Source organism: Ranitomeya imitator, chromosome 3, assembly GCF_032444005.1.
Source record: "Ranitomeya imitator isolate aRanImi1 chromosome 3, aRanImi1.pri, whole genome shotgun sequence".
Lineage (NCBI taxonomy): Eukaryota > Metazoa > Chordata > Amphibia > Anura > Dendrobatidae > Ranitomeya > Ranitomeya imitator.
This window is the reverse complement of record NC_091284.1, coordinates 844,179,391-844,669,305: the sequence shown is the minus strand read 5'-3', so window position 1 is coordinate 844,669,305 and position 489,915 is coordinate 844,179,391. Positions and strand designations below refer to the sequence as shown.

Sequence of the window (489,915 nt, the reverse complement as noted above, 5' to 3'; positions counted from 1 at the left end):
CTGATAATGTACAGGGGGAACGTGCCTCATCGTACAGCGCGCTGGGCTTCTGATAATCTATGGGGGTGAAGAACCTGCCTCGTAGAGCGCGCTGGGCTTCTGATAATGTATGGGGGGAAGAGCTTCATCGTTCAGTGCGCTGGGCTTCTGATAAGGTACAGGGGGAATGTGCCTCGTACAGCGCGCTGGGCTTCTGATAATGTACGGGGGGAACGTGCCTCATTGTACAGCGCGCTGGGCTTCTGATAATGTACGGGGGGAACGTGCCTCATCGTACAGCGCGCTGGGCTTCTGATAATGTGCTTGGGAAACGTGCTTCATCGTATAGAGTGCTGGGCTTCTGATAATGTACGGGGGAACGTGCCTCATTGTACAGCGCGCTGGGCTTCTGATAATCTATGGGGGTGAAGTGCCTCATCGTACAGCGCGCTGGGCTTCTGATAATGTACATAGGGGAAGAGCTTCATCGTACAGCGTGCTGGGCTTCTGATAATGTACGGGGGGAACGAGCCTCATCATACAGCGCGCTGGGCTTCTGATAATGTACAGGGGGAACGTGCCTCATCGTACAGCGCGCTGGGCTTCTGATAATGTACAGGGGGAACGTGCCTCATCGTACAGCGCGCTGGGCTTCTAATGTGCTTGGGAATCGTGCCTCATCGTACAGCGCGCTGGGCTTCTGATAATGTACGGGGGGAACGTGCTTCATCGTATAGAGTGCTGGTCTTCTGATAATGTACGGGGGGGAACGTGCCACGTCTTACAGCGCGTTGGGCTTCTGATAATGTGTTTGGGAAACGTGCCTCATTGTACAGCGCGCTGGGCTTCTGATAATCTATGGGGGAACGTGCCTCATCATACAGCGCGCTGGGCTTCTGATAATGTACGGGGGAACGTGCCTCATTGTACAGCGCGATGGGCTTCTGATAATGTACGGGGGGAACGTGCCTCATCATACAGCGCGCTGGGCTTCTGATATTGTACAGGGGGAACGTGCCTCATCGTATAGAGTGCTGGGCTTCTGATAATCTATGGGGGTGAAGTGCCTCATCGTACAGTGCGCTGAGCTTCTGATAATGTACGGGGGAACGAGCCTCATCATACAGCGCGCTGGGCTTCTGATAATGTACAGGGGGAACGTGCCTCATCGTACAGCGCGCTGGGCTTCTGATAATGTGCTTGGAAAACGTGCCTCATTGTACAGCGCGCTGGGCTTCTGATAATCTATGGGGGTGAAGTGCCTCATCGTATAGCGCGCTGGGCTTCTGATAATGTACAGAGGGGAAGAGCTTCATCGTACAGCGTGCTGGGCTTCTGATAATGTACGGGGGGAACGAGCCTCATCGTATAGCGCGCTGGGCTTCTGATAATGTACAGGGGGAACGTGCCTCATCATACAGCGCGCTGGGCTTCTAATGTGCTTGGGAATCGTGCCTCATCGTACAGCGCGCTGGGCTTCTGATAATGTACGGGGGGAACGTGCCTCATCGTATAGAGTGCTGGGCTTCTGATAATGTGCTTGGAAAACGTGCCTCATCGTATAGCGCGCTGGGCTTCTGATAATGTACAGGGGGAACGTGCCTCATCATACAGCGCGCTGGGCTTCTAATGTGCTTGGGAATCGTGCCTCATCGTACAGCGCGCTGGGCTTCTGATAATGTACGGGGGGAACGTGCTTCATCGTATAGAGTGCTGGGCTTCTGATAATGTACGGGGGGGAACGTGCCACGTCTTACAGCGCGTTGGGCTTCTGATAATGTGCTTGGGAAACGTGCCTCATTGTACAGCGCGCTGGGCTTCTGATAATCTATAAGGGAACGTGCCTCATCATACAGCACGCTGGGCTTCTGATAATGTACGGGGGAACGTGCCTCATTGTACAGCGCGCTGGGCTTCTGATAATGTACGGGGGGAACGTGCCTCATACAGCGCGCTGGGCTTCTGATAATGTACAGGGGGAACGTGCCTCATCGTATAGAGTGCTGGGCTTCTGATAATCTATGGGGGTGAAGTGCCTCATCGTACAGCGCGCTGGGCTTCTGATAATGTACAGAGGGGAAGAGCTTCATCGTACAGCGCGCTGGGCTTCTGATAATGTACGGGGGGAACGAGCCTCATCATACAGCGCGCTGGGCTTCTGATAATGTACAGGGGGAACGTGCCTCATCGTACAGCGCGCTGGGCTTCTGATAATGTGCTTGGAAAACGTGACTCATTGTACAGCGCGCTGGGCTTCTGATAATCTATGGGGGTGAAGTGCCTCATCGTATAGCGCGCTGGGCTTCTGATAATGTACAGAGGGGAAGAGCTTCATCGTACAGCGCGCTGGGCTTCTGATAATGTACGGGGGGAACGAGCCTCATCATACAGCGCGCTGGGCTTCTGATAATGTACAGGGGGAACGTGCCTCATCGTATAGAGTACTGGGCTTCTGATAATGTGCTTGGAAAACGTGCCTCATCGTATAGCGTGCTGGGCTTCTGATAATGTACAGGGGGAACGTGCCTCATCATACAGCGCGCTGGGCTTCTAATGTGCTTGGGAATCGTGCCTCATCGTACAGCGCGCTGGGCTTCTGATAATGTACGGGGGGAACGTGCCTCATCGTATAGAGTGCTGGGCTTCTGATAATGTGCTTGCAAAACGTGCCTCATCGTATAGCGCGCTGGGCTTCTGAAAATGTACGGGGGGAACGTGCCTCATCGTACAGCGCGCTGGGCTTCTGATGATGTACGGGGGGAACCTGCCTCGTAGAGCGCGCTGGGCTTCTGATAATGTATGGGGGGAAGAGCTTCATCGTACAGTGCGCTGGGCTTCTGATAAGGTACAGGGGGAATGTGCCTCGTACAGCGCGCTGGGCTTCTGATAATGTACGGGGGGAACGTGCCTCATTGTACAGCGCGCTGGGCTTCTGATAATGTACGGGGGGAACGTGCCTCATCGTACAGCGCGCTGGGCTTCTGATAATGTGCTTGGGAAACGTGCTTCATCGTATAGAGTGCTGGGCTTCTGATAATGTACGGGGGAACGTGCCTCATTGTACAGCGCGCTGGGCTTCTGATAATCTATGGGGGTGAAGTGCCTCATCGTACAGCGCGCTGGGCTTCTGATAATGTACATAGGGGAAGAGCTTCATCGTACAGCGCGCTGGGCTTCTGATAATGTACGGGGGGAACGAGCCTCATCATACAGCGCGCTGGGCTTCTGATAATGTACAGGGGGAACGTGCCTCATCGTACAGCGCGCTGGGCTTCTGATAATGTACAGGGGGAACGTGCCTCATCGTACAGCGCGCTGGGCTTCTAATGTGCTTGAGAATCGTGCCTCATCGCACAGCGCGCTGGGCTTCTGATAATGTACGGGGGGAACGTGCTTCATCGTATAGAGTGCTGGGCTTCTGATAATGTACGGGGGGGAACGTGCCACGTCTTACAGCGCGTTGGGCTTCTGATAATGTGCTTGGGAAACGTGCCTCATTGTACAGCGCGCTGGGCTTCTGATAATGTACGGGGGAACGTGCCTCATTGTACAGCGCGCTGGGCTTCTGATAATGTACGGGAGGAATGTGCCTCATCATACAGCGCGCTGGGCTTCTGATAATGTACAGGGGGAACGTGCCTCATCGTACAGCGCGCTGGGCTTCTGATAATGTACAGGGGGAACGTGCCTCATCGTACAGCGCGCTGGGCTTCTAATGTGCTTGGGAATCGTGCCTCATCGTACAGCGCGCTGGGCTTCTGATAATGTACGGGGGGAACGTGCTTCATCGTATAGAGTGCTGGTCTTCTGATAATGTACGGGGGGGAACGTGCCACGTCTTACAGCGCGTTGGGCTTCTGATAATGTGTTTGGGAAACGTGCCTCATTGTACAGCGCGCTGGGCTTCTGATAATCTATGGGGGAACGTGCCTCATCATACAGCGCGCTGGGCTTCTGATAATGTACGGGGGAACGTGCCTCATTGTACAGCGCGATGGGCTTCTGATAATGTACGGGGGGAACGTGCCTCATCATACAGCGCGCTGGGCTTCTGATATTGTACAGGGGGAACGTGCCTCATCGTATAGAGTGCTGGGCTTCTGATAATCTATGGGGGTGAAGTGCCTCATCGTACAGTGCGCTGAGCTTCTGATAATGTACGGGGGAACGAGCCTCATCATACAGCGCGCTGGGCTTCTGATAATGTACAGGGGGAACGTGCCTCATCGTACAGCGCGCTGGGCTTCTGATAATGTGCTTGGAAAACGTGCCTCATTGTACAGCGCGCTGGGCTTCTGATAATCTATGGGGGTGAAGTGCCTCATCGTATAGCGCGCTGGGCTTCTGATAATGTACAGAGGGGAAGAGCTTCATCGTACAGCGTGCTGGGCTTCTGATAATGTACGGGGGGAACGAGCCTCATCGTATAGCGCGCTGGGCTTCTGATAATGTACAGGGGGAACGTGCCTCATCATACAGCGCGCTGGGCTTCTAATGTGCTTGGGAATCGTGCCTCATCGTACAGCGCGCTGGGCTTCTGATAATGTACGGGGGGAACGTGCCTCATCGTATAGAGTGCTGGGCTTCTGATAATGTGCTTGGAAAACGTGCCTCATCGTATAGCGCGCTGGGCTTCTGATAATGTACAGGGGGAACGTGCCTCATCATACAGCGCGCTGGGCTTCTAATGTGCTTGGGAATCGTGCCTCATCGTACAGCGCGCTGGGCTTCTGATAATGTACGGGGGGAACGTGCTTCATCGTATAGAGTGCTGGGCTTCTGATAATGTACGGGGGGGAACGTGCCACGTCTTACAGCGCGTTGGGCTTCTGATAATGTGCTTGGGAAACGTGCCTCATTGTACAGCGCGCTGGGCTTCTGATAATCTATAAGGGAACGTGCCTCATCATACAGCACGCTGGGCTTCTGATAATGTACGGGGGAACGTGCCTCATTGTACAGCGCGCTGGGCTTCTGATAATGTACGGGGGGAACGTGCCTCATACAGCGCGCTGGGCTTCTGATAATGTACAGGGGGAACGTGCCTCATCGTATAGAGTGCTGGGCTTCTGATAATCTATGGGGGTGAAGTGCCTCATCGTACAGCGCGCTGGGCTTCTGATAATGTACAGAGGGGAAGAGCTTCATCGTACAGCGCGCTGGGCTTCTGATAATGTACGGGGGGAACGAGCCTCATCATACAGCGCGCTGGGCTTCTGATAATGTACAGGGGGAACGTGCCTCATCGTACAGCGCGCTGGGCTTCTGATAATGTGCTTGGAAAACGTGACTCATTGTACAGCGCGCTGGGCTTCTGATAATCTATGGGGGTGAAGTGCCTCATCGTATAGCGCGCTGGGCTTCTGATAATGTACAGAGGGGAAGAGCTTCATCGTACAGCGCGCTGGGCTTCTGATAATGTACGGGGGGAACGAGCCTCATCATACAGCGCGCTGGGCTTCTGATAATGTACAGGGGGAACGTGCCTCATCGTATAGAGTACTGGGCTTCTGATAATGTGCTTGGAAAACGTGCCTCATCGTATAGCGTGCTGGGCTTCTGATAATGTACAGGGGGAACGTGCCTCATCATACAGCGCGCTGGGCTTCTAATGTGCTTGGGAATCGTGCCTCATCGTACAGCGCGCTGGGCTTCTGATAATGTACGGGGGGAACGTGCCTCATCGTATAGAGTGCTGGGCTTCTGATAATGTGCTTGCAAAACGTGCCTCATCGTATAGCGCGCTGGGCTTCTGAAAATGTACGGGGGGAACGTGCCTCATCGTACAGCGCGCTGGGCTTCTGATGATGTACGGGGGGAACCTGCCTCGTAGAGCGCGCTGGGCTTCTGATAATGTATGGGGGGAAGAGCTTCATCGTACAGTGCGCTGGGCTTCTGATAAGGTACAGGGGGAATGTGCCTCGTACAGCGCGCTGGGCTTCTGATAATGTACGGGGGGAACGTGCCTCATTGTACAGCGCGCTGGGCTTCTGATAATGTACGGGGGGAACGTGCCTCATCGTACAGCGCGCTGGGCTTCTGATAATGTGCTTGGGAAACGTGCTTCATCGTATAGAGTGCTGGGCTTCTGATAATGTACGGGGGAACGTGCCTCATTGTACAGCGCGCTGGGCTTCTGATAATCTATGGGGGTGAAGTGCCTCATCGTACAGCGCGCTGGGCTTCTGATAATGTACATAGGGGAAGAGCTTCATCGTACAGCGCGCTGGGCTTCTGATAATGTACGGGGGGAACGAGCCTCATCATACAGCGCGCTGGGCTTCTGATAATGTACAGGGGGAACGTGCCTCATCGTACAGCGCGCTGGGCTTCTGATAATGTACAGGGGGAACGTGCCTCATCGTACAGCGCGCTGGGCTTCTAATGTGCTTGAGAATCGTGCCTCATCGCACAGCGCGCTGGGCTTCTGATAATGTACGGGGGGAACGTGCTTCATCGTATAGAGTGCTGGGCTTCTGATAATGTACGGGGGGGAACGTGCCACGTCTTACAGCGCGTTGGGCTTCTGATAATGTGCTTGGGAAACGTGCCTCATTGTACAGCGCGCTGGGCTTCTGATAATGTACGGGGGAACGTGCCTCATTGTACAGCGCGCTGGGCTTCTGATAATGTACGGGAGGAATGTGCCTCATCATACAGCGCGCTGGGCTTCTGATAATGTACAGGGGGAACGTGCCTCATCGTACAGCGCGCTGGGCTTCTGATAATGTACAGGGGGAACGTGCCTCATCGTATAGAGTGCTGGGTTTCTGATAATCTATGGGGGTGAAGTGCCTCATCGTGCAGCGTGCTGGGCTTCTGATAATGTACAGAGGGGAAGAGCTTCATCGTACAGCGCGCTGGGCTTCTGATAATGTACGGGGGAACGAGCCTCATCATACAGCGCGCTGGGCTTCTGATAATGTACAGGGGGAACGTGCCTCATCGTACAGCGCGCTGGGCTTCTGATAATGTGCTTGGAAAACGTGCCTCATTGTACAGCGTGCTGGGCTTCTGATAATCTATGGGGGTGAAGTGCCTCATCGTATAGCGCGCTGGGCTTCTGATAATGTACAGAGGGGAAGAGCTTCATCGTACAGCATGCTGGGCTTCTGATAATGTACGGGGGGGAACGAGCCTCATCATACAGCGCGCTGGGCTTCTGATAATGTACAGGGGGAACGTGCCTCATCATACAGCGCGCTGGGCTTCTGATAATGTACAGGGGGAACGTGCCTCATCGTATAGAGTGCTGGGTTTCTGATAATCTATGGGGGTGAAGTGCCTCATCGTACAGCGTGCTGGGCTTCTGATAATGTACAGGGGGAACGTGCCTCATCGTATAGAGTGCTGGGCTTCTGATAATGTGCTTGGAAAACGTGCCTCATCGTATAGCGCGCTGGGCTTCTGATAATCTACAGGGGGAACGTGCCTCATCATACAGCGCGCTGGGCTTCTAATGTGCTTGGGAATCGTGCCTCATCGTACAGCGCGCTGGGCTTCTGATAATGTACGGGGGGAACGTGCCTCATCGTATAGAGTGCTGGGCTTCTGATAATGTGCTTGGAAAACGTGCCTCATCGTATAGCGCGCTGGGCTTCTGAAAATGTACGGGGGGAACGTGCCTCATCGTACAGCGCGCTGGGCTTCTGATGATGTACGGGGGGAACCTGCCTCGTAGAGCGCGCTGGGCTTCTGATAATGTATGGGGGGAAGAGCTTCATCGTACAGTGCGCTGGGCTTCTGATAAGGTACAGGGGGAACGTGCCTCGTACAGCGCGCTGGGCTTCTGATAATGTACGGGGGGAACGTGCCTCATTGTACAGCGCGCTGGGCTTCTGATAATGTACGGGGGGAACGTGCCTCATCGTACAGCGCGCTGGGCTTCTGATAATGTGCTTGGGAAACGTGCTTCATCGTATAGAGTGCTGGGCTTCTGATAATGTACGGGGGAACGTGCCTCATTGTACAGCGCGCTGGGCTTCTGATAATCTATGGGGGTGAAGTGCCTCATCGTACAGCGCGCTGGGCTTCTGATAATGTACATAGGGGAAGAGCTTCATCGTACAGCGCGCTGGGCTTCTGATAATGTACGGGGGGAACGAGCCTCATCATACAACGCGCTGGGCTTCTGATAATGTACAGGGGGAACGTGCCTCATCGTACAGCGCGCTGGGCTTCTGATAATGTACAGGGGGAACGTGCCTCATCGTACAGCGCGCTGGGCTTCTAATGTGCTTGGGAATCGTGCCTCATCGTACAGCGCGCTGGGCTTCTGATAATGTACGGGGGGAACGTGCTTCATCGTATAGAGTGCTGGGCTTCTGATAATGTACGGGGGGGAACGTGCCACGTCTTACAGCGCGTTGGGCTTCTGATAATGTGCTTGGGAAACGTGCCTCATTGTACAGCTCGCTGGGCTTCTGATAATCTATGGGGGAACGTGCCTCATCATACAGCGCGCTGGGCTTCTGATAATGTACGGGGGAACGTGCCTCATTGTACAGCGCGCTGGGCTTCTGATAATGTACGGGGGGAACGTGCCTCATCATACAGCGCGCTGGGCTTCTGATAATGTACAGGGGGAACGTGCCTCATCGTATAGAGTGCTGGGCTTCTGATAATCTATGGGGGTGAAGTGCCTCATCGTACAGCGCGCTGGGCTTCTGATAATGTACAGAAGGGAAGAGCTTCATCGTACAGCGCGCTGGGCTTCTGATAATGTACGGGGGGAACGAGCCTCATCATACAGCGCGCTGGGCTTCTGATAATGTACAGGGGGAACGTGCCTCATCGTACAGCGCGCTGGGCTTCTGATAATGTGCTTGGAAAACGTGCCTCATTGTACAGCGCGCTGGGCTTCTGATAATCTATGGGGGTGAAGTGCCTCATCGTATAGCGCGCTGGGCTTCTGATAATGTACAGAGGGGAAGAGCTTCATCGTACAGCGCGCTGGGCTTCTGATAATGTACGGGGGGAACGAGCCTCATCATACAGCGCGCTGGGCTTCTGATAATGTACAGGGGGAACGTGCCTCATCGTATAGAGTGCTGGGCTTCTAATGTGCTTGGGAATCGTGCCTCATCGTACAGCGCGCTGGGCTTCTGATAATGTACGGGGGGAACGTGCCTCATCGTATAGAGTGCTGGGCTTCTGATAATGTGCTTGGAAAACGTGCCTCATCGTATAGCGCGCTGGGCTTCTGAAAATGTACGGGGGGAACGTGCCTCATCGTACAGCGCGCTGGGCTTCTGATGATGTACGGGGGGAACCTGCCTCGTAGAGCGCGCTGGGCTTCTGATAATGTATGGGGGGAAGAGCTTCATCGTACAGTGCGCTGGGCTTCTGATAAGGTACAGGGGGAATGTGCCTCGTACAGCGCGCTGGGCTTCTGATAATGTACGGGGGGAACGTGCCTCATTGTACAGCGCGCTGGGCTTCTGATAATGTACGGGGGGAACGTGCCTCATCGTACAGCGCGCTGGGCTTCTGATAATGTGCTTGGGAAACGTGCTTCATCGTATAGAGTGCTGGGCTTCTGATAATGTACGGGGGAACGTGCCTCATTGTACAGCGTGCTGGGCTTCTGATAATCTATGGGGGTGAAGTGCCTCATCGTACAGCGCGCTGGGCTTCTGATAATGTACATAGGGGAAGAGCTTCATCGTACAGCGCGCTGGGCTTCTGATAATGTACAGGGGGAACGTGCCTCATCGTACAGCGCGCTGGGCTTCTGATAATGTACAGGGGGAACGTGCCTCATCGTACAGCGCGCTGGGCTTCTAATGTGCTTGGGAATCGTGCCTCATCATACAGCGCGCTGGGCTTCTGATAATGTACGGGGGGAACGTGCTTCATCGTATAGAGTGCTGGGCTTCTGATAATGTACGGGGGGGAACGTGCCACGTCTTACAGCGCGTTGGGCTTCTGATAATGTGCTTGGGAAACGTGCCTCATTGTACAGCGCGCTGGGCTTCTGATAATCTATGGGGGAACGTGCCTCCTCATACAGCGCGCTGGGCTTCTGATAATGTACGGGGGAACGTGCCTCATTGTATAGCGCGCTGGGCTTCTGATAATGTACAGGGGGAACGTGCCTCATCATACAGCGCGCTGGGCTTCTAATGTGCTTGGGAATCGTGCCTCATCGTACAGCGCGCTGGGCTTCTGATAATGTACGGGGGGAACGTGCCTCATCGTATAGAGTGCTGGGCTTCTGATAATGTGCTTGGAAAACGTGCCTCATCGTATAGCGCGCTGGGCTTCTGAAAATGTACGGGGGGAACGTGCCTCATCGTACAGCGCGCTGGGCTTCTGATGATGTACGGGGGGAACCTGCCTCGTAGAGCGCGCTGGGCTTCTGATAATGTATGGGGGGAAGAGCTTCATCGTACAGTGCGCTGGGCTTCTGATAAGGTACAGGGGGAACGTGCCTCGTACAGCGCGCTGGGCTTCTGATAATGTACGGGGGGAACGTGCCTCATTGTACAGCACGCTGGGCTTCTGATAATGTACGGGGGGAACGTACCTCATCGTACAGCGCGCTGGGCTTCTGATAATGTGCTTGGGAAACGTGCTTCATCGTATAGAGTGCTGGGCTTCTGATAATGTACAGGGGAACGTGCCTCATTGTACAGCGCGCTGGGCTTCTGATAATCTATGGGGGTGAAGTGCCTCATCGTACAGCGCGCTGGGCTTCTGATAATGTACAGGGGGAACGTGCCTCATCGTACAGCGCGCTGGGCTTCTGATAATGTGCTTGGAAAACGTGCCTCATTGTACAGCGCGCTGGGCTTCTGATAATGTACAGAGGGGAAGAGCTTCATCGTACAGCGTGCTGGGCTTCTGATAATGTACGGGGGGAACGAGCCTCATCATACAGCGCGCTGGGCTTCTGATAATGTACGGGGGGAACGTGCCTCATCGTATAGAGTGCTGGGCTTCTGATAATGTGCTTGGAAAACGTGCCTCATCGTATAGCGCGCTGGGCTTCTGAAAATGTACGGGGGGAACGTGCCTCATCGTACAGCGAGCTGGGCTTCTGATAAGGTACAGGGGGAACGTGCCTCGTACAGCGCGCTGGGCTTCTGATAAGGTACAGGGGGAACGTGCCTCGTACAGCGCGCTGGGCTTCTGATAATGTACGGGGGGAACGTGCCTCATTGTACAGCGCGCTGGGCTTCTGATAATGTACGGGGGGAACGTACCTCATCGTACAGCGCGCTGGGCTTCTGATAATGTGCTTGGGAAACGTGCTTCATCGTATAGAGTGCTGGGCTTCTGATAATGTACGGGGGAACCTGCCTCGTAGAGCGCGCTGGGCTTCTGATAATGTATGGGGGGAAGAGCTTCATCGTACAGTGCGCTGGGCTTCTGATAAGGTACAGGGGGAACGTGCCTCGTACAGCGCGCTGGGCTTCTGATAATGTACGGGGGGAACGTGCCTCATTGTACAGCGCGCTGGGCTTCTGATAATGTACTGGGGGAACGTACCTCATCGTACAGCGCGCTGGGCTTCTGATAATCTATGGGGGTGAAGTGCCTCATCGTACAGCGCGCTGGACTTCTGATAATGTACATAGGGGAAGAGCTTCATCGTACAGCGCGCTGGGCTTCTGATAATGTACGGGGGGAACGAGCCTCATCATACAGCGCGCTGGGCTTCTGATAATGTACGGGGGGAACGTGCTTCATCGTACAGCGTGCTGGGCTTCTAATGTGCTTGGGAATCGTGCCTCATCGTACAGCGCGCTGGGCTTCTGATAATGTACGGGGGGAACGTGCTTCATCGTATAGAGTGCTGGGCTTCTGATAATGTACGGGGGGGAACGTGCCACGTCTTACAGCGCGTTGGGCTTCTGATAATGTGCTTGGGAAATGTGCCTCATTGTACAGCGCGCTGGGCTTCTGATAATCTATGGGGGAACGTGCCTCATCGTACAGCGCGCTGGGCTTCTGATAATGTACGGGGGAACGTGCCTCATTGTACAGCGCGCTGGGCTTCTGATAATGTACAGGGGGAACGTGCCTCATCGTATAGAGTGCTGGGCTTCTGATAATCTATGGGGGTGAAGTGCCTCATCGTACAGCGTGCTGGGCTTCTGATAATGTACAGAGGGGAAGAGCTTCATTGTACAGCGCGCTGGGCTTCTGATAATGTACGGGGGAACGAGCCTCATCATACAGCGCGCTGGGCTTCTGATAATGTACAGGGGGAACGTGCCTCATCGTACAGCGCGCTGGGCTTCTGATAATGTGCTTGGAAAACGTGCCTCATTGTACAGCGCACTGGGCTTCTGATAATCTATGGGGGTGAAGTGCCTCATCGTATAGCGCGCTGGGCTTCTGATAATGTACAGAGGGGAAGAGCTTCATCGTACAGCGTGCTGGGCTTCTGATAATGTACGGGGGGAACGAACCTCCTCATACAGCGCGCTGGGCTTCTGATAATGTACAGGGGGAACGTGCCTCATCGTATAGAGTGCTGGGCTTCTGATAATGTGCTTGGAAAACGTGCCTCATCGTATAGCGCGCTGGGCTTCTGATAATGTACAGGGGGAACGTGCCTCATCATACAGCGCGCTGGGCTTCTAATGTGCTTGGGAATCGTGCCTCATCGTACAGCGCGCTGGGCTTCTGATAATGTACGGGGGGAACGTGCCTCATCGTATAGAGTGCTGGGCTTCTGATAATGTGCTTGGAAAACGTGCCTCATCGTATAGCGCGCTGGGCTTCTGAAAATGTACGGGGGGAACGTGCCTCATCGTACAGCGCGCTGGGCTTCTGATGATGTACGGGGGGAACCTGCCTCGTAGAGCGCGCTGGGCTTCTGATAATGTATGGGGGGAAGAGCTTCATCGTACAGTGCGCTGGGCTTCTGATAAGGTACAGGGGGAACGTGCCTCGTACAGCGCGCTGGGCTTCTGATAATGTACGGGGGGAACGTGCCTCATTGTACAGCGCGCTGGGCTTCTGATAATGTGCTTGGGAAACGTGCTTCATCGTATAGAGTGCTGGGCTTCTGATAATGTACGGGGGAACGTGCCTCATTGTACAGCGCGCTGGGCTTCTGATAATCTATGGGGGTGAAGTGCCTCATCGTATAGCGCGCTGGGCTTCTGATAATGTACAGAGGGGAAGAGCTTCATCGTACAGCGCGCTGGGCTTCTGATAATGTACGGGGGGAACGAGCCTCATCATACAGCGCGCTGGGCTTCTGATAATGTACAGGGGGAACGTGCCTCATCGTATAGAGTGCTGGGCTTCTGATGATGTACGGGGGGAACGTGCCTCATCGTACAGCGCGCTGGGCTTCTGAAAATGTACGGGGGGAACGTGCCTCATCGTACAGCGCGCTGGGCTTCTGATGATGTACGGGGGGAACCTGCCTCGTAGAGCACGCTGGGCTTCTGATAATGTATGGGGGGAAGAGCTTCATCGTACAGTGCGCTGGGCTTCTGATAAGGTACAGGGGGAACGTGCCTCGTACAGCGCGCTGGGCTTCTGATAATGTACGGGGGGAACGTGCCTCATTGTACAGCGCGCTGGGCTTCTGATAATGTACGGGGGGAACGTGCCTCATCGTACAGCGCGCTTGGCTTCTGATAATGTGCTTGGGAAACGTGCCTCATCGTACAGCGCGCTGGGCTTCTGATAATGTACAGGGGGAACGTGCTGCTTCATACAGCGCGCTGGGCTTCTGATAATGTACATGGGGAACGTGCCTTATCGTACAGCGCGCTGGGCTTCTGATAATGTACGGGGGGAACGTGCCTCATTGTACAGAGTGCTGGGCTTCTGATAATGTACGGGGGGGGGGGGGAACGTGCTTCATCATACTGCACGCTGGGCTTCTGATAATGTACGGGGGGAAAGTGCCACATCGTACAGAGTGCTGGGCTTCTGATAATGTACAGGGGGAACGTGCTTCATCATACAGCGCGCTGGGCTTCTGATAATGTACGGGGGGGAACGTGCTTCATCATACTGCACGCTGGGCTTCTGATAATGTACGGGGGGAAAGTGCCACATCGTACAGAGTGCTGGGCTTCTGATAATGTACAGGGGGAACGTGCTTCATCATACAGCGCGCTGGGCTTCTTATGTACGAGGGGAATCGGCCTCATCGTACAGAGTGCTTTGCTTCTGATAATGTACTCGTGGAACTTGCTTCATTGTACAGAGTGCTGGGTGTCACGATAATGTAAAAATGTCATATTGTGAGTTTAGTTTATCTGCATCCCAGGACCGCACCAGGGAGAGAGGGGATCTGCCCATCAAGCACAGGAAACCTACAGATAAAAAGGCGGTATCTCTCTCCCTCATCAGTTTGGTTTCCTGTCCTTGATAGGGAAGCTGCAGTTGTCGCAAGCTTACCTAGAATAGTCGTGGGATGCCGGGCCAGTCAGACTGTTCCAGGCAGCGGGAGTTCCCTGCCTCAGCTGGCGTAGTTACCCGAAGCGCCACCACTGGGGTTAGTGAGCCTCTGGGGTGTGCGAGGAGAGGCGGCAGGGAAGAGGACCGCGAGACTGCCTCTCCCAAAAATCTTCATGGTGACAGGTTGCCGGCAGCATGCCACCACGGGGGTCCCTCCGGGCGAAGGGGAGGCAGTAACAGGTAGCTGCTCCCCCCGGAACGAAGGCTGCCATCACTGGGTCTCCCGGGGCTTCTGGGAACCTAACGTCTGTTTGTTGGGGGCAGCGGCGCCGCTACAAAGCACCTTTAGGAGCCGGTCAGTGCACATGCTGAAGCGCAATGACACGAATAAGCGCAAGGCATGACTGGGTAACTGGTCAGGGCGCAGGACATAATGACGCGCTGGCACAGGGCAGGACTGTGGATAATCAGACAGCGCTATTTATGGGGGACAGTGCTCTGGCCTGGTGCTTCTAATGGAGCTCGGCCAGTGTTCCCCAGTAACCATAAGCGATCTGGACCTGCCCGAGTTGAAATCCGCACAGTCCAGATCACCACAGCAGCAGCAAAAACGGCAGCCACAGGTGAAAGGGAAACAGGCTCCCCACCACCAACAACATGATACCACCGGGAAAGGGTGCTCAGGATCCCAGCACAGCAAAGGCCCCAGTGTGGCATTCGGCATAAGGGAGAATCTTACAGTAGATGCGGATCATCCCTAACCAGTACTGATTGGTCTGCCAGGTGGTGAGTGATCTTTGTGAAAGTTCGCGGCTAACAGGGCCCTAAATTTTCTGTTTTGATAGGGAAATCCAAACACAGGATCTGTGCGCTCTGTAGCGAAGATTTGCCCTCCATGTGAGGAAAAAAGACTTTGCAACTCATGTATAGAACAGACAGTCTGTGAAGGGCTTCCTGGGTTTGCAACAGAACTTAGATCACTAATTAAAACCCAGGTGGAGGACACCTTTAGGTCCCTTCAGGAGGTTAAAAAGCGAAGGAAGACCAGACACAGGTACTCCGAACAAAGGTCTTGTGACACGGATAGCGAAGAAGGGGATTCAGATACCTCTAATTCATCATCAACATCATCTTCCTCTGAGGGTTGCAGTTGCTTACCGCTAGAGAAGACAGACAGCCTCGTCAAGACAGTTGGGAACACTAATGGATTAACTGATCCTCAACCCAAAAAAAGGGTCAAAATATTATGGTCGGAGGTCTTGAACAGAAGAAAAAAAGAGCCTTCCCACTTAATGAAAAAATCCAGGCCTTGATTAAAAAGGAATGGAAAAAAACCGTAAGGAAGGCCCTACTTACACCCAAAAGGACATACCCCTTTGAGGACCCAACATGCTCCTTTTGGGAAAAAGCACCCAAATTAGCCATCACCAAGGCATCTAAAAATTTTGCCCTCCCGTTTGAGGATATGGGAGTCTTAAAAGACCCCATGTACAAAAAGGCAGATGCATTCCTGAAAGGTTCATGGGAAGCAGCCGGGGAAGGGCTGAAACCAGCAGTAGCTGCCGCCTGTACATCCCATTCCCTAATAGTCTGGCTGGATCAATTAGATTCCCAGCTTAAAGGGAAGACATCTTGAGATTATACTGAATACTTTGCCAGTAATGATGGGGGCGGCCGCTTTCCGGCGGATACGTTCGCAGACACTGTCAGACTTGCTGCCAGATCAGCAGTCTTTTCTAATGCAGCTAGAGAAGCCCTTTGGCTTAAATGTTGGCCGGCAGTCTTTTCTAATGCAGCTAGACAAACCCTTTGGCTTAAATGTTGGCCGCAGATCTTCAGACTAAATCAAAGCTATGTACCATTCCCTGTGAGGGAGAGTTCCTATTTGGTTGCACCCTGGATGACATCCTGGATAAGAAAAAGTCCTTCCCTATCCTCTCTTACCCATCCTACAAGCGGCCCTTTTGGAGTAATAGGTTTATCTGTAGAAAGCCACCAAGAACACAAGATAAATGGGAAGACAAAAAGAATAAGAATAAAGGGTTCATGTTCAGCAAAAGCCCCACTGAAAATAAAAAGCCATCACAGTGAACTCTTGCCCCAGGTGGGGGGAAGGTTGTCCCTCTTTCTCTCAGCCTGGGAGAAAATAACCACAGTTCCTGGATACTGGACATAATAAAATTGTGACTAAAGCTCAAATTCCACACCCTCCCTCAGCCATCCTTTCTGATAACATCTCGGAGATCCTCAATGGAGGAATAACTAGCTTTGGAACAAGAAGTCACAGAACTGTTGGGAAGTGAGTTCTTCTGGAGGTTCCACTCCAAGAAAGAGGGAAAGGGTTTTACTCTCCCCTTTTCCTCAGAAAGAAACTGGATGGGTCCTACAGGACAGTTATAAACTTGAAGAGTCTGAACAAACACCTAAGAGTGCAACCATTCAAAATGGAAACCATAAAAACATCAGTAAAAATGTTTTTTCCACTCTGTTTTATGGCTGTGCTAGATCTAAAGGACGCATATTATCACGTCTCAATCCATAGTGACTACCAAAAATTCCTCAGGGTAGCAGTCCATATCAAGGGGGTAATAAGACATTACTAATCTAATAACGATCTAATAACCATGTATAAGTATATAAGGGGACAATACAAATATCTCGCTGAGGATCTGTTTATACCAAGGAAGGTGACGGGCACAAGGGGGCATTCTTTGCGTCTGGAGGAGAGAAGGTTTTTCCACCAACATAGAAGAGGATTCTTTACTGTTAGGGCAGTGAGAATCTGGAATTGCTTGCCTGAGGAGGTGGTGATGGCGAACTCAGTCGAGGGGTTCAAGAGAGGCCTGGATGTCTTCCTGGAGCACAACAATATTGTATCATACAATTAGGTTCTGTAGAAGGACGTAGATCTGGGGATTTATTATGATGGAATATAGGCTGAACTGGATGGACAAATTTCTTTTTTCGGCCTTACTAACTATGTTACTATGTTACTATGTAATTTGCATCAATTCCCTTTCGACTGGCCATAGTGCCTCGAGTGTTCACCAAACTAGTGACAAAAGTAATGGCCCACCTAAGAGAGCAAGACACCCTAATCGTTCCATATCTAGACGACTTCCTGGTAATCGGCAACTCCCCCCAACATTGCAAAGCTCAGTTAGAGAAGGTCTGGCTTTTGAACCTGACAAAGTCTAAATTAGTACCAAGCCAGGTACAGGAATATCTGGGCATCGTACTAGATTCTGTCCATCAGGAGTGTCGTCTACCCTTATGTCATGATATGGTATAAAATATCATATAAGTAGTTTCTCTTGCTAGCAGGCTGTGGGCTAAAAAGCCCCCCTTCCCTTTCACTCAGCCAAGAGCTTTCCTTTCCAAGGTATGGGGGAAGAGAGTTTTTATTGCCTCTAGCTCTGAGAGCAAAGGTATTTACGACCGACATCCCTGCAGTGGAAAGTGACCAGCTAGAACTGGATTATAAGTCCCCAGAAACCCTGAGGTCTTTGTTTTGTTTTTGTAAGATATTAGGCCAACCATTTAAGTTAAGAACACGAAAATATATATTCTTAATCTCCCTCGGTGGATCTATCCATCACTCTAAACACGGGCTTCTAACTCCATCAGGTAAAAAAGTAGGGATTTCTCTGTAAAGACGCATCACACATATGACATATTTGATCTCATTAGAATGCCCATGTTAATCCGAGATGAATGCTGGGTTTGTTATGACTATGACATGTTTTGTAGCAAAGTTATAGAAAGTAGACAAATTTAAGGTTGAAGTACTCAGAATGTAGAGAGAGGAGGGTCTGGATAAGCCAGCCTTTCTGTGATGTCACTAGCTGCAGATTTTAAAGTTTCTGGCAGGCTCCCAGCAGGGTCTTTTTGTCTTTTTCCTGGAGAGCCCTGAGCAAGTCCAATGAACTGGGACGTATGGGAGCTCCACTAGCCTGGTTGCCTGCAATGCTCTGAGAACATGTGAGTGTTATCTTTTCTCCTGTAATCCCTTTATGTTATACTTACCTTGTACATATTTGCAATTGTCTCAATTGTAACATCTTTTTATATAAACACTGCCTGAAACTTTTGATGGGGTATATTATTTAATACTAGTTCATTCATCCTGTTCTAAACCGTACCCTAAGTCTCCTGAAGGGAATTACGCTACTGTTGTTTTTGGGTTAGCTTCGGACCCGTTTAATCGAAGCTGGTGGCAGCGTACCGTGTGCAGGCTTTTGGGTGTTGTTGTAGCGACTGCGGTGTTGATAATTATTGTTCCTGCCTGAGTGGAAGTAGTTTATCGCGTCGCTGCAGCGTGCCCACTAGCCAGTACATAGCAGGCAGCCTGTCTGGCGACTAATTACGCAAGGTGCAGTACCTAATCTAACCTGAGAGTAAGTGGGGCGCCAGAGAGCTGCAAGTCTTAAGTGGAACTGTAGCGGGATATACATAAATCCCTGCAGTTCGTGGTATATTGAAGAGCAGTGGGATACCTAGAATAAGCCCCTGCTGTAAACTAAGGTCAATAGCCTTGTGTGTGTTTTTTCATCACATTGTGGAGTGGAGGGATAACTAAGATAAGCCCCCCTGCACATGTGATAGCCGTCTGTTGGCCTAAAGTCACCCCGATCCGTGACGTAAGGGTGACGGTCACGGTGTGAATCGTGACACCTTAGAAAAAATCCAAAAGATGCGGTTGGGGAATCTCCCCTCCATATCCTTACCAGACGCAACGTCCCTCCTGGGGTCCATGACCGCATGTATCCCTGCGGTTCAGTGGGCTCAGTTACACACGAGGGAACTTCAATGGCAGATTTTGTCAGAGGAAATTTCACTAGAAGGAAATTTAGAAGGTCGGTTCAGTATATCATCAAACACAGAACTCTCACTAGAGTGGCGGGTGAAGATGAGCAACTTGACCCAAGGTGTCCCATGGGTAGTTCCAGTCTCAAAAGTGGTGACCACGGACACAAGCCCCAGGGGTTGGGGCCCATCTGAACGATCTCATAGCACAGGAGGTCTGGTCAGATGACTTGAGAGCAGCATCTTCCAATATGAAAGAGCTACTGGCAGTGAAATTTGCCTTGTGCAGACATGTACTACGGAGGACAGAGAATGAACTTCAATCCAATATTGCAGCCAGCATGCAGCCAGTGGGTAAGGAAAGGGTGAATCAAACACCCAAAAACCCCGCCTCCATGGCTGAAGATTGTTCCCTCCAAATTCAGGTGACAGTGTCCCTTTAAGATTCCTGAACTCCCTTCACTCACATCATATCGGTATTCTCAGACAACCAGGTAGTGGTAGCCTATTTAAATCACCAAGGGGGTACCCGATCCCATTCACTCATGGAAGTACCAAAATCAATCTTCCAACTAGCCGAGGACAACCTGGGGTCCTTGACGGCTCTTCACATAAAAGGGGTGGACAATTACAGGGCAGACTTCCTGATTCGATCTCACCTGAGACAGGGAGAATGAGAATTAAGCCAATCAGTTTTCAGTCAAATCTCAGAAAGATAAGGGAAATCAGACATAGATCTGTTTGCGAACAATCTGACCCGGAAGTTGGACACCTTCTGCTCAATAACTCCATTAGGGAACCCTGTCGCGTTAGATGCATTCCTGATTACACGGAACTATCGGCTAGCATATGCATTTCCCCCAATCACACTAATACCAGCAGTCCTGAGGAAAATACGGGAAGACAGCTCGTGTAGTCCTGATAACCCCCTTCTGGCCAAAGAGGATTTGGTTTTCATGGGTGATGAGGATGTCTATCTCTGACCCTTGGGTGCTCCCGGATCTTCCAAATCTCCTCTCACAGGGACCAGTAGCGCACCCACAGGTAGCAAATTTACACATGACAGCCTAGAATTTGGAAGGGGGCTACTAAGGGATAAAGGGTTCTCGCCAGGTCTGGTATCAACCCTTCTACAAAGCAGGAAACCAATAAACACCAAACAGTATGGTAAAGTATGGAAAAAATTCCTTTTGTCTTCAGGCTCTAAAGTGAATGAGGGAGTTCCTCTTAGAGCCATATTAGAGTTGCTGCAGAAGGAGATGGAACAAGGTCTGGCCACAAGTACCCCAAAGGTCCAGGTCGCAGCCTTAGGGGCTTTGTTCAATTACGATCTAGCAAGGAATCGATGGGTTTCCAGGTTCAATAAAGCTGCAGAAAGGTCTAGGCCCCTTCCTTTGTGGAATGCTCCACAATGAGATTTAAACTTAGTCCTTACAACCCTAAATAAATCTCTCTTCGAACCCTTGGCAGATGCTACCTTGAGAATCTTGTCCCTCAAAACATCCCAATTGGTTGCTCTTACTTCAGCGCGCAGGGTCAGTGACACCTTCCGGCTTTATCAGCTAGCCCCCCCCCCCCCGTTCACGCAGATCTTGGATGATAGGGTTGTTCTCAAAACAGACCCAGCCTACCTTCCAAAAGTAGCTTCTCGTTTCCATAGAGCACAGATTTCCCTTCCATCCTTTGGCCCTAACCCCAAAAATGAGGGGGGGGGGAACCTTAAACACATTAGAGTGCAAACCTCCTTCCATCAGCAAGGGCATTGAAGATGAAACGTGGCTGGGTCTTTCAACATGACAATGATCCAAAGCACACTGCCAGGGCAACGAAGGAGTGGCTTCGTAAGAAGCATTTCAAGGTCCTGGAGTGGCCTAGCCAGTCTCCAGATCTCAACCCTATAGAAAACCTTTGGAGGGAGTTGAAAGTCCGTGTTGCCAAGCAAAAAGCCAAAAACATCACTGCTCTAGAGGAGATCTGCATGGAGGAATTGGCCAACATACCAACAACAGTGTGTGGCAACCTTGTGAAGACTTACAGAAAACGTTTGACCTCTGTCATTGCCAACAAAGGATATATTACAAAGTATTGAGATGAAATTTTGTTTCTGACCAAATACTTATTTTCCACCATAATATGCAAATAAAATGTTAAAAAAACAGACAATGTGATTTTCTGGATTTTTTTTTCTCAGTTTGTCTCCCATAGTTGAGGTCTACCTATGATGTAAATTACAGACGCCTCTCATCTTTTTAAGTGGTGGAACTTGCACTATTGCTGACTGACTAAATACTTTTTTGCCCCACTGTATATAGCAGCAGGATGCCGGACACAAAGACACTGAAAAACCCTGCTTCACACAGTTATTTCCTAGCCTCAAGCCCAGGCACTCCCCCTGTGGTGATATCACTTAGGGGCTGAAACCTCCCCTTTACTTAGAATATGAAAACTATTTTTACGCATAACTCGCTGTATGAATCTCATATACGAAATACACCAGGTTCCCAAGGTGCACCAGGTCGGGGCAGTTCTTTTAAGTGTAAACCCTTAAAACCGCACATGGAGTACTGTGTCCAGTTTTGGGCACCGGTGCTCAGGAAGGATATAATGGAACTAGAGAGAGTACAAAGGAGGGCAACAAAATTAATAAAGGGGATGGGAGAACTACAATACCCAGATAGATTAGCGAAATTAGGATTATTTAGTCTAGAAAAAAGACGACTGAGGGGCGACCTAATAACCATGTATAAGTATATAAGGGGACAATACAAATATCTCGCTGAGGATCTGTTTATACCAAGGAAGGTGACGGGCACAAGGGGGCATTCTTTGCGTCTGGAGGAGAGAAGGTTTTTCCACCAACATAGAAGAGGATTCTTTACTGTTAGGGCAGTGAGAATCTGGAATTGCTTGCCTGAGGAGGTGGTGATGGCGAACTCAGTCGAGGGGTTCAAGAGAGGCCTGGATGTCTTCCTGGAGCAGAACAATATTGTATCATACAATTATTAGGTTCTGTAGAAGGACGTAGATCTGGGGATTTATTATGATAGAATATAGGCTTTACTGGATGGACAAATGTCTTTTTTCGGCCTTACTATGTTACTATGTTAAACCCGAAGTAATTACCTGAACCGCTTACTGAGAAATCCGCACTTTGCACTCGTTAGGTTTAGCTTCTAGCGCTTTCAGTGAGTGATAGATCTATCGATGGACATCCGGAATATATAATTCTTATATCCCTAGCCCGGATCGGTGCCCCAATATATCCCATTAATCGAACAAAGAAATGCAGATTGGAAGTAGATATACCAGTTTTGTCTGGTATTGGTTGGGAGGAGGGAATGAGTCGTTTTCACATAGTCTGGTATTTGCAGGGTAGAACTATAAAACTTCGGTGATTCTATTGAGGGTTTTGAAATACACACATAGCCAGCAGGCAGGGTGAGAAGAGGGGGAGTCGAAATGGCCCACAGCATGTCTGTAAAGCCATGTAACCTTCTGAAAAATATAGTTACTTACCGATAACAGTATTTCCCTGAGCCCATGACAGCACCACAGAGAGAGGGCATCCGCCCATCAAGGACAGGAAACCTATAGATTAAAAGGCGGTAGCTGTCTCCCGCGTCAGTTGTTTACAGAGCATGAAGGAAACGTTAGGTTAATAATAAAAAAAATTCAACATTATGGTGTGAGTGGTTGGGATGATAAAAGTATCTTTCCCGTGAACCGTGACATATTGGTGGGATCCCTGACATAGCCGGTGGGATCCGTGAAATATTGGTGGCAGCACGGTGGGATCCGTGACACTGAGCTTCTGGTAATGTACAGGGGGAACGTGCCTCATCGTACACAGCGCTGGGCTTCTGATAACATACAGGTGAACCAGTCTCCTCGTACAGCGTGCTGGGCTTCTGATAACGTACAGGGGGAATGTGCCTCATCGTACAGCACGCTGGGCTTCTGATAATACACTTATATGAAAAAGTTTGGGCACCCCTATTAATCTTAAGCTTAATGTTTTATAAAAATAGTTTTTTTTGCAACAGCTATTTCAGTTTCATATATCTAATAACTGTTGGACACAGTAATGTTTCTGCCTTGAAATGAGGTTTATTGTACTAACAGAAAATGTGCAATCTGCATTCAAACAAAATTTGACAGGTGCATAAGTATGGGCACCCCACCAGAAAAGTGACATTAATATTTAGTAGATCCTCCTTTTGCAAAAATAACAGCCTCTAGTCGCTTCCTGTAGCTTTTAATGAGCTCCTGGATGAAGGTATTATTGACCATTCCTCTTTACAAAACAATTCCAGTTCAGTTAAGTTTGATGGTCGCCGAGCATGGACAGCCCTCTTCAAATGATCCCACAGATGTTCAATGATATTCAGGTCTGGGGACTGGGATGGCCATTCCAGAACAGTGTAATTGTTCCTCTGCATGAATGCCTGAGTAGATTTGGAGCAGTGTTTTGGATCATTGTCTTGCTGAAAGATCCATCCCCTGCGTAACTTCAACTTTGTCACTGATTCATGAACATTATTGTCAAGAATCTGCTGATACTGAGAGGAATCCATGCATCCCTCAACTTTAACAAGATTCCCGGTGCCGACATTGGCCACACAGCCCCAAAGCATGATGGAACCTCCACCAAATTTACTGTGGGTAGCAAGTGTTTTTCTTGGAATGCTGTGTTTTTTGGCCGCCATGCATAACGCCTTTTTGTATGACCAAACAACTCAATCTTAGTTTCATCAGTCCACAGGACCTTCTTCCAAAAAGAAATTGACTTCTCCAAATGTGCTTTTGCATCCCTCAGCCGACTCTGTTTGTGGCGTGCTTGCAGAAACGGCTTCTTTCCCATCACTCTCCCATACAGCTTCTCCTTGTGCAAAGTGCGTTGTATAGTTGACACCATCTGCAGCAAGTTGATGCTGCAGCTCTCTGGAGGTGGTCTGAGGATTGTCCTTGACTGATCTCACCATTCTTCTTCTCTGCCTTTCTGATGTTTTTCTTGGCCTGCCACTTCTGGCCTTAACAAGAACTGTACCTGTGTTCTTCCATTTCCTTACTGTGTTCCTCACAGTGGACATTGACAGGTTAAATCTCTGAGACAGCTTTTTGTATCCTTCCCCTGAACAACTATGTTGAATAATCTTTTTTTTTTCAGATCATTAGACAGTTGTTTTGAGGAGCCCATGATGCCACTCTTCAGAGGAGATTCAAACAGGAGAACAACTTGCAAGTGGCCACTTTAAGTAGCTTTTCTCATGATTGCATACACCTGGCTATGAAGTTCAAAGCTCAGTGAGGTTAGAAAACCAAAAAAAGTGCTTTAGTAAGTCAGTAAAAAGTAGGTAGGAGTATTTAAAACAAAAAAATTATAAGGGTGCCAATACTTATGCAATGTCAAATTTTGTTTGAATGCAGATTGCACATTTTCTGTTAGTACAATAAACCTCATTTCAAGGCAGAAACATTACTGTGTCCAACAGTTATTAGATATATGAAACTGAAATAGCTGTTGCAAAAAAAACAACAATTTTTATAAAACATTAAGCTTAAGATTAATAGGGGTGCCCAAACTTTTTCATATAACTGTATGTAGGGTGGAACGAGCCTCATTGTATAGCACACTGGGCTTCTGATATATATGGGAACATGCCTCATTGTATAGCGCTCGGCTTCTGATAATGTACAGGGGGAATGTGCCTCATCGTATAGCGCTCTGGGCTTCTGATAATGTATGGGAGGAATGTGTCTCTACAGCGCGCTGGGCTTCTTATATATGGAGGGAACGCACCTCATCGTACAGCACGCTTGGCTTCTGATAATGTACGGTGGGGGAACAAGCCTCATCATACAGCGCACTGGGCTTCTGATAATGTACAGGGGGAACTTATCTCATCATACAGTGCACTGGGCTTCTGATAATGTACGGGGAAACAAGCCTCCTTGTACAGCGCGCTGGGCTTCTGATAATGTACGACGGGAATGTGCCTCATCGTACAGAGTGCTGGGCTTATTATAATGTACTCAGGGAACGTACTTCATCCTACAGAGTGCTAGGCTTATTATAATGTACTCAGGGAACGTGCCTCAGCACTTCTGATAATGTACGGGGGAGTGAGCAGGGCTGTGGAGTTGGAGTCGTGAAGTTGGAGCCCATTTTGGTGGAGTTGGAGTCGATATAAAATGAACCTACTCCGACTCCTAAAATATATAATAAATTGGGCACAGACGTTCAATGCAGTTTGTGGGGAATATTTTTTTTCATGAGAATCTGGGAAAGTTATGAAATGTCCTTTAAATATCTGTCCTATTCCTGATCTAAGGTCTAGACTTTTAGCTGGGATGAATCTGTGCTGCAGTTTATGTTCATGATAAGTTGTGAAGCACCTCCTCTACAGATAAGGGGAAAAATAAACACAGGGAAGGAATGCCTGCATTCATCTCAGAATTTTCGGAGTGAACAGGAAAGCAGGATTAAAGAAGGTAAGTACTTCCTAAAGCATAGCTAAACTTTCAATAAACTGTGCATAAATCAATAGTCCAGTATATCATATCTCTGTATGTTTGATGTTTTAGTTTGTTTTTCCTCTTAGCTCATGTTTGGAGAAATTAGCTTCTCTGATGACTTATATACACTATACATAGAATATAAGGGGAAACAATGTTTTCTAACATCTCAAATTTGGAAATACAGTAACAGGATCGATTAGGACATATATATTTGTGTGTGTGTTCTGGAATGTGATTCAGCACAAACAGGCTCCCTCTCTCCCTCCCTCCTCCCCTCTTCATAGACTGTGAAGAAATATGATGTGAAGCATTTAGTAAGCTGTACCCTGAGACAAGCCTTGACATTGAACGTTCAGAGTAAAGCTATTTAACAACACATTTTACAGACTTTATACTTATCATCTCTCCTATTGATTTATGCAAAGATTTTTATTTCTATCCCAAATTATACAGTGCATGATTCCCTATTCTTGCAAGAATTACAATATACTTTATTTTTTTTACAGGACAACATTTTGAGAGCGAATTTTACATAATTACAAAATGTCTGAGAAGCATCTTATGAAGTCAGATGTATTTGAGCATTTCACAGTGACTCAAGATAATAAACATTTTGTGTGTCAGTGTATAAGTGACCCAGATGAAAACAAATGCTGTGATGCCAAAATCAGTGCATACTCAGGCAGTGGGAAAAATGCTCCTTTAAGAGCTTCCAATCCAAAAAGACTTTTACAATGCTGCCACCCAGAAGTTTACAAAGCTGTGACTGAAAAAGATCACAGCAGCACTAAGAAACCAGAGACCAGCACTTCGAAAGAACCCCTCTCTTGATCTATCCTGCACAAATAACTACAGACCCTTCTCCAACCTCCCCTTCATCTCTACACTCTTGGAGCGCCTGGTTTACTCCAGCCTTACCCGTTACCTCTCTACTCACTCCCTCCTAGACCCTTCACAGTCTCGCTTCCGCCCCCTACACTCGACAGAAACTGCATTTATAGTGTGATGGTGACCACTCTGTTCATTCTTCTCGACCTTTCTGCAGCTTTTGACACTGTTGACCACCCTCTCCTTCTCTCTAGGCTCCAGTCACTAGACATTAAGGACACTGCTCTCTCCTGGTTCTCCTCCTATCTTTCTGACCGCTCCTTCAGTGTATCGTTCGTTGGCTCCACTTCATCCCTTCTTTCTCTCACTGTCGGGGTACCTCAGGGCTCAGTCCTTGGCCCCCTTCTGTTCTCTCTCTACACGGCCCCAATTGGACAGACCATCAGCAGATTTGGCTTTCAGTACCATCTTTATGCCGATGACACACAACTATATACGTCATCCCCTGACCTTACCCCCGCTGTACTACAGAACGCCACTGTCTGTCTGTCCGCAGTCTCCAACATCATGTCTCCTCTCTATCTGAAACTCAACCTCTCCAAAACTGAACTTCTTCTGCTCCCACCATCTACTAACCTCCCTAAATCTGACATTTCCCTCTCCGTGGGTGGCACCATAATAACACCCCGGCAGCAGGCACGCTGTCTGGGTGTTATGTTTGACTCCGATCTCTCCTTCACCTCCCACATACAATCTCTTGCTCGCTCATGCCGCTTACACCTAAAGAACATCTCTAGAATCCGCCCATTTCTCACCATGGAAACCACAAAAACACTCACTGTTGCCCTGATACACTCCCGCCTGGACTACTGTAACGCTCTATTAATTGGCCTTCCTCTCACTCGACTTTCTCTTCAGTCTATTCTTAATGCAGCAGCCAAGGTCATCTACCTGGCTAATCGGTATTCAGACGCGTCCGCTCTTCGCCAGTCATAAAACTGGCTGCCCATTCGTTATAGGATCCAATTCAAAGTACTTGTTCTCACCTACAAAGCTCTTCACAGTGCGGCACCCCCTTACATCTCCCCCCTTATTTCTGTCTATCGGCCTAACCAACCACTGCGCTCTGCTAATGACTTTCGACTAACCTCTGCACTAATCCGTACCTCCCACTCCCGACTCCAAGACTTCTCCCACACTGCTCCAATCCTCTGGAATGCTCTACCCCAAGAAATTAGGACCATTCACAATTTGCATAGTTTTAGGTTCACCTTCAAAACATATTTGTTCAGAGCGGCCTATCACGTTCCCTAATAAGTCATTTTATGTGTAAGTGTGTAGCTCAATTCACTATTATTATTTATTATTATAGTGCCATCTATTCCATGGCGCTTTACATGAGGAGGGGTATACATAATAAAAACAAGTACAATAATCTTGAACAATACAAGTCACAACTGGTTCAGGAGAGAGGACCCTGCCCACGAGGGCTCACAATCTACATGGTATGGGTGAGGATACAGTAGGTGAGGATAGAGCTGGTCGTGCAGTGGTTTGGTCGATCGGTGGTTACTGCAGGTTGTAGGCTTGCCGGAAGAGGTGGGTCTTCAGGTTTTTTGAAGGTTTCGATGGTAGGTGAGAATCTGATATGTTGTGGTAGAGGGTTCCAGAGTAGGGGTGATACGCGAGAGAAATCTTGTACACGATTGTGGGAAGAGGAGATAAGAGGGGAGTAGAGTAGGAGATCTTGTGAGGATCGGAGGTTGCATGCAGAAAAGTACCAGGAGACGAGGTCACAGATGTATGGAGGAGACAGGTTGTGGATGGCTTTATATGTCATGGTTAGGCTTTTGTACTGGAGTCTCTGGGTAATGGGGAGCCAGTGAAGGGATTGACAGAGGGGAGAGGCCAGGGAATAGCGGGGGGACAGGTGGATTAGTCGAGCAGCTGAGTTTAGAATAGATTGGAGGGGTGCGAGAGTGTTAGAGGGGAGGCCACAGAGCAGGAGGTTACAGTAGTCGAGGCAGGAGATGATGAGGGCATGGACTAGGGTTTTTGCAGATTCTTGGTTTAGGAATGTACGGATCCATGAAATATTTTTGAGTTGAAGGCGGCAAGAAGTGGAAAGGGCTTGGATATGCAGTTTGAAGGAGAGATCAGTGTCAAGGATTACCCCGAGACAGCGAGCTTGTGTGACTGGGGAGAGTGGGCAGCCGTTTATTGTATTGGATAGGTTCATTGGGGGGACGCGTGAGATGGGGAAACACAATGAATTCTGTTTTGTCCATGTTAAGTTTTAGAAATCTAGCGGAGAAGAAGGATGAAATAGCGGATAGACATTGAGGGATTCTGGTTAGTAGGGAGGTGATATCTGGACCAGAGATGTAGATCTGTGTGTCATCAACATAGAGATGATACTGAAAACCGTGAGATTCTATGAGCTGTCCCAGGCCAATAGTGTAAATGGAGAAGAGCAGGGGCCCTAGAACTGAACCTTGCAGGACTCCGACAGATAGGGGGCGAGGTGAGGAGGTGGTGTGTGAGTGGGAGACGCTGAATGTCCGGTCTGTTAGGTATGACGAAATCCAGGATAGGGCCAAGTCTGTGATGCCAAGGGATGAGAGGGTCTGTAGTAATAGGGAATGGTCCACTGTGTCAAAGGCAGAGGACAGGTCCAGGAGGAGGAGGACAGAGTAGTGTCACTTGCTCTTGGCGGTTAATAGGTCATTGGTGGCCTTAGGGCAGTTTCAGTGGAATGGTGTGACCGGAAGCCTGATTGTAAGTGGTCGAAAAGGGAGCAGGAAGATAGATGGGAGGACAGTTCAAGATGGACATGTTGTTCCAGTAGTTTTGAGGCATAGGGGAGAAGTGCTATAGGGCGATAGCTAGATACAGAGGATGGGTCAGGAGAGGGCTTTTTGAGGATAGGTGTGATTGAGGCATGTTTAAAGCTTGAGGGGAAAACACCAGTTGTTAGTGATAGGTTGAAGAGATGGGATGAAGACTGTGGCGAGGTTTGGGATGAAGTGGGAAGGGATCGGGTCAAGTGCACAGGTGGTGAGATGCGATCTTGAGAGAGTAGAGTGGAGAGTCGATCTTCTGTAATGGTGGAGAAGTTGGTTTTCAAGGTGGAGGGCTGAAGATGGCTGGACCATCATTGTAATTACATCATTGTAAATAAGCTCCTGTACTTTGTATCTCCCCCACCTCATTGTAGATTGTAAGCTCTCATGAGTAGGGTCATCTTATTGTGCTTTAATGTATTGTTAACGTTTTTACTTATTACTTGTTTGAAACTCTTAAACTGTAAAGCGCTGCTGAATATGTTGCCGCTATAGATATAAAGATTATTATTATTATTAAATGAAGAACCCCTTAACCAAAAGGAAGATCTTAAAAAGACTCTCAAGAGACACTTTGTATTTCTTAAAATGGATGCCTGCACACGTCACAGAGAGAACTATTTTGCTATTAATGTACAATATGTTTGTGACAACAAAAAATTGTTAGTAAGACCCTGGCAAAGATATTAAAGCTGCATCACAGATGCCAGTTTCTCCAGACCTTAGTGGAAAAAGTTCTGCAAAATTATGAACTAAAAAAAGAACAGGTTCTTGCTATTGTAACTGATAATACTTCAAACATAAGTACAATTAAACTAATGAATGAGAATAATGAAGGTGAACAGCAGCTAGAAGAACATTTCACATTCAGTATGTTGGAGATGGAAGGCCACAGTCCTGTTCCCATAATGGAGGAACAAACCAATATTATTACAGAAGAACAGCAAAATAATTCTTTACAATTAGATGATCTTGCTGAAGTTGATTCACACCTCTTTCCTATTCATCACATGCGCAATGTTGTGCACACGCTGCATCTGGCAATAAGAGAGAGTCTGCAAGAGGGACATGCTGGAACTTTGATTAGCAAAGTGAGGAAATTGATTATTGCTGCCAGATCCGCTAAAATTGATTTCACCTTGAAGAAACGTGCTGGAAAAGGGGCAATTGTAGATCAAGCCACTCGGTGGAGCAGCATCTATTTAATGATTGAGCGATGGCTTGAGCTGAAACCTTTCCTTGTAGATATGGTCAACCCTCAAGTAACACTACATGAAGGTCAATGGACACAGGTGACTGAATTGAAGGAATTGCTTCATCACCCATTTACAATGACTAAAAAGTTGCAAGCTGAGGATTTGACTTCTGGCATTTTTTTTATAAAGGAGTGGAAGAACTTGTTGTTTTGCCTGTCGCAAAGAGGAGGTTTAATCACAGATGGCATTGCTGCTTCAATGAAACAGAGAAATACACTGCTATTAGAAAATAAAACTTTTCTGGCAGCTGTTTATGTAACATAACATAGTAACATAGTAACATAGTTAGTAAGGCCGAAAAAAGACATTTGTCCATCCAGTTCAGCCTATATTCCATCATAATAAATACCCAGATCTACGTCCTTCTACAGAACCTAATAATTGTATGATACAATATTGTTCTGCTCCAGGAAGACATCCAGGCCTCTCTTGAACCCCTCGACTGAGTTCGCCATCACCACCTCCTCAGGCAAGCAATTCCAGATTCTCACTGCCCTAACAGTAAAGAATCCTCTTCTATGTTGGTGGAAAAACCTTCTCTCCTCCAGACGCAAAGAATGCCCCCTTGTGCCCGTCACCTTCCTTGGTATAAACAGATCCTCAGCGAGATATTTGTATTGTCCCCTTATATACTTATACATGGTTATTAGATCGCCCCTCAGTCGTCTTTTTTCTAGACTAAATAATCCTAATTTCGCTAATCTATCTGGGTATTGTAGGTCTCCCATCCCCTTTATTAATTTTGTTGCCCTCCTTTGTACTCTCTCTAGTTCCATTATATCCTTCCTGAGCACCGGTGCCCAAAACTGGACACAGTACTCCATGTGCGGTCTAACTAGGGATTTGTACAGAGGCAGTATAATGCTTTCATCATGTGTATCCAGACCTCTTTTAATGCACCCCATGATCCTGTTTGCCTTGGCAGCTGCTGCCTGGCACTGGCTGCTCCAGGTAAGTTTATCATTAACTAGGATCCCCAAGTCCTTCTCCCTGTCAGATTTACCCAGTGGTTTCCCGTTCAGTGTGTAATGGTGATATTGATTCCCTCTTCCCATGTGTATAACCTTACATTTATCATTGTTAAACCTCATCTGCCACCTTTCAGCCCAAGTTTCCAACTTATCCAGATCCATCTGTAGCAGAATACTATCTTCTCTTGTATTAACTGCTTTACATAGTTTTGTATCATCTGCAAATATCGATATTTTACTGTGTAAACCTTCTACCAGATCATTAATGAATATGTTGAAGAGAACAGGTCCCAATACTGACCCCTGCGGTACCCCACTGGTCACAGCGACCCAGTTAGAGACTATACCATTTATAACCACCCTCTGCTTTCTATCACTAAGCCAGTTACTAACCCATTTACACACATTTTCCCCCAGACCAAGCATTCTCATTTTGTGTACCAACCTCTTGTGCGGCACGGTATCAAACGCTTTGGAAAAATCGAGATATACCACGTCCAATGACTCACCGTGGTCCAGTCTATAGCTTACCTCTTCATAAAAACTGATTAGATTGGTTTGACAGGAGCGATTTCTCATAAACCCATGCTGATATGGAGTTAAACAGTTATTCTCATTGAGATAATCCAGAATAACATCCCTCAGAAACCCTTCAAATATTTTACCAACAATAGAGGTTAGACTTACTGGCCTATAATTTCCAGGTTCACTTTTAGAGCCCTTTTTGAATATTGGCACCACATTTGCTATGCGCCAGTCCTGCGGAACAGACCCTGTCGCTATAGAGTCACTAAAAATAAGAAATAATGGTTTATCTATTACATTACTTAGTTCTCTTAGTACTCGTGGGTGTATGCCATCCGGACCCGGAGATTTATCTATTTTAATCTTATTTAGCCGGTTTCGCACCTCTTCTTGGGTTAGATTGGTGACCCTTAATATAGGGTTTTCATTGTTTCTTGGGATTTCACCTAGCATTTCATTTTCCACCGTGAATACCGTGGAGAAGAAGGTGTTTAATATGTTAGCTTTTTCCTCGTCATCTACAACCATTCTTTCCTCACTATTTTTTAAGGGGCCTACATTTTCAGTTTTTATTCTTTTACTATTGATATAGTTGAAGAACAGTTTGGGATTAGTTTTACTCTCCTTAGCAATGTGCTTCTCTGTTTCCTTTTTGGCAGCTTTAATTAGTTTTTTAGATAAAGTATTTTTCTCCCTATAGTTTTTTAGAGCTTCAATGGTGCCATCCTGCTTTAGTAGTGCAAATGCTTTCTTTTTACTGTTAATTGCCTGTCTTACTTCTTTGTTTAGCCACATTGGGTTTTTCCTATTTCTAGTCCTTTTATTCCCACAAGGTATAAACCGCTTACACTGCCTATTTAGGATGTTCTTAAACATTTCCCATTTATTATCTGTATTCTCATTTCTGAGGATATTGTCCCAGTCTACCAGATTAAGGGCATCTCTAAGCTGTTCAAACTTTGCCTTCCTAAAGTTCAATGTTTTTGTGACTCCCTGACAAGTCCCCCTAGTGAAAGACAGGTGAAACTGCACAATATTGTGGTCGCTATTTCCTAAATGCCCAACCACCTGCAGATTTGTTATTCTGTCAGGTCTATTAGATAGTATTAGGTCTAAAAGTGCTGCTCCTCTGGTTGGATTCTGCACCAATTGTGAAAGATAATTTTTCTTGGTTATTAGCAGAAACCTGTTGCCTTTATGGGTTTCACAGGTTTCTGTTTCCCAGTTAATATCCGGGTAGTTAAAGTCCTCCATAACCAGGACCTCATTATGGGTTGCAGCTTCATCTATCTGCTTTAGAAGTAGACTTTCCATGCTTTCTGTTATATTTGGGGGTTTGTAACAGACCCCAATGAGAATTTTGTTACCATTTTTCCCTCCATGAATTTCAACCCATATGGACTCGACATCCTCATTCCCTTCGCTAATATCCTCCCTTAAAGTGGACTTTAGACAAGACTTTACATAGAGACAAACCCCTCCTCCTCTCCGATTTTTACGATCCTTTCTAAACAGACTGTAACCCTGTAAGTTAACTGCCCAGTCATAGCTTTCATCTAACCATGTCTCGGTTATTCCCACTATGTCAAAGTTACCTGTAGATATTTCTGCTTCTAGTTCTTCCATCTTGTTTGTCAGGCTTCTGGCGTTTGCGAGCATGCAGTTTAGAGGATTTTGTTTTGTTCCAATCTCCTCACTGTGGATTGTTTTAGAAATGTTCTTACCTCCCTTCTGAGTATGTTTTCCTGGGTCGTCTTTGTTCGAGTCTAATGTTTTTCTTCCCGAGTGGACCCGAGTCATATATTGCTGGATGATCAACAGCTTACTAAAGAAAAAGAAGCTTTGATTGAGGTAGCAGTTAGGATGAGTGGGCTACAGGACGGCCAAGAGCAAGAGGATTTGGGTCCTGCCAGTGCTGCTACTGCCGTTCCTTCATCCTCATCAGATGAGGAGTTTGATTTTGACAAGTATTTGGATGACATGGAGCAGGCAAAGCGTTGCTGCAGGGAAAAAGATTCCACTCCCACTGAAAACAGATTGACCAGATTTCAGCAACGTTTTTGACTTGCTCTCAAAGAAGTAGAAGAGTTCAATCGTTCATCAAAACTGTGCACGAGGCAATTCCTTTACACCCTGAAATTGTTAGAGATGTCGCCCATGTGGTTATTGCTTTACCACCTACCCAAGTTAGTGTCAGATGTGAGGTCATCTATGGAGGAGAATCTGATGAAGGAAACACTATTTCTCAGAAAAATATTTCGAATTGAGAGTCCTCAGAAGTTGATACCTTTTTAATGGCTAACTGAAAAGATGGTAACAAATTGCAAGCTTTCGAGACTACACAGGTCTTTTCATCAGGCAAAGACTAAAAGAAATTCTGAAGTATCACATATTTATGCACAACATAGCACAAAAAAAACATGGATAAGACAGGTGACATAAAGCAGAATTACCATGAGTGTTAAACAGTTATGTCCATAAATATTGGACCAGTTCTTAGATAAGGAATGTTTTATTGTCCTCTGATCGGGGTCTGGTTCTGTTGTGATGACCCCTCCATAGTCTGAGGGGCAAGTTCCTTGGTTGATGTAATAAGACATAAATCCATGCAACACATTCATTCCTGCACTAAGACTGTCAAAGGTCATCATCAGTTTATATTCCCAGACTCTTCTGTCTCTCTTAGATTTGAAGCTACCTTTTAACACAAGTAATTTCATGTCCATAATGTTATGATTTAGGAGACAAAAATGTTTGGCCACAGGTAGATCCATTCTTTTTTCTCTTATTGTATGGCGATGAGAGTTCATTCTTGTTCTCAGTTTCTGCCCTGTCTCCCCTACCCCTACTCTCTTAGGATAACATTGTCACCTATAACCACTGGGTGGCACTCTGGCATCTGACCATTGCCTGTCTATTTCACCTTCTATTTCTGTATTTTTTACCCGAATTTTTACTTGCCTCACTTAGGTATACAGATATTAATACTAAGATCTGGGACTTACTGTATTTATTCCAATGTACATAAGATTTATTACCACTTATGTCACTGGTAAAATATTCCCCTTTATTCTAGCTTTTAATTGTACGTTTTATTGTACTTTACCGAATAAAGATGAAATATTTTTACTGATTAATTGGGCAGTTTAATTTTTGTTGGCATTTTATTTTATCTTCCGGCAGCGAGTGCCCATAGCCTGGAAGAGCAAAGGTATAAAAGATGATCTTTGCCTCCTGGATGTAGACAGGTATAACTAATCTCACCTGTATGCCCATATTCACAACTAATGAGACCCACAGGACCTCACTTATTAACCAATGGCTGTCCGGCATTCTCCCAGGCGAGGTGGAAGGACTGACATCCACAAACAAGCAGAACATAAAAAATCCTCAGTGCCTTCTAACAATGACTCTCCAGATGTCACTGTTTGATAGAAGGACGGAATCCAGCCAACATAAACCCATCGTCATCTCCACCAAGTGTGGGATTTATCAGTCCAAGGAGTCCAGAAAGTTTCCAGTGGATTTGCAGCAGCAAAGCGGCAGTAATGGCGTCGGCCAATTTATCACGTGTTGAGGACTTGATTTGTGGCACTATTATACCGGTGTGACAGGTTCTCCTCCTCACAGACTTCACAGCTCACCAACCCTACAATGGCAGCTGGTGGAGAAACATGTGACCTGATCCGCCCATCAGTTTCCTCAATTTCATCTTTCCTATGTGAGGTTTCCTATAGGAGGAGACTGATGGGCGTCTCTGGTCACATGCTCCTCCACCAGCGGCCATTGAAGGACTGGAGAGCTGTGCAGTCTGTGAGGAGGAGAACCTGTCACACCTGTATAGTAGTCAGTGCCACGAGTCATGTCTACAGAAAGTCATTGACACAATGACATGGATGCTAAACCTAGAAGGGGCGTCTCTTCCTGTGATGTCGGGGTTGTCCCTTTTTCAATCATCCAAACGGAGCGGTTTCTTCTATATTTAAATGATCCAACCCCTAGAAACAGATAAACTCATAAGAGATAATGGCCGTGACGAACGTCGTGGCAATGAATGTAGGTACTGAGGAATTTCTATAGCGCGTTGAAGATACTTTGTGCGCTCCTGCTTTTGGTTGCTGTTCACACTCGTGCACTGTAGAACTGTATGTGCATTTGGCTCGGCTGCATCCAGCTCCGTAACTGCTGTTCCACATGCAACCAGTTGATCAGTTTTTTATGGACTGGTTATAAACTGCAATTTCTCAATTCATGTTTTTATTTCTTTTCTGTTGGACTGTATGCAGAGCTCCATGTGTCTGCCACAACTGTTGTCGGGTGTCCCGGGACCAGGGGCTCCTTCCCTGTCCATAACGCTAGGGGCGCCCTAGCTGTTCCCTGGGTTACTTCTCACAGTGAAGAAGCCAAGGCCACGTACTTTGCCTTAGCTCCTGAATCCGCCCTCAGTCTGTACCCTTCCCTCACCCAGGGTAGAGAGGAGTAGTGTACTGTAATACATCAACCAGACTAACAAGGTAATAAGGGATAAAGGAAAATACCAAACATACAAATATGCTGAAAGAAAGAGAAAGGTCAGCACCTTCAAAAATCATACAATGATCTAATACCACTAGGCAAAAATATACAGTTATATGAAAAAGTTTGGGCATTCCTATTAATCTTAAGCTTAATGTTTTATAAAAATTGTTTTTTTTGCAACAGCTATTTCAGTTTCATATCTAATACCTGTTGGACACAGTAATGTTTCTGCCTTGAAATGAGGTTTATTGTAATAACAGAAAATGTGCATTCTGCATTCAAACAAAATTTGACAGGTGCATAAGTATGGGCACCCTTATCATTTTCTTGTTTTACATACTCCTACCTACTGTTTACTGACTTACTAAAGCACTTTTTTTGGTTTTCTAACCTCATTGAGCTTTGAACTTCATAGCCAGGTGTATGCAATCATGAGAAAATCTACTTAAAGTGGCCTCTTGCAAGTTGTTCTCCTGTTTGAATCTCCTCTGAAGAGTGTCATCATGGGCTCCTCAAAACAACTGTCTAATGATCTGAAAACAAAGATTATTCAACATAGTTGTTCAGGGGAAGGATACAAAAAGCTGTCTCATAGATTTAACCTGTCAATTTCCACTGTGAGGAACATAGTAAGGAAATGGAAGAACACAGGTACAGTTCTTGTTAAGGCCAGAAGTGGCAGGCCAAGGAAAACATCAGAAAGGCAGAGAAGAAGAATGGTGAGATCAGTCAAGGACAATCTTCAGACCACCTCCAGAGAGCCGCAGCATCAACTTGCTGCAGATGGTGTCACTGTGCATCGGTCAACTATACAACGCACTTTGCACAAGGAGAAGCTGTATGGGAGAGTGATGCGAAAGAAGCCATTTCTGCAAGCACGCCACAAACCGAGTCGGCTGAGGTATGCAAAAGCACATTTGGAGAAGCCAATTTCTTTTTGGAAGAAGGTCCTGTGGACTGATGAAACCAAGATTGAGTTGTTTGGTCATACAAAAAAGCGTTATGCGTGGCGGCCAAAAAACACAGCATTCCAAGAAAAACACTTGCTACCCACAGTAAAATTTGGTGGAGGTTCCATCATGCTTTGGGGCTGTGTGGCCAATGCCGGCACCTTGAACCTTGTTAAAGTTGAGGGACGCATGGATTCCTCTCAGTATCAGCAGATTCTTGACAATAATGTTCATGAATCAGTGACAAAGTTGAAGTTACGCAGGGGATGGATCTTTCAGCAAGACAATGATCCAAAACACCGCTCCAAATCTACTCAGGCATTCATGCAGAGGAACAATTACACTATTCTGGAATGGCCATCCCAGTCCCCAGACCTGAATATCATTGAGCATCTGTGGGATCATTTGAAGAGGGCTGTCCATGCTCGGCGACCATCAAACTTAACTGAACTGGAATTGTTTTGTAAAGAGGAATTGTCAAAAATACCTTCATCCAGGATCCACGAACTCATTAAAAGCTACAGGAAGCGACTAGAGGCTTTTATTTTTGCAAAAAGAGGATCTACTAAATATTAATGTCACTTTTCTGGTGGGGTGCCCATACTTATGCACCTGTCAAATTTTGTTTGAATGCAGATTGCACATTTTCTGTTAGTACAATAAACCTCATTTCAAGGCAGAAACATTACTATGTCCAACAGTTATTAGATACATGAAACTGAAATAGTTGTTGCAAAAAAAACTATTTTTATAAAACATTAAGCTTAAGATTAATAGGGGTGCCCAAACTTTTTCATATAACTGTATATAACTGAACATGAGGTTCTTAGTTTAACATTCTGATCAGACTGTATGAAGCCCACTGCCATGTCATGGCAAACCTCGTAGTGGGTCCTACCGCCCTAACGGAGCAGAGCCATGCGGTGACCACCGCCACAGCAGCAATGCACCAGCAGGGCAGATGGCCCAGTGCCCCACAGCACCCATAATGCAAGACTGAGTCCCCATGACTCCACACCGTGCCGCTCCTTTAGGGAGGTAGGACCCACTATGAGGTTTGCTGTGACGTGGCAGTGGGCTTCATACACTCTGATCAGAATGTAAAACTAAGAACCTCATGTTCAGTTATATAAATTTATGCCTAGCTGCTTTAGATCAATGTATGATTTCTGGAGGTACGGTTAATGCTCTTTTTTTGGTACAAACATACAAATATACTCACATAGACAACAGAGGAATGCATCGGGGAGTGGAGGACAGGGAAAAAATAAAGTAGGAGAAGAAAGGGAATTATCACACACAGTCACAGATAAACCCATCAAACGTCTTCTCCAATAACAATCATCAACAACCTCCAGCCATGCATAAGCTAACTCTGACAGTGAGTGCTAGCCAGGGCCCAGATTATATTGGAGATGGGAGTGGCTAACGGTGAACAGCTGATAGCCTTAATGCAGGAAAGCTTCCAGGAGCTCTCAACTGAGCAGATTAACCCCTGCACTGCTAAAACAAATTTACACCATTTGATATGAAGGTGAAGTGCTTCTAATCAGTGCAGGAGTAGGAAATCAGACACTGTGGTCTTCTGGCTCCTCTCTGTTGCGGTAACCCTGTGACAGTGTCCCTCCATTAACATTACACACTACTTCATCCCTCCCTTCCCATCATCTCTGCTCGTTGTTCAGCACTTCGTGATTTATTTTTGCTCACAGTGATGTCATCATCATGTCACAGGAAGCTTACAGCATGCACCCTGCGCTGGCTCCATACACAGGAAGAAACATTAGTAGGAAGTGGGAGGAAAAGCAGGGGTCTCTCCTGATGTTGCTTGTGGCTCTCGTGGCTCCACTGAGTGTACAGAGGGCACAAGTACTGGGTAGGGCTGCCATGTTCATCATCGCTGGTTCCTGGCGCTGCAGAGACATGTACCACAGGAAGGGCACAGAGCTGTGGGGACAGAGTCTCTTGTAGTAGATTCAGACGAGTGTCCCAGAGTGCATGACGCAGATGTATCCCAACCAGAGAGACTCCCACCGGCTGCAGCGAGGGCGACGTTCTACCAGACACCTGCAAATCACAAGATAGGACAATTTCACACTCGTCTGTAGGTTAGGAAGACATAAGCAGAATGTACAGGGTACTGGGGTGCTCCTGGTACAAGAGTATGTGGTAGGGTTCCTATGAGACTATGGTTGGATTCAGACAGACCCTCATAAAAAGTATAGGGAGCAGTGGTTAGGCTCAACAGTGACCCTTATACAGTATAGGAAGTGGTGTTCAGGCGTCGGAGGTCCCTCTTGTTTGGTGTATGGAATGATAGCTAAGCTCTCCATAATAACTATAGGGGAAGGTGGCTAGGATTGGATAATTAATGTGCAAATTGCCTCTACAGAGAAAAAGAGGACTTGAACTCTATAGCGCCATAGAGTTCAAGTCCTCTTTTTCTCTGAAGAGGCAATTTGCATATTAAATTTCCCAGAGGAGCGTTGCACGGCACATTAGCCTCCTTACCTTGACAAGCCAGAGCTGGTATGTCACTTTCCACATGCTTCAGTGGCTAAACTCAAGTAGGCCCCCTTATACATTACAGGTTTTCATGGCCAAGCTTAGGTTGTCCATCTTATAGTGTAGGGAGTAGTGGCTAAGCATGGGCAAGTCCTAAGATACCTTATAGGGTCTCGGGATTAGGCTCAGGTGGTCTTTCTTATGCGGTGGCTAGGCTCAGGTGGTCCTTTTTATATGGTGGTGGCTAGGCTACGGCGACTTCTATTATAGCAGCACAGGGTTATTGTAATACCGTGACATTGGCCAACAGACTCCTTCAGTACTTAATGTACTTCCCCATACCTGCACCCGTAGATGGTAGCGTTCCAGCTCTCGGTGGTCTTCCAGTGCCTGTTCCTGCAGGAGGCTGTGAAGGAGGTGATGCGGATGCTGGAAGACACTCATGTTATAGCTGACGTTGAGAGGTGAGGGCTGAGAAATGTATGTGGAGAGAAGCTTTAGGCGCAGGTGTAAACCCTTGATCCAGGTCTGCAGAGAAACGGGGGAAGTTGAGGAGTAAACATTCCACCACATCGGTACATGACCTTCACACAGCGCTTTCCTGAGCTCCTGACACCGCCAGCAGTAGCAGGAAGAAACGGCGGCTGTCACTTCTCGTGTGGCTGCTCGAAACAGAGTGTGCAGCAACTTCCACTCGCCAAGAAGGAAACAGATGAGAGGACGTGGATTGGTCTGTCCGGCTCGTGGCTCATCAGTATCCACTGCTGCTGATGGATTCTTGTCAGTTTCAATTGGCCACTTAGTGGTCATAGTTTCTGCTTTGGCAATAGAGCTGTGGATCTGGTTCAGTTTTGGCCCCTGCTGACCACCTAATGAGACACCTCGAGCGTCCATCTCCCTTTGCAACCTCTCCGTCTCATATTCGAGCTCCATGAGAAGAGTGAGGCACTCGCTTACTGTTTCATGTACCAGTTTGGAGGGTGTATATCCACATTCTGAAGAGAAGCACCTAGAATGGCCCCCATGGTTTTTGTCTACGTCAGGGCAGGAAGTCCAGACATCCTGAGTGGAGAGCAGATCACAGAGAACCTTGTGCCCATACATTTTGGTGGTCACAGTCTTCAGCCCCTCGCTCAGGCCCAGAGCTGCTGGATCCCTCATAGAAAGCAGCTTCTGCAGCGACCGTGTGACTCCAGGGATCCATGGGCCTGAAAAGCAGAAGCAATGAGATGACAAGAAACCCCAAAAATCAGGAGGGACCCTCCGCTCTCCTGAACCTACAGGGCACGCATCAGATTATCTAAAGCTGATAATGAATTATGGCTTGTAAGAGACATCAAAAGCAATACAAAAAGGATTTTGGGGTTATGTCAAAAGTAAAAGAACAGTCAAAGATGCTATAGGAGTTTTACAGGGTGAAAAGAGTTAAATGGTTAAAAATGATACTGAGAAGACTGAACTTTTATATTGTTGTTTTGCATCTTTGTCTCAGAAAATAAATGTAACATCTGATCTTCACTGTACTATTGAAGGAATAGAAGAATCCACACTATCTATAAACAGAGAGGTGGTGAGGGAACATTTAACTAATTTACATGAATTTACATCTGCTGGTCTAGATGAATTACATCCTAGGGTACTGAAAGAGTTAGCAGAGGAAATTGCGGAACCACTAGCCAGAATCTTTGAACATTCCTGAAGAACAGAGGTCCCAGAAGATTGGAGCTGGGCAAATATTGTCCCTACTTTCAAAAATGGGGTAGAAGGTGAACCCAGGGAACTGTAGGCCTGTGAGCCTTACTTCTATACTACCAGTAAAGATCTGTGAAATTATTCAACTGCATGTATGTAAGTACTTGGATAAGAATACAGTTATTTACCGGAGCCAGCATTGGTTTATAGCAAACAAGTCACTATGATGGAATCACTGACTGGGTGGATCAGGAAATGTAGTTGATATAGTAAATCATGACTTCAGCAAATCATTTGATAAAGTATCTCATACTATCCTTATTGAAAAAATGACCAAGTATGGGATTGACAAGGCTACGGTTAGGTGGAATCATAACTGGCTCAGTGTTAGTACTCAAAGAGTGGTGATAAATGGTTGCACATCCAGTTGGAAGAATTTCTCAGTTGGAGTACCACAGGCCACTTTTATCAATGATGTAGATGCTGGAATTGAGGGTAAAATGATTAAAATTTGCTGATGATACAGATATAGGGGGAAAGCTAATACTAGAGAAGAGAGAGAGAGGATTCAAAAAGATCTAAATAAACTGGAACTGTGGGCAACAACTAACAGAATGGTTTTTAGCAGGGAGAAATGCAAGATTTTACATCTGGGAAAGAAAAATTAAAATTACTGTATTTTCCGGCATATTAGACGACTTTTTAACCCCTGAAAATCATCTCAAAAGTCGGGGGTCGTCTTATACGCCGGGTAAGGCGTGTGCAGGGAGCGGTCCTGTATGGTTCCCAGGGTCTGAAGGAGAGGAGACTCTCCTTCAGGCCCTGGGATCCATATTCATGTGAAAAAAAAGAATAAAAATAAAAAATATGGGATATACTTACCCTCCGATGGCCCCCGGCTCTCAGCGGTGCAAGTGGCGGCCTCCGTTCCTAAGGATGCATTGAGCGAAGGACCTTCGATGACGTTGCGGTCATGTGACCGGTCACGCACCGCACACGCCGTATAAGATGACTGGGCGTATAAGATGACCCCCGTCTTATACGGCGAGTATATCCCAAACTCCATATTTTATATGGAAAAGTTGGGGTTGTCTTATACACCAGAAAATACGGTACATCTATAGAATGGGAGGAACAGAACTAAGCAACATAACGTGTGAAAAAGACTTGGGTAATAGATCACAGACTGCACATGAGTCACCAGTGTGATGCAGCAACAACAAAGGCAAACACAGTTCTAGGATGTATTAGGAGAAGCATAGAGTCTAGATCACATGAAGTAATTATCCCCTCTACTCCTCCTTGGTCAGGCCTCATCTGGATACTGGGTCCAGTTCTGGGCTCCACAATTAAAAAAAGACATTGAAAACTGGAGCAAGTTCAGAGAAGAGCGACCAGGATGATGAGCGGACTGCACAGTATGTCCTACGAGGAACAAATAAAAGGATCTGGGAATATTTAGGTTGCAAAAAACAAGGCTAAGAGGAGACTTAATAGCTGTCTACAAATATCTGAAGTGCTGTCACAGTGTAGCAGGATCATCATTATTCTCATTTGCGCATGGAAACACGAAAAGCAATGGGATAAAACTGAATGCAAGAAGATACAGATTATATATTAGAAGGGTGATAGTGAGGGTGTCAATGAGTGGAACAGGCGGCCACAAGAGGTGGTGAGTTCTCCTTCAATGGAAGTCTTCACACAGAGGCTGGACAGACATCTGTCCGAGATGGTTTAGTGACTACTGCATTGAGCCAGGGGTTGGACACGATGACCCTGGAGGTCCCTTCCAACTTTACACAGTTACACCGGTATAAATTAGTCCCTGGTCCATCAAGTCCAACCTTTCTCCACCAATTGTACATTTCGTCACTAATTTAGCTACAACCCACAATGTTTTGTGTTCTGAGCAAATTGTCTGACCCTTTCTTAAAAGCTGTTATAGTGTCGGCCATTACTACCTCTTGGTCGGAATCCACTGTCTGACTGCTCTGACTGTGAAGAACCCTTTCCTATTTAGCTGCCGGAATCGCCTTTCTTCCCACCATAATGACCGTCCCCTCGTCTTCAGTACGGTCCTTGGAAGGAATAAGTCCTGTGCCGCCCTCTGTACTGACCACACACATATATTAGACATGTAAATGAGATCTCCTCTGAGGCGTCTGTATTCTAAGCTAAACAAGCCCAAGTTTTCCAACCTTTCATTATAGGAGAGGCCTCCATCCCGTGTAATGTAGGAGAGGCCTCCATCCTGTGTAATATAGGAGAGGCCTCCATCCTGTTTAATATAGGAGACGCCTCTGTCCTGTGTAATATAGGAGAGGCCTCCATCCCGTGTAATCTAGGAGAGGCCTCCATCCTGTGTAATATAGGAGAGGCCTCCATCCCGTGTAATGTAGGAGAGGCCTCCATGCCGTGTAATATAGGAGAAGCTTCCATCCCGTGTAATATAGGAGAGATCTCCATCCCGTGTAATATAGGAGAGACCTCCATCCCGTGTAATATAGGAGAGACCTCCATCCCGTGTAATATAGGAGTAGCTTCAATCCCGTGTAATATAGGAGAGATCTCCATCCCATGTTATATAGGAGAGGCCTCCATCCTGTGTAATATAGGAGAGGCCTCCATCCTGTTTAATATAGGAGACGCCTCTGTCCTGTGTAATATAGGAGAGGCCTCCATCCCGTGTAATCTAGGAGAGGCCTCCATCCTGTGTAATATAGGAGAGGCCTCCATCCCGTGTAATCTAGGAGAGGCCTCCATCCTGTGTAATATAGGAGAAGCTTCCATCCCGTGTAATATAGGAGAGACCTCCATCCCGTGTTATATAGGAGAAGCTTCAATCCCGTGTAATATAGGAGTAGCTTCAATCCCGTGTAATATAGGAGAGGCCTCCATCCCGTGTAATATAGGAGAGGCCTCCATCCCGTGTAATGTAGGAGAGGCCTCCATGCCGTGTAATATAGGAGAAGCTTCCATCCCGTGTAATATAGGAGAGATCTCCATCCCGTGTAATATAGGAGAGACCTCCATCCCGTGTTATATAGGAGAAGCTTCCATCCCGTGTAATATAGGAGTAGCTTCAATCCCGTGTAATATAGGAGAGATCTCCATCCCATGTTATATAGGAGAGGCCTCCATCCTGTTTAATATAGGAGACGCCTCTGTCCTGTGTAATATAGGAGAGGCCTCCATGCCGTGTAATATAGGAGAAGCTTCCATCCCGTGTAATATAGGAGAGATCTCCATCCCGTGTAATATAGGAGAGACCTCCATCCCATGTTATATAGGAGAAGCTTCCATCCCGTGTAATATAGGAGTAGCTTCAATCCCGTGTAATATAGGAGAGATCTCCATCCCATGTTATATAGGAGAGGCCTCCATCCTGTGTAATATAGGAGAGGCCTCCATCCCGTTTAATATAGGAGAGGCCTCCATCCCGTGTAATATAGGAGAGGTCTCCATCCCATTTAATATAGGAGAGGCCTCCATCCTGTGTAATATAGGAGAGGCACCCATCCTGTGTAATATAGGAGAGGCCTCCATCCTGTGGAATATAGGAGAGATCTCCATCCCATGTTATATAGGAGAGATCTCCATCCCGTGTAATATAGGAAAGGCCTCCATCCCGTGGAATATAGGAGAGGCCTCCATCCTGTGTAATATAGGAGAGGCACCCATCCTGTGTAATATAGGAGAGGCCTCCATCCTGTGGAATATAGGAGAGGCCTCCATCCCATGTTATATAGGAGAGGCCTCCATCCCGTGTAATATAGGAGAGGCCTCCATCCCCTGTAATATAGGAGAGGCCTCCGTCCCATGTTATATAGGAGAGATCTCCATCCCGTGTAATATAGGAAAGGCCTCCATCCTGTGTAATATAGGAGAGGCCTCCATCCCGTGGAATATAGGAGAGGCACCCATCCTGTGTAATATAGGAGAGGCCTCCATCCCGTGGAATATAGGAGAGGCCTCCATCCCGTGTAATATAGGAGAGGCCTCCATCCCGTGGAATATAGGAGAGGCCTCCATCCTGTGTAATAAAGAAGAGGTCTCCATCTCGTATTATAGGAGAATGTAACTCAGGATCAGTAATGTAATGTATGAGCACAGTGACTGCACCAGCAGAATAGTGAGTGCAGCTCTGGGGTATAATACAGGAGGTAACTCAGGATCAGTAATGTAATGTATGTACACAGTGACTGCACCAGCAGAATAGTGAGTGCAGCTCTGGGGTATAATACAGGAGGTAACTCAGGATCAGTAATGTAATGTACACAGTGACTGCACCAGCAGAATAGTGAGTGCAGCTCTGGGGTATAATACAGGAGGTAACTCAGGATCAGTAATGTAATGTACACAGTGACTGCACCAGCAGAATAGTGAGTGCAGCTCTGGGGTATAATACAGGAGGTAACTCAGGATCAGTAATGTAATGTACACAGTGACTGCACCAGCAGAATAGTGAGTGCAGCTCTGGGGTATAATACAGGAGGTAACTCAGGATCAGTAATGTAATGTATGTACACAGTGACTGCACCAGCAGAAGTGAGTGCAGCTCTGGAGTATAATACAGGATGTAACTCAGGATCAGTAATGTAATGTATGTACACAGTGACTGCACCAGCAGAATAGTGAGTGCAGCTCTGGAGTATAATACAGGAGGTAACTCAGGATCAGTAATGTATGTACACAGTGACTGCACCAGCAGAATAGTGAGTGCAGCTCTGGGGTATAATACAGGATGTAACTCAGGATCAGTAATGTAATGTATGTACACAGTGACTGCACCAGCAGGATAGTGAGTGCAGCTCTGGGGTATAATACAGGATGTAACTCAGGATCAGTAATGTAATGTATGTACACAGTGACTGCACCAGAAGAATAGTGAGTGCAGCTCTGGAGTATAATACAGGATGTAACTCAGGATCAGTAATGTAATGTATGTACACAGTGACTGCACCAGCAGAATAGTGAGTGCAGCTCTGGAGTATAATACAGGAGGTAACTCGGGATCAGTAATGTAATGTATGTACACAGTGACTGCACCAGCAGAATAGTGAGTGCAGCTCTGGGGTATAATACAGGATGTAACTCAGGATCAGTAATGTAATGTATGTACACAGTGACTGCACCAGCAGAATACTGAGTGCAGCTCTGGAGTATAATACAGGATGTAACTCAGGATCAGTAATGTAATGTATGTACACAGTGACTGCACCAGCAGGATAGTGAGTGCAGCTCTGGGGTATAATACAGGATGTAACTCAGGATCAGTAATGTAATGTATGTACATAGTGACTGCACCAGCAGAATAGTGAGTGCAGCTCTGGAGTATAATACAGGATGTAACTCAGGATCAGTAATGTAATGTATGTACACAGTGACTGCACCAGCAGGATAGTGAGTGCAGCTCTGGGGTATAATACAGGATGTAACTCAGGATCAGTAATGTAATGTATGTACATAGTGACTGCACCAGCAGAATACTGAGTGCAGCTCTGGAGTATAATACAGGATGTAACTCAGGATCAGTAATGTAATGTATGTACACAGTGACTGCACCAGCAGGATAGTGAGTGCAGCTCTGGGGTATAATACAGGATGTAACTCAGGATCAGTAATGTAATGTATGTACATAGTGACAGCACCAGCAGAATAGTGAGTGCAGCTCTGGGGTATAATACAGGAGGTAACTCAGGATCAGTAATGTAATGTATGTACACAGTGACTGCACCAGCAGAATAGTGAGTGCAGCTCTGGGGTATAATACAGGATGTAACTCAGGATCAGTAATGTATGTACACAGTGACTGCACCAGCAGAATAGTGAGTGCAGCTCTGGGGTATAATACAGGAGGTAACTCAGGATCAGTAATGTATGTACACAGTGACTGCACCAGCAGAATAGTGAGTGCAGCTCTGGGGTATAATACAGGAGGTAACTCAGGATCAGTAATGTATGTACACAGTGACTGCACCAGCAGAATAGTGAGTGCAGCTCTGGGGTATAATACAGGAGGTAACTCAGGATCAGTAATGTAATGGATGTAAATAGTGACGTGGCTTTTCGAGGAATGATCCCTATCTCCTGTAGTCGCTTTCTGCCTGGGGTAGCAGCCTCATATTCTAAGTGCAATATAACTCTTACCGGAGATCCCTGCAGCTGTCAGAGCTGACATCACATGCGAGAGTCCGCGGCTGCGCGGCTGGTGTGATCCTTGTAGACAGTGCTGGATTACCGCCATGACACTCTGGACATCTTCCTCTTCTACAATGTGACCGCCATAAATAATGGCACCTGCAGTGCGATGAGAGGAGAGTGGTGATAATGAGGTGGTGAGTGCAGAGGAGAGACCCTCAGACACGTTGTCCTGGTGCTGGACTGTGATGGGACTGCCCTCCGGTAATTCTAGCGAGGTTCATCACTTGGTCCCCATCATCTGGTACCCACCTCTGTACTTGCTGTTGGAGATACTCCTGAAGATTTCAATGTTTCAGATCACCTACTAATTGTATGACTGCTTCTTCTCCACAGTGCCGCCGTTTCTGTGCCCCCTGTCTGGTGAGGACCACCGCATGTACAAATGATACCCCAGTCCTTACCTGTAATGAAGGGCAGAGCCTCATCCCAGTCCTGACAGCATGCCATCACCGCCCTCGCGGTGCACAATGCATTCCTCAAATCCTTCTGACCCCTGTGAATAGATAATAGCCGAGATCAGCGGGCTCCTTCCATCTCCCACCCTCGGTGGTTGGAGGTCGGAGTGATGGCCACTCTCATAGACCGGTGGTATGACACCCACATCACTCACCAGCAGTATGTCTGGCGCTGTACATAGACACCGTACTCCTGTCTGAGCAACAAGATACTGTGGAGAATCAGGAACTTCAGGGTGAGGGGGTCCTGCTCCCCCACATATTCTGCCACATCTAAACAGCTCAGAAGAAGAACATCACGGAGGGTCAACCGGAGCGCGCAGGGAGTAGAGCGGGAGCCCAACTGCAAGGCACCTGAAAAACAAACTGAGGGTCTCAAGAGGGAGGACAAGGAAGAGGAGCTGGGAAGAAAGAGGTGGTGGACAGCGGTTATGGGGGACACTGGGAAGAGGGGACACAAAGGAGGGGGAATCGGGGACACTAAAAGGAGGAGGAATAGGGGGATACCAGGAGACGGGATACATCGGACATCATAGGGCACTAAAAGGAGGGGGAATCAGAGGGCACTGAAAGGAGGAGCAATCAGGGAACATTGGAAGATGGGTGCAACTGGGGAAAACTGGAAGGAGGGGCGTCCAGGGTCAATAGAAGGGAAATGATCTGAGAACACTGGAAGGAGGAGGAACTGGGGGCACTGGAAGGCGGGTGGGTGCAGGGGACACTGGAAGTAGGGTAACCGGAGGACACTGGAAGGAGATCACAGCTGGGGGAGAGTCGGGCTAAACCACCACGATGTTACCTTTTTGTCATGAACAGTCCTCAGCTGCCCCCTATCATCAGGACAATTACACAATTGACTGACGATTCACAGAGGGGGCGCAGGCGGTTTCCATTATTAGGCCGATTATTGGAGAACTAACAGTGAGCATATGGTATAAACACCTCTGATACCAAAGCATTGGAAACATATATAAAGTATCTCTGGTACGGTCACTGCCAGCTTTGCAATAACAAAAGTAACTACTTGCTGCCACCGCGAATCGTTTATACAGTCCGACTGGATGCCCGTTACCAATAGCATATGGCTTTGGGGTCCGGTTAACAGAACAAGAGGAACAGAACTATTAAATTTTATATTTAATCCAGAACAATAGGCAGTGTTAATAAAAAAATATTTACAAAGATTTTACAAAGGGGACAAAATAATACAGTGTATACAATTTTATGAAATAAAAGGGATTAACAAATGAAACTTGCTAAATCTGGGACACGGAAATGGCTTCAGCTTTATTTAGAGAAACACTCCTAGTGAAAACGTACATAAATGTGAATCCAGCCTACATGGCTATGTATCTTCTGCCATTGAACACAATTCATAATATTCCTTGTCTTTTTAGCAACACCTAAGTTACACTCTCATACCCTTCCCCTTGATGACTCCTAAGAGGGCTGGTCATGGGATCTGGCTTCAGTTTCTGAAAATTATGAGATTTTCAATTTTCAGGATATCTTCGCTCCTGGGGGTCACAGGTGGGATTTATTACCATCATAATATTTTATCATGATTTTACCATTATCCAGAGATGAAACATGACCAGGCTCATTGACTTGTGGTTATGTCCTGAGGAAGAGGTCATTTGAAGCTTGAAACGCCTTGAAACCACTTTTGTCTATTTGAACACCTTGACTTTATATCATTATTGGCAGAGTGGACTACATCCACAAAATCCTCTATCTTGTCATATCTTTGACAATATACTGTATACATCCAGATAGTCAAGAGATCCAAAGAACCAGAGACTCGGATAAGCCAGGTTGTGACCCTCTGGTCACCTGGCTTGGCAACTCCATGGACTTTCAGCTTCCTAAACTTGTCGTTACCTCCCCTCTGTGTGTGCCACAGGTGGGATAGTCTGCTCTGGAAGCTCTGAAGTGACAGCTGCTCTTATCCTGGTGAGTCAGCGGAAGGGTGAGTCTCTGTAATTTTGCACCATCTTGGTTATTTTGCTTTGACGTTTCAATGTGTTGTTTTTCGTTTTTGTGGTTTAATAAAGTATTGCCGCACTGTTTTACCCTCACCCTGTGTTGAATGAGTAGTATTATGCCCACGGTAAAAGGAGAGCGGGCTTTTGGTGGAGTGATCTCTGTTCCATGCGGTTTCAGGTAAGGCACCAGCTGACCCCTGTGTCTCCACAACAACAATGGAAGTCCCAGTACCTACCCAGCAGGTAAATTATCCAAAACAAAACAGGAGATGGATTCAGAGTGGATTGCTCCCAAATGGAGAATTAAATCCACTGTTACCCTTTTGACCAAATTCAGGGCTATCGGTGTCTTGTCAAGACCAAAGATATGAATGAGTCTTTCTGAACCAACTATTTAAACTAACTTTGAACCCAGTCTCGAATCAATAAAATTAGCAGCAGACCAATAAACGCCAATGTTCGTAACGACTGGTTCTCCAAGGATATCATCATATTTATCAGTAAGAAGAAGAAAAAAGGTACCTGGGAGTTTGGGTGACCTCCTCGGCTGTCACCCAGACTTAGACATTCTGACAGCTTGCTAGCCTGAGGAAAAGTTGGAAAATTATTGAGAAAATGTCCAGAGAGACCACAGTACAGACAGAGTCCAACATCTCGTCTACGTTTTTTCTCCACAACAAGAAAACTGGCAACTCTAACCTCCCATGGCTTCATCTCTGGTAAATGAACCTGATCCGGGGAAGTATGAAGGGCAGCCTCCTGTTCACCATGACTCTCACAGATTCTGTTGTTCATTTGTATGTCCTGGGTCATAGCCTTTGTCAGAGAACAAAGGGCATCATGAAGGACCTGAGCATCTTTAAGAGTTGCGGAAAGGCCTTTGTGAAACTATCACCTGAGAGCTGCATTGACCCACAGAACTTCAGTGGTCCACTGCCGGAACTCAGTTAAGCAGACCTCAGCTATGCAACTCCTTCCCTTGTGCCAGACTCATGATCTGAGCCTCAGTGACCTGGATCCTGTCGGATTTGTCATAGCTCAGACCTAAGCTGCCAAAAAAGGCATAAACAGAAGACCGTTCTGGGCCTTGTGGGGACAAGGAAAATGCCAAGGTCTGAGGATCCCCTTGCAGTAGGGATGTTACGCTCAATGGTGGTGCATGTGGATTTGTGGACACACTATGCTACAGGGCCTGGCCTGCCTACCTAGGAAAGGGAGTGGCTAAGCAGCTAGCAGGTGTTCATGGGAGCTCCTGATAGTGGAGACAGACTGGTCTGCAGGTAGCCGCTAGGTACCACTTCTAGGCAGAATCCAGTCCCGCAGCATCAGGTTCGCTGACACTGACTAAGGCTAAATTCAGACACTCCGGTCTAGGATACTGGATCAGGGACTGGTCGCACACGGACCGGGGGACAATGTTCAGGCCCTGGGATCAGGGGACTTCAGAAACATGACTGGCCGCAGCAGGACCAGGGGACCTCAGATTCAGAGCTGGCAGCACTATGACCAAATGACAACATTCAGACACTGGCTGCACCAAGAAAAGGGGACTTCGGGAACAGGACTGGCCACACTAGTACCAAGGGTCTTCAGAAACAGGACTGGCTGCACTGGAACCATGGGACAACATTCAGGCTCTGGCTGCACCAGAACTATGGATTTGGGTTCATAACACTGGCCACACCAGGACCAGGGATTCGGGTTCAGGATCACTGACCACATAGTAACATAGTAACATAGTAACATAGTTAGTAAGGCCGAAAAAAGACATTTGTCCATCCAGTTCAGCCTATATTCCATCATAATAAATACCCAGATCTACGTCCTTCTACAGAACCTAATAATTGTATGATACAATATTGTTCTGCTCCAGGAAGACATCCAGGCCTCTCTTGAACCCCTCGACTGAGTTCGCCATCACCACCTCCTCAGGCAAGCAATTCCAGATTCTCACTGCCCTAACAGTAAAGAATCCTCTTCTATGTTGGTGGAAAAACCTTCTCTCCTCCAGACGCAAAGAATGCCCCCTTGTGCCCGTCACCTTCCTTGGTATAAACAGATCCTCAGCGAGATATTTGTATTGTCCCCTTATATACTTATACATGGTTATTAGATCGCCCCTCAGTCGTCTTTTTTCTAGACTAAATAATCCTAATTTCGCTAATCTATCTGGGTATTGTAGTTCTCCCATCCCCTTTATTAATTTTGTTGCCCTCCTTTGTACTCTCTCTAGTTCCATTATATCCTTCCTGAGCACCGGTGCCCAAAACTGGACACAGTATTCCATGTGCGGTCTAACTAGGGATTTGTACAGAGGCAGTATAATGCTCTCATCATGTGTATCCAGACCTCTTTTAATGCACCCCATGATCCTGTTTGCCTTGGCAGCTGCTGCCTGGCACTGGCTGCTCCAGGTAAGTTTATCATTAACTAGGATCCCCAAGTCCTTCTCCCTGTCAGATTTACCCAGTGGTTTCCCGTTCAGTGTGTAATGGTGATATTGATTCCCTCTTCCCATGTGTATAACCTTACATTTATCATTGTTAAACCTCATCTGCCACCTTTCAGCCCAAGTTTCCAACTTATGCAGATCCATCTGTAGCAGAATACTATCTTCTCTTGTATTAACTGCTTTACATAGTTTTGTATCATCTGCAAATATCGATATTTTACTGTGTAAACCTTCTACCAGATCATTAATGAATATGTTGAAGAGAACAGGTCCCAATACTGACCCCTGCGGTACCCCACTGGTCACAGCGACCCAGTTAGAGACTATACCATTTATAACCACCCTCTGCTTTCTATCACTAAGCCAGTTACTAACCCATTTACACACATTTTCCCCCAGACCAAGCATTCTCATTTTGTGTACCAACCTCTTGTGCGGCACGGTATCAAACGCTTTGGAAAAATCGAGATATACCACGTCCAATGACTCACCGTGGTCCAGTCTATAGCTTACCTCTTCATAAAAACTGATTAGATTGGTTTGACAGGAGCGATTTCTCATAAACCCATGCTGATATGGAGTTAAACAGTTATTCTCATTGAGATAATCCAGAATAACATCCCTCAGAAACCCTTCAAATATTTTACCAACAATAGAGGTTAGACTTACTGGCCTATAATTTCCAGGTTCACTTTTAGAGCCCTTTTTGAATATTGGCACCACATTTGCTATGCGCCAGTCCTGCGGAACAGACCCCGTCGCTATAGAGTCCCTAAAAATAAGAAATAATGGTTTATCTATTACATTACTTAGTTCTCTTAGTACTCGTGGGTGTATGCCATCCGGACCCGGAGATTTATCTATTTTAATCTTATTTAGCCGGTTTCGCACCTCTTCTTGGGTTAGATTGGTGACCCTTAATATAGGGTTTTCATTGTTTCTTGGGATTTCACCTAGCATTTCATTTTCCACCGTGAATACCGTGGAGAAGAAGGTGTTTAATATGTTAGCTTTTTCCTCGTCATCTACAACCATTCTTTCCTCACTATTTTTTAAGGGGCCTACATTTTCAGTTTTTATTCTTTTACTATTGATATAGTTGAAGAACAGTTTGGGATTAGTTTTACTCTCCTTAGCAATGTGCTTCTCTGTTTCCTTTTTGGCAGCTTTAATTAGTTTTTTAGATAAAGTATTTTTCTCCCTATAGTTTTTTAGAGCTTCAATGGTGCCATCCTGCTTTAGTAGTGCAAATGCTTTCTTTTTACTGTTAATTGCCTGTCTTACTTCTTTGTTTAGCCACATTGGGTTTTTCCTATTTCTAGTCCTTTTATTCCCACAAGGTATAAACCGCTTACACTGCCTATTTAGGATGTTCTTAAACATTTCCCATTTATTATCTGTATTCTCATTTCTGAGGATATTGTCCCAGTCTACCAGATTAAGGGCATCTCTAAGCTGTTCAAACTTTGCCTTCCTAAAGTTCAATGTTTTTGTGACTCCCTGACAAGTCCCCCTAGTGAAAGACAGGTGAAACTGCACAATATTGTGGTCGCTATTTCCTAGATGCCCGACCACCTGCAGATTTGTTATTCTGTCAGGTCTATTAGATAGTATTAGGTCTAAAAGTGCTGCTCCTCTGGTTGGATTCTGCACCAATTGTGAAAGATAATTTTTCTTGGTTATTAGCAGAAACCTGTTGCCTTTATGGGTTTCACAGGTTTCTGTTTCCCAGTTAATATCCGGGTAGTTAAAGTCCTCCATAACCAGGACCTCATTATGGGTTGCAGCTTCATCTATCTGCTTTAGAAGTAGACTTTCCATGCTTTCTGTTATATTTGGGGGTTTGTAACAGACCCCAATGAGAATTTTGTTACCATTTTTCCCTCCATGAATTTCAACCCATATGGACTCGACATCCTCATTCCCTTCGCTAATATCCTCCCTTAAAGTGGACTTTAGACAAGACTTTACATAGAGACAAACCCCTCCTCCTCTCCGATTTTTACGATCCTTTCTAAACAGACTGTAACCCTGTAAGTTAACTGCCCAGTCATAGCTTTCATCTAACCATGTCTCGGTTATTCCCACTATGTCAAAGTTACCTGTAGATATTTCTGCTTCTAGTTCTTCCATCTTGTTTGTCAGGCTTCTGGCGTTTGCGAGCATGCAGTTTAGAGGATTTTGTTTTGTTCCAATCTCCTCACTGTGGATTGTTTTAGAAATGTTCTTACCTCCCTTCTGAGTATGTTTTCCTGGGTCGTCTTTGTTCGAGTCTAATGTTTTTCTTCCCGAGTGGACCCGAGTCATATATTGCTGGATGATCAACAGCTTACTAAAGAAAAAGAAGCTTTGATTGAGGTAGCAGTTAGGATGAGTGGGCTACAGGACGGCCAAGAGCAAGAGGATTTGGGTCCTGCCAGTGCTGCTACTGCCGTTCCTTCATCCTCATCAGATGAGGAGTTTGATTTTGACAAGTATTTGGATGACATGGAGCAGGCAAAGCGTTGCTGCAGGGAAAAAGATTCCACTCCCACTGAAAACAGATTGACCAGATTTCAGCAACGTTTTTGACTTGCTCTCAAAGAAGTAGAAGAGTTCAATCGTTCATCAAAACTGTGCACGAGGCAATTCCTTTACACCCTGAAATTGTTAGAGATGTCGCCCATGTGGTTATTGCTTTACCACCTACCCAAGTTAGTGTCAGATGTGAGGTCATCTATGGAGGAGAATCTGATGAAGGAAACACTATTTCTCAGAAAAATATTTCGAATTGAGAGTCCTCAGAAGTTGATACCTTTTTAATGGCTAACTGAAAAGATGGTAACAAATTGCAAGCTTTCGAGACTACACAGGTCTTTTCATCAGGCAAAGACTAAAAGAAATTCTGAAGTATCACATATTTATGCACAACATAGCACAAAAAAAACATGGATAAGACAGGTGACATAAAGCAGAATTACCATGAGTGTTAAACAGTTATGTCCATAAATATTGGACCAGTTCTTAGATAAGGAATGTTTTATTGTCCTCTGATCGGGGTCTGGTTCTGTTGTGATGACCCCTCCATAGTCTGAGGGGCAAGTTCCTTGGTTGATGTAATAAGACATAAATCCATGCAACACATTCATTCCTGCACTAAGACTGTCAAAGGTCATCATCAGTTTATATTCCCAGACTCTTCTGTCTCTCTTAGATTTGAAGCTACCTTTTAACACAAGTAATTTCATGTCCATAATGTTATGATTTAGGAGACAAAAATGTTTGGCCACAGGTAGATCCATTCTTTTTTCTCTTATTGTATGGCGATGAGAGTTCATTCTTGTTCTCAGTTTCTGCCCTGTCTCCCCTACCCCTACTCTCTTAGGATAACATTGTCACCTATAACCACTGGGTGGCACTCTGGCATCTGACCATTGCCTGTCTATTTCACCTTCTATTTCTGTATTTTTTACCCGAATTTTTACTTGCCTCACTTAGGTATACAGATATTAATACTAAGATCTGGGACTTACTGTATTTATTCCAATGTACATAAGATTTATTACCACTTATGTCACTGGTAAAATATTCCCCTTTATTCTAGCTTTTAATTGTACGTTTTATTGTACTTTACCGAATAAAGATGAAATATTTTTACTGATTAATTGGGCAGTTTAATTTTTGTTGGCATTTTATTTTATCTTCCGGCAGCGAGTGCCCATAGCCTGGAAGAGCAAAGGTATAAAAGATGATCTTTGCCTCCTGGATGTAGACAGGTATAACTAATCTCACCTGTATGCCCATATTCACAACTAATGAGACCCACAGGACCTCACTTATTAACCAATGGCTGTCCGGCATTCTCCCAGGCGAGGTGGAAGGACTGACATCCACAAACAAGCAGAACATAAAAAATCCTCAGTGCCTTCTAACAATGACTCTCCAGATGTCACTGTTTGATAGAAGGACGGAATCCAGCCAACATAAACCCATCGTCATCTCCACCAAGTGTGGGATTTATCAGTCCAAGGAGTCCAGAAAGTTTCCAGTGGATTTGCAGCAGCAAAGCGGCAGTAATGGCGTCGGCCAATTTATCACGTGTTGAGGACTTGATTTGTGGCACTATTATACCGGTGTGACAGGTTCTCCTCCTCACAGACTTCACAGCTCACCAACCCTACAATGGCAGCTGGTGGAGAAACATGTGACCTGATCCGCCCATCAGTTTCCTCAATTTCATCTTTCCTATGTGAGGTTTCCTATAGGAGGAGACTGATGGGCGTCTCTGGTCACATGCTCCTCCACCAGCGGCCATTGAAGGACTGGAGAGCTGTGCAGTCTGTGAGGAGGAGAACCTGTCACACCTGTATAGTAGTCAGTGCCACGAGTCATGTCTACAGAAAGTCATTGACACAATGACATGGATGCTAAACCTAGAAGGGGCGTCTCTTCCTGTGATGTCGGGGTTGTCCCTTTTTCAATCATCCAAACGGAGCGGTTTCTTCTATATTTAAATGATCCAACCCCTAGAAACAGATAAACTCATAAGAGATAATGGCCGTGACGAACGTCGTGGCAATGAATGTAGGTACTGAGGAATTTCTATAGCGCGTTGAAGATACTTTGTGCGCTCCTGCTTTTGGTTGCTGTTCACACTCGTGCACTGTAGAACTGTATGTGCATTTGGCTCGGCTGCATCCAGCTCCGTAACTGCTGTTCCACATGCAACCAGTTGATCAGTTTTTTATGGACTGGTTATAAACTGCAATTTCTCAATTCATGTTTTTATTTCTTTTCTGTTGGACTGTATGCAGAGCTCCATGTGTCTGCCACAACTGTTGTCGGGTGTCCCGGGACCAGGGGCTCCTTCCCTGTCCATAACGCTAGGGGCGCCCTAGCTGTTCCCTGGGTTACTTCTCACAGTGAAGAAGCCAAGGCCACGTACTTTGCCTTAGCTCCTGAATCCGCCCTCAGTCTGTACCCTTCCCTCACCCAGGGTAGAGAGGAGTAGTGTACTGTAATACATCAACCAGACTAACAAGGTAATAAGGGATAAAGGAAAATACCAAACATACAAATATGCTGAAAGAAAGAGAAAGGTCAGCACCTTCAAAAATCATACAATGATCTAATACCACTAGGCAAAAATATACAGTTATATGAAAAAGTTTGGGCATTCCTATTAATCTTAAGCTTAATGTTTTATAAAAATTGTTTTTTTTGCAACAGCTATTTCAGTTTCATATCTAATACCTGTTGGACACAGTAATGTTTCTGCCTTGAAATGAGGTTTATTGTAATAACAGAAAATGTGCATTCTGCATTCAAACAAAATTTGACAGGTGCATAAGTATGGGCACCCTTATCATTTTCTTGTTTTACATACTCCTACCTACTTTTTACTGACTTACTAAAGCACTTTTTTTGGTTTTCTAACCTCATTGAGCTTTGAACTTCATAGCCAGGTGTATGCAATCATGAGAAAATCTACTTAAAGTGGCCTCTTGCAAGTTGTTCTCCTGTTTGAATCTCCTCTGAAGAGTGTCATCATGGGCTCCTCAAAACAACTGTCTAATGATCTGAAAACAAAGATTATTCAACATAGTTGTTCAGGGGAAGGATACAAAAAGCTGTCTCATAGATTTAACCTGTCAATTTCCACTGTGAGGAACATAGTAAGGAAATGGAAGAACACAGGTACAGTTCTTGTTAAGGCCAGAAGTGGCAGGCCAAGGAAAACATCAGAAAGGCAGAGAAGAAGAATGGTGAGATCAGTCAAGGACAATCTTCAGACCACCTCCAGAGAGCCGCAGCATCAACTTGCTGCAGATGGTGTCACTGTGCATCGGTCAACTATACAACGCACTTTGCACAAGGAGAAGCTGTATGGGAGAGTGATGCGAAAGAAGCCATTTCTGCAAGCACGCCACAAACCGAGTCGGCTGAGGTATGCAAAAGCACATTTGGAGAAGCCAATTTCTTTTTGGAAGAAGGTCCTGTGGACTGATGAAACCAAGATTGAGTTGTTTGGTCATACAAAAAAGCGTTATGCGTGGCGGCCAAAAAACACAGCATTCCAAGAAAAACACTTGCTACCCACAGTAAAATTTGGTGGAGGTTCCATCATGCTTTGGGGCTGTGTGGCCAATGCCGGCACCTTGAACCTTGTTAAAGTTGAGGGACGCATGGATTCCTCTCAGTATCAGCAGATTCTTGACAATAATGTTCATGAATCAGTGACAAAGTTGAAGTTACGCAGGGGATGGATCTTTCAGCAAGACAATGATCCAAAACACCGCTCCAAATCTACTCAGGCATTCATGCAGAGGAACAATTACACTATTCTGGAATGGCCATCCCAGTCCCCAGACCTGAATATCATTGAGCATCTGTGGGATCATTTGAAGAGGGCTGTCCATGCTCGGCGACCATCAAACTTAACTGAACTGGAATTGTTTTGTAAAGAGGAATTGTCAAAAATACCTTCATCCAGGATCCACGAACTCATTAAAAGCTACAGGAAGCGACTAGAGGCTTTTATTTTTGCAAAAAGAGGATCTACTAAATATTAATGTCACTTTTCTGGTGGGGTGCCCATACTTATGCACCTGTCAAATTTTGTTTGAATGCAGATTGCACATTTTCTGTTAGTACAATAAACCTCATTTCAAGGCAGAAACATTACTATGTCCAACAGTTATTAGATACATGAAACTGAAATAGTTGTTGCAAAAAAAACTATTTTTATAAAACATTAAGCTTAAGATTAATAGGGGTGCCCAAACTTTTTCATATAACTGTATATAACTGAACATGAGGTTCTTAGTTTAACATTCTGATCAGACTGTATGAAGCCCACTGCCATGTCATGGCAAACCTCGTAGTGGGTCCTACCGCCCTAACGGAGCAGAGCCATGCGGTGACCACCGCCACAGCAGCAATGCACCAGCAGGGCAGATGGCCCAGTGCCCCACAGCACCCATAATGCAAGACTGAGTCCCCATGACTCCACACCGTGCCGCTCCTTTAGGGAGGTAGGACCCACTATGAGGTTTGCTGTGTCGTGGCAGTGGGCTTCATACACTCTGATCAGAATGTAAAACTAAGAACCTCATGTTCAGTTATATAAATTTATGCCTAGCTGCTTTAGATCAATGTATGATTTCTGGAGGTACGGTTAATGCTCTTTTTTTGGTACAAACATACAAATATACTCACATAGACAACAGAGGAATGCATCGGGGAGTGGAGGACAGGGAAAAAATAAAGTAGGAGAAGAAAGGGAATTATCACACACAGTCACAGATAAACCCATCAAACGTCTTCTCCAATAACAATCATCAACAACCTCCAGCCATGCATAAGCTAACTCTGACAGTGAGTGCTAGCCAGGGCCCAGATTATATTGGAGATGGGAGTGGCTAACGGTGAACAGCTGATAGCCTTAATGCAGGAAAGCTTCCAGGAGCTCTCAACTGAGCAGATTAACCCCTGCACTGCTAAAACAAATTTACACCATTTGATATGAAGGTGAAGTGCTTCTAATCAGTGCAGGAGTAGGAAATCAGACACTGTGGTCTTCTGGCTCCTCTCTGTTGCGGTAACCCTGTGACAGTGTCCCTCCATTAACATTACACACTACTTCATCCCTCCCTTCCCATCATCTCTGCTCGTTGTTCAGCACTTCGTGATTTATTTTTGCTCACAGTGATGTCATCATCATGTCACAGGAAGCTTACAGCATGCACCCTGCGCTGGCTCCATACACAGGAAGAAACATTAGTAGGAAGTGGGAGGAAAAGCAGGGGTCTCTCCTGATGTTGCTTGTGGCTCTCGTGGCTCCACTGAGTGTACAGAGGGCACAAGTACTGGGTAGGGCTGCCATGTTCATCATCGCTGGTTCCTGGCGCTGCAGAGACATGTACCACAGGAAGGGCACAGAGCTGTGGGGACAGAGTCTCTTGTAGTAGATTCAGACGAGTGTCCCAGAGTGCATGACGCAGATGTATCCCAACCAGAGAGACTCCCACCGGCTGCAGCGAGGGCGACGTTCTACCAGACACCTGCAAATCACAAGATAGGACAATTTCACACTCGTCTGTAGGTTAGGAAGACATAAGCAGAATGTACAGGGTACTGGGGTGCTCCTGGTACAAGAGTATGTGGTAGGGTTCCTATGAGACTATGGTTGGATTCAGACAGACCCTCATAAAAAGTATAGGGAGCAGTGGTTAGGCTCAACAGTGACCCTTATACAGTATAGGAAGTGGTGTTCAGGCGTCGGAGGTCCCTCTTGTTTGGTGTATGGAATGATAGCTAAGCTCTCCATAATAACTATAGGGGAAGGTGGCTAGGATTGGATAATTAATGTGCAAATTGCCTCTACAGAGAAAAAGAGGACTTGAACTCTATAGCGCCATAGAGTTCAAGTCCTCTTTTTCTCTGAAGAGGCAATTTGCATATTAAATTTCCCAGAGGAGCGTTGCACGGCACATTAGCCTCCTTACCTTGACAAGCCAGAGCTGGTATGTCACTTTCCACATGCTTCAGTGGCTAAACTCAAGTAGGCCCCCTTATACATTACAGGTTTTCATGGCCAAGCTTAGGTTGTCCATCTTATAGTGTAGGGAGTAGTGGCTAAGCATGGGCAAGTCCTAAGATACCTTATAGGGTCTCGGGATTAGGCTCAGGTGGTCTTTCTTATGCGGTGGCTAGGCTCAGGTGGTCCTTTTTATATGGTGGTGGCTAGGCTACGGCGACTTCTATTATAGCAGCACAGGGTTATTGTAATACCGTGACATTGGCCAACAGACTCCTTCAGTACTTAATGTACTTCCCCATACCTGCACCCGTAGATGGTAGCGTTCCAGCTCTCGGTGGTCTTCCAGTGCCTGTTCCTGCAGGAGGCTGTGAAGGAGGTGATGCGGATGCTGGAAGACACTCATGTTATAGCTGACGTTGAGAGGTGAGGGCTGAGAAATGTATGTGGAGAGAAGCTTTAGGCGCAGGTGTAAACCCTTGATCCAGGTCTGCAGAGAAACGGGGGAAGTTGAGGAGTAAACATTCCACCACATCGGTACATGACCTTCACACAGCGCTTTCCTGAGCTCCTGACACCGCCAGCAGTAGCAGGAAGAAACGGCGGCTGTCACTTCTCGTGTGGCTGCTCGAAACAGAGTGTGCAGCAACTTCCACTCGCCAAGAAGGAAACAGATGAGAGGACGTGGATTGGTCTGTCCGGCTCGTGGCTCATCAGTATCCACTGCTGCTGATGGATTCTTGTCAGTTTCAATTGGCCACTTAGTGGTCATAGTTTCTGCTTTGGCAATAGAGCTGTGGATCTGGTTCAGTTTTGGCCCCTGCTGACCACCTAATGAGACACCTCGAGCGTCCATCTCCCTTTGCAACCTCTCCGTCTCATATTCGAGCTCCATGAGAAGAGTGAGGCACTCGCTTACTGTTTCATGTACCAGTTTGGAGGGTGTATATCCACATTCTGAAGAGAAGCACCTAGAATGGCCCCCATGGTTTTTGTCTACGTCAGGGCAGGAAGTCCAGACATCCTGAGTGGAGAGCAGATCACAGAGAACCTTGTGCCCATACATTTTGGTGGTCACAGTCTTCAGCCCCTCGCTCAGGCCCAGAGCTGCTGGATCCCTCATAGAAAGCAGCTTCTGCAGCGACCGTGTGACTCCAGGGATCCATGGGCCTGAAAAGCAGAAGCAATGAGATGACAAGAAACCCCAAAAATCAGGAGGGACCCTCCGCTCTCCTGAACCTACAGGGCACGCATCAGATTATCTAAAGCTGATAATGAATTATGGCTTGTAAGAGACATCAAAAGCAATACAAAAAGGATTTTGGGGTTATGTCAAAAGTAAAAGAACAGTCAAAGATGCTATAGGAGTTTTACAGGGTGAAAAGAGTTAAATGGTTAAAAATGATACTGAGAAGACTGAACTTTTATATTGTTGTTTTGCATCTTTGTCTCAGAAAATAAATGTAACATCTGATCTTCACTGTACTATTGAAGGAATAGAAGAATCCACACTATCTATAAACAGAGAGGTGGTGAGGGAACATTTAACTAATTTACATGAATTTACATCTGCTGGTCTAGATGAATTACATCCTAGGGTACTGAAAGAGTTAGCAGAGGAAATTGCGGAACCACTAGCCAGAATCTTTGAACATTCCTGAAGAACAGAGGTCCCAGAAGATTGGAGCTGGGCAAATATTGTCCCTACTTTCAAAAATGGGGTAGAAGGTGAACCCAGGGAACTGTAGGCCTGTGAGCCTTACTTCTATACTACCAGTAAAGATCTGTGAAATTATTCAACTGCATGTATGTAAGTACTTGGATAAGAATACAGTTATTTACCGGAGCCAGCATTGGTTTATAGCAAACAAGTCACTATGATGGAATCACTGACTGGGTGGATCAGGAAATGTAGTTGATATAGTAAATCATGACTTCAGCAAATCATTTGATAAAGTATCTCATACTATCCTTATTGAAAAAATGACCAAGTATGGGATTGACAAGGCTACGGTTAGGTGGAATCATAACTGGCTCAGTGTTAGTACTCAAAGAGTGGTGATAAATGGTTGCACATCCAGTTGGAAGAATTTCTCAGTTGGAGTACCACAGGCCACTTTTATCAATGATGTAGATGCTGGAATTGAGGGTAAAATGATTAAAATTTGCTGATGATACAGATATAGGGGGAAAGCTAATACTAGAGAAGAGAGAGAGAGGATTCAAAAAGATCTAAATAAACTGGAACTGTGGGCAACAACTAACAGAATGGTTTTTAGCAGGGAGAAATGCAAGATTTTACATCTGGGAAAGAAAAATTAAAATTACTGTATTTTCCGGCATATTAGACGACTTTTTAACCCCTGAAAATCATCTCAAAAGTCGGGGGTCGTCTTATACGCCGGGTAAGGCGTGTGCAGGGAGCGGTCCTGTATGGTTCCCAGGGTCTGAAGGAGAGGAGACTCTCCTTCAGGCCCTGGGATCCATATTCATGTGAAAAAAAAGAATAAAAATAAAAAATATGGGATATACTTACCCTCCGATGGCCCCCGGCTCTCAGCGGTGCAAGTGGCGGCCTCCGTTCCTAAGGATGCATTGAGCGAAGGACCTTCGATGACGTTGCGGTCATGTGACCGGTCACGCACCGCACACGCCGTATAAGATGACTGGGCGTATAAGATGACCCCCGTCTTATACGGCGAGTATATCCCAAACTCCATATTTTATATGGAAAAGTTGGGGTTGTCTTATACACCAGAAAATACGGTACATCTATAGAATGGGAGGAACAGAACTAAGCAACATAACGTGTGAAAAAGACTTGGGTAATAGATCACAGACTGCACATGAGTCACCAGTGTGATGCAGCAACAACAAAGGCAAACACAGTTCTAGGATGTATTAGGAGAAGCATAGAGTCTAGATCACATGAAGTAATTATCCCCTCTACTCCTCCTTGGTCAGGCCTCATCTGGATACTGGGTCCAGTTCTGGGCTCCACAATTAAAAAAAGACATTGAAAACTGGAGCAAGTTCAGAGAAGAGCGACCAGGATGATGAGCGGACTGCACAGTATGTCCTACGAGGAACAAATAAAAGGATCTGGGAATATTTAGGTTGCAAAAAACAAGGCTAAGAGGAGACTTAATAGCTGTCTACAAATATCTGAAGTGCTGTCACAGTGTAGCAGGATCATCATTATTCTCATTTGCGCATGGAAACACGAAAAGCAATGGGATAAAACTGAATGCAAGAAGATACAGATTATATATTAGAAGGGTGATAGTGAGGGTGTCAATGAGTGGAACAGGCGGCCACAAGAGGTGGTGAGTTCTCCTTCAATGGAAGTCTTCACACAGAGGCTGGACAGACATCTGTCCGAGATGGTTTAGTGACTACTGCATTGAGCCAGGGGTTGGACACGATGACCCTGGAGGTCCCTTCCAACTTTACACAGTTACACCGGTATAAATTAGTCCCTGGTCCATCAAGTCCAACCTTTCTCCACCAATTGTACATTTCGTCACTAATTTAGCTACAACCCACAATGTTTTGTGTTCTGAGCAAATTGTCTGACCCTTTCTTAAAAGCTGTTATAGTGTCGGCCATTACTACCTCTTGGTCGGAATCCACTGTCTGACTGCTCTGACTGTGAAGAACCCTTTCCTATTTAGCTGCCGGAATCGCCTTTCTTCCCACCATAATGACCGTCCCCTCGTCTTCAGTACGGTCCTTGGAAGGAATAAGTCCTGTGCCGCCCTCTGTACTGACCACACACATATATTAGACATGTAAATGAGATCTCCTCTGAGGCGTCTGTATTCTAAGCTAAACAAGCCCAAGTTTTCCAACCTTTCATTATAGGAGAGGCCTCCATCCCGTGTAATGTAGGAGAGGCCTCCATCCTGTGTAATATAGGAGAGGCCTCCATCCTGTTTAATATAGGAGACGCCTCTGTCCTGTGTAATATAGGAGAGGCCTCCATCCCGTGTAATCTAGGAGAGGCCTCCATCCTGTGTAATATAGGAGAGGCCTCCATCCCGTGTAATGTAGGAGAGGCCTCCATGCCGTGTAATATAGGAGAAGCTTCCATCCCGTGTAATATAGGAGAGATCTCCATCCCGTGTAATATAGGAGAGACCTCCATCCCGTGTAATATAGGAGAGACCTCCATCCCGTGTAATATAGGAGTAGCTTCAATCCCGTGTAATATAGGAGAGATCTCCATCCCATGTTATATAGGAGAGGCCTCCATCCTGTGTAATATAGGAGAGGCCTCCATCCTGTTTAATATAGGAGACGCCTCTGTCCTGTGTAATATAGGAGAGGCCTCCATCCCGTGTAATCTAGGAGAGGCCTCCATCCTGTGTAATATAGGAGAGGCCTCCATCCCGTGTAATCTAGGAGAGGCCTCCATCCTGTGTAATATAGGAGAAGCTTCCATCCCGTGTAATATAGGAGAGACCTCCATCCCGTGTTATATAGGAGAAGCTTCAATCCCGTGTAATATAGGAGTAGCTTCAATCCCGTGTAATATAGGAGAGGCCTCCATCCCGTGTAATATAGGAGAGGCCTCCATCCCGTGTAATGTAGGAGAGGCCTCCATGCCGTGTAATATAGGAGAAGCTTCCATCCCGTGTAATATAGGAGAGATCTCCATCCCGTGTAATATAGGAGAGACCTCCATCCCGTGTTATATAGGAGAAGCTTCCATCCCGTGTAATATAGGAGTAGCTTCAATCCCGTGTAATATAGGAGAGATCTCCATCCCATGTTATATAGGAGAGGCCTCCATCCTGTTTAATATAGGAGACGCCTCTGTCCTGTGTAATATAGGAGAGGCCTCCATCCCGTGTAATGTAGGAGAGGCCTCCATCCTGTTTAATATAGGAGACGCCTCTGTCCTGTGTAATATAGGAGAGGCCTCCATGCCGTGTAATATAGGAGAAGCTTCCATCCCGTGTAATATAGGAGAGATCTCCATCCCGTGTAATATAGGAGAGACCTCCATCCCATGTTATATAGGAGAAGCTTCCATCCCGTGTAATATAGGAGTAGCTTCAATCCCGTGTAATATAGGAGAGATCTCCATCCCATGTTATATAGGAGAGGCCTCCATCCTGTGTAATATAGGAGAGGCCTCCATCCCGTTTAATATAGGAGAGGCCTCCATCCCGTGTAATATAGGAGAGGTCTCCATCCCATTTAATATAGGAGAGGCCTCCATCCTGTGTAATATAGGAGAGGCACCCATCCTGTGTAATATAGGAGAGGCCTCCATCCTGTGGAATATAGGAGAGATCTCCATCCCATGTTATATAGGAGAGATCTCCATCCCGTGTAATATAGGAAAGGCCTCCATCCCGTGGAATATAGGAGAGGCCTCCATCCTGTGTAATATAGGAGAGGCACCCATCCTGTGTAATATAGGAGAGGCCTCCATCCTGTGGAATATAGGAGAGGCCTCCATCCCATGTTATATAGGAGAGGCCTCCATCCCGTGTAATATAGGAAAGGCCTCCATCCCGTGGAATATAGGAGAGGCCTCCATCCTGTGTAATATAGGAGAGGCACCCATCCTGTGTAATATAGGAGAGGCCTCCATCCTGTGGAATATAGGAGAGGCCTCCATCCCATGTTATATAGGAGAGGCCTCCATCCCGTGTAATATAGGAGAGGCCTCCATCCCCTGTAATATAGGAGAGGCCTCCGTCCCATGTTATATAGGAGAGATCTCCATCCCGTGTAATATAGGAAAGGCCTCCATCCCGTGGAATATAGGAGAGGCCTCCATCCTGTGTAATATAGGAGAGGCCTCCATCCCGTGGAATATAGGAGAGGCACCCATCCTGTGTAATATAGGAGAGGCCTCCATCCCGTGGAATATAGGAGAGGCCTCCATCCCGTGTAATATAGGAGAGGCCTCCATCCCGTGGAATATAGGAGAGGCCTCCATCCTGTGTAATAAAGAAGAGGTCTCCATCTCGTATTATAGGAGAATGTAACTCAGGATCAGTAATGTAATGTATGAGCACAGTGACTGCACCAGCAGAATAGTGAGTGCAGCTCTGGGGTATAATACAGGAGGTAACTCAGGATCAGTAATGTAATGTATGTACACAGTGACTGCACCAGCAGAATAGTGAGTGCAGCTCTGGGGTATAATACAGGAGGTAACTCAGGATCAGTAATGTAATGTACACAGTGACTGCACCAGCAGAATAGTGAGTGCAGCTCTGGGGTATAATACAGGAGGTAACTCAGGATCAGTAATGTAATGTACACAGTGACTGCACCAGCAGAATAGTGAGTGCAGCTCTGGGGTATAATACAGGAGGTAACTCAGGATCAGTAATGTAATGTACACAGTGACTGCACCAGCAGAATAGTGAGTGCAGCTCTGGGGTATAATACAGGAGGTAACTCAGGATCAGTAATGTAATGTATGTACACAGTGACTGCACCAGCAGAAGTGAGTGCAGCTCTGGAGTATAATACAGGATGTAACTCAGGATCAGTAATGTAATGTATGTACACAGTGACTGCACCAGCAGAATAGTGAGTGCAGCTCTGGAGTATAATACAGGAGGTAACTCAGGATCAGTAATGTATGTACACAGTGACTGCACCAGCAGAATAGTGAGTGCAGCTCTGGGGTATAATACAGGATGTAACTCAGGATCAGTAATGTAATGTATGTACACAGTGACTGCACCAGCAGGATAGTGAGTGCAGCTCTGGAGTATAATACAGGATGTAACTCAGGATCAGTAATGTAATGTATGTACACAGTGACTGCACCAGCAGGATAGTGAGTGCAGCTCTGGGGTATAATACAGGATGTAACTCAGGATCAGTAATGTAATGTATGTACACAGTGACTGCACCAGAAGAATAGTGAGTGCAGCTCTGGAGTATAATACAGGATGTAACTCAGGATCAGTAATGTAATGTATGTACACAGTGACTGCACCAGCAGAATAGTGAGTGCAGCTCTGGAGTATAATACAGGAGGTAACTCGGGATCAGTAATGTAATGTATGTACACAGTGACTGCACCAGCAGAATAGTGAGTGCAGCTCTGGGGTATAATACAGGATGTAACTCAGGATCAGTAATGTAATGTATGTACACAGTGACTGCACCAGCAGAATACTGAGTGCAGCTCTGGAGTATAATACAGGATGTAACTCAGGATCAGTAATGTAATGTATGTACACAGTGACTGCACCAGCAGGATAGTGAGTGCAGCTCTGGGGTATAATACAGGATGTAACTCAGGATCAGTAATGTAATGTATGTACATAGTGACTGCACCAGCAGAATAGTGAGTGCAGCTCTGGAGTATAATACAGGATGTAACTCAGGATCAGTAATGTAATGTATGTACACAGTGACTGCACCAGCAGGATAGTGAGTGCAGCTCTGGGGTATAATACAGGATGTAACTCAGGATCAGTAATGTAATGTATGTACATAGTGACTGCACCAGCAGAATACTGAGTGCAGCTCTGGAGTATAATACAGGATGTAACTCAGGATCAGTAATGTAATGTATGTACACAGTGACTGCACCAGCAGGATAGTGAGTGCAGCTCTGGGGTATAATACAGGATGTAACTCAGGATCAGTAATGTAATGTATGTACATAGTGACAGCACCAGCAGAATAGTGAGTGCAGCTCTGGGGTATAATACAGGAGGTAACTCAGGATCAGTAATGTAATGTATGTACACAGTGACTGCACCAGCAGAATAGTGAGTGCAGCTCTGGGGTATAATACAGGATGTAACTCAGGATCAGTAATGTATGTACACAGTGACTGCACCAGCAGAATAGTGAGTGCAGCTCTGGGGTATAATACAGGAGGTAACTCAGGATCAGTAATGTAATGGATGTAAATAGTGACGTGGCTTTTCGAGGAATGATCCCTATCTCCTGTAGTCGCTTTCTGCCTGGGGTAGCAGCCTCATATTCTAAGTGCAATATAACTCTTACCGGAGATCCCTGCAGCTGTCAGAGCTGACATCACATGCGAGAGTCCGCGGCTGCGCGGCTGGTGTGATCCTTGTAGACAGTGCTGGATTACCGCCATGACACTCTGGACATCTTCCTCTTCTACAATGTGACCGCCATAAATAATGGCACCTGCAGTGCGATGAGAGGAGAGTGGTGATAATGAGGTGGTGAGTGCAGAGGAGAGACCCTCAGACACGTTGTCCTGGTGCTGGACTGTGATGGGACTGCCCTCCGGTAATTCTAGCGAGGTTCATCACTTGGTCCCCATCATCTGGTACCCACCTCTGTACTTGCTGTTGGAGATACTCCTGAAGATTTCAATGTTTCAGATCACCTACTAATTGTATGACTGCTTCTTCTCCACAGTGCCGCCGTTTCTGTGCCCCCTGTCTGGTGAGGACCACCGCATGTACAAATGATACCCCAGTCCTTACCTGTAATGAAGGGCAGAGCCTCATCCCAGTCCTGACAGCATGCCATCACCGCCCTCGCGGTGCACAATGCATTCCTCAAATCCTTCTGACCCCTGTGAATAGATAATAGCCGAGATCAGCGGGCTCCTTCCATCTCCCACCCTCGGTGGTTGGAGGTCGGAGTGATGGCCACTCTCATAGACCGGTGGTATGACACCCACATCACTCACCAGCAGTATGTCTGGCGCTGTACATAGACACCGTACTCCTGTCTGAGCAACAAGATACTGTGGAGAATCAGGAACTTCAGGGTGAGGGGGTCCTGCTCCCCCACATATTCTGCCACATCTAAACAGCTCAGAAGAAGAACATCACGGAGGGTCAACCGGAGCGCGCAGGGAGTAGAGCGGGAGCCCAACTGCAAGGCACCTGAAAAACAAACTGAGGGTCTCAAGAGGGAGGACAAGGAAGAGGAGCTGGGAAGAAAGAGGTGGTGGACAGCGGTTATGGGGGACACTGGGAAGAGGGGACACAAAGGAGGGGGAATCGGGGACACTAAAAGGAGGAGGAATAGGGGGATACCAGGAGACGGGATACATCGGACATCATAGGGCACTAAAAGGAGGGGGAATCAGAGGGCACTGAAAGGAGGAGCAATCAGGGAACATTGGAAGATGGGTGCAACTGGGGAAAACTGGAAGGAGGGGCGTCCAGGGTCAATAGAAGGGAAATGATCTGAGAACACTGGAAGGAGGAGGAACTGGGGGCACTGGAAGGCGGGTGGGTGCAGGGGACACTGGAAGTAGGGTAACCGGAGGACACTGGAAGGAGATCACAGCTGGGGGAGAGTCGGGCTAAACCACCACGATGTTACCTTTTTGTCATGAACAGTCCTCAGCTGCCCCCTATCATCAGGACAATTACACAATTGACTGACGATTCACAGAGGGGGCGCAGGCGGTTTCCATTATTAGGCCGATTATTGGAGAACTAACAGTGAGCATATGGTATAAACACCTCTGATACCAAAGCATTGGAAACATATATAAAGTATCTCTGGTACGGTCACTGCCAGCTTTGCAATAACAAAAGTAACTACTTGCTGCCACCGCGAATCGTTTATACAGTCCGACTGGATGCCCGTTACCAATAGCATATGGCTTTGGGGTCCGGTTAACAGAACAAGAGGAACAGAACTATTAAATTTTATATTTAATCCAGAACAATAGGCAGTGTTAATAAAAAAATATTTACAAAGATTTTACAAAGGGGACAAAATAATACAGTGTATACAATTTTATGAAATAAAAGGGATTAACAAATGAAACTTGCTAAATCTGGGACACGGAAATGGCTTCAGCTTTATTTAGAGAAACACTCCTAGTGAAAACGTACATAAATGTGAATCCAGCCTACATGGCTATGTATCTTCTGCCATTGAACACAATTCATAATATTCCTTGTCTTTTTAGCAACACCTAAGTTACACTCTCATACCCTTCCCCTTGATGACTCCTAAGAGGGCTGGTCATGGGATCTGGCTTCAGTTTCTGAAAATTATGAGATTTTCAATTTTCAGGATATCTTCGCTCCTGGGGGTCACAGGTGGGATTTATTACCATCATAATATTTTATCATGATTTTACCATTATCCAGAGATGAAACATGACCAGGCTCATTGACTTGTGGTTATGTCCTGAGGAAGAGGTCATTTGAAGCTTGAAACGCCTTGAAACCACTTTTGTCTATTTGAACACCTTGACTTTATATCATTATTGGCAGAGTGGACTACATCCACAAAATCCTCTATCTTGTCATATCTTTGACAATATACTGTATACATCCAGATAGTCAAGAGATCCAAAGAACCAGAGACTCGGATAAGCCAGGTTGTGACCCTCTGGTCACCTGGCTTGGCAACTCCATGGACTTTCAGCTTCCTAAACTTGTCGTTACCTCCCCTCTGTGTGTGCCACAGGTGGGATAGTCTGCTCTGGAAGCTCTGAAGTGACAGCTGCTCTTATCCTGGTGAGTCAGCGGAAGGGTGAGTCTCTGTAATTTTGCACCATCTTGGTTATTTTGCTTTGACGTTTCAATGTGTTGTTTTTCGTTTTTGTGGTTTAATAAAGTATTGCCGCACTGTTTTACCCTCACCCTGTGTTGAATGAGTAGTATTATGCCCACGGTAAAAGGAGAGCGGGCTTTTGGTGGAGTGATCTCTGTTCCATGCGGTTTCAGGTAAGGCACCAGCTGACCCCTGTGTCTCCACAACAACAATGGAAGTCCCAGTACCTACCCAGCAGGTAAATTATCCAAAACAAAACAGGAGATGGATTCAGAGTGGATTGCTCCCAAATGGAGAATTAAATCCACTGTTACCCTTTTGACCAAATTCAGGGCTATCGGTGTCTTGTCAAGACCAAAGATATGAATGAGTCTTTCTGAACCAACTATTTAAACTAACTTTGAACCCAGTCTCGAATCAATAAAATTAGCAGCAGACCAATAAACGCCAATGTTCGTAACGACTGGTTCTCCAAGGATATCATCATATTTATCAGTAAGAAGAAGAAAAAAGGTACCTGGGAGTTTGGGTGACCTCCTCGGCTGTCACCCAGACTTAGACATTCTGACAGCTTGCTAGCCTGAGGAAAAGTTGGAAAATTATTGAGAAAATGTCCAGAGAGACCACAGTACAGACAGAGTCCAACATCTCGTCTACGTTTTTTCTCCACAACAAGAAAACTGGCAACTCTAACCTCCCATGGCTTCATCTCTGGTAAATGAACCTGATCCGGGGAAGTATGAAGGGCAGCCTCCTGTTCACCATGACTCTCACAGATTCTGTTGTTCATTTGTATGTCCTGGGTCATAGCCTTTGTCAGAGAACAAAGGGCATCATGAAGGACCTGAGCATCTTTAAGAGTTGCGGAAAGGCCTTTGTGAAACTATCACCTGAGAGCTGCATTGACCCACAGAACTTCAGTGGTCCACTGCCGGAACTCAGTTAAGCAGACCTCAGCTATGCAACTCCTTCCCTTGTGCCAGACTCATGATCTGAGCCTCAGTGACCTGGATCCTGTCGGATTTGTCATAGCTCAGACCTAAGCTGCCAAAAAAGGCATAAACAGAAGACCGTTCTGGGCCTTGTGGGGACAAGGAAAATGCCAAGGTCTGAGGATCCCCTTGCAGTAGGGATGTTACGCTCAATGGTGGTGCATGTGGATTTGTGGACACACTATGCTACAGGGCCTGGCCTGCCTACCTAGGAAAGGGAGTGGCTAAGCAGCTAGCAGGTGTTCATGGGAGCTCCTGATAGTGGAGACAGACTGGTCTGCAGGTAGCCGCTAGGTACCACTTCTAGGCAGAATCCAGTCCCGCAGCATCAGGTTCGCTGACACTGACTAAGGCTAAATTCAGACACTCCGGTCTAGGATACTGGATCAGGGACTGGTCGCACACGGACCGGGGGACAATGTTCAGGCCCTGGGATCAGGGGACTTCAGAAACATGACTGGCCGCAGCAGGACCAGGGGACCTCAGATTCAGAGCTGGCAGCACTATGACCAAATGACAACATTCAGACACTGGCTGCACCAAGAAAAGGGGACTTCGGGAACAGGACTGGCCACACTAGTACCAAGGGTCTTCAGAAACAGGACTGGCTGCACTGGAACCATGGGACAACATTCAGGCTCTGGCTGCACCAGAACTATGGATTTGGGTTCATAACACTGGCCACACCAGGACCAGGGATTCGGGTTCAGGATCACTGACCACATAGTAACATAGTAACATAGTAACATAGTTAGTAAGGCCGAAAAAAGACATTTGTCCATCCAGTTCAGCCTATATTCCATCATAATAAATACCCAGATCTACGTCCTTCTACAGAACCTAATAATTGTATGATACAATATTGTTCTGCTCCAGGAAGACATCCAGGCCTCTCTTGAACCCCTCGACTGAGTTCGCCATCACCACCTCCTCAGGCAAGCAATTCCAGATTCTCACTGCCCTAACAGTAAAGAATCCTCTTCTATGTTGGTGGAAAAACCTTCTCTCCTCCAGACGCAAAGAATGCCCCCTTGTGCCCGTCACCTTCCTTGGTATAAACAGATCCTCAGCGAGATATTTGTATTGTCCCCTTATATACTTATACATGGTTATTAGATCGCCCCTCAGTCGTCTTTTTTCTAGACTAAATAATCCTAATTTCGCTAATCTATCTGGGTATTGTAGTTCTCCCATCCCCTTTATTAATTTTGTTGCCCTCCTTTGTACTCTCTCTAGTTCCATTATATCCTTCCTGAGCACCGGTGCCCAAAACTGGACACAGTATTCCATGTGCGGTCTAACTAGGGATTTGTACAGAGGCAGTATAATGCTCTCATCATGTGTATCCAGACCTCTTTTAATGCACCCCATGATCCTGTTTGCCTTGGCAGCTGCTGCCTGGCACTGGCTGCTCCAGGTAAGTTTATCATTAACTAGGATCCCCAAGTCCTTCTCCCTGTCAGATTTACCCAGTGGTTTCCCGTTCAGTGTGTAATGGTGATATTGATTCCCTCTTCCCATGTGTATAACCTTACATTTATCATTGTTAAACCTCATCTGCCACCTTTCAGCCCAAGTTTCCAACTTATGCAGATCCATCTGTAGCAGAATACTATCTTCTCTTGTATTAACTGCTTTACATAGTTTTGTATCATCTGCAAATATCGATATTTTACTGTGTAAACCTTCTACCAGATCATTAATGAATATGTTGAAGAGAACAGGTCCCAATACTGACCCCTGCGGTACCCCACTGGTCACAGCGACCCAGTTAGAGACTATACCATTTATAACCACCCTCTGCTTTCTATCACTAAGCCAGTTACTAACCCATTTACACACATTTTCCCCCAGACCAAGCATTCTCATTTTGTGTACCAACCTCTTGTGCGGCACGGTATCAAACGCTTTGGAAAAATCGAGATATACCACGTCCAATGACTCACCGTGGTCCAGTCTATAGCTTACCTCTTCATAAAAACTGATTAGATTGGTTTGACAGGAGCGATTTCTCATAAACCCATGCTGATATGGAGTTAAACAGTTATTCTCATTGAGATAATCCAGAATAACATCCCTCAGAAACCCTTCAAATATTTTACCAACAATAGAGGTTAGACTTACTGGCCTATAATTTCCAGGTTCACTTTTAGAGCCCTTTTTGAATATTGGCACCACATTTGCTATGCGCCAGTCCTGCGGAACAGACCCCGTCGCTATAGAGTCCCTAAAAATAAGAAATAATGGTTTATCTATTACATTACTTAGTTCTCTTAGTACTCGTGGGTGTATGCCATCCGGACCCGGAGATTTATCTATTTTAATCTTATTTAGCCGGTTTCGCACCTCTTCTTGGGTTAGATTGGTGACCCTTAATATAGGGTTTTCATTGTTTCTTGGGATTTCACCTAGCATTTCATTTTCCACCGTGAATACCGTGGAGAAGAAGGTGTTTAATATGTTAGCTTTTTCCTCGTCATCTACAACCATTCTTTCCTCACTATTTTTTAAGGGGCCTACATTTTCAGTTTTTATTCTTTTACTATTGATATAGTTGAAGAACAGTTTGGGATTAGTTTTACTCTCCTTAGCAATGTGCTTCTCTGTTTCCTTTTTGGCAGCTTTAATTAGTTTTTTAGATAAAGTATTTTTCTCCCTATAGTTTTTTAGAGCTTCAATGGTGCCATCCTGCTTTAGTAGTGCAAATGCTTTCTTTTTACTGTTAATTGCCTGTCTTACTTCTTTGTTTAGCCACATTGGGTTTTTCCTATTTCTAGTCCTTTTATTCCCACAAGGTATAAACCGCTTACACTGCCTATTTAGGATGTTCTTAAACATTTCCCATTTATTATCTGTATTCTCATTTCTGAGGATATTGTCCCAGTCTACCAGATTAAGGGCATCTCTAAGCTGTTCAAACTTTGCCTTCCTAAAGTTCAATGTTTTTGTGACTCCCTGACAAGTCCCCCTAGTGAAAGACAGGTGAAACTGCACAATATTGTGGTCGCTATTTCCTAGATGCCCGACCACCTGCAGATTTGTTATTCTGTCAGGTCTATTAGATAGTATTAGGTCTAAAAGTGCTGCTCCTCTGGTTGGATTCTGCACCAATTGTGAAAGATAATTTTTCTTGGTTATTAGCAGAAACCTGTTGCCTTTATGGGTTTCACAGGTTTCTGTTTCCCAGTTAATATCCGGGTAGTTAAAGTCCCCCATAACCAGGACCTCATTATGGGTTGCAGCTTCATCTATCTGCTTTAGAAGTAGACTTTCCATGGTTTCTGTTATATTTGGGGGTTTGTAACAGACCCCAATGAGAATTTTGTTACCATTTTTCCCTCCATGAATTTCAACCCATATGGACTCGACATCCTCATTCCCTTCGCTAATATCCTCCCTTAAAGTGGACTTTAGACAAGACTTTACATAGAGACAAACCCCTCCTCCTCTCCGATTTTTACGATCCTTTCTAAACAGACTGTAACCCTGTAAGTTAACTGCCCAGTCATAGCTTTCATCTAACCATGTCTCGGTTATTCCCACTATGTCAAAGTTACCTGTAGATATTTCTGCTTCTAGTTCTTCCATCTTGTTTGTCAGGCTTCTGGCGTTTGCGAGCATGCAGTTTAGAGGATTTTGTTTTGTTCCAATCTCCTCACTGTGGATTGTTTTAGAAATGTTCTTACCTCCCTTCTGAGTATGTTTTCCTGGGTCGTCTTTGTTCGAGTCTAATGTTTTTCTTCCCGTCCCCTCTTCTTCTAGTTTAACGCCCTCCTGATGAGTGTAGCGAGTCTTCTGGCGAATGTGTGTTTCCCAGGTTTGTTGAGGTGTAGTCCGTCTCTGGCGAGGAGTCCATCATACCAGTAATTCACACCGTGGTCCAGGAATCCAAATCCTTGTTGTCTGCACCATCGTCTTAGCCAGTTGTTTGCATCAAGGATCCTGTTCCATCTCCTGGTGCCATGCCCGTCTACTGGAAGGATTGAAGAAAAAACTACCTGTGCATCCAGTTCCTTTACTTTCTTCCCCAACTCTTCAAAGTCCTTGCAGATTGTCGGTAGGTCCTTCCTTGCCGTGTCATTGGTGCCAACATGTATCAGAAGAAATGGGTGGACGTCCTTGGAGCTGAAGAGCTTTGGTATCCTATCGGTCACATCCTTGATCATCGCACCTGGAAGGCAGCATACTTCTCTTGCAGTTATGTCCGGTCTGCAGATGGCTGCTTCGGTGCCTCTCAGTAGTGAGTCTCCCACCACCACCACTCTTCGTTGCTTCTTGGCTGTACTTTTTGCTGTCACTTGTTGCTGTGTGCCCTTTTCTTTTTTGCTTGCTGGTATTGCTTCATTCTTAGGTGTGCCATCTTCATCCTCTACAAAGATTTGATATCGGTTCTTCAGTTGTGTGGTTGGTGATTTCTCCATGGTCTTCTTGCTTCTTTTGGTCACATGCTTCCACTCATCTGCTTTTGGAGGTTCTCTGACACTTTTTGCACCTTCTGTGACCAGTAGAGATGCTTCTGTTCTGTCTAGAAAGTCTTCATTCTCTTTGATGAGTTTCAAAGTTGCTATTCTTTCTTCCAGACCCCGCACCTTTTCTTCTAAAAGGGCCACTAGTCTACACTTCTGACAGGTGAAATTGGATTCTTCTTCTGGTCGATCTGTGAACATGTAGCACATGCTGCAGCTCACCATGTAGGTTGTCACATCTGCCATGTTGCTCCTAGATCCTGCTGACTTGCTGTGTGTTTTCCTTCTTGTGTAATCTACTCAGCCAAGCTCTCTTGCAATAATGTCCTACAGGCAAAAATAGGGGAACACACGCACTAGGCGAGCTACCATAAACTGCGGAATGCAAACCAGCAGGAGACAGTAAGCAATCTGGAGACCAGGCTGAGGGTCAGAGCGGTGAAAAAGCCAGAGTCCCTGCATTGAGGAAGGAGGGGACACCATGTAGAGCTGCCGGCAATAGCGTTACAAGGGACATGACTATTCCCACCAGTGGGAACTCATCCCCTGACGAACGGGAACACAGGGTAAAAAATAACCTACAGCTCTCCCTGAATACCTTACACTGGTCTTTCTGTCATCCCACAAATTTATCAGGGAGGGCCATTACAGGTTCCGGAGAAACCAACTGTACATCAGAGGGAACTGATGTCACAGCCACTGACGGCAGTAGAGGGCTATAGCTGGTCTTCAAAAAATTAATTATCTCACCATGCAGCTGATATTATGATTATTCCAGACTCTGGCAATCCTTGGTCAGATCCTGAGCCATCTGCGTCAAATTTGCCACCTGGTCACAAAGTGTGTGAACAGGATTCATATTTTTGAAATAGAAAAAGAGTATTGGCCAGAGGTAATGTGACACTCCGACACTTTTCATAGGCAAGCCGTGAGATGGGATAGTCAAGGAGGTTGAGGTCAAACCCTGTGAGGGTATGTCATAAACAGCTGGAAGAAACAAATGCGCAGTCAGGTAACAGTCCGAGGTCAAAATACCAGGAAGATAGGGGATCAGAACAAAGGGGTTAAACAGGTGGATGGAGAGAACGAGGTCCAAGATCAGTCAACTAAAGATCAGCAAGCATAATACAAGGCACAGAGAGACAAACCACACAGTAGCTGAATGTACATCTGACCGAGGTCTGTGAGTAACATCACAGCTAAGTAGCAGGGCAATCACCTGGGACAAAGAACACCTGGAGACAGCCAGCACTTTCTACTCTCAGATGGCTGAGTATTGAATCAAATCACTGATAGTTCAGCACACACCGTAACCAGACTGGACGATTGAACTGTCAAAGTGCTGAGAGCTTCACCATCCCCCTGTACCAGATTAAACGGTTGAGCTGTCAGTAGCTGTATGCCAGACACACTGAATGGTGGAATTGTGACACTCTGGCTGTTTCAAACGGAACTTGAATGGTTAGTTCCTTGTAACTTGATTAGCTTTTCTCACTACATTATATGTTCAATGTGATTCTACTTCCAAAAGAGTTTTAGTTTGTAAGCTCTTTCTCCTTCTGCAGATTCTGTGAGGGGGGTGGGGTGAAAGCCCTCTCACTGGAGATGCCTTACGAATTTTAATTTTGCTATGACGCAGGAGAAACTGGAAGGAGACGGGCCTGAATGACACTGCAACAAGAGAGGTACAGAAACACAATCTCGGAAACAGATACCATTGCCAAAAAGCAGTCCCGTCTGGATTACACGGGACCAGTGGGGTAAATACCCTGAAATACTTCCTCAAATATCACAAACCAAAAAAAAATGAAGTATAACAACTCACAAAGTACATATAAAATTCAATATTTATTAATGCTCATCTAGCAACATTAAAATTTGTTAGAGACAAAGAGTCCCCCGACGAAGCTGAGGGCGAAACGCGCGTAGGGGCGCGTGTTGTGGACTATGGAGAAGGAAAAGGGTAAGGTGTGGATATGGGACTAGTCCTCCTATATTCTTATTAATGTGGGGTGGCTGAACTATAGGGTACTTACCCTTTATTTGATTAGGATGCTTGCACTCCATATAGCTGCTAGGGATACTGTTTAGCACTGGGCACTTTATTTTACCCCATTGGCAGTTACTGTTCTTGTGCCACCGAGCCTTTATATACTTCCCCTTTTGCTACATCCATGGTGCAACATGGTTTTTTTATTGCACCCATTCTCAATATTCTCATATTTCTGTCTTATGTTTATTGTTGTGATCATATAACTGGACTCTTTGTCTCTAACAAATTTTAATGTTGCTAGATGAGCATTAATAAATATTGAATTTTATATGTACTTTGTGAGTTGTTATACTTCATTTTTTTTTGGTTTGTAACAAGAGAGGTACGTTGGACACCTGAATGGGGAGGGTCCTGGGACACTGAAAGGAGGGGGCGCGAAGGACACTGGAATAAGGAGGGTGTGGGGACAGTGGAAGGATGGGGGCTGAGGGACACTGAAATGAGGAGGGGCCTGGGGGACACTGGAATGAGGAGGGGCCCTGGGGGACACTGGAATGAGGAGGGTCCGAAGACACTGGAAGGATGGGGGGCTGAGGGACACTGAAATGAGGAGGGGCCTGGGGGACACTGGAATGAGGAGGGAACCGGGGGACACTGGAATGAGGAGAGGCCCGGGAACACTGGAATGAGGAGGTCCGGGGACAGTGGAAGGATGGGGGTCCGAGGAACACTGAAATGAGGATGATCTAGGGACACTGGAATGAGGAGGGTTTGGGGACACTGCAATGAGGGGGGCTGAGGGACACTGGAATGAGGAGGGTCCTGGGACACTGGAAGGATGGGGTGCTGAGGGACACTGGAATGAGGAGAATCCGTGGACACTGGAATGAGGAGGGGCCCAGGGGACACTAATGGTAAGGGGCCTGGGGGATATTGGAATGAGGAGAGGCCTGGGGAACACTGGAATGAGGAGGTCCTGGGACACTGGAAGGATGGGGGCCTGAGAGACACTGGAATGAGGAGGGTCTGGGGACCCAGGAATGAGAAGGGGCCTAGGGGACATTGGAATGAGGAGGGGCCTGGGGAACACTGGAAGGTGGAGAGGCCCGGGGAAATTGGCCTGGGAAGCACTGGAAAGAGAAGGTCCGGGGACACTGGATGAGAGCCCTGGACACTGGAATGAAGAGGGGCCCGGGGGATACTGGAATGAGGAGGGGCCTGAGAGACACTGGAATGATTGGGGCCTAGGACACTGGATGGATGGGGGGCTGTGGGACACTGGAGTGAAGAGGGGCCTGGGGGACACTGGAAGGATGGGGGCCCGAGGCACACTGGAATGAGGAGGGGCCTGTGGACATTGCAATGAGGAGGGGCCTGAGGAACACTGGAAAGTGGGAGGTCTGGAAGACACTGGAAGGAGGTGAGTCCCGGGGACACTGGAATGAGGAGGGTTCGGGAACACTGGAATGAGGAGGGGCCTGGGGAGGGAGGTCTGGAGGACACTGGAAGGAGGTGGGTCCCGTGGACACCAGAAGGAGGAATTAGAGGATTGCAGAGAATTGCTTCTCCAGGTGATTCATGTACATTGGGGGAGGGTATTACCTTGCAGGGAACACTGCGTATCCTCCTCTACACATATGCAAAGTCTGAAATCCGGAGTAACCTCTGCTGGGAAAAAAGAAAGTGGCTGAGTCCAAGTATAACACTCACCTGACCCTGGATGATGGACGTCTTATATGTTGTATCCAGGTAATGATTCAACAATGGGATGGATCCTACGCCGCATCCATGTAATGATGGAACGATGCATCCATAGAATGAGGACATGTATTATACACTGTGAACATTATACATTATGTGCATGGAATGATGGGATATATGAACACCGTGCCCATGGTATGATGGGACATTTTATATGCCATGTCATGGTAATGAAATCATGTATCGATCTCATCTCATTATGCCCTCTGTAAACCCTTTTGCAGGGTGAATAATGTGAGGTGTGAGGTCTCATACCTCCTCTAGGCTTCAAAAGGTCATCCAGGCCCGAGAGCAAGTTAAGGAGAAGCCACTGTCCCTCCCGTTGACCCTGGAGTAGGGATTCTCTCGTAGCAGCAGGAGGGTTCTCACTCCAGATCATCGTTACCTGTAAGAGTCAGAAATTAGACATCTAATGACATGAGATTAGACTGCAGACTGTCGAAGCAGTCTACGGATTTATCACCCACCTTCTTGCCCTTCTTTTTAGCCATGTGCAGAATGTAATTAATGGGCAGATCCAATGAACCTGGAAGATGGAGGAACAGGAGTGGCGTGCGAGGATCTGACCGACTGATGACATCTTCCTCCACACATTTGTCTTCAGGTTCTGGCCCCAGGACACATGAGGTAAGGTGAGATAAGACTAAGCCCAGGTACTCGGGCTTCAAGATGCGCCACAGGATGGCCACCTGGAAGAGCGTCAGGTGAGAGAATGTGGAGCAGGGTATGGGCCCAATAACAGTGGATCGGAGAGTAAAGTATTCACGCCACTGCTTGGTCTGTGCACTCAGGGATGACCGGATGCCCTGAAAAGCAGAGAGTTTCTCCAGATGTGCCAACTCTCCCCAAGACTGGACATCCACCCACTGTGGCCTTTGGATACAGGAGGCTGGCGGCTCAGGCAGCGATTTCCATGCCAGTCCCAGGAATGAGAACCACTCCAGAGGATGTGGCTTCCCCACTGCCAGCAGAACGTGTAGGACAGGCCTGTGCTCCTCTGCTATCATTGGGAGGACAAGTGTGAGGATCCCACGAGTCAGGACCTTCTCTATCTCCTGTCCACTCCCTGCCTGAGCATAAAGAGCATGGTGGGCCCAGTCCAGGACTGAAGAAGCAGGAAAGTGATAATGTGGAGATAACCGAGATATTTCCTGCAGTTTGGAATACAGGTGAACACAAGGTCGTGCTGCAGACACGTACGGGATCATGTGCTCTTCTATGCGATGCTGGAAGCCTTCCACATCCAGCAGTGATGGCCGCAGTGTGGCCTGGACCTCTTCACATAAGGACACTTCTTTCAGGAAACCCTTGTCCTCCACCAGGGGGCTTGTTCCTGACGAGACGTAATCCAACAACTTGTCCTGTCATGAAGAAAGAACATGAAATGTATCTTCTCATCTACGGCGGGGTAGTAAAAGTTGACACTGGAAAATGGCCTGGGGCCAAATGACTCTTGGTCAGTCCCTGAACAAAGGAATAAAGAATGAGGACCATGGGTGCAGAGAACAGAACAAGTCAGATAAGAGGACTCTGATGCAGAGAACAGGACAGGTCAGGTAGCCAGGACTGTGGGTGCAGAGAACAGGATGTGTCAGGAAATGAGGACTGTCGGTGCAGAGAACAGGACAGGTCAGGAAATGAGGACAGTGGGTGCAGAAAACAGGACAGATCAGGAAATGAGGACTGTGGGTGCAGAAAACAGGACAGATCAGGAAATGAGGACTGTGGGTGCAGAGAACAGGATGGGTCTGAAAACTAGGACCTGGGGTGCAGAGAACAGGATGGGTCAGGAAATGAGGACTGTGGGTGCAGAGAACAGGATAGGTCAGGAAATGAGGACTGTGGGTGCAGAGAACAGGATGGGTCAGGAAACGAGGACTGGGGGTGCAGAGAACAAGATGGGTCAGGAAACGAGGACTGTGGAAGCAGAGAACAGGACGAGTCAGGAAACGAGGACTGTGGAAGCAAAGAACAGGACGGGTCAGGAAACGAGGACTGGGGGTGCAGAGAACAAGATGGGTCAGGAAGCGAGGACTGTGGAAGCAGAGAACAGGACGAGTCAGAAAACGAGGACTGTGGGTGCAGAGAACAGGACTGGTCGGGTAACAAGGACTGGGGGTGCAGAGAATAGAACGGGTCTGAAAATGAGGACTGAGTGCAGAGAACAGGTTGGGTAAGGTAACGAGGACTGGGGTTGCAGAGAAAAAGACAGGTCAGGTAATGAGCACAGTGTAGGAAAGACTAAGTGCAACACGATGTTATGAGGGGAAGGGAGCCCAACAGTAGGGAGGGGGGGGGGGAGTGGAGACCCCTATGCAGATATAAAGTCACCGTGTCTGCCCTAAAGGTCCCAATACAGGTTCTGCACTTTTTGCCGAGCAGGAACCTAATCCCTGCCTGACCCTGGCGATAAGCCCTGCTTAGGGAATGACGGAGTGAGCACTAGTCGATCCCAGCTATCACTAAAGACAGATGGGATAGACAAACAAGGGGATCAGTTATCTTGAGTATACTCAGAGATGTAACACAGACGTCCTCGAGCAACACCAAAGAGGAAGATAGCAGACAGTTATAGCTCCAAGCCTCAACAGGGGGAAATGGAAATATCACCGGCAACTCCCAGCAGCAGACTGGGAGTCTAATAACACCCAGGTCAAAGTTTGTCAATTAGAGCCGGAGAAAGTTTGCCACTGGGTCAAAGAGTCAGAAGGGTTAAGAAGGTGTCTGCAAGGCCAAACGCAGTGACCTTCTGCAGCTAAGATGCAGTGTGACTTTCTGCAGCTTCTGACACACCCATGACAATTGGTCAGGCAATGGCAATAAGGACAGAGTGCAGAGAACAGGATGGGTCAGGCAACGAGGACGGTCTGTGCGGAGAACAGGATGGGTCAGGCAATGAGGACTGTGGGTGCAGCGAACAAGACAGGTCAGGCAACGAGACCTGTGGTTGCAAAGAACAGGACGCGTCAGGCCACAAGGACTGAGGGTGCAGAGAATAGGACGGGTCAGGTCACAAGGACTGTGGGTGCATATAATAGGACGGGTCAGGCAATGAGGACTGTGGGTGCAGAGAACAGGAGAGGTCAGGTAATGAGGAATTGGGGTGCAGAGAACAGGATGGGTCACATAGTGAGGTGTTCTCGAAGACCGCATGACCGGTAATATCTGGACACCTGCTTCTGGCCACCTACCTCAGCGCTGTGCAGCTTCTTCTTCATTTTTAATGCGCTCCATATTAGACTCCACTTTTCTTCTTGCAGCCGCGGATCTTTAAGCAGCATTATCTTCTGGACCAGCTCCTGCTCCAGCCCCGAGGAACCAAGGCTCAGGTCTATCATAGTCACATCTTTTAGAAATGATGCCTCAACGACTGTAATGATGGATAATTCTTAGGTTACAGATTTTACAAAGTCAAGTTTCAATGCAGTAGAGATAAGTCTTGTACCATTCATGAAGGTGCTCAGAGGCAGACTGGTACTGAGGAAGAGCTGGAGGGGCTTCGGGGTCTCCTCATCTGGAATCACAGGAGGTAACGATGGGTTCTGCATGGTGACATCACTAGCGCTGAACAAAGGCTCCTGGCTCTTTAGGAAGGATACTGGATGGAGCTGGTTTCTTTGTCTACTAATGATCTCCAGACAAAATGGGGCCTTCTCCACGTTCTTTATGAGAACACACAAACCTGTAAATGAAGAGAAAGGTGGAATCCAGTTACCAAAGAGCTGACATCTCTGGATCAGGTCACTCGACTTCTCAGGTTCCCACAGTCACCTCATATTTTCCTACATAACACTATTTATACTGCGGAATATTCCCACAGACATCGCACCATGGGCCCTGCTCCTCCTCAGCGAGAAGTGCGGCACACTGCAGGAGAAGAGTGCAAATAAGTAGTTTGCACATCTGTGCATTAGAGGTGTGAAGACACAGCATTGTATCTTCATTTACCAGACAATTATTTTTACAAAGCAAGGAAAAATAGACTGTTATCTTGACTTTTGAATTTAAGTATTTCTTTCTGCTTGGCCAAGAAAACAGACTTTTGCTTGTGTAAGCCTGTACGATTGACTTGTAAGTTAACATTTGATGTAACACATTGTTCTACTATCCTGAATGACTAGTGATGTTTACTGATAATGCTTTATACTTTGTCTAGGCCAGATAGTTTGTTGACTTTTTAGAGGAGGAAAAACTATGCAAATAGATCTCCATTCTTCGCATTTTATTTGTGAATACTGGATGATGGACACTTGCTAATTATAAAAAGAGGTTACATGCCTCTATATACAGAGACAGAAACAGAAACCACAGAGAAAAAAAACGAAACAATGTCCAATAATGAAATGTGTATAACAAAATTTATTTAAAACATGACAAAATGGTAGAGTGGGAAAAAAAGAATACCAAAATTGGGGCACTACACCAAGGACATACAAAATACAAGGAAAATGGCAATCATAAAAAATCAATATAACCACAGTGAGAGATTCAATATATATGTATATATCTATATGTGCCATAAATCAGTGTAAGAAATAGTAGACCAGGCAAAAAATACCTAAAATATATGAATTCTTAAAGTGCATGTGCATAATTTATAAGGTGGCAAAGGACAATAATCAAAAGTTGATATACAGTGGGGCAAAAAAGTATTTAGTCAGTCAGCAATAGTGCAAGTTCCACCACTTAAAAAGATGAGAGGCGTCTGTAATTTACATCATAGGTAGACCTCATCTATGGGAGACAAACTGAGAAAAAAAAATCCAGAAAATCACATTGTCTGTTATTTTAACATTTTATTTGCATATTATGGTGGAAAATAAGTATTTAGTCAGAAACAAACAATCAAGATTTCTGGCTCTCACAGACCTGTAACTTCTTCTTTAAGAGTCTCCTCTTTCCTCCACTCATTACCTGTAGTAATGGCACCTGTTTAAACTTGTTATCAGTATAAAAAGACACCTGTGCACACCCTCAAACAGTCTGACTCCAAACTCCACTATGGTGAAGACCAAAGAGCTGTCAAAGGACACCAGAAACAAAACTGTAGCCCTGCACCAGGCTGGGAAGACTGAATCTGCAATAGCCAACCAGCTTGGAGTGAAGAAATCAACAGTGCGAGCAATAATTAGAAAATGGAAGACATACAAGACCACTGATAATCTCCCTCGATCTGGGGCTCCACGCAAAATCCCACCCCGTGGGGTCAGAATGATCACAAGAACGGTGAGCAAAAATCCCAGAACCACGCGGGGGGACCTGTTGTGAATTCTGTGGCTGAGTTCACTTCTGTGGTCACAAGTGGTATTGCAGTCTCTGGGCTTCCTCCCTCAGGTGTTTTGGTGAGCTCGTTGGCTGCCTTGCTATTTAGCTCCACCTGAGTCTGTCTTCCTTGCTCCTTGTCAATGTTCCAGTGTTGGATCTGAGCTACTGCATCTTTCCTTGGGCCTGCTGCTCTGCTAGATAAGTGCTTCCAGTTTGTTTTCTGTTTTTTTCTGTCCAGCTTGCTATTGTCTTTTGCTGGAAGCTCTGAGAAGCAAAGGGGTGCACCGCCGTGCTGTTAGTTCGGCACGGTGGGTCTTTTTGCCCCTTTGCGTGGTTTTCGTTTTAGGGTTTTTTGTAGACTGCATAGTTCTCTTTGCTATCCTCGCTCTGTCTAGAATATCGGGCCTCACTTTGCTGAATCTATTTCATTCCTACGTTTGTCTTTTCATCTTGCTAACAGTCATTATATGTGGGGGGCTGCCTATTCCTTTGGGGTATTTCTCTGAGGTAAGTCAGGCTTGTATTTCTATCTTCAGGCTAGTCAGCTCCTCAGGCAGTGCCGAGTTGCATAGGTAGTGATAGGCGCAATCCACTGCTGCTTATAGTTGTGTGAGGATAGATCAGGTACTGCAGTCTACAGAGATTCCACGTCTCAGAGCTCGTCCTATTGTTTTTGGTTATTGCCAGATCTCTGTATGTGCGCTGATTACTGCACGCTGTGTTGCCTGATTGCCAGCCATAACAGTACAAGGAGCCCTTCAATGATTCCCAATAGAGGGAAAAAAGAAATCCTGACATCATTTTTTTTTCTTAGCTCTGTCTTCAGTCTTTTTTTTCCCCTAGACATTAGAGTGCTTCAGGACACAGCTGTGGACATGGATATTCAGGCTCTGTGCTCCTCAATGGATAATCTCGTTGTAAATGTACAAAAGATTCAAGATACTATTGATCAGAAATCGATGCTAGAACCAAGAATTCCGATTCCTGATTTGTTTTTTGGTGACAGAACTAAGTTCCTGAGCTTCAGAAATAATTGTAAGCTATTTTTGGCCTTGAAACCTCATTCTTCTGGTAATCCTATTCAACAGGTTTTGATTATTATTTCTTTTTTGCGCGGCGACCCACAGGACTGGGCGTTTTCTCTTGCACCAGGAGATTCTGCATTGAGTAATGTTGATGCATTTTTCCTGGCGCTCGGATTGCTTTACGATGAGCCTAATTCAGTGGATCAGGCTGAGCAAAATCTGCTGGCTTTATGCCAGGGTCAGGATGATGTAGAAGTATATTGTCAGAAATTTAGGAAATGGTCAGTACTCACTCTGTGGAATGAATCTGCACTAGCGGCTTTGTTCAGAAAGGGTCTCTCTGAAGCTCTTAAGGATGTAATGGTGGGATTTCCTATGCCTGCTGGTTTGAATGAGTCTATGTCCTTGGCCATTCAGATCGGTCGTCGCTTGCGCGAGCGTAAATCTGTGCACCATCTGGCGGTACTGCCTGAGAGTAAACCTGAGCCTATGCAGTGCGACAGGACTATGACTAAAGTAGAACGGCAAGAACACAGACGTCTGAACAGACTGTGTTTCTATTGTGGTGATTCTACTCATGCTATTTCTAATTGTCCTAAACGCACTAGGCGGTTCGATAGCTCTGCCGTTATTGGTACTGTACAGTCCAAATTCCTTTTGTCCATTACCTTAATGTGCTCTTTGTCATCGTATTCTGTCATGGCGTTTGTGGATTCAGGCGCTGCCCTGAATCTGATGGATTTGGATTATGCTAAACGTTGTGGATTTTTCTTGGAGCCTTTGCGGTGTCCTATTCCGTTGAGAGGAATTGATGCTACACCTTTGGCCAAGAATAAGCCTCAGTACTGGGCCCAGCTGACCATGTGCATGGCTCCTGCACATCAGGAAGTTATTCGCTTTCTGGTACTGCATAATTTGCATGATGTGGTCGTGTTGGGGTTCCCATGGCTACAAACCCATAATCCAGTATTGGATTGGAACTCTATGTCGGTAACCAGCTGGGGTTGTCAGGGAGTACATGGTGATGTTCCATTTTTGTCTATTTCGTCATCCATTCCTTCTGACATCCCAGAGTTCTTGTCGGACTTTCAGGATGTATTTGAAGAGTCCAAGTCTGATGCCCTACCTCCGCATAGGAATTGTGATTGTGCTATCGATTTGATTCCTGGTAGTAAATTCCCTAAGGGTCGTTTATTTAATTTGTCCGTACCTGAACACACCGCTATGCGCAGTTATGTGAAGGAGTCCCTGGAGAAGGGACATATTCGCCCATCGTCGTCACCATTGGGAGCAGGGTTCTTTTTTGTAGCCAAGAAGGATGGTTCGCTGAGACCGTGTATTGATTACCGCCTTCTTAATAAGATCACTGTTAAGTTTCAGTATCCCTTGCCATTGATTTCTGACTTGTTTGCTCGGATTAAGGGGGCTAGTTGGTTTACTAAGATTGATCTTCGTGGTGCGTATAATCTGGTGAGAATCAGGCAGGGAGATGAATGGAAAACGGCATTTAATACGCCCGAGGGTCATTTTGAGTATCTGGTGATGCCGTTCGGACTTGCCAATGCTCCATCTGTTTTTCAGTCTTTTATGCATGACATTTTCCGTGAGTATCTGGATAAATTCTTGATTGTTTACTTGGATGACATTTTGATCTTCTCAGATGATTGGGAGTCTCATGTGAAGCAAGTCAGAATGGTTTTCCAGGTACTGCGTGCTAATTCCTTGTTCGTGAAGGGATCAAAGTGTCTCTTCGGTGTGCAGAAAGTTTCATTTTTGGGGTTCATCTTTTCCCCTTCTACTATCGAGATGGATCCGGTTAAGGTTCAGGCCATCCAGGATTGGACTCAGCCGACATCTCTAAAAAGTCTGCAGAAATTCCTGGGCTTTGCTAATTTTTATCGTCGCTTCATCTGTAATTTTTCTAGCATTGTCAGACCATTGACCAATTTGACCAAGAAGGGTGCTGATTTGGTTAATTGGTCTTCTGCTGCCGTGGAAGCTTTTCAGGAGTTGAAGCGTCGTTTTTGCTGTGCCCCTGTGTTGTGTCAACCTGATGTTTCTCTTCCGTTCCAGGTCGAGGTTGATGCTTCTGAGATTGGTGCAGGGGCGGTTTTGTCACAGAGAGGTTCTGGTTGCTCAGTGTTCAAACCATGTGCTTTCTTTTCCAGGAAATTTTCTGCTGCTGAGCGTAATTATGATGTGGGCAACCGAGAGTTGCTGGCCATGAAGTGGGCATTCGAGGAGTGGCGTCATTGGCTTGAGGGTGCTAAGCATCGCGTGGTGGTATTGACTGATCATAAGAACTTGACTTATCTCGAGTCTGCCAAGCGCTTGAATCCTAGACAGGCCCGTTGGTCGTTATTTTTTGCTCGTTTTGATTTTGTGATTTCATACCTTCCGGGCTCTAAAAATGTGAAGGCGGATGCTCTGTCTAGGAGTTTTGTGCCCGACTCTCCGGGGTTATCTGAGCCGGTGAGTATCCTCAAGGAAGGAGTCATTGTGTCTGCCATCTCCCCTGATTTGCGGAGAGTGTTGCAGAAATTTCAGGCTAATAAACCTGATCGTTGTCCGGCCGAGAAACTGTTCGTCCCTGATAGGTGGACTAGTAAAGTTATCTCTGAACTTCATTGTTCGGTGCTGGCCGGTCATCCAGGAATCTTTGGTACCAGGGAGTTGGTTGCTAGATCCTTCTGGTGGCCATCTCTGTCACGGGATGTGCGTGCTTTTGTGCAGTCCTGTGGAATTTGTGCTAGGGCTAAGCCCTGCTGTTCACGTGCCAGTGGGTTGCTTTTGCCCTTGCCGGTCCCGAAGAGGCCTTGGACACATATTTCGATGGATTTCATTTCTGACCTTCCCGTTTCTCAAAAAATGTCGGTCATTTGGGTGGTCTGTGATCGCTTTTCTAAAATGGTCCATCTGGTGCCCTTGGTTAAATTGCCTTCCTCCTCTGATTTGGTGCCTTTGTTCTTCCAGCATGTGGTTCGTTTACATGGCATTCCTGAGAATATTGTTTCTGACAGAGGTTCCCAGTTTGTCTCGAGGTTCTGGCGAGCCTTTTGTGGTAGGATGGGCATTGACCTATCTTTCTCCTCGGCCTTCCATCCTCAGACTAATGGCCAGACCGAACGAACCAATCAGACCTTGGAAACATATCTGAGATGTTTTGTTTCCGCTGACCAGGATGATTGGGTGTCATTTTTGCCGTTGGCTGAGTTCGCCCTTAATAATCGGGCCAGCTCGGCTACCTTGGTCTCTCCATTTTTCTGCAATTCTGGGTTCCATCCTCGTTTCTCTTCAGGACAGGTTGAGTCTTCGGACTGTCCTGGTGTGGATTCTGTGGTGGACAGGTTGCAGCAGATCTGGACTCAGGTAGTGGACAATTTGACCTTGTCCCAGGAGAAGGCTCAGCTTTTCGCTAATCGCAGACGCCGTGTGGGACCCCGACTTCGTGTTGGGGATTTGGTTTGGTTATCTTCTCGTCATATTCCTATGAAGGTTTCCTCTCCTAAATTTAAACCTCGTTTTATTGGTCCGTATAGGATTTCTGAGATTCTCAATCCGGTGTCTTTTCGTCTGACCCTCCCAGACTCCTTTTCCATACATAATGTATTCCATAGGTCGTTGTTGAGGAGATACGTGGCACCTATGGTTCCATCTGTGGAGCCTCCTGCCCCTGTTTTGGTGGAGGGGGAATTGGAGTATATTGTGGAGAAGATTTTGGATTCTCGTGTCTCTAGACGGAAACTCCAGTATCTGGTCAAATGGAAGGGTTATGCTCAGGAAGATAATTCCTGGGTTTTTGCCTCTGATGTCCATGCCCCAGATCTTGTTCGTGCCTTTCATGTGGCTCATCCTGGTCGGCCTGGGGGTTCTGGTGAGGGTTCGGTGACCCCTCCTCAAGGGGGGGGTACTGTTGTGAATTCTGTGGCTGAGTTCACTTCTGTGGTCACAAGTGGTATTGCAGTCTCTGGGCTTCCTCCCTCAGGTGTTTTGGTGAGCTCGTTGGCTGCCTTGCTATTTAGCTCCACCTGAGTCTGTCTTCCTTGCTCCTTGTCAATGTTCCAGTGTTGGATCTGAGCTACTGCATCTTTCCTTGGGCCTGCTGCTCTGCTAGATAAGTGCTTCCAGTTTGTTTTCTGTTTTTTTTCTGTCCAGCTTGCTATTGTCTTTTGCTGGAAGCTCTGAGAAGCAGAGGGGTGCACCGCCGTGCTGTTAGTTCGGCACGGTGGGTCTTTTTGCCCCTTTGCGTGGTTTTCGTTTTAGGGTTTTTTGTAGACTGCATAGTTCTCTTTGCTATCCTCGCTCTGTCTAGAATATCGGGCCTCACTTTGCTGAATCTATTTCATTCCTACGTTTGGCTTTTCATCTTGCTAACAGTCATTATATGTGGGGGGCTGCCTATTCCTTTGGGGTATTTCTCTGAGGTAAGTCAGGCTTGTATTTCTATCTTCAGGCTAGTCAGCTCCTCAGGCAGTGCCGAGTTGCATAGGTAGTTGTTAGGCGCAATCCACTGCTGCTTATAGTTGTGTGAGGATAGATCAGGTACTGCAGTCTACAGAGATTCCACGTCTCAGAGCTCGTCCTATTGTTTTTGGTTATTGCCAGATCTCTGTATGTGCGCTGATTACTGCACGCTGTGTTGCCTGATTGCCAGCCATAACAGGGACCTAGTGAATGAACTGCAGAGAGCTGGGACCAATGTAACAAGGCCTACCATAAGTAACACACTACGCCACCATGGACTCAGATCCTGCAGTGCCAGACGTGTCCCACTGCTTAAGCCAGTACATGTCCGGGCCTGTCTGAAGTTTGCTAGAGAGCATTTGGATGATCCAGAGGAGTTTTGGGAGAATGTCCTATGGTCTGATGAAACCAAACTGGAACTGTTTGGTAGAAACACAACTTGTCGTGTTTGGAGGAAAAAGAATACTGAGTTGCATCCATCAAACACCATACCTACTGTAAAGCATGGTGGTGGAAACATCATGCTTTGGGGCTGTTTCTCTGCAAAGGGGCCAGGACGACTGATCCGGGTACATGAAAGAATGAATGGGGCCATGTATCGTGAGATTTTGAGTGCAAACCTCCTTCCATCAGCAAGGGCATTGAAGATGAAACGTGGCTGGGTCTTTCAACATGACAATGATCCAAAGCACACCGCCAGGGCAACGAAGGAGTGGCTTCATAAGATGCATTTCAAGGTCCTGGAGTGGCCTAGCCAGTCTCCAGATCTCAACCCTATAGAAAACCTTTGGAGGGAGTTGAAAGTCCGTGTTGCTAAGCGAAAAGCCAAAAACATCACTGCTCTAGAGGAGATCTGCATGGAGGAATGGGCCAACATACCAACAACAGTGTGTGGCAACCTTGTGAAGACTTACAGAAAACGTTTGACCTCTGTCATTGCCAACAAAGGATATATTACAAAGTATTGAGATGAAATTTTGTTTCTGACCAAATACTTATTTTCCACCATAATATGCAAATAAAATGTTAAAAAAACAGACAATGTGATTTTCTGGATTTTTTTTCTCAGTTTGTCTACCATAGTTGAGGTCTACCTATGATGTAAATTACAGACGCCTCTCATCTTTTTCAGTGGTGGAACTTGCACTATTGCTGACTGACTAAATACTTTTTTTCCCCACTGTATGTTACTGCGATCTATATGTTGCCAGCGTGATGCAAACCAATGTGCTGCAGAACAAGAGAAAGGGAAAAGAAACCACCTGGTATTTACCTGCTATAGTTGAAAATAGTCCCTAGGATGCACCCTGCCCCGACGCATGTTTTTGCGCCTGTCTTCGTCAGGGGGGGTCAAAGGCAGACAGAAACAGACAGAAATTCAGCCAAGACATCCAATGAGTCTGTACAGGACTGCAGCCAAGACTTCATAGCTTCATCACAAGGGACACAGATTTATTTTTCTACAGGAGGCCAACTTAAAGGACCTTGGCCACGTCTGGAAGACTACAGATCTGCTGCATTGACCATTGCTGAACCATGGATAAGTTTGGAGAAAGTCAGGACTGGAACCCGCTAGTTGCCTGGCTCCATGGAGATGTTCGGAGAAGCCAGGTTGTGACCCTCTGGTCAACTGGCCTTGTATCTGAATGGACTGTCATCTTCCTACGCTTATCATTATCTCCTCTCTGTGTGTTTGCCACAGATGGGGTAATCGACCCTGGAAGATCTGAAGTAACAGCTGCTATTATTATGGTGAGTCAGCGGAAATGGGGTGAGACTCTGCAATGTGCACCATCTTGGGTATTTTGCTGGGACTCTTCTATGTGTTATCTGCATGTTTTGTGCTTCAATAAAGTATTGCCGCACTGTCTTACCCTCACCCGTGTAGTCTGAGTAGCGTTATGCCCACGTTAAAAGGAGAGCAGGTGTTCATTGGGATGATCACTGGTCACTGCGGTTTTGGCTAGCGGACCTGAGTGCTCACCCACCCCCCCATCTCTACAAAAATTGTCATGCGTATAAATCTAATTGACCTTCCAAAAAGTGTAAATGATAGTCAATCTTATTTAATTTGTAGCTTCTAGCACTATAGCCATCAGCCTCTGGCTGTTTTAGTCATAGCAAGATCCTACCTACCCATGTAAATGTTGGCATCAGCCTAGGAGAAGAGTTACATTAGTCAGGTTGCCAGCAAACCGGAGATCGCCTTGTCGTTGCCTTTGTCGTTGCCTGCTGGGCATGCATGAATTGGCCAAATTGTGCATGTTTCCTATTTTCTAAAACAGTAATGCCATTCCACTTTGATATATTTCATGTTGACATAATATATCTATTTGTTAGTTATGATTATAAGTCTAAGCAAGGAAGGAAAGTAGAGGGACGGGTGAAGCTCACTACCTTGACGACTTCAGTTCTCAGCAGGAGTTCAAACGGTGGGGCTGTATCTGCTGGTTATAGCAGCCATGATCAGAAGGAGAGAAATCTAATCGGCACAAGCCAACCCGGTAATCAACCAAATTGTTTTATTCGGGGAGTTTAAAAAGGTTTAAAACAACCCTGAAGCCTGACGCCTTTCTGGTGTATGACGACACCCTTACTCCTCGAGCATGTTCTATAACTCTATCATTCTCATGCATCATTGAGCTTTTCTCAGCGACTTCGTGCCATTAGTCCGTGCTCGATTGATACAACACCACATGCTCCTTCCTCCTTGGCTTGGTCTCCATGTTCTTCTGCTGCAGTAATATAACGTCAACTGCTGATTCATTTTACCCGGCTCAGGCGGCGTGATGCCTGACCCAGCACTACTGCATTCATTCAGCATTAATTCAGCATTTCCTCCATTCTGCTGCACCAGCACCACCTGTACGAGCTGCTCCACAACTGCTTCTAAGTCAGGGATTCAAGCATCCACCTTTGCAGATGAAATATAACAGAATACTAAGGCCATAGACCCTGAAGGTGCAGCAGTGTCAATAGCCTTGCCAATCTCAGGGAATAGACTGGAGGGTTATGTCATCATACTGCAAGTGATGGGGAGTAGTCCAGGCTGTGTGTGATGTCTCAGCATGGGTAGATGCCTGGGGCAGGCGGCTTCAGTGGCATCAAGTCCAGTTCAGCAACCTTCGCACAACAAGTTACTTTCTTTGGCTTTATTACTTGTGGATTGTCATTGCATCTACCTTCTCCAGCCCAGTATGGCAGAACTCCAGTACTGGCCAGGGTTTGTCAGCCTGTGTCCTGTGCACATTGCACTTGGTGTAGTACAGGGGTGGCTTATGTATCCCTGCCATCAGGAGAAGCATTGGCTTGGGTAGACTGCATGAGGGAATTTGATGATCTTATGGTATCATGTACCTTTTCCGGTCCTTCAGCAAGAACTGGGTTACACAATTAAGACAAGGCACTACGACAGTGTCGCATGCTTGAATTATCTCGGAATAATCAGGATTTATTGACAACAATTAAGGTTCATGAGATTGATAGAAGATGAATGTGCCAGAAAGGAACTACTGACATAGATCAACTTTCTGGATGATCAATATTAGGGTGGGTCTGTCATTACGGGGAGTCAAGAGTCACCATTCTTACCAATTATGTTAACATGGAGGAATTCTCAAAGTCCAGACACATTGGGTAAAACCTCTTTAAAAGAAAGCTTGCAGCCTGACAGAGGGCGCGTGTCCCTATTACAGAAATGGAAACTCCAAACTGTCATGCAGTCTCGCTCTCCTCTGTGCTATCTACATTGGCTTTTGTGGACTCAGGAGCTGCAGGAAAGGTTATTGACTATCTTTGCCCAGAGTCTGAATGGTCCTTTGATTTCTCTGCAGTCACAATTGAGACTCATTACTGTGAATGGCTGTGATATTCCACATGACCATGGCCACATCTTCAAAATGGAATTTCTTCATTTTCAGCACATTGATTTTAATCCTCCCCCTATTCGACACTTTGATAATCTTGGGACTGCCCCAAGTAAAACAGTAATCTCATACGTTTCATTGGCTAACATATCAGATTACTCAATGGAGATCATTGTTTTCAGCATTGCATCAAAGATATTTCTTGTTCCACCTCTCTGCCCAGAAGGTGCAATTCCCCTTCTCCCATAACACAACTACCTAAACATAGATTGTACCATTCATATGCTGCAGAGGCTTGCAAAAGTATTCAACTCCTTGTTGTGTTTTTACTAATTTTGTTAGATTACAACCTGTGTGTAAATATTTTTGTAATCCGATTTGTGTGTGCTTCCTTGAATGATGGAATCACTGACTGAGAGGATCAAGAAAATGCAGTAGATATAGTATATCTCAACTTCAGCAAAGCATTTGATAAAGTATCCCATACTATCCTCATTGAAAAAATTACCAAGCATCAGATTGATAAGGCTATCGTTAAGTGGATTCATAACTGGCTTAGTGATTGTACTCAGAGTCAAAGAGTGGTAATAAATGGTTGCACATCCTATTGGAAGAGTGTTTCAAGTGGGGTACTACAAGGTTCTGTCCTGACCCCAGTGTTACAAATGGTGTCCCACAAGGCTCTGTCCTGACTGACCCCAGTGTTACAAGTAGGGACCACAATTCTCTGTCCTGACCCCAGTGTTACAAGTGGGGACCACAAAAGGGGTATCACAAGGCTCTGTCCAGGCCCCAGGATAAGGGAAATTTGCAGACGATCCAAAGCTACAAGGAATAGGTAACACTAGAGAAAACAGAGAAAGGATTTAGAATGATCTAGAGAAGATTGAACAATGGGCAGCGACTATTAAAATGGTATTTAACAGGGAGAAATGCAAGATTCTACATGTCATGAACCGGGGGTGTTTGGTTGCCACAGTTCTTTCCTCGGGGATTTATTTATAGCCCATTTCCCAGTTCTAGTTTGGAACTTGCAGCTCTCTGGCATCCCCCTTACCCTCAGGTCAGTCCAGGAACTGCACCTAGGATAATTAGTTGCCAGAAAGGCTGCCTGCTCGTGTACTCGCTATTGGGCACGCTGCCATGAGGGTGATATAATTATTCCCATCCACAGCTGAGCAATACACTTAAAAACCCTATTCTCTCACTGCCAGCGTTACTGTTATGAACTGGTGATTCAGAAACACAATGGACCTGGTGGTTAAGAGCACGCAAAGTGACCTAATAGTTACTAAAAACATAGGACGAGCTCTGAGACGTGGGAACTCTGCTGACCGCAATCCCTAATCCTATCATACCACACTAGAGGTAGCCGTGGAGCGCTCCTGACCAGACCTAGGCGCCTCGGGCACAGCCTGAGAAACTAGCTAGCCCTGAAGATAGAAAAATAAGCCTACCTTGCCTCAGAGAAATTCCCCAAAGGAAAAGGCAGCCCCCCACATATAATGACTGTGAGTAAAGATGAAAATACAAACACAGAGATGAAATAGGTTTTAGCAAAGTGAGGCCCAACTTACTGAATAGACCGAGGATAGGGAAGATAGCTTTGCGGTCAGCACAAAAACCTACAAACAACCACGCAGAGGGCGCAAAAAGACCCTCTGCACCGACTAACGGTACGGAGGTGCTCCCTCTGCGTCTCAGAGCTTCTAGCAAGCAAGAAAAACCAATATAGCAAGCTGGACAGAAAAAAATAGCAAACAAAAGAAACACAAGCAAAACTTAGCTTATGCAGGGCAGACAGGCCACAAGACGATCCAGGAGAGAGCAAGACCAATACTGGAACATTGACTGGAGGCCAGGAACAAAGAACTAGGTGGAGTTAAATAGAGCAGCACCTAACGACTTAACCTTGTCACCTGAGGAAGGAAACTCAGAAGCCGCAGCCCCACTCACATCCACCAGAGGAAGCTCATGGACAGAACCAGCCGAAGTACCACTCATGACCACAGGAGGGAGCTTGACCACAGAATTCACAACAGTACCCCCCCTTGAGGAGGGGTCACCGAACCCTCACCAGAGCCCCCAGGCCGACCAGGATGAGCCAAATGAAAGGCACAAACCAGATCGGCAGCATGAACATCAGAGGCAAAGACCCAGGAATTATCTTCCTGACCATAACCCTTCCACTTAACCAGGTACTGGAGTTTCCATCTCGAAATACGAGAATCCAAAATCTTCTCCACTATATACTCCAACTCCCCCTCAACCAAAACAGGGGCAGGAGGATCAACGGATGGAACCACAGGTGCCACGTATCTCCGCAACAATGACCTATGGAATACATTATGGATGGAAAAAGAAGCTGGAAGGGTCAAACGAAAAGACACAAGATTAAGAACCTCAGAAATCCTATACGGACCAATGAAACGAGGCTTAAACTTAGGAGAGGAAACTTTCATAGGAATATAACGAGACGACAACCAAACCAAATCCCCAACACGAAGTCGGGGACCCACACAGCGCCTGCGGTTAGCGAAACGTTGAGCCTTCTCCTGGGACAATGTCAAATTGTCCACTACATGAGTCCAAATCTGCTGCAACCTATCCACCACAGTATCCACACCAGGACAGTCCGAAGACTCAACCTGCCCTGAAGAAAAACGAGGATGGAAACCAGAATTGCAGAAAAACGGCGAAACCAAAGTAGCCGAGCTGGCCCGATTATTAAGGGCGAACTCCGCCAAAGGCAAAAAGGACACCCAATCATCCTGATCAGCCGAAACAAAACATCTCAGATATGTTTCCAAGGTCTGATTGGTTCATTCAGTTTGGCCATTTGTCTGAGGATGGAAAGCCGAGGAAAAAGACAAATCAATGCCCATCCTAGCACAAAAGGCTCGCCAAAACCTCGAAACAAACTGGGAACCTCTGTCAGAAACGATGTTCTCCGGAATGCCATGTAAACGAACCACATGCTGGAAAAACAACGGCACCAAATCAGAGGAGGAAGGCAATTTAGACAAGGGTACCAAATGGACCATCTTAGAGAAGCGATCACAAACCACCCAAATGACCGACATCTTTTGAGAGACGGGGAGATCCGAAATAAAATCCATAGAGATATGTGTCCAGGGCCTCTTCGGGACCGGCAAGGGCAAAAGCAACCCACTGGCACGAGAACAGCAGGGCTTAGCCCGAGCACAAATCCCACAGGACTGCAAAAACGAACGCACATCCCGCGACAGAGACGGCCACCAAAAGGATCTAGCCACCAAATCTCTGGTACCAAAGATTCCAGGATGACCAGCCAACACCGAACAATGAACCTCAGAGATAACTCTACTCGTCCATTTATCAGGGACAAACAGTTTCTCCGCTGGGCAACGGTCAGGTCTATTAGCCTGAAATTTTTGCAGCACCCGCCGCAAATCAGGGGAGATGGCAGACAAAATTACCCCCTCTTTGAGAATACCCGCCGGCTCAGGCAAACCCGGAGAATCGGGCACAAAACTCCTGGACAGGGCATCCGCCTTCACATTCTTAGAGCCCAGAAGGTACGAAACCACAAAGTCAAAACGGGAGAAAAACAGCGACCAACGAGCCTGTCTAGGATTCAACCGCTTGGCAGACTCGAGATAAGTCAAGTTCTTGTGATCAGTCAAGACCACCACGCGATGCTTAGCTCCTTCAAGCCAATGACGCCACTCCTCGAATGCCCACTTCATGGCCAGCAACTCTCGATTGCCAACATCATAATTACGCTCAGCAGGCGAAAACTTCCTGGAAAAGAAGGCACATGGTTTCATAACCGAGCCATCAGAACTTCTTTGCGACAAAACAGCCCCTGCTCCAATCTCAGAAGCATCAACCTCGACCTGGAACGGGAGCGAAACATCTGGCTGGCACAACACAGGGGCAGAAGAAAAACGACGCTTCAACTCCTGAAAAGCTTCCACAGCAGCAGAAGACCAATTGACCACATCAGCACCCTTCTTGGTTAAATCAGTCAACGGTTTGGCAATACTAGAAAAATTATTGATGAAGCGACGATAAAAAATTAGCAAAGCCCAGGAACTTTTGCAGACTCTTCAGAGATGTCGGCTGAGTCCAATCAAAAATGGCCTGAACTTTAACAGGGTCCATCTCGATAGTAGAAGGGGAAAAAATGAAACCCAAAAATGAAACCTTCTGAACACCAAAGAGGCACTTTGACCCCTTCACAAACAAAGAATTTGCACGCAGGACCTGGAACACCATTCTAACCTGCTTCACGTGAGACTCCCAATCATCCGAGAAGACCAAAATATCATCCAAGTATACAATCAGGAATTTATCCAGGTACTCTCGGAAGATGTCATGCATAAAGGACTGAAATACTGATGGAGAATTGGAAAGCCTGAATGGCATAACCAGGTACTCAAAATGGCCCTCGGGCGTATTAAATGCTGTTTTCCATTCATCGCCCTGTTTAATACGCACAAGATTATACGCACCACGAAGATCTATCTTGGTGAACCAACTAGCCCCCTTAATCCGAGCAAACAAATCAGACAGCAGCGGCAAGGGGTACTGAAATTTGATTGTGATTTTATTTAGAAGGCGGTAATCAATACAAAGTCTCAACGAACCATCCTTCTTGGCCACAAAAAAGAACCCTGCTCCCAATGGCGACGACGACGGGCGAATATGACCCTTCTCCAAGGATTCCTTTACGTAACTCCGCATAGCGGCGTGCTCAGGCACAGACAAATTAAACAGTCGACCTTTAGGAAACTTAGTACCAGGAATCAAATCGATAGCACAATCGCAATCCCTATGCGGAGATAGGGCACTGGACTTGTGCTCATCAAATACATCCCGGTAATCCGACAAGAACTCAGGGACCTCAGAAGGGGTGGATGATGAAATAGACAGAAATGGAACATCACCATGTACCCCCTGACAACCCCAGCTGGACACAGACATAGACTTCCAATCCAATACTGGGTTATGAACTTGTAGCCATGGCAACCCCAACACGACCACATCATGCAGATTCTGCAACACCAAAAAGCGAATATCCTCCTGATGCGCAGGAGCCATGCACATGGTCAGTTGGGTCCAGTACTGAGGCTTATTCTTGGCCAAAGGCGTAGCATCAATTCCTCTCAATGGAATAGGATACTGCAAGGGCTCCAAGAAAAACCCACAGCGCCTAGCAAACTCCAAGTCCATCAAATTCAGGGCAGCGCCTGAATCCACAAATGCCATGACAGAATAGGATGACAAAGAGCAGATCAAAGTAACGGACAAAAGAAATTTCGACTGTACCGTACCAATGGTGGCAGACCTAGCTAACATCTTAGTGCGCTTAGGACAATCGGAAATAGCATGAGTGGAATCACCACAGTAAAAACACAGCCCATTCCGACGTCTGTGTTCTTGCCGTTCAGCTCTGGTCAAAGTCCTATCACATTGCATAGGTTCAGGTTTATACTCAGATAATACCGCCAAATGGTGCACAGTTTTACGCTCACGTAAGCGTCGATCGATCTGAATGGCCAAAGACATATTCTCATTCAGACCAGCAGGCATAGGAAATCCCACCATGACATCCTTAAGGGCTTCAGAGAGACCCTTTCTGAAAATTTCTGCCAGCGCACATTCATTCCAATGAGTGAGCACAGACCACTTCCTAAACTTCTGACAATATATCTCTACCTCATCCTGACCGTGACACAGAGCCAGCAAATTTTTCTCTGCCTGATCCACTGAATTTGGTTCATCATAAAGCAATCAGAGCGCCAGAAAAAACGCATCAATATTACATAATGCACGATCTCCTGGCGCAAGGGAAAATGCCCAGTCTTGAGGGTCGCCACGTAATAAAGAAATAATGATCTTAACTTGTTGAACTGGGTCACCAGAGGAGCGGGGTTTCAAAGCCAGAAACAGTTTGCAATTATTCTTGAAATTCAGAAACTTAGCTCTATCTTCAGAAAATAAATCAGGAATAGGAATTCTAGGTTCTAACATAGATTTCTGAACCATAATGTCTTGAATCTTTTGTACTCTTGCAGTGAGATTATCCACACAAGAAGACAGACCTTTAATGTCCATCACTACACCTGTGTCGTGAACCACCCAAATGTCTAGGGGAAAAGAAAGACAAAACACAGTGCAAAGAAAAAAAAAATGGTCTCAGAACTTCTCTTTTCCCTCTATTGAGAAGCATTAGTACTTTGGGCCTCCAGTACTGTTATGAACTGGTGATTCAGAAACACAATGGACCTGGTGGTTAAGAGCACAAGAAGTGACCTGATAGTTACTAAAAACATAGGACGAGCTCTGAGACGTGGGAACTCTGCTGACCGCAATCCCTATTCCTATCATACCACACTAGAGATAGCCGTGTAGCGCTCCTGACCAGACCTAGGCGCCTCGGGCACAGCCTGAGAAACTAGCTAGCCCTGAAGATAGAAAAATAAGCCTACCTTGCCTCAGAGAAATTCCCCAAAGGAAAAGGCAGCCCCCCACATATAATGACTGTGAGTAAAGATGAAAATACAAACACAGAGATGAAATAGGTTTTAGCAAAGTGAGGCCCGACTTACTGAATAGACCGAGGATAGGGAAGATAGCTTTGCGGTCAGCACAAAAACCTACAAACAACCACGCAGAGGGCGCAAAAAGACCCTCCGCACCGACTAACGGTACGGAGGTGCTCCCTCTGCGTCTCAGAGCTTCCAGCAAGCAAGAAAAACCAATATAGCAAGCTGGACAGAAAAAATAGCAAACAATAGAAACACAAGCAAAACTTAGCTTATGCAGGGCAGACAGGCCACAAGATGATCCAGGAGAGAGCAAGACCAATACTGAGGTGGTGATGGCGAACTCAGTCGAGGGGTTCAAGAGAGGCCTGGATGTCTTACTGGAGCAGAACAATATTGTATCATACAATTATTAGGTTCTGTAGAAGGACGTAGATCTGGGGATTTATTATGATGGAATATAGGCTGAACTGGATGGACAAATGTCTTTTTTCGGCCTTACTAACTATGTTACTATGTTACTATGTTACTGGAACATTGACTGGAGGCCAGGAACAAAGAACTAGGTGGAGTTAAATAGAGCAGCACCTAACGACTTAACCTCGTCACCTGAGGAAGGAAACTCAGAAGCCGCAGCCCCACTCACATCCACCAGAGGAAGCTCATGGACAGAACCAGCCGAAGTACCACTCATGACCACAGGAGGGAGCTTGACCACAGAATTCACAACACGTTATCCAACAAGCTCAGTACAATCTGCTGCCACCAGCTCCTCTTCCTATGACTAATAGCGGGTCAGGAACCAACCCAATCAGTATCGTAATTTACTTCAGAGGACTTAGGGTACGTTTTAGAGCAAGAAAAATGAAGCTAGTAAATATAACTTTTACTCCAAAAAAGATTGGGCAGTGTTTAAAAAAGTATATAATAATAATAATAAAATAATAATAATTTTATTTATATAGCGCCAACATATTCCGCAGCGCTTTACAAATTATAGAGGGGACTTGTACAGACAATAGACATTACAGCATAACAGAAATACAGTTCAAAACAGATACCAGGAGGAGTGAGGGCCCTGCTCGCAAGCTTACAAACTATGGGGAAAAGGGGAGACACGAGAGGTGGATGGTAACAATTGCTTTAGTTATTCGGACCAGCTATAGTGTAAGGCTCAGGTGTTCATGTAAAGCTGCATGAACCAGTTACCTGCCTAAGTATGTAGCAGTACAGACACAGAGGGCTAATACTGCATAAAGTGTATGAGAACATGATGCGAGGAACCTTTTTTTTTTTTTTTTTTTTTTTATTATAAATAGGCCACACAGGGATCGTTAGGTTAATGCATTGAGGCGGTAGGCCAGTCTGAACAAATGAGTTTTTAGGGCACGCTTAAAACTGTGGGGATTGGGGATTAATCGTATTAACCTAGGTAGTGCATTCCAAAGAATCGGCGCAGCACGTGTAAAGTCTTGGAGACGGGAGTGGGAGGTTCTGATTATTGAGGATGCTAACCTGAGGTCATTAGCGGAGCGGAGGGCACGGGTAGGGTGGTAGACTGATACCAGGGAGGAGATGTAGGGTGGTGCTGAGCCATGGAGTGCTTTGTGGATATAAAAAAATTACCAAAATGTCAATTATATATGTATAGACAATTACAAAATAAAAAGGGATTAAAAGAAGAAAAGAAACTTAGGTCTCTGATATCATGGCTGACCATGTGGCGTTGGGGAGGAGTGACATCAAAATGCATCACAGAGTCTCTCTTAGCTGGCTCCTTGGGCAAAAAAGCTAGTGCAAAATGAGCTCCCACTATCTTATACCCCCCCCCCCTAGTTGTGACACCACTGAGTGGGCTGCTCCATGGACTCCACTTCCCTTTCCAAAGAGACTCAGAACTTTATTAAAACTCATAAGCATCATAGCATATGCTGGAAACCTCATAGAGTGATGACGAAACTATTACAGGTCTTGTCATGAGGTTAGCTTCCATTTGAGTCTACACATGGGGTAGCTATGTGACTCGGGTTAAGTAGTAATCCATTTCTCCATTTCTGCTAGGCGCTGAGCTTAGAAAAACACTGTGCATGTTGCTCTACCCTGGCACATCCCAAATATGTAACTTTCACACCTATCTCAATACCTGGGGTAAAATTATTCCCTCTTGAATAACTCTCATACACAACAGAATGCACGTGAAGTAATTATCCCCCTCTATTCCTCCTTGGTCAGGTTTCATCTGGAATACTGGGTCCAGTTCTGGGCACCGCGTAAAACTGTAGTAATTTAAGAGAAGAGCGACAAGGATGGTTAGCGGACTGCAAAGTATGTCCTAAGAGAAACGGTTAAAGTATCTGGGAATGTTTAGCTTGCAAAAAAGTGGATACTTGCCCAGAGATTCATTGACTTTGGCAGTGTGTACTTGCTCAATCGCTTTACTTTTCATCTAAAATTAATTGTTGCTTTCAAAATTCCTAGCAAAGCCTCAAATGTCTCTCTGCTGTGCCCTCTGATTCCAGACAACTTTTGTACGAAGATCAAGATTTCTGGAAAAATGTGAAGTGGAAAAGCAGCACCCTGATGGCTTGATACAATCAAGATAATGGCGCAGGAGACCCTGGTGGACCTATCTAGGCTTGCACAAAAACGAACTTCCTGCAAAACATTTATCCATCAAGTCACCATGGCTCAAAATCTGTTGAAGATCCAGACATAGAATATGAAGTAAAACAAATACAGGAAGTTTGTGGGAAGCTACTCAACTTAAGTGATATGAAGGGATATGGTCCATGTTTGGTTCCTAAAACGAAAAAAAAAAACAATACCCAATTTTGCCTAACCATTTCTACATTGCCCATAGATATAAAACGTCAGGGTGTACATTGTTCTACTAAAGTATCACTACATAGTATAAAATCTGGACTCCCCTTAAACAATGTAAAGAGGATCTTTTACTGTAACATAGTAACATAGTTAGTAAGGCCGAAAAAAGACATTTGTCCATCCAGTTCAGCCTATATTCCATCATAATAAATCCCCAGATCTACGTCCATCTACAGAACCTAATAATTGTATGATACAATATTGTTCTGCTCCAGGAAGACATCCAGGCCTCTCTTGAACCCCTCGACTGAGTTCGCCATCACCACCTCCTCAGGCAAGCAATTCCAGATTCTCACTGCCCTAACAGTAAAGAATCCTCTTCTATGTTGGTGGAAAAACCTTCTCTCCTCCAGACGCAAAGAATGCCCCCTTGTGCCCGTCACTTTCCTTGGTATAAACAGATCCTCAGTGAGGATTTGTATTGTCCCCTTATATACTTATACATGGTTATTAGATCGCCCCTCAGTCGTCTTTTTTCTAGACTAAATAATCCTAATTTCGCTAATCTATCTGGGTATTGTAGTTCTCCCATCCCCTTTATTAATTTTGTTGCCCTCCTTTGTACTCTCTCTAGTTCCATTATATCCTTCATGAGCACCAGTGCCCAAAACTGGACACAGTACTCCATGTGTGGTCTAACTAGGGATTTGTACAGAGGCAGTATAATGCTCTCATCATGTGTATCCAGACCTCTTTTAATGCACCCCATGATCCTGTTTGACTTGGCAGCTGCTGCCTGGCACTGGCTGCTCCAGGTAAGTTTATCATTAACTAGGATCCCCAAGTCCTTCTCCCTGTCAGATTTACCCAGTGGTTTCCCATTCAGTGTGTAATGGTGATATTGATTCCTTCTTCCCATGTGTATAACCTTACATTTATCATTGTTAAACCTCATCTGCCACCTTTCAGCCCAAGTTTCCAACTTATCCAGATCCATCTGTAGCAGAATACTATCTTCTCTTGTATTAACTGCTTTACATAGTTTTGTATCATCTGCAAATATCGATATTTTACTGTGTAAACCTTCTACCAGATCATTAATGAATATGTTGAAGAGAACAGGTCCCAGTACCGACCCCTGCGGTACCCCACTGGTCACAGCGACCCAGTTAGAGACTATACCATTTATAACCACCCTCTGCTTTCTATCACGTAGCCAGTTACTAACCCATTTACACACATTTTCCCCCAGACCAAGCATTCTCATTTTGTGTACCAACCTCTTGTGCGGCACGGTATCAAACGCTTTAGAAAAATCGAGATATACCACGTCCAATGACTCACCGTGGTCCAGTCTATAGCTTACCTCTTCATAAAAACTGATCAGATTGGTTTGACAGGAGCGATTTCTCATAAACCCATGCTGATATGGAGTTAAACAGTTATTCTCATTGAGATAATCCAGAATAACATCCCTCAGAAACCCTTCAAATATTTTACCAACAATAGAGGTTAGACTTACTGGCCTATAATTTCCAGGTTCACTTTTAGAGCCCTTTTTGAATATTGGCACCACATTTGCTATGCGCCAGTCCTGCGGAACAGATCCTGTCGCTATAGAGTCCCTAAAAATAAGAAATAATGGTTTATCTATTACATTACTTAGTTCCCTTAGTACTCGTGGGTGTATGCCATCCGGACCCGGAGATTTATCTATTTTAATCTTATTTAGCCGATTTCGCACCTCTTCTTGGGTTAGATTGGTGACCCTTAATATAGGGTTTTCAGTGTTTCTTGGGATTTCACCTAGCATTTCATTTTCCACCGTGAATACCGTGGAGAAGAAGGTGTTTAATATGTTAGCTTTTTCCTCGTCATCTACAACCATTCTTTCCTCACTATTTTTTAAGGGGCCTACATTTTCAGTTTTTATTCTTTTACTATTGATATAGTTGAAGAACAGTTTGGGATTAGTTTTACTCTCCTTAGCAATGTGCTTCTCTGTTTCCTTTTTGGCAGCTTTAATTAGTTTTTTAGATAAAGTATTTTTCTCCCTATAGTTTTTTAGAGCTTCAATGGTGCCATCCTGCTTTAGTAGTGCAAATGCTTTCTTTTTACTGTTAATTGCCTGTCTTACTTCTTTGTTTAGCCACATTGGGTTTTTCCTATTTCTAGTCCTTTTATTCCCACAAGGTATAAACCGCTTACACTGCCTATTTAGGATGTTCTTAAACATTTCCCATTTATTATCTGTATTCTTATTTCTGAGGATATTGTCCCAGTCTACCAGATTAAGGGCATCTCTAAGCTGGTCAAACTTTGCCTTCCTAAAGTTCAATGTTTTTGTGACTCCCTGACAAGTCCCCCTAGTGAAAGACAGGTGAAACTGCACAATATTGTGGTCGCTATTTCCTAGATGCCCGACCACCTGCAGATTTGTTATTCTGTCAGGTCTATTAGATAGTATTAGGTCTAAAAGTGCTGCTCCTCTGGTTGGATTCTGCACCAATTGTGAAAGATAATTTTTCTTGGTTATTAGCAGAAACCTGTTGCCTTTATGGTTTTCACAGGTTTCACTTTCCCAGTTAATATCCGGGTAGTTAAAGTCCCCCATAACCAGGACCTCATTATGGGTTGCAGCTTCATCTATCTGCTTTAGAGGTAGACTTTCCATGGTTTCTGTTATATTTGGGGGTTTGTAACAGACCCCAATGAGAATTTTGTTACCATTTTTCCCTCCATGAATTTCGACCCATATGGACTCGACATCCTCATTTCCTTCGCTAATATCCTCCCTTAAAGTGGACTTTAGACAAGACTTTACATAGAGACAAACCCCTCCTCCTCTCCAATTTTTACGATCCTTTCTAAACAGACTGTAACCCTGTAAGTTAACTGCCCAGTCATAGCTTTCATCTAACCATGTCTCGGTTATTCCCACTATGTCAAAGTTACCTGTAGATATTTCTGCTTCTAGTTCTTCCATCTTGTTTGTCAGGCTTCTGGCGTTTGCGAGCATGCAGTTTAGAGGATTTTGTTTTGTTCCAATCTCCTCGCTGTGGATTGCTTTAGAAATGTTCTTACCTCCCATCTGAGTATGTTTTCCTGGGTCTTCTTTGTTCAAGTCTAATGTTTTTCTTCCCGTCCCCTCTTCTTCTAGTTTAACGCCCTCCTGATGAGTGTAGCAAGTCTTCTGGCGAATGTGTGTTTCCCAGGTTTGTTGAGGTGTAGTCCATCTCTGGCGAGTAGTCCATCGTACCAGTAATTCACACCGTGGTCCAGGAATCCGAATCCTTGTTGTCTGCACCATCGTCTTAGCCAGTTGTTTGCATCAAGGATCCTGTTCCATCTCCTGGTGCCATGCCCGTCTACTGGAAGGATAGAAGAAAAAACTACCTGTGCATCCAGTTCCTTTACTTTCTTCCCCAACTCTTCAAAGTTTTTGCAGATTGTCGGTAGGTCTTTCCTTGCCGTGTCATTGGTGCCAACATGTATCAGAAGAAATGGGTGGACGTCCTTGGAGCTGAAGAGCTTTGGTATCCTATCGGTCACATCCTTGATCATCGCACCTGGAAGGCAGCATACTTCTCTTGCAGTTATGTCCGGTCTGCAGATGGCTGCTTCTGTGCCTCTCAGTAGTGAGTCTCCCACCACCACCACTCTTCGTTGCTTCTTGGCTGTACTTTTTGCTGTCACTTTGTTGCTGTGTGCCCTTTTCTTTTTTGCTTGCTGGTATTGCTTCATCCTTAGGTGTGCCATCTTCATCCTCTACAAAGATTTCATATCGGTTCTTCAGTTGTGTGGTTGGTGATTTCTCCATGGTCTTCTTGCTTCTTTTGGTCACATGCTTCCACTCATCTGCTTTTGGAGGTTCTCTGACACTTTTTTCACCTTCTGTGACCAGTAGAGATGCTTCTGTTCTGTCTAGAAAGTCTTCATTCTCTTTGATGAGTTTCAAAAGTTGCTATTCTTTCTTCCAGACCCCGCACCTTTTCTTCTAAAAGGGCCACTAGTCTACACTTCTGACAGGTGAAATTTGATTCTTCTTCTGGTCGATCTGTGAACATGTAGCACATGCTGCAGCTCACCATGTAGGTTGTCACATCTGCCATGTTGCTCCTAGATCCTGCTGACTTGCTGTGTGTTTTCCTTCTTGTGTAATCTACTCAGCCAAGCTCTCTTGCAATAATATCCTACAGGCAAAAATTCCCAACGATCTTCTAGCTTAGGGAGACTTCGCTTTTCCCAGAAGGCACCTGGAATATGCAAATTAGCCTCCTCAAGCTTGAATCCCTGGTTTGGCGATGCTTTCCAAGCAGCTGGTCCCGGCTGTACCCAACGATCTTCTAGCTTAGGGAGACTTCGCTTTTCCCAGAAGGCACCTGGAATATGCAAATTAGCCTCCTCAAGCTTGAATCCCTGGTTTGGCGATGCCTTCCCGATCGTTCCATGCACTCTGATGAACAAGAGCTATATATTCTATGTAGGAAGCTCTACTGGTGCGTCGTCCTCCGGATCCAGCGGTTATGTGATCCAAGGACCCAGGGTGTAAAGATGCAGCAGGAGCAGGACGTCACCTGTGTTATACAGCCAGGAGCCTGACTGTGCCCTGTAATTGGGGCTAATTCATCAGCTCCAGTTACATGTGAGACTAGATATATTTTGTGACAGGGTCACTAGCGCTGTGTATGAGGGGAGATATGTGTCACAAAGATTGCGATCCTCTGTGATGTGAAACCCAGAAGTTTATCTCCAGCAAGCTATGTGCTGAGGGGTTAATCAGCCATTACAGATTTGTTTTTTTTTTGTGGGTAGCTGTAAGAGATGGGCAGGATGGCCACTCACCATATCTCCTCACCGTGGGTGTGGTTCGGCAGGGAGGGTTGGGATTTTGTAGGTAGCTGTAAGAGATGGGCAGGTGTGGTTCCGCAGGGTTGGGTTTTTATGGGTAACTGTAAGAGATGGGCAGGATGGCCACTCACCATATCTCCTCCCCACGGGTATGGTTCAGCAGGGTTGCTTTTTTCTGAGTAGCTGTAAGAGATGGGCAGGATGTCCAGTCATCATATCTCCTCCTCGCAAGTGTGGTTCGGCAGGGTTGGGTTTTTGTGGGTAGCTGTAAGATGGGCAGGATGGCCACTCAGCATATGACTTCCCCACGGGTATGGTTCGGCAGGGTAGTTTTTCGCTGAGTTGCTGTAAGAGATGGGCAGGATGACCACTCACCATATCTCCTCCCTGCGGGTGTGGTTCGGCAGGGTTGGGTTTTTGTGGGTAGCTGTAAGAGATGACCAGGATGGCCATCACCATATCTCCTCCCCGTGGGGTGGTTTGGCAGGGTTGGGTTTTTGTGGGTAGCTGTAAGAGATGGGGAGGATGGCCGCTCACCATATCTCCTCCCCGCAGGTGTGGTTCGGCAGGGTTGGGTTTTTGCGGGTAGCTGTAAGAGATGGGCAGGATGGCCACTCACCATATGACTTCCCCACGGGTATGGTTCGGCAGGGTAGTTTTTCGATGAGTTGCTGTAAGAGATGGGGTGGATGGCCGCTCACCATATCTCCTCCCTGCGGGTGTGGTTCAGCAGGGTTGGGTTTTTGTGGGTAGCTGTAAGAGATGACCAGGATGGCCATCACCATATCTCCTCCCCGTGGGGTGGTTTGGCAGGGTTGGGTTTTTGTGGGTAGCTGTAAGAGATGGGGAGGATGGCCGCTCACCATATCTCCTCCCCAGGGGTGTGGTTCGGCAGGGTTGGGTTTTTGTGGGTAGCTGTAAGAGATGGGCAGGATGGCCACTCACCATATGTCTTCCCCATGGGTATGGTTCGGCAGGGTTGTTTTTTTCTGAGTAGCTGTAAGAGATCAGCAGGATGGCCACTCACCATATCTGCTCCCTATGGGTGTGGTTCGGCAGGGTTGGGTTTTTGGGCAGCTGTAAGAGATCGGCAGGATGGCCATCACCATATCTCCTTCCTGTGGGTGTGGTTCAGCAGGGTTGGGTTTTTGGGTAGCTGTAAGAGATGGGCAGGATGGCCATCACCATATCTCCTCCCCAGGGGTGTGGTTCGGGAAGGTTGGGTTTTTGAGGGTCGCTGTAAGAGATGGGCAGAATGGCATTCACTAGTGTTGAGCATTCCGATACCGCAAGTATCGGGTATCGGCCGATACTTGCGGTATCGGAATTCCGATACCGAGATCCGATACTTTTGTGGTATCGGGTATCGGTATCGGATACATAGAGATGTGTAAAATAAAGAATTAAAATTAAAAATATTGATATATTTACCTCTCCGGCGGCCCCTGGACTCAGCGCGGGTAACCGGCAGGCTTCGTTGTTCAAAATCAGCGCTTTTAGGACCTGAGAATCACGTCCCGGCTTCTGATTGGTCGCGGGCCGCCCATGTGACCGCCACGCGACCAATCACAAGCCGCGACGTCACCGCAAGCTATTAGCGCGCTCATTTTTGAAAAATGAGCGCGTTAATGACTTTCAAAGACGTAGCGGCTTGTGATTGGTCGCGGCCACGCGACCAATCACAAGCCGCGACGTCACCGCAAGCTATTAACGCGCTCATTTTTAAAAATGAGCGCGTTAATGACTTTCAAAGACGTAGCGGCTTGTGATTGGTCGCGTGGCCGTGACCAATCACAAGCCGCGACGTCACCGCAAGCTATTAACGCGCTCATTTTTAAAAATGAGCGCGTTAATGGCTTTCAAAGACGTCGCGGCTTGTGATTGGTCGCGTGGCGGTCACATGGGCGGCCCGCGACCAATCAGAAGCCGGGACGTGATTCTCAGGTCCTAAAAGCGCTGATTTTGAACAAAGAAGCCTGCCGGTTACCCGCGCTGAGTTCAGGGGCCGCCGGAGAGGTAAATATATCAATATTTTTTATTTTAATTCTTTATTTTACACATCCCTATGGATCCCAGGGCCTGAAGGAGAGTTTCCTCTCCTTCAGACCCTGGGAACCATGAGAATACCTTCCGATACTTGATGTCCCATTGACTTGTATTGGTATCGGATATCGGTATCGGCGATATCCGATATTTTTCGGGTATCGGCCGATACTATCCGATACCGATACTTTCAAGTATCGGACGGTATCGCTCAACACTAGCATTCACCATATCTCCTTCCTGCGGGTATGGCTCGGCAGGTAAATGTCCGGCCACAGAGCTGATTAGAGAGTTCTGTGAGTGGAAGCTGAAATTTGTTATTTCCATAAGTGGAAAGAATTTCTACGTCCTATTTATTTTCAGATATGCCAGAAAGGACCGTTTAGTGTTACTGTTTTGTTTTTGCAGGTTTTTGAAGGAATAAACCAACCACGGACTTTAACCCAGAGTGTTCCTGAGTCTACCCCAGTAGCAGACAAGTACACACATTATACACACACAAAATTTTAATGTTGAAATTCCTCCCAAAGGATTTTACTACCTTATGGAGTGCAGTATGTTTGAATTCAATAAAAGAATACATAAATAAATAAAAAATAAAAAGAGTGGAAAAAAGAGAAAAAATCTGTCTGCATTATAAATTACTGTCACCAGCCCCAACAATCTCTAAAAATACAAGTTTCTAATATATAAAAATATTTTTGTATGAAAAGGGGAACAAAATTTAAAACATATTTTAGTGGTCATTCTCATAGAAAATAGTAAGATTTCCAAAGCAACTGTAGTGAAGGGGCCTTCCTCCCCTCCGTCCTCCTCTGATACTGATTTTCAGTGAGGAGGCCATCTGCTGACAGTCTGGGCCTCTTGAATAGACTATACAATGAAGATATGAAAGTAGGGAGTAACCTAAAGTGTGACATGAACCATTCTAATTAACATGCAGGAGCTCCTTTTAGGACAAAAGACCACAGCAGTACTAAGGAGGATGTCTTTAGTGTGTAGACAAAGATATACTTTGGACAGTTAATTGAGACACAAACTCTTTTCAGAGGGTTGGACAACAATAGGATATCTGTGTTTACACATAAATAGCAAAGTAGAAGGGTCTTTGTCCCCAGGAAATGCATTTCTGAATTCAAGTGACACTGTGGTTTACTGCAAGGAAAATGCTACAATAGCCAGCCCAGACATTTGTCTCCAGAAGAAAATTAAGAATATTGGAGTTTGTATAAATCAGATTGTGATGGGACATACATTTTCAGCTGAAGGACGAATAGGGGAAGAATATGCATATTTCATCATAACTGTAGCACCTGCCTATAAGCCTCAAATCAATAGTGGCCAGATAACGGACGACAACTATGTCAAGTTTTATTTCTGTGCAATGGTAAAATTCTAATAAAAAATAGGACGGCAATCTCTAACTTCTGCGACCATCTGAAGAGAAGTTATTGCATAAGTTGAAAATTTCATTAAAAAAACCCCACAATCCGATCCATGTGAGGTCATCATGGGATGTGTGTGTATGTGTGTGTGTGTAACTCAGGTACTGATAAAAGGTCAAGCTAAATTATGATCTTGGTTCCTGTAGAGAGATCCACATCATGTATGCTTGAATCCCCTTCGCTCAACATCCCCAATCGAAGTGCACTCCTTCGGCTAAGTTGACTCATCTCTGTGAGCGTTGTCGTAAGTTTCTTCTGTTACTACTTGTTATTTTATGTACTGTAAATGCTGTATTGTTTTGTCCCCTTTGTAAAATATTTTGTATATTTTTTTATAAACACTGCCTATCATTTTGGATTCAATATAAAATTTAATTGCTCTGTTTCTTTTGTTCTGTAAACCTCACTTCTGAAAGCCATACGCTACCAGAACCAGGCGTCCAGTCAGCCAGTATAAAACACGACTGGTGGTGGCAGCGAGTAGTCTGGGGTTATCGTGGAGTTCACAGTGACTGTATCGGGGGGTAAATACAAATATTCCATGTGTTGGAATTGGAGGTGTATATACCATAAGCTCTCTATTAGTGTCACGATTACCGGCCTATTAGTGGAAACAGCATGCGTTCTCCGCCATTGACATAATTGCCCAGACGATAGGGGGCAGCAGAGAGTTGTTCAACACAAACATCATAGTGGGTGGGTGGGTCTGTGTGACCTTTCCGCACTGCGATATCTTGGCAGCCATAAAAAGATAAATTAAAATTGGAAAAGCAGACACTTGTTTCCTTTACATATTTTCTGCCTATTAAGAAAAAAATTGTGCCTAAGCAGAAATGGGGTAAAATGCCTAGCACTGAGATGGTGCGAAGCTTTGCATCGAAACTTCTCTTCTCTGGAGGATCTTTCTTGGTAGGGGCTCTAAAAAGGGAGTGGGACAGTTACTCACTGTGCTGCCTCCAGTGCCACACTCTCCGTCCTCCGCCTCAGTGCTGGTGTGAAGTCAATCCCACGGTGACGGATTCTGGCTCAGCCTTCAGGTACTTGGTGTCCTGATTAAGAGCACTGGACAGTGGAAAAACTGAGGTGGTCATCAGTCATGTTCAGCACAGTCAGTGATCACTCTATAGTAAGACCCAAATTTGTGGTTTTAACCTCCAGGTATAAGAAGTCACAAGGAAATCCAGGACAAGGACCAAAAAGCCGCTCTCAGAACATTCTGCTAATAGCCAAAGACCATCAAAAACATAAAGTGTCCCCATGTTTGTGTCAGACCCAGAGAGAACGAGCCCAGATGAGGTCCACTGTCATTGGATGAAGTTTTGGAGTAGAAGGCATCTGAATGGTTCTGGATCATGTTGCTATTTGGACATCCTGGTTGCAGAAATCTGGGATGTTATAAACTAGTTTAACCATGCCATGTAGTGTTTGTCCCCATGATTATTTTTTAGAAGCGCACTGTTCCTCAGCCTCCCGGTTGGCTGACTGTTCAGACCAGTGGCATCATGATGTGCTTCACTCCCCGTGATGCGATATGACAGCTTTGCATCTGCAACATCGGAAGAGCACAGCAGCAGTTAAGGTAGCCGGGTCTGGAGCTAACACCATGGTCTACTGCTCCCAGCATGCTTCACAGCAGCTGTCACAAACTCCATAGAATAGAGCTTGTAAGTGCTGTGCAAGTAACTGAGGCAATGAGGGGAAAACAAAAAATACAATATCAACTATCAGAATAGGAGATCAATAACAGATGACTGGAAAGATTCCCAGGTACCATCATGGTAGGAATAAACTCTGATGTAAATGGAATCTTATGCAGCCAGTGTGAGCCTGTCCAGTCTTCCATCTTTGAATCCAATGTAAAATCACTCAGTCCTCAAAATGAACAAGCTGTCTTCTTTCTCTTCTGCAGTGACAGGCAACATCTCCGTAGGACATCCTTGCCCCTCTGGGAGTGATAGGTGACCTTTCTGTAGGACATCCTCTCCCCTCCAGTAGTGACAGGTGACATCTCTGTAAGGCATTCTATCCCCTCTGAGAGTGACAAGCAACATCTTTATCGGATGTCCTTCCCCTCTAGGAGTGACAGGTGACATCTCGGTAGGACTTCAACCCCCTCCTCCCACACCTGGAGTGACGGGCGATGTCTCCGTAGGACTTCCCCACTCCAGGAATGACAGGCGACATCTCTGCAGGACTTTCCCAATCCAGGAGTAACAGGCAACGTCTCTGTGGGACTTCCCCACTCCAGGAGAGACAGACGACGTCTCTGTAGGACTTCCCCACTCCAGGAGTGACAGGCGATGTCTCCGTGGGACTTCCCCACTCCAGGAGTGATAGACGACATCTCCGTAGTACTTCCCCACTCCAGGAGTGACAGGCGATGTCTCTGTGGGACTTCCCCACTCCAGGAGTGACAGACGACGTCTCCGTGGGACTTCCCCACTCCAGGAGTGATAGACGACATCTCCGTAGGACTTCCCCACTCCAGGAGTGACAGGCGATGTCTCCGTGGGACTTCCCCACTCCAGGAGTGACAGACGACGTCTCCGTGGGACTTTCCCACTCCAGGAGTGACAGACGACATCTCTGTAGGTCTTCCCCACTCCAGGAGTGACAGACGACGTCTCCGTGGGACTTCCCCACTCCAGGAGTGACAGGCGATGTCTCCGTAGGACTTCCCCACTCCAGGAGTGACAGGCGATGTCTCCGTAGGACTTCCCCACTCCAGGAGTGACAGGCGATGTCTCCGTAGGACTTCCCCACTCCAGGAGTGACAGACGACGTCTCTGTAGGACTTCCGCACTCCAGGAGTGACAGGCGATGTCTCTGTAGGACTTACCCACTCCAGGAGTGACAGGCGACATCTCTGTAGGACTTCCCCACTCCTGGAGTAACAGGCGATGTCTCCGTAGGACTTACCCCCTCCAGGAGTGACAGGCGATGTCTCCGTAGGACTTCCCCACTCCTGGAGTAACAGGCGACGTCTCTGTAGGACTTCCCCACTCCAGGAGTGACAGACGACGTCTCCGTGGGACTTACCCACTCCAGGAATGACAGACGACGTCTCCGTGGGACTTACCCACTGCAGGAGTGACAGGCAACATCTCCGTAGGACTTCCTCACTCCAGGAGTGACAGACGACGTCTCCGTAGGACTTCCCCACTCCAGGAGTGACAGACGACGTCTCTGTAGGACTTACCCACTCCAGGAATGACAGACGACGTCTCCGTGGGACTTACCCACTGCAGGAGTGACAGGCAACATCTCCGTAGGACTTCCTCACTCCAGGAGTGACAGACGACGTCTCCGTAGGACTTACCCACTCCAGGAGTGATAGGCAACGTATGCGTAGGACTCCCCCCACCCTCACCCCATCAGTGACATGCGACGTCTCCATAGGCATTTCTCCACTCCAGGAGTAACAGTCAACGTCTCCGTAGGACTTCCTCACTCTAGGAGTGACGGGGCAACGTCTCCGTAGGACTTCCCCACTCCAGGAGTGACAGGTGACATCTCCGTAGGACTTCTCCACTCCAGGACTGACAGGCGACATCTGAGTAGGGCTTCCCCACTCCAGCAGTGACAGGCGACGTCTAAGTAGGACTTCTCCACGCCAGGAGTGTCAGGCGGCGTCTGCGTAGGGCTTCCCCACTCCAGAAGTAACAGGTAACATCTCCATAGGACTTCCTGACTCCAGGAATGACAGGCGACGTCTCTGTAGGACTTCCCCACTCCAGGAGTAACAGTCAAGGTCTCCGTAGGACTTCCCCACTCTAGGAGTGATGGGGCAATGTCTCCATAGGTCTTCCCCACTCCAGGAGTGACAGGCGACGTCTCCATAGGACTTTCCCATTGCAAGAGTGACAGGTGACGTCTCTCCATCACTAAAGAGTTCTTACCTCGTTCTGTCGCAGATGACAGTCTCTGGATGAACTCTATATCAGACGCGTCGATTACACAAAGCTTCTGGTCCATGTCTGGATGTCTCTGATGGTCTCCATACTCGTGAGTGGTTGACGATTTACCTGCACCAGAGAAGTGAGAGACATGACTGCTCTGACACCAGCACAGACACTAAAGGCATAAGAAATAAAGAAACGGACTGACCTCCCGCCTGGTCCCCCACATCCAGCAAAACCGGCATCCATCTGTCCACCATCAAGTCTGGGTCCAGGATCAGTGTTGGTCTGAGCATGGAATAGCAGCCACTGGCGCGGAGCAGAGCCGCTCGTGTCACAGTCTCGGTGTTTTTGGGAAGCCTTTCTTTTTGCCACAGCAATCTCTCGGATGGGGAGCTGAGCAGCTGTAGCAAATGCTCTGCCACTCCCTGATCTTGGTTTGGAGACTCCAGAGAATCTATTATATCATCTGAACCCACAGACACATCATGCCCCTCACAGACGGACCACCACTTGGCCAGCAAACGTGTACAGCGAGTCCATGGCAGACAGCCGAGGTAGGAGATGGAGGCAGAAACCAGAAGAGCATCGGTCTGGAGAGACTGGAGACGATGCTGAGCTGCCTGGAAGATAAAGGAGGCTCAAATCATACAGAAAAATCCATAGCATATCCCCTGTGATACCATTGCCACATCCACAGCATATCCCCCATAATACCACTGCCACATCCACAGCATATCTCCATAATACCACCGCCACATCCACAGCATATCCATGTAATACCGCCGCCACAGCTACAGCATATCCACATAATACCACCGCCACATCCACAGCATATCCATGTAATACCACCGCCACAGCTACAGCATATCCACATAATACCACAGACACAGCAAATCCATGTAATATCACTACATTCACAGTAAATCCCTGTAATACCACCGCCACATCAACAGCATATCCCCATACCACCACATCCACAACATATCCCCATAATACCACTGCCACAGCAAATTCCTGTAATACCACTGTCACATCCACAGCATATCCCCATAATACGACAGCCACAGCAAATCCCTGTACCACCACCACATCCACAGCATATCCCTGTAATACCACTGCCACATCCACAACATATCCCCAATAATACCACAACCACTGCTACACCATATCCCCATAATATCACTGCCACATCCACATCATATCTCCATAATACCACCGCCACATCCACAGCATACCCCTCATAACACCACAACCACAGCTACAGCATATCCCCATAATATCACTGCCACATCCACATCATATCTCCATAATACCACCGCCACATCCACAGCATATCCCTCATAACACCACAACCACAGCTACAGTATATCCTCATAATATCACTGCACAGATACAGCATATCCTCCGCAATACCACCACCACTTCCTTAGCATATCTGCATAATAACACCACCAAAGCTACAGCATACCCCCCATAAATACCACCACATCCACAGCAAATCCAGATAATACCACCGCCACATCCATACCATATAATAAATAATAATAATAATAATTTTATTTCTATAGCGCCAACATATTCCGCAGCCAGTGATCGGATGTACGAGGTGACTGAAACCTCGGAATCAAGTAGGACCCCAAGGCAGCGGGCATGTTGCTTTGGAGTAATGGTGGAACCGCACACGGAGATGGCAATGTCAGGCAAAGGTAGGTTAGCAAAGGGAGGGAACACAAGGAGTTCAGTTTTTGACAAGTTCAGTTTCAGATAGAGGGAGGACATGATGTTAGAGACAGCGGTAAGACAATCACTGGTGTTTACTAAAAAGGTCGGCGTGACAACAGGAGAAGAGGTGTATAATTGGGTGTCGTCAGCATAGAGATGGTACTGGAACCCAAATCTACTGATTGTTTGTCCAATAGGGGCGGTATTCAAAGAGAAAAGGAGGGGGCCTAGGACTGATCCTTGAGGAACCCCAACAGTAAGGGGAAGGTGAGAGGAGGAGGAACCAGCAAAAGATACAGTGAAGGATCGGTCAGAGAGATAGGAGGAGAACCAGGAGAGAACGGTGTCCTTGAGGCCGATGGAGCTGAGCATAGTGAGGAGGAGCTGATGATCCACAGTATCGAATGCTGCAGAGAGATCCAAGAGAATTAGCATGGAGTAGTGACCATTAGATTTAGCTGTTAGTAGGTCATTAGAGACTTTAGTGAGGGCAGTTTCAGTAGAGTGTAAAGAGAGGAAACCAGATTGTAGAGGGTCGAGAAAAGAGTTATCTGAGAGATAAGCGGGTAAGATGGGAGTGGACCAGGCGTTCGAGGAGTTTAGAGATGAAGGGAAGATTAGAGGGATGTTTTTTTAAGTAATGGATGGCATGCTTAAATGAGGAGGGAAAGATACCAGAAGAGAGAGAGGTTGAATATTTTTGTTAGTTGAGAGGTGACAGCAGGGGAAAGGGACTGGAGGAGGAGTAGGGTGAGAAGATGCAAGGAGCCTGATTACTTCTTCTTCTGTGACCGGTTCAAAGTCAGAGAGTGATCTAGATGCAGTGGGGAAGGGAGGACAGTGCATGATATGAGGGGATTGCGAGATAATTTCCTGTCGGATATGGTCAACTTTTTCTTTGAAGTAATTGGCCAGATCATCAGCGTGGAGATCTGTGGTTGGGGCCTGCACTCTTGGGTTGAGTAGGGAATGAAAAGTGTCAAAAGAGACGTTTAGGGTTATTGGACAGTGAGGTGATGAAATAGGTTTGTTTGGAGAGGTGAAGGGCAGAGTTGTATTTTTTTAGCATGAACTTATAATGGATGAAATCTTCGGGTAGATTAGATTTTCTCCACAGACGTTCGGCGCACCTGGAGCACCGCTGTAGGAAACGTGTTTGCAGCGTGTGCCAGGGTTGTCCCCGTCTGTGAAGAGTTGTTTTATGTATAGGAGGTGCAGCTTCATCCAGGGCACTTTGCAGTGTTTCATAATAATGCTTCAGTGCAGAATCTGGACATGAGAGGGAGGCGATTGGGGCCCCCAAAAACATTGACAGCTGGCATGGAGTAACGATCTGAGAGGAGTTAAATAGAGCAGCCAACCAAAGGATAAACCACGTCACCTGTGTAAGGAACCTCAGAAGCAGCAGCTTCACTCATAGCCACCAGAGGGAGCCCATAGACAGAACTCGCCGAAGTACCGTTCACGACCACAGGAGGGAGTTCGACAACAGAATTCACAACAGTACCCCCCCTTGAGGAGGGGTCACTGAACCCTCACCAGAGCCCCCAGGCCGATCAGGATGAGCCAAATGAAAGGCATGAACAAGATCGGCAGCATGAACATCAGAGGCAAAAACCCAGGAATTATCATCCTGACCATAACCCTTCCACTTGACCAGGTACTGGAGTTTCTGTCTCGAAACATGAGAATCCAAAATCTTCTCCACCACATACTCCAACTCCCCCTCGACCAACACCGGGGCAGGAGGATCAACGGAGGGAACCATAGGCACCACGTATCTCCGCAACAACGACCTATGGAACACATTATGGATGGCAAAAGAAGCTGGAAGGTCCAAACGAAATGACACAGGATTAAGAACTTCAGAAATCTTATATGGCCCAATGAAACGAGGCTTAAACTTAGGAGAGGAAACCTTCATAGGAACGTGACGAGATGACAACCAAACCAAATCCACAACACGAAGTCGGGGACCAACACAACGCCGGCGGTTAGCGAAACGTTGAGCCTTCTCCTGGGACAATGTCAAATTGTCCACCACATGAGTCCAAATCTGCTGCAACCTGTCCACCACCGCATCCACACCAGGACAGTCCGAAGGCTCAACCTGCCCTGAAGAGAAACGAGGATGGAAACCAGAATTACAGAAAAAAGGAGAAACTAAAGTAGCCGAGCTGGCCCGATTATTAAGGGCGAACTCAGCCAAAGGCAAGAAGGACACCCAATCATCCTGATCAGCAGAAACAAAGCATCTCAGATATGTCTCCAAAGTCTGATTAGTTCGTTCGGTTTGGCCATTAGTCTGAGGATGGAAAGCCGAAGAAAAAGACAAATCAATGCCCATCTTAGCGCAAAAGGACCGCCAAAACCTCGAAACAAACTGGGAAACTCTGTCCGAGACGATGTTCTCTGGAATGCCATGTAAACGAACCACATGCTGGAAAAACAATGGCACCAAATCAGAGGAGGAAGGCAATTTAGATAAGGGTACCAAATGGACCATCTTAGAGAAGCGATCACAAACCACCCAAATGACCGACATCTTTTGAGAAACAGGGAGATCAGAAATAAAATCCATGGAAATATGCGTCCAGGGCCTCTTCGGGATCGGCAAGGGCAAAAGCAACCCACTGGCACGAGAACAGCAGGGCTTAGCCCGAGCACAAGTCCCACAGGACTGCACAAAAGAACGCACATCCCGTGACAAAGAAGGCCACCAAAAGGATCTAGCCACCAAATCTCTGGTACCAAAGATTCCAGGATGACCAGCCAACACTGAACAATGAACCTCAGAGATAACTCTACTAGTCCATCTATCAGGGACAAACAGTTTCTCCGTAGGACAACGGTCATGTCTATCAGCCTGAAACTTTTGCAGCACACGCCGCAAATCACGGGAAATGGCAGACAAAATTACCCCTTCTTTAAGAATACCCGCCGGCTCCGGAACACCCGGAGAGTCAAGCACAAAACTCCTTGACAGGGCGTCAGCCTTCACATTCTTAGATCCCGGAAGGTACGAAACCACAAAATCAAAACGGGAGAAAAAGAGCGACCATCGAGCCTGTCTAGGATTCAACCGTTTGGCAGACTCGAGATAAGTCAAATTCTTGTGATCCGTCAAGACCACCACGCGATGTTTAGCTCCTTCAAGCCAATGTCGCCACTCCTCGAATGCCCACTTCATGGCCAACAACTCCCGATTGCCCACATCATAATTGCGCTCAGCAGGCGAGAATTTTCTAGAAAAGAAGGCACAGGGTTTCATCACCGAGCCATCAGAACTTCTTTGCGACAAAACAGCCCCTGCTCCAATTTCAGAAGCATCAACCTCAACCTGAAAAGGGAGCGAAACATCTGGCTGGCACAACACAGGGGCAGAAGAAAAACGACGCTTCAACTCTTGAAAAGCTTCCACAGCAGCAGAAGACCAATTGACCACATCAGCACCCTTCTTGGTCAAATCAGTCAACGGTTTAGCAATACTGGAAAAATTAGCGATGAAGCGACGATAAAAATTAGCAAAGCCCAGGAACTTCTGCAAGCTCTTCACAGATGTCGGTTGAGTCCAATCGTAAATGGCCTGAACTTTAACAGGGTCCATCTCGATAGTAGAAGGGGAAAAAAATGAAACCCAAAAATGAAACCTTCTGAACTCCAAAAAGACACTTTGATCCCTTCACAAACAAGGAATTCGCACGAAGGACCTGGAACACCATTCTGACCTGCTTCACATGAGACTCCCAATCATCCGAAAAGACCAAAATGTCATCCAAATATACAATCATGAATCTATCCAGGTACTCTCGGAAGATGTCATGCATAAAGGACTGAAGCACAGATGGAGCAGTAGAAAACCCGAATGGCATAACCAGGTACTCAAAATGGCCCTCGGGCGTATTAAATGCCGTTTTCCATTCATCACCCTGTTTAATTCGCACAAGATTATACGCACCACGAAGATCTATCTTGGTGAACCAACTAGCCCCCTTAATCCGAGCAAATAAATCAGACAGCAGCGGCAAAGGATACTGAAATTTGACTGTGATCTTATTAAGAAGGCGGTAATCAATACAAGGTCTCAAAGAACCATCCTTCTTGGCCACAAAAAAGAACCCTGCTCCCAATGGTGACGACGACGGACGAATATGACCCTTCTCCAAGGATTCCTTTATATAACTCCGCATAGTGGCGTGCTCTGGCACAGATAAATTAAACAGTCGTTCCTTAGGAAACTTACTACCAGGAATCAAATTAATAGCACAGTCGCAATCCCTATGAGGAGGTAGGGCACCAGATTTGGGCTCTTCAAATACATCCCGGTAATCTGATAAAAACTCAGGGACTTCAGAAGGAGTGGAAGGCGAAATTAACAGCAATGGAACATCACCATGTACCCCCTGACAACCCCAGCTGGACACAGACATAGATTTCCAATCCAACACTGGATTATGGATCTGTAGCCATGGCAACCCCAAAACGACCACATCATGCAGATTATGCAACACCAAAAAGCGAATATCCTCCTGATGTGCAGGAGCCATGCACATGGTCAATTGAGTCCAGTACTGAGGCTTATTCTTGGCCAAAGGCGTAGCATCAATTCCTCTCAATGGAATAGGATACTGCAAGGGCTCCAAGAAAAAACCACAGCGCCTGGCAAACTCCAAGTCCATCAAATTCAGGGCAGCGCCTGAATCCACAAATGCCATTACAGAATAGGACGACAGAGAGCAAATCAGAGTAACGGACAAAAGAAATTTAGACTGTACCGTACCAATGGTGGCAGACCTAGCGAACCGCTTAGTGCGCTTAGGACAATCGGAGATAGCATGAGTGGATTCACCACAGTAAAAACACAGCCCATTCCGACGTCTGTGTTCTTGACGTTCAGCTCTGGTCAAAGTCCTATCACACTGCAGGCTCAGGCCTATGCTCAGAGAATACCGCCAGATGGTGCACAGCTTTGCGCTCAAGCATGCGTCGATCGATCTGAATGGCCAAGGACATAGACTCATTCAGACTGGCAGGCATAGGAAATCCCACCATGACATCCTTAAGGGCCTCAGAAAGACCCTATCTGAAAATTGCCGCCAGGGCACATTCATTCCACTGAGTAAGCACAGACCACTTTCTAAACTTCTGACAGTACACCTCCGCTTCATCCTGACCCTGACACAAAGCCAGCAAGATTTTCTCTGCCTGATCCACTGAATTTGGTTCATCATAAAGCAATCCAAGTGCCAGAAAAAACGCATCAACATCACGCAATGCAGGATCTCCTGGCGCAAGGGAAAATGCCCAGTCTTGAGGGTCACCACGCAACAAACAAATAATGATTTTTACCTGTTGAACGGGGTCACCAGAGGAGCGGGGTTTCAAAGCTAGAAACAATTTGCAATTATTTTTGAAATTCAAGAACCTAGATCTATCCCCAGAAAATAAATCAGGAATAGGAATTCTAGGCTCTAACATAGGATTCTGAACCACAAAACCTTGTATGTCCATATCTACACCTGTGTCCTGAACCACCCAAAGGTCTAGGGGAAAAGAAAGACAAAACACAGTGCAAAGAAAAAAAAATGGTCTCAGAACTTCTCTTATCCCTCTATTGAGATGCATTAATACTTTGGGCCAGCTGTACTGTTATGGACCTGGTTGTTAGGAGCACCCGACCTGATAGTTAAACTCATACAGGACAAGCTCTGGGATGTGGGAGCTCTGCTGACCGCAAGCCCTAATCCTATCGCACACACTAAAAATAGCCGTGGAGCGCTCCTGACGCTCCCTAGGTGCCTCGTCACAGCCTAAGGACTAGCTAGCCCTAGAGATAGAAAATAAAGCCTACCTTGCCTCAGAGAAATTCCCCAAAGGTAAAGGAAGCCCCCCACATATAATGACTGTGAGTAAAGATGAAAGTCACAAACGCAGAAATGAAACAGGTTTCAGCAAAGGGAGGCCAGACTTACTAAACAGACTGAGGATAGGAAAGGTATCTTTGCGATCAGAACAAAAACCAACAAAAGACCACGCAGAGTGTGCAAAAAAGACCTCCGCACCGACTCACGGTGCGGAGGGGCCACTCTGCATCCCAGAGCTTCCAGCTAGCAAGACAAAATAATGATAACCAGCTGGACAAGAAAACAATGAACAAATAATGACTATCAGGAACTTAGCTTCTGCAGGAGAAGGCAGGTCACCAGAAAGATCCAGGAGCGAACTGAACCAATGCAAAAACATTGACAGCTGGCATGGAGTAACGATCTGAGAGGAGTTAAGTAGAGCAGCCAACCAAAGGATAAACCACGTCACCTGTGTAAGGAACCTCAGAAGCAGCAGCTCCACTCACAGCCACCAGAGGGAGCCCATAGACAGAACTCGCCGAAGTACCATTCACGACCACAGGAGGGAGTTCGACAACAGAATTCACAACACAGCTTATCCCCATAACACCACCGCCACAGCTACAGAATATCTCCATAATACCACCGCCACATCAAATCCCTGTAATACCACCAACTCATCTGTCAGGAAAATATGACTCATTTTCCATGGTTTCAATTGCACATAGAGAGCTATAGGCTGCAGCACCTTGGTTTTTGAATGACATGCTGCCGTCCCCCATTAAGTTTGTGCAGTTAACACTGAACTCCATATGCTGCATTCACCCCCCTAACAGCTGCACTCATACCCCCCTTGTCTATATGCCCCCTCCCTCCTGCTATATCAAGCTGGTGTAGTGTGAGACCATCGTATGTCCAGCAACACAGGATCCATTTATGACCCTAACTGGTTAAGGGCAGTTCTGTAGCACACGGATCTGAAAGTTCCTTTGTTTATTCAGGATCGAATATAATAACACAGAATATTCATAGAGGCAGGAAACTTATAGTTTTGGAAACTGCATAGATAAACGATGTTTGGTATCAAAAGAAAGGTAATTTCGTAATAAGAAAAATGATATCTTGGTCGTCTCATTGCGAGGTTTCCATCCAGAGTTATAGCAAATAGAAGTTTTGATAACTGTACAAAAGGGCGTGTATATCCTAGAGCTCAGTCTCCCCCAGTGAGGTCAGCGAAAGAAAGCTATGAAGCTCAGATGCTGACTCAGTGGGGTGTCGTTTGCCCGGGGTGCCAGCTAGGAAGCTGTGCTGAGAGACCATTTTCCTTCTGCATAAGTTGGGAGAGCTCATTAACCTGCCCCATGAGAGCCCATACCGGATCCATAATAAACTCACACCTAACCACCTGGAAGAGACTGTATGGTCAGTTATAATGTCAAGGCTCCCGGATGTAACTACTGCTGGGAGGCTACTCGCCGCAGTAGGGGAGCCCAGAGCAGAATGGTGGAGAACTCACAGGGTAACAGCAGTACCTGAACCATGTGACAGAGGGGAGGTGGCCAGGGGTGGAGCCGGGAGCCCGGGTGCAAAAGAGACGAAAGGCGACGGAGAGTAGTAAAATGTGCCAAGGCAAATAACCAGGGGGCAAGTGAGGTACTGGAGGGTGAGACAGAAGGATAGTCAGGTGGAGGCCAGAGGTCAGAAAGCCGAGTGGATCAAACAGACCAGATCAAGCACGGAGAGCAAACAAACAACACGGTATGCACACGCACACCAGGAGGTCAGGCCCACAGACAAAGCGAAAGTATAACTGACAGAGAATCCTAGTCCAGCATAGGTATAAATATCCCTCCCAGATCCAAAAGGGGGCCACAACAATTAACCCTGAGAGGGCAGGGCATTAACCCTGTCCAAACCATGACAGTACCTCCCTTAATGGGGGGCCACTGGACCCTCAGGCTTCTCTGGATATCTGGCATGGAAGGACCGCACCAGACGATTGGTGTGCACAGAACTGGCCAGGACCCATGACCGATCCTCAAGAGAATACCCTTTCCAATGTATCAGATAGTCTACGTTCACACTAGGGTTGCGCCGCCCTGCGTCGGCGACGCAACGCGCGACGCACGAAAAAACGCGCGCAAACGCGCGCAAAAACGCGCGCGTTTTGCGGCGCGTGCGTCGTTTTTTGACCAAAATCGGACGCACAGAAAATGCAACTTGTTGCATTTTCTTGCGTCCGACGCTAGCGTCGGAAACGACGCAAGTGTCGAAAAACGCCACCCTAAAAACGCACGCGTCCCCTATGTTAAACATAGGGGCGCGTCGCCGCTGCGTCGCCGGCGCAACAGCGACGCACATTGGCGGAACGCCAATGTGAACGTAGCCTTACTGGAGCTTCCGGCGCACCCACCTGGAGTCAATGATGCGCCCTACCGCATACTCCAGCTGTCCCTCTACCAATACTGTGAGAGTATCGAGCGAGGAATCTTCCCTTACCGTCCCCATTCGTTTTAACAGGGACCTGAGGAAGACATCAGATATTTTGAAGGAGGTGGGCAGCTGTAATCTGTAGGCCACCGGATTGACTACCTCCACAATTTTGTATGGACCAATAAACTTGGGGTCCAGTTTCATAGAAGGTATCTGACAGGGAATCCTAGTCCAGCGTGGGTATAAATATCCCTCCCAGATCAAAAAGGAGGCCACAACAATTAACCCTGAGAGGGCAGGGCATTAAGCATGTCCAAACCATGACATTTCCCTTGGGGAAGGCACCCCTCCCCTCTCCTCCACACGGCGTGCCATGGAATGATAAATGTAAGTTCTTATTTTAATCCACTTTATTTTGTAATTGTCTGTATATACTGTACCTTGTCTATTCTTGTACCATCCTTTATATTCTTGTAAACACTGCCTATCTTTTCTGGAGTAAATCTATAAATTTATTAGTTTTGTGTTTCTTTGCTCTATAACGTACCGCCATGACCTCCACGCTAATTACGCTACCTTTTGGGTGGGCTCCTGATCCGATATTGGTATTAATGTCAGACGAGGAGCTGGTGGCAGCAAAGTGTTCTGGGGTAATTGGGAGACCCTGGCAGTGACGGAATGGAGGTTTCTGTGTGTATTTCCTGCCTGAGACCGGGGATATACATACCGCCCTCACTGCAGAGTGCCCAATAGCCAGTACATGTTAAGGCAGCCGTTCTGGTGACTAATTATCCTAGGTGACTGACCTGAGGTTTAGGAGGGCACCAGAGAGCTGCAAGTTCCTAACTGGAACTGGAAAGTGGGATAAAATAAATCCCTGACAACATCCACAGCATATCCCCAGTAATACTACCACTGCAACATCCACAGCATATCCACTGTAATACCACCACCACATCCACAGCATATCACCATAATACTACCACCACAGCTACAGCATATCCCCATAATACCACCGCCACATCAACAGCATATTCCCCGTAATACCAGCACCATATATACAGCATATCCCCCATAATATCACAGCCACATTTACAGCATATCCCCATAATAGCACTGCCACAGCTAAAGCATATCCCCACAATATCACCACCACATTCACAGCATATCCCCCATGATATCACAGGCACATTCACAGCATATCCCCCAAAACAGCACCACCACAGCTACAGCATATCTCCATAATACCACTGCCACATCCAGAGCATATCCTGTTGTGAATTCTGTTGTCGGGCTCCCTCCTGTGGTCATGAATGGTATTTCGGCTGGTTCTGTCCATGGACTTCCTCTGGTGGGTGTTTCTGAGTTTCCTTCCACAGGTGACGAGGTTAATTCGTTAGCTGGCTGCTCTATTTAACTCCACTTAGATCTTTGCTCCATGCCACCTGTCAGTGTTCCAGTATTGGTCTAGTTTACTCCTGGATCGTTCTTGTGACCTGTCTTCCCAGCAGAAGCTAAGTTCTTGCTTGTATTTTCTTTGGTTTGCCATTTTTCTGTCCAGCTTGCTATTTTTATTGTTGTCTTGCTTGGTGGAAGCTCTGGGACGCAGAGGGAGCGCCTCCGCACCGTGAGTCGGTGCGGAGGGTCTTTTTGCGCCCTCTGCGTGGTCTTTTTGTAGGTTTTTGTGCTGACCGCAAAGAAACCTTTCCTATCCTCAGTCTGTTCAGTAAGTCGGGCCTCACTTTGCTAAATCTATTTCATCTCTGTGTTTGTATTTTCATCTTTACTCACAGTCATTATATGTGGGGGGCTGCCTTTTCCTTTGGGGAATTTCTCTCAGGCAAGGTAGGCTTTATTTTTCTATCTTCAGGGCTAGCTAGTTCCTTAGGCTGTGCCGAGTTGCATAGGGAGCGTTAGGAGCAACCCACGGCTATTTCTAGTGTGTGTGATAGGATTAGGGATTGCGGTCAGCAGAGTTCCCACGTCCCAGAGCTCGTCCTTTATTATCAGTAACTATCAGGTTATTCTGTGTGCTCTCAACCACCAGGTCCATTATTGTCCTGACCACCAGGTCATAACAGTACAGGTGGCCCAAAGTACTAATGCATCTCAATAGAGGGATAAGAGAAGTTCTGAGACCATTTTTTTTTCTTTGCAGTGTGTTTTGTCTCTCTTTTTCCCTTTACCTCTGGGTGGTTCAGGACACAGGTGTAAACATGGACATTCAAGGTCTGTCCTCTTGGATGGATAATCTCACTACAAGGGTACAAAACATTCAAGATTTTGTGGTTCAGAATCCGATGTCAGAGCCTAGGATTCCAATTCCTGATTTGTTTTTTGGTGATAGATCTAAGTTCTTGAATTTCAAAAATAATTGTAAATTGTTTCTTGCCTTGAAACCTCGCTCCTCAGGTGACCCTGTTCAACAAGTAAAGATCATTATTTCTTTGTTACGTGGTGACCCTCAAGACTGGGCATTTTCCCTTGCGCCAGGAGATCCGGCATTGTGTGATGTTGATGCGTTTTTCCTGGCGCTTGGATTGCTTTATGACGAACCTAATTCAGTGGATCAGGCAGAGAAAATCTTGCTGGCTCTGTGTCAGGGTCAGGATGAAGCGGAAATGTATTGTCAGAAGTTTAGAAAGTGGTCTGTGCTCACTCAGTGGAATGAATGTGCCCTGGCAGCAATCTTCAGAAAGGGTCTCTCTGAAGCCCTTAAGGATGTCATGGTGGGATTTCCCATGCCTGCTGGTCTGAATGAGTCTATGTCTTTGGCCATTCAGATCGATCGACGCTTGCGTGAGCGTAAAGCTGTGCACCATTTGGCGGTACTATCTGAGCATGGGCCTGAGCCTATGCAATGTGATAGGACTTTGACCAGAGTTGAACGGCAAGAACACAGACGTCGGAATGGGCTATGTTTTTACTGTGGTGGTTCCACTCATGTTATCTCCGATTGTCCTAAGAGCACTAAGCGGTTCGCTAGGTCTGCCACCATTGGTACGGTACAGTCTAAATTTCTATTGTCCGTTACTCTGATTTGCTCTTTGTCATCCTATTCTGTCATGGCATTTGTGGATTCAGGCGCTGCCCTGAATTTGATGGACTTGGAGTATGCTAGGCCCTGTGGTTTTTTCTTGGAGCCCTTGCAGTATCCTATTCCATTGAGAGGAATTGATGCTACGCCTTTGGCCAAGAATAAGCCTCAGTAGTGGACCCAATTGACCATGTGCATGGGTCCTGCACATCAGGAGGATATCCGCTTTCTGGTGTTGCATAATCTGCATGATGTGGTCGTTTTGGGGTTGCCATGGCTACAGGTTCATAATCCAGTATTGGACTGGAAATCTATGTCTGTGTTCAGCTGGGGTTGCCAGGGGGTACATGGTGATGTTCCATTTTTGTCAATTTCGTCTTCCACTCCTTCTGAAGTTCCAGAGTTTTTGTCGGATTATCGGGATGTATTTGATGAGCCCAAAGCCAGTGCCCTACCTTCACATAGGGATTGTGATTGTGCAATTAATTTGATTCCTGGTAGTAACTTTCCTAAGGGCCGATTGTTCAATTTATCTGTGCCAGAACACGCCGCTATGTGGAGTTATATAAAGGAATCCTTGGAGAAAGGCCATATTCGCCCGTCGTCATCACCGTTAGGAGCAGGGTTCTTTTTTGTGGCCAAGAAGGATGGTTCTTTGAGACCTTGTATTGATTACCGCCTTCTTAATAAAATTACAGTCAAATTTCAGTATCCTTTGCCGTTGCTGTCTGATTTGTTTGCTCTTATTAAAGGGACTAGTTGGTTCACCAAGATAGATCTTCGAGGGGCGTATAATCTTGTGCGTATTAAACAAGGCGATGAATGGAAAACTGCATTTAATACGCCCGAGGGCCATTTTGAGTACCTGGTTATGCCATTCGGGCTTTCCAATGCTCCATCAGTATTTCAGTCCTTTATGCATGACATCTTCCGAGAGTACCTGGATAAATTCCTGATTGTGTATTTGGATGATATTTTGATCTTTTCGGATGATTGGGAGTCTCACGTGAAGCAGGTCAGAATAGTGTTCCAGGTCCTTCGTGCGAATTCCTTGTTTGTGAAGGGGTCAAAGTGTCCCTTTGGAGTTCAGAAGGTTTCATTTTTGGGGTTCATTTTTTCCCCTTCTACTATCGAGATGGACCCTGTTAAAGTCCAGGCCATTTACGATTGGACTCAGCCGACATCTGTGAAGAGCTTGCAAAAGTTCCTGGGCTTTGCTAATTTTTACCGTCGCTTCATCGCTAATTTTTCTAGTGTTGCTAAACCGTTGACTGATTTGACCAAGAAGGGTGCTGATGTGGTCAATTAGTCTTCTGCAGCTGTAGAGGCTTTTCAGGAGTTGAAGCGTCGTTTTTCTTCTGCCCCTGTGTTGTGCCAGCCAGATGTTTCGCTCCAGTTTCAGGTTGAGGTTGATGCTTCTGAGATTGGAGCAGGGGCTGTTTTGTCGCAAAGAAGTTCTGATGGCTCGGTGATGAAGCCATGTGCTTTCTTTTCTAGAAAGTTTTCGCCTGCTGAGCATAATTATGATGTTGGTAATCGAGAGTTGTTGGCCATGAAGTGGGCATTCGAGGAGTGGCGTCATTTACTTGAAGGAGCCAAGCATCGCGTGGTGGTCTTGACAGATCACAAGAATTTGACTTATCTTGAGTCTGCCAAACGGTTGAATCCGAGACAGGCTCGATGGTCGTTATTTTTCTCCCGTTTTGATTTTGTGGTTTCGTACCTTCCGGGCTCTAAGAATGTGAAGGCTGATGCCCTGTCAAGGAGTTTTGTGCCTGACTCTCCGGGTGTTCCTGAGCCGGCGGGTATTCTCAAAGAGGGGGTAATTTTGTCTGCCATCTCCCCTGATTTGCGGCGGGTGCTGCAAAAATTTCAGGCTGAAAGACCTGACCGTTGCCCAGCGGAGAAACTGTTTGTCCCTGATAGATGGACTAGTAGAGTTATCTCTGAGATTCATTGTTCAGTGTTGGCTGGGCATCCTGGAATCTTTGGTACCAGAGATTTAGTGGCTAGATCCTTTTGGTGGCCGTCTTTGTCACAGGATGTGCGTTCTTTTGTGCAGTCCTGTGGGACTTGTGCTCGGGCTAAGCTCTGCTGTTCTTGTGCCAGTGGGTTGCTTTTGCCCTTGCCGGTCCCGAAGAGACCCTGGACGCATATTTCTATGGATTTTATTTCGGATCTCCCCGTCTCTCAAAAGATGTCGGTCATTTGGGTGGTTTGTGATCGCTTGTCTAAGATGGTCCATTTGGTACCTTTGTCTAAATTGCCTTCCTCCTCTGATTTGGTGCCATTATTTTTCCAGCATGTGGTTCGTTTACATGGCATTCCAGAGAATATCGTTTCTGACAGAGGTTCCCAGTTTGTTTCGAGGTTTTGGCGATCCTTTTGTGCTAGGATGGGCATTGATTTGTCTTTTTCCTCGGCTTTCCATCCTCAGACAAATGGCCAAACCGAACGAACTAATCAAACTTTGGAAACATATCTGAGATGCTTTGTTTCTGCTGATCAGGATGATTGGGTGTCCTTTTTGCCGTTGGCTGAGTTCGCCCTTAATAATCGGGCCAGCTCGGCTACTTTGGTTTCGCCGTTTTTCTGCAATTCTGGTTTCCATCCTCGTTTCTTTTCAGGGCAGGTTGAGTCTTCGGACTGTCCTGGTGTAGATACTGTGGTGGATAGGTTGCAGCAGATTTGGACTCATGTGGTGGACAATTTGACATTGTCCCAGGAGAAGGCTCAACGTTTCGCTAACCGCCGGCACTGTGTGGGTCCCCGACTTCGTGTTGGGGATTTGGTTTGGTTGTCGTCTCGTTATGTTCCTATGAAGGTTTCCTCTCCTAAGTTTAAGCCTCGTTTCATTGGTCCGTATAAGATTTCTGAGGTTATCAATCCTGTGTCATTTCGTTTGGCCCCTTCCTGCTTCTTTTGCCATCCATAATGTGTTTCATAGGTCGTTATTGCGGAGATACGTGGCGCCTGTGGTTCCATCCGTTGATCCTCCTGCCCCGATGTTGGTTGAGGGGGAGTTGGAGTATGTGGTGGAGAAGATTTTGGATTCTCGTATTTCGAGACGGAAACTCCAGTACCTGGTCAAGTGGAAGGGTTATGGTCAGGAAGATAATTCCTGGGTTTTTGCCTCTGATGTTCATGCTGCCGATTTGGTTCGTGCCTTTCATTTGGCTCATCGTGGTTGGCCTGGGGGCTCTGGTGAGGGTTCGGTGACCCCTCCTCAAGGGGGGGTACTATTGTGAATTCTGTTGTCGGGCTCCCTCCCGTGGTCATGAATGGTACTTCGGCTGGTTCTGTCCATGGACTTCCTCTGGTGGGTGTTTCTGAGTTTCCTTCTACAGGTGACGAGGTTAATTCGTTAGCTGGCTGCTCTATTTAACTCCACTTAGATCTTTGCTCCATGCCACCTGTCAATGTTCCAGTATTGGTCTAGTTCACTCCTGGATCGTTCTTGTGACCTGTCTTCCCAGCAGAAGCTAAGTTCCTGCTTGTATTTCTTTGGTTTGCTATTTTTCTGTCCAGCTTGCTATTTTTATTGTTGTCTTGCTTGGTGGAAGCTCTGGGACGCAGAGGGAGCGCCTCCGTACCGTGAGTCGGTGCGGAGGGTCTTTTTGCGCCCTCTGCGTGGTCTTTTTGAAGGTTTTTGTGCTGACCACAAAGCAACCTTTCCTATCCTCAGTCTGTTCAGTAAGTCGGGCCTCACTTTGCTAAATCTATTTCATCTCTGTGTTTGTATTTTCATCTTTACTCACAGTCATTATATGTGTCTCTGAGGCAAGGTAGGCTTTATTTTTCTATCTTCAGGGCTAGCTAGTTCCTTAGGCTGTGCCGAGTTGCATAGGGAGCATTAGGAGCAATCCACGGCTATTTCTAGTGTGTGTGATAGGATTAGGGATTGCGGTCAGCAGAGTTCCCACGTCCCAGAGCTTGTCCTTATTATCAGTAACTATCAGGTCATTCCGTGTGCTCTTAACCACCAGGTCCATTATTGTCCTGACCACCAGGTCATAACAATATCCCCCGTAATACCACCGCCACATCCACAGCACGTCCCCATAATACCACCCCCACATTCACAGCCTATCCCCTTTAAAATCAAAGCTACATCCACAGCATGTCCCCAGTGGCAGGCTTTGTGCCTCTTCTGCAGCAGTGGCCGTGCTGTGTCCTTGTAGCCCTGTCCTATGTACACAATATATACTAAACAAAACTATAAACCAAACTCACAGATCTCAGACTTTTTCTGTGGACACAAAAGTCCTTTTTCTTTCCATTATTGATCACAATGCGTCTAGATCTGTTAGTGAGATCTTCTCCTCTGCTGAGATCATCATTCATCTCACCGTGCGGCAGATCCAGATGCAGATTACACACATGATTATTGCACAGGTGTGGCAGATCCAGATGCTGATTACACACAATTATTGCACAGGTGTGGCAGATCGAGATGCTGATCAGACACATGATTATTGCACAGGCATGGCAGAACCAGATGCTGATTACACACAATTATTGCACAGGTGTGGCAGTTCGAGATGCTGATCAGACACATGATTATTGCACAGGCATGGCAGATCCAGATGCTGATTACACACATGATTATTACACAGGTGTGGCAGATCCAGATGCTTATCAGACACATGATTATTGCACAGGTGTGGCAGATCTAGATGCTGATCAGACACATGATTATTGCACAGGCATGGCAGATCCAGATGCTTATCAGACACATGATTATTGCACAGGTGTGGCAGATCCAGATGCTGATCAGACACATGATTATTGCACAGGTGTGGCAGATCCAGATGCTGATCAGACACATGATTAATGCACAGGTGTGGCAGATCCAGATGCTGATCAGACACATGATTATTGAACAGGTGCGGCAGATCCAGATGCTGATTACACAAATGATTAATGCACAGGTGTGGCAGATCCAGATGCTGACAACACACATGATTATTGCACAGGTGTGGCAGATCCAGATGCTGATCAGACACATGATTATTGCACAGGTGTGGCAGATCCAGATGCTGATTACACACATGATTATTGCACAGGTGTGGCAGATCCAGATGCTGATCAGACACATGATTATTGCATAGGTGTGGCAGATCCAGATGCTGATCAGACACATGATTATTGCACAGGTGCGGCAGATCCAGATGCTGATTACACAAATGATTAATGCACAGGTGTGGCAGATCCAGATGCTGACAACACACATGATTATTGCACAGGTGTGGCAGATCCAGATGCTGATTACACACATGATTATTACACAGGTGTGGCAGATCCAGATGCTGATCAGACACATGATTATTGCACAGGTGTGGCAGATCCAGATGCTGATTACACACATGATTATTGCATAAGTGCGGCAGATCCAGTGTTTTTCTCCTGGAACGTGGGGCTGTGTGTTATCCTGCTGCAACGTGGGGCCATGTGTTATCCTGCTGCAACGTGGGGCCGTGTGTTATCCTGCTGTAATGTGGGGTCGTGCGTTGTCCTGCTGCAACTAGTGGCCGTGCGCTATTCTGCTGCAACTAGTGGCCGTGCGTTATCCTGCTGCAATGTGGGGCCGTGCGTTATCCTGCTGCAATGTGGGGTCGTGCTTTATGCTGCTGCAATGTGGGGCCGTGCGTTATCCTGCTGCAATGTGGGGCTGTGCTTTATGCTCCTGCAATGTGGGGCCGTGCGTTATCCTGCTGCAACGTGGAGTCATGTGTTATCCTGCTGAAACATGGGGTCATGCGTTATCCTGCTGAATCGTGGGGCTGTGCGTTATCTGCTGGAAATGTGGGGCCGTGCTTTATACTGCTGCAATGAAGGGCCGTGCATTATCCTGCTGCAACGTCGGCCGTGCGTTATCCTGCTGAAATGTGGGGCTATGCATTATCCTGCTGCAACGTGGGGCCGTGCGCTATCTTGCTGCAACGCAGTGCCGTGCATTAGCCTGTTGCAATTTGAGGCAGTACGTTATGCTTCAGCGTGCGGTCATGCGTTATCCTGCTGCAACATGGGGCCGTACGTTATCCTTCTGCAACATGGGGTGATGGCCGTGGCACAATAGCCTCAGGATTTCATCACGGTCTCTTTATGCATTCACAATGGCATCAATAAAATGCACGTGTGTTCGTTGTCCATAACATACATCTGCCCGTACCATAACCCCACTGCCACCATGGGCCACTCCATTCACATCAGCAGACCGCTCACCCACACAACGCCATAAATGTAGTCTGCCATCTGCACTGTACAGTGAAAATGGGGATTCATCTGTGATGAAAACATGTGTCCAAAGTGCCCAACGTCAACGAATGTCAGCATTAACCCAGTGAAGTCAGTTACCACAATGGGCTGCAGTCAGGTGGAGACCCCGATGAGGATGACGAGCTGCAGTCAGGTGGAGACCACGATGTTGACGATGAGCTGCAGTCAGGTGGAGACCCCAATGGGCACGACGATCTGCAGTCAGGTGGAGACCCTGATGAGGATGATGGGCTGCAGTCAAGTGGAGACCTCGATGAGGATGATGAGCTGCAATCAGGTGGAGACCCCGATGAGGACAATGGGCTGTAACCAGGTGGAGACCCCAATAAGGTCAATGGACTGCAGTCAGATGGAGACCCCGGTGAGAAGGATGCTGAGCTGCAGTCAGGTGGAGATCCTGGTGAGGATGATGAGCTGAAGTCAGGTGAAGACTCAGATGAGGATGATGAGCTGCAGTCATGTGGAGACCCCAGTGAGGATAATGAGCTGAAGGCAGGTGGAGACCACGATGAGAACAATGGGCTGCAGTCAGGTGGAGACCCCGATGAAAATGACAAGCTAAAGTCACGTGGAGTGTTGTGAATTCTGTGGCCAAGCTCCCTCCTGTGGTCATGAGTGGTAATTCGGCTGGTTCTGTCTATGAGCTTCATTTGGTGGATGAGAGTGGTACTGCGGCTTCTGAGTTTCCTTCCTCAGGTGATGAGGTTAAGTCGTTAGGTGCTGCTCTATTTAACTCCACCTAGTGCTTTGATCCTGGCCTCCAGTCAATGTTCTAGTATTGGTCTTGCTTTCTCCTGGATCGTTCCTGTGGCCGTTCTATCCTGCATAAGCTAAGTTTTGCTTGTGTTATTTTTGTTTGCTATTTTTTCTGTCCAGCTTGCTATATTGGTTTTTCTTGCTTGCTGGAAGCTCTGGGACGCAGAGGGAGCACCTCCGTACCGTTAGTCGGTGCGGAGGGTCTTTTTGCCCCCTCTGCGTGGTTGTTTGTAGGGTTTTGTGTTGACCGCAAAGCAATCTTTCCTATCTTCGGTCTGTTCAGTAAGTTGGGCCTCACTTTGCTAAATCTATTTCATCTCTGCGTTTGTATTTTCATCTCAACTCACAGTCATTATATGTGGGGGGCTGCCTTTTCCTTTGGGGTATTTCTCTGAGGCAAGGTAGGCTTATTTTTCTTTCTTAGGGCTAGCTAGTTTCTCAGGCTGTGCTCGAGGCGCCTAGGTCTGGTCAGGAGCGCTCCACGGCTACCTCTAGTGTGGTATGATAGGATTAGGGATTGCAGTCAGCAGAGTTCCCACGTCTCAGAGCTCGTCCTATGTTTTTGGTAATTGTCAGGTCACTTTGTGTGCTCTGAACTTCAAGGTCCATTGTGGTTCTGAATCTCCTGCTCATAACAGTACTGGAGGCCCAAAGTACTAATGCTTCTCAATAGAGGGAAAAGAGAAGTTCTGAGACCTTTTTTTTTTCTTTGCACTGTGTTCTGTCTTTCTTTTCCCCTTTACATCAGGGTGGTTCAGAACACAGGTGTGGACATGGACATTCAGGGTCTGTCCTCTTTGATGGATAATCTCGCTATAAATGTACAGAATATTCAAGATTTAGTGGTTCAGAATCCTATGTTAGAACCTAAGATTCCTATTCCTGAGTTATTTTCTGGAGATAGAGCTAAGTTTTTGAATTTTAAAAATAATTGTAAACTATTTCTGGCTTTGAAACCCCGCTCTTCTGGTGACCCAGTTCAAAAAGTTAAGATCATTATTTCTTTATTACGTGGCGACCCTCAAGATTGGGCATTTTCCCTTGCGCCAGGAGATCCTGCATTATGTAATATTGATGCGTTTTTTCTGGCGCTCGGATTGCTGTACGATGAACCTAATTCAGTGGATCAGGCAGAGAAAATCTTGCTGGCTCTGTGTCAGGATCAGGATGAGATAGAGATTTATTGTCAGAAGTTTAGAAAGTGGTCCGTGCTCACTCAATGGAATGAATGTGCGCTGGCAGCTATTTTCAGAAAGGGTCTCTCTGAAGCCCTTAAGGATGTCATGGTGGGATTTCCTATGCCTGCTGGTCTGAATGAGTCTATGTCTTTGGCCATTCAGATCGGTCGACGCTTGCGTGAGCGTAAATCTGTGCACCATTTGGCGGTATTATCTGAGCATAAACCTGAGCCTATGCAGTGCGATAGGACTTTGACCAGAGCTGAAAGGCAAGAACACAGACGTCAGAATGGGCTGTGTTTCTACTGTGGTGATTCCACTCATGCTATCTCCGATTGTCCTAAGAGCACTAAGCGGTTCACTAGGTCTGCCACCATTGGTATGGTACAGTCGAAATTTCTTTTGTCCGTTACTTTGATTTGCTCTTTGTCTTCCTATTCGGTCATGGCATTTGTGGATTCAGGCGCTGCCCTGAATTTGATGGACTTGGAGTTTGCTAGGCGCTGTGGGTTTGTCTTGGATCCCTTGCAGTGTCCTATTCCGTTGAGAGGAATTGATGCTACGCCTTTGGCCAAGAATAAGCCTCAGTACTGGACCCAACTGACCATGTGCATGGCTCCTGCGCACCAGGAGGATATTCGCTTTCTGGTGTTGCATGGTCTGCATGATGTGGTCGTGTTGGGGTTGCCATGGCTACAAGTCCATAACCCAGTATTAGATTGGAAATCAATGTCTGTGTCCAGCTGGGGTTGTCAGGGGGTACATGGTGATGTTTCATTTCTGTCTATCTCATCATCCACCCCATCTGAGGTCACAGAGTTCTTGTCTGATTACCGGGATGTATTCGATGAGCCCAAGTCCAATGCCCTACCTCCGCATAGGGATTGTGATTGTGCTATCGATTTGATTCCTGGTAGTAAGTTTCCTAAGGGTCGACTGTTTAATTTATCTGTACCTGAGCACGCCGCTATGCGGAGTTACGTGAAGGAGTCTTTGGAGAAGGGTCATATTCACCCGTCATCATCGCCATTGGGAGTGGGGTTCTTTTTTGTGGCCAAGAAGGATGGTTCGCTGAGACCTTGTATTGATTACCGCCTTCTAAATAAAATTACGGTCAAATTTTAGTACCCCTTGCCGCTGCTGTCTGATTTGTTTGCTCGGATTAAGGGGGCTAGTTGGTTCACCAAGATAGATCTTCGTGGTGCATATAATCTTGTGCGTATTAAACGGGGCGATGAATGGAAAACAGCATTTAATACGCCCGAAGGCCATTTTGAGTACCTGGTTATGCCATTCGGGCTTTCTAATGCTCCATCAGTGTTTCAGTCCTTTATGCATGACATCTTCCGAGAGTACCTGGATAAATTCCTGATTTGTGTACTTGGATGATATTTTGGTCTTCTCGGATGATTGGGAGTCTCATGTGAAGCAGGTCAGAATGGTGTTCCAGGTCCTGCGTGCTAATTCTTTGTTTGTGAAGGGGTCAAAGTGTCTCTTTGGTGTTCAGAAGGTTTCATTTTTGGGGTTCATTTTTTCTCCTTCTACTATCGAGATGGACCCTGTTAAAGTTCAGGCCATTTATGATTGGACTCAGCCAACATCTCTGAAGAGTTTGCAGAAGTTCCTGGGCTTTGCTAATTTTAATCGTCGCTTCATCAATAATTTTTCTAGTATTGCTAAACCGTTTACTGATTTAACCAAGAAGGGTGCTGATGTGGTCAATTGGTCTTCTGCTGCTGTGGAAGCTTTTTAGGAGTTGAAGCGTCGTTTTTCTTCTGCCCCAGTGTTGTGCCAACCAGATGTTTCGCTTCCGTTCCAGGTCGAGGTTGATGCTTCTGAAATTGGAGCAGGGGCTGTTTTGTCGCAGAGAAGTTCTGATTGCTCGGTGATGAAACCATGCGCCTTCTTTTCCAGGAAATTTTCGCCTGCTGAGCGAAATTATGATGTTGGCAATCGAGAGTTGCTAGCCATGAAGTGGGCATTTGAGGAGTGGCGTCATTGGCTTGAAGGAGCTAAGCATCGCGTGGTGGTCTTGACTGATCACAAGAACTTGACTTATCTCGAGTCTGCCAAACGGTTGAATCCTAGACAGGCTCGTTGGTCGCTGTTTTTCTCCCGTTTTGATTTTGTGGTTTCGTACCTTCCGGGCTCTAAAAATGTGAAGGCGGATGCCCTGTCTAGGAGTTTTGTGCCCGATTCTCCGGGTTTGCCTGAGCCGGCGGGTATTCTCAAAGAGGGGGTAATTTTGTCTGCCATCTCCCCTGATTTGCGGGGGGTGCTGCAAAAATTTCAGGCTAATAGACCTGACCGTTGCCCAGCGGAGAAACTGTTTGTCCCTGATAGGTGGACGAATAAAGTTATTTCTGAGGTTCATTGTTCGGTGTTGGCTGGTCATCCTGGAATCTTTGGTACCAGAGATTTGGTGGCTAGATCCTTTTGGTGGCCGTCTCTGTCGCGGGATGTGAGTTCTTTTGTGCAGTCCTGTGGGATTTGTGCTCGGGCTAAGCCCTGCTGTTCTCGTGCCAGTGGGTTGCTTTTGCCCTTGCCGGTCCCGAAGAGGCCTTGGACACATATCTCTATGGATTTTATTTCGGATCTCCCCGTCTCTCAAAGAATGTCGGTCATTTGGGTGGTTTGTGATCGCTTCTCTAAGATGGTCCATTTGGTGCCCTTGTCTAAATTGCCTTCCTCCTCTGATTTGGTGCCACTGTTTTTCCAGCATGTGGTTCGTTTACATGGTATTCCAGAGAACATCGTTTCTGACAGAGGTTCCCAGTTTGTTTCGAGGTTTTGGCGAGACTTTTGTGCTAGGATGGGCATTGATTTGTCTTTTTCCTCGGCTTTCCATCCTCAGACAAATGGCCAGACTGAACGAACCAATCAGACCTTGGAAACATATCTGAGATGTTTTGTTTCTGCTGATCAGGATGATTGGGTGTCCTTTTTGCATTTGGCTGAGTTCGCCCTTAATAATCGGGCCAGCTCGGCTACTTTGGTTTCGCCGTTTTTCTGCAATTCTGGGTTCCACCCTCGTTTCTCTTCAGGGCAGGTTGAGTCTTCGGACTGGAAACAGGAACAGGAACAGGAACACATGGGCTACTTGCACAGTGAACAAGTCTGTATGATCATGTTCACACACCACCAAGAAACCTGAAGACACAAAAGAGAATAGTAAAACCAAAAACACTCAGTTTGAAAAAATGTTGCGGTAATCCGCAAGTGCTAGTAAAAGATGTAAAAAAACAGGGTATTTGGTTGATACGTTTTTTGCAAAAAATGTATACTAAGCTGCTCTACCAAACTTCACGGTATACCCTTATCAGAGCAGTCCTAACTAATGTATGCAATCCCTATCTGATGTATTTAAAAACCTGATCATCTGTATATTACCTGTGTGAACAGGGTTCAGAGAGGAAAAATCCATGTGTGCATACAGGGTAGAACAGCTTTTGTGCAGATAGCCCAAGAGGAGTGGTGGAACTCCCCAGTCTTGTAGACACAAGAGAACAATTATGGAAACAGGAACACATGGGCTACTTGCACAGTGAACAAGTCTGTATGATCATGTTCACACACCACCAAGCTGTTCTACCCTGTATGCACACATGGATTTTTCCTCTCTGAACCCTGTATTTTGCAAAAAACGTATCAACCAAATACCCTGTTTTTTTACATCTTTTACTAGCACTTGCGGATTACTGCAACATTTTTTCAAACTGAGTGTTTTTGGTTTTACTATTCTCTTTTGTGTCTTCATGAGTCTTCGGACTGTCCTGGTGTGGATACTGTGGTGGATAGGTTGCAGCAGATTTGGACTCATGTAGTGGACAATTTGACTTTGTCCCAGGAGAAGGCTCAACGTTTCGCTAACCGCAGGCGCTGTGTGGGTCCCCGACTTCGTGTTGGGGATCTGGTTTGGTTATCTTCTCGTCATATTCCTATGAAGGTTTCCTCTCCTAAGTTTAAACCTCGTTTCATTGGTCCGTATAGGATTTCTGAGGTTCTTAATCCTGTGTCTTTTCGTTTGACCCTTCCAGCTTCTTTTTCCATCCATAACGTGTTTCATAGGTCATTGTTGCGGAGATACGTGGCACCTGTGGTTCCATCTATTGATCCTCCTGCTCCGGTTTTGGTTGAAGGGGATTTGGAGTATATAGTGGAGAAGATTTTGGATTCTCGTGTTTCGAGACGGAAACTCCAGTATCTGGTTAAGTGGAAAGGTTATGGTCAGGAAGATAATTCCTGGGTCTTTGCCTCTGATGTCCATGCTGCCGATCTGGTTCGTGCCTTTCATGTGGCTCATCCTGGTCGGCCTGGGGGCTCTGGTGAGGGTTCGGTGACCCCTCCTCAAGGGGGGGGTACTGTTGTGAATTCTGTGGCCAAGCTCCCTCCTGTGGTCGTGAGTGGTACTTCGGCTGGTTCTGTCTATGAGCTTCCTTTGGTGGATGAGAGTGGTACTGCGGCTTCTGAGTTTCCTTCCTCAGGTGATGAGGTTAAGTCGTTAGGTGCTGCTCTATTTAACTCCACCTAGTGCTTTGATCCTGGCCTCCAGTCAATGTTCTAGTATTGGTCTTGCTTCGTCCTGGATCGTTCCTGTGGCCTGTCTTCCTGCATAAGCTAAGTTTTGCTTGTGTTATTTTTGTTTGCTATTTTTTCTGTCCAGCTTGCTTTTTGGTTTTTCTTGCTTGCTGGAAGCTCTGGGACGCAGAGGGAGCACCTCCGTACCGTTAGTCGGTGCGGAGGGTCTTTTTGCCCCCTCTGCGTGGTTGTTTGTAGGGTTTTGTGTTGACCGCAAAGCAATCTTTCCTATCTTCGGTCTGTTCAGTAAGTCGGGCCTCACTTTGCTAAATCTATTTCATCTCTGCGTTTGTATTTTCATCTCAACTCACAGTCATTATATGTGGGGGGCTGCCTTTTCCTTTGGGGTATTTCTCTGAGGCAAGGTAGGCTTATTTTTCTTTCTTAGGGCTAGCTAGTTTCTCAGGCTGTGCTCGAGGCGCATAGGACTGGTCAGGAGCGCTCCACGGCTACCTTTAGTGTGGTTGGATAGGATTAGGGATTGCGGTCAGCAGAGTTTCCACGTCTCAGAGCTCGTCCTATGTTTTTGGTAATTGTCAGGTCACTTTGTGTGCTCTGAACTTCAAGGTCCATTGTGGTTCTGAATCTCCTGCTCATAACAGTGGAGACTCCGATGTGGACAACGAGCTGCAGTCAGGTGGAGACCCCTGTGAGAAGGATGTTGTGCTGCAGTCAGGTGGAGACCCCGATGAGGATGACAAGCTGCAGTTAGGTGGAGACCCCAATGAGGACAACGAGAGCGCAGATGAGTTTCCCAGAGACGCTTTCTGACAGTTGGTGCAGAAATTCTTTGGTTATGCAGACCGATTGTTGCTGCAGCTGTCCGGGTGGCCGGTCTCAGACCATGTTGGAGAGAAGATGCTAGATGTTGAGGTCCTGGGCCTCTGTGGCTACACGTGGTCTGGCCTGAGATTGTGAGGCTGTACTGCCAAATTCTCTGAAACATCTTTGGAGACGGATTGTGGTGGAGAAATGAACATTCAATTCACGGCAGCAGTTCTGGTAGTCATTCCTGCAGTCAGCATGCCAACTGAACGCTCCCTCAAAAACGTACGACATCTGTGGAATTGTGCTGTGTGATAAAACTGCAGGTTTCAGAGGCCTTTTATTGTGGCAGCCTAAGGACCTGGACAATAATCATGTGTGTAACCAGCATCTGGATCTGCCGCACTGAGGTGGACATATGACCTCAGCAGAGGAGAAGATCTCACTAACAGATCTAGACACATTGTGATCAATATGGGAGAGAAAAAGGACTTTTGAGTCCAGAGAAAACGTCTTAGATCTTTGAATTCATCTCATGCAAAATGGGAGAAAAACCAAAGCGTTGGGTTCTATTTCTGCTCCATGTAACTGGTCTATCCTCCACTTACCTTTAAAGCTGCGGTCCAGGTGGTCAGATGGGGCTGTGCTCTGCTCTGACACTCTTGGGCCACAGCTCGCTTGCTCGTGATCTGCTGCAGATCTTTCTGTAGATCTCGTTCTGTGTCCTGTGCTGCCTGCAGATCCTTTGTGCTTTGGGTTTTGCGCATCTTCAGCTTTTCTTGCAGCAGCCTCTGCGCCGCCATCCTCTCTGCTGCCTGCAAATCTTCAGCTTCCAGCTGCAACAGTAGAGCCCTCCCCCGGTCCAAAGTACGGAGATTGCCACAGTAGCGCTGGAGACCCACGAGCCACTGGCAGAGGGACGCTGCGGCTGTGCTCACTGGCTGGACATGGTGGACATTAAATTCCGGTCTGTTTACTGCTCTGGTCAAGGAAGCAAAAATGCAGTCCGCCATCTTGTACCCATCGTAAAACTGCAAATCCTGGACAAAGACAAAATACAGTAATATTCCCATCACCCACCAATAACAGTAATATTCAACGGAGACCCTAACAAAAACCACCAGTAACACTCATACATCCTGTGGAATATCAGACGTTTACTGTCCAGTGGCCCACAGTCAGACTACACATAATGTAAGACATCAAACTGGAGGACGTTTCACTGGACAGGAACAGTCACAATACACTTTACATCCCGAAAAACATCAGATCGTTCCTGCCTCTCCTGAGTCCTGCAGTCGGCGAGACACATGACCGTTCCTGCCTCACTTCAGTCCTACAACCAGCAAGAGACATGACTGTTCCTGTCTCTCCTCAGTCCTACAGTCGGCGAGACAAGACCATTTTTCCTCTCCTCAATCCTACATCTTGTGAGACAACAGATCGTTCCTGCCTCTCCTCAGTCCTATAGTCAGCGAGACTCATGACCATTCCTGCCTCACCTCAGTCCTACAGTCGGCGAGACACATGACCGTTTCTGCCTGACCTCAGTCCTACAGTCGGCGAGACACATGACCGTTTCTGCCTGACCTCAGTCCTACACTCAACAAGACACATGACCATTCCTGCCTCACCTCAATCCTACAGTCAGCGAGACACTAACATTTTTGCCTCACCTCAGTTCTACAGTTAGCAAGACACATGACTGTTCCTGCCTCACCTCAGTCCTACAGTCAGCAAGACCCATGACTGTTCTTGTCTCTCCTCAGTCCTACAGTCGGCAAGACAACAGATTGTTCCGCTCTCACCTTAGTCCTACAGTTGGCGAGACCTATGACTGTTCCTGCCTCTCCTCAGTCCTACAGTCAGCGAGACATATGACCGTTCCTGCCTCACCTCAGTCCTACAGTCAGCAAGTCACATGACCGTTCCTGCCTCACCTCAATCCTACAGTTGGCGAGACACATGACTGTTCCTGGCTTTCCTCAGTCTTACAGTTGGCGAGACACATGACTGTTCCTGTCTCTCCCCAGTCTTACATTTGGCGAGACACATGACACATGACCGTTCCTGCCTCTTACAGTTGGCGAGTGTCATGTGTCTGGGTTCGAACCCTTGATCCTGTGCTTTGTGGTTGGCTTCTCTATTCGCTAAGCCGTAGCAAATACACCTTTTCACCGGGTGCTTATTGTCTATTATCCTTGCCTTAGTCTTTTTAGGTTAACAGGGGTTTACATTTGTCTGCCCTATCACCTTTTGGGTGCAACTTTATAGACTTCCCCCTGCTGGTATTTCCTGCTAGTAAAAATCTCATTTGGATGTCCAGCCTTACTGCTGTTGTTTATACCAGTCAGTGAAAGACCAGCTAGGGTTTATCTCTCTGCTTTTCACCCTGCACCTGTCTTCTGTTTCTTCTTTAGGAAGTAAATGGCACACTCTGTTGCAGAACGTATCTTATCTTCTCATTTTGTATTTTGTGGTTTGTTTTAACTCACTCTGGGATCTTTTGTATCTCAGTATACTTTCCCTTATGGAAGTGCATTGCACTCTTCTCCACCCTCCAGTTCCTTAGGAGGAACGTGAAACGCTCAACAGCTCTTCAGGAAGCATAGCTCTGAGCTGCCTTCGACTAGGATTTCTAGTCTGTACAGGAAATGGTTGGGTCAGTTGCAGTTTCAAGTGTTTTACCTATTTTCCCCTGTGAGTTGTTAAACAATCATAACATTATCACTAGCCCACTATGTTAGTGTGCTGAGAAGCCATCATGTGGACATCCTGGCAGCATAATTACGGTTCTTGTCTTTGGAGGTGGCGAACATCAAGTGGTAACAACAGCATGTGTTCTCCGTCCCAAATCCTTCTTCTGAGCTTAATGCAAATCTACCAGATCGGTCCCCATCGAAGCTAAGTTTTCCATCTTTCTTTCATCAAAAGAGTTGTATTTTCGTCCCAGACCTGCCTGATCCATAGGAGACAGTCAGCAGAAGGTCTTGTTCTGTCGTTGCTCTGTTTAGATTCTCAAGACTGGGCATTTTCTCTGCATGAGAATTCTCCAGTTGGCGCTTTTTTCTCTGCTTCGGGGCTCATTTATGATGACTCTGCTACAGAGTGTGCTGCAACAACAACTTTATCAGAGAGTATGTTACTGAATCAATGATCCGTAGGTTGGTTCAAGGAAGACGTAGTGTGGAGGACTACTGCTCTCAGGTCACACTCTGAGCAGGGGAGAACTCCTGGAATGACCCAGCTCGCCGCAGTTAATTCTGCCAGATACGAGATATGATGGTATATAGTCCCTCCTTGTTGTCCCTGAATGACGCCATGTCTCAGGCGATGTGTTTAGAAAGACGTCTTAGGGATAAGGACACATTTGATTTTGATTTCTACAAGTGTCTTTGGTTAACAAATCTGGAGTTAGTCACCTCTGCATTTGTTGACTCAGGTTCCACCTTAGATCTCATGGACAGTGATTTTGCTATCGAGGGTGTGTACAGTGTCACCTCTTGGGCATCCTGTTCAAGTATGCACAATTGATAATTCTCCCATTACCCAAAGTCATGGGTGTGAGAATGTGTGCATGAGAATGGGAGCGTTACATACAGAATCTATCTCATTCATGATGTTTCCTTCGTTACCAGCCACGGCTGTGTTGGGTAGGCCCTGGTTGGTGAAACACTATCCAACATCAATTGGGAGAATTGCAAAATTAAGTCTTGGGGTAATTTTTTGTTTTTCCAGTTGTTTATCTAAATCCCTGACATCTACGAAATCTCTTCTTCCAGATTATATTCAGGATTTGAGGATGTTTTCTCTGAGACAGAGTGTGAAGATCTTCACTCGCATAGGTCATTTCATTGTGCTATCAAGTTTATATCAGGGACCAAATAGCCTAAATCTCATCTGTTTAATCTCTCTTCCTAAAAGAGATGCCTTGAAAGAGTACAGTCAAAAGAGTCTCTCCAAGAGTCACATGAGGACTTCCACCTTTCAAGTCGCTGTGGGATTTTTTTTTGTTATGAAAAAAGATGCAGGGTTGCATCCAAGTTTGGATTTTAAAGAAATGAATAAGGTTACTGTACATAATCCTTACCCACAACCTCTTATTCCTGATCTGTTTAGTCAACTAGAGAGGGCCAAGTGGTTGTCTAAACTACATCTGAGAGGTGCATATAACCTTACACAAGTTTGACAAGGTGTTAAATGGAAGACTGCCTTCAATACACCAGAGGGTCACTTTCAACATTTGGTGATGCCATTCAATTTGACCAATGCTCCAGCAGTTTTTTGAAAACTTCATAAATTACATTTTTTCTTCTTTAGAGGGTAGACATGCAGTGATATACTTGGATGACATATTTATTTATTCTTGCGCGGACCATCGAGAGCATGTTCAGCAGGTGCTTGAACTTCTTTGTGACAATCATTTATTTGCCAAAGTAGAGAAGTGTCAATTTGAGGTGCCACATGTTCAGTTTTTGGGTCATTTGACTTCTGCTAAAGGTTTTCAGATGGATCCTGTTAAGGTACAGGCTGTCCTTGATTGGGCACAACCTGCCAAACTAAAAAGCTTTACAGAAGTTATTAGATTTTACTCATTATTATTGTAAGTTCATTAAGAACTTCTCAGTCATAGTCAAACCTCTTATATGACCAAGAAGGATACTGACTTTTCCTCTTGGACTTCTGGGACTGTTGAGGCTTTTCCTGCCCTCAGGATAGCCTTTTCTAAACTGCTGTCCTCAGTTAATCCGATGTTGATTTGCCTTTTATGGTTGAGGTGGACGCCTCATCTAAGGGGATTGGAACTATTCTTTCATAAAAGAACGGTTACTTTCATCCTTGTAGTTTTTTTCTCTGAAATTCTCACAAGTAGAGTCCAACTATGATATAGGTGATCAGGATCTCATGAATGCTAATAGAGCTTTGGAGGAATGGAGGCATTGGTTGGAGAGGGCTAGGCATAGAGTAACGGTCTTCCCTGACCATAAAAACGTACTGTATGTTAACCGCTAAATACTTGAACACTAGACAGGCCCGATGGACCCACGTTTTCGCTTGGTTTGATTTCTCTGTGATATATCTCACCGGTACTAAGAATGTTATGGCTGATGCTTTATCGCGTAGTTTTGTTCCAAAGTTGAGGTACGAAAATCCAGTCAAAATTCTTAGTGATGGGGTTGTGGTGAGTGGAGGCTCAGGTTGGTGCACGGGAGGGCTTGGCACTCACCAATCTTTTTGTGCCATCCTCACTTCGCATTGATCTTCTTAACATTCTATGTTCGTCGGACATTCTGTTTGCTCTTATACCTTTAGAGCTGTTGCCAAGTCCTTTCAGTGACAAAAGGCTCAAAAGGATGTTGATGAGTATGTCCGTAAGTGCAGAATTTGCACCAGGTCTAAAGCCTCTCGTTAGGGCCCGGCAGGGTTTCTTTTGCCTAACGTGGTTCCGTCTCAACCTTGAACTCATTTGTCCATGGATTTCATCACAGATTTACCCAATTCTGGGGTTAATACTGTACTATGGGCGATAGTGGACCGTTTCAGCAAGATGGTTCACTTGGTTCCAAAATTGCCTACGGTAAGAGTTTAGCTACATTGTCTAGCTCTCACATCCTTAAGTTACATGGTGTTCCTTAAAATATTATTTCCAATCCAGGGGTTCAGTTTACGGTTAGCGTTTAGCGTAGCTTTTGCTCCATATTAGGAATTAAGCTTTTGTTCTGCTCAGGTTATCATCCTGAGACTGATGGTCAGACGGAGCGAAAGACCCAAGATTTAGAACAATCTTTAAGATGTTTTGATTTATCTACTCAAGAGGACTGGGTGAGGACTGAGTTTCGCTCTCAATAACCGAGCCTCTACTGCTATCTCACCTTTTTTTGTCGTAGGGTTTTCATCCACTTTTTGGAAAGGTTTCTGGTTGGCAGCCTGCAGTTTGATCAAGGTCTGGAGAGAAGTTGAAAATCATCTTTTGATAACTTGCGATCAGACCAAGACAAATGCAGACCGCAGATGTAGGAGGGCCCCCCGTCTTCACAGGTAGGAGATTTTGTTTGGCTTTCCTCAAATCTTCGTATAAGAGTTCAATCAAGGAAATTTGCTCCTACATTTGTTGGTCCTTATAATAAGGTAATTATGTACATTAATCCTGGGTGATCATAGAATATTAGAGTTGGAAGGGACCTCCTGGGTCATCGTGTCAAACCCCCGGCTCAATGCAGGAGTCACTAAATCATCCCAGACAGATGTCTGTCCAGCCTCTGTGTGAAGACTTCCATTGAAGGAGAACTCACCACCTCTCGTGGCCGCCTGTTCCACTCATTGATCTCCCTTCTAATATCTAATCTATATCTTCTCCCTTTCAGTTTCATTCCATTGCTTCTCGTGTTTCCATGTGCAGATGAGAATCATGATGCCTCTACACCGTGACAGCCCTATCGCTTTCAGTACCCCAGGATATAATTCATCTGAACCGGGAGATGTAAATTCATGTAAATTAGCTCAGCGTTCTCTCACCATCTCTCGCTTTATAGATATTGTGGATTCTTTTATTCCTTCGATGGCCCCGTGAAGATCAGTTGATGTTACATTTGCTTTCTTAGAGAACACAGATGCAAAATAGGAATTTAAAAGGTCGGTTTCTCAACATCATTTCTGACCATTTCACCCCTTTTGAACCTGTAAAAATCCTATAGAATCTTTGACTTTTCTTTTGCTTTTAATGTACAAATAAAATCCTTTTTTATTGCTTTTGGTCTCAGTGAGGAGCTAAAGACTAATGGACCAATGGACATATTGGACATAGAGGGGAGTTCACGATCCTAAGGGATGCGGACATTTTCCAGCACAGAGCACCGGTACATCGATCTTATTGTTGTGTTTTATTAGAGATTTGTTTGCTCGTCACTTTAAGGTGCGCAAATCTCTCCTGGAAAGTGTTCAGCCTCACAAATCAATGTTTCCATTCAGTGACAGTAAGAAGAGGAGGACTGGCTGGCTGGATCCCATAAGGCTTACACTAGCGTCTGTCCTGCATCTGGTGGGGTCATGTGTGTCTCTGCAGGGGCCTCCCTAATACACAATCCTGCAGACAGGTTAGATACTGGGGGGAGTCCTATAGTCGGCGAGGCACAAGACCGCTCCAGCCTCTCCTCAGTTCTATAGTCGGCGAGACACATGACCATTCCAGTCTCTCCTCAGTTCTATAGTCAGTGAGACATTAGACCGTTCCTGCCTCTCCTCAGTCCAACACTCAGCGAGACATCAGACCATTCCTGTCTCTCCTAAGTTCTATAGTCAGTGAGACACAAGACCGCTCCGACCTCTCCTCAGTTCTATAGTCGGTGAGACACATGACCATTCCTGTCTCTCCTCAGTCCTGCAGTCGGTGAGACATCAGACCATTCCTGTCTCTGCTCTGTCCTACAGTCGGTGAGACACCAGACCATTCCTGTCTCTGCTCAGTCCTACAGTCGGTGAGACACCAGACCATTCCTGTCTCTCCTCAGTCCTACAGTCGGTGAGACATCAGACCGCTCCAGCCTCTCCTCAGTTCTATAGTCGGCGAGACACATGACCATTCCAGTCTCTCCTAAGTTCTATAGTCAGTGAGACACAAGACCGCTCCGACCTCTCCTCAGTTCTATAGTCGGTGAGACATCAGACCATTCCTGTCTCTGCTCAGTCCTACAGTCGGTGAGACACCAGACCATTCCTGTCTCTCCTCAGTCCTACAGTCGGTGAGACATCAGACCATTCCTGTCTCTACTCAGTCCTACAGTCGGTGAGACACCAGACCATTCCTGTCTCTCCTCAGTCCTGCAGTCGGTGAGACACCAGACCATTCCTGCCTCTCCTCAGTCCTACAGTCGGTGAGACATCAGACCATTCCTGTCTCTACTCAGTCCTACAGTCGGTGAGACACCAGACCATTCCTGTCTCTCCTCAGTCCTACAGTCGGTGAGACACCAGACCATTCCTGTCTCTCCTCAGTTCTACAGTCGGTGAGACACCAGATCATTCCTGTCTCTGCTCAGTCCTACAGTCGGTGAGACACCAGACCATTCCTGTCTCTCCTCAGTCCTACAGTCGGTGAGACATCAGACCATTCCTGTCTCTGCTCAGTCCTGCAGTCGGTGAGACACCAGACCATTTCTGTCTCTGCTCAGTCCTGCAGTCGGTGAGACACCAGACCATTCCTGTCTCTCCTCAGTCCTACAGTCGCTGAGACACCAGACCATTCCTGTCTCTACTCAGTCCTACAGTCGGTGAGACATCAGACCATTCCTGTCTCTGCTCAGTCCGACAGTCGGTGAGACACCAGACCATTCCTGTCTCTGCTCAGTCCTACAGTCGCTGAGACACCAGACCATTCCTGTCTCTCCTCAATCCTACAGTCGGTGAGACACCAGACCATTCCTGCCTCCCCTCAGTCCTACAGTCGGTGAGACATCAGACCATTCCTGTCTCTGCTCAGTCCTACAGTCGGTGAGACACCAGACCATTCCTGTCTCTGCTCAGTCCTACAGTCGGTGAGACATCAGACCATTCCTGTCTCTGCTCAGTCCTACAGTCGGTGAGACACCAGACCATTCCTGTCTCTCCTCAGTCCTACAGTCGGTGAGACATCAGACCGCTCCAGCCTCTCCTCAGTTCTATAGTCGGCGAGACACATGACCATTCCAGTCTCTCCTAAGTTCTATAGTCAGTGAGACACAAGACCGCTCCGACCTCTCCTCAGTTCTATAGTCGGTGAGACATCAGACCATTCCTGTCTCTGCTCAGTCCTACAGTCGGTGAGACACCAGACCATTCCTGTCTCTCCTCAGTCCTACAGTCGGTGAGACATCAGACCATTCCTGTCTCTACTCAGTCCTACAGTCGGTGAGACACCAGACCATTCCTGTCTCTCCTCAGTCCTACAGTCGGTGAGACACCAGACCATTCCTGTCTCTCCTCAGTTCTACAGTCGGTGAGACACCAGATCATTCCTGTCTCTGCTCAGTCCTACAGTCGGTGAGACACCAGACCATTCCTGTCTCTCCTCAGTCCTACAGTCGGTGAGACATCAGACCATTCCTGTCTCTGCTCAGTCCTGCAGTCGGTGAGACACCAGACCATTTCTGTCTCTGCTCAGTCCTGCAGTCGGTGAGACACCAGACCATTCCTGTCTCTCCTCAGTCCTACAGTCGCTGAGACACCAGACCATTCCTGTCTCTACTCAGTCCTACAGTCGGTGAGACATCAGACCATTCCTGTCTCTGCTCAGTCCGACAGTCGGTGAGACACCAGACCATTCCTGTCTCTGCTCAGTCCTACAGTCGCTGAGACACCAGACCATTCCTGTCTCTCCTCAATCCTACAGTCGGTGAGACACCAGACCATTCCTGCCTCCCCTCAGTCCTACAGTCGGTGAGACATCAGACCATTCCTGTCTCTGCTCAGTCCTGCAGTCGGTGAGACACCAGACCATTCCTGTCTCTGCTCAGTCCTACAGTCGGTGAGACACCAGACCATTCCTGTCTCTCCTCAATCCTACAGTCGGTGAGACACCAGACCATTCCTGTCTCTGCTCAGTCCTACAGTCGGTGAGACACCAGACCATTCCTGTCTCTGCTCAGTCCTGCAGTCGGTGAGACACCAGACCATTCCTGTCTCTGCTCAGTCCTACAGTCGGTGAGACACCAGACCATTCCTGTCTCTCCTCAATCCTACAGTCGGTGAGACACCAGACCATTCCTGTCTCTGCTCAGTCCTACAGTCGCTGAGACACCAGACCATTCCTGTCTCTCCTCAGTCCTACAGTCGGTGAGACACCAGACCATTCCTGTCTCTCCTCAGTCCTACAGTCGGTGAGACATCAGACCATTCCTGTCTCTGCTCAGTCCTGCAGTCGGTGAGACATCAGACCATTCCTGTCTCTGCTCAGTCCTACAGTCGGTGAGACACCAGACCATTCCTGTCTCTGCTCAGTCCTACAGTCGGTGAGACACCAGACCATTCCTGTCTCTGCTCAGTCCTGCAGTCGGTGAGACACCAGACCATTCCTGTCTCTCCTCAGTCCTACAGTCGGTGAGACACCAGACCATTCCTGTCTCTCCTCAGTCCTACAGTCGGTGAGACATCAGACCATTCCTGTCTCTGCTCAGTCCTGCAGTCGGTGAGACATCAGACCATTCCTGTCTCTGCTCAGTCCTACAGTCGGTGAGACACCAGACCATTCCTGTCTCTGCTCAGTCCTGCAGTCGGTGAGACACCAGACCATTCCTGTCTCTACTCAGTCCTACAGTCGGTGAGACATCAGACCATTCCTGTCTCTGCTCAGTCCTACAGTCGGTGAGACACCAGACCATTCCTGTCTCTCCTCAGTTCTACAGTCGGTGAGACATCAGACCATTCCTGTCTCTGCTCAGTCCTACAGTCGGTGAGACACCAGACCATTCCTGTCTCTCCTCAATCCTACAGTCGGTGAGACACCAGACCATTCCTGCCTCCCCTCAGTCCTACAGTCGGTGAGACATCAGACCATTCCTGTCTCTGCTCAGTCCTGCAGTCGGTGAGACACCAGACCATTCCTGTCTCTGCTCAGTCCTACAGTCGGTGAGACATCAGACCATTCCTGTCTCTGCTCAGTCCTACAGTCGGTGAGACACCAGACCATTCCTGTCTCTCCTCAGTCCGACAGTCGGTGAGACACCAGACCATTCCTGTCTCTGCTCAGTCCTACAGTCACGGAGACACCAGACCATTCCTGCCTCTCCTCAGTCCTACAGTCGGTGAGACACCAGACCATTCCTGTCTCTGCTCAGTCCTACAGTCGGTGAGACACCAGACCATTCCTGTCTCTCCTCAGTCCTGCAGTCGGTGAGACACCAGACCATTCCTGTCTCTACTCAGTCCTACAGTCGCTGAGACATCAGACCATTCCTGTCTCTGCTCAGTCCTACAGTCGGTGAGACACCAGACCATTCCTGTCTCTGCTCAGTCCTGCAGTCGGTGAGACACCAGACCATTCCTGTCTCTGCTCAGTCCTACAGTCGGTGAGACACCAGACCATTCCTGTCTCTGCTCAGTCCTACAGTCGGTGAGACACCAGACCATTCCTGTCTCTCCTCAGTCCTGCAGTCGGTGAGACACCAGACCATTCCTGTCTCTCCTCAGTCCTGCAGTCGGTGAAACACCAGACCATTCCTGTCTCTGCTCAGTCCGACAGTCGGTGAGACACCAGACCATTCCTGTCTCTCCTCAGTCCGACAGTCGGTGAGACACCAGACCATTCCTGTCTCTGCTCAGTCCGACAGTCGGTGAGACACCAGACCATTCCTGCCTCTCCTCAGTCCTACAGTCGGTGAGACATCAGACCATTCCTGTCTCTGCTCAGTCCTACAGTCGTTGAGACATCAGACCATTCCTGTCTCTGCTCAGTCCTACAGTCGTTGAGACACCAGACCATTCCTGTCTCTACTCAGTCCTACAGTCGCTGAGACATCAGACCATTCCTGTCTCTGCTCAGTCCTACAGTCGGTGAGACACCAGACCATTCCTGTCTCTGCTCAGTCCTGCAGTCGGTGAGACACCAGACCATTCCTGTCTCTGCTCAGTCCTACAGTCGGTGAGACACCAGACCATTCCTGTCTCTCCTCAGTCCTGCAGTCGGTGAGACACCAGACCATTCCTGTCTCTCCTCAGTCCTGCAGTCGGTGAAACACCAGACCATTCCTGTCTCTGCTCAGTCCGACAGTCGGTGAGACACCAGACCATTCCTGTCTCTCCTCAGTCCGACAGTCGGTGAGACACCAGACCATTCCTGTCTCTCCTCAGTCCGACAGTCGGTGAGACACCAGACCATTCCTGTCTCTCCTCAGTCCGACAGTCGGTGAGACACCAGACCATTCCTGTCTCTCCTCAGTCCTACAGTCGGTGAGACATCAGACCATTCCTGTCTCTCCTCAGTCCTACAGTCGGTGAGACACCAGACCATTCCTGTCTCTGCTCAGTCCGACAGTCGGTGAGACACCAGACCATTCCTGTCTCTCCTCAGTCCTACAGTCGGTGAGACACCAGACCATTCCTGTCTCTGCTCAGTCCGACAGTCGGTGAGACACCAGACCATTCCTGCCTCTCCTCAGTCCTACAGTCGGTGAGACATCAGACCATTCCTGTCTCTGCTCAGTCCTACAGTCGGTGAGACATCAGACCATTCCTGTCTCTGCTCAGTCCTGCAGTCGGTGAGACACCAGACCATTCCTGTCTCTGCTCAGTCCTACAGTCGGTGAGACATCAGATCATTCCTGTCTCTGCTCAGTCCTACAGTCGTTGAGACATCAGACCATTCCTGTCTCTGCTCAGTCCTACAGTCGGTGAGACATCAGACCATTCCTGTCTCTGCTCAGTCCTACAGTCGTTGAGACATCAGACCATTCCTGTCTCTGCTCAGTCCTACAGTCGGTGAGACATCAGACCATTCCTGTCTCTGCTCAGTCCTACAGTCGGTGAGACACCAGGCCATTCCTGTCTCTGCTCAGTCCGACAGTCGGTGAGACATCAGACCATTCCAGTCTCTGCTCAGTCCTACTGTCGTTGAGACACCAGACCATTCCTGTCTCTCCTCAGTCCGTGAGACACCAGACCATTCCTGTCTCTGCTCAGTCCTACAGTCGGTGAGACACCAGATCATTCCTGTCTCTCCTGAGTCCGACAGTCGGTGAGACACCAGACCATTCCTGTCTCTCCTCAGTCCTGCAGTCGGTGAGACACCAGACCATTCCTGTCTCTGCTCAGTCCGACAGTCGTTGAGACATCAGACCATTCCTGTCTCTGCTCAGTCCTACAGTCGTTGAGACACCAGACCATTCCTGTCTCTGCTCAGTCCTACAGTCGGTGAGACACCAGACCATTCCTGTCTCTGCTCAGTCCTACAGTCGGTGAGACACCAGACCATTCCTGTCTCTGCTCAGTCCTACAGTCGTTGAGACATCAGACCATTCCTGTCTCTGCTCAGTCCTACAGTCGTTGAGACACCAGACCATTCCTGTCTCTGCTCAGTCCTACAGTCGGTGAGACACCAGATCATTCCTGTCTCTGCTCAGTCCTACAGTCGTTGAGACATCAGACCATTCCTGTCTCTGCTCAGTCCTACAGTCGTTGAGACACCAGACCATTCCTGTCTCTGCTCAGTCCTACAGTCGGTGAGACACCAGACCATTCCTGTCTCTGCTCAGTCCTACAGTCGGTGAGACACCAGATCATTCCTGTCTCTGCTCAGTCCTACAGTCGTTGAGACATCAGACCATTCCTGTCTCTGCTCAGTCCTACAGTCGTTGAGACACCAGACCATTCCTGTCTCTGCTCAGTCCTACAGTCGGTGAGACACCAGACCATTCCTGTCTCTGCTCAGTCCTACAGTCGGTGAGACACCAGATCATTCCTGTCTCTGCTCAGTCCTACAGTCGTTGAGACATCAGACCATTCCTGTCTCTGCTCAGTCCTACAGTCGTTGAGACACCAGACCATTCCTGTCTCTGCTCAGTCCTACAGTCGGTGAGACACCAGACCATTCCTGTCTCTCCTCAGTCCTACAGTCGCTGAGACATCAGACCATTCCTGCCTCTCCTCAGTCCGTGAGACACCAGACCATTCCTGTCTCTGCTCAGTCCTACAGTCGTTGAGACACCAGACCATTCCTGTCTCTGCTCAGTCCTACAGTCGGTGAGACACCAGACCATTCCTGTCTCTGCTCAGTCCTACAGTCGGTGAGACACCAGATCATTCCTGTCTCTGCTCAGTCCTACAGTCGTTGAGACATCAGACCATTCCTGTCTCTGCTCAGTCCTACAGTCGTTGAGACACCAGACCATTCCTGTCTCTGCTCAGTCCTACAGTCGGTGAGACACCAGACCATTCCTGTCTCTGCTCAGTCCTACAGTCGGTGAGACACCAGATCATTCCTGTCTCTGCTCAGTCCTACAGTCGTTGAGACATCAGACCATTCCTGTCTCTGCTCAGTCCTACAGTCGTTGAGACACCAGACCATTCCTGTCTCTGCTCAGTCCTACAGTCGGTGAGACACCAGATCATTCCTGTCTCTCCTCAGTCCTACAGTCGGTGAGACACCAGACCATTCCTGCCTCTGCTCAGTCCTACAGTCGGTGAGACACCAGACCATTCCTGTCTCTGCTCAGTCCTACAGTCGGTGAGACATCAGATCATTCCTGTCTCTGCTCAGCCCTACAGTCGGTGAGACATCAGATCATTCCTGTCTCTGCTCAGTCCTACAGTCGGTGAGACATCAGACCATTCCTGTCTCTGCTCAGCCCTACAGTCGGTGAGACATCAGACCATTCCTGTCTCTGCTCAGTCCTACAGTCGGTGAGACATCAGACCATTCCTGCCTCTGCTCAGTCCTACAGTCGGTGAGACACCAGGCTGTTCATGCTTCGTGCCAGTCCTACAATTGGTGACTATACATAGAGATCATCACAGGTCACATATGGCAGAAGAATGTTGTCCATTGCTGTACGCGCTTTCAGCTAAACCCCTATATCTGTTCCCCATATTCTGACCTGATAAAAATTGTCTTTTCCAATGAGCAGTTTGGCATTTTCCCACCCTTGTTCTCGTCTAAACACTGTACAGAGGACATCAGTGACCATCACGACAGGGGCTGGGGGGATGCGGTAGCTCCGGATTTCCTCCACATCCAAAATTCTCAGTTCTTTCTGGACAGCAGCCCACTGGAGACAAGCCTAGGACGGAGGACACACAGGAGCAATTGGCTTAGACTGGGACATGTGGGGGTATACAGATGTGTGACAGGGAGGTGGACCATGGTGTTGAGATGGTGGAGACACCAATTTGTGATGGAGGGTACAATATCAACGACAGGTATACATCCATGGGGTACACTACCCATGATAATGGTACTACGCTGTGATGTGAGGTTCCCTCTCACCAGGTCCAGGTCGCTCTCTCTCTGGCTCCGCAGTCTGTTTAGCCGGGCCCTCACTCTCTCCTTGGCTCTGTCCAGCTCCTCACACTCCAGCTGCACTCGTCTCTCATCTTCTTCAATCATCTCAAGTTCTTTCCTGCAGTGTTTTGTTTTCTGTCAATAAAATAAAAACATCTTTATAGTCTGTAATTATAAAATAAGAGAAAAGCGCAAAGTGTGTGAAGGTACAGGGGGTGTATATATACTTATACATACATACAGTGCCTTAAATTCTTCATACCCCGTGAGCTATTCCACATGTATCTTATTGGGATTTTCTGTGTTACGACTGTAACACCCCAGGGTCCTGGTTGTCACAGTGTCATTGCTTTCCTCACAGGGAGAGTGATGTCACGCTTGGAAGCGAAGGAAGATCTCCTTTATCAGGTAACCACAAACATACAACATGTTCACACTCCAGGCCAGAAAGGGGAGCTCTGATCCAGCTTTTGGGTGGCTTTCCTATATATATATTCTGGTCTGGAGGGAAAGTTAGGGAGTTGGTGCCAGACAGCAGACTGGAACAGTCTGAGGCAGAAAGACATGTGAGGGGCCATGCAGCCAAGAGGGGGCTGCAGCTCCTGGAAGAGAGAATACAGAAGGAGAACACATTTGAGAGAGCATGCAGGAAAGCAGAGCACAGGGGAGAAAGAACTGAGGAGAATAGCTGCGACTGAGCTACCTCCTTGCAGAGTGCAGACACAGGTAGCTGGAAGACCGAGGTTGTGTCAGACTCCACAAGGCACAGCAGAAACCGGCAGGACAGCTGGATTACACGTCACCTGTCTGCCTCAACACCCAGGAGGCACAGTGGCGCATAGAGCCGGGGTCGTGATAAGACCCTGTAAAAAGGCTCAAGCCACCTGTCATACGGGTTTGTGTCCCACCTTTAAGGAGGACAGAGAGGACTGTGAGGACCTTGATAGAAGCCACAGGCAGCAAGGGACTACAACATCACCACGCTAGTAGGAAGGCTTCTAACTCCACCTGATAAAGGGAACTCTGAATTTGATTTGAAGCCGGCCAGACCCTGCCTGCCCTGTGATCTGGTGCCCTGGACTGTGGCTGCCTGAAGTCTTCAGTAAACCAGGTAAAGAGACTGCAAACATGTGTCCTCTGTTTCTTACTGCACCACTCACCATCTTCACCTACACACCGGGAGCGCTGGGGACCCAACCTCACCTGTGGGAAGGTATACCATCTAGCTGCCATACCATCACCCCTGCGGACCCCTTTAAGCAGCGTCGGTCCCCTCTGACTGAATACCACAGGTGGCGTCACGAACACAAACTTTATTCACAAAACCCCTTTAAGGACTTTCCCTTTTACTTGGGCGCCGAGGGCCACGGACCAGGTCGCTGCCACCGTAACATCCCCTTTAAGTACCGGACCCGGTACCGAGTACCCCACGGCACTGGCGGGCGTTCCACGACACACAGTAGCCCATCACTTGATATGGAGGTAACGCCAGCTCAGCACTGAAGAGAATGATCCCGTGTGCAAGGAACGACGTTCTGACCAGATCCCGCAAGATCCAAGAAGAAAGAGTAGGGAGGTCCAGCTGCTGTAGAAACATTGGAAATCAGTCCATCTTTATGGGGTTAAGAATCCATATTAAAAAATAACTCTGGATGGTGTTAGAAATACGTACCCTTGTCTCTGTCTCGCACCTTCAGGTGACACACGTGGTCTGTGGATCCACTGTGCCACAGGCCGGACCCACCTGGGAAGGGGCGTAGCTACCTGGCGGTCCCTGGAGCTCCTCATGGAGCAGCCTCCAGGGGCCACCGATACTGCAGCTGCCGTCCCATGGGTCGGGTTCGCTGACGAGGTCACTGACTAGCCAGAATGGAGACTGACGGACTGTACCCACAGGTTCTTGTTCACAGCCATAGATATCAGGAGCAGTTTTAGAGCTGGCCGAACTAGGACCAGGAGCAAAGGACCCTGGACTGGCTGCACCGGGACCAGGGTTTGAGTATAGATACCGCAGACACAGTTTCAGAAATAGGATGCCGCGGTGACTGGAACACAGACAAACTGGACTAACGGGACACAGGATACGGGAATAACTTTCCAATAAACTATGGGGACACCGGATACAGGAATAGCAATAATAGACTGGGGTTGGGACCTGGCCGCATGCAGAGGCACACTACAAACCACCTAACTAACTATAGGGTTTGATCAGGCGCCTTCTAACTAAAGAAGTGCCTTCTATACAAGATGCCTCCCAGCTAATGGCTCGTAGATACCTTGCATGTGCACCACTAACTAAATGCCTCCCAGCTGTTAGCATTTTACCATGTGCATGCACTGGCCCTTTAAGAAAAGGGGAGCACGCACTAGGCACGTCGCGGGAACACTGTGTGGAGGAGGGAGCGCGTGAAGAAGCTGCTGCATCCAGGGCCAGGGCAGTGAGTAAGTCGGCGTCCCTGCATGGCGGGAGGAGGGAAACCACGCAGAGGCCCCGGCAGACACTATAATTTTTAACCCAATAAAGATGGACTGAGTTTCAATATTTTTACCAGAAGATGGAACTTCCTGTAGTCTGATACCCTGAAAAAAAATCCTGAATGACATTTCGTCCTCCTGGGTGTGATTTCTCCATAGTATAACTACAGCTCTTCTGTGAACGCCTCAGAGGTTTGTGATCATTAGGGATAAAACAGCATCATGAAAACCAAGGAGCTCACCAGACAAGTCAGGGATAAAGCTTTGGGGAGGAGGAAAGCAGGGCTAGGTTCTAAAAAATGGTCACGGGTTTAGCGCGACAGAAAGGAGCCAGAAGACCACAGCATCTGATTTCTCCTACTCCTGTCCTGTTTGGAAGCACTTCAACTTTTTATTAACTGCTTAGCGACAGAGCCAATTTATACAATTCTGACCACTGTGACTTTATGAGATTATAGCTCTGGTACGCTTTAACGTATCCCACCGATTCTGAGATTTTTTTTTGTGACATATTGTACTTCATGTTACAGGTAAAATTTCTTCGATATAACTTGCGTTTATTTATTTTAAAAAAATGGAAATTTGGTGAAAATGTTGAAAATTTTCCCCTTAAATAAGAGAAATATGTCACACAAAATAGTTAATAAGTAACATTTCCCACATGTCAACTTTACATCAGCACAATTTTGGAAACATAATTTTTTTTGTTATAAGGGTTAAAAGTTGACCAGCGAGCACCGTTTGACTAAATGAACGCAAAATTGTCTGGAATCAATGGTGGGCGCCATGTGGCGTTTGGGGACCCCCTGATGTATCTAAACAGTGGAAACCCCTCAATTCTGACTCCAACCCAAACACAGCCCTACCCCTGACCCTAATCCCAACCCCACCCTAACCTAACCGTAACCCCAACACAACCTTAACCCTAGCCCAACCATAATTATTTTTTACTAACTAAGGGAGTGATAAAGGGGGGTTTGATTTACTATTTTTTTTTTAGTTTGATCACTGTGTTAGGGTCTATCATATTGATCAAAATGAACCAATAGGAAAAAATTCCTATTTTTGCCGTGTGCTGGCCAGCAGATCTTGGAGGGCGCACCGCACATGCGCCCGCCATTTTCTTCCCGGAAAAAGTTGTCAGCGGCCAGGACCGAGGATGCAGGAGGGTCCAGGGACACCGGAGGTGCTGGGGGGCTCGGGGAAACCTATTTCTCTTTTCTCTGATGTGCTAGATCACATCAGAGGAGAGAGAAATTAAATGGGAAATCTGACTTTTTTTTTTGCAGTCGCCGTAATTCTGTGAGTAACGGTGATTGCAACACTGGGGTCGGTAAAAACTGACCTGAATCATGTAATCCGGGGTCTCAGCTACCCCCAGTAGCTGATACCCTGTAGAATTTCTGACACTGGGGGCGCTATACACTCATTTCTCAGCATCATTAAAAACAGGTGCTGAGGAGTACCTGTTATGAATTCTGTTATCGAACTTCCTCCTGTGGTCATGAATGGTACTTCGGCGAGTTCTGTCCATGGACTTCCTCTGGTGGCTGTGAGTGGAGCTGCTGCTTCTGAGGTTCCTTCCACAGGTGACTTAAGTTTATTCTTTGGCTGGCTGCTCTATTTAACTCCACTCAGATCGTTACTCCATGCCAGCTGTCAGTGTTCTTGTACTGGTTCAGTTCGCTCTTGGATCTTTCTGGTGACCTGTCTACTCCAGCAGAAGCTAAGTCCCTGCTAGTTAATTATTTGTTCATTGTTTTCTTGTCCAGCTTGCTATCATGATTTTGCCTTGCTAGCTGGAAGCTCTGGGATGCAGAGTGGCACCTCCGGGTGCTCCTAACCACCAGGTCCATAACAAGTACCCTTAAGTGCCGCCGTTAATGGAGTTAAACGATGTAAGTTTCTTTTAGCAATGCGTGGATTAATGTTATGACCTGGTGGTCAGGACAATAATGGACCTGGTGGTTAAGAGCACACGGAATGACCTGATAGTTACTGATAATAAAGGACGAGCTCTGGGACGTGGGAACTCTGCTGACCGCAATCCCTAATCCTATCAAACACACTAGAAATAGCCGTGGATTGCGCCTAACGCTCCCTATGCAACTCGGCACAGCCTAAGGAACTAGCTAGCCCTAAAGATAGAAAAATAAAGCCTACCTTGCCTCAGAGAAATTCCCCAAAGGAAAAGGCAGCCCCCCACATATAATGACTGTGAGTAAAGATGAAAGTACAAACACAGAGATGAAATAGATTTAGCAAAGTGAGGCCCGACTTACTGAACAGACCGAGGATAGGAAAGGTTACTTTGCGGTCAACACAAAAACCTTCAAAAAGACCACACAGAGGGCGCAAAAAAGACCCTCCGCACCGACTCACGGTGCGGAGGCGCTCCCTCTGCGTCCCAGAGCTTCCAGCAAGCAAGACAACAATAAAAATAGCAAGCTGGACAGAAAAATAGCAAACCAAAGAAATACAAGCTGGAACTTAGCTTCTGCTGGGAAGACAGGTCACAAGAACGATCCAGGAGTGAATTAGACCAATACTGGAACATTGACAGGTGGCATGGAGCAAAGATCTAAGTGGAGTTAAATAGAGCAGCCAGCTAACGAATTAACCTCGTCACCTGTGGAAGGAAACTCAGAAACACCCACCAGAGGAAGTCCATGGACAGAACCAGCCGAAGTACCATTCATGACCACAGGAGGGAGCCCGACAACAGAATTCACAACAGATTAATCTGCTCAGTTGAGAGCTCCTGGAAGCTTTCCTGCATTAAGGCTCTCAGGTGTTCATCGTTAGCCACTGCCATCTCCTATATATCTGGGTCCTGGCTAGCACTCATTGTCAGAGTAGCTAATGCTGCATGGCTGGAGGTTATTGGTTGTTATTGGACAAGGCGTTTGTTGGATTTATCTGTGACTGTTGCTTGGTTTAGTAAGTGTGATAATTCCCCTTCTTCTCCTACTTTGGTTTTACCCCATCCTCCACTCCCCGATGCATTACTGTTATATGTGTGAGTATATTTGTATGTTTGGTATTTTCTGTTATCCCTGTTTGTATTGCCTTGTTAGGCCGTTTTCACATTCGCGTTTTGCTGATCTGAGGAGGGCTGCGGACTTCCTCCGTGAAGCCCCGCCCTCGGCCGCACCTCCACCGCTAGCTCCGCCTACTTCTGTATGTGGCATGCATGCGGCCTGCGTACCTATCTTTAACATTAGGTACGCAGGTCATGCCGCTATATGCGGATGCTTCCGCATGTGTCGTTTTGACGATGCGGCGACCAGCGTAGGATGCAGCTTGTAGCAATTTTTTTTCTCCACATCGTCAAAACGACGCATGCGGCACCATCCGCATACAGCCGCACGACCTGCGTACCTAATGTTAAAGATAGGTACCAAGGCCGCATGCCGGCCGCATGCAGAAGCAGGCGGAGCGAGTGGCGGAGGTGTGGCCGAGGGCGGGGCTTCACGGAGGAAGTCCGCAGCCCTCCGCAGATCAGCAAAACGCTAATGTGAAACTAGCCTTAGTCTGGTTGGTGTTTTACGGTACACTACTACTCCCCTCTTCCCTGGGTGAGGGAACGGTTCACACTGAGGGCAGATTCAGGAGCAAAGGCAAGGTACGTGGCCCTGGCGTCTTCACCATCAGAAGAAGTGATCTGGAGATCAGGGCGAGCTAAGGTGCCCCCTAGCATTAGTGACAGTGAAGGAGCCCCTGATCCCAGGACACCCAACAATAGAGTAGTGACAAAAATAGGCCAAGCTCTGAAAATCTCACAGAGCACTGTACAATCCATCATGCAATAATGGAAGGAGTAAGGCACAACTGCAAACCTACCACGACATGGCCGTCCACATAACCTGACATCACAAGCAAGGAGAGAATTAATGAGAGAGGCAGCTGAGGCGACAGCTCAGGGGAGAGAATCTGTCCACAGGAGAACTAGAAGGCCCCTCTCACACATCAGTTTTTTGCCATCAGTCACAATCCGGCGAATTTTGAAAAAAACGGATCCAGCAAAAGTTGCCGCTGGATCCATTTTTTCTCATAGACTTGTATTCATTCGTTTTTCGCCGGATCCGTCGAAAATTGTTTATCCGGCGGCCGGAGAAAACGGACAAAGTAATTTTTTTTGTCTCTGTCGAAAAAACGGACAGCTACGGATCCATTGACGTCCGTCGTTTGCTAGAATGGAAGCCTATGGCGCCGGATCCGTCAAATGATGGAATCCGGTGACGGATTCCGTTTTTTTTAATTGAGCATGCTTCGATTTTTTTTAGGATCCAATTAGCTGGAAAAAACAGATCCGTTGCATCAGTTTTTCACAATCTGCGACAGATCCGTTTTTTTCACAATTCGACGGATTGTGACTGATGGCAAAAACCTGATGTGTGAAAGCAGCCTTAGTCGTATACTCCAAAAATCTGGAGAAGAAAAAGAGTATCCAGACATTACAGCCGGGGATCACAGCTCATTCTTTTTATCAGATAAAACATTTCATTTCCTGTTTTTAAAAAATGTTTTACATCAAAGAACGAATCATTTGTGATCCCGTCCTGTAAATCTGGATCCTCTTTTCCTCCCTCCCCCGCCCAGCAGCTGTGGTATGATCAGACCAGGCTCCTGTACGGTCGGACACGACCATTACACAGCACAGCAGGGGTGCACATTTATAAGATTATCTCAGCACAGGAACATTTCATTATATCAATTCCAATTGTGGAAATTATTATTATTATTCCAAGATCTTCTGATTAAGTCACCTTTGTTTATTTTAAAACAACTTTAATTTTATGGATGCAACGTAAAAAAATGGGTAAAAGTTCACGGAGTATGAGAACTTGTTCAGAACACTGTATGTATGCACTGACAATACAATCTTCTATCTATATAACCTGTCTGGCCTCCATCTTCCATGTACAGACCTTCTCCGCCTCCTGGAGTTGGCGCCAGCACTCCTCCATCTTCTCTGTGCACTCGTCTTGTACATTACTGACTTGCTGCACCCGATACATGGCGTGCCGGAGCCTGGAGCGACACACATCATTATACGGAGGGCCACACACCCCGAGTAACAGAAGAAGAACCTGACAATTACCAAAAGTTACCCAAAATACAGACACTGTGCATGAGAAAGTAAGTACACCCTCACTGCTTCCATAGTAATGACCAGAGTCAGTGGCAGCCAGATGCTGTCAATCACATGGCCGTGTCTCCTCTATAAAAGCAGAAGTTCTGGCAGTCTGCTGGTCTGGAGCGCTCAGGGATGTGTTCACACACTGCCGAGGAGGAAAGACTTCAGCAAGGATCTTAGCTGCTGCCCAGAGTCAGAAGGTCATTTCTAAACAATACGTTGAGGTGTACGGCGGTACACAACATATAGAGGTGTATAGCGGTATATAATATATAGAGGTGTATGGCGGTATATAATATAGAGGTGTATAGCGGTATATCATATATAGAGGTGTATGGCGGTACACAACATATAGAGGTGTATAGCGGTATATAATATATAGAGGTGTATAGCGGTATATAATATATAGAGGTGTATAGCGGTATATAATATATAGAGGTGTATAGCGGTATATAATATATAGAGGTGTATAGCGGTATATAATATATAGAGGTGTACGGCGGTATATAATATATAGAGGTGTATAGCGGTATATAATATATAGAGGTGTATAGCGGTATATAATATATAGAGGTGTATAGCGGTATATAATATAGAGGTGTATAGCGGTATATCATATATAGAGGTGTATGGCGGTACACAACATATAGAGGTGTATAGCGGTATATAATATATAGAGGTGTATAGCGGTATATAATATATAGAGGTGTATAGCGGTATATAATATATAGAGGTGTATAGCGGTATATAATATATAGAGGTGTATAGCGGTATATAATATATAGAGGTGTATGGCGGTATATAATATATAGAGGTGTATAGCGGTATATAATATATAGAGGTGTATAGCGGTATATAATATATAGAGGTGTATAGCGGTATATAATATATATAGGTGTATAGCGGTATATAATATATAGAGGTGTATGGCGGTATATAATATATAGAGGTGTATGGCGGTATATAATATATAGAGGTGTATAGCGGTATATAATATATATAGGTGTATAGCAGTATATAATATATAGAGGTGTACGGCGGTATATAATATATAGAGGTGTATAGCGGTATATAATATATAGAGGTGTATGGCGGTATATAATATATAGAGGTGTATAGCAGTATATAATATATAGAGGTGTATGGCGGTACACAACATATAGAGGTGTATAGCGGTATATAATATATAGAGGTGTATAGCGGTATATAATATATAGAGGTGTATAGCGGTATATAATATATAGAGGTGTATAGCGGTATATAATATATATAGGTGTATAGCGGTATATAATATATAGAGGTGTATGGCGGTATATAATATATAGAGGTGTATGGCGGTATATAATATATAGAGGTGTATAGCGGTATATAATATATATAGGTGTATAGCGGTAAATAATATATAGAGGTGTACGGCGGTATATAATATATAGAGGTGTATAGCGGTATATAATATAAAGAGGTGTATGGCGGTACACAACATATAGAGGTGTATAGCGGTATATAATATATAGAGGTGTATAGCGGTATATAATATATAGAGGTGTACGGCGGTATATAATATATAGAGGTGTATGGCGGTATATAATATATAGAGGTGTATAGCGGTATATAATATATAGAGGTGTATAGCGGTATATAATATATAGAGGTGTATGGCGGTACACAACATATAGAGGTGTATAGCGGTATATAATATATAGAGGTGTATGTCGGTATATAATATATAGAGGTGTATGGCGGTATATAATATATAGAGGTGTATAGCGGTATATAATATATAGAGGTGTATGTCGGTATATAATATATAGAGGTGTATGGCGGTATATAATATATAGAGGTGTATAGCGGTATATAATATATAGAGGTGTACGGCGGTATATAATATATAGAGGTGTATAGCGGTATATAATATATAGAGGTGTATAGCGGTATATAATATATATAGGTGTATAGCAGTATATAATATATAGAGGTGTACGGCGGTATATAATATATAGAGGTGTATGTCGGTATATAATATATAGAGGTGTATGGCGGTATATAATATATAGAGGTGTATAGCGGTATATAATATATAGAGGTGTATAGCGGTATATAATATATAGAGGTGTACGGCGGTATATAATATATAGAGGTGTATAGCGGTATATAATATAAAGAGGTGTATGGCGGTACACAACATATAGAGGTGTATAGCGGTATATAATATATAGAGGTGTATAGCGGTATATAATATATAGAGGTGTACGGCGGTATATAATATATAGAGGTGTATGGCGGTATATAATATATAGAGGTGTATAGCGGTATATAATATATAGAGGTGTATAGCGGTATATAATATATAGAGGTGTATGGCGGTACACAACATATAGAGGTGTATAGCGGTATATAATATATAGAGGTGTATGTCGGTATATAATATATAGAGGTGTATGGCGGTATATAATATATAGAGGTGTATAGCGGTATATAATATATAGAGGTGTATGTCGGTATATAATATATAGAGGTGTATGGCGGTATATAATATATAGAGGTGTATAGCGGTATATAATATATAGAGGTGTACGGCGGTATATAATATATAGAGGTGTATGGCGGTATATAATATATAGCGGTGTATAGCGGTATATAATATATAGAGGTGTATGACGGTATATAATATAAAGAGGTGTATGTCGGTATATAATATATAGAGGTGTATAGCGGTATATAATATATAGAGGTGTATAGCGGTATATAATATATAGAGGTGTATAGCGGTATATAATATATAGAGGTGTACGGCGGTATATAATATATAGAGGTGTATGGCGGTATATAATATATAGCGGTGTATAGCGGTATATAATATATAGAGGTGTATAGTGGTATCTATACATATAATTGTCTAAGGGTTTGTCTGTCTGTCTGTCTGTCTGAAATCCCGCGTCTCTGATTGGTCGAGGCCGCTAGGCCTTGACCAATCAGAGACGGGCACAGTGTCGACGCAGAAATCCCGCGTCTCTGATTGGGCGACGGGCACAGCAATGATGATGTCATAAAGGACGTAGACATTCCGCATCTCTGATTGGTCGAGGCCGCCAAGCCTCGACCAATCAGCAACGGGCACAGCGACGATGATGTCATAAAGGATGTAGAAATCCCACGTTTCTGATTCAGCGACGGGCACAGTATCGACGTAGAAATCCCGCGTCTCTGATTGGGCGACGGGCACAGCGACGATGATGTCATAAAGGACGTAGACATCCCGCGTCTCTGATTGGTCGAGGCCGCCCGGCCTCGACCAATCAGCAACGGGCACAGTGACGATGATGTCATAATGGTTGCCATGGCAACGATGATGTCATAAAGGTTGCCTCGACCAATCAGCGACGGGCACAGTCTGCCGCGAATTCTGGAATCATCATTGTCCATATCCTACGGGGACATGCATATTCTAGAATACCCGATGTGTTAGAATCGGGCCACAATCTAGTATAATATATAGAGGTGTATAGCGGTATATAATATATAGAGGTGTATGGTGGTATATAATATATAGAGGTGTATGGCGGTATATAATGTATGGAGGTGTATAGCGGTATATAATATATAGAGGTGTACGGCGGTATATAAAATATATATATAGAGGTGTATAGCGGTATATAATATATAGAGGTGTACGGCGGTACACAACATAGAGAAGTGTATAGCAGTATATAATATATAGAGGTGTATGGCGGTACACAACATATAGAGGTGTATAGCGGTATATAATATATAGAGGTGTATGGCGGTATATAATATATAGAGGTGTATAGCGGTATATAATATATAGAGGTGTATAGCGGTATATAATATATAGAGCTGTATGGCGGTATATAATATATAGAGGTGTATGGCGGTATATAATGTATGGAGGTGTATGGTGGTACACAATGTACTGAGGTGTACGGCTGTACACAACGTGCAGAGGTGTATAGCAGCATATAATGTACAGAGGTGTATGGCCCTACACAATGTATAGAGGTGTATGGCGGTATATAATGTATGGAGGTGCATGGCGGTACACAATGTACGGAGGTGTATGGCAGTATATAATGTATGGAGGTATATGGCGGTACACAATGTACAGAGGTGTATAGCAGTGTCACAATATGGTATGAAATATCATATAAGTAGTTTCTCTTGTTAGCAGGCTGCGGGCTAAAAAGCTCCCCTTCCCTTGCACTCAGCCAAAAGCTTTCATTTCCAAGGGATGGGGGAAGAAGAGTTTATTACCTCTAGCTCAGAGAGCAAAAGTATTTACGACCGGCATTCCTGCAGTGGAAAGTGACAGGCTAGAACTGGATTCTAAGTCTCTAGAATTCATGGAAGTTCTTTGTTTTGTTTTTGTAAGATATTACGCAAACCGTTTACGTTAAGAACACGAAAATATATATTCTTAATCTCACTCGGTGGATCTACCCATCCCTCGAAACACGGGCTTCTAACTCCATCTGGTAAAGAAGTAGGGATTTCTCTGTAAATATGTATCCCAGATAGGACATATTTGATCTCATTAGAATGCCCACGTTAATCCGAGATGAATGCTGGGTTTGTTATGACTATGACATGTGTTGTGAATTCTGTGATCAAGCTTCCTCCTGTGGTCACGAGTGGTACTGCGGCTTCTGAGTTTCCTTCCTCAGGTGATGAGGTTAAGTCGTTAGGTGCTGCTCTATTTAACTCCACCTAGTGCTTTGATCCTGGCCTCCAGTCAATGTTCTAGTATTGGTCTTGCTTCCTCTTGGATCGTTCCTGTGGCCTGTCTGCTCAGCATATGCTAAGTTCTGCTTGTGTTACTTTTGTTGCTATATTTTCTGTCCAGCTTGCTTTTTTGGTTTTCCTTGCTTGCTGGAAGCTCTGAGACGCAGAGGGAGCACCTCCGTACCGTTAGTCGGTGCGGAGGGTCTTTTTGCCCCTCTGCGTGGTTGTTTGTAGGTTTTTGTGTTGACCGCAAAGCTATCTTTCCTATCCTCGGTCTATTCAGTAAATCGGGCCAAACTTTGCTAAATCTATTTCATCTCTGTGTTTGTATTTTCATCTTTACTCACAGTCATTATATGTGGGGGGCTGCCTTTTCCTTTGGGGAATTTCTCTGAGGCAAGGTAGGCTTATTTTTCTATCTTCAGGACTAGCTAGTTTCTCAGGCTGTGCCGAGTTGCATAGGGAGCGTTAGGCGCAATCCACGGCTACCTCTAGTGTGGTTTGATAGGTTTAGGGATTGCGGTCAGCAGAGTTTCCACGTCTCAGAGCTCATCCTATGTTTTGTGGGTTTTGTCAGGTCACTTGTGTGCTCTGAACTTCAAGGTCCATTGTGGTTCTGAATTACCTATTCATAACAGTACTGGAGGCCCAAAGTACTATGCTTCTCAATAGAGGGAAAAAAGAAGTTCTGAGACCATTTTTTTTTCTTTGCACTGTGTTTTGCCTTTTTTTTTCCCTAGACATTTGGGTGGTTCAGGACACAGGTGTGGTGATGAACATTAAAGGTCTGTCTTCATGTGTGGATCTTCTCACTGCAAGGGTACAAAATATTCAAGACTTTGTGGCTCAGAATTCTATGTTAGAACCAAGAATTCCTATTCCTGATTTGTTTTCTGGAGATAGAACTAAATTTCTGAGTTTCAAAAATAATTGCAAACTGTTTCTGGCGTTGAAACCTCGCTCCTCTGGTGACCCAGTTCAACAAGTTAAGATCATTATTTCTTTATTACGTGGCGACCCTCAAGACTGGGCATTTTCCCTTGCGCCAGGAGATCCTGCATTATGTAATATTGATGCGTTTTTTCTGGCGCTCGGATTACTGTACGATGAACCTAATTCAGTGGATCAGGCAGAGAAAAATTTGCTGGCTCTGTGTCAGGGTCAGTATGAGATAGAGATTTATTGTCAGAAGTTTAGAAAGTGGTCTGTGCTCACTCAATGGAATGAATGTGCTTTGGCAGCAATCTTCAGAAAGGGTCTCTCTGAAGCCCTTAAGGATGTCATGGTGGGATTTCCTATGCCTGCTGGTCTGAATGAGTCTATGTCTTTGGCCATTCAGATCGGTCGACGCTTGCGTGAGCGTAAATCTGTGCACCATTTGGCGGTATTATCTGAGCATAAACCTGAGCCTATGCAGTGCGATAGGACTTTGACCAGAGCTGAAAGGCAAGAACACAGACGTCAGAATGGGCTGTGTTTCTACTGTGGTGATTCCACTCATGCGATCTCCGATTGTCCTAAGCGCACTAAGCGGTTCGCTAGGTCTGCCACCATTGGTACGGTACAGACGAAATTTCTTTTGTCCGTTACTTTGATCTGCTCTTTGTCTTCCTATTCTGTCATGGAATTTGTGGATTCAGGCGCTGCCCTGAATTTGGTGGACTTGGAGTATGCTAGGCGCTGTGGGTTTGTCTTGGAGCCCTTGCAGTGTCTTATTCCATTGAGAGGAATTGATGCTACGCCTTTGGCCAAGAATAAGCCTCAGTATTGGACCCAGCTGACAATGTGCATGGCTCCTGCGCACCAGGAGGATATTCGCTTTCTGGTGTTGCAAAATCTGAATAATGTGGTCGTGTTGGGGTTGCCATGGCTACAAGTCCATAACCCAGTATTAGATTGGAAATCAATGTCTGTGTCCAGCTGGGGTTGTCAGGGGGTACATGGTGATGTTCCATTTCTGTCTATCTCATCATCCACCCCTTCTGAGGTCCCAGAGTTCTTGTCTGATTACCGGGATGTATTCGATGAGCCCAAGTCCAATGCCCTACCTCCGCATAGGGATTGTGATTGTGCTATCGAGTTGATTCCTGGTAGTAAGTTTCCTAAGGGTCGACTGTTTAATTTATCTGTACCTGAGCACGCCGCTATGCGGAGTTACGTAAAAGAATCCTTGGAGAAGGGTCATATTCGGCCGTCATCGCCATTGGGAGCAGGGTTCTTTTTTGTGGCCAAGAAGGATGGTTCGCTGAGACCTTGTATTGATTACCGCCTTCTAAATAAAATCACGGTCAAATTTCAGTACCCCTTGCCATTGCTATCTGATTTGTTTGCTCGGATTAAGGGGGCTAGTTGGTTCACCAAGATAGATCTTCGTGGTGCATATAATCTTGTGCGTATTAAACGGGGCGATGAATGGAAAACTGCATTTAATACGCCCGAGGGCCATTTTGAGTACCTAGTTATGCCATTCGGACTTGCCAATGCTCCATCAGTATTTCAGTCCTTTATGCATGACATCTTCCGAGAGTACCTGGATAAATTCCTGATTGTATACTTGGATGATATTTTGGTCTTCTCGGATGATTGGGAGTCTCATGTGAAGCAGGTCAGAATGGTGTTCCAGGTCCTGCGTGCTAATTCTTTGTTTGTGAAGGGATCAAAGTGTCTCTTTGGTGTTCAGAAGGTTTCATTTTTGGGGTTCATTTTTTCCCCTTCTACCATCGAGATGGACCCTGTTAAGGTCCAGGCCATTTATGATTGGACTCAGCCGACATCTCTGAAGAGTCTGCAAAAGTTCCTTGGCTTTGCTAATTTTTATCGTCGCTTCATCTGTAATTTTTCTAGTATTGCTAAACCATTGACCGATTTGACCAAGAAGGGTGCTGATCTGGTCAATTGGTCTTCTGCTGCTGTGGAAGCTTTTCAAGAGTTAAAGCGTCGTTTTTCTTCTGCCCCTGTGTTGTGTCAACCAGATGTTTCGCTTCCGTTCCAGGTTGAGGTTGATGCTTCTGAAATTGGAGCGGGGGCTGTTTTGTCGCAAAGAGGTGCTGATTGCTCGGTGATGAAGCCATGCGCTTTCTTTTCCAGGAAGTTTTCGCCTGCTGAGCGAAATTATGATGTTGGCAATCGAGAGTTGCTGGCCATGAAGTGGGCATTCGAGGAGTGGCGTCATTGGCTTGAAGTAGCTAAGCATTGCGTGGTGGTCTTGACTGATCATAAGAACTTGACTTATCTCGAGTCTGCCAAACGGTTGAATCCTAGACAGGCTCGTTGGTCGCTGTTTTTCTCCCGTTTTGACTTTGTGGTTTCGTACCTTCCGGGCTCTAAAAATGTGAAGGCGGATGCCCTGTCTAGGAGTTTTGTGCCCGACTCTCCGAGTTTGCCTGAGCCGGCGGGTATTCTCAAAGAGGGAGTAATTGTGTCTGCCATCTCCCCTGATTTGCGGCGGGTGCTGCAAAAATTTCAGGCTAATAAACCTGATCGTTGCCCAGCAGAGAAACTGTTTGTCCCTGATAGGTGGACGAATAAAGTTATCTCTGAGGTTCATTGTTCGGTGTTGGCTGGTCATCCTGGAATCTTTGGTACCAGAGATTTGGTGGCTAGATCCTTTTGGTGGCCGTCTCTGTCGCGGGATGTGCGTTCTTTTGTGCAGTCCTGTGGGATTTGTGCTCGGGCTAAGCCCTGCTGTTCTCGTGCCAGTGGGTTGCTTTTGCCCTTGCCGATCCCGAAGAGGCCTTGGACACATATCTCTATGGATTTTATTTCGGATCTCCCCGTCTCTCAAAAAATGTCGGTCATTTGGGTAGTTTGTGATCGCTTCTCTAAGATGATCCATTTGGTACCCTTGTCTAAATTACCTTCCTCCTCTGATTTGGTGCCATTGTTCTTCCAGCATGTGGTTCGTTTAATTGGCATTCCAGAGAACATCGTTTCTGACAGAGGTTTCCAGTTTGTTTCGATGTTTTGGCGAGCCTTTTGTGCTAGGATGGGCATTGATTTGTCTTTTTCCTCGGCTTTCCATCCTCAGACAAATGGCCAGACTGAACGAACCAATCAGATCTTGGAAACATATCTGAAACGTTTTGTTTCTGCTGATCAGGATGATTGGGTGTCCTTTTTGCCGTTGGCTGAGTTCGCTCTTAATAATCGGGCCAGCTCGGCTACCTTGGTTTCACCGTTTTTCTGCAATTCTGGGTTCCATCCTCGTTTCTCTTCAGGGCAGGTTGAGTCTTCGGACTGTCCTGGTGTGGATACTGTGGTGGACAGGTTGCAGCGGATTTGGACTCATGTAGTGGACAATTTGACCTTGTCCCAGGAGAAGGCTCAACGTTTCGCTAATCGCAGACGCTGTGTGGGTCCCCGACTTCGTGTTGGGGATTTGGTTTGGTTGTCATCTCGTTATATTCCTATGAAGGTTTCCTCTCCTAAGTTTAAGCCTCGTTTCATTGGTCCGTATAGGATTTCTGAGGTTCTTAATCCTGTGTCTTTTCGTTTGACCCTTCCAGATTCTTTTTCCATCCATAACGTATTCCATAGGTCATTGTTGCGGAGATACGTGGCGCCTGTGGTTGCATCTGTTGATCCTCCTGCCCCGGTTTTGGTGGAGGGGGAGTTGGAGTATATAGTGGAGAAGATTTTGGATTCTCGTGTTTCGAGATGGAAACTCCAGTATCTGCTTAAGTGGAAGGGTTATGGTCAGGAAGATAATTCCTGGGTCTTTGCCTCTGATGTCCATGCTGCCGATCTTGTTCGTGCCTTTCATATGGCTCATCCTGGTCGGCCTGGGGGCTCTGGTGAGGGTTCGGTGACCCCTCCTCAAGGGGGGGGGGGTACTGTTGTGAATTCTGTGATCAAGCTTCCTCCTGTGGTCACGAGTGGTACTGCGGCTTCTGAGTTTCCTTCCTCAGGTGATGAGGTTAAGTCGTTAGGTGCTGCTCTATTTAACTCCACCTAGTGCTTTGATCCTGGCCTCCAGTCAATGTTCTAGTATTGGTCTTGCTTCCTCCTGGATCGTTCCTGTGGCCTGTCTGCTCAGCATATGCTAAGTTCTGCTTGTGTTACTTTTGTTGCTATATTTTCTGTCCAGCTTGCTTTTTTGGTTTTCCTTGCTTGCTGGAAGCTCTGAGACGCAGAGGGAGCACCTCCGTACCGTTAGTCGGTGCGGAGGGACTTTTTGCCCCTCTGCGTGGTTGTTTGTAGGTTTTTGTGTTGGCCGCAAAGCTATCTTTCCTATCCTCGGTCTATTCAGTAAGTCGGGCCTCACTTTGCTAAATCTATTTCATCTCTGTGTTTGTATTTTCATCTTTACTCACAGTCATTATATGTGGGGGGCTGCCTTTTCCTTTGGGGAATTTCTCTGAGGCAAGGTAGGCTTATTTTTCTATCTTCAGGACTAGCTAGTTTCTCAGGCTGTGCCGAGTTGCATAGGGAGCGTTAGGCGCAATCCATGGCTACCTCTAGTGTGGTTTGATAGGTTTAGGGATTGCGGTCAGCAGAGTTCCCACGTCTCAGAGCTCGTCCTATGTTTTGTGGGTTTTGTCAGGTCACTTGTGTGCTCTGAACTTCAAGGTCCATTGTGGTTCTGAATTACCTATTCATAACAGACATGTTTTGTAGCGAAGTTATAGAAATTAGATATAGGTTAGGATAAAATTAGTTAACTGAAGAGGTAGGAGGGACGAGGTGATCCAACCCCTTTCTGGGATGTTACAGGCTTAGCTATAACTGTCTGCCCACATCCCCAGCCCAGTTTTCTTGTCTTTTCCTGGAGAGCCCTGAGCACGTCCCATGAACTGGGACGTATGGAAAACTCCACTAGCCTGGGTGCCTGCAATGCTTTGAACATGTGAGTGTTATCTTTTCTCCTGTAATCCCTTTATGTTATAATTACCTTGTACATATTTGCAATTGTCTCATTTGTAACATCTTTTTATATAAACACTGCCTGAAACTTTTGATGAGGTATATTATTTAATACTAGTTCGTTCTCATCCTCTAAAAACGTACCCTAAGTCTCCAGAAGGGAATTACGCTACTGTGTTGGGTTAGCTTCGGACCCGTTTAATCGAAGCTGGTGGCAGCGATACCGTGTGCAGACTTTTGGGTTATGTTGTAGCGACTGCGGCGTTGATAATTATTGTTCCTGCCTGAGTGGGAGTAGTTTATCGCGTCGCTGCAGCGTGCCCAATAGCCAGTACATAGCAGGCAGCCTGTCTGGCGACTAATTAACCAGGGTGCAGTACCTAATCTGACCTGAGAGTAAGGGGGGCGCCAGAGAGCTGCAAGTTTTAAGTGGAACTGTAAGCGGGATATACATAAATCCCTGCAGTTCGTGGTATATTGAGAGCAGTGGGATACCTAGTATAAGCCCCTGCTGTAAACTAAGAGGTCAATAGCCTTGTGTGTTTTTTTCAGCACATTGTGAAGTGGAGGGATAGCTAAGATAAGGCCCCCTGCACATGTGATAACCGTCTGTTGGCCTAAAGTCACCCCGATCCGTGACATAGGGGTGACGGCCACGGTGTGAATCGTGACAAGCAGTATATAATGTATGGAGGTATATGGCGGTACACAATGTATAGAGGTGTATGGCGGTATATAATGTATGGAGGTGCATGGCGGTACACAATGTACAGAGGTGTATAGCAGTATATAATGTATAGAGGTATATGGCGGTACACAATGTATAGAGGTGTATGGCAGTGTATAATGTATAGAGGTATATGGTGGTACATAATGTATAGAGGTATATGGCAGTATATAATGTATAGAGGTATATGGCGGTACACAATATACAGAGGTGTATGGCGGTACACAACATACTTCAGGACTTGGTCTCTAGTAACGCCCGTGGTGTGATGTATCACTACAATGGCCCAAACAGATTTCACCAGGAACTTCTCTCTCTATTTAGGATGTTCTCTCTGCCCTCTCCTCAGAGATGTGGGGTTGGCCTAAGTGGTCATTCTCTCTATGTGTTCCTCCATTGTCCTCACCTCTCCTCCTCCTTGCCTATGGTTTTCTGTAGTTCTGAGGAGATTTTCATATAGATGTGTATAAAGCTGATGAAGGCCTTCGGGGAGGTCAGTGGGAGACGTGGCCACTGCCGATGACAATAATCCTGGGCCAGGAGATGGATGAAGGACATCATCCTGGAAATGCTGGAGGCTGAAGAACCTGGTAAGAGAAAATATAGATGAACGTGAGGACACCTGTAACCGCAATGCAGCATGATGGAGGCTGTCCTGTTGACCGAGGGTGGGACGTCGTCCTGTGGACCCAGGGTGGGATGTCGTCCTGTAGACCCAGGGTGGGCCACCACCCTGTTGATCCACTGTTGGCCGTTATCCCTTAAACCCAGGGAGACAACGCTTGATATAACCACTAGCTATTACCCACCACAGATTGAGCAATGAATAGAAAATCAATCACATACTGATGTGTCCGAGATCTCGGCAACTAATAAGGTAATATGTGTGGGCAATATTCTCAGTGATCTATCCTGAACACAGACCACTTCTGTTCCCCAGTCCAAGAGTGCGGCGTTCTCACCTCGTATCTGGTAATGCTCCAGAACCTTCTCTGAAACCCGCTGGAGAGATGGGAGGCTCCATGGATGATACACATCGGTGAAGGTTAGTCGCTGCAGCGGTGGTGGAACGGCTCTGATCTTCTGAAGGAATATCACATGAAAGTTACTGCACACCTGAGTATTGTACCTAGGAGAAGACAAGCGGAGGTCAGTGGATCTTATATCTTGTATTAGCTGAAGCACAAGATGACTCCTGGTAGCACCTCCATCCATATTCGTAGTCTATGATAGCAGGGTAGTATATCCCATATATTGTGTCTCCTCATCCCTAGTTACTGTCACACATCATGCGTCCCATTATCCCCATCGCCCACATCCTTTGCCCCATATTGAGTGCCCCATCACTCTTCTTCTAGACGAGTTTTGTTTGTCCCATCATCACTACGTTCTCCCTCATATTGAGTACGTTACCTCTACCTTTTGCCTTAGTTATGTACTCAGTCACCCTTCTTTCTGTGTGTTGTGTGACCCATCGCCCTCATCTTCTGCCCCATGTTGTGTGCTCAGTCAACCTTACCTTCTGCCCCGTATTGTGTTCCCCATCATTTCTACCTTCTGCCCTATGCTTGTGCCCTGTCACATCCACCTTCTGCCCTGTGTTGTGTTTCCCATCATTCCTGCCTTCTGCCCTATGTTGTGTACCCCGTTACCTCCGTCTTCTGCCTCCTGTTGTGTTCCCCGTAATTCCTACCTTCTGCCATATGTTGTGTTCCCCATCATACCTACCTTCTGCCCTATGTTGTGCCCCATCACCTCCACCGTGCCCCGTGTTGTGTGCTCAGTCAACCTTACCTTCTGGCCCATATTGTGTTGCACGTAATTCCATTCCAATGTTGTGTTCCCCATCAAACCTAACCTCGGCCCTATATTTTGCCCCATCACCTCCACATTCTGCCCCATGTCGTGTTCCCCATCAAACCTACCTTCTGCCCTGTGTTGTGTGCCCCGTTACCTCCACCTTCGGCCTCGTATTGTGCTCCCCGCCATTCCTACCTTCTACCCAATGTTGTGTGCCCCATTACCTCAACCTTCTGCCTCGTGTTGTGTTCCTCATCCTTCTTACCTTCTGCCCTATGTTGTGTACCCGGTTAACTCCCCCTTCTGGCTTGTGTTGTGTTACCCATCATACCTACCTTCTGCCCCATGTTGTGTGCCCCATCACATCCACCTTCTGTCTCGTATTGTGTTCCCAGTCATTCCTACCTTCTGCCCAATGTTGTGTGCCCCGTCACCTCCACCTTCTGCCCCGTGTTGTGTGCACAGTCACCCTTCTTGTTATGTGTTGTGTGACTGGTTGACCCCATTTTGTTGTCATACATAGTAGTCTTTTGCTGGATTGCTCCCCATCTTCTCACCTCTCCCGCAGGGACTTATTGCTGGCTTTCTTATTACTACCCTTGCCATTCACGTGCAGCATGTCCTGCAGGATGGTCTCTTCCTGTTCTGTGCTGTACAGGCCTGGAAACGTTCCTTCTCGTATTAGAGCTTCCAGCTCCTTCTGGGCACTTTGAGAAGTTCCTTCTGACAGAATGGCTGCAGAAGAACCATGCACAGCAGCTCTCCGGCAGGCCTCTCGGATCACACTGTGACGTTCTTCAGTGGTCTCTTTGCCACTGAGCTCCAGCAGGGTACACTGGGTGAGCTGGGCAGCTAGTCGTGCCAGACTTCTCCTCCCACTTCCAGGGTGCTTTGACAAGAGTAAAATGTGCCCCCTTGGAATTCGTAGAACACGAGTCAGGTGGGCAAGATGGTGGCAATCCTCAGGACTTAGTGTCAGTTGGTGGTCGGTCTGCATGCTGCTTAAAGCATTACTCGGTCTCTCTCTATAGGAGTCAGATCTCACTTGAACTCCATGGCTGTAGTCATGGAAGAAGCTGAGATCCTGCAGATTGTCCTCACTCCTCAGCAGCTCCAGGGGAAGGAGTGATTTTCTGGGTGATTTGGTTATGTCACAGGAATTAATGTCTGGTTGTGCTCGCACATCTTCATTGATGATCAGATCTGTCTCCATGTTTGTAGACTTTGGCTGAAGTTGACTCTCTCTATCTTCATCGCCGGATACTGGATCTACCATCCCGGTAATATCTGCTGAACTATCCAAGGTGTGCTGTCTGCTGAATGTTCTTATGGCACAACCTCGTAGGAGATCCCTGAAGATACTCCGCTCCTCATAAGTCTCAAGATCATCTCCAAACGTGCGTAAAGCTTCATGCAACCAAAGCCGCACAATGCCACATCGAGTGTGGTCTACATTGGGACCCAGGGATGGGCACAGAAAGGTCATGCTCTGGATCAATCTGTGCAGGTGGTGAAGGGAAAAGCAGTATTTTGATGGAAAAGCTTTGGTTACTTGATGGTAAAGACATACGGAAGCAGCAGCCAAAGCTTCACTGAACTCTTTCGGCTGCTGGAAAGATACCGACTTTTTCAGCCAAACCATGAAACGCAAACTGAACAGACTGAGAAAAGCTTCTGCACCGGAGGGGGTCATCACAAGGACACAAAACAGACGACTGATTCTTGGGCATAGCGATCTAAAACCATCTCCAGGAGGGGATGTGGTGGCCAAGAAGCAGCATTGTGGTCCAGAATCACCATCTGACACAATATGACGTACGACCTCCAGTGTCGGCTGTGTCCAGTTATTAGGGTCTGTGAAGACACAGAAGTTCTTACATAGAAGATGATGGAGAGTGCCAATCTATAGAGTAAAGGAGGACAGCAAGTGCCAATCTACAGAGGAGGACAGCAAGTGCCAATCTATAGAGTAGTGGAGGAGAGCAAGTGCCAATCTACAGAGGAGGACAGCAAGTGCCAACCTACAGAGGAGGACAGCAAGTGCCAATCTATAGAGTAGAGGAGGAGAGCAAGTGCCAACCTACAGAGGAGGACAGCAAGTGTCAACCTACAGAGGAGGACAGCAAGTGCCAACCTACAGAGGAGGACAGCAAGTGCCAATCTATAGAGTAGAGGAGGAGAGCAAGTGCCAATCTATAGAGTAGAGGAGGAGAGCAAGTGCCAACCTACAGAGGATAGCAAGTGCCAATCTATAGAGTAGAGGAGGAGAGCAAGTGCCAACCTACAGAGGATAGCAAGTGCCAATCTACAGAGGAGGACAGCAAGTGCCAATCTATAGAGTAGAGGAGGAGAGCAAGTGCCAATCTACAGAGGAGGACAGCAAGTGTCAATTTACAGAGGAGGACAGCAAGTGCCAATCTAAAGAGTAGAGGAGGAGAGCAAGTGCCAATCTACAGAGGAGGACAGCAAGTACCAATCTATAGAGTAGAGGAGGAGAGCAAGTGCCAATCTATAGAGTAGAGGAGGACAGCAAGTGCCAACCTACAGAAGACAGCAAGTGCCAATCTATAGAGTAGAGGAGGACAGCAAGTGCCAACCTACAGAAGACAGCAAGTGTCAATTTACAGAGGAGGACAGCAAGTGCCAACCTGCAGAGGAGGACAGCAAGTTCCAACCTATAAAGTAGAGGAGGACAGCAAGTGCCAATCTACAAAGGAGGACAGCAAATGTCAATCTACAGAGGAGGACAGCAAGTGTCAATCTACAGAGGAGGACAGCAAGTGCCAATCTACAGAGGAGGACAGCAAGTGCCAATCTACAGAGGAGGACAGCAAGTGCCAACCTATAGAGTAGAGGAGGACAGCAAGTGCCAACCTATAAAGTAGAGGAGGACAGCAAGTGTCAATCTACAGAGGAGGACAGCAAGTGTCAATCTACAGAGGAGGACAGCAAGTGCCAATCTACAGAGGAGGACAGCAAGTGCCAATCTACAGAGGAGGACAGCAAGTGCCAACCTACAGAGGAGGACAGCAAGTGCCAACCTATAAAGTAGAGGAGGACAGCAAGTGTCAATCTACAGAGGAGGACAGCAAGTGTCAATCTACAGAGGAGGACAGCAAGTGTCAATCTACAGAGGAGGACAGCAAGTGTCAATCTACAGAGGAGGACAGCAAGTGCCAATCTACAGAGGAGGACAGCAAGTGCCAACCTATAGAGTAGAGGAGGACAGCAAGTGCCAACCTATAAAGTAGAGGAGGACAGCAAGTGCCAATCTACAGAGGAGGACAGCAAGTGCCAATCTATAGAGTAGAGGAGGACAACAAGTGCCAACCTACAGAGGAGGACAGCAAGTGTCAATCTACAGAGGAGGACAGCAAGTGCCAACCTATAAAGTAGAGGAGGACAGCAAATGCCAATCTACAGAGGAGGACAGCCGGTGTCAATCTATAGAGTAGAGGAGGACAGCAAGTGCCAACCTACAGAGGAGGACAGCAAGTGCCAACCTACAGAGGAGGACAGCAAGTGCCAACCTACAGAGGAAGACAGCAAGTGCCAATCTATAGAGGAGGACAGCAAGTGTCAACCTACAGAGGAGGACAGAAAATGCCAACCTACAGAGGAGGATGATGGCAAGTGCCAACCTACAGAGGAAGACAGCAAGTGTCAATATACAGAAGAGGACAGCAAGTGCCAACCTACAGAGGAGGATGATGGCAAGTGCCAACCTACAGAGGAAGATGATGGCAAGTGCCAATCTACAGAGGAGGACAGCAAGTGCCAACCTACAGAGGAAGATGATGGCAAGTGCCAATCTACAGAGGAGGACAGCAAATGCCAATCTACAGAGGAGGACAGCAAATGCCAATCTACAGAGGAGGACAGCAAGTGCCAACCTACAGAGGAGGACAGCAAATGCCAATCTACAGAGTAGGACGATGGCAAGTGCCAACGTACAGAGGAGGACAGCAAGTGCCAATCTACAGAGGAGGACAGCAAGTGCCAACCTACAGAGGAGGACGATGGCAAGTGCCAATCTACAGAGGAGGACAGCAAATGCCAATCTACAGAGGAGGACAGCAAATGCCAATCTACAGAGGAGGACGATGGCAAGTGCCAATCTACAGAGGAGGACAGCAAATGCCAATCTACAGAGGAGGACAGCAAATGCCAATCTACAGAGGAGGACGATGGCAAGTGCCAATCTACAGAGGAGGACAGCAAGTACAAATCTATAGAGGAGGACAGCAAGTGCCAACCTACAGAGGAGGACGATGGCAAGTGCCAACGTACAGAGGAGGACAGCAAGTGCCAATCTACAGAGGAGGACAGCAAATGCCAATCTATAGAGTAGAGGAGGAGAGCAAGTGCCAATCTACAGAGGAGGACAGCAAGTACCAATCTACAGAGGACAGCAAGTGCCAACCTACAGAGGAGGACAGCAAGTGCCAACCTACAGAGGAGGACAGCAAGTGCCAACCTACAGAGGAGGACAGCAAGTGCCAACCTACAGAGGAGGACAGCAAGTGCCAACCTACAGAGGAGGACAGCAAGTGCCAACCTACAGAGGAGGACAGCAAGTGCCAACCTACAGAGGAACTGTGTGGGAATACTGTGCAAGGTGGCCTTGTGGGAACACAATACTGTGTAAGGGGGCCGTGTGGGAACATAATGTGCAAGGGGCTGTGTGGGAACATATTGCTGTGCAAGGGGCTGTGTGGGAACAAAAAATACTCTGCAAGGGGGGCATGTAGAGACATAATACTGTGCAAGGGACCTGTCACGACTTTCGACGGGTGTCCCGGGACCAAGGGTTTATTCTCTCTCCTTAACGCTAGGGGCACCCTAGATTGCCCTGTTCCCCGGATTACTTGTGATAGTGAAGACGCCGGGGCCAGGTATCTTGCCCTCAGTCAGTACCCTTCCCCCACCCAGGGAAGAGGGGAGTAGTAATATACTGTAATACACCAACAACACTAACAAGGTAATACAAACAGGAATAAAGGAAAATACTAAACATACAAATATGTTATGATCTGGTGGTTTAGGAACAACATGGGACAAGCTCTGAAGGAGGTGGTATTTGTACTGACCGCAAACCCTGAACCTAGCAGCGCAACTAAAAATAGCCGTGGGGGGTACCTGACGCTCCCTAGACCCCTCGGCACAGCCTAAGATCTAACTTCCCCTAAAGATGGAAACAGGAAACCTATCTTGCCTCAGAGAAAATGCCCAAAGGAAAGATAGCCCCCCACAAATATTGACGGTGAGAGGAGGGGAAAATAACATACGCAGAAATGAAATCAGATTTTAGCATAGGAGGCCAGTCTAGCTTGATAGATAGGACAGGAAAGGATACTGTGCGGTCAGTATAAAAACTACAAAACAATCCACACAAAGTTTACAAAATCTCCACACCTGACTAAAGGTGTGGAGGGTAAATCTGCTTCCCAGAGGTTCCAGCTAACAGAAAAAATACATACTGACAAGCTGGACAAATATAGAATGCACATAACAATAAGTCCACAACATGTGGACTGAAATGAGCAAAGCCAGAACTTATCTTTGCAGAACTGGTCAGGAAACCAGGAGAATCCAAGCAGAGATGTGAATCCAGCCAGGAACATTGACAAGTGGCACAGGCTTGAGAAAGAGCCAGACTTAAATAGCGGACACTAAGTGGAGGCAGCTGATGACAGCTAACTCCAAGGAGCAGCCATACCACTAGAAACCACAAGAGGGAGCCCAAGAGCAGAACTCACAAAAGTGCCACTTACAAGCACCGGAGGGAGCCCAAGAGCGGAATTCACAACAGTACCCCCCCCCTTGAGGAGGGGTCTCCGAACGCTCACCAGAGCCCCCAGGCCGATCAGGACGAGCCAAGTGAAAAGCACGAACCAAATCGGTAGCATGGACTGGACATCGGAGGCAACAACCCAAGAATTATCCTCCTGGCCATAACCCTTCCACTTGACAAGATACTGAAGCCTCCGCCTCGAAAAACGATAATCCAAAATCTTCTCAACCTCATATTCCAACTCTCCCTCAACCAACACCGGGGCAGGAGGGTCAACCGAGGGAACAACGGGCACCACATATCTCCGCAACAAAGATCTATGGAAAACATCATGAATGGCACAAGAGGCAGGAAGAGCCAAACGAAAAGACACCGGATTAATAATTTCAGAAATTTTATAAGGACCAATAAACCTAGGCTTAAACTTAGGAGAAGAAACCTTCATAGGAACATGACGAGAAGACAACCAAACCAAATCCCCCACACGAAGCCGGGGACCAACACGCCGACGGCGGTTAGCAAAACGTTGAGCCCTTTCTGAGACAACGTCAAATTGTCCACCACATGAGTCCAAATCTGCTGCAGCCTGTCCACCACAGAATTAACACCAGGACAATCAGAAGGCTCAACCTGCCCAGGAGAAAAACGAGGATGAAAACCAAAATTACAAAAGAAAGGTGAAACCAAAGTAGCCGAACTAGCCCGATTATTAAGGGCAAACTCGGCCAACGGCAAGAAAGACACCCAGTCATCCTGATCAGCAGACACAAAGCATCTCAAATAGGTCTCCAAGGTCTGATTAGTTCGCTCAGTTTGGCCATTAGTCTGAGGATGAAACGCCGAAGAAAAAGACAAATCAATGCCCAGCCTAGCACAAAAGGCCCGCCAAAATCTAGAGACAAACTGAGAACCTCTGTCAGACACAATATTCTCCGGAATGCCATGCAAACGAACCACATGCTGAAAAAACAATGGAACCAGATCTGAGGAGGAAGGCAACTTAGGCAAAGGCACCAAATGAACCATCTTAGAGAACCGGTCACAAACAACCCAGATAACAGACATCTTCTGGGAAACAGGAAGATCCGAAATAAAATCCATGGAAATATGCGTCCAGGGCCTCTCAGGGACCGGCAAAGGCAAAAGCAACCCACTAGCGCGGGAACAGCAAGGCTTGGCCCGGGCGCAAGTCCCACAGGACTGCACAAAAGCACGCACATCGCGAGACAAGGAAGGCCACCAAAAGGACCTAGCAACCAAATCTCTGGTACCAAAAATCCCAGGATGACCAGCCAACACTGAACAATGAACCTCAGAAATTACCTTACTTGTCCATCTATCAGGAACAAACAGCTTCCCCACTGGACAGCGGTCAGGCCTATCAGCCTGAAATTCCTGAAGCACCCGCCGCAAATCAGGGGAGATAGCAGAAAGAATCACCCCCTCCTTAAGAATGCCAACCGGCTCCAGGACTCCAGGAGAATCAGGTGAAAAACTCCTAGAGAGGGCATCAGCCTTAACATTCTTAGATCACGGGAGATACGAGACCACAAAATCAAAACGGGAGAAAAACAGAGACCATCGAGCCTGTCTAGGATTCAGCCGCTTGGCCGACTCGAGGTAAATCAGATTCTTATGATCGGTCAGGACCACAACACGGTGTTTAGCTCCCTCAAGCCAATGTCGCCACTCCTCAAACGCCCACTTCATAGCCAACAACTCCCGATTGCCGACATCATAATTGCATTCCGCAGGCGAAAACTTTCTGGAAAAAAAGCACACGGTTTCATCAAAGAACCATTAGACTCCCTCTGAGACAAAACGGCCCCTGCCCCAATCTCAGAAGCGTCGACCTCAACCTGAAAAGGAAGAGAAACATCCGGCTGACGCAACACAGGGGCAGAAGTAAATCGGCGTTTAAGCTCCTGAAAGGCCTCAACAGCCGCAGAGAACCAATTCGTCACATCAGCGCCTTTCTTCGTCAAATCAGTAAGGGGCTTAACCACACTGGAAAAGTTGGAAATGAAACGGCGATAGAAATTAGCAAAGCCCACAAATTTTTGAAGTCCCTTCACAGATGTGGGTTGGATCCAGTCATGAATAGCTTGGACCTTAACAGGATCCATTTCTATAGACGAGGGAGAAAAAATAAAACCCAAAAAAGAGACCGTCTGAACTCTGAATAGGCACTTAGACCCCTTCACAAATAGAGCATTATCACAAAGGATCTGGAACACCATCCTGACCTGCTTCACATGAGACTCCCAATCATCGGAAAAAATCAAAATATCATCCAAATATACGACCATGAATTTATCAAGATAATTGCGGAAAATATCATGCATGAAAGACTGGAGCACAGATGGAGCATTAGAGAGCCCAAATGGCATCACAAGGTATTCAAAATGGCCTTCGGGCGTATTAAATGCAGTTTTCCATTCGTCACCCTGTTTAATACGAACAAGATTATATGCCCCTCGGAGGTCAATCTTAGTAAACCAACTAGCCCCCTTAATCTGAGCAAACAAATCAGTAAGCAGAGGCAAGGGGTATTGGAATTTAACCGTGATTTTATTAAGAAGACGATAATCAATACAGGGTCTCAAGGAGCCATCCTTCTTAGCAACAAAAAAGAAACCCGCTCCCAATGGTGACGAAGAGGGCCGAATATGCCCTTTCTCCAAAGATTCCTTAACATAGCTCCACATGGCGGCATGCTCTGGCACAGACAGATTGAAAAGTCGGCCCTTAGGGAACTTACAACCAGGAATCAAGTTAATAGCACAATCACAGTCCCTATTCTGACGTCTGAATTCCTGCCGTTCTATTCTAGTCAAAATCCTATCACATTGCATAGGTTCAGGACTATGCTCAGAGGATAATGCCATATGGTGCACAGCTTTGCGCTCACGCAGACGCCGATCAATCTGAATGGCTAGAGACATAGATTCGTTCAAACCGGCAGGCGTAGGAAAGCCCACCATAACATCTTTAAGGGTTTCAGAAAGACCTTTTCTGAAAATAGCAGCCAGAGCCTCTTCATTCCATTTAGTGAGCACAGACCATTTTCTAAATTTCTGGCAGTATAACTCTGCCGCTTCCTGACCTTGACACAAGGCCAACAGGGTCTTTTCTGCATGATCCACAGAATTAGGTTCGTCATACAATAATCCGAGCGCTTGAAAAAATGCATCTACATTCAATAATGCCGGATCCCCTGTTTCAAGAGAAAAAGCCCAGTCTTGAGGATCACCACGCAGCAAGGATATGATGATTTTCACCTGCTGAATGGGATCACCAGAAGAACGGGGTTTCAAAGCAAAAAACAATTTGCAGTTATTTTTAAAGTTCAAAAACTTGGATCTGTCCCAAAAAAACAAATCAGGAGTAGGAATTCTGGGCTCTAAAGCCGGAGTCTGGACAACATAGTCCTGGATGCTCTGTACTCTTGCAGCAAGTTGATCCACACGAGAAAACAAACCCTGAACATCCATGCCAAAACATATATCCTGATCCACCCAGATATCAAGAGGAAAAAAAAAAAGACAAACCAAAGCACAGAAAAAAAAATGGTTCAGAACTTTCTTTTCCTTCTTTTGAGATGCATTTAATTCATTTTTGGCCACTTGTACTGTTATGATCTGGTGGTTTAGGAACAACATGAGACAAGCTCTGAAGGAGGTGGTATCTGTACTGACCGCAAACCCTGAACCTAGCAGCGCAACTAAAAATAGCCCTGGGGGGTACCTGACGCTCCCTAGACCCCTCGGCACAGCCTAAGATCTAACTTCCCCTAAAGATGGAAGCAGGAAACCTATCTTGCCTCAGAGAAAATCCCCAAAGGAAAGATAGCCCCCCACAAATATTGACGGTGAGAGGAGGGGAAAATAACATACGCAGAAATGAAATCAGATTTTAGCATAGGAGGCCAGTCTAGCTTGATAGATAGGACAGGAAAGGATACTGTGCGGTCAGTATAAAAACTACAAAACAATCCACACAGAGTTTACAAAATCTCCACACCTGACTAAAGGTGTGGAGGGTAAATCTGCTTCCCAGAGCTTCCAGCTAACAGAAAAAAATCCATACTGACAAGCTGGACAAAAATAGAATGCACAGAACAATAAGTCCACAACATGTGGACTGAAATGAGCAAAGCCAGAACTTATCTTTGCAGAACTGGTCAGGAAACCAGGAGAATCCAAGCAGAGATGTGAATCCAGCCAGGAAACATTGACAAGTGGCACAGGCTGAAGAAAGAGCCAGACTTAAATAGCGGACGATAAGTGGAGGCAGCTGATGACAGCTAACTCCAAGGAGCAGCCATACCACTAGAAACCACAAGAGGGAGCCCAAGAGCAGAACTCACAAAAGTGCCACTTACAACCACCGGAGGGAGCCCAAGAGCGGAATTCACAACACAAATATACTCCCACAGATAACAGAGAAATGCATTGAGGAGTGGAGGATGGGGTTAAACCAAAGAAGGAGAAGAAAGTGAATTATCACACACTCAAATCCTAGCAACAGTCACAGATAAATCCACCAAATGCCTTCTCCAGTAATAACCACCAACAACCTCCAGCCATGCAGCATAAGCAACTCTGACAATGAGTGCTAGCCAGGGCCCAGATTATATAGGGGATGGGAGAGGCTAACAGTGAACAGCTGAGAGGCTTAATGCAGGAAAGCTTCCAGGAGCGCTCAACTGAGCAGATTAACCCCTGCACTGCTAAAAGAAACCAGCACCATTTAATATGAAGGTGAAGTGCAGTTGGAGGAGAAATCAGACTCTGTGCTCTTCTGGCTCCTCTCTGTGGTAAACTTGTGACAGGATCCATGAGGGGATACATTACTGTACAAGGGGGCTGTGTGGGAACACAATATTATGTAAGGTGGACGTGTGGAGACATAATACTGTGCAAATGGGGACATGTGGAAACACAATGCGGTGCAAGGGGGATGTGTGGAGATAAAATATGGTCATATATTGTCATGACTTAAAACTGTGCAATGAGCCATGTGGGACATACTGTAGAAGGGGGACGTTTCGGGACATAATACCATGCAATGAGCCATGTGGGGACATAATACTGTGTGAGGGGCTGGGTGGGGACATAATACTGTAGAAGGGGGACGTTTCAGGACATAATACCATGCAATGAGTCGTGTATAGACATAATACTGTGTGAGGGGCTGGGTGGGGACAAGATACTGTACAAGGGGCCGTGTGGGGACATAATACTGTGTGTGGGGCTGGGTGGGGACATAATACTGTAGAAGGGGGACATTTCGGGACATAATACCATGCAATGAGCTATAATACTGTGTGAGGGGCTGGGTGGGGACAAGATACTGTACGAGAGACCATGTGGAGACAAGATACTGTACAAGGGGCCGTGTGGGGACATAATACTGTGTGAGGGGCTGGGTGGGGACAAGATACTGTACAAGGGGCAGTGTGGGGACATAATACTGTTTGAAGGCCATATGGGGACCTTATAATATGTACGGGGACTTTGGGGGCATCATACTGTATTGGGAGCTGGTGATCTGAGTGCTGAGTAACAGGAGCAGATGATTTGTAAACTTTATAAGAAGCAGCACATTATGCTGACTCGCTGCTACAGGTAAGAATACAGGGTACAGTACGCCCTGTGGTAACATCTATTAATGCTAATCAATATTAAGTGATAACTTATAAAGCCATAATAATAATGGGCAGAAATTGGTTCGGCCTCCACAACAGTCACAGTCTCTCATGCATCGCTATGGGAAAATGAATTGCCCACCCTGATCTGTGGTATCAAAGTGCTTGTGAACCCTACACGTGAAAAGCCGGAGAGCTGCGGCATCAGTCGCTGCTGGAGGCGGCTCTATGAGGTTGGAGACGCATTGCTGTTACCTGCAGGAAGAGCACCACTCTTGTCTAAGGACGGTGACAGGTATTGAAGGTCATTCCCACAACTAGCTCAACTGCAACTCCAGTCACAACCCATGGACAAGAGTGGCGCTATTCATGAAAGATCTCATCGGATCAGTGGAGGCGCGGTTGTGCGCGAAACAGCTGTCATCCTACATGGACACGTTCTCCCTGATTTTACTGCATATGTTCTAATAAAGACTGTCACAGTTCATCGGGCCTGGTGAGTGCAAGCCGTTTTCTTTTCTTTTTTAATTGGATTGTTATGCACTTTTTTGGCTGTGCACCCGGAGTGCCCTTGCATGGATGAGTGGGTAGTTACACTGGAGCGGCTTTACAAGGCACACCGTAACATGATCGCATAAGGCAGCAGTGCGGGCACAACTCTTTTTTTCTTGGACATTATCCCACCTCTCAGCCTGCACACTTATCTCAACCATCAGCCTGCACACTTATCCCACCTCTCAGCCTGCACGCTTATCCCACCTAACAGCCTGTACACTTATCCCACCTCTCAGCCCACACACTTATCCCACCTCTCAGCCCACACACTTATCCCACCTCTCAGCCCACACACTTATCCCACCTAACAGCCTGCACACTTATTCCACCTCTCAGCCCGCACACTTATCCCACCTAACAGCCTGCACACTTATTCCACCTACCAGCCTGCACACTTATCCCACCTATCGGCCTGCACACTTATCCCACCTATCAGCCTGCACACTTATCCCACCTCTCAGCCTGTACACTTATCCCACCTCTCAGCCCACACACTTATCCCACCTAACAGCCTGCACGCTTGTCCCACCTCTCAGCCTGCACGCTTATCCCACCTCTCAGCCCGCACACTTATCCCACCTAACAGCCTGCACACTTATTCCACCTACCAGCCTGCACACTTATCCCACCTATCGGCCTGCACACTTATCCCACCTATCAGCCTGCACACTTATCCCACCTCTCAGCCCGCACACTTATCCCACCTAACAGCCTGCACGCTTGTCCCACCTCTCAGCCTGCACGCTTATCCCACCTCTCAGCCCGCACACTTATCCCACCTAACAGCCTGCACGCTTGTCCCACCTAACAGCCTGCACGCTTATCCCACCTCTCAGCCTGCACGCTTATCCCACCTAACAGCCCGCACGCTTATCCCACCTCTCAGCCTGCACGCTTATCCCACCTAACAGCCCGCATGCTTATCCCACCTCTCAGCCTGCACGCTTATCCCACCTCTCAGCCTGCACGCTTATCCCACCTAACAGCCCGCACGCTTATCCCACCTAACAGCCTGCACGCTTGTCCCACCTATCAGCCTGCACACTTATCCCACCTATCGGCCTGCACACTTATCCCTCCTATCAGCCTGCACGCTTATCCCACCTATCGGCCTGCACTCTTATCCCACCTATCGGCCTGCACTCTTATCCCACCTATCTGCCTGCACACTTATCCCACCTCTCAGCCTGCACGCTTATCCCACCTACCAGCCTGCACACTTATCCCACCTATCAGCCTGCACACTTATCCCACCTATCAGCCTGCACACTTATCCCACCTACCAGCCTGCGCACTTATTCCACCTACCAGCCTGCACACTTATCCCACCTATCGGCCTGCACACTTATCCCACCTATCAGCCTGCACACTTATCCCACCTACCAGCCTGCACACTTATCCCACCTACCAGCCTGCACACTTATCCCACCTATCAGCCAAAACAACTACCTGATCTACTGAACAGCACAATTATCCAACCAACTAAAATCTGACCTACTACTTCACACAAATATGTGACCTACCAGCTTGGGCTTCGTGCAGATCATCCAGCAAAAAGAGTCTTCTCCCACGAAGCGCTCTTGCTCTTGTCAGCTCGATGGTGTGAGGCGCATCATGCTGGGTTTTCAGAATTTGTCGGAGATGTGTGGCTTGTAGCAATGAGTTAACTGGAATTCGGATAGATTTGGCTCCAGGAGGGACCAATGATTGGGCCAGGGTGGTCTTTCCACTACCAGGAGCCCCGACTAATAATAATGGTCGTCCAGACTGGACTATAGATCGAGCAGCATAGAGGAGACCTTCACTCTGAAATATTTAGAGGGGAGTAGATTATGGTTGGAGATAGTAGGAGAAAAAAGTAAGTGGGGCGTATGGAGAAAAAAAACAGAGGCAAGCGGAGGGATACAGGTGAGTGGATGGGAGACTGACAAGTGGAAGGGAGACACAGGCGAGAAGAATAGAGCCACAGGTGAGAGGAAGAGAGACATGGGCCTGCGGAAGAGAAACACAGGCCAGCGGAAGAGAAGCACAGGTGAGGGAGCACAGGTGAATGGAAGAGAGCCACAAGCGAATAGAAGAGAGACACAGGCGAGCGGAAGAGTGGCACAGGTGAGGGGACGCAGGTGAGTGGATGGGAGACACAGGTGAGAAGAACAGAGCCACAGGCAGGAACAACAGCCACAGGTTAGCGGAAAAGAGGCACGAGCGAGCGTAAGAGAGACACAGGCAAAGGGACACAGGTGAGTGGAAGAGAGACATAGGCAAGTAGAAGGGAGGCACAGGGGAGTAGAAGAGAGACACAGGCAAGTGGAAAAGGGAGACACAGGCGAGGGGAAGAGAGGCACAGGCGAGTGGGAGACATAGGCGAGTGGAAAAGAGACACAGGTGAGTGGAAGAGAGACACAGGCGAGTGGAAGAGAGACACAGCTGAGTGGACACAACTGAGTGGCAAGAACACAGGCAAGGCAAGAAAAGCAAGTGGGGTAGTAACCTTGTCAGTTCCCCTCACTGCGTACCTGTGGACGGCCCGTTCCAGGAATTACTGTGAGAGTCAGTCCATCAGATGCAGGGATGAGCTCAAAAATGGAAGTGTCTGGTGGAATTTCAGCCTGCAGGACACACTGTCCAAGAGATTTCCTCAAAAATCCATCAAATTCATCACGAAGTCTGTGGGAACAAGACAATATTATCTCTATAGGGTTTTAAATCCCCATGAAAAAATCCTTTAAATTTTATCTTTTATTATTATGTATATAAACCTTAATTAATGGAACCAAAATCATTGAATCATTGAGTGTATCTGAGCAAGCGAGGGACACGTCCTATCTGCATCCCAAAGACCAACCTAATATACTGAGCCGTATACTGGGGGGACAAGAGGTGCCAGAGATGATCACCCAGAAATAACCAGATGTGCAGTCAGGCCCCCTCCACATCCTCTGTCTCTCAGCTCTCACTGGTCCGTACATGCAGAACAATACTCCTTCATGGAGGATGTATCCAGGACGGTCTTCATCAGGATGTACGGCACTGAGAAGTGGTGTCCCATCGCCTCTCAACAGCAACAGCTGCATTAACATTACAGGACACCCCTCTGCCTCCGTACACTCATCAACAGGGCTCCTCAACAGGGCTCCCCAGTAATCTCACCAAATGCATTTCCCCTTACACATTCAGAGCTTCATCAGGGGCTCTGCAACAGAGGACTTCTGTTACAGATTGTGAGATCTTTACGAACACCTGGAGTGGACCCGCAGATCCACGACAACGAACCTCCCAAAGGTGAGCTAACCAGGTAGACCACCCCCTATACCGGGAGCGTTAAGGGCAGACCCAAGGGAGACTATTGCCGCAGAAGCAGGAACCTGGAGACAAGTAGTAGGACAAAAAAAGGGGGAGAAGCCAGCGCAGCCTAAGATTAAGACACAATACATAAAGTGCAAATGCACATATTAATTTCTAACTGTATTTTCAAAATGAGACATTTAGCAAACAATTGATCAATTCAGTACAGTTAGAAATTAATATGTGCATTTGCACTTTATGTATTGCGTCTTAACCTTAGGCTGCGCTGGCTTCTCCCCTTTTTTTTGCACAAGTAGTAGGAGGTACAAAATAGAGAAGCTGGGCGTAGGACGGACAGAGCGGGGTAAGATGAAGTACACTTTGGTAAGAGCTGGGTACAGGCGAGACCAAAGGAGCACTGCGAAGGGGAAGACACAATGGAAGCAGGACAGGACAGAGACAGCAGACTAACAGAGTACTGAGCGGACACTGGGAAGGCTGGACTGGACGAGGAGACAAGGAAGTCTGGGAAAGGCAGAGAAGCTGGCTGGACTGAGCGGACACTGAGAACAGGCAGTGCAAAGACAAAGGTGGACCTGAGTCACAGAAGCACAAATGACAGACAGGCAAGGAGCAGAGGAAGGAATCGCCTTATATACATGGAGTGCTGAAGGATTGAGAGGAGATACAGAGTGGCTGTAAATCAGAAAGAGGAAGTGCTGGAGTGGGCGGTGCGCACGCACACCCGACGAGAACCAGGGAGCGGAGGAGAATGAAGGAGAGGACGCGCGCCTGCAGGAGGAGCGCGCCGCAGCGGGTAAGTATGAGCGGGAGGAGCGGTGGTGGCCCCGGCAGCAGACACGGCCGCAGAAGGAGTGGCCGTGACACAAATGGTGGAGGGGTGGGGTGTGCCATTGCGTCATCACAACCTCCATGTCCTGCAAACTAGCAAGCTAGGGCATGTTACATCAGGATGTCAGGACTTGCTTACGTCGGAATGTCGGGAAACGGTTAAATCGGGAAATCGAGATGTGGTTACGACAGGATGTCGGGAATAGTGATGAGCGAATTTGTTTGGAAAACGATCTGCACACATAAATTTGGCACAAATATGTCACATTTGGATTCATGATTGGAAACCTGAGCAAAATTTAATAAGATTGGTAAAAATCGGTAACATTTGGTAAAAATGCGGGAAAATATTTGCGTTGCCATAAAAATATTTTCAGCACTTTAACAACGATAATGATGGTGTATGGTGAGTGTTTGGCACATGTTTGATGAGGGGAGGGGGTTTGCAGAACTCAGGCGTGGCTGTTATGATGCGGTGACCTTGGAGCAGCATGGATACTTTCACTGGAGTAGGTGGTAACTATACTGACCGCAAATCCTGATCTTAACACCGCAACTAGAAGTAGCCGTGGGGTGTACCTAACAAGCCCTAGACACCTCGTCACAGCCGGAGGACTAAATACCCCTAAAGATGGAAATAGGAATACTATCTTGCCTCAGAGCAGAACCCCAAAGGATAGGCAGCCCCCCACAAATATTGGCTGTGAGTAGGAGAGGAAAGACAAACACAGTCAGAAAACAGGATTTAGCACAAGAGGCCACTCTAGCTAAAATAAGAAAGGATAGGACAGAGTTCTGTGCGGTCAGTATTAAAACCCTTCCAAAAATATCCACAGCAGATTATACAAAAAATTCCTCCATCTAACTAAAGACGTGGAACGTATATCTGAAACTCCAGAGACTACTAAACTCAGAGCAGGATTACAATCAAAAAACAAGCACACAGCTTGTGTGCCATAGAAAAAGAAATAGACACTTATCTTTGCTGAATTGGCAGCTAAGCAGGAGAAGCCAGACAGAGATCCAACACTTCCCAAGAAACATTGACAACTGGCAAGGACTAATGAGTCCTGCAAACCTAAATACCCCAGTCAGAATGCAATCAGCAGATACACCTGTCCAGGACTGCAGCCCAGAGACAAATGCATTACCACCTACAACCACCGGAGGGAGCCCAAAAGCAGAATTCACAACAGTACCCCCCCCCCCCCCTTGAGGAGGGGTCACCGAACCCTCACCAGAGCTCCCAGGCCAATCAGGATGAGCCAGATAAAAGGCACGAACCAAATCAGCGGCATGGACATCAGAGGCAAAAACCCAAGAATTATCCTCCTGGCCATAACCCTTCCATTTGACAAGGTACTGAAGCTTCCGCCTCGAAAAACGGGAATCCAAAATCTTCTCAACAACATATTCCAACTCACCATCAACCAACACAGCGGCCGGAGGATCAACAGAGGAAACAACGGGCTCCACATATTTCCGCAATAAAGATCTATGGAAGACATTATGGATGGCAAAAGAGGCCGGAAGCGCCAATCGAAAAGACACCGGATTAATAATCTCAGAAATCCTATAAGGACCCATAAACCGAGGCTTAAACTTAGGAGAAGAAACCTTCATAGGAACATGACGGGAAGACAACCAGACCAGATCCCCAACCCGAAGCCGGGAACCAACACACCGACGACGGTTAGCAAAATGTTGAGCCTCCTCCTGAGACAACACCAAATAGTCCACCACATGAGCCCAAATCTGCTACAACCTGTCAACCACAGAATCCACACCAGGACAGTCAGAAGGCTCAACCTGCCCAGAAGAAAAACGAGGATGAAAACCAAAATTACAAAAGAAAGGCGAAACCAAAGTAGCCGAACTAGCCCGACTATTAAGGGCAAACTCGGCCAATGGCAAGAAAGCCACCCAATCATCCTGATCAGCAGACACAAAGCATCTCAAATAAGTCTCCAAAGTCTGATTAGTTCGCTCGGTCTGATCATTTGTCTGAGGATGAAACGCAGAAGAAAAAGACAAATCAATGCCCAGCCTAGCACAAAAGGCCCGCCAAAATCTAGAAACAAACTGGGAACCTCTGTCGGACACAATATTCTCCGGAATACCATGCAAACGGACCACATGCTGAAAAAACAACGGAACCAAATCCGAAGAGGAAGGCAATTTAGGCAAAGGCACTAAATGAACTATCTTAGAGAACCGGTCACAAACAACCCAGATAACCGACATCCTCTGGGAAACCGGAAGATCGGAAATAAAATCCATAGAAATATGTGTCCAGGGCCTCTCAGGGACCGGCAATGGCAAAAGCAACCCACTAGCACGGGAACAACAAGGCTTGGCCCGCGCACAAGTCCCACAGGACTGCACAAAAGAACGCACATCACGCGACAAAGAAGGCCACCAAAAGGACCTACCAACCAAGTCTCTGGTACCAAAAATGCCAGGATGACCAGAGCCAACACGGAACAGTGAACCTCAGAAATCACTCTACTAGTCCATCTGTCAGGAACAAACAGTTTCCCCACAGGACAGCGGTCAGGTTTGTCAGCCTGAAATTCCTGAAGAACCCATCGTAAATCAGGGGAAATGGCAGAAAGGACCACCCCTTCTTTCAGAATACCGACCGGTTCTAAGACCTCAGGAGAATCAGGCGAAAAACTCCTAGAGAGGGCATCAGCCTTAATGTTCTTAGAACCCGGAAGGTACGAGACCACGAAATCAAAACGGGAAAAAAAACAAGGACCATCGAGCCTGTCTAGGATTCAGCCGTTTGGCAGACTCGAGGTAAATCAAATTCTTATGATCGGTCAAGACCACAATACGGTGCTTAGCTCCCTCAAGCCAATGTCGCCACTCCTCAAACGCCCACTTCATAGCCAACAACTCCCGATTGCCGACATCATAATTTCGTTCAGCAGGCGAAAACTTACGGGAAAAGAAGGCACACGGTTTCATTAAGGAACCAACAGGATCCCTCTGAGACAAAACGGCCCCTGCCCCAATCTCAGAAGCGTCAACCTCAACCTGAAACGGAAGAGAAACATCCGGTTGGCGCAACACCAGAGCAGAAGTAAATCGACGTTTAAGCTCCTGAAAGGCAGAGACAGCCGCAGAGGACCAATTCGCCACATCAGCGCCTTTCTTCGTCAAATCGGTCAAAGGTTTAACCACGCTGGAAAAATTAGCAATGAAACGGCGATAAAAATTTGCAAAACCCAAGGCTCTTCACGGATGTGGGCTGAATCCAATCATGAATGGCCTGAACCTTAACTGGATCCATCTCTATAGACGAGGGAGAAAAAATAAAGCCCAAAAAAGAAACCTTCTGCACCCCAAAGAGACACTTAGACCCTTTCACAAACAGGGCATTGTCACGAAGGATCTGAAATACCATCCCGACCTGTTCCACATGAGACTCCCAATCATCGGAAAAAATCAAAATATCGTCCAAATATACAATCAAGAACTTATCAATATAAGTCCGGAAAATATCATGCATGAAGGACTGAAAAACAGATGGAGCATTAGTGAGCCCGAATGGCATCACAAGGTATTCAAAATGGCCTTCGGGCGTATTAAACGCAGTTTTCCATTCATCACCCTGCTTAATACGAACAAGATTATATGCCCCCCGAAGGTCAATCTTTGTAAACCAACTAGCTCCCTTAATCCTAGCAAACAAATCGGTAAGCAAAGGTAAAGGGTATTGAAACTTGACCGTGATTTTATTCAAGAGGCGATAATCAATACAGGGTCTCAAGGAACCATTTTTTTTAGCAACAAAAAAGAACCCCGCTCCCAACAGTGAAGAAGATGGCCGAATATGCCCTTTCTCCAAAGACTCCTTAATATAGCTCCGCATGGCGGTATGTTCAGGCACAGACAGGTTGAAAAGTCGACCCTTAGGAAACTTACAGCCTGGAATCAAGTCAATAGCACAATCGCAGTCCCTGTGCGGTGGAAGGAAACTGGACTTGGGCTCATCGAATACATCCTGAAAATCAGACAAAAACTCTGGAATTTCAGAAGAGGAAGAAGAGGAGATTGACATCAAAGGAACATCATTATGAACCCCCTGACAACCCCAACTAGTCACAGACATGGACTTCCAATCCAACACAGGATTATGTACCTGCAACCACGGAAAACCCAGCATGATAGCATCATGCAAATTATGCAACACCAGAAATCGACAATCTTCCTGATGGACTGGCGCCATGCGCATGGTCACCTGTGTCCAAAACTGGGGCTTATTTTTAGCCAAGGGTGTAGCATCAATGCCCCTTAAAGAAATAAGGTTCTGCAAAGGCTGCAAGGGAAAACCACAATGCCTGGCAAACTCAAAGTCCATTAAGTTCAAGGCGGCGCCTGAATCCACAAACGCCATGACAGAAAATGATGACAATGAGCAGATCAAGGACACAGATAACAGAAATTTAGGTTGTACAGTGCTGATGGTAAATGAACTAGCGATCCTCTTTGTCTGCTTAGGGCAGACTGAAATGACATGAGAAGCGTCGCCACAATAATAACACAACCTATTCTGACGTCTGAATCCTTGTCGTTCTGTTTTAGACAGAATCCTATCACACTGCATTGGCTCAGGAATTTGCTCTGAGGATAACGCCATAGCGTGCACAGTTCTGCGCTCCCGTAAGCGCCGGTCAATCTGAATGGCCAGAGACATAGAATCACTCAGACCGGAAGGCGTGGGAAACCCCACCATAACATCTTTAACGGATTCAGAAAGACCCTTTCTGAAAATTGCCGCCAAAGCATCATTATTCCATTTAGTCAACACAGACCATTTTCTGAATTTCTGACAATACAATTCTGCCGCCTCTTGACCCTGAGACAGGGCCAAAAAGGTCTTCTCAGCTTGATCCACAGAATTAGGTTCATCATATAATAATCCTAAAGCCTGAAAAAAGGAGTCTACATTAAGCAAAGCCGGATTCCCAGATTCCAGGGAAAACGCCCAACCCTGCGGGTTGCCACACAGCAGGGAGATGACCATTTTAACCTGCTGAATGGAATCACCAGAGGATCGAGGTCTCAGAGCAAAAAATAGTTTACAGTTGTTTTTAAAACTAAAAAATTTGGACCTGTCTCCAAAAAACAAATCAGGATTAGGAATCTTCGGCTCTAAAACAGGAGTTTGAACAATATAATCAGAAATACCCTGTACCCTAGCAGCAAGCTGGTCTACACGAGAAGCTAATTCCTAAGCATCCATGCTAGCACAAGGCTCCTCAGCCACCCAGAGATAAAGAGGGAAGAGAAGATAAAGCAGACTGAAGGAAAAAAATGCCTATATCTGGACCTTCATCAGTTACTACAAACGTGAATATAAAGAAAATGTTATTTACAAATATATACAAAAAGAAACAAAAGAAAAACATAATGTGCAAAGAAAATATGTACGTAGTTCAGAGAACCACAAAGTTACACAACGCAAAATGTCACATCCATGACAAGAGGTACTTAGGTCATCTCGATAAAAAAACTGGGATAGACAAGCAAGTGTCAGGCTGAGTGAGACCGCCGGATATCTAGCAAAGGGGTGTGAGATAAAGGGAATGAGGGTGGAACATACCGTACTATGATGAAAAAGTGAATGACTGTAGTGTCATGTAAGGCACAGCATGGTCTGCGTCTGTAGTAATATAGAGGAGATTACAATGGCATAGGTACGTGTGAACGTATTGTGGAGAGGGGAGGGGGAGCAGCATACCTGGTATTGGCGCAGATAGGTTTAGGCACACAGACTGGACTGTGGATGAAGGAAGATAAATATAACTGTAGTGTGCCACTAGGTATACATGCGCAGAGGATGCAGCCAGTGGCATACTATAAGTGGGAACATGCCGGGGACTGTGGTGTTACTTTATTCACACTGATAGGTGCTGTGCTTGTGTCCAGACACGGAATCCCCGCTTGTCTGGTGTGTAGTGAAAGTGCGCTACAGTTATATTTATCTTCCTTCATCCACAGTCCAGTCTGTGTGCCTAAACCTATCTGCGCCAATACCAGGTATGCTGCTCCCCCTCCCCTCTCCACAATACGTTCACACGTACCTATGCCATTGTAATCTCCTCTATATTACTACAGACGCAGACCATGCTGTGCCTTACATGACACTACAGTCATTCACCTTTTAATCATAGTACGGTATGTTCCACCCTCATTCCCTTTATCTCACACCCCTTTGCTAGATATCCGGCGGTCTCACTCAGCCTGACACTTGCTTGTCTATCCCAGTTTTTTTATCGAGATGACCTAAGTACCTCTTGTCATGGATGTGACATTTTGCGTTGTGTAACTTTGTGGTTCTCTGAACTACGTACATATTTTCTTTGCACATTATGTTTTTCTTTTGTTTCTTTTTGTATATATTTGTAAATAATATTTTCTTTATATTCACGTTTGTAGTAGCTGATGAAGGTCCAGATATAGGACCGAAACGATTTTTGGCTACTACCATTAAAATCTCACGAGCATTAAGTTGAGTGCCAGGTTCTTTCTTTTAGTATCACATGGTGTGGGAACCTACCTGGGCACCACTAGTAGTAGCGCACAAGGCTTTATCTTTGAAGGAAAAAAAATGGCTCAACACCTTTCTTCCCTTCTTCTGAGATGCATTTAACTCATTATTGGCCAGTTGTACTGTTATGATCCGGTGACCTTGGAGCAGCATGAAAACTTTCACTGGAGTAGGTGGTAATTATACTGACCGCAAATCCTGATCTTAACACCGCAGCTAGAAGTAGCCGTGGGGTGTACCTAACAAACCCTAGACACCTCGTCACAGCCGGAGGACTAAATACCCCTAAAGATGGAAATAGGAATACTACCTTGCCTCAGAGCAGAACCCCAAAGGATAGGCAGCCCCCCACAAATATTGACTGTGAGTGGGAGAAACACACGTAGGCAGAAAACAGGACTTAGCAAAAGAGGCCACTCTAGCTAAAATAGGAAAGGGTAGGACAGAGTTCTGTGCGGTCAGTATTAAAACCCTTCCAAAAATATCCACAGCAGATTATACAAAAAATTCCTCCATCTAACTAAAGACGTGGAACGTATATCTGAAACTCCAGAGACTACTAAACTCAGAGCAGGAATACAATAAAAAAACAAGCACACAGCTTGTGTGCCATAGAAAAAGAAACAGACACTTATCTTTGCTGAATTGGCAGCTAAGCAGGAGAAGCCAGACAGAGATCCAACACTTCCCAAGAAACTGGCAAGGACTAATGAGTCCTGCAAACCTAAATACCCCAGTCAGAACTGCAATCAGCAGATACACCTGTCCAGGACTGCAGCTCAGAGACAACTGCATTACCACCTACAACCACCGGAGGGAGCCGAAAAGCAGAATTCACAACACGTGGTGTTCTTGTAAGCAGTCATTTTTTTGCCCTAACTTTATGTGTGCATATTGCGGCTAGCCAATCAAGGCGCAGGAAACATCCACAATGTCCTGACACAGCGGCTTGTGTCATAGACCGCCATTTTGACACTAACAGCTCAGAGAGGCTGCTCCTGATGCTGGCACTGTTAGCAGCATGATTTTAGCTAGTTAGTTAGGCAGTTGTATAACAATCAGATAGTGTAGCTAGATAGTGTCCAGTGTGGCTGTTAAATTTACCTTCCAGCTATTTTTCTCTATTTTGGCTATTACTGAGGTCCACAGACAAAGCCAGCAGGGCACATGTCCTAAAAGTGTGTTGTGCACTGCTTCTATTGTGCTCCATGCACGAGTATAGAATTCTAAAAAATATTATATCATTAGCTAAATGTGAAACAGCCTGCTGTATCTCACCTTGTCATTTACTGCTGTGGTGATATGAACCTGTCTGCAGACCTAAGGCACATTAAAAAAAATTATAATTTTTCAGTTGCAAAAAATTAGACAACCCTCCGTATAACACTTTGTCATTTGGTTGGGTTGAAATTAAGCTGTAGAGGCCTGATCCAGAGGCCACAAACAAATTCTTCTGTTATTAACATTATACAGTAAAGGACCTGACTGTAAAATTGTTTGTAGCATAACTTTTGTCATACAGGCCTCATCCACACTCACAATTCTTTTTTCTGTGACTAACACGATACAGCACGCCATATTTCACCTTGGAATTTACTGTCGCTGAAATTCAGCTGTTTGGAGAGGTGGTGCAGGGTTTAAAATCTAATTTTTGTTGCTAATACTGTGCTCCTACCACACTATCTGAGCAACATGACTGGGAAAAAGCGAGGCTGTGGTGGAAGGGGAATTAGGCTTGGTGTTCAAGGTGTAGGTGGGGTAGGTGGTAATGTTTTTGAAAGCACTAGTAAACCAACGTCACGTCCTATGCAAAGACATCTGACAACTTCTGTTACTGGACGGGCTACTCCACTCCTTTCTTTGGCAGATGCATAGCGGTATGCCTTGTTGATGAGGCCCAGAAAGAGCATGTGCTCGAGTGGATGGCAAGTGCAGCTTCAAGTGACCTCTCCTCATCCTCCTCCACCTCAACATCACACCCAGTACAGTCCACAGATGTGGCACCAAAATTCTCCTTGTTTCCCCCCGTATCCCAACTATCCAACCATTCAACTGACTGTACGGAACCACAGATGGGCGAGTCTGAAGAGCTGTTCACACTTTCTATGCCATGTTCATCAGAAATGTACTCAAAAGCTTCGCAGAGTCAAGAGGAGGAAATGTGCACCAATGCCCAAAATTTTTTAGCTTGGATCCGGGGCAGGACAAAGTATGGTCTGAACAGCATCCTGACCCACGTCATCAGATGTTAACCCCTGGGGGGAGGCGATCCTGATGAGACTCAGATAGTTGAGGCTCACGCAGACTGTACTGTGCTTGCTGTCAGGGCAGGAAGAGGAGGTTGGTGACTCCAATGGGGAGGAATGTGATAACATAGAGGATGATGATGATGATGAGTTACACGAATCACAGGGGGATAACTTTATCATCCCTACTGCTCACACCAATGTGTTCTGAACCGGGGTTGTTTGGTTGCCCCGATTCTTTTCTGAAGGGGATTTATCTATATCCAACTTCCCAGATCCGGTTTGGAACTTACAGCTCTCTGGCGCCCCCCTTCCCCTCAGGTTGGACAGGGTACTGCACCTAGAATAAGTAGCCTGCCAGAAAGCCTGCCTTACTATGCACTGGCTAATGGGCACACCGCAGCGAGGGCAATATAACTACTCCCACTCAGACGGGAACGATAATTATCAACACCGTCCGTCTCTGCCAGTTTCCCCAAAAGCGCAGAACAATTCTGCTGCCACCAGCTCCTATCTCTTAATCAATAATTGGTCAGGAGCCTACCCAATTAGTAGTGTGATTTTGCTTCAGAGGACGTGACAGTACGTTATAGAGCAAGGAGAAATGAAGCTAGTAATTTCATATATTTTACTCCAAAAGGTAGGCAGTGTTTACAAAAGGGTAAAAAGATATTATAAAAGAAGACAAGTATCGTATGTGCAGACAAGTACAAATAAAAGGGGATTAACGGTGAAAATCAACTTACAAGTTCTTTCATATCATTCAATGGTACGCCATGTGGTGGCTGGTGGAGGGGACCTTCCCAAAAATCTTCAAGTCAGATTGCACAGCCTGTCATAGCTAAATCCCCTGGCAAAAGACCCCCCCCCCTTGTCTGGGCCTCTGAGTTTTATACCTTTGCCCAAAACTAAGGGTCTCCCCCCCTGGATGACCTCATGGGGTGGGCAGAGCTATAGAATGCAGTCCTCTTTCTTGAGTATATGAAAAAACATCATCCCACATATCTCGGCGCATGAACCTCGTAGAAAGATGACACCCTTGTCGTTATGCACAGCGTGACATGGGGGTTCATTTAAGTATAGACATGGGGTAGCTGGGTGACTCAGTTACGTAGTAATCCGTTTCTCAACTGTGCTAGCTCTGGAACCTAGAAAACTCACTGGCTGGTAGTTCTACCGAGGCACAAGCCAAAAATGTATTTGTCCCACTTCTATCATTAACCGGTGCTATGATATTTATCTTTGCAAGGACAAAGAAACCTTGGTTTTCCCATGTGCTTCTACTTGTACTTTCGGTTAAAAGCCATAAAAATCCTCAGTGAGGGTTGCTGGCACGCTGGTCTCACATTAGAGCTTTATAACAGGGGGGTGAAATCGCAGCGTGTCTGGAACCATGGACCTTCTAGAAAATTACTCAGAACATGGCATATTTACATTATAGATCCCAGTTGGCGTGAACATAGAGGAACTCAGCTGAGTAGGTCATTTGAGGAGGAAGACGAGGAGGTTATGTTGCGCCGTACGGCTCAGACACGTAGTGAGGCAGCCACGATGTGCGATGCATCCTCAGCCACAACTGTGTCTCTGACCAGCAGCATCCGCGGGTCTGTAGCTCGCAGGGGTGGCAAGGGTTGCCTAGCCTGGGCCTTTTTTTGACACTACAAAGGATGAGCCAACTCACGTAATCTGCCAACTTTGCAAAAAAAAAAAAATGAGTCGAGGTAAAAAGTGCAATAATTTGACTACTACATGTATGAACCTTCACATAAGCAATCAACATGCTTTACTGAGGGACTTCCACTATGCAAAATTGCGGACCAGCAGACATCAACAACCATCAGCAGCCCCATCAATTCATCTGCTGCTTTCTCCTCCTCTGTTACTGTGTTATTGAGACCCAGGTCTTTGACCGCAGAACCTCGGGTTCTCCAGTCACATTGACCGAGAGCCTGCCGTCAGCTGTAATAGAAGCGGACATGCCTGCTGTTTTTGACCGATCTCGGAGAACAAGCACACCACAAGTTTCTCAATCCATCATAACATCTCCGCCTGCACCTCTTTCACGGTCCAGCAGTTTGTCCGGTTCCCACGGTTATGCATTTGTGGTCATGTAAAAGATTGCTTCCTCCTACGCATGACAAATCTAAGAGGTTGAACTCCACCATCTCCAATTTCTTGACCAAGGAAATGCTGCTTTTCCACCTTGTAGATAGAGACAGTTTCCAAAAGTTGATGCCCATCGCAGTCCCCCAGTACCAACTACCCAGTTGCCATTACTTTTCTAAGAAAGCTGTGCTTGCGCTACACCAGCATGTCGCAGACAACATCACATTTTATGATTTATGAGAAATCGCTCCTGTCAAACCAATCTAATCAGTTTTTATGAAGAGGTAAGCTATAGGCTGGACCACGGTGAGTCATTGGACGTGGTATATCTCGATTTTTCCAAAGCGTTTGATACCGTGCCGCACAAGAGGTTGGTACACAAAATGAGAATGCTTGGTCTGGGGGAAAATGTGTGTAAATGGGTTAGTAACTGGCTTAGTGATAGAAAGCAGAGGGTGGTTATAAATGGTATAGTCTCTAACTGGGTCGCTGTGACCAGTGGGGACCGCAGGGGTCAGTATTGGGACCTGTTCTCTTCAACATATTCATTAATGATCTGGTAGAAGGTTTACACAGTAAAATATCGATATTTGCAGATGATACAAAACTATGTAAAGCAGTTAATACAAGAGAAGATAGTATTCTGCTACAGATGGATCTGGATAAATTGGAAACTTGGGCTGAAAGGTGGCAGATGAGGTATAACAATGATAAATGTAAGGTTATACACATGGGAAGAGGGAATCAATATCACCATTACACACTGAACGGGAAACCACTGGGTAAATCTGACAGGGAGAAGGACTTGGGGATCCTAGTTAATGATAAACTTACCTGGAGCAGCCAGTGCCAGGCAGCAGCTGCCAAGGCAAACAGGATCATGGGGTGCATTAAGAGAGGTCTGGATACACATGATGAGAGCATTATACTGCCTCTGTACAAATCCCTAGTTAGACCGCACATGGAGTACTGTGTCCAGTTTTGGGCACCGGTGCTCAGGAAGGATATAATGGAACTAGAGAGAGTACAAAGGAGGGCAACAAAATTAATAAAGGGGATGGGAGAACTACAATACCCAGATAGATTAGCGAAATTAGGATTATTTAGTCTAGAAAAAAGACGACTGAGGGGCGATCTAATAACCATGTATAAGTATATAAGGGGACAATACAAATATCTCGCTGAGGATCTGTTTATACCAAGGAAGGTGACGGGCACAAGGGGGCATTCTTTGCGTCTGGAGGAGAGAAGGTTTTTCCACCAACATAGAAGAGGATTCTTTACTGTTAGGGCAGTGAGAATCTGGAATTGCTTGCCTGAGGAGGTGGTGATGGCGAACTCAGTCGAGGGGTTCAAGAGAGGCCTGGATGTCTTCCTGGAGCAGAACAATATTGTATCTTACAATTATTAGGTTCTGTAGAAGGACGTAGATCTGGGGATTTATTATGATGGAATATAGGCTGAACTGGATGGACAAATGTCTTTTTCGGCCTTACTAACTATGTTACTATGTTACTATGTTACTATGTTACCTGTTCCTTGACAAAATCTCTGTCTGCCAGGGTGCATTTCACCACAGACACTTGGACGAGTAAGGCCGGCGTCACACTAGAGAGTTTTACGGAGGTATGAGAGGCGCAAAAACTACGCATTGCACACGGACCAATGATTCTCTATGGGGCAGCTCCTATCTGGCGTATATTTCTCAGCCATTTTTTACGGGCGTAGAAAATGGCAGCATGCTGCATTTGTCAGCGTATTGCGCAAAAAATCCGCCAATGAAAGTCTATGGGGGTGAGAAAAATACGGATTACACACGGACCATCAGTGTGACTTGCGAGAAATACACAGCGGTGTTCTATAGAAAAGCCGGCAATTCAGCGCGGTGTACAGTAAAATCACACTGACAGGTTAGAATAGAATAGAATAAATGTCTACACATAGAATAGGTATATATATATATATATATATATATATCTCAATCAATGAGACACATATATGTATATATATATTAATATTTCATACAGCGCTAGATAGTAGAAAAGCTGGTAATTCAATTGCCGGCTTTTCCTATCTCCTTCACAAACCCGACATGATATGAGACATGAGTACATACAGTAAACCATCTCATATCCCTTATATTTTTGCATATTCCTCATTACTAATGTTAGTAGTGTGTATTTGCAAAATTTGGGCACTCTAGCTATTAAATTAAAGGGTTAAATCGCGGAAAAAATTGGCGTGGGCTCCCGCGCAATTTTCTCCGCCAGAATGGTAAAACCAGTGACTGAGGGCACATATTAATAGCCTGGAGAGGGTCCACGGTTATTGCCCCCCCTCCCCAGCTAAAAACATCTGCCCCCAGCCACCCCAGAAACCCTGGAAGCAGACAGACTGTGAAGCAGACTGGAACCTCTGCAGAAGAATCACAACTTTGGATAATGTGAGTATAAAAGCGAATGTCTGTCTGTCCATTTTTCTATCTTTAGTATGTACTAATTTCTGTCTATCTTTTCTTGCAGCATTCATGTCTTCTTCCTTGACTTGTGAGGAGCGCCCTGGCCCTCTCATATACACATGTGGTCATTTTTTTTTCTTCTTATCAGACCACTTCTTCCACTGCAGCGGAAGCAGACCAGGAGCAGCCAGCACACGTACTGTTGGCAAAACGGCGTGTAAGTATACTTGACTGATTTTTTTTTTCAATGACTATACTATTCTTGCTGGTTTTTTTATTTCTTCACTTTGCTTTTATCTTCCTTTTTTAGTCTTGACTACTATTTTATTCTTGACTTTAACTTATTCTTTGCTGTTTTCAGTATCTCTTGTTTTCTTTCTTTTTCTTATCTTTACAACATTAATGTCTTTCTTTCTTTACTAGGTTCCAGAACGGCATGAAGACCTCCTAGATAATGTCCTTCTCATTTCCCTGGTCGAGGAGCGAGTCCTGTTGTGGGACACCCGGGTTCAGCAGCACTCGGACAACGTGGTCATCCGGCGGCTGTAAATAAGATGACCTGAGCGATGATGGATGGCTGGGACAACGCCATGACACGGGTGCACAAGGAATTTTGTAAGTATTTAAATGTTGTGTGATGCGCCATTCACCTTGACCGGGGTCACACAACTGTTTGTGATGCATTAGGCTCCTCCGAGTTTCTCGCAGGTGTGTGATCCCGACCAAAAGTGCATTGACTAAAATTTTTTTTTTTTCACAGTGAACAAAGTCAGAACCCATTGGCGTTCGATGAAGGATTGTCTAAAGTCCACTTTAAGGGAGGATATTAGCGAAGGGAATGAGGATGTCGAGTCCATATGGGTCGAAATTCATGGAGGGAAAAATGGTAACAAAATTCTCATTGGGGTCTGTTACAACCCCCCAAATATAACAAAAATCATGGAAAGTCTACTTCTAAAGCAGATAGATGAAGCTGCAACCCATAATGAGGTCCTGGTTATGGGGGACTTTAACTACCCGGATATTAACTGGGAAACAGAAACCTGTGAAACCCATAAAGGCAACAGGTTTCTGCTAATAACCAAGAAAAATTATCTTTCACAATTGGTGCAGAATCCAACCAGAGGAGCAGCACTTTTAGACCTAATACTATCTAATAGACCTGACAGAATAACAAATCTGCAGGTGGTTGGGCATTTAGGAAATAGCGACCACAATATTGTGCAGTTTCACCTGTCTTTCACTAGGGGGACTTGTCAGGGAGTCACAAAAACACTGAACTTTAGGAAGGCAAAGTTTGACCAGCTTAGAGATGCCCTTAATCTGGTAGACTGGGACAATATCCTCAGAAATGAGAATACAGATAATAAATGGGAAATGTTTAAGAACATCCTAAATAGGCAGTGTAAGCGGTTTATACCTTGTGGGAATAAAAGGACTAGAAATAGGAAAAACCCAATGTGGCTAAACAAAGAAGTAAGACAGGCAATTAACAGTAAAAAGAAAGCATTTGCACTACTAAAGCAGGATGGCACCATTGAAGCTCTAAAAAACTATAGGGAGAAAAATACTTTATCTAAAAAACTAATTAAAGCTGCCAAAAAGGAAACAGAGAAGCACATTGCTAAGGAGAGTAAAACTAATCCCAAACTGTTCTTCAACTATATCAATAGTAAAAGAATAAAAACTGAAAATGTAGGCCCCTTAAAAAATAGTGAGGAAAGAATGGTTGTAGATGACGAGGAAAAAGCTAACATATTAAACACCTTCTTCTCCACGGTATTCACGGTGGAAAATGAAATGCTAGGTGAAATCCCAAGAAACAATGAAAACCCTATATTAAGGGTCACCAATCTAACCCAAGAAGAGGTGCGAAACCGGCTAAATAAGATTAAAATAGATAAATCTCCGGGTCCGGATGGCATACACCCACGAGTACTAAGAGAACTAAGTAATGTAATAGATAAACCATTATTTCTTATTTTTAGGGACTCTATAGAGACAGGGTCTGTTCCGCAGGACTGGCGCATAGCAAATGTGGTGCCAATATTCAAAAAGGGCTCTAAAAGTGACCCTGGAAATTATAGGCCAGTAAGTCTAACCTCTATTGTTGGTAAAATATTTGAAGGGTTTCTGAGGGATGTTATTCTGGATTATCTCAATGAGAATAACTGTTTAACTCCATATCAGCATGGGTTTATGAGAAATCGCTCCTGTCAAACCAATCTAATCAGTTTTTATGAAGAGGTAAGCTATAGGCTGGACCACGGTGAGTCATTGGACGTGGTATATCTCGATTTTTCCAAAGTGTTTGATACCGTGCCGCACAAGAGGTTGGTACACAAAATGAGAATGCTTGGTCTGGGGGAAAATGTGTGTAAATGGGTTAGTAACTGGCTTAGTGATAGAAAGCAGAGGGTGGTTATAAATGGTATAGTCTCTAACTGGGTCGCTGTGACCAGTGGGGACCGCAGGGGTCGGTATTGGGACCTGTTCTCTTCAACATATTCATTAATGATCTGGTAGAAGGTTTACACAGTAAAATATCGATATTTGCAGATGATACAAAACTATGTAAAGCAGTTAATACAAGAGAAGATAGTATTCTGCTACAGATGGATCTGGATAAGTTGGAAACTTGGGCTGAAAGGTGGCAGATGAGGTTTAACAATGATAAATGTAAGGTTATACACATGGGAAGAGGGAATCAATATCACCATTACACACTGAACGGGAAACCACTGGGTAAATCTGACAGGGAGAAGGACTTGGGGATCCTAGTTAATGATAAACTTACCTGGAGCAGCCAGTGCCAGGCAGCAGCTGCCAAGGCAAACAGGATCATGGGGTGCATTAAGAGAGGTCTGGATACACATGATGAGAGCATTATACTGCCTCTGTACAAATCCCTAGTTAGACTGCACATGGAGTACTGTGTCCAGTTTTGGGCACCGGTGCTCAGGAAGGATATAATGGAACTAGAGAGAGTACAAAGGAGGGCAACAAAATTAATAAAGGGGATGGGAGAACTACAATACCCAGATAGATTAGCGAAATTAGGATTATTTAGTCTAGAAAAAAGACGAGTGAGGGACGATCTAATAACCATGTATAAGTATATAAGGGGACAATACAAATATCTCGCTGAGGATCTGTTTATACCAAGGAAGGTGACGGGCACAAGGGGGCATTCTTTGCATCTGGAGGAGAGAAGGTTTTTCCACCAACATAGAAGAGGATTCTTTACTGTTAGGGCAGTGAGAATCTGGAATTGCTTGCCTGAGGAGGTGGTGATGGCGAACTCAGTCGAGGGGTTCAAGAGAGGCCTGGATGTCTTCCTGGAGCAGAACAATATTGTATCATACAATTATTAGGTTCTGTAGAAGGACGTAGATCTGGGGATTTATTATGATGGAATATAGGCTGAACTGGATGGACAAATGTCTTTTTTCGGCCTTACTAACTATGATACTATGTTACTATGCTTCAACAAGGACCTTCGTCAGGAGCCCCAAGTTCGCAGTGGTGCTGCAGCAAGGATCACAAAGTACAAATATCATCGCATGCTGGAATTTTTGAGGCCGGTCCTTGCCCAAAGAACGTAAGTATTTTTGTGGTGTATTGGATTGTGTTGTATTCCCTAATCTGTTTTTTTTCTATTTCATAGGAGATTTTGCTTTTACTATTGTAAATTTTTGGTACTAATGTTTTTTAGTGATGAGTGAACGTGCTCGCCACTGCTTGTTACTCGCCCCAGTATCACTATGCTCGGTGTACTCAGCAAGCACCGAGCATTTCCGGGATTATTCAGAGGTAACTGGTGTCTCCACCCAGCGTTTTTGGCGGACTTTAGAGACCCAATCACACTGCAGGGATTGTCTGCCAGGCCATGAAACGCTGCAGCCATCTTTGTTGTGGTCGTGCAGTGATTGGCTGGGCTGTACAGGATCATCCCGAGTATAAGAGACCTGGCGCCGCTCTGCTCGCCGCATTCTGCTCCGGATTCAGGGAGAGTAGGGAGAGCTGCTGCCGACATAGGGTCAGAATCGTGGTTTTAGAGTTAGTGTAGGTCTGCAACTATTACATCCACCACTCCTGAGAAACCAACAGTCCTTTTTAGGGCTAATTCGTGGTTCCCGATATTGCAGCGCTAGGTAGGCAGGGCACAGCATATCCACATCAGTGCAAGGCCTGCAGGCACTGTATGTGCGTCCATTGTTCCCACTGCATCCTTCCCAAAGCTCCATAACTGTCTGCTGCAGCTTCTTTACTATATACCTAGTTGGATTTTTTTTTTCCAAAAATTCATACCAAAAAAACAAAAATATACAGTCTGTTCTGTCAGACTGAGGCCTGTTGAAAAATCTTAGTTTGTCAGGCATACGTAGCATAGTTGTGTGTGCTAGCCTTGTGCCACTTTTTTTTGTGTGTTTTAAATTCACCGAAAAAGGCCTCATATATCTGCGTGCTCCAAGTTTGGGCATTTTAGGCCATTTTTGCCACTGTTTTTGCTGTCTGTTACTCTAATTATATACAGCACTATTTGGCATTTAAAAAAAAAACAGGCCACATATTTGCCAGTGTGTTATTTCTGTGACAGCCCTCATATACCTGCGTGCTCCAAGTTTGGGCATTGTAGGCCGGTGGACAACTTTTTTTGCTGTCTGTTACTCTAATTCTATACAGTACTATTTTGCATACAATTACTTCACCAAAAAGCCCCCCAAAATGTAATACAGTCTGTTAGATCAGGCTGAGGCCTGCCTGGTGTTTGTTTTTGAAAAATCGGAGATTTGCAGGCATACTGATCACATATTATTTCGCTACTAATAAATATATTTGTGTTGAGCATTTCAAACAGTGCAGTAGTTCATTTAAAATGGGCAGGGCAAGGGGCAAGGGACGGGGAATTGGACGTGACGATGATGGTGCATGCAGAGGACAAGGCTGTGGCCAAAGTGAAAGTGGGCAACAACAAAGACCACATGGGATGGGAGAACTACAATACCCAGATAGATTAGCGAAATTAGGATTATTTAGTCTAGAAAAAAGACGACTGAGGGGCGATCTAATAACCATGTATAAGTATATAAGGGGACAATACAAATATCTCGCTGAGGATCTGTTTATACCAAGGAAGGTGACGGGCACAAGGGGGCATTCTTTGCGTCTGGAGGAGAGAAGGTTTTTCCACCAACATAGAAGAGGATTCTTTACTGTTAGGGCAGTGAGAATCTGGAATTGCTTGCCTGAGGAGGTGGTGATGGCGAACTCAGTCGAGGGGTTCAAGAGAGGCCTGGATGTCTTCCTGGAGCAGAACAATATTGTATCATACAATTATTAGGTTCTGTAGAAGGACGTAGATCTGGGGATTTATTATGATGGAATATAGGCTGAACTGGATGGACAAATGTCTTTTTTCGGCCTTACTAACTATGTTACTATGTTACTATGTTAGTTCAGACTCCACACATAAGACCTCAGGAGTAGACATGGATGTCAGAGGAAGGAAGTCAATACTTCCGAAACGCGCGTCGGGGAGGGCGGGAGAGTGCGTGTGTCCCTGCTATATTGTAAGGTACGTTGCTGGAGACTTTTGTTACTGTGCATTATGACCCCTATGTATTTATTGTTGCTTGTCATTATGGGATGTCTCCCAGGGTTCTCACATGCTCTCTAGCCGCCGGTTTTGTTGTGGGAGGATTTGTCACTTTTTAGTCGTGTGTTCTGTTCATTAATCTGTACTATTTTCTAATAAAGTTTTGCATTATATATTGTAGTTTACCCTGTGGACTTTATTTCACTGTAGTGTGTATATGGTGTTTTCCTGTGGAATTGCAGTGTGTCCGTATATGTCCTGGGACATACTATGGGTTGTGTACGCAATAAGGATATCTTGTATTATCATGTTGCCCCATAGTTTTATGTGGTTCTTTATTTCTTACTATGGATGTCAGACATATGTACCATCCTCCAAAACTTTGAGGACTGCACCAAGATGGTGAGCGGCGATGACGCCATAATTAGAGTCACCTTTCCGCTTCTCAGCATTCTGAAAACCTCTCTGCTCACAATTAAGGCCGGCGTCACACACAGCGTAAAACAATACGGTCCGTATATTACGGCCGTAATACGCTGAAAAGTCCCGAAAAAAGTGGTTTGTAGCTCCTCCGTAGGCAGGGTGTGTCAGCGTTTTTTGCGCATGGCATCCTCCGTATGTAATCCGTATGGCATCCGTACTGCGTGGTTTTCTCGCAGGCTAGCAAAACCAACATACCGCTATAGAAGTGATCCATGTGTCCCAAAAAGAAAAGAAAATATATATATACGGTCTATATATATATATATATATATATATATATATATATATATATATATGTGTCAGTAGACACATATATTAGAGAGAAAAGCCGGTAATTCAGTGCGGTGTACAGTAAAATCACACTGACAGCTTACAGTAGAATAGGTAGAATAAATGTGTACACATAGAATAGGTATATATATATATATATGTCAGTGAGACACATATATGTATATATATTAATATTTATTCCAGCGCTAGACAGCTTGAAAGCCGGTAATTCAATTACCGGCTTTTTCCTTCTCCTTCCTAAAACCCGACATGATTTGAGACCTGGTTTACATACAGTAAACCATGTCTTCTCTCCATTTTTTTTGCATATTCCACACTACTAATGTCAGTAGAGTGTATCTGCAAAATTTGGCCGTTCTAGCTCTTAAAATAAAGGGTTAAATGGCGGAAAAAATTGGCGTGGGCTCCCGCGCAATTTTCTCCGCCAGAGTAGTAAAGCCAGTGACTGAGGGCAGATATTAATAGCCTGGAGAGGGTCCACGGTTATTGGCCCCCCCCTGGCTAAAAATATCTGCCCCCAGCCACCCCAGAAAAGGCACATCTGGAAGATGCGCCTATTCTGGCACTTGGCCACTCTCTTCCCATTCCCGTGTAGCGGTGGGATATGGGGTAATGAAGGGTTAATGCCACCTTGCTATTGTAAGGTGACATTAAGCCAAATTAATAATGGAGAGGCGTCAATTATGACACCTATCCATTATTAATCCAATACTAGTAAAGGGTTAAATAAAACACAAACACATTTTTTTAAATTATTTTAATGAAATAAAAACAATGGTTGTTGCAGTATTTTATTCAACGCCCAATCCAGTCACTGAAGACCCTCGTTCTGTGAGTAAAAAAACATAATAAACCAACAATATACTTACCCTCCGCAGATCTGTAACGTCCAACGATGTAAATCCTTCTGAAGGGGTTAAAACATTTTGCAGCAAGGAGCTGTGCTAATGCAGGCTGCTCCTCGCTGCAAAACCCCAGGGAATGAGGCTAAAAATAGATCAATGATCTATATTTAGCTTCATTTGCGGTGAGGCGCCCTCTGCTGGCTGTTCATAGATCGTGGGAAATTACCTAGAAAGCCAGGGAGCTTTCTAGGTAATTTCCCACGATCTATGAACAGCCAGCAGAGGGCGCCTCACCGCAAATGAAGCTAAATATAGATCATTGATCTATTTTTAGCCTCATTCCCTGGGGTTTTGCAGCGAGGAGCAGCGTGCATTAGCACAGCTCCTTGCTGCAAAATGTTTTAACCCCTTCAGAAGGATTTACATCGTTGGACGTTACAGATCTGCGGAGGGTAAGTATATTGTTGCTTTATTATGTTTTTTTACTCACGGAACGAGGGTCTTCAGTGACTGGATTGGGCGTTGAATAAAATACTGCAACAACCATTGTTTTTATTTCATTAAAATAATTTTAAAAAATGTGTTTGTGTTTTATTTAACCCTTTACTAGTATTGGATTAATAATGGATAGGTGTCATAATTGACGCCTCTCCATTATTAATTAGGCTTAATGTCACCTTACAATAGCAAGGTGGCATTAACCCTTCATTACCCCATATCCCACCGCTACACGGGAATGGGAAGAGAGTGGCCAAGTGCCAGAATAGGCGCATCTTCCAGATGTGCCTTTTCTGGGGTGGCTGGGGGCAGATATTTTTAGCCAGGGGGGGGCCAATAACCGTGGACCCTCTCCAGGCTATTAATATCTGCCCTCAGTCACTGGCTTTACTACTCTGGCGGAGAAAATTGCGCGGGAGCCCACGCCAATTTTTTCCGCCATTTAACCCTTTATTTTAAGAGCTAGAACGGCCAAATTTTGCAGATACACACTACTGACATTAGTAGTGTGGAATCTGCAAAAAAAATGGAGAGAAGACATGGTTTACTGTATGTAAACCATGTCTCAAATCATGTCGGGTTTTAGGAAGGAGAAGGAAAAAGCCGGTAATTGAATTACCGGCTTTCAAGCTGTCTAGCGCTGGAATAAATATTAATATATATACATATATGTGTCTAATGACATATATATATATATATATATACCTATTCTATGTGTACACATTTATTCTACCTATTCTACTGTAAGCTGTCAGTGTGATTTTACTGTACACCGCACTGAATTACCGGCTTTTCTCTCTAACAGCGCTGCGTATTTCTCGCAAGTCACACTGCTTGTCCGTGTGTAATCCGTATTTTTCACGCTTCCATAGACTTTCATTGGCATATTTCTTGCGCAGTACGGTGACAAACGCAGCATGCTGCGATTTTGTACGGCCGTAGAAAGCCGTATAATACTGATCAGTAAAATACGGCAAATAGGAGCAGGGGCATAGAGAATAATTGTGCCGTATTTTTTGCGAGTTTTACGGACGTAGATTCTGCGCTCTTACGTCCGTAAAACTCGCATGTGTGACGGCGGCCTAAAGAGGATGCATTGCAGGCAGAGCATGAGGACATGGAGCAAGGAACCATACAGGGGGATTACACTCAGCCCAGCCTCATGTCTTCTCATTGTGGATTGGTAGTCAATGAGGAGGAAGAACTGGAGCTACTTTCATGCGCTTTAGACGGTACTACAAACACAGCTGTCATACCGTCTGTTCAGCGGGGATGGCCTGAGGACAGGGAGGATGAGGAGGAGGACAGCATGGTCAGTCATCCTGTTGGTGAGGACACAGAAGTCTTGGTTGTTAGCAGTCTGGCACGCATGGCTGACTTTATGTTGCGCTGTGTTTCACGTGACCCTCGCATTATAAAAATTTTGGGTGACACTCATTACTGGTTGGTGACACTTCTAGACCCACACTACAAGGAGAACTTTCAATCTCTTCTGCCAGAGGCAGAGAGTTGTACTAAAATGTTGCAGTACCAGAGGGACCTTGTAGCGGAATTACCTAAAAAATTGCCATGTGAGAACGCTGGCAGCAGACGTTAGAGTTTGTTGTACAACCAAGGAGTCCAAGCAAGAGAGACAGAAGTACAATCCAGCTCAGGCAGGGGAACAATGGCAAAGTTCTGGGACAGTTTTCTCAGACCCTCCCATCGTGCTGGCACAGAAGCAAGGGGTGCTGTCACAACAAGTGCAATGTTTGGGAAGATGGTGAGGGAATAGCTTGCAGATCGTACAAACATCCTCCGTGATTCCTCAGGTGACTTTTAATTATTGGATATCCAAGCTGGACACGTGGCATGAACTGGCTCTCTACACCTTGGAGGTCCTGGCCTGCCCTGCTGCTAGCGTTCTGTCGGAACGGGTTTTTAGTGGCACTGGGGGAATTATAACAGATAAGTGCCTCCGCCTGTCAACTGAAAATGCTGACAGGCTGACTCTTATAAAAATGAACAAGGGATGGATTGGGCAAGACTTCTGTACACCACCAAGTGACAACAGCGAAACATAACCTGTAATACATTGTATTTTTTGTGGAGGTGTATTGTCATGCACCTCTCCCCAACCACACATGGCTATCCGCTTCCTGATTTTGTCTGTTTGTTGTTATCCTCATCCTCCACAACCAGTACAACACCAGGGTGAACGTATTCCGTGATGCAAAAGTCACTCAATTTTTGTGCAAGGGTGTTTTTCAGATGCCAGTTACTAATTAGAAACCAAAATAAACTCCCCCAGGGGGAACTGTCATCAAAATTAGATGTACGTATATTTTTCCCATTTATTCTTATATATTCCAGCTTTAATATCTCTGCACCGTCCTTTTATGACCCAGTGTATACCTCTACAATATGAAAATGTTGAAATACTATTATATATTTTTTTTTATATCCCTGTCTCTGAGCTGTTCCTAGGGACAAACATCTCACGTTGGACACAATCCGGGATCATATATATGAACCTGTGTTCGCCCCTCCCTTTTGTTATTTACTTTCATCGGTGGATTCACATCCTTTTTTTTCTTCTCATTTCATTATGTTTTATCTTCTTTATGTCTCCTCATTCTCCACCACTACATCACCAGGCTTAACGTCTTCTGTGCCGTGCTGCTACACGCAGTTTAATTTTTGGCAAGGGTGTCTATGATCCTCATAGTATATTTTTTTTAAAATTTATCCCCTTGGGGAAATGTTTGTCAGCCCATGAACTGCGTGTATGGGTATTACAAGTCTAGGAGACACACTCTTTTACATTGGGCCTAGTTTTTCATGAGACCTTCAGCAATGTCTCCTCATTCGCCACCACTAGATCACCACGCTTAACGTGTTCTGTGCTGCTACAGGCAGTCACATTTTTGCCAAGCCTGTCTATGATGTCCATAAAAGATTTTTAAAAAAGGTACCCCCCATGGAGAAATGTTTCTCAGCCCATGCACTTCATGTATGGTCGTTACGAGCCTAGTAGACCCGCTCCTTATCATTGGGCCTAGTTTTTAATGAGGCCTTCCTCCACCTCTCAGCATTTTCCACCACTAGATCACCAGGGTTCACGTGTTCCGTGCTGCTACAGTCAATTTTTTGGCAAGGGTGTCTATGATCACAATTAAATATTTGTTTTTTAAAATGCCCCCCCCCCATGGGGAAATGTTTGTCAGCCCATGCACTTAGTTTATGGGCATTACGAGTCTAGGAGACCCGCTCCTTTGGAATGGGACAGTTTTATGATGAGGCCCTCCTTCATGTTTCTTCCAAGGGGGGATTGGAGTGCGTGCTAATTTGGGTCAAGGCAGAACTTGCATTAAATGCATAAGAAAACAGTATGGCAGGACCAACTGAAGAATGTGAAGTGGAATTTCCTATGGCCATCCGGTACCTGGGTTCAAAGGCTTATTGGGGGGCATATAACTTGATAGCAGGGCAGTCCTTGCATTCAATGCAACATTTTTTCAGGAAGCCCTCCTGAACCTCTCATGAAAGGGGTATTGGGGTGCATTGTAATTCTTGGCAGCCCATCCACTCACATCATAGGCTACAACAGCTTAGGAGATCCCCTGTTTAATAATGGCCCTTTAAGAAGATTAATGCCGCCTGATGACCCTCTAAAAATAGGCTCTGTGACTTTAAGAGTCCCTCCTTCGTACATGAAACAAGATGTTTCTCCTTATGTGTCACCCACCACATGGCCGGCTAGGGGTGTTACATGTTACAGTGACATTTCCCAGTGAATGCATCTGTAGTGGGTGAAAGCAATGTTAAAGTTGAAAAACGCATCAAAAACGCAGTGTCTGAACTAAGCCTAAGTGGGGAAGGAAATTTTCGGTCTGGGGTTAAATATTTGGCCTTACAGGCAAGTCATTAACCTGCAAAGGATGGACCTTGACATATTTCCCAGCCAAACCAGTTTTGTTTTTGGATGTTTTTGGTGCACCTGTAAAAATGGCGTGAAAATCTGACAACATTGCTTTCAGCTGTGACCTTGGAGTCAGGAATGCTTCCAGGGTGATCCTCATGAGGTCCCTGTGTCATTTGACCAGTGTTTGCATAATTTTCAGATGTTTTTAGACCTTAAAAGAACCCCCTAGGGATCGTGGTAAAAATACTCGGGTCTCCCATAGACTTACATTGGGCTCGGTGCTCGGGTCGAGTACCCGAGTATTCCAATTTGCTCGACCCGAGCAACGAGCACCCGAGCATTTTAGTGCTCGCCCATCACTACTTATGACATGACTGACAGTCACTATATATCCTTAATTCATGCTTAAAATTGCTATTATATATGAATAAAATACTTTGTTTACCACAAGAACTGTTCTCAGTTGTGCCTGACTGGTTTGTCAGTGACCAAGCTGTAAGTTTAAATTGAGTTGGAAAGACAGATACTACAGGAGCCCGGCTCCCATTGTAACGCCCACCTGAGCCTCCCGATGCAGGACATATCATGATCTGCTCACATGGCCGGCATTCGTGATTCCAAGGAGGACACTGTGATGGATCTGGAGCATTTCCTGAAGTGCCTCCATGGTTCCGTCACAATCTCCTCCCGAAATTACCTAATTTCCGGTCAGATTCCAGCACATCACTTCCAGTGGAACGTCACGTGCACCTTGTAGTCCTGTGTCCGCAGGAAAAGTAAGCTCCAGGCCGGGACAGCGGGGCAGACTCTCAATAATCGGGACTGTTCCGCTGGATCCGGGACAGTTGGGAAGTGTGAATGCTTCCCACCATACACCTTGTACACACATGACTCTGCACACCTCATACACACATGGTTCCGCTTTGTATGCCTCGTACACACACACAGGTCCGCTCAGTACACCTAGCACACACATGGCTCCACTCAGTATACACATGGCTCCACTCCGTAAACCTCAAACACACATGGCTCCGCTCCGCTCCGTACACACACGGCTCAGCTTCGTACACACAGGGCTCAGTTTCGCACACCCAGTACATACGCGGCTCCGCTCCGTACACCCCGTACACGCACACGGCTCTGTACACTTCATACACACAGGGCTCCATTCCATACATCTCGTTCACCCACTGCTTTACTCCGTAAACCTCGTATGCGCACGGCTCCGCTCCGTACACCTCGTACACGTACGACTCTGCTCCGTACACCTCGTACACACACACACACAGCTCTACTACATCCATACTCCCAACTTTTAAAGAAGGGAAAGTGGGACAAAGGCTGCTGCAAATTTTAGGCCATGCCCCAACCACACCCATTTCACAACTAGTCACACCCATGCCTACGCCCCAACCGCACCCCTTTAGCACTGCTGATCACACTGACTGGTACTGAGGAAAAGAAAGAACAGAGAGAAAGAAAGAAAGAACAGAGAGAAAGAAAGAAAGAACACAGAGAGAGAGAAAGAACTGAGAAAGAAAGAAAGAACAGAGAGAAAGAAAGATAGGAAGAAAGAAAGATAGGAAGAAAGAAAGAACAGAGAGAGAAAGGAAAAGAAAGAGGGGAAGAACAGAAAGGGAGATAAAGAAAGAACGCACAGAGAAAGGACAGAGAGAAAGAAAGAGAAAGAAAAAATAAAGATTAGAGAAAGAAAGATTCTATAAAGATACTATAGCAGCTGCTGCGTACACCTCATACACACACAGCTCCGCTCCGTACACACATGGCTCCACTCCGTAAACCTCGTACACATATGACTCCATACACCCATACACACACATTGCTCCGCTCTATACACCAAGTACACACACGGCTCGCTCCATACACCTTGTACACACGCGACATCACTCCGCACACCCCATACACAAGGCTGAGCTCCATACACCCCGTACACACACGGCTCCGTCCTGTACCCCCGTACACACACGGCTCCGTACCTTCGCTCTGCACACCCCATATACATGGCTCCGCTTTGTACACACACAGCTCAGCTCCATACACCTCGTATACACACGGCTCTGCTCTGTACACATACAGCTCTGCTACATCCACCCTGTAAACTCCCCCCTGACCCTACACATAAACTTCCCCTCATCCAGCACCATAACAACCAGCACAGCAGAATCCTGCACACACTGATGCCACCATCATGTGACACCTGACTCCTCCCCTTCTCTGACCTCATCACAGGTCATGTGCGCACAGAACAGCCTAGCGACGTCATTGCTGGGATTTATTAGCAGTGAGGGGCTGCGGTGGGTCTCTCTGGGAGGGTGAGGAATGGATGGGGTTGGTGCATGGGGGGGGCATGTCGGCTTATCAGTGCAGTGGAGGAAAAGTAAACTTCTGGCCAGGACAGCGGGGCAGACTGTCAACATCGGGACTGTCCCGCTGGATCCGGGAAGGTTGGGAGAACATTTGGGAATAAGAGAAAGTTGCAGGGGGCGAGGTCAGACCATTAAGGGGGTGACCCTGATTTTTTTTGTCAAAATTCATCACAGGGGACAAATCTTGGTGTAAGGACTATGATCTTGTCACAAAACAGCAGTCCAGCCAGTGGAAGCCGATGTCATCGCCTCGACCGAAAACAGAACGGCCAGTGAAATCAGATCTGAAGTCCAGGATGGTTTGTTTTTTCGTTAGCTTTGTTCCCCGGGGGCTGCAGTGACCCAACATTACTCCAGTGCTGGAGCGATTGTGTGAGGCAGAGAATGAACACCTCAATTGTGGCGATCCGGGGACAACATACTGACAGTATGACAATTGTTTCTCGCCCCTTTCTCACCCTCTTAATCGTCCCTTACTCACCCCCCCTTACTCGCCTCCTTAATCACCGCCTTACTTGCCCCCTTACTCATCCCTTACTCGTCCCCTTACTCGTCCCCTACTCACCCCCTTACTCATCCTTTACTCGTCCCCTTACTTGTCTCTTACTCGTCCCTTACCCCCTTACTTGTCCCTTACTCACCCCCTTACTCGTCCCCTTACTCGTCCCTTACTTGTCCCTTACTCACCCGTTACTCGTCCCCTTACTCGCCCCCTTACTCATCCCCTTACTCGTCCCTTACTCACCCCCTTACTCGTCCCTTAATCGCCCCCTTACTCGTCCCCTCACTCGTCCCTTACTCGCCCCCTTACTCGTCCCCTTACTCGTCCCCTTACTCGAGAGCTGTAATTATTTTATTTTCCTATCACATAGATGTAGGGGCTTATGTTGTGCAGGACGAGTTGTACTTCTGATTGACATCATTCATTTCATCACATGGTGGACTGGAAACCAGGAAAAAATGAAATGTGTGGTGAAATTGGGGGTAAAAATCACAATTCTAACATGGTCTTTTGGGACTTGTTTTTACTGTGTCCATTGTGTGGTAAAATGAGCTGGCGATGTGATTCTCCTCCGCTCTATGATTGCGCTGACTCCAAACTTGTGCAGTGATTGTCATTTATTTTAGTGTTAAAAAAATAAATCAAATGTCTAAAACAAAATGAGGGGGTGAATAAGGGACGAGTAAGGGGACGAGTGTTATGAACTGGTGATTCAGAAACACAATGGACCTGGTGGTTAAGAGCACACGAAGTGACCTGATAGTTACTAATAACATAGGACGAGCTCTGAGATGTGGGAACTCTGCTGACCGCAATCCCTAATCCTATCACACCACACTAGAGGTAGCCGTGGAGCGCTCCTGACCAGACCTAGGCGCCTCGGGCACAGCCTGAGAAACTAGCTAGCCCTGAAGATAGAAAAATAAGCCTACCTTGCCTCAGAGAAATTCCCCAAAGGAAAAGGCAGCCCCCCACATATAATGAATGTGAGTAAAGATGAAAACACAAACACAGAGATGAAATAGGTTTTAGCAAAGTGAGGCCCGACTTACTGAATAGACCGAGGATAGGAAAGATAGCTTTGCGGTCAGCACAAAAACCTACAAACAACCACGCAGAGGGCGCAAAAAGACCCTCCGTACCGACTAACGGCACGGAGGTGCTCCCTCTGCGTCCCAGAGCTTCCAGCAAGCAAGAAAAACCAATACAGCAAGCTGGACAGAAAAAATAGCAAACAAAAGTAACACAAGCAGAACTTAGCTTATGCAGGGCAGACAGGCCACAAGAACGATCCAGGAGAGAGCAAGACCAATACTGGAACATTGACTGGAGGCCAGGAACAAAGAACTAGGTGGAGTTAAATAGAGCAGCACCTAACGACTTAACCTCGTCACCTGAGGAAGGAAACTCAGAAGCCGCAGCCCCACTCACATCCACCAAAGGAAGCTCATAGACAGAACCAGCCGAAGTAACACTCATGACCACAGGAGGGAGCTTGACCACAGAATTCACAACAGTACCCCCCCCTTGAGGAGGGGTCACCGAACCCTCACCGGAGCCCCCAGGCCGACCAGGATGAGCCAGATGAAAGGCACGAACCAGATCGGCAGCATGAACATCAGAGGCAAAGACCCAGGAATTATCTTCCTGACCATAACCCTTCCACTTAACCAGGTACTGGAGTTTCCGTCTCGAAATACGAGAATCCAAAATCTTCTCCACTATATACTCCAACTCCCCCTCAACCAAAACCGGGGCAGGAGGATCAACGGATGGAACCACAGGGGCCACGTATCTCCGCAACAATGACCTATGGAATACATTATGGATGGAAAAGGAAGCCGGAAGGGCCAAACGAAAAGACACAGGATTAAGAACCTCAGAAATCCTATACGGACCAATGAAACGAGGCTTAAACTTAGGAGAGGAAACTTTCATAGGAATATAACGAGACGACAACCAAACCAAATCCCCAACACGAAGTCGGGGACCCACACAGCACCTGCGGTTAGCGAAACGTTGAGCCTTCTCCTGGGACAATGTCAAATTGTCCACTACATGAGTCCAAATCTGCTGCAACCTATCCACCACAGTATCCACACCAGGACAGTCGGAAGACTCAACCTGCCCTGAAGAGAAACGAGGATGGAAACCAGAATTGCAGAAAAACGGCGAAACCAAAGTAGCCGAGCTGGCCCGATTATTAAGGGCGAACTCAGCCAAAGGCAAAAAGGACACCCAATCATCCTGATCAGCAGAAACAAAACATCTCAGATATGTTTCCAAGGTCTGATTGGTTCGTTCAGTTTGGCCATTTGTCTGAGGATGGAAAGCCGAGGAAAAAGACAAATCAATGCCCATCCTAGCACAAAAGGCTCGCCAAAACCTCGAAACAAACTGGGAACCTCTGTCCGAAACTATGTTCTCCGGAATGCCATGTAAACGAACCACATGCTGGAAAAACAATGGCACCAAATCAGAGGAGGAAGGCAATTTAGACAAGGGTACCAAATGGACCATCTTAGAGAAGCGATCACAAACCACCCAAATGACCGACATCTTTTGAGAGACGGGGAGATCCGAAAGAAAAATCCATAGAGATATGTGTCCAGGGCCTCTTCGGGACCGGCAAGGGCAAAAGCAACCCACTGGCACGAGAACAGCAGGGCTTAGCCCGAGCACAAATCCCACAGGACTGCACAAACGAACGCACATCCCGCGACAGAGACGGCCACCAAAAGGATCTAGCCACCAAATCTCTGGTACCAAAGATTCCAGGATGCCCAGACAACACCGAACAATGAACCTCAGAGATAACTCTACTCGTCCATTTATCAGGGACAAACAGTTTCTCCGCTGGGCAACGGTCAGGTCTATTAGCCTGAAATTTTTGCAGCACCCGCTGCAAATCAGGGGAGATGGCAGACAAAATTACCCCCTCTTTGAGAATACCCACCGGCTCAGGCAAACCCGGAGAGTCGGGCACAAAACTCCTAGACAGGGCATCTGCCTTCCATTTTTAGAGCCCGGAAGGTACGAAACCACAAAGTCAAAACGGGAGAAAAACAGCGACCAACGAGCCTGTCTAGGATTCAACCGTTTGGCAGACTCGAGATAAGTCAAGTTCTTGTGATCAGTCAAGACCACCACACGATGCTTAGCTCCTTCAAGCCAATGACGCCACTCCTCGAATGCCCACTTCATGGCCAGCAACTCTCGATTGCCAACATCATAATTACGCTCAGCAGGCGAAAACTTCCTGGAAAAGAAGGCACATGGTTTCATCACCGAGCCATCAGAACTTCTTTGCGACAAAACAGCCCATGCTCCAATCTCAGAAGCATCAACCTCGACCTGGAATGGGAGCGAAACATCTGGTTGGCACAACACAGGGGCAGAAGAAAAACGACGCTTCAATTCCTGAAAAGCTTCCACAGCAGCAGAAAACCAATTGACCACATCAGCACCCTTCTTGGTTAAATCAGTCAACGGTTTAGCAATACTAGAAAAATTATTGATGAAGCGACGATAAAAATTAGCAAAGCCCAGGAACTTTTGCAGACTCTTCAGAGATGTCGGCTAAGTCCAATCATAAATAGCCTGAACTTTAACAGGGTCCATCTCGATAGTAGAAGGGGAAAAAATGAAACCCAAAAATGAAACCTTCTGAACACCAAAGAGACACTTTGACCCCTTCACAAACAAAGAATTCGCACGCAGGACCTGGAACACCATTCTAACCTGCTTCACGTGAGACTCCCAATCATCCGAGAAGACCAAAATATCATCCAAGTATACAATCAGGAATTTATCCAGGTACTCTCGGAAGATGTCATGCATAAAGGACTGAAATACTGATGGAGCATTAGAAAGCCCGAATGGCATAACCAGGAACTCAAAATGGCCCTCGGGCGTATTAAATGCTGTTTTCCATTCATCGCCCTGTTTAATACGCACAAGATTATACGCACCACGAAGATCTATCTTGGTGAACCAACTAGCCCCCTTAATCCGAGCAAACAAATCAGACAGCAGCGGCAAGGGGTACTGAAATTTGACTGATTTTATTTAGAAGGCGGTAATCAATACAAGGTCTCAGCGAACCATCCTTCTTGGCCACAAAAAAGAACCCTGCTCCCAATGGCGACGACGACGGGCGAATATGACCCTTCTCCAAGGATTCCTTTACGTAACTCCGCATAGCGGCGTGCTCAGGCACAGACAAATTAAACAGTCGACCTTTAGGAAACTTACTACCAGGAATCAAATCGATAGCACAATCGCAATCCCTATGCGGAGGTAGGGCATTGGACTTGGGCTCATCAAATACGTCCCGGTAATCCGACAAGAATTCTGGGACCTCAGAAGGGGTGGATGATGAAATAGACAGCAATGGAACATCACCATGTACCCCCTGACAACCCCAGCTGGACACAGACATAGATTTCCAATCCAATACTGGGTTATGGACCTGTAGCCATGGCAACCCCAACACGACCACATCATGCAGATTATGCAACACCAAAAAGCGAATATCCTCCTGATGCGCAGGAGCCATGCACATGGTCAATTGGGTCCAGTACTGAGGCTTATTCTTGGCCAAAGGCGTAGCATCAATTCCTCTCAATGGAATAGGATACTGCAAGGGCTCCAAGAAAAACCCACAGCGCCTAGCAAACTCCAAGTCCATCAAATTCAGGGCAGCGCCTGAATCCACAAATGCCATGACAGAATAAGATGACAAAGAGCAGATCAAAGTAACGGACAAAAGAAATTTCGACTGTACCGTACCAATGGTGGCAGACCTAGCGAACCGCTTAGTGCGCTTAGGACAATCAGAAATAGCATGAGTGGAATCACCACAGTAAAAACACAGCCCATTCCAACGTCTGTGTTCTTGCCGTTCAGCTTTGGTCAAAGTCCTATCACACTGCATAGGCTCAGGTCCATGCTCAGATAATACCGCCAAATGGTGCACAGTTTTACGCTCACGTAAGCGTCGATCGATCTGAATGGCCAAAGACATAGACTAATTCAGACCAGCAGGCATAGGAAATCCCACCATGACATCCTTAAGGGCTTCAGAGAGACCCTTTCTGAAAATTGCTGCTAGCGCACATTCATTCCATTGAGTGAGCACAGACCACTTCCTAAACTTCTGACAATATATCTCTACCTCATCCTGACCCTGACACAGAGCCAGCAAATTTTTCTCTGCCTGATCCACTGAATTAAGTTCATCATAAAGCAATCCGAGCGCCAGAAAAAAACGCATCAATATTACATAATGCAGGATCTCCTGGCGCAAGGGAAAATGCCCAGTCTTGAGGGTCGCCACGTAATAAAGAAATAATGATCTTAACTTGTTGAACTGGGTCACCAGAGGAGCGGGGTTTCAAAGCCAGAAACAGTTTACAATTATTTTTAAAACTCAGAAACTTAGCTCTATCTCCAGAAAACAAATCAGGAATAGGAATTCTTGGTTCTAACATAGAATTCTGAACCACAAAGTCTTGAATATTTTGTACTCTTGCAGTGAGATTATCCACACAAGAAGACAGGCCTTTAATGTCCATCACTACACCTGTGTCCTGAACCACCCAAATGTCTAGGGGAAAAGAAAGACAAAACACAGTGCAGAGAAAAAAAAATGGTCTCAGAACTTCTCTTTTCCCTCTATTGAGAAGCATTAGTACTTTGGGCTTCCAGTACTGTTATGAACTGGTGATTCAGAAACACAATGGACCTGGTGGTTAAGAGCACAAGAAGTGACCTGATAGTTACTAATAACATAGGACGAGCTCTGAGACGTGGGAACTCGGCTGACCGCAATCCCTAATCCTATCACACCACACTAGAGGTAGCCGTGGAGCGCTCCTGACCAGACCTAGGCGCCTCAGGCACAGCCTGAGAAACTAGCTAGCCCTGAAGATAGAAAAATAAGCCTACCTTGCCTCAGAGAAATTCCCCAAAGGAAAAGGCAGCCCCCCACATATAATGACTGTGAGTAAAGATGAAAACACAAACACAGAGATGAAATAGGTTTTAGCAAAGTGAGGCCCGACTTACTGAATAGACCGAGGATAGGAAAGATAGCTTTGCGGTCAGCACAAAAACCTACAAACAACCACGCAGAGGGCGCAAAAAGACCCTCCGTACTGACTAACGGCACGGAGGTGCTCCCTCTGCGTCCCAGATTTTCCAGCAAGCAAGAAAAACCAATATAGCAAGCTGGACAGAAAAAATAGCAAACAAAAGTAACACAAGCAGAACTTAGCTTATGCAGGGCAGACAGGCCACAAGAACGATCCAGGAGAGAGCAAGACCAATACTGGAACATTGACTGGAGGCCAGGAACAAAGAACTAGGTGGAGTTAAATAGAGCAGCACCTAACGACTTAACCTCGTCACCTGAGGAAGGAAACTCAGAAGCCGCAGCCCCACTCACATCCACCAAAGGAAGCTCATAGACAGAACCAGCCGAAGTACCACTCATGACCACAGGAGGGAGCTTGACCACAGAATTCACAACAGACGAGTAAGGGGGAGAAAAAGGGGACGAGTAAGGGGGAGAATAAGGGGACGAATAAGGGGACGAGTAAGGCGGTGATTAAGGGGGAGAGTAAGGGGGAGAGTAAGGAAAAAGGAGAGGAAAAAACAAAAACGCAAAAATGGAAATTGTTCCCGTCAGGAAGGGTGGAGCGGGTGGAGATCAGACATCTGCGAGCCCAGATCCTGAGCCTGCATCCAGAAGGGAGATACAGAACTAAGTGCTTAGAACACAGAGGTTCATGTGAAGGATTACCCCTTCCTCCCACGTCACCAATCGGTGACATCACTACACAGGCCCAGCTCTCCGGCGCCCCCTTTGTCTCTCAGGTCAGTAAAGGAACTGCACCTAGAGCAAATGGCCGCCGGGGAGACTGCCCTGTTACCCACACTGGGTATTCTAAGATTCGCAATCAGAGTAAAAGGATCAGCCCAAAATTAATTTAGGATTTAATTGCCTTAAGGGCGCACTAGATAATTACAAGAAATATACAGTCAAAAAATATATCAAGAATTACAGTCAGAGTACAATATAACAACAATAATACAAGGCTTAAAGGTATAAAGCTGGAGGTCAATTTACCAGGTTGAAGGTCGCTTGTGGAAGCCGGGGGGGCATAGCATTCCGCAGGTCCAAAAACTTAGTTGCCGGGCAGCCCCCAGAAAGCCTGTGCTTGCTCCCCCCTCTGGCTGGCATACCCTGTTCCTTAAGAAATCATCATCGTCTTCTTCTGTGGAGTGAGTCCCTCCCAGTGACCTCAGCTTCTTCTTATACCTGGCTGAGCCCCCCTGCCTGCAGCTGGGTGGGCTTAGCAATCTCCACCCCCTCTGCCTCCCTGCAAGATTTATTCCCATATCTAATAAATGGGATAACTTCTCTCAGGATGATCTCAGGATGATCGGATCAGCACACGGGCAGTACCAGCGCCTGTGGTTTGTTCTGCCGGTCGTACTGGGATCAAACCTGGACCCATTCGGTCCCTGTGGGAGGCTGATCCCTATATCTCGGGTTTCAGACCTCCCACCGCCACGGGAGTCGCCCTGTTAGATGCACAATTTCTTTAGGGCAAGGAGAATATTTTTTATGAGCCTGTACCTCGGACGATGCGTTCATAATTCACAATTCCATGTTAAAGACGGTTCGGCTGGGCTGCCATAATAGATGTGTATCCAGTGGCCACTTGGCATGCGTGGTTTCCTCATGGAGCTTTGAAATACCGTCTACAGTTTACACTGAGCTCAGCCCGTTAGCATACTAATAGGAACTTTATTCATTAGAAAAGGTGGGGGCCAGGAGCGCTCCTCTCTGCCGACCTGACCAGGAGACAAAATGGAGTCACGCCAATCTATGTTAGTATGCCCGTCCAAAGATGGCGGCTGTTCCCTCATCACACCTCCCTGCTTTAGAGGGCGCTAGGGGGCATCACATTCCTGTGTTCCCCCATGCGCCCTTCCGCACCTTCTCCTTGCCGGGACAACCCATCAGCATTACCATGGTCTCTGCCGCTTCTGTGGCGAATGCTGAAGTGATACTGCTGGAGAGCCAGGCTCCAGCGTAGCAACCTCCCATTCGTCCCAGAGACCGAGTGTAACCAGCTGAGGGGGTTGTGGTCTGTTTCCACGGTGAAGTGGCATCCGTACAAGTATGGCTGCAGACGTTGCAGGGCCCATACAATTGCCAGACATTCCTTCTCCATCGTGGAATAGGCCACTTCCCTCGGCAGGAGCTTCCGGCTCAGGTACAAAACGGGGTGTTCATGTCCCGTAGTGTCGACCTGGCTGAGCACAGCACCGAGGCCAAAGTCACTGGCATCGGTCTGTACTACGAATGGCCGTGTGAAGTCGGCTGCCTGTAGTACAGGAGAGCTAGACAAGGCGGTTTTGAGCACCTGGAAAGCTGTCTCGCAGGCGACTGTTCAGTCGACTGCGACGGGCAGCTTCTTCTTGGTGAGGTCCGTCAGGGGCTTGGCCAGGGTGCTATAGTGTGGAACAAACCTCCTATAGTACCCGGCAGTCCCCAAGAAGGACATCACCTGCTTCTTGGTCCTGGGGGAGGGCCAGGAGGTGATGGCATCCACCTTCCCGGGCTCTGGCTTCAGAGCTCCCCCACCTACCCGGTGTCCCAGGTACTGGACCTCACTCATACCCAGCTGGCACTTTTCCGGCTTAATGGTCAACCCTGCCCTCTGGATTCTCCCCAACACCTGCGCCAGGTGCTGTAGGTGATCTTCCCAGGTGGGACTGAAGATGGCAATGTCATCCAGGTACGCAGTCGCATACCCTTCCAGTCCCTTGAGCAGCGTGTTGACCATCCGCTGAAAAGTGGCAGGGGCGTTCTTCATGCCAAAGGGCATCACCGTGGACTCGTACAGTCCAAATGGGGTGATAAAGGCAGAGCGTTCCCGTGCCTTAGGGGTCAGGGGAATCTGCCAATAACCCTGCTCAGATCTATGATGGTCAGGTACTTGGCCCCGGCCAGCTGATCGAGCAGGTCATCGATGCGCGGCATGGGGTACGCATCGGTGACTGTCACAGCGCTGAGCCCCCGGTAGTCCAAGCAGAACCGCGTAGTTCGGTCCTTTTTAGGGACAAGGACTACAGGCGAAGCCCACGCGCTGTTGGACGCTTGGATCACCCCCAGCTTCAGCATCTCGTCTATCTCTTGGCGCATGTGCTGCTGCACCTCGAGAGAGACCCGATATGCTGAACGCTGGATCGGGGGGTGATTGCCGGTGTCCACATCATGGACGGCTGCCTCAGTCCTTCCGGGCAGGCTGCTGAACAGCTCCCGAAAGGGGTGTAGGGTGACCCCCAGCTGGGAACGTTGGTCCTCCGAGAGCTGGTGGCCAACCCCCACATCCTCGATGGATCCACCCGCCTTGGCTTGGGTGAGCAGATCCAGGAGGGTTTCTACCTCACCTTCCTCCGGGAGGTTGCACACTGGGTGGGCACAATCCTCCCGCTCATGATGTGCCTTCATCATGTTCACGTGGAAGGCCTTCCTCCTTCCACGGGCGTGGTCCAGGGTGACCAGATAGGTGACGGCGTTGAGCTGCTGGTGCACGAGGTATGGACCCTCCCAGGCTGCCTGAAGCTTGTTCTGTGGGACGGGGACCAGTACCCACACCTTTTGACCCACCTGGTAGGTCCTCTCGCAAGCATTCTGGTCGTACCACCGCTTCTGGTCAGCTTGGGCCTGGGCCATATTGTCATGCACCAGCCGCGTCAAAGCCGTCATTCTGTCCCGGAAGCGCACAACATACTCAATGGCCGACACTCCAGGGGTGGCCAAATCTCCTTCCCACGCTTCCTTCACCAGAGCAAGGGGTCCCCGTACACGTCGCCCATACAGGAGCTCAAAGGGGGAGAACCCCGTTGAGGCCTGTGGAACCTCCCGGTAGGCAAATAGAAGGTGTGGGAGATACCGCTCCCAATCTCTCCCGTGGGAGTCGACCAACATCTTAAGTATCTGCTTTAAGGTGCCGTTGAACCGCTCACACAGGCCATTGGTCTGTGGGTGATACGGGCTGGCTACCAGATGTTGCACCTGGATCTGCTTACAGAGAGACTCCATCAGCTGGGACATGAACTGGGTCCCTCGGTCGGTGAGCATTTCCTGGGGAAACCCCACTCTGGAGAAGATCTCCAGTAAGGCATTGGCCACTTTGTCAGCCCGAATGGACGACAAAGCGACCGCCTCCGGGTACCGAGTGGCATAGTCCACTACCGTTAATATGAAGCATTTCCCGGACCGACTGGGAGTGGACAGAGGTCCAATGAGATCCACAGCCACCCTCGAGAAAGGCTCTTCGATGATGGGCAGAGTTACCAGTGGGGCTTTGGGGCGCCGCCCCGCCTTCCCCACCCTCTGACAGGTGTCACACGAACGGCAGTAGGCAATTACCTCGGTCCTCATTCCAGGCCAGTAGAAATGCTGCGCTAGCCTGGCCCTGGTCTTAGCGATCCCTAGGTGTCCGGCCATGGGAATCTCGTGGGCTATCCGCAACAATTCCGCCCTGAACGGATAGGGTACCACTAACTGTCGGTCCCTGGGCCACGCCTCCGGTGAACCCTGCTGGACCGATACCCGGTACAGCCGTCCCTGGTCCCAGACCACCCGCTCGCGGTCTGACTCCCCAGGAGGCTGTGCCGCCTGCTCCTTGAGAGCTTTCAGGCTAGCGTCGGCTTCCAACGCTGCCTGAAATCCCTGACTCGATGTGGCGAGAATGGACGACACCGCCACATCCGCTGTCAGCTCCCCGGGATCTGTCTCCTGGCCGCTGTCTGACTCGGCAGCCACTTGGTCAGAGAGGGGGAAGCCGTTGGACCTCTGCAAGGCTCCTTGGGCTCCGGCGCTCCCACTCCGGGTGACAGCGGCCACGACCGCTGTGCCCACGGGTAGCGCCTGCTTCCCCCCGACTCCTGACCAAGTCACCGGGTCAGGCAGACTTCCCTGCCCTCCTAACATCCCGGGTGTGGGGAACTCCTGCCCTGGGGTCTTACCTGGTGGCTCCTCTCCCGGGACGCCTCCTCCCCCCATGGCCTGTTCCTCCTCCCGCAGGGGCCGTAGACTCAGCAGGCTGGATTCACTTAGGGGCCCTACACTGCCCATAGCAGCCCCTCCCTCCACCTCTGAGCTCTCCCCTACAGTCTCCTCACCTGTCCTCCCTGTGAGCCCCGTGTTTGTAGTGTCAGTGCATGGAGTACCCTCAGGTTTCACTCCCTCCCCCACTGTTGGAGGCACATTCAACACATCAACATTCACAGTAGAGTCATGACATTCTTGGGGAGCCGAACTTGGGGGTTCAGTGACCACATACTGAGACACTAGCTGCCCCAAATCGGTCCCAAGTAATACATTAGCAGGAATATTTGACGTTACTCCCACCTCCCGCATTCCCCTCCCGGCGCCCCAGTCCAAGAACACCTTTGCGACAGGCAGCGCCGGTTCCACGCCTCCAATTCCGGAGACGGAAAGGGTTTTCCCCGGTACCAAGTCTTGAGGGGACACCACCTCAGGACGTACTAGGGTTCGTTCAGCGCCTGTGTCCCGCAGTCCCATGACCGCGGAGCGGCCGATAGTGACGGGTTGGTAATTGTCCAGGGACCTCCCACCACCCCCTCCCACACATAAAACAGTGGACGGTTTCGGGGACAGGGATGGGGCCTTAAGACGCTGGGGACATGCTGTCTTGAAGTGTCCCAGCTGGTTGCAGTGATGACAACGTCTGGGTTCTGCGCCTGGCCTGGAGAGGGCAGCAGGGGGGTACACCCCCTGCACTCTGGGGGCTGGGGAAACAGGGGCAGGATTGGGCTTACCCCCTCTCCAGGTGCTGCTGGCAGGCTTCTTCGGCTCAGGCGCCCTGTTATTGGCATACTCATCTGCCAGGGCGGCTGTAGCAGAAGCCCCCTTCGGTTTCCGGTCACGGAGGAACTGCTGGAGGTCCTCTGGGTAGTTCCACAAGAACTGTTCCATGACGAACAGTTCCTGGACCTCCTGGCGGGTGGTGAGCGCTAGACCCGAAGTCCAGTGCTCTGCAGCTCTCAGCAACGCCCGCATGTGGTCGGTCCAGGTGTCCTTTGGGCCCCGCTGCAGGCTCCGGAACTTCTTGCGGTAAGACTCTGGGGTGAGGTTGTAGTGCTGGATCAGGGCCCGCTTGATGCTGCTGTAGTCCTGCTCCGCCCCGGCAGGTAAGTCCCCCAAAACTTCCAGGGACTTACCCCTCAAACGGGGGGTCAGGTATCTTGCCCACTGATCCGGGGCCAGATGGTGTTGAAGGCAGGTCCTTTCAAAGGCCAGCAAGAAGGAATCCAGGTCTCCATCCTTCTCAAGCAGAGGGAAGTCCTCGGCCCGGACTTTGGAAGCCCTGGACTCTGGTGGTGCTGGGGCGTCCAGCGGGAGCCCGCGTTGAGCCATCTCCAGTCGGTGCTGGCGCTCCGCTGCCCGCTCAGCAGCTCTCTCTGCCCGCTCCGCTGCCTCGCGGCGTTCTGCACGCTCAGCCTCCGCTGCTTTCTCTGCAGCTGCCATGAGTCTCATATAGGCGTCCTCATTACCCGCATCGAGACGTGCCACTGCCGCTGCAACAAGGGCCGCTGATGTGGACAGGCCGGGGCGGGTAGGTGGTGGGTAGTCCCTTGCCGGGCTAAGCACGGGTGGCTGGCTCCTTGGGGAGTCTGGGCTGAGCTCCCCCTCGCCTGGAACAGTACCGTCCACCACCACCTCCTCATAGGCCATAGCACTGGCCTGCGCCCTCACTGCACTCCTGGTGCCCTCCGCCATCTTTGCAACCTCTGGTTACTGACACAGCTGTAACCCTGACCTTGCACACAACTTATTATATCTACACTCTGACCGTCTAGTGCTGGGCTGACCTTAAGACCCCAGCAGTGAAAGTTACCACTGTGTTATGTAGGCAATCCAGTGACACAGTGTGCCAGCAATCAGAGCACATACAGTGATCTGACAATAACCCAAAAACAATAGAACGAGCTCTGAGACGTGGAATCTCTGTAGACCGCAATACCTGAACCTATCCTAAACACAACTAAAGGCAGCTGTGGATTGCGCCTGACACTACCTATGCAACTCGGCACAGCCTGAGGAGCTGACTAGCCTGAAGACAGAAAAACAAGCCTGACTTGCCTCAGAGAAATACCCCAAAGGAAAAGGCAGCCCCCCACATATAATGACTGTTAGCAAGATGAAAAGACAAACGTAGGGATGAAATAGATTCAGCAAAGTGAGGCCCGATATTCTAGATAGAGCGAGGATAGCAAAGAGAACTTTGCAGTCTACAAAAAACCCTAAAGCAAAAAACCACGCAAAGGCGGCAAAAAGACCCACCGTGCCGAACTAACGGCACGGCGGTACACCCTTTGCGTCTCAGAGCTTCCAGCAAAACGAATAGACAAGCTGGACAGAAAAAGTAGCAACAAAAGCAAAGAAGCACTTATCTAAGCAGAGCAGCAGGCCACAGGAAAGATCCAGAAGCTTAGGTCCAACACTAGAACATTGACAAGGAGCAAGGAAGACAGAATCAGGCGGAGTTAAATAACAAAGCAGCCAACGAGCTCACCAGAACACCTGAGGGAGGAAGCTCAGAAGCTGCAATACCACTTGTGACCACAGGAGTGAATTCAGCCACAGAATTCACAACACCACTGGTAGTCTTTAGTGTCTGGGAGTAGGGGTCCCACGCACACTATTACTCTGATCCCACGTACGCTGCCACCACTGTGAAGGATTACCCCTTCCTCCCACGTCACCAATCCGTGACGTCACTACACAGGCCCAGCTCTCCGGCGCCCCCTTTGTCTCTCAGGTCAGTAAAGGAACTGCACCTAGAGCAAATGGCCGCCGGGGAGACTGCCCTGTTACCCACACTGGGTATTCTAAGATTTGCAATCAGAGTAAAAGGATCAGCCCAAAATTAATTTATGATTTAATTGCCTTAAGGGCGCACTAGATAATTACAAGAAATATACAGTCAAAAAATATATCAAGAATTACAGTCAGAGTACAATATAACAACAATAATACAAGGCTTAAAGGTATAAAGCTGGAGGTCAATTTACCAGGTTGAAGGTCGCTTGTGGAAGCCGGGGGGGCATAGCATTCCGCAGGTCCAAAAACTTAGTTGCCGGGCAGCCCCCAGAAAGCCTGTGCTTGCTCCCCCCTCTGGCTGGCATACCCTGTTCCTTAAGAAATCATCATCGTCTTCTTCTGTGGAGTGAGAGCCTCCCAGTGACCTCAGCTTCTTCTTATACCTGGCTGAGCCCCCCTGCCTGCAGCTGGGTGGGCTTAGCAATCTCCACCCCCTCTGCCTCCCTGCAAGATTTATTCCCATATCTAATAAATGGGATAACTTCTCTCAGGATGATCGGATCAGCACACGGGCAGTACCAGCGCCTGTGGTTTGTTCTGCCGGTCGTACTGGGATCAAACCTGGACCCATTCGGTCCCTGTGGGAGGCTGATCCCTATATCTCGGGTTTCAGACCTCCCACCGCCACGGGAGTCGCCCTGTTAGATGCACAATTTCTTTAGGGCAAGGAGAATATTTTTTATGAGCCTGTACCTCGGACGATGCGTTCATAATTCACAATTCCATGTTAAAGACGGTTCGGCTGGGCTGCCATAATAGATGTGTATCCAGTGGCCACTTGGCATGCGTGTTTTAATTAAGCCCCCAAGCATTTCCAAGCCCCCTGGTGTCGTGGTTTCCTCATGGAGCTTTGAAATACCGTCTACAGTTTACACTGAGCTCAGCCAGTTAGCATACTAATAGGAACTTTATTCATTAGAAAAGGTGGGGGCCAGGAGCGCTCCTCTCTGCCGACCTGACCAGGAGACAAAATGGAGTCACGCCAATCTATGTTAGTATGCCCGTCCAAAGATGGCGGCTGTTCCCTCATCACAGTTCAGTGGACAGGATTGTATGGTGACTCATTGGTTAACACATGGAGGTTAAGTGGTTAGCACATGGTGGCCAATGGTTAGCACGTGGTGGCTTAGTGGTTAAGATTGCATGGTGGCTCAGTGGACAGCACTGTTGCCTTGCAGTGCTGGGGTCCTGTGTTCAGACCCCTTCGAGGACACAGGGTTTGTATGTTCCCCCCATGTTTCTTGGGTTTCCTCCAGATTTCCCGGTTTCTTCCAATATTCCAAAGATTGATAGGGAATGTAGATTGTGAGCACCGATGGGGACAGCGATGATGTCTGTACAGCGCTGTAGAATAAGATGGCGCTATATAAGTGAGTATAATATACCGTAGTCCCCAGTGTAAAATACAAATACCAGTCCCCTCATGCAGCAGCGCTGCTCCAGCGATGACAGTTTTCTCCAGCCACTGACTGGCTGCAGCGCTCACATGGAATAACAAGAGTCGGGACACCAGCCATTGCTAGAACAGTGCGGACGTGAGAATCATTGGGAGGGAATGGCCGCTTAGTGGTGTCACCGTGTCAGGTCCGGCGGTTCCAGGTCTCCCTGATGAGCGACTGCCGCTCTGATGATGGTCCTCATCTATACCGAGCAGGTACCAGGGAGACAGACGGACCCAGAGACCCAGGAACAGCAGCACCAAGAGATAAACCCACATAGTAAAGGCCTGTTCACACAGGCCACATCACAAGAGCCGATCCGTCAGTCTGCAGTCGATGACCTGAGCCCGGGCACAACGAGGGGTAACAGGACGGCTCCATCCCTGTGCAGCAGGGTGTCGCTGGCAGTATCCAGCTGTCCACATGGTCTATCAGCTGCCGATACTACAAGCCATTGGCCCGCGTGTACGATCCGGGAGGTGAGCACCACGAGTCCATGTAAATGAGCATTAAAGGGTTTATCCAGGTGTGGGATGAAAGTCTGCAGTCGCTTTATGTGACTGCAGACCACTGAATACTTACAGCGTGCGCAGTGTCAGGATTCTCCAGTGCTGGCGGTGACAGCAGGCGGTCATGTGACCAAGGTATGTGATTTGCATGCATGCGGTCACATGCTGACTAGATGTGCTGGACCTCGCTCACTTCACGTGTAATGAGAGGCTCTGTCCTCCTAGTCGGAATGCGAGTGGAAATATGGTCACAGACCGCCCGCTCTCACCACCGGCACCAGAGAATCCTGACTGTTATGACCTGGTGGTCAGGACAATAATGGACCTGGTGGTTAAGAGCACACGGAATGACCTGATAGTTACTGATAATAAAGGACGAGCTCTGGGACGTGGGAACTCTGCTGACCGCAATCCCTAATCCTATCACGCACACTAGAAATAGCCGTGGATTGCTCCTAACGCTCCTTATGCAACTCGGCACAGCCTAAGGAACTAGCTAGCCCTGAAGATAGAAAAATAAAGCCTACCTTGCCTCAGAGAAATTCCCCAAAGGAAAAGGCAGCCCCCCACATATAATGACTGAGTAAAGATGAAAATACAAACACAGAGATGAAATAGATTTAGCAAAGTGAAGCCCGACTTACTGAACAGACTGAGGATAGGAAAGGTTACTTTGCGGTCAGCACAAAAACCTACAAAAAGACCACGCAGAGGGCGCAAAAAGACCCTCCGCACCGACTCACGGTGCGGAGGCGCTCCCTCTGCGTCCCAGAGCTTCCAGCAAGCAAGACAACAATAAAAATAGCAAGCTGGACAGAAAAATAGCAAACCAAAGAAAATACAAGCAGGAACTTAGCTTCTGCTGGGAAGACAGGTCACAAGAACGATCCAGGAGTGAACTAGACCAATACTGGGACATTGACAGGTGGCATGGAGCAAAGATCTAAGTGGAGTTAAATAGAGCAGCAAGCTAACGAATTAACCTCGTTACCTGTGGAAGGAAACTCAGAAACACCCACCAGAAGAAGTCCATGGACAGAACCAGCCGAAGTACCACTCATGACCACAGGAGGGAGCTTGACCACAGAATTCACAACAGTACCCCCCCCTTGAGGAGGGGTCACCGAACCCTCACCAGAGCCCCCAGGCCGACCAGGATGAGCCAGATGAAAGGCACGAACCAGATCGGCAGCATGAACATCAGAGGCAAAAACCCAGGAATTATCTTCCTGACCATAACCCTTCCACTTGACCAGGTACTGGAGTTTCCGTCTCGAAATACGAGAATCCAAAATCTTCTCCACCACATACTCCAACTCCCCCTCAACCAACACCGGGGCAGGAGGATCAACGGATGGAACCAAAGGCGCCACGTATCTCCGCAATAACGACCTATGGAACACATTATGGATGGCAAAAGAAGCAGGAAGGGCCAAACGAAATGACACAGGATTGATAACCTCAGAAATCTTATACGGACCAATGAAACGAGGCTTAAACTTAGGAGAGGAAACCTTCATAGGAACATAACGAGACGACAACCAAACCAAATCCCCAACACGAAGTCGGGGACCCACACAGCGCCGGCGGTTAGCGAAACGTTGAGCCTTCTCCTGGGACAATGTCAAATTGTCCACCACATGAGTCCAAATCTGCTGCAACCTATCCACCACAGTATCTACACCAGGACAGTCCGAAGACTCAACCTGCCCTGAAGAGAAACGAGGATGGAAACCAGAATTGCAGAAAAACGGCGAAACCAAAGTAGCCGAGCTGGCCCGATTATTAAGGGCGAACTCAGCCAACGGCAAAAAGGACACCCAATCATCCTGATCAGCAGAAACAAAGCATCTCAGATATGTTTCCAAAGTTTGATTAGTTCGTTCGGTTTGGCCATTTGTCTGAGGATGGAAAGCCGAGGAAAAAGACAAATCAATGCCCATCCTAGCACAAAAGGATCGCCAAAACCTCGAAACAAACTGGGAACCTCTGTCAGAAACGATGTTCTCCGGGATACCATGTAAACGAACCACATGCTGGAAAAATAATGGCACCAAATCAGAGGAGGAAGGCAATTTAGACAAAGGTACCAAATGGACCATCTTAGAAAAGCGATCACAAACCACCCAAATGACCGACATCTTTTGAGAGACGGGGAGATCCGAAATAAAATCCATAGAAATATGTGTCCAGGGTCTCTTCGGGACCGGCAAGGGCAAAAGCAAACCACTGGCACGAGAACAGCAGGGCTTAGCCCGAGCACAAGTCCCACAGGACTGCACAAAAGAACGCACAAAGAACGCACAAAAGAACGCACAAAAGAACCAAAGATTCCAGGATGCCCAGCCAACACTGAACAATGAATCTCAGAGATAACTCTACTAGTCCATCTCGATAGTAGAAGGGGAAAAAATGAACCCCAAAAATTAAACCTTCTGAACTCCAAAGAGACACTTTGACCCCTTCACAAACAAGGAATTCGCACGAAGGACCTGGAACACCATTCTGACCTGCTTCACATGAGACTCCCAATCATCCGAAAAGACCAAAATATCATCCAAATACACAATCAGGAATTTATCCAGGTACTCTCGGAAGATGTCATGCATAAAGGACTGAAATACTGATGGAGCATTGGAAAGCCCGAATGGCATAACCAGGTACTCAAAATGGCCCTCTGGCGTATTAAATGCTGTTTTCCATTCATCGCCTAGTTTAATACGCACAAGATTATACGCCCCTCGAAGATCTATCTTGGTGAACCAACTAGCCCCTTTAATACGAGCAAACAAATCAGACAGCAACGGCAAAGGATACTGAAATTTGACTGTAATTTTATTAAGAAGGCGGTAATCAATACAAGGTCTCAAAGAACCATCCTTCTTGGCCACAAAAAAGAACCCTGCTCCTAACGGTGATGACGACGGGCGAATATGACCCTTCTCCAAGGATTCCTTTATATAACTCCGCATAGCGGCGTGTTCTGGCACAGATAAATTGAACAATCGGCCCTTAGGAAACTTACTACCAGGAATCAAATTAATTGCACAATCGCAATCCCTATGAGGAGGTAGGGCACTGGCTTTGGGCTCATCAAATACATCCCGATAATCCGACAAACTCTGGAACTTCAGAAGGAGTGGAAGACGAAATAGACAAAAATGGAACATCACCATGTACCCCCTGGCAACCCCAGCTGGACACAGACATAGATTTCCAGTCCAATACTGGATTATGAACCTGTAGCCATGGCAACCCCAAAACGACCACATCATGCAGATTATGCAACACCAGAAAGCGGATATCCTCCTGATGTGCAGGAGCCATGCACATGGTCAATTGGGTCCAGTACTGAGGCTTATTCTTGGCCAAAGGCGTAGCATCAATTCCTCTCAATGGAATAGGATACTGCAAGGGCTCCAAGAAAAAACCACAGCGCCTGGCAAACTCCAAGTCCATCAAATTCAGGGCAGCGCCTGAATCCACAAATGCCATAACAGAATAGGATGACAAAGAGCAAATCAGAGTAACGGACAATAGAAATTTAGACAACTGTACCGTACCAATGGTGGCAGACCTAGCGAACCGCTTAGTGCGCTTAGGACAATCGGAAATAACATGAGTGGAATCACCACAGTAAAAACATAGCCCATTCCGACGTCTGTGTTCTTGCCGTTCAGCTCTGGTCAAAGTCCTATCACATTGCATAGGCTCAGGCCCATGCTCAGATAGTACCGCCAAATGGTGCACAGCTTTACGCTCACGCAAGCGTCGATCGATCTGAATGGCCAAAGACATAGACTCATTCAGACCAGCAGGCATGGGAAATCCCACCATGACATCCTTAAGGGCTTCAGAGAGACCCTTTCTGAAGATTGCTGCCAGGGCACATTCATTCCACTGAGTGAGTACAGACCACTTTCTAAACTTCTGACAATATATCTCCGCTTCATCCTGACCCTGACACAGAGCCAGCAAGATTTTCTCTGCCTGATCCACTGAATTAGGTTCGTCATAAAGCAATCCAAGCGCCAGGAAAAACGCATCAACATCATGCAATGCCGGATCTCCTGGCGCAAGGGAAAATGCCCAGTCTTGAGGGTCACCACGTAACAAAGAAATAATGATCTTTACTTGTTGAACAGGGTCACCTGAGGAGCGAGGTTTCAAGGCAAGAAACAATTTACAATTATTTTTGAAATTCAAGAACTTAGATCTATCACCAAAAAACAAATCAGGAATTGGAATCCTAGGCTCTGACATCGGATTCTGAACCACAAAATCTTGAATGTTTTGTACCCTTGTAGTGAGATTATCCATCCAAGAGGACAGACCTTGAATGTCCATGTTTACACCAGTGTCCTGAACCACCCAGAGGTAAAGGGGAAAAGAGAGACAAAACACACTGCAAAGAAAAAAAAATGGTCTCAGAACTTCTCTTATCCCTCTATTGAGATGCATTAGTACTTTGGGCCACCTGTACTGTTATGACCTGGTGGTCAGGACAATAATGGACCTGGTGGTTAAGAGCACACGGAATGACCTGATAGTTACTGATAATAAAGGACGAGCTCTGGGACGTGGGAACTCTGCTGACCGCAATCCCTAATCCTATCACGCACACTAGAAATAGCCGTGGATAGCTCCTAACGAAAAATAAAGCCTACCTTGCCTCAGAGAAATTCCCCAAAGGAAAAGGCAGCCCCCCACATATAATGACTGTGAGTAAAGATGAAAATACAAACACAGAGATGAAATAGATTTAGCAAAGTGAGGCCCGACTTACTGAACAGACTGAGGATAGGAAAGGTTACTTTGCGGTCAGCACAAAAACCTACAAAAAGACCACGCAGAGGGCGCAAAAAGTCCCTCCGCACCGACTCACGGTGCGGAGGCGCTCCCTCTGCGTCCCAGAGCTTCCAGCAAGCAAGACAACAATAAAAATAGCAAGCTGGACAGAAAAATAGCAAACCAAAGAAAATACAAGCAGGAACTTAGCTTCTGCTGGGAATACAGGTCACAAGAACGATCCAGGAGTGAACTAGACCAATACTGGGACATTGACAGGTGGCATGGAGCAAATATCTAAGTGGAGTTAAATAGAGCAGCAAGCTAACGAATTAACCTCGTTACCTGTGGAAGGAAACTCAGAAACACCCACCAGAAGAAGTCCATGGACAGAACCAGCCGAAGTACCATTCATGACCACAGGAGGGAGCCCGACAACAGAATTCACAACACCTGACAGTGTGCGGTGCGTGAACTGTAAGGACTCGGAGGTCTGCCGTCACATAGAGTCACTGCAGAAATTCATATCACACCTGGACAACCCCTTTAACTCACCCTCCCCCATTCACACGATCATATCGACATATATACTTGTGGCGCTGTTCTCTTACCTCAAATTGAGATGACCCCCAAAAGCCCAGATGAGGGCGTACAGGAAGCTGGTCTGTGCCCGTTGGTGGTTGTCAGACTGGACACTCTGGTCGTTGTCAGGAAGAGTCAATGCTTCTTTCGTAGACAGCGCTCCACCTGCAGAGAGAGAGAGAGTGGATGAATGAACCCCGCACCCAAATCATCGTCCATTATTTCCATTGCACCAACCTACCTTCAGACCCGCTTGTTCCCCGTGGATCCTCATCATCTGCCAGGGGTTCTGCCTGCTCCGGCAGGCGATGGGAGTTGTCCCGGTGGAGATGTTGGTCCAGTAGAGCTTGCAGGATAGAGCAGAAGGAGGAGACGTGGTGAACTCTATGTGCACTGTGGTGAGGAGACAGGACGGAGGCACCATGTTCCTCCAGGAAGCAGAGGGTTCTGGGTATCAAATAGTCACTGAGAGATCGCAGCTTGTGCCGCGTGTTTCGTGTGACGCCGTGTCTCATACACATGCTGGACAGCGAGGCCATCAGTATTGCCCTCCATGTTTCTTTCCCCTCACAGTGCACAATGCTGCAGAGCGAGGAGAGAGCAGGAGTGAGGGCTGCAGTGTCTGTCATCTCGAAAATCAACCTAATTCTGTCACTGAGGTGTAGTCGCTGACCACTGGCCAATGTTAAAACTGGCTGTGGGCCAAAGAGGCAAGAAATGGGCTCCACCCACTCGAGGGCGGCCGCCCCATCCAGAATTACCCACTTCTGGGCTGCAGACTCAGATCTGTGCAGGATTCTGGAGATCACACCATCCTGGCCTGTCGCTCCTCCGAGGAATTCAGCGGGGCTTAGACTATTAGGGAAGAGATGGACGCAGTGCACGGACTGGTAGGATGGGCCGAAGGCAGTATTCACTGTTGCACTTGTGGCCGCTTCACTGGCAGTCACATGGTTGAGGGCCTGCTGCAGAACCTTCCAGCATGTTGTCTTACCACTGCCAGAAGGACCGGTCAGGAGGACTCCTGGACTCTGCTGTATAGCCCGATAAAGCCTGGTAATGCTATGACTGAGTTCTGCGTGACCTTCCAGTCCGGACTCGTGAAGGTGAAGCTGTACTGCGTGAGACAGCTCAGCCGTGGTCTGACTGCAGGGCAGTGAGGACACAGACATGGGAAACACAAGTTCCAGAACATCCATCAGATGTCTGGACCAATGGGCTGAGGCCAGGAGAGCGCTCATCACACTCGACTCCTCCTGTACACCGGCGCTCCATGTGGTGCCATCAGAATCCAAGTCCGGGGGTGATCGTTGATAGCCCAAGTCTCCAGCCACTCTCGTGGATTCTCCGTCTGACCTCAGTGACACAATGGCTTTCTGGACTATACTGTTCAGGAGAGGAAGGGCGCTCGCTGCAGTCACTGTTCCCGATTCCTGGGCTAGTCTGAGGAAACAGGACAACTTCTTGGCCAAAACCAAATGCTCTTGGAAACCTGCAGACAGAAGAGCAAGTTCTGCGACGTTCTGCAGGTCCGGAGGACAGAACGATATTGGTCTAAGGAGAAGATGGAGGCTACCTGGGAGGGCGAGAGAAGAGTCTATGTGAGGAAGAGTCATAAAGCAGCCATAGCCCCTCATCACCGACCATGGTCTATCCTCCATTTGGATGTGTCCTGGTCTCTCCACTCTTTGGCCGATATGCCCCAAATGACCTTCTTCCTTTATCAAAGCTTGACAGGACATCTGGATGTTGTCCAGTGTTTGCCCCAGTGATGCAAGCACATGGCATTTCAGTTTGTGGGCATTGTCCAGTACGAGCCACGCACCGGCCTGAAGGGCGCCCTGCAGATGAAGCATCAGTCGGTCAATATTCAGCCCAGCCCAGCACTTCAGCACCACGACCTGACGCCCAAGGGCACTGCCGAGTGACAGTAGGGTTTGGGTCCTGAGGCCTTCATCATACCCAATCACAGCTCCACACTGATAGTACTCAAGTGCCAGGATCACACCCAAAGATGTCCTGTCCGAGACAGCTGTGTCCATGACCTTCATGTCTAACCCGACATACTCATATTCATATGGCAATAGAAGCCCCAACACATCCACAACACAGAGAGGAGATGCGGGCACCACTGAATCTTCGGTGTTGGCTCTAGGTTGTGTCTCACTGACATCTCCCTGTGCGTCTGACAGTGTGGGCGCCCGGTACTTCATCAGCTTGGCCCAAGAGAAGGAATCCAGTGTTTGCATCCCTGAATCCAGCAGAAACGATGTCCTGTCCCGCTGCAGAACAGCCAGGCTGATCCATGCAGATATGAAGGTCTGCTCCTGATGGAGAGAAGGGTATTCAGACCTTGTCCTATTCCCTTGTCTTAGCATCTGTGCCAGGATATCCACCTTCATATTTTGCTGGTCTCTGAGCTGTGACCTCTTCTCAGTGAGAATCATCTTCTCCATGTCTTCGCACCACACCACCTCCTCTGTGACGATCAGGCACTGGAGGTGATAGGACCTCCCGTGTAGCGTCCACCGCCTCAGGTCTTCATAGTCAATGGCCCGGTGGAGGCCACTCTGCCGGCCCTCAGACAGACATGCTGTCAGCTCTTCTTTAAGACTTTCTCCAACTCTGTGCTCCAGTTCTATCAGCCACGAGACTGTCCTCGGGTTCCAGGTAATGGGCGCTGTTAAATTCAGGACCTTTCCATATTTCCCGATCACAGCCACAGTTGCATGGTTGCCAATAAGTGGGAAGGGGGAAGATTCGGTGGACTCAGGGCAGAAAATCACATCAGTGAACTGTGGAAAGCAGAGAAGAGCGCTGTTCAGCCGATCAAGAAGATCAGAAGAGGCAGCGAGGACATCAACCACATCCTGATCACTGAGGAAGAAGAGTCGTGGGAAGTCCAGACGGGAGATGCTCAGTACAGCCCCTGTCATCTCCATCATCTCCTCCATGACAATGATGCCCCTCTGAAGGGCAGAGCACAAAGAATCACCATAGAACTGCCACTCTCGTCTCTGGCTGGGGGTCAGGATGGACAATACCAAGGGATCGAGGAGCGTTACTTCCAGGAAGGAGCGATAACTCCGGTCCACAGACTGGAATCCCGATACCTGAGAGCAACACAAGGAGGTTAGTGCATTGGTGGTCACATGTCACAATGATAAGGGCTTACAGACTGTGAGATCGGCACTTACCGCCTCTAACTGCAGCATAGACGTCTCCAGCTCATGCTGAACCCTAGTCAGGAAGACCCACAATCTCTGAAAAGTGACCCACAAGTCTAAAACATGGCCTGAAAACGAGAGAAGACAGAGAATGAACGTGAAGCTCCACAGAAACTGACAGCAGGAGTTCCACAACCTCCTATCACCAGTGGAATATGGCAGCAGGCGCTCAACAGTCCTTTATGACATGAGGAACATGCCAGCATAGATTCTGAGTCCTCCTATCACTGCAGTAACACATCGACAGGTGCTTCATGTCCTCTGATCACCTGAGGAACATGGCAGAAGGCGCTCAAAGTCCTCTTGTCACATGAGAAACATGTCAGCAGGCGCTACATATCCACTTATCACCTGAGGAAAATGGCAGCAAGCGCTCCACGTCCTCTCCTCATCTGAGAAACATGTCAGCCGGCGGTCTATGTCCTCTTAACACCTGAGGAACATGGCACCAGTCGCATCATGTCCTCTTATCACCTGACAAATATGGCAGCAGTCGCTCCATGTCCACTTATTACTCGAGCAACATGGCAGCAGCCGATCCACGTCCTCCTATCACAGGAGGAACATGGCGGTAGGCACTCCACGTTCCCTTATCACCTGAGGAACATAGCAGCAGATGCTCCTCGTCATTTTATCAACTGAGGAACATGGCAGCAGGCGCTCTACGTCCTCCTATCAAAGGAGGAACATGGCGGAAGGCAATCCATGTCCTTTTATCAGCCGTGGAACATGGCAGCAGGCGCTCCATATGCTCTTATCACCCAAGGAATATGGCAGCAGGCGCTCAATGACCTCCTATCACAGGAGGAACATGGCAGCAGGTCCTCCATGTCCTCTTATCACCTGAGGAATATGGCAGCAGGCGCTCCATGTCCTCTTATCACCTGTGGAACATGGCAGTAGGAGCTTCACGTGCTATCACCACAGGAACATGTCAGCAGGAGCTCAATGCCTAATTATCACCTGAGGAATATGGCAGCAGGTGCTCAGCATCATCTTATCACCTGAGCAACATGGTGGCAGGAGCTCCATGTCCTTTTATCACCTGCAGACTATGGCAGTAAGTGTGGCACCCCAGGAGTTCAGGTACCACAGTGGTGTTGCCCTCCTCTTGGGGAGGGTAATGCCATGCCAGGACACAGGAGGGGTCCCTTTGGCAGGTAACCTTACATGCAACACATTCTGACTCCAGGCCAGAAGGGGGAGCTCTAAACCCGGTTTAAGGGGAACTTCCCTATAAACATCCTGGTCTGGAGGAGGAGTCAGTTAGTCTGGTGCAGACAAGCAGAGAGTTGACAGTTGGTAGCAGACAGTGAAGGAGCACAGAAGGACCGAGGCGCTAGAGAAATGCGGCGACTGGGCCTCACTAAGCTGAGCGCAGAAACCGGGCACCGGGAGCCCGAGGTCATGAGGAACTACAGGTCCCACAGCAGAACCGGAGGGCAGGAAGCTAAAAGGGACTTGCCCACATAATAACTGAAGTACAGCAGCAATCACAGTCCGAAGTAACCGTGGACAGAGACCCCAAAGAAACGACTCAAGTTGCCTACCGTGCAGGTACTGTCCCTGGACAGAGGAAGAAAGAGGACCTTGTTAGACAGCTACAGGCAGCAAGGGACTACAGACCAGCGCATAGTGGAAGGCTCCCAAACTGACCTGTCAAGGGGATTTCCACTTGTCTTCAGGCTGCCTGGACTTCATCTACACCTGTTGCCAGTACCCTGGACTGACGCTGCTTAGCACCAGTAAACCAGGTAAAGACTGCAACCCTGTGTCCTCCATTTAATTGCCGGCATTCACCATCCCTGCCAAATACAACGGGAGCCCTGGGAACACCGCTTCACCTGTGCTAAGTGACACCATCTTTGCTGCAGCACCATTGCCCCCAGAGGACCCCTTTAAGCAGCGTCGGTCACCCCAGACCGAGAACCACAGGTGGTGTCACGAACTTTCATTATTTTCACAACCCCTTTAAAGACCGTCCCTTTTACTTGGGCGCCCAGGGCCACGGACCACCCCTTTAATTGCGACCGGACCCGGTACCAAGTACCCCACTGCCCTGACGGGCGACTCATAAGCGCTCCATGTCTACTTATCACCTGATGAAAATGGCAGCAAGTGCTGCACGTCCTCTTGTCACCTGAGGAACATGGCAGCAGTCACACCATGTCCTCTTATCACTTGAGGAACATGGCAGCAGCTGATGCACATCCTCCTATCACAGGAGGAACATGGCGGAACGCACTCCATGTCCTTTTATCACCTGAGGAACATAGCAGCAGGTGCTCCACGTCCTCTTAACACCTGAGGAACATGGTGGCTGAAGCTCCTCATCCTCCTATCACTGGAGGAACAAGGTGGCAGGTGCTCCACGTCCTCTTAACATCTGAGGAACATGATGGCTGAAGCTCCTCATCCTCCTATCACTGGAGGAACAAGGTGGCAGGTGCTCCACGTCCTCTTAACATCTGAGGAACATGATGGCTGAAGCTCCTCATCCTCCTATCACTGGAGGAACAAGGTGGCAGGTGCTCCATGTCCTCTTATCAACTGAGGAAAATGGTAGTAGGCACTCCACATGGCTACTCCACTGTCATTGATGTTAGAGGGGGCAATACACAATATTAAGAAATGGGATATGTGAACTTTTGATCAGCGTCATTTGGATGTTTTGGGTTGTCACAATGATTTAAAAAGAGAAAACACAATAGTGTGACAATAAATGGCTTCACCCAACCTCTAACATCAATGACAGCTTGAAGTCTTTTGTGGTAGTTGTGCATGAGGTTCTTTACTTTCTCAGATGGTAAAGCTGCCCACTCTTCTTGGCAAAAAGGTTATGTGAACTTTTGTACGGGGTTATTTGGATGTTTTGGGTTGTCATTATGATTTAAAAAGAGAAAACACAGTAGTTTGACAATAAATGGCTTCACCCAACCACTAACCATGAGTGGAGAAAAAGTTTTGGTGTTATCATTCATATTCTCTGAAAAAAGGCCAAGAAAGCAAGAACTCTTCTGGGGTATGCAAACTTTTGAGCACAGCTGTATCAGCTGTGGATCATGGCAGCAGGTGCTCCACATCCTCTTATGACCTGGGGAACATGGTAGCAGGCAATCCACATCCTCTTATGACCTGAGAAGCATGCAGCAGGTGCTCCACATCCTCTTATGACCTGGGGAACATGGTTGCAGGCAATCCACATCCTCTTATGACCTGAGAAGCATGCAGCAGGTGCTCCACATCCTCTTATGACCTGAGGAATATATCAGCAGCCGCTCAACGCCAAGTTATCACCTGAGGAATATGGCAGCAGGCGCTCAATGTCATCTTATCATCTGAGTAACACGGTGGCAGGAGCGCCCACGTCCTCTTGTCACCTGAGGAACACGACAAGAGGTACACCATGTCCTTCTATTAGATGAGGAACATGGCAGCAGGTGTTTAACACCCTCTTATTACCTCAGGAACATGGCAGCAGGAGGAAAACTTGCTCCATGTTTTCTCATCACCGGAGGGAAAACGGTGGCAGAAGCTTCATGTCTCAGGAACATGGCAGCAGGCGCTCCATGTCATAGAATCACAGAATGTTAGAGTTGGAATGGACGTCCTGGGTCATCGTGTCCAACCCCCTACTCAATGCAGGATTCACTAAACCATCTCAAACAGATGTCTGCCCAGCCTCTGTGTGAAGACCTCCACTGAAGGAGATTCACCCCCTTTTGTGGCCGTCTGTTCCACTCATTGTCAAAAAGTTTTTTCTAATATCTATCTGTATCTTCTCCTTTCAGTTTCATCCCATTGCTTCTAGTTCTTTCCATCTGCAAATAAGAATAATGATGATCCCGCTACAATGTGACAGCCCTTCAGATATTTGTAGACAGCTATTAAGTCTCCTCTCAGTCTTCTTTTTTGCAGCTAAACATTCCCAGATCCTTTACCCATTCCCCATAGGACATGGCTTGCAGACCGGTCACCATTCTGGTCGCTCTTCTCTGAACTTGCTCCAGTTTATCTATTTATTTTTTAAAATGTGGTGCCCCGAACTGGAAAACATGAGAAACATGGCAGCAGGCGCTTCACGTCCTCCTATCACCTGTGAAACATGGCAGCAGGCGCTTCACATCCTCCAATCACCTGTGAAACATGGCAGCAGGCGCTTCACGTCCTCCTATCACCTGAGGAACATGGCAGCAGACGCTTCACGTCCTCCTATCACCTGAGGAACATGGCAGCAGACACTTCACGTCCTCCTATCACCTGAGGAACATGGCAGCAGACACTTCACGTCCTCCTATCACCTGAGGAACATGGCAGCAGACGCTTTACGTCCTCCAATCACCTGAGGAACATGGCAGCAGGCGCTTCACGTCCTCCTATCACCTGTGAAACATGGCAGCAGGCGCTTCACGTCCTCCTATCACCTGAGGAACATGGCAGCAGGCGCTTCACGTCCTCCTATCACTTGTGGAACATGGCAGCAGACGCTTCACGTCCTCCTATCACCTGAGGAACATGGCAGCAGGCGCTTCACGTCCTCCAGTCACCTGAGGAACATGGCAGCAGGCGCTTCACGTCCTCCTATCACCTCAGGAACATGGCAGCAGACGCTTCACGTCCTCCTATCACCTGAGGAACATGGCAGCAGACGCTTCACGTCCTCCTATCACCTGAGAAACATGGCAGCAGACACTTCACGTCCTCCTATCACCTGAGGAACATGGCAGCAGACACTTCACGTCCTCCTATCACCTGAGGAACATGGCAGCAGACGCTTTACGTCCTCCAATCACCTGAGGAACATGGCAGCAGGCGCTTCACGTCCTCCTATCACCTGTGAAACATGGCAGCAGGCGCTTCACGTCCTCCTATCACCTGAGGAACATGGCAGCAGGCGCTTCACGTCCTCCTATCACTTGTGGAACATGGCAGCAGACGCTTCACGTCCTCCTATCACCTGTGAAACATGGCAGCAGGCGCTTCACGTTCTCCAGTCAACTGAGGAACATGGCAGCAGGCGCTTCACGTCCTCCTATCACCTGTGAAACATGGCAGCAGGCGCTTCACGTCCTCCAGTCAACTGAGGAACATGGCAGCAGGCGCTTCACGTCCTCCTATCACCTGAGGAACATGGCAGCAGGCGCTTCACGTCCTCCTATCACCTGTGAAACATGGCAGCAGGAGCTTCACGTCCTCCTATCACCTGTGAAACATGGCAGCAGGCGCTTCACGTCCTCCTATCACCTGAGGAACATGGCAGCAGACGCTTCACGTCCTCCTATCACTTGTGGAACATGGCAGCAGGCGCTTCACGTCCTCCTATCACCTGAGGAACATGGCAGCAGACGCTTCACGTCCTCCTATCACTTGTGGAACATGGCAGCAGGCGCTTCACGTCCTCCTATCACTTGTGGAACATGGCAGCAGACGCTTCACGTCCTCCAATCACCTGTGAAACATGGCAGCAGGCGCTTCACGTCCTCCTATCACCTGTGAAACATGGCAGCAGACGCTTCACGTCCTCCAGTCAACTGAGGAACATGGCAGCAGACGCTTCACGCCCTGCAATCACCTCAGGAACATGGCAGCAGACGCTTCACGTCCTCCTATCACCTGAGGAACATGGCAGCAGGCGCCTTACGTCATCCTATCACCTGAGGAACATGGCAGCAGACGCTTCACGTCCTCCTATCACCTGAGGAACATGGCAGCAGGCGCTTCACGTCCTCCTATCACCTGAGGAACATGGCAGCAGGCGCTTCACGTCCTCCTATCACCTGAGGAACATGGCAGCAGGCGCTTCACGTCCTCCTATCACCTGAGGAACATGGCAGCAGGCGCTTCACGTCCTCCTATCACTTGTGGAACATGGCAGCAGACGCTTCACGTCCTCCTATCACTTGTGGAACATGGCAGCAGACGCTTCACGTCCTCCAATCACCTGTGAAACATGGCAGCAGGCGCTTCACGTCCTCCTATCACCTGTGAAACATGGCAGCAGGCGCTTCACGTCCTCCTATCACCTGAGGAACATGGCAGCAGACGCTTCACGTCCTCCTATCACCTGAGGAACATGGCAGCAGACGCTTCACGTCCTCCAATCACCTCAGGAACATGGCAGCAGACGCTTCACGTCCTCCTATCACCTGAGGAACATGGCAGCAGGCGCCTTACATCCTCCTATCACCTGAGGAACATGGCAGCAGACGCTTCACGTCCTCCTATCACCTGAGGAACATGGCAGCAGACGCTTCACGTCCTCCTATCACCTGAGGAACATGGCAGCAGACGCTTCACGTCCTCCAGTCACCTGAGGAACATGGCAGCAGGCGCTTTATGTCCTCCAATCACCTGAGGAACATGGCAGCAGACGCTTCACGTCCTCCTATCACCTGAGGAACATGGCAGCAGACGCTTCACATCCTCTTATCACCTCAGGAACATGGCAGCAGACGCTTCACGTCCTCCTATCACCTGAGGAACATGGCAGCAGACGCTTCACATCCTCTTATCACCTGAGGAACATGGCAGCAGGCGCCTTACGCCCTCCTATCACCTGAGGAACATGGCAGCAGACACTTCACGTCCTCCTATCACCTGAGGAACATGGCAGCAGGTGCTTCACATCCTCCTATCACCTCAGGAACATGGCAGCAGGCGCTTCACGTCCTCCTATCACCTGAGGAACATGGCAGCAGACGCTTCACGTCCTCCAATCACCTCAGGAACATGGCAGCAGGCGCTACACGTCCTCCTATCACCTCAGGAACATGGCAGCAGGCGTCTTACGTCCTCCTATCACCTAAGGAACAAGGCAGCAGACGCTTCACGTCCTCCTATCACCTGAGGAACATGGCAGCAGACGCTTCACGTCCTCCTATCACCTGAGGAACATGGCAGCAGACGCTTCACTTCCTCCTATCACCTGAGGAACATGGCAGCAGACGCTTCACTTCCTCCTATCACCTGAGGAACATGGCAGCAGACACTTCACTTCCTCCTATCACCTGAGGAACATGGCAGCAGGCGCCTTACGTCCTCCTATCACCTGAGGAACATGGCAGCAGGCGCTTCACTTCCTCCTATCACCTGAGGAACATGGCAGCAGACGCTTCACGTCCTCCTATCACCTGAGGAACATGGCAGCAGACGCTTCACTTCCTCCTATCACCTGAGGAACATGGCAGCAGACGCTTCACGTCCTCCTATCACCTGAGGAACATGGCAGCAGACGCTTCATGTCCTCCTATCACCTGAGGAACATGGCAGCAGGCGCCTTACGTCCTCCTATCACCTGAGGAACATGGCAGCAGACGCTTCACGTCCTCCTATCACCTGAGGAACATGGCAGCAGGCGCTTCACGTCCTCCAGTCACCTGAGGAACATGGCAGCAGACGCTTCACGTCCTCCAGTCACCTGAGGAACATGGCAGCAGACGCTTCACGTCCTCCTATCACCTGAGGAACATGGCAGCAGACGCTTCACGTCCTCCTATCACCTGAGGAACAAGGCAGCAGACGCTTCACTTCCTCCTATCACCTGAGGAACATGGCAGCAGACGCTTCACGTCCTCCTATCACCTGAGGAACATGGCAGCAGACGCTTCACATCCTCCTATCACCTGAGGAACATGGCAGCAGGCGCCTTACGTCCTCCTATCACCTGAGGAACATGGCAGCAGACGCTTCACGTCCTCCTATCACCTGAGGAACATGGCAGCAGGCGCCTTACGTCATCCTATCACCTGAGGAACATGGCAGCAGGCGCCTTACGTCCTCATATCACCTGAGGAACATGGCAGCAGGCGCTTTACGTCCTCCAATCACCTGAGGAACATGGCAGCAGGCGCTTCACGTCCTCCAGTCACCTGAGGAACATGGCAGCAGACGCTTCACGTCCTCCTATCACCTGAGGAACATGGCAGCAGACGCTTCACGTCCTCCTATCACCTGAGGAACATGGCAGCAGACGCTTCACTTCCTCCTATCACCTGAGGAACATGGTAGCAGACGCTTCACGTCCTCCTATCACCTGAGGAACATGTGTTATGGCTGGCAATCAGGCAACACAGCGTGCAGTAATCAGCGCACATACAGAGATCTGGCAATAACCAAAAACAATAGGACGAGCTCTGAGACGTGGAATCTCTGTAGACTGCAGTACCTGATCTATCCTCACACAACTATAAGCAGCAGTGGATTGCGCCTATCAACTACCTATGCAACTCGGCACTGCCTGAGGAGCTGACTAGCCTGAAGATAGAAATACAAGCCTGACTTACCTCAGAGAAATACCCCAAAGGAATAGGCAGCCCCCCACATATAATGACTGTTAGCAAGATGAAAAGACAAACGTAGGAATGAAATAGATTCAGCAAAGTGAGGCCCGATATTCTAGACAGAGCGAGGATAGCAAAGAGAACTATGCAGTCTACAAAAAACCCTTAAACGAAAACCACGCAAAGGGGCAAAAAGACCCACCGTGCCGAACTAACAGCACGGCGGTGCACCCCTTTGCTTCTCAGAGCTTCCAGCAAAAGTTAATAGCAAGCTGGACAGAAAAAACAGAAAACAAACAAGAAGCACTTATCTAGCAGAGCAGCAGGCCCAAGGAAAGATGCAGTAGCTCAGATCCAACACTGGAACATTGACAAGGAGCAAGGAAGACAGACTCAGGTGGAGCTAAATAGCAAGGCAGCCAACGAGCTCACCAAAACACCTGAGGGAGGAAGCCCAGAGACTGCAATACCACTTGTGACCACAGAAGTGAACTCAGCCACAGAATTCACAACAGTACCCCCCCTTGAGGAGGGGTCACCGAACCCTCACCAGAACCCCCAGGCCGACCAGGATGAGCCACATGAAAGGCACGAACAAGATCTGGGGCATGGACATCAGAGGCAAAAACCCAGGAATTATCTTCCTGAGCATAACCCTTCCATTTGACCAGATACTGGAGTTTCCGTCTAGAGACACGAGAATCCAAAATCTTCTCCACAATATACTCCAATTCCCCCTCCACCAAAACAGGGGCAGGAGGCTCCACAGATGGAACCATAGGTGCCACGTATCTCCTCAACAACGACCTATGGAATACATTATGTATGGAAAAGGAGTCTGGGAGGGTCAGACGAAAAGACACCGGATTGAGAATCTCAGAAATCCTATACGGACCAATAAAACGAGGTTTAAATTTAGGAGAGGAAACCTTCATAGGAATATGACGAGAAGATAACCAAACCAGATCCCCAACACGAAGTCGGGGTCCCACACGGCGTCTGCGATTAGCGAAAAGCTGAGCCTTCTCCGGGGACAAGGTCAAATTGTCCACTACCTGAGTCCAGATCTGCTGCAACCTGTCCACCACATAATCCACACCAGGACAGTCCGAAGACTCAACCTGTCCTGAAGAGAAACGAGGATGGAACCCAGAATTGCAGAAAAATGGAGAGACCAAGGTAGCCGAGCTGGCCCGATTATTAAGGGCGAACTCAGCCAACGGCAAAAATGACACCCAATCATCCTGGTCAGCGGAAACAAAACATCTCAGATATGTTTCCAAGGTCTGATTGGTTCGTTCGGTCTGGCCATTAGTCTGAGGATGGAAGGCCGAGGAGAAAGATAGGTCAATGCCCATCCTACCACAAAAGGCTCGCCAGAACCTCGAGACAAACTGGGAACCTCTGTCAGAAACAATATTCTCAGGAATGCCATGTAAACGAACCACATGCTGGAAGAACAAAGGCACCAAATCAGAGGAGGAAGGCAATTTAACCAAGGGCACCAGATGGACCATTTTAGAAAAGCGATCACAGACCACCCAAATGACCGACATTTTTTGAGAAACGGGAAGGTCAGAAATGAAATCCATCGAAATATGTGTCCAAGGCCTCTTCGGGACCGGCAAGGGCAAAAGCAACCCACTGGCACGTGAACAGCAGGGCTTAGCCCTAGCACAAATTCCACAGGACTGCACAAAAGCACGCACATCCCGTGACAGAGATGGCCACCAGAAGGATCTAGCAACCAACTCCCTGGTACCAAAGATTCCTGGATGACCGGCCAGCACCGAACAATGAAGTTCAGAGATAACTTTACTAGTCCACCTATCAGGGACGAACAGTTTCTCGGCCGGACAACGATCAGGTTTATTAGCCTGAAATTTCTGCAACACTCTCCGCAAATCAGGGGAGATGGCAGACACAATGACTCCTTCCTTGAGGATACTCGCCGGCTCAGATAACCCCGGAGAGTCGGGCACAAAACTCCTAGACAGAGCATCCGCCTTCACATTTTTAGAGCCCGGAAGGTATGAAATCACAAAATCAAAACGAGCAAAAAATAACGACCAACGGGCCTGTCTAGGATTCAAGCGCTTGGCAGACTCAAGATAAGTAAGGTTCTTATGATCAGTCAAAACCACCACGCGATGCTTAGCACCCTCAAGCCAATGACGCCACTCCTCGAATGCCCACTTCATGGCCAGCAACTCTCGGTTGCCCACATCATAATTACGCTCAGCAGCAGAAAATTTCCTGGAAAAGAAAGCACATGGTTTGAACACTGAGCAACCAGAACCTCTCTGTGACAAAACCGCCCCTGCACCAATCTCAGAAGCATCAACCTCGACCTGGAACGGAAGAGAAACATCAGGTTGACACAACACAGGGGCACAGCAAAAACGACGCTTCAACTCCTGAAAAGCTTCCACGGCAGCAGAAGACCAATTAACCAAATCAGCACCCTTCTTGGTCAAATCGGTCAATGGTCTGGCAATGCTAGAAAAATTACAGATGAAGCGACGATAAAAATTAGCAAAGCCCAGGAATTTCTGCAGACTTTTTAGAGATGTCGGCTGAGTCCAATCCTGGATGGCCTGAACCTTAACCGGATCCATCTCGATAGTAGAAGGGGAAAAGATGAACCCCAAAAATGAAACTTTCTGCACACCGAAGAGACACTTAGATCCCTTCACGAACAAGGAATTAGCACGCAGTACCTGGAAAACCATTCTGACTTGCTTCACATGAGACTCCCAATCATCTGAGAAGATCAAAATGTCATCCAAGTAAACAATCAAGAATTTATCCAGATACTCACGGAAAATGTCATGCATAAAAGACTGAAAAACAGATGGAGCATTGGCAAGTCCGAACGGCATCACCAGATACTCAAAATGACCCTCGGGCGTATTAAATGCCGTTTTCCATTCATCTCCCTGCCTGATTCTCACCAGATTATACGCACCACGAAGATCAATCTTAGTAAACCAACTAGCCCCCTTAATCCGAGCAAACAAGTCAGAAATCAATGGCAAGGGATACTGAAATTTCACAGTGATCTTATTAAGAAGGCGGTAATCAATACACGGTCTTAGCGAACCATCCTTCTTGGCTACAAAAAAGAACCCTGCTCCCAATGGTGACGACGATGGGCGAATATGTCCCTTCTCCAGGGATTCCTTCACATAACTGCGCATAGCGGTGTGTTCAGGTACGGACAAATTAAATAAACGACCCTTAGGGAATTTACTACCAGGAATCAAATCGATAGCACAATCACAATTCCTATGCGGAGGTAGGGCATCAGACTTGGACTCTTCAAATACATCCTGAAAGTCCGACAAGAACTCTGGGATGTCAGAAGGAATGGATGACGAAATAGACAAAAATGGAACATCACCATGTACTCCCTGACAACCCCAGCTGGTTACCGACATAGAGTTCCAATCCAATACTGGATTATGGGTTTGTAGCCATGGCAACCCCAACACGACCACATCATGCAAATTATGCAGTACCAGAAAGCGAATAACTTCCTGATGTGCAGGAGCCATGCACATGGTCAGCTGGGCCCAGTACTGAGGCTTATTCTTGGCCAAAGGTGTAGCATCAATTCCTCTCAACGGAATAGGACACCGCAAAGGCTCCAAGAAAAATCCACAACGTTTAGCATAATCCAAATCCATCAGATTCAGGGCAGCGCCTGAATCCACAAACGCCATGACAGAATATGATGACAAAGAGCACATTAAGGTAATGGACAAAAGGAATTTGGACTGTACAGTACCAATGACGGCAGAGCTATCGAACCGCCTAGTGCGTTTAGGACAATTAGAAATAGCATGAGTAGAATCACCACAATAGAAACACAGTCTGTTCAGACGTCTGTGTTCTTGCCGTTCTACTTTAGTCATAGTCCTGTCGCACTGCATAGGCTCAGGTTTACTCTCAGACAATACCGCCAGATGGTGCACAGATTTACGCTCGTGCAAGCAACGACCGATCTGAATGGCCAAGGACATAGACTCATTCAAACCAGCAGGCATAGGAAATCCCACCATAACATCCTTAAGAGCTTCAGAGAGACCCTTTCTGAACAAAGCCGCTAGTGCAGATTCATTCCACAGAGTGAGTACTGACCATTTCCTAAATTTCTGGCAATATACTTCTACATCATCCTGACCCTGGCATAAAGCCAGCAGATTTTTCTCAGCTTGATCCACTGAATTAGGCTCATCGTAAAGCAATCCCAGCGCCTGGAAAAATGCATCAACATTACTCAATGCAGAATCTCCTGGTGCAAGAGAAAACGCCCAGTCCTGTGGGTCGCCGCGCAAAAAAGAAATAATAATCAAAACCTGTTGAATAGGATTACCAGAAGAATGAGGTTTCAAGGCCAAAAATAGCTTACAATTATTTCTGAAGCTCAGGAACTTAGTTCTGTCACCAAAAAACAAATCAGGAATCGGAATTCTTGGTTCTAGCATCGATTTCTGATCAATAGTATCTTGAATCTTTTGTACATTTACAACGAGATTATCCATTGAGGAGCACAGAGCCTGAATATCCATGTCCACAGCTGTGTCCTGAAGCACTCTAATGTCTAGGGGAAAAAAAAGACTGAAGACAGAGCTAAGAAAAAAAAATGATGTCAGGATTTCTTTTTTCCCTCTATTGGAAATCATAGGAGGGCTCCTTGTACTGTTATGGCTGGCAATCAGGCAACACAGCGTGCAGTAATCAGCGCACATACAGAGATCTGGCAATAACCAAAAACAATAGGACAAGCTCTGAGATGTGGAATCTCTGTAGACTGCAGTACCTGATCTATCCTCACACAACTATAAGCAGCAGTGGATTGCGCCTATCAACTACCTATGCAACTCGGCACTGCCTGAGGAGCTGACTAGCCTGAAGATAGAAATACAAGCCTGACTTACCTCAGAGAAATACCCCAAAGGAATAGGCAGCCCCCACATATAATAACTGTTAGCAAGATGAAAAGACAAACGTAGGAATGAAATAGATTCAGCAAAGTGAGGCCCGATATTCTAGACAGAGCGAGGATAGCAAAGAGAACTATGCAGTCTACAAAAAACCCTTAAACGAAAACCACGCAAAGGGGCAAAAAGACCCACCGTGCCGAACTAACAGCACGGCGGTGCACCCCTTTGCTTCTCAGAGCTTCCAGCAAAAGTTAATAGCAAGCTGGACAGAAAAAACAGAAAACAAACAAGAAGCACTTATCTAGCAGAGCAGCAGGCCCAAGGAAAGATGCAGTAGCTCAGATCCAACACTGGAACATTGACAAGGAGCAAGGAAGACAGACTCAGGTGGAGCTAAATAGCAAGGCAGCCAACGAGCTCACCAAAACACCTGAGGGAGGAAGCCCAGAGACTGCAATACCACTTGTGACCACAGAAGTGAACTCAGCCACAGAATTCACAACAAACATGGCAGCAGACGCTTCACGTCCTCCTATCACCTGAGGAACATGGCAGCAGACGCTTCACGTCCTCCTATCACCTGAGGAACATGGCAGCAGACGCTTCACATCCTCCAGTCACCTGAGGAACATGGCAGCAGACGCTTCACGTCCTCCTATCACCTGAGGAACATGGCAGCAGACGCTTCACGTCCTCCAATCACCTGAGGAACATGGCAGCAGACGCTTCACTTCCTCCTATCACCTGAGGAACATGGCAGCAGACGCTTCACGTCCTCCTATCACCTGAGGAACATGGCAGCAGACGCTTCACGTCCTCCTATCACCTGAGGAACATGGTAGCAGACGCTTCACGTCCTCCTATCACCTGAGGAACATGGCAGCAGACGCTTCACGTCCTCCTATCACCTGAGGAACATGGTAGCAGACGTGTTATGTTTGCAAATGACAGGTGTTATGAAGGCAATCCAGAAACACAGTGTGCTTAGCGATCAGAGCGCACACAGTGATCTGACAAATACCCAAAAATACAAGAACGAGCTCTGAGACGTGGAAACTCTGTAGACTGCACACCTGATCCTATCCTAAACACAACTAAAAGCGGCTGTGGATTGCGCCTAACAACTACCTAGGCAACTCGGCACAGCCTAAGAAACTAGCTAGCCTGAAGATAGAAAAATAGGCCTGACTTGCCCCAGAGAAATTCCCCAAAGGAAAAGGCAGCCCCCCACATATAATGACTGTGAGTAAGATGAAAAGACAAAACGTAGGGATGAAATAGATTCAGCAAAGTGGGGCCCGATATTCTAGGACAGAGCGAGGACAGTAAAGCGAACTTTGCAGTCTACAAAAAACCCTAAAGCAAAACCACGCAAAGGGGGCAAAAAAAACCCACCGTGCCGAACTAACGGCACGGCGGTACACCCTTTGCGTCTCAGAGCTTCCAGCAAAACAAAAGACAAGCTGGACAGAAAAAAAGCAACAAAAAGCAAAAAGCACTTAGCTATACAGAGCAGCAGGTCACAGGAACAATCAGGAGAAGCTCAGATCCAACACTGAAACATTGACAAGGAGCAAGGATAGCAGCATCAGGCGGAGTTAAGTAATGAAGCAGTTAACGAGCTCACCAGAACACCTGAGGGAGGAAGCTCAGAAGCTGCAGTACCACTTGTGACCACAGGAGTGAATTCAGCCACAGAATTCACAACACAGACGCTTCACGTCCTCCTATCACCTGAGGAACATGGCAGCAGACGCTTCACGTCCTCCAGTCACCTGAGGAACATGGCAGCAGACGCTTCACGTCCTCCTATCACCTGAGGAACATGGCAGCAGACGCTTCACGTCCTCCAGACAACTGAGGAACATGGCAGCAGACGCTTCACGTCCTCCTATCACCTGAGGAACATGGTAGCAGACGCTTCACGTCCTCCTATCACCTGAGAAACATGGCAGCAGACGCTTCACGTCCTCCAGTCACCTGAGGAACATGGCAGCAGACGCTTCACGTCCTCCTATCACCTGAGGAACATGGTAGCAGACGCTTCACGTCCTCCTATCACCTGAGGAACATGGCAGCAGACGCTTCACGTCCTCCAGTCACCTGAGGAACATGGCAGCAGACGCTTCACGTCCTCCTATCACCTGAGGAACATGGCAGCAGACGCTTCACGTCCTCCTATCACCTGAGGAACATGGCAGCAGACACTTCACTTCCTCCTATCACCTGAGGAACATGGCAGCAGACGCTTCACGTCCTCCAGTCACCTGAGGAACATGGCAGCAGACGCTTCACGTCCTCCAGACAACTGAGGAACATGGCAGCAGACGCTTCACGTCCTCCTATCACCTGAGGAACATGGCAGCAGACACTTCACTTCCTCCTATCACCTGAGGAACATGGCAGCAGACGCTTCACGTCCTCCTATCACCTGAGGAACATGGCAGCAGACGCTTCACGTCCTCCAGACAACTGAGGAACATGGCAGCAGACGCTTCACGTCCTCCTATCACCTGAGGAACATGGTAGCAGACGCTTCACGTCCTCCTATCACCTGAGAAACATGGCAGCAGACGCTTCACGTCCTCCAGTCACCTGAGGAACATGGCAGCAGACGCTTCACGTCCTCCTATCACCTGAGGAACATGGCAGCAGACGCTTCACGTCCTCCTATCACCTGAGGAACATGGTAGCAGACGCTTCACGTCCTCCTATCACCTGAGGAACATGGCAGCAGACGCTTCACGTCCTCCAGTCACCTGAGGAACATGGCAGCAGACGCTTCACGTCCTCCTATCACCTGAGGAACATGGCAGCAGACGCTTCACGTCCTCCTATCACCTGAGGAACATGGCAGCAGACGCTTCACGTCCTCCTATCACCTGAGGAACATGGCAGCAGACGCTTCACGTCCTCCAGTCAACTGAGGAACATGGCAGCAGACGCTTCACGTCCTCCTATCACCTGAGGAACATGGCAGCAGACGCTTCACGTCCTCCTATCACCTGAGGAACATGGTAGCAGACGCTTCACGTCCTCCAGTCACCTGAGGAACATGGCAGCAGACGCTTCACGTCCTCCAGTCACCTGAGGAACATGGCAGCAGACGCTTCACGTCCTCCTATCACCTGAGGAACATGGCAGCAGACGCTTCACGTCCTCCAGTCACCTGAGGAACATGGCAGCAGACGCTTCACGTCCTCCTATCACCTGAGGAACATGGCAGCAGACGCTTCACGTCCTCCAATCACCTGAGGAACATGGCAGCAGACGCTTCACGTCCTCCTATCACCTGAGGAACATGGCAGCAGACGCTTCACGTCCTCCAATCACCTGAGGAACATGGCAGCAGACGCTTCACTTCCTCCTATCACCTGAGGAACATGGCAGCAGACGCTTCACGTCCTCCTATCACCTGAGGAACATGGCAGCAGACGCTTCACTTCCTCCTATCACCTGAGGAACATGGCAGCAGACACTTCACGTCCTCTATCACCTGAGGAACATGGCAGCAGGCGCTTCATGTCCTCCAATCACCTGAGGAACATGGCAGCAGACGCTTCACGTCCTCCAGTCACCTGAGGAACATGGCAGCAGACGCTTCACGTCCTCCTATCACCTGAGGAACATGGTAGCAGACGCTTCACGTCCTCCAATCACCTGAGGAACATGGCAGCAGACGCTTCACGTCCTCCTATCACCTGAGGAACATGGCAGCAGACACTTCACGTCCTCCTATCACCTGAGGAACATGGCAGCAGACGCTTCACGTCCTCCTATCACCTGAGGAACATGGCAGCAGACGCTTCACGTCCTACTATCACCTGAGGAACATGGCAGCAGACACTTCACATCCTCCTATCACTTGTGGAACAAGGCAGCAGACGCTTCACGTCCTCCTATCACCTGAGGAACATGGCAGCAGACGCTTCACATCCTCCTATCACCTGAGGAACATGGCAGCAGACGCTTCACGTCCTCCTATCACCTGAGGAACATGGCAGCAGACGCTTCACATCCTCCTATCACCTGAGGAACATGTCAGCAGACTCTTCACGTGCTCCTATCACTTGTGGAACATGGCAGCAGACGCTTCATGTCCTCCTATCACCTGAGGAACATGGCAGCAGACGCTTCGCATCCTCCTATCACCTGAGGAACATGGTAGCAGACGCTTCACGTCCTCCTATCACTTGAGGAACATGGCAGCAGACGCTTCACGCTCTTTTAACACCTGAGTAACATGGCAGCAGACGCTTCATGCCCTCCTACCACCTGACTCCTGAGGAACATGGCAGCAGACGCTTCATGTCCTCCAATCACCTGAGGAACATGGCAGCAGACGCTTCATGTCCTCCAATCACCTGAGGAACATGGCAGCAGGCGCTTCATGTCCTCCAATCAACTGAGGAACATGGCAGCAGGCGCTTCACGCTCTTTTAACACCTGAGTAACATGGCAGCAGTCGCTTCATGTCCTCCTATCACCTGAGGAACATGGCAGCAGGAGATGATGCTTCATCTGATGAAGAAGGTCATATTATTTTTACCAAGGCTGTTAAGTTTTTGGATCCATTCGGAGATTTCGTCTTGCTGAAGAGCAGAATATGGAGAGTTTCTGATGGCCTGAAGAGACAGCAGACTGTCATCAATGAGACTGCAGAGAGATCGCCAGTCTAGAGGAGAGAAGAGATGCCAGAGATGATGACGCACCACCATTAAACGTAGTGGAGGAATTTCAGGTCATATAACAGAGGAGAAGATGGAGAAGATGGAAGGTGCCAGAGAACATAGAAATGTGATGTAGAGGGGTACAGCGCTGCGGTGGTGTCCTCTCACCGGTCAGGAGGAAGGTGCCGCTGTCCCGGCTGCTGTGCCCTTTCGCACGGTCCCTGAATTTGCCGCTCATTGGCCTCTTGGACGCGTCCGGTGCAGGATCTTCTCTGGAGTCACAAAGGAAAAATCTGACAAGACGGAAATTTCTCTGTCTCCAGAACGTCTGAATCTTCTGAAATTCCTGCAAGATGGAGAATTCTGCACGAGCCCCGAGCAGCACCTGACAGGAGAGAACGTTACTGTGAGATCGGACACACCGAGTGCAGCTCTGGAGGTGACTAAGGTAAGACACGATGTGACTGCAGCTCTGGAGGTGACTGGAGGATAAGACATGATGTAACGGCAGAATAGTGAGTGCAGCTCTGGAGGTGACTGGAGGATAACACATGATGTAATAGCAGAGTAGTAACTGCAGCTCTGGAGGTGACTGGAGGATAAGAGATGATGTATTGGCAGAATAGTAACTGCAGCTCTGGAGGTGACTGGAGGATAAGAGATGATGTGTTAGCAGAATAGTGAGTGCAGCTCTGGAGGTGACTGGAGTATAATAGATTATGTATTAGCAGAATAGTGAGTGCAGCTCTGGAGCTAGGTGGAGGATAATAGATGATGTATTAGCAGAATCTGGAGTACAGCTCTGGAGGTGGGTGCAGTATGTCCGGGAGGACCGTGGCCCTTCACCTTCTGGATGTCCTCCTGCTCTCTATGTAGGGGGTAGGACAGCAGCTCTTTCAGCGTCAGCGTTTCTGGCCCACCAGAGACATTCCCCATAACTAGAACGAGATGATATGGTTAATAGTCAGCAGTGAGGCCTATGACTGACGCAGGCCCTCCACCCCTGAAGTTACCGGCAAAGATGGTCACCCAGTGTTTGTGCTTCACAGCGGGGTCCTGCAGTGCCTGGAGCAGGGGAAGGTGCTGAGAGAAATCCTGAAGCTTGCCCTTGATAACTTGTAGGACAGGGTCCTCGTTCGGGAGGATCAGCAGCAGGTCCTGTAGACTATTCTCCCACTGCTGCAGCTTCTCTCCCACCTGCTCCATCTTCACCTGTAGATGAGTAATCATTAGGTGGGTTGGTATTGATCTCAGGGGTCACCATGTCTGGGGCATATGCGTTCCAATTACCTTCATGAAGGGTTTTAGCTTCCAGGCAGCAATATGCTCCCGGCATCTGGTCAGCAGCTTCCATGAGTCTTGTTGTGCCTGAATCATCTGTTCCCCAAGAGAAATCACAGCGAAGTCGAAGCTTTTTCCTAAAAATAGACAATTAGTTAACTGTCCACCAGCCTGAAAGACTGAAAATATATCAGGAACGATAAGAGGCAGCTGTGGTGATCAGGCAGCCTTGAAAACACGTGGTGGAGAACATGGAACCCTGAGACACTTGGTGCAGACTAGACAACCTGGAGGACACGTCGTGGAGAAAATGCATCCTGTAAAACACATGCAGGAGAACATGCAATCGGGAAGACACATGGTGGAGATTATGCAACCTGGAGAACACATGGTGGTGAACATGCAACCTGGGGAACACGTGGTGGATAAAATTCAACCCGGGGAACACGTGGTGGAGAATATGCAACCTGGGGAACAAGTGGTGGAGAATATGCAATCTGGGGAACAAGTGGTGGTGAACATGAATCCAGGGGGAACACGCAGTGGAGAGCATGCAACCTGGGGAACAAGTGGTGGAGAACATTCAACCTGGGGAACATGTTGTGGAGAACATGCAACCTTGGGAACATGTGGTGGAGAACATGGGGAACATGTGGTGGAGAACATTGAGCCTGGGGAATATGTGGTGAACATGCAACCTGGGGAACACGTGGTGGATAAAATTCAACCTGGGGAACACGTGGTGGAGAATATGCAACTTGGGGAACATGTGGTGGAGAACATGCAATCTGGGGAACACGTGGTGGAGAACATGCAACCTGGGGAACATGTGGTGGAGAACATGCAACCTGGGAAACACGTGGTGGAGAATATGCAACCTGGGGAACAAGTGGTGGTGAACATGCAACATGGAGAACATGGTGGTGGCATGTAGACTGGAGGACAGGACATGAAGAGAGTGGAACACAAAGAAAATATGACATTAAGACAAGGGAACATTTCGTCCTTACCTTGTAAGATTTGACGTGATTGACTGAAGTCTCGCAACCGACACAGAGAAAAACACAATTTGTGAAGTAATGTTCCCAGATTGCTCAGAATTATGGCCACATTCTGATTGGGATCTCGAAAATGTGAGGAGGAAGTGGCTACAATCAGATCTTCTGCCTCTTTATAACAGGCCTGGAATGACTGTTCCAAGCTGCCAGACATGGATGGGAGGTGACTGCTAAGGAACTCAGATGATGTCTTCAGAAAATGCTGGTACATGGCCCAAGTTTCAGTCAGCTAAGAGACACAAGTCATGGAAAAAGGTTCTTGAGTACATTGACCATGCTCAGAAGAGAGGCCTCCACTAATTACACAGTTTGTCGTCTACATATGGCCTCCATCAGGGACCCAGGTCACTGCTTATACGAAGCCTCTACCAGTGACACATTTCACCTTGTACATGAGGCCTCCACAACTGATACAGGTCACCACCTACACAAGACCTCCATCAGTGACACAAGTCACTGCCTACAAGAGCCATCCACCAATGACACAGGTCGCCATCTACAGGAGACTTCCATCAGTGACACAGGTCATTGCCTATACGAACGAGGCCGCTCCCAGTGACATTTCACCTCCTACATGAAGCCTCTACCAGAGAAACGGGTCACCTCTTGCACGAGCCATCCACCAATGACATAGGTCACCTCCTGTATAAGGCTTTAATCAGGCCTATATGAGGCCTCTAGCAGTGACACAATTCATCTCCTACACGAGGCTTCACCAGTGACACAGGTCAACTACACGAGCCTTCAACCAATGACATAGGTCACCTCCTGCATGAGGCTTCAGTGACACAGGTCACCATCTACATGAGGCTTCCACCAGTGACACTGGTCAACGACTATGTGAGAACTCCACCAGTGACACAGGTCACCATCTACATGAGGCTTTCACCATTGACACAGGTCACCGCCTACATGAGGCTTTCACCTGTGATACAGGTCATCACCACCTACATGAGAACTCCACCCGTGTCACAGGTAACCATCTACATGAGGCTTTCACACATTGACACAGGTCACCGCCTACATGAGAACGCCACCAGTGACATAGGTCACTGCCTACATGAGGCTTCCACCAGTGACACAGGTCAACGCCTGCATGAGAACTCCACCAGTGACATGGGTCACAATCTACATGAGGCTTCCATCAGTGACCCAGGTCAATGTCTATATGAGGTCTCCACCATTGACACATTTCGCCACCTACGTGAGAACTCCATCAGTGACACAGATCACAGCCTACATGATGATTCCACTAGTGAAACAGATTACCATCTACATGAGAACTCCACCAGTGACACAGATCACAGCCTACATGATGCTTCCACTAGTGAAACAGGTTACCATCTACATGAGAACTCCACCAGTGACACAGGTCACCACCTATGTGAGAACTCCACCAGTGACACAGATCACCGCCTACATGAGGCTTCCACTAGTGACACAAGTCATTGCCTACTTGAGAACTCCACCAGTGACACAGGTCACCATCTACATGAGGCTTCCATCAGTGACACAGGTCACTGCCGACATGAGGCCTCCACCATTAACACAGGTCACCGCCTACATGAGGACACAAAAAATAGACCTAAAAATTAGCTTTTATTATGTACCTCTAAAAAAGCTCAATATGTAAAAAAAACCTCACATGTTGGTGAGTAGATCAGACACAGGTGCTAAATATTAAAAAAACAGGTCAAAATATATAATGATTTATGGAAAGAGTCTAGAGGAAGAAACAGCTAATACTCAGTTTCCCTACCTGGCAGCGGAGGTTGGCACCCTAGGGGGAAAACGTAATGGCGCCCCCGCTCCACGTAGGCTAACCCTGTCTGACCCTAAAAAGGAAATCCCTCACCAAGCCGTCAACAACACCCATGAAGTGCTCAAGGTCAAGGGCTTTCTGACAATGAACCTGACTGTAGATGTATCATGTAGGTGACAATGCTGCACATAGGATAGTATTGTGTTATGCTCACTATTTCAGAGTATGACGGATGGTATTGATTGACTGTAGTATCTGGATAGATGTCTATATATTTTATAGATGCAATAGATTGGAGGTATTTAGAGTTATTGACAATCATATAGAATTTCAATTCATCAAAACCCTCCAATCTGAAACCTCTGAAGAGAATACAAATGACAGTCCAGATAGAGTATTAAACCATAGATGTCTCCAAGGCAGAGAGATACATGTGCAAGTTGGCTGGGGACACATCATCCCTCAATATCCCTACAGCCACATACTTATATCAGAGCTTTTTTAGAGGTACATAATAAAAGCTAATTTTTGTTTTTTTTTGTTTAGGTTTATATATTAGATATCAGACCTCAATTCATCTATTTGGTTTTCTCACCATCTACATGAGGCCTCCACCAATAACACAGGTCCCCACCTACACGAGCCACCCAATGACATAGCTGACGGTCACATGAGGCATTCATCAGTGACACAGGTCATCACCTACGTGAGGTGTAGCAAAAAACTCGGCACTCAAACTTAGCTTTATAAGTGGTTGAATTGTATCCACACTTAGTAGCAAAAAAACGTTTTGGTCCTATTAGCCGGACCTTCATCAGTCACAGCGGTAAGTTGTGAATAAAAACAGATGCACCCACAGGATTGTGGGTTTTCAGTAAAGTCGTAGCAGAAGGTGGACGCAGTCCATGTTTCAGGAGTGTAGCCGAATCCGGCAGATAACCTTAGAAGATCCAGAGCCTGCGTGTCTGGTCTGAAGGGGACGCGGCATCCACCGCAAGTCCAAGCGACTGGACTGCCGGATTCGGCTACACTCCTGAGACACGGACTGCGTCCACCTTCGGCTACGACTTTACTGAGAACCCACAATCCTGTGGGTCCATCAGTTTTTACATCATGAGGCCTACACCAATGACACAGGTCCTTCACCTACGTGAGACCTCTACCAATTAAACAGATCATCACCTTTGTGAGACCTCCACCAGTGACACAGCTCATTGCCTACCCAAGATCTCCATTTCTGTGGCGGGTACATGGGGATGCATTGTTGATATCTACCTTGCTGCTGATTTCCTGCTCTTTTGTCGTTTGTTGCCGGTAGTTCGTGCGGATGACCACTTGGAGGGAGCGTACATGTTCAACTCGTTCTTCTAATTCATGTTTTTTCATTTTGCACTCAGCAACCTGAGAGATAATATAATGACTAAACGTGTAAAATGAGGTAAGATATTGATGTGACAAAGTTGCCCAACTGCAAGAGGGAATCCAAAAGACCACTTAAATGAAACCACCAGAGACCACGTAAAGAACGCTCAATAGGCCATGAGAAGAAATCTCTAGAGACAATGTAAAAGAAATGTGAAGAACCCCCAGAGGCTACATGAAGACCCCCCAGAGACCACGTGAAGAACCTGCCAGCGATCACGTGAACAACCCCCAGAGACCACATGAAGAACAGTCAGAGACCATGTGAAAGAAACCCCATGAGGCAAAGTGAAGAAATCCCCCAGAGATGATGTGAAGAACCAACCAGAGACCACGTGAAGGAAACCCCCAGAGAGCATGGGAAAAAAATCTAGACATCACATGAAGACATCCCCAGTGCCCATGTAAAGAAACCCCCTAGAAAAAACATGAAGAAACCTCCAGGCAACCACACACAAGACATGAAGTGAACGAGGAAGACATCGTGTATGAGTGGCAAGAAACAAAGGAAGTCACAGATGGTGAGAGGGTCATGTAAATAAGGTAACAGCTTCTTACAAGCGTCACTACCTTACTGCTCCCTACATACACATCATTCTCATACTACAACATATACAAAGTGCTAAGCATAAATGAGTACACCCCCTGTGAAAAGTAACATTTTAAACAAGATGTCACTGGACACAAGAACTGTTTCCACTTTCTGACAATTCTCGGTTTCACATAACATTTTCCCCCATAACAGGACAGTGATGTTATAATATAACTCATCACAAAAGCTTCACTTTCGCTCAAATTTGTTGATGTAAAAATGAGTGCACCCCCCATCAGTAACTCCTGCATCTAGTGTTGTGTGTGATCTCCATGATGTGTAAGGAGGCACTGAGACTTCAAGGCCTGGAAGGAACAAGTGGCGACATATTACATCATACATCTTTCTCCATCTTCAGAACAAGATCTAGAGCGTGGATGCCGGATGGAGAGTGGTGACAACTTGTCTCCAGACCTCCCTATAGAGGTCCGGTTATCAGGAGACTCTTGGCCACTGAGTCACCGTCAGATGTTCTTCTCCAGAAATGCAGCAGATGTGAGTTTTGTTTCATTGTCATGTAAGGAAAATGCCGTACACCGAGGGCAGGAGTCATGGTGGCATCTTCTCTGTCACTATAGATCAGGACATGTGACTAAATGATCCTATCAATGCAACTCATGTGCCCACCCTGACACCAGCAGGTCATGTGTCCCCACATAAGGGCACGGCCACCACCAAGTATGGCTGAAGGCACCAGGCCATGACAAGAATGTATCTAGAAGCTGCCTGGTGCCTCCAGTGAGACCTCAGTGTGACAGTGACGCCTTAGGGGAGTTGTGGAGATAAGTTGTCACCACTCTCCCTCCATCATCCAGGCTCTAGAGCTCGTTCTGGAGATGGAGAAAGATGAACGCTGTAATATCTCATGGCCACATTGTTCCTTCCCGGCCTAGAAGACTAGCTGCCTCCTTACACATCATGGAGGTCACACACAACACTAGATGGAGGAGTTACTGATGGGGGGTGTACTCGTTGTTATATATATAGATTCCACTGGCGCTAGACACAAGGTTCTTTGGGGGTTCTAGCTGCCTGTTTGGGTGTCAACCACCTGTTTTCAAAAGTATAAATTAGAATAAAAATAATAAAAGTCCAAAACGGCGCTCAGAAACCAGTCGCTATGCAACTAGTGGTAAAGCAAATCCGCCAAAAAAAAAAGTTATGTCCTCACATAGAAGTATCAGTACACAGGAAAATGCCGCTCCTAGAACCACGCTGCGGGAAAGTATATTTAATGTCACCGGAAAGTGGGAGACGTGGAAACAACTAGGTCCACACAATGTAGGTATAGATTGGGGCAGCGGTGTGCCAGTGGTGTCACCAAGAGTCCGGTGAATTTCCAGAGGTACAAAATGGACACAAAAATTGTATATAATGACTCAGATAAAATATATATGAGGTCCCTGGGTCCCCAGTGAACTTTACCAATGATCTGGTGCCTTAAGTGCCACTACTAAAAGCGATATTTTGTACCATGCAATTGGTTGCAATAAAGGAGTTACCTTAGTTAATGTAAGTTGTTCCTGGCACGGTGCGTTGGTTGTAAAAGGAAGATGGATAGCGACCACTATTGAGAAAGCTGGGTGCACTGGCTGTTAGGAGAACCACACCATAATGACTGCTTTAGAGAGCTGGGTGTGGTGTACAATCGGCTTGTCTAAACGATTGGTGGTGGCGGCGAGTAGTCTAGGGTTTCATGGCGTTAGCGGTGACCGTACAGGTATATACATATAATCCATGCAATGGAATTTGGAGGTGTATATACCATATGCTCACTGTTAGTTTCCCGATAACTGGCCAAGTGGTGCAAACAACCTGCAGCCTCCTCTGTTATTCTTTGGCCAATCGTGTAATTATCTGGATGATAGGGGGCAGCATAGAGCTGTTCGACACAAAGATCACAGCAGGTGGTTCTGCGAGACCTTGCCGGCCTGTGATATTGTGAATTTGTGTGATAAGATCTTGACACCTCTGATCGGGCGAACATAGCCTTTCTAATGTCTCATCTTGGAGGAGAGGTTCTGGCATGGCTCAACCCTTGGTGGGAAAGAGGTGATGCTATAATTTCGGATCTACAGGCTTACCTAGAGGTGATCCACAAGGTAATTGATGAGCCAGGCCGAGTTACATTTGCTGCCTCATCTCTTTAGACTATGCCAGGACATTCTGTCTGTAGGCCAATATGCCATACTGTTCTACACCTGGCTTCTGAACTCAGCTGAAATAATGAGACTTTGTTAGATGCCTCTGGGATGAATTGTTCGGAAGGATCAAGTGTGAGATAGCAGGTCGAGACATTCCCACTACTCTGGACGATATAGTTTCCCTGGCCATCTGAACCGACCTCTGGTTACAGGAGCACTCTCGAGAGACAGCACTTCAAAGAATGCTGCTTTAAGTACCGCTGTCCTTCCAAAGGCCACTCATTCCTTCAGCCTATGCAGGATGACAGCGTGGAGCTGGCTGAGCAACACCAGCAGTTAGGTCGAGTCAAAGGCTTGTACTTCTATTGTGGAGACACCGGCCACCTCATTCGCTCTTGTCCCAAGAAGCCAGGAAACTTCCAAGCCTAGGCTAGTAGTAGAGGCTACCCTGAGTGAAAGCGATTCCTCTTCACCGCTAATCCTGACTGCATCTGTAACTTCTGGAGGTTTCCAGTTCATTTTGATGTCATACCTGGAACATCATACAACTACCAGTGGTAGATCATTACCAGATCCCAGTTCGACAACTCCAGAATCCATTGTTTACGAAGCTGTTCAGGTGGCCATCAAGCAATTAGAACTCGGGATAGGAATGCTGCAAACTAAAAAGTTTGCCTTTTACTTACTTCCTAATCGGTTTCATCCACTTCTCCTAGGTCTTCCTTGGCCCCGCATGCATGAACCCATCCTTGACTGTAGATACGGAGAGTTGCTACGTTGGGGACAGTCTTGTCTTGAAAAGTGTCTTGTACTAGTGCAACCTCTTTGGCCGTTGGTGGCTCCATCTTCTCTGTCATGATTACCATCTGTCTACTGGTCATATGCTTAGGTATTTGAGAAGAAGAAAGCAGAGACATTACCTCCACATAGGCCGTACGACTGCCCTTTAGATCTGCTTCCCCTATCTTCATCTCCATGAGGCCATATTTATCTCCTGTCCCAGGTAGAGATCCTTTTCTTATTAATAATAATATAAATAATAATAATAATTTTTATTTATATGGTGCCAACATATTCCGCAGCACGTTACATTATAGGGGGGATTTGTACAGACAATAGACATTACAGCATAACCATAAATACAGATCAAAACAGATACAAGAGGAGTGAGGGCCCTGCTGCTCGCAAGCTTACAATCTATGAGGAAAAAGGGAGACACGAGACGTACAATGCCTACAAGTAGTATTCAACCCCCTGCAGATTTAGCAGGTTTAATAAGATGCAAATAAGTTAGAGCCTTCAAACTTCAAACAAGAGCAGGATTTATTAACAGATGCATAAATCTTACAAACCAAAAAGTTTTGTTGCTCAGTTAAATTTTTATAAATTTTAAACATAAAAGTGTGGGTCAATTATTATTCAACCCCTAGGTTTAATATTTTGTGGAATAACCTTTGTTTGCAATTACAGCTAATAATCGTCTTTTATAAGACCTGATCAGGCCGGCACAGGTCTCTGGAGTTATCAATTGGGTTAAGGTCAGGAGACTGACTAGGCCACTGCAACACCTTGATCTTGATTTTTTGCCTCTTGAACCAGGCCTTGGTTTTCTTGGCTGTGTGCTTTGGGTCGTTGTCTTGTTGGAAGATGAAATGACGACCCATCTTAAGATCCTTGATGGAGGAGCAGAGGTTCTTGGCCAAAATCTCCAGGTAGGCCGTGCTATCCATCTTCCCATGGATGCGGACCAGATGGCCAGGCCCCTTGGCTGAGAAACAGCCCCACAGCATGATGCTGCCACCACCATGCTTGACTGTAGGGATGGTATTCTTGGGGTCGTATGCAGTGCCATCCAGTCTCCAAACGTCACGTGTGTGGTTGGCACCAAAGATCTCGATCTTGGTCTCATCAGACCAGAGAACCTTGAACCAGTCAGTCTCAGAGTCCTCCAAGTGATCATGAGCAAACTGTAGACGAGCTTTGACATGACGCTTTGAAAGTAAAGGTACCTTACGGGCTCGTCTGGAACGGAGACCATTGCGGTGGAGTACGTTACTTATGGTATTGACTGAAACCAATGTCCCCACTGCCATGAGATCTTCCCGGAGCTCCTTCCTTGTTGTCCTTGGGTTAGCCTTGACTCTTCGGACAAGCCTGGCCTCGGCACGGGAGGAAACTTTCAAAGGCTGTCCAGGCCGTGGAAGGCTAACAGTAGTTCCATAAGCCTTCCACTTCCGGATGATGCTCCCAACAGTGGAGACAGGTAGGCCCAACTCCTTGGAAAGGGTTTTGTACCCCTTGCCAGCCTTGTGACCCTCCACGATCTTGTCTCTGATGGCCTTGGAATGCTCCTTTGTCTTTCCCATGTTGACCATGTATGAGTGCTGTTCACAAGTTTGGGGAGGGTCTTAAATAGTCAGAAAAGGCTGGAAAAAGAGATAATTAATCCAAACATGTGAAGCTCATTGTTCTTTGTGCCTGAACTACTTCTTAATACTTTAGGGGAACCAAACAGAATTCTGGTGGGTTGAGGGGTTGAATAATAAATGACCCTCTGAAAAGACTTTTCACAATTTAAAAAAACAAACAAACAAAGAAATAACATTCTTTTTTGCTGCAGTGCATTTCACACTTCCAGGCTGATCTACAGTCCAAATGTCACAATGCCAAGTTAATTCCAAATGTGTAAACCTGCTAAATCTGCAGGGGGTTGAATACTACTTGTAGGCACTGTAGATGGTAACAATTGCTTTCATTGTTCGGATGTTCATGTAAAGCTGCAGGTTATCAGCCTTAGTATGTAACAGTACAGACACAGAGGGCTAATAACTGCATAAAGCATGAGAGGACCTGATGCGAGGAGCCTGATTAAGGTTTAAGTTTTTTGAATGGGCCACACAGGGATAGTTAGGTTACTGTGTTGAGGCGGTAGGCCAGTCTGAACAAATGCATTTTTAGGGCACGCTGAAAACTGTGGGGATTGGGGATTAATCGTATTAACCTGGGTAGTGCATTCCAAAGAATTGGCGCAGCACATGAAAAGTCTTGGAGACGGGAGTGGGATTTTCTAATCATTGAGGATGTTAACCTCAGGTCATTAGCAAAATGGAGGGCATGGGTAGGCTGAGATCAGGGAGATGTAGGGTGGTGCTGAGCCATGGAGTGCTTTGTGGATGAGGGTAGTAGTTTTGTACTGGATTCTTGAGTGGATGGGTAACCAGTGTAATGACTGGCACAAGGTAGAGGCATCGGTGTAACGGTTGGTGAGGAATATGATCCTGGCTGCAGCATTCAGGACAGATTGGAGAGGGGAGAGTTTGGTAAGAGGGAGGCCAGTTAGTAGAGAGTTACAATAGTCCAGATGAGAATGAACAAGAGAAACAGTAAGAGTTTTTGCAGTGTCGAAAGTAAGAAAAGGTCAAGTTCTATAAATATTTTTGAGGTGCAGGTAACAAGAGCGAGCCAATGATTGGATGTGGGGGGTAAATGAAAGCTCGGAATCAAGTATGACCCCAAGGCAGTGGGCATGTTGCTTGGGAGTAATGGTGGAACCGCACGCGGAGATGGCAATGTCAGACAAAGGTAGGTTAGCAGAGGGAGAGAACACGAGGAGTTCAGTTTTTGACAGGTTCAGTTTCAGATAGAGGGAGGACATGATGTTGGAAACAGCGTTAAGACAATCACTGGTGTTTTCTAAAATGGTCGGCATGATATCAGGAGAAATGTATAATTGGGCGTCGTCAGCATAGAGATGGTACTGGAAACCAAATCTACTGATTGTCCAATAGGGGCAGTATACAACGAGAAGAGGAGGGGGCCTAGGACTGATCCTTGAGGAACCCCAACAGTAAGGGGAAGATGAGAGGAGGAGGAACCAGCAAAAGATACAGTGAAGGATCGGTCAGAGAGATAGGAGGAGAACCAGGAGAGAACGGTGTCCTTGAGGCCGATGGAGCGGAGCATAGTGAGGAGGAGCTGATGATCCACAGTGTCGAATGCTGCGGAGAGATCCAAGAGAATTAGCATGGAGTAGTGACCATTAGATTTAGCTGTTAGTAGGTCATTAGAGACTTTAGAGAGGGCAGTTTCAGTAGAGTGTAAAGAGCGGAAACCAGATTGAAGAGGGTCGAGAAGAGAGTTATCTGAGAGATAGTGGATAAGACGAGAGTGGACCAGGCATTCGAGGAGTTTAGAGATGAAGGGAAGATTAGAGACAGGTCTATAGTTAGCGGCAAAGTTTTGGTCGAGGGATGGCTTTTTAAGTAATGGATGTATGATGGCATGCTTAAATGAGGAGGGAAAGATAACGGAAGAGAGAGAGAGGTTGAATATTTTCATTAGGTGAGAGGTGACAGCAGGGGAAAGGGACTGGAGGAGATGTGACGGAATAGGGTCACTGGTGCAAGTGGTCGGGAGAGAAGATGCAAGGAGCCTGATTACTACTTCTTCTGTAACTGGATCAAAGCCAGAGAGTGAACTAGATGCAGTGGGGGAGGGAGGACAGTGCATGGTATGAAGGGATTGGGAGAAAATTTCCTGTCGGATATGGTCAATTTTTTCTTTGAAGTAATTGGCCAGATCGTCAGAGCGGAGATCCGTGGTTAGAGCCTGCACTCTTGGGTTGAGTAGGGAATGAAAACTGTCATAGAGACGTTTAGGGTTATTGGACAGTGAGGTGATGAGGGTGTTGAAATAGGTTTATTTGGAGATGTGAAGGGCAGAGTTGTATGTCTTTAGCATGAACTTATAATGGATGAAATCTTCGGGTAGATTAGAGTTTCTCCACAGACGTTCGGCGCACCTGGAGCACCACTGCAGGAAACGTGTTTGCAGCATGTGCCACGGTTGTCGCCGTCTTTGCCGAGTTGTTCTATGTATTGGAGGTGCAGCTTCATCCAGGGCACTTTGCAGAGTTTCATTGTAATGCTTCAGAGCAGAATCAGGACATGAGATGGAGGAGATTGGGGCCAATGAGGACTGCAAGTTCTTCATAAGTTTCTGGGTGTTAATGGCCTGTATGTTTCTATAAGTGTGGAAAGTGGGGTGACCTGAGCGGGATGGCAGTTCTTAACCAAGAATGAAAGAAGGTTGTGGTCAGAGAGTGGGAGAGGGAAGTTTGTGAAATCATCCACTGAGCAAAGCTGGGAGAGTTTCTGTCTTCATAAGTTGGAGAGTTAGTATGCTGTGAGAGGCCGAAAGAGGAGGTTAGAGATAAAAGGTGAGAAGCAGATGGGTAAAGGGGAAAGGCAATGGGGATGTTGAAATCACTCATGATGAGGGTGGGGGTGTCACAGGAGAGAAAATGTGGAAGCCAGGTGGCAAAGTGATCCAGGAACTGATGAGAGGGGCCGGGAGGACGATACACCACCGCCACTCGCATGGAGAAGGGGATGTAGAGTCTGACAGCATGGATCTCAAAAGAAGGGAAGACAAGTGAGGGTACTTGGGGGATAACTTGGAAGGTATATTTGATTGATAGGAGAAGACCAACGCCTCCACCTGCTGTTGTCCGATCTTGGAGTATGAGAAAAGTGTAGTCCACCATATGAAAGAGCAGCAGCAGGGGTGGTGTCTGACTGCTGGATCCAGGTTTCAGTAAGGGCCAGGAGGTTAAGTGAATCAGAAAGGGAAAAGTCATGGATGAAGGAGAGTTTATTACACAACGAGCGAGAATTCCAAAGGGCACAATTGAAAGGCAGAAGTGTTGTGGATTCTGTTTTTTGGGCTCCCTCTGGTGGTTACAGATGGTACTGGGTGACTTGTGTTCTCTGCGGTCTCTGGTGTCCACCTGTTCTATCAGGATATGGGAGTTTCCTATTTAATCTGGCTTTCTTGTCATTTCCTCACCGGCTATCAATGTAATCAGTGTGTCTTGTTACCTCTGCTTCCTGCTTCTGTATTCTTCAGGACAAGCTAAGTTTTTGATTTTCCTGTTCCATGTTTTGCTTAATTTTTGTCTTAGTCCAGCTTGCAGATATGTGATTCCTTTTTGCTGGTTGCTCTAGCGGGCTGATATTACTCCTCATGTTCCATGAGTTGGAACATGAGTTCAAGTAATTTCAGGATGGTTTTTTGTAGGGTTTTTCGCTGACCGCGCAGTTCACTTTTGTATCCTCTGCTATCTAGCTTTAGCGGGCCTCATTTTGCTGAATCTGTTTTCATAACTACGTATGTGCTTTCCTCTCATTTCACCGTCATTACATGTGGGGGGCTGCTATTTCTATGGGGTGTTTCTCTGGAGGCAAGAGAGGTCTGTGTTTCTTCTAATAGGGAAAGTTAGTTCTTCGGCTGGCGCGAGACGTCTAGGAATCATCGTAGGCACGTTCCCCGGCTACAGCTAGTTGTGTGTTGAGGTTCAGGATCGCGGTCACCTCAGTTTCCATCACCCTAGAGCTGGTTTTGTTTTTTGTGCTTGTCCTTTTGTTATCCCCTGCCATTGGGATCATGACAGTATAGCCGGCCAAAAAGTGGTAATCGTATTGGCTGAAGTAGGAGGAAAAGTAGTCTGAGGAAGTTTTTTTTTTTTTTTCCTTCCCCTCAGAGTTTGCTGCATAGCCTTAATTGCAGCCTGGCTGCGTCTTACCTCCTCTTAATCCTTGAATGGCTCTGACCTCAGCTGTTTATCATGGACGTCCAGAGTTTGGCTTCCAGCCTGAATAATCTTGCTGCTAAGGTTCAAAATATACAAGATTTTGTTGTACATGCTCCTATGTCTGAACCTAGAATTCCTATCCCAGAGTTTTTTTCTGGAGATAGATCTAGTTTTCTGAATTTTAGGAACAATTGCAAGTTGTTTCTTTCTTTGAAATCTTGCTCTTCTGGAGACCCTGCTCAGCAAGTCAAGATTGTTATATCTTTCCTGCGGGGTGACCCTCAGAATTGGGCATTTGCATTGGCACCAGGGGATCCTGCGTTGCTCAATGTGGATGCGTTTTTTCTGGCATTGGGTTTGCTCTATGAGGAACCTAACCTAGAGATTCAGGCTGAAAAAGCTTTATTGGCTCTCTTTCAGGGGCAAGATGAAGCAGAAATATATTGTCAGAAATTTCAGAAATGGTCGGTGCTTACTCAGTGGAATGAGTGCGCCCTGGCTGCAAGATTCAGAGATGGCCTTTCTGAGGCCATTAAAGATGTTATGGTGGGGTTCCCTGCGCCTACAGGTCTGAATGAGTCTATGACTATGGCTATTCAGATTGATCGGCGTTTACGGGAGCGCAAACCTGTGCACCATTTGGCGGTGTCTTCTGAACAGGCACCTGAGACAATGCAATGTGATAGAATTCAGTCCAGAAGTGAACGGCAAAACTATAGGCGGAAAAATGGGTTGTGTTTTTATTGTGGTGATTCAGCTCATGTTATATCAGCATGCTCTAAACGCACAAAAAAGGTTGATAAGTCTGTTGCCATTAGTACTTTACAGTCTAAGTTCATTCTGTCTGTGACTCTGATTTGTTCATTATCAACCATTCCCGTCGATGCCTATGTGGATTCAGGCGCTGCCCTGAGTCTTATGGATTGGTCATTTGCCAACCGCTGTGGGTTTAGTCTGGAGCCTCTGGAAGTCCCTATTCCTTTGAAAGGAATTGACTCTACACCTTTGGCTATGAATAAACCTCAGTACTGGACACAAGTGACCATGCGTATGACTCCCGTTCATCAGGTGATTCGCTTCCTGGTACTGTATAATTTACATGATGTTTTAGTGCTTGGTCTGCCATGGTTACAAACTCATAACCCAGTCTTGGACTGGAAAACGATGTCTGTGTTAAGCTGGGGATGTCAGGGGGTTCATGATGATGCACCTCCGATTTCTATCGCTTCATCTACTCCTTCTGAGGTTCCGGTATTTTTGTCTGATTATCGGGATGTTTTTGAGGAGCCTAAGCTCAGTTCGCTTCCTCCTCACAGGGATTGCGATTGTGCTATAGATTTGATTCCTGGCAGTAAATTTCCTAAAGGTCGTTTGTTCAATCTGTCAGTGCCAGAGCATACTGCTATGCGGGATTATGTTAAGGAGTCCTTGGAAAAGGGACATATCCGTCCATCTTCGTCCCCTTTGGGAGCAGGTTTTTTTTTTGTGGCCAAAAAAGATGGTTCCTTGAGGCCTTGTATAGATTACCGTCTTTTGAATAAGATTACAGTTAAATATCAGTATCCTTTGCCATTGTTGACTGATTTGTTCGCTCGCATTAAGGGGGCTAAATGGTTCACTAAGATTGATCTTCGGGGTGCGTATAATCTTGTGCGGATAAAGCAGGGTGATGAGTGGAAAACCGCATTTAATACGCCTGAGGGCCATTTTGAGTATTTGGTGATGCCTTTTGGACTTTCTAATGCTCCTTCTGTCTTCCAGTCCTTTATGCACGATATTTTCCGTGAATATCTGGATAAATTTATGATTGTGTATTTGGATGATGTTTTGGTTTTTTCGGATGACTGGGAGTCCCATGTTCAGCAGGTCAGGAAGGTGTTTCAGGTCCTGCGGGCCAATTCTTTGTTTGTAAAAGGTTCAAAGTGTCTCTTTGGAGTCCAGAAGATTTCTTTTTGGGGGTATATTTTTTCCCTTTCTACTATTGAGATGGATCCCGTCAAGGTTCAGGCTATTTGTGACTGGACGCAGCCTACATCTCTTAAGAGTCTACAGAAGTTCTTGGGCTTTGCTAATTTTTATCGTCGTTTCATAACTAATTTTTCTAGTGTTGTTAAGGCTTTGACGGATTTGACTAAGAAGGGTGCTGATGTTGCTGATTGGTCTCATGCGGCTGTGGAGGCCTTTCAGGAACTTAAGCGCCGGTTTTCTTCTGCTCCTGTGTTGCGTCAGCCAGATGTTTCGCTTCCTTTTCAGGTTGAGGTTGATGCTTCCGAGATTGGAGCGGGGGCGGTTTTGTCACAGAGAGGCTCCGATTGCTCAGTGATGAAGCCATGTGCGTTCTTTTCTAGAAAGTTTTCGCCCACTGAGCGGAATTATGATGTTGGTAATCGGGAGCTTTTGGCCATGAAGTGGGCATTTGAGGAGTGGCGTCATTGGCTTGAGGGTGCTAGACATCGTGTGGTGGTCTTGACTGATCACAAAAATCTGATTTACCTTGAGTCTGCCAAGCGTCTGAATCCTAGACAGGCTCGTTGGTCACTGTTTTTCTCCCGTTTCGATTTTGTGGTTTCATACCTGCCAGGTTCAAAGAATGTGAAGGCGGATGCTCTTTCTAGGAGTTTTGTGCCTGACTCCCCTGGAAATTCTGAGCCCACTGGTATCCTTAGGGATGGGGTGATTTTGTCGGCTGTCTCCCCAGACTTGCGATGTGCTTTGCAGGAGTTTCAGGCGGATAAACCTGATCGTTGTCCGCCTGAAAGACTTTTTGTTCTGGATAATTGAACCAGTAGAGTCATCTCCGAGGTCCATTCTTCTGCGTTGGCAGGTCATCCTGGAATATTTGGTACTAGAGACTTGGTGGCCAGGTTTTTTTGGTGGCCTTCCTTGTCGAGGGATGTGCGTTCTTTTGTGCAGTCTTGTGAGGTTTGCGATCGGGCTAAGCCTTGCTGTTCTCGGGCCAGTGGATTGTTGTCACCTTTGCCTATCCCGAAGAGGCCTTGGACGCACATTTCCATGGACTTTATTTCGGATCTCCCTGCCTCTCAAAAAATGTCCGTCATCTGGGTTGTGTGTGACCGCTTTTCTAAGATGGTTCATCTGGTACCCTTGCCTAAGTTACCTTCCTCCTCTGAGTTGGTCCCTCTGTTTTTTCAGAACGTGGTTCGTTTGCATGGGATTCCGGAGAACATCGTTTCTGACAGGGAATCCCAGTTTGTGTCTAGATTTTGGCGGACGTTCTGTGCTAAGATGGGCATTGATTTGTCCTTTTCGTCTGCATTCCATCCTCAGACGAATGGCCAGACGGAACGAACTAATCAGACCTTGGAAACTTATTTAAGGTGTTTTGTTTCTGCTGATCAGGATGACTGGGTTACCTTTTTGCCGCTTGCCGAATTTGCCCTTAATAATCGGGCTAGTTCTGCTACCTTGGTTTCTCCTTTCTTTTGTAATTCGGGGTTTCATCCTCGTTTTTCCTCTGGTCAGGTGGAGCCTTCTGATTGTCCTGGAGTGGACATGGTAGTGGATAGGTTGCATCGGATTTGGAGTCATGTGGTGGACAATTTGAAGTTGTCCCAGGAGAGGGCTCAGCAGTTTGCTAATCGCCGTCGCCGCGTGGGTCCTCGACTTCGTGTTGGGGACTTGGTGTGGTTGTCTTCTCGTTTTGTTCCTATGAAGGTCTCTTCTCCTAAGTTCAAGCCTCGGTTCATCGGTCCCTATAGGATCTTGGAAATTCTTAACCCTGTGTCGTTTCGTTTGGATCTCCCGGCATCGTTTGCTATTCATAATGTGTTCCATTGGTCGTTGTTGCGGAAGTATGAGGTACCTGTTGTTCCTTCGCTTGAGCCTCCTGCTCCGGTGCTGGTGGAGGGAGAATTGGAGTATGTTGTGGAGAAGATCTTGGATTCTCGTGTTTCCAGACGGAGACTCCAGTATTTGGTCAAGTGGAAGGGTTATGGTCAGGAGGATAATTCTTGGGTGGTTGCCTCTGATGTTCATGCTGCTGATTTGGTCCGTGCATTTCATAGGGCTCATCCTGGTCGCCCTGGTGGTTCTCGTGAGGGTTCGGTGACCCCTCCTCAAGGGGGGGGTACTGTTGTGGATTCTGTTTTTGGGCTCCCTCTGGTGGTTACAGATGGTACTGGGTGACTTGTGTTCTCTGCGGTCTCTGGTGTCCACCTGTTCCATCAGGATATGGGAGTTTCCTATTTAATCTGGCTTTCTTGTCATTTCCTCGCCGGCTATCAATGTAATCAGTGTGTCTTGTTACCTCTGCTTCCCGCTTCTGTATTCTTCAGGACAAGCTAAGTTTTTGATTTTCCTGTTCCACGTTTTGCTTAATTTTTGTCTTAGTCCAGCTTGCAGATATGTGATTCCTTTTTGCTGGTTGCTCTAGTGGGCTGATATTACTCCTCATGTTCCATGAGTTGGAACATGAGTTCAAGTAATTTCAGGATGGTTTTTTGTAGGGTTTTTCGCTGACCGTGCAGTTCACTTTTGTATCCTCTGCTATCTAGCTTTAGCGGGCCTCATTTTGCTGAATCTGTTTTCATAACTACGTATGTGCTTTCCTCTCATTTCACCGTCATTACATGTGGGGGGCTGCTATTTCTATGGGGTGTTTCTCTGGAGGCAAGAGAGGTCTGTGTTTCTTCTAATAGGGAAAGTTAGTTCTTCGGCTGGCGCGAGACGTCTAGGAATCATCGTAGGCACGTTCCCCGGCTACAGCTAGTTGTGTGTTGAGGTTCAGGATCGCGGTCAGCTCAGTTTCCATCACCCTAGAGCTGGTTTTGTTTTTTGTGCTTGTCCTTTTGTTATCCCCTGCCATTGGGATCATGACACAGAAGGCATGCATGGAATATTAATAAGGTTAGCGGGGTTTCTGAGTGTAGCAGTTGGGAGGTTTGACTGGCTATAACATGGGGGGCCGGGGTTGGGAGAGATGTCTCCAGCGACTAGGAGAAGGAGGATAGAAAGAGTGAGCAGATGGTTAAGTGATTTGTGAGAGCGTCTCTTGTGTTGGATGGTGGGACTGAATGGATCTGTGCTGTTAAGCAATGTGAACAGAGTATGAGTGCTATACATAGGAGAGGCAAGGACAGAGGGGCCGATATGGATGGAGTATAAAGGGTTAATGCAAGGTCAGTGAATGTGAGTGAATGCAGCAACCAGGATATAGATTATACAAATACATATGGTGAATATTTCTTCTGTTCCAAATGTGCAGGGAATAGATTTATTAGATTGTCTTCCCTGTCTCCTGCCCTATCTAACTGCCATGTTGTAACTGCCAGTACTTTGATGAAATGTGCACGAATGGTCCCCTGCCTGAATGCTTCCACAAGCTATGTCTCAATATATAGGAGACAGACTTACTTAGATCTTAAGGCCCCGTCACACACAGCGACGCTGCAGCGATACCGACAACGATCCGGATCGCTGCAGCGTCGCTGTTTGGTCGCTGGAGAGCTGTCACACAGACCGCTCTCCAGCGACCAACGATGTCGGTAACCAGGGTAAACATTGGGTAACTAAGCGCAGGGCCGCGCTTAGTAACCCGATGTTTACCCTGGTTACCATCGTTAAAGTAAAAAAAAACAAACGCTACATACTTACCTACCGCTGTCTGTCCTCGGTGCTCTGCTTCTCTGGTCTGGCTGTGAGCACAGCGGCCGGAAAGCAGAGCGGTGACGTTACCGCTCTGCTTTCCGGCTGACCGGCGCTCACAGCCAGACCAGAGAAGCAGAGCACCGAGGACAGACAGCGGTAGGTAAGTATGTAGCGTTTGTTTTTTTTTACTTTAACAATGGTAACCAGGGTAAACATCGGGTTACTAAGCGCGGCCCTGCGCTTAGTTACCCGATGTTTACCCTGGTTACCAGCGAAGACATCGCTGAATCGGCGTCACACACGCCGATTCAGCGATGTCAGCGGGACCTCAGCGATCAAAAAATGGCCCAGGCCATTCCGACACGACCAGCGATCTCACAGCAGGGGCCTGATCGCTGGTACGTGTCACACATAGCGAGATCGCTACTGAGATCGCTGTTGCGTCACAAAACTTGTGACTCAGCAGCGATCTCGCTAGCGATCTCGCTATGTGTGACGGGGCCTTTACTGTTTTTCCCCCTCTCTCGTTATCAGACTAAGTTGAGACAGAAGGACACAATAAATGTAGTGAACAGATAAACAAATGTCCAGGCCTGCATGGATCATCAACCACTTTGAGAAGTTAGGTGACCTCAGAGCATAAGAGGACAAACATAGTAAGTTGTAATAATTAAATACCATTATCTATGCAGCAAAGATGAATAACATTTGCGGGACTCATGCAGGAATTGTGTGCAGTACCTGGAATTATATATCATTAGAATATATTGCAGGAGATGAGACAGCAATCCGATGTCCGAGTATGTTAAGGAAAATCTGGCAAGGGGATTCATTCAGAAGTCCTTGTCACTGGCAGGAGCCAGCTTCTTCTTTGTCAAGAAAACGAATAGAATGGGACTATTCAGCCCTGCATAGATTATAGGGTTTTCAATTACATCAAAGTCAAGAACAAATATCCGTTGCCATTGATTCCGGAGTTGTTCGATCGCCTCAGAAGTGCCACAACTTTTACCAAGCTGGATCCAAGAGGAGCATACAATCTAATCCGGATACATAGTAACATAGTAACATAGTTAGTAAGGCCGAAAAAAGACATTTGTCCATCCAGTTCAGCCTATATTCCATCATAATAAATCCCCAGATCTACGTCCTTCTACAGAACCTAATAATTGTATGATACAATATTGTTCTGCTCCAGGAAGACATCCAGGCCTCTCTTGAACCCCTCGACTGAGTTCGCCATCACCACCTCCTCAGGCAAGCAATTCCAGATTCTCACTGCCCTAACAGTAAAGAATCCTCTTCTATGTTGGTGGAAAAAGCTTCTCTCCTCCAGACGCAAAGAATGCCCCCTTGTGCCCGTCACCTTCCTTGGTGATACACCCATGTGATGAATGGAAGACAGCTTTCAACACCTTGGACGGTCATTATGAATACCGTGGTATGCCGTTTGGGCACAGCAATGCCCCAGCTCTCTTCCAAGAATTCGTGAACGACTTCTTCAGTGACCTCCAATATACTTGTGTCCTTATTTATCTGGATGATATCTTGGTCTTCTCTTCAGATCTGTCCTCTCATAGGTGGAAAATTTTCCAAGACCTGCAGGAACTTAGAGAGAATAGCCTGTATGCTAAATTTGAAAAATGTGTGTTTGAACAATCTTCTCTGCCTTTCTAAGTTATATAATCTCGGACACGGGCCTGAAGAATAATCCAGATAAAATGTCAAGTGACCACCCCCTGCCGGCATTAAAGATATCCAGCAATTCCTAGAATTCAACAATTACTATAAATTAATTCTGAATTTTTCGTCCCAGTCCACTCTCATCTTTGAAATGATCCGTAAGAGTGCCAATCCAAAAGGTATGGACTCCAGAGGCTGATAACGCTTCTCTCTCATTGAAACAAGCCTTTTCCAGTATTACAGCAACCAGAAGTGAATAAACAATTGTTTCTGGAGGTAGATGCTTCATCTTCTGGGGCAAGAGCAGTTCTTAACCTAAAGTCCCCCTCCGGCCGTATTATGACCTATGATTTATTCTCTGAGGCCTTCTCTCTACTGGAGCGCAAATGCTCGATTGGAGAACGAGAGTGGTTGAAAATAAAGATGGCTGTAGAGGAGTGGCAGTACATTCTTGAGGGAGCAGTTCTTCAGGTTGTCATTTATACAGACCATAAGTACCTGGCCAATCTCGTTTTAATTTTGTTCTGCATTTTCGGCCAGCTGACAAAAATATCAAGGCTGATGCACTTTCTCGCTCCTTCTTGCACACTGACCAAGAGGCGGAACCTCAATTCATCATCAATTAGTCCAGCAAGGTTACTGTGGCTCCAGTAAACTTGGCCCAAATTCCTCCAGGAAAGACTTTGGTTTCAGAATCGGATAGGAGACAATGTTCTGCTATGGGGGCACTCCTCCAAGGTGACCGGCCATGCCGGGCAGAGAAAGAGGTTGCAGATCATATCACGTCACTATTGGTGGCCTACCATGTGTAAGAAAATCATGGAGTTCATTCCAGTCTTTCCTTTCCTGTGCCCACAACAAGACTCCTAGGCAACTGCCATATGTGCGAGTCCTACCACTTCCTGTGCCCTCGGCGCCTTGCCAGCATATCGCCATGGATTTTATTACCAACCTTCCTGTGTTCTCCGGCTGTCTGTCATTTGGGTAATGATGGATTGATTTTCAAAAGTGGCACATTTTACCCCATTGCCAGGCCTTCCGCCTGCTCCGGAGCTTGCAGAGAAACTCATCCAGCACATCTTCCATCTTCATAGGTTCCTAGTCACATCATGTCCGACCGAAGTGTACAGTTCAGATTCAGATTCTGGCCAGCTTTGTGCAAGCTTCAGAACGTAGTGCTAGACTTCTCGTCTGCATACCACCCTGTATTGCCAAATTTTTGACACTAAGGTTCGGATATGGCATTAAAGAAGGCTACTACATGTGATATAACGCAATTTTATTTCAAAGTACAAAATTAAAGGAATAGTATGATTGTGTACACTTTTGTATATGTTAACATACAAAGGTTAAGTACATATAAAGATTAAGTACTGTACATATACTCACATCATCACCAAGGAGCTTTTAAACATCATCCATCTGGAATATCAGAGATGCAAGAACCAAAACAGAGAACCTCCTGGAAAATTCACAACACTTCATGGGCGTCCCTAATTATGCAGGTATCAGCACACTGTACATGTACAGGTACCCCAGTTTCTGCTTCTGTCTTACTCATGTTTCTCTGGCCTTATATAGTGATTTACCCTGTGTGTAACTCTGGTTCAGCCTTGCTCACCAGTGGCCAACCTTTGGAATAAGATGAATCAGAGCGAGTATACTCGTTGCTCAGGTTTTCCCGAGCATGCTCGGGTGTCCTCCGAGTATTTTGGCGTGCTCGGAAATTTAGTTTTCATCACCTCAGCTGCATGATTTGCGACTGCTAGACAGGCTGAATACATGTGGGAATTCCCTAACAAAGAGGCAACCCCCGCATGTATTCACGCTGTCTAGCAGTCGCAAATCATGCAGCTGGGGCGACGAAAACTAAATTTCCGAGCACACAAAAATACTCGGAGGACACCCGAGCATGCTCGGGAAAACTCGAGCTACGAGTATACTCGCTCATCACTATTAACGATGCAACTTTTTATTCCAGACATCCATGGTTGTACCACAAATCCAGGTAAATATATGCTTTAACATGCTTATTGGAAGGTGTTTTAGCAAATTTAGTAATCAGTGTGTTTGCTGCTACCTAGTTGTAAGGTCCCTGTACCTGTGTTCCCTGAACCTGATCCTGTCCATCCTGCCTGCCCTGTCTGAACCTGATCCTGTCCGTACTCTTGTAACCTGTTCCTGAGCCCGTCCTGCCTCTATCAAGTCCAGAACCTGATCCATCTTGTCCGCACATATACCGCTACCCTCCCCAGTCATGTCTAAACCTGCACCTGTGATCCTGTACCCGAGTCCGTATTGTGTTCCTGAACTTATCCTGTTCGTTCCTGACCCAGTACCAGTCCTGTGGGCCAGCAGTGCGCTACTGATCCTCAATCTTTTCTGTCTACGAGCAGCAAGTCCTCCTGTTAACCGGTTACTGGCAAGTCCGGCTTACCTGCCCCTTTGGGGGTCAGCAGCCACGGTTCCGGTCTGTCCTGGAGTAGCACCTAGTGTCCACTTGTGGCTCAAGTCTAAAAGAACCATAAGGGGCTCTAGTGAAGAACCAGGTGGTCGCTTAGTTACGCCAGTCCAGGCTCTCCTGTGGCAGAGTGGTTCCACAACCACGTACATAACATATACATACACAAAAACATCATTCTCATACCGCACTATACAGGTATCTAATCCTCATGCCTCTGTCATTCTCCTTAGATGTTGCTGACCCAAGGCCCTTTACCTTTGGCTTCTGATATCTTACCTTGTGTGCACCTTTAGAAAATGATGAGATTTCAGTGGAGACCCCTCTGAAGATCTCCAGAGCTTGTGATAGGTCGAAGATCAGGGAATGAGACTTGTCGTCCACCTCTGAGGTCAGGAGGACAAGGATATCCTGTAATATGATAGCCAGGCCTGGACCTGAAAGATATGGTGTCACTATAAATTCTCAGTTGGTTCTTTCTATCAAATGAATGAGGGTCCTCTGATCTGTCTGATGTATAAACCATAGATATGTCCTTCAGAGCAGCGATCATCCTTCTTACCAGTCAGTGTGTGGAGGAACTCGCAGTTGACTTCCATCATGGCTGTGGTAACATAGTCTTTAAGTCCATGGACTTGTCGTTCCCACTGCTGAAGTTTAAGGATCAGATCTTCATAATCTTGGGTCGATCTTCCCCGTAGATTCTCCAGAATGTGAGGAGACCAGGACTGGACATAGAGGTAGATGTCAGACAGCCAGGAGTGTTCTTCACAGAATGCCCTGACCTCTAGAAGAGAGTCCTGCAGAAAAAAGAGATATCAGGAGGCCGAGAGCTAAAACCCACCAGCCAAGTCTCTGTAAACCCTCTGTGAGCAGCATCATGAGCATACAGGTAACTGCAGCCTTTCATGACCATACTGAAACCACACATGGTCCCTGCAGCCTCTCCAGACAACTCACCGTCCTGGAAGCCTCATCCTAGCACACTGTCCCTGCAGCCTCTCTTGTCCACACTCTGTCCCTGCAGCCTCTCTTGTCCACACTCTGTCCCTGCAGCCTCTCTTGTCCACACTCTGTCCCTGCAGCCTCTCTTGTCCACACTCTGTCCCTGCAGCCTCTCTTGTCCACACTCTGTCCCTGCAGCCTCTCTTGTCCACACTCTGTCCCTGCAGCCTCTCTTGTCCACACTCTGTCCCTGCAGCCTCTCTTGTCCACACTCTGTCCCTGCAGCCTCTCTTGTCCACACTCTGTCCCTGCAGCCTCTCTTGTCCACACTCTGTCCTTGCATCCTCCCTTGTCCACACTCTGTCCCTGCAGCCTCCCTTGTCCACACTCTGTCCCTGCAGCCTCTCTTGTCCACACTCTGTCCCTGCAGCCTCTCTTGTCCACACTCTGTCCTTGCAGCCTCTCTTGTCCACACTCTGTCCCTGCAGCCTCTCTTGTCCACACTGTCCCTGCAGCCTCTCTTGTCCACACTCTGTCCTTGCAGCCTCCCTTGTCCACACTCTGTCCCTGCAGTCTCTCTTGTCCACATTCTGTCCCTGCAGCCTCTGTTGTCCACACATTGTCCCTGCAGCCTCTCTTGTCCACACTCTGTCCCTGCAGCCTCTTTTGTCCACACTCTGTCCCTGCAGCCTCTCTTGTCCACACTCTGTCCCTGCAGCCTCTCTTGTCCACACTCTGTCCCTGCAGCCTCTCTTGTCCACACTCTGTCCATGCAGTCTCTCTTGTCCACATTCTGCCCCTGCAGCCTCTGTTGTCCACACTCTGTCCCTGCAGCCTCTCTTGTCCACACATTGTCCTTGCAGTCTCTCTTGTCCACACATCTGCAGCCTCCCTTGTCCACACATTGTCCCTGCATCCTTTCTTCTCCACACATTGTCCCTGCAGCCTATCTTGTCCAAACTCTGTCCCTGCAACCTCTCTTGTCCACACTCTGTCCCTGCAGCCTCTCTTGTCCACACTCTGTCCCTGCAGCCTCTCTTGTCCACACTCTGTCCCTGCAGCCTCTCTTGTCCACACTCTGTCCCTGCAGCCTCTCTTGTCCACACACTGTCCCTGCAGCCTCTCTTGTCCACACTCTGTCCCTGCAGCCTCTCTTGTCCACACTCTGTCCCTGCAGCCTCTCTTGTCCACACTGTCCCTGCAGCCTCTCTTGTCCACACTCTGTCCCTGCAGCCTCTCTTGTCCACATTCTGTCCCTGCAGCCTCTCTTGTCCACACATTGACCCTGCATCCTTTCTTCTCCACACATTGTCCCTGCAGCCTATCTTGTCCACACTCTGTCCCTGCAGCCTCTCTTGTCCTCACTCTGTCCCTGCAGCCTCTCTTGTCCACACTCTGTCCCTGCAGCCTCTCTTGTCCACATTCTGTCCCTGCAGCCTCTCTTGTCCACACTCTGTCCCTGCAGCCTCTCTTGTCCACACTCTGTCCCTGCAGCCTCTCTAGTCCACACATTGTCCCTGCAGCCTCTCTTGTCCACACTCTGTCCCTGCAGTCTCTCTTGTCCACACATCTGCAGCCTCTCTTGTCCACACTCTGTCCCTGCAGTCTCTCTTGTCCACACATCTGCAGTCTCTCTTGTCCACACATCTGCAGTCTCTCTTGTCCACACTCTGTCCATGCAGTCTCTCTTGTCCACACATTGTCCCTGCAGCCTCTATCCACACATTGTTCCTGCAGCCTCTCTTGTCCACACATTGTCCCTGCAGCCTCTCTTGTCCACACATTGTCCCTGCAGCCTGTCTTGTCCACACTCTGTACCTGCAGTCTCTCTTGTCCACACATCTGCAGCCTCTCTTGTCCACACTCTGTCCCTGCAGCCTCTCTTGTCCACACATCTGCAGCCTCTCTTGTCCACACTCTGTCCCTGCAGCCTCTCTTGTCCACACATTGTCCCTGCAGCCTCTCTTGTCCACACTCTGTCCCTGCAGCCTCTCTTGTCCACACTCTGTCCCTGCAGCCTCTCTTGTCCACACTCTGTCCCTGCAGTCTCTCTTGTCCACACATCTGCAGCCTCTCTTGTCCACTCTGTCCCTGCAGCCTCTCTTGTCCACACATTGTCCCTGCAGCCTCTCTTGTCCACACATTTTCCCTGCAGCCTCTCTTGTCCACACTCTGTCCCTGCAGCCTCTCTTGTCCACACATTTTCCCTGCAGCCTCTCTTGTCCACACTCTGTCCCTGCAGCCTCTCTTGTCCACACTCTGTCCCTGCAGCCTCTCTTGTCCGCACTCTGTCCCTGCAGCCTCTCTTGTCCACACATTGTCCCTGCAGCCTCTTTTGTCCACACATCTGCAGCCTCTCTTGTCCACTCACTGTCCTTTCAGCATCTCTTGTCCACACATTGTCCCTGCAGCCTCTCTTGTCCACACATTGTCCAGGCAGCCTCTCTTCTCCACACATTGTCCCTGCAGCCTCTCTTGTCCACACTCTGTCCCTACAGCCTTATTCTTTCATGCTCTGCTGCTCTCAGCAGTCTCTCTTGTCCACACATTGTCCCTGCAGCCTCTCTTATCCACATTGTTCCTGCAGCCTCTCTTGTCCACACATTGTCCCTGCAGCCTCTCTTGTCCACACTCTGTCCCTGCAGCCTCTCTTCTCCACACATTGTCCCTGCAGCCTCTCTTGTCCACACTCTGTCCCTACAGCCTTATTCTTTCATGCTCTGTTGCTCTCAGCAGTCTCTCTTGTCCACACATTGTCCCTGCAGCCTCTCTTGTCCACACATTGTCCCTGCAGCCTCTCTTGTCCACACATTGTCCCTGCAGCCTCTCTTGTCCACACATTGTCCCTGCAGCCTCTCTTCTCCACACATTGTCCCTGCAGCCTCTCTTGTCCACACATTGTCCCTGCAGCATCTCTTATCCACACATTGTTCCTGCAGCCTCTCTTGTCCACACATTGTCCCTGCAGTCTCTCTTGTCCACACATTGTCCCTGCAGCCTCTCTTATCCACACATTGTTCCTGCAGCCTCTCTTGTCCACACATTGTCCCTGCAGCCTCTCTTGTCCACACTCTGTCCCTGCAGCCTCTCTTCTCCACACTCTGTCCCTGCAGCCTCTCTTGTCCACACTCTGTCCCTGTAGCCTCTCTTGTACACTCACTGTCCTTTCAGCATCTCTTGTCCACACATTGTCCCTGCAGCCTCTCTTGTCCACACTCTGTCCCTGCAGTCTCTCTTGTTCACACTCTGTCCCTGCAGTCTCTCTTGTCCACACATTGTCCCTGCATCCTCTCTTCTCCACACATTGTCTCTGCAGCCTCTCTTGTCCACACTCTGTCCCTTCAGCTTTATTCTCTCATGCTCTGTTGCTCTCAGCAGTCTCTCTTGAACATGGTGCTTTTGTGATCCCTCTTCTCACCTTGAGCAGTCTCTGCAGTTTCTCTTGAGCCTCCTGGATAGAACCACCCATGTGGAGCATGTGGGTCAGATACTGGAAGTTCAGTGGGAGGTAATGAGCCCTCTGCTGGTGCCCCTCAATCTTCAGTTCTCCCAGTTTTGGCATTTCTTTGCATTCACCAGGTGGCAGGGCAGCTGCTGAAACAACTTGGCGAAGATTTTGCCCACCACAGATGGGAGGCAAGGGGGGTCCTAAAACAGAAGCTTCCATTTGGAATAATGTAGTGAGTGTCTACATACAGATTTCAGGGTGCTACTCGGAGCACTGGGCACCCCACCAAATCATTAACGTCCCCTTATTTGTAACTCATGTGGACACATCAGTATCTGCTGCAGTACATTACCGAGTTCTGTGGGAGGAGGTGTCATGGTCCGTTCCTGGTCCCTGGGGTCCATCATCTGCGGGTGAAGACATAATTTGCCGATCATTTGGAGGTTCGTGATGCCTCAGACTTGCCCCAATCCACTCACGCTGCACTAAATGATTGCACTGGATCATATGATTGACCTTCGAACTGTTCCTGTGATCACTTATAATAATAGTGAATTACAGGGTGACGTGGCATCAGAACAACACCCATAACATGGAGACACGTGGTGCCAGGGGGCCCTGCTGAACTGACACTGAAGCTCCAACCACCAGCAGTCCAAGCTGAGAAACCATTAATTTCTCCATCCACAGAACCGCAGCGAGGTCTCTCAGCATTATGAGAGACACCATGTTACGGCCGCCGCTACTTACCCTCGTCGCGCCGCTTCTGGCCGCCGGCGCGCTGTCCCTGCTTGCTTCGGCCGCTCCTCGTTCGGGTCCCGGCATGTCATTCCTCCTGCCTCTTCTGTGGCGCCGACTCCTTCCGCCGCTGTTCGTCCCCGCTGTATTGCTTCCGGGGGGCAGCGCGCTCATCTTCTGCAGGCCCCGCCTCCTCCACATCCTGCTGGGGAGGTTCGGCATCTGCGCCGGCGCGCAGGGTTCTATGGAGGGCGCCTGCGTTCCAGTCTGGCTTCTCCTGCTTCCGGGATCCAGTAGTTTCAACCAATCCCGGTAAGACCCTCAGTATTTCAGGCCACCTTCCCTGCTAGGAGGTGCCTGAGTGTCATTTGCTTTTTGCCTTTGCCTCTGGCCCCTTCTCGTCTTGTGCCTGTGCTAGCCCGGTATCTCTCGCTTGCCTCTCGCCATTGTGCCTCTACTTATCCTGTCATCTCTCTCGTTTTCTTTTCAGTTTCGCCTCCGTCTCCTGCTTCTCCTCAGTACAGTTTGTCTTCCAGTCTCCGTGTCTTCCATTGTGCTCCAGCTTCCCTGCCTCCGTGTATCCCGCTCCTGTGTTCCGTTTTTTGTTTTTCTTTCTTGTTTTTTTCCCTGAGCCGTCCCTTCTGGTATCTGCTACCGTGGTTGGGTCTTCTTCGGGCCTGCCCCAGCCAGTCCCTGTATAGGGGTTGGTTAACACCTGGTCTGCTCGCCCGGAGGTAGTACCTTGCCACGGTCCAGAGGGTCCACTCTCGCTTTCTTCTCAGATAGCATAACAGAACACTCAGGCCATGGACCCCGCAAGTGCCGCGTTTTCTGCTCAAAAGGAATTGGCACATTTGCGCGACAATCAACTTTCTTGAAAAATATGGAGTCCTGTTTGACCTCATTACAGGCCGCCGACCCAGTCAGTGCTTCTCATCTAGCGAGCCTTCAGCAAGAGCTCTCCCAGCAGCGTGATACGCAGGCACGCATGCTGACTTATATGGCCTCCATTGACGACCGCTTGTTCAACCTGCAGTCTGTCCCTACGCCCCCCATTCAGGTGGTGTCACAAGACTCAAATTCTTCCTCCATACCTCACCCGCCACCTCGTCTCGGCAAACCTCCCAGGTATAGCGGCGATCCCAAACTCTGTAGGGGGTTCTTAAACCAGTGCCGTCTCCACTTCGAACTTCTTCCCCAGCAATACCCGACTGATCGGGCCAAAGTGGCTTTTATTTTGTCCCTTAGCTTGGATCAATCCCCTCTGGGAGCGGGACGACCCCATAGTCTCTCAGTTAGCTTTCTTCCTGGAGACCTTTCGCAAAGTTTTTGATGAGCCCGGGCGATTAGCTTCCACTACGGAGTCTCTTTTTAGTCTTCAGCAAGGTTCTCTAACGGTAGGCCAATATGCTATTCGCTTCCGTACTTTAGCCTCTGAGCTGGGGTGGAACAACGAGGCTTTAGTCGGGGCTTTCTGGCGTGGTCTGTCCAGTCGGATAAAAGATGAGTTGGCTGGACGAGATACTCCTACCTCTTTGGAGGACCTCATAGCTCTCTCTACGCGCATAGACCTACGCTTCCAAGAGCGAACCCGTGAGACCGCCAAGGAGAGGAGGCCTGTTCGCTCCCTACCACCAGTCCGTAGGCCTGGGAGTCCGCGTCCTTTGACGCCCTCTGCTGCATCCGTACCTGAGCCCATGCAAGTAGATCGTGTCAAGATGGCAGAGCAACGTCGTCGGGAGAGACGTTTCCAAGGGCTCTGCTTTTATTGTGGTAGCGCTTCTCACTTGTTGCGATCCTGCCCTGAGGGTCCGGAAAACTCCTCCACCTAGGACAGGTAAGAGAGGCCTCCCTAGGTGTTTCTGATTCCTCTCTACCCCTGTTTTTGTCTGTCTTACTTGTTCTTAATCTTAAACGTTTTTCCGAGGTCGCGTATGTGGATTCGGGTGCGGCGGGCAACTTTATCAGCCTTGAAGCGGTTCGGAGACTTCGCATTCCAGTTATCTCTCTGGACACTCCTCGTCTGATCGCTTCCGTAGATGGGAGACTCTTGCAAGACGCCATTACCCTAATTACGGAGGAGGTCGAACTACGGATCGGTGCCCTACATCGGGAGAAGATCACCTTTTATGTCTTGCCTCACCTTGCCCATGCTATGTTACTTGGGTTGCCGTGGCTCCGAACTCATGAACCAACTCTGGACTGGTGTTCGGGGTATGTGCTCCGTTGGGGATCTACTTGTCAAAAGCAATGCCTACTGTCCGTTACTCCTGTAGTTCCTCCTCAGGCAGTTTCCATTCCCTCCGGATTACCCTCTCCATACTGGACATTTGCTGATGTTTTTGATAAAAAAGAGGCTGAGACTCTTCCGCCACATCGTTCCTATGATTGCCCGATCGAGCTTCTTCCCAGTTCCACCCCGCCTAGAGGGAGAATTTACCCACTTTCTTCAACTGAGACCAGAGCGATGTCTGAATACATTCAAGAGAACTTGACTAAAGGATTAATTCGTAAGTCTTCTTCTCCTGCAGGTGCGGGATTTTTCTTTGTCATGAAGAAGGACGGTTCGCTTCGACCCTGCATCGACTATAGAGGTTTAAACAACATCACGGTCAAGAACAAGTACCCTCTACCTCTCATTCCAGAGCTCTTTGATCGACTTAGAGGGGCGCGAATTTTTACTAAGTTAGATCTCCGGGGAGCGTACAACCTAGTTCGTATTCGTGCCGGCGATGAATGGAAGACCGCTTTTAACACCCGAGACGGCCATTATGAATACCTGGTCATGCTGTTCGGCCTCTGCAACGCTCCAGCAGTCTTCCAGGAGTTCGTTAACGATATTTTCCGTGACCTTCTCTACTCCTGTGTTGTGGTGTATTTAGACGACATCCTGGTTTTTTCTGTGGATTTGCCGTCCCACAGAAGAAGTGTTCGTTTGGTTCTGCAACGTTTGAGAGAGAATCGTCTTTATGCGAAGTATGAGAAGTGTCTCTTCGAACAAACCTCGCTGCCCTTTCTTGGTTACATTATCTCGGATTCCGGTCTCAAGATGGAACCTGAGAAAGTGAATGCCATTCTCAATTGGCCACGTCCCTATGGAATAAAGGCTATCCAACGGTTCCTGGGATTCGCTAATTACTATAGGCAGTTCATATCCCATTTCTCTTCTGTGATTCAGCCTCTTTCTGCTCTCACCCACAAGGGTTCCAACCCGAAGATTTGGACCCCGGAGGCCGAAAATGCCTTTGTTCTCCTGAAGCAGTCTTTTTCGTCCGCTCCAGTATTGCACCATCCTGAGGTTAACAAGCCATTCGTTCTCGAGGTGGATGCCTCCTCCACGGGAGCCGGAGCGGTGCTCTCCCAAAGATCTCCTACGGGTCGACTGGTTCCTTGCGGATTCTTCTCTAAAACGTTTTCTGCCTCTGAACGCAATTATACCATCGGAGACCGTGAACTTTTGGCCATTAAGTTGGCTCTGGAGGAGTGGAGGCATCTTCTTGAAGGAGCAGTTCATCCTTTCGTAATTTTCTCTGACCACAAGAATTTGGCCTATCTTCAAACTGCACAAAGACTTAATCCACGACAAGCTCGATGGTCTTTGTTCTTTGCTCGCTTCGACTTCGAGCTTCGCTTCCGGCCAGGCGACAAAAATATCAAGGCTGACGCACTTTCTAGGCTTTCACAGCCTGAGGAGGTCGACGAAGAACCAGCTCATATTCTGGATCCCTGCAAAGTCGTCACGGTGGCTCCTTTAAGCATGATCCATCCTCTTCCGGGTAAGACCCTTGTGGCAGAGGGGGACAGAGAGAAGGTGCTTCACTGGGGACATTCCTCGAAGTTAGCAGGCCATGCTGGGATAAAGAAGACCTACCTTCTCATTACCCGCTACTACTGGTGGCCTGCGTTACGTCGAGATATCGAGGAGTTTGTTGCCTCTTGTTCTTCTTGTGCTAAAAATGGGAAACCACTGGGTAAATCTGACAGGGAGAAGGACTTGGGGATCCTAGTTAATGATAAACTTACCTGGAGCAGCCAGTGCCAGGCAGCAGCTGCCAAGGCAAACAGGATCATGGGGTGCATTAAAAGAGGTCTGGATACACATGATGAGAGCATTATACTGCCTCTGTACAAATCCCTAGTTAGACCGCACATGGAGTACTGTGTCCAGTTTTGGGCACCGGTGCTCAGGAAGGATATAATGGAACTAGAGAGAGTACAAAGGAGGGCAACAAAATTAATAAAGGGGATGGGAGAACTACAATACCCAGATAGATTAGCGAAATTAGGATTATTTAGTCTAGAAAAAAGACGACTGAGGGGCGATCTAATAACCATGTAAAAGTATATAAGGGAACAATACAAATATCTCGCTGAGGATCTGTTTATACCAAGGAAGGTGACGGGCACAAGGGGGCATTCTTTGCGTCTGGAGGAGAGAAGCTTTTTCCACCAACATAGAAGAGGATTCTTTACTGTTAGGGCAGTGAGAATCTGGAATTGCTTGCCTGAGGAGGTGGTGATGGCGAACTCAGTCGAGGGGTTCAAGAGAGGCCTGGATGTCTTCCTGGAGCAGAACAATATTGTATCATACAATTAGGTTCTGTAGAAGGACGTAGATCTGGGGATTTATTATGATGGAATATAGGCTGAACTGGATGGACAAATGTCTTTTTTCGGCCTTACTAACTATGTTACTATGTTACTATGTAAAAATAAAGTGCCTAGACGATCTCCTCGCGGAGGACTGCTTCCTCTTCCCGTCCCTTCTAGTCCGTGGCAGCATATAGCCATGGACTTCATCACCGATTTACCGAATTCCTCAGGTTGTACAGTCATCCTTACGGTGGTGGATCGGTTTTCCAAGATGGCTCATTTTGTTCCTCTGCCCGGTCTACCTTCGGCTCCAGAGTTGGCGAGGATCTTTATTTCGAAAATCTTCAAACTTCACGGTTTTCCTCAAAACATCGTGTCCGACAGAGGAGTACAATTTACATCTCATTTTTGGAGGGCATTATGCAAACTTTTGAAGGTGACTTTAGACTTTTCTTCGGCCTACCATCCTCAAACTAATGGACAAGCAGAACGAACGAATCAAATTGTGGCTGCCTACCTACGTCACTTTTCTAACGTCCACCAAGATGATTGGGTCAGTCTTCTGCCCTGGGCTGAGTTTGCGTATAATAATCACTCCCATGAATCCTCTGCAAAGTCTCCTTTCTTCATCGTGTTTGGTCAACATCCGAATATGCCTCTCCCAGTTTCCTCAACGTCTGCAGTACCAGCAGCTAATGCTGTAATTTCGGACTTTTCTTCTATATGGGGAGAGGTTAAAGAAGCACTTGATATGGCATCTCTGAGGATGAAAAGACATGCTGACAAGAGACGTTTAGATTCTTCCCCGTTTTCACCCGGTGACAAGGTCTGGCTTTCTTCACGGTACATTAGACTTAAGATTCCTTCTTGTAAACTTGGTCCTCGCTACATCGGTCCTTTTGAGATTCTGAGTCGAGTCAACGATGTCGCCTACAAGCTGAAGCTGCCCGCCTCGCTCCGTATTCCCAATACCTTTCATGTGTCTTTGCTCAAACCTGTTATTTTTAACCGCTTCCATCCATCTTCCTGTATCTCTCCTCAGCCTGCTCGTGCCGATAACGTTTTTGAGGTTAGGGATAATTTGGCTATGAAGAGGGTTCGAGGGAAAAAAATTTTGTTAGTGGATTGGAGGGGTTTCGGTCCCGAGGAGAGATCTTGGGAGCCGCTGGAGAATATTAATGCACCTCGTCTTCTAAACAAATTTCTATCTAGTTTTGGGAGAGGGGATTTTAAAGAGGGGGGTACTGTTACGGCCGCCGCTACTTACCCTCGTCGCGCCGCTTCTGGCCGCCGGCGCGCTGTCCCTGCTTGCTTCGGCCGCTCCTCGTTCGGGTCCCGGCGTGTCATTCCTCCTGCCTCTTCTGCGGCGCCGACTCCTTCCGTCGCTGTTCGTCCCCGCTGTATTGCTTCCGGGGGGCGGCGCGCTCATCTTCTGCAGGCCCCGCCGGTAGTTTCAACCAATCCCGGTAAGACCCTCAGTATTTCAGGCCACCTTCCCTGCTAGGAGGTGCCTGAGTGTCATTTGCTTTTTGCCTTTGCCTCTGGCCCCTTCTCGTCTTGTGCCTGTGCTAGCTCGGTATCTCTCGCTTGCCTCTCGCCATTGTGCCTTTACTTATCCCGTCATCTCTCTCGTTTTCTTTTCAGTTTCGCCTCCGTCTCCTGCTTCTCCTCAGTACAGCTTGTCTTCCAGTCTCCGTGTCTTCCATTGTGCTCCAGCTTCCCTGCCTCCGTGTATCCCGCTCCTGTGTTCCGTTTTTTGTTTTTCTTTCTTGTTTTTTTCCCTGAGCCGTCCCTTCTGGTATCTGCTACCGTGGTTGGGTCTTCTTCGGGCCTGCCCCAGCCAGTCCCTGTATAGGGGTTGGTTAACACCTGGTCTGCTCGCCCGGAGGTAGTACCTTGCCACGGTCCAGAGGGTCCACTCTCGCTTTCTTCTCAGATAGCATAACACACCATAAAGCCCTGGCTGACCGGAGGATGGATGCAGACGTCACCCACAGGGGTCCTGACATCGATGGAAGCAGAGTCCTCTTCCATTCTCACTTGTTAAATTCAATAGTGAATTTGTGTTGAATAATATATGAGGGCTGTGGGGGGACCATCATACTATATTGACAGTCTATGATCACGCACACTGAGCTCTGCTACGTCCCTTAAAGCTGAGCACAGACACGCTGTGGCCCATTCCGACACCCCCTATTTTCACTCTGCCTGTTGCCTAAGTGTGTAATTCAAAACCCTGACTAGAATCACTGAAGAAGATTTATGGCTTTTAGCTGCAGCAGACAAATCTCCCTAAACTACTCATTTCCTCCTCCCAACCAATACCAGCCAAAACTGGTATAGCCACTTCCAAACTGCATGTATCTCTTTGTTCTATTAATGTGATATATATATTGGCACCGATCCGGGCTAGCGGTATAAGATTTATATATTCCAGATGTCCATAGATAGATCTATCACTCACTGAAAGCGTTAGCAGCTAAACGCAACAAGGGCAAAGTGCAGATTTCTCAGTAAGCGGTTTAGGTAATTGCTCCATGTTTACACTTAAAAGAATCGCCCCGACGTAGTGTACCTCAGGATCCTGGTGTACTTCTTATACAAGGTTCATACAGCGAGATAGGCGTAAAAATGGCATTTCATACCTCCAAGTAAAGGGGAGGTTTCAGCCTCTAAGTGATGTCATCACAGGGGGAGTGCCTGGGTTTTAAGCTAGGAAATATCTGTGTGAAGCAGCAGTCTTCAGTGTCTTTTGTCCGGGGTCTAGCTGCAAGCCAAGGGTTACGCATCTGGATATAAGCCCACCATCCCCCACAGCACACGGCCCGCCATGATGATGCAATGACATAGTGACCTGTAAGTGTTCTTTTCAATTTTAATCCTTTATTTGTAATTGTATTGTACATATGATTTGTCTTCTTTATAATATATTTTTATACTTTCTAAACACTGCCTACCTTTGTTTGGAGTAAAATATACAATTTATTAGCTTGTCTCTCCTTGTTCTATAACGAACTGTCGCATCCTCTGAGGTGAATTACACTACTGATTTGGGTTGGCTCTGGACCCATTAACACTTGGAAAATCAGAGCTGGTGGCAGCATACTTTGTCCTGTGCAATCGACCGGCGGCGTTGATAATTATTGTTCCGGCCTCAGTGGGAGTAGTTATATCGACCTCGCTGCAACGTGCCCAATAGCCAGTACACAGCAAGGTAGCCCTTCTGGCAACTACTTATCCTAGGTGTAGTTCCCTGACTTACCTGAGGGTAAGTGGGGCACCAGAGAGCTGCAAAATCCAAAACAGGAACTGAAGGTGGGATCGTGAAATAGGATCCCTGACATATTGGTGGCAGAGCGGTGGGATAATAGAGCATTAGTGATTTGGTTTGAACAATCATTCCTCTCACTAAAAACTTGCACGGTTCTTGGAAGGACCCTGCGCAAAAAGTTTTGGAGAACAAACTCATTGTTTATTAGTGCTGAGACAATACTGTGTATATAAGCAGTTACCCCTCCCCTTTCCTTCGTTTTTCTGCCTTATTTTTTATTTGTCAATTATGGCTGCGAAAGGAGAGCTCTGGTACTCCAAGCAGAAAAAGGACACTCTTACTGTAATATGTTTGTTCCAAGGCCTTAACGCCCATGGCAAAACCAAGGACCAAATGGTCACAGAACTGGTGCAACTCGAAACAGATCAAGCCTGTTCCCAGGGGCCAGAAGAGACAGAAGTCAGCCACAGTATGGAAGTTACAGGCCCAGATGCCCAATCGGGGCAGGCCGGCCTTACTCGCAACCAAGGTAGTGTGGACCACTATCTGCAAATGGCTCTACAAACTGCCCCGCAGACGATCAGGAGAGACGTCTGCAGCTGATCCAGCAATACCAGAAGAGAGTCAAGCGAGAGTCCTAGAGACAGTACCAGCTGGAGTTAGCCCGAATCCAGGGGCAGAGGTATTCCCAGCCCAGCAGTGAATCCAGCAACGCTCAGCTCCTTAAACTCCGGCCTGAGCACTTTCCTGTGATAGAAAAGCATGGGGACATGGACATTTTTCTGCACGCATTTGAGAAAGCTGGCAGACACTACCAGCTTCCTGTGGACCAATGGGCACGTATCTAACTCCAAGGCTCAGAAGAAAAGCCCTGGAGGCATTTGCTTCTCTTCCGCCAGACCATGATGGAGACTTATGAGGCCATCAAGCAGGCCCTGATAAAGAAGTACCAGCTAACTCCTGAGGTTTATCACAAAAAGTTCTGGAACCACCAACGTGGCCCACACGACAGTTACAGCGATGTGATGCATGGACTCAGGACCCACTTTGACCAGTGGATCCAAGGACTGTCAGCGACCACCTTTGAGCAGCTGCGGGATGCAGTTGGGGCATGACAACATGGCACAGGCTCAGGTTGACCAGAAGCACTGGTATGACCAGAACGCCCGGGAGCGGACCTACCAGGTGGGTCAGAAGTTGTGGGTGCTGGTCCCTGTACCAAAGGATAAGCTTCAGGCCGCCTGGGATGGCCTGTACGTTGTACACCAACAGCTCAACAGAGTCACCTATGTGGTCACGCTTGACCACTCTCGGGGTAGGTGCAAGGCCTTTCACGTCAATATGATGAAGGCTCATCACGAACGTGAAACCTGCGTCCTACCCGTCTGTAACATACCCAAAGACGGGGAGGAAGACCCCCTCCTGGACATACTGGCCCAAGCTAAGGCCGGTGGGTCCATTGAGGACGTGGAGGTAAGCGCCTTGCTAACCGGACCCCAGTGGTCGCAGCTGGGAACCATGCTGGAACCCTTCCGGGCCGTGTTTACCAACAGACCTGAAAGGACTGAGTTAGCGGTCCACAAGGTGGACACCGGGAATCATGCCCCACTATGGCGGACACCCTATCGCATCTCCGACGAGGTGCAGCAGATAATGCACCAGGAGATCGATGAGATGTTACAGCTGGGGGTGATTCAATGGTCCAAAAGCGCGTGGGCCTCACCTGTAGTTCTCGTGCCAAAGAAGGATCGGACCACCCGGTTCTGCGTGAACTACAGGGGGCTCAACGCCATCACAGCCTCTGACACGCACCAAATGTCGCGCATTGAGGAGCTGCTTGAACGGTTAGCTGGCACAAAATATTTGTCCATAATGGATTTGAGTTGGGGATACTGGCAGATTTCCCTGAGCCCTGAGGCACAGGAGAAGTCCGCCTTTATCACCTCCTTCGGACTGTACGAGTCCATGGGCATGCCATTCTGCATAAAGAATGCCTCTGCCACTTTCCAGCGGAAGGTCAACCACCTGCTTCACCAAGCGGCCTGACCATCAAGCTGGGAAAGTGCCAGATGGGAATGAGCGAGGTCCACTACCTGGGGCACCGGGTAGGCGGGGGCTCCATGAGGCCAGAGCCTGGGAAAGTGGACGCTATCGCGTCCTGGCCCACCCCCAGGACCAAGAAGCAGGTGATGTCCTTCCAAACCGGAACTGGGAAGTGGTATATAAATAAATCCTTGACGAAGAACTGGAGGCAACTAAACACCCTCGGTTCGTGACAAGTACTATATAGGGTGGTCTACACTGGTACCTGCAGCACGGCATCCAGCACTGGGGGGCACTATATAGGGTGGTCTACACCGGTACCTGCAGCACAGCGTCCAGCACGGTTCCCAGCATCCCCTCCAGGCTCCGATGTATCTGACAGGCAGGTGGGCAGAGGCGCAGGTCTCCATCTGGTCCAAACTCCAGGCTGACGAGGAGGTAAGGTCTTCCTGTGAGGGGCACCATCTGCAGAGAGTGGGGGGGGGGTGAGGCTGTGGCGCAGGGACGCACCTGGCACAGCCCCCCAGTGTAAAGCATCTCACCTGGACCAGGCCGGACACAAAGCTGACGACATTTTCCTGCAGGATGGACGTCAGCTTCTCACAGATCATGTGTTGGACAAGAGATGAAAGACTCCCCAGTCTGTGCAGCCAAGACCCCAGGAGCTGCCGTCGCCCCCTGGTGGAGCCCTCGTCCTTCTGACTGCTCTGCACCATGAGGTAGGTGTCCTGTCTGACCTTCAGGAGAAGGAGCGCAAGGTTCAGGACACAGCGCCGGCCGGGTACAGGGGGCAGAGGACTAATACCTCACTATACAGCCATCCACCATACTGCACCTTCCCACACCTCCTATCAGTCTGAGAGGTTCCTCATATTCCACCTCTGTCCATCCCTCCTGGTGAGACCCCCAATACCCATCCCCCCATCATCCACAGCACTGATCACCTGCTGGATGGAAAGTTCTCCCCCATTTCTTCCTTCTACATGGTACATTCTCCCCTCATCTATAGGAGACTACCCCCGCAGCCCCACTGCTTCCTAGATGGGACGTTCTCCCCCATTTCTTCCTTCTACATGGTACATTCTCCCCTCATCTATATGAGTCTACCCCCGCAGCCCCACTGCTTCCTAGATGGGACGTTCTCCCCCATTTCTTCCCTCTACATGGTACATTCTCCCCCTCATCTATATGAGACTACCCCCGCAGCCCCACTGCTTCCTAGATGGAACGTTCTCCCCCATTTCTTCCCTCTACATGGTACATTCTCCCCTCATCTATATGAGACTACCCCCGCAGCCCCACTGCTTCCTAGATGGGACGTTCTCCCCCATTTCTTCCCTCTACATGGTACATTCTCCCCTCATCTATATGAGACTACCCCCGCAGCCCCACTGCTTCCTAGATGGGACGTTCTCCCCCATTTCTTCCCTCTACATGGTACATTCTCCCCCTCATCTATATGAGACTACCCCCGCAGCCCCACTGCTTCCTAGATGGGACGTTCTCCCCCATTTCTCCCCTCTTCTTGGTACATTCTCCCCTCATCTATATGAGTCTACCCCCGCAGCCCCACTGCTTCCTAGAAGGAACGTTCTCCCCCATTTCTTCCCTCTACATGGTACATTCTCCCCTCATCTATATGAGTCTACCCCCGCAGCCCCACTGCTTCCTAGATGGGACGTTCTCCCCCATTTCTTCCCTCTACATGGTACATTCTCCCCTCATCTATATGAGACTACCCCCGCAGCCCCACTGCTTCCTAGATGGGACGTTCTCCCCCATTTCTTCCCTCTACATGGTACATTCTCCCCCTCATCTATATGAGACTACCCCCGCAGCCCCACTGCTTCCTAGATGGAACGTTCTCCCCCATTTCTTCCCTCTACATGGTACATTCTCCCCTCATCTATATGAGACTACCCCCGCAGCCCCACTGCTTCCTAGATGGAACGTTCTCCCCCATTTCTTCCCTCTACATGGTACATTCTCCCCTCATCTATATGAGACTACCCCCGCAGCCCCACTGCTTCCTAGATGGAACGTTCTCCCCCATTTCTTCCCTCTACATGGTACATTCTCCCCTCATCTATATGAGACTACCCCCGCAGCCCCACTGCTTCCTAGATGGGACGTTCTCCCCCATTTCTTCCCTCTACATGGTACATTCTCCCCCTCATCTATATGAGACTACCCCCGCAGCCCCACTGCTTCCTAGATGGAACGTTCTCCCCCATTTCTTCCCTCTACATGGTACATTCTCCCCTCATCTATATGAGACTACCCCCGCAGCCCCACTGCTTCCTAGATGGGACGTTCTCCCCCATTTCTTCCCTCTACATGGTACATTCTCCCCCTCATCTATATGAGACTACCCCCGCAGCCCCACTGCTTCCCAGATGGAACGTTCTCCCCATTTCTTCCCTCTACATGGTACATTCTCCCCCTCCCATCTATATGAGTCTACCCCCGCAGCCCCACTGCTTCCTAGATGGGACATTCTCCCCCATTTCTTCCCTCTACATGGTACATTCTCCCCTCATCTATATGAGACTACCCCCTCAGCCCCACTGCTTCCTAGATGGAACGTTCTCCCCATTTCTCCCCTCTACATGGTACATTCTCCCCTCATCTATATGAGACTACCCCCGCAGCCCCACTGCTTCCTAGATGGGACGTTCTCCCCCATTTCTTCCCTCTACATGGTACATTCTCCCCTCATCTATATGAGACTACCCCCGCAGCCCCACTGCTTCCTAGATGGGACGTTCTCCCCCATTTCTTCCCTCTACATGGTACATTCTCCCCTCATCTATATGAGACTACCCCCGCAGCCCCACTGCTTCCTAGATGGGACGTTCTCCCCCATTTCTTCCCTCTACATGGTACATTCTCCCCTCATCTATATGAGACTACCCCCGCAGCCCCACTGCTTCCTAGATGGGACGTTCTCCCCCATTTCTTCCCTCTACATGGTACATTCTCCCCTCATCTATATGAGACTACCCCCGCAGCCCCACTGCTTCCTAGATGGGACGTTCTCCCCCATTTCTTCCCTCTACATGGTACATTCTCCCCCTCCCATCTATATGAGACTACCCCCGCAGCCCCACTGCTTCCTAGATGGGACGTTCTCCCCCATTTCTTCCCTCTACATGGTACATTCTCCCCTCATCTATATGAGACTACCCCCGCAGCCCCACTGCTTCCTAGATGGAACGTTCTCCCCCATTTCTTCCCTCTACATTGTACATTCTCCCCCTCCCATCTATATGAGACCACCCCCGCAGCCCCACTGCTTCCTAGATGGAACGTTCTCCCCATTTCTCCCCTCTACATTGTACATTCTCCCCCTCCCATCTATATGAGACTACCCCCGCAGCCCCACTGCTTCCTAGATGGGACGTTCTCCCCCATTTCTCCCCTCTACATGGTACATTCTCCCCTCATCTATATGAGACTACCCCCGCAGCCCCACTGCTTCCTAGATGGGACGTTCTCCCCCATTTCTTCCCTCTACATTGTACATTCTCCCCCTCCCATCTATATGAGACCACCCCCGCAGCCCCACTGCTTCCTAGATGGAACGTTCTCCCCATTTCTCCCCTCTACATTGTACATTCTCCCCCTCCCATCTATATGAGACTACCCCCGCAGCCCCACTGCTTCCTAGATGGGACGTTCTCCCCCATTTCTCCCCTCTACATGGTACATTCTCCCCTCATCTATATGAGACTACCCCCGCAGCCCCACTGCTTCCTAGATGGGACGTTCTCCCCCATTTTTTCCCTCTACATGGTACATTCTCCCCTCATCTATATGAGACTACCCCCGCAGCCCCACTGCTTCCTAGATGGGACGTTCTCCCCCATTTCTTCCCTCTACATGGTACATTCTCCCCTCATCTATATGAGACTACCCCCGCAGCCCCACTGCTTCCTAGATGGGACGTTCTCCCCCATTTCTTCCCTCTACATTGTACATTCTCCCCCTCCCATCTATATGAGACTACCCCCGCAGCCCCACTGCTTCCTAGATGGAACGTTCTCCCCCATTTCTTCCCTCTACATTGTACATTCTCCCCCTCCCATCTATATGAGACTACCCCCGCAGCCCCACTGCTTCCTAGATGGAACGTTCTCCCCCATTTCTTCCCTCTACATGGTACATTCTCCCCTCATCTATATGAGACCACCCCCGCAGCCCCACTGCTTCCTAGATGGGACGTTCTCCCCATTTCTTCCTTCTACATGGTACATTCTCCCCTCATCTATAGGAGACTACCCCCGCAGCCCCACTGCTTCCTAGATGGAACGTTCTCCCCCATTTCTTCCCTCTACATGGTACATTCTCCCCTCATCTATATGAGACTACCCCCGCAGCCCCACTGCTTCCTACATGGAACGTTCTCCCCCATTTCTTCCCTCTACATGGTACATTCTCCCCTCATCTATATGAGACTACCCCTGCAGCCCCACTGCTTCCTAGATGGGACGTTCTCCCCCATTTCTTCCCTCTACATGGTACATTCTCCCCCTCATCTATATGAGACTACCCCCGCAGCCCCACTGCTTCCTAGATGGGACGTTCTCCCCCATTTTTTCCCTCTACATGGTACATTCTCCCCTCATCTATATGAGACTACCCCCACAGCCCCACTGCTTCCTAGATGGGACGTTCTCCCCCATTTCTTCCCTCTACATGGTACATTCTCCCCCTCATCTATATGAGACTACCCCCGCAGCCCCACTGCTTCCTAGATGGAACGTTCTCCCCATTTCTCCCCTCTTCTTGGTACATTCTCCCCTCATCTATATGAGTCTACCCCCGCAGCCCCACTGCTTCCTAGATGGGACGTTCTCCCCCATTTCTTCCCTCTACATGGTACATTCTCCCCTCATCTATATGAGACTACCCCCGCAGCCCCACTGCTTCCTAGATGGAACGTTCTCCCCATTTCTCCCCTCTACATGGTACATTCTCCCCTCATCTATATGAGACTACCCCCGCAGCCCCACTGCTTCCTAGATGGGACGTTCTCCCCCATTTCTTCCCTCTACATGGTACATTCTCCCCTCATCTATATGAGACTACCCCCGCAGCCCCACTGCTTCCTAGATGGGACGTTCTCCCCCATTTCTTCCCTCTACATGGTACATTCTCCCCTCATCTATATGAGACTACCCCCGCAGCCCCACTGCTTCCTAGATGGGACGTTCTCCCCCATTTCTTCCCTCTACATGGTACATTCTCCCCTCATCTATATGAGACTACCCCCGCAGCCCCACTGCTTCCTAGATGGGACGTTCTCCCCCATTTCTTCCCTCTACATGGTACATTCTCCCCTCATCTATATGAGACTACCCCCGCAGCCCCACTGCTTCCTAGATGGGACGTTCTCCCCCATTTCTTCCCTCTACATGGTACATTCTCCCCCTCCCATCTATATGAGACTACCCCCGCAGCCCCACTGCTTCCTAGATGGGACGTTCTCCCCCATTTCTTCCCTCTACATGGTACATTCTCCCCTCATCTATATGAGACTACCCCCGCAGCCCCACTGCTTCCTAGATGGGACGTTCTCCCCCATTTCTTCCCTCTACATTGTACATTCTCCCCCTCCCATCTATATGAGACCACCCCCGCAGCCCCACTGCTTCCTAGATGGAACGTTCTCCCCATTTCTCCCCTCTACATTGTACATTCTCCCCCTCCCATCTATATGAGACTACCCCCGCAGCCCCACTGCTTCCTAGATGGGACGTTCTCCCCCATTTCTCCCCTCTACATGGTACATTCTCCCCTCATCTATATGAGACTACCCCCGCAGCCCCACTGCTTCCTAGATGGGACGTTCTCCCCCATTTTTTCCCTCTACATGGTACATTCTCCCCTCATCTATATGAGACTACCCCCGCAGCCCCACTGCTTCCTAGATGGGACGTTCTCCCCCATTTCTTCCCTCTACATGGTACATTCTCCCCTCATCTATATGAGACTACCCCCGCAGCCCCACTGCTTCCTAGATGGGACGTTCTCCCCCATTTCTTCCCTCTACATTGTACATTCTCCCCTCATCTATAGGAGACTACCCCCGCAGCCCCACTGCTTCCTAGATGGAACGTTCTCCCCCATTTCTTCCCTCTACATGGTACATTCTCCCCTCATCTATATGAGACTACCCCCGCAGCCCCACTGCTTCCTACATGGAACGTTCTCCCCCATTTCTTCCCTCTACATGGTACATTCTCCCCTCATCTATATGAGACTACCCCTGCAGCCCCACTGCTTCCTAGATGGGACGTTCTCCCCCATTTCTTCCCTCTACATGGTACATTCTCCCCCTCATCTATATGAGACTACCCCCGCAGCCCCACTGCTTCCTAGATGGAACGTTCTCCCCATTTCTCCCCTCTTCTTGGTACATTCTCCCCTCATCTATATGAGTCTACCCCCGCAGCCCCACTGCTTCCTAGATGGGACGTTCTCCCCCATTTCTTCCCTCTACATGGTACATTCTCCCCCTCATCTATATGAGACTACCCCCGCAGCCCCACTGCTTCCTAGATGGGACGTTCTCCCCCATTTTTTCCCTCTACATGGTACATTCTCCCCTCATCTATATGAGACTACCCCCACAGCCCCACTGCTTCCTAGATGGGACGTTCTCCCCCATTTCTTCCCTCTACATGGTACATTCTCCCCCTCATCTATATGAGACTACCCCCGCAGCCCCACTGCTTCCTAGATGGAACGTTCTCCCCATTTCTCCCCTCTTCTTGGTACATTCTCCCCTCATCTATATGAGTCTACCCCCGCAGCCCCACTGCTTCCTAGATGGGACGTTCCCCCCCATTTCTTCCCTCTACATGGTACATTCTCCCCTCATCTATATGAGTCTACCCCCGCAGCCCCACTGCTTCCTAGATGGGACGTTCTCCCCCATTTCTTCCCTCTACATGGTACATTCTCCCCCTCCCATCTATATGAGACTACCCCCACAGCTTCCTAGATGGGACGTTCTCCCCCATTTCTTCCCTCTACATGGTACATTCTCCCCTCATCTATATGAGACTACCCCCGCAGCCCCACTGCTTCCTAGATGGGACATTCTCCCCCATTTCTTCCCTCTACATGGTACATTCTCCCCCTCCCATCTATATGAGACCACCCCCGCAGCCCCACTGCTTCCTAGATGGGACGTTCTCCCCCATTTCTTCCCTCTACATGGTACATTCTCCCCCTCCCATCTATATGAGACTACCCCCACAGCCCCACTGCTTCCTAGATGGGACGTTCTCCCCCATTTCTTCCCTCTACATGGTACATTCTCCCCCTCCCATCTATATGAGACTACCCCCACAGCCCCACTGCTTCCTAGATGGGACGTTCTCCCCCATTTCTTCCCTCTACATGGTACATTCTCCCCCTCCCATCTATATGAGACTACCCCCACAGCCCCACTGCTTCCTAGATGGGACGTTCTCCCCCATTTCTTCCCTCTACATGGTATATTCTCCCCTCATCTATATGAGACTACCCCCGCAGCCCCACTGCTTCCTAGATGGGACGTTCTCCCCCATTTCTTCCCTCTACATGGTACATTCTCCCCTCATCTATATGAGACTACCCCCGCAGCCCCACTGCTTCCTAGATGGGACGTTCTCCCCCATTTCTTCCCTCTACATGGTACATTCTCCCCTCATCTATATGAGTCTACCCCCGCAGCCCCACTGCTTCCTAGATGGGACATTCTCCCCCATTTCTTCCCTCTACATGGTACATTCTCCCCCTCCCATCTATATGAGACCACCCCCGCAGCCCCACTGCTTCCTAGATGGGACATTCTCCCCCATTTCTTCCCTCTAGTCTACATGGTACATTCTCCCCCTCCCATCTATATGAGACTACCCCCACAGCCCCACTGCTTCCTAGATGGGACGTTCTCCCCCATTTCTTCCCTCTACATGGTACATTCTCCCCTCATCTATATGAGACTACCCCCACAGCCCCACTGCTTCCTAGATGGGACGTTCTCCCCCATTTCTTCCCTCTACATGGTACATTCTCCCCTCATCTATGAGACTACCCCCGCAGCCCCACTGCTTCCTAGATGGAACGTTCTCCCCCATTTCTTCCCTCTACATGGTACATTCTCCCCTCATCTATGAGACTACCCCCGCAGCCCCACTGCTTCCTAGATGGAACGTTCTCCCCCATTTCTTCCCTCTACATGGTACATTCTCCCCTCATCTATATGAGACTACCCCCGCAGCCCCACTGCTTCCTAGATGGGACGTTCTCCCCCATTTCTTCCCTCTACATGGTACATTCTCCCCTCATCTATGAGACTACCCCCGCAGCCCCACTGCTTCCTAGATGGGACGTTTTCCCCCATTTCTTCCCTTTACATTGTACATTCTCCCCCTCCCATCTATATGAGACAACCCCCACAGCCCCACTGCTTCCTAGATGGGACGTTCTCCCCCATTTCTTCCCTCTACATGGTACATTCTCCCCTCATCTATATGAGACTACCCCCGCAGCCCCACTGCTTCCTAGATGGGACGTTCTCCCCCATTTCTTCCCTCTACATGGTACATTCTCCCCTCATCTATATGAGACTACCCCCGCAGCCCCACTGCTTCCTAGATGGGACGTTCTCCCCCATTTCTTCCCTCTACATGGTACATTCTCCCCTCATCTATGAGACAACCCCCACAGCCCCACTGCTTCCTAGATGGGACGTTTTCCCCCATTTCTTCCCTCTACATTGTACATTCTCCCCCTCCCATCTATATGAGACAACCCCCACAGCCCCACTGCTTCCTAGATGGGACGTTCTCCCCCATTTCTTCCCTCTACATGGTACATTCTCCCCTCATCTATATGAGACTACCCCCGCAGCCCCACTGCTTCCTAGACGAGATGCTCTCCCCCATTTGTCATTTCATGTTCTCCCCTCTCCTCTATCCTCTGGATGGGACATTTGCCTTCTCTAGATGGGACATTTTTCCTCCATTTTTTTCTCTAAACGGGACATTTCCCCGTTTATCTTTTTTTAGATGGGACTCTCTCCCCCATTTCTCTTCTCTAGACAGAACGTTGCCCCCATTAGTTTTTTCCAGACATGATGTTCTCCCCCCCCTTTTCACCTCTCTATAATGTACATTCTCCCTCCAATTTCTTTCATTCCCCCCCCCTCCCATTTCTACGACGGTCTAGCCGGGACGTTCTGCCTCCATTACTCTTTTCTAGACGGGATGTCCCCCATTTCTCTTCTCTAGAGAGAACGTCCCCCCCCCCCATTTCTTTTCTCGAGACTTGACATTCTGCCTCCGTTACTCTTTTCTAGGCGCGATGTTGTTGTCCCCCCATTTCTCTTCTCTAGATAGGACGTTCTCACCCAATTTTTTTCTCCTAGACGAGATGTTCCCCTCCATGTCTCTTCTTTAGACTGGACATGCTCCCCCCATTTCTCTTCTCTAGATGGGACATGCTCCCCCCATTTCGCTTCTCTAGACAGGACATGCTCCTCTTTATTCTCTTCTGTAGACAGGATGTTCTACCCATTTGTATTCTCTAGACGGGACATGTTCTACCCATTTGTATTCTCTAGACGGGACATGTTCTACCCATTTGTATTCTCTAGACGGGACATGCTCCCCCCATTCCTCTTCTCTAGACAGGACATGCTCCCCTTTATTCTCTTCTGTAGACAGGATGTTCTACCCATTTGTATTCTCTAGACGGGACATGTTCTACCCATTGCTCTTCTCTAGATGGGACATGCTCCCCCCATTCCTCTTCTCTAGACGGGACATGCTCCCCCCATTCCTCTTCTCTAGATGGGACATGCTCCCCCCATTCCTCTTCTCTAGACAGGACACGCTCCCCTTTATTCTCTTCTGTAGACAGGATGTTCTACCCATTTGTATTCTCTAGACGGGACATGTTCTACCCATTTGTATTCTCTAGACGGGACATGTTCTACCCATTTGTATTCTCTAGACGGGACATGCTCCCCCCATTCCTCTTCTCTAGACAGGACATGCTCCCCTTTATTCTCTTCTGTAGACAGGATGTTCTACCCATTTGTATTCTCTAGACATGACATGTTCTACCCATTTGTATTCTCTAGACGGGACATGCTTAGGGATGTATTAGGGATAATTTTCCCCCATTTCTCTTCTCTTGAGAGGAAGTTGTCCCCCATTTCTCTTCTCTAGACAGGATGTTTCCCCTCACCATTTCTTTTTTCTAGATGGGACATTCTACCCCCACTACTGCTCCTCTTTTAGACATAAAGTTCTGTCCAATACACATGGGACATTCTCCCCACCACCTGCCCACTGGATTGGGAGTCACCCCCTCTAGATAGGACATTAAACCCCCCTTGAATTTAGATGGGATATTCTGCCACCCCTCCCCTAGATATGACAACCCCCACCCCCGCCCCTACTCCTCACTAGATGGTGCATTCTTTCCTCCAGTACTCCCCTCTGCACATAACTTCCACCCTCCTCCTGAACGGTGGATGGGATGTAGTCTCCACCCTGTTGACAATCCACTACTCTGTACAGGATTCTTCCTTGGATCTTACCATTTCCAGGACCTGGGAGGTCAGGGTGAGGAGGCGGATCACATGGCCTTTGGCCGTGGACCTCATGTGGTGCTGATCATTTTCTAGTTGATCTATAGAAATGGGATTTTGAACATGTACAGGAAACCATAACAACAGCGCCATCTCCTCGAGAAACCTGGAAACGAGCAACAAAGCAGACTGTCATATGTCACATCAAACACACATAACATCAGGAGGCCAAAATACATGGAGAAAAGGATTGGACCCCAAGTCCAAGTCAACAAATTCCAGTTCTGCTTTAGTCCCATTGCCCCTGGTGTACAACATCTGGCCCCCTTACCCCTTCACATATCACATCTATATAAAGAGAACTCCCCCCAAATGGGGGGCCGTATACATCTACAGTTGTGTGAAATAGTGTTTGCCCCCTTCCTGATTTCCTATTATTTTGCATGTTTGTCACACAAATGTTTCCGATCACCAAACAAATGTAAACATTAGACAAAGATAACACAAGTAATCACAAGTAATCACAAAATGCAGTTTATAAATAAAGATTTTATTAGTAAGGGAAAATAAATCCAAACCTTCAGGTCCCTATGTGAAATAGTGATTGCCCCTCTCCCTTAAAACATAAAGTAACTGTGGTTTATCACATCTTTGGGAAGCTGAGGTCACATTACCCAGCCACAAGCAGGCCTGATTACTGCCACACCTGTTCTCAATCAAGAAATCACTTAAATAGGACCTGCCTGACAAAATGAAGTAGACCAAAAGGCCCTCAAAAGTTAAACATCATGCCGCAATCCAAAGAAATTATTATTATTAATTTCGATCTATCAGTCTGGAAAAGGTTATAAAGCCATTTCTAAAGCTTTACGTCTCCAGAGAATCATAATGAAAGCCACTACCCACAAATGGCAATGTCAGGGATCCTATGTCACGATCCCACCTTCAGTTCCTATTTTGGAACTTGCAGCTCTCTGGCACCCCCCTTACCCTCAGGTCAGTCTGGGAACTACACCTAGGATAAGTAGTGGCCAGAAGGGCTGTCTTTCTGTGTACTGGCTATTGGGCACTCTGCAGGGAGGGCGGTATGTACGTTCCCAGTCTCAGCCACTAGATCCTAGTTCTGATATTAAAATCAATATCGGGTCAGGAGCCAAATCAACAGTAGCGTAGTTTTAGCACAGAGGATGTGGAAATAAGTTTATAGAGCAAAGAAAATGGAACTAGTAAATTTTTATAGTTTTACTCCAGAAAGATAGGCAGTGTTTACAAAAATATTAAAAGATGTTACAAACGAGACAACTACAGTATATACAGACAATTAGAAAATAACAGGGATTAAAATATGAAACTTGCAGTTATCAGTCAATGGCACGCCGTGTAGAGGAGGGGGAGGGGAAACATTCCAAATCAGGTCAAAATGCACAGCCTCTCCTAGCTGATTTCCCTGGCAGAAAGACAACTTCTTAATTGGGCTTCACAGCCTTATACCCTCTGTAACTTGACCTCACTGGGTGGGTGGAGCTATGGCATGCACTCCCCTTTGAAAGTTATGAAAAAGCTTATGAAGGCCATAACTCAGGCTGCGAGGTTTGTAGGGTGACGGCAGGACTATCATTTTTCTTATTACGCAATTAGCTTTCATTTAAATCTAAACATGGTATCTCTAGGTATTACAATGAGACTGTCATGAACCGGGGGGGGGTGTTTGGTTGCCCCAGTTGATTCTTCAGGGATTTATTTATATCCCACTTCTCAGTTCTGTTTTGGAACTTGCAGCTCTCTGGTGCCCCCTTACCCTCAGGTCAGTCAGGGAACTGCACCTAGGATAATTAGTCGCCAGAAAGGCTGCCTTGCCATGTACTGGCTACTGTGCCCACTGCAGTGAGAGCAATATAACTACTCACGCTCAGGCCGGAATTATAATTATCAAACGCCGTCCATTGCTGCCAGTTTTCCCCAAAAGGTCAGGAGGCTTTGCTGCCAACAGCTCCAATGGTGGGTCAGGAGCCAACCCAATGAGTAGCGTAATTTACATCAGAGGACGTTGGGGGTACATTTTAGAGGGGGGATGAGTGGTATAGAATTACACAGGCTGACTGAGTGGGCATGGCATGCAGCTGTAAAAGGAAGGGAAGCTGCAAGAGGGATCGTTGCTGGAGCCGGTCATTCACATACCAAGGAGCTGCTGCAGAGCTCTGCATGTGTGACTAGGACAACACGAAATACGTCAGATTTCCTGACAGGCGAAAACATAGACCAGTAGGAAGCCTTCACAGGAGTGGTGGCAGACCAAAATTAACCCAAGAGCGCAGCGACGACTCACCCAAGAGATAAAAAAGACCACACAACAACATCCAAAAAACTGCTGGCCTCCTTGCCTCAGTTAAGATCAGTGTTCATGACAAAAATGGCCTGCATGGCACAGTGCCAAGACGAAAACCACTGCTGAGCAATAAGAGCATAAAAGCTTGTCTCAGTTTTGCCAGAAAACATCTTGACGATCCCCAAGACTTTTGTGACCTGATGAGACAAAAGTTGAACTTTTTGGAAGGTGTCTGTCTCATTACATCTGGTGTAAAAGTATCACAGCTTTTAGGAAACGGAACATCATGCCAACAGTAGAATGCGATGGTTGTGTGCTGGTCTGTGGCGGTTTTGCTTCTTCAGGACCTGAAAGACTTAGGCTATGTGCCCACGTTGGGGAATTGCCTGGGGAATTTTTTGTGCGGATTCTGCATCTCTTGGCAGAAAACGCAATTACGGATTTGGTGTTTTTTTTTTGTGCGGATTTACTGTGGATTTCTTGCGTTTTTTACCCCTGCTGATTTCTATAATGGAATGGGCACAAAAACGCTGCAGATCTGCACAAAAGAAGTGACATGCTACTTCTTTGAATCCGCAGCGTTTCCACACAGAATTTTCCACACCATTAGCACAGCGTTTTTTTTCTCATTGATTTACAGTGTACTGTAAATCACTTGCGGATCTGCAGCGTTTCTGCACGGAAAAAAAGGCTGCGGATCCGCAGGAAATCCGCAACGTGTGCACATACCCTTAATGTGGTACATGCAGCCATGAATTCAGCTGTCTATCAAAAAATCCTGAAGGACATGTCTGGCCCATCTGTTCGTGACCTCCAGCTGAAGCGCACTTGGGTTATGCAGCAGGACAATGATCGAAAACACACCAGCAAGTCCACCTCTGAATGGATTAAGAAAAACAAATTTAAGACTTTGGAGTGGCCTAGTCAGAGTCCTGATCTTAATCCGATTGAGAAGCTGTGACCTTAGTAAGGTGATTCATGCTCGTAAGATCAAATGCGGCTGAATTATAACAATTGTACAAAGATGAGTGGCCAAAATTCCTCCAGAGCGTTTTAAAAGACTCATTGCCAGTTATCGCAAATGCTTGATTTCAGTTGGTGCCGCTAAGGGCGGCCCAACCAGTCATTAGGTTTAGGGGGCAATCACATTTTCACACAGAGCCCTGTAGGTTTGGATAATTTTTCCTTTAACAATAAAGACCTTTATTTATAACTGCAGTTTGTGATTTACTCCTCCTTGGTCAGACATCATCTGGAATATTGTGCCCTGTTCTGGGCTCCACATTTAAAAAAACACATCAACAAGCTGGAGCAAGTTCAGAGAAGGGCGACCAGAATGGTGACTGGTCTGCAAACCATGTCCTATGAGGAACGGTTACAGGATCTGGGAATGTTTAGCTGCAAAAAAGACTGAGAGGAGACTTAATAGAGGTCTACAAATATCTGAGGGGCTGTCACAGTGTAGAAGGATCATCATTATTCTCATGTGCACAAGGAAAGATGAGAAGCAATGGAATGAATCGGAATGGGATGAGACACAGATTAGATATTAGAAGGGAGATCAATGAGTGGAACAGGCGGCCACGAGAGGCGGTGAGTTCTCCTTCAATGGAAGTCTAAACACAGAGGCTGGACAGACATCTGTCTGGGATGATTTAGTGAATCCTGCTTTGAGCCGGGGGTTGGACCAGATGACCCAGGAGGTCCCTTCCAACTCTAATATTCTATGATTCTATGATTCTGTGATACTTGTGTTATCTTTCTCTAATATTTACATTTGTTTGGTGATCGGAAATATTTAAGTGTGACAAACGAGCAAAAGAATAGGAAATCAGAAAGGGGGCAAACACTTTTTCACACCACTGTATAAATAAGGAGCTCCCTCTAGTTGAGGCCGTGTACATCCATATACAGGGAGTTCTCCCTAGTGGTGGCCGTATACATCTATATACAGAGAGCTCCCCCTAGTGGTGGCCGTATACATCCATATATAGGGAGCTCCCCCTAGTGGTGGCCGTATACATCTATATACAGGGAGCTCCCCCTAGTGGTGGCCGTATACATCCATATACAGGGAGCTCTCCCTAGTGGTGGCCGTATACATCTATATACAGAGAGCTCCCCCTAGTGGTGGCCGTATACATCCATATATAGGGAGCTCCCCCTAGTGGTGGCCGTATACATCTATATACAGAGAGCTCCCCCTAGTGGTGGCCGTATACATCTATATACAGAGAGCTCCCCCTAGTGGTGGCCGTATACATCTATATACAGAGAGCTCCCCCTAGTGGTGGCCGTATACATCCATATACAGGGAGCTCCCCCTAGTGGTGGCCGTATACATCTATATACAGGGAGCTCCCCCTAGTGGTGGCAGTATACATCCATATACAGGGAGCTCCCCCTAGTGGTGGCCGTATACATCTATATACAGAGAGCTCCCCCTAGTGGTGGCCGTATACATCTATATACAGGGAGCTCCCCCTAGTGGTGGCCGTATACATCCATATACAGGGAGCTCCCCCTAGTGGTGGCCGTATACATCTATATACAGGGAGCTCCCCCTAGTGGTGGCCGTATACATCTATATACAGAGAGCTCCCCCTAGTGGTGGCCGTATACATCCATATACAGGGAGCTCCCCCTAGTGGTGGCCGTATACATCTATATACAGGGAGCTCCCCCTAGTGGTGGCCGTATACATCTATATACAGGGAGCTCCCCCTAGTGGTGGCCGTATACATCCATATACAGGGAGCTCCCCCTAGTGGTGGCCGTATACATCCATATACAGGGAGCTCCCCCTAGTGGTGGCCGTATACATCCATATACAGGGAGCTCTCCCTAGTGGTGGCCGTATACATCTATATACAGAGAGCTCTCCCTAGTGGTGGCCGTATACATCTATATACAGGGAGCTCTCCCTAGTGGTGGCCGTATACATCTATATACAGAGAGCTCTCCCTAGTGGTGGCCGTATACATCTATATACAGGGAGCTCTCCCATAGTGGTGGCCGTATACATCTATATACAGAGAGCTCCCCCTAGTGGTGGCCGTATACATCTATATACAGAGAGCTCCCCCTAGTGGTGGCCGTATACATCTATATACAGAGAGCTCTCCCTAGTGGTGGCCGTATACATCTATATACAGGGAGCTCCCCCTAGTGGTGGCCATATACATCTATATACAGGGAGCTCTCCCATAGTGGTGGCCGTATACATCTATATACAGGGAGCTCCCCCTAGTGGTGGCCGTATACATCCATAAACAGGGAGCTCCCCCTAGTGGTGGCCGTATACATCTATATACAGAGAGCTCTCCCTAGTGGTGGCCGTATACATCTATATACAGAGAGCTCTCCCTAGTGGTGGCCGTATACATCTATATACAGGGAGCTCTCCCTAGTGGTGGCCGTATACATCTATATACAGAGAGCTCTCCCTAGTGGTGGCCGTATACATCTATATACAGGGAGCTCTCCCATAGTGGTGGCCGTATACATCTATATACAGAGAGCTCCCCCTAGTGGTGGCCGTATACATCTATATACAGGGAGCTCCCCCTAGTGGTGGCCGTATACATCCATATACAGGGAGCTCCCCCTAGTGGTGGCCGTATACATCCATATACAGGGAGCTCCCCCTAGTGGTGGCCGTATACATCCATATACAGGGAGCTCTCCCTAGTGGTGGCCGTATACATCTATATACAGAGAGCTCTCCCTAGTGGTGGCCGTATACATCTATATACAGGGAGCTCTCCCTAGTGGTGGCCGTATACATCTATATACAGAGAGCTCTCCCTAGTGGTGGCCGTATACATCTATATACAGGGAGCTCTCCCATAGTGGTGGCCGTATACATCTATATACAGAGAGCTCCCCCTAGTGGTGGCCGTATACATCTATATACAGAGAGCTCCCCCTAGTGGTGGCCGTATACATCTATATACAGAGAGCTCTCCCTAGTGGTGGCCGTATACATCTATATACAGGGAGCTCCCCCTAGTGGTGGCCGTATACATCTATATACAGAGAGCTCTCCCTAGTGGTGGCCGTATACATCTATATACAGGGAGCTCTCCCATAGTGGTGGCCGTATACATCTATATACAGGGAGCTCCCCCTAGTGGTGGCCGTATACATCTATATACAGAGAGCTCTCCCTAGTGGTGGCCGTATACATCTATATACAGAGAGCTCTCCCTAGTGGTGGCCGTATACATCTATATACAGGGAGCTCTCCCATAGTGGTGGCCGTATACATCTATATACAGAGAGCTCCCCCTAGTGGTGGCCGTATACATCTATATACAGAGAGCTCCCCCTAGTGGTGGCCGTATACATCTATATACAGAGAGCTCTCCCTAGTGGTGGCCGTATACATCTATATACAGGGAGCTCCCCCTAGTGGTGGCCGTATACATCTATATACAGAGAGCTCTCCCTAGTGGTGGCCATATACATCTATATACAGGGAGCTCTCCCATAGTGGTGGCCGTATACATCTATATACAGGGAGCTCCCCCTAGTGGTGGCCGTATACATCCATAAACAGGGAGCTCCCCCTAGTGGTGGCCGTATACATCTATATACAGAGAGCTCTCCCTAGTGGTGGCCGTATACATCTATATACAGGGAGCTCCCCCTAGTGGTGGCCGTATACATCCATATACAGGGAGCTCCCCCTAGTGGTGGCCGTATACATCTATATACAGAGAGCTCTCCCTAGTGGTGGCCGTATACATCCATATACAGAGAGCTCCCCCTAGTGGTGGCCGTATACATCTATATACAGGGAGCTCCCCCTAGTGGTGGCCATATACATCCATATACAGGGAGCTCCCCTAGTGGTGGCCGTATACATCTATATACAGGGAGCTCTCCCTAGTGGTGGCCGTATACATCCATATACAGGGAGCTCCCCTAGTGGTGGCCGTATAGATCTATATACAGGGAGCTCCCCCTAGTGGTGGCCGTATACATCCATATACAGAAAGCTCCCCCTAGTGGTGGCCGTATACATCTATATACAGGGAGCTCCCCCTAGTGGTGGCCGTATACATCCATATACAGGGAGCTCCCCCTAGTGGTGGCCGTATACATCCATATACAGAGAGCTCCCCCTAGTGGTGGCCGTATACATCCATATACAGGGAGCTCCCCATAGTGGTGGCCGTATACATCCATATACAGAGAGCTCTCCCTAGTGGTGGACGTATACATCTATATACAGGGAGCTCCCCCTAGTGGTGGCCGTATACATCTATATACAGAGAGCTCTCCCTAGTGGTGGCCGTATACATCTATATACAGGGAGCTTCCCCTAGTGGCGGCCGTATACATCTATATACAGGGAGCTCCCCCTAGTGGTGGCCGAATACATCCATATACAGGGAGCTCCCCCTAATGGTGGCCATATACATCTATATACAGGGAGCTCTCCCTAGTGGTGGCCGTATACATCTATATACAGGGAGCTCCCCCTAGTGGTGGCCGAATACATCCATATACAGGGAGCTCCCCCTAATGGTGGCCGTATACATCTATATACAGGGAGCTCTCCCTAGTGGTGGCCGTATACATCTATATACAGGGAGCTCTCCCTAGTGGTAGCCGTATACATCTATATACAGGGAGCTCCCCCTAGTGGTGGCCGTATACATCCATATACAGGGAGCTCCCCCTAGTGGTGGCCGTATACATCCATATACAGGGAGCTCCCCCTAGTGGCGGCCGTATACATCCATATACAGGGAGCGCCCCCTAGTGGTGGCCGTATACATCCATATACAGGGAGCTCCCCCTAGTGGTGGCCGTATACATCTATATACAGAGAGCGCCCCCTAGTTGTGGCCGTATACATCTATATACAGGGAGCTCTCCCTAGTGGTGGCCATATACATCTATATACAGGGAGCTCTCCCATAGTGGTGGCCGTATACATCCATATACAGGGAGCTCCCCCTAGTGGTGGCCGTATACATCTATATACAGAGAGCTCTCCCTAGTGGTGGCCGTATACATCTATATACAGGGAGCTCCCCATAGTGGTGGCCGTATACATCCATATACAGGGAGCTCCCCCTAGTGGTGGCCGTATACATCTATATACAGAGAGCTCTCCCTAGTGGTGGCCGTATACATCTATATACAGGGAGCTCCCCCTAGTGGTGGCCGTATACATCCATATACAGGGAGCTCCCCCTAGTGGTGGCCGTATACATCTATATACAGAGAGCTCTCCCTAGTGGTGGCCGTATACATCTATATACAGGGAGCTCCCTCTAGTGGTGGCCGTATACATCCATATACAGGGAGCTCCCCCTAGTGGTGGCCGTATACATCTATATACAGGGAGCTCTCCCTAGTGGTGGCTGTATACATCTATATACAGGGGGCTCCCCCTAGTGGTAGCCGTATACATCTATATACAGGGAGCTCCTCCTAGTGGTGGCAGTATACATCTATATACAGGGGGCTCCCCCTAGTGGCGACCGTATACATCCATATACAGGGAGCTCCCCCTAGTGGTGGCCGTATACATCTATATACAGGGAGCTCTCCCTAGTGGTGGCTGCATACATCTATATACAGTGGGCTCCCCCTAGTGGCGGCCGTATACATCCATATACAGGGAGCTCCCCCTAGTGGTAGCCGTATACATCTATATACAGGGAGCTCTCCCTAGTGGTGGCCGTATACATCTATATACAGGGAGCTCCCCCTAGTGGTGGCCGTATACATCCATATACAGGGAGCTCCCCCTAGTGGTGGCCGTATACATCCATATACAGGGAGCTCCCCCTAGTGGTGGCCATATACATCCATACACAGGGAGCTCCCCCTAGTGGTGGCCGTATACATCTATATACAGGGAGCTCCCCCTAGTGGTGGCCGTATACATCCATATACAGGGAGCTCCCCCTAGTGGTGGCCGTATACATCTATATACAGGGAGCTCTCCCTAGTGGTGGCCGTATACATCCATACACAGGGAGCTCCCCCTAGTGGTAGCCGTATACATCCATATACAGGGAGCTCCCCCTAGTGGTAGCCGTATACATCCATATACAGGGAGCTCCCCCTAGTGGTGGCCGTATACATCTATATACAGGGAGCTCTCCCTAGTGGTGGCTGTATACATCTATATACAGGGGGCTCCCCCTAGTGGCGGCCATATAGATCCATATACAGGGAGCTCCCCCTAGTGGTAGCCGTATACATCTATATACAGGGAGCTCTCCCTAGTGGTGGCCGTATACATCCATATACAGGGAGCTCTCCCTATTGGTAGCCGTATACATCTATATACAGGGAGCTCCCCCTAGTGGTGGCAGTATACATCTATATACAGGGGGCTCCCCCTAGTGGCGGCCGTATACATCCATATACAGGGAGCTCCCCCTAGTGGTAGCCGTATACATCTATATACAGGGAGCTCTCCCTAGTGGTGGCAGTATACATCTATATACAGGGGGCTCCCCCTAGTGGCGGCCGTATACATCCATATACAGGGAACTCTCCCTAGTGGTGGCCGTATACATCTATATACAGGGAGCTCCCCCTAGTGGTGGCCGTATACATCTATATACAGGGAGCTCCCCCTAGTGGTGGCCGTATACATCCATATACAGGGAGCTCCCCCTAGTGGTGGCCGTATACATCTATATACAGGGAGCTCTCCCTAGTGGTGGCCGTATACATCCATACACAGGGAGCTCCCCCTAGTGGTGGCCGTATACATCCATATACAGGGAGCTCCCCCTAGTGGTGGCCGTATACATCCATATACAGGGAGCTCTCCCTAGTGGTGGCCGTATACATCTATATACAGGGAGCTCCCCCTAGTGGTGGCCGTATACATCTATATACAGGGAGCTCTCCCTAGTGGTGGCCGTATACATCCATATACAGGGAGCTCCCCCTAGTGGTGGCCGTATACATCTATATACAGAGAGCTCCCCCTAGTGGTGGCCGTATACATCTATATACAGGGAGCTCCCCCTAGTGGTGGCCGTATACATCCATATACAGTGGGGCAAAAAAGTATTTAGTCAGTCAGCAATAGTGCAAGTTCCACCACTTAAAAAGATGAGAGGCGTCTGTAATTTACATCATAGGTAGACCTCAACTATGGGAGACAAACTGAGAAAAAAAAATCCAGAAAATCACATTGTCTGTTTTTTTATCATTTTTTTTGCATATTATGGTGGAAAATAATTATTTGGTCAGAAACAAACAATCCAGATTTCTGGCTCTCACAGACCTGTAACTTCTTCTTTAAGAGTCTCCTCTTTCCTCCACTCATTACCTGTAGTAATGGCACCTGTTTAAACTTGTTATCAGTATAAAAAGACACCTGTGCACAACCTCAAACAGTCTGACTCCAAACTCCACTATGGTGAAGACCAAAGAGCTGTCAAAGGACACCAGAAACAAAATTGTAGCCCTGCACCAGGCTGGGAAGACTGAATCTGCAATAGCCAACCAGCTTGGAGTGAAGAAATCAACAGTGGGAGCAATAATTAGAAAATGGAAGACATACAAGACCACTGATAATCTCCCTCGATCTGGGGCTCCACGCAAAATCCCACCCCGTGGGGTCAGAATGATCACAAGAACGGTGAGCAAAAATCCCAGAACCACGCGGGGGGACCTAGTGAATGAACTGCAGAGAGCTGGGACCAATGTAACAAGGCCTACCATAAGTAACACACTACGCCACCATGGACTCAGATCCTGCAGTGCCAGACGTGTCCCACTGCTTAAGCCAGTACATGTCCGGGCCCGTCTGAAGTTTGCTAGAGAGCATTTGGATGATCCAGAGGAGTTTTGGGAGAATGTCCTATGGTCTGATGAAACCAAACTGGAACTGTTTGGTAGAAACACAACTTGTCGTGTTTGGAGGAAAAAGAATACTGAGTTGCATTCATCAAACACCATACCTACTGTAAAGCATGGTGGTGGAAACATCATGCTTTGGGGCTGTTTCTCTGCAAAGGGGCCAGGACGACTGATCCGGGTACATGAAAGAATGAATGGGGCCATGTATCGTGAGATTTTGAGTGCAAACCTCCTTCCATCAGCAAGGGCATTGAAGATGAAACGTGGTTGGGTCTTTCAACATGACAATGATCCAAAGCACACCACCAGGGCAACGGAGGAGTGGCTTCGTAAGAAGCATTTCAAGGTCCTGGAGTGGCCTAGCCAGTCTCCAGATCTCAACCCTATAGAAAACCTTTGGAGGGAGTTGAAAGTCCGTGTTGCCAAGCAAAAAGCCAAAAACATCACTGCTCTAGAGGAGATCTGCATGGAGGAATGGGCCAACATACCAACAACAGTGTGTGGCAACCTTGTGAAGACTTACAGAAAATGTTTGACCTCTGTCATTGCCAACAAAGGATATATTACAAAGTATTGAGATGAAATTTTGTTTCTGACCAAATACTTATTTTCCACCATAATATGCAAATAAAATGTTAAAAAAACAGATAATGTGATTTTCTGGATTTTTTTTTCTCAGTTTGTCTCCCATAGTTGAGGTCTACCTATGATGTAAATTACAGACGCCTCTCATCTTTTTAAGTGGTGGAACTTGCACTATTGCTGACTGACTAAATACTTTTTTGCCCCACTGTACAGGGAGCTCCCCCTAGTGGTGGCCGTATACATCCATATACAGGGAGCTCCCCCTAGTGGTGGCCGTATACATCCATATACAGGGAGCTCCCCCTAGTGGTGGCCGTATACATCCATATACAGGGAGCTCCCCCTAGTGGTGGCCGTATACATCTATATACAGGGAGCTCCCCCTAGTGGTGGCCGTATACATCCATATACAGGGAGCTCCCCCTAGTGGTGGCCGTATACATCTATATACAGGGAGCTCTCCCTAGTGGTGGCCGTATACATCCATACACAGGGAGCTCCCCCTAGTGGTGGCCGTATACATCTATATACAGGGAGCTCCCCCTAGTGGTGGCCGTATACATCCATATACAGGGAGCTCCCCCTAGTGGTGGCCGTATACATCCATATACAGGGAGCTCTCCCTAGTGGTGGCTGTATACATCTATATACAGGGGGCTCCCCCTAGTGGCGGCCATATACATCCATATACAGGGAGCTCCCCCTAGTGGTAGCCGTATACATCTATATACAGGGAGCTCTCCCTAGTGGTGGCCGTATACATCCATATACAGGGAGCTCTCCCTAGTGGTAGCCGTATACATCTATATACAGGGGGCTCCCCCTAGTGGCGGCCGTATACATCCATATACAGGGAGCTCCCCCTAGTGGTAGCCGTATACATCTATATACAGGGAGCTCTCCCTAGTGGTGGCCGTATACATCCATACACAGGGAGCTCCCCCTAGTGGTGGCCGTATACATCTATATACAGGGAGCTCCCCCTAGTGGTGGCCGTATACATCCATATACAGGGAGCTCCCCCTAGTGGTGGCCGTATACATCTATATACAGGGAGCTCTCCCTAGTGGTGGCCGTATACATCCATACACAGGGAGCTCCCCCTAGTGGTGGCCGTATACATCCATATACAGGGAGCTCCCCCTAGTGGTGGCCGTATACATCCATATACAGGGAGCTCCCCCTAGTGGTGGCCGTATACATCCATATACAGGGAGCTCTCCCTAGTGGTGGCTGTATACATCTATATACAGGGGGCTCCCCCTAGTGGCGGCCATATACATCCATATACAGGGAGCTCCCCCTAGTGGTAGCCGTATACATCTATATACAGGGAGCTCTCCCTAGTGGTGGCCGTATACATCCATATACAGGGAGCTCCCCCTAGTGGTGGCCGTATACATCCATATACAGGGAGCTCCCCCTAGTGGTGGCCATATACATCCATACACAGGGAGCTCCCCCTAGTGGTGGCCGTATACATCTATATACAGGGAGCTCCCCCTAGTGGTGGCCGTATACATCTATATACAGGGAGCTCTCCCTAGTGGTGGCCGTATACATCCATACACAGGGAGCTCCCCCTAGTGGTGGCCATATACATCCATACACAGGGAGCTCCCCCTAGTGGTGGCCGTATACATCCATATACAGGGAGCTCCCCCTAGTGGTGGCCGTATACATCTATATACAGGGAGCTCTCCCTAGTGGTGGCCGTATACATCCATACACAGGGAGCTCCCCCTAGTGGTGGCCGTATACATCCATATACAGGGAGCTCCCCCTAGTGGTGGCCGTATACATCTATATACAGGGAGCTCTCCCTAGTGGTGGCTGTATACATCTATATACAGGGGGCTCCCCCTAGTGGCGGCCATATACATCCATATACAGGGAGCTCCCCCTAGTGGTGGCCGTATACATCCATATACAGGGAGCTCCCCCTAGTGGTAGCCGTATACATCTATATACAGGGAGCTCTCCCTAGTGGTGGCCGTATACATCCATATACAGGGAGCTCTCCCTAGTGGTAGCCGTATACATCTATATACAGGGAGCTCCCCCTAGTGGTGGCCGTATACATCCATATACAGGGAGCTCCCCCTAGTGGTGGCCGTATACATCCATATACAGGGAGCTCCCCCTAGTGGTGGCCGTATACATCCATATACAGGGAGCTCCCCCTAGTGGTGGCCGTATACATCTATATACAGGGAGCTCCCCCTAGTGGTGGCCGTATACATCCATATACAGGGAGCTCCCCCTAGTGGTGGCCGTATACATCTATATACAGGGAGCTCTCCCTAGTGGTGGCTGTATACATCTATATACAGGGAGCTCCCCCTAGTGGTGGCCGTATACATCTATATACAGGGAGCTCCCCCTAGTGGTGGCTGTATACATCTATATACAGGGAGCTCTCCCTAGTGGTGGCCGTATACATCTATATACAGGGAGCTCTCCCTAGTGGTGGCTGTATACATCTATATACAGGGAGCTCCCCCTAGTGGTGGCCGTATACATCTATATACAGGGAGCTCCCCCTAGTGGTGGCTGTATACATCTATATACAGGGAGCTCCCCCTAGTGGTGGCCGTATACATCTATATACAGGGAGCTCCCCCTAGTGGTGGCTGTATACATCTATATACAGGGAGCTCCCCCTAGTGGTGGCTGTATACATCCATACACAGGGAGCTCCCCCTAGTGGCAGCCACATACATCCATATACAGGGAGCTCCCCCTAGTGGTAGCCGTATACATCTATATACAGGGAGCTCTCCCTAGTGGTGGCCGTATACATCCATATACAGGGAGCTCCCCCTAGTGGTGGCCGTATACATCCATATACAGGGCGCTCCCCCTAGTGGTAGCCGTATACATCTATATACAGGGAGCTCTCCCTAGTGGTGGCCGTATACATCTATATACAGAGAGCTCCCCCTAGTGGTAGCCGTATACATCTATATACAGAGAGCTCCCCCTAGTGGTGGCCGTATACATCCATATATAGGAGTTCCCCCTAGTGATGGCCGTATTCATCCATATATAGGAGCTCCCCCTAGTGGTGGCTGTATACATCCATATACAGGGAGCTCCCCCTAGTGGTGGCCGTATACATCCATATATAGGAGTTCCCCCTAGTGGTGGCTGTATACATCCATATACAGAGAGCTCCCCCTAGTGGTGGCCGTATACATCCATATATAGGAGTTCCCCCTAGTGGTGGCCGTATACATCCATATATAGGAGCTCCCCCTAGTGGTGGCTGTATACATCCATATACAGGGAGCTCCCCCTAGTGGTGGCCGTATACATCCATATATAGGAGCTCCCCCTAGTGGTGGCTGTATACATCCATATACAGAGAGCTCCCCCTAGTGGTGGCCGTATACATCCATATATAAGAGTTCCCCCTAGTGGTGGCCGTATTCATCCATATATAGGAGCTCCCCCTAGTGGTGGCTGTATACATCCATATATAGGAGTTCCCCCTAGTGGTGGCTGTATACATCCATATATAGGAGTTCCCCCTAGTGGTGGCCGTATTCATCCATATATAGGAGCTCCCCCTAGTGGTGGCTGTATACATCCATATACAGGGAGCTCCCCCTAGTGGTGGCCGTATACATCCATATATAGGAGTTCCCCCTAGTGGTGGCCGTATTCATCCATATATAGGAGCTCCCCCTAGTGGTGGCTGTATACATCCATATACAGGGAGCTCCCCCTAGTGGTGGCCGTATACATCCATATATAAGAGTTCCCCCTAGTGGTGGCCGTATTCATCCATATATAGGAGCTCCCCCTAGTGGTGGCTGTATACATCCATATATAGGAGTTCCCCCTAGTGGTGGCTGTATACATCCATATACAGAGAGCTCCCCCTAGTGGTGGCCGTATACATCCATATATAAGAGTTCCCCCTAGTGGTGGCAGTATACATCCATATACAGGGAGCTCCCCCTAGTGGTGGCCGTATACATCCATATATAGGAGTTCCCCCTAGTGGTGGCCGTATACATCCATATACAGGGAGCTCCCCCTAGTGGTGGCCGTATACATCCATATATAGGAGCTCCCCCTAGTGGTGGCCGTATACATCCATATATAGGAGCTCCCCCTAGTGGTGGCTGTATACATCCATATACAGGGAGCTCCCCCTAGTGGTGGCCGTATACATCCATATATAGGAGTTCCCCCTAGTGGTGGCCGTATACATCCATATATAGGAGCTCCCCCTAGTGGTGGCTGTATACATCCATATACAGGGAGCTCCCCCTAGTGGTGGCTGTATACATCCATATACAGGGAGCTCCCCCTAGTGGTGGCTGTATACATCCATATACAGGGAGCTCCCCTAGTGGTGGCTGTATACTTCCATATACAGGGTGCTCCCCCTAGTGGTGGCCGTATACATCCATACACAGGGAGCTCCCCCTAGTGGTGGCCATATACATGAATATCCAGGGAACTCCCCCTAGTGGTGGCTGTATACATCCATATACAGGGAGCTCCCCCTAGTGGTGGCCGTATACATCCATATATAGGAGCTCCCCCTAGTGGTGGTGGTATCTACTATATAATTGTTTAAGGGGTACTTCCGTCTTTCTGTCTGTCCCGGAAATCCCGCGTCGCTGATTGGTCTCGCCAGCTGCCTGTCCTGGCTGCCGTTACCAATCAGCGACGGCCACAGCCCGGCCGAGAATTAGTCCCTCCGTATTTCCATCCAGTCAGTGCCCGGCGCCCGCTACATACTCCCCTCCACTCAGCGCTCACACAGGGTTAATGCCAGCATTAACGGACCGCATTATGCCGCAGGTAACGCACTCTGTTAACGCTGCTATTAACCCTGTGTGTCCCCAATTTTTTATTATTGATGCTGCCTATGCAGCATTAATAGTAAAAAGATGTCATGTTAAAAATAATAAGAAAACAAAAAACCTGCTATTCTCACCTTCCGTCGTCCGCCCAGGCGCGTGCGGCTGCCGCCAGCTTCCGTTCCCAGAGATGCATTGCGAAATTACCCAGAAGACTTAGCGGTCTCGCGAGACCGCTAAGTCATCTGGGTAATTTTGCAATGCATCCTGGGAACGGAAGATGGCGGCAGCCGCGCACGCATCGGCACAGCTTCGCTGGACGCCGGAGGGTGAGTATATAACTATTTTTTATTTTAATTTTTTTTTTTTTAACAGGGATATGTGCCCACACTGCTATATACTACGTGGGCTATGTTATATACCGCGTGGCTGCTATATACTACCTGGCCAGTGTTAGATACTATGTGGGCTGTGTTATATACTGCGTGGGCTGTGCTATATATTACGTGGCCAGTGTTATATACTGCATGGCCTGTGTTATATACTACGTCGCCTGTGTTATATACTATGTGGCTGCTATATACTGCGTGGGCTGTGATATATAGTACGTGGGCTGTGTTATATACTGCATGGGCTGTAGTATATAGTACGTGGGCTGTGCTATATACTGCGTGGGCTGTATTATATAGTACGTGGGCTGTGTTATATACTGCATGGGCTGTATTATATGGTACGTGGGCTGTGCTATATACTGCGTGGGCTGTGCTATATGTTACGTGGCCAATGTTATATACTGTTTGGGCTGTGTTATATACTACGTCGCCTGTGTTATATACTGCGTGGCTGCTATATTCTGCGTGAGCTGTGTTATATAGTACGTGGGCTGTGTTATATACTGAGTGGGCTGTGTTATATACTGTTTGGGCTGTGTTATATACTGCGTGGCCACTGTTATATACTGCGTGGCCTGTATTAACGCATTGGGTATTCTACAATATGTATGTAAGTATATAGCAGCCACATAGTATATAGCACAGGCCACGTAGTCTTTGCTATATTCTACATGGCTCCTATATACTACCTGGCCAGTGTTAGATACTATGTGGGCTGTGTTATATACTGCATGGGCTGTACTATATATTACGTGGCCAGTGTTATATACTGCGCGGCCTGTGTTATATACTACGTCGCCTGTGTTATATACTACGTGGATGCTATATACTGCGTGGGCTGTGTTATATAGTACGTGGGCTGTGTTATATACTGCGTGCATGTAGAGGAGCTGCGGAGACACCATCACGTGTTTCTCAACGCAGGCAGTGAATAGCCAGGCCTTTCCCCGGGAAGGAACAACCAAGGGAAGGGCAGCATCCAATAAAGGAAAACATCCAATAAAGGAAAACCACCTATGCCAAGCATGGTATCCATCCACAGACAGCTGTTTCGGGGTTTTTGCCCCTCATCAGTGTGGAGTAGGAACCTGGCTATCAGGAGCAGTGCCTAGTAGAAAGTCTATAAATGCACGGATGATTGACCTCGTGGAGACCAAAACATCCAACACCGCGGAGACACCATCACATGTTTCTCAACGCAGTGATCCAGAACACTGCCCCCAAATATGCAAATGCATGTAGAGGAGCTGCGGAGACACCATCACGTGTTTCTCAACGCAGGCAGTGAATAGCCAGGCCTTTCCCCGGGAAGGAACAACCAAGGGAAGGGCATCATCCAATAAAGCCTCCAAGACTTCTCCCGAATATCCCCCATCCTCTGGATCTCTCTGCCCCAACACGTCCGACTATCAACCACAGTCGGATCCTTCAGACGGAACCTGAAAACTCATCTCTTCAGGAAAGCCTACAGCCTGCACTGACACCGCTGCTGCCTCATCACCAACGAAGCTACCGCCTCACTAACACCGGAGCTACCGCCTCACCAACACCGGAGCTACCGCCTCACCAACACCGGAGCTCCTGCAACCCTCAACCTACTGTCTCCTTCCTCATAATCCTGTAGAATGTAAGCCCGCAAGGGCAGGGTCCTCGCCCCTCTGTATCAGTCCGTCATTGTTAGTTTGTTTACTGTATGTGATATTTGTAACTTGTATGTAACCCCTTCTCATGTACAGCATCATGGAATCAATGGTGCTATATAAATAAATAATAATAATAATAATAAAGGAAAACATCCAATAAAGGAAAACCACCTATGCCAAGCATGGTATCCATCCACAGACAGCTGTTTCCTACTCCACACTGATGAGGGGCAAAAACCCCGAAACAGCTGTCTGTGGATGGATACCATGCTTGGCATAGGTGGTTTTCCTTTATTGGATGTTTTCCTTTATTGGATGATGCCCTTCCCTTGGTTGTTCCTTCCCGGGGAAAGGCCTGGCTATTCACTGCCTGCGTTGAGAAACACGTGATGGTGTCTCCGCAGCTCCTCTACATGCATTTGCATATTTGGGGGCAGTGTTCTGGATCACTGCGTTGAGAAACATGTGATGGTGTCTCTGCGGTGTTGGATGTTTTGGTCTCCACGAGGTCAATCATCCGTGCCTTTATATACTGCGTGGGCTGTATTATATAGTACGTGGGCTGTGCTATATACTGCGTGGGCTGTGCTGTATATTATGTGGCCAGTGTTATATACTACGTCTCCATAATTGAAAAGAGAATGGTTCCAGCTTCAGTAAAATCATGAAAATTTATTCCAACTTTTAAAATGGAGAAACAACTCCTGGGACAGCACCATAGCACATGCGAGGTAGGCTATGCAGCTGTGATAAAGACCGCTGTGTCGGTCGAAACGCATAGCCTACCTCGCATGTGCTATGGTGCTGTCCCAGGAGTTGTTTCTCCATTTTAAAAGTTGGAATAAATTTTCATGATTTTACTGAAGCTGGAACCATTCTCTTTTCAATTATGGAATCCTACTGCGTCTTGTCAGGACGAAGTTCCGGGCTTCTTGCAATGATCGGTGAGCTGGCTTTTGCCGTATATTCTGTTTATATACTACGTCGCCTGTGTTATATACTGCGTGGCTACTATAAACTGCGTGAGCTGTGTTATATAGTATGTGGGCTGTGTTATATAGTGTGTGGGCTGTGTTATATAGTGTTTGGGCTGTGTTATATACTGCGTGGCCACTGTTATATACTGTGTGGCCTGTATTAACGCATCGGTTATTCTACAATATGTATGTATCTATATAGCAGCCACATAGTATATACAGTGGGGCAAAAAAGTATTTAGTCAGTCAGCAATAGTGCAAGTTCCACCACTTAAAAAGATGAGAGGCGTCTGTAATTTACATCATAGGTAGACCTCAACTATGGGAGACAAACTGAGAAAAAAAAATCCAGAAAATCACATTGTCTGTTTTTTTTAACATTTTATTTGCATATTATGGTGGAAAATAAGTATTTGGTCAGAAACAAAATTTCATCTCAATACTTTGTAATATATCCTTTGTTGGCAATGACAGAGGTCAAACGTTTTCTGTAAGTCTTCACAAGGTTGCCACACACTGTTGTTGGTATGTTGGCCCATTCCTCCATGCAGATCTCCTCTAGAGCAGTGATGTTTTTGGCTTTTCGCTTGGCAACACGGACTTTCAACTCCCTCCAAAGGTTTTCTATAGGGTTGAGATCTGGAGACTGGCTAGGCCACTCCAGGACCTTGAAATGCTTCTTACGAAGCCACTCCTTCGTTGCCCTGGCGGTGTGCTTTGGATCATTGTCATGTTGAAAGACCCAGCCATGTTTCATCTTCAATGCCCTTGCTGATGGAAGGAGGTTTGCACTCAAAATCTCACGATACATGGCCCCATTCATTCTTTCATGTACCCGGATCAGTCGTCCTGGCCCCTTTGCAGAGAAACAGCCCCAAAGCATGATGTTTCCACCACCATGCTTTACAGTAGATATGGTGTTTGATGGATGCAACTCAGTATTCTTTTTCCTCCAAACACGACAAGTTGTGTTTCTACCAAACAGTTCCAGTTTGGTTTCATCAGACCATAGGACATTCTCCCAAAACTCCTCTGGATCATCCAAATGCTCTCTAGCAAACTTCAGACGGGCCCGGACATGTACTGGCTTAAGCAGTGGGACACGTCTGGCACTGCAGGATCTGAGTCCATGGTGGCGTAGTGTGTTACTTATGGTAGGCCTTGTTACATTGGTCCCAGCTCTCTGCAGTTCATTCACTAGGTCCCCCCGCGTGGTTCTGGGATTTTTGCTCACCTTTCTTGTGATCATTCTGACCCCACGGGGTGGGATTTTGCGTGGAGCCCCAGATCGAGGGAGATTATCAGTGGTCTTGTATGTCTTCCATTTTCTAATTATTGCTCCCACTGTTGATTTCTTCACTCCAAGCTGGTTGGCTATTGCAAATTCAGTCTTCCCAGCCTGGTGCAGGGCTACAATTTTGTTTCTGGTGTCCTTTGACAGCTCTTTGGTCTTCACCATAGTGGAGTTTGGAGTCAGACTGTTTGAGGTTGTGCACAGGTGTCTTTTTATACTGATAACAAGTTTAAACAGGTGCCATTACTACAGGTAATGAGTGGAGGAAAGAGGAGACTCTTAAAGAAGAAGTTACAGGTCTGTGAGAGCCAGAAATCTTGATTGTTTGTTTCTGACCAATTACTTATTTTCCACCATAATATGCAAATAAAATGTTAAAAAAACAGACAATGTGATTTTCTGGATTTTTTTTTCTCAGTTTGTCTCCCATAGTTGAGGTCTACCTATGATGTAAATTACAGACGCCTCTCATCTTTTTAAGTGGTGGAACTTGCACTATTGCTGATTGACTAAATACTTTTTTGCCCCACTGTATAGTACATAGTATATAGCACAGGCCACGTAGTCTTTGCTATATACTACATGGCTCCTATATACTACGTGGCATGTGCTATATACTATGTGGCTGCTATATACATACATAATGAACACAAAAACCTCAGTGACATATTATTAATATCACTTTTAGAGCTTAAAACTAGCCCATATGCCAACAAGCAAAAACAAACCAGCTCCAGAATATATATGTAGGACAGAAGAAATTTAGGAGCTATCAGGTATAAAATTAGAAAAAAAAAAATTTTTTATTCACAAAAAAAACTAAAAATTTAATACTAAGTGAAAACAATCATAAATAATCAAAAATCACAAGATTAAATGCAGGAAAGCATACCATACAAAAAGAGGACTCCAGTAAATATACCTTACCCATTTGTGCAAATATTATATTCAGTAAGGTGCAAGTGCAGTCATAAGTAGCACATCAATGGCAAGCTGCAGTACTTTATCATAGTTACATAGTTATTAAGGTTGAAGGAAGACTATATGTCCATCTAGTTCAACCCATAGCCTAACCTAACATGCCCTAACATGTTGATCCAGAGGAAGGCAGAAAAAACCATGTGGCAAAGAGTAAGCTCCACATTGGGGAAAAAAATTCCTTCCCGACTCCACATACGGCAATCAGACTAGTTCCCTGGATCAACGCCCTATCAAGGAATCTAGTGTATATACCCTGTAACATTATACTTTTCCAGAAAGGTATCCAGTCCCCTCTTAAATGTAAGTAATGAATCACTCATTACAACATCATACGGCAGAGAGTTCCATAGTCTCACTGCTCTTACAGTAAAGAATCCGCGTCTGTTATTATGCTTAAACCTTTTTTCCTCCAGACTTAGAGGATGCCCCCTTGTCCCTGTTTCAGGTCTATGATTAAAAAGATCATCAGAAAGGTCTTTGTACTGTCCCCTCATATATTTATACATTAACATAAGATCACCCCTTAGTCTTCGTTTTTCCAAACTAAATAGCCCCCAGTGTAATAACCTATCTTGGTATTGCAGACCCCCCAGTCCTCTAATAACCTTGGTCGCTCTTCTCTGCACCAGCTCCAGTTCAGCTATGTCTTTCTTATACACCGGAGACCAGAACTGTGCACAGTATTCTAAGTGTGGTCGAACTAGTGACTTGTATAGAGGTAAAATTATGTTCTCCTCATGAGCATCTATACCTCTTTTAATGCATCCCATTATTTTATTTGCCTTTGTAGCAGCTGCCTGACACTGGCCCCTGAATATGAGTTTGTCATCCACCCATACACCCAGGTCTTTTTCATTGACGGTTTTGCCCAGAGTTTTAGAATTAAGCACATAATTATACATCTTATTACTTCTACCCAAGTGCATGATCTTACATTTATCCCCATTAAAGCTCATTTTCCATTTATCAGCCCAAGCTTCTAGTTTACATAAATCATCCTGTAATATAAAATTGTCCTCCTCTGTATTGATTACCCTGCAGAGTTTAGTGTCATCTGCAAATATTGAAATTCTACTCTGAATGCCCCCTACAAGGTCATTAATAAATATGTTAAAAAGAAGAGGGCCCAATACTGACCCCTGTGGTACCCCACTGATAACCGCTACCCAGTCCGAGTGTGCTCCATTAATAACCACCCTTTGTTTCCTATCCCTGAGCCAGCTCTCAACCCACTTGCACATATTTTCCCCGATCCCCATTATTCTCATTTTATGTATCAACCTTTTGTGTGGCACCGTATCAAAAGCTTTTGAAAAGTCCATATACACTACATCCACTGGGTTCCCTTGGTCCAGTCCAGAACTTACCTCTTCATAGAAACTGATCAGATTAGTCTGACATGAACGGTCCCTAGTAAACCCGTGCTGATACTGGGTCATGAGGTTCTTCCTCTTCAGATACTCCAGTATAGCGTCCCTTAGAATGCCCTCCAGGATTTTACCCACAGTAGAGGTGAAGATTACTGGCCTATAATTTCCGAGTTCAGTTTTTGTTCCCTTTTTGAATATTGGCACCACATTTGCTATACGCCAGTCCTGTGGTACAGACCCTGTTATTATGGAGTCTTTAAAGATTAATAATAATGGTCTATCAATGACTGTACTTAATTCCTGCAGTACTCGGGGGTGGATCCCATCCGGGCCCGGAGATTTGTCAATTTTAGTGATTTTTAGACGCCGCCGCACTTCCTGCTGGGTTAAGCAGGTGACATTTAATTGGGAATTTTTATCACTAGACATTTTGTCTGCCATGGGATTTTCTTGTGTAAATACTGATGAAAAAAAGTCATTTAGCATATTGGCTTTTTCCTCATCCTCATCCACCATCTCATCCAGACTATTTTTAAGGGGGCCAACACTATCATTTTTTAGTTTCTTACTATTTATGTAGTTAAAGAATATTTTAGGATTATTTTTACTCTCTCTGGCAATGAGTCTCTCTGTCTCAATCTTTGCTGCCTTGATTTGCTTTTTACAGAATTTATTTAATTTTCTGTATTTATTTAATGCCTCATCACTACAATTATTAGGTTCTGTAGAAGGACGTAGATCTGGGGATTTATTATGATGGAATATAGGCTGAACTGGATGGACAAATGTCTTTTTTCGGCCTTACTAACTATGTTACTATGTTATGTTACCTACTTCCTTTAATTCTCTATATTCTTTCTTTCTGTCCCTTATTGCGCCCCTTACAGCTCTATTTAGCCATATTGGTTTCCTCCTATTTCTAGTATGTTTATTCCCATACGGTATATACTGTGCACAGGTCCTATCCAGGATGTTAATAAATGTCTCCCATTTTCTTCGTGTATTTTTGTGTCTCAGGATATCGTCCCAGTTAATTGCACCAAGATCCTCTCTCATCCGTTGGAAATTTGCCCTCCTGAAGTTTAGTGTCCTTGTAACCCCTCTACTACACATCTTATTAAAGGATACATGAAAACTTATTATTTTGTGATCGCTATTTCCCAAGTGACCCCCCCAACCCTTATATTTGCTATGCGGTCTGGCCTGTTGGTTAATATTAGGTCTAGCAGTGCCCCCCTTCTTGTTGGGTCCTGAACCAGTTGTGAAAGGTAATTGTCTCTCATAGTTGTCAAAAACCGATTACCTTTGCTGGAACTGCAGGTTTCCGTTCCCCAATCTATTTCAGGGTAGTTGAAGTCCCCCATAATAATGACTTCTCCTTGAGTCGCAGCTTCATCTATTTGCTTTACGAGGATATTCTCCATTGCTTCCATTATTTTTGGAGATTTATAACAAACCCCTATCAGTAATTTATTATTTTTTCCCCCTCCCCTTATCTCCACCCACAGGGATTCTACATTTTCATTAAATTCACCTATATTATCACGCAGGATGGGTTTTAAGGACGATTTTACATATAGACACACCCCTCCCCCTCGCTTATCTGTACGGTCATTTCTGAACAGGCTATAGCCCTGCAAGTTAACAGCCCAGTCATGGCTCTCATCCAGCCACGTTTCAGATATCCCCACCATGTCATAATTATGCTCCAACAACATTAATTCTAATTCATCCATTTTGTTGGCGAGGCTTCTGGCATTAGTATACATGCACTTGATGTTCCTCTCTGTACTTCTATTTCTTAAATTATTAACTGTTCTGACCCCACCCCCCATGCCACCGCCACCCCCAACTTCCTTATTTGTGCCCAGGTCTCTGTCTGCACTATCTTCCCCTCCTATAAAATGAATACCCTCCCCCCCAATTCCTAGTTTAAACACTCCTCCAACCTTCTAGCCATTATCTCCCCCAGCACAGCTGCACCCTCCCCATTGAGGTGCAGCCCGTCCCTAGCGTACAGCCTGTAGCCCGCTGAGAAGTCGGCCCAGTTCTGCAGGAACCCAAACCCCTCCTTCCTACACCAATTCTTGAGCCACTTATTAACCTCCCTAATCTCCCGTTGCCTCTCTGGCGTGGCACGTGGTACAGGCAGTATTTCGGAAAATACCACGTTGGAGGTCCTTGCTTTCAGCTTGCAGCCTAATTCCCTGAAATCATCTTTAAGGACCTTCCACCTACCTGTAACTTTGTCATTTGTGCCAATGTGCACCATGACCGCTGGGTCCTCACCAGCCCCTCCCAGTAATCTGTCCACCCGATCAGCGATGTGTCGGACTCGAGCGCCAGGTAGGCAGCACACTGTTCGACGATCCCTGTCTTTGTGACAGATTGCCCTATCTGTTCCCCTAATAATGGAGCCCCCCACTACCAGCACCTGTCTGCCCTGCTCTCCTATTTCCCTCCTTACTGGAGCAGTCACTCCCCCGGCTTTCAGAGGACATGACTGGCTGCAGCAGTGCTACCCCTGTACTGGCACCCCCCTCATCTGCCAACAGATCAGGACTAGCCTCCCTGGCACTCTTCCCTCTACCCCGCTTCCTAACTGTCACCCAGCTTGCTGCTTCATCGTCCTGCAGCTCCATCCCACCATCCCCCCCCTCATCTGTCCCATTGAGCGTCTGCTCCGTGAGCAGAAGACTCCTCTCCATATTGTCTATGGATCTCAGCGTTGCCAGCTGCACATTTAGATCAGTATCTGGGTTTCCAAATGCACAACGTGCTCACATCTCGCACAGCAGTGTGCACCCTCGATCGGCTGATCAAGGATTGCATACATGTGGCAAGATGTGCACTGGAGGCATTAACAATCGTGGAGCACATTTCCTAATGGGGATTGCACCAGACAGAAAAGTTCAATAAAAAAAATAAAAATTAAATACAAAGTATTAATAGGAAACAGACAGCAATTCAGTAATTCCTCCCCTGGAAACTCCCTGAATCCAAAGTCACTGAATCATAAGTCACACTTACCGCCGTCCACACTTACACTCAGGCCACACTCAGCTCGCTCACACTCGCTCTGCTGAAGATTTAAAGATTTTTTTTTTTTTTTTTCTCTCCCTTAACAGCAATCTACCTTGCTGTCCAAATGCACTTCCAAAAAAAATGCACATTCAATCGTGTAAACATCATTTAAACAGCAGGGAACACATGGTGCTTACCAAGGGCAGGGATAAAGGAGTCCTAAACCGGGTGTGGAAACCCCAGCAGTCCCCGACGCGCGTTTCGTGGGTAACTAGACCCACTTTCTCAAGGGGAATTGTTTTTTTGTGAATTATAAAATTCTTTCTAATTTTATACCTGATTGCTCCTAAATTTCTCCTATATACATACATATATGTTCTAGAATACCCGATGCGTTAGAATCGGGCCACCATCTACTACATCCATATACAGGGAGCTCTCCCTAGTGGTGGCCGTATACATTCATATACAGGGAGCTCCCCCTAGTGGTGGCCGTATACATTCATATACAGGGAGCTCTCCCTAGTGGTGGCCGTATACATCCATACACAGGGAGCTCCCCCTAGTGGCGGCCGTAAATATATTCATATACAGGGAGCTCCCCCTAGTGGTGGCCGTATACATCCATACACAAGGTGCTCCCTCTAGTGGTGGCTGTATACATCCATATACAGGGAGCTCCCCCTAGTGGTGGCCATATACATCCATATACAGGGAGCTCCCCCTAGTGGCGGCCGTATACATCCATGTACAGGGAGCTCTCCCTAGTGGTGGCCATATACATCCATATACAGGGAGCTCCCTTAGTTGTGGCCATATACATCCATATACAGGGAGCTCCCCCTAGTGGTGGCTGTATACATCCATATACTGGGAGCTCCCCCTAGTGGTGGCTGTATGCAACCATATACAGGGAGCTCCCCCTAGTGGTGGCTGTATACATCCATATACAGGGAGCTCTCCCTAGTGGTGGCAGTATACATCCATACACAGGGACCTCCCCCTAGTGGTGGCCGTATACATCTATATACAGGGAGCTCCCTCTACTTGTGGCCGTGTACATCCATACACAGGGAGCTCCCCCTAGTGGTGGCCGTATACATCCATATATAGAGAGCTCCCCCTAGTGGTGGCCGTATACATTCATATACAGGGAGCTCTGTTATGACCTGGTGGTTAAGAGCACACGGAATGACCTGATAGTTTCAAATAATACAGAACAAGCTCTGAGACGTGGGAACTCTGCTGACCGCAATCCCTAATCCTATCACACACACTAGAAATAGCCGTGGATTGCTCCTAACGCTCCCTATGCAACTCGACACAGCCTAAGAAACTAGCTAGCCCTAGAGATAGAAAAATAAAGCCTACCTTGCCTCAGAGAAAGTCCCCAAAGGAAAAGGCAGCCCCCCACATATAATGACTGTGAGTAAAGATGAAAATTACAAACACAGAGATGAAATAGATTTAGCAAAGTGAGGCCCGACTTACTGAACAGTCAGAGGATAGGAAAGGTAACTTTGCGGTCAGCACAAAAACTACAAAAGACCACGCAGAGGGCGCAAAAAGACCCTCCGCACCGACTCACGGTGCGGAGGCGCTCCCTCTGCGTCCCAGAGCTTCCAGCAAGCAAGACAAAAATCAAAATAGCAAGCTGGACAGAAAAATAGCAAACAAAGGAAAACAAGCAGGAACTTAGCTTCTGCTGGGAAGACAGGTCACAAGAACGATCCAGGAGCGAACTAGACCAATACTGGAACATTGACAGGTGGCATGGAGCAATGATCTAAGTGGAGTTAAATAGAGCAGCCAGCTAACGAATTAACCTCGTCACCTGTGGAAGGAAACTCAGAAGCCGCAGCCCCACTCACAACCACCAGAGGAAGCCCATGGACAGAACCATGTCGTAGTACCATTCATGACCACAGGAGGGAGCTTGACAACAGAATTCACAACAGACTCCCTCTGGTGGCTGTGAGTGAAGCTGCTGCTTCTGAGGTTCCTTACACAGGTGACGTGGTTTATCCTTTGGTTGGCTGCTCTATTTGACTCCACTCAGATCGTTACTCCATGCCAGCTGTCAATGTTCCTGCATTGGCTCAGTTCGCTCTTGGATCTTTCTGGTGACCTGTCTTCTCCAGCAGAAGCTAAGTTCCTGATAGTTATTATTTGTTCATTGTTTCCTTGTCCAGCTGGTTATCATGATTTTGTCTTGCTAGCTGGAAGCTCTGGGATGCAGAGTGGCATCTCCGCACCGTTAGTCGGTGCGGAGGTCTTTTTGCACACTCTGCGTGGTCTTTTGTAGTTTTTTGTGCTGACCGCAAAGATACCTTTCCTATCCTCTGTCTGTTTAGTAAGTCTGGCCTCCCTTTGCTGAACCCTGTTTCATTTCTGCGTTTGTGACTTTCATCTTTACTCACAGTCAATATATGTGGGGGGCTGCCTTTTCCTTTGGGGAATTTCTCTGAGGCAAGGTAGGCTTTATTTTCTATCTCTAGGGCTAGCTAGCTCTTAGGCTGTGAAGAGGTGTCTAGGGAGAGTCAGGAACGATCCACGGCTATTTCTAGTTGTTGTGATAGGATTAGGGGTTGCGGTCAGCAGAGCTCCCACATTCCAGAGCTTGTCCTGTGTCAGTTTAACTATCAGGTCGTGCCGGGTGCTCCTAACCACCAGGTCCATAACAGAGCTCCCCCTAGTGGTGGCTGTATACATCCATATACAGGGAGCTCCCCCTAGTGGCAGCCATATACATCCATGTACAGGGAGCTCTCCCTAGTGGTGGCAGTATACATCCATATACAGGGAGCTCCCCCTAGTGGTGGCTATATACATCCATATACAGGGAGCTCCCCCTAGTGGTGGCAGTATACATCCATATACAGGGAGCTCTCCCTAGTGGTGGCCGTATACATTCATATACAGGGAGCTCCCCCTAGTGGTGGCCGTATACATTGATATACAGGGAGCACTCCCTAGTGGTGGCCATATACATCCATATACAGGGAGCTCCCCCTAGTGGCGGCCGTATACATCCATATACAGGGAGCTCCCCCTAGTGGTGCTGTATACATCCATATACAGGGAGCTCCCCCTAGTGGCGGCCGTATACATCCATGTACAGGGAGCTCCCCCTAGTGGCAGCCATATACATCCATATACAGGGAGCTCCCCCTAGTGGCGGCTGTATACATCCATACACAGGGAGCTCCCCCTAGTGGCGGCCATATACATCCATGTACAGGGAGCTCTCCCTAGTGGTGGCAGTATACATCCATACACAGGGAGGTCCCCCTAGTGGTGGCTGTATACATCCATATACAGGGAGCTCCCCCTAGTGGTGGCAGTATACATTCATACACAGGGAGCTCCCCCTAGTGGTGGCCGTATACATCCATACACAGGGAGCTCCCCTAGTGGTGGCAGTATACATCCATATACAGGGAGCTCCCTCTAGTGGTGGCTGTATACATCCATATTCAGGGAGCTCCCCCTAGTGGTGGCCATATACATTCATATACAGGGAGCTCCCCCTATGTCACGATATGGTATGAAATATCATATAAGTAGTTTCTCTTGCTAGCAGGCTGTGGGCTAAAAAGCCCCCCCTTCCCTTTCACTCAGCCAAAAGCTGCCTTGCCAATGTACTGGGGGGAGTTTTATGGCCGAAAGGTATTTACGACTAGGCTCAAATCTTTCTCTAGCAGAGAACTGTTTAGAAGTGTCTAGAAGTTTCCAGAAATCCATGGAAGTTCTTTGTTCTGTTTTTGTAAGATATTATGCAAACCGTTTACGTTAAGAACACGAAAATATATATTCATACTCTCCCTCGGTGGATCTGCCCATCCCTCTAAACACGGGCTTCTAACTCCATCTGGTAAAGAAGTAGGTATTTCTCTGTAAATATGTATCCCAGATAGGACATATTTGATCTCATTAGAATGCCCACGTTAATCCGAGATGAATGCTGGGTTTGTTATGACTATGACATGTTTTGTAGCGAAGTTATAGAAATTAGAGAAAATAGTTTAAAGTTTAGTTAGACTGAAAAGGTAGGAGGGTCTGGGATAGCCAGCCCTGTTGGTGATGTCACCAAGCTGAGCTATAACTGTCTGCCCATATCCCAGCAGTCAGTCTGCTGCTGGAAGGACATGTGAGTCTGATCTGAAGAGCTGTATCTCATGCATTGGGACAGATGGAAACTCCACTAGCCTGGTTGCCTGCAATGCTTTGAACACATGTAAGTTTTATTCTCATGTAATCCTTGTTTTTTTTTAAATTACCTTGTACATATTTGCAATTGTCTCATTTGTAACATCTTTGTAAAATATTTTGATAAAGCACTGCCTAAATTTTGTGGGGTATATTATTTCATGCCAGTTCTTTCTCAATGCTCTAAAGATGTACCCTAAGTCTTCTGAAGGGAATTACGCTACTGTTGTGTTGGGTTAGCTTCAGACCCGTTTAATCGAAGCTGGTGGCAGCGATACTGTGTGCAGGCTTTTGGGGTGATGTTGTAGCGACTGCGGCGTTGATAATTATGGTTCCTGCCTGAGTGGGAGTAGTTTATCGTGTTGCTGCAGCGTGCCCAATAGCCAGTACATAGCAGGCAGCCTTTCTGGCGACTAATTACCCCAGGTGCAGTACCTCATCTGACCTGAGAGTAAGGGGAGCGCCAGAGAGCTGCAAGTTTTAAATGGAACTGTAAGCGGGATATACATAAATCCCTGCAGTTCGTGGTATATTGCAGAGCAGTGGGATACCTAGAATAAGCCCCTGCTGTAAACTAAGAGGTCAATAGCCTTGTGGGTGTTGTTTCATCACATTGTGGAGTGGAGGGATAACTAAGATAAGCCCCCCTGCACATGTGATAGCCATCTGTTGGCCTAAATTCACCCCGATCTGTGACGTAGGGGTGACGGTCACGGTGTGAATCGTGACAAATTGTTGGCAGTGGTCAGGGATTCCTGACACCCTAGTGGTGGCCGTATACATCCATACACAGGGTGCTCCCCCTAGTGGTGGCCATATACATCCATATACAGGGAGCTCCCCCTAGTGGTGGCTATATACATCCATATACAGGGAGCTCCCACTAGTGGCGGCCGTATACATCCATGTACAGGGAGCTCTCCCTAGTGGTGGTCATATACATCCATATACAGGGAGCTCTCCCTAGTGGTGGCCGTATACATCCATATGCAGGGAGCTACCCCTAGTGGTGGCCATATACATCCATATACAGGGAGCTACCCCTAGTGGTGGCCGTATACATCCATATACAGGGTGCTCCCCCTAGTGGTGGCCGTATACATCCATATACAGGGAGCTCCCCCTAGTGGTGGCCGTATACATCCATACACAGGGAGCTCCCCCTAGTGGTGGCCGTATACATTCATATACAGGGAGCTCTCCCTAGTGGTGGCTGTATACATCCATATACAGGGTGCTCCCCCTAGTGGCGGCCGTATACATCCATGTACAGGGAGCTCTCCCTAGTGGTGGTCATATACATCCATATACAGGGAGCTCCCCCTAGTGGTGGCAGTATACATCCATATACAGGGAGCTACCCCTAGTGGTGGCCATATACATCCATATACAGGGAGCTACCCCTAGTGGTGGCCGTATACATCCATATACAGGGTGCTCCCCCTAGTGGTGGCCGTATACATCCATATACAGGGAGCTCCTCCTAGTGGTGGCCGTATACATCTATATACAGAGAGCTCCCCCTAGTGGTGGCCGTTTACATCCATATACAGGGAGCTCCCCCTAGTGGTGGCTGTATACTTCAATATACAGGGTGCTCTCCCTAGTGGCGGCTGTATACATCTATATACAGGCTGCTCCCCCTAGTGGTGGCCATATACATCCATATACAGGGAGCTCCCCCTAGTGGTGGCCGTATACATCCATATACAGGGAGCTCCCCCTAGTGGTGGCCGTATACATCCATATACAGGGAGCTCCCCCTAGTGGTGGCCGTATACATCCATATACAGGGAGCTCCCCCTAGTGGTGGCCGTATACATCCATATACAGGGCGCTCCCCCTAGTGGTGGCCGTATACATCCATATACAGGGTGCTCCCCCTAGTGGTGGCCGTATACATCCATATACAGGGAGCTCCCCCTAGTGGTGGCCGTATACATCCATATACAGGGAGCTCCCCCTAGTGGTGGCCGTATACATCCATATACAGGGAGCTCCCCCTAGTGGTGGCCGTATACATCCATATACAGGGAGCTCCCCCTAGTGGTGGCCGTATACATCCATATACAGGGAGCTCCCCCTAGTGGTGGCCGTATACATCCATATACAGGGAGCTCCCCCTAGTGGTGGCCGTATACATCCATATACAGGGCGCTCCCCCTAGTGGTGGCCGTATACATCCATATACAGGGTGCTCCCCCTAGTGGTGGCCGTATACATCCATATACAGGGAGCTCCCCCTAGTGGTGGCCGTATACATCCATATACAGGGAGCTCCCCCTAGTGGTGGCCGTATACATCCATATACAGGGAGCTCCCCCTAGTGGTGGCCGTATACATCCATATACAGGGAGCTCCCCCTAGTGGTGGCCGTATACATCCATATACAGGGCGCTCCCCCTAGTGGTGGCCGTATACATCCATATACAGGGAGCTCCCCCTAGTGGTGGCCGTATACATCCATATACAGGGAGCTCCCCCTAGTGGTGGCCGTATACATCCATATACAGGGCGCTCCCCCTAGTGGTGGCCGTATACATCCATATACAGGGAGCTCCCCCTAGTGGTGGCCGTATACATCCATATACAGGGAGCTCCCCCTAGTGGTGGCCGTATACATCCATATACAGGGAGCTCTCCCTAGTGGTGGCTGTATACATCTATATACAGGGAGCTCCCCCTAGTGGTGGCCGTATACATCCATATACAGGGTGCTCCCCCTAGTGGTGGCCGTATACATCCATATACAGGGAGCTCTCCCTAGTGGTGGCCGTATACATCCATATACAGGGAGCTCCCCCTAGTGGTGGCCGTATACATCCATATACAGGGCGCTCCCCCTAGTGGTGGCCGTATACATCCATATACAGGGAGCTCCCCCTAGTGGTGGCCGTATACATCCATATACAGGGCGCTCCCCCTAGTGGTGGCCGTATACATCCATATACAGGGTGCTCCCCCAAGTGGTGGCCGTATACATCCATATAGTGGTGGCTGCTCACATTAATATGCAGCTCTAGGGTTAAGGTGGTTTGTGTGTGCAAATCACTGGGGAATTGCAGCTGTGGTTGTGATTGGAGCACAGGATGTGATTCTCAGAGGAGGGTCTCCATGTGATGGGGGCTGCAGTCTTATGTGGCACTTACCTGTTGATATGATGCAGGGCGGCCATGTAGTGGGGGACGTTCATCAGGAGCCTCCGGCTCAGCAGATCTGTCCTCCTGAGAAAACAAATCCTTCTCACACTGCGCTGCCATCTGCACACAGAGAAGGGAGAATGTCAGTGACCCCTATATCGGGGGCTGGAGATGAGGACCCCGGATTCTAAACAAGGAGGACGCTGAAATCCTCTGTGCTGCTATTACACATGTACATAATCCAGCCATGCTCCCGCTATACACCATAATCCCTCCCTGAAATCCTCTGTGCTGCTATTACACATGTACAGAATCCAGCCATGCTCCCGCTATACACCATAATCCCTCCCTGAAATCCTCTGTGCTGCTATTACACATGTACATAATCCAGCCATGCTCCCGCTATACACCATAATCCCTCCCTGAAATCCTCTGTGCTGCTATTACACATGTACATAATCCAGCCATGCTCCCGCTATATACCATAATCCCTCCCTGAAATCCTCTGTGCTGCTATTACACATGTACATAATCCAGCCATGCTCCCGCTATATACCATAATCCCTCCCTGAAATCCTCTGTGCTGCTATTACACATGTACATAATCCAGCCATGCTCCCGCTATACACCATAATCCCTCCCTGAAATCCTCTGTGCTGCTGCGGGCCCCTTGAGCTTTGTTACCGTGTGAAGGTTCTCCTCTTCAGGAAGTCTCTGTAGTAGGGGATCTTCCTGAGGGTTCGGCACAGGACGGCCTCCCGATGCCAGACCCCCAGCTCCTGCACCTCGGAGCCCGATACCGGATCCACATGGAGAATTCCAAAGGGTGAAAACACAAAGTGCTCGGGGTGAAGCCGGGAGTTCGGGGCGACTCTGAGGTCATAGATGCTGCAGAGACAAGAGATGTCCATGATGGGGGACTTCACTACCAGGGGTCCGCATCTTACACCACCCGCCAGCCCGGTAAAAGGGATCTCCAGGGAAGAATCTTACATGAAAATATACACAGAGGATAACACTAACAGGCTAACTAAGGAAACAATACCCTTATAAAATATAACTTTTAATAAGATTCACTGCTGTAAGAAACCAAACCAATCATCTGACTGCAGGGAGGACATCACTACCCAGACCTGCCCTCATGGAGCCGAGAATGGAGGCAAGCTGTGAGGAACCAATCATCTGACTGGAGGGAGGACATCACTACCCAGACCTGCCCTCATGGAGCCGAGAATGGAGGCAAGCTGTGAGGAACCAATCATCTGACTGGAGGGAGGACATCACTACCCAGACCTGCCCTCATGGAGCCGAGAATGGAGGCAAGCTGTGAGGAACCAATCATCTAACTACAGGGAGGACATCACTACCCAGACCTGCCCTCATGGAGCCGAGAATGGAGGCAAGCTGTGAGGAACCAATCATCTGACTGGAGGGAGGACATCACTACCCAGACCTGCCCTCATGGAGCCCAGAATGGAGGCAAGCTGTGAGGAACCAATCATCTGACTGGAGGGAGGACGTCACTACCCAGACCTGCCCTCATGGAGCCGAGAATGGAGGCAAGCTGTGAGGAACCAATCATTTGACTGCAGGGAGGACGTCACTACCCAGACCTGCCCTCATGGAGCCGAGAATGGAGGCAAGCTGTGAGGAACCAATCATCTGACTGCAGGGAGGACATCACTACCCAGACCTGCCCTCATGGAGCCAAGAATGGAGGCAAGCTGTGAGGAACCAATCATCTAACTACAGGGAGGACGTCACTACCCAGACCTGCCCTCATGGAGCCGAGAATGGAGGCAAGCTGTGAGGAACCAATCATTTGACTGGAGGGAGGACGTCACTACCCAGACCTGCCCTCATGGAGCCGAGAATGGAGGCAAGCTGTGAGGAACCAATCATCTGACTGCAGGGAGGACGTCACTACCCAGACCTGCCCTCATGGAGCCAAGAATGGAGGCAAGCTGTGAGGAACCAATCATCTGACTGCAGGGAGGACGTCACTACCCAGACCTGCCCTCATGGAGCCGAGAATGGAGGCAAGCTGTGAGGAACCAATCATCTGACTGCAGGGAGGACGTCACTACCCGGACCTGCCCTCATGGAGCCGAGAATGGAGGCAAGCTGTGAGGAACCAATCATCTGACTGCAGGGAGGACGTCACTACCCAGACCTGCCCTCATGGAGCCGAGGATGGAGGCGCTGTGTGCAACCAATCATCTAACTGCAGGGAGGACGTCCCTACCCAGACCTGCCCTCATGGAGCCGAGGATGGAGGCAAGCTGTGAGGAACCAATCATCTGACTGCAGAGAGGACGTCACTACCCAGACCTGCCCTCATGGAGCCAAGAATGGAGGCAAGCTGTGAGGAACCAATCATCTGACTGCAGGGAGGACGTCACTACCCAGACCTGCCCTCATGGAGCCGAGAATGGAGGCAAGCTGTGAGGAACCAATCATCTGACTGCAGGGAGGACGTCACTACCCGGACCTGCCCTCATGGAGCCGAGAATGGAGGCAAGCTGTGAGGAACCAATCATCTAACTACAGGGAGGACGTCACTACCCAGACCTGCCCTCATGGAGCCAAGAATGGAGGCATTCTGTGTGCAACCAATCATCTAACTGCAGGGAGGACGTCACTACCCAGACCTGCCCTCATGGAGCCAAGAATGGAGGCAAGCTGTGAGGAACCAATCATCTGACTGGAGGGAGGACATCACTACCCAGACCTGCCCTCATGGAGCCAAGAATGGAGGCAAGCTGTGAGGAACCAATCATCTGACTGCAGGGAGGACGTCACTACCCAGACCTGCCCTCATGGAGCCGAGGATGGAGGCGCTGTGTGCAACCAATCATCTAACTGCAGGGAGGACGTCACTACCCAGACCTGCCCTCATGGAGCCAAGAATGGAGGCAAGCTGTGAGGAACCAATCATCTGACTGCAGGGAGGACATCACTACCCAGACCTGCCCTCATGGAGCCAAGAATGGATGCAAGCTGTGAGGAACCAATCATCTAACTACAGGGAGGACGTCACTACCCAGACCTGCCCTCATGGAGCCAAGAATGGAGGCAAGCTGTGAGGAACCAATCATCTGACTGCAGGGAGGACGTCACTACCCAGACCTGCCCTTATGGAGCCAAGAATGGAGGCATGCTGTGAGGAACCAATCATCTGACTGCAGAGAGGACGTCACTACCCAGACCTGCCCTCATGGAGCCAAGAATGGAGGCAAGCTGTCAGGAACCAATCATCTGACTGCAGGGAGGACCTCACTACCCAGACCTGCCCTCATGGAGCCAAGAATGGAGGCAAGCTGTGAGGAACCAATCATCTGACTGCACTGAGGACATCACTACCCAGACCTGCCCTCATGGAGCCAAGAATGGAGGCATGCTGTGAGGAACCAATCATCTGACTGCAGGGAGGACGTCACTACCCAGACCTGCCCTCATGGAGCCAAGAATGGAGGCAAGCTGTGAGGAACCAATCATCTGACTGCAGGGAGGACGTCACTACCCAGACCTGACCTCATGGAGCCAAGAATGGAGGCAAGCTGTGAGGAACCAATCATCTAACTGCAGGGAGGACGTCACTACCCAGACCTGCCCTCATGGAGCCAAGAATGGAGGCAAGCTGTGAGGAACCAATCATCTAACTACAGGGAGGACGTCACTACCCAGACCTGCCCTCATGGAGCCAAGAATGGAGGCAAGCTGTGAGGAACCAATCATCTAACTGCAGGGAGGAAGTCACTCTCCAGACCTGCCCTCATGGAGCCGAGAATGGAGGCAAGCTGTGAGGAACCAATCATCTGACTGCAGGGAGGATGTCACTACCCAGACCTGCCCTCATGGAGGCAAGCTGTGAGGAACCAATCATCTGACTGCAGGGAGGACGTCACTACCCAGACCTGCCCTCATGGAGCCAAGAATGGAGGCATGCTGTGAGGAACCAATCATCTGACTGCAGAGAGGACTGTTGTGAATTCTGTGGTCGAGCTCCCTCCTGTGGTCACAAGTGGTACTTCGGCTGATTCTGTCTATGGGCTTTCGTTGGTGGATGTGAGTGGTACTGCGGCTTCTGAGTTTCCTTCCTCAGGTGATGAGGTTAAGTCGTTAGGTGCTGCTCTATTTAACTCCACCTAGTGCTTTGATCCTGGCCTCCAGTCAATGTTCTAGTATTGGTCTTGCTTCCTCCTGGATCGTTCCTGTGGCCTGTCTGCTCAGCATAAGCTAAGTTCTGCTTGTGTTACTTTTGTTGCTATATTTTCTGTCCAGCTTGCTTTATTGGTTTTTCTTGATTGCTGGAAGCTCTGAGACGCAGAGGGAGCACCTCCGTACCGTTAGTCGGTGCGGAGGGTCTTTTTGCCCCTCTGCGTGGTTGTTGTAGGTTTTTGTGTTGACCGCAAAGCTATCTTTCCTATCCTCGGTCTATTCAGTAAGTCGGGCCTCACTTTGCTAAATCTATTTCATCTCTGTGTTTGTATTTTCATCTTAACTCACAGTCATTATATGTGGGGGGCTGGCTTTTCCTTTGGGGAATTTCTCTGAGGCAAGGTAGGCTTATTTTTCTATCTTCAGGGTTAGCTAGTTTCTCAGGCTGTGCCGAGTTGCATAGGGAGCGTTAGGCGCAATCCACGGCTACCTCTAGTGTGGTTTGATAGGTTTAGGGATTGCGGTCAGCAGAGTTTCCACGTCTCAGAGCTCGTCCTATGTTTTTTGGTTATTGTCAGGTCACTTTGTGTGCTCTGAACTTCAAGGTCCATTGTGGTTCTGAATTACCTATTCATAACAGAGGACGTCACTACCCAGACCTGCCCTCATGGAGCCAAGAATGGAGGCAAGCTGTGAGGAACCAATCATCTGACTGCAGGGAGGACGTCACTACCCAGACCTGCCCTCATGGAGCCAAGAATGGAGGCAAGCTGTGAGGAACCAATCATCTGACTGCACTGAGGACATCACTACCCAGACCTGCCCTCATGGAGCCCAGAATGGAGGCATGCTGTGAGGAACCAATCATCTGACTGCAGGGAGGACGTCACTACCCAGACCTGCCCTCATGGAGCCAAGAATGGAGGCAAGCTGTGAGGAACCAATCATCTGACTGCAGGGAGGACGTCACTACCCAGACCTGCCCTCATGGAGCCAAGAATGGAGGCAAGCTGTGAAGAACCAATCATCTAACTACAGGGAGGACGTCACTACCCAGACCTGCCCTCATGGAGCCAAGAATGGAGGCAAGCTGTGAGGAACCAATCATCTAACTGCAGGGAGGAAGTCACTCTCCAGACCTGCCCTCATGGAGCCGAGAATGGAGGCAAGCTGTGAGGAACCAATCATCTGACTGCAGGGAGGACGTCACTACCCAGACCTGCCCTCATGGAGCCAAGAATGGAGGCAAGCTGTGAGGAACCAATCATCTGACTGCAGGGAGGATGTCACTACCCAGACCTGCCCTCATGGAGCCAAGAATGGAGGCAAGCTGTGAGGAACCAATCATCTAACTACAGGGAGGACGTCAGTACCCAGACCTGCCCTCATGGAGCCAAGAATGGAGGCAAGCTGTGAGGAATCAACCATCTAACTGCAGGGAGGAAGTCACTCTCCAGACCTGTCCTCATGGAGCCGAGAATGGAGGCAAGCTGTGAGGAACCAATCATCTGACTGCAGGGAGGACGTCACTACCCAGACCTGCCCTCATGGAGCCAAGAATGGAGGCAAGCTGTGAGGAACCAATCATCTGACTGCAGGGAGGACGTCACTACCCAGACCTGCCCTCATGGAGCCAAGAATGGAGGCAAGCTGTGAGGAACCAATCATCTGACTGCAGGGAGGACGTCACTACCCAGACCTGCCATCATGGAGCCAAGAATGGAGGCGTGCTGTGAGGAACCAATCATCTGACTGCAGGGAGGACGTCACTACCCAGACCTGCCCTCATGGAGCCAAAAATGGAGGCAAGCAGTGAGGAACCAATCATCTGACTGCAGGGAGGACGTCACTACCCAGACCTGCACTCATGGAGCCAAGAATGGAGGCAAGCTGTGAGGAACCAATCATCTGACTGCAGAGAGAGCGTCACTACCCAGACCTGCCCTCATGGAGCAGAGGATGGAGGCATGCTGTGAGGAACCAATCATCTGACTGCAAGGAGGACGTCAATCTCCAGACCTGCCCTCATAGAGACGAGAATGGAGGCGTGCTGTGAGGAACCAATCATCTGACTGCACTGAGGACATCACTACCCAGACCTACTCTCATAGAGACGAGAATGGAGGTAAGCTGTGAGGAACCAATCATCTGACTGCACTGAGGACATTACTACCCAGACCTGCCCTCATTGAGCCAAGAATGGAGGCAAGCTGTGAGGAACCAATCATCTGACTGCAGGGAGGACGTCACTACCCAGACCTGCCCTCATGGAACCGAGGACGGAGGCGTGCTGTGTGCAACCAATCATCTGACTGCACTGAGGACATCACTACCCAGACCTGCCCTCATGGAGCCGAGGATGGAGGCAAGCTGTGATCAACCAATCATCTGACTGCAGAGAGGACGTCACTACCCAGACCTGCCCTCATAGAGCCGAGAATGGAGGCGTGCTGTGAGGAACCAATCATCTGACTGCAGAGAGGACGTTACTACCCAGACCTGCCCTCATGGAGCCAAGAATGGAGGCAAGCTGTGAGGAACCAATCATCTGACTGCAGAGAGGACGTTACTACCCAGACCTGCCCTCATGGAGCCGAGAATGGAGGCGTGCTGTGTGCAACCAATCATCTGACTGCACTGAGGACATCACTACCCAGACCTGCCCTCATGGAGCCGAGGATGGAGGCAAGCTGTGATCAACCAATCATCTGACTGCCTGAAGGACGTCACTACCCAGACCTGCCCTCATGGAGCCAAAAATGGAGGCGTGCTGTGAGGAACCAATCATCTGACTGTAGGGAGGATGTCACTACCCAGACCTGCCCTCATGGAGCCGAGAATGGAGGCAAGCTGTGAGGAACCAATCATCTGACTGCAGAGAGGACGTCACTACCCAGACCTGCCCTCATGGAGCCAAGAATGGAGGCGTGCTGTGAGGAACCAATCATCTGACTGCAGGGAGGTTGTCACTACCCAGACCTGCCCTCATGGAGCCAAGAATGGAGGCGTGCTGTGAGGAACCAATCATCTGACTGCAGGGAGGACGTCACTACCCAGACCTGCCCTCATGGAGCCGAGAATGGAGGCATGCTGTCAGTAACCAATCATCCGACTGCAGGGAGGATGTCACAACCCAGACCTGACCTCATGGAGCTGAAGACGGAGGATGGAGGTGCTGTGAGCAACCAATCATCTGACTGCAAGGAGGATGTCACTACCCAGACCTGCCCTCATAGAGCCGAGGACAGGGGCACGCTGTGAGGAACCTGACTGAAGGAAGTCTTTGTAGTAGGGGAAGTTCCTCAGGGTTCAGCACAGAACGGCCTCCCGATGTCAGACCCCCAGCTCCTACACCTCGGAGTCCGACACCAGATACACATGGACAATTCCAAAGGGTGAAAACACAAAGTGCTCGGAATGAAGCCGACAACTTCTGCAAGCGGGATTTCACTAGCAGGGGTCAGCGGTGTTAACTGCTAGCCTGTGGTAGAGAATCTCAAGAAAACCAAGAATTGTCCCTGTGTATGAACCCACAAACAAATACCTGCAATCATATGACAGAAGGGAGGACTTCACTACAAAGACCTGCCCTAATGGTGCTGAAGATGGAGGCACTGTGAGCAACCAATCATCTGACTGCACTGAGGACGCCGCTACCTAGACCTGCCCACATGGAACTGTGCACAGAGGCACTTTGTGAGAAACATATCATCTGACTGCACTGAGGACGTCATTATCCAGACCTTATGAGTGTGCAGAGAGGACATGACTACCCAGACTTGCCCTCACAGAGCTGAGGACGGAGGCGTGCTACAGGCAGCCAATCACCTGAGTGTGCAGAGCGGACATGACTACCCAGACTTGCCCTCACAGAGCTGAGGACGGAGGCGTGCTACAGACAGCCAATCACCTGAGTGTGCAGAGCGGACATGACTACCCAGACTTGCCCTCACAGCTGTGGACGGAGGCGTGCTACAGACAGCCAATCACCTGAGTGTGCAGAGCGGACACGACTACCCAGACTTGCCCTCACAGAGCTGTGGACGGAGGCGTGCTACAGACAGCCAATCACCTGAGTGTGCAGAGCGGACACAACTATCCAGACTTGCCCTCACAGAGCTGAGGACGGAGGCGCGCTACAGACAGCCAATCACCTGAGTGTGCAGAGCGGACACGACTACCCAGACTTGCCGTCACAGAGCTGAGGATGGAGGCGTGCTACAGGCAGCCAATCACCTGAGTGTGCAGAGAGGACACAACTACCCAGACTTGCCCTCACAGAGCTGTGGACGGAGGCGTGCTACAGGCAGCCAATCACCTGAGTGTGCAGAGCGGACACTACTACCCAGACTTGCCCTCACAGAGCTGAGGACGGAGGCGTGCTACAGACAGCCAATCACCTGAGTGTGCAGAGCGGACACAACTACCCAGACTTGCCCTCACAGAGCTGAGGACGGAGGCGTGCTACAGACAGCCAATCACCTGAGTGTGCAGAGCGGACACGACTACCCAGACTTGCCCTCACAGAGCTGAGGACGGAGGCGTGCTACAGGCAGCCAATCACCTGAGTGTGCAGAGCGGACACTACTACCCAGACTTGCCCTCACAGAGCTGAGGACGGAGGCGTGCTACAGGCAGCCAATCACCTGAGTGTGCAGAGCGGACACAACTACCCAGACTTGCCCTCACAGAGCTGAGGACGGAGGCGTGCTACAGACAGCCAATCACCTGAGTGTGCAGAGCGGACACGACTACCCAGACTTGCCCTCACAGAGCTGTGGACAGAGGCGTGCTACAGACAGCCAATCACCTGAGTGTGCAGAGCGGACACGACTACCCAGACTTGCCCTCACAGAGCTGAGGACGGAGGCGTGCTACAGACAGCCAATCACCTGAGTGTGCAGAGCGGACACGACTACCCAGACTTGCCCTCACAGAGCTGAGGATGGAGGCGTGCTACAGACAGCCAATCACCTGAGTGTGCAGAGCGGACACGACTACCCAGACTTGCCGTCACAGAGCTGAGGACGGAGGCGTGCTACAGACAGCCAATCACCTGAGTGTGCAGAGCGGACACAACTACCCAGACTTGCCCTCACAGAGCTGAGGACGGAGGCGTGCTACAGACAGCCAATCACCTGAGTGTGCAGAGCGGACACAACTACCCAGACTTGCCCTCACAGAGCTGAGGATGGAGGCGTGCTACAGACAGCCAATCACCTGAGTGTGCAGAGCGGACACAACTACCCAGACTTGCCCTCACAGAGCTGAGGATGGAGGCGTGCTACAGACAGCCAATCACCTGAGTGTGCAGAGCGGACACAACTACCCAGACTTGCCCTCACAGAGCTGAGGACGGAGGCGTGCTACAGGCAGCCAATCACCTGAGTGTGCAGAGCGGACACGACTACCCAGGCTTGCCTTCACAGAGCTGAGGACGGAGGCGTGCTACAGACAGCCAATCACCTGAGTATGCAGAGCGGACATGACTACCCAGACTTGCCTTCACAGAGCTGAGGATGGAGGTGTGCTACAGGCAGCCAATCACCTGAGTGTGCAGAGCGGACACGACTACCCAGACTTGCCCTCACAGAGCTGAGGACGGAGGCGTGCTACAGACAGCCAATCACCTGAGTATGCAGAGCGGACACGAATACCCAGACTTGCCCTCACAGAGCTGAGGACGGAGGCGCACTACAGGCAGCCAATCACCTGAGAGTGCAGAGAGGACACGACTACCCAGACTTGCCCTCACAGAGCTGAGGACGGAGGCGTGCTACAGACAGCCAATCACCTGAGTGTGCAAAGAGGACACAACTACCCAGACTTGCCCTCACAGAGCTGAGGACGGAGGCGCACTACAGGCAGCCAATCACCTGAGAGTGCAGAGAGGACACGACTACCCAGACTTGCCCTCACAGAGCTGAGGATGGAGGCGCGCTACAGGCAGCCAATCACCTGAGAGTGCAGAGCGGACATGACTACCCAGACTTGCCCTCACAGAGCTGAGGACGGGGGTGTGCTACAGACAGCCAATCACCTGAGTGTGCAGAGAGGACACGACTACCCAGACTTGCCCTCACAGAGCTGAGGACAGAGGCGTGCTACAGGCAGCCAATCACCTGAGTGTGTAGAGCGGACACGACTATCCAGACTTGCCCTCACAGAGCTGAGGACAGAGGCGTGCTACAGGCAGCCAATCACCTGAGTGTGTAGAGCGGACACAACTACCCAGACTTGCCTTCACAGAGCTGAGGACGGAGGCGTGCTACAGGCAGCCAATCACCTGAGTGTGCAGAGAGGACATGACTACCTAGACTTGCCCTCACAGAGCTGAGGACAGAGGCGCGCTACCGGCAGCCAATCACCTGAGTGTGCAGAGAGGACACGACTACCCAGACTTGCCCTCACAGAGCTGAGGATGGAGGCGTGCTACAGGCAGCCAATCACCTGAGTGTGCAGAGCAGACACGACTACCCAGACTTGCCCTCACAGAGCTGAGGACGGAGGCATGCTACAGGCAGCCAATCACCTGAGTGTGCAGAGTGGACACGAATACCCAGACTTGCCCTCACAGAGCTGAGGACGGAGGTGCGCTACAGGCAGCCAATCACCTGAGTGTGCAGAGCAGACACGACTACCCAGACTTGTCCTCACAGAGCTGAGGACGGAGGCGTGCTACAGGCAGCCAATCACCTGAGTGTGCAGAGTGGACACGAATACCCAGACTTGCCCTCACAGAGCTGAGGACGGAGGTGCGCTACAGGCAGCCAATCACCTGAGTGTGTAGAGCGGACACGACTACCCACACTTGCCCTCACAGAGCTGAGGACGGAGGCTGTTGTGAGTTCTGTTTTTGGGCTCCCTCTGGTGGTTACTGATGGTACTGGGTGACTTGTGTTTTCTGCGGTCTCTGGTGTCCACCTGTTCCATCAGGTTATGGGAGTTTCCTATTTAACCTGGCTTTTTTGTCATTTCCTCGCCGGCTATCAATGTAATCAGCGTGTCTTTTTACCTCTGCTCCCTGCGTCTGTTATCTTCAGGACAAGCTAAGTTTTGATTTTCCTGTTCCACGTTTTGCTTAATTTTTGTCTTAGTCCAGCTTGCAGAGATGTGATTCCTTGCTGCTGGTTGCTCTAGTGGGCTGAAATTACTCCTCATGTTCCATGAGTTGGCACATGAGTTCAAGTAATTTCAGGATGGTTTTTTGAAGGGTTTTTCGCTGACCGCGCAGTTCACTTTTGTATCCTCTGCTATCTAGCTTTAGCGGGCCTCATTTTTGCTGATTCTATTTTCATAACTACGTATGTGCTTTCCTCTCATTTCACCGTTATTACATGTGGGGGGCTGCTATTTCTGTGGGGTTTTTCTCTGGAGGCAAGTGAGGTCTGTGTTTCTTCTTATAGGGGAAGTTAATCCTTCGGCTGGTGCTAGACGTCTAGGAATCATCGTAGGCACGTTCCCCGGCTACTGCTAGTTGTGTGTTTAGGTTCAGGATCGCGGTCAGCTCAGGTTCCATCACCCTAGAGCTTGTTTTGTTTTTGTGCTTGTCCTTTTGTGATCCCCTGCCATTGGGATCATGACAGTATAGCCGGCCCAAAAAGATTGGTCATCGTTTTGGCTGAAGTAGGAGGAAAAGTAGTCTGAGGAAGTTTTTTTTTTTTTTTCCCCTCCTCAGTGTTTGCTGCCTAGCCTTAATTGCAGCTTGACTGCTTCTTTCCTCCTCTTAATCCTTGAATGGCTCTGACCTCAGCTGTTTATCATGGACGTCCAGAGTTTGGCTTCCAGCCTGAATAATCTTGCTGCTAAGGTTCAAAATATACAAGATTTTGTTGTACATACGCCTATGTCTGAACCTAGAATTCCTGTCCCAGAGTTTTTTTCTGGAGATAGATCTAGTTTTCTGAATTTTAGGAACAATTGCAAGTTGTTTCTTTCCTTGAAATCTCGCTCCTCTGGAGACCCTGCTCAGCAGGTCATGATTGTTATATCTTTCCTGCGGGGTGACCCTCAGAATTGGGCATTTGCATTGGCACCAGGGGATCCTGCGTTGCTCAATGTGGATGCGTTTATTCTGGCATTGGGTTTGCTCTATGAGGAACCTAACCTAGAGATTCAGGCTGAAAAAGCTTTATTGGCTCTCTCTCAGGGGCAAGATGAAGCAGAAATATATTGTCAGAAATTTCGGAAATGGTCGGTGCTTACTCAGTGGAATGAGTGCGCTCTGGCTGCAAAATTCAGAGATGGCCTTTCTGAGGCCATTAAAGATGTTATGGTGGGGTTCCCGGTGCCTACAGGTCTGAATGAGTCCATGACTATGGCTATTCAGATTGATCGGCGTTTACGGGAGCGCAAACCTGTGCACCATTTGGCGGTGTCTTCTGAACAGGCACCTGAGATAATGCAATGTGATAGAATTCAGTCCAGAAGTGAACGGCAAAATTATAGGCGGAAAAATGGATTGTGTTTTTATTGTGGTGATTCAGCTCATGTTATATCAGCATGCTCTAAACGCACAAAAAAGGTTGATAAGTCTGTTGCCATTGGTACTTTACAGTCTAAGTTCATTCTGTCTGTGACTCTGATTTGTTCATTATCAGCCATTTCCGTCGATGCCTATGTAGATGCAGGCGCTGCCCTGAGTCTTATGGATTGGTCATTTGCCAACCGCTGTGGGTTTAGTCTGGAGCCTCTGGAAGTTCCTATTCCTTTGAAAGGAATTGACTATACACCTTTGGCTATGAATAAACCTCAGTACTGGACACAAGTGACCATGCGTATGACTCCCGTTCATCAGGAGGTGATTCGCTTCCTGGTATTGTATAATTTACATGATGTTCTAGTACTTGGTCTGCCATGGTTACAAACTCATAACCCAGTCCTGGACTGGAAAACAATGTCTGTGTTAAGCTGGGGATCTCAGGGGGTTCATGATGATGCATCTCCGATTTCTATCGCTTCATCTACTCCTTCTGAGGTTCCGGTATTTTTGTCTGATTATCGGGAGGTTTTTGAGGAGCCTAAGCTCAGTTCGCTTCCTCCTCACAGGGATTGCGATTGTGCTATAGATTTGATTCCTGGCAGTAAATTCCCTAAAGGTCGTTTGTTCAATCTGTCAGTGCCAGAGCATACTGCTATGCGGAATTATGTTAAGGAGTCCTTGGAAAAGGGACATATCCGTCCATCTTTGTCCCCTTTGGGAGCAGGTTTTTTTTTGTGGCCAAAAAAGATGGTTCCTTGAGGCCTTGCATAGATTATCGTCTTTTGAATAAGATTACAGTCAAATATCAGTATCCTTTGCCATTGTTGACTGATTTGTTCGCTCGCATTAAGGGGGCTAAATGGTTCACTAAGATTGATCTTCGGGGTGCGTATAATCTTGTGCGGATAAGGCAGGGTGATGAGTGGAAAACCGCATTTAATACGCCTGAGGGCCATTTCGAGTATTTGGTGATGCCTTTTGGACTTTCTAATGCTCCTTCTGTCTTCCAGTCTTTTATGCACGATATTTTCCATGAATATCTGGATAAATTTATTATCGTGTATTTGGATGATGTTTTGGTTTTTTCTGATGACTGGGAGTCTCATGTTCAGCAGGTCAGGAAGGTGTTTCAGGTCCTGCGGGCCAATTCTTTGTTTGTAAAGGGTTCTAAATGTCTCTTTGGAGTCCAGAAGATTTCTTTTTTGGGGTATATTTTTTCCCCTTCTACTATTGAGATGGATCCCGTCAAGGTTCAGGCTATTTGTGACTGGACGCAGCCTACATCTCTTAAGAGTCTACAGAAGTTCTTGGGCTTTGCTAATTTTTATCGTCGCTTCATAACTAATTTTTCTAGTGTTGTTAAGCCTTTGACGGATTTGACTAAAAAGGGTGCTGATGTTACTGATTGGTCTCCTGCGGCTGTGGAGGCCTTTCAGGAACTTAAGCGCCGGTTTTCTTCTGCTCCTGTGTTGCGTCAGCCAGATACGTCGCTTCCTTTTCAGGTTGAGGTTGATGCTTCCGAGATCGGAGCGGGGGCGGTTTTGTCACAGAGAAGCTCCGATGGCTCAGTGATGAAGCCATGTGCGTTCTTTTCTAGAAAATTTTCGCCCGCTGAACGGAATTATGATGTTGGTAATCGGGAGCTTTTGGCCATGAAGTGGGCATTTGAGGAGTGGCGTCATTGGCTTGAGGGTGCTAGACATCGTGTGGTGGTCTTGACTGATCACAAAAATCTGATGTACCTTGAGTCTGCCAAGCGTCTGAATCCTAGACAGGCTCGTTGGTCACTGTTTTTCTCCCGTTTCAATTTTGTGGTTTCATACCTGCCAGGTTCAAAGAATGTGAAGGCGGATGCTCTTTCTAGGAGTTTTGTGCCTGACTCCCCTGGAAATTCTGAGCCCACTGGTATCCTTAGGGATGGGGTGATTTTGTCGGCTGTCTCCCCAGACTTGCGACGTGCTTTGCAGGAGTTTCAGGCGGATAAACCTGATCGTTGTCCGCCGGAAAGACTGTTTGTTCCGGATAATTGGACCAGTAGAGTCATCTCCGAGGTCCATTCTTCTGTGTTGGCAGGTCATCCTGGAATATTTGGTACTAGACACTTGGTGGCCAGGTCTTTTTGGTGGCCTTCCTTGTCGAGGGATGTGCGTTCTTTCGTGCAGTCTTGTGGAGTTTGCGCTCGGGCTAAGCCTTGCTGTTCTCGGGCCAGTGGATTGTTGTTACCTTTGCCTATCCCGAAGAGGCCTTGGACGCACATTTCCATGGACTTTATTTCGGATCTCCCTGTCTCTCAAAAAATGTCCGTCATATGGGTTGTGTGTGACCGCTTTTCTAAGATGGTTCATCTGGTACCCTTGCCTAAGTTACCTTCCTCCTCTGAGTTGGTCCCTCTGTTTTTTCAAAACGTGGTCCGTTTGCATGGCATTCCGGAGAACATCGTTTCTGACAGGGGATCCCAGTTTGTGTCTAGATTTTGGCGGACGTTCTGTGCTAAGATGGGCATTGATTTGTCCTTTTCGTCTGCATTCCATCCCCAGACGAATGGCCAGACGGAACGAACTAATCAGACTTTAGAAACTTATTTAAGGTGTTTTGTTTCTGCTGATCAAGATGACTGGGTTTCCTTTTTGCCGCTTGCCGAGTTTGCCCTTAATAATCGGGCTAGTTCTGCTACCTTGGTTTCTCCTTTCTTTTGTAATTCGGGGTTTCATCCTCGTTTTTCCTCTGGTCAGGTGGAGCCTTCTGATTGTCCTGGAGTGGACATGGTGGTGGATAGGTTGCATCGGATTTGGAGTCATGTGGTGGACAATTTGAAGTTGTCCCAGGAGAGGGCTCAGCAGTTTGCTAATCGCCGTCGCCGCGTGGGTCCTCGACTTCTTGTTGGGGACTTGGTGTGGTTGTCTTCTCGTTTTGTTCCTACGAAGGTCTCTTCTCCTAAGTTCAAGCCTCGGTTCATCGGTCCCTATAGGATCTTGGAAATTCTTAACCCTGTGTCGTTTCGTTTGGATCTCCCGGCATCATTTGCTATTCATAATGTGTTCCATCGGTCGTTGTTGCGGAAGTATGAGGTACCTGTCGTTCCTTCGCTTGAGCCTCCTGCTCCGGTGCTGGTGGAAGGTGAATTGGAGTATGTTGTGGAGAAGATCTTGGATTCTCGTGTTTCCAGACGGAAACTCCAGTATTTGGTCAAGTGGAAGGGTTATGGTCAGGAGGATAATTCTTGGGTGATTGCCTCTGATGTTCATGCTGCCGATTTGGTCCGTGCTTTTCATAGGGCTCATCCTGGTCGCCCTGGTGGTTCTCGTGAGGGTTCCGTGACCCCTCCTCAAAGGGGGGTACTGTTGTGAGTTCTGTTTTTGGGCTCCCTCTGGTGGTTACTGATGGTACTGGGTGACTTGTGTTCTCTGCGGTCTCTGGTGTCCACCTGTTCCATCAGGTTATGGGAGTTTCCTATTTAACCTGGCTTTTTTGTCATTTCCTCGCCGGCTATCAATGTAATCAGCGTGTCTTTTTACCTCTGCTCCCTGCGTCTGTTATCTTCAGGACAAGCTAAGTTTTGATTTTCCTGTTCCACGTTTTGCTTAATTTTTGTCTTAGTCCAGCTTGCAGAGATGTGATTCCTTGCTGCTGGTTGCTCTAGTGGGCTGAAATTACTCCTCATGTTCCATGAGTTGGCACATGAGTTCAAGTAATTTCAGGATGGTTTTTTGAAGGGTTTTTCGCTGACCGCGCAGTTCACTTTTGTATCCTCTGCTATCTAGCTTTAGCGGGCCTCATTTTTGCTGATTCTATTTTCATAACTACGTATGTGCTTTCCTCTCATTTCACCGTTATTACATGTGGGGGGCTGCTATTTCTGTGGGGTTTTTCTCTGGAGGCAAGTGAGGTCTGTGTTTCTTCTCATAGGGGAAGTTAATCCTTCGGCTGGCGCGAGACGTCTAGGAATCATCGTAGGCACGTTCCCCGGCTACTGCTAGTTGTGTGTTTAGGTTCAGGATCGCGGTCAGCTCAGGTTCCATCACCCTAGAGCTTGTTTTGTTTTTGTGCTTGTCCTTTTGTGATCCCCTGCCATTGGGATCATGACAGGAGGCGTGCTACAGACAGCCATTCACCTGAGTGTGCAGAGCGGACATGACTACCCAGACTTGCCTTCACAGAGCTGAGGACGGAGGCGTGCTACAGGCAGCCAATCACCGGAGTGTGCAGAGCGGACACGACTATCCAGACTTGCCCTCACAGAGGTGAGGACGGAGGTGCGCTACAGGCAGCTAATCACCTGAGTGTGCAGAGAGGACACAACTACCCAGACTTGCCCTCACAGAGCTGAGGACGGAGGCGTGCTACAGGCAGCCAATCACCTGAGTGTGCAGAGCGGACACGACTACCCAGACTTGCCCTCACAGAGCTGAGGACGGAGGCGCGCTACAGGCAGCCAATCACCTGAGTGTGCAGAGCGGACATGACTACCCAGACTTGCCCTCACAGAGCTGAGGATGGAGGCGTGCTACAGGCAGCCAATCACCTGAGTGTGCAGAGCGGACACGACTACCCAGACTTGACCTCACAGAGCTGAGGACGGAGGCGTGCTACAGACAGCCAATCACCTGAGTGTGCAGAGAGGACACGACTACCCAGACTTGCCCTCACAGAGCTGAGGACAGAGGCGTGCTACAGGCAGCCAATCACCTGAGTGTGCAGAGCAGACATGACTACGTAGACTTGCCCTCACAGAGCTGAGGACAGAGGCGTGCTACAGGCAGCCAATCACCTGAGTGTGAAGAGCGGACATGACTACGCAGACTTGCCCTCACAGAGCTGAGGACGGAGGCATGCTACAGGCAGCCAATCACCTGAGTGTGCAGAGCGGACATGACTACGCAGACTTGCCCTCACAGAGCTGAGGACGGAGGCATGCTACAGGCAGCCAATCACCTGAGTGTGCAGAGTGGAGACGAATACCCAGACTTGCCCTCACAGAGCTGAGGACGGAGGTGCGCTACAGGCAGCCAATCACCTGAGTGTGGAGAGCGGACACGACTACCCACACTTGCCCTCACAGAGCTGAGGACGGAGGTGTGCTACAGACAGCCAATCACCTGAGTGTGCAGAGAGGACATTACTACCCAGACTTGCCCTCACAGAGCTGAGGACGGAGGCGTGCTACAGGCAGCCAATCACCTGAGTGTGCAGAGCGGACATGACTACTGTTATGGCTGGCAATCAGGCAACACAGCGTGCAGTAATCAGCGCACATACAGAGATCTGGCAATAACCAAAAACAATAGGACGAGCTCTGAGACGTGGAATCTCTGTAGACTGCAGTACCTGATCTATCCTCACACAACAGGTGCGAAACCGGCTAAATAAGATTAAAATAGATAAATCTCCGGGTCCGGATGGCATACACCCACGAGTACTAAGAGAACTAAGTAATGTAATAGATAAACCATTATTTCTTATTTTTAGGGACTCTATAGAGACAGGGTCTGTTCCGCAGGATTGGCGCATAGCAAATGTGGTGCCAATATTCAAAAAGGGCTCTAAAAGTGAACCTGGAAATTATAGGCCAGTAAGTCTAACCTCTATTGTTGGTAAAATATTTGAAGGGTTTCTGAGGGATGTTATTCTGGATTATCTCAATGAGAATAACTGTTTAACTCCATATCAGCATGGGTTTATGAGAAATCGCTCCTGTCAAACCAATCTAATCAGTTTTTATGAAGAGGTAAGCTATAGACTGGACCACGGTGAGTCATTGGACGTGGTATATCTCGATTTTTCCAAAGCGTTTGATACCGTGCCGCACAAGAGGTTGGTACACAAAATGAGAATGCTTGGTCTGGGGGAAAATGTGTATAAATGGGTTAGTAACTGGCTTAGTGATAGAAAGCAGAGGGTGGTTATAAATGGTATAGTCTCTAACTGGGTCGCTGTGACCAGTGGGGTACCGCAGGGGTCAGTATTGGGACCTGTTCTCTTCAACATATTCATTAATGATCTGGTAGAAGGTTTACACAGTAAAATATCGATATTTGCAGATGATACAAAACTATGTAAAGCAGTTAATACAAGAGAAGATAGTATTCTGCTACAGATGGATCTGGATAAGTTGGAAACTTGGGCTGAAAGGTGGCAGATGAGGTTTAACAATGATAAATGTAAGGTTATACACATGGGAAGAGGGAATCAATATCACCATTACACACTGAACGGGAAACCACTGGGTAAATCTGACAGGGAGAAGGACTTGGGGATCCTAGTTAATGATAAACTTACCTGGAGCAGCCAGTGCCAGGCAGCAGCTGCCAAGGCAAACAGGATCATGGGGTGCATTAAAAGAGGTCTGGATACACATGATGAGAGCATTATACTGCCTCTGTACAAATCCCTAGTTAGACCGCACATGGAGTACTGTGTCCAGTTTTGGGCACCGGTGCTCAGGAAGGATATAATGGAACTAGAGAGAGTACAAAGGAGGGCAACAAAATTAATAAAGGGGATGGGAGAACTACAATATCCAGATAGATTAGCGAAATTAGGATTATTTAGTCTAGAAAAAAGACGACTGAGGGGCGATCTAATAACCATGTATAAGTATATAAGGGGACAATACAAATATCTCGCTGAGGATCTGTTTATACCAAGGAAGGTGACGGGCACAAGGGGGCATTCTTTGCGTCTGGAGGAGAGAAGGTTTTTCCACCAACATAGAAGAGGATTCTTTACTGTTAGGGCAGTGAGAATCTGGAATTGCTTGCCTGAGGAGGTGGTGATGGCGAACTCAGTCGAGGGGTTCAAGAGAGGCCTGGATGTCTTCCTGGAGCAGAACAATATTGTATCATACAATTATTAGGTTCTGTAGAAGGACGTAGATCTGGGTATTTATTATGATGGAATATAGGCTGAACTGGATGGACAAATGTCTTTTTTCGGCCTTACTAACTATGTTACTATGTTACTATGTAACTATAAGCAGCAGTGGATTGCGCCTATCACTACCTATGCAACTCGGCACTGCCTGAGGAGCTGACTAGCCTGAAGATAGAAATACAAGCCTGACTTACCTCAGAGAAATACCCCAAAGGAATAGGCAGCCCCCCACATATAATGACTGTTAGCAAGATGAAAAGACAAACGTAGGAATGAAATAGATTCAGCAAAGTGAGGCCCGATATTCTAGACAGAGCGAGGATAGCAAAGAGAACTATGCAGTCTACAAAAAACCCTAAAACGAAAACCACGCAAAGGGGCAAAAAGACCCACCGTGCCGAACTAACAGCACGGCGGTGCACCCCTTTGCTTCTCAGAGCTTCCAGCAAAAGTTAATAGCAAGCTGGACAGAAAAAAACAGAAAACAAACTAGAAGCACTTATCTAGCAGAGCAGCAGGCCCAAGGAAAGATGCAGTAGCTCAGATCCAACACTGGAACATTGACAAGGAGCAAGGAAGACAGACTCAGGTGGAGCTAAATAGCAAGGCAGCCAACGAGCTCACCAAAACACCTGAGGGAGGAAGCCCAGAGACTGCAATACCACTTGTGACCACAGAAGTGAATTCAGCCACAGAATTCACAACAGTACCCCCCCCTTGAGGAGGGGTCACCGAACCCTCACCAGAACCCCCAGGCCGACCAGGATGAGCCACATGAAAGGCACGAACAAGATCTGGGGCATGGACATCAGAGGCAAAAACCCAGGAATTATCTTCCTGAGCATAACCCTTCCATTTGACCAGATACTGGAGTTTCCGTCTAGAGACACGAGAATCCAAAATCTTCTCCACAATATACTCCAATTCCCCCTCCACCAAAACAGGGGCAGGAGGCTCCACAGATGGAACCATAGGTGCCACGTATCTCCTCAACAACGACCTATGGAATACATTATGTATGGAAAAGGAGTCTGGGAGGATCAGACGAAAAGACACCGGATTGAGAATCTCAGAAATCCTATACGGACCAATAAAACGAGGTTTAAATTTAGGAGAGGAAACCTTCATAGGAATATGACGAGAAGATAACCAAACCAGATCCCCAACACGAAGTCGGGGTCCCACACGGCGTCTGCGATTAGCGAAAAGCTGAGCCTTCTCCTGGGACAAGGTCAAATTGTCCACTACCTGAGTCCAGATCTGCTGCAACCTGTCCACCACAGAATCCACACCAGGACAGTCCGAAGACTCAACCTGTCCTGAAGAGAAACGAGGATGGAACCCAGAATTGCAGAAAAATGGAGAGACCAAGGTAGCCGAGCTGGCCCGATTATTAAGGGCGAACTCAGCCAACGGCAAAAATGACACCCAATCATCCTGGTCAGCGGAAACAAAACATCTCAGATATGTTTCCAAGGTCTGATTGGTTCGTTCGGTCTGGCCATTAGTCTGAGGATGGAAGGCCGAGGAGAAAGATAGGTCAATGCCCATCCTACCACAAAAGGCTCGCCAGAACCTCGAGACAAACTGGGAACCTCTGTCAGAAACAATATTCTCAGGAATGCCATGTAAACGAACCACATGCTGGAAGAACAAAGGCACCAAATCAGAGGAGGAAGGCAATTTAACCAAAGGCACCAGATGGACCATTTTAGAAAAGCGATCACAGACCACCCAAATGACCGACATCTTTTGAGAAACGGGAAGGTCAGAAATGAAATCCATCGAAATATGTGTCCAAGGCCTCTTCGGGACCGGCAAGGGCAAAAGCAACCCACTGGCACGTGAACAGCAGGGCTTAGCCCTAGCACAAATTCCACAGGACTGCACAAAAGCACGCACATCCCGCGACAGAGATGGCCACCAGAAGGATCTAGCAACCAACTCCCTGGTACCAAAGATTCCTGGATGACCGGCCAGCACCGAACAATGAAGTTCAGAGATAACTTTACTAGTCCACCTATCAGGGACGAACAGTTTCTCGGCCGGACAACGATCAGGTTTATTAGCCTGAAATTTCTGCAACACTCTCCGCAAATCAGGGGAGATGGCAGACACAATGACTCCTTCCTTGAGGATACTCGCCGGCTCAGATAACCCCGGAGAGTCGGGCACAAAACTCCTAGACAGAGCATCCGCCTTCACATTTTTAGAGCCCGGAAGGTATGAAATCACAAAATCAAAACGAGCAAAAAATAACGACCAACGGGCCTGTCTAGGATTCAAGCGCTTGGCAGACTCAAGATAAGTAAGGTTCTTATGATCAGTCAAAACCACCACGCGATGCTTAGCACCCTCAAGCCAATGACGCCACTCCTCGAATGCCCACTTCATGGCCAGCAACTCTCGGTTGCCCACATCATAATTACGCTCAGCAGCAGAAAATTTCCTGGAAAAGAAAGCACATGGTTTGAACACTGAGCAACCAGAACCTCTCTGTGACAAAACCGCCCCTGCACCAATCTCAGAAGCATCAACCTCGACCTGGAATGGAAGAGAAACATCAGGTTGACACAACACAGGGGCACAGCAAAAACGACGCTTCAACTCCTGAAAAGCTTCCACGGCAGCAGAAGACCAATTAACCAAATCAGCACCCTTCCTGGTCAAATCGGTCAATGGTCTGGCAATGCTAGAAAAATTACAGATGAAGCGACGATAAAAATTAGCAAAGCCCAGGAATTTCTGCAGACCTTTTAGAGATGTCGGCTGAGTCCAATCCTGGATGGCCTGAACCTTAACCGGATCCATCTCGATAGTAGAAGGGGAAAAGATGAACCTCAAAAATGAAACTTTCTGCACACCGAAGAGACACTTTGATCCCTTCACGAACAAGGAATTAGCACGCAGTACCTGGAAAACCATTCTGACTTGCTTCACATGAGACTCCCAATCATCTGAGAAGATCAAAATGTCATCCAAGTAAACAATCAAGAATTTATCCAGATACTCACGGAAAATGTCATGCATAAAAGACTGAAAAACAGATGGAGCATTGGCAAGTCCGAACGGCATCACCAGATACTCAAAATGACCCTCGGGCGTATTAAATGCCGTTTTCCATTCATCTCCCTGCCTGATTCTCACCAGATTATACGCACCACGAAGATCAATCTTAGTAAACCAACTAGCCCCCTTAATCCGAGCAAACAAGTCAGAAATCAATGGCAAGGGATACTGAAACTTAACAGTGATCTTATTAAGAAGGCGGTAATCAATACACGGTCTTAGCGAACCATCCTTCTTGGCTACAAAAAAGAACCCTGCTCCCAATGGTGACGACGATGGGCGAATATGTCCCTTCTCCAGGGACTCCTTCACATAACTGCGCATAGCGGTGTGTTCAGGTACGGACAAATTAAATAAACGACCCTTAGGGAATTTACTACCAGGAATCAAATCGATAGCACAATCACAATTCCTATGCGGAGGTAGGGCATCAGACTTGGACTCTTCAAATACATCCTGAAAGTCCGACAAGAACTCTGGGATGTCAGAAGGAATGGATGACGAAATAGACAAAAATGGAACATCACCATGTACTCCCTGACAACCCCAGCTGGTTACCGACATAGAGTTCCAATCCAATACTGGATTATGGGTTTGTAGCCATGGCAACCCCAACACGACCACATCATGCAAATTATGCAGTACCAGAAAGCGAATAACTTCCTGATGTGCAGGAGCAATGCACATGGTCAGCTGGGCCCAGTACTGAGGCTTATTCTTGGCCAAAGGTGTAGCATCAATTCCTCTCAACGGAATAGGACACCGCAAAGGCTCCAAGAAAAATCCACAACGTTTAGCATAATCCAAATCCATCAGATTCAGGGCAGCGCCTGAATCCACAAACGCCATGACAGAATACGATGACAAAGAGCACATTAAGGTAATGGACAAAAGGAATTTGGACTGTACAGTACCAATAACGGCAGAGCTATCGAACCGCCTAGTGCGTTTAGGACAATTAGAAATAGCATGAGTAGAATCACCACAATAGAAACACAGTCTGTTCAGACGTCTGTGTTCTTGCCGTTCTACTTTAGTCATAGTCCTGTCGCACTGCATAGGCTCAGGTTTACTCTCAGACAATACCGCCAGATGGTGCACAGATTTACGCTCGCGCAAGCGACGACCGATCTGAATGGCCAAGGACATAGACTCATTCAAACCAGCAGGCATAGGAAATCCCACCATTACATCCTTAAGAGCTTCAGAGAGACCCTTTCTGAACAAAGCCGCTAGTGCAGATTCATTCCACAGAGTGAGTACTGACCACTTCCTAAATTTCTGACAATATACTTTTACATCATCCTGACCCTGGCATAAAGCCAGCAGATTTTTCTCAGCCTGATCCACTGTCTTTCACTAGGGGCACTTGTCAGGGAGTCACAAAAACATTGAACTTTAGGAAGGCAAAGTTTGAACAGCTTAGAGATGCCCTTAATCTGGTAGACTGGGACAATATCCTCAGAAATGAGAATACAGATAATAAATGGGAAATGTTTAAGAACATCCTAAATAGGCAGTGTAAGCGGTTTATACCTTGTGGGAATAAAAGGACTAGAAATAGGAAAAACCCAATGTGGCTAAACAAAGAAGTAAGACAGGCAATTAACAGTAAAAAGAAAGCATTTGCACTACTAAAGCAGGATGGCACCATTGAAGCTCTAAAAAACTATAGGGAGAAAAATACTTTATCTAAAAAACTAATTAAAGCTGCCAAAAAGGAAACAGAGAAGCACATTGCTAAGGAGAGTAAAACTAATCCCAAACTGTTCTTCAACTATATCAATAGTAAAAGAATAAAAACTGAAAATGTAGGCCCCTTAAAAAATAGTGAGGAAAGAATGGTTGTAGATGACGAGGAAAAAGCTAACATATTAAACACCTTCTTCTCCACGGTATTCACGGTGGAAAATGAAATGCTAGGTGAAATCCCAAGAAACAATGAAAACCCTATATTAAGGGTCACCAATCTAACCCAAGAAGAGGTGCGAAACCGGCTAAATAAGATTAAAATAGATAAATCTCCGGGTCCGGATGGCATACACCCACGAGTACTAAGAGAACTAAGTAATGTAATAGATAAACCATTATTTCTTATTTTTAGTGACTCTATAGCGACAGGGTCTGTTCCGCAGGACTGGCGCATAGCAAATGTGGTGCCAATATTCAAAAAGGGCTCTAAAAGTGAACCTGGAAATTATAGGCCAGTAAGTCTAACCTCTATTGTTGGTAAAATATTTGAAGGGTTTCTGAGGGATGTTATTCTGGATTATCTCAATGAGAATAACTGTTTAACTCCATATCAGCATGGGTTTATGAGAAATCGCTCCTGTCAAACCAATCTAATCAGTTTTTATGAAGAGGTAAGCTATAGACTGGACCACGGTGAGTCATTGGACGTGGTATATCTCGATTTTTCCAAAGCGTTTGATACCGTGCCGCACAAGAGGTTGGTACACAAAATGAGAATGCTTGGTCTGGGGGAAAATGTGTGTAAATGGGTTAGTAACTGGCTTAGTGATAGAAAGCAGAGGGTGGTTATAAATGGTATAGTCTCTAACTGGGTCGCTGTGACCAGTGGGGTACCGCAGGGGTCAGTATTGGGACCTGTTCTCTTCAACATATTCATTAATGATCTGGTAGAAGGTTTACACAGTAAAATATCGATATTTGCAGATGATACAAAACTATGTAAAGCAGTTAATACAAGAGAAGATAGTATTCTGCTACAGATGGATCTGGATAAGTTGGAAACTTGGGCTGAAAGGTGGCAGATGAGGTTTAACAATGATAAATGTAAGGTTATACACATGGGAAGAGGGAATCAATATCACCATTACACACTGAACGGGAAACCACTGGGTAAATCTGACAGGGAGAAGGACTTGGGGATCCTAGTTAATGATAAACTTACCTGGAGCAGCCAGTGCCAGGCAGCAGCTGCCAAGGCAAACAGGATCATGGGGTGCATTAAAAGAGGTCTGGATACACATGATGAGAGCATTATACTGCCTCTGTACAAATCCCTAGTTAGACCGCACATGGAGTACTGTGTCCAGTTTTGGGCACCGGTGCTCAGGAAGGATATAATGGAACTAGAGAGAGTACAAAGGAGGGCAACAAAATTAATAAAGGGGATGGGAGAACTACAATACCCAGATAGATTAGCGAAATTAGGATTATTTAGTCTAGAAAAAAGACGACTGAGGGGCGATCTAATAACCATGTATAAGTATATAAGGGGACAATACAAATATCTCGCTGAGGATCTGTTTATACCAAGGAAGGTGATGGGCACAAGGGGGCATTCTTTGCGTCTGGAGGAGAGAAGGTTTTTCCACCAACATAGAAGAGGATTCTTTACTGTTAGGGCAGTGAGAATCTGGAATTGCTTGCCTGAGGAGGTGGTGATGGCGAACTCAGTCGAGGGGTTCAAGAGAGGCCTGGATGTCTTCCTGGAGCAGAACAATATTGTATCATACAATTATTAGGTTCTGTAGAAGGACGTAGATCTGGGGATTTATTATGATGGAATATAGGCTGAACTGGATGGACAAATGTCTTTTTTCGGCCTTACTAACTATGTTACTATGTTACTATGTTACTGAATTAGGCTCATCGTAAAGCAATCCCAGCGCCTGGAAAAATGCATCAACATTACTCAATGCAGAATCTCCTGGTGCAAGAGAAAACGCCCAGTCCTGTGGGTCGCCGCGCAAAAAAGAAATAATAATCAAAACCTGTTGAATAGGATTACCAGAAGAATGAGGTTTCAAGGCCAAAAATAGCTTACAATTATTTCTGAAGCTCAGGAATTTAGTTCTGTCACCAAAAAACAAATCAGGAATCGGAATTCTTGGTTCTAGCATCGATTTCTGATCAATAGTATCTTGAATCTTTTGTACATTTACAACGAGATTATCCATTGAGGAGCACAGAGCCTGAATATCCATGTCCACAGCTGTGTCCTGAAGCACTCTAATGTCTAGGGGAAAAAAAAGACTGAAGACAGAGCTAAGAAAATGCTGTCAGGATTTCTTTTTTCCCTCTATTGGGAATCATTGGTGTGGCTCCTTGTACTGTTATGGCTGGCAATCAGGCAACACAGCGTGCAGTAATCAGCGCACATACAGAGATCTGGCAATAACCAAAAACAATAGGACGAGCTCTGAGACGTGGAATCTCTGTAGACTGCAGTACCTGATCTATCCTCACACAACTATAAGCAGCAGTGGATTGCGCCTATCACTACCTATGCAACTCGGCACTGCCTGAGGAGCTGACTAGCCTGAAGATAGAAATACAAGCCTGACTTACCTCAGAGAAATACCCCAAAGGAATAGGCAGCCCCCCACATATAATGACTGTTAGCAAGATGAAAAGACAAACGTAGGAATGAAATAGATTCAGCAAAGTGAGGCCCGATATTCTAGACAGAGCGAGGATAGCAAAGAGAACTATGCAGTCTACAAAAAACCCTAAAACGAAAACCACGCAAAGGGGCAAAAAGACCCACCGTGCCGAACTAACAGCACGGCGGTGCACCCCTTTGCTTCTCAGAGCTTCCAGCAAAAGTTAATAGCAAGCTGGACAGAAAAAACAGAAAACAAACTAGAAGCACTTATCTAGCAGAGCAGCAGGCCCAAGGAAAGATGCAGTAGCTCAGATCCAACACTGGAACATTGACAAGGAGCAAGGAAGACAGACTCAGGTGGAGCTAAATAGCAAGGCAGCCAACGAGCTCACCAAAACACCTGAGGGAGGAAGCCCAGAGACTGCAATACCACTTGTGACCACAGAAGTGAATTCAGCCACAGAATTCACAACAGACTACCCAGACTTGCCTTCACAGAGCTGAGGACAGAGGCGTGCTACAGGCAGCCAATCACCTGAGTGTGCAGAGAGGACACGACTTCCCAGACTTGCCCTCACAGAGCTGAGGACGGAGGCGTGCTACAGGCAGCCAATCACCTGAGTGTGCAGTGAGGACACGACTACCCAGACTTGCCCTCACAGAGCTGAGGATGGAGGTGTGCTACAGGCAGCCAATCGCCTGAGTGTGCAGAGAGGACACGACTACCCACACTTGCCCTCACAGAGCTGAGGACGGAGGCGTGCTACAGGCAGCCAATCACCTGAGTGTGCAGAGTGGAGACGAATACCCAGACTTGCCCTCACAGAGCTGAGGACGGAGGTGCGCTACAGGCAGCCAATCACCTGAGTGTGGAGAGCGGACACGACTACCCACACTTGCCCTCACAGAGCTGAGGACGGAGGTGTGCTACAGGCAGCCAATCACCTGAGTGTGCAGAGAGGACATTACTACCCAGACTTGCCCTCACAGAGCTGAGGACGGAGGCGTGCTACAGGCAGCCAATCACCTGAGTGTGCAGAGCGGACATGACTACCCAGACTTGCCTTCACAGAGCTGAGGACAGAGGCGTGCTACAGGCAGCCAATCACCTGAGTGTGCAGAGAGGACACGACTTCCCAGACTTGCCCTCACAGAGCTGAGGACGGAGGCGTGCTACAGGCAGCCAATCACCTGAGTGTGCAGTGAGGACACGACTACCCAGACTTGCCCTCACAGAGCTGAGGATGGAGGTGTGCTACAGGCAGCCAATCACCTGAGTGTGCAGAGCGGACACGACTACCCAGACTTGCCCTCACAGAGCTGAGGACGGAGGCGCGCTACAGACAGCCAATCACCTGAGTGTGCAGAGCGAACATGACTACCCAGACTTGCCCTCACAGAGCTGAGGACAGAGGCGTGCTACAGGCAGCCAATCACCTGAGTGTGCAGAGAGGACACGACTACCCAGACTTGCCCTCACAGAGCTGTGGACGGAGGCGCACTACAGGCAGCCAATCACCTGAGAGTGCAGAGCAGACACGACTACCCAGACTTGCCCTCACAGAGCTGAGGACGGGGGTGTGCTACAGACAGCCTACCACCTGAGTGTGCAGAGAGGACATGACTACCCAGACTTGCCCTCACAGAGCTGAGGACGGAGGCGTGCTACAGGCAGCCAATCACCTGAGTGTGCAGAGTGGAGACGAATACCCAGACTTGCCCTCACAGAGCTGAGGACGGAGGTGCGCTACAGGCAGCCAATCACCTGAGTGTGGAGAGCGGACACGACTACCCACACTTGCCCTCACAGAGCTGAGGACGGAGGTGTGCTACAGGCAGCCAATCACCTGAGTGTGCAGAGAGGACATTACTACCCAGACTTGCCCTCACAGAGCTGAGGACGGAGGCGTGCTACAGGCAGCCAATCACCTGAGTGTGCAGAGCGGACATGACTACCCAGACTTGCCTTCACAGAGCTGAGGACAGAGGCGTGCTACAGGCAGCCAATCACCTGAGTGTGCAGAGAGGACACGACTTCCCAGACTTGCCCTCACAGAGCTGAGGACGGAGGCGTGCTACAGGCAGCCAATCACCTGAGTGTGCAGTGAGGACACGACTACCCAGACTTGCCCTCACAGAGCTGAGGATGGAGGTGTGCTACAGGCAGCCAATCACCTGAGTGTGCAGAGCGGACACGACTACCCAGACTTGCCCTCACAGAGCTGAGGACGGAGGCGCGCTACAGACAGCCAATCACCTGAGTGTGCAGAGCGAACATGACTACCCAGACTTGCCCTCACAGAGCTGAGGACAGAGGCGTGCTACAGGCAGCCAATCACCTGAGTGTGCAGAGAGGACATGACTACCCAGACTTGCCCTCACAGAGCTGAGGACGGAGGCGTGCTACAGGCAGCCAATCACCTGAGTGTGCAGAGAGGACACAACTACCCAGGCTTGCCCTCACAGAGCTGAGGATGGAGGCGCGCTACAGGCAGCCAATCACCTGAGTGTGCAGAGCGGACATGACTACCCAGACTTGCCCTCACAGAGCTGAGAACAGAGGCGCGCTACAGGCAGCCAATCACCTGAGTGTGCAGAGCGGACATGACTACCCAGACTTGGCCTCACAGAGCTGAGAACAGAGGCGCGCTACAGGCAGCCAATCACCTAAGTGTGCAGAGCGGACATGACTACCCAGACTTGCCCTCACAGAGCTGAGGATGGAGGCGTGCTACAGGCAGCCAATCACCTGAGTGTGCAGAGCGGACACGACTACCCAGACTTGCCCTCACAGAGCTGAGGATGGAGGTGCGCTACAGGCAGCCAATCACCTGAGTGTGCAGAGCGGACACGACTACCCAGACTTGCCCTCACAGAGCTGAGGACGGAGGCGTGCTACAGGCAGCCAATCACCTGAGTGTGCAGAGCGGACACGACTACCCAGACTTGCCCTCACAGAGCTGAGGATGGAGGTGTGCTACAGACAGCCTACCACCTGAGTGTGCAGAGAGGACATGACTACCCAGACTTGCCCTCACAGAGCTGAGGACGGAGGCGTGCTACAGACAGCCAATCACCTGAGTGTGCAGAGAGGACACGACTACCCAGACTTGCCCTCACAGAGCTGAGGACAGAGGCGTGCTACAGGCAGCCAATCACCTGAGTGTGCAGAGAGGACACGACTACCCAGACTTGCCCTCACAGAGCTGAGGACGGAGGCGTGCTACAGGCAGCCAATCACCTGAGTGTGCAGAGCGGACACAACTACCCAGACTTGCCCTCACAGAGCTGAGGACGGAGGCGTGCTACAGACAGCCAATCACCTGAGTGTGCAGAGCGGACACGACTACCCAGACTTGCCCTCACAGAGCTGAGGACAGAGGCGTGCTACAGACAGCCAATCACCTGAGTGTGCAGAGCGGACATGACTACCCAGACTTGCCCTCACAGAGCTGAGAACAGAGGCGTGCTACAGACAGCCAATCACCTGAGTGTGCAGAGCGGACATGACTACCCAGACTTGCCCTCACAGAGCTGAAGACGGAGGTGTGCTACAGGCAGCCAATCACCTGAGTGTGCAGAGCGGACACGACTACCCAGACTTGCCCTCACAGAGCTGAGGACGGAGGCATGCTACAGGCAGCCAATCACCTGAGTGTGCAGAGCGGACACGACTACCCAGACTTGCCTTCACAGAGCTGAGGACGGAGGCGTGCTACAGACAGCCAATCACCTGAGTATGCAGAGCGGACATGACTACCCAGACTTGCCTTCACAGAGCTGAGGATGGAGGTGTGCTACAGGCAGCCAATCACCTGAGTGTGCAGAGCGGACACGACTACCCAGACTTGCCCTCACAGAGCTGAGGACGGAGGCGTGCTACAGACAGCCAATCACCTGAGTATGCAGAGCGGACACGAATACCCAGACTTGCCCTCACAGAGCTGAGGACGGAGGCGCACTACAGGCAGCCAATCACCTGAGAGTGCAGAGAGGACACGACTACCCAGACTTGCCCTCACAGAGCTGAGGACGGAGGCGTGCTACAGACAGCCAATCACCTGAGTGTGCAGAGAGGACACAACTACCCAGACTTGCCCTCACAGAGCTGAGGACGGAGGCGCACTACAGGCAGCCAATCACCTGAGAGTGCAGAGAGGACACGACTACCCAGACTTGCCCTCACAGAGCTGAGGATGGAGGCGTGCTACAGACAGCCAATCACCTGAGTATGCAGAGCGGACATGACTACCCAGACTTGCCCTCACAGAGCTGAGGATGGAGGTGTGCTACAGACAGCCAATCACCTGAGAGTGCAGAGAGGACACGACTACCCAGACTTGCCCTCACAGAGCTGAGGATGGAGGTGTGCTACAGACAGCCAATCACCTGAGTGTGCAGAGAGGACACGACTACCCAGACTTGCCCTCACAGAGCTGAGGACAGAGGCGTGCTACAGGCAGCCAATCACCTGAGTGTGTAGAGCGGACACGACTATCCAGACTTGCCCTCACAGAGCTGAGGACAGAGGCGTGCTACAGGCAGCCAATCACCTGAGTGTGTAGAGCGGACACAACTACCCAGACTTGCCTTCACAGAGCTGAGGACGGAGGCGTGCTACAGGCAGCCAATAACCTGAGTGTGCAGAGAGGACATGACTACCTAGACTTGCCCTCACAGAGCTGAGGACAGAGGCGCGCTACCGGCAGCCAATCACCTGAGTGTGCAGAGAGGACACGACTACCCAGACTTGCCCTCACAGAGCTGAGGATGGAGGCGTGCTACAGACAGCCAATCACCTGAGTGTGCAGAGAGGACACGACTACCCAGACTTGCCCTCACAGAGCTGAGGACGGAGGCGTGCTACAGGCAGCCAATCACCTGAGTGTGCAGAGTGGACACGAATACCCAGACTTGCCCTCACAGAGCTGAGGACGGAGGTGCGCTACAGGCAGCCAATCACCTGAGTGTGCAGAGCAGACACGACTACCCAGACTTGTCCTCACAGAGCTGAGGACGGAGGCGTGCTACAGGCAGCCAATCACCTGAGTGTGCAGAGTGGACACGAATACCCAGACTTGCCCTCACAGAGCTGAGGACGGAGGTGCGCTACAGGCAGCCAATCACCTGAGTGTGCAGAGAGGACACGACTTCCCAGACTTGCCCTCACAGAGCTGAGGACGGAGGCGTGCTACAGGCAGCCAATCACCTGAGTGTGCAGTGAGGACACGACTACCCAGACTTGCCCTCACAGAGCTGAGGATGGAGGTGTGCTACAGGCAGCCAATCACCTGAGTGTGCAGAGCGGACACGACTACCCAGACTTGCCCTCACAGAGCTGAGGACGGAGGCGCGCTACAGACAGCCAATCACCTGAGTGTGCAGAGCGAACATGACTACCCAGACTTGCCCTCACAGAGCTGAGGACAGAGGCGTGCTACAGGCAGCCAATCACCTGAGTGTGCAGAGAGGACATGACTACCCAGACTTGCCCTCACAGAGCTGAGGACGGAGGCGTGCTACAGGCAGCCAATCACCTGAGTGTGCAGAGCGGACACGACTACCCAGACTTGCCCTCACAGAGCTGTGGACGGAGGCGCACTACAGGCAGCCAATCACCTGAGAGTGCAGAGCAGACACGACTACCCAGACTTGCCCTCACAGAGCTGAGGACGGGGGTGTGCTACAGACAGCCTACCACCTGAGTGTGCAGAGAGGACATGACTACCCAGACTTGCCCTCACAGAGCTGAGGACGGAGGCGTGCTACAGGCAGCCAATCACCTGAGTGTGCAGAGTGGAGACGAATACCCAGACTTGCCCTCACAGAGCTGAGGACGGAGGTGCGCTACAGGCAGCCAATCACCTGAGTGTGGAGAGCGGACACGACTACCCACACTTGCCCTCACAGAGCTGAGGACGGAGGTGTGCTACAGGCAGCCAATCACCTGAGTGTGCAGAGAGGACATTACTACCCAGACTTGCCCTCACAGAGCTGAGGACGGAGGCGTGCTACAGGCAGCCAATCACCTGAGTGTGCAGAGCGGACATGACTACCCAGACTTGCCTTCACAGAGCTGAGGACAGAGGCGTGCTACAGGCAGCCAATCACCTGAGTGTGCAGAGAGGACACGACTTCCCAGACTTGCCCTCACAGAGCTGAGGACGGAGGCGTGCTACAGGCAGCCAATCACCTGAGTGTGCAGTGAGGACACGACTACCCAGACTTGCCCTCACAGAGCTGAGGATGGAGGTGTGCTACAGGCAGCCAATCACCTGAGTGTGCAGAGCGGACACGACTACCCAGACTTGCCCTCACAGAGCTGAGGACGGAGGCGCGCTACAGACAGCCAATCACCTGAGTGTGCAGAGCGAACATGACTACCCAGACTTGCCCTCACAGAGCTGAGGACAGAGGCGTGCTACAGGCAGCCAATCACCTGAGTGTGCAGAGAGGACATGACTACCCAGACTTGCCCTCACAGAGCTGAGGACGGAGGCGTGCTACAGGCAGCCAATCACCTGAGTGTGCAGAGAGGACACAACTACCCAGGCTTGCCCTCACAGAGCTGAGGATGGAGGCGCGCTACAGGCAGCCAATCACCTGAGTGTGCAGAGCGGACATGACTACCCAGACTTGCCCTCACAGAGCTGAGAACAGAGGCGCGCTACAGGCAGCCAATCACCTGAGTGTGCAGAGCGGACATGACTACCCAGACTTGGCCTCACAGAGCTGAGAACAGAGGCGCGCTACAGGCAGCCAATCACCTAAGTGTGCAGAGCGGACATGACTACCCAGACTTGCCCTCACAGAGCTGAGGATGGAGGCGTGCTACAGGCAGCCAATCACCTGAGTGTGCAGAGCGGACACGACTACCCAGACTTGCCCTCACAGAGCTGAGGACGGAGGCGTGCTACAGGCAGCCAATCACCTGAGTGTGCAGAGCGGACACGACTACCCAGACTTGCCCTCACAGAGCTGAGGATGGAGGTGTGCTACAGACAGCCTACCACCTGAGTGTGCAGAGAGGACATGACTACCCAGACTTGCCCTCACAGAGCTGAGGACGGAGGCGTGCTACAGACAGCCAATCACCTGAGTGTGCAGAGAGGACACGACTACCCAGACTTGCCCTCACAGAGCTGAGGACAGAGGCGTGCTACAGGCAGCCAATCACCTGAGTGTGCAGAGAGGACACGACTACCCAGACTTGCCCTCACAGAGCTGAGGACGGAGGCGTGCTACAGGCAGCCAATCACCTGAGTGTGCAGAGCGGACACAACTACCCAGACTTGCCCTCACAGAGCTGAGGACGGAGGCGTGCTACAGACAGCCAATCACCTGAGTGTGCAGAGCGGACACGACTACCCAGACTTGCCCTCACAGAGCTGAGGACAGAGGCGTGCTACAGACAGCCAATCACCTGAGTGTGCAGAGCGGACATGACTACCCAGACTTGCCCTCACAGAGCTGAGAACAGAGGCGTGCTACAGACAGCCAATCACCTGAGTGTGCAGAGCGGACATGACTACCCAGACTTGCCCTCACAGAGCTGAAGACGGAGGTGTGCTACAGGCAGCCAATCACCTGAGTGTGCAGAGCGGACACGACTACCCAGACTTGCCCTCACAGAGCTGAGGACGGAGGCATGCTACAGGCAGCCAATCACCTGAGTGTGCAGAGCGGACACGACTACCCAGACTTGCCTTCACAGAGCTGAGGACGGAGGCGTGCTACAGACAGCCAATCACCTGAGTATGCAGAGCGGACATGACTACCCAGACTTGCCTTCACAGAGCTGAGGATGGAGGTGTGCTACAGGCAGCCAATCACCTGAGTGTGCAGAGCGGACACGACTACCCAGACTTGCCCTCACAGAGCTGAGGACGGAGGCGTGCTACAGACAGCCAATCACCTGAGTATGCAGAGCGGACACGAATACCCAGACTTGCCCTCACAGAGCTGAGGACGGAGGCGCACTACAGGCAGCCAATCACCTGAGAGTGCAGAGAGGACACGACTACCCAGACTTGCCCTCACAGAGCTGAGGACGGAGGCGTGCTACAGACAGCCAATCACCTGAGTGTGCAGAGAGGACACAACTACCCAGACTTGCCCTCACAGAGCTGAGGACGGAGGCGCACTACAGGCAGCCAATCACCTGAGAGTGCAGAGAGGACACGACTACCCAGACTTGCCCTCACAGAGCTGAGGATGGAGGCGTGCTACAGACAGCCAATCACCTGAGTATGCAGAGCGGACATGACTACCCAGACTTGCCCTCACAGAGCTGAGGACGGGGGTGTGCTACAGACAGCCAATCACCTGAGTGTGCAGAGAGGACACGACTACCCAGACTTGCCCTCACAGAGCTGAGGACAGAGGCGTGCTACAGGCAGCCAATCACCTGAGTGTGTAGAGCGGACACGACTATCCAGACTTGCCCTCACAGAGCTGAGGACAGAGGCGTGCTACAGGCAGCCAATCACCTGAGTGTGTAGAGCGGACACAACTACCCAGACTTGCCTTCACAGAGCTGAGGACGGAGGCGTGCTACAGGCAGCCAATCACCTGAGTGTGCAGAGAGGACATGACTACCTAGACTTGCCCTCACAGAGCTGAGGACAGAGGCGCGCTACCGGCAGCCAATCACCTGAGTGTGCAGAGAGGACACGACTACCCAGACTTGCCCTCACAGAGCTGAGGATGGAGGCGTGCTACAGGCAGCCAATCACCTGAGTGTGCAGAGCAGACACGACTACCCAGACTTGCCCTCACAGAGCTGAGGACGGAGGCGTGCTACAGGCAGCCAATCACCTGAGTGTGCAGAGTGGACACGAATACCCAGACTTGCCCTCACAGAGCTGAGGACGGAGGTGCGCTACAGGCAGCCAATCACCTGAGTGTGCAGAGCAGACACGACTACCCAGACTTGTCCTCACAGAGCTGAGGACGGAGGCGTGCTACAGGCAGCCAATCACCTGAGTGTGCAGAGTGGAGACGAATACCCAGACTTGCCCTCACAGAGCTGAGGACGGAGGTGCGCTACAGGCAGCCAATCACCTGAGTGTGGAGAGCGGACACGACTACCCACACTTGCCCTCACAGAGCTGAGGACGGAGGCTGTTGTGAGTTCTGTTTTTGGGCTCCCTCTGGTGGTTACTGATGGTACTGGGTGACTTGTGTTTTCTGCGGTCTCTGGTGTCCACCTGTTCCATCAGGTTACGGGAGTTTCCTATTTAACCTGGCTTTTTTGTCATTTCCTCGCCGGCTATCAATGTAATCAGCGTGTCTTTTTACCTCTGCTCCCTGCGTCTGTTATCTTCAGGACAAGCTAAGTTTTGATTTTCCTGTTCCACGTTTTGCTTAATTTTTGTCTTAGTCCAGCTTGCAGAGATGTGATTCCTTGCTGCTGGTTGCTCTAGTGGGCTGAAATTACTCCTCATGTTCCATGAGTTGGCACATGAGTTCAAGTAATTTCAGGATGGTTTTTTGAAGGGTTTTTCGCTGACCGCGCAGTTCACTTTTGTATCCTCTGCTATCTAGCTTTAGCGGGCCTCATTTTTGCTGATTCTATTTTCATAACTACGTATGTGCTTTCCTCTCATTTCACCGTTATTACATGTGGGGGGCTGCTATTTCTGTGGGGTTTTTCTCTGGAGGCAAGTGAGGTCTGTGTTTCTTCTTATAGGGGAAGTTAATCCTTCGGCTGGTGCGAGACGTCTAGGAATCATCGAAGGCACGTTCCCCGGCTACTGCTAGTTGTGTGTTTAGGTTCAGGATCGCGGTCAGCTCAGGATCCATCACCCTAGAGCTTGTTTTGTTTTTGTGCTTGTCCTTTTGTGATCCCCTGCCATTGGGATCATGACAGTATAGCCGGCCCAAAAAGATTGGTCATCGTTTTGGCTGAAGTAGGAGGAAAAGTAGTCTGAGGAAGTTTTTTTTTTTTTTTTTCCCCTCCTCAGTGTTTGCTGCCTAGCCTTAATTGCAGCTTGACTGCTTCTTTCCTCCTCTTAATCCTTGAATGGCTCTGACCTCAGCTGTTTATCATGGACGTCCAGAGTTTGGCTTCCAGCCTGAATAATCTTGCTGCTAAGGTTCAAAATATACAAGATTTTGTTGTACATACGCCTATGTCTGAACCTAGAATTCCTGTCCCAGAGTTTTTTTCTGGAGATAGATCTAGTTTTCTGAATTTTAGGAACAATTGCAAGTTGTTTCTTTCCTTGAAATCTCGCTCCTCTGGAGACCCTGCTCAGCAGGTCATGATTGTTATATCTTTCCTGCGGGGTGACCCTCAGAATTGGGCATTTGCATTGGCACCAGGGGATCCTGCGTTGCTCAATGTGGATGCGTTTATTCTGGCATTGGGTTTGCTCTATGAGGAACCTAACCTAGAGATTCAGGCTGAAAAAGCTTTATTGGCTCTCTCTCAGGGGCAAGATGAAGCAGAAATATATTGTCAGAAATTTCGGAAATGGTCGGTGCTTACTCAGTGGAATGAGTGCGCTCTGGCTGCAAAATTCAGAGATGGCCTTTCTGAGGCCATTAAAGATGTTATGGTGGGGTTCCCGGTGCCTACAGGTCTGAATGAGTCCATGACTATGGCTATTCAGATTGATCGGCGTTTACGGGAGCGCAAACCTGTGCACCATTTGGCGGTGTCTTCTGAACAGGCACCTGAGATAATGCAATGTGATAGAATTCAGTCCAGAAGTGAACGGCAAAATTATAGGCGGAAAAATGGATTGTGTTTTTATTGTGGTGATTCAGCTCATGTTATATCAGCATGCTCTAAACGCACAAAAAAGGTTGATAAGTCTGTTGCCATTGGTACTTTACAGTCTAAGTTCATTCTGTCTGTGACTCTGATTTGTTCATTATCAGCCATTTCCGTCGATGCCTATGTAGATGCAGGCGCTGCCCTGAGTCTTATGGATTGGTCATTTGCCAACCGCTGTGGGTTTAGTCTGGAGCCTCTGGAAGTTCCTATTCCTTTGAAAGGAATTGACTATACACCTTTGGCTATGAATAAACCTCAGTACTGGACACAAGTGACCATGCGTATGACTCCCGTTCATCAGGAGGTGATTCGCTTCCTGGTATTGTATAATTTACATGATGTTCTAGTACTTGGTCTGCCATGGTTACAAACTCATAACCCAGTCCTGGACTGGAAAACAATGTCTGTGTTAAGCTGGGGATGTCAGGGGGTTCATGATGATGCATCTCCGATTTCTATCGCTTCATCTACTCCTTCTGAGGTTCCGGTATTTTTGTCTGATTATCGGGAGGTTTTTGAGGAGCCTAAGCTCAGTTCGCTTCCTCCTCACAGGGATTGCGATTGTGCTATAGATTTGATTCCTGGCAGTAAATTCCCTAAAGGTCGTTTGTTCAATCTGTCAGTGCCAGAGCATACTGCTATGCGGAATTATATTAAGGAGTCCTTGGAAAAGGGACATATCCGTCCATCTTTGTCCCCTTTGGGAGCAGGTTTTTTTTTGTGGCCAAAAAAGATGGTTCCTTGAGGCCTTGCATAGATTATCGTCTTTTGAATAAGATTACAGTCAAATATCAGTATCCTTTGCCATTGTTGACTGATTTGTTCGCTCGCATTAAGGGGGCTAAATGGTTCACTAAGATTGATCTTCGGGGTGCGTATAATCTTGTGCGGATAAGGCAGGGTGATGAGTGGAAAACCGCATTTAATACGCCTGAGGGCCATTTCGAGTATTTGGTGATGCCTTTTGGACTTTCTAATGCTCCTTCTGTCTTCCAGTCTTTTATGCACGATATTTTCCGTGAATATCTGGATAAATTTATTATCGTGTATTTGGATGATGTTTTGGTTTTTTCTGATGACTGGGAGTCTCATGTTCAGCAGGTCAGGAAGGTGTTTCAGGTCCTGCGGGCCAATTCTTTGTTTGTAAAGGGTTCTAAATGTCTCTTTGGAGTCCAGAAGATTTCTTTTTTGGGGTATATTTTTTCCCCTTCTACTATTGAGATGGATCCCGTCAAGGTTCAGGCTATTTGTGACTGGACGCAGCCTACATCTCTTAAGAGTCTACAGAAGTTCTTGGGCTTTGCTAATTTTTATCGTCGCTTCATAACTAATTTTTCTAGTGTTGTTAAGCCTTTGACGGATTTGACTAAAAAGGGTGCTGATGTTACTGATTGGTCTCCTGCGGCTGTGGAGGCCTTTCAGGAACTTAAGCGCCGGTTTTCTTCTGCTCCTGTGTTGCGTCAGCCAGATACGTCGCTTCCTTTTCAGGTTGAGGTTGATGCTTCCGAGATCGGAGCGGGGGCGGTTTTGTCACAGAGAAGCTCCGATGGCTCAGTGATGAAGCCATGTGCGTTCTTTTCTAGAAAATTTTCGCCCGCTGAACGGAATTATGATGTTGGTAATCGGGAGCTTTTGGCCATGAAGTGGGCATTTGAGGAGTGGCGTCATTGGCTTGAGGGTGCTAGACATCGTGTGGTGGTCTTGACTGATCACAAAAATCTGATGTACCTTGAGTCTGCCAAGCGTCTGAATCCTAGACAGGCTCGTTGGTCAGTGTTTTTCTCCCGTTTCAATTTTGTGGTTTCATACCTGCCAGGTTCAAAGAATGTGAAGGCGGATGCTCTTTCTAGGAGTTTTGTGCCTGACTCCCCTGGAAATTCTGAGCCCACTGGTATCCTTAGGGATGGGGTGATTTTGTCGGCTGTCTCCCCAGACTTGCGACGTGCTTTGCAGGAGTTTCAGGCGGATAAACCTGATCGTTGTCCGCCGGAAAGACTGTTTGTTCCGGATAATTGGACCAGTAGAGTCATCTCCGAGGTCCATTCTTCTGTGTTGGCAGGTCATCCTGGAATATTTGGTACTAGACACTTGGTGGCCAGGTCTTTTTGGTGGCCTTCCTTGTCGAGGGATGTGCGTTCTTTCGTGCAGTCTTGTGGAGTTTGCGCTCGGGCTAAGCCTTGCTGTTCTCGGGCCAGTGGATTGTTGTTACCTTTGCCTATCCCGAAGAGGCCTTGGACGCACATTTCCATGGACTTTATTTCGGATCTCCCTGTCTCTCAAAAAATGTCCGTCATATGGGTTGTGTGTGACCGCTTTTCTAAGATGGTTCATCTGGTACCCTTGCCTAAGTTACCTTCCTCCTCTGAGTTGGTCCCTCTGTTTTTTCAAAACGTGGTCCGTTTGCATGGCATTCCGGAGAACATCGTTTCTGACAGGGGATCCCAGTTTGTGTCTAGATTTTGGCGGACGTTCTGTGCTAAGATGGGCATTGATTTGTCCTTTTCGTCTGCATTCCATCCCCAGACGAATGGCCAGACGGAACGAACTAATCAGACTTTAGAAACTTATTTAAGGTGTTTTGTTTCTGCTGATCAAGATGACTGGGTTTCCTTTTTGCCGCTTGCCGAGTTTGCCCTTAATAATCGGGCTAGTTCTGCTACCTTGGTTTCTCCTTTCTTTTGTAATTCGGGGTTTCATCCTCGTTTTTCCTCTGGTCAGGTGGAGCCTTCTGATTGTCCTGGAGTGGACATGGTGGTGGATAGGTTGCATCGGATTTGGAGTCATGTGGTGGACAATTTGAAGTTGTCCCAGGAGAGGGCTCAGCAGTTTGCTAATCGCCGTCGCCGCGTGGGTCCTCGACTTCTTGTTGGGGACTTGGTGTGGTTGTCTTCTCGTTTTGTTCCTACGAAGGTCTCTTCTCCTAAGTTCAAGCCTCGGTTCATCGGTCCCTATAGGATCTTGGAAATTCTTAACCCTGTGTCGTTTCGTTTGGATCTCCCGGCATCGTTTGCTATTCATAATGTGTTCCATCGGTCGTTGTTGCGGAAGTATGAGGTACCTGTCGTTCCTTCGCTTGAGCCTCCTGCTCCGGTGCTGGTGGAAGGTGAATTGGAGTATGTTGTGGAGAAGATCTTGGATTCTCGTGTTTCCAGACGGAAACTCCAGTATTTGGTCAAGTGGAAGGGTTATGGTCAGGAGGATAATTCTTGGGTGATTGCCTCTGATGTTCATGCTGCCGATTTGGTCCGTGCTTTTCATAGGGCTCATCCTGGTCGCCCTGGTGGTTCTCGTGAGGGTTCCGTGACCCCTCCTCAAAGGGGGGTACTGTTGTGAGTTCTGTTTTTGGGCTCCCTCTGGTGGTTACTGATGGTACTGGGTGACTTGTGTTCTCTGCGGTCTCTGGTGTCCACCTGTTCCATCAGGTTATGGGAGTTTCCTATTTAACCTGGCTTTTTTGTCATTTCCTCGCCGGCTATCAATGTAATCAGCGTGTCTTTTTACCTCTGCTCCCTGCGTCTGTTATCTTCAGGACAAGCTAAGTTTTGATTTTCCTGTTCCACGTTTTGCTTAATTTTTGTCTTAGTCCAGCTTGCAGAGATGTGATTCCTTGCTGCTGGTTGCTCTAGTGGGCTGAAATTACTCCTCATGTTCCATGAGTTGGCACATGAGTTCAAGTAATTTCAGGATGGTTTTTTGAAGGGTTTTTCGCTGACCGCGCAGTTCACTTTTGTATCTTCTGCTATCTAGCTTTAGCGGGCCTCATTTTTGCTGATTCTATTTTCATAACTACGTATGTGCTTTCCTCTCATTTCACCGTTATTACATGTGGGGGGCTGCTATTTCTGTGGGGTTTTTCTCTGGAGGCAAGTGAGGTCTGTGTTTCTTCTTATAGGGGAAGTTAATCCTTCGGCTGGCGCGAGACGTCTAGGAATCATCGTAGGCACGTTCCCCGGCTACTGCTAGTTGTGTGTTTAGGTTCAGGATCGCGGTCAGCTCAGGTTCCATCACCCTAGAGCTTGTTTTGTTTTTGTGCTTGTCCTTTTGTGATCCCCTGCCATTGGGATCATGACAGGAGGCGTGCTACAGACAGCCATTCACCTGAGTGTGCAGAGCGGACATGACTACCCAGACTTGCCTTCACAGAGCTGAGGACGGAGGCGTGCTACAGGCAGCCAATCACCGGAGTGTGCAGAGCGGACACGACTATCCAGACTTGCCCTCACAGAGGTGAGGACGGAGGTGCGCTACAGGCAGCTAATCACCTGAGTGTGCAGAGAGGACACAACTACCCAGACTTGCCCTCACAGAGCTGAGGACGGAGGCGTGCTACAGGCAGCCAATCACCTGAGTGTGCAGAGCGGACACAACTACCCAGACTTGCCCTCACAGAGCTGAGGACGGAGGCGCGCTACAGGCAGCCAATCACCTGAGTGTGCAGAGCGGACATGACTACCCAGACTTGCCCTCACAGAGCTGAGGATGGAGGCGTGCTACAGGCAGCCAATCACCTGAGTGTGCAGAGCGGACACGACTACCCAGACTTGACCTCACAGAGCTGAGGACGGAGGCGTGCTACAGACAGCCAATCACCTGAGTGTGCAGAGAGGACACGACTACCCAGACTTGCCCTCACAGAGCTGAGGACAGAGGCGTGCTACAGGCAGCCAATCACCTGAGTGTGCAGAGCAGACATGACTACGTAGACTTGCCCTCACAGAGCTGAGGACAGAGGCGTGCTACAGGCAGCCAATCACCTGAGTGTGAAGAGCGGACACGACTACCCAGACTTGCCCTCACAGTGCTGAGGACGGAGGCGTGCTACAGGCAGCCAATCACCTGAGTGTGCAGAGCGGACATGACTACGCAGACTTGCCCTCACAGAGCTGAGGACGGAGGCGTGCTACAGGCAGCCAATCACCTGAGTGTGCAGAGTGGAGACGAATACCCAGACTTGCCCTCACAGAGCTGAGGACGGAGGTGTGCTACAGGCAGCCAATCACCTGAGTGTGCAGAGAGGACATTACTACCCAGACTTGCCCTCACAGAGCTGAGGACGGAGGCGTGCTACAGGCAGCCAATCACCTGAGTGTGCAGAGCGGACATGACTACTGTTATGGCTGGCAATCAGGCAACACAGCGTGCAGTAATCAGCGCACATACAGAGATCTGGCAATAACCAAAAACAATAGGACGAGCTCTGAGACGTGGAATCTCTGTAGACTGCAGTACCTGATCTATCCTCACACAACTATAAGCAGCAGTGGATTGCGCCTATCACTACCTATGCAACTCGGCACTGCCTGAGGAGCTGACTAGCCTGAAGATAGAAATACAAGCCTGACTTACCTCAGAGAAATACCCCAAAGGAATAGGCAGCCCCCCACATATAATGACTGTTAGCAAGATGAAAAGACAAACGTAGGAATGAAATAGATTCAGCAAAGTGAGGCCCGATATTCTAGACAGAGCGAGGATAGCAAAGAGAACTATGCAGTCTACAAAAAACCCTAAAACGAAAACCACGCAAAGGGGCAAAAAGACCCACCGTGCCGAACTAACAGCACGGCGGTGCACCCCTTTGCTTCTCAGAGCTTCCAGCAAAAGTTAATAGCAAGCTGGACAGAAAAAACAGAAAACAAACTAGAAGCACTTATCTAGCAGAGCAGCAGGCCCAAGGAAAGATGCAGTAGCTCAGATCCAACACTGGAACATTGACAAGGAGCAAGGAAGACAGACTCAGGTGGAGCTAAATAGCAAGGCAGCCAACGAGCTCACCAAAACACCTGAGGGAGGAAGCCCAGAGACTGCAATACCACTTGTGACCACAGAAGTGAATTCAGCCACAGAATTCACAACAGTACCCCCCCCTTGAGGAGGGGTCACCGAACCCTCACCAGAACCCCCAGGCCGACCAGGATGAGCCACATGAAAGGCACGAACAAGATCTGGGGCATGGACATCAGAGGCAAAAACCCAGGAATTATCTTCCTGAGCATAACCCTTCCATTTGACCAGATACTGGAGTTTCCGTCTAGAGACACGAGAATCCAAAATCTTCTCCACAATATACTCCAATTCCCCCTCCACCAAAACAGGGGCAGGAGGCTCCACAGATGGAACCATAGGTGCCACGTATCTCCTCAACAACGACCTATGGAATACATTATGTATGGAAAAGGAGTCTGGGAGGATCAGACGAAAAGACACCGGATTGAGAATCTCAGAAATCCTATACGGACCAATAAAACGAGGTTTAAATTTAGGAGAGGAAACCTTCATAGGAATATGACGAGAAGATAACCAAACCAGATCCCCAACACGAAGTCGGGGTCCCACACGGCGTCTGCGATTAGCGAAAAGCTGAGCCTTCTCCTGGGACAAGGTCAAATTGTCCACTACCTGAGTCCAGATCTGCTGCAACCTGTCCACCACAGAATCCACACCAGGACAGTCCGAAGACTCAACCTGTCCTGAAGAGAAACGAGGATGGAACCCAGAATTGCAGAAAAATGGAGAGACCAAGGTAGCCGAGCTGGCCCGATTATTAAGGGCGAACTCAGCCAACGGCAAAAATGACACCCAATCATCCTGGTCAGCGGAAACAAAACATCTCAGATATGTTTCCAAGGTCTGATTGGTTCGTTCGGTCTGGCCATTAGTCTGAGGATGGAAGGCCGAGGAGAAAGATAGGTCAATGCCCATCCTACCACAAAAGGCTCGCCAGAACCTCGAGACAAACTGGGAACCTCTGTCAGAAACAATATTCTCAGGAATGCCATGTAAACGAACCACATGCTGGAAGAACAAAGGCACCAAATCAGAGGAGGAAGGCAATTTAACCAAAGGCACCAGATGGACCATTTTAGAAAAGCGATCACAGACCACCCAAATGACCGACATCTTTTGAGAAACGGGAAGGTCAGAAATGAAATCCATCGAAATATGTGTCCAAGGCCTCTTCGGGACCGGCAAGGGCAAAAGCAACCCACTGGCACGTGAACAGCAGGGCTTAGCCCTAGCACAAATTCCACAGGACTGCACAAAAGCACGCACATCCCGCGACAGAGATGGCCACCAGAAGGATCTAGCAACCAACTCCCTGGTACCAAAGATTCCTGGATGACCGGCCAGCACCGAACAATGAAGTTCAGAGATAACTTTACTAGTCCACCTATCAGGGACGAACAGTTTCTCGGCCGGACAACGATCAGGTTTATTAGCCTGAAATTTCTGCAACACTCTCCGCAAATCAGGGGAGATGGCAGACACAATGACTCCTTCCTTGAGGATACTCGCCGGCTCAGATAACCCCGGAGAGTCGGGCACAAAACTCCTAGACAGAGCATCCGCCTTCACATTTTTAGAGCCCGGAAGGTATGAAATCACAAAATCAAAACGAGCAAAAAATAACGACCAACGGGCCTGTCTAGGATTCAAGCGCTTGGCAGACTCAAGATAAGTAAGGTTCTTATGATCAGTCAAAACCACCACGCGATGCTTAGCACCCTCAAGCCAATGACGCCACTCCTCGAATGCCCACTTCATGGCCAGCAACTCTCGGTTGCCCACATCATAATTACGCTCAGCAGCAGAAAATTTCCTGGAAAAGAAAGCACATGGTTTGAACACTGAGCAACCAGAACCTCTCTGTGACAAAACCGCCCCTGCACCAATCTCAGAAGCATCAACCTCGACCTGGAACGGAAGAGAAACATCAGGTTGACACAACACAGGGGCACAGCAAAAACGACGCTTCAACTCCTGAAAAGCTTCCACGGCAGCAGAAGACCAATTAACCAAATCAGCACCCTTCTTGGTCAAATCGGTCAATGGTCTGGCAATGCTAGAAAAATTACAGATGAAGCGACGATAAAAATTAGCAAAGCCCAGGAATTTCTGCAGACCTTTTAGAGATGTCGGCTGAGTCCAATCCTGGATGGCCTGAACCTTAACCGGATCCATCTCGATAGTAGAAGGGGAAAAGATGAACCCCAAAAATGAAACTTTCTGCACACCGAAGAGACACTTTGATCCCTTCACGAACAAGGAATTAGCACGCAGTACCTGGAAAACCATTCTGACTTGCTTCACATGAGACTCCCAATCATCTGAGAAGATCAAAATGTCATCCAAGTAAACAATCAAGAATTTATCCAGATACTCACGGAAAATGTCATGCATAAAAGACTGAAAAACAGATGGAGCATTGGCAAGTCCGAACGGCATCACCAGATACTCAAAATGACCCTCGGGCGTATTAAATGCCGTTTTCCATTCATCTCCCTGCCTGATTCTCACCAGATTATACGCACCACGAAGATCAATCTTAGTAAACCAACTAGCCCCCTTAATCCGAGCAAACAAGTCAGAAATCAATGGCAAGGGATACTGAAACTTAACAGTGATCTTATTAAGAAGGCGGTAATCAATACACGGTCTTAGCGAACCATCCTTCTTGGCTACAAAAAAGAACCCTGCTCCCAATGGTGACGACGATGGGCGAATATGTCCCTTCTCCAGGGACTCCTTCACATAACTGCGCATAGCGGTGTGTTCAGGTACGGACAAATTAAATAAACGACCCTTAGGGAATTTACTACCAGGAATCAAATCGATAGCACAATCACAATTCCTATGCGGAGGTAGGGCATCAGACTTGGACTCTTCAAATACATCCTGAAAGTCCGACAAGAACTCTGGGATGTCAGAAGGAATGGATGACGAAATAGACAAAAATGGAACATCACCATGTACTCCCTGACAACCCCAGCTGGTTACCGACATAGAGTTCCAATCCAATACTGGATTATGGGTTTGTAGCCATGGCAACCCCAACACGACCACATCATGCAAATTATGCAGTACCAGAAAGCGAATAACTTCCTGATGTGCAGGAGCAATGCACATGGTCAGCTGGGCCCAGTACTGAGGCTTATTCTTGGCCAAAGGTGTAGCATCAATTCCTCTCAACGGAATAGGACACCGCAAAGGCTCCAAGAAAAATCCACAACGTTTAGCATAATCCAAATCCATCAGATTCAGGGCAGCGCCTGAATCCACAAACGCCATGACAGAATACGATGACAAAGAGCACATTAAGGTAATGGACAAAGGAATTTGGACTGTACAGTACCAATAACAGCAGAGCTATCGAACCGCCTAGTGCGTTTAGGACAATTAGAAATAGCATGAGTAGAATCACCACAATAGAAACACAGTCTGTTCAGACGTCTGTGTTCTTGCCGTTCTACTTTAGTCATAGTCCTGTCGCACTGCATAGGCTCAGGTTTACTCTCAGACAATACCGCCAGATGGTGCACAGATTTACGCTCGCGCAAGCGACGACCGATCTGAATGGCCAAGGACATAGACTCATTCAAACCAGCAGGCATAGGAAATCCCACCATTACATCCTTAAGAGCTTCAGAGAGACCCTTTCTGAACAAAGCCGCTAGTGCAGATTCATTCCACAGAGTGAGTACTGACCACTTCCTAAATTTCTGACAATATACTTCTACATCATCCTGACCCTGGCATAAAGCCAGCAGATTTTTCTCAGCCTGATCCACTGAATTAGGCTCATCGTAAAGCAATCCCAGCGCCTGGAAAAATGCATCAACATTACTTCATGCAGAATCTCCTGGTGCAAGAGAAAACGCCCAGTCCTGTGGGTCGCCGCGCAAAAAAGAAATAATAATCAAAACCTGTTGAATAGGATTACCAGAAGAATGAGGTTTCAAGGCCAAAAATAGCTTACAATTATTTCTGAAGCTCAGGAATTTAGTTCTGTCACCAAAAAACAAATCAGGAATCGGAATTCTTGGTTCTAGCATCGATTTCTGATCAATAGTATCTTGAATCTTTTGTACATTTACAACGAGATTATCCATTGAGGAGCACAGAGCCTGAATATCCATGTCCACAGCTGTGTCCTGAAGCACTCTAATGTCTAGGGGAAAAAAAAGACTGAAGACAGAGCTAAGAAAAAAAAATGCTGTCAGGATTTCTTTTTTCCCTCTATTGGGAATCATTGGTGTGGCTCCTTGTACTGTTATGGCTGGCAATCAGGCAACACAGCGTGCAGTAATCAGCGCACATACAGAGATCTGGCAATAACCAAAAACAATAGGACGAGCTCTGAGACGTGGAATCTCTGCAGACTGCAGTACCTGAACTATCCTCACACAACTATAAGCAGCAGTGGATTGCGCCTATCACTACCTATGCAACTCGGCACTGCCTGAGGAGCTGACTAGCCTGAAGATAGAAATACAAGCCTGACTTACCTCAGAGAAATACCCCAAAGGAATAGGCAGCCCCCCACATATAATGACTGTTAGCAAGATGAAAAGACAAACGTAGGAATGAAATAGATTCAGCAAAGTGAGGCCCGATATTCTAGACAGAGCGAGGATAGCAAAGAGAACTATGCAGTCTACAAAAAACCCTAAAACGAAAACCACGCAAAGGGGCAAAAAGACCCACCGTGCCGAACTAACAGCACGGCGGTGCACCCCTTTGCTTCTCAGAGCTTCCAGCAAAAGTTAATAGCAAGCTGGACAGAAAAAACAGAAAACAAACTAGAAGCACTTATCTAGCAGAGCAGCAGGCCCAAGGAAAGATGCAGTAGCTCAGATCCAACACTGGAACATTGACAAGGAGCAAGGAAGACAGACTCAGGTGGAGCTAAATAGCAAGGCAGCCAACGAGCTCACCAAAACACCTGAGGGAGGAAGCCCAGAGACTGCAATACCACTTGTGACCACAGAAGTGAATTCAGCCACAGAATTCACAACAGACTACCCAGACTTGCCTTCACAGAGCTGAGGACAGAGGCGTGCTACAGGCAGCCAATCACCTGAGTGTGCAGAGAGGACACGACTTCCCAGACTTGCCCTCACAGAGCTGAGGACGGAGGCGTGCTACAGGCAGCCAATCACCTGAGTGTGCAGTGAGGACACGACTACCCAGACTTGCCCTCACAGAGCTGAGGATGGAGGTGTGCTACAGGCAGCCAATCGCCTGAGTGTGCAGAGCGGACACGACTACCCAGACTTGCCCTCACAGAGCTGAGGACGGAGGTGTGCTACAGGCAGCCAATCACCTGAGTGTGCAGAGCGGACACGACTACCCAGACTTGCCCTCACAGAGCTGAGGACGGAGGCGTGCTACAGGCAGCCAATCACCTGAGTGTGCAGAGCGGACATGACTACCCAGACTTGCCTTCACAGAGCTGAGGACAGAGGCGTGCTACAGGCAGCCAATCACCTGAGTGTGCAGAGAGGACACGACTTCCCAGACTTGCCCTCACAGAGCTGAGGACGGAGGCGTGCTACAGGCAGCCAATCACCTGAGTGTGCAGTGAGGACACGACTACCCAGACTTGCCCTCACAGAGCTGAGGATGGAGGTGTGCTACAGGCAGCCAATCACCTGAGTGTGCAGTGAGGACACGACTACCCAGACTTGCCCTCACAGAGCTGAGGACGGAGGCGTGCTACAGGCAGCCAATCACCTGAGTGTGCAGTGAGGACACAACTACCCAGACTTGCCCTCACAGAGCTGAGGATGGAGGTGTGCTACAGGCAGCCAATCACCTGAGTGTGCAGTGAGGACACAACTACCCAGACTTGCCCTCACAGAGCTGAGGACGGAGGCGTGCTACAGGCAGCCAATCACCTGAGTGTGCAGAGTGGAGACGAATACCCAGACTTGCCCTCACAGAGCTGAGGACGGAGGTGCGCTACAGGCAGCCAATCACCTGAGTGTGGAGAGCGGACACGACTACCCACACTTGCCCTCACAGAGCTGAGGACGGAGGTGTGCTACAGGCAGCCAATCACCTGAGTGTGCAGAGAGGACATTACTACCCAGACTTGCCCTCACAGAGCTGAGGACGGAGGCGTGCTACAGGCAGCCAATCACCTGAGTGTGCAGAGCGGACATGACTACCCAGACTTGCCTTCACAGAGCTGAGGACAGAGGCGTGCTACAGGCAGCCAATCACCTGAGTGTGCAGAGAGGACACGACTTCCCAGACTTGCCCTCACAGAGCTGAGGACGGAGGCGTGCTACAGGCAGCCAATCACCTGAGTGTGCAGTGAGGACACGACTACCCAGACTTGCCCTCACAGAGCTGAGGATGGAGGTGTGCTACAGGCAGCCAATCACCTGAGTGTGCAGAGCGGACACGACTACCCAGACTTGCCCTCACAGAGCTGAGGACGGAGGCGCGCTACAGACAGCCAATCACCTGAGTGTGCAGAGCGAACATGACTACCCAGACTTGCCCTCACAGAGCTGAGGACAGAGGCGTGCTACAGGCAGCCAATCACCTGAGTGTGCAGAGAGGACATGACTACCCAGACTTGCCCTCACAGAGCTGAGGACGGAGGCGTGCTACAGGCAGCCAATCACCTGAGTGTGCAGAGCGGACACGACTACCCAGACTTGCCCTCACAGAGCTGTGGACGGAGGCGCACTACAGGCAGCCAATCACCTGAGAGTGCAGAGCAGACACGACTACCCAGACTTGCCCTCACAGAGCTGAGGACGGGGGTGTGCTACAGACAGCCTACCACCTGAGTGTGCAGAGAGGACACGACTACCCAGACTTGCCCTCACAGAGCTGAGGACGGAGGCGTGCTACAGGCAGCCAATCACCTGAGTGTGCAGAGAGGACACAACTACCCAGGCTTGCCCTCACAGAGCTGAGGATGGAGGCGCGCTACAGGCAGCCAATCACCTGAGTGTGCAGAGCGGACATGACTACCCAGACTTGCCCTCACAGAGTTGAGAACAGAGGCGCGCTACAGGCAGCCAATCACCTGAGTGTGCAGAGCGGACATGACTACCCAGACTTGCCCTCACAGAGCTGAGGATGGAGGTGTGCTACAGACAGCCAATCACCTGAGTGTGCAGAGAGGACACGACTACCCAGACTTGCCCTCACAGAGCTGAGGACGGAGGTGTGCTACAGGCAGCCAATCACCTGAGTGTGCAGAGCGGACATGACTACCCAGACTTGCTCTCACAGAGCTGAGGACGGAGGTGTGCTACAGGCAGCCAATCACCTGAGTGTGCAGAGAGGACACTGTTCTGTCCTCACTAGCTGAGGCAGGCTCATACGTAGCTATACAGTCAGCTAAACCACTATACCGGGGTCCAATAAGGAGACTGTGGTTGAGTCTGTGCTTTATTAAACGTAGTGGTATATTGATGCGGTGAAACTGTGAACAATGATATACATAGAATCAGTGCATAGTATAGAACAGGTACATAATACACATGATATACATTATGCATAACATTTAGAAAGCTAGTGACTAAACTGGGAGTACAACTGGCTAGGCTAGGCTAATATGGAGCAGAAATATCTACGGAAAGCATAAAGACATACCGGCAATGCAATCGCAAGGGGGATGAAGTGAAGCGTCTTTCCTTGATGGCAAACTGAGGAAAGTGAAAGGAAAAATGGAGGGAAATGGAGGCTGAGCTACCATAATGCATTGCAAAGGAGGAGGAGAATCAGACATGGATAATACAAACACAGAAGATTGAACTGTCAACATAACTCTGACCGCTAGAGGGAGCCAAAGCACTAAAAACAAATAAAGATATGAACATCCATACTGAGAAACCTGCAATTACGCAAACAGATAATCAGGGTAACAATATTAGATGGCGGAGACAGAACAGACACGACTACCCAGACTTGCCCTCACAGAGCTGAGGATGGAGGCGTGCTACAGGCAGCCAATCACCTGAGTGTGCAGAGAGAACACGACTACCCAGACTTGACCTCACATAGCTGAGGACGGAGGCGTGCTACAGGCAGCCAATCACCTGAGTGTGCAGAGCGGACATGACTACGTAGACTTGTCCTCACAGAGCTGAGGATGGAGGCGTGCTACAGGCAGCCAATCACCTGAGTGTGCGTGCTACAGGCAGCCAATCACCTGAGTGTGCGTGCTACAGGCAGCCAATCACCTGAGTGTGCGTGCTACAGGCAGCCAATCACATGAGTGTGCGTGCTACAGGCAGCCAATCACCTGAGTGTGCGTGCTACAGGCAGCCAATCACATGAGTGTGCGTGCTACAGGCAGCCAATCACCTGAGTGTGCAGTCAGTGATTCACTATCAGGACACCACAGCTAATTGACAGCATTCAGCGAACTCATAGTAACATAGTAACATAGTTAGTAAGGCCGAAAAAAGACATTTGTCCATCCAGTTCAGCCTATATTCCATCATAATAAATCCCCAGATCTACGTCCTTCTACAGAACCTAATAATTGTATGATACAATATTGTTCTGCTCCAGGAAGACATCCAGGCCTCTCTTGAACCCCTCGACTGAGTTCGCCATCACCACCTCCTCAGGCAAGCAATTCCAGATTCTCACTGCCCTAACAGTAAAGAATCCTCTTCTATGTTGGTGGAAAAACCTTCTCTCCTCCAGACGCAAAGAATGCCCCCTTGTGCCCGTCACCTTCCTTGGTATAAACAGATCCTCAGCGAGATATTTGTATTGTCCCCTTATATACTTATACATGGTTATTAGATCGCCCCTCAGTCGTCTTTTTTCTAGACTAAATAATCCTAATTTCGCTAATCTATCTGGGTATTGTAGATCTCCCATCCCCTTTATTAATTTTGTTGCCCTCCTTTGTACTCTCTCTAGTTCCATTATATCCTTCCTGAGCACCGGTGCCCAAAACTGGACACAGTACTCCATGTGCGGTCTAACTAGGGATTTGTACAGAGGCAGTATAATGCTCTCATCATGTGTATCCAGACCTCTTTTAATGCACCCCATGATCCTGTTTGCCTTGGCAGCTGCGACTAATTCTAGAGGACGCTCTTCTTCTTCATCTATTCTATTGGCAGACGACCCCTTCATACAACTGATAGTGGTAGGGAGAGATGGTCGTTACTGGACTGATTACACAAGAAGGCCATTCTCGGAACGCACACAGACAGCGTGCAATCTGCAGCACGTCCTCTGATTAATCTCAGCAATGTGCTGCCGAGAACACAGATGTTGACTGCATCCAATGGATGACTGGAGTGACCATGTAACAGATGATGGCCGCCCTCACCCTCCCGAAGAGGCAAAACCTCAATTCTAGATTATTGGCTCCTCTTCATGAGATGTTCTCCTCCAGTCACCTCCACAGCTGCAGTCAATCTTCTGCTCTGCACTTACCAACTGTGGACAGTGCAGGTGCGGTTCAGATACAGGAAGATGACTTTCCCCAGGTGTCTGCACTGCACCAGCAGCTCTGCGGCTTCGTATCCCGTCAGCTGGTAACCAGTGGCCCCCACGCTCTTCTCAGGCTTCACCTCTTGGCACAGGTCATCAGGGGCCCTGCTGCTGAATAACAGATGACAATCAAACACACATCTAAAGGAAAGCAACTATGTGTAAAGTATCTAATGCACTAATAGCGGTGTGTGATCAGTGTGATCAATGCGTGTGTGATCAGTGTGATCAATGCGTGTGTGATCAGTGTGACCAATGTGTAATCATTGTGATCAGTGCTGTAAAAAAAGAAAACTGCACTTTTAGTCAGGAACTTGCAGCTCTCTGGTGCCCCCCTTACCCTACTGACCAATAAGGGTATTGACAGAGGATAAGAAAGTGAGCGCAGCTGTTCTCATTTATGTTGAGTGATGTGACGGGATGTATATACCACCGGTACCTGGTAGGAAAATATGTCCAGTCACCATCAAGTCCCCAACACCACATAAATACGAAAACTATGCTGCCACCTCCAACCTCTCATAGATGGATTGGACACCTGTTTGGTAGCGTGAATTTGCGTGGAGTACGTGGCGGATCTCTCATAGAAAATACCAACACCCCCAGCAGACTGATTAAAGTACAAAGGGGTCAAAGAGTGTTTTAGACCAAGTATATACATTTTATAAGAAAAAAACAAATATATTAAAAAACACTGCAGAGCATCACTAACTAAGCGGGCACACAAATGGGGTCCACATAATAAGAGTCCGTCTGAAATAACATATGTGACAATATTATGGAAAGCAAGTTATATGGTGAATCAAGTCAGCCACCCCATGGAGTGGGTATAAGACCTGCACAATATAAAGTGTGTGACGTGCTACGAGCAATAAGTAAAGTGCATGTAATAGACAGGCACTTACAAATAACTTCAGCAAGTGGATGCCCAGGACTGCCGCCCCTACGCGCGTTTCACCACAACTTCGTCAGGATGCGAGCTATCTATCCATTATGGATCTGAGCAGGGGATATTGTCAGATTCCCCTGAGCCCCGAGGCGCAGGAGAAGTCCACCTTTAACACCCCCTTCGGACTGTACGAGTCCACGGTCATGCCTATTGGCATGAAGAATGACCCTGCCACTTTCCAGCGGATGGTCAACCACCTGCTTCAGGGACTGGAGAAGTATGCGGTGGTGTACCTGTATGACATTGCTGTCTTCAGTCCCACCTGGGAGGAACACCGGCAGCATCTTCAGGAGGTGGTCAGCCGAAATCACCAAGCAGGACTGACCATCAAGCCGGGAAAGTGCCAGATGGGCATGAGCACAACCCCCAACCTACTGTCTCCTTCCCCACCATCCTGTAGAATGTAACCCTGCAAGAGCAGGGTCCTCGCCCCTCTGTATCAGTCCGTCATTGTTAGTTTGCTTACTGTAAGTGATATCTGTAATTTCTATGTAACCCCTTCTCATGACAGCACCATGGAATCAATGGTGTTATATAAGTAAATAATAATAAGTGAGGTCTACTACCTGGGACACCAGGTAGGCGGGGGTACTCTGAAGCCAGATCCTGAGAAAGTGGATGCTCTTGTGTCCTGGCCCACCCCCAGGACCAAGAAGCAGGTGTTGTCCTTCTTGGGCACTACATGGTACTACAGGCGCTTTCTACAACACTATTGTAGCCTTGCGAAGCCCTTGATGGAACTCACCAAGAGGAACCTACCCCATACAGTTGATTGGACAAATGACTGTGAGGTGGCCTTTTGGGCTTTGAAGAATGCCCTGAGCAGCTCCCCTGTGCTAAGGGCGGTCGATTGCAGTCGACTGTTCTTAGTACAGACTGACGCCAGTGAGTTTGGCATTGTATGGACCCTGCAATGCTTGCAGCCCTACTTGTATGGGAACACCTTCACCGTCGTTACCGACCACAACCCGCTGACTTGGCTGAACACCGTGTCCGGTACTAACGGAAGGTTGCTACACTGGAGCCTTGCCCTTCAGCAGTATGACTTTACCATTCAACACAGAAAAGGCAGTGAGCATGGCAATGCAGATGGGTTATCCCGATGAGGGAGCCCAGAGAGATACACCTGGAGGAGTACCGAGCGGTGCTGCCTCCGTAGCGCAGTCTAAAAGGGGGAGGTGTCAGGAAAATGAATTATTTTCCATGGTTCTGGAGACACAACCAGAGCTGGCCTACTACTCCTCCCATCATTTGTTTTTGCAGGAATAAATCCTTCATGCAGCCCCTCTCCCCCTCTATGGACTTCCACTCCCCTTCCCTTCAGGCAGATGGTCAGCTTTGGATTGCGAGTTTTATTGCCTCTAGTGCTAGCAGAGCTGAATGCGTTCTTTCCCTCCAAAAACCTCTTTGTCTTATGAGCCAAACGCTCAAAGTCAAATTCAATAATACACATTAATCACAGAAACATGAAAATTAAATTTCCAGGGTCTGGGCTCTTGGGGTTGCGCATAGCAGCATTTTGCTGCATTTAGGGCCATCAGAAACCAGGAAAATGAATTACTACCCACCAACAAATCTCAGACACACCGTGTTTGGACTCTAAAGAACGGTAAAATTGCAGTGAAAACAATAATGCCAATATCGTTGGCCTGCGAGCTTACAGGCCAAAGATATGAAGAAAAGCAGTTATTGATAACTTTCAAAGTTATGGGTACCACCCAGAAAACAGCCTATATGTGAGGTCAGCAAAGTGGCAGTTCTTAGTTTTATGGCCAAAGCATAAAACAGGAGCATCCATCTTTGACATTCATTCAGAGCCAGGAGAGACAGCTGAATACCATGCTGTGGTACAGGATCATTTCTTTGAGATCTTTCCTCCCCTTTATCGACACGTCATACCTGTGACTGACATTTAGTAAGTTTCGTATTTTGATCCTGTTTTATTTCATAATTGTTGGTACATACTTGTATTTTGTCTCTTTTGTAATATCATTTGTACCTTTTGTAAACACTGACAATTTTTTTCTGGAGTAAACTTATAAATTTGCTAGCTTCGTTCTTCAAACTGGTGTCCCATTCACCTATAAGAGGTCGGTGGTGGCAGCATAGTTTTCGTATTTATATGGTGTTGGGGACTTGGTGGTGACTGGATCGAGGTACAGTATATATATGTTCCTATCAGGAACCGGTGGTATATAGACAGCCCGCCACCTCATGTGCCGCAATATTCAACATAAATTAAAGCAGCTGCGCCCTCTTTCTTATTTTCTGTAAATACGCTTATTGGCCAGCAGGGTAAGGGGGCTCCAGAGAGCTGCAAGTTCATGACTTTAAGTGAAGGTTTTTTGACAGGTTGAGATGTGGTGCATGGCTGAGATGTGGTGCACGGTTGAGATGTGGTGCATGGCTGAGATGTGGTGCACGGTTGAGATGTGGTGCATGGCTGAAATGTCGTGCACGGTTGAGATGTGGTGCACGGTTGAGATGTGGTGCACGGCTGAGATGTGGTGTGTAGTTAAGATGTGGTGTGTGGCTGAGATGTGGTGTGTGGCTGAGATGTGGTGCGTGGCTGAGATGTGGTGTGCAGTTGAGATGTGGTGTGTAGCTGAGATGTGGTGCGTAGCTGAGATGTGGTGTGCAGTTGAGATGTGGTGTGTAGCTGAGATGTGATGCGTAGCTGAGATGTGGTGCGCGGTTGAGATGTGGTGCGTGGCTGAGATGTGGTGTGCGGTGGAGATGTGGTGCGCGGCTGAAATGTGGTGCGTGGCTGAGATGTGGTGTGCAGTTGAGATGTGGTGTGTAGCTGAGATGTGGTGTGCGGTGGAGATGTGGTGCACGGCTAAAATGTGGTGCGTGGCTGAGATGTGGTGTGCGGTGGAGATGTGGTGCGCGGCTGAGATGTGGTGTGCGGTGGAGATGTGGTGCACGGTGGAGATGTGGTGCGCGGCTGAGATGTGTGCGGTGGAGATGTGGTGCGCGGCTGAGATGTGGTGTGCGGTGGAGATGTGGTGCGCGGCTGAAATGTGGTGCGTAGCTGAGATGTGGTGTGCAGTTGAGATGTGGTGTGTAGCTGAGATGTGGTGTGCGGTGGAGATGTGGTGCGTGGCTGAGATGTGGTGCATGGCTGAGATGTGGTGCATGGCTGAGATGTGGTGTGCAGTTGAGATGTGGTGCGCGACTAAAATGTGGTGCGTGGCTGAGATGTGGTGTGCAGTTGAGATGTGGTGTGTAGCTGAGATGTGGTGCGTAGCTGAGATGTGGTGCGCGGTTGAGATGTGGTGCATGGCTGAGATGTGGTGCGTGGCTGAGATGTGGTGTGCGGTGTAGATGTGGTGCGCGGCTGAAATGTGGTGTGCAGTTGAGATGTGGTGTGTAGCTGAGATGTGGTGCGTAGCTGAGATGTGGTGCGCGGTTGAGATGTGGTGCATGGCTGAGATGTGGTGTGCGGTTGAGATTTGGTGCGCGGCTAAAATGTGGTGCGTGGCTGAGATGTGGTGTGCGGTTGAGATGTGGTGCGCGGCTGAAATGTGGTGCGTGGCTGAGATGTGGTGTGTAGCTGAGATGTGGTGTGTAGCTGAGATGTGGTGCGTAGCTGAGATGTGGTGCGTAGCTGAGATGTGGTGCGCGGTTGAGATGTGGTGCGCGGTTGAGATGTGGTGCATGGCTGAGATGTGGTGTGCGGTGTAGATGTGGTGCGCGGCTGAAATGTGGTGTGCAGTTGAGATGTGGTGTGTAGCTGAGATGTGGTGCGTAGCTGAGATGTGGTGCGCGGTTGAGATGTGGTGCATGACTGAGATGTGGTGTGCGGTTGAGATGTGGTGCGCGGCTAAAATGTGGTGCGTGGCTGAGATGTGGTGTGCGGTGGAGATGTGGTGCGCGGCTGAAATGTGGTGTGTGGCTGAGATGTGGTGTGTAGCTGAGATGTGGTGTGCGGTGGAGATGTGGTGCGCGGCTGAAATGTGGTGCGTGGCTGAGATGTGGTGTGTAGCTGAGATGTGGTGTGTAGCTGAGATGTGGTGCGTAGCTGAGATGTGGTGCGTGGCTGAGATGTGGTGTGCGGTGGAGATGTGGTGCGCGGCTAAAATGTGGTGCGTGGCTGAGATGTGATGTGCGGTTGAGATATGGTGCGTGGCTGAGATGTGGTGTGTAGCTGAGATGTGGTGCGCGGCTAAAATGTGGTGCGTGGCTGAGATGTGGTGTGCGGTGGAGATGTGGTGCGCGGCTGAAATGTGGTGCGTGGCTGAGATGTGGTGTGTAGCTGAGATGTGGTGTGCGGTGGAGATGTGGTGCGCGGCTGAAATGTGGTGCGTGGCTGAGATGTGGTGTGTAGCTGAGATGTGGTGTGTAGCTGAGATGTGGTGCGTAGCTGAGATGTGGTGCGTGGCTGAGATGTGGTGTGCGGTGGAGATGTGGTGCGCGGCTGAAATGTGGTGCGTGGCTGAGATGTGGTGTGCGGTTGAGATATGGTGCGTGGCTGAGATGTGGTGTGCGGCCTCGTTGCTCTGATCTGGTCTTACTTCGACCCATCCTACATCGTTGTGGAGCAGTAGGTTCTTCACCTGGAGTGGGTCCTGGGATGTGTGTCAGGGTGGACTATCACCGGGAGCTCTGTACGGAGGGCCCTGGGAACACCTTTATGGCCACATTGCCACATGGACTCCATAGCCGCCAGCTCGGCTCCAACATCCCCCACGTAATAAGCCAGTTCATGTACATGGATGGGAGACTGCTGGACTCGGTACCGCTTCTCTAGGTCACGTGGTAGTCTGTACAGTTCCGAGGTGTCAGGGGGAAATGCAGTGCACAGCGCTCCGGGGACGTCCAAGTCGTTGAGGAAGTGTCGCTGACGTTCATACTTTTGGTTCAGCCGCTCAACTGATGGCAAGAGGAGCCCACGTTCACTCGCCAGAGCATCCCGAAATGGGTGCAGGAGCCCGAGAACATCAAGAAGTTCCAGCCACCAGGACCGGCTGCAGTCTGACCCTGACAGAAACTGGACCAGTGCTGTGGTCAGGGCAGACATGTTACCAGGTGTACAACGAGCAGACGATGGCTGCACCTGGGTGAGGAGACGTCGCAGCTCCCTGCCAGCTGGAGATCTGACTCCACCGTTTTGAGGTCCTGCCAGAGTAAGAAAGAAATGTCACTGCTCACATCATCCACTACGTCTTCTCAAGACTCGGGCTGCTCAGCAGAAGACAGTGAATGTGGCACAGACACAGCAGGAGGGATCACTGATGACATCATCACTGCCAGATTCTCTATAATGTGAGCAGACCGAGCCTCATGATGACATCACAGGACTGACATCACATACCGGGAGACAGGGTGGTGGGGTGTCGGGTTAGCGGGGGAAGTCGTGTCCTTGTTGACCATTGTGGTGATTCCATTACAGCAACACGAAGGAAAGCAACCTGGGAAAATAAGAAACATGTTGGACAACAGCTGGTTAACGTAGGGGTCCAGGATCACAAGCATAAGTTCTTAATAAGAATCTCAATTTTTGTCTTCCAACACATATGAATAAATGGAATGTTTTTAGGGATCTTCACTTGTTGTGTCACAACCTTGTCTACAAGAAAATACATCCTTATCCTAACCAAGATGAGCTTCTATCTCAGAGGGGAGGAATATCTCCCCATGATCTGGTCGGATTCGGAGGAATAACAATCTAATGCTTTGGACTTTGCAGTAATTATTCGACCACCATGCCATCCTCCAACCACTGTCCAGTGGTGAAAGTCTTCATAGACTAGGTTACGGAGAAAATATTAGCTCTTCCGGAAGACAAGGGAGTCTTGTTACGGGTTTGATGAGCGACAGATAATTGCAGAAATGAGAGAGCGTTCAAACAATAAAGCATTGGAATCAGTGACCTTTCATTTGGGAATAAGCCTAATAATACACAGAGCTATTAAGGAAGGTGAGGACAGGCTGTAATTTGAAGCATTCAGGAAGAGAAAGATTATTCCACCACCAGGAGCAAAACAGTAACAAAAGCACCGACATGACGAGAAATTGTATAATTAATAATATGCTAAATAGCTGCAAGTCACATTTATGTATGAAACAGCCAAGATGGTTGTCTATAAATGATGGTGGTCTCACGTTCGGAGCAGAAGTGGATGGTGAGATATGGAGCCTGGAAGTCAGAAGGTCAGAACATTACCCTTTGCTTGTCAGTGTATAACATGCTTATCCAGGGCAATTTATTGTCTGGAATGCCCAGTGGATTTAGATATGTTATGGTAGAAAGCAGGCAGTAAGGTCTTGGATGGCAGTTATGAGTCACCGAGGTGGGTAGCCTCAATAATGTAAAGTCTGCACCAATTTGATTGAGAGACTGGATTTTGGGTCTGGGATTTAAGAGGAACCAAAACAGTCTGGGTCGGAAAAGCTGTTCCCATAGTGCAGCCCGGGGCTTGCAGGCCTAATAAGAGCAGCTGGGTTAGCTCAGCACAGTGGATTTGGGCTGGCACTGATCAGAGATGTATTTGTCTAGTGAATGCACATAAAACTGACTGAAATAATAAGGTTGGTGAGGCTGCTAGATTTACCTTGATTTATTGTGCCTGATAGAAGAACCGTTCATGTTATTCACTTGTACTGGAGAAAGGATGGCTTCATTTTGGAGCTGTAAAGCTTACGACAATATACTTTACGCTGTTTTGATTTAAAAACCCTGTGTACATCCTAGCGGCTACCAGAGAGCTGAAGCCCTAAATATACAGTGGGGAAAAAAAGTATTTAGTCAGCCACCAATTGTGCAAGTTCTCTCAATTAAAAAGATGAGAGAGGCCTGTAATTGACATCATAGGTAGACCACAACTATCAGAGTCAAAATGAGGAAACAAATCCAGAAAATCACAGCGTCTGATTTGGCAAGATTTATTTTGCAAATTATGGTGGAAAATAAGTATTTGGTCACCTAAAAACATGCAAGATTTCTGGCTCTCACAGACCTGTAACTTCTTTAAGAGGCTCCTCTGTCCTCCACTCATTACCTGTAGTAATGGCACATGTGTGAACTTGTTATCAGTATAAAAGACACTTGTCCACAACCTCAAACAGTCTGACTCCAAACTCCACTATGGTGAAGACCAAAGAGCTGTTGAAGGACACCAGAAACAAAATTGTAGCCCTGCACCAGGCTGGGAAGACTGAATCTGCAATAGGCAAGCAGCTTGGTCTGATGAAATCAACTGTGGGAGCAATAATAACAAAATGGAAGACATACAAGACCACTGATAATCTCTCTCGATCTGGGGCTCCACGAAAGATGTCACCCCGTGGGGTCAAAATGATCACAAGAATGGTGAGCCAAAATCCCAGAACCACACTGGGGGATCTAGTGAATGACCTGCATAGAGCTGGGACCACCGTATCAAAGGCTACCTTCAGTGACACACTACGCTGCCAGGGACTCAGTGTCATGATCCAGTCCGGGTTTTGAGTCCCGTCTGCCCTTGATCATGACAAGGGTTAACCTCTGCCTCATTCTGGGTTCAGATTTGCTACTTAACTTCATTGTATCCTGCAGGCGGTGTCAGTTATAGTTTCTGCCTATGGTGTGTGTAGCTGACTCTGCGTACCCTGATTAGTCCTGCTGCTTTAGTTGACTGTACCCATGCCTGTTTACTCCCCTCTTCTTATCTCGACTCTGTGTTCCCCTTTCGTGTTTGGATTCCCTAGGTACCTGACTTGGCTTGGACTCTGACCTACTGTTTCATTTCTTGTCTTTGGCATATCTGTTCCTGACCGGAATTGACCCAATTGGCTTGTTTCTGATTCTGCACTTGGTTCTTCATTTTGTACTGCGCTACAGCGTAATATCATCCTAGCTTGTTTTACTATTTCCACTGCCAACTGGTGGTAGCCTCGCTGCTGCGCTGCAGGTCTGCTACTGCTGTGTGCAGTCCTCCCTCCACTCTATTGCCATCTAGTGGAGCTGCTTCTTCCTGCATAGCAGCAGCATGACACTCAGATCCTGCAATGCCAGACGCGTCCCCCCTGCTTAAGCCAGTAAATGTCCAGGCCCGTCTGAAGTTTGCTAGTGAGCATTTGGATTATCCAGAAGAGTATTGGGAGAATGTAATATGGTCTGATGAAACCAAAGTAAAACTGTTTGGTAGAAACAAAACGCGTCGTGTTTAGAGTAGACAGAATGTTGAGTTGCATCCAACGAACACCATACCTACTGTGAAGCATGGGGGTGGCAACATCATGCTTTGGGGCTGTTTCTCTGCAAAGGGACAAGGACGACTGATCCATGTACATGAAAGAATGAATGTGGCCATGTATCGTGAGAATTTGAGTACAAACCTCCTTCCATCAGCAAGGGCATTGAAGATGAAACGGGGATGGGTCTTTCAGCATGATAATGATCCAAAGCACACCGCCAGGGCAACGAAGGAGTGGCTTCGTAAGAAGCATTTCAAGGTCCTGGAGTGGCCTAGCCAGTCTCCAGATCTCAACCCTATAGAAAACCTTTTGAGGGAATTGAAAGTCCGTGTTGCCCAGTGACAGGCCCAAAACATCACTGCCCTAGAGGAGATCTGCATGGAGGAATGGGCCAACATACCAACAACAGTGTGTGGCAACCTTGTGAAGACTTACAGAAAACGTTTGACCTCTGTCATTGCCAACAAAGGATATATAACATATGGAGATGAACTTTTGTTAATGACTAAATACTTATTTTCCACCATAATTTGCAAAATAAATCTTAACAAATCAGACCAGGTGATTTTCTGGATTTGTTTTCTCATTTTGACTCTCATAGTTGTGGTCTACCTATGATGTCAATTACAGGCCTCTCTCGTCTCTTTAAGTGGGAGAACTTGCACAATTGGTGGCTGACTCCATACTTTTTTCCCCACTCTGTGTGTATGTGTTTTTATGTGTGCGTATGTGTGTGTGTAGATTATATATATATATATATATATATATATATATATATATACACACATACATACATACATACACACACGCACATTTCTACATTTCACACACATCTACAGAATATGCTCACACAATTGTAAAGGGCCCATATACAGGTAGAGAATTTCTGATAAGTGTGGGCCGTCCTACATACATACTATTATTATTATTATTATTATTATACATTTTTATAGCGCCATTTATTCCATGGCGCTTTACATGTGAATACGGGGCAAATATAGACAAATACATTAAACATGAGCAGATAACAAGGCACACGGGTACATAAGGAGGGAGGACCCTGCCCGCGAGGGCTCACAGTCTATATATATATACATACATTGTGACAGGGTCAGTGGTGTCGTACATGAGGGGAGATATGTGTCACAAAGGCTTGCTTTCCTCCACATACATAGACACAGGAAAAAAAACTGGCTAGACATTTAACTCCCTCCAGCCACACCCTGGAGGTGGAGATATGGTGGGTAGGCATTCCACCCATCTCTGACCTACCCACCATAAAAGCGACTGCATTGCTCTGAGCACATATCATACTGGAGAAAACTTATGGTTTTTACATCACTCAAGAAAGCAACCTTTGTGACACATATCTCCCCATATGTACGACACCAGTGACCCTGACACACCATATACATATATACATACCTATATACATACTTACTGAAGCAGTTCAACTCACGTGGTGGTATACAGAGGTAGAAAAAATAGGAATACTGTCTCTTTAAATCCTGGGTTGGTTTATTATGAAATGGCATAAACCAAACACGAGGGAAAATAAACTCAGCCTTTCAGACTAAAACAGGAAAAACAACAAAGAAAAACAAAACGCTGCAACACAGTCCATACATTGCGGGTGGCACCCCGCTCTGGAGCACCGCAGGTTCTGTCTGTCCTCTACAAAACACAAAGCCAATGGAGACTCCTCTCTCCAAGCTTACTGAACCCAGACTGCCTGTAGAGCCCATTTACTTAAACCCCCGACCATATGACTCTTTCTATCATGTAAAGATAAAGTAGACCTCCTCCCTCCCGCTCTATGAAGGTCCACATGAAATCAGCCCGTTATGCAACTTTAACTTAACCCTCACAACACGTAGTGTGCTGGAGGAACATACTCTGGTTTATATCACTGACGCCATTAAGCGCAGTGACACACATCTTCCCTCTATTACCTTACCAGTGACTTGGTCACATATCCCTCCCCTCTGCCCAAAGCTGGGGGTTTTGGCACCTTCACTCGCTAAGCAGGGGAGTCTGGACAGGGCATCTGCGTTCCCGCGCAACTTTCCTGGCCTATGCTCAACGTGGAAACTGAAATATTGGAGGCCTAAGAACCATCTTGTCACCCGAGCATTTTTACACTTCTTTTCCCTCAACCATCTCACAGGGGCATGGTCAGATACCAACTTAAACCAACGGCTTAGAAGGTAGTACCTCAGGGTATCTACAGCCCATTTTATGACCAAGAACTCTTTCTCGACGATGGCATAGTTTCTCTCAGATGGAGAGACCTTCTGGCTCAGATACAGGATGGGAAGCTCCTCCCCATTCACTTCCTCAGACAGCACGGCTCCAAAGCCGACCTCTGACGCATCTGCCTGGACCACGATTTCCTTGCTGAAGTCTGGTGCGACCAGAACTGGATGTTTACACAGAGCCTGCTTCAGCTCCTGGAATGCTGTATTCAGCAGACCATTTAATCAATGTTGATCTTGTGCCTTGAAGGAGGTCCGTCAACGGCATGGTAATCTGTTGTGAATTCTGCTTTTGGGCTCCCTCCGGTGGTTGTAGGTGGTAATGCAGTTGTCCCTGAAGGGCAGTCTTGGTCAGGTGTTTCTGCTGATTGCAGTTCTGACTAGGGTATTTAGGCGTGCAGGATTCATTAGTCATTGCCAGTTGTCCATGGTTCTGGGAGGAGTTGGTTCTCTGTCTGGTTCCTCTTGCCTTGCTGCTAAATCAGCAAAGATAAGTGTTTGGGTTTTTTTTCCTGTGGCACACATGCTGTGTGCTAATAATTTTGTGCTATTCATTTGTTTTCTCTTATCCAGCTTAGATTGTGTCAGTGTTTTCTCAGTCTTGTTGGATTCTCAGGAGTTGCAGATATACGCTCCACATCTTTAGTTAGATGGTGGAATTTTTTGTATCATCTGCTGTGGATATTTTTTGGAAGGGTTTTAATACTGACCGTTTAGTATTCTGTCCTATCCTTTCGTATTTAGCTAGAAGTGGCCTCTTTTGCTAAATCCTGTTTCCTGCCTGCGTGTGTCTTTCCTCTACTACTCACAGTCAATATTTGTGGGGGGCTGCCTATCCTTTGGGGTTCTGCTCTGAGGCAAGGTAGAATTCCTACTTCCATCTATAGGGGTATTTAGTCCTCCGGATGTGTCGAGGTGTCTAGGTTTGTTAGGTACACTCCACGGCTACTTCTAGTTGCGGTGTTAAGTTCAAGATTTGCGGTCAGTATAGTTTCCACCAACTCCAGAGAAAGTTCCATGCGGCTCCAAGGCCACCAGATCATAACAGTAATCATGGCGAACCTTAGGATAAACCACCAATAGTAACCCACATTTCCAAGAAATGCTCTCACTTGCTTCTTGAAAAGTGGTTGTGCCTAGCGATGGGCGAGCACTAAAATGCTCGGGTACTTGTTGTTCGGGTCGAGCAAATTGTTATACTCAGGTACTCGACCCGAGCACCGAGCCCAATGTAAGTCTATGGGAGACCCAATTATTTTTACCGCGATCCCCCTCGGTGGTCCTTTTAAGGTCTAAAAACGTCTGAAAATGAAGGAAACATTGCTCAAATGACACAGGGACCTCATGGGGATCGCCCCTGGAAGCTTTCCTGACTCCTAGGTCACAGCTGAAAGCAATGTTGTCAGAGTTTCACATCATTTTTACAGGTGCGCCAAAAAGCATGCAAAAACTAAACCAAAATGGATTTTGCTGGGAAATAAGTTAAGGTCCATCCTTTCCAGGGTAATGAATTATAGAAAGCAAAATAATTAACCCCAGACCAAAATGTTCCTCCACCACTTGGGCTATGTTCAGACGCAGCGTTTTTGATGCGTTTTTCAACTGTAACATTGCTTTCAACCAGGGTGGATTTGATTTAAATCTAACTGATTTAAATCACGATTTAAATCACGATTTAAATCACTAGTCAGTAAGGCTTGATTTAAATCAGTGATTTAAATCAAAGTTTCTACTTAACTGAATTTGACTCCGCAGAGGTCCCAGCTTCTTCTTCACGGCAAAAATGTTACAACATGAACAGAGTTGAGAAAAAGACCTTAATCCTATTGTTCTACAAACCTATGAATACAGAATCAACCCCTTCAGTGCCAAGTCCAAGAAGTTAGACAATATGTTTCTGATTGTTTGGAGTGGAATAGATCTGCACAACACAAGAAGAATGTGAATGACTCATCTTCATCACTGCACTTCTCATGATGTTGCCTCATTCGCGCCACCAGGCCTTGCATCTCTTTGTTGTATCGTTTGCATTTTTGCACGCATGCCTGCCTTACCGATAGGCGAAGGAGCTTCATTAAAATATTCCCAAACTGGGTCTCTTTTATGGCCTGCTGCCATTATAAGGAAAGAATGTAATAAACCTCAGATCGTACACACAAACAGATCCAGACTTGTCTGTTTGTGGCTATGCTGCAGTATTGTGCTCAAAGTTTCACTTTCATTTTCTTGTCTGCTTGCCCTTCCTCCTCCTCACACTTAGATTCACATTTTTCTTGTGTTGTGCAGATCTATTCCACTCCAAACAATCAGAAACATATTGTCTAACATCTTGGACTTGGCACTGAAGGGGTTGATTCTGTATTCATAGGTTTGTAGAACAATAGGATTAAGGTCTTTTTCTCAACTCTGTTCATGTTGTAACATTTTTGCCGTGAAGAAGAGGCTGGGACCTCTGCGGAGTGAAATTCAGTTTTGAGAACTGTGTAAGTAAAGCGAGCGTCTGTGATAATATAGGAGAGAAACTGCCCACTAATCCTACAGAAACCTCTGGAAGAGCATGGCATTGTGAATGTTACACATATACAGCCTTTATTCTACTGAGTTAAACAACTCAGCTTTATCTCATGATGGAAGAACCTTTGGATGGTAAAATATTTTCCTCAAAAAGCAGTTTATTGAAAAAAATCCGATTTAAATCAAAAAAATCCGATTTAAATCAAAAAAATCCGATTTTTTTTTTATTTTTTTTTAAAAAACATTGATTTTTATCCACCCTGCTTTCAACCAATACAAATGTATTCACTGGGAAATGTCATTGTAACATGTAACATCCCTAGCTGGCCATGTGGTGTGTGACACATAAACAGACCCATCTTGTTAAATTTATGAAGGAGGGACTCTTGAAATCACAGAGCCTATTTTAGAGGGGCATCAGACGGCATTAATCTTCTTAAAGGGCCATTATTAAATAGTGGGTCTCCTATGCTGTTATTGCCTATGCAGTGATTGGCCGGGCTGCCAAGAGGTATGACGCACCCAAATACCCCAATACCCCTTTCACGAGAGGTACAGGAGGACCACCTGAAAAAATGTTGCACTGAATGCAAGGCCTTCCCTGCTATCAAGTCGTATGCACCCCAAGAATCCTTTGAACCCAGGTACTGGATGGCCACAGGAAAACGCACTTCGCTTTCTTCAGTTGGTCCTGCCATACTGTTTCCTCATGCATTGAATGCAAGAGCCGCCTTGACCCAAATTTGCACACACCCCAATCCCCCTTGGAAGAAACATGGAAGAGGGCCTCATAAAAAAAACCTGTCTCATTACAAAGGAGCGGGTCTCCTAGACTCGTAATGCCCATCAACTAAGTGCATGGGCTGACAAACATTTCCCCATGGGGGGTACATTTAAAAAAAAAAATTATGGGGATCATAGACACCCTTGCTAAAAATTGACTGGCTGTAGCAGCATAGAACATGTTCACAATGGTGTTCTAGTGGCAGTGGATGATGAGACGTGGAGGAAGGCCTCATTAAAAAATAGGCCCAATTTAAAGGAGCGGTGTGGTGAAGTGTGTGTATATATATATATATTATATATACTTCACAAAAAACAGGCAGCACTCCATATTCTTCAAGATAATATGCAGGAATTTATTTAACCCACATCTCCGTGCAATGTTTCGGCTCTGAATGAACCTTTCTCAAGCAGTGAGTTTAACTTCATACAGCATATATATAGAGGCATTCCCATCATCCCCTGATCATAGCCAATTAGTTAATCACATAAATATTACAAATTACTATAATTTGCATTAAAGTGCTTCAGTGCCATTGGTGTACAGTGTTCACACAACATTACCGCTTCACCCAAATAATAACCGTATGCTTATTTGTTCAGTTATACTCACCGCTGGAGAGACATGCTGTCCATGGAAAACGTGCATGTTAACGACGTTCTAAACAACCTACTGCGCATTTCTCAGCGCTTCTGGTTACATCATAGTCACATGTCAGACCAGAGGCCAATCAGCAATCAGTATAGCGTAACTAAGATACGGCGCATGCGCAGTAGCGTCTATAATCGCCATCTTAATTGTGGCATACCTATTAGGGCATATTTAGAGGCCATTCTAGTTGTGGCAAATCTTCTAAGGAGTTAACAGATGCGATCCTTGCTTATGTTGCTTGTGACACACAGCGCTTATGGAAAATAGTTATTCTGCTTTTACTTAATGCCTCCTTTTATATAACAGATGGTATGACCTAATTTACACTACATGTTAGTTCACTTAGGCAAAAGCGCCCTTTCTTCGCCATACGGACACATATAAGTGTGCTTAATCCCGCTTCAACAAACGAGACATGGCCTTTATTCAGACCACAACCTAGCTGTCAAGCAGTGTCTAGAGGGTGCACCAGACCTTTTTCAGGCCGAGTGCCTCCACTCATGACACCTGCACAGCAGAGGCACTTTAGTCCTGGCTAATGTGAACAGGTATATGGCTTTATACTGAAATAAAAGGTCAACCATTGTATAAAACTCCGTTTCTGGCCACCAATTGATTTGCCCAATCATTACAAAAATTATGAAAAATGCTAAAAAAATATATTTAAATAGTTTATTGATTTGGCCTCCAATCTTTCCACATGTATGATCAAATACATTTATTTAAGATATCTATAAATTCATTGCAATTATTCTTAAATTTGATGAAGAATTTTTTTTAAAGATTTTACTATGCATTATTATAAATCACAGGGGATGATGGGAATGTCTCTATATATATGCTGTATGAAGTTAAACTCACTGCTTGAGAAAGGCTCATTCAGAGTCGAAACATTGCACGGAGATGTGGGTTAAATAAATTCCTGCATATTATCTTGAAGAATATGGAGTGCTGCTTGTTTTTTGTGAAGTATATGGACTAAAAGCAACCAGTGGACAGGTTGTCTTGGGCTCTGCAGTATCATGTTTTTAGACCTTTTTCTTACTGTAAGCACTGAACCTTTTTATATTAAAGCATAAAACTTTAACAAGTTGAACCATGAATGTTATAAAAGAATCCATAGCCTTAAACTGTATGATCCGTATGAGTGGTAGACAGTATTAGTACTATTTCCGGGACTCGGTGAGTGGTGGCAGAGTGTATGAGCGGGTGTGTGGCCTGGGTCGGTGTGTGATTTATGCTCCCATTACAGCATAGGACAGAGGTTAAATGCTGGACTGAGAGTGGGGAGATAGATTAACCCTTGCAGGCACAACCCCAAGTCACGTGTTGAGAGCAGGCACGTGACGAATAAGTGACACCACGGAGCAGCGATCCGTGACAATTGGTGGCAGCGGTGGGATAGAATTATTTCTATTAGAACATTAGTGCATGGTTTAAGCAATTATTCCCTGTACTAAAGAATTGGTATCCTTGCGAGGAGTGCACCAGTTCTACAAGGTTCAACTCAGTGCTTACTTAGACATACTTGCAAACAGTTTCCCTTCCCCGTTTTTCTTTTCTACCTATTATTTGGCAAAGGCTGTTCACTGATATAGCAGCCCAGTACAAGAAGCAGAGCAAAGAGGCTCTGACCGGCCTCTGTGAGCAGAGAGGAATAGAGACAGCCGACAGATCCAGGGAGCTGCTGATACGCGCCTTGGTCGAGCAGGACACAGAGCAAAGTGCTGGAACATCTGGGCAAGGAGAAAGCCCACCTCAGAGAGACCCAGCAATGCCAGCTCTTGCCGGAGATACCTGTTATGATCTGGTGGCCTTGGAGCAGCATGAGACGTACTCTGGAGAAGGTGGAACCTGTACTGACCGCAAACCCTGAACTTAACAGCGCAACTAGAAGTAGCCGTGGGGGGTACCTAACACTCCCTAGACCCCTCGACACAGCCTAAGAAATAACTACCCCTAAAGACAGAAACAGGAAACCTATCTTGCCTCAGAGAAAAACCCCAAAGGATAGATAGCCCCCCACAAATATTGACTGTGAGAGGAGACGGAAATAACATACGCAGAAATGAAATCAGGATTTAGCATAGGAGGCCATACTAGCTAAAAAGAAAGAATAGGACAGAGTACTATGCGGTCAGTATCAAAACACTGGAAAATATCCACCACAGAAGATACAAAACACCACATCTGACTAAAGACATGAAGGGTATATCTGCATCTCCAGAGAAATAGCTAGGCTGCAAAAAATCCTTCACAGACAAAGCTGGACAAGACAAAAACATGAAAATTCACAGAACTATAAGGTCCACAGCAGGTAGACAGCAAAAACAAAGCCAGGACTTATCTTTGAAGAAAAGTACAGCAAACATGAGAGACCAGAAGGGATGTGAATCCTCCAAAAACAATGGACAACTGGCACTGACTAAAGGATCAAGCAAGGCTATATAGCCCAGCCCAAATTGCAAAAAATAGATACACCTGATAAATGCTGCGAACCAACTACCGCAGCACTACCACTCATAACCACCGGAGGGAGCCCAAGAGCAGAATTCACAACAGATACCTGATGGAAATGTCAGTGCTGAGGAGCCTATGGACTGTACTTTACAAATGGACTTACAACGGCTGGGAACAAGTGATCCCAATCTGCGCATGCAGCTTATTCTACAGTACCGACAGGCTGAGAGAGAGGCAGAACGCCCGGAGGACAGAGCTTTCCAGCTTCAGATGGCTCAAATAGAGAGAGATATCAGTCCTCAGCTAACCCCCTCCCAGGACATAAATCCAAGGAGACCACATCTGGAAAACTTCCCTGTGATGGAGAAGGATAAGGACTTAGATACTTTCCTTCGGGGGTTTGAAAAAACCTGCAGGCAATACCATCTACCCCGTGCTAAGTGGGTGCAGTATCTAACCCCAGGCTTGAGAGGCAAAGCCCTGGAAGTTTTTGCTGGCCTCCCACCAGAGTTAGATGGGAACTATGAGGCCATGAAAGAGGCCTGGGTCAGGAAATACACCCTAACACCAGAAGTGTATCGGAGAAAGTTCCGGAACCTACAACATCGATCAACTGACAGCTATGCGGATGTTGTGAGCACCTTGAGGACCACGTTCCACCAATGGATCGGGGGACTTTCTGTGAACAGTTTTGAGGACTTAACAGATCTTATGGTCAAGGATCAATTTCTTCACATGTGCCCCACGGATGTACGACAATTTGTGTGTGATCGGGAGCCACAAACTGTGAATCGGGCTGCAAGGATTGCGGACTGCTATGTGGCTAACAGGATGCCTGAGGTGCGGAAGCCATCAGGATTCAGCTGGAGGGGAGGTAAGCCAAATGGGGACCCTTCTCCCTCTGTTGGCCGATCACCAGTGCTGTCCAAGCCCACCTTCTATGGGGTCCCGGGGAATAGACATTCTCTAGGCGATGCACGCCGGTGCTTCTCCTTTCAACAAAGTGGGACATGTTAGCGCTGTCTGCCCTGATAGGGAGAAACGCCCAACTACCACCACAAAGCCGACTGTGCCCCCACTGTCTGTCCTCTTTGTAGCCGGCTCTGATGTGAGGGCAAATGAGAACTGTCAATCTGTCACTGTTGGCAATAAAGTCACCATTGGTCTCCGAGACACTGGGGCAGAGGTGACACTGGTGCATCCAGCCATGATAACCCCTGCCGATATCATACCAGGAAAGACTATGTCTATAACCGGGATTGGAGGGGTCAGCCCTGCCGTGCCCATGGCCCATGTGTACCTGGACTGGGGAGCAGGGAAAGGACTGAGGGAAGTGGGAGTATCAGAGGCTATTCCCACCAATGTGTTGCTAGGCACGGACCTGGGGAGGATGGTGTCCCACTATGTTCCTCCCTTGCAACTAAATGCTACAGAGAAGGTGGAAGCAAGTGACCCACCTGAGATCCCGTGCAAGGAGGGAAAATGTCCCAATGCACAGGACTGTACATATGTGGCAGCCGTGACCCAGAGTCATGCTGCGGCTCAGACTCAGGCCCAGATATTAGAGGATGAGTCTCAGCCAGAACTGCCAGGACAGGAGGCCCATACTGAGGCCCCGGGGCTTCCTCACATGGCAGACCCACCAAGGTCTCTGATAGAAGACACTGAAGACTCAGCTTCAGACCAGGGCCTGCAGTCACACTAGGCCAGGGCCTGCAGGCTGACAGTCAGAGCTTCCAGGAGGCCCTGCGGACAGATGTCAGTCTGGAGGAGCTCAAATGTCTTGAAGACCGAGCCCCTGCTGCTTCTGGCAAAGAGAGAGTATACTGTGACCAGGGCAGACTGTATACAGAGACTATCCCCACGGATACTACAGAATCTTGGGACTATGAACGGCGCCTGATCGTCCCTTATCCATTTAGGGAAAAATTATTGAGGATTGCTCATGAAATTCCTTTGGCCGGACACCTTGGAATACAAAAGACTAAAGCTCGCCTGACACATAACTTCTATTGGCCCAAGATGGGGACAGATATTGCCAATTACTGCCGATCGTGCGTAGTTTGTCAGAGAGTTGGAAAGTCCGGGAATATACAGAAAGCTCCATTGATACCACTGCCTGCGATCAATGAACCTTTCCAGCGAGTGGCTGTGGATATCATAGGGCCACTTGCCATCCCTAGCAGCTCGGGCAAAAATTACATCCTCACAGTGGTGGACTATGCTACACGATACCCGGAAGCTGTGGCACTATCCTCCATCCGAGCAGACAAAGTGGCGGATGCTTTACTGACTGTGTTCTCTCGTGTGGGTTTCCCCAGGGAAATGTTGACCGATCAGGGAACCCAGTTCATGTCTGATCTGATGGAAAGCCTCTGTGAAAGAATACAAGTGCAGCATTTTGTGGCCAGCGCCTATCCTCCCCAAACCAACGGACTCTGCGAGCGCTTCAAGGGAACATTAAAGCAAATGCTCAAAATGCTGGTGGAGACTGAAGGGAGAGACTGGGAGCGGTACCTCCCCATCTGCTGTTTGCCTACAGAGAGGTACCCCAGGCGTCTACTGGATTCTCTCCAGAGGTGTAGCTAGGGTTTCAACTTAGGGGGGGGCGAAACATCTGAGTGGGCCCCTAACCAGCTAACCCTGATTACAGCTATGGTTGTGCACTCTAATTGTGACTATAGTGGAACCTCAGAATATGACCGCGCGGTTATTGAAAATAAATCTATATACAAAAACGAACATTGACATTACCGCCATATTGTGACCATATGCAACTTTGATGGTCACAATACTCTGAGTGCCCCTATAACAATAATGCTTAAGTGCCCACTTAACATTTAGTAATGTCCCCTAAGTTCCCCCATGTACTGCTCCATTATACACAGTATAAGGCCCCCACAGCTCCCCTATACACAGTATGATGATTCTATAACTCCCCAATACACCGTATGATGTTCTCACTGCTCCCCTTTACACAGTATGATCCCACTGCTCCCCTATAGATAGTATGAGCCCAATGCTCCCCTATACACAGCATAATGCTGACAGAACTCCACTATAGAAAGTATAATGCTCCCCAGAGCTCCCCTATATACAGTGTAATGGGCCAATAGCTCCCATATGCACAATATGCCTTCACAGTTCCCTATACACAGTATGATGGGCCTGCAGCTTCTGTCAAACAGTATGATGTCCCCCACAGTTCCCTATACACAGTATGATGGGCCCGCAGCTTCCTTATACACAGTATGATGGGTCACAGCTCCCTTATACACAGTATGATGTACTCACAGCTCCCTTATACACAGTATGATGTACTCACAGCTCCCTTATACACAGTATGATGAGCCCGCAGCTCCCTTATACACAGTATGATGGGGTCACAGCTCCCTTATACACAGTATGATGTACTCACAGCTCCCTTATACACAGTATGATGTACTCACAGCTCCCTTATACACAGTATGATGTACTCACAGCTCCCTTATACACAGTATGATGGACCCGCAGCTCCCTTATACACAGTATGATGGACCCGCAGCTCCCTTATACACAGTATGATGGACCCACAGCTCTCGTATACACAGTATGATGGGCCCACAGCTCCCTTATACACAGTATGATGGGCCCGCAGCTCCCTTATACACAGTATGATGGGCCCGCTGCTCCCGTATACACAGTATGATGGGCCCACAGCTCCCTTATACACAGTATGATGGACCCGCAGCTCCCTTATACACAGTATGATGGGTCCGCAGCTCCCTTATACACAGTGTGATGGACTCACAGCTCCCTTATACACAGTATGATGGACCCACAGCTCCCTTATACACAGTGTGATGGACTCACAGCTCCCTTATACACAGTGTGATGGACCCGCAGCTCCCTTATACACAGTATAATGGGCCCGCAGCTCCCTTATACACAGTATGATGGACCCACAGCTCCCTTATACACAGTATAATGGGCCCACAGCTCCCTTATACACAGTATGATGGACCCGCAGCTCCCTTATACACAGTATGATGGACCCACAGCTCCCTTATACACAGTGTGATGGACCCGCAGCTCTCGTATACTTAGTATGATGGGCCCACAGCTCCCTTATACACAGTATGATGGGCCCGCAGCTCCCTTATACACAGTATGATGGGCCCGCAGCTCTCGTATACACAGTATGATGGGCCCACAGCTCCCTTATACACAGTATGATGGGCCCGCAGCTCCCTTATACACAGTATGATGGACCCACAGCTCTCGTATACACAGTATGATGGGCCCACAGCTCTCGTATACACAGTATGATGGGCCCACAGCTCCCTTATACACAGTATGATGGGCCCGCAGCTCCCTTATACACAGTATGATGGACTCACAGCTCCCTTATACACAGTGTGATGGACCCGCAGCTCCCTTATACACAGTATGATGGACCCACAGCTCCCTTATACACAGTATAATGGGCCCACAGCTCCCTTATACACAGTATGATGGACCCGCAGCTCCCTTATACACAGTATGATGGACCCACAGCTCCCTTATACACAGTATAATGGGCCCACAGCTCCCTTATACACAGTATGATGGGCCCGCAGCTCCCTTATACACAGTATGATGGACCCGCAGCTCTCGTATACACAGTATGATGGGCCCACAGCTCCCTTATACACAGTATAATGGGCCCACAGCTCCCTTATACACAGTATGATGGGCCCGCAGCTCCCTTATACACAGTATGATGGACCCGCAGCTCTCGTATACACAGTATGATGTACTCACAGCTCCCTTATACACAGTATGATGGGCACGCAGCTCCCTTATACACAGTATGATGGGCCCGCTGCTCCCGTATACACAGTATGATGGGCCCACAGCTCCCTTATACACAGTGTGATGGACCCGCAGCTCTCGTATACTTAGTATGATGGGCCCACAGCTCCCTTATACACAGTATGATGGGCCTGCAGCTCCCTTATACACAGTATGATGGGCCCGCAGCTCTCGTATACACAGTATGATGGGCCCACAGCTCCCTTATACACAGTATGATGGGCCCGCAGCTCCCTTATACACAGTATGATGGACCCGCAGCTCTCGTATACACAGTATGATGTACTCACAGCTCCCTTATACACAGTATGATGGGCCCGCAGCTCCCTTATACACAGTATGATGGGCCCGCTGCTCCCGTATACACAGTATGATGGGCCCACAGCTCCCTTATACACAGTGTGATGGACCCGCAGCTCTCGTATACTTAGTATGATGGGCCCACAGCTCCCTTATACACAGTATGATGGGCCTGCAGCTCCCTTATACACAGTATGATGGGCCCGCAGCTCTCGTATACACTGTATGATGGGCCCACAGCTCCCTTATACACAGTATGATGGGCCCGCAGCTCCCTTATACACAGTATGATGGACCCACAGCTCTCGTATACACAGTATGATGGGCCCACAGCTCCCTTATACACAGTATGATGGACCCGCAGCTCCCTGTCATGATTTGGATGTCCCGGTCATTTACTCATCCTCCGGCGTATTCACTATTTTGTGGCACTGCTGCAGTGCCACTGCTCAAACTTGTGAGCGCAGCTTCTGACAGGCCAGAAGTGAGAAGCTATGTCACAAGTGCTCAATGTAAGACTATGAGGCTATGTGCACTTGTTGCGGATTCGTGTGCAGAATTACCGCGGATTTCTTGTGTTTTTTGTGCAGATTTCACCTGCGTTTTACCACCTGCGGATTCCTATACAGGAGCAGGTGTAAAGCTGCGGAATCTACACAAAGAATTAACATGCTACGGAAAATACAACGCAGCGTTTCCACGCGGTATTTTCCGCACCATGTGCACTGTGGATTTGGTTTTCCATAGCACTGTAAACCAGACGGAAAACTGCTGCGAATCCGCGGCAGATAATCAGCAACATGTGCACAGAGCCTGAGAGTGAGAAAGCCTGAGAGTGCTCCATGAAACACTGGGGCACGGACGGGCCACAAACTGCAGGAGACGGAGCCGAGCGGAGACAAAAACAGATGAAAACACCAGAAGGCGAGTATCAGACAGGGGGCAGGGGACGTGGATGTTCAGCTCCGCTCCAGCAATGAAATAAAATAACGCTGGAGTGGTGCTGTAAATGTGATGCCGCTCTTGGTTACTGTATGCGGGCTCCTTATACTAATACTCATAAAAGACCCAGGTGGTACGTATCAAACGCCCCCTACCCCCCATCTACAGCCTCCCCAAATATTACATGTGATGGAGCACATATAATATAACAAAACATTATAATATTCAGCCCCAGTGACCTGTCCCCCCTCCCCACTTCAGCCCCAATACCCGGATCATCTCACATCCACCCCTCAGTGCCCTGTCCCACCTCACCCACCTTCTGCCCTCACAACCCCCAAATGGTCTCACATTTACCCCCAGTGCCCTGTCCCCCCTCCCCCACAATACCCCAACGGTCTCACAGTGACATACCTGAATTTAATAAATCTAATAAGTTACATCCCCACTTACTGATAGGAAGTGCAAGATGTGGGCACTAGGACCCAGCGTGCCTGAGCCAATCCCTGCGTGCACAGAGTGAAGAAAAACTGCAGCCAGGAAAAGCTTCAGGATCAGGTCAGACGGGCGAAACCATTCACTGCAGGAGGGAGAGTGCAGCCGCCACTGTGCTAGCAGCGTGCAGGCATCAGAAGGGAGCAGACATTATACTGCGGTGTTCTGCCTCCTCACAGAAGTGGCCTCGCCCTGCCTCCCAGTGGGCCCCTTCATGTGACCGGGCCTGGGGCGATGGCCCCCTCTGCCCCCCAGTAGCTACGCTACTGCATATAGCACATCACACAAAAGTATTTCTGCTGTATTTACATGCACTGATCTCAGGCCGCTAAATGAGTTTGATTGACAACACTGAAGTTGTTTCCCGGCCTCTTTCCACCAGCTGAGGAATAATGATGGGAACAGAACCATCAAACAGATCACTAACAGATCACCATACAGGATCATGTTATCAGCAGCACATCTACAGTTTACACCGGCGATGTGCTGCTGAGAACAAGGATTTTTGTTCCGGCAAAAACAATCTGAATATGCAGCATTTTACTTGTTTAGTAAAATACACCCCATAGTCCTCCATAAATTATAATGTGCACCACAGTCCTCCATATATTAAAATACACTGCTCAGTCCTCCACATAGTATATTACACTCCTCATAGTCCTTCATATAGTATAATACACTCCTCATAGTGCTCCATATAGTATAATGCACCGCCATAGTCATCCATGTAGTACAATTCACTTCCCATAGTATAATGCACCCCATAGTTCTTCATGTAGTATAACGTATTCCCCATAGTCCTCAATACAGTATAAGCAGCCCACCTACAGTATAATGTAGCCACCACCCTACAGAATATAATGCGGCAACCACAGAGTATAATGCAGCCACACCATAGTATAATGCAGCCACCCCACAGAGTATAATATAACCCCGTAGAATATAATACAGCCCACCTCCCCATAATATATAATGTAGCCCCCCCATGGAATATAATGCAGCCCCCATAGTATATAACACAACCTCCCCCATAGTATATAACCCAACCTCCCCCATAGAATATAATATACCCCCACAATAGTATATACAACAGCCACATAGTACATAACATGGCCTCACTATAGAAGATAATATACTCCCCATAGTATATAGCAAAGCCCGCATAGTATATAGCACAGCCCGCATAGTAGATAACACAGCCCACACAGCAGTATACAGCACAGCCCACACAGTAGTATATACAGCACAGCCCAAACAGTAGTATATACAGCACAGCCCACACAGTAGTACATACAGCACAGCCCACACAGTGGTACATACAGCACAGCCCGCACAGTGGTATATCCAGCATAGCCCGCACAGTGGTATATCCAGCACAGCCCGCACAGTGGTATATCCAGCACAGCCCGCACAGTGGTATATCCAGCACAGCCCACACAGTGGTATATCCAGCACAGCCCACACAGTGGTATATCCAGCACAGCCCGCACAGTGGTATATCCAGCACAGCCCGCACAGTGGTATATCCAGCACAGCCCGCACAGTGGTATATCCAGCACAGCCCCCACAGTGGTATATCCAGCACAGCCCACACAGTGGTATATCCGGCACAGCCCACACAGTGGTATATCCGGCACAGCCCGCACAGTGGTATATCCGGCACAGCCCGCACAGTGGTATATACAGCACAGCCCGCACAGTGGTATATACAGCACAGCCCGCACAGTGGTATATACAGCACAGCCCACACAGTGATATATACAGCACAGCCCACACAGTAGTACATACAGCACAGCCCACACAGTGGTACATACAGCACAGCCCGCACAGTGGTATATCCAGCATAGCCCGCACAGTGGTATATCCAGCACAGCCCGCACAGTGGTATATCCAGCACAGCCCGCACAGTGGTATATCCAGCACAGCCCACACAGTGGTATATCCAGCACAGCCCACACAGTGGTATATCCAGCACAGCCCGCACAGTGGTATATCCAGCACAGCCCGCACAGTGGTATATCCAGCACAGCCCGCACAGTGGTATATCCAGCACAGCCCCCACAGTGGTATATCCAGCACAGCCCACACAGTGGTATATCCGGCACAGCCCACACAGTGGTATATCCGGCACAGCCCGCACAGTGGTATATCCGGCACAGCCCGCACAGTGGTATATCCAGCACAGCCCGCACAGTGGTATATACAGCACAGCCCGCACAGTGGTATTGTCAAGGTAAAAATATGTATCTTTATACTCTTTTGTACTTTTATATATTCTTATGCTGTGAAACAATAAGTTTTTCCCTTCATGCTTATTAATGCAAATTTAACTGTATTTAAGATGGCTGCCAGTATTCACCTTTGCCCCAGATTCGCCCTGCTGAAGAAGCAAGTTACACATTCCAGAAGGACAAGTATCATTTCTCTGGAAATGATACTTAAAGCGATGTGGACAAGATGTGGACAAAGGAAGATTCATCAGATGATGTCAGAGCCAACCAGAAGGACTGAATACTAGATACATTGCTTAAACCCCGCCTAACCCCGCCCTCTGCACACCTTCCCCCAATAGATCATATAATGTTGTGTATTAGAAAAATAAAGTTGTTGTTGCTGTGACGTTACACACGAGCATGCAATGAGTTTGAACCAGCATTGTGTCTGACTCATTCTTATCCGGTACCAACATGCTTTAATCTGATTTGGAATGACTGGTGGATGAAGGGTATTGTCGTGACGACCCCGACAATTTGGCGCAACCAACGTGGGGCGTGGCCCGCGATCCGAGACCCCCTGGACCAATGCCTGGACGTCCGTGGACGACACCCGTAGTGGCTGACCTCGAGGACTGATCACCCTCCAAACACGGTAAGTGGAGATCGCATACTATGTATGTGTCACACTTGCTAGTGTTTCAGCCATTATTGGTTAGTCTGTGGTCTCCTTGGGTCTGGGGAGTGACCGGTCGAGTGGTGAGACCGAGCGCGATCCCGTGCCACGCTTCGAACCAGCAACTGAGAGACGTCGCACTCTGCGCGTCCTCGTGTACACCACACCTCCTCCAACGGTCATTGTACTCCATTCAACCACCCTACCCGTGACTGTTGCCTAGTAGTGATAGAGTGAAAGATTGAAGAAGTTTGTAGATTGGGGGCGGCTTTGAGAAGGGACAGGAGACACAGCCTCTGTGATATTGTACCAACTAGGTAATTAAGACGTCCCGAGAGGGGACCACCTGTTTTTCTGTGGAGGGCTCTCACTAGGAGACCGCCTCCCGACTGGTTAGAATATCGTGACAGGGTAGACTGTTAATCACTGGTGTTCAGAAATTAGGGACAGCACGTCGAACGAGAGGCTCCGTGTTTTTTTCGATGGGAAGCCTGTGTTGTTACCGCTGTCAGCGATCCTGAGCTGCAGCAGGGCGTAGTATTCTGTGAGTCATGTTGCGTCTCTTATGGCAGAAGAATTCCGTGCCCCACGAGTTAAGTGAGGATGCTGTGGAAGTCAAGACAATAGTAGAGTCACGGGAGGGCAAGAAGGCAGTCAAGAATGTTGAGAGGGTGTACAAGCATGTAGGATTGCCCTCGTCAGGGAGATTGCAGCCGTCTACATGGCACCATCTCATAGAGAACAAAAAGGGCATGTTGAAAGAGAAAGGATTGTTAGAACAAGCGCAAGCTCATCTGCGAGTTGCGCGAGGTTTAAAGAACGAGGAATAGAAAAAGGTTGATGGAGAGGAAAGATGAAAGGATGCAGAGCCCATGTTTGGCTATAAAATACCTCAATCATTGGTTTTTCTAAGGTGTTTTGGTATATGAATTGTGTGAAGGTTTTGAAGAAATTAATTGAGTCTGAGAATTGCTGTATTCCGTTACTGTGGTTTTCCGAGACACCCGATGGGAGGGGTCAAACAGCTGCGCTGTGCCTTTCTTCTTTGTGTTGAGGAATGCTGTGATGTGCTTATCTGTTCCGTGTTTCTGGTATGGAGGGGGTCGAGTTGCTGCGTCCTCTCCTTGTGTAGTAAGAATTATTGTAAGTTTAAAGTAAAATATGGTGTTTTGTTTTAGATTGTTACGTTGAAAAAGGAAAAATTGTCTATTGCTATGACAAAAACTGGATGTTTTGTGGTGCAAGAAGGAACTGGGAAAATGACTGAGATTAATGTATTGGGAAAGCAAACAATAAGAAATTTGGTACAGGGGGGCTCCCTGTTAGGTAATATGGTCCCTCCCCAGGAAATTAAGTCTCTTCTCCCGACTGTAAGCTCTGTGCCCCTTAACCCCAAAGCACCAATATATCCTAGACTGCCGAGAAGTTCTATGGGCGTCTTATGGTAGTGTTTAAAGATCTGGGGTTTTCACTGTATAATAAAGCCCATTCACACGTTTTTGTGGTAGCTTTGATGTCTGAGTTTTAAATCTGAATTGAAAGAGGTAATAATGTCAGTCAGACCTGACATCGAGAATTCCACTCCGGACGATGCATTAAAAGTAGTACAAAGTTTCCAGAAGAACTTAACCCAGTCTGTTATGAAAGGTAATTCAGTACCACAATGGACATAGAGGTCAGTGCACATACAGTGACCTGGCAATAATCCAACAAACAAGAACGAGCTCTGAGACGTGGGAACTCTGTTGACCGCAATCCCTAATCCTCTCAAACCACACTAGAGGCAGCCGTTGATTGCGCCTAACGCTGCCTATGCAACTCGGCACGGCCTGAGAAACTAGCTAGCCTGAAGATAGAAAATAAGCCTACCTTGCCTCAGAGAAATACCCCAAAGGAAAAGGCAGCCCCCACATATAATGACTGTGAGTTAAGATGAAAAGACAAACGTAGAGATTAAATAGATTTAGCAAAGTGAGGCCCAACTTCCTGAACAGAGCGAGGATAGGAAAGGTAACTTTGCGGTCAACACAAAACCCTACAAAAACCACGCAAAGGGGGCAAAAAGACCCTCCGTACCGAACTAACAGCACGGAGGTACACCCTCTGCGTCCCAGAGCTTCCAGCAAGCAGAAAAAACAAATTGACAAGCTGGACAGAAAAAAAACAGCAAACAAACAGCAAAGAGGAACTTAGCTATGCAGAGCAGCAGGCCACAGGAACGATCCAGGAGGAAACAGGTCCAACACTAGAACATAGACTGGAAGCCAGGATCAAAGCACCAGGTGGAGTCAAATAGGGTAGCACCTAACGACTTCACCATATCACCTGAGGAAGGAAACTCAGAAGCCGCAGTACCACTTTCCTCCACCAACGGAAGCTCACAGAGAGAATCAGCCGAAGTACCACTTGTGACCACAAGAGGGAGCTCTGCCACAGAATTCACAACACCAGTCTGTATCAGCAGCTGCAGCGATCCTCACTCGCTCTCTGGCCCCACCGTTCTCTAGCCCCCGCAGCTTCAAGGACACAGCTCGCAGCTCGCTTCCTTATCAGTGGCCCAAGAGAAAGACTCCAGCCCCCCTCCCCTTACACAAATCCAGTGTCATATTCCAATATCCATTTTAACCCTGTGTCTGGAAATCTCTCTCGCCATGTTAATTCTCAGACCAAGACAAGACAGATGGACTTGTAAATATTGCGGTCAGACAAACCCAGACTGGAGAAATACTTGTATAATCTGTGCTGCAACCCAACCTAAGGGTACCGTCACACTATACGATTTACCTACGATCACGACCAGCGATATGACCTGGCCGTGATCGTAGGTAAATCGTAGTGTGGTCGCTGGGGAGCTGTCACACAGACAGCTCTCCAGCGACCAACGATGCCGAGGTCCCTGGGTAACCAGGGTAAACATCGGGTAACTAAGCGCAGGACCGCGCTTAGTTACCCGATGTGTACCCTGGTTACAAGCGTTAAACTAAAAAACAAACAAACAGCACATACTTACATTCTGGTGTCCGTCAGGTCCCTTGCAGTCTCTGCTTCCCGCACTCAGTGACTGCCGGCCGTAAAGTGAAAGTGAAAGCACAGCCGCTGTGCTCTGCTTTCACTTTACGGCCGGCAGTCACAGTGCTGGAAGCAGACTGCAAGGGACCTGACGGACACCAGAATGTAAGTATGTGCTGTTTGTTTTTTTTTTAGTTTAACGCTTGTAACCAGGGTAAACATCGGGTAACTAAGCGCGGTCCTGCGCTTAGTTACCTGATGTTTACCCTGGTTACAAGTGAACGCATCGCTGGATCGCATCGCTAGATCGCTAGATCGGTGTCACACACACCGATCTAGCGATGACAGCGGGAGATCCAGCGATGAAAGAAAGTTCTAAACGATCTGCTACGACGTACGATTCTCAGCAGGATCCCTGATCGCTGCTGCGTGTCAGACACAGCGATATCGTAACGATATCGCTGGAACGTCACGAATCGTACCGTCGTAGCGATCGAAATGTTATAGTGTGACGGTACCCTTAGTGAATTACACTGATTCCTGTCCAGATAAGATCACATGTAGTGACATAAGAAGCTGACACAGGATTGTGGGTAGTGGGGACATTAACTTTTGGGAGTAAGCTGACAGTAATCCTTTTGGGAAGGAGCTGTAGACCAGCATGTCATGTCACCCCCAACCGGTCATCTAGTCACCCCCACCACCAGAGAACCAACCACATCAGGTAGTGTAAGACAGATACAGGAGTATTATCCCTGGAAGCCCTCTGACTAGCTAGCTACGCTAAAATAATTGGCTGACCCTGAGAACAAACCTTTCCCATTATACAGACAAAGACAATATGATGGACGTATAAGTGTACCTGAGCAGACCTAGAGAGTTGGTGAGCCAAGATGATGGTCAGATGGTCCTTACGTTATATAACCCCTATGCAGATGAGTATAATGAGATGTGTATCTTACATGCCCTTTCCCAATCAGTTTGAAAAAAAAAAAAAAAAATAGGGGGGATAGTGTCGTTAACCCTGGCAGTTAGAATATCCTTATGTCACGCTGCTTCAGTATGTGGGTAATTTTTTGGTATGTGGGTAATTTTTTGTTTTTTTTGTTGTGTGCACAGACAGAGCAGGAAGCCATTGTTGCCACTGTTAGTTTTCACAAGTATCTGGCAGATCTGAACTGTCGGGTTTCGGCCTCGAAACTTCGGTTCTGCCTTGGTCAAGTGATATTTTTGGGTCACTGTCTCCTTCAGGGTGCCAGACACCTCACAGAAGAAAGAAAAATAGCCGTCAGCTACAAAGGATGAGACTGAGCTCCAGCGTTTCCTTGGACTATGTACTTATTGTTGTCAGTGAATACCGGACGCATCCCGCATAATGCAATTTCTCTACAATGCCCTGAATGACTGTTCAAGATATGGTGATGATTTTGGCAGACTCCACACAGGATACGCTGTTACTATGGAAGACACTGTAGTGCACGGAGCTGCACTCCCTCCCTCCCTCCCTGTCAGGACAAGAAGCAGAACTTCAGGATCTGTCTACTGCATGTGTTCTGGCCAAAGACAGGCGGGCTAATATATACACGGACTCACAGTATACATTTGGTATTGCTCATGATTTCGGAGCCCTATGAGCCAATCGAGGATTTGTTACTACCGCCGGGACTCCAGTGAAGAATGCTGAAGCTGTTAAAACCCTCATGGACTCAATCGAATTACCTACCCAGGTGGCCATTATCAAAGATAAGGAGCACGGTCCTAGGAACAGTAAACAGACTGTTGGTAACACCTTTGCAGATATGCAAGCAAAAGCTGCTGCTCTCCTACCTGTTGAACAGACCATACCAGCTATGGTGACCACACGCTGTCAGCGTAAACAGTTACAAGAAACACTGACTCTACAGGAACCTGATGATCTATGCCAGACTGAGGTTTTCTACCGGACCCCGCGAGACCGCTTAATGATGATGCAGAGAATGTCTCCAAAGGAAGAAGTGAAGCAGTGGAAAGCTGATGGAGCACGTATGGACAATGGTCGCTGGAAAAAAAAAAAGGACCAACTTGTGTGTTTCCCTAAGCGGATGTACCCTGCTATTGCCACGTGGGTGCATGGGCCCACACATCGAGGTATCTGTCAGACCTGCAATCCCAGTCAACTTCAACGTGTACCCCCGAAGCATCTTGCTAAGCCCGACTATCCTTTCCAAAAGCTCCAGGTGGACCTCATCACGTTGCCTAAGTCTGGAAGGTATGAATATTGTCTGGTGGTTGTCGACATGTTCTCCAGTTGGCCAGAAGCATTCCCTGTTACCAACGTGACTACAAAGACCACAGCAAAGAAACTGGTGATGGAAGTTATATGCAGATATGGTGTTCCAGAAGTTGTTGAAAGTGACCAATGCTCATGTGTATCAGGAGGTTCTGACAATGCTTGGATCCACTGTAGCCCTCCATACTCCGTACCATCCACAATCCAGTGGGAAAGTTAAGAGGCTGAACGGCACACTGAAGGGACAATTGACCAAAATGATGCAGGAGACTACGGCTCCATGGCCAGGGCTCTTACACATTCGTACTACCCCTATTGCAAAAACATGGCCTGTCCCCATATGAGATATTGTTTGGTGCTAGGTTCTCAGTTGCAAATTTTCAGTCTCAGTAGTTGTCAGAAGAAACTGACCGTGCTGTTCAATATGTTATTCAGCTTAGTAGAAATGTTGCTAACACCCATGTTTTAGTTTCTTCTTTCCTTCCAGATTCAGCAGAAACCGATATTTGTCACAATTTGAAGCCTGGTGGTTTTATGGTCGTGAAAAGCTATGTCAGAAAACACGGACTAGAACCCTTGTATGACGGTCCCTACCAAGTCCTCCTCATCACTCCTATGTCAGTAAAGCTGGAAGGAAGGCCGACATGGATCCATGTATCGCACTGCAAGCTGGTCAAACAGACTAGTGGCAAATAAGGGGACATAATGTTTTAGTTTTTCGTATTTCCATATAATAATATTGGTAACCGCATGGGACAGAATAAATTCCCCAATATCCTTGAATAATAAGTTTGTACAATATCATAAAAGATTAGTAGTACAGATGGGTATAGCCAATAAAATTGTCAGTTTTGACATAGTGGGAATAACCGAGACATGGTTAGATGAAAGCTATGACTGGGCAGTTAACTTACAGGGTTACAGTCTGTTTAGAAAGGATCGTAAAAATCGGAGAGGAGGAGGGGTTTGTCTCTATGTAAAGTCTTGTCTAAAGTCCACTTTAAGGGAGGATATTAGCGAAGGGAATGAGGATGTCGAGTCCATATGGGTCGAAATTCATGGAGGGAAAAATGGTAACAAAATTCTCATTGGGGTCTGTTACAAACCCCCAAATATAACAGAAACCATGGAAAGTCTACTTCTAAAGCAGATAGATGAAGCTGCAACCCATAATGAGGTCCTGGTTATGGGGGACTTTAACTACCCGGATATTAACTGGGAAACAGAAACCTGTGAAACCCATAAAGGCAACAGGTTTCTGCTAATAACCAAGAAAAATTATCTTTCACAATTGGTGCAGAATCCAACCAGAGGAGCAGCACTTTTAGACCTAATACTATCTAATAGACCTGACAGAATAACAAATCTGCAGGTGGTCGGGCATTTAGGAAATAGCGACCACAATATTGTGCAGTTTCACCTGTCTTTCACTAGGGGGACTTGTCAGGGAGTCACAAAAACACTGAACTTTAGGAAGGCAAAGTTTGACCAGCTTAGAGATGCCCTTAATCTGGTAGACTGGGACAATATCCTCAGAAATAAGAATACAGATAATAAATGGGAAATGTTTAAGAACATCCTAAATAGGCAGTGTAAGCGGTTTATACCTTGTGGGAATAAAAGGACTAGAAATAGGAAAAACCCAATGTGGCTAAACAAAGAAGTAAGACAGGCAATTAACAGTAAAAAGAAAGCATTTGCACTACTAAAGCAGGATGGCACCATTGAAGCTCTAAAAAACTATAGGGAGAAAAATACTTTATCTAAAAAACTAATTAAAGCTGCCAAAAAGGAAACAGAGAAGCACATTGCTAAGGAGAGTAAAACTAATCCCAAACTGTTCTTCAACTATAACAATAGTAAAAGAATAAAAACTGAAAATGTAGGCCCCTTAAAAAATAGTGAGGAAAGAATGGTTGTAGATGACGAAGAAAAAGCTAACATATTAAACACCTTCTTCTCCACGGTATTCACGGTGGAAAATGAAATGCTAGGTGAAATCCCAAGAAACAATGAAAACCCTATATTAAGGGTCACCAATCTAACCCAAGAAGAGGTGCGGAACCGGCTAAATAAGATTAAAATAGATAAATCTCCGGGTCCGGATGGCATACACCCACGAGTACTAAGAGAACTAAGTAATGTAATAGATAAACCATTATTTCTTATTTTTAGGGACTCTATAGCGACAGGGTCTGTTCCGCAGGATTGGCGCATAGCAAATGTGGTGCCAATATTCAAAAAGGGCTCTAAAAGTGAACCTGGAAATTATAGGCCAGTAAGTCTAACCTCTATTGTTGGTAAAATATTTGAAGGGTTTCTGAGGGATGTTATTCTGGATTATCTCAATGAGAATAACTGTGTAACTCCATATCAGCATGGGTTTATGAGAAATCGCTCCTGTCAAACCAATCTAATCAGTTTTTATGAAGAGGTAAGCTATAGGCTGGACCACGGTGAGTCATTGGACGTGGTATATCTCGATTTTTCCAAAGCGTTTGATACCGTGCCGCACAAGAGGTTGGTACACAAAATGAGAATGCTTGGTCTGGGGGAAATTGTGTGTAAATGGGTTAGTAACTGGCTTAGTGATAGAAAGCAGAGGGTGGTTATAAATGGTATAGTCTCTAACTGGGTCGCTGTGACCAGTGGGGTACCGCAGGGGTCAGTATTGGGACCTGTTCTCTTCAACATATTCATTAATGATCTGGTAGAAGGTTTACACAGTAAAATATCGATATTTGCAGATGATACAAAACTATGTAAAGCAGTTAATACAAGAGAAGATAGTATTCTGCTACAGATGGATCTGGATAAGTTGGAAACTTGGGCTGAAAGGTGGCAGATGAGGTTTAACAATGATAAATGTAAGGTTATACACATGGGAAGAAGGAATCAATATCACCATTACACACTGAACGGGAAACCACTGGGTAAATCTGACAGGGAGAAGGACTTGGGGATCCTAGTTAATGATAAACTTACCTGGAGCAGCCAGTGCCAGGCAGCAGCTGCCAAGGCAAACAGGATCATGGGGTGCATTAAAAGAGGTCTGGATACACATGATGAGAGCATTATACTGCCTCTGTACAAATCCCTAGTTAGACCGCACATGGAGTACTGTGTCCAGTTTTGGGCACCGGCGCTCAGGAAGGATATAATGGAACTAGAGAGAGTACAAAGGAGGGCAACAAAATTAATAAAGGGGATGGGAGAACTACAATACCCAGATAGATTAGCGAAATTAGGATTATTTAGTCTAGAAAAAAGACGACTGAGGGGCGATCTAATAACCATGTATAAGTATATAAGGGGACAATACAAATATCTCGCTGAGGATCTGTTTATACCAAGGAAGGTGACGGGCACAAGGGGGCATTCTTTGCGTCTGGAGGAGAGAAGGTTTTTCCACCAACATAGAAGAGGATTCTTTACTGTTAGGGCAGTGAGAATCTGGAATTGCTTGCCTGAGGAGGTGGTGATGGCGAACTCAGTCGAGGGGTTCAAGAGAGGCCTGGATGTCTTCCTGGAGCAGAACAATATTGTATCATACAATTATTAGGTTCTGTAGAAGGACGTAGATCTGGGTATTTATTATGATGGAATATAGGCTGAACTGGATGGACAAATGTCTTTTTTCGGCCTTACTAACTATGTTACTATGTTACTATGTACCTATATCCCTCAGAACTCTGGGGTAAATGGAAAGACCATGATAGCTCTTAAAAGGATAAATGGGTTAGCAGCAGAATTAAAAACTAATGCTGGAGTAGACACATCATTCTTTTCCAGCTGGTTGGGTGGGCTCAAAGGATTCCTCCAACAAGCTTGTCTAGTACTGATTGCTCTTCTTGTAGTTGGATCAATAATTCTCTGTTGTGTTATTCCCCTGTATAAAAAGGTTATTACTAAGGCAACTCCGACTGGCACCTAACTCAACCAAGAAGTAGACCCACTAGAGTACGATAGTACTGATCCAGGGGAGATCCCTAAGTATGTCCCCCTCAAGAAGATAGACAATACCCTTTACTTTCAGATGATGTAAAGAGATTTAGTTTAGGGACAGCGGGAGAACTCCATGTGAGACTAGTGAAGGGTTCAGCTGCCTGGAGGCCTCTCACAAGGGGAGAGCTTCTGAGGTGTCTGGATGAAGAAATCCACCTCCCCTTTCCCCATCACATGGACAGTCTCGAATGATCTTTCTTTTTAGGGAAAAACTTAGTGTTTAGGGGGGATTGTCAAGGTAAAAATATGTATCTTTATACTCTTTTGTACTTTTATATATTCTTATGCTGTGAAACAATAAGTTTTTCCCTTCATGCTTATTAATGCAAATTTAACTGTATTTAAGATGGCTGCCAGTATTCACCTTTGCCCCAGATTCGCCCTGCTGAAGAAGCAAGTTACACATTCCAGAAGGACAAGTATCATTTCTCTGGAAATGATACTTAAAGCGATGTGGACAAGATGTGGACAAAGGAAGATTCATCAGATGATGTCAGAGCCAACCAGAAGGACTGAATACTAGATACATTGCTTAAACCCCGCCTAACCCCGCCCTCTGCACACCTTCCCCCAATAGATCATATAATGTTGTGTATTAGAAAAATAAAGTTGTTGTTGCTGTGACATTACACACGAGCATGCAATGAGTTTGAACCAGCATTGTGTCTGACTCATTCTTATCCGGTACCAACATGCTTTAATCTGATTTGGAATGACTGGTGGATGAAGGGTATTGTTGTGACGACCCCGACAGTATATCCAGCACAGCCCACACAGTGGTATATCCAGCACAGCCCGCACAGTGGTATATCCAACACAGCCCACACAGTGGTATATCCAGCACAGCCCGCACAGTGGTATATCCAGGGCCGCCATCAGGGCATGACAGCCGTGACTGGCGTATGGGGCCTGGTGAGCAGAGGGGGCCCGCATCGGGCCCCCTCTCATCTGGTCACTGGGCCCCCCCTGCAGGCGCTGCGGCAGCGGCACACTATAGTTAACAGCCGCCAGCCAGTCTGAGGCTGGCAGCTGAATAGGGCCGCAGTGCGCACTCGCCGGCGTCGCCGGCGTCTGACGTCATTGTCAGCCGCCGGGCCCGGCGAGTGCGTCTGTATGGAGCCTGGGGGGATCTTCGCCCGGCGCAGGAGCATGGCAAGGTAAGAAGTCGTGTTTTTTTTTTTTTCTTTGAGAGCTGCGATCCAGGGGGGTCCGGGGGGCAGGATGATGGACACACAGGGGCAGAAATGCTGGACAAAGTGGGACAGAATGGTGGACACACAGGGGCAGGATGATGGACACACAGGGGCAGAAATGCTGGACACAGTGGGACAGAATGGTGGACACAGTGGGGCAGAAATGCTGGACACACAGGGGCAGAAATGCTGGACACAGTGGGACAGAATGGTGGACACAGTGGGGCAGAATGCTGGACACAGTGGGGCAGAATTGCTGGACACAGTGGGGCAGAATGCTGGACACACAGGGGCAGAAATGCTGGACACAGTGGGACAGAATGGTGGACACACAGGGGCAGAAATGCTGGACACAGTGGGGCAGAAATGCTGGACACACAGTGGGGCAGAATGCTGGACACACAGTGGGGCAGAATGCTGGACACACAGTGGGGCAGAATGCTGGACACAGTGGGGCAGAATGCTGGACACAGTGGGGCAGAATGCTGGACACAGTGGGGCAGAATGCTGGACACACAGTGGGGCAGAATGCTGGACACAGTGGGGCAGAATGCTGGACACACAGTGGGGCAGAATGCTGGACACACAGTGGGGCAGAATGCTGGACACACAGTGGGACAGAATGCTGGACACAGTGGGGCAGAATGCTGGACACAGAGGGGCAGAAATGCTGGACACAGTGGGACAGAATGCTGGACACAGTGGGGCAGAATGCTGGACACACAGGGGCAGAAATGCTGGACACACAGGGGCAGAAATGCTGGACACAGTGGGGCAGAATGCTGGACACACTAGGGCAGAGATGCTGGACACACAGTGGGGCAGAATGCTGGACACACAGTGGGGCAGAATGCTGGACACAGTGGGGCAGAATGCTGGACACACAGTGGGGCAGAATGCTGGACACACAGTGGGGCAGAATGCTGGACACACAGTGGGGCAGAATGCTGGACACACAGTGGGGCAGAATGCTGGACACACAGTGGGGCAGAATGCTGGACACACAGTGGGGCAGAATGCTGGACACACAGTGGGGCAGAATGCTGGACACACAGTGGGGCAGAATGCTGGACACACAGTGGGGCAGAATGCTGGACACACAGAGGGGCAGAAATGCTGGACACAGTGGGACAGAATGGTGGACACAGTGGGGCAGAATGCTGGACACAGGGGCAGAAATGCTGGACACACAGGGGCAGAAATGCTGGATACACAGAGGGGCAGAATGGTGGACACAGTGGGGCAGAATGCTGGACACACAGGGGCAGAATGCTGGACACAGTGGGACAGAATGGTGGACACACAGGGGCAGAAATGCTGGACACAGTGGGACAGAATGGTGGACACAGTGGGGCAGAAATGCTGGACACAGTGGGGCAGAAATGCTGGACACAGTGGGGCAGAAATGCTGGACACAGTGGGACAGAATGGTGGACACACAGGGGCAGAAATGCTGGACACAGTGGGGCAGAAATGCTGGACACACCGTGGGGCAGAATGCTGGACACACAGTGGGGCAGAATGCTGGACACACAGTGGGGCAGAATGCTGGACACAGTGGGGCAGAATGCTGGACACACAGTGGGGCAGAATGCTGGACACACAGTGGGGCAGAATGCTGGACACACAGTGGGGCAGAATGCTGGACACACAGTGGGGCAGAATGCTGGACACACAGTGGGGCAGAATGCTGGACACAGTGGGGCAGAATGCTGGACACACAGTGGGGCAGAATGCTGGACACAGTGGGGCAGAATGCTGGACACACAGTGAAGCAGAATGTTGGAGACAGTGGGGCAGAATGCTGGACACAGTGGGGCAGAATGCTGGACACAGTGACAGGGGCAGAATGCTGGACACAAAGGCAGAATGCTGGACATTGGGGCAGAATGCGAGACACAGTGGGGCAGAATGCTGGACACAGTGGGGCAGAATGCTGGACACAGTGGGGCAGAATGCTGGACACAGTGGGGCAGAATGTTGGAGACAGTGGAGCAGAATGCTGGAGACAGTGGGGCAGAATGCTGGACACAGTGGGGCAGAATGGTGGACACAGTGGGGCAGAATGCTGGACACAGTGGGGCAGAAATGCTGGACACAGTGGGGCAGAATGCTGGAGACAGTGGGGCAGAATGCTGGACACAGTGGGGCAGAAATGCTGGACACAGTGGGGCAGAATGGTGGACACAGTGGGACAGAATGGTGGACACACAGGGGCAGAAATGCTGGACATTGGGGCTAGAAATAGGAAAAACCCAATGTGGCTAAACAAAGAAGTAAGACAGGCAATTAACAGTAAAAAGAAAGCATTTGCACTACTAAAGCAGGATGGCACCATTGAAGCTCTAAAAAACTATAGGGAGAAAAATACTTTATCTAAAAAACTAATTAAAGCTGCCAAAAAGGAAACAGAGAAGCACATTGCTAAGGAGAGTAAAACTAATCCCAAACTGTTCTTCAACTATATCAATAGTAAAAGAATAAAAACTGAAAATGTAGGCCCCTTAAAAAATAGTGAGGAAAGAATGGTTGTAGATGTCGAGGAAAAAGCTAACATATTAAACACCTTCTTCTCCACGGTATTCACGGTGGAAAATGAAATGCTAGGTGAAATCCCAAGAAACACTGAAAACCCTATATTAAGGGTCACCAATCTAACCCAAGAAGAGGTGCGAAACCGGCTAAATAAGATTAAAATAGATAAATCTCCGGGTCCGGATGGCATACACTCACGAGTACTAAGAGAACTAAGTAATGTAATAGATAAACCATTATTTCTTATTTTTAGGGACTCTATAGCGACGGGGTCTGTTCCGCAGGACTGGCGCATAGCAAATGTGGTGCCAATATTCAAAAAGGGCTCTAAAAGTGAACCTGGAAATTATAGGCCAGTAAGTCTAACCTCTATTGTTGGTAAAATATTTGAAGGGTTTCTGAGGGATGTTATTCTGGATTATCTCAATGAGAATAACTGTGTAACTCCATATCAGCATGGGTTTATGAGAAATCGCTCCTGTCAAACCAATCTAATCAGTTTTTATGAAGAGGTAAGCTATAGGCTGGACCACGGTGAGTCATTGGACGTGGTATATCTCGATTTTTCCAAAGCGTTTGATACCGTGCCGCACAAGAGGTTGGTACACAAAATGAGAATGCTTGGTCTGGGGGAAAATGTGTGTAAATGGGTTAGTAACTGGCTTAGTGATAGAAAGCAGAGGGTGGTTATAAATGGTATAGTCTCTAACTGGGTCGCTGTGACCAGTGGGGTACCGCAGGGGTCAGTATTGGGACCTGTTCTCTTCAACATATTCATTAATGATCTGGTAGAAGGTTTACACAGTAAAATATCGATATTTGCAGATGATACAAAACTATGTAAAGCAGTTAATACAAGAGAAGATAGTATTCTGCTACAGATGGATCTGGATAAGTTGGAAACTTGGGCTGAAAGGTGGCAGATGAGGTTTAACAATGATAAATGTAAGGTTATACACATGGGAAGAAGGAATCAATATCACCATTACACACTGAACGGGAAACCACTGGGTAAATCTGACAGGGAGAAGGACTTGGGGATCCTAGTTAATGATAAACTTACCTGGAGCAGCCAGTGCCAGGCAGCAGCTGCCAAGGCAAACAGGATCATGGGGTGCATTAAAAGAGGTCTGGATACACATGATGAGAGCATTATACTGCCTCTGTACAAATCCCTAGTTAGACCGCACATGGAGTACTGTGTCCAGTTTTGGGCACCGGTGCTCAGGAAGGATATAATGGAACTAGAGAGAGTACAAAGGAGGGCAACAAAATTAATAAAGGGGATGGGAGAACTACAATACCCAGATAGATTAGCGAAATTAGGATTATTTAGTCTAGAAAAAAGACGACTGAGGGGCGATCTAATAACCATGTATAAGTATATAAGGGGACAATACAAATATCTCGCTGAGGATCTGTTTATACCAAGGAAGGTGACGGGCACAAGGGGGCATTCTTTACGTCTGGAGGAGAGAAGGTTTTTCCACCAACATAGAAGAGGATTCTTTACTGTTAGGGCAGTGAGAATCTGGAATTGCTTGCCTGAGGAGGTGGTGATGGCGAACTCAGTCGAGGGGTTCAAGAGAGGCCTGGATGTCTTCCTGGAGCAGAACAATATTGTATCATACAATTATTAGGTTCTGTAGAAGGACGTAGATCTGGGGATTTATTATGATGGAATATAGGCTGAACTGGATGGACAAATGTCTTTTTTCGGCCTTACTAACTATGTTACTATGTTACTATATAGAATGCGAGACACGGGGCAGGATGAAAGACATGGGGGCATGACTGGAGATACGGGGCATGATTGGAGACACGGGGCAGGATGAAAGACATGGGGGCATGACTGGAGACAGATGGGGCAGGATTGGAGACAGATGGGGCAGAATGGAGACACAGGGGGCATGATTGGAGACAAGTGTCAGGATTGCAGACATGGGGGCATGGTTGGAGACTTAGGGGGCAGAATGGAGACATGGGGCATGATTGGAGACACTGGGGGCAGAATTGGAGACAGATCGTGCAGGATCATGGGGCAGGATGGATATGATGGAGACAGATGGGGCAGGATGGAGAGATCACATGGGGCGATCATATGGGGCAGGATGGGGAGATCATATGGGGCAGAATGGATACTCATGAGGGCAGGATGGAAGAACATCTGGCTGACGCCAGGAATGAGACACACGGGGCCAGGCTGGGGGATATTATTAATACCATAGGGGCTAATTTAGGGATATTATTACTGCAGTGATGTATTTATTTTATTTTTTGAGTATACTGTTTTAAATGGGGGGCGGTCCTGTTACTGTATAGAGTGATACTATGTCGCCTTCTTCATGTGGTGTAATGTAGAAGTTGTGAAAAATTAAGTAATGTGTTCTGCAAGCGGAGCTCGAGATAACTGTGTTATTTCCTGCAGAGAGAAGTCCTGGCTGGATGAAATGATGGCGGTCTGTGCTGGATGAAAGATGAAGGACTTCACCTAGAGACGTCACTGGTGAGTCAGTGTGTTACCTATACACTGACACTATACACTGTATACAGAGCTCCTGTGTATAATTTCACTAGTGATCACTATATTATCTGTACACAGACACTGCATACTAAGTACAGATCTCCTGTGTATAATGGCACTTATGGTGATAGTTACATAGTTAGTAAGGCCGAAAAAAGACATTTGTCCATCCAGTTCAGCCTATATTCCATCATAATAAATCCCCAGATTTACGTCCTTCTACAGAACCTAATAATTGTATGATACAATATTGTTCTGCTCCAGGAAGACATCCAGGCCTCTCTTGAACCCCTCGACTGAGTTCGCCATCACCACCTCCTCAGGCAAGGAATTCCAGATTCTCACTGCCCTAACAGTAAAGAATCCTCTTCTATGTTGGTGGAAAAACCTTCTCTCCTCCAGACGTAAAGAATGCCCCCTTGTGCCCGTCACCTTCCTTGGTATAAACAGATCCTCAGCGAGATATTTGTATTGTCCCCTTATATACTTATACATGGTTATTAGATCGCCCCTCAGTCGTCTTTTTTCTAGACTAAATAATCCTAATTTCGCTAATCGATCTGGGTATTGTAGTTCTCCCATCCCCTTTATTAATTTTGTTGCCCTCTTTTGTACTCTCTCTAGTTCCATTATATCCTTCCTGAGCACCGGTGCCCAAAACTGGACATAGTACTCCATGTGCTGTCTAACTAGGGATTTGTACAGAGGCAGTATAATGCTCTCATCATGTGCATCCAGACCTCTTTTAATGCACCCCATGATCCTGTTTGCCTTGGCAGCTGCTGCCTGGCACTGGCTGCTCCAGGTAAGTTTATCATTAACTAGGATCCCCAAGTCCTTCTCCCTGTCAGATTTACCCAGTGGTTTCCCATTCAGTGTGTAATGGTGACATTGATTCCTTCTTCCCATGTGTATAACCTTACATTTATCATTGTTAAACCTCATCTGCCACCTTTCAGCCCAAGTTTCCAACTTATCCAGATCCATCTGTAGCAGAATACTATCTTCTCTTGTATTAACTGCTTTACATAGTTTTGTATCATCTGCAAATATCGATATTTTACTGTGTGAACCTTCTACCAGATCATTAATGAATATGTTGAAGAGAACAGGTCCCAATACTGACCCCTGCGGTACCCCACTGGTCACAGCGACCCAGATAGAGACTATACCATTTATAACCACCCTCTGCTTTCTATCACTAAGCCAGTTACTAACCCATTTACACACATTTTCCCCCAGACCAAGCATTCTCATTTTGTGTACCAACCTCTTGTGCGGCACGGTATCAAACGCTTTGGAAAAATCGAGATATACCACGTCCAATGACTCACCGTGGTCCAGCCTGTAGCTTACCTCTTCATAAAAACTGATTAGATTGGTTTGACAGGAGCGATTTCTCATAAACCCATGCTGATATGGAGTTAAACAGTTATTCTCATTGAGATAATCCAGAATAACATCCCTCAGAAACCCTTCAAATATTTTACCAACAATAGAGGTTAGACTTACTGGCCTATAATTTCCAGGTTCACTTTTAGAGCCCTTTTTGAATATTGGCACCACATTTGCTATGCGCCAATCCTGCGGAACAGACCCTGTCGCTATAGAGTCCCTAAAAATAAGAAATAATGGTTTATCTATTACATTACTTAGTTCTCTTAGTACTCGTGGGTGTATGCCATCCGGACCCGGAGATTTATCTATTTTAATCTTATTTAGCTGGTTTCGCACCTCTTCTTGGGTTAGATTGGTGACCCTTAATATAGGTTTTCATTGTTTCTTGGGACTTCACCTAGCATTTCATTTTCCACCGTGAATACCGTGGAGAAGAAGGTGTTTAATATGTTAGCTTTTTCCTCGTCATCTACAACCATTCTTTCCTCACTATTTTTTAAGGGGCCTACATTTTCAGTTTTTATTCTTTTACTATTGATATAGTTGAAGAACAGTTTGGGATTAGTTTTACTCTCCTTAGCAATGTGCTTCTCTGTTTCCTTTTTGGCAGCTTTAATTAGTTTTTTAGATAAAGTATTTTTCTCCCTATAGTTTTTTAGAGCTTCAATGGTGCCATCCTGCTTTAGTAGTGCAAATGCTTTCTTTTTACTGTTAATTGCCTGTCTTACTTCTTTGTTTAGCCACATTGGGTTTTTCCTATTTCTAGTCCTTTTATTCCCACAAGGTATAAACCGCTTACACTGCCTATTTAGGATGTTCTTAAACATTTCCCATTTATTATCTGTATTCTTATTTCTGAGGATATTGTCCCAGTCTACCAGATTAAGGGCATCTCTAAGCTGGTCAAACTTTGCCTTCCTAAAGTTCAGTGTTTTTTCAGACTCCCTGACAAGTCCCCCTAGTGAAAGACAGGTGAAACTGTACAATATTGTGGTCGCTATTTCCTAGATGCCCGACCACCTGCAGATTTGTTATTCTGTCAGGTCTATTAGATAGTATTAGGTCTAAAAGTGCTGCTCCTCTGGTTGGATTCTGCACAAATTGTGAAAGATAATTTTTCTTGGTTATTAGCAGAAACCTGTTGCCTTTATGGGTTTCACAGGTTTCTGTTTCCCAGTTAATATCCGGGTAGTTAAAGTCCCCCATAACCAGGACCTCATTATGGGTTGCAGCTTCATCTATCTGCTTTAGAAGTAGACTTTCCATGGTTTCTGTTATATTTGGGGGTTTGTAACAGACCCCAATGAGAATTTTGTTACCATTTTTCCCTCCATGAATTTCGACCCATATGGACTCGACATCCTCATTTCCTTCGCTAATATCCTCCCTTAAAGTGGACTTTAGACAAGACTTTACATAGAGACAAACCCCTCCTCCTCTCCGATTTTTACGATCCTTTCTAAACAGACTGTAACCCTGTAAGTTAACTGCCCAGTCATAGCTTTCATCTAACCATGTCTCGGTTATTCCCACTATGTCAAAGTTACCTGTAGATATTTCTGCTTCTAGTTCTTCCATCTTGTTTGTCAGGCTTCTGGCGTTTGCGAGCATGCAGTTTAGAGGATTTTGTTTTGTTCCAATCTCCTCGCATGGTATGGTGCTTTTTTTTAAATTACTGATCAGAATTGTAGTATTCAGTCACTATGTGGTGGTAATATGTGGTCTGGACATGGTGTTGTGGTATTTGTTCCTTGTATGTGATATTATTCGATCACTGTGGTGGTAATATGTGGTCTGGTCATGGTGTTGTGGTATTTGTTCCTTGTATGTGATATTATTCGATCACTGTGGTGGTAATATGTCATCTGGTCATGGTGTTGTGGTATTTATTCCTTCTATGTGATATTATTGGTCATTTTAAAAATTGAAAAATAAATAAAAATATACCTAAATTGTATTGCATATTTTAACAAATATTTAATAGGTTACAGTAGAGTAGGGCCTGGCCAAAAGTGTCTACCGTGTTATGGTGGCGGCTTAAAAAATCTTTTGGCCAAAACAAAAGCTGCCTGCTATGTATGTGATCTGGTGATGGGAACTGTTAATGTGTGATTGGTGAGAAGTGGAGTTTTTCCAAGAGAGAGCGGTGGGACTGTGGACAGTTTGAGGGGTGGAGCCTGGAGGCAGGGCTGGGGTGGAGCCTGGGCGGAGTCTCAAGGGGGCCCCGAAAATTTTCCCAATATGGGGACCCGAAATTTCTAGTGGCAGCCCTGGGTATATCCAGCACAGCCTACACAGTGTGTAGGGATTTCACTCACTTAGGGGCGACGGCTGACACTCAGGAGGCACGTTCCTTTAAAAGTTCACAGGGTTTATTACTTCATAAACCACATGGCAAAATAACAGCAAACAAATAGCCTTTAGCTCAGGAAAAGAAAACAAAGTGTCCAGTCCATCAGGCTCAGTCCTGGAGCCTTCACACACTCAGGAGGGTTTTCACCTCCACACATCTGCTGTGTTAAGCATTATATACGCGAAACAGGAGGAAAACAGGGAGTGTTTAAAAGTAGTACATAATTTTATTACAAAAATACATCACATACATATAATAAAAACGACAAATATAGATACCAAAGGAAGGGACCTCGTACACACTGGACCGGAATAATACAAAAACAGATGTTACTGTATAGCAGTATCCTCCACAAAGTGGAGGATAAATACCCTCAAAACAAAAGAAAGCCCCCACCGCAGACCGTATCAGCTGCCCATATAACTCAATCAATAGTCACACCCAAATAGGTATAAGTATGGGCAGAGAGACAATCAGGGAAAGGGGGAGGGTTAAATACTGTGAGAAGAATGGAGAGGCATAAATAACCAGCTCAGATGAGCGTTAAGGCAAACCCCACCAGATAGCACTGCTCACAGCCGGTTCTTACCCCAGGTGCTGAGGAGCCCAAGAATCGGGCAATGCCCCCGACGCGCGTTTCGCTATGTGTCCGCTGGCTTTTTCAAGGGGGAGTGTCCCTTTGTGATAAGTCAGGGCCTTATATCCATTAGTTCACCGGTCACATGACCGGAAGAGGATCAGCGGCTGAGAATGAGCGGCGCATGCGCCCGTGGCCAGCCGCCCCGCAACCACCAGATCCGGCCAGTGCCTGGAGCCAGACGAGCAGGCGCACGGCAGATCGCCATGGAAACCCGGTCGCCGAGCCACAGACACCAAGCGGCCGCATACAGGAGGCGCGAGGAGGGGAGCCGTCGGGCGCATGCGCACCACAGCCCAAAGAGAATAAGAGATACGGAATACTGTCCCATCAAAGTGCCCGTACCTATTGCATAATAAACAGTCACATTACATAAATATAAAAGGTATGAATGGGGCACAAAGTCAGGACATCGTAGCACCGACACATCAGTGTAATTGATCCTCATAAGTGGGTAGATGCATAGATAAAACAGGTCCATGATCCGTAGCAGATGCAGATGGCGGAAGAAGTTGTGTAATATATGATTAGTCCCCAAATAAGTTGTAGAGAAATCCACAATCCCAGAGGAGAGCAAAATCTAATAAGGAAAAAATATAAAACACAATAAGAAAACGCCACAAACAAACAAAAGGACAACAAAAAGCATAAAAATGGAGGGGAAGCAAAAGGAACTTTCAATAAACCATAGTGTATAGCTACAGGAAAGGGGCAAAATTCAAGGCCTCATTGAGACCATTGGGTCTGACAGTATCTAAAGTAACTATCCATTTTAGCTCACGCTGGGCAAGGAGGCGTTTAATGTTACCACCCCTTATTCCAGTATGAACCAAATCTATCCCTCTAACCTTGAAACATCTGGGGTCACAATTGTGAACTTCCCTGAAATGCCTAGGGATAGTCTGTAATTCAGATATATCCTCCACTGTCCCGGCCGCGCCAATGCCCCGCACATGTTCCCTCACTCTCACTCTTAATTCCCTGGATGTAAGGCCCACATATATCAGTGGGCAACTGCATGTGGCATAGTAGACCACATTCCTGCTACTGCAAGAAATGTAGTCCCTAATCTGATATTCTTTTTTGCCATCCGCAGAGTGAAAGGAGGTACTGCGCAGGACATTGGCGCAGGCAAGACAGTGACCACAACTATAGCAACCCATGATGCGTCGTGATGAGCCAAACAAACTAGTGGTTGGTGCCGAGTAATGACTCTTGACCAAAAGGTCCTTCAAATTTCTGGCCCTACGTGGGGTCATCTGTGGGTAGTCAGACAGGAACGGACCCAGGGAGGGCTCAGTGCCTAAAATACGCCAATGTTTGTTTCAAATGGCTCTAATATTGTCCCACTCATGATTGTATTCTGATATAAAACGTATTGTTCCATCAGTACAACTCTTGTCTCGTTTATTATACAACAAATGGTTACGTGGTGTAAATTTAGCCCTATTATACCCGTATCGAACACACCGTTTGCTATATCCCCTCTGTATGAAACGCTCCCTCAAATCATTAGCCTGTTGCTCAAAAGTATGATCAGTGGAGCAGATCCGCCTCATCCGGAGGAACTGTCCGACCGGGACGGCCCTTATGGTGGCTTGGCTGTGCCCAGATGACGCATGTACCAATGCATTAACCGCTGTTGTTTTACGGAACACATCCGTTTCAATAAACGTATCAGGACCTACCTTTAGACAAATATCCAAGAAATCGATGGTGAATGGGTCATATTTGTAGGTTAGCCTGATATTAAATGCATTGGAATTGAGCACAGCCATAAAATCCCCGAGCTGCTGCACCGTTCCACGCCAAAAAAACAAAACGTCATCTATGTAGCGTAACCAGCACAGCACATGGTCAGCGGCCCCCGCCCCCGCGTCACCAAACACCAACCTCTCCCAGAAACCCAGGAAGAGGTTGGCGTACGCGGGCGCACAGGCCGCCCCCATGGCTGCGCCACGCTTTTGTTGATAAAATTGATCTTTAAATGTAAAAAAATTATGCGTCAGAACGAATTGCAGCAGCTCGAGGATAAGCTCACACAAAGGGCCGCCCAGGTCGGAGGTCCCCAGAAAAAAGCGGACCGCTCGCAGGCCATCGGTGTGGTCGATACAGGTATAAAGGGCCTCCACATCAGCTGTCACAAGAAGAGTCCCATCATCCACAGAGACCCCGTCAACCCTTGTTAGGACGTCCGTTGTGTCCTTCACAAAGGATGGTAGTGTTTCAACTAGTGTTTTTAGATAATAGTCGATAAATCTACATATTGGGTCACACAGACCTTGCATCCCTGACACAATCGGACGTCCCGGGGGGTTGACGAGGTCCTTGTGGATTTTCGGGAGGAGGTAAAAGGTCGGGATCTTCGGGAACTCAACCGTCAGGCCGTCCAACACTTTTTTATTAATTATACCCACATCAAAAGCACGATGCAGAATTTTCTGCAGCTGCACCGAGAAGGAGACCACCGGACTATGGGTAAGTTTGGTATAAACTGTTTGATTCCGAAGTTGTTTGAATGCTTCTTTTTCATATTTTTCCACCGGCCAGACCACGATGTTTCCCCCCTTATCCGCCGCCTTAAAGACAACATCTTTAAGCGATTGTAGCTGGCGAATAGCCTCTCTTTCGCTCCCTGTGAGATTATCATGCTGTCTACGTGTGGAGAGCTTCCTCAAATCCTCTGTTACGAGTTTAGTGAACACTTCCACTGCAGGGCTAAGGGACAAGGGGGGAAACCTCGTGGACCTCGGAATAATTGCCGGCGGAAACTCACCTTTAGGTGTATTCGTTTGCTCATCCAATAGTTCCTCCAAAATCCGGAGGGTATCCTCCTCAGTGCAGCCCAGAATATCAGATCCATTTCCTCCTCCCGAATGTAACTTCTTCAAAATCAACTTCCTCGAAAATAAGTGGAGGTCCTTTAAGGCTGTAAAAAAATTAAAACCATTAGTCGGCGAGAACGAGAGCCCTCTGCTTAATACGTTTAGTTGACTCTCAGAGAGGACATGATTAGACAGGTTAACTACCTGTAGTCCCCCCTGGGTCCGACCGTCCGACTGATGTCCCCCAGGTCCTTTTTTGGAATTCTGCCTTGTAGTCATTTTCTTACTCGTTTGTGGGCCATCACTATCTTTTTCCAAGGGACCCCTTCTTCCCAAATGTCTGTCATCCACAGATGTAGTAGATTTGTATGATGTCGATCGTGATCTTGACCGTGACTCATTGCGATAATATGGGCGAGAACGCTCATTCCCATTCCTCCATCTATACATTTTACCAGTCTGTCTATCATTCATGTCACGCTGGAATTTCTTGGATTTTGTTAGTTGAATATCTTCAACCCATTTTTCAACTTCTTTCTCAATCTCGTTATTAAATTTTGTTAAATTTTCACTCGACATTTCTTTTTTAATACTAGACTGTAGGGTCTCAATGTCAACTTCCATTTCCTTTAAAGATTTTGCGTTCATTTCCTTCAAGATCTCCATAAACCCCACAGAACATTTACTGGCACATTCCTCCCACCTTTCCTTAATATCAACATCGTCAACCGGGAAAGATGGGAAGACCTGCACCCTGAGGCCCCTGGGGATAAGGCCCTTCTGCAGATATTTATCCAAAAAAGCCCCTTGGGCTCCTCAGCACCTGGGGTAAGAACCGGCTGTGAGCAGTGCTATCTGGTGGGGTTTGCCTTAACGCTCATCTGAGCTGGTTATTTATGCCTCTCCATTCTTCTCACAGTATTTAACCCTCCCCCTTTCCCTGATTGTCTCTCTGCCCATACTTATACCTATTTGGGTGTGACTATTGATTGAGTTATATGGGCAGCTGATACGGTCTGCGGTGGGGGCTTTCTTTTGTTTTGAGGGTATTTATCCTCCACTTTGTGGAGGATACTGCTATACAGTAACATCTGTTTTTGTATTATTCCGGTCCAGTGTGTACGAGGTCCCTTCCTTTGGTATCTATATTTGTCGTTTTTATTATATGTATGTGATGTATTTTTGTAATAAAATTATGTACTACTTTTAAACACTCCCTGTTTTCCTCCTGTTTCGCGTATATCATGCTTTGGGAGTTGTAGCTAGAGGGGCCGGGATTTATTCCTGGGTCACCTGTTACTATGAGTCTGGGTTTTTGTATATTGATATTTATTTCTGTGTTTCTCACAGCAGGTCCCAGCGTTATAACAATGGACTTTCGAGCCCGTGACGGCACATGGCTCACGCAAATTGATAGCGTTTTTAAGGATACCAATGAATTGGGCATGGAGGGGAATTCTAGGGGGTTACAGGAAAATATGGTCGAATTTAAGGACTTATTGAGGAAACGCACTAAGGTTTGGTGGAACCATGCTTTTTTGGATAAATATCTGCAGAAGGGCCTTATCCCCAGGGGCCTCAGGGTGCAGGTCTTCCCATCTTTCCCGGTTGACGATGTTGATATTAAGGAAAGGTGGGAGGAATGTGCCAGTAAATGTTCTGTGGGGTTTATGGAGATCTTGAAGGAAATGAACGCAAAATCTTTAAAGGAAATGGAAGTTGACATTGAGACCCTACAGTCTAGTATTAAAAAAGAAATGTCGAGTGAAAATTTAACAAAATTTAATAACGAGATTGAGAAAGAAGTTGAAAAATGGGTTGAAGATATTCAACTAACAAAATCCAAGAAATTCCAGCGTGACATGAATGATAGACAGACTGGTAAAATGTATAGATGGAGGAATGGGAATGAGCGTTCTCGCCCATATTATCGCAATGAGTCACGGTCAAGATCACGATCGACATCATACAAATCTACTACATCTGTGGATGACAGACATTTGGGAAGAAGGGGTCCCTTGGAAAAAGATAGTGATGGCCCACAAACGAGTAAGAAAATGACTACAAGGCAGAATTCCAAAAAAGGACCTGGGGGACATCAGTCGGACGGTCGGACCCAGGGGGGACTACAGGTAGTTAACCTGTCTAATCATGTCCTCTCTGAGAGTCAACTAAACGTATTAAGCAGAGGGCTCTCGTTCTCGCCGACTAATGGTTTTAATTTTTTTACAGCCTTAAAGGACCTCCACTTATTTTCGAGGAAGTTGATTTTGAAGAAGTTACATTCGGGAGGAGGAAATGGATCTGATATTCTGGGCTGCACTGAGGAGGATACCCTCCGGATTTTGGAGGAACTATTGGATGAGCAAACGAATACACCTAAAGGTGAGTTTCCGCCGGCAATTATTCCGAGGTCCACGAGGTTTCCCCCCTTGTCCCTTAGCCCTGCAGTGGAAGTGTTCACTAAACTCGTAACAGAGGATTTGAGGAAGCTCTCCACACGTAGACAGCATGATAATCTCACAGGGAGCGAAAGAGAGGCTATTCGCCAGCTACAATCGCTTAAAGATGTTGTCTTTAAGGCGGCGGATAAGGGGGGAAACATCGTGGTCTGGCCGGTGGAAAAATATGAAAAAGAAGCATTCAAACAACTTCGGAATCAAACAGTTTATACCAAACTTACCCATAGTCCGGTGGTCTCCTTCTCGGTGCAGCTGCAGAAAATTCTGCATCGTGCTTTTGATGTGGGTATAATTAATAAAAAAGTGTTGGACGGCCTGACGGTTGAGTTCCCGAAGATCCCGACCTTTTACCTCCTCCCGAAAATCCACAAGGACCTCGTCAACCCCCCGGGACGTCCGATTGTGTCAGGGATGCAAGGTCTGTGTGACCCAATATGTAGATTTATCGACTATTATCTAAAAACACTAGTTGAAACACTACCATCCTTTGTGAAGGACACAACGGACGTCCTAACAAGGGTTGACGGGGTCTCTGTGGATGATGGGACTCTTCTTGTGACAGCTGATGTGGAGGCCCTTTATACCTGTATCGACCACACCGATGGCCTGCGAGCGGTCCGCTTTTTTCTGGGGACCTCCGACCTGGGCGGCCCTTTGTGTGAGCTTATCCTCGAGCTGCTGCAATTCGTTCTGACGCATAATTTTTTTACATTTAAAGATCAATTTTATCAACAAAAGCGTGGCGCAGCCATGGGGGCGGCCTGTGCGCCCGCGTACGCCAACCTCTTCCTGGGTTTCTGGGAGAGGTTGGTGTTTGGTGACGCGGGGGCGGGGGCCGCTGACCATGTGCTGTGCTGGTTACGCTACATAGATGACGTTTTGTTTTTTTGGCGTGGAACGGTGCAGCAGCTCGGGGATTTTATGGCTGTGCTCAATTCCAATGCATTTAATATCAGGCTAACCTACAAATATGACCCATTCACCATCGATTTCTTGGATATTTGTCTAAAGGTAGGTCCTGATACGTTTATTGAAACGGATGTGTTCCGTAAAACAACAGCGGTTAATGCATTGGTACATGCGTCATCTGGGCACAGCCAAGCCACCATAAGGGCCGTCCCGGTCGGACAGTTCCTCCGGATGAGGCGGATCTGCTCCACTGATCATACTTTTGAGCAACAGGCTAATGATTTGAGGGAGCGTTTCATACAGAGGGGATATAGCAAACGGTGTGTTCGATACGGGTATAATAGGGCTAAATTTACACCACGTAACCATTTGTTGTATAATAAACGAGACAAGAGTTGTACTGATGGAACAATACGTTTTATATCAGAATACAATCATGAGTGGGACAATATTAGAGCCATTTTAAACAAACATTGGCGTATTTTAGGCACTGAGCCCTCCCTGGGTCCGTTCCTGTCTGACTACCCACAGATGACCCCACGTAGGGCCAGAAATTTGAAGGACCTTTTGGTCAAGAGTCATTACTCGGCACCAACCACTAGTTTGTTTGGCTCATCACGACGCATCATGGGTTGCTATAGTTGTGGTCACTGTCTTGCCTGCGCCAATGTCCTGCGCAGTACCTCCTTTCACTCTGCGGATGGCAAAAAAGAATATCAGATTAGGGACTACATTTCTTGCAGTAGCAGGAATGTGGTCTACTATGCCACATGCAGTTGCCCACTGATATATGTGGGCCTTACATCCAGGGAATTAAGAGTGAGAGTGAGGGAACATGTGCGGGGCATTGGCGCGGCCGGGACAGTGGAGGATATATCTGAATTACAGACTATCCCTAGGCATTTCAGGGAAGTTCACAATTGTGACCCCAGATGTTTCAAGGTTAGAGGGATAGATTTGGTTCATACTGGAATAAGGGGTGGTAACATTAAACGCCTCCTTGCCCAGCGTGAGCTAAAATGGATAGTTACTTTAGATACTGTCAGACCCAATGGTCTCAATGAGGCCTTGAATTTTGCCCCTTTCCTGTAGCTATACACTATGGTTTATTGAAAGTTCCTTTTGCTTCCCCTCCATTTTTATGCTTTTTGTTGTCCTTTTGTTTGTTTGTGGCGTTTTCTTATTGTGTTTTATATTTTTTCCTTATTAGATTTTGCTCTCCTCTGGGATTGTGGATTTCTCTACAACTTATTTGGGGACTAATCATATATTACACAACTTCTTCCGCCATCTGCATCTGCTACGGATCATGGACCTGTTTTATCTATGCATCTACCCACTTATGAGGATCAATTACACTGATGTGTCGGTGCTACGATGTCCTGACTTTGTGCCCCATTCATACCTTTTATATTTATGTAATGTGACTGTTTATTATGCAATAGGTACGGGCACTTTGATGGGACAGTATTCCGTATCTCTTATTCTCTTTGGGCTGTGGTGCGCATGCGCCCGACGGCTCCCCTCCTCGCGCCTCCTGTATGCGGCCGCTTGGTGTCTGTGGCTCGGCGACCGGGTTTCCATGGCGATCTGCCGTGCGCCTGCTCGTCTGGCTCCAGGCACTGGCCGGATCTGGTGGTTGCGGGGCGGCTGGCCACGGGCGCATGCGCCGCTCATTCTCAGCCGCTGATCCTCTTCCGGTCATGTGACCGGTGAACTAATGGATATAAGGCCCTGACTTATCACAAAGGGACACTCCCCCTTGAAAAAGCCAGCGGACACATAGCGAAACGCGCGTCGGGGGCATTGCCCGATTCTTGGGCTCCTCAGCACCTGGGGTAAGAACCGGCTGTGAGCAGTGCTATCTGGTGGGGTTTGCCTTAACGCTCATCTGAGCTGGTTATTTATGCCTCTCCATTCTTCTCACAGTATTTAACCCTCCCCCTTTCCCTGATTGTCTCTCTGCCCATACTTATACCTATTTGGGTGTGACTATTGATTGAGTTATATGGGCAGCTGATACGGTCTGCGGTGGGGGCTTTCTTTTGTTTTGAGGGTATTTATCCTCCACTTTGTGGAGGATACTGCTATACAGTAACATCTGTTTTTGTATTATTCCGGTCCAGTGTGTACGAGGTCCCTTCCTTTGGTATCTATATTTGTCGTTTTTATTATATGTATGTGATGTATTTTTGTAATAAAATTATGTACTACTTTTAAACACTCCCTGTTTTCCTCCTGTTTCGCGTATATCATGCTTTGGGAGTTGTAGCTAGAGGGGCCGGGATTTATTCCTGGGTCACCTGTTACTATGAGTCTGGGTTTTTGTATATTGTGTTAAGCATTAGCCTGTCTTATATAAAGCTAACCACACCCAGTAACCCATCACATGATTAGCCATGTGGTCTGACATCACCACAGGTCCTGAAACACATATATATACATGGTTATGTACAACAAAGAAATACTCCAGGCTACATTACAGCAACAAGGCACTTATGTGGCACATACCTCCCGTCGACTACACACCCTTTAGCCATGCTACATACCTCCCCCCTCTGCCTAAAGCAGTGGGGCTTGGCACTTTCCCCCACTAAACAAGGGATTCTTGATAGGGCATCCGCATTACCGTGCAGCTTTCCGGCCCTATGTTCCACATGGAAACTGAAGTCCTGCAGGGCTAAGAACCAACGGGTGACCCTAGCATTTCTACCCTTTGTTTCCCTCATCCATCTAAGAGGGGCATGGTCAGATATTAGTCTGAATTTACAACCAAGCAGATAGTACCGTAACGTGTCCACCGCCCACTTTATGGCCAAACACTCTTTTTCTACGATTGAGTAGTTCCTCTCAGATGAGGACAGCTTTCTACTCAGATAGAGAACAGGATGCTCCTCCCCATGTAGCTCTTGGGAAAGGACTGCTCCTACCCCAACATCTGAGGCATCTGTCTGAAGAATAAATTCTTTCTTGAAGTCTGGGGCCATCAGAACGGGCTGCTTACATAGAGCCCCTTTCAACTCTTGGAAGACTGACTCTGTCTCTTCGGACCATTTAACCATCACCGATTTTGTCCCCTTTAGCAGATCAGTCAGAGGCGCAGCCACTGTGGCGAAGTTTGGGATGAACCTCCTGTAATATCCCACGATTCCCAGAAAGGCTTTAACTTGCTTTTTGGAGAGTGGTTTCGGACATGTTTGGATTGCCTCCACTTTCCTGATTTGGGGCTTTATTTCTCCACGACCCACTATATAGCCTAGGTATCTAGCTTCTTCCTTACCCAAGGCACACTTCTTCGGGTTTATTGTAAACCCCACCTCTCTTAGAGCATCAAACACCGCTTGGACTTTCTCCAGATGACTCTCCCAGTCCGGGCTAAAGATGACGATATCATCTAGGTACGCAGCAGCGTAAGCCTTATGGGGTGCAAGGACTCTATCCATAGCCCTCTGGAAGGTCGCCGGAGCTCCCTGTAGGCCAAACGGCATCCGGACATACTGGAAGCATCCATCAGGTGTCGAAAAGGCCGTCTTCTCCTTGGCTTCCTGTGCCATGGGGATCTGCCAATACCCCTTTGTCAAATCCAAGGTGGATATATATCTGGCGTGCCCAAGCCTTTCAATGAGCTCATCAACGCGGGGCATGGGATAAGCGTCAAACTTGGAGACCTCATTCAACTTCTGATAGTCGTTGCAAAACCTCCACTCTCCATCAGGTTTTGGGACCAGGACAATTGGGCTCGACCAACCGCTCTTGGATTCCTCAATGACTCCAAGCTTCAACATACGATCCACCTCCTTGGAGATAACTTCTCGACGAGCCTCAGGAATACGATAGGGCTTCACGTTCACCTGCTCATGTGGCTCTGTTAGGACCTCGTGCTCTATGACCTTCGTGTGTCCTGGCAACTCTGAAAACAGGTCCCTGTTTTTCTGGAGTAACTCCCGGCACTGCTGTTTCTGGGTCTTCGATAGCGTCTCCGCTATAGTAACAGCTCCAACCTCACCTTCTGGGTTGCTTAACAAAGATGGAGTTACTGCCGGCTCTCTATCTTGCCATGGCTTGATGAGGTTGACATGGTATACTTGGAATGGTTTCCGTCTTCCTGGTTGGTGAATTTTATAATTTACTTCACCAAGCTTCTCGACAACCTCATATGGCTCTTGCCATTTGGCCAAGAACTTGGAAAACATCAGATAGGGTAAAAGACAATCCCAGTCTCTACCGTCTTTCTCTATAGCTTTTCTCAGCACGCTCTTCAGTGTCTTGTTAAATCTCTCAACAAGGCCATCTGACTGGGGATGGTACACCGAGGTCCTCAACTGGGAGATTTTCAGGGCTTTGCATAACTCCCTCATTACCTTGCTCATGAAAGGTGTCCCCTGGTCAGTCAGGATCTCCTTCGGCAGACCTGTCCGGGAAAAGACATGGACCAACTCGCGGGCTATACTCTTCGAGGAAGAATTTCTCAAGGGAATTGCCTCAGGATAGCGTGTGGCATAGTCCAGGATGACTAATATATACTGATGGCCCCGGGCTGACTTAACTAAGGGACCAACCAAGTCCATGGCAATTCTCTCGAACGGCACCTCAATAATGGGCAGTGGCACAAGGGGGTTCCGGAAATGAGGAGTGGGAGCAGTTAGCTGACATGTAGGGCAGGACCTGCAATAGTTGACTATTTCCCGGTGACACCGAGGCCAATAGAACCTCTGCACAACCCGTTCCTGTGTTTTTTCCACCCCTAGGTGTCCACCCAAGATGTGTGAATGGGCCATGTCCAACACCTTCCGTCTATATGGACCCGGCACTACCAACTGCTCTACCAACTCCTCCCTTATTTTCGTGACCCGGTACAACAACTCCCCACTCATCAGAAAATGGGGAAATCTTGTGTCTGCCCCCGGCTCCTGTACCACCCCCTCAATAACTGTGACATTATTAAAGGCTTCCTTCAGAGTGGGGTCCCTATGTTGGGCAGTCCCAAAATTGTCACCGGTTACCTCTAACTCCAGAATGTCAGATGCAGGGGACACTTCCTCCTCATCCCCAACCAGAACACAAAAGGGAAACTTGTCTGACTCCGGGTGTGGCGACACCCTTCCAGGGTTCATTGGTTCCCTACTCTTGCTAGGAAGCTCAGAACCTTTTCCCCACAAATCCCAAAACAAACAGAAATCCCGGCCAATAATTATAGGGTGCAACAAGTCCTGCACGACGCCGACTATGTGGGACTCAGTGCCACATGCCGTTTCAATGTCCACCCTGGCCATAGGGTAGTCCTTTGCATCACCATGTATGCACCGCACTCCGACCTTCTTTCCCGGGAGCAGGTGGAGAGGAAAAGTGGCCCTCACCAGGGTCACTAGGCTCCCCGAGTCTAACAGTGCCGTTACTGCTCGACCGTTCACCTTTACAGGACACGCTTGAGGTCCCTCGTTGGGCGGAGAGTTCACACTGCAGACTGGATACGCATAGCTTGAACAACGGCGTCCCATGCTGCAGTCCATCTGCTCAGTGGTCTGGGAACAACGGGCAGCTATATGTCCTGGCCCGTGGCACCTCCAACAAATAATATCACCCGAAGGGACCTTGGGCACCACCTCCCCCGCCCTTTGTGACCTTGGACGCGCCACCCCTTTTTGGGACTCAGCTCCCTTCTGGGACCCCCAGTACGGCATGGGTTGTCCCCCGGAGGAGCCTTCCAACCCTTGGTATCTCTCAACCAGTCCGATCAGCTCGTCGGCATTCTGGGGATCACCCTGGGCAACCCAAGTCTGTATGGACCTCGGGAGGGAAAGCACAAACCGATCCATCATCACTCGTTCCACCATCTGTGCAGGTGTACACGACTCTGGCTGCAGCCATTTCTGGACCAGGTGCAACAGGTCAAACATTTGAGAGCGAGGTGGTTTGTCCCCGTGATAGGCCCAGCAGTGAACTCGCTGTGCCCTGACAGTCAGTGTCACCCCCAAACGTGCGAGAATCTCAACTTTCAATTTGTGATACTCTTTGGCATCCTGCAAGGTCAAATCATAGTACGCCTTCTGGGGTTCTCCCGTCAGGTATGGCGCCAATACCTCTGCCCACTGGTCTGGCGGAAGTTTTTCCTTCTCAGCGACCCTCTCAAACACCGTCAGGAAGGCCTCAACATCATCCCCGGGAGTCATTTTCTGCAATGCGCATCTTACCGTCTTCCGGACGTGGGTGTCATCAGCCAGACCTGGGGTTGGGGCGCTCGTCCTGCCCTGGATGGCGGTTGCCAGAAGCTGCATCTGCTGCCATTGCTCCTGCTGGTTCTGTTGCATCTGCTGCCGATGCTCATTGGTTCCCTACTCTTGCTAGGGAGCTCAGAACCTTTTCCCCACAAATCCCAAAACAAACAGAAATCCCGGCCAATAATTATAGGGTGCAACAAGTCCTGCACGACGCCGACTATGTGGGATTCAGTGCCACATGCCGTTTCAATGTCCACCCTGGCCATAGGGTAGTCCTTTGCATCACCATGTATGCACCGCACTCCGACCTTCTTTCCCGGGAGCAGGTGGAGAGGAAAAGTGGCCCTCACCAGGGTCACTAGGCTCCCCGAGTCTAACAGTGCCGTTACTGCTCGACCGTTCACCTTTACAGGACACGCTTGAGGTCCCTCGTTGGGCGGAGAGTTCACACTGCAGACTGGATACGCATAGTATGAACAACGGCGTCCCATGCTGCAGTCCATCTGCTCAGTGGTCTGGGAACAACGGGCAGCTATATGTCCTGGCCCGTGGCACCTCCAACAAATAATATCACCTGAAGGGACCTTGGGCACCACCTCCCCCGCCCTTTGTGACCTTGGACGCGCCACCCCTTTTTGGGACTCAGCTCCCTTCTGGGACCCCCAGTACAGCATGGGTTGTCCCCCGGAGGAGCCTTCCAACCCTTGGTATCTCTCAACCAGTCCGATCAGCTCGTCGGCATTCTGGGGATCACCCTGGGCAACCCAAGTCTGTATGGACCTCGGGAGGGAATGCACAAACCGATCCATCATCACTCGTTCCACCATCTGTGCAGGTGTACACGACTCAGGCTGCAGCCATTTCTGGACCAGGTGCAACAGGTCAAACATTTGAGAGCGAGGCGGTTTGTCCCCGTGATAGGCCCAGCAGTGAACTCGCTGTGCCCTGACAGTCAGTGTCACCCCCAAACGTGCGAGAATCTCAACTTTCAATTTGTGATACTCTTTGGCATCCTGCAAGGTCAAATCATAGTACGCCTTCTGGGGTTCTCCCGTCAGGTATGGCGCCAGTACCTCTGCCCACTGCTCTGGCGGAAGTTTTTCCCTCTCAGCGACCCTCTCAAACACTGTCAGGAAGGCCTCAACATCATCCCCGGGAGTCATTTTCTGCAATGCGCGTCTTACCGTCTTCCGGACGTGGGTGTCATCAGCCAGACCTGGGGTTGGGGCGCTCGTCCTGCCCTGGATGGCGGTTGCCAGAAGCTGCATCTGCTGCCATTGTTCCTGCTGGTTCTGTTGCATCTGCTGCCGATGCTCCTTCTGGCTCTGCCGTTGCTCCTGCTGGCTCTGTTGTATCTGCTGCTGGCTCTGTTGTATCTGCTGCATCAACAGCCTGTTGGTCTCTTGCTGCCGTTGCTCCTGCTGTGACTGCAACTGGACCAAGTGTTTCAGCAGGTCCTCCATTTTCCCCGGCAATGCTTGCTGGCTTACAACAGACTTGACCCAGGACATTCAATAATAGACTTACGTCTTCCGCTGGGAACGCTGCCCGCATTCTCCACCAATTGTAGGGATTTCACTCACTCAGGTGCGACGGCTGACACTCAGGAGGCACGTTCCTTTAAAAGTTCACAGGGTTTATTACTACATAAACCACATGGCAAAGCGGGGAATGATGGGAGAGGGAGCGTCTGTAGACACTCTTTCCTCCATCATTGCATTCAACTGTACCGGCGTCATAGACGCCGGTATAGTTGAATGCGATGGCACGGGGGTGAGAAGGCGGCGGCGGGGGGAGGCGGATCGAGCGGCCCACGACTGGCACCGGCCCTTCTGGCATTTGCCAGAAGTGCCCGATGGCCAGTCCGGCCCTGGGTTAAGCACATGGGCCAAGGAAGATACGTGTGTGAGCTCACCTTGCCTCAGAGCCGCCACCTGGTTACGGCCATTGTCGCACACGACCATGCCTGGCTGTAGGTTCAGCGGTGTCATCAAAACTGCTCTTTCAGCGCTGGCTACAACTCTTATGCATTGTGGGGAAAAAAATGCAACTAAGTATATAGTAAATAAGCTGCAGCAGCAGACAGTTATGGAGCTTTGGGAGGGATGCAGTGGGAGCAATGGACGCACATACAGAGCCTGCAGGCCTTGCACTGATGTGGATATGCTGTGCCCTGCCTGCCTAGCGCTGCAATATCGGGACCCACGAATTAGCCCTAAAAAGGACTGTTGGTTTCTCAGGAGTTGTGGATGTAAGAGTTGCAGACCTACACTAACGGTAAAACCACGATTCTGACCCTATCTCGGCAGCAGCTCTCCCTACTCTCCCTGAATCCGGAGCAGAATGCGGCGAGCAGGGCAGCGCCAGGTCTCTTATACTCGGGATGATGCTGTGCGGCCAGCCAATCACTGTACGACCACAATAAAGATGGCTGCTGCGTTTCATGGCCTGGCAGGCAATCCCTGCACCGTGATTGGGTCTCTAAAGTCTGCCGAAAACGCTGGGTGGAGACACCAGTTACCGCCGAATAATCCCGGAAATGCTCGCTGCTCGCCGAGTACACCGAGCATAGTGATACTGGGGCTAGTAAGGCTACTTTCACACTTCCGTCTTTTGTCCTCCGTCACAATCCGTCGTTATGGGCAAAAAACGGATCCTGCAAATGTGCTTGCAGGATGCGTTTTTTGCCCATACACTTGTATTAGCGACGGATCGCAACGCATGGGCACACGTCGCATCCGTCGTGCGACGGAACCGTCGTGTTTTGGCGGACGTGATGCACAAAAAAAGTTCAATGTAACATTTTTTTGGGCGACGTGTCCGCCATCTTTGACCGCGCATGCGCAGCTGAAACTCCGCCCCCTCCTCCCCGGACTGCAGAATGGGCAGCAGATGGGTTGAAAAACTACATCCTCTGCCCACATCTTGCAGTAATTTCACAACGTCCGTCGGTACGTCGGCCTGACGCATAGCGACGGGCCCGTACTGACGGAAGTGTGAAAGTTGCCTTATGAGTAGTGGCGAGCACATTCGCTCATCACTAAAAGCCACCAATACAAAAAAAATGTAGATCTCACTAAAGAGGATATGATATCCAGCAAAAAGGGAGAATTAAAATATAACTTTTAACCCCTTTCTGACATTAGACGTACTATCCCGTGGAGGTGGGGTGGGCCCCTATGACCACCGACGGGATAGTACGTCATAGCGATCGCCCGCGCTCACGGGGGGAGCGCGGCCGAGTGTCAGCTGCCTATCGCAGCTGACATCCGGCACTATGTGCCAGGAGCAATCACGGACCGCTCCCGACACATTAACCCCCGGCACACGGCGATCAAACATGATCGCGATGTGCCGGCGGTGCAGGGAAGCATCGCGCAGGGAGGGGGCTCCCTGCAGGCTTCCCTGAGACCCCTACAGCAACGTGATGTGATCGCGTTGCTGCGAGGGTCTGCCTACCTCCCTCCCTGCTCCAGGCCCGGATCCAAGATGGCCGCGGCATCCGGGTCCTGCAGGGAGGGAGGTGGCTTCACAGAGCCTGCTCAGAGCAGGCACTGTGAAGCCTGCAGTGCTCTAAGGCAGATCGGTGATCTGACAGAGTGCTGTGCAAACTGTTAGATCACCGATCTATGATGTCCCCCCTGGGACAAAGTAAAAAAGTTTAAAAAAAAAATTCCAAATGTGTAAAAAAAAAAAAAAAAATATTCCTAAATAATGAAAAAAAAAAAATATTATTCCCATAAATACATTTCTTTATCTAAATAAAAAAAAACAATAAAAGTACACATATTTAGTATCGCCGCGTCCGTAACGGCCCGACCTATAAAACTGGCCCACTAGTTAACCCCTTCAGTAAACACCGTAAGAAAAAAAAAAAAAACGAGGCAAAAAACAACGCTTTATTATCATACTGCCAAACAAAAAGTGGAATAACACGCGATCAAAAAGACAGATATAAATAACAATGGTACCGCTAAAAACGTCATCTTGTCCCGCAAAAAACGAGCCGCCATACAGCAACATCAGCAAAAAAATAAAAAAGTTATAGTCCTGAGAATAAAGCGTTGGAAAAATAATTATTTTTCTATAAAATGGTTTTTATCGTATAAAAGCGCCAAAACATAAAAAAATGATATAAATGAGGTATCGCTGTAATCGTACTGACCCGAAGAATAAAACTGCTTTATCCATTTTACCAAACGCGGAACGGTATAAACGCCTCCCCCAAAAGAAATTCATGAATAGCTGGTTTTTGGTCATTCTGCCTCACAAAAATCGGAATAAAAAGCGATCAAAAAATGTCACGTGCCCGAAAATGTTACCAATAAAAACGTCAACTCGTCCCGCAAAAAACAAGACCTCACATGACTCTGTGGACTCAAATATGGAAAAATTATAGCTCTCAAAATGTGGTAACGCAAAAAATATTTTTTGCAATAAAAAGCGTCTTTCAGTGTGTGACGGCTGCCAATCATAAAAATCCGCTAAAAAACGCTATAAAAGTAAATCAAACCTTCCTTCATCACCCCCTTAGTTAGGGAAAAACTAAAAAAATGTATTTATTTCCATTTTTCCATTAGGGCTAGGGTTAGGGTTAGGGCTAGGGCTAGGGTTAGGGCTAGGGTTAGGGCTAGGGCTAGGGTTAGGGTTAGGGCTAGGGTTAGGGTTAGGGCTAGGGTTAGGGCTAGGGCTAGGATTAGAGCTAGGGTTAGGGTTAGGGCTAGGGTTAGGGCTAGGGTTAGGGCTAGGGTTAGGGCTAGGGTTGGGGCTAGGGTTAAGGCTACAGTTAGGGTTGGGGCTAAAGTTAGGGTTAGGGTTTGGATTACATTTGCGGTTGGGAATAGGGTTGGGATTAGGGTTAGGGGTGTGTCAGGGTTAGAGGTGTGGTTAGGGTTACTGTTGGGATTAGGGTTAGGGGTGTGTTTGGATTAGGGTTTCAGTTATAATTGGGGGGTTTCCACTGTTTAGGCACATCAGGGGCTCTCCAAATGCGACATGGCGTCCGATCTCAATTCCAGCCAATTCTGCGTTGAAAAAGTAAAACAGTGCTCCTTCCCTTCCGAGCTCTCCCGTGTGCCCAAACAGGGATTTACCCCAACATATGCAGTATCAGCGTACTCAGGACAAATAGGACAACAACTTTTGGGGTCCAATTTCTCCTGTTATCCTTGGGAAAATACAAAACTGGGGGCTAAAAAATAATTTTTGTGGGAAAAAAAAAGATTTTTTATTTTCACGGCTCTGCGTTATAAACTGTAGTGAAACACTTGGGGGTTCAAAGTTCTCACAACACATCTAGATAAGTTCCCTGGGGGGTCTAGTTTCCAATATGGGGTCACTTGTGGAGGGTTTCTACTGTTTAGTGTTGTGAATTCCACTCTTGGGCTCCCTCCGGTGGTTGTAAGTGGCACTTTTGTGAGTTCTGCTCTTGGGCTCCCTCTTGTGGTTTCAAGTGGTATGACTGCTCCTTGGAGTAAGCTGTCATCAGCTGCCTCCACTTATCGTCTCTTCTGCTCGGCTATTTAGGCCTGGCTCTTTCTTCAGCCAGTGCCACTTGTAAATGGTTCCTGGTTGGATTCACATCTCTTTGGATTTCCCTGTTATCCTGACCAGTTCAACAAAGCTAAGTTTTTGCTTGCTCTTTTCTGTCCATAGATTGTGGACTTATCCATTCAGTGCTTTCTATGTTTGTCCAGCGTTATCAGTATGAATTAATTCTGTCTTGCTGGAAGCTCTGGGAAGCAGATTTACCCTCCACACCTTTAGTCAGGTGTGGAAATTTTTTGTAAATTCTGCGTGGATTTTTGTAGTGTTTTATACTGACCGCACATTATTCCATCCTGTCCTATCTATCAAGCTAGACTGGCCTCCTGTGCTCATCCTGGTTTCATTCTGTGTATGTCTTTTTCCTCTCCACTCACAGTCATTATTTGTGGGGGGCTAATCTATCCTTTGGGGATTTTCTCTGAGGCAAGATAGTTTTCCTGCTTTTGTCTTTAGGGGTAGTTAGCTCTTAGGCTGTGACGAGATGCCTAGGGAGAGTTAGGAGCATTCCACGGCTACTTCTAGTGTTGTGTTGAGCTTAGGGACTGCGGTCAGTACAGTTACCACTTCCCTCAGAGCTCGTTCCATGTTGCTCCTAGACCACCGCATCATAACAGTTTAGGTACATTAGGGGCTCTGCAAACGCAATGTGACACCTGCAGACCATTCCATCTAAGTCTGAATTCCAAATGGCTCTCCTTCCCTTCCGAGCCCTCCCATGCGCCCAAACGGTGGTTCCCCCCCACATATGGGGTATCAGCGTACTCAGGACAAATTGGACAACAACTTTTGGGGTTGAATTTCTCCTCTTACCCTCGGGAAAATACAAAACTGGGGGCTAAAAATAATTTTTTGGGGAAAGTTTTTATTTTTTATTTTCACGGCTCTGCGTTACAAACTGTAGTGAAGCACTTGGGGGTTCAAAGCTCTCATAACACATCTAGATGAGTTCCTTGGGGGTCTAGTTTCCAAAATGGTGTCACTTGTGGGGGGTTTCTACCGTTTATGTATGTCACGATTCCCCTGACCGCTGTCACCAATTGGTCAGGATTCCCACCGTGACCGTCACCCCTACGTCACGGGTCGGGGTGACTTTAGGCCAACAGACGGCTATCACATGTGCAGGGGGGCTTATCTTAGTTATCCCTCCACTGCTACAATGTGATGAAAAAACACACACAAGGCTATTGACCTCTTAGTTTACAGCAGGGGCCCACTGCTTTTCTATATACCACGAACTGCAGGGATTTATGTATATCCCGCTTACAGTTCCACTTAACACTTGCAGCTCTCTGGCGCCCCCCTTACTCTCAGGTCAGATTAGGTACTGCACCCTGGGTAATTAGTCACCAGAAAGGCTGCCTGCTATGTACTGGCTATTGGGCTGCAGCGACGCGATAACTACTCCCACTCAGGCAGGAACAATAATTATTAACGCCGCAGCCGCTACAACATAACCCAAAAGTCTGCACACTTCTCGCTGCCACCAGCTTCGATTAAACGGGTCCGAAGCTAACCCAACACAGTAGCGTAATTCTCTTCAAGAGACAGGGTACGGCTTTTAGAGCATGGAGAACTGAACTAACATATAATAGTATATCCCATTAACAAATTAGGCAGTGCTTTATCAAAAATATTTTATAAAGATGTTACAAATGAGACAATTGCAAATATGTACAAGGGTAATTATAATATAAAGGGAATAAATGAGAAAAAAAACAACACTTACATGTTCAAAGCATGACAGGCAACCAGGCTAGGGCAGTTTCCATATATCCCAGTCCATGGGATGCTGCTGGCTTCAGGAGAAGACAAGAAGTCAGGAAGAAATCTAGCAGAGAGACTGAGCTGGGGAGCCTGCCACAACTTAATACCTTAAGGCTTTGACATCAAAGAAGGACTGGCTTATCCAGACCCTCCTCTCTCTACCTTCTGAGTACTTCAATCTTAAATTTATCTACTTGCTATAACTTCGCTACAACACATGACAGAGTCAGACCAAACCTATCATTCATCTCGGATTAACGTGAGCATTCTAATGAGATCAAATATGTCCTATCTGGGATACCTATTTACAGAGAAAACCCTACTTCTTTACCAGACGGAGTTAGAAGCCCGAGTTTCATGGGATGTATAGATACACCGAGTGAGAATAAGAATATATATTTTCGTGTTCTTAACGTAAACATGGTGCATAATATCGTACAAAACCCAAACTAAGAATCTTTCATGAATTTTGGAGCCATTTGTCCAGTTCTAACTGGTGAAGGTGGGAGGGGTGAGGGACTTTCCTCTGAGCCTGGAATTTACGACCCCAGGGCAATAAAACCCCCTTCTAGCATACAGTCTGTAGCCCAGAGAGAAACAGGTAGAGTCAGCTAGTGAAGGGGGGGTTTAGCCCACCTCATGAGCTGAAGAGCAACTAAACTTATATGATATTTCATACCATATCGTGACAATGTACATTAGGGGCTCTGCAAACGCAGTGTGACACCTGCAGATCATTCCATCTAAGTCTGCATTCCAAATGGAGCCCCTTCCCTTCCGAGCCCTCCCATGCGCCCAAACAGTGGTTCCCCCCCCACATATAGAGTATCAGCGCACTCAGGACAAATTGGACAACAAATTTTGGCGTCCAATTTCTCCTGTTACCCTCGGGAAAATACAAAACTGGGGGCTAAAAAATAATTTTTGTGGGAAAAAAATTTTGTTTTATTTTTACGGCTCTGCATTATAAACTTCTGTGAAGCCCTTGGTGGGTCAAAGCGCTCACCACACATCTAGATAAGTTCTTTAGGGGGTCTACTTTCCAAAATGGTGTCACTTGTGGGGGGTTTCTACTGTTTAGGTACATTAGGGGCTCCGCAAACACAATTTGACACCTGCAGACCATTCCATCTAAGTCTGCATTCCAAATGGCGCTCCTTCCCTTCCGAGCCCTCCCATGCGCCCAAACAGTGGTTCCCCCCACATATTGTGTATAATCGCACTCAGGACAAATTGGGCAACAAATTTTGGGGTCCAATTTCTCCTGTTACCCTCGAGAAAATACAAAACTGGGGGCAAAAAAAATAATTTTTGTGGGAAAAAAATTTTGTTTTATTTTTACGGCTCTGCATTATAAACTTCTCATATAAGAGAAAAAGCAGCCAGCTCACCAATGACGATCGCAGGTGCACGGATCTCCGTTGCAGGCAAACGAGTAAATCCTCAGTAGAAAAAGTAGATGAGATCCAGCTCCATAAAACGTAATATTTATTGATATCCAAACAATAAAATTCCACATACATAGAATGTAAAGGCTCCCTCTGGTATGAAGCCCCTGCGCTGGAAAGGCTCAACGGCAACGCGTTTCGATCCGAAGATCTTTTTCAAAGCCATATCCTGATCTGGATTTCTCATTTTTACACCAATTTTTTTTAGGGACCACATTGCAAAGAAGGTAGTTTATCGTACGTAGGATGTACTACGAGGAAACTCAAGACACGCATTAGGGAACACCTTCATGATATCAGTAGTACACAGGGCAGCAATAGAAATATATCGGCAGCATCTAGGCATTTTGTGACTCACCACAATCGCAGTACTGCTAGTTTCCAAATCCAGGGAATAGAGAAAGTCAATGTGCCTCCGCGGGGTGGAGATGCCAGAAGGCGGCTCCTAACGCGAGAGGCTTTTTGGATATTTCACCTTAATACCCGATTCCCGATGGGATTAAACAAACGAAATGAACCCATGTTACATTACTGTTAGTTAGGGAGTGATTTTTTTTATTGTATGTTCATTGTATTTTAAATCTGTTAAATGATTTTATATGAAGGACCTTGGAAAGTGTCATGTGACCTATTCAGGTAATCTGATTGGAGAAGTCTCCCTATATAGGACAGCTAAACCAGATCAGGATATGGCTTTGAAAAAGATCTTCGGATCGAAACGTGTTGCCGTTGAGTCTTTCCAGCGCAGGGGCTTCATACCAGAGGGAGCCTTTACATTCTATGTATGTGGAATTTTATCGTTTGGATATCAATAAATATTACGTTTTATGGAGCTGGATCTCATCTAGTTTTTCTACGGATTATAAACTTCTGTGAAGCCCTTGGTGGGTCAAAGTGCTCACCAAACATCCGGATAAGTTCCTTAGGGGGTCTACTTTCCAAAATGGTGTCACTTGTGGGGGGGGTTTCAATGTTTAGGCACATCAGGGGTTCTCCAAACGCAACATGGCGTCCCATCTCAATTCCTGTCAATTTTGCACTGAAAAGTCAAACGGACCTCCTTCCCTTCCGAGCTCTCCCATGCGCCCAAACAGTGGTTTACCCCCACATATGGGGTATCGGCGTACTCAGGACAAATTGTACAACAACTTTTGGGGTCCAATTTCTTCTCTTACCCTTGGGAAAATAAAAAATTGGGGGCGAAAAGATAATGTTTGTGAAAAAAAATGATTTTTTATTTTTACGGTTCTGCATTATAAACTTCTGTGAAGCACTTGGTGGGTCAAAGTGCTCACCACACATCTAGATAAGTTCCTTAGGGGGTCGACTTTCCAAAATGGTGTCACTTGTGGGGAGTGTCAATGTCTAGGCACATCAGGGGCTCTCCAAACGCAACATGATGTCCCATCTCAATTCCTGTCAATTTTGCATTGAAAAGTCAAATGGCGCTCCTTCGCTTCCGAGCTCTGTCATGCACCCAAACAGTGGTTTACCCCCACATATTGGGTATTGGCATACTCAGGATAAATTGTACAACAACATTTGGGGTCCATTTTCTCCTGTTACCCTTGGTAAAATAAAACAAATTGGAGCTGAAGTAAATTTTTTGTGAAAAAAAGTTAAATGTTCATTTTTATTTAAACATTCCAAAAATTCCTGTGAAGCACCAGAAGGGTTAATAAACTTCTTGAATGTGGTTTTGAGCACCTTGAGGGGTGCAGTTTTTAGAATGGTGTCACACTTGGGTATTTTCTATCATATAGACCCCTCAAAATGACTTCAAATGAGATGTGGTCCCTAAAAAAAATTGGTGTAAAAATGAGAAATTGCTGGTCAACTTTTAGGGTATGTGCACACAATGCAGATTTAGTGCAGAACTGCAGCAGATTTTTCTGCAGCAGAAATGCTGCAGAACTGCACTGTGATTACAGTACAATGTAAATCAATGTGAAAAAAAAAAAAGCTGTGCACATGGTGCAGAAAAATCTGCGCAGAAACTCTGCAGATTTCAAAGTGCATGTCACTTTTGTGCAGTTCTGCAGCGTTTCTGCACCCCTCCATTATAGAAATCCACAGTGGTAAAATCTGCACAAAAACGCATAAAAATGCACAAAAAACGCACAAAAAAACGCATCAAAAGTGCATAAAAAACGCACCTGCGGATTCTGCCAGGAGATGCAGATTTAGTGCAGAAAATTCTGCACCACATTTCCTACGTGTGCACACACCCTTAACACCCTAACAAAAAAAAATTTTGGTTCCAAAATTGTGCTGATGTAAAGTAGACATGTGGGAAATGTTACTTATTAAGTATTTTATGTGACATATTGCTGTGATTTAATTGTATAAAAATTCAAAGTTGGAAAATTGCGAAATTTTCATAATTTTCGCCAAATTTCCGTTTTTTTCACAAATAAACGCAGGTAATATCAAAGAATTTTTACCACTATCATGAAGTACAATATGTCCCGAGAAAATAATGTCAGAATCACCGGGATCCGTTGAAGCGTTTCAGAGTGCAAACCACCCTTGGGGGTAAAGGGGTTAATTAGTTAATTAAAATACGAAATTGTTCCACCATACAACTAAAAAAGGGAGGTGTGCCTCTGATAGAGAAAAATCAACCAGAAGGGACGTAGGACAAGTGGATTCCTGCAGCAGAAGCCGAATCTATAGAGTGACAGGACGCCGAGTCATGAGCATGAGTGTCCGTGTTCTGGTAACGGCAGTGTGACCCGGCACTGACTACATATATAGTATATATATATAATACAGGCGCCAGTATCGGTCATTGGTGCAGAGTATAAACATTAATGAAGAAGGAGCGGTCTCCCCAATCAGACGGGCAATGACACCATTCCAGGACAGACAACGCCCTGGCAGTCCCTAAGGTCTCTCACATTTCTGTCGGTACAGGCCCGTCGCAATGCGTCGGGCCGACGCACGTTGTGAAATTTGTGCGCGACGCGGGCAGCGCATGCAGTTTTTCAACGCATCCGCTGCCCATTCTGAAGTGTGGGGAGGAGGGGGCAGAGTTTTGGACGCCCATGCGCGGTCGAAAATGGCGGACGCGGCGCACAAAAAAATGTTACATTGAACGTTTTCTGGTGACGACGGTCTGCCAAAACATGACGGATATAACGTGTGGCCATATCTCGCGATCCATCGCTAATAAAAGTCTATGGGTAAAAAAAGTATCCTGCGAGCACATTTGCAGGAAGCGTTTTTTGCCCAAAATGTCAGATTGCAACGGAGGACAAAAGACGGAAGTGTGAAAGAGCCAAGGGGCTAACAACAGTCTGTCCCCAAGACTCCGGCTCTGACAAGTCCACAGCTGCCCCTGCACCGCCATACAGTGCTGAGCAGACATGTCCTCCCTCCACTGTGGACACGGGTCTGAAGAGAGCGGAGGAACATGGCTGATATCAACTGTGATAGAAGAAAACTCACCGCTCCCCACAGTCTGCAGAAGCCTCTGAGCTCAGCTACAACACACAGTAACCAAGGACTCTGTAACCAGGGAGGGTTCATGTACTGACAACAGGCCTCAGGCCTACTACTACCATCATGTCCTACCTGACGGCTGAGCCGTGCATCTAATCCTCCCCTGTGTGATACTGACTGCTGAGCCGTGTATCTAATCCTATCCTGTGTGATACTGACTGCTGAGCCGTGTATCTAATCCTCTCCTGTGTGATACTGACTGCTGAGCCGTGTATCTAATCCTATCCTGTGTGATACTGACTGCTGAGCCGTGTATCTAATCCTATCCTGTGTGATACTGACTGCTGAGCCGTGCATCTAATCCTCCCCTGTGTGATACTGACTGCTGAGCCGTGTATCTAATCCTATCCTGTGTGATACTGACTGCTGAGCCGTGTATCTAATCCTGACCTGTGTGATACTGACTGCTGAGCCGTGTATCTAATCCTATCCTGAGTGATACTGACTGCTGAGCCGTGTATCTAATCCTATCCTGTGTGATACTGATTGCTGAGCCGTGTATCTAATCCTCTCCTGTGTGATACTGTCTGCTGAACTGTGTATCTAATCCTATCCTGTGTGATACTGACTGCTGAGCCGTGTATCTAATCCTCTCCTGTATGATACTGACTGCTGAGCCGTGTATCTAATCCTATCCTGTGTAATAGTGACTGCTGAGCCGTGTATCTAATCCTATCCTGTGTGATACCGACTGCTGAGCCGTGTATCTAATCCTCTCCTGTGTGATACCGACTGCTGAGCCGTGTATCTAATCCTATCCTGTGTGATACCGACTGCTGAGCCGTGTATCTAATCCTGTCCTGTGTGATACTGACTGCTGAGCCGTGTATCTAATCCTATCCTGAGTGATACTGTCTGCTGAGCCGTGTATCTAATCCTGACCTGTGTGATACTGACTGCTGAACTGTGTATCTAATCCTCTCCTGTGTGATACTGTCTGCTGAGCCGTGTATCTAATCCTCTCCTGTGTGATACTGTCTGCTGAGCCGTGTATCTAATCCTCTCCTGTGTCATACTGTCTGCTGAGCCGTGTATCTAATCCTATCCTGTGTGATACTGACTGCTGAGCTGTGTATCTAATCCTATCCTGTGTGATACTGTCTGCTGAGCCGTGTATCTAATCCTGTCCTGTATGATACTGACTGCTGAGCTGTGTATCTAATCCTATCCTGTGTGATACTGTCGGCTGAGCCGTGTATCTAATCCTGTCCTGTGTGATACTGACTGCTCAGCCGTGTATCTAATCCTGTCCTGTGTGATACTGACTACTGAGCCGTGTATCTAATCCTCTCCTGTGTGATACCGACTGCTGAGACGTGTATCTAATCCTCTCCTGTGTGATACCGACTGCTGAGCCGTGTATCTAATCCTCTCCTGTGTGATACTGACTGCTGAGCCGTGTATCTAATCCTGTCCTGTGTGATACTGACTGCCGAGCCGTGTATCTAATCCTCTCCTGTGTGATACTGTCTGCTGAACTGTGTATCTAATCCTATCCTGTGTGATACTGTCTGCTGACCTGTACATCTAATCCTATCCTGTGTGATACTGTCTGCTGAGCCATGTATCTAATCCTCTCCTGTGTGATACTGACTGCTGAGCCGTGTATCTAATCCTCTCCTGTGTGATACTGACTGCTGAGCCGTGTATCTAATCCTCTCCTGTGTGATACCGACTGCTGAGCCGTGTATCTAATCCTCTCCTGTGTGATACCGACTGCTGAGCCGTGTATCTAATCCTGTCCTGTGTGATACTGACTGCTGAGCCGTGAATCTAATCCTCTCCTGTGTGATACTGACTGCTGAGCCGTGTATCTAATCCTCTCCTGTGTGATACTGACTGCTGAGCCGTGTATCTAATCCTCTCCTGTGTGATAATGTCTGCTGAGCCGTGTATCTAATCCTCTCCTGTGTGATACTGACTGCTGAGCCGTGTATCTAATCCTCTCCTGTGTGATACTGACTGCTGAGCCGCGTATCTAATCCTCTCCTGTGTGATACTGACTGCTGAGCCGTGTATCTAATCCTCTCCTGTGTGATACTGACTGCTGAGCCGTGTATCTAATCCTATCCTGTGTGATACTGTCTGCTGAGCCGTGTATCTAATCCTCTCCTGTGTGATACTGTCTGCTGAACTGTGTATCTAATCCTCTCCTGTGTGATACTGACTGCTGAGCCGTGTATCTAATCCTCTCCTGTGTGATACCGACTGCTGAGCCGTGTATCTAATCCTCTCCTGTGTGATACCGACTGCTGAGCCGTGTATCTAATCCTCTCCTGTGTGATACTGACTGCTGAGCTCTGTATCTAATCCTGTCCTGTGTGATACTGACTGATGAGCCGCGTATCTAATCCTCTCCTGTGTGATACTGTCTGCTGAGCCGTGTATCTAATCCTCTCCTGTGTGATACTGTCTGCTGAGCCGTGTATCTAATCCTCTCCTGTGTGATACTGACTGCTGAGCCGTGTATCTAATCCTCTCCTGTGTGATACTGACTGCTGAGCCGTGTATCTAATCCTCTCCTGTGTGATACTGTCTGCTGAGCCGTGTATCTAATCCTCTCCTGTGTGATACTGACTGCTGAGCCGTGTATCTAATCCTATCCTGTGTGATACTGACTGCTGAGCTCTGTATCTAATCCTATCCTGTGTGATACCGACTGCTGAGCTGTGTATCTAATCCTCTCCTGTGTGATACTGACTGCTGAGCTGTGTATCTAATCCTCTCCTGTGTGATACTGACAGCTGAGCCGTGTATCGAATCCTCTCCTCTGTGATACTGACTGCTGAGCTGTGTATCTAATCCTGTCCTGTGTGATACTGACTGCTGAGCCGTGTATCTAATCCTCTCCTGTGTGATACTGACTGATGAGCCGCGTATCTAATCCTCTCCTGTGTGATACTGACTGCTGAGCCGTGTATCTAATCCTATCCTGTGTGATACTGACTGCTGAGCCGTGTATCTAATCCTCTCCTGTGTGATACTGACTGCTGAGCCGTGTATCTAATCCTATCCTGTGTGATACTGACTGCTGAGCCGTGTATCTAATCCTCTCCTGTGTGATACTGTCTGCTGAGCCGTGTATCTAATCCTCTCCTGTGTGATACCGACTGCTGAGCTGTGTATCTAATCCTATCCTGTGTGATACTGACTGCTGAGCCGTGTATCTAATCCTTTCCTGTGTGATACTGACTGCTGAGCTGTGTATCTAATCCTTTCCTGTGTGATACTGTCTGCTGAGCTGTGTATCTAATCCTATCCTGTGTGATACTGTCTGCTGAGCCGTGTATCTAATCCTCTCCTGTGTGATACTGACTGCTGAGCCGTGTATCTAATCCTCTCCTGTGTGATACTGACTCCTGAGTCGTGTATCTAATCCTATCCTGTGTGATACTGACTGATGAGCCGTGTATCTAATCCTCTCCTGTGGGATACTGACTGCTGAGCTGTGTATCTAATCCTATCCTGTGTGATACTGTCTGCTGAGCCGTGTATCTAATCCTCTCCTGTGTGATACTGACTGCTGAGCCGTGTATCTAATCCTCTCCTCTGTGATACTGACTGCTGAGCCGTGCATCTAATCCTATCCTGTGTGATACTGACTGCTGAGCCGTGTATCTAATCTTATCCTGTGTGATACTGTCTGTTGAGCCGTGTATCTAATGCTCTCCTGTGTGATACTGTCTGCTGAGCCGTGTATCTAATCCTATCCTGTGTGATACTGACTGCTGAGCCGTGTATCTAATCCTCTCCTGTGTGATACTGACTGCTGAGCCGTGTATCTAATCCTATCCTGTGTGATACTGTCTGCTGAGCTGTGTATCTAATCCTGTCCTTAGGATTAAATTCACAGCTCAGAAGTTAGTATCACACAGGATAGGATTAGATACACGGCTCAGCAGTCGGTATCAAACAGGACAGGATTAGATACACAGCTCAGCAGACAGTATCACACAGGATAGGATTAGATACACGGCTCAGCAGTCAGTATCACACAGGAGAGGATTAGATACACGGCTCAGCAGTCAGTATCACACAGGAGAGGATTAGATACACGGCTCAGCAGTCAGTATCACACAGGATAGGATTAAATACACGGCTCAGCAGACAGTATCACACAGGAGAGGATTAGATACACGGCTCAGCAGTCAGTATCACACAGGACAGGATTAGATACACGGCTCAGCAGTCAGTATCACACAGGAGAGGATTAGATACACGGCTCAGCAGTCAGTATCACACAGGAGAGGATTAGATACACGGCTCAGCAGTCAGTATCACACAGGAGAGGATTAGATACACGGCTCAGCAGTCAGTATCACACAGGAGAGGATTAGATACACGGCTCAGCAGACAGTATCACACAGGAGAGGATTAGATACACAGCTCAGCAGTCAGTATCACACAGGTCAGGATTAGATACACGGCTCAGCAGTCAGTATCACACAGGACAGGATTAGATACACGGCTCAGCAGTCAGTATCACACAGGAGAGGATTAGATACACGGCTCAGCAGTCAGTATCACACAGGTCATGATTAGATACACGGCTCAGCAGTCAGTATCACACAGGACAGGATTAGATATACGGCTCAGCAGTCAGTATCACACAGGACAGGATTAGATACACAGCTCAGCAGTCAGTATCACACAGGACAGGATTAGATACACAGCTCAGCAGTCAGTATCACACAGGATAGGATTAGATACACGGCTCAGCAGTCAGTATCACACAGGATAGGATTAGATACACGGCTCAGCAGTCAGTATCACACAGGAGAGGATTAGATACACGGCTCAGCAGTCAGTATCACACAGGATAGGATTAGATACACAGTTCAGCAATCAGTATCACACAGGATAGGATTAGATACATGGCTCAGCAGTCAGTATCACACATGTCAGGATTAGATACACGGCTCAGCAGTCAGTATCACACAGGAGAGGATTAGATACACAGCTTAACAGACAGTATCACACAGGATAGGATTAGATACACAGCTCAGCAGTCAGTATCACACAGGAGAGGATTAGATACACGGCTCAGCAGTCAGTATCACACAGGATAGGATTAGATACACAGTTCAGCTATCAGTATCACACAGGATAGGATTAGATACATGGCTCAGCAGTCAGTATCACACAGGTCAGGATTAGATACACGGCTCAGCAGTCAGTATCACACAGGAGAGGATTAGATACACAGCTCAGCAGTCAGTATCACACAGGATAGGATTAGATACACAGCTCAGCAGTCAGTATCACACAGGATAGGATTAGATACACGGCTCAGCAGTCAGTATCACACAGGAGAGGATTAGATACACAGCTCAGCAGTCAGTATCACACAGGATAGGATTAGATACACGGCTCAACAGTCAGTATCACACAGGATAGGATTAGATACACGGCTCAGCAGTCAGTATCACACAGGATAGGATTAGATACACAGTTCAGCAGTCAGTATCACACAGGATAGGATTAGATACACAGTTCAGCAATCAGTATCACACAGGAGAGGATTAGATACACGGCTCAGCAGACAGTATCACACAGGATAGGATTAGATACACAGTTCAGCAATCAGTATCACACAGGAGAGGATTAGATACACGGCTCAGCAGTCAGTATCACACAGGATAGGATTAGATACACAGTTCAGCAATCAGTATCACACAGGATAGGATTAGATACATGGCTCAGCAGTCAGTATCACACAGGATAGGATTAGATACATGGCTCAGCAATCAGTATCACACATGAGAGGATTAGATACACGGCTCAGCAGTCAGTATCACACAGGATTAGATACACGGATCAGCAGACAGTATCACACAGGATAGGATTAGATACACAGCTCAGCAGTCAGTATCACACAGGATAGGATTAGATACACGGCTCAGTAGTCAGTATCACAGAGGAGAGGATTAGATACACAGCTCAGCAGTCAGTATCACACAGGATAGGATTAGATACACGGCTCAGCAGTCAGTATCACAGAGGAGAGGATTAGATACACAGCTCAGCAGTCAGTATCACACAGGATAGGATTAGATACACGGCTCATCAGTCAGTATCACACAGGATAGGATTAGATACACAGTTCAGCAGTCAGTATCACACAGGATAGGATTAGATACACAGTTCAGCAGTCAGTATCACACAGGATAGGATTAGATACACAGTTCAGCAATCAGTATCACACAGGAGAGGATTAGATACACGGCTCAGCAGTCAGTATCACACAGGATAGGATTAGATACACAGTTCAGCAATCAGTATCACACAGGATAGGATTAGATACATGGCTCAGCAGTCAGTATCACACAGGTCAGGATTAGATACACGGCTCAGCAGTCAGTATCACACAGGAGAGGATTAGATACACAGTTCAGCAGTCAGTATCACACAGGTCAGGATTAGATACACGGCTCAGCAGTCAGTATCACACAGGACAGGATTAGATACACGGCTCAGCAGTCAGTATCACACAGGATAGGATTAGATACATGGCTCAGCAGTCAGTATCACACAGGTCAGGATTAGATACACGGCTCAGCAGTCAGTATCACACAGGAGAGGATTAGATACACAGTTCAGCAGTCAGTATCACACAGGTCAGGATTAGATACACGGCTCAGCAGTCAGTATCACACAGGACAGGATTAGATACACGGCTCAGCAGTCAGTATCACACAGGAGAGGATTTGATACATAGCTCAACAGTCAGTATCACACAGGATAGGATTAGATACACGGCTCAGCAGTCAGTATCACACAGGAGAGGATTAGATACACAGCTCAGCAGTCAGTATCACACAGGATAGGATTAGATACACGGCTCAACAGTCAGTATCACACAGGATAGGATTAGATACACGGCTCAGCAGTCAGTATCACACAGGATAGGATTAGATACACGGATCAGCAGACAGTATCACACAGGATAGGATTAGATACACAGCTCAGCAGTCAGTATCACACAGGATAGGATTAGATACACGGCTCAGCAGTCAGTATCACAGAGGAGAGGATTAGATACACAGCTCAGCAGTCAGTATCACACAGGATAGGATTAGATACACGGCTCAGCAGTCAGTATCACAGAGGAGAGGATTAGATACACAGCTCAGCAGTCAGTATCACACAGGATAGGATTAGATACACGGCTCAGCAGTCAGTATCACACAGGATAGGATTAGATACACAGTTCAGCAGTCAGTATCACACAGGATAGGATTAGATACACAGTTCAGCAGTCAGTATCACACAGGATAGGATTAGATACACAGTTCAGCAATCAGTATCACACAGGAGAGGATTAGATACACGGCTCAGCAGTCAGTATCACACAGGATAGGATTAGATACACAGTTCAGCAATTAGTATCACACAGGAGAGGATTAGATACACGGCTCAGCAGTCAGTATCACACAGGACAGGATTAGATACACGGCTCAGCAGTCAGTATCACACAGGAGAGGATTTGATACATAGCTCAACAGTCAGTATCTGACAGGATAGGATTAGATACACAGCTCAGCAGTCAGTATCACAGGAGAGGATTATATACACTGCTCAGCAGTCAGTATCACACAGGAGAGGATTTGATACATAGCTCAACAGTCAGTATCTGACAGGATAGGATTAGATACACAGCTCAGCAGTCAGTATCACAGGAGAGGATTATATACACTGCTCAGCAGTCAGTATCACACAAGACAGGATTATATCTGGCAAGATACTATATGGAGGACTATGGGGGTGCATTATAATATATGGGGGTACATTATACTATATGGAAGACTATGGGGGGTGCATTATACTATATGGGGGTGCATTATACTATATGGAGGACTATGGGGGGTGCATTGTTTTATGGGAGACAATGGATAGTGCATTATAATGTATGGAGAACTATGGGGAGTGCATTATACTATATGGAGGACTATGGGGAGTGCATTATACTATATGGAGGACTATGGGGAGTGCATTATACTATATGGAGGACTATGTGGAGTGCATTATACTATATGGAGGACTATGGGGGTGCATTATACTATATGGAGGACTATGCGGGTGCATTATACTATATGGAGGACTATGGGGGTGCATTATACTATATGGAGGACTATGGGAAGTGCATTATACTATATGGAGGACTATGGGGAGTGCATTATACTATATGGAGGACTATGGGGAGTGCATTATACTATATGGAGGACTATGGGGAGTGCATTATACTATATGGAGGACTATGTGGAGTGCATTATACTATATGGAGGACTATGGGGGTGCATTATACTATATGGAGGACTATGGGGGTGCATTATACTATATGGAGGACTATGGGGAGTGCATTATACTATATGGAGGACTATGGGGGTGCATTATATTATATGGAGGACTATGTGGAGTGCATTATACTATATGGAGGACTATGGGGAGTGCATTATACTATATGGAGGACTATGGGGGTGCATTATACTATATGGAGGACTATGCGGGTGCATTATACTATATGGAGGACTATGGGGGTGCATTATACTATATGGAGGACTATGGGAAGTGCATTATACTATATGGAGGACTATGGGGAGTGCATTATACTATATGGAGGACTATGGGGAGTGCATTATACTATATGGAGGTCTATGGGGAGTGCATTATACTATATGGAGGACTATGTGGAGTGCATTATACTATATGGAGGACTATGGGGGTGCATTATACTATATGGAGGACTATGGGGGTGCATTATACTATATGGAGGACTATGGGGAGTGCATTATACTATATGGAGGACTATGGGGGTGCATTATATTATATGGAGGACTATGTGGAGTGCATTATACTATATGGAGGACTATGGGGAGTGCATTATACTATATGGAGGACTATGGGGGTGCATTATACTATATGGAGGACTATGGGGGTGCATTATACTATATGGAGGACTATGGGGGTGCATTATATTATATGGAGGACTATGTGGAGTGCATTATACTATATGGAGGACTATGTGGAGTGCATTATGCTATATGGAGGACTATGGGGGTGCATTATACTATATGGAGGACTATGGGGGGTGCATTATACTATATGGAGGACTATGGGGGTGCATTATACTATATGGAGGACTATGGGGAGTGCATTATACTATATGGAGGACTATTGGGAGTGCATTATACTATATGGAGGACTATGTGGAGTGCATTATACTATATGGAGGACTATGTGGAGTGCATTATACTATATGGAGGACTATGGGGGTGCATTATACTATATGGAGGACTATGGGGGTGCATTATACTATATGGAGGACTATGGGGGTGCATTATACTATATGGAGGACTATGGGAGTTGCATTATACTATATGGAGGACTATGGGGGTGCATTATACTATATGGAGGACTATGGGAGTTGCATTATACTATATGGAGGACTATGGGGGTGCATTATATTATATGGAGGACTATGTGGAGTGCATTATACTATATGGAGGACTATGTGGAGTGCATTATGCTATATGGAGGACTATGGGGGTGCATTATACTATATGGAGGACTATGGGGGGTGCATTATACTATATGGAGGACTATGGGGGTGCATTATACTATATGGAGGACTATGGGGAGTGCATTATACTATATGGAGGACTATTGGGAGTGCATTATACTATATGGAGGACTATGTGGAGTGCATTATACTATATGGAGGACTATGTGGAGTGCATTATACTATATGGAGGACTATGGGGGTGCATTATACTATATGGAGGACTATGGGGGTGCATTATACTATATGGAGGACTATGGGGGTGCATTATACTATATGGAGGACTATGGGAGTTGCATTATACTATATGGAGGACTATGGGGGTGCATTATACTATATGGAGGACTATGGGAGTTGCATTATACTATATGGAGGACTATGTGGAGTGCATTATACTATATGGAGGACTATGTGGAGTGCATTATAATATATGGAGGACTATGGGAGTTGCATTATACTATATGGAGGACTGTGGGAGTTGCATTATACTATATGGAGGACTATGGGGAGTGCATTATAATATACTAGATTGTGGCCCGATTCGAACGCACCGGTATTCTAGAATATGCATGTCCCCGTAGTATATGGACAATGATGATTCCAGAATTCGCGGCACACTGTGCCCGTCGCTGATTGGTCGAGGCAACCTTTATGACATCATCGTCGCCATGGCAACCATTATGACATCTACGTCGATACTGTGCCCGTCGCTGAATCAGAAACGTGAGATGTCTACGTCCTTTATGACATCATCGTCGCTGTGCCCGTTGCTGATTGGTCGAGGCCTGGCAGCCTCGACCAATCAGATGCGGGATTTCTACATCCTTTATGACATCATCGTCGCTGTGCCCGTTGCTGATTGGTCGAGGCCTGGCGGCCTCGACCAATCAGAGATGCGGGATTTCTACGTCGATGCTGTGCCGGTCTCTGATCAGCAACGGGCACAGCGACGATGATGTCATAAAGGACGTAGACATCTCACGTTTCTGATTCAGCGACGGGCACAGTATCGACGTAGATGTCATAATGGTTGCCATGGCGACGATGATGTCATAAAGGTTGCCTCGACCAATCAGCGACGGGCACAGTGTGCCGTGAATTCTGGAATCATCATTGTCCATATACTACGGGGACATGCATATTCTAGAATACCCGATGCGTTAGAATCGGGCCACAATCTAGTATATTATAATGCACTCCCCATAGTCCTCCATATAGTATAATGCTACTCCCATAGTCCTCCATATAGTATAATGCAACTCCCATAGTCCTCCATATATTATAATGCACTACCCATAGTCCTCCATATAGTATAATGCACCCCCATAGTCCTCCATATAGTATAATGCAACTCCCATAGACAGACAGACAGACAGACAGACAGACAGACAGAAAGACAGACAGATGGAAAAACCCTTAGGCAATTATATATATATAGATGGAGCACTATGGGGTGCATTATACTATATGGAGGACTATGGGAGTTGCATTATACTACTGTATATGGAGGACTATGGGAGTTGCATGATACTATATGGAGGACTATGGGAGTTGCATTATACTATATGGAGGACTATCGGGGTGCATTATACTATATGGAGGACTATGGGGAGTGTATTATACTATATGGAGGACTATGGGGAGTGCATTATAATATATGGAGGACTATGGGAGTTGCATTATATTATATGGAGGACTATGGGGGTGCATTATACTATATGGAGGACTATGGGGAGTGTATTATACTATATGGAGGACTATGGGGAGTGCATTATAATATATGGAGGACTATGGGAGTTGCATTATACTATATGGAGGACTAGGGGGGTGCATTATGTTTTATGGGAGACGATGGATGGTGCATTATAATATATGGAGGACTATATGAAGCCAATTATACTATATGGAAGTAATTATATTTGGAGGGCCCTGTGGGGGGCTATGAGGAAGCCTTTATACTTTATGGGGGGCTGTATGGGGCTCACAGTTGGGGATCATGCTGTGGCAGGATAGTTGAGAGGGTACAGTAAGGACATCATACTGTGCGTGTGGAGGAATCACTGTGGGGGGGTCAGTGTTTGTGGGGCACCTTTGTTGGCATCATACTTTATGGGGGCAATGAAAGAGGAATCTGGGGGCTTCAATAGTTGGAAGATTACTCTGTAACGGCAGCAAAGTTGTGAGATATGTACCATGTGACCCAGGAGACCTATGATCTCTTTGTATGCCCTGGTGCAGGATGCCTTGTCCTTTTCACATACGCCTCTGCTGCAGGACTGATGGCCCATAACTTACAACCACGTCCATTGCTGCCCCTCGGTACATTCAGGCATTCAGCCATGTTTTTCCTGAGCGTCGGTTGCGTTCGTCCTCCTTCCCGTTCTCACATCCCTGACTCAGCCCAATAGGAAGGCCCCTGCTATTACCTCCGGACAGCCCCGTGTGTTGTGCTTGTGACTGGCTAAAAGTGTTTCGGGAGAAGAAGGCGTAGTCTGTTGGAGAAGACGCGCCATTTTACCAGGTTAGTGCAGTGGCGGGTTGTTGCTGTTCAGACTGCAGGTTGTTGTATGTGGTGTGGGCACGATGCTGCATGGTGGACATGTCTGACATTGGAGCTGCCCAGAGGTAACAGGTTGGCAATCAGTGCGGTGCCTACAGGGCCAAAGCTCTGCAGCCATCATTGTGTGTCTGTATGCTTGTGCCAAGGCTGCCACTGCCATTAATGACCCTTGTTCTGGATTCTTCTGTGTGGTTCTTGTATGTGTGTGTGATGGAGCTGACATCCTTGTATTTGGACATCTTTTTTTTTCTATTTCTCTAAATTAAAATGTCCACCATTTTCCACATTTTTACAGTATAGATATAAATCTGTATGAACCAGATTTATTTCTACCGAGTTTAAAAAATGTACTATGGGGGGCGCCGTTCTGCACTTCGCCACAGGCAGCACAGAGACTAGGTTCACCCCTGTGTGTCGGTCTCATCACCATTCTTCTCCATACAGATATACCTTTAGACATTGAGACAGTCAAGAGCTCCAGAGATCAAAGCCCCATACACTCTACATGATGTCAGCTTAGGGGACCATGGCCCTAACTAGAAGAACACATAACTGCTTCATTGACAATCACTGAAGCCTCAGAGACGTCTTGAAGAGTCCAGGTTTGGACAATCGGGTCACCTGGCCACTGCTCTCGGTTAGTTTCCTAAGCTGGTTGTTACCTGCTCCGTGAGGGCCCGCCAAAAGCGAGGTACCACAGGTGGGGATAGTTGGCAGTGGAAGTCGCTCTAATCCCAGTGAGTCAGCGGAAGTTTGAGAATTTGTAATTTGCACCATCTTGGGTATTTTACTGGGACTGTTCTATATGCTGATTGCTGGTAGTTCAATACATTATTGCCACACTGTTTTACCCTCACCTTGCGTTGTCTGAGTAATGTTCTGCCCACGGGAAAAGGGAGCAGGCATTCAGTGATATGTGCCCTGGTCCATGGGGTTTCGGCTAGCAGACTAGAGCACCCACTGACCCACCTTCCCATTCAACCTCCTTCTCCTGCTGTCCCTATCACGTCTCCCATGTCTCTGCTCTATGCCTCCCTCCCCCAGCAGAGATGCCGGCATACTCATTGCCACGGTCCCGTGACCTGTCCTCATCTTTCTGCAGCTGCCCAGGGTCTGCACACTGTTCGCAGATCTCCGGCTTTGGTGCTTGAGCTGCGCAGTCCTGGTGTCTTAAATGGACTGGGGAACATTTATTATTTAAGGCACCTGCACCTTGTGGGAGTTGCTTGTAACATAGTAACATAGTAACATAGTTAGGCCGAAAAAAGACATTTGTCCATCCAGTTCAGCCTATATTCCATCATAATAAATACCCAGATCTACGTCCTTCTACAGAACCTAATAATTGTATGATACAATATTGTTCTGCTCCAGGAAGACATCCAGGCCTCTCTTGAACCCCTCGACTGAGTTCGCCATCACCACCTCCTCAGGCAAGCAATTCCAGATTCTCACTGCCCTAACAGTAAAGAATCCTCTTCTATGTTGGTGGAAAAACCTTCTCTCCTCCAGACGCAAAGAATGCCCCCTTGTGCCCGTCACCTTCCTTGGTATAAACAGATCCTCAGCGAGATATTTGTATTGTCCCCTTATATACTTATACATGGTTATTAGATCGCCCCTCAGTCGTCTTTTTTCTAGACTAAATAATCCTAATTTCGCTAATCTATCTGGGTATTGTAGTTCTCCCATCCCCTTTATTAATTTTGTTGCCCTCCTTTGTACTCTCTCTAGTTCCATTATATCCTTCCTGAGCACCGGTGCCCAAAACTGGACACAGTACTCCATGTGCGGTCTAACTAGGGATTTGTACAGAGGCAGTATAATGCTCTCATCATGTGTATCCAGACCTCTTTTAATGCACCCCATGATCCTGTTTGCCTTGGCAGCTGCTGCCTGGCACTGGCTGCTCCAGGTAAGTTTATCATTAACTAGGATCGCCAAGTCCTTCTCCCTGTCAGATTTACCCAGTGGTTTCCCGTTCAGTGTGTAATGGTGATATTGATTCCCTCTTCCCATGTGTATAACCTTACATTTATCATTGTTAAACCTCATCTGCCACCTTTCAGCCCAAGTTTCCAACTTATCCAGATCCATCTGTAGCAGAATACTATCTTCTCTTGTATTAACTGCTTTACATAGTTTTGTATCATCTGCAAATATCGATATTTTACTGTGTAAACCTTCTACCAGATCATTAATGAATATGTTGAAGAGAACAGGTCCCAATACTGACCCCTGCGGTACCCCACTGGTCACAGCGACCCAGTTAGAGACTATACCATTTATAACCACCCTCTGCTTTCTATCACTAAGCCAGTTACTAACCCATTTACACACATTTTCCCCCAGACCAAGCATTCTCATTTTGTGTACCAACCTCTTGTGCGGCACGGTATCAAACGCTTTGGAAAAATCGAGATATACCACGTCCAATGACTCACCGTGGTCCAGTCTATAGCTTACCTCTTCATAAAAACTGATTAGATTGGTTTGACAGGAGCGATTTCTCATAAACCCATGCTGATATGGAGTTAAACAGTTATTCTCATTGAGATAATCCAGAATAACATCCCTCAGAAACCCTTCAAATATTTTACCAACAATAGAGGTTAGACTTACTGGCCTATAATTTCCAGGTTCACTTTTAGAGCCCTTTTTGAATATTGGCACCACATTTGCTATGCGCCAGTCCTGCGGAACAGACCCTGTCGCTATAGAGTCCCTAAAAATAAGAAATAATGGTTTATCTATTACATTACTTAGTTCTCTTAGTACTCGTGGGTGTATGCCATCCGGACCCGGAGATTTATCTATATTAATCTTATTTAGCTGGTTTCGCACCTCTTCTTGGGTTAGATTGGTGACCCTTAATACAGGGTTTTCATTGTTTCTTGGGATTTCACCTAGCATTTCATTTTCCACCGTGAATACCGTGGAGAAGAAGGTGTTTAATATGTTAGCTTTTTCCTCGTCATCTACAACCATTCTTTCCTCACTATTTTTTAAGGGGCCTACATTTTCAGTTTTTATTCTTTTACTATTGATATAGTTGAAGAACAGTTTGGGATTAGTTTTACTCTCCTTAGCAATGTGCTTCTCTGTTTCCTTTTTGGC

General features: G+C 47.6%; 2 protein-coding genes across 2 annotated transcripts; both read right to left on the bottom strand.

Moving 5' to 3' along the window:
* Window positions 1-38,689: 38,689 nt before the first annotated feature.
* Window positions 38,690-51,225, bottom strand: LOC138671877 (dynein heavy chain domain-containing protein 1-like). The gene is made up of 7 exons (XM_069760008.1): window positions 51,112-51,225; window positions 50,817-50,997; window positions 48,583-48,781; window positions 48,374-48,465; window positions 47,919-48,068; window positions 40,419-41,284; window positions 38,690-39,638 (listed from the first exon to the last, which is right to left on the bottom strand). The coding sequence occupies exons 1-7, from the start codon at window positions 51,223-51,225 to the stop codon at window positions 39,300-39,302; spliced, it is 1,941 nt and encodes a 646-aa protein (XP_069616109.1). The 3' UTR covers window positions 38,690-39,299.
* An 8,733-nt stretch (window positions 51,226-59,958) lies between these two features.
* DNHD1 (dynein heavy chain domain 1) lies at window positions 59,959-409,186 on the bottom strand. The gene is made up of 42 exons (XM_069760007.1): window positions 409,093-409,186; window positions 408,335-408,896; window positions 402,770-402,934; window positions 350,528-350,731; window positions 349,853-349,963; window positions 316,242-316,398; window positions 306,184-306,378; window positions 305,963-306,106; window positions 294,967-295,236; window positions 291,166-291,403; window positions 290,883-291,040; window positions 271,378-271,503; window positions 268,293-268,569; window positions 267,292-267,419; window positions 267,015-267,213; window positions 266,848-266,939; window positions 266,170-266,386; window positions 265,881-266,006; window positions 248,074-248,171; window positions 245,118-247,989; window positions 244,906-245,041; window positions 194,124-194,274; window positions 193,131-193,413; window positions 180,166-181,462; window positions 178,771-178,937; window positions 178,215-178,395; window positions 166,274-166,376; window positions 158,853-159,002; window positions 158,464-158,646; window positions 144,511-144,942; window positions 117,514-117,928; window positions 117,306-117,431; window positions 84,537-84,773; window positions 84,283-84,461; window positions 81,559-82,452; window positions 81,347-81,476; window positions 80,933-80,995; window positions 70,045-70,243; window positions 69,836-69,927; window positions 69,381-69,530; window positions 61,687-62,552; window positions 59,959-60,906 (listed from the first exon to the last, which is right to left on the bottom strand). The coding sequence occupies exons 1-42, from the start codon at window positions 409,163-409,165 to the stop codon at window positions 60,568-60,570; spliced, it is 13,185 nt and encodes a 4,394-aa protein (XP_069616108.1). The 5' UTR covers window positions 409,166-409,186; the 3' UTR covers window positions 59,959-60,567.
* Between the last annotated feature and the right edge of the window lie 80,729 nt (window positions 409,187-489,915).

Excerpts from the sequence above, each read along its gene's own strand:
- LOC138671877 (XM_069760008.1), bottom strand. The coding sequence starts at position 51,225 with ATGACCCAGGACATACAAATGAACAACAGAATCTGTGAGAGTCATGGT. Across the intron at positions 48,782-50,816 it reads GATTCGAGACTGGGTTCAAA|GTGCCTTGCAGTTGGGCTCC; the intron begins GTTAGTTTAAAT and ends TTTGTTTTTCAG. Across the intron at positions 48,069-48,373 it reads GGCTCTGCCCTTCATTACAG|GTGCCATTATTTATGGCGGT; the intron begins GTAAGGACTGGG and ends ATCGCACTGCAG.
- DNHD1 (XM_069760007.1), bottom strand. The coding sequence starts at position 409,165 with ATGGAATCACCACAATGGTCAACAAGGACACGACTTCCCCCGCTAACC. Across the intron at positions 248,172-265,880 it reads CCAAAAACTTAACAGCCTTG|GCCATGTTTTAGACTTGTGG; the intron begins GTAAAAATAATA and ends TCTCGTTTTCAG. Across the intron at positions 247,990-248,073 it reads CTATGCTGCAGTTAGAGGCG|GTATCGGGATTCCAGTCTGT; the intron begins GTAAGTGCCGAT and ends TGTTGCTCTCAG.